The 575,295-nt window shown below is 36.0% G+C and overlaps 45 protein-coding genes, 1 long non-coding RNA gene and 1 other non-coding gene across 59 annotated transcripts; 21 read left to right on the top strand and 26 right to left on the bottom strand.

Annotated features, from left to right (window-relative positions):
• Positions 1-582: 582 nt before the first annotated feature.
• LOC106140866 (SWI/SNF-related matrix-associated actin-dependent regulator of chromatin subfamily A-like protein 1) lies at positions 583-11,339 on the bottom strand. The gene is made up of 14 exons (XM_060948877.1): positions 10,679-11,339; positions 10,388-10,503; positions 9,783-9,883; positions 9,144-9,278; positions 8,790-8,895; positions 8,408-8,491; positions 7,874-8,054; positions 7,299-7,449; positions 6,077-6,241; positions 5,273-5,426; positions 4,631-4,762; positions 3,177-3,302; positions 2,051-2,110; positions 583-1,687 (listed from the first exon to the last, which is right to left on the bottom strand). Exons 1-14 carry the CDS (start codon positions 11,028-11,030, stop codon positions 1,430-1,432), a joined length of 2,121 nt encoding a protein of 706 aa, XP_060804860.1. The 5' UTR covers positions 11,031-11,339; the 3' UTR covers positions 583-1,429.
• A 276-nt stretch (positions 11,340-11,615) lies between these two features.
• LOC106142066 (congested-like trachea protein) lies at positions 11,616-13,082 on the top strand. Its single transcript, XM_013343694.2, has one exon. The coding sequence runs from the start codon at positions 11,757-11,759 to the stop codon at positions 12,651-12,653; it is 897 nt and encodes a 298-aa protein (XP_013199148.2). The 5' UTR covers positions 11,616-11,756; the 3' UTR covers positions 12,654-13,082.
• A 208-nt stretch (positions 13,083-13,290) lies between these two features.
• On the bottom strand, positions 13,291-14,336 carry LOC106141939 (G patch domain and ankyrin repeat-containing protein 1 homolog). Its single transcript, XM_013343574.2, has one exon. It carries the CDS (start codon positions 14,220-14,222, stop codon positions 13,314-13,316), a length of 909 nt encoding a protein of 302 aa, XP_013199028.2. The 5' UTR covers positions 14,223-14,336; the 3' UTR covers positions 13,291-13,313.
• Positions 14,337-14,460: 124 nt separating this feature from the next.
• Positions 14,461-16,462, bottom strand: LOC106141941 (uncharacterized). Its single transcript, XM_060948833.1, has 2 exons — positions 16,046-16,462; positions 14,461-15,698 (listed from the first exon to the last, which is right to left on the bottom strand). Exons 1-2 carry the CDS (start codon positions 16,253-16,255, stop codon positions 15,153-15,155), a joined length of 756 nt encoding a protein of 251 aa, XP_060804816.1. The 5' UTR covers positions 16,256-16,462; the 3' UTR covers positions 14,461-15,152.
• A 493-nt stretch (positions 16,463-16,955) lies between these two features.
• On the top strand, positions 16,956-67,849 carry LOC106134215 (NPC intracellular cholesterol transporter 1). The gene is made up of 23 exons (XM_060948941.1): positions 16,956-17,251; positions 33,714-33,836; positions 44,074-44,293; positions 44,520-44,599; positions 45,244-45,456; positions 46,096-46,288; positions 48,429-48,500; positions 49,477-49,668; positions 50,124-50,402; positions 50,694-50,880; positions 51,533-51,698; positions 52,064-52,325; positions 53,023-53,224; positions 54,333-54,533; positions 56,405-56,576; positions 57,687-57,909; positions 58,442-58,573; positions 59,158-59,425; positions 60,205-60,421; positions 61,475-61,570; positions 62,129-62,323; positions 63,091-63,178; positions 64,630-67,849. The coding sequence occupies exons 1-23, from the start codon at positions 17,174-17,176 to the stop codon at positions 64,761-64,763; spliced, it is 3,993 nt and encodes a 1,330-aa protein (XP_060804924.1). The 5' UTR covers positions 16,956-17,173; the 3' UTR covers positions 64,764-67,849.
• LOC132902719 (uncharacterized protein K02A2.6-like) lies at positions 24,610-28,845 on the bottom strand. 2 transcript variants are annotated; one of them, XM_060948873.1, is made up of 2 exons: positions 27,833-28,832; positions 24,610-27,144 (listed from the first exon to the last, which is right to left on the bottom strand). In XM_060948873.1, exon 2 carries the CDS (start codon positions 27,026-27,028, stop codon positions 24,728-24,730), a length of 2,301 nt encoding a protein of 766 aa, XP_060804856.1. In that variant the 5' UTR covers positions 27,029-27,144; positions 27,833-28,832; the 3' UTR covers positions 24,610-24,727. The 2 variants fall into 2 exon arrangements, with proteins under 2 accessions (XP_060804856.1, XP_060804857.1); XM_060948874.1 differs by having other exon boundaries at positions 27,033-27,144; positions 27,833-28,845.
• Positions 67,850-74,685: 6,836 nt separating the features above from the next.
• Positions 74,686-82,274, bottom strand: LOC106138820 (sarcoplasmic calcium-binding protein, alpha chain). Its single transcript, XM_060948835.1, has 4 exons — positions 82,140-82,274; positions 78,950-79,128; positions 77,523-77,756; positions 74,686-75,723 (listed from the first exon to the last, which is right to left on the bottom strand). Exons 1-4 carry the CDS (start codon positions 82,189-82,191, stop codon positions 75,601-75,603), a joined length of 588 nt encoding a protein of 195 aa, XP_060804818.1. The 5' UTR covers positions 82,192-82,274; the 3' UTR covers positions 74,686-75,600.
• Positions 82,275-83,208: 934 nt separating this feature from the next.
• LOC106138819 (thioredoxin domain-containing protein 15) lies at positions 83,209-84,374 on the top strand. Its single transcript, XM_013340099.2, has 2 exons — positions 83,209-83,373; positions 83,489-84,374. The coding sequence occupies exons 1-2, from the start codon at positions 83,322-83,324 to the stop codon at positions 84,313-84,315; spliced, it is 879 nt and encodes a 292-aa protein (XP_013195553.2). The 5' UTR covers positions 83,209-83,321; the 3' UTR covers positions 84,316-84,374.
• A 43-nt stretch (positions 84,375-84,417) lies between these two features.
• LOC106138818 (glyoxylate reductase/hydroxypyruvate reductase) lies at positions 84,418-86,624 on the bottom strand. The gene is made up of 3 exons (XM_013340098.2): positions 86,133-86,624; positions 85,466-85,727; positions 84,418-85,204 (listed from the first exon to the last, which is right to left on the bottom strand). The coding sequence occupies exons 1-3, from the start codon at positions 86,267-86,269 to the stop codon at positions 84,569-84,571; spliced, it is 1,035 nt and encodes a 344-aa protein (XP_013195552.1). The 5' UTR covers positions 86,270-86,624; the 3' UTR covers positions 84,418-84,568.
• Positions 86,625-102,571: 15,947 nt separating this feature from the next.
• Positions 102,572-141,806, top strand: LOC106138847 (SH2 domain-containing protein 4A). 2 transcript variants are annotated; one of them, XM_060948918.1, is made up of 12 exons: positions 102,572-102,805; positions 111,217-111,263; positions 128,781-128,895; positions 130,840-130,956; positions 133,480-133,653; positions 134,259-134,480; positions 135,086-135,263; positions 136,535-136,648; positions 137,976-138,083; positions 138,512-138,562; positions 138,663-138,812; positions 140,057-141,806. In XM_060948918.1, the coding sequence occupies exons 3-12, from the start codon at positions 128,791-128,793 to the stop codon at positions 140,164-140,166; spliced, it is 1,329 nt and encodes a 442-aa protein (XP_060804901.1). In that variant the 5' UTR covers positions 102,572-102,805; positions 111,217-111,263; positions 128,781-128,790; the 3' UTR covers positions 140,167-141,806. The 2 variants fall into 2 exon arrangements, with proteins under 2 accessions (XP_060804901.1, XP_060804900.1); XM_060948917.1 differs by lacking the exon at positions 138,512-138,562 and having other exon boundaries at positions 102,573-102,805; positions 138,612-138,812.
• A 269-nt stretch (positions 141,807-142,075) lies between these two features.
• Positions 142,076-178,386, bottom strand: LOC106138840 (cyclin-dependent kinase-like 4). The gene is made up of 16 exons (XM_060948993.1): positions 178,238-178,386; positions 152,578-152,701; positions 151,623-151,763; positions 150,881-151,075; positions 150,320-150,489; positions 149,501-149,622; positions 148,611-148,800; positions 148,116-148,188; positions 147,740-147,814; positions 146,872-146,938; positions 145,686-145,774; positions 145,244-145,321; positions 145,079-145,128; positions 144,252-144,361; positions 143,475-143,557; positions 142,076-142,647 (listed from the first exon to the last, which is right to left on the bottom strand). Exons 2-16 carry the CDS (start codon positions 152,650-152,652, stop codon positions 142,588-142,590), a joined length of 1,578 nt encoding a protein of 525 aa, XP_060804976.1. The 5' UTR covers positions 152,653-152,701; positions 178,238-178,386; the 3' UTR covers positions 142,076-142,587.
• Positions 178,387-183,564: 5,178 nt separating this feature from the next.
• Positions 183,565-193,759, top strand: LOC106138841 (zinc finger CCHC domain-containing protein 24). Its single transcript, XM_013340127.2, has 4 exons — positions 183,565-183,870; positions 190,521-190,715; positions 192,566-192,730; positions 193,267-193,759. The coding sequence occupies exons 1-4, from the start codon at positions 183,760-183,762 to the stop codon at positions 193,378-193,380; spliced, it is 585 nt and encodes a 194-aa protein (XP_013195581.1). The 5' UTR covers positions 183,565-183,759; the 3' UTR covers positions 193,381-193,759.
• Positions 193,760-200,603: 6,844 nt separating this feature from the next.
• Positions 200,604-208,842, top strand: LOC106138833 (organic cation transporter protein). The gene is made up of 7 exons (XM_060948892.1): positions 200,604-201,075; positions 201,872-202,055; positions 202,999-203,099; positions 203,653-203,804; positions 204,237-204,857; positions 205,813-205,994; positions 208,147-208,842. Exons 1-7 carry the CDS (start codon positions 200,894-200,896, stop codon positions 208,345-208,347), a joined length of 1,623 nt encoding a protein of 540 aa, XP_060804875.1. The 5' UTR covers positions 200,604-200,893; the 3' UTR covers positions 208,348-208,842.
• Positions 208,843-209,602: 760 nt separating this feature from the next.
• On the bottom strand, positions 209,603-219,995 carry LOC106138834 (glutathione S-transferase 2). The gene is made up of 6 exons (XM_013340117.2): positions 219,836-219,995; positions 218,241-218,377; positions 214,758-214,830; positions 213,283-213,377; positions 211,547-211,689; positions 209,603-210,996 (listed from the first exon to the last, which is right to left on the bottom strand). Exons 2-6 carry the CDS (start codon positions 218,371-218,373, stop codon positions 210,826-210,828), a joined length of 615 nt encoding a protein of 204 aa, XP_013195571.2. The 5' UTR covers positions 218,374-218,377; positions 219,836-219,995; the 3' UTR covers positions 209,603-210,825.
• Positions 219,996-221,257: 1,262 nt separating this feature from the next.
• Positions 221,258-223,745, top strand: LOC106138837 (non-structural maintenance of chromosomes element 3 homolog). 2 transcript variants are annotated; one of them, XM_013340122.2, is made up of 5 exons: positions 221,259-221,635; positions 221,913-222,084; positions 222,330-222,442; positions 223,251-223,346; positions 223,595-223,745. In XM_013340122.2, the coding sequence occupies exons 1-5, from the start codon at positions 221,420-221,422 to the stop codon at positions 223,661-223,663; spliced, it is 666 nt and encodes a 221-aa protein (XP_013195576.1). In that variant the 5' UTR covers positions 221,259-221,419; the 3' UTR covers positions 223,664-223,745. The 2 variants fall into 2 exon arrangements, with proteins under 2 accessions (XP_060804903.1, XP_013195576.1); XM_060948920.1 differs by lacking the exon at positions 223,251-223,346 and having other exon boundaries at positions 221,258-221,635.
• A 197-nt stretch (positions 223,746-223,942) lies between these two features.
• Positions 223,943-226,916, bottom strand: LOC106138835 (SET and MYND domain-containing protein 4-like). Its single transcript, XM_013340119.2, has 4 exons — positions 226,634-226,916; positions 226,029-226,526; positions 224,975-225,865; positions 223,943-224,663 (listed from the first exon to the last, which is right to left on the bottom strand). Exons 2-4 carry the CDS (start codon positions 226,502-226,504, stop codon positions 224,297-224,299), a joined length of 1,734 nt encoding a protein of 577 aa, XP_013195573.1. The 5' UTR covers positions 226,505-226,526; positions 226,634-226,916; the 3' UTR covers positions 223,943-224,296.
• Positions 226,890-239,329, top strand: LOC106138836 (mitochondrial 2-oxoglutarate/malate carrier protein). The gene is made up of 6 exons (XM_013340121.2): positions 226,890-227,369; positions 228,823-229,041; positions 234,744-234,923; positions 235,901-236,003; positions 236,398-236,516; positions 237,408-239,329. Exons 1-6 carry the CDS (start codon positions 227,290-227,292, stop codon positions 237,586-237,588), a joined length of 882 nt encoding a protein of 293 aa, XP_013195575.1. The 5' UTR covers positions 226,890-227,289; the 3' UTR covers positions 237,589-239,329.
• Positions 239,330-241,399: 2,070 nt separating this feature from the next.
• On the top strand, positions 241,400-247,530 carry LOC132902754 (mitochondrial 2-oxoglutarate/malate carrier protein-like). Its single transcript, XM_060948994.1, has 6 exons — positions 241,400-241,450; positions 242,646-242,864; positions 244,657-244,854; positions 245,682-245,784; positions 246,695-246,819; positions 247,359-247,530. Exons 1-6 carry the CDS (start codon positions 241,410-241,412, stop codon positions 247,528-247,530), a joined length of 858 nt encoding a protein of 285 aa, XP_060804977.1. The 5' UTR covers positions 241,400-241,409.
• Positions 247,531-249,441: 1,911 nt separating this feature from the next.
• Positions 249,442-255,581, top strand: LOC106138822 (slowpoke-binding protein). The gene is made up of 11 exons (XM_060948923.1): positions 249,442-249,742; positions 250,232-250,282; positions 250,696-250,825; positions 251,133-251,201; positions 251,365-251,467; positions 251,551-251,736; positions 252,118-252,299; positions 252,566-252,740; positions 253,389-253,505; positions 254,707-254,843; positions 255,478-255,581. Exons 1-11 carry the CDS (start codon positions 249,442-249,444, stop codon positions 255,524-255,526), a joined length of 1,500 nt encoding a protein of 499 aa, XP_060804906.1. The 3' UTR covers positions 255,527-255,581.
• An 876-nt stretch (positions 255,582-256,457) lies between these two features.
• LOC106138807 (mitochondrial 2-oxoglutarate/malate carrier protein) lies at positions 256,458-261,651 on the top strand. The gene is made up of 6 exons (XM_013340087.1): positions 256,458-256,525; positions 257,192-257,410; positions 258,177-258,350; positions 259,818-259,920; positions 260,624-260,742; positions 261,456-261,651. The coding sequence occupies exons 1-6, from the start codon at positions 256,458-256,460 to the stop codon at positions 261,649-261,651; spliced, it is 879 nt and encodes a 292-aa protein (XP_013195541.1).
• Positions 261,652-264,357: 2,706 nt separating this feature from the next.
• On the bottom strand, positions 264,358-270,781 carry LOC106138808 (mitochondrial 2-oxoglutarate/malate carrier protein-like). Its single transcript, XM_060948995.1, has 9 exons — positions 270,698-270,781; positions 269,822-270,049; positions 269,311-269,484; positions 268,954-269,056; positions 268,220-268,338; positions 267,632-267,793; positions 265,825-266,004; positions 265,070-265,260; positions 264,358-264,389 (listed from the first exon to the last, which is right to left on the bottom strand). Exons 2-9 carry the CDS (start codon positions 270,046-270,048, stop codon positions 264,358-264,360), a joined length of 1,188 nt encoding a protein of 395 aa, XP_060804978.1. The 5' UTR covers position 270,049; positions 270,698-270,781.
• A 1,002-nt stretch (positions 270,782-271,783) lies between these two features.
• On the bottom strand, positions 271,784-278,006 carry LOC106138809 (mitochondrial 2-oxoglutarate/malate carrier protein-like). The gene is made up of 6 exons (XM_013340090.2): positions 277,892-278,006; positions 276,719-276,937; positions 275,888-276,064; positions 275,131-275,233; positions 273,604-273,722; positions 271,784-272,311 (listed from the first exon to the last, which is right to left on the bottom strand). Exons 1-6 carry the CDS (start codon positions 277,960-277,962, stop codon positions 272,125-272,127), a joined length of 876 nt encoding a protein of 291 aa, XP_013195544.1. The 5' UTR covers positions 277,963-278,006; the 3' UTR covers positions 271,784-272,124.
• Positions 278,007-278,783: 777 nt separating this feature from the next.
• LOC132902714 (uncharacterized) lies at positions 278,784-284,022 on the bottom strand. Its single transcript, XM_060948852.1, has 3 exons — positions 283,882-284,022; positions 280,797-280,968; positions 278,784-279,875 (listed from the first exon to the last, which is right to left on the bottom strand). Exons 2-3 carry the CDS (start codon positions 280,953-280,955, stop codon positions 279,768-279,770), a joined length of 267 nt encoding a protein of 88 aa, XP_060804835.1. The 5' UTR covers positions 280,956-280,968; positions 283,882-284,022; the 3' UTR covers positions 278,784-279,767.
• Positions 282,366-283,871, bottom strand: LOC132901741 (sepiapterin reductase). Its single transcript, XM_060948851.1, has one exon. It carries the CDS (start codon positions 283,869-283,871, stop codon positions 283,071-283,073), a length of 801 nt encoding a protein of 266 aa, XP_060804834.1. The 3' UTR covers positions 282,366-283,070.
• Positions 283,904-284,646, bottom strand: LOC106138848 (uncharacterized). Its single transcript, XM_013340136.2, has 3 exons — positions 284,520-284,646; positions 284,244-284,369; positions 283,904-284,055 (listed from the first exon to the last, which is right to left on the bottom strand). The coding sequence occupies exons 2-3, from the start codon at positions 284,362-284,364 to the stop codon at positions 283,904-283,906; spliced, it is 273 nt and encodes a 90-aa protein (XP_013195590.2). The 5' UTR covers positions 284,365-284,369; positions 284,520-284,646.
• Positions 284,647-286,753: 2,107 nt separating this feature from the next.
• Positions 286,754-337,194, top strand: LOC106138828 (ski oncogene). The gene is made up of 2 exons (XM_013340108.2): positions 286,754-287,975; positions 335,253-337,194. The coding sequence occupies exons 1-2, from the start codon at positions 287,169-287,171 to the stop codon at positions 335,751-335,753; spliced, it is 1,308 nt and encodes a 435-aa protein (XP_013195562.1). The 5' UTR covers positions 286,754-287,168; the 3' UTR covers positions 335,754-337,194.
• A 6,202-nt stretch (positions 337,195-343,396) lies between these two features.
• Positions 343,397-348,941, bottom strand: LOC106138826 (sterol carrier protein 2). The gene is made up of 2 exons (XM_013340107.2): positions 347,569-348,941; positions 343,397-344,185 (listed from the first exon to the last, which is right to left on the bottom strand). The coding sequence occupies exons 1-2, from the start codon at positions 348,673-348,675 to the stop codon at positions 343,685-343,687; spliced, it is 1,608 nt and encodes a 535-aa protein (XP_013195561.1). The 5' UTR covers positions 348,676-348,941; the 3' UTR covers positions 343,397-343,684.
• On the top strand, positions 346,910-353,293 carry LOC106138825 (uncharacterized). Of its 2 annotated transcripts, none has more exons than XM_013340106.2 (3): positions 346,910-346,995; positions 350,379-352,776; positions 352,998-353,293. In XM_013340106.2, the coding sequence occupies exons 2-3, from the start codon at positions 350,386-350,388 to the stop codon at positions 353,142-353,144; spliced, it is 2,538 nt and encodes an 845-aa protein (XP_013195560.1). In that variant the 5' UTR covers positions 346,910-346,995; positions 350,379-350,385; the 3' UTR covers positions 353,145-353,293. The 2 variants fall into 2 exon arrangements, with proteins under 2 accessions (XP_013195560.1, XP_013195559.1); XM_013340105.2 differs by lacking the exon at positions 346,910-346,995 and adding an exon at positions 349,887-350,015.
• Positions 353,294-353,719: 426 nt separating this feature from the next.
• Positions 353,720-354,450, top strand: LOC106138823 (uncharacterized). Its single transcript, XR_001228733.2, has 2 exons — positions 353,720-353,968; positions 354,155-354,450. It is a non-coding gene; the product is annotated as an uncharacterized LOC106138823 (long non-coding RNA).
• Positions 354,451-354,889: 439 nt separating this feature from the next.
• Positions 354,890-364,950, top strand: LOC106138838 (myeloid leukemia factor). 2 transcript variants are annotated; one of them, XM_013340123.2, is made up of 7 exons: positions 354,891-355,127; positions 355,319-355,488; positions 356,826-356,911; positions 357,176-357,278; positions 358,831-359,062; positions 360,196-360,288; positions 361,432-364,950. In XM_013340123.2, exons 1-7 carry the CDS (start codon positions 355,075-355,077, stop codon positions 361,517-361,519), a joined length of 825 nt encoding a protein of 274 aa, XP_013195577.1. In that variant the 5' UTR covers positions 354,891-355,074; the 3' UTR covers positions 361,520-364,950. The 2 variants fall into 2 exon arrangements, with proteins under 2 accessions (XP_060804902.1, XP_013195577.1); XM_060948919.1 differs by lacking the exon at positions 360,196-360,288 and having other exon boundaries at positions 354,890-355,127.
• A 254-nt stretch (positions 364,951-365,204) lies between these two features.
• On the bottom strand, positions 365,205-372,725 carry LOC106138810 (uncharacterized). Its single transcript, XM_060948996.1, has 6 exons — positions 372,710-372,725; positions 369,082-369,241; positions 368,364-368,854; positions 368,011-368,215; positions 367,281-367,440; positions 365,205-365,689 (listed from the first exon to the last, which is right to left on the bottom strand). Exons 1-6 carry the CDS (start codon positions 372,723-372,725, stop codon positions 365,522-365,524), a joined length of 1,200 nt encoding a protein of 399 aa, XP_060804979.1. The 3' UTR covers positions 365,205-365,521.
• An 8,853-nt stretch (positions 372,726-381,578) lies between these two features.
• Positions 381,579-387,221, bottom strand: LOC106138845 (uncharacterized). The gene is made up of 5 exons (XM_013340133.2): positions 387,067-387,221; positions 383,502-384,257; positions 383,033-383,237; positions 382,625-382,778; positions 381,579-382,425 (listed from the first exon to the last, which is right to left on the bottom strand). The coding sequence occupies exons 2-5, from the start codon at positions 383,869-383,871 to the stop codon at positions 382,252-382,254; spliced, it is 903 nt and encodes a 300-aa protein (XP_013195587.1). The 5' UTR covers positions 383,872-384,257; positions 387,067-387,221; the 3' UTR covers positions 381,579-382,251.
• A 6,562-nt stretch (positions 387,222-393,783) lies between these two features.
• Positions 393,784-393,867, bottom strand: Trnal-uaa (transfer RNA leucine (anticodon UAA)). Its single transcript has one exon. It is a non-coding gene; the product is annotated as a tRNA-Leu (tRNA).
• Positions 393,868-394,627: 760 nt separating this feature from the next.
• Positions 394,628-397,686, bottom strand: LOC106138811 (uncharacterized). The gene is made up of 3 exons (XM_013340092.2): positions 397,500-397,686; positions 395,215-395,385; positions 394,628-394,848 (listed from the first exon to the last, which is right to left on the bottom strand). Exons 1-3 carry the CDS (start codon positions 397,546-397,548, stop codon positions 394,646-394,648), a joined length of 423 nt encoding a protein of 140 aa, XP_013195546.1. The 5' UTR covers positions 397,549-397,686; the 3' UTR covers positions 394,628-394,645.
• Positions 397,687-403,747: 6,061 nt separating this feature from the next.
• On the bottom strand, positions 403,748-408,014 carry LOC106138821 (uncharacterized). Its single transcript, XM_013340102.2, has 3 exons — positions 407,906-408,014; positions 405,910-406,115; positions 403,748-404,928 (listed from the first exon to the last, which is right to left on the bottom strand). The coding sequence occupies exons 1-3, from the start codon at positions 407,958-407,960 to the stop codon at positions 404,791-404,793; spliced, it is 399 nt and encodes a 132-aa protein (XP_013195556.1). The 5' UTR covers positions 407,961-408,014; the 3' UTR covers positions 403,748-404,790.
• Positions 408,015-414,591: 6,577 nt separating this feature from the next.
• On the top strand, positions 414,592-418,988 carry LOC106138824 (uncharacterized). Its single transcript, XM_013340104.2, has 3 exons — positions 414,592-414,722; positions 416,828-417,033; positions 417,733-418,988. Exons 1-3 carry the CDS (start codon positions 414,668-414,670, stop codon positions 417,868-417,870), a joined length of 399 nt encoding a protein of 132 aa, XP_013195558.1. The 5' UTR covers positions 414,592-414,667; the 3' UTR covers positions 417,871-418,988.
• A 1,112-nt stretch (positions 418,989-420,100) lies between these two features.
• On the top strand, positions 420,101-423,141 carry LOC106138812 (uncharacterized). The gene is made up of 3 exons (XM_013340093.2): positions 420,101-420,186; positions 420,850-421,070; positions 422,995-423,141. The coding sequence occupies exons 1-3, from the start codon at positions 420,135-420,137 to the stop codon at positions 423,139-423,141; spliced, it is 420 nt and encodes a 139-aa protein (XP_013195547.1). The 5' UTR covers positions 420,101-420,134.
• Positions 423,142-425,346: 2,205 nt separating this feature from the next.
• Positions 425,347-429,372, top strand: LOC106138813 (uncharacterized). The gene is made up of 5 exons (XM_013340094.2): positions 425,347-425,491; positions 425,839-425,944; positions 426,015-428,679; positions 428,764-428,907; positions 429,130-429,372. Exons 1-5 carry the CDS (start codon positions 425,350-425,352, stop codon positions 429,370-429,372), a joined length of 3,300 nt encoding a protein of 1,099 aa, XP_013195548.2. The 5' UTR covers positions 425,347-425,349.
• Positions 429,373-433,517: 4,145 nt separating this feature from the next.
• On the top strand, positions 433,518-442,961 carry LOC106138839 (uncharacterized). 2 transcript variants are annotated; one of them, XM_013340124.2, is made up of 5 exons: positions 433,518-433,672; positions 438,435-438,616; positions 439,133-439,668; positions 441,573-441,703; positions 442,592-442,961. In XM_013340124.2, exons 1-5 carry the CDS (start codon positions 433,658-433,660, stop codon positions 442,610-442,612), a joined length of 885 nt encoding a protein of 294 aa, XP_013195578.1. In that variant the 5' UTR covers positions 433,518-433,657; the 3' UTR covers positions 442,613-442,961. The 2 variants fall into 2 exon arrangements, with proteins under 2 accessions (XP_013195578.1, XP_013195579.1); XM_013340125.2 differs by lacking the exon at positions 433,518-433,672 and adding an exon at positions 436,505-436,566.
• Positions 442,962-445,661: 2,700 nt separating this feature from the next.
• On the bottom strand, positions 445,662-457,833 carry LOC106138842 (outer mitochondrial transmembrane helix translocase). Of its 2 annotated transcripts, none has more exons than XM_013340130.2 (8): positions 457,491-457,833; positions 456,060-456,156; positions 454,971-455,115; positions 453,610-453,777; positions 452,330-452,458; positions 451,002-451,141; positions 448,389-448,520; positions 445,662-447,881 (listed from the first exon to the last, which is right to left on the bottom strand). In XM_013340130.2, exons 1-8 carry the CDS (start codon positions 457,661-457,663, stop codon positions 447,714-447,716), a joined length of 1,152 nt encoding a protein of 383 aa, XP_013195584.1. In that variant the 5' UTR covers positions 457,664-457,833; the 3' UTR covers positions 445,662-447,713. The 2 variants fall into 2 exon arrangements, with proteins under 2 accessions (XP_013195584.1, XP_013195583.1); XM_013340129.2 differs by having other exon boundaries at positions 456,060-456,168.
• On the bottom strand, positions 448,999-450,968 carry LOC132902731 (uncharacterized). The gene has a single exon (XM_060948916.1). It carries the CDS (start codon positions 450,598-450,600, stop codon positions 449,077-449,079), a length of 1,524 nt encoding a protein of 507 aa, XP_060804899.1. The 5' UTR covers positions 450,601-450,968; the 3' UTR covers positions 448,999-449,076.
• Positions 457,834-458,959: 1,126 nt separating the features above from the next.
• On the bottom strand, positions 458,960-472,124 carry LOC106138843 (major facilitator superfamily domain-containing protein 6). Of its 2 annotated transcripts, none has more exons than XM_013340131.2 (10): positions 471,869-472,124; positions 467,329-467,474; positions 466,409-467,051; positions 465,618-465,805; positions 464,564-464,700; positions 464,230-464,345; positions 463,816-463,934; positions 462,797-462,923; positions 461,556-461,711; positions 458,960-460,472 (listed from the first exon to the last, which is right to left on the bottom strand). In XM_013340131.2, the coding sequence occupies exons 1-10, from the start codon at positions 471,930-471,932 to the stop codon at positions 460,363-460,365; spliced, it is 1,806 nt and encodes a 601-aa protein (XP_013195585.1). In that variant the 5' UTR covers positions 471,933-472,124; the 3' UTR covers positions 458,960-460,362. The 2 variants fall into 2 exon arrangements, with proteins under 2 accessions (XP_013195585.1, XP_013195586.1); XM_013340132.2 differs by having other exon boundaries at positions 461,568-461,711; positions 471,869-472,123.
• Positions 472,125-472,301: 177 nt separating this feature from the next.
• On the top strand, positions 472,302-482,961 carry LOC106138814 (nucleolar MIF4G domain-containing protein 1). Its single transcript, XM_013340095.2, has 13 exons — positions 472,302-472,618; positions 472,880-473,108; positions 473,518-473,817; positions 474,197-474,519; positions 474,823-474,913; positions 475,723-475,935; positions 476,498-476,619; positions 477,261-477,457; positions 478,415-478,590; positions 479,251-479,432; positions 480,363-480,527; positions 481,131-481,262; positions 482,630-482,961. The coding sequence occupies exons 1-13, from the start codon at positions 472,421-472,423 to the stop codon at positions 482,924-482,926; spliced, it is 2,625 nt and encodes an 874-aa protein (XP_013195549.1). The 5' UTR covers positions 472,302-472,420; the 3' UTR covers positions 482,927-482,961.
• Positions 482,962-486,794: 3,833 nt separating this feature from the next.
• LOC132902713 (uncharacterized) lies at positions 486,795-491,171 on the bottom strand. Of its 2 annotated transcripts, none has more exons than XM_060948847.1 (2): positions 491,129-491,171; positions 486,795-490,199 (listed from the first exon to the last, which is right to left on the bottom strand). In XM_060948847.1, exons 1-2 carry the CDS (start codon positions 491,167-491,169, stop codon positions 487,577-487,579), a joined length of 2,664 nt encoding a protein of 887 aa, XP_060804830.1. In that variant the 5' UTR covers positions 491,170-491,171; the 3' UTR covers positions 486,795-487,576. The 2 variants fall into 2 exon arrangements, with proteins under 2 accessions (XP_060804830.1, XP_060804831.1); XM_060948848.1 differs by having other exon boundaries at positions 490,904-491,168.
• Positions 491,172-492,032: 861 nt separating this feature from the next.
• On the top strand, positions 492,033-547,943 carry LOC106138829 (uncharacterized). Of its 4 annotated transcripts, none has more exons than XM_060948945.1 (10): positions 492,033-492,804; positions 512,598-512,770; positions 527,607-527,748; positions 530,111-530,209; positions 531,278-531,459; positions 532,086-533,256; positions 535,330-535,427; positions 536,268-536,391; positions 537,320-537,374; positions 539,918-547,943. In XM_060948945.1, the coding sequence occupies exons 1-10, from the start codon at positions 492,564-492,566 to the stop codon at positions 539,919-539,921; spliced, it is 2,289 nt and encodes a 762-aa protein (XP_060804928.1). In that variant the 5' UTR covers positions 492,033-492,563; the 3' UTR covers positions 539,922-547,943. The 4 variants fall into 4 exon arrangements, with proteins under 4 accessions (XP_060804928.1, XP_060804929.1, XP_060804927.1 ...); XM_060948944.1 differs by having other exon boundaries at positions 492,035-492,804; positions 537,320-537,387; XM_060948946.1 differs by lacking the exon at positions 537,320-537,374 and having other exon boundaries at positions 492,034-492,804.
• A 196-nt stretch (positions 547,944-548,139) lies between these two features.
• On the bottom strand, positions 548,140-553,036 carry LOC106138815 (N6-adenosine-methyltransferase non-catalytic subunit). Its single transcript, XM_013340096.2, has 6 exons — positions 552,399-553,036; positions 552,156-552,323; positions 551,607-551,807; positions 550,267-550,423; positions 549,397-549,706; positions 548,140-549,015 (listed from the first exon to the last, which is right to left on the bottom strand). The coding sequence occupies exons 1-6, from the start codon at positions 552,462-552,464 to the stop codon at positions 548,772-548,774; spliced, it is 1,146 nt and encodes a 381-aa protein (XP_013195550.1). The 5' UTR covers positions 552,465-553,036; the 3' UTR covers positions 548,140-548,771.
• Positions 553,037-553,318: 282 nt separating this feature from the next.
• On the bottom strand, positions 553,319-564,710 carry LOC106138817 (zonadhesin). The gene is made up of 6 exons (XM_060948912.1): positions 564,622-564,710; positions 561,592-561,774; positions 560,260-560,481; positions 559,432-559,629; positions 555,756-555,962; positions 553,319-554,382 (listed from the first exon to the last, which is right to left on the bottom strand). The coding sequence occupies exons 1-6, from the start codon at positions 564,680-564,682 to the stop codon at positions 554,177-554,179; spliced, it is 1,077 nt and encodes a 358-aa protein (XP_060804895.1). The 5' UTR covers positions 564,683-564,710; the 3' UTR covers positions 553,319-554,176.
• Positions 564,711-575,295: the final 10,585 nt, after the last annotated feature.

Below are 575,295 nucleotides of genomic sequence, written 5' to 3' on the forward strand. Positions count from 1 at the left end.
CCATCTTTGATTGCTTATCGATGCTTCAGGCGAGGGAAAACATCGTGAGGAAACCTAGCTGGACATTAAGACAAGTGAATGTGAAACCATGGTCCAATATTGATCGTGTTTTCCTCATGGACCAACCACCTCATGGACTATTTTTGGCGTTATTCCTGGTAACACGAGGACACCACTATCCTGGGTTGGGTGAGTCAGTTTTTTGCACTTAGCGAATTCCATCTGATCTCCGCAACCTTTGCAGGAGAACCTAACCCATATTGGATCATAGTAAAAGAACTATTGAATGTGCCTATTCCCTTATGCGCCTTTAACAACATCCACGGAAAAGAAATAAAGTGGTTCGATTTTAAACGGCCAGGAACCACACGGCACAATAAGGTACTCTTACCTTGTGTTGTATGAAAACTTAAACATACCTACATAGTTATAAAATTTAAACGAAGAGATCCACTTGTGTACAATATTTACAGGTATTTGCTAACACATTTATTGAACCGTCGTCGTTTAAACAGCACTATAGTGAGAAAACAAACCTTGGGTTATTATTGAAATAAAATATTAACTTACAACAAACGATTTATTACAAATATCACAAGTTATAAGTATATATAATCTGGCACTTCATTTATGTATGAGATTTTTTTACTATGCTTCTTCTCGGTACTGCCGACGAATCTATTAAATTTATTAAAGTTATGTAGTATAGGGGGGATAATTTTGTTGTTTTTGGAAATGCTCACTTGCTATAATTAGGATTTCAAAAGATAAATTTTACTGAGGTAACGCAAAGAAATACTCGCTGACTAGGTGTTTTTATGTATGTGTGTATCAAAATTTCAAAGAAGTTCAATAAATAATTTTTATGCTATACAGAATTTCAGATAAATATTCAGTTTAAAGTGTATCCAAAAAATATATAAAGTTATTTAATAATTAAAATTTCTTAAAGTATTTTAAGTTATTGGAAAATGTAAACTTTTTAAATTTATCAGAAATTACTGGATTTTTAATGTAAGTACAAAAGCATCTACAAAAATCAAAAAAAAATCCAATGGTACAAAAAAGCTTGCTGAATAGGAATTTTACATCGCCTGTTTTTTTATCTTTATACTAGATTTACAGATGAGTGAAAAATCAAACAAAAAAAATTATACGTTCTACAGATGTCTACCATTCAAAAATGGATTCTAATGAATTGCAATAAAGCACACAATGAGCAGAGTTTTTTATTTGAGGATTGTGTGCTTTATTGTGATATATTTAAGATCCATTCTTAAATGGACGGACGAATTTGTTTGTTTTGGACATTGTTTTTGCGATATTATAGGTCTATAGATAGCAACATCGATGGGTTTGTAAGATTTAAATGTATTTTTTATTGAAAGTTATTATTATATAGCTGAAGCACTGTAAAATGATCTCGATATCATAAATCAATATTCGCTAACAACTCATCACCTTCTTCATCGAAAAACGACTCATCACCGTTCTCACAGAATTCTCCAATCAAATTTTCATCATTTAACAAACTTATTTCGTCATCAGTCTTATTACTATCACTTGTAGAGTTCGAATTGTCTTTGTTACTTTTTATCGAATCTTTCCGTATGTTTGTGCCTGGGATATAGTCGTTTTTATTCTTGAGCGTCGGGCTTAGGTATTGGGATATGTGGTTTTTGCTGTCCTGAAATGAAAAATATTGTATGTCAAGTTGCTAGAAGCGTTCAAATTGCAATGTACAACTACAGCCTATAATTTATGGTAAGCGTGTATGATAATGTGTGGAAATATTTTTTGCGCTGAGCTGAGAATCAATCATTATTCATTCATACCGATCAGAATTTTAATGTAAAATTTTCTTATGAATAATATAAGATTACTTTTGAGATTAGAAAGAGTTATTGATGTTTTTTCCAAGTTTCTCTGCAGGGAGCTCTATCACGCGGAAATAGAAGCTAACTTGCAATGTTTTTGGGTTTGTTATGCGGTTTTGATATGCAGTAGAGTGTATTACACAAAGGTTTACAAAAGTGTTGTAGTAATTTACCTGGTGGCTTGTCGAAGTATTTTCAAACGTGTCTCGACTGAGCCCCACGTCATTCAGCACCTGTATGCGTCAAAATACATAAAATCACATCTAGTTCTCAGAGGTGTATGTACAGTCCTAAGTAAGCAAAGATCATTAACAAAAATAAAAGGCAAGACGCACAACTTTAAATCTTATGACAGTTTTTCGAGTTATTTAGATAATATTTTCATCCATAAGATATGGATCGTAAAAGGCGACTAAAAGAAAGGCTTTTAAACTCGGGATTCTTCTTGTTGGCGATGGACTATCAACCTGTCACTATGGAGCCCTAAGAGTTAGAGTGGTTCTCTTTTCTTTTTATAGGTGCCGGGAACCACACATCGGTCATATATTCATTCAGGATAATATAAAAATATATTCGAGATATACTATAAAACAAACTCGCTTCCCGCGTCTTTAATCCACCTTTATAGCTGAACTTTGATTACCATATACGTCACATTCCTATGTTGGAGGGAGATTCTTTGATTTGTGCAATAGAGTATAGAGTGATAAGCTATTGCCGCGCATCGGAATTCGAATCGGTAAGGTGCCCGTTTAAAACGCGTGTTGCAGTCATCAAATTACAACGCGGCCATGAACCAATAACTATTTTTGAAGTTACGTACATTAGTTTTATTACCAACTGATGCTCTGACGGTGAGGAAAAACATCGTATAGAACCCTGCACATTTAGGCAACAGGAACCAGTAAATATATAATCCAAAACGGGCTAGGTTACCATGCAAAGTTTACAGAGGTCAGACGGTAGTCGCTTCGTGTAAAAACCTGACTCGCCCAATCCAGGATCCACAGTCGAGGGCACACCCCGGGCTCCTCTCCAGAGATGGTGGGGATGCAATCTGGACTACAGCTTAGAAGACGAGGGGTAAGCAGTGACAAGAGATAAGGTTGTATGGTAAGGGATAGGCTTACATACTTGGGATTCTTTTTTAGGCGATGGGCCAGCAACCTGTCACTATTTGAATCTCAATTTTATATTAAAGCCAAACAGCTGAACGTGGCTTATCAGTGTTTACAAGACTGTTGTCTCTGTCTACCCCGCAGGGGATATAGACGTGTGTGTATGTGTGTGTGCGGTGACCTGCAGCTTGTGCTGCAGCAGCGGCCACAGCAGGTCGTCGGCGGTGCGGCGCGCCAGCAGGTAGCGCGCGCGCACGCCGCCCGCGCGGCCCAGCCGGTGCGCGCGCGACTCCGCTTGTGACAGGATCTATCACACACAAAATATATATTTTTTCTTAGAAACCTTCGTAAGCACTCCTCCACGTTATTTTACATTACAACAAATCTAAGTTTTATCTAATATATTAGTACAAACATACATAAAATCAACCACCGGATCCCTCTCCAGAGGTGTGAAGATGCAACCGGGACTAAGACCAGGAAGAAGAAGACTCTTATACAGTTACTTTGAATCAATGAGCTATATAAAATCTCGGAATCAGTATCAATAATAGAATACAAAACCGCAATAAAATAAAAAAAATCTAATTTTTGTATGAAAAAATTCCCTAATTCGCAAAACAAATGGTTAGCAACGTATTCAATGACCTAGTTTTATCGCTAGGTACCTACGTACAAACCCCTCCGCCTCCGCCCCGCTTGCCAGACAATTAGTCGCCCACACGCATTCGTCACGGGACCATTGTGCGCAGGAGCAATTTTTCTGCCGCGAATCGGGAACGTACGCCATGTCGTACCTAAGTATTCTTCGCGAAAATATTATGAAATAGTTCGATTTAAAGAGTATGTTGTCACTGCGTGTTCGAATATACATTTTAAAATGGTCAAAATTTACACCACCTATTTAACCTCTCATCGCACCAATATAGGTATTTTAACGACTAAAACGCCTACAGGTTTAGTTATTCACGATAATAAATTCTGTGTTTTGACAGTCTTCAGCCCGAGAAGTATGAAGGAAAAAATTGCAACTTAAAGATCAGATTTTCGTAACTAGTTATGGTATGAGTGCAGCGGTCAACGAACTTCGCCGCCCGGCCGTAGTAAGTATATACCTACCTGTCTACTCTACGCGCAGCTGATTACGCGACGCTCGGTGTCTCTCCGATAGGGAATTTTCGAGGTATTTTAAAAATCAATTTTTTTTTTTGGTTTTGACTATTAAGCGAGATTATTATAAGAGAACATGTATTTTTTACATACATACATAAAATCACGCCTCTTTCCCGGTGGGGTAGGCAGAGACTACCTCTTTCCACTTGCCACGATCTCTGCATACTTCCTTCGCTTCATCCACATTCATAACTCTCTTCATGCAAGCTCGGCGGTTTCTGGTACTTTTGACCTGACCCTTTACCAGGACGTCCTTAATTTCATCAAGATACGTTCGTCTAGGTATTCCCACTCCGACCTTTCCCTCCACACTCTCTTTGTATATCTGCTTAGTCAACCTGCTTTCATTCATCCTCTCCACATGACCAAACCATTTTAACTTATTATTATTTTCTTTACCCTATACATACAATACTTTCCATGAATCAAGCTACTGTATTCAAAGTCTATCTGTATACATACCCCAGGGTTCCAATGCAGCTCAGCGAACAGCACCAGCCCCGCGGCGGTGAGCGTCAAGCCCGAGTTGGCCGCCGTGATGGATAACACGGCGCAACGGCAGGATGGTGTGTGTTGGAATTTGTCCACCAAATCCTTGGAAAAACAAGTCTTCCGTTGTTTGTGAATATTAACAATCAATCTAAAGAAAAGCTACCTACTCACTTAAAAAGGAGATCAGACGGGAAAAATTAGCTTGATATTTTTATTCAGAGTCGTATATAACTCCCACTGCATACATATAATCACGTCTATATCCCGTGCGGGGAAGACAGGGCCAATAGTCTTAAGTCTTAAGCCAAAAGGCTAATGGTCCACGTTCAGCTGTATGGTATAAAGATAGAATTGAGATTCAAATAGTGACAGGTTGCCAGCCCATCGCCTAAACGAATCCCAGTGCCTATCCCTTAATCGCCTTTTAAGACATCAATAGGATGGAGTGGTCCTATTCTTTTTTCTATTAGTGCCGGCAACCACACGGCGCTTCCACTCTCTTATAAACTTCATGTATTAGAACACACAATCGCAATCACATGGTTTCATCTATCAAAAACACGCGCAACTTTGAAATTATCGTCAATCAATTCGCTAATGCAAAAAACTCACCGCTCTAGTATTAGCAGGTGTGGATCCCACGATGCAAATATAATGCACTTGTTGTTCGTCGAGCGTCAAACTGATTGCGTTTATCACGTTGCGGTGGTGCGCGAAGATAAGGAACTTCTCTGACGTTTCGTCCAGTAGCTGCCTTACGTATTTACTGTAACAATGCATTTTTGATTAATGTGAATTGACGTCCGATGAAAATGCTGCAGTGCAGTTTGTTCCGCCGCTTCTTCTGCACGTGCGCTTTGGAAGCGGTAGTAGTTATGATTAGATTTAAGTGATGTGACCTCAATAAGTGATACCATGTGTCCAATTTTGAAAATAAACCTATTCTATTTTATTCTGATACCAACAAGCTGTCCCATTCGGTCGCTAAAGAACTGTAGTTATTAACGAGTTTAATCTATAAAATGTAATTTTTAATAAATAATACATACATATTTATTTATTGAAATTGATTATTCAACAAGTTATTATCTAGCTGAAGCACTGCAAATAATCTATACCTACTAATATTAGAAAGCTGAAGAGTCCGTTTCTTAGTTTGAACGCGCTAATATCAGGTACTACTGGTTCGAATTAAAATTATCTTTTTGTGTTGAATAGACCATTTATCGAGGAAGGTTTTAGGCTATATAACATCACGCTGCAACTATTAGGAGCGAAGAAATAATGGATAATGTGAAGAAAACGGGATATTCATCCTTGAGGGCTTCAATGATGCCCAAAATAACTATTCCACGCGGACGAAGTCGCGGGCCGCAGCTTGTAATATAATAAATAGATGAATGAAGCATTATTTACCATACGGCAGGTATCTTAACTCGTGCGGTCTCACTAAAGTAAGTGATGAGGGCGGCGTGGCGGTCTTTACTATTAGATTTCTGGTATTTAGTCGCCATTTGAGATAGCTCATCGCGTTCCTCTTTGGTGAAATCAAGAAGACTTTCGTCTAATTGTACTGCTTCGCTGTAACAAAGATATACAATTAAGAGATAATCTAATAATAATAATTATAATTCCCCTCCGGGAAAGAGGCGTGATTTTTATGTATGTATGTATGTATAAAATCTAAAATTAATACTATATTATAAATTATTAAGGACATCCTGGCAAAGGGTCAGGTTAAGAGTACCCGAAACCGCCGAGCTTGCATGAAGAGAGTTATGAATGTGGATGAGGCGAAGGAAGTATGCAGAGATCGTGGCAAGTGGAAAGATGTAGTCTCTGCCTAGAAGGCGTGATTTTATGTACGTTTGTATGTATGTATATAATCTTATTTTAATAATAAATGAAAAAAAAAATGCATTTTGTAACTTATAGTAATGGTAATCCTATCTATAATATTATAAATGTAAAATAAGTTTGTTGTTTATTTCTAATCGCTTCAAGCGTTACCTACTGAACCGATCTTCATAAAATTTAATGCTTTTATATAATTAAGAGTCCGGACAAGGACAAAGACACAAGGTACCTTTCATCCCGTTAAAAACTTCCTGTGGGATTTGCGAAAAACATGTATTCTTTTGTAGGTAGCGCTATTCGTCGTTTTTAGTAGATGGCGTTTAATTAACACAGGCGAAGATTCAGTAGGTAACTAATTTAGGCAAGTTAGTCAGTGTTGATGATGTTAATTCTATAGATTGTTCTATAGCACAATATGCCGCATATTGCGATATAGAACAACCTATAGAATAAATATATTTGCCAATAGAACAATCAAAGTTACTAACATTAATGGTGTTTTATGAGGTCTAGAGATACATACATACATACATATGATCACGTCTTTATCCATTACGGGGTAGACAGAGCCAACACTCTTGAAAAGACAGATAGGCCACGTTCAGCTGTTTGGCTTAATGATAGAATTGAGATTCTAGAGATAACTGTATTATTGGATTTAATATCGGAAGGTTCCACTGGCAGAGAATGCTTTATTGCATTAACTCCACCTGTTGTACAAAATAATATTATTATTTGGATACAAAATAAAGTTTAAATAAATAAATATTTGATATAATACCGTGTCTTTTGCTCCAAGTTGGTGAGGACCTGTTCCTTGGTTCTCCTGATGAGGAACCTCCTCTGCAGTATGATCTGCAGCTCGGGAAGGTGGGACTGCCCGCTCATGTCCCAGCCGAAGTTGGTCTGCTTGCCGTCGCAGTATCTTTTGCCTGCAAAATTATTATAAGGTAAAATATTACAAAGATCTCTGCGTCCTGGTAAAGGGTCAGGTCAAAAGTACCCGAAACCGCCGAGCTTGCATGAAGAGAGTTATGAATGTGGATGAAGCGAAGGAAGTATGCAGAGATTGTGGCAAGTGGAAAGAGGTAGTCTCTGCCTACCCCTCCGGGAAAGAGGCGTGATGTTATGTATGTATGTATCTCTGCATACTTCCTTTGCTTCATCCACATTCGTAACTCTCTTCATGCAAGCTCGGCAGTTTCGGGTACTCCTGACCTGACCCTTTACCAGGACGTCCTTAATTTGATCAAGATATGTTCGTCTAGGTCTTCCCACTCCGACCTTTCCCTCCACACTATCCTTGTGGAGAATGTGAACAAATTAGTATAAAATGTGGATATGCATAATACATACCATATTCAGTGTATGATCCGAACAATTTCGGCTCGATTAATGACAACTGCGTATACAATTCAGCGGGCCGACTGAGCGCGGGAGTTCCACTCAGCAATACAACTCTATGGCACTGTTTCGTGATACCGCTCAGGGCAAGTGTGCACTGGGCTTTGTGAGACTTCAGGTAGTGGGATTCATCCTGCAAAAAAAAATAACATAAAGTGATCTGCTCCAGTTGGGCTGACAGCACGTGTGGCGGCTCCCCGACGCCTGCGCTGCGGGCTGCGCCGGCACACGCTCCACGGCGACCACGAGGTGTCACGGCGGACTTCTACATCTATCTTTTGCATTACCGTGACACGTTTTTTATTCAGATAAAGGGAAACACTATAATTGCAGCCCTTTAAAGGGATATCTTCGCTGTCGTAAATTTTACTGTTATTAAAAAATAACCTACCCAATATGGGAGTATTCGTATATTGCCAACATTTTACTTATTTTTTTCACTCCCAGATAATCACTGATATAAATTTTACTGAAAAGTCAACTTACAATGACAACTACGCCGAATTTCTTGCTTTTCAAAAGATCTGTGTGCATGCTAGTGATTTTGTAGCTCACTATAACCACCTCTGTCTGAAACATATGTAAATAAAAAATTAATAAAAAGCAAATATCATTATTCTAAGAGAGTTATGTGAAAAAATATAATGCAATACTTTATGGCAGCCAATATTAACCCGTCTCAGCTTACTTACTTTGATGGAAAATTCAAAAAGACAGATAATGTATGGATTCCATTTAGAGCTACACTTGATGAGCCTACGACTTCGTCCGCGCGCACATAGTTATTTTGGGCATCATTAAAGCCCTCAAGGATGAATAATTTTCCTCGTAAATATATTTTGAACATTTATGGTAAGTATGTACATACATGTCTATCGGCGACCAGCTGAGCATCTTTCCCCGTGGTCAATGTGACGATATTCATCATTGGAACGGACGGGAGTAACTCGTGGATTTTGCTCTGCCACGTTTCTCTGAAACAATGAATTTACGAGAGAAGAATATATTTAAGACTAGAGGCCGCCCGCGACTTCGTCCGCATGGAAACCCTATCAATCCCGCGGGAACTCTGGGATAAAAAGTAGCCTATGTGTTATTCTGGGTCTTCAGCTACCTACATACCAAATTTCATGGTAATCGGTTCAGTAGTTTTTGCGTGAAAGAGTAACAAACATCCATACAAACTTTCGCCTTTATAATAGTAGTAGGATTTTAAAGTTACCTCATAGAAGATGTGGTGACAATAAGCAATGGCCAGTTGTGCCTGTAATAGCTGGCTATGGCGAGCGCCTGGAAAGTTTTACCGAGGCCCATGTCGTCTGCTATCATACACCTCCCACGGCGGGATATACCGAACCTGAAACACAAGTAATACCCCTCCAAGCAAAAAAGGCTGAGAAAGACGGTCTAATTAAGGACACCATGTAATTGCATCAAGTTAAAATACACAACAAAAGCAGCTAACAAGTAGTTTGTAAAAAGATCTTAATATTATAGATACAAGGACTTTGGCTAGCAATCTGGGAATCTTTGATAAACTGATACACCTAAACACCACTTTATTTAACATTAAATCTCAATTTGCCGTGTGGTTCCGGCACCAATACAAAAAAGAATAGGACCGTAAAAGGCGACTAAGGGATAGGCTTACAAACTTGGGATTCTTTTTTAGGCGATGGGCTAGCAACCTGTCACTATTTGAATCTCAATTCTATCATTAAGCCAAATAGCTAAACGTGGCCATTCAGTATTTTTAAAACTGTTGGCTCTGTCTACCCCGCAAGGGATATAGACGTGACCATATGTATGTATGTTAAATCTCAATAAAAATTCTTAGAAAAAAAAGAAAGACGAAAGATACCTGACACCTTCTTCTTGGAATGGCATTAGTTTGTGCCTTAGTGTCGCCTCTATAGGTGACAAGTCCACATTGTTAGGATCCATTGTTTGCTCCTTGAGAATCTGCAAGTGTGAAAAAGTCATAAGTAATACAGTTAATACAAGAGTAATAGATAGATAAATGTGTGTCATGATTCTCCAGGCCCAGACCCATTTGTTGTTGGATGTTTACCTTCATATTAATTAGAAAATATAGAAATTGTAAAATCATAACTATTCGAAGTTATGTACATTAGTTTGAATACTAACGAAACAGGTGAATATGGTGAATGAAGACATTCTGAGGAAACCTGCAAATTCAGTCAACTAGATGTGTAACCATAATCAATCCAATATGGATTAGGATCCTCTGTAAAAGTTGCGAAAGTCAGATGGGAGTTGCTTCGTGTAAAACCTGACTCACCCAATCCAGGATCCAGTCAAAAAGCAAGCCTGTGACTTTTCTCCAGAGTGGCAAGGATGCAACTGTGACTAAATCCAGGACGAGAAGACCATAGGAATTGTATAGTTGGTTTACTTTGGAGCTTACTTAATCTGTGTAATTTGTCAAAACAAAAATGTTGATACCTTCAAAACATATGGCGGAAGAGATCCAAGAACTATGTGTGGAGCCAGTGGTGCCACTTTACTCATCAGCACTTGGTAATCATTTATGGAGAAATTCCAAAGCTTTGAACTTGCATCTGAAATTTGTAACAGACAAATAAATATGTTTCAATTATAAATTAGAAAAAGTAAAAATGTGTTTTTTTAATAATGAAGATTTTACATTACTAGTACAAGTACAATGTACTGTTATATTTTATTTTTTGTTATGTTGTTATCAATAAAAAGTTTTTGAAATATGCTCTAACTCACCATAGCTTTTAGAAGAAATTGTCTTGAACACATTTATGAGGGGGGCACAGAACTCAGATGGCTTTACTTCAAACCTGTCTTCAGATATTAAGTATACCATACCAGTTATTACTTTACCTACAGGAATTTTAATTTCATTTTGATTGCTTGAATTCCCTGGTTTTGAATATGGATGAAAATTTCTAGTTTGACTCGGGAAATTCCTGACTGGACCACTAGACTGAAATGACGGACTACTGTGTGTTAGGACAGGCCTAGGAGAACTTCCTTGATTTGGTGTCAGAATTTTACTCTGCCTTTTTTGTAATGCAGCCAGACGTTTTCGCTCAATTTCTTCTTTTGTGCACGACATTGTGAAACAAATTTACATTAAATAGGTAACAAACAGAAATAAAATCGAGGAAAAAGAAACACCGTAACAGTGAAACTAATCATGAAAATATGATGAGAAATAGGTATTTTCTGAAATTTCACAAAAACAAAATTGTTTCATAGGAAGGAAAATTATTTAAATAGTTTTATGCACAGCACAGCTTAAAAAGATAAATAAATATTTGAGTTTTGTTTTGTTTGAAACGAATAAATTGATGATTTCTTTTATATTTTGACACTATCATGACATTGACACATTCAGCTTTTTTTGGTTTAGGTTCGTTCCATACGGAACAAGCTAAAAAGACCATACTGCTGACATATTCGTCGACGAATGTTTCGTCATACGTATACATTTTTTTATATGAATAATAACATAAATACGCAATTACTGATGTTCTGTTTCTTGCTTTAATGGATAAACTTATTAGATATATAAATTATCTACAATAACATCCCAGATAACTTATTTACTTTAAAATGAGCCGCATTAAAAAACGCGAAAAATTTTATATTCCCTCAGAACGAAGCGTACAAAATGGACATTGAACTTTGAATTTAATCAAATGTCAAACTTTAAATTTTTGTAGGTACTAGAAGGCAGCTGTGTAGTCTAAGCTGTTCGTATCTTATTAGGAAGTAGGAAATAAGTTCAGTTTTTATTATTAGTAATTAATCTCCTGTACGATATAACGACCGTGCTAAAATGTCTGAAAACAGCAGCCCTATTAAATATTTCTTCTGTGGTGGATTTGGTGGAGTGTGTACAGTCCTCGCAGGTCATCCAATGGACACAATTAAAGTAAGACTGCAGACTATGCCACTGCCCCAACCAGGGGAAGTAGCCTTGTACGCTGGCACTTGGGATTGTTTCAAGAAGACTATACAAAAGGAAGGTTTTCGTGGTCTGTACAAAGGTATGTCAGCACCACTGACTGGAGTCGCACCAATATTTGCTATAAGCTTCTTCGGTTTTGGTCTGGGCAAAACATTGATAAAAAGAGATGACAGCTCTCCACTGACGAAACCAGAACTATTTGCGGCTGGTGCATTTTCTGGGATCTTCACTACATCAATCATGGCTCCGGGCGAACGCATTAAATGTTTGCTTCAAATTCAGCAGGGTGGAAATGCGCCCCAGAAATACAATGGCATGGTTGACTGTGCCAGGCAGCTATATGCAGAGGGTGGAATGAGGAGTATATACAAAGGTAGTGTTGCTACCATTCTTAGAGATGTACCGGCCAGTGGAATGTACTTTATGACTTATGAATGGGTGAAAGAAGTACTTGTGCCAGAGGATGCTAGTAACAAGTTTAAATTGATGGCTACAATTGTGGCAGGAGGGTGTGCTGGTATAGCTAACTGGCTGGTGGGCATGCCGGCAGATGTCTTGAAAAGCAGATTGCAGACTGCACCTGAGGGAACATACCCCAATGGCATGAAAGATGTGTTCAAGCAACTGATGGAGAGAGAAGGCCCTACAGCACTTTACAAAGGAGTGGCACCAGTTATGATACGAGCGTTCCCTGCCAATGCTGCTTGTTTTGCGGGCTTTGAGCTTGCTGTGAGTTTCCTCAACTGGGTAGCACCAGGACTTTGATGTACTCAAACAAACCTTGTATAGAAATGTTCATATTATATGTAAGCGTTAATTTAGATAGTGAAGAATAAATCTGTTGATATTTATCAATTTTATCAACAAAGTTTTTAATATATTTTCCTTATACATGACAATTGTTTATGAAATATTAAACGAATCACAAAATGCACAAATCAAAGTACTTTGCCATGTACATAGATATACATTTAGTGTAAAATGACTCGACTTTTGGAGAGCATTAATTTTATTTTGTATAGATGGAATATCTTGAAGATGAAGAGGATGTGCGATGACTGAACAAGAACAATACTGCGTTACCATCCTGATTACTTATAGACAGTTATTTGTTACATAATTGTGATAATATTTAATACAGGCATGAAACAAAGTGTTGTTATAGCCAGAGAAGTAATAAATAATATATTTTTCCTTGTATATTTCTTTTAAACCTCTGTTTCAGATGAAACATACCTACATAAGTCATAAGGTTAAGTAAATTTTAATGGCATCAAAATAGTTCAGAAACACATTGAAGATGCACCAATGTTTTAGTTGGGCAAGGTGGACTAATTCCTAACAAAAACTTTTTGTGTTGAAAAGAAATGTGTGCTTGTATTGAAAGAGATTAAAAAAAATCTTAAATGATTAAAAGAAATTTATTCAGTAAAATTCTCGTCTAAAACGGATCTCCAAGTTTCTGTTCCTATGAAAGTCATTCGATTTATTTTGGCAACTTTGTTGAGGTATAGTAACTGATTGTTTACTTTTATGATTTCCCAATCCTTTTCTATCCTTCTTTTGTAGAGTTCGGATAGGATACTTTTTGCCAGAACCATCTGGTCCCAATCCAGAATCCTTATCCCACCCCACTCTGAGCATCATTTGATAACCTTTATTTGTTTGAGGAATGACATAGCTAGTTGGTATTTTTTTGCCTTTAGATGCATTAATATTATGTAATGTAGATGACAAATGTTCCACTTTATCTGCAAACTTTTTATTGCTACATATTTCACAAACATAGTCTTTTTTCAATTTAATTTCTTCATCTTTTATACTCAGAGTTTCAGTTCTTTTATTGCAGCTTAATAACAAATCAGCTAATATAATATTTTTATTCTTAATAACTAAACTATGTGCTGAATTTCCTGCTTTATCTCTGACTGATGTGTCAATATTTCGATTCAAGAGCTCTTTTACAGTTTCCACTGAATTAGCTTGGCATGCTATCATAAGTAAACTCCATCCGTATTCGTCTCGAACGTTTATCTTATCTGGACAGCTATCTAACATATCTATTAGTTTGTGAACATCATTACACTGCACTGTTATGAACAAATCTTTGTCAGTTATGTTCACTTGTTCTCCTTTACGTTTCCGACTTCTTGTTCGTGTGAACGGCAGTGATTGGTCATCAATATTGGCAGGCGCTGTAGGAACCTTGGCTTCTTGAACTTCCTCTAAGTAAATTCTCCTGACTTCTTCACCAGACAGATTTGGTTTCGGATAGATTTCTTTAACCTCATTTTGGGAAGACTTTACGAAGTTAGTGTATTTATTATTAAACATTATTTAAGAAATAATTATATGAAGCGAAATACTATAGACTTATTTTAGTGAGAATTATCGAAACATAGGTACACAATAAAAGAAAAAATAATGAATACCTATGTCGTCAACGTCAATTCGAATGTCAAAACTGACATTTATTTTTTAGGTTTGACATTTACATGTAATCGTTGTAAAAATCATAATGCTTACAAGTGGCCTACACACACAAATCTCAATAATCGCACTGATAGAATTATTAACACAAGTCTGTAAAAAAGTTACTACACGAATAGAAGTAACGTCCGATAGCTTTCACCAGGTCTGTTCAATAGATGTAGCAAAAGATTCGTTATTTAGCCATTAGCTTATACTCAAAGGATGTGCCTTTCGGAAAATAATTAAATTTGTTTCCAGCATAATTTACATTTATTGCTTTACATTATTATTATGACAATACAATATTTAAAAACAACTTTAAAATAATACAGGTTTTCTCAGTAGTTTTATTTTAGAGTTCCCATGTTAAAGTCCATTCAACAAATCTTCATCATTTTTATGCAACATAAATTTTACAAGAAAAACGGACATGAACTTTAGTAAAAAAAATTGTAGGGTACCAAAGTTCACTAGAGCTTTTTCATAAATTTACTTTCATTCAATATTCTTACACAAATAAATTATGAAACTTAATACACAGTAGGGCTGTCTCACAGACACAATTAATTAAACTTAGAATGACTTCTAATTCTGTTATATGCATTTAAAATGTCATGAACTTTCAATATTCACAGAATTAAAATCCAACAAACATATCATAAAGGAATCAATCTCTTCCGTCCTGAATTTGTGATTTGTTAGGTTTACCTGTATTCATCACTCACTCTTTCTCGTGCACTCTTTCACTATTCTGACAATTCTAGCAAAAATATATCTTTCAACGCCAATACATTATTTCGGTGATATCAAAGAATGATCCAATGCATCACCTCTGCTACTTGATGAAGCCCTGGACAACTCTTTAGCGATACTTTGCAAAGCATCAGCTTGTTCTTGCATAATTTTTAATTTCTGTTGCAAATAATCTTTTTTAAAATTCAAATAGTCCTGTTTCATTTGCAACTTCTTCTGCTCAGTGGCTACTAAACTATCACAGTTAAAATTACATCTGCTTGATTCCTCAGAACATCTATCTTTGGTAGCTATTTTGTTATGTGCCCTTGGTATATCAAATACTTTTGATTCAGGAGGTGACTCTGGTTCACTAAAAGATCCTACTGAATCCAAGTCATTATTTACATCATTATTTAGTTCTAATGAGTTATCCTGGCCCAATGTAACAAATTCTGTGGTCTCCTGATAATTGGTGGTAGATGAGACATTTTTTATCCCTAAGGCTTCTTGTTCAGCAGGAGTAAGGCTAAACACAGAGGTTGGTAGTTCACCATTGCCTTCAGATTGACGTTTTTTCATGTTGGCACGAAGATCATGCCAAGTCTGAAAAGTTGAAGAGGAATAATTTATTATGAACAATACTTGGATATTTTTACTATTGGTAAAATTTAAGTGCCATGTGGTTTCCTTCACCATTACAAAAAAGAATAGGACCACTCCATCTCTTTCCCATGGATGTCGTAAAAGGCGACTGAGGGATAGGCTTATAAACTTGGGATTCCTCTTTTAGGCGATGGGCTAGCAACCTGTCACTATTTGAATCTCAATTCTATCATTAAGCCAAATAGCTGAACGTGGCCATTCAGTCTTTTCAAGACTGTTGGCTCTGTCTACCCCGCAAGGGATATAGACGTGACCGAATGTATGTATGTTGAACATACAAATCTAACCTTCCTCCACTGTCTCCATGTTTTACGAGCTCCGTTTCCAGTTCCCCTAAAAGAGTTCAGCTCTTCGGCAATGCGTCTCCATAATACTTGCGAGTCTTTGTATTTAAAACCTTCAGAAACTTTACAACTTATTAATTTAGGGTGGCGTGTAACTAATTCGATTAATTTTTTCTTTTGTTGTGGAGTTACCCGTCGGCCAAAACCTTCCATTGTGCAATAATAATATTGAAGGATTAATAAACAAGGTACAATCTGTTAACTTTATGAAAAGGCAAAGTCCTTGTATGCTTGTTGCTTCAAATTTATAGTTTAACCACTTCCACATACATTCAACAATAAATAATATCAGAATAGTAGTAAAATCACAGATAAAATTGAAAATTTCAATCAATTCACAAACAAAACTAATTACGATTACGATTGCCAAAGTCAATGAAATGTAAGTAGAGCTGACAATGACATTGATTAACGTAATTTGATCATTCTATCCCACAAAATACAGAATGCTATGAATGGAACACAGGCAGATTTAAAAACGCTTTATATTTATGTCTGTGGAACATAAATCTTTTCACTAGAGCCTGTTATTGATGCTCTCAAATAGGAATATCTAAGATTATGGACGAAAAAATTATGACTATTGTAATGAAGTAAATAGCATTCAAAGAAAATATTTTGTAGTTTCATCACTATTTGCTTTTTTCAACAGTCATTTAAGCACTGAACTGAATAAAGCTATTAGGTTGGTGTGACTGACTGACTGAGACTGACTTGAAATTTAATTGAATTTACTAACTTAATTTTATTAAAAATTTCGCATAGTACGATTAAAAAAAAATCTTAAAATAATAATTTGCTAAACGCAGCCGAACCGAATGTATCTTCATTTCATCCATTTTGATTTGGCTTGGCTGTCAAAACAAAGCTGTCATTTACTTAGTTCCGTTGCGTTGCGCTGTGCATGGCCAGTGATCAGATCAATTTCCAATTCAACACTATTCGCAACGAATGGTGGACGGAACGCGTCGGAAACGTAATTAACAATAATAAGGATATTGTAGTGTGTAATTATGATATGACAACTATTTTCCAACATATAATTCTTTTGTGATATATTGTGAGCTAATAATGGCTGGTGTTTGTGCATATTTCTTACGATTTCTACCCGTCGTGGGGTGCCTTCTTCTGATTCATTTAGCAGAATATGTAAGTACCTACAAATATCTTTAATCTTTTGTTCTGCACTAACAAGTAGGTAACGCAAGCTATGGATAGGTTTAACGAACAGGTAAGCGATCAAGGTGTTTTTGTATGATGGGTGGAATTTTCTCAAGAAGTGGAAGGAGGGACCACTTTCGATCTGTCATTCTTTTTTTATGTACAGTCAACAACACTGTCAGACCTGAATAATATCGGGAATTAATAATAATGTAGCTCAATAAAAAATATTCTGAAATACGTTTCTGGCTAACAATGTAAATACTAACATTAACATTATTATTTGATTACACATTTGAATACAAATTAATATTTGATAAATTTAACATTTGATAAAAAAGTATAAAATAAAGTCATTAATACAAACATATATCATGCCTCTTCCCCAGAAGGGCAGGCAGAGAACACATCTTTGCACTAAATGAAAACTAATAATGATCATGAGACAGATAATATCTAGCTTCATATTATAAAGCTCTCATTGTTAATTATAAGTTGCTAAAGGAAAACAACTATTTTATTTTGTTAATTGTAGGTATATTCTTATCTAGGAATTTTAATACAATGTTATCATGGTTCTATAAAAACCTAGGTATGCATTCTAATTACATACATACATATGGTCACATCTATATCCCTTGCGGGGTAGATTCTAATTATGTTATTGGATTTATAAGAATTTTAATTTGTTCTTATAATATTTGTTTCAGTAGTCAGAAATGTCATTTAGGTACATACATATACATATGGTCACGTCTATAACCCTTGCGGGGTAGACAGAACCAATAGTCTTGACAGACTTATCAGTTGGCCTATCGGCCACATTCAGCTGCTCAGCTTAATGAGTTAATATTAGTACATACATATAATTATGTTTAATCCCTTGAAGGAAATTTAGATTGATTGTGCTGAGAACAGAAAATGTTTAATGATCTCTTAGTTGTTTTTTTATGGTGAACATGTTACCTTGCATGATTACTAGTGACTATATAAAAGCATGTTAAAATATGAATGATGGGAAGGTTGTTTCTTTTTCTTACTTCCCGAGGACTTGGTTTGCGCAATTGGTCCACTCTCTCGCCATCCTTCTTGCATTGAGGGGCTGGATTCTCTTCACTCAAACCATCCTAGCTTCCTCAGGAATCGAAACGCCACCAATGGTGAGGAGCAGGCTGCGCTTAATTTCCTTAGGTTTCCCTTGAACATCCTTCTCATGGATGCAATGCTTTTCCACTACACACAAGAGAGGTGGGGTTAATGTTGATTGTTGTTAGGCAGCTAGGTTAATTAGTGATTTATTACAACTTGCTCTGAAATCCATTTTATTTTAATTTACAAGGGTCATCAAATCTCTTGCACTTTTTGGTTTCATTTTTAATATTACCAAATTAAAAATGATACCAAAAATTTATACAATATTTTATCTATGTCTATTTATGATGAACAAAACATGTGGTGCGCTTTTTTTTTATGAAGTTTGTATTTAGAATTTCTATAGCTAACTGAAGCATGTTGCTTATAACTGGCTGTTTTTATATTATTTCTATTTCCATAACTATGTTATTGCCATAAGTAATTGAATATAGATATCCATACATGTTTAGTGTTTGTTTTTTTTTATATCTTTTATCCATTTTGTTGGTGAATCCAAGCTTGTAATATTTATATGTTTATGTTGAATGATAGATGTATATTGAATGTTATTTTGAGTCATCTTAGACAAAGTTTCAATAATAGCTATTCCAGATAAAGATTTACTTCCCATATTCATTATGGCTGACAGCACCCACTGTAAGATCAGAATGTGTCCTGTTCACTACCAAAACATAAATTGTAATGCATGTCAATCAATTTGAAACAGAATTGACCACTTAAGATTAATTTATACCAATAACAAGACATACACTTCTAATTGATTCAGAAATAATCTAGAATGGACCCACATTCTATGTTTATTGCCTTAATGGATCTCCCTTGGATGATTCTATTGTTGATAATTGTATGAATTACTTGTAATCAGTGACATCTATAGACTTTTGTTCATAGAAAATATATTTGCAATGAATTTATTTATCTCTTTGCAATTTTGGATAATTTAGGAAATTTAATCATATATGTATCATTAAGCCATACAGCTGAACATGGCCTTTCAGACTTTCGAGACTGCTGTCTCTGGCTACTTTATCCTGTACTTGGCTCTGTCTACCTGTGATCTTATTCCTGCAGGCCTCTCAATACCTATATAAAATTGTGGAAGTGAGCAGAACTACAGAAATTATATGATATTTTTATATATCATAGCTGAGCCTAATTTCTGTAGTGGCTTTTATCTGATTGTCCATAGTCCACTTCTACATGATTTGGAAAAAAATATGCTGGTAATTGTGTTGTGACTAATGTGTACTCTTTCCGGTAACAAACTTATCTGCAATTTTTAATCTTAATTGTATTATGATGCGGACTATTTCGTTTTATTATTATATGTCAATGCTTATCGTTTAGGATTTCCCTGTATTGACTTAGGACATTGTGTTCCTGTGTACATTTTATGTCTTTGTCTTTGGTAACTCCTTTGTGTCCTTATTCTATAATGTGGTATGGTATTAAGACCAGATAGAAAACAATACCACTTTCCAAAGTTGACCTTTTTATTCCGCCCACTGTACAAAGGGATGTGTTTGGTATTCTTTCAAAGATTATAATATACTTATAATATAGGAGAATCTTACCGAAATTACTCCGGTTTGAGACTTAGACTTGAAAAGATTTTTAACCTAATCTAGAACGAGACTAAACCTTATATTATTTGCGCCGTCATAAGATCTTGTAGGGCTTTAGCATTGTTGGTTGCCTCGTATTTCCAACTTTAATTAAAGTTCAACCATTAAGTGATTGAGTTACTAATTAAATTACTCTTTTCATTATATTTTAAGAGATTTATCTCACAACGCAAAGAATTTCTTCCCACTTTCTCGTATCGATATCTCACGCAACTATGACGTTCAATTTTTCTGTTCAATTGTTCCTACTTAACTCTAAATGTTCATATATAACTAAATCTAGTTATTTGTGCCAGCTCCAGCCGGGTGGTTCGCGGCACCAATACAAAAAAGAGTAGGACCACTCCATCTCTTTCCCATGGATGTCGTAAAAGGCGACTAAGGGATAGGCTTACAAACTTGGGATTCTTTTTTAGGCGATGGGCTAGCAACCTGTCACTATTTGAATCTCAATTCTATCATTAAGCCAAATAGCTGAACGTGGCCATTCAGTCTTTTCAAGACTGGTGGCTCTGTCTACCCCGCAAGGGATATAGACGTGACCATGTGTGTGTGTGTAGTTATTTGTTTACATATTACATAGTTGACTGAACACAAAACTTGATAGACGAAATATATATGTCTCGAGTTTCAGGGTTCCTTAAACTACAAGGAACGCTTTTTCTCGTCATCATTAGTCTTATAGTTGCTTAGAGTAGAATAGGATCATCTCGTCTTGTAGATATCGTAGATTAAGCCCACAGATTTAGGTAGGCACAGTGCATTAAAAATTGCCATGAAGGATTTGTACGAGTATAAGGTAGGTAGCTGATCGTAAAAACTTTGCCAATTCACAGAATGTAATGAACGCTGACTGTCTTCAGTAGACTTTGACGTTAACCCTTGACTTTTGAACTTTAAGACAATTTTTAAGTTTTAAATAAACATTGCTTACTTAAAAATTATTGTAAAACGTGCAGAATCAATCATACATCGTAACCCGACACGCACTTGGTTTAAAAACTCGAGTGGTCGTAATAAGCGGTTTTGTCCCCTCTAATTAACTATTTACGACTGTCAAGCCAAGGTCCACGATGAGTAGAGGAAAATTGATGTTTTAATTTTCTTTGGATACGGTACTTATTGTTTTTTTTTAGTATATGTATACTACATAGTACATACCACACCGTACAATAAAATAAACAATATAGTCAATAGAAATGTCAAATTGTACTTAAAGCTATAAGTAATGATGTGTCGTGGTCTACATAGATGCAATACATATGAAAACATTATGTAACAGTAAACTGTGACATTGGCAGAATCACCGAAAGTCCGGTGGAAGCCATAATATAGAAAAGAAAGAAACAGTAAACTCTCATTGGAGGTTTGATTTATTTTGCGGCATCCAAGGGCAGAATATAAATTGGTCCTGTTTTACGTACTTAGGTAACCTAAAAGCATAATACATAATTATACTTGTTTCTTGGTTAATTAATGGTTCAAGGTTCACGTATGTATTATTAATTTACTTAGTTTGTGTTCATGGTGCGCCCTTTATGTTAAAGAATTAATATACTATGTAAACAAGTATTTCTAAAAATAAGAAGTTGTCACAACACAAGGAAGGTCGCGCATCTGAATACCAAAATTACGTGACATAAAACCTTCTTCTTGTCAAACCTTTGTGGTTTAATTTGTATTGGAAATTATAAACTTTTTGAGCACATAATTATAAATAGTATTAATGTAAATATTATGTTTTAGCTGTTTAATCCAAGAAACCGATTCGTAATAATGATTAAATAATTAATTTACTTGCGCTAGACTGCATTTATTCATTATAAAAAGTTGCTCTGCTCAATACTGCATAAAGTTATTAAAAGATTGAAACAGTGTCTAAATTTTGCATTTTAAAATAATACGACTTCCATTGTTGGTTCGTAGCACGGATAAAAACAGAAATAGGTAAACAAGCAAAACTAATTCATCACGAATTGCGGAAAAGCGATTGGTATCACTTGTAATCTACGTTTAAAATGATATTGTGTTTTAAAATGCGGATGTGTATGACACAGATATTTAAAAAAAAATACGCTGTAATACTTTTTAACCATAATGTTTCAAAGCATAGTCTTAGAACGAAATAAATAGGGCGGAACCTCATGGTATGGTATACTGTGGCTTGGTAGGTACCTACATACAGACTAAAATCACGCCTCTACCCCGGAGGCGTAAGCTGAGACTTATATTTTTCCATTTGCCATGATCGCGTATATTATTTTCGCTTCATCCATATTAACTTAACTAATTTACATACATACATACATATTGTCACGTCTATATCCTTTGCGGGGAAGACAGAGCCAGCAGTCTTGAAAAGATTTAAAGGCCACGTTCAGCTGTATGTCTTTATGCATATAAAGCATAATTCCATAATTGAGATTCAAATAGTGGCAAGTTGCCGGTCCATCGCCTTCAAGAGGAATCCCAAGTTTATAAGCGTAATCACTAGTTTACATCGTTAAAAATGAAGAACTACTATTTTAATCTTCTCCCTCTAGGCTTTAACCCCGATTAAATTTCACTTTTCTAGAACCTAGAGCCTAAAACCCATTGTGCTTACAATAAGAAACAGTTCCCAAAACGTATACGTTTTGCACTTTTGTATTGTATTATTCCGTCTAAAACAAACAAGCAGTACCTATTCCAGAGGTTTTCATACAAGTTCCCCACTCTTTTAATTCAGTTGCCAAGAGCGTTCGTGCGTCAGGTGATTATAATTGCTAATTCCACGTCTCGAATCTCGAAGGTATCATTTCTCATTAAGTATGTATTGATTTTATAACAATAGCACCATTCTTATTTTAGCTATACGCTTTTAAAACTGAAGAGCGAAGTCAATATTCTTTTTCCCGTTTCCAATTTTCATCACTTTATCTAGTATTCAATTTGAGATGGATCGAGTTGATTTTTACAAATATGTACAGAGTATAATTGCGACTTTGGCTTACTTATATGTGTACCATACATATACAAGAATCACGTCTTTATCCCTTACAGGAAAGACAGAGCTATAATGGAAATAGTCTGGAGAACCCTAAAAGACCACTTTCATCTATTTGGCTTATTGATGCAATTGAAATTCAAATTGTGATATAATACTAGTCCTTGTCATGGTATGGGCTAGTATATATTTGTACAAAACATATTAAAAACGTACTTAATACTCGTGTTAAGTAAGTATAACAAACAAGGATTTGTGGTTCATTGTACAACCCATTACAAACAATTGTAGTGATTTTCCGTTTGACTGTTCTAATTAAACTGTGATTCAATTAGGATCATTTTCTTTCCATAAATAGCTCACCGTAATTATTCGTTCGCAATGGTTTCAATTGCAATATCACGAAACTATTTTTTTCAAAATAATTATAGCTTGCACCAAAATAAACCAATTGAAGTACGCAATATAGTTAACAATATATGCCTGGTGGAAAGATTGAATAAAGAGATCTTCCCTCCTAAATGTCATACGCATGAATTTGATCTAATAAATAACTGAAATACGAAATGTAATGTGCAATGTAAAAACAAACTTAAAGGTCAAGTTACGATGGAATTCCGTAGAACATTCATCAAAAGAAAATATGAAGCACAGAACTTAAAAGACCGAGCAGAGGAGACGGGGATACCTCTTTGAATTAATAACGAGCGCGGTCGGTGGTTATTCATTGCATTTTGTGGAACAGGGCTCAAAAAGGATAGACCTGAATTCTTAATCTTAATAATAAAAAGTTTTTGTGTGTTGTTATTTTTTTTATTTGATTTAAAAGATTTTAAAGCCGTACTGTGTTCATCTGTATGAACAGAAGTCCTTTCGAACATGACTATGATGCTATGCTGACGCAGCAGTAGTAAAGCAAGCCGAGACATAATTAAAGATCGAGACCAAGAGTTCTCTTCCAAATACTCCTTTATCATGATAAGTCATGCTATATACATAGTTACATCCTCAGCTATTAAAGCCGAGTTTAGATGCAATTCTCTGCCTTTCTGTATTCATACTGTAATCCTGCTTCACGTTATGATCGCGTCTGGACGTAAACAAGTCTATGGTTTCCAGTAGTTCCAGCTTTCCAAGCTCGTTCGTTTGCCCGTGACCGCGAGAGGAAACGTTCTAAAAATAAATCCGACACTGAGAGCGTATAAGCGAACCGTTGAATTTCACGGCTGAATATTTTCATGGCGAAATTCTTTTTTTGGTATTCATACAACGTTGTCTTTTTTGTGTTTTATTTCGTCTGTATCACAGCAGCTGTAACAAAGTTCTATAATGAGATGAGCTCATGATTTAGGCAGAACTTTGTAACCGATCAGTGCATGTACAATGAATGTCTGCCTCGTGAAATCGAATTTCGACGTGTCACGTCAGAGTATATTGTTTCGTTTGGATTAACCAATTGATTCATATAGGAATTTATGATTGTTTAGGATATTAATTATAAATAAAACACATTCTAGCTTCGCTTGCATGATGACGCAATGCCCAACTGATTTATTGTCTTTATGGCCGTTACAAACTGTTAGTCTATCTCTCTTGACAATGACATTGACACTAATATGACACATCCCCCCCTTATGTTATTTATTTTATTTATTTTTAAATTATTATATACTAATATTTATTATCTATTTTACTATATTATTTTAAATCAAAATCTTCCAAATAAACTGGTTTTCTAACAATTCTACCTGCCCTAGTGACTACATCATTACTGCCGGCTGTACCCAACTCTACACTTCTTTGAGATACCCCTGGTTCATCTACCACCACCGGAGTCTCCACCCTTGTAGCCTCACCTGGTATACTACCCCACAAACATTCCTCTTTTTTAATAAATTTGTTTTTACTTTTTCTTATGTGTTTCTCATTTCTCCTGACTAAATTTCCCTTATCATTCATAACTGTGAACGATCTAGGACCATTTCCTTCTTCCATCACTTTACCTGAAGACCAATACTTGTTATAAGGTACATTCTGTATAATCACATCTTCCCCTTTTTTAAAAGACCCTTTCAATTTAGAAGTTTTATTATAAATGGTCCTAGATTTTTCATTATTTTTTAACAATTTTTCTTTAACATCTACACACAACTTAGATTTCAAAAGTTCTTTTGAGCATGGTAAGTTTGTTCTTAACAACCTGTTCATTAACAACTCTGAAGGAGAATAATCTAAATTTGCCACTGGACTGGTTCTATAATGCAACATTGCCAGATCAAAACTGGTACCACTCTCTTCACATTTTTTTAACAAACTTTTTACAATTCCAACTGCTTTTTCTGATAAACCATTAGACTGAGGATAATGAGGACTAGACATAATTAACTCAATGTCATTTTTTAATGCAAATTGCTTAAACTCAAAACTACCAAATGGCATGTTGTCACTGACTATATATCTTGGAAATCCATGAGTACTGAAAATTTTCATTAACTTTTGTATTATAATTGAAGCTGTTTTGTTTTCTAACCATACCATTTCAATCCATTTGGAAAAATAGTCTACCACAACTAAGAAATCTTTACCTGCATAGTGACCTACATCCATACCTACTTTACTAAATGGCAAATCCGGAATCTCATGAGACATCAGAGGTTGTTTATAGTTAGATACTCTATATTTTTCACATGGTTTACATGATAATACATAATTCTCTATGTCTCTCGACATTCCTGGCCAAAATAAAACTTTCCTTGCCCTCTTTTTACATTTCACAACTCCTGCATGACCTGAGTGCACAATACTTAATAATTCCTTTCTTAATGATCTAGGCACTAACACTCTATTCTCAAAATATACAATATTATCTTTTACCATTAACTCATTTCTTAATTTAAACAACTTTTTTAATTCTGTACCATATATATTTTTAGCATTTTTGGGCCACTCTGTATTAAACCAAGTCATAATATGTTGCAAGTTACCATCCTTCATTGATTCTTGTTGTAATTCTATTAGTTTCCTTTTTGAAATTTGTAATTCACCCTCTAAACCGTATACAGTTTCTGAACTCACACAATGAACTAATTCTTTTAATGTATTTTCTATCTGCCCATTAGTGGTATTATAATGTCTAGATAGATAATCAGCTACAAACATTCTAGATCCCGGAATATACTTTATTTCAAAATCATATTTTAACAGTCTTAATACCATTCTTTGTAACCTAGCTGAGATTTGATTAATATCTTTATTCATTATGGCAACTAAAGGTTTGTGGTCTGTTTCTACAACTATTCTACGCCCATAAACAAATTGATGATATTTTTCCATAGCTAAACAAATTGCAAATAGCTCCTTTTCTATGGGTGCCCATCTTTGTTGACATTCTGTATAGCACCTAGAGTAAAAAGAAACAGGTTTACCCTTCTGTAACAAACAAGCACCCATACCACTTTTAGAACTATCACATTGCAATGTTAATGTACCATCTTTTTCTAATATTGCTAAAGTAGGTGCACTGGAAATTTTACATTTTACCTCTTGAAACGCTTTTTCTTGCAAACTACCCCAGTCCCACAACACATCTTTCTTTAACAAATCTCTAAGCGGCTCTGTTGTTTTTGAATAATTTGATATAAACTTACTTAAATAATTACACATTCCTAAGAACTTTTGTAATTCCTTAATATTTTTTGGTTTTTCTAAATCAACAATGGCCTTCACATGCTCAGGATCTGGTTTTATCCCTGATTTTGATAGCAATAACCCTACATACTTAACAAACTCCGCCCTATATTGAACTTTATTCTTATTAAACTTAACATTAAACTTTCTCGCTCTATCTATTACCTTACTTAAAATTTGATCATGTTCTGACAAACTATCTCCAGCTACGATTATGTCATCGTAGTACACATGTACTCCTTGTATATCACTAAAAATAACAGTATTTAACCTTTGCATTACCTCGGGAGCAGAGGATATGCCAAATGGCATTATTTTGAACCTGTATCTGCCAAAGGGTGTACCAAATGTACACAGCTTTTCCTCATCGTCCAAGGCTACTTGAAAAAATCCATCCTTGAGATCTAATACTGTGAAGACACCTTTTCCTGCAAGTGAGTTATAAATTTCTTCAGGCGAAGGGATTTGATAATTTTCTCTTAAAATAGCTTTATTTAATTCCTTTGGATCTAAACATAACCGAAGAGACTTATCTGGTTTCTCCACTATAACTAAATTATTACACCAAGTGGTAGGTCCCTCTACCTTTTCAATAATACCTCTACTTTCATAATTACATAAAGTTTCTTTCAACCTATCTTTTATCACCTGAGGTACCCTTCTAATTGGCTTAACTACTGGTTGAACATTTTCTCTCAACTTTATTGTATATGTTCCTATGTTGCCTAATCCTGAAAACACATCCTCATTAATTGCTAAAAATGTGCTTTTATCCTGTACAACTATATTGTCTACTTTATTAATTAAATTAAATTTTACACAATCTGGCAACCCTAACACTGGCTGAACCTGCATATCTACCAAACAAAACCGAATACAACCTTTTTGTCCTTTAACAATACAATTTAGTTCAACACTTCCTGATGTTTTTACCTCTTGACCATTATAAACTACCAGAACCGTTGGCTTTCCTAACATATATTTTCCCTTTGTAATTTTATTAAATAACCTAAGCGGCATAACATTACAATCTGCTCCAGAGTCCAACTTAAATTTTATATTATAGCCTTCTACACTTATAACCTCATGCCATTGTAACTTACTTAAACTACTTACTGAATATGGTCCGAATTCCTCACTACTACTGTCCTCACTATTATTTGACTCCTTCACTCCTTGTACTTTTTTATGTAACTGTTTTGTTGTGCCTGGTTTTTCTTCTTTTTTATTTTTGTATCGACACATTACCGCAAAATGATTGAATGTTGAACACAAAGCACACTTCTTTCCATACGCAGGACAATTTCTATATTCATGTTGTCTTCCACATCTATTACAATGAAACATCTTCTGCCGATCCTTTTTAGCTGAACTTTCCTTCATGAAACTTATTTCCTTCGCATTATTCTCCATCTCCTTTATTTGTTTTTTGCTATTTTCTGCTGCTTGACATAAATTTATCGCCTTTTCTAATGTTAAATCTGCTTCCCATAATAATCTTTCCTTGAGACTAACGTCTTTTACTCCTATTGTTAACATATCTCTTATCAATCTCTTTTCTTCTTTAAAATCACAGATCTTAGCTGCATTCCTAAGCCTTGTAACAAAACGATCTACTTTTTCCTCTTCCTCTTGCCTTAAATTGAAAAATTTGTAACTATTGGCCACTGTGTTATTTTTGGTACCAAAGTGATTGTCCAGATTTTCCTCTAATGCCTTCCAACTCTTTATCACTCCTAATCCATTGTATACATCCAGCATCTCGTCTCCCGCACATGATAGGAAAACTGCAATTTTCCTTTCATCCTCTTGTTTTTCCAAGCCTGTTGCTACTAAATATAGGTTGAATATCTGCTTATACTTTTTCCATGAGTCTCCATCAATTATTGAATATCCCACAGGCGGCTTTATGGATCCTACCATTATTTTTTCCATTTTGTTGTCTTCCACCATCTTTTATTTCTAAGCACCGCTTAGCAAACCTCAAACTGAAGTACATATAGATATTGTGTTACTAATCTTATTTTCTTTTTGTTTACAACACTAAGGATCTTTTTTAAATTGTTTTCACCTGACACCATGTTTCATATAGGAATTTATGATTGTTTAGGATATTAATTATAAATAAAACACATTCTAGCTTCGCTTGCATGATGACGCAATGCCCAACTGATTTATTGTCTTTATGGCCGTTACAAACTGTTAGTCTATCTCTCTTGACAATGACATTGACACTAATATGACACACCAATCACAATATACGATTTTGTTCTCATAACATTTCCAATCTGCAATGCGTAGTTTTCCCATGAGGCCGTGGCTATTTTGGGACGATAGTGCTAGTAAACATAAATATGTTTTGACAACTAAATAGTAGGCCACATTATGAATTTGATCCATGATAGGTACTGTCATAATAATCGCTGTGATATCACTACGAATTTGGTCGAGGAAGTCGCTTTGTCATTGAAACTTTTTCCTCAAAAGCAATGTCATTGATCGTTATCTATCTTTTTAACCTGTGTGTCAGTTTGTAATGTAAGTTCCAAGTCGTGTTCTCATCTCAGCTTTAAATATATTTTAGGAACTAATGTTACCTTTTTATCCAAAGAACCTCTAGCCTCGATTTGTCTTGTTTGTCGGTGAGAGTTCGTCTCGTATTAACTTTCACTAAGTTGTTTCATTACTTGCAAAATTGAAAGCTGTTGATGTTTTATTTTTGTTTGATTTTGAAGCCATTGAAGAATAATTTCTTCAAATAATTTGAGTTGGAAACAAATCTATTTAAGTCTGTGCTGGTAGCAACACCACCTTTGTATCTACCAAATTTCTCTCTGCGCATTAATATATTTTACCTAAAGTTAAAAAGTGTCCGTTATTTTTTTCTGGGCCATCCACAGCTAAGTGATAATAACTGCAAGGTCGACCTTGCACGTTCAATCCTTTGCACCCAATCTGCGAATTTACCCTTACGCTAATGAAAGGCGCTCTTTATATACACACACACACACCTTATTATCTAAAGATAGAAACTGGTGTGTGTAAAATTAAAATATGACCTTTGTTATATTCTTCTTTATAATTATAACCAGAAACTACATAGGAAAAGTCATTACAAAAAGGTACACGCAACTGTTTTCCTGTGCCGAGGTGAACTACGACCATACGTCCAGTTTTCAATTTAATTAATGATATAAATGTACATTATTTAGCTATTGTGGGTTTAATAAAACGTTTATAACCATCTTAGTATATATTGTTATGTTATTATTTTAAAAATTTGACGCGTAGATTAACTGTGTTGATAATAACTTACGTAGTTCGCTGCTTTAGTTTTTAAACCATACTTAATGAGCTTCATTTACATAGATGATTTCATCCTCGTACCCAGTCGTATGTAAAGAATTTTTGAAAAACATGTCGGCAAGAAATTCCTTAGCATTCAACACCTGTCTTATAGGAATTTAAACAGAATCAGATAATTTACATTGTGAAACGAGTATATATTTAACCAATTGACTAATTGAACCTTGTGTACCATAAGGATTAAGGACAGACGTGACGTGTCACAATAAGGTCGAATTCTGACTCCATGTTAGAAGTGAATTTAATTATATGATCCTTATACTTAGCGCCTAAGGTGCAAGTTTCAGTACTCTGTAAACAGGGTTTAGTTATTGATTTTCCCGTCGGTAAATTGAACTCTATGATAATGTGAGTAAAGTAAGGGCTTCAGACGGGAAATTAGTCCTTTAGATACATTAGCAAGAGAAATTGGTTTTTGATTTATATGTCTAGTCACGGGTTTAATTTTCTTCAAAGAAAAAAAGACTTCTTTTTTTACAAAGGTTTTATCGATTCCTTTACTCGCAGTTTTAACTGTCTTTCCTTAGTCGTAGATATTGGTTTTAAAACATTGGACCTTTAATGCGCCTAGCTTTCTTGCTATAAAATAATTAAACAAAGATTTTTACGCTCTTACCGACAACTCGATTCTTAACACATATTTTCTGAATTTCCTGAGGCCATGACGTTCAAATAAATAGATGGAGTGGTCCGTTTCTGCTCTTTTGTTTGACAACAAGGCAATTTGCCATTGTCAGCCTTGTTATGCGCCTGTTCCTATGATTTCCCTTATCAATGAAGTGACCAGCTGCAGGATGTGATCCATGCAACGATCCAGTGAGTCAGTTGATGTCGCATTCTTGTTTATTACGGAATTCACACATTCAGTGAGTGAGTCATCCACGGTTTATGTCAGTGCAACCATAAGTAGGCAAGTTAAAGTTGTTGCGTACAATATTGTAAGGTAGTTTGTTTCCAATGCGTCCAAATATTATGTTCAGTTCAATCTTAGTTTGATCCTATAAATGATTTTATAATTTAGTATGTTGATGAATGTTTCGACGTTGTTAATGTAAATATTATCGTTTTGTAGTATCTTCTATCTACTCTTATTGTGTCTTGAATTTTGGCACCTCATTTCCTTGCATTAGCGAAGGAAATCAGTGACAATGGAGAGAAATTCGCTAACAAAGAATTTTGTCGTATATTTTCAAAAATAAAGAGAGGTCGCTGAACTTTCTTATTTCAATACTGTATTAAAGCATTACCAGCTTTAATAGCTTCGTTCATTGATTTGTAATGACTAACAGCTTTTGGATTTCGCGTGGGACGTCTGATAGCAATGTCTAATGAAAGAAGCTCTTAAATTGTGTCGGTTACCCTGCAAAGTGAAATTTACTTTAAACGAGGTGATCAAACTGTATTCAGCCCAGAAGCATTCATTGGCCACTGAACCTTTCATATTTGGTTATTATAACCTTTAAATGGATTTTTTCTATTAAATGGACAACCGAATTTTATTTGTCTATCTTTTTTAACGTTTCCATGACTTAGCTAAATGCAATTTTGATGATACAATAATTTGTTATTATCAGCGCCACTTATCGTTCCTTATTTTTAACAATCGGGTATATGAACAATCGTTGATATTAGAAATATTGTACAAACGAAGAACGAATAACTTGAAAACATTTTTATAAAACGATACTGTTTGAATAATTAGTTTGTTGAAATTGACTAGCAATTCTTCAGTCGTTATAGGCGGTTTGTTTTGGGTTTCGACGTTTTATTATATTGTCATCTTCTACACATAAAATGCAAGTTTTGGTGTTTCTCTACTAATATTTAAAATTGATTAATAGGGTGCTAAAGCATTGGTAAATTGAATAAAACAAAATTAATTATAAATGGGTAGGTGGATGACAACTACGGGTAAGGAAGGAGGAGTTCTTAACAAAAATCCGAGCAAGTGGCAGAAAAACTCTTAAGTGAAAAACTCTCTATCATCCAGAAAATTTATAGATAATATACATAAACATACCCGATGGAGAAACTGTTGCGAATTGAGGTAAAAAAAGACTTACTGAGTACAGATAACTTGCCTCAATTATTTGTTGATTCATTGCCTCAGTTAACGAATCCTCGTTATAGTTTGAACCTAACGTAGATTATTTACAAATTTCTATTTGTTGAACTACGTGTTAGAATATTGTGATGGTATCAGACTTGATAATTCATCAATGTCACGCTAACCATTTGACATGTTCAAATATGTTTTACTCTATGAAATGGTTTGTTTCGATTTAAAACCCGTAAATATTTTATTGCTTCCGTGCACACATCATCGATCTGAAATTCTGAACTCTTCCATTTCAATATATCTATATAAATTTACTATGTCTATGTACCTGAACAGACATTCAGATTCATATATCGAGTAAAATGTAAATAGCTGGTTACAAACATCTTTACAGTTATTATTTATCTTTTTAGGTAAAGGCCAGGGTGTACTCTAACAATGATAAATATTAGGTAAAAAGTATTATGGCCATTGCTTTTACTGTAATTAAATAATGTTTTGTGAATAGACAAACCTCATTTCTATGTGACCTACATCATTGCTCCCGCAAGCCCGCATACATTTGATTCCCGTATAAGTCACCCTGGCTTAATTCACAAATCACCAATGAATTATTAAATTATTTAATTCAGCCCCCATTTGTGCCACAATTGATTTTCAACCGTAGCGCCGAGGATAAAGTCACGTTTTTCAAGAAATTTGAATTTTTTATAACTAGAACTGACGTATGAAGGAATACATTCGTCTCTCCATATGCGCATATTTGGCGATAAAGAGAGGATGTTAACGGAAAGTTGTTTCGTAAACTGGGTATTTGTAAATCTGTTACTTTAACATTTATGGACGCTAGAAGAATATATCAATAAATGGTTGAATCGAATGTATAATACATTTTGGTCGTATTATTGTCGACTTATACTTGTGGTCTTTCAAGTAATTCATAAAGACAAGTCTATGGTATAATATTCTGTATTTAGATTACCTACTAATGGTACAATATTACTTGCTTCCTTTTTAAGTAACGACCAACCCAACCAATATTTCCCGGATTGTACATACCACCTCACTCTACTAACTCACGAACCTATAATACTATTTTGAAAGCACCATCCATTAGCCCACATTTACGCAGTAAATCTTCGTGCATTTCAGTATCGGAGTAGTGTAGCCACTTACGGTATACTCGTTTCTGTGTCATATTATGATACGGTGTATGATATGCGAAAATCGTCGTCATCACTATCTACCTTCCTGTAGGCCTCATAATTTGTAACAACCTTAGTAGGACGTGCGTGATATGCTTCAACATGGTCTGTATGCTTTAATATAGTCTGATAATATTATTGTTAGATAAATTTGCAGTCTCTTGAACTACATGTAGCATGTGCATGTCAAGAAAAAATGCTATCGGTTTAAGTACGAGTTTTCAAAATTCTGTTCATATTATGTGATCGGGCCCCTCGCAAATAAATATTTTTTGTTAATGTATTTATTTGTGTGTTCTTATTTCCCATTCCATTCAATCTATTGTAAATATGAAGTTATTAATTCAATATATTGTTTTTACTTCAGGTGCCTACTGCATCAGCGGAAGGCCACTGCATATGGTATGGTGTGTGTACCAACGCGACCCAAACGAAGAAGGTTAACTGCTATTACGATGGACCGGCCAAGCCTATTGAAGAGTCAACTAGGGTAAGTTTAATTTGAGATTGAAACACATGAAGAAAATCTAAATGGAATTATTACGTCTTGGTAAAACAGCAAGGAGTTTAATTGGGGCCACTGGGTTTTGTGAGTTTGGGAATCTACATACATAGGTATATATGGCCACGTCTATATCCCTTGCGGGGTAGACAGAGCCAACAGTCTTGAAAAGACTGAATGGCCACGTTCAGCTATTTGGCTTAATGATAGAATTGAGATTCAAATAGTGACGGGTTGCTAACCCAACGCCTAAAAAAGAATCCCAAGTTTGTAAGTCTATCTCTTAGTCGCCTTTTACGACATCCATGGGAAAGAGATGGAGTGGTCCTATTCTTTTTTGTATTGGTATTTGGTGGTTGGGAACCACACGGCACGGTTTGGGAATCTGTAAGGATTAAATAAATATTATTAGAGATGTAAAGAAAAAAATTGGTCATTTAAATAAAATGTTATCTAGAGTGACTAGCATTTTTTAAGAAACTAGAATGCAACCTAACAGGTTTAACAAACGATGGAAGGCATTATACAACAAGTTATGCAACAGTTACTTTGTTGTTTAAAGAGTATTTACATGTTTTAAGATTAGGCGTTTTATGTTATTTAGCGCTATTTTTTTTAAATAAATAAATATAAGGATAAATTTACGTGTCCAGTTTTTATTCTCCAGTCAGTAGATCTTTGTATATGAAAAAAATATTACAAGTAGGTTTATTGACTTTCTACTAATTCGTATGTGCGTGCGTGTCAAAAATAACTGTACATTAATAGTTCTTTTGTCGTTTAGCCTTTATCTTCAATCCATAGGAGAGATGGCATGAAGTAATCATTCTTCTTTGCCAGAATCAATTCTCTTATAGTAATTGTTTCCTTTGGTTTTTGACTATCTGGTCTTATTATGATCCATCAGGATAAATAAGTGAAAAGTTTTCTAATATGGCGCCATTCTTGTTGTACTTTAACTATTTAGAACGTACATGAACATGACAGTTTAGTGTCCTGATCTTATCTTTTTTCAATCCGACATTAACAATTTTACTGTTATTCTATGAAATCCCGTTAAACTGTCGTTTTCACTTTCCATAGCTTCCATCCCTCAAGGGTACTGGTGGATCTGGGTCACCGGGCGAGGTGGTTGAACGGTGCTATTTTTAGCGGCTGCATGCCACTATGACGTCACAGAAGTCCTACTTTACAAACGAGAGCGCATAGAACTTGACCCGACATTTGAATGGCCATTTGACGCCGTTTACATACTCGTACATGCAGCGATTAAATATTTTCCTCCTGATTTAAGTAGGAATATTTACTGCTCATATTTTCAATTTTCAAGGCGAAATTATAATTAAAAATATTAACCTAAACATCTCTCCAAAATAACCTGCTTCTCTTAAATAGATTAAAATTCCGAGGTCGATTCTAACATTAAGCCATTCAGCTGAACGTGGCATTTCAATCTTTTCAAGTTTGTTTGCTCTATCTACCCCGCATGGGATATAGACGTGATAATATCTATGTATTTTAAATTTCAAGTGGTCATATAATAAGTTAATGGATTTACCAGGTGCGTTACTTTTCTTATCCAAATTAATACGTGATAGTGCATCAATGTTTTAAAAAATACCACTTGTCTGGTGCCTACTACTTTCGTACTTGCTACAGTTACTAACCTTATTTAGTATTCGTCCAATTTCCCAATCAATACTAAAGGTAGCCTTAGCATTGGTATTTCCACTAATTTCACACAAGCACGCCACCTTGTCTGTTTCATTATTATGCATTGTGTTAGATGTTTTGTCTATGTTTCAGCACTCTCCATGTGCGAAAACATTGCCTGCCTTTATTTTTAATTGTCACATGTCGTTCTGTATTGGAGACATAATATAATTATCTCTTGCTATCACGTGAATTGTTTTGTTGTTGGCCTATTCCTGTCTAATACAGATATTCGTAATTCGTAACACAAATTCAGAAAGGCAATCTTTCTTTGTTGGTTATTTATAATATCATATTTGTTATTTATATTATCAATATAATGTAGTCTCATTGTAGGTCGACGTAAAAAAAATCCTTCATTTTAACGGGTCTTATTTTTTCGATGTTTCTAAAATAGATAAAACAAAGTTTATCATTACATATTACATCATAGAAAATTCTCGTTGACGCAGTTTGTAGAGGATTTTGCAGGATTTAAAAGTCAAATATTTGAGGAGTCCAAAGGAACTTCGCGCCAGCGGACGTCGGGCTATGACGGCGCGGATTTACATAGGTACTTACTTATATAGGTATTTAACGCCACGTTGAATAGTTGTGCCAGTATTGATTGGCGCCCAAACTGTACAACCAAGAGCTAGATGAAAAGAAACGGGCATTCTAGAGTGTTCTCTCAGGCTTGTTATAGTGATTTGTTTGGCGTGAGAGGATATTTTTCCTTTACGTATATTTTTATGATTACCTTCTGGCAAAAAGTCAGGTTAAGAGTACCCGGAACCCACGAGCTTCCATAGGGTTTCCATTTCCAAGAGGGTTATGAATGTGGATGAAGCGAAAGAAGCACGGATCGTGGCCAGTGGAAAAATGTAGTCTCTGCCTAGCCTACCCCTCCGAGAAAGAGGCGTGATTTATGTAATGATTGCTTAAAGATATGAATGAAATATGTAAGTTGTTAATGGGTATGACGAATTTAACTTACTTAAGCTCGAATCAATTGTTGCTTGACTCGTTATGTTATAATCTTTTGAATGGTGTTGAGCTCAGAAAATTCTATAAAATGACGGCATCCTTCATATCATGAATGCTATCCGGCATTTAGATAATAAAATATGGTTGTGGTTGTTCATTTATGGATAAATGCATGACAATAGATAGGGAATTCTTTCCAATGAGTTTTTGTAACAAGCAAGATATAATTGTTTTGTAGTTTCTTCTATTAGTTTGTATAACGATTAGCTTATCGTGTTCAAACATTGCTCGGCGACTTGTCAGCAGACGTTGCCCTTTATCTAGGACAAACTTGACATTTCCAGAACAAAGAACCATAATCAGATCTGACCCTTGTCGATTCTGAATCTTTTAAAAAGGAAACATTTTTAAAGGCTTCTTATTCCCGGTTGAACATTCTTACGATCCTGTGATATAGGTTGAAAAATATTGTGGTATTATAAAACTTTAAAAATTTTGTAGTTACCTTATCTTTAAAGATAAATATTGACTCTTCACTAATTTTATGTAATAGCAACGGTCTCGTGCTACGATCAATGCCAATGATATAGGTACTTAATTTTAATAGAGTATCAAAATCAGTGATGATACTTCCTTATAAAAATGTTTTTTTATTCAATGCGATCTCTACTGCAATCAAGATGCAACGTTGTTTATTGTAAGTACATGTCAAAGGCAATCTGACTGACCCAGTCTGAGGATCCAGTAGACGGTAGATGATTAAATTATGTGATAGTTCCGCATCGAAAACTGGATAGTGACTGATGTTTCGTATGAATAATTAATTTAATTTTATAATGTTGTGCAAGTTTCGAGCCGTTAACTTAAACATCAACGTTTAATGACATCATTTTTTTTAGTTTCCATTGACTTCCGTAAAATATTATATTCCTCCTTCTTTGGAATTGATGATCGGTTGACTCTTTATTCAAATAACTTTCGTTTACGAGAAATTTACATTTCTAAATGTCGTTGCATGATTTAATGTTCTTGGATGTCGACTGCAGTCTGCATTGCGGTCAAGGCGATGAAGTTTTAAACTCACTGCTGGTCGTATTTCAATTTCCTCAGAGGTTTCTCTTGACTCCTTTATAACCATCAGGTTTATTTGCGTTATAAATGTTTTAAACGAATTAAGCTATTTTAACTAGAGCTGAAATTTAGCTGTAATTATCAATACAAAGTCCAATAATGTTTCATAATCTTCTTTTATTCTTTTCTTGTGAGGAAAGTCCGGTAGTGTATATATGTATTCGTACGATGCCGAATACGCAACGACCTTGTCGGTTGCGAACTGTGACGTAACATTTTGTAATACGTAAGGCTTTGTCTGATATGTTTATCAATATAATGTAAGTTGATAAAAATATTTAAATAGGTAAGTAGATTTTTTCCTGTATATTTTGTCAGTGGCTGTAGCATTTCTTAAGTCCGACGCTATGTCATTATCCTTGGAAGCATTTTCTTCGTATTTTATTCACTCGAAATTTTTAATTGTCGGATTGAAATTCCGTAAAATTTTTACTGTCTTTGTAAAAAGGTGTGAAACAATTATTTTAAAATTTAAGAGAATTTCCTGACTAAAGCCTCTAGTATAACAATGTAGATTTATTGCTAATTTTCTTGAAAACTATCCCTGCTTATAAGTTTTTATTTGATTAAATGAACTGGTTATAAAGTTCGCATTTACCAGTCTCCGTATGAAAATTTAATACATATTTCGTAAAAATGATAAGATAAAGAAACACTTGTGTTGTAAGTTGGTCTATGTTTGTCATCATTAATTCTGTGATTAGGGACTTTCTTTGAAAATGATTTCTCGGGAACTAGACTACCCATTTTTGTATAAACTGTCCCATTTTCTACTTGTTTATTTTTTTCATAACATAACATATAATCACGTCTATATCTCTCGCGGGGTAGACAGAGCCAATAGTCAGCAAAAGACTGAAAGGCCACGGTCAGCTGCACTGCTTAATGATACAATATTTTTTATTTTCTGTTATAACTAATCGTTAATAGTCATTGTAACGTGTTATACCGTACCTACCTAATTGTTTTTTCAGTAGCCCAATAGTTATGACAAGATTTAATTTTGAATGATTTTATGTAGGCTAATTTTCACACAATAGATGATAACGTATGGCATTGATGAGTTCTTCATATGAAGAAGGAAACATCAATCAAATACAAAGAGACACCACTTAAGTTATTATTATTGAATAATTAGACACGCATGAAGTTGAATAGTGTTTAACATAATGACGTTTTTTTTATCAACCTCTAATTGTCACAAATGATAGTAGAGTAAAATATAAGCTGAATGAGATTCTTTACATGAATGCATTCAATATTGTAAATATACTTAGAAACAGTTAGCTATTATATCGACACCTTGATTTTTTCATTTTGGCTGCATTCTTCATTGCTTATGGTTCTGTAAACCTTGGCGGAGGAGGCGATAACCTTTTTCCACGCTACCTTGTCTTCAGGGCCTTTACCTGTCTACTAAGCTCACTATTTTATTCTTAAGAGCTTAATCAGAATTAATCAAAAACTGGCGAATATAAAAAAATTAAAGAAGGTTTATTTCAGTACCTAGTCTTTCTATGCATCCAATCCATGACGCATATCATAATCATAGTCATGATGCGTTCTTACAATCAACAGCGTATCAAATTATCTCTCATGGACTCTCGGTCCTGGTAATAGTTGCTAATTTCCAATGTTCTGCAACGACTTAATGTTATTCTAGAAAGCCGGCAGCGGCTCGGCCGCTTGCCAACGTAACGTCATTCGACTATAACCACGTTGTTGTGTAAATAAATACCAGTAGTTCACCACCCATCTCTTGTTTACGTTAAGTCAGCGTCCAGTGTTGCTTGTTTATGGGCCTGTTTATAGCCATGATCGTGAACCTTTCTACAAAGAATATTAGGATGATGTTACCTATAAAATAAAGATGAAATAATCCGGCGCCTGCAATGATAGTACATCCAAGATATATCTACTGTAACCAGTTCTGTCTTCATATGGCTGATTCTTAATATCTAGTTTGCCAATAAGGGCATGCTCTTTCTGTACATTCATATCCTCACGCCTGTCGCACAGGGGTTTACAGAAACTATGGATTTCCACTTGCAACGATGCCTGCAACCCTCTCCTGCTTCACACTATTCATTACTCTTTTCATATACAAGATTAAATTTTACGTGTACTCCTGGTAATTAATTGCATAAATTTGCATGTAGCAAAAGAAGTATACAGGGATCGTGGCAAGTGTAAAGATGTAGTCCTTGCCTACCGGCCCACCCCGGAAAAGAGGCGTGATGTACTCCTAACATATCTCTGTCTGTAATTTTGGATAATCTTGTAGGAATCTCAAAAAATCATAACTATTGCTTTTCTGGAGAGCAATGTTCGTAATACGTATCGTCTTATCCGTTAATTTGAATTACGTGGTTAAAATGATGTATTACGATAAGCATCGTATTATTGCTGATTAACGCCAATCCATTTTGCAATATTTGATAATCGGATAAATACTGATATGAGATATCCTCATTCATGATAAATTCTATCATCCTTTCTCCAAGTGAATACTAAAAACTTTTGGATTGAAACTTATTACATTTTTCGATGAATAACTTATTAATATCTACAGAAATGTAGAACCGCTTAGAACTGTACACCATGCACATATTTGGATATTTGCACAAGTAAGTACCTACCTGTCTTATTGTATGCGAATGGAATATGTATGTAACATGAAAATAGTTCTAGAAATAATGTCTAAAAATATATGCCAAAGGTAGACAAAATGTGTATGTTTACCAGTTAAAATTGTCCTCATCAATATTATTAAAATTTCGAGACAAAGAATCCTCAGGACAAATGTACTATCTGTATTTAATAATGAACTAGCAAATATTATTTTGCATTCATTTATGTTCAGAAACTATAAATATGTTTTAATTTATGGAACCAACCTGTGTGACATTTTTATCTGTTTTTTTTAAGTAGGCTTTTTTCATTCAAAAATCTTATGGATCTTTTATTTCAATAAGGCCGTGCATACTTCCCCTCAACTAGAATGAATTAATTTTCATCAATCTGAGTACAGACAGTGTCTCCTTCATTCCTCTTTGTAACACGATCTGATAAAGCACGAATTGATGGTTAACGATCATTGAGTGGATTCCATTGAACTATATTACGTGCCAATTGTTTTAATGTTGCCATGTATTCTGTGGTCATAGCGTTTGAATTTTTTTTTATGATTTTATTGTCTTTGCATCAGTTTTACACTCGTGATAATTTCCTCCTAGTTAAAAACGGTGGAACTCGATGCTGAAATGATAGCCTTAATATTGTTTCACCTTCTATGACCAGAACAAAGAAATCTTGTGTATTGTTGTGTTGCTTATTGTTCTTAAGGTGCGTGTTAACACACCATCAATGTTTCGTGTTTAAAGGGAACAAATACATTCTATTAACAGTACACACATTTAATGTGTTCTGTGTTATTGTTTGTATCGGTTGAAATGCAATTAATGTCTTGTCTAGCGGTAAAACCCCTTACTTCAAGTTCCTAAGGTCGATATGCTCCTTTGGGAGTCATTCAATCGGCACTTAATATATGTTGCATATGACGTAAACGCAGTTTTATATTAAACTTTATCGCCAATATTATTCGATTTACATTGGATTTTGTTTGTAGATACGTAATCACAGTAGAAATTAAGAGAAGAGAGAATAGAATCCCGAAACCCATTAGATTTTTTTGTTAGAAATCTATATTATTTGTACCATGTAAATTCTAATTGATAGCTCTCTTAAGACAATAAACATTGGTATGTTATGACAAAGCAGTTTATCCAAGAACATTCTACATTTTAAAGTTAAAAAGACAGATACAGGTACTGTCTGTCTCTATAATACAACACAAAGGATGGAAAACATTAAAAATGTCATGTCTGGTGTTATATTAGTGATAAAACTCAAGAGTTTTCTTTAAATATGACCGTAGACAGTTGTTTATAATTACGATATGATGACTACTTTATATTTCCGTCACGCTTTTGCTCACGTGGCTCTGTAAGCCGAGATAAGTGATGCAGTTGTCGTAAAGGATTTTAATTACGATGATGTCATAATGTGCCTGTAACTAAAAGACAAAATTTAAGGATAGGACATAGAGTCATCAACAATTTACATATATTGCACGCACAATGCAAAGGCATTTTTATCTAAATACATTTTAGGGAAATGGGGTATCTTTACTCATTTGTACTGTAATTTTATTTAATGAGCTCTTGTGTATGTTAACTTTTTCATATTCCTGTTTTTTTTTAATCTCTGTTCATTTGATGTAATGTTGTGTAATACTTCTGCTAAACACCCAATCATCTTATGTCTTACAGTATAATTGCCGTAATATCACATTGTGTGAAGTTGTGACGTCTTTGTTGCCGAGGTGCGCAGATTCTTCTCTTAATTTTTATTATTTCGATGAACGTTGTAATTTGAATTGAAAGTACATGAATTGTATCTAATTAGGCTTTTTTGTGCATCCAAAGTGATTTAATTCCGTTAATGAAATGTATTCTTTCAATTGAGACGTTTTCAGTTTTTTGCCATGTCATAATTGTCTTATTTTTCTTGTTTTACGCAGAGACGTTTGATGATTATGTTATATCATTAAGCTTTTCGTTTATTTTATATGCTGTTCCTTGTATTCTTAAACACATTTACAATTATTCGTTTAAGTTTGGAAAAATAACTATAATGTTTCGTTCTAGTGATTCACTGATAAGTTTAATTGCTTTCGAAACTACGACACCTGTGTTTATGATAAGTTGATAAAGTTTTTACTACGATAGTTATCATAAAGTAATTTTTTTGTTTATTCATTGAATTGATCAGGATTCTTTCTAAAATTTTAAGATTGTGTAAATAAGTCATGGCAAATGTGTTTGTCAATTTTATTACTAAAGCAAAATAATAAAATTTTGATTTTTTTTTTGTTGTTTGTCAAGCCGTATAAGAAACGTCCATGATTTCATTGAATACTTCAAGTAACAATATGTTTGGCTTCTTGGTTCGTTCACGATATCGATGTGTCTGATTCGAATAGTGATGTGATTTTTGCCATTGTTTGACGCAATATCCATTGACGTACAAGTACGTACACCTTCAATCAATTGTAATGAATTGATATCTGAAGGCCTGGGACCGGAACACGCGTTGGAAATTTAACTATTTTAAAATTAGTTTCATGGAAACCAAACTATATGAATTCAATTCGTTAAAAGATTTCAATGAGGATATTTATGCAGTTCTTTATATTTCAATTAGAGACGATAAAATCTAGGGTACTTAAATGAAAGTACCAATCGTCAATTTCTTTACTTTTATCGCTCACAGTTCAATAAGTCGTAGCAAATGATTATAAAACCTACCAATAATATTGACAATACAGTTATCACGTCTGTGATATACTACTTTGTCATTATTCTCTTAGTAATTCACGTTCTGATTGTACATAAAATCCTTGTCTGCCACATCCTCTACCATATTCAATTCAATTTTTATATCCGTATCAAGATCAAATAAAAATAACACTTGTCACGATAGTGGTAAAGTTGATATTATTCGCGTGTTATAGTCCAGTGATTTTATTATATGAATCATCTCAAGACATCAGACATGATTGTAATCAAGGGTCAATGGAAACGATAACCTCGAAATTATAATCGACAATATTATAGGTGTTATATCTGTAGCACTAGAGTTCAAAATATTTTAAACAAGAAGTTGTGAAGATGTGAAAAATATCGTACAATGGCATGACTTTGATCAGTGAGCATTTGATAAGGCGAGAATAACCATAAACAAAGCCGTTTCTGTGCCGTAAACAAATGTTCATTCACGGTAAACTTGGTTTACGTTTTTTTTCTCGTAAATCTGTTTGGCAAATAAGGATTTACGAACGATAATTTTTGATTAGTTGCAGACTTAGGTATATATTGCCTTACTCAATTGCTTTGTATTGCGATGTTATAGTATAATTTAAATTGAAACTTATGTGCCGGGTGCTGATATAGTGAATGGCGATAAGCCAAATAGGTTTATTGAGCGAGCGTGAATTGTAGCTCAACACTACAATCAATATGTCTATTCATGTCGACAATGTTTTTTCGTTATTTCATAAATTTGTCATGACACGTTCAAAAACAAACATAAAAAGATTAAAAACATGAAACTGGCATATTTTCTAGATCTTTTTATATAAACAACGATTTCACGCCACCCTGTCTTCAGATTATTCTTAGGCAGGTAATTGGGAGACCATTTATCTCCTCACTGTGTCAGACCTTCAATTAGATCTAGATCTACCTTGCTCACCATCGATTTATCCACATTGGATTTCTCTGATTGGCTCCAAGAAGAGAGTTATAGTTAGAGTTGATGAAAGTGATAAAACAATTCTCTTATTTCCTTTCAGTCGATCATCCAAAAGTACTGCCCGGACATCGCTGCCGGCGGCCTCGCGTGCTGCAACAGCGACCAGCTCATCAACTTGAATAACAACATCGGCATGGCCGAGAACATTCTGGCAAGATGTCCGACCTGCATGGAGAACTTCATCAAACACATTTGCGGGTTGACCTGCGCCCCCAACCAGAGCGAGTTCATCAAGCCTGTCAAAATGGGACCTTACAATAGTGAGTATATATAGAATTACGTTTTGGTCTCTTACAATATGGAAAGTCCATATTGTAAAGAGCAACATCGTGGAGAAACATACACAACATTAAATGAGCCATGTTTATGATATTATATATATTTTAAAGTATTTTCATTTTTTTGTTAAACTTAGTATTAAACTAGCTAACTGTGTGTAATTTGTCTCCGATATATGAAATTCTTAAGAGTATTTTTGGTTTCCAGCAACTCACAAACAAATATTGGAGATCGACTACCATCTCAGTACGACCTACATGGAGTCGACATACAACTCATGCTCACAGGTAAATAAGAAAATTTACAACTATTTAAAAAAATCTAAATATGTGTTTGTCTTTTTTTACCTCTATAAGCACGTGAACATTCACGTGTTTATAAACATAAGGCAATAAAAGACTTAAGAAAGATTTTTATTAATTGCATAGATAACAAATATACACAGCAACACGTCAAGCTGAAATATCATCTAATGAATCATTTAACAGTATACAATTCAGCTTGATTATATGAAACGTTAATAAAGCACTAATTGCGTTCAAGCGTTGCGACGTAGTTATCTCTCCCATGCAAAAGATAGTGAATATAAATATGAAGCTGCCACAAAAGGAAATTAAAATGATACGGACTGTATGCCTTTGGTTCAGATCCTGGCCTTATTACACACGCTCGATCTAGGATCTATAAGTAAAATTTTGTATTTACTTTTGATTTGTAAGCCATAACACAGATATTGTTTATGAGGCTACATCTAAATGTCTTACATTGGATGCTACAGACATTAACAGCATTGCCAGTGGTAAAATACTTGAAACTTCTCATTCAGCAAATCAATATGACAATAATGTAAGGTTAGAGTAGGTTCGCACTTTTGAAGCACATTTATAGGCTCGTGCTCATCGTCATGATGATTCATATGTCGAACTTCCAGGTGCAAGTGCCAGCCAGTAATCAGCTCGCAATGGACTTCATGTGCGGCTCGTGGAGCGCCGCCTATTGCAGCCCCCAGCGCTGGTTCGATTCCATGGGAGACGCCAGCTCCGCCTTCGTTCCGTTCCAGATCAACTACATAAGTGGGAATGAACCAGTTGACGGAATGATACCAAATAACCCCCCGACTAGGCCCTGCAATGTTGGCAGTAATGTAAGTTTGTTGTTCTTGTTACCATTTACTGCGCCCTTTCAAACCTGTTTAGTTTCCATAGGAGACGCCAGCTCTGCCTTCGTGATGTTCTAGATCAACTAGATCAGTGTGGATGAACCAGTTGACGGAAAGAAACCCAAAAAAACTAGGCCCTGCATATGTTGACAGTGGCTTACGTTACTTATTGTACTGATTTGAAATACAGTGACTCGGTGCTGGTTTGAATCAATGGGAGACGCCGTTTAGTCTTCGTACCGCTCCAGATCTTTGTGATTCCAGAATGAGGATTGTGTGCTTTATTGTAAAATAATTAAGATACAATTTCGAACGGACGGACAAATTTTGTTTGTTTCGGAAACATTCAGCGTGATGGTGGATTGCATAGGTATATAGTAAGTGTCGTAAAAGGCGACTAAGGAGTAGGCTTATTAACTTGGGATTCTTTTTTTAGGCGATGAGCTGGCAACCTGTCACTATTTGGATCTCAATTCCATCTTGAAGCCAAACAGCTGAACGTGGCTTATTAGTCTTTACGAGACTGTTGGCTCTGTCTACCCCGCAAGGGATATAGACGTGATTATATGTATGTATGTATGTATAGTAAGTGTAATGGTTTAACCATGACATTCCACCGTCCAGGGCCAGCCCGGCTGCTCGTGCCTGGACTGCGCGGCGTCGTGCCCGGCGCCGCCGCCCCCGCGCCCCGCGCCGCGCCCCTTCAGCATCCACGGCGCGGACGGCTACGCGGTGGTGATGGCGATCGTGTTCGTCATCTTCACCACGCTGTTCCTAAGCGGCGTGTACTGCTGCAACCAGCAGGAGAATCCTGTCGGTGAGTGTCTTGTTGTTCGCTATACAGGGTGATCCACCTCTTCCCCCCCCTTTCGCATTCATACACACACACACATATACCAGAATGATGTCGGTGACTTTTGTTTATTTGGGATGCCCGTGTGAGAAATATAGAAACAGCCCGTCAAAGGACCTGTTTTGAGGGATCACTGGTGACCTGTTTCTATTTGGTTCTCAACTACGTCATTAAGCCACACAGCGGAGGTTTTCAGTCTTTGCGAGACTGTTGGCTCTGTCTACCCTGTTAATAGTAAAGACGTGAATATACATATGTATGTTATATGATTCTAAGTCAACCCCTCTTCATGAACGTCCTGAGGTGAAAAAATACCTGTTGTATTTTATTTTTACCTTACTTCGGTAAAGCAGAAAGCTCAGTTATAATTTTAACTTATATGTTTGTTTAAAGATGTATAAAATATGTAGGAACAATAATTAATAATTCGATTTTTTGTATGTATTATAAATTTAATAACAATATTATAAATAATATTAACAGCTATGGCAAACCACGCACAAAATTTGCTTAAATATATAGCGGTGGTGGAATTAATATTTTTTTAAAATAGGTTGAAGACAAATGTGTAAATCGTTACTAATACTTGGCGTATTTATGTGCTTATAAGAATTTTGAACAGTCTTCCAAACACTCTTATATGTTTTATTATAATACACAGATAACAATAAAAAATATATAACTGAGTGTGAAAGTATATATGTACGAGAGTAACTTTCTATAATATAATATTTATTAAAGTATCACATTTTATCTATTTCTTTTTTTGCACAAGACATTCATATTATCAAGAACTACTGACAAATACATAGAGTGCTTTAAAACCTGGCAACATTTTTATTCTCTTAGTATACTTAAACGGCATCGACCGCGTATGCCGTTTAAGTATACTAAGAGAATAAATTTAATAATATTAATTCGCAACCTTACATGTTAGTAGCGACTCGCCTTGAATCATTTTATCTATTAAAAAAACACTAACAGTCAGACAGTTGTGTATTTTAAAGATCCAAGCACACCTACATACAAACAGACATAATGTAGTGATATAGTTACTATGTATGTATCATATTCGCACATTTACGTACTGAAGTATTTTTTTACAATTTACAATTTCGTTGGGTTGGCAAATGGTTACTTTAAGGACTAAAGCCTAAGTACTATAAAACTGGATGAACAAAAGGCATGCACCGCTTGATGCGCGCGATCTTGTGCGTGGTTTCAAACTACAGTTCACTATCGCGTAAACGCAATGCAACGGTGATAACAATGGATTTCTAATACAAGTATGTATGTATTGATAAAGATTGAAAACTCACGCTGCTTCGCGTCAAATTGTTTTGCTTTAGCAATTTGAATGCGATTTTCACACACGTGTTGAGCTTGGTTCAACGGTACTAATATTTAAAACATTAATCTAACAATATTTTATACATACAAATTTAAAGCTACTATTGGAGGATGGCTCCAAGATTTGCGTATCATTCTTTCCTTGTCCTACATCCAGTTGCATTGCGTTTTATTTCTATTATTATCTTTTTACAGGCCTTAATATAAGGTCATAAGATAAGATTCAAAATAAAGTTGAATCTAGTGTGGATTTGGGATCGGTGTTGGCTTGTGGGTTTCCTTGTTGTAAATAAAACGCTTCACTAATTTGGAAGTTACAAAAGTCGACAATAATTTGTTATTTATTTAGTCTTTTTAGAACATTTGAGTACTGGATATTCTTGCCGGTTGTGAACACAGATGATGTGTTTTGAGAATGTGACATTGGAAACACACAATTTCAGATTATTATTTTATTGGTTAATTTACAATATACAGATTCTACTAGTTCATTTTTCTTGTTTTTTAAAGCACGTATTTTCGATTTCGTTTGAAGACACTGTCTTTCTCAATCCATCTTATGTACGAGAAATTGGTTAATTTAAATTAAAAAAAAAATGAAATGTTCGAAACCACAGACACTATAAAAAAAAAACAATTTAAAAAAATGCATTACCCAAAAACATGGGCCATAAAAAACTAAATCACATTCAAAAAAAGAACAGTAGAATCTGTAGCGGTCGGAATGCGTGCTAACTTTGGTGCTTGGGAACAGACGTGTGGGCGCGCGCCGCGGAGGCCAGGCGAGGGGGGCCCGAAACCAGCCCGCTACACAGCCATCGGTCCAGTACGTATAGGATGTTTATTTTTTTTTATTGTACTGCTGGTTTCATTGTTTACAAGTTGCCAGTGACATTTGCACTGTAACAGTTGTCAAGTGCACGACGGAGAGTTTTGGCTCTGGTCATATTTGTATTGAATGTGTAGAGCGAAATGCTGTCGTGAATGTCTTAAAATTATTAATTAGTTTTGCTGTTTAAATAAAATTAAAGCAAATTTGATTACGTAACAAATAAACTCGCAGCAATGAAATTAAAGAACTTTGAAACCAGCAGTTTTATGTCGCATGATTGGTGTACCCTATTATTGGTGTTCGTCTGCATTTACAAGTTTCAATATTGCTATTTCGCTGAAAGGATTATTATTCTTAACAAAGAATATTTCTTATGCGAATTTATGGTCATGCACTCTTTTTGGATATGATTTCATGGCTTATTGGTATGGTGTTTAAGAGTTGCACTGCATATTTTATTTGCACGAATAATAGTATCTGTATGATTTGGTATGGTTTTATATAATAAAATATTTTTTTTAATATTTATAAGTTATATATATGCGTAGTTTTAACTGAGTCAAGACTTAATTGATATTTTTATAATTATTGATTTTCAGCAGTAATGGGTAGGTCTTGAGCAATGTGTAATTATTTCTCTTGTTATTTAGGCTTATTGTGGAAGTTGCTTTTGTACATTTTTGTCTTGTCGAAATTTTTTGATACTAGTTTTAAGTGTCCATTCTACGGGGCTAATCACGAATGTTTTGACTATAACAAACCTGTCAGACCCAATAGTTGACTGCTTCTAGCATTAAGTTCGCCTATTGTCTTATACACATGCATTTTTTACAACAAATTTTAAACAAAAAAATAACTATCACAAAGCTAGAAAGAGAATCAAGATACCATATGCCCCATCAATGTTTGTGAACAGCCCCCGCATATGTTTTTGCTATTTTAATACATAACTATTAATATCGTCCACCAGGTGTCGCTTCGGACACCAATCAGGAAATGTCGGGGAACCCCCCCGCCGGCTGGAGCGGCGAGCAGGCGGACGAGCCCGTGGACGCGACCTTCTTCGAGAAGCTCGGCGCCAAGACTGAGAGCACGCTCGAGGACTTCTTCGAGTGGTGGGGGAACATCATGGCTACTAGACCGTGGGTGGTTCTGTTTTTGGGTAAGTGTATGGTTTGGGAAATGGGGATTGCCTTTGTGCCATTACAGGGTTCATGTCTGGACTAATGTACATATTACACCATATGCTCAAGATATGTAATAAATGATTGAGTATTGAGTAATAGTAACTATGTAATGTAGGTACCGTCTTTTTTTGTTCCTCTATAAGGGAAAAGAAGCTTAAGCAGTTTTAGCCAAAAAGCTTTGAAATGCATGATGGCATTTCTTGATGTAATGAATGTGAAAGAAAATGAAAGTTTTCTCCAAACATTGTCGACTCTTAATGTAGTTAAGGGCTAGCAACTTGTCACTACATATTTGAATCTCAAGTCCATCATTAAGCCTTCAGCTGATCGTAGCCTTTCTGTCTTTAAAGAGTATTAGCTCCGTATACCCCGCTTAGGATATAGGCGTGTAGAATAATCAAAGTGTATTTAAACCAACAAACATTTCCAGGTCTCGTGTTCATAGTCGCGCTCGGCTACGGCATGTCCTACACTCAACTGACCACCAACCCGGTGGAACTGTGGGCGTCCCCGTACTCCCGATCCCGTCAGGAGAGGGAGTACTTCGATTCCCACTTCGAGCCATTCTACCGCACTGAGATGGTCATCATCAGTTCTAAAGGCCTGCCGTATATAGAACATGAGACACCGTCTGGCAATTTGACGTTTGGACCAGTTTTCAACGCTACGTTCATGTTGGAGGTTCTCAATCTGCAGAATAAGATAATGGGTGAGTAGGCAAGAGAGAATTTAAATTTTCATTCAGTATCGCTTCTTTAGCTTTTGCTAATCGTTAAAAGAAAGTATTTTACCCAATTCAGCTGTGTTTAGTTCGAAACATTAACTAAACTCTGTAGTAAATACAAAAAACATTTTTTTTTTAAATTCCATTATTGTTTTTCTACCGTTAATATCCAGAATAGGTGTAAGGAATAAATATATATATAAATTATATACATAAACAAATGCTACTGGCATCATGTAATTAAATTCTAATTTTAAAACATTTTTTTTTCTCCAGCTCTGAACAACGGCGTGGGTATCGAGGAGATTTGCTTCGCTCCGCTATCGAGTGACTTCACCGGGCCCACCACTCCCGAGCAATGCGTGGTGCAGTCTGTGTGGGGATGGTGGGAGAACGACGCGGATGAGTTTGAAATGGACATAGAGGATAATCAATATTTGGACAAAATCGCCTCTTGCGCCAAGTGAGTCATTTTGAAGATTTTGTGTCATTATTTCTACTATTAGTTGTCTTACTTCTACCAACAAAGCCAGAACAATGTGTAGTAGATAATAAAAATTTGGACAATAATGGATAGCTTCTTGCGCCAAGTGAGTTTTACATGTTGGACTTTTCGATCGAAGATACCAATTAAATAAAATACTTAGTTATTATAAAACCGGTGGTGTCAATTTGTGCTTCAAAGTGGTTATAGGATTATAAGTAAACTTAAAAGTTTTATATTATTTTTCGATTTAAAGTTTTCTATTAATTATCTACATAAAGTGTACATATTATTATGAGTGTAGGTGTCTCGAAATGATAATGGAACTATAAAAAAAACCGGATCCAACATATCTAAGAAAAAAAAGCGTATAGAGAGACAGAGAAGGAAAGTCCGAGAGCGAGAGAAAACAACCAAGTTGAGTAGGTATACATACATACATAAAATCACGCCTCTTTCCCGGAGGGGTAGGCCGAAACTACCTCTTTCCACTTGCCACGATCTCTGCACACTTCCTTCGCTTCATCCACATTCATAACTCTATTCATGCAAGCTCGGCGGTTTCGGGTATATTTGACCTGACCCTTCACCAGGACGGTATTAGGTATATGGATGATATTTTGATTGGCAGTAACCCGTACTCGTGCCTGGCGCCGTACGGCGGGCCCGTGCTGCCGGCCGTGGCGCTGGGCGGCTTCCTGCGGCCCGGCCAGCAGCTCGCCAAGACCTCGCCCTTCCACGAGGCCACCTCGCTCATCATCACCATACTAGTCAACAATAAACACGACAAGGAGAAGGTGAGTTATGCTCGGTTAAAGACAATTTTTTTTTTGTTATATCGAAATGTTATATCGATAATCATATGAATCGCAATTCACTCTTGGTCAGTTGAAGTTAATGTTGTAAGTACCAGGTTTCGTTAAATTTGTGGCAAAATTATCTTGCGGAGTCTTAAATGTCCATGTTCAGCTTCACTTCAAATATATTTTTTTTAAAAAGAGATTTGAGAGAGTTAAGCAAGATGAGGCCTAAGGTGGTGTATGCTAGTTATAATGCCTAATCATTCTTTCCTTGTGTTTAACAGGGAAACTTCATGTTTCTCTGCAAACGACAAAACATTACACATAGTATACTAATTAGGTTATAAATATTTCATTCCCAGCTCAAGCCAGCGTTGCAATGGGAGAAGGAATTTATCAGTTTCATGAAGAATTACACTGAAACCTCCATGCCTTCTTACATGGACATAGCGTACACTTCAGAACGGTCCATAGAAGACGAACTGGACAGAGAATCACAATCAGATGTGTCGACTATATTAGTGTCATACTTTATTATGTTCGCGTATATATCTATATCGCTTGGGAGGTTTACGAGCTTCTCAAGACTGCTGATTGATAGCAAGGTTACGCTTGGACTTGGAGGTTAGTTATTTTTAAGTTTATAATATGTAAATGTAAAGGAACAAACTGCCCAGATTAAGCTAGCATCAAAGTACTTTATCCCTATGTTTTGGGACCTAAACTAAACCATAAAAACCTCAATAAACCTGTCCCAGGATACCCAGGTTTGGTTCTGGTCTAAGCTTTAGATTACGAATGTCAAATGCCAGTTGCTCTGGGTTAATCAGTAAAGTCTCGAAAAATCTAGCTTAGGAACTGGACTTTGACCAGGATCACACTCAAACAATCTGAGATTAACCTTAGGCTCTGATTTTACCAGAAAGTAAATCATACTTAACATTCTTATACTGTGCAATAATATGGGAAAGTAAATGTGGTGAGCTTTCTGTCTTACAAGGACTGTTTCACCCTCAGAATAGTTATCAAAATTTGGTTTATTTTTGACTAATAAATTGTAACATACATACATACATATGGTCACGTCTATATCCCTTGCGGGGTAGACAGAACCAACAGTCTTGAAAATACTGAATGGCCACGTTCAGCTATTTGGCTCAATGATAGAATTGAGATTCAAATAGTGACAGGTTGCTAGCCCATCGCCTAAAAAAGAATCCCAAGTGTGTAAGCCTATGCCTTAGTCGCCTTTTACGACATCCATGGGGGAAAAAAATCAAATCATTATAATTTAAATTGTAACCATTATATTTATTTCCAGGCGTCCTCATAGTTCTAGCTTCGGTAGTGTGCTCAGTGGGTATATTCGGCTACGCGGGCGTCCCGGCCACTATGATCATTGTTGAGGTCATACCGTTCTTGGTGCTGGCCGTGGGAGTGGACAATATCTTCATCCTGGTGCAAACCAACCAGAGGGAGGGCAGGAGGCCCAATGAAACTGTGGCGGAACATATCGGGAGGACGTAAGTGTCGTCATATTATTTTATTTTTATTACGATTTTTTAGCAGTTTCACAGAGTTGTTTTGTTTCTAGCTGCGTTAAAATAATTCGATTGGAAGGTCGGATTTAGTATGTTTATGTTAAATTTAATGTTAACTTTGTGAACTATGTCACCGTGTAGCGACCGTTCAGCCTCCATGGTCAGACAGACACTTTGACTTGATATGACCAAAACTGACTGACAGACTTATAAAAAAAGGACAATCAAAATTGAGACTAAGACGACGACGCCTTGAACATAACAGAACCAAAATTCTGTTTTATTCAGACACGACCTAAAAGATCCTCGGCCCGTTCACATTGCAAATTCCTAATGTTTCTCTTTATACATTTCAAGAAATTCTGACGTAGTATTTTGCTCGCTTGCGAGTATATCCACTATTAATGCCGCACATACATACAGAATCAGTAATCTTGAAAAGACTGAAAGGCTGTATTAATTTGTATGGCTTCATTACTTCGATTGCACTATTTATTAACTAATGTATTACATGTATACAGAAAACGTCGAGAATGATAAACTCACGAAACAAAATTACAAAGTGCATACTATATACAGGGTGACTTTTAATTCAACTGCATAAATTTAACTGTTAAGTGTATTCATTTAAAGGATTTTTAAAACGTTAAAAGAAAAATATCGGTTCGTATTTCAGAAAGTACGAAAAAAAATAAAAGTATCAAAATCCACGATCCTAAATACGTCATATCACCCCGGCCGGCGGAAAAGCGACGCGTAAGATTCAGAGGTCAACGACACAATTCATTCAGCTGAGCGATCTCGACAACTCTGTACTTTACTTGATCTTGATACTAGAAAAATATAAATATAAAATTTTCAGACATTTATTTACATAGTTTAGTTTTAATTTCTTTTTGTAGTTATTGGTCTTTAATATAGCGTGTGAAGTAGTTTTTGAGGGTTTTTTAAATGTGAAAATGATGACGTTTAATTTAAATAAAAATAGGCTCAAACGGCTCAGAAGCATGGGTATAGTCTATGTTTAAAAGGATGCAGTTGTTTTAAATGTCACCCTGTATATGTTTGATGTAAATCTTCCGCCCCCCAGACTGGGCCAGGTGGGCCCGTCCATGTTCCTGACGTCGGTGTCGGAGTCGGTGTGCTTCTTCCTGGGCGCGCTCAGCGACATGCCGGCCGTGCGCGCCTTCGCGCTGTACGCGGGCGCCGCGCTGCTGGTGGACTTCCTGCTGCAGGCCACCTGCTTCGTGGCGCTGCTGGCCATCGACACGCAGCGCCAGAACGGCAACAGGTCGGTGCTCTGGTGACGATGACGATCTGCTGTTACTGTTGGTTTGGGCGTTCGCGCTGTACGCGGGCGCCGCGCTGCTGGTGGACTTCCTGCTGCAGGCCACCTGCTTCGTGGCGCTGCTGGCCATCGACACGCAGCGCCAGAACGGCAACAGGTCGGTGCTCTGGTGACGATGACGATCTGCTGTTACTGTTGGTTTGGGCGTTCGCGCTGTACGCGGGCGCCGCGCTGCTGGTGGACTTCCTGCTGCAGGCCACCTGCTTCGTGGCGCTGCTGGCCATCGACACGCAGCGCCAGAACGGCAACAGGTCGGTGCTCTGGTGACGATGACGATCTGCTGTTACTGTTGGTTTGGGCGTTCGCGCTGTACGCGGGCGCCGCGCTGCTGGTGGATTTCCTGCTGCAGGCCACCTGCTTCGTGGCGCTGCTGGCCATCGACACGCAGCGCCAGAACGGCAACAGGTCGGTGCTCTGGTGACGATGACGATCTGCTGTTACTGTTGGTTTGGGCGTTCGCGCTGTACGCGGGCGCCGCGCTGCTGGTGGATTTCCTGCTGCAGGCCACCTGCTTCGTGGCGCTGCTGGCCATCGACACGCAGCGCCAGAACGGCAACAGGTCGGTGCTCTGGTGACGATGACGATCTGCTGTTACTGTTGGTTTGGGCGTTCGCGCTGTACGCGGGCGCCGCGCTGCTGGTGGACTTCCTGCTGCAGGCCACCTGCTTCGTGGCGCTGCTGGCCATCGACACGCAGCGCCAGAACGGCAACAGGTCGGTGCTCTGGTGACGATGACGATCTGCTGTTACTGTTGGTTTGGGCGTTCGCGCTGTACGCGGGCGCCGCGCTGCTGGTGGACTTCCTGCTGCAGGCCACCTGCTTCGTGGCGCTGCTGGCCATCGACACGCAGCGCCAGAACGGCAACAGGTCGGTGCTCTGGTGACGATGACGATCTGCTGTTACTGTTGGTTTGGGCGTTCGCGCTGTACGCGGGCGCCGCGCTGCTGGTGGATTTCCTGCTGCAGGCCACCTGCTTCGTGGCGCTGCTGGCCATCGACACGCAGCGCCAGAACGGCAACAGGTCGGTGCTCTGGTGACGATGACGATCTGCTGTTACTGTTGGTTTGGGCGTTCGCGCTGTACGCGGGCGCCGCGCTGCTGGTGGACTTCCTGCTGCAGGCCACCTGCTTCGTGGCGCTGCTGGCCATCGACACGCAGCGCCAGAACGGCAACAGGTCGGTGCTCTGGTGACGATGACGATCTGCTGTTACTGTTGGTTTGGGCGTGCCGTGTGATTTCCGACACCGTTAGAAAAGAAAGAATAGGACCACTCGCATCTCTTTCCCATGGATGTCGTGAAAGGCGACTAAGGGATAGGCTTATAAAGTTGGGGTTCTTCTTTTAGGCGACGGGCTAGCAACCTGTCACTATTTGAATCTCAATTCAATTTTTTCAAGACTGTTGGCTCTGTCTACCCCTTAAGAGATATGGACGTGATTATAATGTATGTATGTTAGTTTGGGCGCTAACCGAGGCTCTTACGGTGAGGGAAGGAAGAATGAGGAAATCTGCACATTCAGGCGACCGGATGCTCTTCCAGTTGCCTCATTCCTCTAAAGATACATGAACCAATGTGAATTAGTGTCGGGAACCACACTGCAAAGGAATCTCTTTGGTAAATATCTGATTTACTTACCTCAGTCAGAATCATGGGCAATGGTGCACTAGAGGGAAAGTTACCGGGGCTAATGCTAGGAGGATAATTTAAATTAATGAACAGTTATACCGACTTTGCCTTATTTTTTTTCAATATTAAAAACAAAACTAATGATTTCTTACTAAATATGTAATTACATTTTGCTTATTTGTAACAGATTCGACATAGTCTGCTGCGTGCAAGGCGCCAAAGCGACTGAAGGCAACGCTGCCGGCGAGGGCGCTTTATACAATCTGTTCAAGCAGATTTACGTGCCTTTCCTCATGAAGAGAGAAGTCAGGGCTTCAGTCATGATCATATTCTTCGCGTGGCTCTGTTCCTCTGTGGCTGTAAGTTTGGTTCACAATTTTTTTCTATTAATTTTAAGTGTGGAGGACGTCCTGGTAAAGGGTCAGGTCAAAAGTACCCGAAACCGCCGAGCTTGTATGAAGAGAGTTATGAATGTGGACGAAGCGAAAGAAGTATGCAGAGATCGTGGCAAGTGGAAAGAGGTAGTCTCTGCCTACCCCTCCGGGAAAGAGGCGTGATTTTATGTATCTATGTATGTATGTGGAGGGAAAGGTCGGAGTGGGAGGGCGTCCTGGTAAAGGTCAAGAGTAACCGCCGAGCTTGAATGAAGAGAGTTATGAATGTGGATGAAGCCGAAGGAAGTGTGCAGAGATCGTGGCAAGTGGAAAGAGGTAGTCTCTGCCTTCCCCTCCGGGAAAGAGGCGTGATTTTATGTATGTATGTATTTTTAGCCATCCTTCAGTCATGCGATCCCGTGATGTCCTCAAAATGGCGAAAAGGGCTCACCGGAGGGGTTTTAGTGGGTAGGCTGGCAAGTCAGATGCCAGGAGTACCACACTCCTCGCGGGTGAAGACCCGGGAGGCAGTCCGTAAAATGGATTCTTCTTCTTTCTGGAGGGGAACCCTTTCGGTCTTACATTATTTTCTCTAGTCTTTTCCATCTCTTTCGGTGTTGAGCAGTTTTCGTCCACTTCATGCCAGCTGTTTTGTTTGATATTATCATACCAACGCATCTTTGGTATTCCTTGTGGGCATTTCTCAATGCATGATCTCCGCTCTATCACGGGTTTGCACCACGATCTCTGTATCTGTGCGACGCCATTTTAGTTTCGCAATACGCTTGGTCTGTCTACCCGCCAAGGGATATAGACGTGAGTATGTATGTCTACGCTTTGTGGCGTCAGTGACTTTTACTACCCAAAAACACTACGTTTTATGACAAATATTAGATTAATTATAAGCGAATGCCCTCGTACAGTTGTTCTAGTTGATTCACTGAGGTGAACATGACTTATTTAGTCATAGTATTGGTATTTTGAGACTAGTGGTGTGTCAGGAATATATATGGAATAAATTATACCTATAAATAACTCAATACGGTAGATCTCGAGGTAGCAAACAGTTTGGATATAAGATTTTTTTTTCCACAGGTGGCGCCACATATAGAAATAGGTCTCGACCAAGAGCTATCAATGCCCCAAGACAGCTTCCAACTGAAATACTTCCAGCATTTGAACAAGTATCTGAACATCGGCCCGCCAGTGTACTTTGTTATAACAGAAGGTTTGGACTTCTCGGAGACCAAGACACAGAATATGGTCTGCGGAACAAGGTTCTGTAGGTCTGACAGTGTTGCCATGCAACTTTATTCCGGTGAGTATTTAATTTGCATTTGAAACATAAACAAAAGTACCCGAAACCGCCGAGCTTACATGAAGAGAGTTATGAATGTGGATGAAGCGAAGAAAGTATGCAGAGATCGTGGCAAGTGGAAAGAGGTAGTCTTTGCCTACCCCTCCGGAAAGGGGCGTGATTTTATGTATGTATGTATGTAAACGGTAATACAATGTGAATTTCAAGTGGATTAGTAGGTGGTTTAATTATTGCAATTTAATAGAATGTCTCACGGGGCCTCGCCATTTTTCGAATTTCCTGAAATAAAAGTAAAAATGTTACACTAATAATTGATATTTTCGTGTCATAGTTGCTGAGATTTTTCTAGACTTATAAAAGAAACATCAAGTCTATAGATTCCTTTATACTGCACTGTTTTGGAAAACACAGACAAACAATTAACTACATAAACTTTTAAAATTGATTTATCACGCGTCCATTTTGATTCCTTTTCACTGTTATTTGCAATGTTTTTATAGTTTTTACAAGTAAATTTCCTATTTGTGTACAGCATACCGCACACCAAACGAGACGTACATAGCCCAGCCTCCCAATTCGTGGCTGGATGACTTCTTCGACTGGGCCGCGCTCGCGTCCTGCTGCAAGTACTTCCCGGGGAACGGCACTTTCTGTCCTAATTCAGGTATTGTTAGATTAGATATATATAATTACGTCTTTATCCCTTACGAGGTAGACAGAGCCGACTGCAGCAGTCTCACGAAGGCCATGTCCAGCTGTGGGGCTTAAAGATGGAATCGAGGTTTAAATAGTGACAGGTTGCTAGCCCATCAGCTAAAAGAAGAATCCCAAGTTTATTAGCCTATCTGTGGGTTGCCTTTTACGACATCCGTTGGAAAGAGATGGAGTGGTCCTATTGTATAGTGCCGGGAACCATCGAAATAAGGAATATATTAAAGTCCATCTCAGCAAGGATGTTGATAAGCATTTGAACTATCAAATATTGTTATTGTACGTTTTACTATTTTTGTTTGTTACCGCTTCTTCTGCACTGACGCCTTGGAAGCGGCAGTAAACTTAGTTTTTAAGTAATTTATTTGACGTCAACCAATGTTGTTAAACCATACGTTTTGACAATTATTAAGCGATATATAGTATCCATAGTAATGATAAAAATTTTGAATTTTTGAATTTTTTTTTGAATTTTTTTATTATTATTCTACAAAGTATTTTATCTATACATTTATTAAACTATAATTCCACCCGCAGGCGTGCCAAGCTGCAAAAGCTGCAACATCCCGCTGGTGGGTCCAGAACAGCGCCCCGACTCCTCGGACTTCCAGCGCTACGTGCCGTTCTTCCTTCAGGACAACCCCAACACTGGATGCGCCAAAGGGGGGCACGCTGCCTACTCGCACGCGGTCAATTATAAACAGATCAATACGAACGCATCTAGAGTTGGAGCCACTTATTACCAGGGTTATCATACTGTCTTGAAGACCAGTTATGATTACTATTCGGCGCTGAAAGGGGCCAGGTAATTTATTTAATCATTGTTTTTGTTTTTCATTATCCGAATGGCTTTTGTCCTGGTTTTGCCCACGCTAAAGAAGATTCAGGATCCATCTATGGCTGTAATCTAAGAGTGGGAAGGTCATGTAAGAATTAATTAAAAATAAGAAATTCTAAGATTTCAAGAAATTGTTTATGTCCCATTATTTTTATAGGATACAAACCTATTACAAGATGTGCCAAAGGAGGTCACGCGTTCAATTGTAAACTGGTTTCAAGGGTATATAAATAGGGTATAGAAGCGTAGGGGATAGTAATACTGTGCGGAAGACTTAGTAATGATAACTATTAGGAGCTAGGAAATTCTACCTTCAATTTAGGGATTAAATCGTGGGAAAATAATGTAAGATGTAGACAAAAGTCCAGAGTACAAGTTCGATGATTTACTTTTTTCTATAGAATAACACCTACCTACAACATATAAGCCACGCAGAGTTTTCTCCCGCAGTCAAAGATTCGCGTCATCAGTCATTGCTTCTACAATATTTTATTTATTATCATTATGCCGTAGAACCACTCCATCTTTTTCTCATAGATGTCGTAAAAGGCGACTAAAAGGTAGGCTTATAAACATGAGATTCTTATTTCAGGCGATAGGCTAGCAACCTGTCCCTAATTGAATCTTAATTCTATCATTAAGCCTAACAGCTGAACGTGGCTTTCCAGTCTTTTAAGAGTCTGCTGACTCTGTCTACCCCACAAGGGATATAGCCGTGACTATAATGTATTATCATTATTTTCCAGGTCCGTCGCAGCGAATCTAACCGAAACGCTGAACCGTAATCTCAGAGAGGAGGGGAAGAACACAACAGTGAACGTGTTCCCTTACTCGGTGTTCTACGTCTTCTACGAGCAGTACCTCACCATGTGGCCTGACACATTGAAGTCTATGGGCATATCTGTACTGTCTATATTTATCGTGACTTTCTTACTGATGGGATTCGATCTGTTCTCAGCTTTGGTGAGTAACTCTAAGTGAATCCGTTTCTTTTTTTAATTATTTATTTATTACATAATATTCATAATGAACTTAAAACAATATTCTGCAAAACTGTTTCACATTTTGACTGCGGTCAGTCTCATTAAAGTTACTAATTTAACACAATGTAGTGTTGAATAGTTCTTGATCATGTGACTTGATATGTTGAAGGCTATGGGTATTTCTGTTCTGTCTATATTCATTGTGACTTTCTTACTAATGGGATTCGATCTGTTCTCAGCTTTGGTGAGTAATGCTTAGTGAATCCATTTCTTAACGTGGTGTTGAACAGTTCTTGATCATGTGACTTGATATGTTAAAGTCTATGAGCATTTCTGTTCTGTCTATATTCATCGTGACTTTTTTATTGATGGGATTCAATCTGTTCTCAGTGTTGTGTGAGAAACCTGACCCAATTCAGAATCAGGGTCAAATGCACTCTGTACTTCTTTCTAGAGAGATGATTGTAGGAAAAGAAAGAAGGAGAAAAGAGGAGAAAATAATCAGTTTAAAATAATTATATTATGAACGTAAAAATTGAGAAGCTTTTACAATAAAAATTATTTTTGACATAAATCAGTAACAAAACCATGGCAACCGTTGCTATGGTACCTACAATGGTTGCCTACAATGATGACCGGAATTAACCCTGATATGAAGAAGAATAAGAATGGATGTCCTTATAAAGAGGAATTTTGAAAAAATCTTTGTTAGTGCTCCCCTAAACTTCTCAAGTTGTCAGTTTCAGCTTTCTATACCCACAAGTTAAATTAATCATAATGTACAATTCCTCTAACGATGATAAAATTTTCCCACTTAGAGTATTATATTCTGCCATTTTAATAGCCTCATTGGTGATCTTCATCAGGTCATCTCAGGTGACGACGGTGTGCGGATTATATTATAAAGATTTTTTGATAAGATTATATAGATAGAACTGTAACTTTGTACCTATGTTTGACAAATAAATTGATTGATTGATTGATAAATGGAGGATATTCCAAAGTTAAATATATATTTTTTCTTACATTACAGGTGGTAGTGATAACGATCACCATGATCGTGGTGAACCTCGGCGGGCTGATGTATTGGTGGGGAGTCAGTTTGAATGCAGTATCTCTAGTCAATTTGGTAAGTTATACCTATTTGTTTCTCTAAAATTAAAATTAAAAATTTGTTTATTTTCTCTCCACATAGGTGAATATAGGTAAGTACCTACAGACTTCTGTTGTAAAACTAATAGTGGAGAGAACTGGTGCTTGAGCTAGGTAGGATTAAACCTCCTGTATTACAAGTCACCAGGCTCTAAAGATTGTATAAAGAAAAGACAAGCACTGTTTTAGGTAAAGTTATTTTTAAACTTTCAAGTAAGTATGTGATTGTTTAAACAATGCCACAGGAGAAGTTATACTTTTGAAAGAGTATATAAAAATCCTGTTCTAAAATTTCATAAAAACGATGCGTTAATTTCCAAATGATTAGTCTCGGTGATTGGTAACAATTTAATTAATTACTAGCTTTTGCACGCGGCTTCGCACCCGTGGGAAATTTCAGGATAAATATATCCTTTGCCACTCCCAAATTTCGTGAAAATCAGTCGGGTAGTTTTTGAGCTAATTCGTTACAAACATATAATAATACATATATTTTGACTTTATTATTAATGCGGAATTATTGTTTCGTTTCCAGGTGATGGCAGTAGGCATAGCGGTGGAGTTCTGTTCTCACTTGGTGCACAGTTTCTCAGCCTCTAGGGCTTCGGGTCGCATTGCTCGAGCGGCGGATTCCTTGGCCAAGATGGGCTCCTCGGTACTTAGCGGCATTACATTGACCAAGTTTGGTGGAATCATCGTGCTGGGCACGGCTAAGAGCCAGATCTTCCAGGTTTGTTTGTTTGTTTCTTAGTTTTTCAGCTATCTTAGCTATTAGTATTCAGTACTTAGCACCATTAAGATATTTAGATTTGAAGGAATGATCATGATGGGCACGGCTAAGTTCCAGATCTTTCAAGAGAAAAAACATCAGGAGAACATGCTTACATATATAAAATTACTGCAGACCTAGTAGCATACGAGTAGCACGCGGGACGCCGTTTTTAACGCGCGAAAATCTATCGCTGTTTACTATGATTTAAAACGAAAGCGATAGTTTTTGTTTTTGACACGGGACATCGCGCGTGCTATGCTGCAGGACAGGAAGAAAAAAAATATTTAATTAAATCAAAATAAAAATCAAACATTTATTTTACAATTGAGCATTATGAACAGAGATCGGAATAGGTAGATTGATTTTATGTACTTGCATCATGAATTACCATAGAAAGCATAATATGGATAAGCCTCTTTTCCGGGATTCCATTTCAGTGCTTACACTTACAGTAAACTACATTGTCCGCGGCTAACATAGGACTACAATTTACGTGAACGAAGTCGGGGAAAACAGCTACCACTAATATATTCTTCATCCCACTTGTAAAAATTCTGGAAAAAATCTTAATAATTTACAAATCCCGCAATCCCGAACGGAGGCATGTCCATATAAATATATACGTTTCAGTTCATTGACCCCAATTCAATCCACCTATTCCGATCTCTGATTATGAAACAAGAATTTTTCAGTGTTATTTATTGATAAATCGTGTGCGTGTCCAGGTGTTCTACTTCCGCATGTACCTGGGCATCGTGGTGGTGGGCGCGGCGCACGGGCTCGTGTTCCTGCCCGTCATGCTCAGCTATATCGGTGAGTGCACGTCTCAATGTGTGTGTGAACAGATTTCCACCAATCACGTGACGTCTGTGTGACCCTGAGGAGAAATCGACCAATCAGGTTGTGTCTATGTCTATTTTCGAATTTATGCACTTAAGTTTGAATACTAACCGATGCTGTTACGGTGAGGAAAATCATCTTGAGAAAAACTTGCAACCTGCAAACAGACTGTCTGTCTTGCGCATAGTTATAATAATAGGAACGTCTTCGTTCAATTCTTTATGGAAAATATAGCTATATTTACTTGTCTTTGTATATATCTCGTTTTATGCACATTGTGTCTTTGTATTTTATGGCGTTTGTTGGTGTAAAAAAAAATATTGTTAAGTTACAACAAAGTTAAACCATCGAAATAGGATATTTTGTGTCCCAATAAAATAACAAACGTCAAAAAATGCTTGTTCATGTGATTACAGCTCCATAACATCACATTGTCATAATATAATATAATTTCCACTAGCATAAAAGCGTTTTTATTTTATTTTAAGTTGTAAATGTTGGTCTTGCATGTCTCCTTATTTTGCATATCCGTTTATATTTATTTATTTATTTTTGCTTGTATATTGGACCTTTAAAGATGCGGTTACACGGTTTTATTTGGTTGTTTAATTTATAGCTGTATTACCATAACCAAGCACCAACAAATTATGTAAACGATTTGCGCACAAAATCTTCATGTATGTTGATTGTTAAAAATATGATTATTACATTTACTTCGACGAACGTTTAATTGTATCCAAGCTTCTACATTGAAATGATCACGCCACTTTCCCGGAGGGGCGGCAGAGAGAGACTCCCACCAAGATCCTCAAAATATTTAATTTTCATAAAAGTGACATTACAAAAAAGAGGTAATTAAGATTTTTGAGCCGTGGTTTATTTTTATCAATGAAATACTTCGTTGTAAATTTTAAAACAAGAACACTTTTTTTTATTACAAATGGTTTTGTTCTTTTATCTTCGTTTCCGCCACCACTAACCACTATGTTGTTTTGTGCCATATACTAACAGTTGGAGGTAAGATTTCAATAGAATAAATATAATTATGCAATAATATCTATCTCTTTCGAAAATACTTCTTATCTCAACAACTTGATTTGGACATAAATACTATTCATTATATTCATTATATTAAAATAAAGCTGTAAAATATTTTCACTATAGGGAACTATCATTAATTCAAACTTTAAGCTGCCAAGAATCGTTAGATTTGGTCACCATTTTTAAAAATAGGCGTTATATTTTTTAGTGTTGCTTATATTTACTGTATTATTTTTTGCTTTAAACATTTTGCACTTAGTCAACTAAACTATTTTTTGCTTATAACCATATATCACATTCGTGGTACCCAGATTTCGGTATTTTCAAATTAAAAAACTTAAATATAAGCAGTTGATCCGTCAGGCAGGCGTTTATAATTCCAGGTTCGCCGATGAACAAGCAAAAACTGGCCAATCAGATGCGGCGCGGGAAGGAGATGACCGTAGCGGAAACCTCGCTCACTCGAGTAAGAGACGCAAGTGGACACAGATATACTTATGTACAGAGTGTGGCGTAGGCGTTGTTTGGGCGATCCAATTTGTCAGTTCTATAATGTATTAACTCGGTGGTATCATAGAATTGTGAAGTTTATTTTTGTAATGCAAATGAAGTTTTGTTTATTTACATTTTATTATGAAGCAGAGTGAATCTCTTGCGAGATTGACAAAGTAACTATGTGTGCTCTGTTGTAAGTTTTATTTACTGTGACAATTATATTCATCTGGTAACACCAATTTAAACAATAAAGGTCTTTAACAGTAAAGATACGTTTGTATGTCTATGCCGATAATAATTCGGCATATCATATAAATTAAAAGAATAAAACAAATTGGATCCTCTGAATAAACCAATTGTGTGCGCACCCCGTACCGAAATAGAATGGGCATTAACAGTTTTTCATTCATCGAGTAAGAATTCGTTTCGTGTTTTAGTATCGGTATTTTTGATGTATCGTTCCGTCCGTTCTAGTTCGGTGGCACACTAGCGCCACACAATTAAAGTCTCACTCGAGAACCTGCAGCTCGATTTTATCGAATCGATTAAATCGAGTTCGATACGATCAGGTACAAAGCTTAGCATCACATTTGTAATATTTGATGGGTTGCTTTTTCAGCTATACGTAAGCAACATCTTCGTCTTAAAACTTACTAATCAATCTGTGCTAGAAACATTTGTGGGTAACAAGAATGAAAAGAAATACTAATGCTTCAGTTGCAAAGATTTTGCATAAAATAGGTTAGTCTAGAAAAATATAGTAAAATCTCTTTGGGAGCGACCAATATTAACGATTTATTTGATCGATCGGAATCGCTATCTGTGGTTTAAATACACTTGCACTTTGAAGTAGATTATGTGCTTATGTTTCTCACGCTTATTTTTTTATATAATATAATAAAGTTGATAATCTTTTAAAAATATATTAGATCACGGTGAAGAATTGTAGCTACTTTTTAGCAATAAAAAAGGGGTTTTTTTGAAGAAAATAGATAAAATACGTTAATTTTAATTGAAAATTTAATTTTGTGACATAATTCTGTTCTTGCTCACTGCATATTTTTCTACCACAGCTTTGATGGGACGTCAAGCTAAGATTTCGATGCGCGCCGGTACGAAGAATCGAAATGATTATATAAACATGTGATGCAGGCTTTGTAGAGGGAAACGCCATGGCTGTGCGGGGAACCGGTTCTCTTCCCATTAATATGAGGCATTTATTGTATAACAATTTACAATATGTGACAATTCTAAGGTAAAGGTTCCGTTTTGGAAGTGTTTCGTCAGAAATGGGAAGCATTTAAACCTTTTTGAGCCGAACATTTGGCTTCGTTGCTTAAAAATCCACTTCCACCTATGGCACCTAGCGAGCTAAAAGTTAGAAAAATAGTATATTGTCTAGTTTACTTTTACTAGGTATAAAATCCAGTGAGATATTTATAAATGCTTACTTAATCTTTATATTTAAATCTCGTCACATATTGTAGGTTTAAGGATAAGGTTCTAACCAAATATTGGTATATGGGACTCCCTTTTTCAAAGTACGTATCGGTTGATAAACTTTTTTTATTCGCCTCACACTAAAATTATATACACATTATTTTATTTGATGCCAATACGTGCTTGTTTTCTTCAAACACAAAATTATAATGTTATTCGCATGTATAATGGATGTTTAGATGTTTAATAACGATCATTCCTATTTCATTTCGAATTTAAATTTTATTTTTATTTATGTGTGATCGCAATGCGTGTAGTATGTAGTCACTGCCTTAGTTTTTTTTTTTTAGCGCACTTTTGTTTGTATTACTTTCAGTTACAAAGTACTTATATTACTCAACTGGTACTTAAACCCATCTCAAGATCGAATAGAAGGCGTGACATTTAATTGTAATTTTGATTTTATTTTTTCATATATAACGCTATTATATATAGCAGTATAGCATATTTTTCTATATTGATCAATGTAGTGGTTGCCACACCGCTGATTGTGAAGTTTTTTTTTATAAAAATATTAAAGGATAGTTATTTATTTTGTGCGAATGTTAGTTTAAGACTACATATTTTTTAAACTTTCTGTTGTTGTAAATGAAATGTCGCGACATCGACTTGTATACATTGTTTTTTTTTTGTGGGTAGTTGATCTTGTCAATTAACTTTATTCGCATCTGGCAATCCTAAGTGTCAATTAAAAAAATGTTGCCATACTCTATTTTCAAATGATCGATTTGTAAGTTACAGAATGAAAATCTCTATCTCATAGTGTGAAATCAGTATTTGAAACTTATTAAATTATTTTGGGTAGTAGTAAATTACTTTTATTTATTTCGGATAGTAAATCTATTTATGTTGTTGATAATAAAATTTATGGCCTTTGTAAGTGTCCCTTACTTTTTATCTCCGCTTATAAAATGATCACGCAATCGTTGGCATTATAAAATCACTAATTTATTATTTTTTTTATAAGAATAGTGCAATTTTTTTTGTGGTCACATAATTTTTATTTTTAAAACACTCCATTCGTTTTTGCTTTCAAATGAGAATTAAATGTATATAGTCGATATCATGACCCAGATGTACCGCCATGCACACTATTATAGTATACACTAGTATACCTGAGTATTGACTAACTGAATGGGTGATAGAGCCTAGGACTAACCGGTGTAAGTGGCAGTCGGTGAAGGTTTAGCTCAAACTAGCAAGGAATCCTAAATTCAAGCGGCCATCTGCTTTCAGGTACGTTAGCCACGCGGAAATTAAGAACAAATTAAATTAATTATTTTTTTCGAATAAACTTATTTTGTTTAATGTAATTTAATATCTAACTGTATTATTCGTTTGTGATTTCTCAAAGAGATTTTTTTTTATTTTATGTTAAAACGCCCTCTATGTTCCTATTAATGTTTTAATAGATTGCAATTGTACTGTACTTAGTTATTTTTCAGTTTCGCATGTAATACACAGTTTATAATTTGTATCACAAACTGGAATCTCTTACTTAAAGTTAGTACTTAATTTAGAGGGAAATAGATTTTCTACATCCAAAGGTAAAGGCTTAAGTGTGTCATAATGTAACACGATGCATTAGAAATAAATTATGTTTTTTTATTTAGTTGGTTTTATTTTTAGCTTAGTGCACCTTGCATGTCGAGACACCATTTTATTTGCCTTTTTAAGTTGGCATGAGTGAAATATAATCGTTTTTAATGTCGTTTTACGAAAAGCTTCGTAAGTTTTATCTCACTATGTGTCATGTATACATATGCAGTGTTGCTATACCCCGTCGAAAGTGTTATAGACGAGAATATTGCCGAATTATAAAAAAGAGAGCGCTCTGCAATTGTTTCTTTTTATAACGCACTCAAACACAGCATGTGTGATGATATAGAAAAGATATTTGCAAAATTTGCATAATTTTTGCATTCCTCTAAGACCATTACTGTTTGGGAATGAAAGAAATAAAACTTGGCTATATATGTGCAGATTATTTAACTAGGCTCTAGCTGAGTGCTTTGAAGGAAATAGAATTCATAGGAGCTGACTGACTAGAATTGAAATTAAATATTCATTAAATGCCTCTTCTCCAATATTAATCTAAGTAAAACTACCAGACTTGGTCCGACGTTCAAGCCGTGATAGTATGTTTTAAACAAATTATATTTCGATCTTGTCTTAAAGCAGAAAAAAACTATGGATTTGGTCAGGAAATTTCGTTTGTTTGCCAAAAATTAAGTACTATTATATAGCATTGCTGCTGTCATGTAGAATATTAGTATTATTATAAGAATTGTGACATTGGCAAAGTATGGCCAATTTATTCGTAGAAAAAGATTTGCTTGTTTGGCTATAATTTAAATGTCAAGGTTAAATAAAACTATTACAACATATAGTATTTATTATCAGTTAAATTAAGATTATAATTCCGCTAATAAAATGTTTGTATTTTATAATATTTTTTTTTATTATTATTATAAATTAATAATAATAAAAATAGTGATGCTTAGCTTAAAACAATAACGGAACGAGACACTTGTATAAAAATATGCTTGAATCGCACTAGTTGGCGAAATATCACTGGAATTGCATGCTTAGTTTGTGTTAATTATGTATTAAAAGAAGCAAAATAGAAAATTGCATTCTATCTAAATTAACTTAACAAACATTAGGTTAAATTAACACCTTATATGCCAATTTTCTATTTTGTAATAAAAAAATACCATGTCATCCATTATCATCAAAAAAAAGGTCCAATGTACAACTAGAGACATCCACCGAAATACTAATGTTTAAATTTTTTCCACTTGCAAATGAAAGGAGCTTCTGAGTCCAACCCAAGCGAACGTAAGGAAAATTTGTTTAATAGTAAAATCAAATCACAAATAGTTACAAAAATTGTGAAGTTTCCAACACGATATTTCACAAAAAAGTAGTGCACGAAAATTTATTGAATTTTGATATATTCCTGAAGGTTATACCAAAATTATGTCAAGTGCACTAGTAATTTTACATATTGAAAATAATTCACAGCCGTTGTTCACTTTCAGTATCTGTAGTTAATATGAGTACACTAGTATTTATAACTTTGTGTTATCTGTGATATCAATGGCACTTACTGGAATTTGTTAAGTACCTATTATTCTAGGGCTGTGTCATATGCATCTAAATTTGAATTGAAAATTGTTTACTTCATTAAATGATTAAAATTCCTTTTTTTTTTCTTAGGCCCCCTCTAAATCGGAGAGTCATTATAATTATAGTAACGATTATAGTATTTTAATCCAGTTAGGCAAATGCTTTTAAACGGTAAGAAATTGAGAAAAGCGTTGCATTTTGGAACGATATTTACAATTTGAATACTTTTCTCATTCGAAATCATAATAAAAATTATTATTAAATCATATAAGAATAGTTACACACCTTAAAAGTAATCTCATTATATCAAACTTATCAGATGCTTCACACCTCTATAATTTCCGTTTAATATCTAAAGTCTCATAATTATAATTGTAAATCCATAATATCAGATTCCAGAAACTATTCACGGAAACGAGAATCTATTTTAAATATTGATAAATAATTTTTATGTGAATTCATTCATAGTTTTTACATATATTATTTGTGAAAATGAAACATTTATAGCTTTTCATTGAATGCCATAATAAAATATTCACTTCACAGCTTAACTGTGGTAATCGTATGTAAAAAAAATACTTACCTATCTCAAATTATTGCATCTGTTATTATCGTAAATTTATTTGGATAGAAATCATTCATCATATTTATTAAACGTGCACTCTTGTAGTTTATAATATCACTACGCATGCCGATGTAAAAGCATTTTTTTACAATTATCGATGTTTATTAAATTATAATATATACAATTCCATAGTTGTAGCATACATTAACTAATTTTGATTTTCTACACAGGTATTCAATAAAGTACGTTAAAATTGCTAGAAACAAGCAAATTTCAACTGGATTAATAATGATTTGAATTTGTTGCTGAAATTATAATTCTTTTATTATACTAACTAAAAAATCAGTAGACAGCATTGTAAAATAACTGCAAAATAGGTCTTTCTATCATTATTATGTTTGCTTTGAGTGTTATTGGTCGTCCATCTTCCAAATTACATTTCTTTTCTCAAATGTTCTTATGAACATTTTATAAGCATCCTCTTTTATCTAGGCATAACCCGTCGTCGGGGACGTTGGCGAGTGCTCACGCGACGGGGTCCTACCTACGGCAGTCTAGACACGACTGAACCCAGGGCCTCAGGGAGCGGCACAGTCAACGGCCTCACCGATGAAATGTGAGAAGTGACGCGCAATTTTCAAATTAGGAATCCATTTTTTGATATTTTTTTTATAATTTTAACCGTTACCTAATCGCGCAGAAGCAGAATACGTTAACGCGCACAAATCAACCAATCAGATTGCGTTCGTAAGGAAAGGAGCTTTGTGAATGGTTGATTAAAAGCAACTCCGCTTGTGTGGGATTTCTTTCAGGTTTCAGTGCCATTGTTTGTAAGTTAGAATGCGAATGATAATTATGGGCCTTCTCTTCGAATTTCGCTCATACTGATACTAAAGTAACTAAGATGTAGCTCCACATTTTTATCCTCGTTTTAATTGGCGAAGTTATACATTTGATTGTAGAAAATATGTCAAAATGGTGTTCCTAGTTTGATGTTGGCAAAGAACTAAGATTTACAATTATGGACGCGTATTCAGTGCTTATAAAGGATATTATCGGTAAGTGTAACAAGTGTGGCTTATTGTAAATCTTAGATGTCTAGTGATGTTGGCGGCATTATCATAACCCCACGCGGGTGAGAGGGAGACAAGAGAGCTTTTATTATTAGGTAATTTTAAGTATCGGCGACTAAAGTCCTGATCTATCGATTAAATCTTATATTATAGTTGCAAATCGAAATTAATTCATAAGTAGTATTGATTTCAGCCTCGTTGTACGCATTGTTTATTGCTGGACAACCTATATTATTTTCTCGTAAAGGTGGCAGCACTTTTTTGGCCCTGAGTTCGGATTAAAAAAAATTATTCCACAAGAAATTTATATAACCTTAAATAATTATACATTTTTCTAGTTAATATAATTTTGTTATGTGTGTACTGTTCAAGATAAAAATACTCGAAATGAAATTGAACAGTTTGCACACGGATTATACTTAAATAAATATTTACCATTTTTATATTAAGAGTATCTATTGAAAGGAAAATAAGGTAACACATTCAATATAAAGCGTCCATGAACGAAACCTTGAGATGGGATCCAGGGACTATATTGTATACCTAAATAAATATAACAAAATATGATATACTATGTTAGAAGTGAAAGCCCCAAACGAAGAATTGTCAGTTTTATGGGAAATGATAAGGACAAGACTAATGATCAAGTCATATCAATTAGCTATAAATAACGGTGAGATCTCCTATTTATCGAAGTATTTTCACTCTTGCTTCTGAGGTTAAAATGAACGAAAACTTTTATAGAAAAATCTTAGTCATATTGATATTATGTGCAACAGTGTCTCCCTCTTTGAATGTATTTTGGATATGAATGTGGAAAAAAATTATTCTTCCGTTACCCGAATTTTTTTAATTTTGGTGATGACGATATGTCATGATCTCTTTGTACTTTAACTTTAAGATTAGAAATAGTAATGCAAACTAATAAATTTGTGCTATAAGTATGTATAATCGACTGATAAAAGAAACTATCCAGTTAAAACTGTGATTGGCACCTAATCTATTTTTTCAAAAAGAGATATTTGTCAGAATATTTCTATTAAAATTGACTCGTTTGGTTATATGTTTAAGAGATATCAGTTATATCACATTAAAAATGTTTATCTTACTAACTGTCTCTTACGCAGTGTTACAAAACGACTTCCGCAAATAATTACTATCGTTTAAGTAAAGCTTTTATTAAGCTATTAAAATACCAAAAAAATTATAACGGACCACGTGTGAATTATCAGTGAAGTACCTAGTTAATTATTCAACTTGTGAAAAAAAAATTCTGTTTAGCTTTAGTAGACCTAGAAAATGTCTTATTTTATCTTTGAATAATATTCTTAATACAAATTGTAAAATTAGCTTTGCAAATGAGTTTTTTGTGATTATCTTATGATTTGTCCATTATATTGATATTATTAGATTAGAAAAATCTTCAGTTGTGTTAATTTAAGTATTTTACGATAATTATAAACATTTTTGTGTAAATATTTACGTATAAAATGATGTTTTTTCAAATTTGTCAATGGCTTCAAATGAATTTTAACGTCACTAGAAACCTACTTCATAATTTAAAATAATCCAGTCAACTGTAGTCCTATAGGATTCTGGCTGCTGACCCTAAAAATTTATAAACTGTGTCATATTTTAAAAAATACCGCTTTATCCGTTAACGGTTCCTGATGAAAGTAGGCAAATAAAGTCTACCAATGTTACTGAATCTGAGAGACAAGTTCTGAGACAACATTTCAATTAGAACAAACTTCAAAAAAAACGACTGTACTAATTTAATTAACGATTGTGGAAAAAGATATGCGGCTTCAATTCTGAAGTTAGTATTTATTCAGTGCTGCCAGTAATACCGGAGATTAACTATTTAATTTAAATTTGTTATTATTCAGGTCAGAAACTTGTTTATTGGGAAATGATAAAATTTCAGTCTGTTGCTATTATATTCATTTAGTTTATTATAGTAAATATCGTTATTAAATTAAAATATTCTTCGTTCTTATTATTTTAAGGTTTACATATCTTTTATTATAAATTGGTAGCTTCGTTAAATATCTAATAGTATCGACACTATTCTCGTTTATTATGATTTGTTTGTAAAACTTAACGTTATAGTCCCATATTTATCGTTAGAATTATAGCATTTTTTTTTGCGTGTGCCTTCTAAAGTCAATTTGAAGATAATCTAGGTAATAATAGTTTTTCATTGGCCTCTGAAATTAGTGATAAATACAATAAAAATGCATTGCTCTAAAACACACATTGTGAGAGAAAACATAATAGAGGATTCAGGCAAAGAATATGTTAGCATGATCCAAGTTGGGTTTGGGTACTTCTATTAACATGGTCACGCAAGTCAGACGAGAGTCACTTCGTGTGTTTACCTGATTTGCCCAATCCCAGGTCGTGGTCATATCGGAACCCCGGGCTCCTTCCCAGGGCGTTTCAGTTAACACTTTTTGTAAAAATCTTAATGACATATATCATTTTAATTTCATTTTCTTCACTTTAACACCCATCATAGCATCGGACTTCGTGTGACTTATGGGAATCAAATAATATTTTCTTGCAAATTATTTATATGTATCACTATTGAAATTTCTGGATTGGAACTGTTAATCCTGAGGATAGTATGCAAGAAAATTTTGAGAGTCTTTTTATATAACCATTTATCAAACTTATCACTATAACGGATAAGTATTAGTTTTGGTAATTATATATAATTATATATAGTTAATATATCTATATAAATATGTATGTAGTTGATTTTGCTTATAGTATTAATAAAATGGCTGTGTTGATACACGTAGGTTTTCATCCTAGAGTAACTACATAAAAATCGCTGGAAAAGATCTCTTGTGGGAATAGAGTTTTTAAAGAGTTATTCTCGATCTTCGATAAGGCATGTCTCATCTTCCCTTTCGCTTTAACTCCGAGGTTGAACAAGAAGTTAGAAAAAGAGAGAAAATAGGACTTACGCCGTCGAACTCAACTGAAATGTTCTAAATTGATCCCGTGAATTTTTTGACTCTTGACAGTGTATATAACAAAATTTTATTTTATCATGGTAATCTTCTGAAAATTCCAGTTTTTTGATTGCTGCTTGTTTGTTATATGTATGTTATATTTACTATATAATAATTATTGCTCATATTCCATACTTACTTTTTATTTTCAATAATATACAGGCACTTTGACATTGAGGTTTTTTTTAGGAAAGTAGGCTTAGCTTCTTGGTTTCCGTAAATTTTATTCATTATGAAATTTTATTTATTCATTCAATTTTGTAATATTATTTAAAACAGGTGTTACAATTATACCTCCCCAAAGTTCTATTTTTCGACATGTTTTGTAAATTTTTACAATTGTACCAATGACAGCAAGTAAAATTTCGAAGGTAGGCTCGAGAAATAGTATTGAAATTTGCTTTGATTTGACATGTAAGTAGGTATAATTTATATATGTATCCGTTTATGTCAAAAATTGCTATTGTACATACCGTTTTCTTCAGATATATAATTGTATATGATATGATATCCAAATATTATATAATAAAAATATTGAGTGTTAATAAATTCTGTGTAATAGCGTTTATAATAAAGTAACAAAAAATATCGGAATTTATTATTCGCATATACCTATAAAATAAAACTCAAAGTAATTTGTTTATTCTTTTATTGTAATCGTAATAATTTTGATGTCTTCGTTAACAAGAATATTTACAAATAATAATATTTAAGCTTGACTAGATTCATTTTGTAATATTGAGCACAACAGACAACATTGCCCATACATTCCCCACAAAGTCTTCTAATAGTTACTGCCTTTGTACACAAATAGCATATCGTTAAACTTATCGGCTTGTTTCGTTCGTCTATGTCATAATTATAATGATACCATAATAATCATTAATCAAAACCATAAGTGGGAACTAACATTCCAAAAATCACACAACAGTTACAATTAAGTAAAAATAATCCGTCTTAACAATATCACGAATAAATATAACATGGGTAACAATAAAAAATTAAATGTTAGGAAAGAATAATGCCATGTAACAATATAACTAGCATCGTACTTAAGAATAAACTATTTTAAGTATTTTGTTATTTTTAAATAATTTACGTAATCGGGAACGCATCTTTCGCGCGCGATTGTTGTGTTGTTATTTTGGTGCGGTATCGATGCGGTGGTTCTATTTTTGGCGCGATATTTCGGGTCGTAAAGATAATATTGTAAATATAGAGAGTATAGCTTCCCGTGACGTAGGTAGTCGGTGTTATGTACACAGATATAGCAGATTTCCCGCGTTTTAACCTTCATTGCCTAACAATGTATTTTAAAAGAAATTTGCCTTGAAACTTGTAGCTGTTCTCATTTCAATTAGGGGATATAATTTCAATATTAGGCCTTTAAAGTATGTCTTTTAGAAAATAATAGTAGACACACTTTCTATAATAAAATTATGCCTCGTAAGGCTTTCTTTACACCATTAAAATGAAGGTTATCAAATCGCATTTACGAATATAAAGTTTCATTTTAGTAATGTAAAGTGGGTGTGTCATTCATGTGCTTAAGAAATAGAGGTTTTATTATATTTCTAAGGGCCCAAACAGGTGCTTAGCTTGGCAGTCGTCGTTGACGTCCCCCAGGAACTGAGCAAATAACTCCTGGTATCGCGATAGTGTGATGCCCCCTTTCCTCCTGTCGTCATCCTGGAAATAAAATGTAAATAAGTATGGTAAACAACAGGTAAGGTAATTAGTTAGATTAGTAACCAACGTCGATTATGTCGTTCATGAGTTTTCTTCGTTTGTTACAGTAGCGCCATCTCTAGAACTACCTGCACATAATATCGGGTTTATTATATTTAGACGTGAAGAAACGAACACATTTTTGTATTGTGAAGTTTTAATACGTACCTTCTTTTAAAATTGCTAACATATAAAGAAATTTAATAAAAGGATGACGAGTCAATTAAAGCGTTCATTTGGATGAATGCCAATGGCGAAAGCTCTTTATTAGTTTTATTGCATAACTTTTTCTTTAATGTTTCACGTAACACATAGTATAAAAACTCGTCCCGTGTGTTTATTATTGTCGTTATACTTAGTAAAGTTTCTTATACGGAAAAAAATAGTTTAGAAACGGAATTGCTAGTTGGATCAGTTACTCATCAAATAAAACAGATTAATAACCTAGTCTTTAGAAATATTGATGACAATAGGTTACAATTTTTGACAAGCAAAGACATTGAATAACTCTATAGTTAATTATTTATGTTTACGATGTAAAATTTAATAGTCAAAGCAAACAAATAAAAACGCTGTTGGCTTGTCAAAGCGTTTTTTTTTTCAGTATCTACCACGAAGCGAATAACAGAAAGTCGCGCTACATGACCGGCGTTCTATGCTCTGTATGCAAATATAGGTTTTCTTGTAATATACCTGTCAAGATTTATTTAATAACCGGAAAATAACGTTCTGTGGATTTCTCAAGCAGACATCAATTGGCGCCCAGTAATCGTTACGATGAGAGAAACATATATAATATTCCTTACTATCTACCAGAAACTGGGCTCGTTTTTCCATTACTACAGAATTATAAATAGGCCATCACCTCATAAATTTTCTAAGTAAAATTTGACTAATCGTCGGCTTTTCTACAAAAATTCTTCAATTCCAATATATCTATGGACGATGGCTAATCTAAATGCATAATAAAATCCTAAAATAAACCATATCTCTTCATAAGTAACATGACGTGTTTCATAAAGGCATGATGGAATAAATCCATGGAAATTATATGTTCTCGCCAAACTTTGCGGCAGTGCCTAAATTGAACCCTTTCACAGCTGTTTTCAGTCAGAAAATTAACTAATACAGGCTAATACAAATCGTCATTGACATCAATCTCTATCGAAGCTGTTGCCAACACGTCATTTCGTGGGCTAAGGCAAACACATTCATAGCTGTAGAAATAGCTGACTAGGTAGAGAGATCTACGAGTATTAAGATCTTTAATTTTAAACGTGTATAAAAGCGATATTGATGATTGTAGGTAGACAAATCATTAAGATTTAGCACAAGCTCAACGATGAGCGTACTAAAAAAATTATCGATAATTACAACTTTATTTTAGGATCCACTCAGGAGGACTCAAGTAAATGAGTTACATGACATTCATCTTTTAACCGGGGATTGTCTCCAAGACACTTTATAACCCAGAGGCAAGATAATGTTTAAGGGCAGCAGAAAAACCTTAGAACACTAAATTTACTATATAGTAATATACTATGCTAGAAAACTTATATAAAATAAGTAATTTTTGGGGAAAGTTATTTACGAAGTACATTCTTTATATGGATCAGTATATTTTGACATTCGGGTCTAACCACCCGAAACCTATTATAGGATCAACTTTGAAAATTAGACAAAGTAAACTGTAAACAATAATCTTGGATACACACGAATGATTGTTCGAATTCCTGATAGAAATTGCTGTAAATACTCACATTTAACAAAGTGTTAAAAGCGTCGTCGATGACCTTAATGTCTTCAAGCACCATCCTCTGCACACAGTCGTATCTGTACTCCTCTATGCCGATCACTCCATCAGCATTAATGTCAATCATTCTAAAGTTGGACTCGATGAACGCTTTCATAGCTTGTGGAAAATCATCGTACTTCTTCCCCACACAACTATTTTTAACAGCTTGTTTGAATTCCTCAACTGTTATCATCCCATCCTGAAATTTAACTAATTCTTGTTATAAGCAGTTAATTGTTTGATAATAAATTTAATAGCATCGCTTGGTTATAGCGTGTGTGCATAGCGCAGTGTAAATTGTACCTAAGTATTGGTGCTTCGTGCGGTGTTATGTGTTATCTGGAAAATAAGTAAACCAATTCAGTTTTTGAAGAAATTTTGTCTAAAACATCGATTACAACATCAACATGCTTAGAAAATATCGCGCCTATACGTAGACGTTTAGATTAAAGGGTCCACAGATAGCCACATCTTGTTGAGAAGTTGTTTTCGTTAAAAATTATAGAGTCTAAAGGAAAAAATGTCACTCACACACCCAGCTATAAAATAAAATACTTTAATCTATAAATGGGACATATTTTTATGTGAAAAAATATTGATATCCCGTAAGATTTAGAAATATCAAAAATATTTGGTTTCACACGTGTGATCTGCAGGAAATATTACTCGTACATAATTACATGAAAGTTATATATTAAAACGTCTGCTAGATAGTGTAGGACGATTTATAACTCGTTAGTAGACGGCTAAAATGATAAATGAACACCCCACTCTGATTAAGTGGCTATTTGCTGCCTAATAACTCCCCGTGGGTCTCGGTACTCTTCACAATATTAACAGTGTAGAATAAACTATAGGCATCTTACGAGTATAAGCATGTTCTACGGAAGAATAGAAAATTATCGTTTGAAAGGCCCCATGCTGTAACCTTAATGATACTGCAAAATTTTCCTAGGCGCATGCACTATGGAAAACCGCCGACCATTAACGCTTTTGTCCTAAAATCAAACATATTTGAAGCGTTATCTGTCTTGAGGAAACTGCTAATAATTTTGTTTTGCGCAACAAATACATATAATCACGTTTATATCCCTTGCGGGGTAGACAGAGCCGATAGCCTTGAAAAGACTGATAGCCCACGTTCAGCTGTAACATGTATTGTAAAATCATAACGTCACCATTTTAGTCTGTCAAGAAGATTTGTCTGATGAAATTGCGATAATACATTAAAAAGAAAAGCGAAAGAAGAAGTAGACTAGCTAATCGATCGTTCCAAATAAACCACCACAACCAAGTCCCTATTAGACAAATCCAATCAACGCGTTAATTCGCGACGTGCCTTGTGCCACCGAAAGCAGTGTAGCGTAGAGTAATTGGAGTGTGATAACCGACATAGTCTGGCACCTTGTCGAAGTCAGCCAGCTGGGTGATCTCCTCCCAGAGACTCAGCATGATGTGCTGGTACTTCTGCAGACGGGCGGCGCTGCAGTCACCTTTGCCTTCCAGCACGCAGGAGCGCAGTGCCAGGCATTGGAAGTCGTGAGAGTCTAAGTAGCCGTTGTTGTCAATATCTGGAAGAGTGGTTAACTGAATGAGAAGCTGACTTCAGGCTGTTTACCGTAGAAGAGACCTTCAGACGATGAATGTCTAACATTCAGGTTATCATCTGGTGTTTACTTTAGTCATTGGTTGTGTTGTTATCATTAAATTATTATGGTGTTTTGCAACCAAAGCTTTCTGCTCTCCTATATACGCCAATGTTTTGCTATAATCCTGGATACGTCCTATTATACTCCTAAATTCCTATTTCAAGTCAACGTGTTTAAGGATACAGAGAGAAGTGTTTAGTGTACATACTTTTAATTAAATGAAATTCTTATTTTTCAGGACCGAGTCCTATTTATCATTGATACATGATTACAGAGACAAATTATTGCACTTGAAAGTTGCTCGTTCAGTAACTTCTCAAACATTTGTTTCAATGGCACGGTCAATGAAAGGAAAAGCTATTTGGAGCTCTTCAGTCTCGACATAGGCATGTGAAGACCTGACTGAAGTATGTGCATCTCGCATTCCCGGGACGAACTCACTTCGTCGAGTCAGTTCAATTTCTGATCAATGTCGCAAGAGATCTCACACTCGTGCCCATTTGGCCCGCGTGGCTTGTAAACAATAGCATGTATTAAATTAATAGTACGTCGTATGCCAAGACCTGGGATACTATGTTTCGCAATGCCTGGGATAGTTCATGATTGACAGCGTATCGTTTTGCAAGATAGAATGGAATTCGATTGGATGATTGTATAGGTTAATAACATTTGCTGTAGAATTTTTTAAAGCAATAAACGTAAACAATAGTTAGATTATGTTTGATTTTAGTTTTTTCTAGGTTTGCCATTAGAAATACCAAGAGTTTCCTGAAAGTTGTCGATAGCAAATAGCTGGTATATTTTAACTGTTTTGATCAATCCTAGAGTTCATTGAAATATCACACATATTAGTTAGGAGAAAGAATACTTGAAGGCATCTATTTTAATATAAAATATATAGGGGTAAATTAAATTTAAGTAGGTACCTGATATTGAATGTCTTTACCCTAAAAACAATACTATAAAATTGTAAACATCTATCTAAATCTGTATATAAAACACGGTAAATTGTGATGTGGGTAATATCAGTACATAGTATAAAAGTCGCTATTTTAGTCTGTTTGTCTGTATGCTTAAATCTTTAAAATTACGCAACGGATTTTGATGCGGTTTTTTGTAACAGGTAGAGTGATTCAAGAGGAAGGTTTTTATGTATAATAACATTTATAATTTTGCACCCGTGCGAAGCCGGGGCGGGTCGCTAGTAATGTATAATTAAAAGCCCTTTCCATTGATTGACATTCACCGCATCAAGATTAACATTGATCTTAGCTGAAGAATCGGCTATTTTAAGATCGTAGTATTGTGACGTAGTCTATTGTCTAGTTAATTATAAGCTTTATATTGTTCCTGGCACAATCAATCCTAGGACGCAGCTGCACTAAATAATTATATATGTAGTCACTATCTTTAAATATCTCTAGATATATCTCGTATATCATCGTACAATTTCCCGGTTCCCTCCATGTTTTCCTCAGATTTCACTTCACAACACGCAGTTTGCTTTCTGATCCACTTGACGGTCTTTGCAAATTATCTTCTGTTTTTTTGCTCATTTAATAAATTTTTTTACGTTGGGTCTGTACTAGTTTTTCCAATTGATGCTGTTACTTGAATCTCACAAGATACATTATTCATATCCTACTCATGATTTTCTAAATGTTGTCCTTTTTGGAATTACTTTATTATTAATTAAAACCATTACTTTCATTATCATTATAAGCGAGCATTATAAGCTTGCTTAGGTATTATCTGTTGGAATATCCATGAAATCCCGGGCTACAGGATTTTTTGGCGTAATATTATGAAAAACATAAAACTAATTTTACTGAAATTAATGCATCTGATCAACATTAAGAAGAAATCTGTCAAGAAAATGTAACGACTATTTTGATAAACAAATTGCTTGGTCGCTCATGTGTCTTGTACGGAAAATCTCAATTTTTATTTCGACTATTAGGTATCTATCGGAAATTTTCGTGCCCGTGTATTGAAGGTATTTTTAAAACTCCTAGCTACCGTTTAAAAAGTTACACTGTTTATGTATTTATATTAATTTACCAGTCGTCGTAAATTTTATGATACCTACTTAGTAGTGGAAAGGTTAGTGGTAATAAAACAACTGAAGGAAATTTATTAGTAAAGCATAGTATTCTCGGGAATATTTCCAATTTACATTTGTTTCCTCAAATTCATGCTGATGGGAACGTGACGATTCAGATAATGCCTTATGATATTAGTGGTATCATACCCAAGAATACCTCATCCCTAGTTGGCTCGTTAAGAACACGATCTATCGATAATAATGATAAAACGTGTAATGCATTTAAAATTAAACTTAAGGCAAAATTTATTTGTCGTTAAGTGTTTGACAAAGAAGAACTGCGTTCATACTAAAAGTGATCCCCTTTCAAAATCTAAAAGCCAAGCAGACTGCATTGTTTATCAATGAACCTCCAGCCGGCTGCAAGAGATTCCGCGGAAAGCGACACACGCGCCGCGATTTATAGTTTCTAAATAAAAATATCCGAGCGGTCGTAAGCGACAATGCTCGATTAACTCCTCTGAAATACATCACGTAATTACAGAGATTTATATCGTCAGACACTGTTGTTCTGCCTGCTTAAACATACGATTAATTTGTTTGGTCAATTCTGATTCCTATCTGATATTTGGGATGCAAAAACACGCCGCTGTTATAATATAGAAAATAAAGAAAGTTATGGTTAACCAAATATGTATTGCACCGGTGCCTTATCAGCTAGGTAAGAAAGGTTACCAGTTATCAGAATGAAAGCATTCCAACTTCTCATAAAAGTCATGAATTCGCACTGCTGTTTTCTTCAGGGATAGTTTGCGAAAATGAGATAATACATCGGGATCAAAGGGCTAGATTTCCATGCTCCCAAGCGTTGAAACCACACAGCACTCACCATAAAGATACCGCACAACGAAGGCGACTCTGTTATCCCATGCGTAGGCCATTTTGACGGTGAATTATTATGTTTCGCGAGGCGAGGCGCGCGCGGCGGTCTATCGGCGACTGTTGCCCGCCGCGCACGCCACCCCACTCGGAATAACCAGCGGTAGTTAGTTCCTCTTCACGTTGGCCAATGTTTGTGCCAATAATTGCACCAGCCTGGCCTGTAAGGTAAGGCTTGGCTGTTCCCAAGTCTAAAACAAACAACATTGGCAGAAGCGCAACCAAACATTGGCTGTGTGTCGATTACAGTACCAGCCGAATCGTCATCGACACCCTAAATATCCCTACGACCGATCAGCTGGTCTCTGGGAAGACCACAAGGCCGCTGTTGCAATATTTGCGCCATACAGTTACTCATTGCTAGATAATGCTATTAAGAAATTCGTTTGAGTGATGACATGGCTAATTAGGTCTTCATGAGTCTTGTGTTGACTCCTGAATAAATTAATTGCAACAGTGTTTTATGATTTATGGTGTGAGTTGGGTCATGTTAAATGTGTCAAATTTTACCGTGCATAAGTTCTTCTTCCTTTAAGTTTAATACAGTTTACCTACTTAGTTACTTAAATCCCGTTACTCCCACTAGACCCTGATTAAACCTAAAATAGAGATAAAATCTTATTGTGTTGCACGTTCATTTTAAAAACCAAAATTAACTTAATTAATTCACTAACCTAAACGTGGCCTTTCAGTATTTTTAAAGACTGGCGGCTCTGTTTACCCCGCAAGGTTTAGACGTAAGTTAAATGTATGTATGTTAAATTAACTAAGTACTTAATACAGTGCATACAAGAGAAGATTTTAAACGATGAAAGCAATATTTAGAACTTTAAAAGTAATGCATTTACATAGGTTTAGGGTAGGTAGGTAGTGGTTTGTGAAGCACAAATCAATAATAAGGCCGTATATACTTAGTTTCTTTGCTTGTAGCAAACGGTAGAGTAATTTTGATGTCAGTGTCACAAACAGGAAAATCAATGTTGAAAAAAAGGTTTTTTTTTGTGAGTGTCAAAATCAAAACTGTCAAAAACGACGTAAACATTGAGAAAATAAATGTACCTATGCTATGTATGTTTCCTTCCAAAATTTCTAAATATTGTGGATTGAGGCTAAGTGTAAAAGTATTCTTATAATGTATTCTAGCGACGGTTTATTTATTTTATTTGTGGGGTTAATAGTTGCAGGTATGATGTAGTAACTTCATAAAAAACTATATTGAGAACTAAAAAAATATTACTCATCACTATTATAATATGTAGTTACACTCGACCCAATATATAACCAATATTTCTTTTATAGTATTCACAACGCCGACAATACAATTTGACATGGAAGATCCTATCGTGGGCATTCCAAGATTTGTGGAGAGTGATGAACCAAACGTAGACGAATCAGAATCGTTGCTGTCCAATGTGGTTTCCGACGTCAACAAGACCCTAACTAATCTCTACAACCATGTTACTTCAGCCAATGTTACTACAGATAACCAAACACAAGCCGCAAATGAAACAAAGAAACTAGTCAAATGTAAAGAAATTTTGTATGAAGCTGGACTTGAGCCGTCAGTAGAAATAATCAATGGCAGTCATCTAGCGAAACTGTTGCAAGTAAAACCTGATATAACTAGTAGAGATATGGAAGCAGATTGTGTTTTGGTATTATTCTATGCGCGAGCTTGTCCTTTCAGTGCACATGCTGCACCACACTTCAATGCATTAGCGCGATCATATCCTAATGTTAAAATGGTTGCCCTTGATGCTTTAAAATACCATGGTATTAATGCCCAATATGGCATAGTTGGTGTACCAACATTAAAAATGTTTCATAATGGTCGACCAGTTGGTAAATTTAATGGGACTGAATATAACATCCATTCTTTTAGTAAGTTTGTTCATACTATTACAGGGCAGTTCCCTCAAGCTCTTCTTGTAATGTCAAAGGATTTCCAAGGACCTGTTTCTAGTGTTGTTGAAAAAGACACTGATTATTTCTTAGTGCTGTCATGGCTGTTCATCATTGTTTGTTCAGTTTATTATTTCATGCAATCAAAATGGTGGCAGATGATCGTGGAGATGGTTCAGAACAACTGGCGGGAATCAGAGGCGCAACATGAACATAATGACTAGTCAACTTATTTTTAATTAGGTAGGAGTAACTTGTTTTTATTAAATATTTTTTTATGAGATGGTGTCTCTTTTTATTAGCTATGTATGTGTATGCTATATGAATGCTATGGCTTTGTTTGTATTTGCAAATCCATGTATTTTAAACAAATTTTCAATTTTGTATGTTAGATTTGCACACAATAAAATTTATTACCTACAAAATATACATATGTATAACAATAATTTCTCTTATATACATATAAAGTTGTTTAATTTACTTTAATTCTGCTGGCATTTCAGTGCCTTTCAGAGCAGCTAATATATTCCTTGCAGTCAGATCACTCATAGTATTCCTAGCTTCTATAGAAGCACTTCCAATATGAGGAAGTACTACGCAGTTCTTCAGTTTAAACAGTGGACTATCCAGAGGTAATGGCTCCGGAGTCGTCACATCCAACCCAGCAGCTCTTATTGTGTTACTTTTTAAAGCTTCGATAAGTGCATTTTGATCGACAGTGCCTCCACGGCTTGTGTTAATAAAGATAGCAGTTTTCTTCATCTTTTCAAAGGCGGATTTATTGAAAATTTCCTTAGTCTCTGGTACGAGAGCAGCACAGCATATAATGAAGTCGCTCTGTGCCAGGATTTCATCAAAGCTTACTTTGATAGCTCCTACTTCTTTGGCCTCTGGTCTTTCACTGCGGTTGAAGTATAAAATCCTGGCTGTGTTGAATGCTTTGACTCTTCGAGCGACAGCTTGTCCGATTCTGCCATAACCGACGATGCCGACAGTGGCATCGGCAAGGCCAGGTCCTGTCATCCAAGTGGGTGCCCAGGACACCCAACCGCCAGATTTTGCTTCATGGATAGCTTCGGGAAGACGCCGAGATGTTGATAGAAGAAGTGCCAACTGAAAATTATTTTTATAAGACTTGTTAATTTTTATACCTTATATATGTATAGGAAATATGAATTACAAATACATAGGTACCTAATTTTGTTAGGATTTTTCTGGGCTAATACGTTAAATGTTTCTACATAAGAAATGGTTTGATTCATATTTTTAAACTAGAGACTTTATAATATAATATTTTAAAATCATCAATACATTTTTAATTAGGAAGAACTCAGAACAGTAGTAGCTGATTAAACGTAAGACAAACCAACTCACTGTTAGTTCTGCAGTGGCATCCGTCAGCACATCAGGAGTGTAGCCAATCCTAATGCCTCTCTTCTTGCACTCCTGTACATCAATGTGATCATAGCCCACTGAGATTGTTGCCACTACCTTCAGACCAGGCCCAGCGGCATCCAACACCGCCTTGTCAATCTTGTCAGTCAGAGAACAATATATTCCATTGGAACCCACTACATTTTTTAAGAAGTCTTCCCTTGGTACAGGTGATGGCTTATTCCACATATTGACTATACATCTGAAAGTAAAATTGATAATTTGTAAAATTGGTAATTTTGGTTAGGTAGAAAACAGGTCTTCAAAATAACAATTGTTTGTTTTTTCCTTATAACCAGGGTCATGTAGTTTAGACAATAGTTACTTCATTGGAATTTTATGATTTTCCCACTTTTATATAATTAGTGGGGATAGATTTTAGATGTCAGTTGGAAGATACCTGGAAAGAACTTCCATCTTTACAGGTATCTTCCAACTGACACAAACACTTTATCTTTTTAAGAAACACAATTTGCTTGTGTGCCAAAACATAATCCTGACTATTTCAGAGTATTTTCTTAATAAGCAGTAAGAAAACAAATGGGAAAGTAGATGGTATATCGGAAAACAAGCGACTCGCAAGCGATCTTATCCAAAATAAACTTACTCTTTCTGTAGTAACTGCACTCCACACTCTGGCATGTCAGAGCGGGTCACATAAACTTTATGTTCGGAACTCATGTTTCTCAAGAATATACCGCGCGACAGTCTCGATGAAACAGTCACAATGCTTTTATAAAACATGAATCAATACAACCGGTACAAAACACTTTCCGGGTTTTGTTTCTTACTCGTCCACTCAAGGCCGATCAATTGTCTGGCAAGTATTTAGGAGCGATATTCTGTGGCTTTTCGCCTTCTTGGCCCTTAAAAAATGAAGGTTTTGCGAGATAAATCGTGATGTGAAGCGCAGCAACGGTGGCAAGAATAACCTTGCCTTTGGTGGATTTGATAAACGATGGTCCGCTCATACTATCACAATATTAAATGAGCGTTTAATAAAATTCGGATGATCACGATATTAATTGCTATTTCTAAGTTATTTATCATGTGATAGAAAAAATGATAACCTTTGTTGTTTTGTTATCGATAACCTTAAAATCTGACAATGACAGATTTAAGTATTCCATTTTACCAGTGACATTAATGTATAAAAAAAATATTCCTCTGATAGACTACGAGGGAAAATCAAATTTCTGCGGGTTTATTTGGGAGATCTATTTAATTTTTTTGAACACTGAAAATGTACAAAGTTTCTTCAAAAAACTAGGACGCCTCAGAGTTTTTGTTAGGTAAACAATGTTGAAGTAATGAAGATTATAGTAAGGTTTCACCTATTACTACTTATGTCGCCTTCTACATATCTAAGTAATCAAGGTTAGGTGATTGTGGTGAATATCATGTGGATTATTTACTCTGGTCATTTGGTTTATAAATAGGACGTCATGGTTGATTATTATCAAAAAGCCTTGGGATTAGAAGGCTAAATCTCTGAAGGTCAGGCCGGTAAAAACAAAATGATTTAATATTCTAAACATTGCTGTCCAGCTACACTGACCATAGTTTTGTTTCCATCTGCTCTATCTACTCCGGAAGGGATAAACACGTGTGTGTTGTATGATGAGGAGAACGTTTTTCGCATAAAGCTTAATTAGGTAATTAACGTAGGCATTACGTTTTGGGTAGGTTGGGAAAGTGTTCTTTACTTGCATAGTGAAGTAAAATCTAAAAATGCATGTAATTCAGTGCCTAATTAGCGGATTGTTACGAAACTATCGTTACAATCGTAAAGATAAGAATTAAATATGTGAAAATAAAGTAGGTTAGGCTCGAAATTATATTTTATATATTTTAACTTCTTACCAACAACTTATAACCTATATCGTCTTTCCCAACGTGATTGAAATCGTGTGTTACAGCTATAACTGATCAAAAGATAACAAAGTGAGAAATATATGATAATCCTGGCGTTAGTCCCGGTTCCTGTCGCGGCTTTTCTGAACCCGCGCGGCACGCGCTGATCACGAGCCTGATTGTGTAAGACAGGTTTTTACCTGAAGCGTCTCCCATCTGACCTTCGACACCTTTCAAAATGCTTACCCTTTGGATTATGGTTACCTACACATCCCGTTGTAAGTTTCCTCACAATTTTCTTCACCGTAAGAGCATCGATTAGTGCTCAAACTTATACGTAGTTATACGTGTATGTAAGATAAGTTATTGGTAAGTACATTGACATGATAGGATTAGACTTAATTCTAAAACGGGCACGCTCATACATACCTACTATCGTATATATACTTATCGTTTTTACATAAATACATACATAATATATAATCACGTCTATATCCCTCTCGGGGTAGACGGAGCCAACAGCCTTGAAAAGACTGATATGCCACGAATAGCAGTTTGGCTGAATGATAGAATTGATGTTGGTAGCGACAGGTTGGTAGTCCATCGCCTAATAAAAGAATCTAAGTTTATAAGCCTATCCCTTAGTCGCCTTTTATGACATTCATGGGAAAGAGATGGAGTGGTCCTATTTTTTTTTACTAGTGTACTTTTCTAATATTTTCAACAATTGAACATTCTCTGCCAGTCAACCATTTGAAAACTTTTTTTTGTGTACATATATATTTTTAAAAGTTTTACATTCATCAATGCTACTAATCTACTACTGATCTTTAGGCTTAGGTACTAATATTACAGTGAGTGAACATAACATACACAACTGCGACCTTTGCAGCTTAAGCCCTTAGCCCTCAATCGCGTGATAGAATCGCAGTTAAATGGATATTCTCTGGCGGATATCACGTCAAACAATGTTCACGTTAGCTTTCGAATATCCTATAAAGGAGATGTTATCTACTTACAGTAAAGCCACGTTTGATATTATATTCCCATGTGGGAAGAGAAAATTTTATGCCAATATTATTATGCATTGAATGCATATCCACACAATTAAAAAAGAGAAAGATTTGTATTTATGTATGTAAGTATGTTTGCAACGAATAAACTCAAAAATAACTGGATTGATTTTCACGAAATTTGGTACAGATAAAGAATATTTTTTTCTAGAAATACCCACCGAGCCAAGCCCCGCGCAAAAGTTAATTTATTATAAAATTACACTAATATCTTCAGTTACGCGATAATATATTTAACTAAACAGGTATCTTGTAACATATGCTTACGTAGGTACATAATTTATAAATTACTTTAGTAGGTGCCTTCCTATAGCTTAAAAGAAATCCTGCACAACTGCAATAGAAAATCTTAAAAATATTGACGTAGATTTATTTACCTATAGTAGGTATATTGATAATAGGATAACATATAGCGTGGTCTATTAATAAGAAATTTGAAGAAGACTGAAAATGAAAGAGTCAGGCATAAAAAATAAATCTATTGGCAAATTGATAACTAGTTATGGACATTACACAGTTTAAATGTTACGGTAGATAATTTAAACAATTTTTAATTGTTCTTTTTAATTTAATTAGATGTTAGAACGTGCCATTCCTCGTTCCTCATTATAGCTAGACAAGTCATCTTAATTAGTTACATAAATTGAGTCAATAAACTCGGTCGATCCCGCCTTCAGCGACAGGAATGTCGATGGAATTCATTAAAAGTGTGATCAAACTTTCATCTTGTTAGCGCGGAATCTAAACGTAATAATAATAAAGTAACGCACAAAAATCATTCCGCCGCCGCAAATCGTCTGATAAAAAACGCAACAGTGACTTTCTACCGAGTAATTAGAAGATTCATACACGAAAGTGCACCGAAGATATTTAGCAAAGCAAGTCGCGACAGTAGCTGGAAATGCACGATTAATGTCCGTACCGTATTAGCTGCAAGCCACTGCGCGCGAAACGATCTAACTTTTTAATTTTAACTTTTTTAGGCTCGTAATAGTGATAGCACAGACATCGTATGCAGCCACCTGAATGCAGCAGGTGAAATCGAATGTTATAACAATACTCGTATAACGTTGATAAGTCATAATATAAGATTGTCATCTGTATAATAATATGCAAATGAAGCAATTAAATTAAACATGACATGAAAATGAAAACTGATCTGAATCTGATATTACGTAAAAATATAACTACACTTTAACTTTTACATAGGTAGGTACAATTGTGTTTTACACGCTATTCCCTTGATTAAGGTGATTTTAAGGTAAATAAGTAACGGGATTAAACTAAAGCGGTAGGTAACACTAAATGGTGATGGATAATATTTTGTATTAAACCTTAAAAGATATACTATGTATGCTAGCATACATAGTATATCTTTTAAGGTTTGTTTTGAGTTATATCGTTTTGTACCTAGGTACAAAACGATCTAACTCAATGCGGCCAATATACAAAGGCATTCCACACATACCTGCCTTGCAAAAAGTAGGTGTGTGCAGACTTGCATAACTTGATTAATCGGTTAAAGCTAAGACCAGTTACTGTTTTTGCATGTCCTTTTATTTATGGTAATCACCCTGGTTTGTTCAGGTGGAAACTTCAAACAATATGATGAAATCTTGGGAGTTTCACATGATCAATTTTCTGATTAGGTATCGATCGATTGAAGTGAACACGCTCAAAGAAACATGAATCTACTAACCAAAACCATAGGGTTAAGTAAGTTTCTCTGCCGGTGACCTAAGTCATACTAGTCTCCACCTATATCCTACAATATTATAAATGCGAAAGCTTGTGAGTATGTCAGGATGTCAGTACGGATGTTTGTTACTCTTTCACGCAAAAACTACTTAACCGATTACGATGAAATTTGGTATGTAGGTAGCTGAAGACCCAGAATAATATATAGGCTACTTTTTATCCCGGAGTTTCCGCGGGATTGATTGTTAAGTCATGATAGGGTTTCCACGCAGATGAAGTCGCGGGCGGCCTCTAGTGTATATATATATATACATTCAGTCAGAAAAGTATCGGGAATGGATTATTTATTTATGGTTCCAAATTCAAATTTTTGTTTTTTTTTGTTGTTGTTAGATTGGCACAACTGTTTTCCATTTTGGCGCGGAGTTTGAGTTGCATCTGTTGTTTACATTAAATACAGTGCTATTTTTAGTTATATCATATCTAGTGTGTATTGCTAATTTCATAATGGATAAAAACATCGAACAAAGAGTTTGTCTTAAATTTTGCATTGCCAATGGAATATCGTGTTCGGAGTCACTGAAAATGTTACAGAAGGCTTACGGTGAATCGACTTTATCAAAAACTCGTGCTTATGAGTGGTACAAAGCGTTCAAAAGCGGTCGAGATGTGATGGAAGATTTGCCTCGCTCTGGTAGGCCATCAACGTCTGCAACTGAAGTTAACATCGCAAAAGTGAAGGAAATAGTGACTGAAAATCCTCATTCAACTTTGAGAGAGATAGCCACCGAACTTTCTGTATCTCACGAGTCGATCCGTACCATTTTAACTAATAATTTGGGTATGAAACATGTTGCCGCTCGGCTAGTCCCAAAAGACCTGAATTTTTTTCAAAAACTCAATCGCATGAGAGTCGCTGAGGACATGCTAGAACGAGTCAATTCCGACCCAACATTCATGAAACGCATTGTTACTGGTGACGAGACGTGGGTTTACGAGTTTGACATGCAAACTAGTCAACAAGCTCCGGAGTGGCGCCTTCCAACTGAACCGAAACCGAAAAAACCACGCCAAAGTCGTTCAAAAGTCAAAGTCATGTTGACTGTTTTCTTTGACTATCGCGGTGCTGTGCACTCGGAATTCTTGCCGGAAGGTCAAACGGTAAATAAGGAATATTATTTGAGTGTTATGCGGCGTTTAAGAGAGCAAATCCGACGAAAAAGGCCAGATTTGTGGAAAGAAAATTCTTGGATTTTGCACCATGATAATGCACCTTCGCACAAGGCCATCATTGTGAACGAATTTTTAACCAAACACTCAACAAATACCATCGAGCAACCACCATATTCACCAGATATGGCTCCAGCCGACTTTTTTCTTTTTCCTAAACTCAAATTACCACTTCGTGGCACCCGTTTTCAATCGGTAGAAGACATAAAAGAGAATTCGCGGCGAGAACTGACCTCAATTCCGGAAACAGCGTTTAAAAAATGTTTTGATGATTGGATTATTCGTTGGCGTAAGTGTATCGTTTCTAAAGGAGCATATTTTGAAGGTGATAAAATAAATTTGGATGAATAACAAACAGTTTGTGTATTATTGATCTTTTCCCGCTACTTTCTTGACAGAGTAGTATATCGCTGTTGACAAAAGTGCCATTGGATAGTTCCTTTCTTTCAATGGTAATATTTTAATTCGTAAAAGGTAACCAACTGAAAAATTTTGCCAAAATAATAAATACGAAGATATCAAACAGGATTCTTTGTGTGCCGTGTTTTGAAGCAAGCTAGCATATCTCCTGGTTTTATCGAAGGCACAAACGCACACGGGACACGTAATTTTATGTCCCACTCTCCCACACGACACTGCCCAGGAGTGGGTAAGTCAGGCAGGTGATTACCTGGATTGCTGTCTGACCTCACCTATCTTAGATCATGGTTACTCAGTCAGTTATTCTGCAATAGCACATCAAGGCCAAATTCTAGGGCAGTTGAGTTAAGATCCACGTGTTTATCAGCACTTTATCAAAACCGGTACACAAAACCCGCCAAAACCGGTCTTCAGAGGATGAACGAAAGTTGTTGAAATTCTTATGCAACCAATTTTTACATAATTTATTTGTAACTTAGTACCTTTATTGTGACCATCTGCTTTTGCACTTTTTGTGTGTCACAAGTATAATTCTATTGTGTACGTATCACAATTATTATTGTGTATATGTATATTCGTATCGTATTGCGTGTGTTTTGTTATGTCTACCTGTAGATTACGTTTTATGTATGAACCTTTTGCACAACACAAATACCAACTTAAAGAATGTGATTTCGAAGCTATATTTTTAGGTAAGTGATAATTATCTTTAAAGAACTTCATATTAATTTTACGTTTTTACTTAATTAATTTATATGTATAGTTATAATGATTTCACATAAGACTAAATAGTATGTAGGTACCTACCTAGGTAGTTTATGGCTGAAATAAATACCATTAGAAAAAAATTATCTACAATAATTAATTTGTCGAGCTTTCCTGGATTTATCCGGAGTTTCGATGGGCTAGCAATCGATTGGATATAAATACGCCATCTATCTAAATTAACACAGCCTTTGCATCTTATGACTCATGATCATCTCACCCTGTCTGGTCCGTTAGGAAAAAAAACGATATGTGAAAAAATGCCAAACAATGTCGATGACGATTTGATCACTTTCCAACATGGAGTTCCCACGTATCGATTAATCGCATGGATTCTCTTCGCGTGAATCGAGTAATAAGGTAACGGTGCTTACAACGGCCAATGGGCTAGATACTGGCCATTTTAGTGCTATTGGGTATATAACTAGTAGAGCGTATTAGTTCAGTGTGCCGTGTGGTTCCCGTCAGGAAGTTAGGAATAATAGAAATAATACCTTCATCTACTTCAAAATGTTATCTATGGATCTAAGTAACTAACCATACTTTTTATTGAATTCTACAAATCAACTCTCTCTCATCTTTGCTTGTTCCCGGTTGCACCCTCCACAGAAGTGTTTCGGGGCCCGAGTTGCGCCTGCTTCTACAAAGTTTCGAACTCTTGGTCGATTTAGATTAAAATGTCGTAGATACATAGGAAAGGTTATACATACATACATACATACATATAGGTAATCACGTCTATATCCCCTGCGGGGTAGACAGAGCCAACAGTCCTGAGCGGACCGATAGGCCACGTTCAGCTATTTGGCTTTAAGATAGAATCGAGATTTGAATAGTGACAAGTTGCTAGCCTATCGCCTAAAAAAAGAATCTCAAGTTTGTAAGCCTATCCCTTAGTCGCCTTTTACGACATCCATGGGAAAGAGATGGAGTGGTCCTATTCTTTTTTGTATTGGTGCCGCGAACCACACGGCAAAGGACACAAGGAAAGGTTATCTACTAAAATTTTCAAGTCAGACATTAAAATCGGTTAGATCATTTGCAAAATACTCGTAATATAAAAATACCATAACACTTATGTTAATTTTCAGTCTTTTCAAGATGTAGATGTAGACGTGTCATTATGTATGTAACTATATACATATAAAAATACCTTAATGACTGTAGTACATAAGCTATTCCTAAGAGTATAATTCCACGAGGATGATGAACGTAAACAGACATTTTTTAAATTCTGTTTCAAACAAAACTAGTCATAACAACTTTTTTTGTTGAACTGTTTTTTTGTGTACGTAATAAGGAATAGAAAGAGTTACTTATCTTTGCGAGGTCTTCAGTACCTACGCGGCGAAAGACTAATGTAAATAAAAACTAAGTTATTAAAGTTATATATATGTATAAGTAAACTCGTTATTTTCGTAAATCGCTGCCATTCAGGGTATTTGTTTCACAAATGTGTCCCATTTTTCACGAATGGCAAAGGCGAGCTCATCAAAAAGCCATAACGAGCTGACCCCGTTTATAATTGTCAACCATTTGCTGAAGACTTGCGATTTATTTTAGTCATAATTTATTTAAATTCTTTGTGGGGGGAGGGCAATGTAATACACTCGTACTTTGTCATTATTCGTAAAACAATATTACCTACTTAACCATTTTTAGACAATATACCTACTCCATACTATCAGTGGTTGCTAGCCCATCACCTAAAAGAAGAATCCCAAATATATAAGCCTACCCCTTAGTCGCCTTTTACGACATCCATGGGAGAGAGATGGAGTGGCCCTATTCTTTTTTCTATTGGTGCCGGGAACCACACGGCACCAATATTAGATTAAGTAACCAGATTAATGCCAGGAAGAAAATTCACGTTTGGTAGCGAAGAAGAAAACATAGTGTTTGCCACAAAGAAGCACACGTCACGTCACGGGATAGACAGATCCAACAGTCTCTAAAAGACTGAAAGGTCACGTTCAGCTCTATGGTTTCGTGATGGAATTGAGATTCAAATTGTGACAGGATGCTAGCCCTATAGTATACCTACCTAATAGTAGAAACCCAAGTTTATTATAGCCTTACCTCAGGTCTATTCCAAAGTGCTGGGAACCACACGGCAATAAACCTAACTAACACTAATTCAAGTTTTGTTATTCCTGTATTTTTCATATTGTAGAATGTAACATATAATTTTACTTGGACATCTAACATGTAAAAATGAACCTTAACGTCTGGTTTTAGAATTGCAAGTTTCTGTTGTCGGTGTAAACAATTGGCAACCCATCGACGTGTATCTCCAGCCTTCAGAAGGTCTGTTCCAAGGTTCCATAACGTGTGAAGTCTACATATGATCTCTTTCCTGGAGGGGTAGGCAGACTACATCTTTGCACTTGCCACGACCTTGCAAAGTTATGGCTTCATTTACATACATAACATACATACATAAAATCACGCCTCTTTCCCGGAGGGGTAGGCAGAGACTACATCTTTCCACTTGCCACGATCTCTGCATACTTCCTTCGCTTCATCAAGCTCAGCGGTTTCGGGTACTCTTGACCTGACCCTTTACCAGGACGTCCAACGTTCAGGCTTCATTTACATGCATCAATTTCATGAAAAATGAGGCTTGCTTCTTACCATCGGCGGCGCTTGGCTTCCTGAGGCAGCTGGGATGGTTCGAGTATAGAGAATCCAGCCCCTCCATGCAAAAAGGTAAGTAAGATAAGCCTCAACGCGAGAGAGCCTCCGTAATAAGGCACGCGCGACTTCGTTTTTATGGCGCGAAAAACTATCGCTGTCTCGCGTTTTATTATGACGTGAAACGTGACAACGACAGATGATCGAGCGATAAAAATGGCGCCGAGCGTACCATAGTACGGGGGCTGAAGAAGAATCTTATTTTGACCCCTCATCAGAAAATTCTCCATTTTATGTATTGACGTTCGTGGGTTATAATGCGGATCCCATGCCCCGAGGCACTATGGTAAAGGTCTGCAGGGCCTGGAGGGTGCAACTAGTAATGCGCAAAAATGAGAGAGACTTACGTTCGTGGGGAGAAAGCAAAATATTTTTAGTAATGTCATTGAACGACCTATACCCTCTTAGAGTATTATGATACCCTATCAATCAATGCCTGAGATATTTCTCAGGAATGCGTAGGATAACTATATATGAACTGATAGTAATTTAAACTCAATCATAACTCAGAAGTAACAGATGATACATTTGCATTGTAGTTATTGTTAGAACTTATGTATTTCTTTACCCGCGTAAAAAAGAAATATTTATCCCGTTTATTTCCCGCTGGATTTTCGGAAAATCCTCTTAAAGTGCTCGCCTAGACCACTTAGGATACCTACATGCCAAATTTCAAATCTCAAATCTCTAGACCCAGCCGTTCAATAAATAAACCCAGTGTCCAATGTTATGTATTAAATTGGTGTTAAAAATAATAATCACCTAAATAATTTATTTATTCACAATTTTGACAATATGCCTTTATTTTCTTTATTAGGTACAATACAGCAATAGCTACAAAACTAGTGCGATGCGCTAGCGCAATGATCCATCCAATTTAATTGCTACGGCCATAACGTTATAGAATTAGAATATCATATTGTTGTGGCTTCCGTCTGACCCGGATTTTGGCTAAAAGACTAGTATGGCGTGAGAGCCGGGAATCCATAGAGAATTATTATGTCAAATTCAACCATTATTCATGTTATGCCATTCAGAGTTTTAGATTCGCTCTAGTTTCATAATTTTTTGTGTTTGTTGTCTGGACTTTGATATTCGTTTATTGCAGGTTCAATAAAAATAATTTTACTATGTTTTTTCTATGAATCTTTTCCAAGAAAGGTAGGTCAGAGACTATATCCATTCAACGCTTCATCCCTTAAACGTACTATTACTACTTCATCCACATACGTCAAGCTTTTCGATAGACCTTTGTAAAATTGTAGTCCATATTTATCATGTCATACCTAAAGGTCAGACTTTATCTGTGCCAAATTTCATTAAATCGGTTCTAGAAGCAATTCACTCGTTGACAAGTCTTATCTATGGATTTCCCACTCTCTTCTCTCTTCTTTGTAATCAACCATAGCGATGGTGAGACATTACTGGACAATATTCATTTGCAGGGAGACTACTAAAAAGTACTACATATGTAATGGGGAGCAGTCTCGCTCACAATAAAATGATTGACGTCAACTTCCCATTTAGAGTCTGAACGGAATAGTTGCATGTTTATTATACCTCATCATACCATGTGTGACCAGAAACTAAATTGACGTATTTATAGTTTGGCAAAGCAATTTTTATATATCGCATATAATCTTGCCTCACAAGTCCTGCAAGATATTGCCTCTTTGATGCTGGAAGTTGCAAGAAGCGATTAAAAATTACGTTGTACACACATAAATGCATATAGCCACGTTTGAGTTATAGATCCCTTGTGGAGTAGACAGAGCCAACAGTCGCGGTTTTCATAACAAATGCATTAGAAAATGGGAACACTCAGACGTTGCATTAAATTTATTTTTATGGTAGGTATCTAATGAAACTCAGGAAATTATTAAAACTCATTGAAAGTTATGTTACTTACAAATCGTTCGAATTTATAGATGTTTTTTTACAAGTAGGTTATTGTTTATTTATAAAAGTTCCAAATATAATTTTAACTACAGGCCACCCAACACTGTGCACAAGTTGTCACAAGCCTATGTGTAATCAACACATACCCACTGTAATAAGTAAATTATAATTTCAAACTCCATTTGAATCTTATATCGCAGTCATTGGCTCCTCCACGTCCTATTAACTCTTTAATTTAGAACTTTAAGGCTTTTTCAGTAGAGATCTGTATCGTTTGATCCAAAATGGTGGTTTGTGACGTTTCAATTGAGTGTATTAGTATCTGCATACAATAAGGCCGGAAAGTAGCCTATCCTGTCGGTGAAGCCTACGAATTAACTGATTGAGATCAGAATGTAAATATTATGATAAAAGTTTTATACATCGTCCAGAAAATTTGGTTTCAGATCAAAGGTTTAAGGTTTAAGATCTTTATTCTCATTAAGAATTAAAAAATTCACTTCACATGAGAATAGCACTAAATTATATCTGAACATCAATATGCGCGTATAGATTTGCGTATCATATTCGGTGCGGTTACCCTCACTTAAAAATATAATTATTTGTCGAGCGGTCACTACTTCGAGCGTCATCATAAGAATAATTAAAAAAGTCAAAAATAATTTATTCATAAAACACCATAACAAAAAGACAAAAAAGGAAACAATAAAATGTACAAAAATAGACATGTAGTATGGTGCTCCCGAAAGGGTACCCCCTCAGCATAATGCTGGCTGTAAACAATATGCTACACAGCAACGCTGATCTTCCGGGGTGCCCGGGATAGGATTAAGGAATAACTAAGAAGAGGACTAAAGGATTTGTGTCTAAGAATGATATGGGAAGTTAAAGAAATTTCTGTCAACTAGAGTCGCCTTTATTACAATGCTGGCTTGTTAATTGGTATTATGATGTATGCCTTTAATATAATTTTTTAAATTCTTAAAATACTAGAAAAAATAAAATACACAGAAACATGTCGTAGCCGAAGAAAACCTGAGATGAATGCGCGCTGTCATGGGTGTCAGGAAGACTACTATATCATTACTTAATTGCATAAAACCATTTTATTATTTTTGTCCACTTTTTTTTGTACAATTATTCTATTACATTTTCATTTGAGGCGCGTGATTTTAATAACAGACGAGTCAAATTGTCGGGCATGCTATCTTATTGGTGGCCATAGAGGTAGTATTGTACCGAAGAGCGCACTCGCAAATCAAAATTAAGATCTGTTTAGTCCATTTCTTAAGGTAAAATGCATTTACCGCCTCACCTTCGACAAGCCACTCCCAATAATGCTTTACACTTTATCCATATTATTTAACCCCTAATCTGAAGGACAGTAGTGCATCTATACTAATATTATAAAGCTGAAGAGTTTGTTTGAACGCGCTAATCTCAGGGACTACTGGTTCGAATTGAAAAATTCTTTTTGTGTTGAATAGACCATTTCTCTAACAAGGCTTTAGGCTATATAACATCACGCTGCAACTTTTAGGAGCGAAGTAATAATGGAAAATGTAAAAAAAGGGGAAAATTATTCATCCTTGAGGGCTACAATGATGCCCAAAATAACTAAACCACGCGGACGAAGTCGCGGGTACAGCTAGTTTATCATAAACTGCTTCCTTATTGAGAATAGAAATACAAAGGTTTTCAAATCCAGTAAAAGGGTGTGTGTCCATTGTCATGTGTACGACAGATATCGTTCTTTCAGACAAAGTGTGCTCTACGAATGAATATAACTCTTTGCCTGATTTGCTTTGTAATAAAAACACATGAATAGCCCATCACATGTTGTCGTTCGTCATATGACTATATTGGGGGCACGGTCATCGGTGGGTCAATATGGTGATATTTTTTGTTTACAACGACGTATGTTATATGACCTATGAACTTTGAACAATGCGAATGTCTCAACCACTCGTTCACTGAATCCCTTACTTACTTACAATAAATAAAAAATAAATAGTTCAAGTTCTAGGCCAATCGGAGAGTCTTTTTTTATCATGACATGACTGAGGATCGAACTCTGGGACTCAGAGGTAAACGCACTCCCATTGCGGCGAACATATAGCAAAATTATTACCAGTTTTTTTTTGTTAAAGGTCTTTCTTCATGTGGTCATCCACATTTGGAGTCATGGCCAGCAAAGGTCATATTCGTGATGATGCGTTTTAGAAAAATTGCTATAATTAATTTTGTACTTAATTAATATGACATTGAGCAAGTTATTGAGTGTCAGAGTCACAGAAATAGGAATAACTAGTCCTTTGTTTTCTATGGTCAGACCCGACAAAGCACTGCCGAAACTAAGTGTAAAGCTTGTATCTATTTCTAACCCGTATGGGATAAAGACATGATATATGTAGATTATATATTTCTATCTTATGTCCCATAATCTAATGACCCAATATTATCAGCAGTCGGGGGAGCCTTTCTAATGGACCCCTATTCCCGTCATGCCCGCATTCATTCCTAACGTTTCTTTTGTTCCAATTCTCACACATAGACGTAATAGGTCTTCACCCTTTTTGGGGTAAACAGAGCCAACAGTCTCGATAAGATTATAAGTTCACATTCAGATATTCAGATAGTGTCATGTTTCTAATCCAATAATTAAAATACGGATCTTAAGTTGAGAGGCCTTTTCCATTGATTTACTTTTTTAATCTGCGGGAAAAGAAAAGTTCGTTGATGACACACAATTTGAAGTTAAGTTAGTCTATCGCTATAATGTGCTAATATATAGAAAGGAACTTATGTTTTACCGGGATGAAAGATGTAGGTATGTCCTTCTCCAGACTCTTAATTTTATATACGCGAAATTTTATGATGATTATTTCTGTAGAAAACGCAGAAGAGCTAACAAACAAACTACTTTCTCATTTATAAACTAGTTAGGATAGGCTTAATATTACCTAATTTTGAAGAAATGTCAATTAATCTTATTAATTTATGGCGTGTTATGTAACAAAGGACTGTTATTTTTCTTTGATGTTATCATTTAGGTGTTACCGCTCATATATTTGAATAATAAAGCGATATTTTTTTCTGATTTCTACGCCTTTTGGTAAAGATTAAGAAATTGGGTGAATCTTCTTCCTTATGATTTAAATTTTAGAGTTTTGGATAATGATGAAATATGGACAAATAATATCTACATGAATTTTGTCCACCCCATTTGGGATAAAGGTATGTGTTTGTGTATATTATGATTATGCAATCACTACGTAGTTAAATAATTATCAAACTATATATGTATATATGTTTTAATTTGAGTAGGTACTATTACAGAATTTTATGGTTATTGGACATGAACTCTGTGGCCTGTGAATCTTTAGGTTATATATTTCTGTTAAATGATGGGTTTGGTTGGTTCACGTAACAGTCGTGTAAGATTCACAATATTCGATTATAAAACCCTCGACGTGATTAAACTTAGCGTATAAACAAAAATGTCTAACAAGGAGGTAATTTTATCAAGCGTGGCAAAATGTGTATTATAATTTTTAGGATCTTATTTTTGGAATCATGTCACGATTGTGTTTAGTTTGTTTTAATCACTAACATTTATTGTTATTAAAATTATGTGCCTAAACAATATTTTAGTGCACAGAAAATTGTTGATCTTGTGAAGAGTCGTAAATAAACTTACTTAATCAGTGTCTGAAAAACGATTTGAGCGCCTGAAAACCAAATTAGATTTAATGTAGAAGATATATTCATTTCATTCAGATAAAAATTTAAAATTAAAATAGAGTAGGAGCTCCATTAAAAAAAACATTGCTCAGATCAAGCGACAGGACGAGCGAAGAGTTATTTTTAACAATTATTTAGATTGAGCCCGCTCCTTACCGATAAATTGCACATCAATTGTCCTCTTTTACATTTCTTATTGATTTTTTAGAATCGTCTTATGCTATTATCATCCCTCAAACATGTTTTAAGTATTTATTTTTATAATAATTATTTCACACTTAAATTTATTAATAATGTTGAAAAAAAAATTACTTTAAAATCATGTGCAGAGTAAAAAGAATGCTTTATGATAAAAAAAAATCATCTTTAACTTATCTATTCTATGTTTTAGTGGCAATACTAGAATCAGTGGCCCATTGACGTGCAAGCCTAATGATTTGTGGTTGCTATAAGTGAAAGTATTTGCCGAATATATTTGACGTACTCATGTTGTTAACTTTGTAATGGTTCATGATTGGTTTTACTTTTTGCATTTCCGCTGATCTGATGATGCAATAACATGATAAGTATTGATTAGAGTTTGACGGCTTTCACAACATGTTGTTTGATTCAAACCAACCTGTAAGTTGAGACAATGACTTGCTATATAAATAGTTTCTCTCTCTTAATAGTGGGCGTAGGTAATATTAAATGATTTTATTTTTAAGTTGCCTCTTACATCAATGATAGTATGTTCCGATGAGAGATGGAGTGGCTTAAGCGCCTTTTAAATCTACAACTTTTCAAAGAAGAATAATCCTGGATTTGTAAGTGAAGAAGGTAGACTACTAAATTTTAAGGTTGGTAATTTGTACTTATATTTTTGTCACTTGCTTCAAGGGCTTCACTGAAGAATGAAAATAGAAATGAAAATGAGAAATTTTTGAATCTTAAATCTCAGTTTAGTTTTATGTTTTATTTCCACGTGGGATAGGCACATATTCATTGGTAGATATGGCAGTAAAAGATGGGATCCTATTTATTACTATCCCGAAAAAAAAAATAAAAAAAACACTACACGCGGGTATGGTTATTTTATAATTGTCCACATGGCGTAGGTTTGAATTCATATAGCGATCGTGACACACGCATACAATCACAGGCACAAAACCACAACTAGTTTACAACACAATTCGTGATATGTCGTGGTATTTGTAACCGTCAAAGTGCTATTTTCAATAGACTTAGATTATTGAAGGTTTTTAGTCCTTTTCTTCGATCCTTTGACTTTCGAAAGTACCTACATAATAAAAATCGTCTTCAAGAAAAAAAGCAATTGTAGGTTTTAATTTGTTCAAAACAAATTTAATATGTCAATTGCTTTTTTCTGATAATTCTTCCTTTAAAACCTTCAAAGGGTTTCGTACAAAGTTGACATAACCCAATATTTAAAAGAAATCCATATATGAACACTGTCGGTCTCTCAGACACTTACATCAAACCTATTTGCTCAGCAGAATGTTTATAAAGGTTAACCCTTGGCGTTATATCCGACCCAAACCGCTGGAATGTAGGGCGTTGTATTGTAGCTTAAAAATTGAGTACACGTGCTTTATGAGTATTCATAGTGGCTTGTTGCTTTTAAAATCATTCCGTATACAGCAATGTTCGTCGGAGTATGAGGTTGGAGGAGGCAATCGCATTCTACTGCCGCCAGTCGAGAGCGCGCAGCTGCGGCGAGCGTACTGCGGCCATTCGCTTCCAAATTCAAATTGGAAAATCGGCGGACTTTTAAAAAAGTTTCCTTCTTTTTTATTTTCTCTTTAGACAGCTGTCAAATTTGTGGATTTCTTCTTGTGCAGTGGTTACACACGTGATACAAATATATTTTGTTGGAAAGGACGTGGTCTCTACATTTTCCTTTGTAAGTATTTTTTGATACAAAATATTTGTTATGTATGATTATTTTTTGTTGTTTAATTTTTTTCATACATACATACATATATCATTTAATTTTCAATAATGAGATTATAAGAATAATATTTCACATTATTTTTTCATGATTTGTCTTTTTTTCAATAGTTTTCCGGAAGTAAGTTTAGTCAAAACATTTGTTTGTTTTTATTATACATAATTTATATTGGTCTTATCATGTGTGCCTTTTTATTATAAATGTGTTACAATATTTTCTGTATCAATGCGTAATAAATTTCAAAATGGGTTAATAATGGAGTTATGTAAACTGAATAAATAAATATGTTAACCGCATTGATAGATAACGATAAAAATATAGGAAATGTTATTTTTTAGCGTAGGTAATATTTTAAAAACAAATAACACCGGAACATAATTCATGCTTCCTTTTTAAAATGTTTGAAAAAAAGAACAGAACAATAAATAATAGTGACTTTTAAAGTTTATTACTTTGTTAATTATTATGGTATATAAATTATTTGGTAATGGATACTAGTTTTTGCGGGCATACCTACCCTTGGTTTTTTCCACCCAGTAAGCCGCATAAAAATAAAACAGCTTTATATGTACCTATAGTAGATGTATCAAAGGTGATATACTTTTAATGTGGCCCACTGCACATATTATCAAAATAAAATAAATAAGACACACGATGGGGATACAAGAACTTCAACAAGTGAAAATTAACTTTGGTGATAAACAAAAAGCAATCAGTCTTAATTTTTTTTAGCGACAATGGAGTCTGAGCATGTGGTATGTCACACACATGAGTCACACACATACGAGTAACGGAATCAAGGTTTGTTTTGTGTGGGTCAGACAGAGTACCTAAAGTACCTACGTAGGACGAGTGGCGTCTGTAGTTTTTAATCGTATATTTTTTAAGTAGGTATGTTTATTGCGCATTTAATTAAGTATGTGGTTTCTTTCTTAACGTTTCGAGTTCATTTGCCTATTGGTGCCACCACATGATTTTTGCGTTGTTTTAATATAAACAAACATACATACTCTAAATACGGCTTTGGTCCTTCGCGGGGTAGACAGAGGTTTTGGAAAGACTCGAACGTTATATTCAGCTGTATAACTCAATGATGTACTTATTCTAGATCTATTCGTTTTGATAACAATGTTTCTTACTCTGGAAAAGCGGTTACAAGTAAATTTTTCAGCTGCATGGTCTTCAAAATGTTATATGAATTTGAGATTTTTTTATATCATCTAAACTTTCTACAACATCCTCAATGTGTTATATGTATGTATAACGTCAGTCCGATGGCTCTGTCTTGCCGGTAAGGGCCGAAAACGAAAAACCCGTTCATTTGTTTGCACAAGAATAACAACTCACTAACGCATTGTTTTACGGATATGTAAACTTGATATGACCCATATACCGCAGAAACCACATAGGTACTGAATAATTCTAACTAGTTTTGCTCGTGACTGCTCCCGCGCAACTTTTTATCTCAACACATTTTTGTCGAAAACAGTACTTTTTCCGGGATCATATTCAATGAATAAATGATTTATGATTATAATTATGGAAGGTACTCTTATGTTTGTCTTAGTACTAAGACCACGTGCGTGCAAATTTAATGAAATTTGGTTCAGTAGATGAAGCGTGACATACATATAGTCATGTCTATATCCTTACGGGGTAGACAAAGCCAACAGTCTTAAAAAGACTGATTGGCAATGTTCAACCGTTTGGCTTATTGATATAATTAAGATTCAAATTGTTGAATTAGGAGACAAAGACAGGTGATTGGTTCAAAGCGTGAAAAAGAGACAAACAAACACATTAATCATACTTACTAGTAGTATAAATTACATTATTATGAATGCATGTTTATGTACACGAAGACAACAAAGTGAGACAAATATATGTCACTCCATAACATACATAATTTATCTTTATGTCATATTTCCGCCTAATCCGTTTAGTGGTTTTGACTGCCTTGATAGATATACTTCCTATGTTAGTCATCTCTTTACTTTAGTAGAAATTAGATACAATTTTTCAATTCTGATTCTCTACATCACACTAACAAATTATTTTTTTTATGGATTGAATCATAAATAGTAATTTTAAAAAGAATAAAATTTAATCTTAATAATAAATCCAACAATATCGGAACTGCAGTTTTCCTGGTATAACATCCAGGCTGCCGCAAGATCATCACTTTGGTGGCGGACAAAAACATAACCTCTTTTCTGCTACAAGTACAACATACACATAAATAAAGGATTAAAAGGCTACGGGGTCCCAATTCATAATCAGATGACATGATGATGATCCTATATTGTTTGCAAAAAATATTCTTCTGTCTAAATTCGTATAAGGTATCTCGACCTTAGCTAAGATAAGATATCTATGTAAATGTCAGTCAAACGACATGACATTGCCCTTTGTTGACAGAAGATAACTGGATGATTGAAAGGGTATGGAATTCCAAGTGCAGATATATCAAGATTTATTTCGTTACAATAATAAAAATATCAATCACAAAGTTGTACTATCTATACTAATATTATAAAGCTGAAGAGTTTGTTTGTTTGTTTGAACGCGCTAATCTCAGGAATAACTGGTTCGAATTGAAAAATTATTTTTGTGTTAATTAGGTAATTTATCGAAGAAGGCTCTAGACTTTAAAACGTCACGCTGCCACTATAAGAAGCGAAGAAATAATAGAAAATGTGAAAAATAACGGGGAATATTATTCATCCTTGAGGGCTTCAATGATGCTAAAAACAACTATAAATACGCGGACAATAATAAATTGTGATTATACCAAAAAACTACTTACCAATTTTGTTATACTTACCATTTAAAGGTTCGAAAGTCATCGCGTTACAAACATACATACGAGTACTTATTATGTATTGTTGCCTCAAGTTGATTGGTAGACCTACATCGCTTCGCTCCCTCGGTCAATCAAATCTTTTTTTTTTTAAATTATTTTACTTACTTTTTTTTTTAATAATTGTTTTTTTTTCTATTTTTGATTACAGAAATATAAAAAAAAGATTGAACGATTGACCGATTAGCTAACGGAATACCAAATGGGGTCAATTGGACGTTTTACAGCGGTCGAAGTGAACCTCGAAGGTCAATCAACTTAGCTGTACTGTATTAGCAGAAATGGGATTTACAATAATTGCTAAAGCATCGATTTCGTTCAACTTTCATTTTCGTACAAACATTCCTTTGTTGTGGTTCAAGGTGAATTTTACAGCAGATGGAGGCTTCCAAATAAGTATAAATGTGGTTCCATTCTAAGCTCTATATTGTATTGATTAAGGTTGTTTGTATAATTTTGATGTAGGTATTTCATGTGTCGCAATGTGAGATTAAACTAGTTTCAGCAAATATTATTATCAAGGTGTAAATAGTAGCGTGGAAAAAAAATGTGATCGTGATGGTTTTAGGTAAATTTTCGGTAGGGGAATATTATACATACATATAATCACGTCTATATCCCTAGCGGGGTAAACAGAGCAAACAGTTTTGAGAAATCTGATAAGCCACGTTCTACCTTTTGCTTTTAATGATAGAATTGAAATTCAAGTAGTGACAGGTTGCTTGCCCATCGCCTAAAAGATGAATTTATAAGCCTATCCCCTAGTCGTCTTTTTCGATATCCATGGAAAAGAAATGGAGTGGTCCTATTCCTTTTTCTATTAGTGCCGGGAAACACACGGAAATATAATGATTGTGTTTTTATCTAAATACATAAGTACTTATACATTTATTATTATTATATTAAATATCTACATATTTAAGTGTACCTCAGTTCCGGATTATTCATATTTGGCAGCAGATTCGATCTCGCAATTATAAGAAACAGTTAAAATTTGCATGTTTAGCATTTAAAATAGTACATATTTTCTTTGTCCTGAAAATAACTGTTTTTTTTTTCAGTCTCTCATTGCAGCATATTCTCTTACATAGGAATTATCAAAACTTAATTATCATTTGTTGCAATTGAGTCTCGGTTTTCGCATCTGATCTCCAACATATAATAATATTGAAAATTTAAAAAGTGCCGTGTTTTTCCTGGCACCAATAGAAAAAAGAGTAGCACCACTCCATCTCTTTCCCATAGATGTCGTTAAAGGCGACTAAGGAATATGCTTATAAACTCGGGATTCTTCTTTTAGAACAATCGGCTAGTAATCTGTCCCTATTTGAATCTCAAGCCAAACTGCTCAACCTGGTCTATTGGCATTTTTGAGACTGCTGGCTCTGGCTACCCCGCAGGGGATAAAAACGTGGTAGTATGTATGTATAATGTTAAAATTTTTGTTTTTGACATAATAATAAACAATTTCTTAATGGCGAAATTTTTTAGAAGCAAGATTTTTTCGATTAAATCGAAAAAATCTTGCTAACTTGTTACTGTGGTTGTTTTTTGGTTTTCTAAAGGTACCTATAACTTGTTTTTTACTACATTACCTATACTAAATATACTCGTAACTCATTGTTATTACCAAATAAACAAATACTTAGAAAACATATACACAACTAAAATGCATAGAAACGCTTCTGCGTATATGAGTGCTATTGATTACGGTATACGAATGTGACCGATAACAGTAGGTCACAAAATAAAAACAGAACAGATATCATAATCACTTACAATATTACAACGATCAGTGTTATGTTAATTTTAGCACATTAAAAAAAGGAAATTCAAAATAAATAAATAATTAAAAATTCTCTATTGTCAATTACATTGTATAAATCTTATAAACTTCAAGTATTAATTTATGGTTAAGTACTGGCTATGAACTAAGCTTAGGCAATGAGCGGCTCCAATTCCAATCTAGGACCAAAAACAATATCATTTTTTATGAAATAATGTGCGAAGGCGGCCTTATCAAATTATGTAATCTATTCCAAAGTATTTATATGATAATTGGTAGCAAATAATATGGTTATAGATTTTGTAGGTATGCATTTCTGACCACATGTGCTAATGAGTTAATAGATTGATAATATTACTTTAAACGATATTTAATATTTGTGTTGGTTTGCAGGCGCCTATTATTAGAGAATGGATGTGTAAATTAGGTGTAACTCAAAAGCCCGTCAAAAAGAAATACATGTAATAATTTTTATGTGTTTGTTACCTTATATTAATCCTTATTTAATAACAATTTTTGAATGAAGCAAGCATAGTAATATTAATTACTAGTTTCTGCTCAAGACTTTGTTTTGGCTGCTTGTGATATTCTGATGAATAAGCTAAATAGCATTACGTTATATCCAAATCCATTTAGTTGCTTTTGTGTGAAAACACACAGTTTCAATCATAAACACACAGACATTAAAATCAAACATTTAGTAACAAACATACAATTTCACATTTACATTAGTAGCAGTGAAAGAGATCTGTAAATTCGTTATTTTGTTGAACTTGTACTTTCTTGAAACCAACGGAGCGGGAATCGGTGTCAAATTAGCATTTTAACGAAGAATACCCCGTATAAATGTACAGTATCTTTCACAGCAAATGATTTTACTGATCCTCTACAGATGTTGGGAGGTGTGACCATAATTCTGGATTGGGTATAACGCTCCAAAAAAATCGTGCCGTGTGGTTCCCGGCACCAATAAAAAAATAATAATAAGACCACAAGGGATATAGACGTGACCATGTGTATGTATGTATAAGACCACTTCATCTCTTACCCATGAATCTCGTAAAAGACGATTGAGGGGTTATGGTCTGCTATTAAACTTATGAGATTTTGAGAGATAGGCTAGCAACCTATAGTGACCCTATATGAATCACAATTAGCTATCATTAAGCTTAACAGCTTAACGAGGCCTACCAGTCCTTCCAAGACTGTTGGCTATGTCAACCCTGCAGGGGATATAGACGTGATTGCATTTGGTTTCGGTACCGTAAAATTAGATAATTTCTCCAGTTTTTGTACTAGATATTACGCAACATACGGCCTAGTGCACACTCGGGCAACCCGTTGGTCGCTTTCGACCGCTTACATAATACATTTTCAGCTAACGGGAAGTTCGGACGTTGAATACTAATTCAGATGATACGCCGTCTCTCCGTTATGTCATTGCTTTCTGATTCTGAATGATCATGTGTGACTGGGGCTTTAGGACGGAGTGGTATTTAAAAAAAAATTGGTTTCAAATATTTGAATGGTGGATAGTTATTCCAAAAAAAAAGGTTTACCTATAGTGGTTTTCACGTTCGCAAATTGAAGCATGTTATTGTAAAGTTTCAAGAAAAATTGACAATAATTGAGCCGTCTTTGATAAACGTGGCTTCTAGTATTTTCGGGTCTATTGGCCCTATCTTGCCGTGTGGTTCCAGGAACTAATATAAAAAAGGAATAGGTCCATTCCATCTCTTTTCTATTGAAGTCGTATTAGGCGACTAAAGGATAGGCTTCTAAACTTGAGATTCTTCTTTTAGGCGATGGACTTAACAACATGTGACTATTTGAATCTCAATTCTATCAATAAGCCTAAGAGCTGAACGTGGCCTGTCAGTCTTTCATAACTGTTGGTACTGTTTATCCCGCAGGGATAAAGACGTGATAATATGAATGAATAAATCGGCAAAATCTACCCGGTAAGAGATATAGACGTGATAAAAATATGTGTTTGAGTAAAATGCCTACTAACTACCTTATTTCTCTCATACACATAATTTTTCATGGAACGAGTGAGTTTCAGGTGACTTAGTAATAACCTAGGTTCATGTTATGCCCGTAGTAAAGTCAATGCAGTTTCGGAGTAGGGCCCCGGGCGTATGCGCATACGCAACAGAGTCATGTCGTGCGGCAGTGCCTTATCGCAAAATCAGTAATGCGTTTCAAATGTAACTAATGGTATGTAAGCGGTTTTACAGTATCGCCACAGATTATGTCGAATAACCGGTTACACGTTACTTACAATTCGGATCGAAGTGGATTGATGCAATTTATGATTACAATACTCACATTTATCACGTCTTTATCTCTTACGGGGTTGACTCTTAGAATTTGGTTGGGTCACGAAATTCAAACTTAACAATTAAGGTACTAAAATTTGAACACTCTTTAGGCTATGGGTCTGTCACTGTTTGAATCTCAATTCCATCAGCTATACAGCTGAACAGGGCTTTTCAGTCTTTTCGAGACTTTTGGCTCAATCATCAAAGACAAAGATGTGTTTATATGTACTTAACAAACCTAGTTTACATAATCAAAGCGAAATGCAGGCAATTTTCTCTACTTCGAAAATAAGGATTTGTCAGGATAATAAATTAGTAGAAAGATTTGCTAAAAAAAAATAAAAACACGCCTTTTCCGGGATTTGAACCCACAACCTTCCTAGACTACAACAGTCTAACGTTTCGCTACCAAAAGTGAAACCCTGTCCTTGCTTTGAAAACAATGGTTTCGACTAATTCCTTTTAAATTGTCGTATTTTGTTTGCCAAGGGCGTAACCGTTGTGTACAGAAAGTTATCTTTGCCAGTGATAACGATAGCCGACTCAGTTGAAATTGTGTTTGTTAAACTCATTGCGTATATAGCTAGTTTCAATATTATGAACTTAGAAGGGCAGATAAAATGAATGAGGATGAAGAATAAATAATAAGATAGTGAAGGAGGTATTTTCAATTCAATTCAATTCGAAATCTTTATCGCATATCATAAAGTTCGATGGCTTCTGTGGCGCCGCGGTAGTACGCTTTTCTGTCACACCGGAGGTCCCGGGCTCGAATCCCGGCCAGGGCATGCTGAGAAAAGGACTTTTTCTGATTGGCCTGGGTCTCGGATGTTTATCTATATAAGTATTTATTATAAAATATAGTGTCGTTGGGTTAGTATCTCGTAACACAAGTCTCGAACTTACTTCGAGGCTAACTCAATCTGTGTAATTTGTCCCGTATATATTTATATAAAGTACATCAGTTTAATTACAGTGACAGCTTTTAAATAGGTACAACGTGAACCCTGTTAGACATCGCAATTTTAAAATATTATGGAATGGCAGGCAGGTTTATATCGGATATTATGATGAATATAACAATAATAAAAAAATGTATTATACAATATATTATTATGCCGTGTGGTTCCCGGCACCAACATAAAAAAGAATAGGACCACTCCATCTCATTTCCCATGGATGTCGTACGAGGCGACTAAGGGGTGGGCTTATAAACTTGGGATTCTCGTTTTAGGCGTATAAGTCACTATTCCACACGGACGAAGTCGCGGGCACAGCTAGTAAAAAATAAAACAACATATTTTCTCTCGTTTTCATATTATTGTAGACCTTCACATGGCTTCTTCTTTGTTAATTGTTTGCTTAAATAATATATATCTTTAATTTGTTTCAGGTGTTGATGAGTTGCCACATTCATAGTTAGCCCTGTCGTTAAAAGAGGTATGTGTATTTATTAAGTCATTAAGGTGTAATTAGTAAGTTATTAAAGCGGTGCACATATTAAACTAATGTCGACTTTGTTCAAACTTTAATGATCAATTACTAATTGCATTGTATACCAACACTAACTTTCGCTAACGACTCCGCTCGCGTCTCCCCATGTCCTTTTTTCGTGCTCATATTGCGTTATATGACATTGTGGATTTTACATACATACATACATAGGGTCACGTCTATATCCCTTGCGGGGTAGACAGAGCCAACAGTCTTGATAAGACTGAATGGCCACGTTCAGCTATTTGGCTTAATGATAGAATTGAGATTGTGGATTTTAATGCGAAAATTCCTGAAAAATCTATTAAATAAATTTGTTATCATAAAGGTTTTGGTACCTTTTCGCATATGATTCATCTGGGTTCGTCATGATCATCCTGGCTTAAGTCCCGATTTGTCTTTTCTTGACAAATCCTTGGAGTCCACGTGAGGGCATAATACTGGAGTGGTAACAAATTTTTGCCGTGCCGTGTGGTTCCCGGCACCAATACAAAAAATAATAGGACCACTCCATCTCTTTCCCATGGATGTCGTTAAAGGTGACTAAGGGATAGGCTTACAAACTTGCGATTCTTTTCTAGGCGATGGGCTAGCAACCTGTCACTATTTGAATCTCAATTCTTTCATTAAGCCAAATAGCTGAACGGGGCCATTCAGTATTTTCAAGACTGTTGGCTCTGTCTACCCCGCAAGGGATATAGACGTGACCATATGTATGTATGTATGTAACTAATTTTTGACTCGAAGCACCTTGCATTGCAACCTTCATATTGGATCATTCTTACACATTTCATACATATGATTATCCAGCCATTTTGTTTCCATGTTAGTGGTGATGCATATTGTTCATTTCTGCTCCAGTTAGCCCACACAATACGGTGATATCGCATGCGGATGTCAATGCGCGTGCGCAGCTGATTATTCGCGTCGGCATTATTTGTTAGGTACATATGTATATATAAAATTGAATACCATTTACAAAATTATTTCTTGACAAATTATACATTGGTTGACAGGCCTTTATTAACTAATTATACATTATTTCGAGGCGTTTGTTCAAAACGTACATACATATAATAACGTCTATTTCCCTTGCGGGGTAGACAGAGCCAACGGTCTTGTAATAGATAGGCTATGTTCAGCTGTTTGGCTTAATGATAGAATTGAGATTGAAAAAGTGACAGGTTGCTAGCCCATCGCCTAAAAAGAAGAATCCGAAGTATATATCCCGTAGTCGCCTTTTACGACATCCATGGGAAAGATGTAGAATGGTCCTTTTATTTTTTCTATTGGTGCCGGGAACCACACGGTACTTTTTACCAGAATTGCAGTGGATAGATATTCCTGAAACTAACGAAAATTATGAAATTCATTTAGTTAATGTTTTTAAGGTACCTATCTTCTTTTTTACTATCATTAGTGGTTAAAATTTTAGGTAAATTTGTGACTCGCCCAAATGCAGAAAAAGAAAAATACCTAGTCCATACCGTTTAACAATCAAACTCTCCCCAATAATACTTTGACTACTATTACTACTAACTGAAGTATTTCTACTACAAGAAAATGTCATGGATCCAACCTCAAACCAGTCAAGTGCATATAATAGGATTAAATGCACTCCTTTTCTTCGCTTTGCTATAAAATATATATTTTTGTCATAATTTAATAAATTCTTCACCCTTTCAGATAGTTTTGTCCGTAAATAATATCCCCAACAGGTTCAAATTATCAGTTTGCAGATGGTTCAGGCTGTAATTGTATTAAAAATATGCGTATTTCGTTTCATCTTTGTTGAGTCTCGTAATTACAAGTCACGTCAAGTATATTAAGACTTTCTTATTAATAATCTCCTTTACTATTTTTTTGTGGCACTTACATGACATTACTATTATTGAGAGTTCCTCAGACTCAGAATGTTGGCTCTACCCCGTAAGGGATAAAAACGTGATTATATGTATGTATAAAATTTCCTCGTAAACGTTTTATACTGTTCAAAAATCTAACTTAGTCTCTAGACTATCCTGATCAAACTGGATTGAGCCGGTTTGAACTAGTTTTCGGTTTTCTTTACCAGTGAAAAGCATACCTACTTTCGCCTTTAGATCGGGGAATGGATTCGTGAAAATGGTTAGGCATAGTCACACGCATGTCCTCAATTTTACCACACGCCAATTTTTCGCTAATTTTTCACTTGTGTACACATTATTTATCAGTCAGTTAGTCAGTTGTTGTTATAGTAGATATATTGCATATAATCATTATTTGTTTATGATCGGCTCGTAAACTTTTGGTAATTTTATTATGAATTATAAAAACTTACCGTATTTATGATTATCCACGTAACAATGATAAGGGTATTTTAATGGAAATAATATTGAAGATTTATCAACGTAGCTAATTTCCATTTGAATAGCTATCAATACTATGTATATAGTGTCGCTATTCTCGATAGGTCAAAACTATCGATAGCATCTATCTTGTCGCTACTATCGACATGTCAACACTATCGATAGTATCGATCGAATTCAAATCAAATTTCTTTCTTTTTCTCAACACAAACTTAAGTCAAAATATTTACAGAAAGTTAACTATAACTATACATCATCATCGATAGCATGGTTGTCTAAGATACTGTTGTACCAAACTGAACTAGGCCTACCGAAAGTCAACTATCGATAATAAAATTATCGATAGTTTGGCAACGCTAAAGCATACCTATAAAAGCATTTTAACGATCACATCATCGTAGCAAGTGGAAAGCTATAGTCTCTACCTACCCTTCCGGGAAAAGGCATGTCATAAGTACCTATGTATATCGGTCATTTGAGGTTATATGCAAATTAACTGCACATTTACAGCCTAATACCAGCCATTACATTCATAGTGGCCTTTTCACATTGTATCGTTGGTCAGACTGTTATTTTCATACTTTCTATTTGATGGTCATACTAAGGCCATAAAATCGGGCCTTGACCGTGAAGAAACGACATTATCTCTATCAACGTAGCTAATTTCAATTTAAATACTGCTGTTGGCTGTTAGTTAAAAAAAAAGTTTAAAATAGTAACTGTTATTTGGGAAACTTGCGGTCAGTGGTCCATCAGTGGTCAAAACGTCACGCACAGGGTCAATTTCTACTGCGGCCGTAACTAAACATGATCTAATCATGATAAGATTAATGATTCATTCATACATACAATCATGTCTATATCCCTTGAGGGGTAGACAGAGCCTACAGTCTTAAAAGACTGATTGTTAGACTGAAGAAGAATTCCAAGTTTATAAGTATATCCCTTAGTCGCCTTTTACGACATCCATTGGAACGAGATGGAGTGGTCCTATTCTTTTTTTCTATAGAAGCCGGAAACCACACGGCGCCAATAGAGAAAAAAGAATAAATAACATGATTTCCAGGATCTTCGTCGTAATAGAAAGAACCCGAGCTACTCTCCAGAAAGGCGAGTACGCAAGGACTATATAAGTGGTTTTATTGAATTATCAGTATAATGGAAATATCTACTGGATGGATGTAGTAACACAAAATTGAAATTCATAGAAATTTACGACGTCGCGCTCGTGAAAGCGGCCATTACAATCTGAAATATATATTCGGCGCTCATTATAAATTGCATTAGATGCAGGTACCATGTAACACATCACATAATTAGCGATAAATTATAATTAGCGCATGCGCAGTACTGAAGGCGAATTTCTTAATGAGGAAAAGGAAAGTTCTTCGTATGTAATTTTATCGCATATTTTGTGTACATAGTTGTGTTTTGTTACGCAATCGTGTAGTTTACGCGGGTTTTAATTAGTAATTTTTTTTATTGTTAAATCATCGGGCTGCGAATTATGACATTCTATTTTTAAAGGTGCTGTTGCTAATTTTGTGTTACCAACTTAGAAATCTGAATAGTTTTGCTTTTTTAATTTTTGTTTTACTGTTTTAGGTAAGTACCTACCTACTGCTTTTTTTTTTAATTGTTGTTGTACTCGTATCGTATATAACTATTTCTCAGGGTAGTATGTTGTATTTATAAAGTCATTAAGTTTGTGTTATGTAAATAATAAGTATTTTGTAAAGTAATGTAAATGATTGGTCGACCATAAAGTTGACTTTATGGTTGTCTATTGTCTACCCAATTCGGATATTGCGAGAATTTGATCAAAGGGTTTTGCAAAAGTAAACAATTGAAATAAACTTCAGTAACAGTCTTCTATTAATTTATAACTAAATGTATTTTTTCAATAAAAAACCCTATTGTTTTTCTAAAAATTAATATAAACAATATTCTTAGCTCTAGTCTGGTACTGAAATTGTATCTAAAAAAATTGAATATATTAAAGTCGGTCACCGTATGGTGACCGACTTTAATTTGATTAATCGAGTGTGTCGTAGAATCGATCAATTATCATGTTTGATCAACTAGTTTACTGATAACAGAAGCGGGACAGTGGGATTACGATAACGTCGTGATTTTTATCATTCGTCTGCCTTGTAACATAAATATATATCATTTGATGTAGGGATGATTTTATGATGAATTAGGTCCTAGGCTGGATATATTTTTCCAGTTTAGGATTAGGATTTGAGTAACCTAACTTACAAGGTGAAAAGGTTACAAAAACTAAGCAAAAATAACATTAAAAAAACAAAACAATAAATGCTAGTAAAAAAAATAACGTTATCTATACTTACCTACTAATATAATTTCTTTTTAAGTAGCAAATAACGAAGCAGATTGCGTACGGTGCGGTGTTTCTTGCTTTTGTGATTAACAAAAGCAAATCTCGTAATATTTTCCAATTCTATAATAAACCACATGAGAGCGACCATTGATACGCTAATGTTTAACGCATTATGTCGGCCATAACGTAATGTTGTTGTTATAATGTGCGGGCCGCGGTGAAAGCATAATAATCGAATTAGTGTTTAAGGAGCGTTGACCTCCACTGTATGCACCTACTTGTGTGATCTCAGAAATGTCTATGTCAATGGCAAAATAATATTCATTATTATTTATTTATTAAAAAAATATATATATTTTCCTAAAATCTATATATTTTTTAAAAAGTATATAGATTTCCTAAAATCGATGAAATTGCAGTCTGTAGTACAGTATTACACCTAGTTAGTTAGTATTACACCTAAATCAATTGGTTTAATCACTACATAGTATAAAACAAAGTCGCTATTTTAGTCTGTTTGTCTGTATGCTTAAATCTTTAAAATTACGCAACGGATTTTGATGCGGTTTTTTGTAACAGGTAGAGTGATTCAAGAGGAAGGTTTTTATATGTAATTTTTTCCGAATTTTGCACCCGTGCGAAGCCGGGGCGGGTCGCTAGTCAATCATAAACCAAAGAACATATCTCTGTTGTAGTGATTTTGTGAAAAGGATGGAAGTGCGTAACAGGAAGCCGAAGAAGCGCATTAGTTCACATGTTTTTCTTGTCACATTGATATGACGTGTATAATCAGCTAAAAAATAAAACAATTGCGCAGGAGAGAAAGTAGAGATAAGATATGCAATAATCACTATTATTATGATTTAGGTTAGGTCATGCGAATTACAAATAAATGTAAATAATACGACATTTCTTATCATGGCAATCATTGTTTTCATTATTATCTGTCACCCAAACAAACTCATTTCACTTATTTATCGATATATCTTCAATGATTTATAGTTTTCCAAAATGTTATTTATAGATTTTAGATAATTTGGTGATTAAAATATGAAAACAGGAAAACTCTAGTCATTGGTATTACCATTTTTACACTATTTTGGTATTTTATTACACAATTTTTTTTTCTGTCATCTCTATTTTTCACCAATACTCAGTTAGGAAGTGTTAGATACATTTTGTTTTTAAACTGAAGTATACGAAGAATAATGTCTTTACACTATAGTGGTATATGTATGTCTAAATGATGGGATTGAAATTCCGAGATAGTGAATGGTCCATGGCTATCATCATCTAAAAGGATCTTTAGCGTATCCCTTGATTCACTTTTACATTCTGCATATTCTGCTGGAGACAGAAGCAGGAGGAACGCATCATGTTTTTACTTCGCTACTAGACTTGCATGGTGGTTTTAGTTTTTTTTTTAAATTAAGGTGTCTACCTGTGGCGGTTTTTGAGAAAATCTAATGTTATTTTAAAACAAATAATACCTACTTTACAAATACAAAAGCAGTGAAATTTGCAGGAGTGAAGTTTTCACCGGTGTCGAAAGCGAGAGTTTGCGAATATTGCCTGGTAATGCTGATAATTGTCACCTAACTTTCTGTTGGAGATGTTTTTAAGTGTAGTTTCATCAATGAGAAATCTTTTGAAAAATAATGTAACTACCAACCTAAAAATAATATTTAGATTGTCAAATGTTTTTGTTTATTTTTATTATGAGATATGTTTATCGTAAGTAATATGTTTAAAAAGGACATGGTGAGACATATACTACGGACGAAACTATAGAATTTATTTTTTATAATAACGTAGTAAATACATAAAATGTACTCATTAAATTACGTGATGCACTTACCTATGTCTCAAAATTAATTTTTTTGTATTTATTAAATCTTTGAATATTCAATGGTAACGTAGTCGAATAGGTAATGGAGAGTTACGATCGTTTTTAAGCAAGCTATTATTTCTAGCGAGTCGGTTATTGAAACAAAACAATATTTAGTACACACTCAAGGGCATTTTTGGGCAACAAAAAGTCAAATCGATTCGTTCCACTCACGGCCTCGACCAGCGGATCTCCCAATTTTCACAAACTGGTGTCCATTGTCTTAACTCCTAAACTCTCGACTCAATTCGTTGTTCTGAACGGTTAGTTGCAATTACATTGTATTGGTTTTGAGTCTCAAATCTGTTTGTGTTTTGTGGCGACATATTATACGCCATTGTAAATAAATTAAAGGTTTAAGAAAACCACTTGACAGAATTTCGTCATAGTGCATCGTATTCTTTTCCTAAAACCCTTTTTTATTGAGGGAGTCGTGATTTTTTTTAGTCGGGATTAAATGCTAAATCGCATCTATTAAGGATCTTGCGGATTTTAGTGTTATACAACCTTCGACACAACATCGTCGGCAGCGTGGTTCCCCAGGCATAATGCATAACATCTAGCCTGGTGAAAGATCTTCCCTTTGGTGGTGGTACAGCCCGTATTATCGATTCTGCTACTTCACTCTGGGTATTACCTGCTGCTTTGCTCTCGTCATTAGTATTCCAAAAATTAACGTTAGACGATCGTGTCAATTCCTGTCGTGATCATTTTCAGGAAACTCTAAAGAGGCATTCAAATTCAGTGTATGTGAGATCGTTTCAAACAACCATAAGGCAATAATGTGGGAGAGACAGAGACAAAATAAGTTGTCAATTCCGATATTTTTTACGTCAAACCCGTATTATCTCTATCATTGTTGCAATTTTTTTTGTTTTAAATTTAAAAAAAAATTTAGTTGTCAATCTCAAAAAATCGAAATTACTATAAATTTACGACGCCACATCACGGACTTCCGTAACACCACGATACAACGCCACACATAATGGAAACCTTGAGAGCTGACCGACATCTGGTCCGCGGGTTTAAAGCAGAACCAATCGTGCGTTGTACGCCCTTACATCACACCGTTTTTGTTTAAGTACTTCGCACAAAGATGAATATTGATCTGGATCATGGATACTGGTGATGCCGTGTGGTTCCCGGCAGCAATATAAAAAAGAATAGGAACACTCCATCTCATTTCCCGTGAATGTCGTAAGAGGCGACTAAGAGATAGGCTTTTAAACTTGGAATTCTTATTTTGGGCGATGGACTAGCAACCTGTCACTTTTTGAATCTCAATTCTATCATAAAGCCAAGCAGCTAAACGTGGCCTGTCAGTCTCTTCAGGACTGTTGGCCCTGTCTACCCCGCAAGGGATATAGACGTGATAATATGTATGTATCATGGATACTAACAAATAGTAGTAATTCACGTAAGGTACTATAAGTTTTGTTGGCTTTAGTTGCTACTCGTAATAACTGTAATGTTTATCGATACTTCCCTATGTATATATTTTTAAATTCAAAATTTTCGAATGCACTGTTTTTTTTTATACGTGACAAATTACACAGATTGAGTTAGCCTCGAAGTAAGTTCGAAACATGTGTTACGAGATACTAACTCAACGATAAAAAATTAAATAATTAATATTTAGATAGATAAAAATCCTAGACCCAGAGCAAGCAGAGAAAGTTCGTTTCTCATCATGCCCTGACCGGGATTCGAACCCGGGACCTCCGGTGTCACAGACAAGCATATTAACGCTGCGCCACAGAGGCTGTCAACGGATTATATGGATTTTGGAAAAATATTGCAGCTAATTTATGCTCAAACATAGGATTCTTTTTGGACACTTTGACACGGAAGCTTATGCCTTAGCAAAATATAAGTATTTCTTTCTAGTTTGTATAGACATGTTTTTGTTGAGAACTTTCGTCCAACTTTACGAAATTTTGGCTTAGGTACGATAACTTTTTTTAATTGAAATATCTCATATTTACGGACTACAGAGCAAACAGTTGCAAATTAATTAAAATCACATATAACATAGATATTACAAAAATACCGCATACCACATTGAAACGGCAATATTAGGCGGAAGGAAATAATATGACATGTGTCTTTGATAGGACATTGAGGTACGTAGCATAGTCGACACGCCTATTTATTTATGTGTATGGTGTCGACCTTTCATATCAAACACCAGCTTTTGCCTTATACATAACCAAAGATAATATAAGTACTTATACCAAATGTGACTTTTGGATGTTTGTTCGTTGTGATAAATTTCTAGGTATTCGAAATGTGATGATCAAACTGTTTATTGCTTTTTCCTTTCTTATTAGCGATGGGATGTTACTCGTACTATTTGAATTTAAATTCCATTACAAAGCCATACAGTTGAATGTGGCCTTTCAGTCTTTTGAAGACTGTTGGCTCTGTGTACCCCGCAAGGGATATAGACGTAACTATATGTATGTATCTAAAGCGTCATGTAACTTTTTCTCTTGACTGTACCTACATACATACATGTCGATTAGCGCATGTTTTTCATCTTTATTGTAACATAAAACTCTGTGTTGTGAATGCTTTCCTATGAGATAATGCATCGCAATCTAGAAGCTGAGAATGAATGGAGGTTGCACGTTAAAATTAATGAAATTAATAATAGAGCTCTTGGAAATTACGTACATATTATTATATTATCATAGCAAGACCATTAATCAAATCAATAAATCAAAATCCAATGCAATACAAAACAATCCGACGCGCCAAGAAAGAAAATAATGAAGTTATGGAATAAGATTATAATTCAAAGGACGCAAGGGATATAGACGTGATTATATGAAAATTAAATTTCTTTTTTTTGTTCTCCATTTTAGATAAAGCCTTAGTTTTACATATATACATAATTATTACGCTCCTTTCCCGAAGGCTTTTGCGTGCTACAATCCCTGTACGCTTCTTTCGATTATTTGTTTTTATTTTTTAATAATTTGATTGCGTTTGAATCCTCAATCTATTGGTAAGTGGTGGTGGTGGTAAGCAAGTTGAGGCCTGAGGTGGTGCATGTAAGCTCAAATAATGCCATTTTACTCTTACCTTTAAATTCCCAAGTTGTATGTATCCGGGAAAAGAAAGAAAGCAACTTAGGAACTCTTAAGATTTTAATTCTGTAATTCTCTTACATTATATTTTTATAGTGCCGTGTGATTCCCGGGACCTATAGAAAAAAGAATAGAACCATTCCATCTCTCTCCCATGAATGTCTACCCTACAAGGGGTATAGACGTGATTATATGTATGTATATATTTTTTCTAAAAAGCATATTAGAATACTAGAAAAACATCCGAGATTCCAACTCTCACGGCGGGTATGTCTACCTGTCGACACTTGCAATCTCCATTTACGATTCTCAGCTCATTTCTATTCATTAGGTTGGCGAAGAGCGTCAGTAAAAGTAATCAAATCATGTGGTACCATTGTTCGCGGGATCGCGATCTTTCGTTCACATTATGTAGCTGATGATCGTGCGATGAAATCATTTAACATTATTTAATGGGCAAGTCGCAGGCGCAGAATTTCAGTGCGGAAATTAACCTTCAGATTTTATAACATTTTGTTACATAAACCCCCTACCTTTTTTGCAATGGTTTTGAATTGTATTTGACATTGTTTTGGTTCCTTGGCGACTTTAAAGTGTAAACACTTATTTTCATTTTTTATTTTAAACTGGACTCTCTTAGTCCATTTGTCTCTACCTCTTTGGCTTCATCACAATCAACTTTAGATAATTAAGATATTAAATAAAAATATACAGAATGGTCTCTGCCGCCTCTTGAGTGAAACAGTTATAAGTATTGTAAGATAGTGGATGATATTCACTCCTGGATCATGGTAACAGGCAACCCAGGAAGAATTGCTGCTAAAGGAGGACAAACACCAGAAGGATAGTGGAAATTTTTGGATATATATTAGGTTAATTTTTTTGGATAATCAAAGATCCCGTAGAAGCCAAACCCAGTAAACAGCATCGTTCAAAACGTAAATATATTCTCTTAATTATCCATGTCAGGAAAAAATTCTAACAGCATTTTCTAAAGCGGGAAAGTAGTCCACAGTTCTCACTACTATATCAAACCGTCCAGTTCAGACTAATGGTGTAGAATAGAAACTAACTGTGTGCCTAAAGAGGAGAGAAGATTTCCCTCGTTGGCCGATATTCTGGCCTAGTTTTTTTTTCTTAGAAAACATATTGCAAGAGACGCGATAATGCGGTTCAATTAAAGTTCCATAGAGTCTCGGGTTTATTTATTTCAATCGTTAACTATCCCAGTATAGGCAAGACTATCATTCTAACGGATAAAAAAAAAAAAATTATAAAATAGAGTTCTAGTTGTCCTATATGCCAAGTGGCCAGAACTCAAAATGTGGTGTGTGATTCGTCATTAAAAAGTAGACTTCAATTTGACTTCCAAACTCAAAAATTTTGATCGGAAAGGAATTATACATTGATAATTCATTTTTAAATAGCGTTTATTCTTGCGGAAAAGCAAAGGAATCTTAGTTTAAAGCAGCTATCATCTATGGTATCAAAAAATTAGTTTCTAATATCATAGTGCTCTTTTATTATTTAAACTTGTTGTTTAACCCTATACAAGCTGGTTGTACAAAGTAATAAGTTAATTAATGGTTAGTAAAACTGTTATAATGTCGTTATTAGCACAGAACAGTAGTTAGTTTCATGATAGCGTTTATTAAGTATATTCTCTCTTAAATTATAAGCACTCTTCGTAACATTCTTACTCCATATATTGGTCAATTGCTTGCAATTTCGCTATGTTTTTGTGTAATGCACATTGAAGTAACTTGAAGGACTTTTTAATACTATTTCTAATTACGACCCTCCAATTTAATACTTTATCTTAGTTTCCACACCTTCATATTTAGCCTTTCGAGTTCTAGAGTGAATGAAGCCACTTCAAGAAGATATAAAAATACGTTCTTAACCGCTGAGTTATGATGATTTAATCATATTCTTTTGTTTCATAATAACTCAAATACCTTCTTAAGTTTCCAATAACAGTTCGGGTGGGTGGTAGTGGTATAAAACGTGATCCGAGTAATAATAATGTCAGTCTGTCTGTGAGAACATGCGCTGTTTACTGCTTCGGTTAGCAAGGGATAAATTCAAAGTTCATTGACAGGCAGTACTCGGCGTTAAACAAAAAACTGGCATGGCAAGCCTAACCCACTCATACATTATTAAATTACGAAGCGAACTTTTTAACACGTGGTCGGGTTAATATTGCCAGGATTAAAAAAATGACGAATTTAATTCTTTAGTTTTTTTTTATTGCAAACTTAAACATTTAATTATTGTTGTTAAATTATAATGATTTTCTTTATAATCTAGTTTCAAAATTACACTTCTATATTTCCCGCCAACTACTCTATAAAAAAACTGGAAATACTTACTTCAATATGATTAGAATTCAATCTTATCATGTTCTTAACATAATAAATTCCGCACACGTTGTGAATATAAAATACTTGAACGAACTTTTTGAAGACAGAAATTACGATTATTTTATGTACCGCAGGTATTATTTTATGTTAAAATGTAACTATTCCACAGAAGACTCAAACTGACTATTCTACAACAAAGCACCTAAACTTTTGTCACATCTTATGGACTAGCCTCACAAACAATGAACAATTTCACGCGGGACTTGAACCCGTGATCTCTGAGACATAAAGCCGACTCATTCACCACTGAACCAGAAGACTCCAGTCTTTGCAACTTTCATTGCTGACGGCACATAATGTATGTAACGAGCTTACCGTAATTTCCATCACTAGAACAACATAACGGATTCGGCACGCGTTTACAAATACAATGTATTACATTTACACAAAACATTCAATGGATTCTTCTTTTTGTACTGTTTCAATAAATAAATACCGCTCAATAGTTTTTTTTCCAAAACAGAAAGTTTTTGACAGATTTTGATAAAATTTACCACAGAGACTAGACCTTTAGGAGTGATGACGTAAAATGTTGTTTTATATAAAAACCAAGTCTCGAACTTTGTGGATAGGCCAACTGTGTCAAAGACAAGCATAAAAATCTAAATAATGTAAGAAAAGACAACAGGAATGATGATATGACACGTGGTCACATACAATTTTCTTCGCAGCAATTAAATTGTAAGAAATTCAGAATTCAGATGCAAAATGATAAGGTTAGGGTGTCACAACCATTAGTAATACGACGTCACATTCACCAGGTAATCACCACTTCCATAATATTATGATATTCTCAATTCTATGACTATGTCACAAATACAACTCAGACTTTATTGGACCTACAACAGGTGAACTACATTTGCAAGTGATCCGTTGAGCCAAAATTAAATCAAGACTTGTTAATTGACTGACACTGATTCAGTGTAATGTTGGTGGTGATTTGACTTGTACAGTAATTGTGTTAATAGGTGGTAATTATTCGGTGGAATGTTTTGACTATGCTTTTAATTAGATCGGTCTAAAAAGATTATGCTCTTAATGGAGTTAGATTCACACTCTTTTATGGTTTTTGTACCCCTTTTTTAGGTCAGGAGCATCGTTAACTTGCAAGGTTTGTGGAATAGTATCGGTTCCTGTGGGTGCTAGCCTTTAATTGTTGCCCAGAATATTTTTGCGCACGAAATAAAAGTTTACAGATCGAGAAATAGGCAGAAAGGTATTCTTGGAGAGAAAAATCATGTATTAGTACACTATAAATACACTACGGGAACTCTGGGATAATAAGTAGCCTATGTGTTATTCTACCCACATACCAAATATCGTAATCGGTTTAGCAGTTTTTTCGTGAAAGAGTAACAAACATCCATGCTGACATCCTGACATACAAACTGTCGCATTTATAATATTAGTAGGATAGGATCTTCGTATAAAATATTACTTGGAATTGGTGATTTTTTTTACAAAATCATTTGGAAATATGAATGATAATTTTGCTTATCAACAAAACACAAGATGATGATGGATGAACCCACCACGAGAGAGAATTTAATACGATCTTGATCAGAAACTGATGCTAGGATGTGCAATATCTAGTGATACATACGACCAATTAGACTTTTTGTATCCTCATAATATAAGTTAGTACTAGAAAGGATAAAAAGTGAGAGGAACATGCCCTTGACATTTTTTGCGTAGGCGTTTACACTGCGCGCTTTCTTTGAGCAATGAGTAACGTTTGTTATGAATTAGCGGAGGTGTATGATGACACAAATCCAAGCTATGAAGCTAAGTATATAGTTTATTAAGCTAAAGTTAAGAAAAACTTTAGCTTAGTTGCTGATGTTGGATCGCGACGAAAAGGTAGTATTTTGACGAGTTGCATGGCAAATCTTTAATTACCTAAAAATATTATTTGTTTTAAGTAATTTCAACATTATTTGAAGATGTAATAAGCCATTGGATCAATATTATTTTATTTTAGTACTATTAAGGTTCTCAGTTGACCCTGTAAGTAGGTATGAGAAGGTTGGAATATATAGTCGTCTTCACTTTGTTATCATCTTTAGCTTCGTTATCTTTTTGTACCAAACGCATAATTTTCCAAGTATTCATATCTGTGTAAATCTCGACAGTTTTACTTTCAAAATTATCTTATTTGCTTATATCATGAACGTACTTTAGAACTCTAAAAAGGATACAAATAGACTTAAATCTGTGGCATGCACTTCGCTTGGCACCGACAAAGCACAATCGTGACTCGACTCCATTGCAACATGCAGTACTTAGCCACGTTTAAAAGTGAAGGTGAACAAAATGTCGACCTGATTGAGACTTAAGGGGAGTGCAATATTAGAACAATATTTGTTTAATAAGTAGCAGTTTTATAGACTGTCGGTGGTCGAACGGTGTAAAAAAGCATGACGCTGAATGTGGCACAGGTTCAAATCCTATTCGACCTTTTTGATCAGTTTGATTGCTAGCCGATGCTTTTGTGATGAAGGAAAATATTCAAACCTAAGAGTGAGGGGTGAGGATGGACCGGGTCTATCGACTAAATGAGTGTAGTAGTTTTGACTGTCACAGATATAAGAATGGGTATAAAAAAGCCATAGGCCTGGTAAACCAGGGTCAAGAAGAAACTAGATAACGGTAAATCACCCATCAGATGGACCGAGCGAGTCAAGGTAATAGTGGTTGCACCTGTGCTCTTGTGTGCAAGGAAGACAGCTTTGAAGGAAGAATTGAACGACCACGACCAGTTTGCCAAGAATGTAGCGAGTTACAAGAAGTAGAAATCATTTAAGAACGTTCGCACCCACGTCCCCTGTTAAGAAAGTATTTTGCCTTCAAAAAGTACATCAACGTAGAAATCACTTAAAACGTTAAGAAAATATTTTGCCTTCAAAAAATACATCAATGTCATTTTCAGCAGGGCAGTGCAGACAGACATACAAGTGTGGAATGCAACGCAATGCAATTCAACGAATTCCCGGTACGTGACTCGTCGCGATGAACTTTGATAAAATTACTGCGCACTGACACTTAAACATTAAGTTTATGAAACATCAAAGAACGTTTGTACTATTTGTAACACTATTAATATTTGAGCCTTTGAGGGCCAATTGTAATGTGCTTACTTCCGTGTCATTTCATAAAGTAGAATGATTTTAAAACGTTCTACTCGTAATTGCTTAAAATACTACTAAGTACTTCGTATATACTAATATTTTATTTGTTTATTAGTTCACCTGCATTGATCTGTAATTACCGTGTTCCCTATTCCTGTAGGAACTGCCAAAGAATTGCTATGGTCTTTTTAATAGTCTAAAATATATTCAAATAAATTCAAAGCTACCCTGTATAAGTTCGTAACATTATACAACTATTAATAATAAGTCTATTTGCAGCAACATACATTTCAATTTTCGAACGTATATGCTGCCAGCATGAATGAATAACAAACCAGCCAGTCCTAACACAAAAAAGAGCACATTAAAAAAAAGTCTATATTGTATTCAGTACGCAGCTTAAGAGTGCATGTAGCATGAATAATGCATGATTATCTTTGTCGCCGGATTCAAAGCGCACGAGTGTTGGTTTCTCGGAATGCTGTCAAAATAGCAACGTCTAGACTTGGTTATTTTCAGGCTATTAGCTTTTAGTTATTTTGTTCCTTTAAATAAGTCGCTGCGTTTCTGGTATGGCTTCATCAAATACGGCGTATCAGGTTTTTGTAGAGCTCCTTTTTTCTCTAACATCATAGTCAACTTAGTTTTTACATTTGGTATCAATGCTCGTGGCCTGCTGAAGACAAATTGGAATCATGTTGCCAAAAAAATAATAGTTCACCGTATTACCTACTAGTTTTTACAGCTTTTTGTCTATTAGTTTTCTATTAGGCTATCCACGGTTTTGGATAATAGACTTGCTTATACATAGAATCTATATTCTAATAAAGTTAATTTACACTTCTAAACTGATACAAAAATCTACAGAAGTTACCTAACCTATAAAATCTAAGAATTACTTCATTAGCTTATAATCATTAGAAATACATACAAAGGTATTAGCAGACTATTAATTCAATGACATAAGGTCACCAGGTATCAACAATAATGCATACGGAAACAGTAATGGAATGCAATTTGCCAATTATGCCATCATGATGGCCAGTGGAGCAATGTATGCGGAACCAATAATTATGTTATTCCACGTTAGACGACTTTCGCCGTCAACACAATACTCCATTTCCTGTCGAGATCTTAGTTTTAGAATAGAATAGATTTATTTTCAAAATTGGATACAAGGTATCACTTATTGACGTCACATCACTTAAATCTAATAACTACTGCCGCTTCCAAAGTGCATGTGTAGAAGAAGCGGCGGAACAAAATTCATGTTCATATCCTTAGTATTAGTCCCGGTTGCGTCCTTCTTAGATAGGCTATCTATGACCATGATCCAGTAGTGCGTTGTAAAGTCAGGAACTTACTCGAAAGGACTAGGCTTTGGTGGCGTAACTAGATATCACTACATAATATAAAGCAAAGTCGCTTTCCTCATTTGTCCCTATGTCTGTATGTACTCGTATGTATGTATGCTTAGATAAAATTTTATAGTTGATAGAGTGAGTATAAATATAGTGCGAAGCCGGGGCCGGGTATATTCTAAATATACTATTATATTATTATATATATGACTAGCGACCCGCCCCGGCTTCGCACGGATGCACAGCCGATACTAAATATATCTCTAAGCGGCTAAGTCTTGCTCACTTCGCAACGGGCCGTGCAGCAGAAATCGTATTTTAATTTCACCACAACTTCAAAACCAAACGTCCAATTTTAATCATTCAAAGACCAAATATTATCTACATAAACTGTACTTATTGATGAAATTATTTATTTTGATAAGGATTAATAGCATGAGTAAAAAAAAACGCGTTTAAATGTAGACCAAAAAAAATTCAAGTTTTTTAAATAAATTAAAATGTGGTTGTTGTGCCTCACTCGACATAGATAGGTATAGTGTGTCGCGGATTTTTTTGTAGATATTTATAAGATCTACAATTAATTAGAACATTTTATGGTTCTATCTTTTGTAGTTTAGGCAGCGTACGCAAAATAAGTAACTATTTGGTTGATTTTTTTCAGTTTGTATCCGAAAAATCCAATTATATTACTATTTTTTTCCAAAATAAAATATAGTCTATGTTACTCGTGGATAATGTAGCTTTCGAATGGTGAAAGAATTTTTAAAATCGGTCCAGTAGTTTTTGAGCCTATTCATTACAACCAAACAAACAAACAAACAAAGTTTTCCTCTTAATAATATTAGTGTAGATAATAAAACTTTCTCATCTTTCCAGGGCCGTCACGATGTTGCAGCAGATCCTGCGGGACATGTGGGTGGACCCCGAGATCCTGGCTGAGCTGGACGAGACCCAGAAACAGACTCTATTCTGCAAGATGAGAGAGGAACAGGTGGGAATTTCTATCACTACATAGTATAAAACAAAGTCGCTATTTTAGTCTGTTTGTCTGTATGCTTAAATCTTTAAAATTACGCAACGGATTTTGATGCGGTTTTTTGTAACAGGTAGAGTGATTCAAGAGGAAGGTTTTTATGTATAATAACATTTATAATTTTGCACCCCCCCCCTAATTGAGTACCCCCCCCCCCCCCCCACTCATGTATCAAAGTCATAAGTAGATTTTCAAGTCTGATAATCAGTCAAAATGACTCGTATGTAATTCTTATCTTATTAGTGTAAGCAACCCATAAGTTATAAACCTCTATTTGCATATTTTAATTTTAACTCAGTAAGTCTTAATTTTTTCTCGATAAATTGATTCAGTATACTAAACGCGATCAAGATTTTCACAGTTTCGGTTCATTTCACAAATAATTAAGGACCATTACATTTATTTTGAGCTGAATAAATTAGGCGTGAATGAATTGGCAATTTTATTCAATGTTTCGGATGTAATTACTTCCTAAACATGGAAGCTTGATTGGTTTTATTTCCAAATATAGTGGTATTTTTGTCATCAGATTGCATTAGTTTCACATTGTTTTATAATTTTTCGGTTTTAATACAAGTCCTTCTAATTATTTATTATTTCCTCAATCGTTGTATCTCAGTTCTATCATTAAGCCTAACAGCTGAACGTGGCCTATCATTCTTTCAAGATTGCTGGCTCTGTCTACCCCGCAAGCGATATAGACGTTATTTTACGAATGAACGATTGAATTCACTAATCGCATTAAGCAGATTGTATTCCTGAGTCTTTTAAATTACTGTCATCTCGCGACTTTTATTTTTAAATTGTTAACATGAAAAATACCTATGACATTTTTCAATTCCTAATATTAAATTAATTTTTGTTGAATTTAAAATATTTATTAATTCACAATACTTACTACTTAGTCCTTGGTATAATGGCGTAATCTTCCTTTGCTAACTATATTTAAACACCATAAAAAAAGGTAGTTCTCAGTTCGACTTGCACGTATGTATGTTTGTCCGCGATTATCTCGCGTTTCGCTGAACCGAATTTGTAGCAATTTTCAGGAAAGTGTTTATTACACTTATGGCGTTTTAGAATTTTAACCGACTTCAAAAAAGGACGATGTCGTTTAGAGGCGGTTCTCTTTTAAATACGCTCATAAAAACTGCAGCGCGGTTCAATGCATCTAGTATTCATGTTTCCTCATAGCGTAACCTGCACTAGCGCGACTCGAATAAGGTATAATTGCATTCGTTCGTTTTTTTCCTTTCCTAGTAATGCATCGTAACAGTCTTTTGTTTTTTTTCTACTACTACATATTTATACTTCTATACAATATATCTATAGGTACAAACTTCCATATTAATGTTGCGAAGAGTAAAGATTTAGTATTTTTTTTATTGAATATATTCTAAATAATTCTATATGTCGTGTGGTTCCCGGCACCATTAGAAAAAAGAATAGGACCACTCCATCTCTTGCTCATGGATGTCGTAAAAGGCGACTAAAGGATAGGCTTTTAAACTTGGGATTCTTCTTTTAAGCGATGGGCTAGCAACCAAAGATAGAATCGAGATTCAAATAATGACAACTATTTGAATCTCAATTCTATCTTAAAGCCAAATAGCTGAACGTGGCCTATCAGTCTTTTCAAGACTGTTGGCTCTGTCTACCCCGCAAGAGATATAGACATGACATAGACATATGTATTTGTTGTTTTTTTTTTTTATTTTGTTTTACTTTAAATTTATTTTAACATGGTAGCAATCAAAACCAGAGATATTGATAGAATAATACATGACATAAACATATGTATGTTATTTTTTTATTTTGTTTTACTTTTTATTTTATTTTAACAACAGTAGCAATCAAAACCAGAGAGATTGATAGAATAATATTAAATTCGTCTGTTCTCAGGTCCGTCGATGGCAGGCCTGGGATCAGAAATTGAGCAAGGACGACGACAGGCCCAAACTCCAGAAAAATGGCAAGAAACAGGTGCAGTTCATGACGGGGGAGGACGGGGAGCCGTGGGTAAGTGTGGCCACTTACGTACATACATACATGTATGATATCACGTCTACATCCCCTGCGGGGTAGACAGAGCCAACAATTTTGATAGGACTGATTGGCCACGTTCAGCTGTTTTACATAATGATAGATAGAATTAAGATCCAAATAGTGACAGGTTGCCAGCCCTACGTTCCCGGCATCAATAAAATAAAGAATAGGACCACGCCATCTCTTTCCCATGGATATCGTAAAAGGCGACAAAGGGATAGGCTTATAAACTTGGGATTCTTCTTTTAGGCGATGGACTAGCATTTTGATAAGCCTATTTCTTATCTGTGGTTATTTAAAATTATTAAGTTAATTTGAAGCTAAACTTCCTACGCTCATTAGTTCTGACTATGCGTTAGTTACTTATTTACATACGTACATATATCGCGCCTCTCTCCGGGAGGGGTAGGCATAGACATCTTCTCACTTGCCATTATCACTACATACTTATTTCGCATCATCCATATCCAATGACATTAACTATAGAAATCTTATTTTTTTACTCCTCGAACTCGAACACATAACCTATGCATGTCAAAGAGTACTGCGTAACCATAATGCCATCGTCTGTTGATAATTACTGGCGAAAACTCTTAGAAATTGATCTCAACTCAGTGTTTTCCTGGATGTGATAATTATTTTACATGTCATGAATATATTTGGCAAAATTAAAGACCTTATCGGATGCCTGTTTGATATATAGCCTTTTGGAATGTATAATGCATAAGTTATTGTTAGCTCTTAAATATAAGAAGAAAAAGTTTTTAAGAAAATTTATTTAAGAATGTCTAAAGGCTAACACTTAAGGGCACTAAACCTGTATGGCGATTTCTGTCCGTTAAAAAATACTTTCATTAGATACATATCTATAATACTCTCTTGCTTATACATATATACACAACAATTTTCATCACCCAATGTTAACATTAAAGATGATTTAACAAATGAGTGTGACATTGAAAGCTTTTGTAAGTTGACGGCCGAAGTCGGGTCGTGATTCAAGTAGGTCAATCGTGTTTACTTTGTAGGCTCTTCTTATTGGTAGCTTCTGACTACTTTTGACTTCATGTAAATATTATTAATTTACACTAATTCTATTGTTAAAATCTTGTGTGATTTGTTTTTGATGTGTACAAAAATATGTAATGTATGTAACATTACGTCTTTATTCCTTACGAAGTGGACAGAGCCCACAATCTCGACAAGACTGGAAAGCCACGTACAACTGTATGTCTTAAGAATGGAATTGAGATTCAGATAGTGACAGGTTTCGCGCGGGAACGGGAATTGTGGTGATTTTTCGTTTTACGCGGACGGAGCTGCGGTCATCCACTAGTTTTAAATAAACCAAGTAACAAAAGAGCCTAACCATATGGATAAATAAATTAATAACCTTTTCATTTATAGAAATACCTATTAGTATCTATGAATTAGGTTCAATGTAGTTTTTCTTTGTAACTTTTTCATTAACCAACGTTAGTTTTATGTTTTAACGTAATTGCTTACCAGTAGCATTTTGGGTAGATAGGTATTATCAATTATCTTTCATTAAATCAACTTGTCTCAACGTGGCCTTTCAGTGTTTTCAAGACTGTTGGCTCTGTCTACCGCTCAAGGTATATAAACGCGTGACTGTAGATGTATGTAGTCAACTAATCCTTTGGCTAAAATTACTAAATACGGTCCAGCCTACCGGAAGCAATAGATTTTGCCTTTAGGAAATTGTTTATTGTGAATGACAGAGAAGTGAAGGTTATGTTTTCATTGTTCCACCTCAGTGACCTTGTGACCACTGGCTTTCTTGTTTTTGGCGGGTCATACGATCTTTGACATACATACCTTCGGTAGGTTGCTGTTTACCTCCATACACATTTATTACATCTCCTTTATTAAGTACTACCTGTCAGTACCTTGGTACCTGTCACTATTTGAATCTCAATTCTATCGTTAAGACAAACAGCTGTCTTTTTAAGATACATACATACATACATAAAATCACGCCTCTTTCCCGGAGGGGTAGGCAGATACTACCTCTTTCCACTTGCCACGATCTCTGCATATTTCCTTCGCTTCATCCACATTCATAACTCTCTTCATGCAAGCTCGGCGGTTTCGGGTACTTTTTACTTTTTAAGATTGTTGGCTCTATCTACCTCGCAAGGGATATAGACGTGATTATATGTATATACATATGTTATTAAGTTCTAGCTATTAAACTAGTATTGCCCGCGTTCGTTCGAAAATTTTGTAAAAAATTGATGAAGGGACTTCATTAATAACCCAATTGTTGTTTAGGCAGAAATTACTTACAACCAACAATACATTACGTGTTATTCCCTTACGGGGCAGACAAAGTCTTTAAGCTCAAAAAGAAATGACTATGACCGTCTTCAGCTTCAAGTCGTCCGCTTCACGAACGAAATTGACTTGAATGCAAAATGACTTGAACGAAATGAAATTGAATTGATGGACTGGACGGGAATGATTTAATTCCAGGTATGGGTAATGGGCGAGCACCCGGATGATAAATCTATAGAGACCATCCTAGCTGAGGAGGCGAGACAACGGGCGCTGGCGCAGGCGCGGGAAGAGGCGCACCAGCTCAGGAAATCTGTGGAGAAGGAGCTCACGCAACTCATAGACTACAAACCGTTGGATAGTTTGGAACAGGTAAGAGATACAATTAAGACTTTTAACATCTTTTTGCCACGACTTTGATTTGTCTATTGTTAGTTTTTTTTATCGGTGGACCGGACCATGGGAGATTAGAATTATTATTAGAGTTAGATATAGTATTTGTAGAGAGAAATAAAAGCTTATTTATTTATATGCTTATTTAGCCGGTGACTTTTAACCTAATGTCACGATTAGTCACGCGGATTAAGCGAAAAATATTTTTCATTGTACTTACGGTAATTACCTAAGTAACTTTTTCGAATTTTTTGGTAAAATATGTACCTACTAAAATACTTTATACGTCGTATATTAGCTGTCCCGGCAAACATTGTTTTACCATATAAATATATATTTATAATTTTTAAGAAATTTCTAGTTAAAAAAAAATGATAAGGGTGGACAACCCTTATCACTAAGGTATGAAAAATAGATGTTGGCCGATTCTCAGACCTACTTAATATGCTCACAAAATTGAATGAGAACCGGTCAAGCCGTTTCGGAGGAATACAGGAATGGACATGGTGTCACGAGAATTATATCTTATAAGCGATTCGATAATCGAAAGGAGTCTGTAAAAATTTACAATTCATCTGTTTCAGACGTTCGACATATCTCCGAAGACTATAGACCCATTAGAGGACACCCTGGAGATTTACTGCACAGTGGATGACCTGAGACAGAGGATCGAAGCCCTGGAGCCAGAAGTCAAGATCTCGGACAAGAAGGACAAAGAAGACTACTGCAATGACAATCTGAAACTGGACTTAAATAAGAACACTTTGCATTTCAACTTCATTGAAGGGAAGAGGGATGTTTTGCAGGTAATAGTTATTTGAAAAGTATCTATTACTTTGAAGTAAGAATTTATGGTAAAAGGAAAGATAAAGAATGTATGGCTGGCCGTGATTATGGCAACTGGATGTGCTACTATGACCAAATAAAAGTTAGGTTCATATATAATCACGTCTTTATCCCTTGCGGGGTAGACAAAGTCAGTAGTCTTGAAAAGATATTCCACGTTCAGGTGTTTGGCGTAGTGATAGAATTGGGATTAAAATAGTGACAAGTTGCTAGCTTCTCGTCTAAAAGAAGAACCTCAAGTTTATAAGCTTATATCTAAGTCATGTCAGTGTCTCAGTCAAGATATAGATTATACATCTTCATATTGAGTATAGGTACTTATATATGATTGAATGTCCAGTAGCTTGCATGAAGAGAGTTATTAATGTGGATGAAGCGAAGGAAGTATGCAAAGATCGTGGCAAGTGGAAAGAGGTAGTCACTGCCTACCCCTCCGGGAAAGAGGCGTGATTTTATGTATGTATGTATGTCCAGTAGATTTTATTTGAAACATACTGGTGTCTATTAACTTATACTTCAAACTTTTTTAACAACCGGCTTGTGTTCAACAACGTAATAATTGCAGGAGCTGGGCATTCCAAGCAGCGGCGACGGCGTGAGCAACCGCGTGGCGGCGTGGGAGCGGCGCGTGGCGGCGGCGCGCGCGGGCGACATCCTGCGCGGGCTGCGGGCGCGGCGCGCGCGCACGCTGCGGGACGCGCAGCTGCACGCGCAGCACGACGACCGCGCGTGGAGGGAACAAGGTGTCTGTTGCGTTTCTACCATCCATCCATACGTATTGTAGCGGGAGCAATGATTCGTTCGACCGCCACCAAAGGGAAGATCTTCCGCCAGGCTAGGTGTGACGCCTGGAGAACCGCGCGACAGACGATGTTGTGTCGGAGGTTGTATATATAGCTCCAATCCGTCAAATCTTTGTAATCGCGATTTAGATTCTTCGCTGCTATTCGTCGCGATGATTGACAGTAGTTGTTTGATTGGATGTTGTGACGAGTGGCGTAGAGATGTCGCCACATATATCATCACGTTCAAATTCAAATATTGACAGGTTGCTAGCCCATCACCTGAAAGAAGAATTCCAATTTAATAAGCCTTTTTTGGCTAGTAAATTGTATTTCTTATGTCGATCGTTCTGTGTGATATCTGTTCTTTGCGGGGTAGATGAAGAGAAAAGGCACAAGTCTCGAAGGCTATACGTTAGTATGCGCATGCGCCCTGACGGCGCGAGGTGGACATTATGCGCGGATTGTGGGCGCGCAGCTGTTAACATGTTTGGGTTTTCGTTTAGCAGGCTGTTTTTAAACAGCACACGTTAATTTTATAGATTCTAACTTATTATATTTATACATACATACATACATATGGTCACGTCTATATCCCTTGCGGGGTAGACAGAGCCAACAGTCTTGAAAAGACTGAATGGCCACGTTCAGCTATTTGGCTTAATGATAGAATTGAGATTCAAATAGTGACAGGTTGCTAGCCCATCGCCCAAAAAAGAATCCCAAGTTTGTAAGCCTATCCCATAGTCGCCTTTTACGACATCCATGGGAAAGAGATGGAGTGGTCCTATTCTTTTTTGTATTGGTGCCGGGAACCACACGGCTATGCCGGGAACCACACGGCTACTTATTATATTTCCCTACTAAAATTTACCTATTATGTGTACGACACATAATGTCGTGTGATTCCCGACATCAAGAAAAAAAAGAACACGACCACTTATGTGTGTCAGAATCACCTCTTTCGCATGGATGCCATTAAGAGGCGTCTAAGTGATAGACTTTTGATTTTTTTTAACTTGCTATTCTCATATTAAGCGATGTGCTAGCAACCTGACACTAATTGGATTTCAATCCTATCATTAAGCCAAGCCTGTCAGCTCTGTCTAGTCTTGTCAGCGGAAAGTGGTATTTAGTAAGCTCTGTCTTCCCTTCAATGAACATTGTCGTGATCATATGTATTTATTTACTTATTTCTATGATATTTATTCATTAATATGTTCTTGTTACAGAGCGGAAAGCCAAAGAGGCCGAGGCAGCGATGCGCGCGATCGCCCGCGAGGCGCGCGAGGCGCACCGCCGCAGCGCCGACCTCCGCGACTGCGCGCCGCCGGAGCAGCCGCAAGGTACGGCCGTATGATATATACATACATATATACTATATACATACGGTCACGTTTATATCCCTTGCGGGGTACCTAGACAGAGCCAATAGTCTTGAAAGGACTGAATGGCCACGTTCAGCTGTTTGGCTTAACGATAGAATTGAAATTCTAATAGTGACAGGTTGCTAGCCCATCGCCTATAAAAGATATCCCAAGTTTGTAAGCCTATCCCTTAGTCGCCTTTTACGACATTCATGGGAAAGAGATGGAGTGGTCCTATTCTTTTTTGTATTAGTGCCGTGAACCACACGGCACTGTATTGGTGTCGGGAACCACACGGCACAATATGATATATATGAGCAAATAATGGCCTCTGTGGCGTATCGGTTGTCTGTGACACCGGAGGTCCCGGGTTCGAATCCCGGCCAGGGCATGATGAGAAAAGAACTTTTTCTGATTGGCCTGGGTCTTGGATGTTTATCTGTATAAGTATTTATTATATAACATAGTATCGTTGAGTTAGTATCTCGGAACACAAGTCTCGAACTTACTTCGAGGCTAACTCAATATATTTAATTTGTCCTGTACATATTTATATTATATTTATATATCCAAAGAAACTCTCTTCGTACTTGGGTTATTGTCTTGAGAGAGCACTTAAATCAAAAACCGCAAATGTCCTATTTGATCTCAATGTTGACAGGCAAGGTCATTTACCTTTGTGAAATAGATCAAATTGGAGGAGGGTTATGTGGTACATAGTGGCACAAAAGATATAGAAGAATCATCAGTATCAGAGTCGCAAAATCTGAAAAGACAAAGACGGATAGGTAATCTAGAATAACATACGTCATTGGACAATATTCGAATCTCATTTCTATCATGAAGCCAAGCAGCGGACCGTGGCTATAAGTATTTTCAAGATTGTCAGCTCTGTATACCCCGCAAGGGATATAGACGTGTTTACATGAATGTATGTAAATAGATTTTGTTATAAAAAATATGACCAATATATCTAATTTAAGACTGATGATTTTTCCTATTGGTGCCGTGTGGTTCCCGGCACCAATACAAAAAAGAATAGGACCACTCCATCTCTTTCCCATGGATGTCTTCAAAGCCGACTAAGGGGTAGGCTTATAAACTTGGGATTCTTCTTTTAGGCGATGGGCTAGCAACCTGTCACTATTTGAATCTCAATCCTATCTTAAAGCCAAATAGCTGAACGTGGCCTCATCAGTCTTTGCAAGACTGTAGCCTCTGTCTACCCCGCAAGGGATATAGACGTGATTATATGTATGTATGTATGTTAAGACTGATTTTTAAGCTGGTTATTTTGGATTTCCAGCCGGTACACCACCAAGCCAGGAGGCGGTGCTGGAGTGGTTCCGCTCCCAGGAGCTGAAACGAGGAGTCGGAGTGGACGAGCACAACAAACCTGCGGAGTGGTTTCATGGTAACTTCGTTCATCTTTTTTACAGAAAATAAAAAAAAAGGCCTTTAAATAGATTATGCCGTGTGGTTTGAAAAACTGTGCCTTTTGCCGTGTGATTCCCGGCACCAATAGGAAAAAGAATAGGACCGCCCCATCTCTTTCCCATGGATGTCGTAAAAGGCGACTAAAGGATAGGCTTATAAACTTGGGATTCGTCTTTTAGCCGATGGGCTAGCAACCTGTCACTATTCGAATCTCATTTCTATCATTAAGCCAAGCAGCTGAACGTGGCCTATTAGAATAATATATTTCAGTATTTCCAAGATTGTCGGCCCTGTCTACCCCGCAAGGGATATAGACGTGATTATATGTATGTATGTAAATAGATTTTGTTATAAAAAATATGACCAATTTTCACTCTCTATTACTCAGGATCATTCTTGTTTAAGGTCTAATAACCCGTTCAGACGCTGAGAATCTTCTGTCTTCTCAACCAGAAGGCTATGACCAATCTTTACTCTCTATTACTCAGGATCATTCTTGTTTAAGGTCTAATAACCCGTTCAGACGCGGAGAATCTTCTGTCTTCTCAATCAGAAGGCAGCTTCCTAGTGCGTCTTTCTCAAAAAGTATGGGGGTACGCCATCTCCTATCGCGCGGCGACTCGCTGCAAACATTATCTGGTGGAAGCTTTACCTGAGCCAGGGTACCGGCTGCTGGGCGCCTTGCAGACCACTCATGATAGCTTGGGTGAGTTACATAGATATAACATTCATTTGATGCAACTGAAATATGATGATGTTACAAGTTTCCTAAGAAAATACTGTGATTTTGACAAAACGTCCTGGATTTAGGGGTTCGGTTACACGATTGTTCAGAGTAGCTTGAATGAGATGGAAAAACCATCTATTAGCCGATTCATTGGCGTCCTCCGCAATGAATCGGTTAGCATTTATTAGGTAAGGTAACTAGTACTATGAGACCTGAAACTAATAAGAAGACCTGAAGGTCTGAGATAAATAATGTAAGCTTTACCTGAGCCAGGGTACCGGCTGCAGACCACTCATGACAGCTTGGGTGAGTTACATAGATATAATATTCCTTTGAAGCAACCAAGTTTTCAAAGGTTTAGGTGAATTTTGAGAAAACGTCCTGGATTAAGGGCTTCGGTCTCAAGTTGGTTCAGGGTAGCTTGAATGAAATGGAAAAACCATCTATTAGCAGTTATTCGGTAAGGTAACTAGTACTATGAGAGCTGAAGGTGAGATAAATAGTGTAAGGTTTACCTGAGCCAGGGTACCGGCGCCTTGCTGACCATCCATGACAGCTTGACAACTCCAGTTTTACGGTAATAGGTGATGCTTGGGCTTCTACCTATGGTGAGGACGAAAATGGTTCCAATGACACCGATACCAATGATGAAGGAATACAGGGTGACATTTAAAACAACTGCATCCTTTTAAACATAGACTATACTCATGCTTCTGAGCCGTATGAGGCTATTTTTTATATTTAAATTAAACGTCATCATTTTCACATTTAAAAAACCCTCAAAAACTACTTCACGCGCTTTAATAAAGACCAATACTACATAAAGAAATTAAAACTTAACATGTAAATAAATGTCTGAAAAATAAATTATTTTTCTAGTATCGAGATCAAGTAAAGTACAGAGTTGTCGAGATCGCTCAAATGAATGAATTGTGGCGTTGACCTCTGAATCTTACGCGTCGCTTTTCCGCCAGCCGGGGTGATATGACGTGTTTAGGATCGTGGATTTTGATACTTTTATTTTTTTTCGTACTTTCTGAAATATGAACCGATATTTTTCTTTTAACGTTTTTAAATATCCTTTAGATGAGTACACTTAACAGTTAAATTTATGAAATTGAATTAAAAGTCACCCTGTAGTGAAAATTGTTTTGATGTGAAGTGGATCTTTCATCATCTCTGCAGCACTACAGTTGATTAAAATTTATGTTTATTTATTCCAGCTGATCTCATCAAACACCACAAATCTGTTGCTATCACCGAGGGCGGTGGCGAGATTCTGCGCACTCCCGTCCGCCCCGAACAACCCCCGCAAGAACTCGCTACAAAATAGATTCACCACAACATTATCAAATTACAATATATTCAGCTACTACATGTTTCAGAAGATTATCCTAATAGTTTTGCCAACTTTCTGAGTGACAAATGATGTAATTTTGATTTTTCTAAACATTCTATGAGTTTTAGATCACCTTCATTTCATGAGCAAAAGTTTTTGGATTTAAATACAACCGATGTTGTATCACTTCGTTCAGATCGTCTAGATAACCTTTTTTATCAGAGCAGTCATAGTTTATAAGATATATTCATTTTTATATTACTTTTCTGCCTTATGTTTGTACAAACAAAACAATATTTTTATGAATAGGCATGTCTTTCTATTCCGAAGTCCACCTAAAAAGTGCACCTAGTTGGACTACGGAAGTTTAAAAAAAGACAATAAGAAAAACGGTGCTTAGTAATTCGAATATTTAGGAGATGATCTCGATAACAGTTCGATTAAATTGTTCTTAAAAAGTAAAAGAGATTTATGTAGTGCACAGAGCAAGGTTGCCATGCCTTCGGCGGGCGTTTCTAACTCTGTGGTGAGGCTGCTTCATTTTTAAGAGTTGTATGCCAAAGTCCTTACAAATTGAGTGCAAATGTTTTGATAGACGTGTTTTGTAAAATATTGCGAATTATGAAAATATTTTTGATTTTTCCATAAAAAAATCGTAGAAGTCGAATCTTCCATTGAAATGTTTGTATCATCCTAAATTTTCAAGACAAAGACGGATTTTTTTAGAGCAGGTCAAATTATTTTACAATACGTTTATTTGGTGAAAAATTTTCATTATGCTTCTAAAAATATTTGTGCTCAATTTGTGTGGTCTCAGTATAGTCTGGTCGCTAATGTAATGTTTAATTATAATTATTTTGCATGCATTTTTAAGTTAATATGAATAAGAACAAATTCACTGGTAAGTAGTAACTATTTATTGTGATAATTTACCAATCTCTGTACACATCGCTGTATTTGTGTGCTTTTAAATAAAATTCCGATTATAAGCCAAAGTATTTGAAGGGTAACTCAGTTTTGATATATTTTGCTGGGAGGCTGATGCCGTAATCAACGCTGCTATGAAGCCATCTGGTGGCTGTAATCTTCCCCTATAATGTATTTTATAATACCTATACTTATACCTATAAATTTAGTCAGAACGATGTGACGTCCCACTGCCAAGTCGGGCATCGAACTATATCATAAACCCTTAAAAAAAGAGTAAGTGATCCATTGTCTGCACGCTACCACAGAAACAGCGGTCATTGCTAGAAAACAGTTTTTGTTCTTCAAACCTTGACAATGTTCTAGCATAAGCAATTAATCTCAGACGAATCTACCAGTTGTCTCCGAGAATTGTTTCTCCTGTGGACTGATGATCAACAGGACGATTCGCTTAATATCTCCTTATCAAAGAAGCCTCCTTGCGAACATTACCAAAAGTGCAGCTAGCTCTTACTCTAAAGTGCAATTGACAACGGAGTTCAAACCTTCTTTCGTTAAAGTTAAGTTCTGTTATTGCTTAAAACGATGTGTATGCCATTTGTCGTTCGTAGAACAAAATAAATCTATGTAGAATTAGTTTCAAGTCATCAGAATTTGTATAATACCTATATTTTAGTTTTAAACTGCCAATTAAAATGTATAGAATATCTTTTGTTTTATTTACACTTTATACTATTTTTTAAAAGACTATTTCGGATTTCAAAAATCAAATGCGTTGCTGTATATTTTATACTTGTATTAAAATTAACCACTTTACAAATTATTTACATAATTTAGAAAATTTTACAAAAAAGTTAAATCTTCGGACGATGGCAAATTCCATAATATTTATGAAAAAAAAACAAGTACTTACTAATCAACATGTTCATATTTTAATAAATAAATAAATAACATGTAATATTAACAAAACGTGACGTTCTAATATCTAAATTATTTAATAAATAGATACATATGCGTACAGGTACTTAAAATTTCATTACAAAAACTTTGGTAACTGATAAGGCTTACAACATCATATATAAAGATTCGTGAAATTCGCAAAACGGTTTGTATTCCAAGCCACGGACGTATAAAAAAAATTAAAATAAATTAGAAACAGGAGCACTAGATTGCTCCAACAATTCGACAAATTTTTCACACAGACTTCACTGGACTCAAAATTCAATTGTAAATTTGGTTACCCGGTAAAACATTTACAAGCACCCAAGATGGATGACGTACTTGTAGAAAAACTTCGTCAGTTTTATCAAAAAAGTTCATATATACGCTGATCCAAATATTATAGTCAAAATTCCGGCCCTTATATTACGTCCATGGCAATTGGCCACAATATAAATATTTACAATGACCAAACAATGTTCACATATAAAACAGATTCGAATGCAGTCTTCAGTAGTAGGCGGCTCTCCAGAAGCCGTGTCCGTACAGTCACATGTACGGCAGGTTAGTGGGGGTTTTCAGGTGAGCCGCCAAATCCGCTTGGTGGTTCTGTCAAAAGGTAAGTAAGTAAGGTAAGAAGGTAAACTTCCTTAATCCATCCTTGATACTACGTGAAGATGCCAAGTTTAGGTTTAAGACAAGAACGTGGGACTTTTCTCAAGGTTCGACTGGCAGAGAATGCCTTGTGGCATTAAGTCCACCTGTTGTACATTATACGTGCATAAAGTTTAAATAAATAAGATACATACATAAAATCACGCATTTCCGGAGGGATAGCCAATGACTCCGTCTTTCCACTTGCCACGATTTCTGCATATTTATGCATCATCGACATTCATAACTGTCTTCGTGTAGGTAAGCTTGGTGGATTAAGGTACACTTGAATTTGAATTTTTATGACGGTTGATGAATAAAAGTGAGTGGTCGTTCTGTCAAATGGGATTAAATTTCCGATCGAATCACGAACGTCCTGGTGAAAGATCGAGATGAAAAGCAGCCTAAACCTAAGAGCTTGTATGACGATTGGTGAATATATATGAATAGGGGCTCTGACAAATGTAAATCAAGTCAACATCATTACATTCTTGATCAAGTCGGGGACGCTGTGATAGTTTTCTGGGACGAATGATTAGGTAAGAGTTAGTTTTTTAAACCGATTGAGCTTGCATCAAAATATTGATGAACATGAAAGAAGCAAAAAAATTTTTTCGAGGAATCGTGGCAAGTGAATAGATTTAGAGGAGTTTCTGCCTACCGCTTCGAAAAAAAGGCATCATGTATGTATAAGTATATTGAAGAGGTCTGTGTACGGTCTATCCTTTCAGTAATACATTAAAGTAGCATAAAGAAGGTATCTAAGCCTACTAGGTACTTACTGTGGACTCCCAGTTATCATAAGACTTTGCGGTGGGATTATAAGGTGGTGGTTTCTTTGCCTTTTTCAGTGGACTGTTGCTGGCTGAAAATTGAATATTGTAAGTAATGCTAATGTCAATATCGAATGAGAAATCTTAACTTCTAATTGTAACTGTTGAGAGACGGACTTTTTTGTTATTAAGGACTTACATAACTGCCAAATTTCTGTTCATTCGATTTAACATTTATGTTATCTGTTAAAATTTGACTAGCAATATTTAAACTTCATTTAAAAAAAAAGAATAGAACCACTCCATCTCTTTCCCATGGATGTCGTAACAGGCAGCTTATAAACTCGGGATTCTTCTTTTAGGTGATGGGCTAGCAACCTGTCACCATTTAAATCTCAATTCGTGATTATTTGAATGATGAATGAATTAATGAAGATTCAAGCTAAGGCAACATAGTTTCATACACACATGCAGTCATAGATAAAGTTACATCCCATAAGTACTTCACGAGTCAAATCTTGCCGGGTAATCCTCTTTTTAAACTTAATGCATTCGCGATCTTTATTTAATGCAATTTTTATTCATTATTATAGATTATCGCTTAATAATTGTCAAAACGTTTGGTTACACAACATTGGTTGCCGTCAAATAAATTACTTAAAACTAAGTTTACCTACTGCCGCTTTCAAGGCGTCAGTGTAGAAGAACTGCAGTTGCAGCATTTTCTTCGACAGCGTCAACTTCACAATTATCCAAACTTAGAATAGAATGTAGTATTTTGCTCACCGCCAGGCACATAGGGCAGCGACAATTCTGGTGGCATCTTCTTGCCGTTCTTCTTTGGCACTGCTCGGCCCCGGACCAAGTCTTCATCCATCACCAGTTTATTGTTCACTCTGTACAATACAATGTATTTATTTAGCACTAGCGACCCGCCCCGGCTTCGCACGGGTGCAAAATTATACATAAAAACCTTCCTCTTGAATCACTCTACCTGTTACAAAAACACCGCATCAAAATCCGTTGCGTAATTTTAAAGATTTAAGCATACAGACAAACAGACTAAAATAGCGACTTTGTTTTATACTATGTAGTGATAGTGACTAGCTGCGCCCGCGACTTCGTCCATTATTTCTTTGCTCCTTGTAGTTGCAGCGTGATGTTATATAGCTTAGCTCGCCTAAGCCTTACTCGATAAATGGTTTACTTAATGCAAAAATAATTTTTAAATTAGAACCAATAGTTCCTGAGATTAGCGCGTTCAAACAAACAAACTCTGCAGCTTTATAATATTAGTAAGTATAGGTTTCATTATGAATATATAAATATTAACTCCAAATATAAGACGCCATTTTTTTTATTATCTTTACTGCCCGCGGTTTCATATTAGGTAAATTATAAAATTGCGATGCCCAACAGGGTTCATATTGTACCTACTACGTAAGCTATAACTGTAATTCAACTGATGTAAACTTGGATTCCTTCAATTAGGCTAGCAACCAGTCACTATCTAGTCATTTTCATGGTCAGAACATAGCATTTGGATATTTTATGGACTAAATTTAAAAAGTCAAGATCGGAACTCCGTTTTAACCGTATATTTTTTTACTTACTTTTTAATATACGGTGTCTTTGGGTATGTATTGACGGGTACGGGAAAAGTCTGTAATATAAAAAAAAAAATATTTTATTTACATACATATGCTTAACAATAATCAAATTTTAACCAGTAACAATTATAATTATATTACTAAAATTATGGGTATAATTATGATTACCTGAAATGTTTCATTGATAGCCCTCGCCAGTGATTTGGGGGGAGCTGGCTTAGCCGGCGGAGGCAGGGCTGCCACCACCTAGAAACAAAAAACAAAGGCAGTTATTTAATTATTCTGTTATATCCTTCCTCATTTTGGCGCCGTACAATGAACAGTTTTTGTCTACATTTTGTTTTGCCAAGTAGTATTTTTTATTAGTATTTGGAGTTCCCTCAAGCCTAAAACAGTTGTTCTGATTAAATAAGAAGCATTAAACTCATACACATACATACATACAATCACGTCTATATCCCTTGCAGGGTAGAAAGAGCCAGCAGTATTGAAAGACAGATGGGCCACGTTCAACTGATTAACTTATAGATAGATAGATAGATAAACTCTTTATTGCATTATAAGAAAAAGAAAAACAGAAAAAAAACACAGCTAGTCAATGAGGACTTACTTCGCTGTTCTCCCGAGTGGTGACAGCGGTGGGGCTCGGCTGTGGCGTTTTCTTCTCCGCGGGACTTGTCTCACCCTGTCCCTCTGAAACTGACAGATATAAACATTTTCTTTATAAAATCTTATAGAATTATCTTTCTTGTGGCCTCTTTGTAAAAATGGTTGAAGTACCGTCTTTCGTACAGGTTAGGATATATTATTATTCTCGTAATCTAAAACAGGCAACATTGGGGTTAATCGAGTTTAACTCGATAAAAAAAATCGGGCTCGTAAATTTATGCGAGTTTGTATGGAATTGGTGTGTTGGTACCGATAAATCTCATAGCAATTCGCATTAACGTGTTTGATCGAGTAAGACTCACTTTGCCTTTGAAATAAACTGCCTTTTCAAATAAAATTGTCCCCTTCTTCTAATTCCTTCAAAAATAAGCTTAATAAATTATTTTCTCGAGTCTTGAATTGGTCATGAATTTAATTTAGATATATACATACTTGTTTTTATATTTACTTTATTTATATATGTACGTATATAAATTGTTAAGTCTTAAGCATCATACTCGTAAATGAACTGTGTTGTTCACCCTTGCCTCAATTTTGTATGTGATCTTCATATTGTCAGGTTAGCTGGAAGAGATCCCACTTAGGGATAAGTCCGCCTTTGTACTGTACTGTTTTATATTTGTAATGTACTCCTTTAGTGAACAATAAAGCATTAACTTACTTACTAACTCTATGGGCATACTTACTGGCCCTCGATTCATTTTGGGGCATCTACGATTTCGTAGAGCGTCTTAGAACGTCGTAGACGTTGCTACATAAATAAATACTTTCTTATTGGTATTATTCGCGTGGTTCCCGGCACCAATACAAAAAAGAATAAGACTTCTCCATCTATTTCCCAGAGATGTCGTAAAAACCAACTAAGGGATAGGCTTACAAACTTAGGATTCTTTTTAAGGCGATGGGCTAGCAACCTGTCACTATTTGAATCTCAATTCTATCAAATCAAATAGCTGAACGTGGCCATTCAGTCTTTTCAAGACTGTTGGCTCTGTCTACCCCGCAAGGAATATAGACGTGACCATATGTATGTATGTATTGGTATTATTGACATTTTTTTGAGGATTTCTTCTTTCTAGGCCGGTGAGTTATATGCAAGTTTGGTAGTCTTAAAATATTATAATTACCTGGTGTATAATTATAATCTATGAGAGATTCTCCTGGTATGCTGTCTGTTCTTGATCTACTGTGGTCCTGTAATAAAAAAAAACTATCTAAGAAATAATTATAACAAAATTAAAAAAAAAATTGTAAAAAAAATATTAAAAAAAACATTATGTCACGATAAATTCACACTTGTTTTCTACAATAAGAAGCATTAATAAATATGCAATGGAATTATGTAGAACAAGACCGTCCTATATTATCGTAGAAACGTTAACTAATTAAAACACGTACCACTATTTATGAAGGATATTCCATGCGATATAATAGTATTAAATGTGAACCCTAAGTTTGTAAGCCTATCCCTTAGTCGCCTTTTACGACATCCATGGGAAAGAGACGGAGTGGTCCTATTCTTTTTGTTTTATTGGTGCCGGAAACCACACTGCATAAATAAAGCTTAAAAGAAACAAAAAGGCTACTTACAGCGGACGAACATGAACATAACAAATAATGACACGCATGTTTTACTTAAACACATATCTATTTCATCAAGTTACACACATGTATAGGCGATGTGCTAGCAACCTGTCACTATTGTTTTTTGTTTTTTGTCTATTATTGTCTTGCTGTAAATTGAATTTGAATAAATTATTACTATTTGGATCTCAATTTTATCCAAGCCAAGCAGCTGAATGTGGCCATTCAGTCTTTTCGGGACTTTTGGCTCTGTCTACCCCGTAAGGGAAATAGACGTGACTATATGTATGTATGTATGTATGTATTCTATCATTAAGCCAAATAGCTGCACGAGGCCGATCAGCCTTTTCAAGACTGTTGGCTCTGTCCACCCCACAAGGGATATAGACGTGACCATATGTATGTACGCACAGGTATAATGCTCAAAGTCCACTGCTGCCTGGGTTTCCCTGCAACCCGCGCTGTGCTCGGCTGCTGAGGCGGCGTCTGATAACAATATAACAATATTATTTTACACAATGGTAACAAGTTATAAGTAAGTACATAATTCTAATATGTATGTACGTAAGTACGTAATCTAATTCGATCATCAAGTCAATTTGCCGAACTTGGCCTAACAGTTTTTTAGATTGTCTGTTGGCTCTGTCTACCCCTCAATCCCGTAAACGAGTACAAAAAATAAGGCTAGGCCCCTGAAGCATTGTGGCAACTGGGTATACGCTAAGATAAGAGAGAAGTAATGAGTACAATTTTTATCAAACATTTGTATCAAACGGTAGGTACTTACTTCAATTTCTTTCCCCAATTTCTTCCTGAGCTCCGCGTTGAAATTTTCCACGAAACCATCGGCTATGAAATATCTGGAAAAAAAGAAGTGAATCATAAAAATAATAATCATCATTTCTTAAGGGATTAATCGCACACCTTAAAAAATAAATATATAGTCAGTCCTGCCCACGAGAAGTAAGGCGAATTTTACACTATCACCACTTCTAAATTTTATTAAAATTCTTGAAATGTTTCCTTTCAAGTAAAACATCAATAAGCATTGAATCTACATACATACATATGGTCACGTCTATATCACTTGCGGGGTAGACAGAGCCAACAGTCTTAAAAAGACAGAATGGCCACGTTCAGCTATTTGAATCTTAAGTAAGTAAATAAGACCAAAAAGTGTTATCCACACATAGTATTTGTTGTCTTCGAACCTAAGTAACATTCGTATAATGTAACATCTCGTCCGTCGACGCTCACAAATTCTAAATTCAAAAACACTCACTTATGCCTCAACAAGGCCGAAGCAGACGGGCGCGCCCTGGGCTCTGTTCTTAGGCAGGCGGCCAGCAGCTCCCGGCCCGCGCCGGCGCCGGGCAGGTTGTTGACCCGCGCCGGGGTGCCGCCCGCCGCGCCCAGGGCTGCGCCCCCCGACAGGCGAGACACCACTTGTTGGTGCCGAGGAGCCAACTTACCTAAACAAACATATGTACATTTCATTATTTTTCTCTAGAGATAGGAAGAAAAGATAAGAAGTGCCGTGTGGTTCCCGGCACCAATACAAAAAAGAATAGGACCACTCCATCTCTTTCTCATGGATGTCGTAAAAGGCGACTTAGGTATAGGCTTACAAACTTGGGATTCTTTTTTAGGCGATGGACTAGCAACCTGTCACTATTTGAATCTCAATTCTATCATTAAGCCAAATAGCTGAACGTGGCCATTCAGTCTTTTCAAGACTGTTGGCTCTGTCTACCCCGCAAGGGATAGGGCGTATGTAGATAGGAAGAAAGTTCATCTTTTCACTTGCCTCGCATCTGATCACTGCATACTTATTTTGCTTCATCCACTTTCATCAATCTTTAAGTAAAATGTCGTCTGTTTAGTGTAGTCTTGACCAAGACTTTCCCATAACGTTTAGGTTCGTCCAACCCGTCTAAGCATAAGTTTGTTTTACAATCAACTTTCCAGAAAGTTCAATTTTTCAATCAGAGCTGCTAATTATGTAAGGCCAGGCCACAAGAGTTGACATATTACTTAGAAGGTATATACATTTTCATATTAAAGTAGCGTATAGCATTGCTTAGCGATAAGTCCGCCTTTGCTCAACACATATGTATTTATTTACGGACAATAAACATAATTTGTATTGTATTGTATTCTTAATAGTCTCACCGACAGTCTTAATAATGAGTGCGAGCTGGTCTATGTCAGAGTCTCCGGGGAACAATGGGTCACCAGTCAGCATCTCTGAGAACAGACACCCAATGGCCCAGATGTCTACCTCCGGACCGTATCTGGAAAACAAAAATGACCAAAATCGGTAACTTTGATAGAAAGTATTTGATACGAACTGCTTATTAATCTTTCAAAACTTTTTAGTATGTAGGTACGTTTATTTATTTGTATTGCCTACTGTGAAATGCAGGTGATGGACATGATAGTCACATTCATCTAGTGCAGCTTTTTCAGACGGGAGTCAGTTCATGAAAAAACCTGACGGTAAGTTAGGTTTTTCCTCGATACAGGATGATGGTAAAAAGGTACACCCCGTTCCCTCTCAAAAGACCGGAGGTAAGGATGTAATTGGAACCATCCCCAGGGTGAAAAAGAGAAGAAAATGGCCATAGATATGAAGAATTACAAATTGGGTTACCTATTGACAAAGGTCACTGTATTATCACTGTATTTGACGGCCTCTGTGGCGCAGCGGTAGTACGCTTGTCTTTGACGCCCGAGGTCCCGGGTTCGAATCCCGGCCAGGGCAAGATGAGAGAAATGAATATTTTCTGATTGGCCTGGGTCTTGGATCTATATAAGTATTTATTATAAAATATAGTATCGTTGAGTTAGTATCTCGTAACACAAGTCTCGAATTTACTTCGAGACTAATTCAATCTGTGTAATTTGTCCGTATATATAATTATTTATTTATCTTATTTATTTATTATTTTTGATCAAATTCTTGGCAATATGCAGAAGCCGATATCGCACCTATGTTCTGCAACCAGTAACTCCGGAGCTCTGTACCATCTCGTCGCCACGTACTCCGTGTAGGGCTCCCCGGGGGCCGCCAGGGCTCTCGCAAACCCGAGGTCGCACAGTTTCACTATGCCAGTGTTTGATACCAACACGTTCTCCGGCTTCACATCCCGATGGATAATCTGAAAGAGTTCAGAATAGAGTTGTGTTTTATATGAAATATAGAAGAATATATAACTTTTTTAGAGTCAATTATCAAGTTCATATATTGTTTTTGTTGTAACATACAATACAAACATGCAAACATATAATCACGTCTATATCCCTTGGGGGGTAGACAGAGCCAACAGTCTTGAAAAGACTGATAGGCCACGTTCAGCTGATTGGCTTTATGATGGAATTGAGATTCAAATAGTGACAGGTTGCTAGCCCATCGCCTAAAAGAAGAATCCCAAGTCTATAAGCCTATTCCTTAGTCGCCTTTTACGACATCCATGGGACCGAGATGGAGTGGTCCTATTCTTTTTTTTTTATTGGTGCCGGTTTTTGTTGCAAACTGGTAAAAAATCTTACAGAATTCTGATGGCAATACTCAATGCCCTTCAACAGCTGGTACAGGTGTTTCTTCGCAGTATCTTCCCCCAGTCCCCCTGGTGTGGACTCCAGCTCGTCAAGAAGGGTGTGGTCCAGGTACTCGAACACCAGGTAGAAACGTCTCTTTCGACGGAACACGTCTATCATGTTCACCAAGTGGTCATGACGAAGTTTCTGCAAATATAAAAATGGAATTTATACTAATAGTTGATGATTATCATCAATCAACAGAAGAATGATTTCTTCTGTTGATTGTCGCATTTACATCTGCACGGAAGAGGAGTTCAGTCTGGTGATGATCTTGATCCAATAAGGGTTATGGGTAAGAGGGACCCAGTAAACAAGGTTCAAGTCATGATTTTTGCATTTGTCAAAAGTGTTTAATGAAATAAATATACTTCGGGCACAGACAATTAGACAGATGGAGCATGCCTCAAAAGTAAGTTTTGGGATTGTGTGGCGGGATACTAACTCAATGATATTATATTTTATATCTAATAATTTTTAAAATAGATAAACATCCAAGACCCAGGCAGATCAGAAAAATTTTATTTCCATCATGCCCTGGCCAGGGATCAAACTTGAGACCTGTGTTTAATAGTCAAAAAACCACTACGCCATTTATTCCATAGTTCGACTTTCATAGTAATGAAGTGGTTCCTTCCTAAAATTCTGGTATCACACACAGTCTATACTTAAGATTCAATTTTGCCAGGTTTACCTTCAACATTCGTATCTCTCTGAGCGCCATCTTCCTTACGGCGGCATCGTCTTCTGTCTCTAGAAACTTCTTGATCGCGACCAACTGCCCGTTGTCGCGACGACGGCATTTCAGCACCACTCCGTAGGAACCCTCGCCTACCTGTAAATCACATTTTCACGTCTTTATAACCAGTGGAATGAACAGTGCTTAAAGTTCTTAATATACTCGTAGAGACTGGTTATTAAGCGCATAGTCCAACACCCTCATCGAGACACGAGCGATGCAGTGTTTAAAAGCACAACAGCGATGGTTTTTCACACCATAAAAACGGCGTCACGCGTGCTATGCTACGAGGGCAGGTAAAGTTTTTAGTAGGAAGAATACAAATACTTTATTTGCTATAAATGCGGTACAATTATAGGTGTTACAAAGCATATACATTTCGCGCATTTAAGCATGGCATGCAAAAATACAGAAAATTTAAATTAAATTAAAATTTAAATGAAAATTAATATCATATTAAATGTTTAATTATGTTGAAGCGCATCATTCTTAAAAAAAGATAAAAGAAATGTATCAGACAAAGATTTGTGATTTCTGAAGGTGTGTTAAAGGCTGGGCACATTTCATTTAAAAAAATGTCAGAACAGACACATTTTATTTGCCTATGTGATTCGAGGTGATCATCTTCCCCCGAAAATTTCCAAGATTAATTGAACAAAATTGAATATAAAGAATAAAAACCCCATTAAGTTTGCTATCACAACAGCTATAGCCCTAAAAGTAATTTAGTGCAAAGTTAATTACTGTGTCGCTCGCAATTTTACATGATTCTAAGGTCGACTCCTAGGTAGCAAAAGGTCTTCCCAGGAGCCCAAAAGGTTATTTCGTGGCAATTCCTCGCCTAAAAATGTTACCATCTAAAAATAGGTAAAGTATGTTTTCATAGTTAAAAAAAAAACAGTTAACTCACAACTGATAACTGCTCGTATTTGTCCATTCCTCGGCTACTGGGCGTGGAGGGAGACAGGGTCGCTCGCTGCTCCATAGTTACACCAGGAACCAGCCGCCATCGCTAAACTTGGTAACGTGGATACCTGAAAAACATACATACATACATATTATCACCACAATCCCTTGGGGGAAGACAGAGCCAACAGTCTTGAAAAGAATGATAGGCCACGCACAGCTATTTGGCTTAATGATAGAATTGAGATTCAAATAGTGACAGGTTGCTAGCCCGTCGCCTAAAAGAAGAATCCCAAGTTTATAAGCCTATCCCTTAGTCGCCTTTTACGACATCCATGGGAACGAGATGGAGTGGTCCTATTCTTTTTTTGTTGGTGACGGAACCACTCGGCACTCGGCACCGAGAAATCCATACTAATATTGCAAATGTGAAGTTGTCCAAGTTGTTTGTCCATCTCTCGCGTCGAAACCCACTGAACCGACCTCCATGAAATTTTGCAGGAGTAAGACAGAGTTACTTTCATAGAGATCATGTCCAATGGACATGACCTCACTTCTCCTCTATCCGCCATCTACTAATACTATGGCCTAAGGTAGATAAGATTACCCTGTAGGATCCGGAGGTGATAGGGAAGGCGCTTCGTGTCTTACTGAATCCAGAATCGTGGTCACAGACCTTGGGCTTTTCTGCAGAGAGGTGAGTCCATAACCGGGCCTAACGCCAGGAGAATAAGATGAGAGAGGTTTTCTGAGCTCAAATTAATTCATGTAATAAACCGATGGAAACGGTGAATGAAAATTTTGTGAGGAAACTATTGACACAAAAAAATAACGAATAATGTTTTTTTTTGACGGTTTATTTTTTTTAATTTGAATTTCAATTCTATCATCAAGCCAAACGTGGCCTCTTATTCTTTTTTATACTGCTGACTCTGTCTATATTTAATTTCCTGAAGCATTTGTGTCATTTGTTTGTATTAGGTATGACGTCATAGAAATACTTAATTTCGTTCACCTCGTAACATTTTGTTCGATTGACATTTTTCAATCATCGGTGGCGTCAGACTACAAATACGACAGAATTACGATATCATAATGAAAGTGATGACGTCATGTTGATCTCTAATATAATAATAATAATAATAATATAGACTTTATTTCCACTTCACAAAAAAAAACAGATACAATTACAGTTTTACACAAGTAAAGAAGATTACAGCAATTTTGGCTTACAGATATTTAGGTACGGTCGCGTTCATAATTGCAGTCATAGTTCGCAAAACTTTATAGCTTGCACTCACCGCTGTCACTCACACATTCACACAAATAACACAATAAACAACAAGCGGTTAAGCGTTGGGTAACGCGCCATCAAGAAGAGGGTAGTGTAAAAAGTCGACCGCTCAGCGACCGTCGTCCGCTAATCAACACAGCGACACGCCACACAGCGGAGATCCATGGTGGAACAGTACGAAAATAATGGCTTCATACCGACCAGAACATTTGCGGAACAGTTCGACACATCAGTGGTTACTGTTCGTCGAGTTTGCACCGTGAGGGACTATTCCACAGACAGCCAGGAAGAAAGCCGTATTTATCCGAAATAAATAAGCAAAAACATTTAGAATTTGCTCGGCAGTATTTGGATTTTGACTGGAACACGGCGATATTTACGGACAAAAAGTTCGTTTACGTCATCGCAACACGGTAGGCTTCATTACTGGCGAAGAAATGCAACACGGTATGAAGAAAAAAATATTGTGCCAAATATGGAGTCTGGACGCATATCTGTAAATATGTGGGGCTGGATGAGGGCTGCTGGACCTGGAGAACAGATGTGGATAGCAGGATGCGCTACAGCTGCTCATTATGTGCAAGTGCTGGAAGAAACCATGTTACCAACTGTGCGGTGTATTTATCCGATTGATGAAATGCAATATCATTTGTGCAAGACAACTACCCTGTGTATCGAGTCCATATAGTGCGTGAAAGGTTCTGCCAGTTTATATTAAAACTACTACTTAGATAGTATTTTAAGGACAGCTTCAATATCTTTTCTTTATGAAAACGAATAATTAAGCTGTAACCTTAATAACAGGAGATAGGTAAATTAGTGTAATATGCTGTATGTATACCTTTATATAATCATCAATATGTAAACAAAACTATAGGTAAACTGTTTCAATAAAATTTACTAATTTTAATTATTGAATGTTTATTTTGCTCCCTCTTGTTTAATATTTCTTGCTGATTTCCGTGTTTGAAGACACGGGTATCGTAATTCTTAGATATCAGTTAGTTAGTTAGTCAGTCAGTTACAGTTAGTTCAAATGGCACCTTGAAACATTAAAAATTGTCAGTAACAATATATATTTTTTTTTAATAGACAGAAATTCCTTGAATAACTTCGGAATCCGCTAGTAACTAGAACAAGCGAGTGTGAGCAAGCGAGATTATCTAATATATCTTAGATCTCACTTGCACAAACGAAGTAATAAAATTGCTACCCAATAACTTTCAAAGGAACCACTACCTATGTTAGGGTCGTGTGCAGACAAACTTTCAACTTTATTGAAATGACATAAGTCTGGCAGTCGCAGGCTTCCCTCTATAGGCAAATCTTATGCAAATAATGAGAGACGACGATATCTCGATCGACAATTATCGGGCCCAGTTCGGACATCGTTGATTACCCTCTCTTTCTGTTTTGTTATGTTATATGTCATAGAATAATAAACTGTTTTACTTAGTAATCATTGGTATTAAAGACCGTATTCATTTGAAGGAATATTTATTCTTTTTAAATATGCATGTGTGTGTGTATCTAGTGGAACCACAGTGCACGCTATTTTAACCCGTAAGAATTTTAAAACTATGACTGCAGATATGAACGCGATCGTACATAAAGTTATATTTGTGAAGCGGCTAGTCCCTGAAATAGGTTCCTGTAGGAACCTGTACTACAGGTAACTAGGCCTTTTCCCTCCTATAACAATTCATTTATGACCATGAGATAATGTTACTCGTGAAAAGTGATTATTCTGTTTTATAAGCTATTTGAGCCAAACTAACAAAAAATTAGAAAAAAAAATAAAAAAAAAATATGAGTCAATTATTGTCTAAGAACTAGAAACTAATGATAAATTAGAGTTTGAGAGAGGGATGACGAGGACTCGTATTTTTGACGGCCTCCGTGGCGCAGCGGTCATCACGCTAGACTGCGGCGAGTGGCACGAAAGGTCCTGGGTTCGAATCCCGGTCAGGTCAAGATGGAAAAAGATCTCTTCAAATTGACCTGGGTCTTGGATGTTTATCTATACATGTACATGTTATAGAATATAGTATCGTTGAGTTAGTATCCCATAACACAAGTTTCGAACTTACTTTGGGGCTAACTCAATCTGTGTGATTTGTCCACATATATTTATTTATTTATTTATTTATTTATTTTGGTGAGTGTTGATGTAGAGTGTGTGGAGTGTGTATGTGTAATGTGTGTGTGTAAGTGAGTGGCGATGATGAATGAGTGCGGGTGAGGATGTGGTGGGTAGCGGTACTATAATTATACGATGGGTGTGAGTAGGTTTTCAGTGGACGCGTAGTCTAGTGTTTTTAAATACTGCGTCAGTAAGAGTTTGCATTTAAATTTATGGAGGGGATATATGGAGTGGGATTTATTAATTTTGTTATAGAGATATGGTCCTAGAAAGCAAAAGAAGTTTTTAGAGGTTTTGGTGTTTAGTTGGGTAGTGGGACAGGCCATTCCTCTACGGCGTGTTACTTTGGTAACGTTGGGATTATAAGGAAGGAGAGAGTGTTGTTTCAAGATGGTATACAGTACAAAAAGCTGCCGAACGGTGAGTACATCCCAGTATTTGTAGAGCTCTGTTGTCGGATGGCGGAAGTTAAAGCCTGCTGCAACCTTAAGAATAGCTCTTTGGGCTCTCTCCACTACTAAAACTTTGTTTTTGTGAGTTCCGCCCCAAGTTGTGATGCAGTACATTATGAGCGATTGGGCTAGGGCACTGTATACCATTTTGATGACATGACGATTTGCTACATGCCTAAGGTTTTTAAAAATATACATTAATTTACGTAGTCGAGAAGACAAAGCTTCAACGTGTTCGGAGAAAGATAGGGTCTGGTCAATTATGACGCCTAGATAATTTAAGCTTTCTGTTCTGGTTAGAGAGGGGCATGGGCAAGATTGGATGTTGGTGCATTCGTGTGCGGTGATGTGTAAGGAGTCTGGAGGTAGATGGTTTGTTTTAAGCGAAAAGGCTATATATTTGGTTTTGCTTATATTTAGGGTTAATAGGTTGGACGATAACCAGTTACTGACGATATTGAATCCATTTTGAGCGTTTTGGAAGGTCTCTTCCCATGTGTCTCCGCAGAAAAATAAGGCCGAGTCGTCGGCGAATGCTTGGACTTTTCCACCCGGGAGTCTTAGTCGACAAAGGCTATCTATGTAAACGAGAAATAGGGTGGGTGAGACTATGCTGCCCTGTGGCACCCCAAACGAGATGTAACTTTCGTCACTGGTCCAATCTCCTATTTTGGTACGTTGGGCCCTTTCGCTAAGGAAATCTTTAAAAAGTTTAAGGGGTAACCCTCTCACCCCTATTTTTTCAAGTTTGTCTAAAAGGTGTGGAATGGAGACAGTATCAAAAGCTTTGGAATTATCTAGAAAAATGGTCAAGCATTTCTGTTTACCATCTAGTGATGTGATGATAGAGTTTACCAAATCGAGGACCGCATCGCTAGTTGACTTACCTGCACGAAAGCCGTATTGCGATGGTGATAAGAGATTGTTTGATTCAAGAAATTTGATCAGCCTGGCATTCATAATGCGCTCTAATATTTTAGATAGGACCGGCAGGATGGAAATTGGTCTATAATTATCGACTTTGTCTTTGTCACCTTTTTTGTGAATCGGCTTGATTAAGGCTTTTTTGAAAGCGGAGGGAAAATTACCCTGTGAAATAGAGAGGTTGCAAACGTGAGTGATTGGCTTAACAAGTAATAGTGCGTATCTTTTGACAACTTTGGTAGATATATTATCTAAGCCAGCCGCACATCTATCTTTTAGACCCATAATTATCTGAAAGACATCTTCTTCCAGAACTTCAGCCATGAGCAGGCTTTGACTTGGGGAGGAAGTACTGAAGTTTTGGATGGTATTAGTAGTAGAGGTGTTTTGGGGTGGTATTTTACTAGCAAGGTTCTTTCCCACATTTGCAAAGCAATCATTTACTTTGTTGATACTGTCTTTTGGGTCCGTATCAAGGAGGGATAGGGAATGGTCATGTGAGCGATTTGTGCCACTTATGTTTTTTATAACTTCCCAAAGGTGTTTGTGACTGCCACGTGCATTTTCTATTTGTTGCCTGTCGTGGGACTTCTTAGCCTTTTTGAGGATTTGAGCACAAAAATTCCTGTAGCGTTTGTAAGTGGTACAAACAACTTCGTTTTCGGGATCTTTCTTCCATTTCTTGTGGAGGTTGTCTCTATTTTTAATACAGCGCAGTAGACCCTTCGTAATCCAGGGTTTATATATAATTTTCCGTTTCGGGGTTTTGGATGGTTTGGAGGATTTACTTATAGAGGAACAAAGAGATTCGGTTAAAAGGTTAGCAGCCGTATTAGCATCAGCACAGTTTAGGACGGGGCTAAAATCGAAATCTTGAATAGCTTGATCCAGCTGATCAAAGTCAATTTGGTTACCTCTTTTTTCCCTAAATTTAATCTTGTGCTTGAGGTCTAAAGATAGGGCCACCGTAAAGTGGTCTGTCAGAGTTGACTCCACTACAAGACATGTGGCCTCAAGTTTGGATTTAATAATCATGTGGTCATAGCATGTACGAACGTGGGTTGGGATGGTGTGCCCAGGAAGCATGCCATGGCCAGCTAGCATATTAAGATATTCATGATGGATTCTGCTCGTGTTTGTTGGGGTAATATCAATGTTAATATCGCCGCATATTATAATTATAAATATGCCTTTTTACTAAATTGAGAATCGTTAAAAACATAGTGCTTAGTCAAAATTTTCACAAATTGTATCAACGTTTTTATTTTTATAACATAAAAATCATTTGCACAACTTTTAATGGGTTTTAAAGAATTCTGGCAAATAACAGCGTAATAAATAAGCAATAGACAAAGTGTGTCTGTTCATTCTTCATTAAAAAAATTAAAAAATTAATATTAGTTACGCCTAAGCAAGTACCCGCTTATCTCTGGAACTGCTCGACAGATTAAGATGAAACTTTTTTTCTTGTTTACGTATTGAACGTGTGCGACATATAGAGAACGTCTTGAGAATTTTTCGTAACAAGTACACCCCATGTACCATGATAGACCCTTCCACGTGAACGAAGTCGCGGTCATAGTTCAGTACTAAACAAATTTAAAACTTTTCCATATACTCTTAAAAAATGAGCACTGAATAAAACAGTCACGAACGATCGAACCGTCTGAATTATTTGTCACTAGTGACTCGCCCCGGCTTCGCGCGGGTAGCATTGTTGATTTTCATACAAACTCTCACCCCCTATTATTTATATTTGGGGGTTGATTTTCGAAAAAAAAAGTATTCAATGTTGGAATGTGGATTTTTATAATATACATACCAAATTTCATTCGAATCGATTTACCGGTTTAGCTTGGAAAGCGAAACAAACAGACAGACTTTTGCATTTATAATATTAGTAAGGGATTTTCCATATTATCGTCCTGTAATTACCAACGTCGAAGTTGTATCTTTGTGTTTTGCAAATTGACGTCTGTCGTTGTGAAAAGTTAATGTTGTTTTGTGGTACAAAATTAAAGAAATTGTTCTGTTAAGTAATCAAGTTTGTATTCTTACTCGGGTAGATAGAGACACTTATTTCCCTTGATTGGCTTTTACAATAGATCATTTTGATATATTGAATCAATGATCGATTTAACCGTTTAGTGTAGTTTTCACATAACTAAGAGACCTCTAAGATACATACACATAGTCCCGTTTATATCCCTTGTTCAGCTATCTTGCTCAAATAGTGACGGGTTGCTAGCCCATCGCCTAAAAGACAAATTACAAGTGTATAAGCCTATCCTTAAGTCGCCTTTTGGGAAAGATATGGAGTGGTTCTATTCTTTTTTTTTTACGGGCCGGGAACTACACGGCACAAACAAATAGTACAAACTTAGAGACATCTAAATACTAACTACTCTTATGCTTATAATATAAAGTTTATTAAATTTTGTAAACTACTGAATGGATTGATCGATTGTAAATTCATATTTTTATGGTATTCGAATAAAAATAATAAAAAAATAACCTAATAAAACACATAGACCAAACCACAGACTTATTAAATAAATGATAGAAAATAGACGCCATTTCTGTCCGGACGTCGACGCCAGTGTGATTAATTCCATACTGATTCCTATAACAGAAACTAAGCACCTGCTGTTCCCACTGTGAATAATTGATTTAGAAAATGATCGCTTGGTACTGAGAAATACTAAAGTAATTAATAAGAGGCGATGCTCTAATTTCCCTGTATATTATAATGTGTAATTCTATTTTCGTGTGCCGTGTTTTTGTGCCGTGTGGTTCCCGGCACCAATACAAAAAAAATAGGACCACTCCATCCCTTTCCCATGGACGTCGTTAAAGGCGACTATATATATATATATATATATATATATATACGGGACAAATTACACAGATTGAGTTAGCCTCGATGTAAGTTCGAGACTAGTGTTACGAGATACTAACTCAACGATACTATAATATAATGAATACTTATATAGGTAAACATCCAAGACCCGGGACAATCAGAAAAAGTTCTTTTCTCATCATGCCCGGGATTCGAACCCGGGACCTCCGGTGTCACAGAAAAGCTTACTACCGCTGCGCCACAGAGGCCGTGAATAAATGTAAAGGTTGAAGAGGTCAGACGGGATCTGACCAGCGTAACCTTTGCTGGTGAATCTATATGGTTCCACATCCAGTTGCCCGACCATGCTGGTTACCTCGACTTTTTAGTAGGTATTTTTCTATTGCCGTGTGGTTACCGGCATCAATACAAAAAAGAATAAGACCACTCCATCTCTTTCCCATGGATGTCGTAAAAGGCGACTAAGGGATAGGCTTACAAACTTTGTATTCTTTTTTAGGCGATGGGTTAGCAACCTGTTACTTTTGAATCTCAATTGAATCATTAAGCGGAGCGTGGCCTATCAGTCTTTTCAAGACTGTTGGCTCTGTCTACCCCGCAAGGGATATAGACGTGACCATATGTATGTATGTATTTTTCTATTATCCCCTCAATATTTTTCTGTCATCCCGTACACCCGATTAACAACTGGCCTTCCGTCTACCTGACCCACACGCACCAGCCTTCGAAAAACGCTCCATTATTCTGTTTTCATTACCACGATTCTTCAATCCATCGAGTTTATTATCAAATTCAAAATTTTTATTCATTATTATAGGATACTTCATATCGCTTAATAATTCTTGGTTGACGTCATATAAATTACTTAAAACTAACTGCCGCTTCCAAGGCGTCAGTGCAGAAGAAGCGGTAACAAACTGCACTGCAGCATTTTCTTCAACAACGTCAACTTCACAATATCAATTAAACTTAGAATAGAATGTGGACGAGTGAATACATTATCAATCGTATCAATCCACGTATCGTTTACGTAAACGTTTGTCAATATAACCACACGGTGTTTGACATTGACCCGAGCTATTAGCTGCACGAAAATGGCCACATGTGTGACAGTACATTTTTTATTATTTGAACCGTTTGAACGAATGTCAACCGCGTGTTTGAAGGGTGGCAGGATCGATGATCGATGACGATTTTGCCCTTCATGTAATTTGATATCATGTCAGTCAAAAATTACTATTTTTAATACATACATACATACATATGGTCAGGTCTATATCCCTTATGGGTTAGACAGAGCCATAAGTCTTGAAAAGACTGATAGGCCACGCTCAGCTATTTGGCTTAATGATAGAACTGAGATTCAAATAGTGACAGGTTGTTAGCCCATCGACTAAAAAAAGAATCCCAAGTTTGTAAGCCTATCCCTTAGTCGCCTTTTACGACATCAATGGGAAAGAGATGGAGTGGTCCTATTCTTTTTTTTACTGGTGCCGGGAACCACACGGCACCAGTACTATACACTAGTACACGGCAGTATTTTTAATGAATGAATTTTTTTGACTGATGGTAAGGAAGATGGGGAGGTGAAAGGGTGGGAATTACATATTTTCTTAAAAGAGCAACAGCAGTCGAGTGGTGAAGGTATCAGACTTTGAAAAACGCCCCCGTTCCAATTTGCACCGGTTCAAATCCTACCGCGACCTTAGTCGGACCTTAGTTAAGATTAATAATTATTTTATGCCCTACGGAAGTACTTACATTAATTTGATTGTAAACCGATGTGTAGTAATAAATTCATGTACTTGCAAATATTATCTTATTACACAAATCATCAAAGACTCATCTATTGTAGATGCTTCTCATTGTCTATGAATGTAGAACCAAATAATAAAAAAACAATAGAACAAACTCACGTACAAAATACATAAGCATCCCACTTGTGAAGCATACGCAAAGTACTTACAAAATGGTTGCAACAATACAAAAAGCTCATAGTTCAGCGGTAACTCCGAAAGCAACACAATTTTTTATTTGCCAAGTACTGAATGCATTATATTTTTGTTTCAACTAGCCTGTCTGTATTGGCACGCATAGGCACCGATTTTTCCCCTTCTCATGCTGTTCCACGACAGAATAGCTTAATAAGCATTCTGTACTGTAATAACGAACAGGGAAGGAACGTTGTCGCGTGATTATAGATTTCTTTTTTTTATAATCTGCGGTTATTGGAGTCGGTCCAACTATTGTTTGAATTTGTAATGTATTCAGCCAGTTTCCTGACGTAGAACGAAAACCTTTTCCCTAGGTAGGTACCTGTATTCAATTTCGATTGATTCACTTAATCTTTTTTTCATAACGACGTTCTGATTTCAAACCTCTGCTACAAACAGACGGTACGTAAGTAAGTAAATACGCGGTACGTAAGTAAGTAAATACTTTATTGTTCACTAAAGGAGTATATTACAAATATAAAAAGTATGTTGTATTCTAAAAAAAATTGCGAAATTTGGTCAGCTGTCTATCTAGCGGACCGCCTTAAAATTTGATGGTACTAATTGTTTTAAATTTTGGTGGTAACGAAGAAAGATTTAAAGAAGAAGAGATAAAGCAATCAATTCTAGACCAATGGTTCTCAGTTAAAACTACTTTCTGTCATGAAAAAATTGTTTCTATATAAATAGGTTTGGTCATGACGTTATGAGTTAGATGTAGTTGAATCTCCATCTCCTTCATTAAACCATGCAGCTGAACGTGGCCTTTCAGTCTCTTCAAGACTGTTGGATCTGTCTACCCCGTAAGAGATTATATGTATGTATCTATGAGTTAGGATCCACGATTTAGATTTAAGTGATCTACATAAATATGTAAATCGACGTCCGGTGAGAATGCTGCAGTGTAGTCTGTTCCACCGCTTCTTTTACACATGCGCTTTGGAAGAACTAGTAGATATAATTGGATTCAAGTTATGTGACCTCAATAATTGATACCTTGTAACCAATTTTGAACTTAAAATTGTTCTATTCTATTATATTCTTCATCTTTAGACTTACATATACTTTGGTAATCTCACGTATTTTTTTTTTTTGCAGAACCGCTAATTGTACAAATCGATTACACAGTTTGCGACATAAAAGTTGCAAGCTCCGGGTTATTGATTAATCATTTGCGATCACGACTGCCGGCACGCGACCATCAATATTTATGTTGACATACAGACTTACAAACAAACCCGAGGGATACTGGGGATTTGTAAGCAAATTCGTTTTTGTTACTCGCCGGTTATAGTAAATGTTTTTTTTTATGCATCAATGCGTCGGTATTTAAGAATACCAATTTTGTTTTTTTTTTCAACGTGAATGAATCTTTGAATGAAATGAATCTTTACGTACATGAAAGAATAACATTTCTACTTATTGAAAAATAGGTGTTCTGTGGTTCCGCGTATATTATAACAGTCAATCGAGGAAAAAAAGAATAGGACCACTCCATCTCGCTCCCATGGATGTCGTAAAAGGCGACTACGGGATAGGCTTGTAAACTTGGTATTCTTCTTTTAGGCGATGGGCTAGCAACCTGTCACTATTTGAATCTCAGTTCTATCATAAGCCAAACAGATGGCGCCGCAAACCATAAGGCTATACTAATTCTAACTAATATTATAAATGCGAAAGTTAGTTTGTTTGTTAATTCTTCACGCGTTATCTATTGAACCGATCTTCTTGAAATTTCTTATAAATATAATTCACAGCTTGGACATACTTTCCATTCTGGTAAAAGCTACAGTTCCCGTAGGATTAGCGAAACACCAGTATTCTTTTATAGTCGGTGCTAATTTGACGAGGGCCAAGCTGCGTGTAAAAGCTACTATTATATATAAAAGAGGGTGACTTTGAATTCATTAGCACTTTTTTAATTTTAATTAACGTGATTCTGAGTTATTCAAGCCTGTCATTATGTTTATTTAATATCGTGATTTTCATGTATGACGGAAATCTACGTCACCCACTTTGATAAGAACATCTGTTCAGAGTTTATTTCCTACTTTATTTTATTAAAGATATTCTGTAACGTGGTTCTATTTATATAGATTCTGTAACGCAAAATTAAATAGAACCACTCCGTATCTTTCCCATGGATGTCGTTAAAGGCTACTAAGGAATAGGCTTATAAACATGGGATTCCTCTTGTAGGCGATGTGCTAGCAACCTGTCACTATTTGAATTTCAATACCACCATGAAGCCATACAGCTCATAGTGGCCTTCAAGTCTCTTTGTGACTGTTAGCTCTGTCTACCCCGTAAGGGATAAAGACTTTACTATATGTATGTAAGAATTTATAAAAAAAATATTAAAAAAGTATCGTAGTTATTTTTGTTCTTCTTTTTAGTAAATAAAATAATTATATAATATAAGTAAATAATAAGTATCAGGCCTCACAAGATTTGTAAAATAAATTAAATTCTCGTGAGGGATCGCATACGTGTGAACCGCTACGGCTCCGCTACAGTCAAATTTGTTATTCATATTCTTATCAGATAATTGTTCTTTTAATGGTCAAGCAGTAGTAAAGAATATATAAAAAATAACTAATTATACTTCGATAAAATATAACACTAGTTTGATACAAGTATGTCTGTTTGTCTGTTGCCCATGTGTGTTTCCTAAGATGCTCAGAACGTAATGAATGTTGCTATCAGACTAAAAATTGCGGTGAACTTTTTAAATTAATTTATATTCATTAATCTTGATATGATTAATGAATATAAATTAATTTAATCCCTCCCTTATCATAAAACTTATAGTTTAACATCAAAAACCATTTTGTGGAACTTACCACATTCCGTAAAAATATTGCACAATTAATCACCAAAATCTTTTATTTTCCCTGTTCAGTATTTTAATATTTTCTCTTTAACTTTTTGTTATGTTTAATATTATAATAAATAGTTAATCTTATTAAAAAAGTTCACATTCACAAATAAAATCTTTGTCAAATTAGGTATTTAAAAAAGTCACTATTTAAAGGTTTGTTGCAACCGTCGTAGCGGCCTCTACGGCGTAGCGGCGTAGACGCGCTGCTACGGAGCCGGTCAGATAGGCACTGGCTACGGAATTCGCAGATCGCTTTGTGTGCGTCAATGCGGTTTGATAATTTTCTTAGATATTCTGTAATATTTACGTACCTAAGGGATAGGCTTACAAAGTTGGGATTCCTTTTTAGGCGATGGGCTAGCAACCTGTCACTAGTTGAATCTCAATTCTATCATTAAGCCAAATAGCTGAACGTGACCATTCAGTCTTTTCAAGACTGTTGGTTCTGTCTACCCCGCAAGGGATATAGACGTGACCATATGTATGTATGTATGTATGTTTACGTACCTAATTATTTCATTGTGGAAATTTTTTGATTAGAGCTTCCCCTAGCCCACGTAAATCTGCACATGTTCTTTTTAATTTGTATTATTTTTCCTCAATATGTGTGAAAATAGCCGTCCTTGATCGACATAACAATGTTCTTTACAAGTCTAGGCATATAATCTGAAACCTATTTCAGTGAATAGTCATTAGACTGGCTATGATGACTAGCAGTATTTGTTATTTGGTTCAACGATAAAACTACCTTATAACGCGACTGTAATGGTAATGTTTATAATATTGTTACTTAGATATTAAAAAGGGTCAGATCAAGAGTACCCAAAACCGCCGAGCTCGCATGAAGAGAGTTATGGATGTGGATGAAGCGAAGGAAGTATGCAGAGATCGTGGCAAGTGGAGAGATGTAGTCTCTACCTACGCCTCCGAGAAAGAGGCGTGATTTTATGTATATATGTAGATATTAAAAATAGGTATCTCTAATTGTAATTTCATCAAAATTGATTTTCTAGCCCCTAAACATAACTTAATATATCAAAGGGTCAAAGAATATTAAACTAGAAAAACTGAAGTTGCTCTTGCTTAAGTAACATTTAATTATAAAACCTTACAAAGTTAAAAGTAACCACCTTAGCTTAGATGTTAAATAAATCGTGTAACACAGTTTCGATTGACCTTGCAATCTCGCTCCACCAAAGAGTTCAAAAGTTAGATAGACTTGGTTCAGTGTCCATCCTTGGAATTTATGTTTATAATATTTATAACATGTATAAGTATTGATAACTAGCTGTGCCCGCAACTTCGTCCGCGTGGAAAAGATATTTTGGGCATCGTTGACGCCCTCAAGGATAAATAATTTACCCCGTTTTTTTTCACATTTTCCATTATTTCTTCGCTTCTAATAGTTGCAGCGTGATATTATACATATAGCCTAAAGCCTTCCTCGATAAATGGTATTTTCAAACCAAAAATAATTTTTCTATTCGAATCAGTAGTTCCTGAGATTAGCGTGTTCAAACAAACAAACAAACTCTTCAGCTTTATAATATTAGTATAGATAGACTAGGCTTTAAGTTAACAACAGCGCTCTTATACACAATTTATAGGTAACATGGAGGAGATCACTTTTAGTGATAATGTCGCCTTTCGCTGCCATGTTTTTATTAATACATGTTAATTTGCTGTAATTTATTGTGGTGCAATAAAGATTTATTGCAATGCATTGTATAGCTACGAGATCTGCGCTATTAAGGTTTAGTGCGTAGATCTATTAAGGCAGTCAGCTAGCAAATATTCCCGCAGTGTAAACGCACATTCCCCAAGTTAAAAATGTATAAATACACAAACAAAACGTCGCGTTCCTATAAATCACATGCGCTGGCACGACAGAAGCTATGCCGGTCGCATCGTAAGCACGATTCACGATTTTTGAGCATTCAACTAACTAAATTAAATAACTCAATGCGGTATAGCGATTGCGATTGCTGAAGAATTTGTTTTTTTTTGTAATCCGTGTAATTTTGCAAATGGCGTCTATTTTCGAGGTAAATACATTTGATTGCGGGGTGATTGAACTTTTTTGCGACGCGACTTTGTAATGAAGGCAAAATAAAAGGCATAGACATAAACCTAATTCTTAACTTAAAAATATCCCAGAATATATCCGCGGTGCCGTGTGATTCCCAATACCAATACAAAAAAGAATAGGACCACTCCATCTCTTTCCCATGGATGTCGTAAAATGCGACTAAGGGATAGCTTTACAAACTTGGGATTCTCTTTCTAAGGCGATGGTCTAGCAACCTGTCACTATTTGAATCTCAACTCTATCATCAAGCAAAATAGCTGAACGTGACCTATCAGTCTTATCAAGACTGTTGGCTCTGTGTACTCCACAAGGGATACGGACCTGACCATACGTATGTATGTATATATATCCGCGGCTCCGCCCGAATAAAACGAAACATGCCGTTAATTTCCGTTCCCGTGGGACTTTCGGAAAACACTCTCTTAGTAGGTACACCCCCTTACTCCCTCCCTCCTGGCGTAAGTCCTGGTAACATCCTCACCTTTCTGGAGAGGTACCCAGGCTGTGTCTTTACGACCATGATTCGAGATTGGGTCATTCATTCATTCATGTTTTTTAATGTAGACAATGTGCATTCGTCCATGATTTAGATTTAAGAGATCTATATTTGTATATTGACGTCCGATGAATATTGCAGTGTAGTTTGTTCCGCCGCTTCTTCTACACATGCGCTTTGGAAGCGGTAGTAGTTATAATTAGATTTAAGTGATGTGACGTCAATAAGTGATACCTTGTATCCAATTTTGAAAATAAATCTATTCTATTCTATTCAGGTTTTTAAACGAAGCGACTCCCATCCAACCTCCGCAACCTTTGCAGGGGAACCAAAAACCCGTGTTGGATCATGGTTCATGGTTCCTCATGATTCCTCACGATGTTTTAACTGTGCTTTTAATAACCGGGCACCAGACGCTACAATGTAGGACTAACTACATCATATAATATTAATAAAGACGCCATGTTTTTGGACACCTGTTTGCGCGCCCTCGTTTCTAAGCCATTATTAATTACATACATACATAAATTCACGCCTCTTTCCCGGACGGGTAGGCAGAGACTACCTCTTTCCACTTGCTACGATCTCTGCATAATTCCTTCGCTTCAGCCACATTCATAACTCTCTTCATGCAAGGTCGGCGGTTTCGGGTACTTTTGACCTGACTCTTTACCAGGACGTCCTTAATTTGATCAAGATACGTTCGTCTAGGTCTTTCCACTCCGATTAATTATTCACTTCATTATTAATTAATCGTGGGAATCAGTTATTTGTTAATGTAAGCAAATAAAATGTATCTAAGGACACACAAGTAAGTGTTGAAAGAAATTAGTTCATTTGTAGCGTTTCAGAATAAAGAGCCGCGCCGTGTGGTTCCCGACACCAATAAAAAAAAAGAATAGTACCACTCCATCTCGTTACCATGGATGTCGTAATATGCGACTAAGGGATAGGCTTATAAACTCGGGATTCTTCTTTTATTCGATGGGCTAGCAACCTGTCACTATTGGAATCTCAATTCTAACATTGAACCAGGCATCTGAATGTGGCCTATCGGTCTTTTCAAGAATGTTGGCTCTGTCTACCCCGCGAGGGATATAGACGTGATTTTATGTATGTATGTATGCAGAATAAAGAGTAAAAAGAAATAAATGTAACGACCTTATGACAGTGCGTTATTCCATCATATATACGTCAGCACGTCCATATCCCTTGCGAGGCAGACAGAGCCAACAGTCTCGAAAAGACTGGAACACCTACTGATGGATGTAAGATACAAATAGAGACAGGTTGCTAGTCCATCGCCTACAATAATAGTCCCAAGCTTATTTAGTCATTCCCTTAGTTGCCTTTCATGACATCTAGGGAAGAGTCATGGCTTTATTCCATTACGTACATATACCTACATATGGTCACGTCTATATCCCTTGCAGGATGGACAGAGCCAACAGTCTTGAAAAGACTACATGGCCACGAACAGCAATTGGGCTTAACGATAGAATTGAGATTCAACTAGTGCCAGGTTGCTAGCCCATCGCCTAAAAAAGAATCCCAAGTTTGTAAGCCTATCCCTTATTACATTACGTTAGATGCAAAATTAAACAAAAGAAAAATTACCAAATGAAAATAAACCTTGCATAACAAAGATCAATAACGCATTTCAAAAGTTACGTTAAGCGGTTATGAGGAACCATAATTACCGGTACCGTGATACGTACGGTAACCGCCGAGACTGACCACGCGAGGTCAATGAACCCTCGCGTGACGTTCAAGGTTCGGTCAAGGGGTGACTGAAAGTACTGAGCGCCCTTCACTAAAGACGGGTGCGATATATGGACGATCTTAAATTGAAATCATTCAACCACACCAACAGCTGAACGTGGCCTTTCAGTCTTTGCGAGACTATTGACTCTGCGTACTCCGTAAAGGATAAAAACGTGATTGAATGTTTGTGCGCCGTGTGGTTCCCGACACTTTAGAATAGGACCACACCATATCTTTCCCATGGATGTCGTAAAACGCGACTAGGGGAAACGCTTCTAAACTTCGGATTCTTCATGTAGGCGATGGGCTAGAGACCTATCAATATGTTAATGTCAATTCTATCATAAAGCGAAAACAGCTGAACGTAGCCTATCAGTTTTTTCAAGACTTTTCGCTCTGTCTACCCCGCAAGAGATATAAACGTGTATTATATCTATATATATATCTATATAATAGAAAAACTTTAACACGATCTAACATTCGTTTCTCATGCTTCGACACGGTAATATGGCCGCGAGACTAAAATATTCGCAGAGTCTGCAAATATTTATCTTTATTTTCGGTGTCAGGTCACATGTCAACACGTCTATAATATCACCTTTATATACTGATACATATTATTACTATCTAGTTGTGAATAAGTAAGACTTTTGTTATAACCTAATTCTGTTTAATTTCACTTTGTTTTCATCTCTGGCTTATCAAGACAGAATTATAATACTATATAAAAAATAAAACTAAGAAATTATGAAGATTTCGAATATATTACCCGATAAAGTTATGTAAAATTAGGGCAAATTTCATCAAAATCGGTTTGGTCATTTGGTCAAGGCCGAGTTGAATTTGTTTCCAGGCTGGCAGCCGACCGAAAAAAGCTAGTCTATTTCATAAATCTCGCCTTTCAAGACATGTAAGATGTGCATGTAAGTTGTAAGAGCATGTAAGATGTGACTTACATGCCATTTTAGATGAACCTCGACATGAATGTTAGTACAATTGAGAGCGCTATATATGATGATAGAAAAAGCAAAAAAATGAACGATGCACGGTAATAGTATTTGATATTAAGGTTAAATACATACATATCTAGTGTTTGTCCCTTGCGGGTTAGACAGAGCCAACAGTTTAGAAAAGAAAGGCCACGTTCAGCTGTATGACCTTAATGATGGAATTGAGATTCAAAAAGTGTCAGGTTGCTAGCCTTAAAGAATCCCGAATTTATAATCCCCTTAGACGCCTTTTTTTGATAGAGAGATGTTAAGAGAGTAAATTCAATAAATGAGTAATTGAAAAAAATAATCACATCCTTCCAATTCGAACGGACTTTACCCAAATAGGTGCAATTGTTTAGTGGGACAGTTTCGGCGGTGCGGCGTACCACATAAACGGTCATTTGGATAAACAGTTAACGTTAATCCATCATTCCACTGGGATCTTAGGTAGTTCCAATATAAAGCCATTATTTTTTGTTATTTACTTTACACTACATACCTGACTAATGTAGTTCTTATGAACTAAGTATACTGTAACTGAAAAATGAAGGTCCTTAAAATAAACACGTATATTTTATAAGAAAATATGACCAAAGGACCACTCCACTCCACCTCTAACCCATGGATGTCGTAAAAGGCTTTAAGGAAATAGGAGCACCTAGTGCAAACATTTCATGCCGGTTTTAGTTCATGCGTAAAAAAACACGTATATTTTATAAGAAATTATGACCAAACAATGGATGTCGTAAAAGGCTATAAGGGAATCGGAGCACCTAGTGATAACTTTTCATGCCGGTATGTTAGCCAAGAAATCAAGTGTGTACCAGATGCCTCACATTCTGTGCAGTCAATAAACTAGGGATTTTTCTTTTTAAGCGATCACTATCACTTTTTGAATTTAAATTCTACATTATTAAGCCATAAATATAAACGTGGCCTTTCAGTATTTTCAAGGCTCTGTCTACCCTGTAAGAGATAAGGACGTGTTGCGAGTATGTTCACATTTTTTAATGTTCAAAGTAAACCCTCCCTAATTTCTCACCCTAAGATACTGTTATCGTTTCTATTTTCAATAAATCAATCTTCAGGCGGTTTGTTATAAATCTTACCCTTAGAGTTGCTTAAACAGGCCTAGAGTGGCCAATTATTGAGATGAAGTGTGGTGATAGCCTCATAATGCAAGTGCAACGACCTCAACTGTACCTTCCATAGTTGAAGAATGCTCAAGTAATAAGCTTACAGCGATTCACAGTCATTTTATTTACATTCACAAATTTTTCTACACAGTAATGCCGTGTGGTTGTCGGCACCAATACAAAAAACAATAGGACTACTCCATCTCTTTCCCATGGATGTCGTTAAAGGCGACTAAGGAATAGGCTTACAAACTTGGGATTCTTTTTTAGGCGATGGGCTAGCAACCTGTCACTATTTGAATCTCAATTCTATCATTAAGCCAAATAGCTGAACGTTGCCATTCAGTCTTTTCAACACTGTTGGCTCTGTCTACCCCGCAAGGGATATAGACGTGACCATTTGTATGTATGTATGTAATGTTAGTTAAATGGTAAGAACCATTCGCACACGGTGCTCGTTTAAAAAATGTGATGCACATTTTGAAATTCTACCGCTAAATATACGGTTATCCGATTTTGTATTCAAGAGTACCCAAAACCGCCGAGCTTGCATGAAGAGAGTTATGAATGTGGATGAAGCGATGGAAGAATGCAGAGATCGTGGCAAGTGGAAAGATGTAGTCTCTGCCTACCCCTCCGGGAAGAAGGCGTGATTTTATGTTATATACGGTTATCGATCCAACAAATGTTCTTATCGAATTATAGAAGAACCTTAGATTCCTGTTCATGAGATTTACGCATGAACACCTTTGAGGCATACTTATGTTTTATTCTCATTCTCTCCCTATGTCTGAAGTAAACCGGAGAGAAGATATGCCAAATAATTACTCGTGAATAATAAGAGAAATATCAATTTTCTGCTGATATATTTTGTTTCGATTGTGTTATAGGCTCATGAAAAGCCAATGCATTAGTATTTTCATCGCTTTCTATATTTCTGTTAACTTCCGAGTTAAAAACGGAGGAGAATATATATGCCTTGTCCACAATCTGTACTTATATTATAAAGCTGAAGAGTTTGTTTGTTTGAACGTGCTAATCTCAAGAACTACTGGTTCAAATTGTAAAATTCTTTATGCGTTGAATAGACCATTCTTTTTTTAATTACCGAGGAAGGCTTTAGGCTATATAACATCACATCACGCTGCAACTATAAGGAGCAAAAAAATAATGGAATATGTGAAAAAAAAATTATTCATCCTTGAGGCCTTCAATGATGCCCAAAATAACTATTCCACGCGGACGAACTCGCGGGCACAGCTAGTTGAAAATAAAATTCCGCCAATAGCTTATGACACGGCGCGGTGCAAGTCACGTAACCATAAAGAATAAATAGCGTTCAATGTCAGAACTTAGGCCGCTGAAAAACTGCAGTAAAACTCAAGGAAATGAAAAAGAAAATATTATCTTACTAGAGGCCGCCCGCGACTTCGTCCGCGTGGAATCAATCCCGCAGGAACTCCAGGATAAATTGTAGCCTATATGTTATTCTGGGTCTTCAGCTACCTACATACCAAATTTCATCGTAATCGGTTCAGTAGTTTTAGCGTGAAAGAGTAACAAACATCCATACTGACATACTCACAAACTTTCGCATTTATACATAACTAGAGGCCGCCCGCGACTTCGTCCGCATGGAAACCCTATCAATCCCGCGGGAACTCTGGGATAAAAAGTAGCCTATGTGTTATTCTGGGTCTTCAGCTACCTACATACCAAATTTCATGGTAATCGGTTCAGTAGTTTTTGCGTGAAAGAGTAAAAAACATCCATACATCCATACAAACTTTCGCCTTTATAATAGTAGTAGGATATAAGTAGGATGTATTCATCGAGACATTGCAGTCAACATGTTAGATATTTATTTTTATATATTAGGCGTGCTGGGATTAGTAATAAGAAAAAGTCGAACAGGCTGTTTATTGAAGTTTTTTTTAATTGTATAACAATCGGACACTTTCTGTATCACAATTGCAAACTAAATTAACTAAACGTGGCCTTCGAGTCTTTCCGTGACCGTTGGCTCTGTCTACCCGTGAGGGATAATGACGTTATATAGGAGGAGGAAAATAAATACGTGCAACCCAGGCTTCTCTCAAAAGATAAGGGTGCGACCGTAATTTACGTCGGGATGAAGCAGAAATGATTGATTGTGTTTTTCTTTGTTTTTAATGTTAATTTTAACATTGCTGACCGTTTCGATGATATTTGGCACAAGATACATATGTATAATCACGTCTATTTCCCTTGTAAGGTAGACAGAGCCAGCAGTCTTGACAGGTTGCTAGCCCATCGCCTAAAAGAAGAATCCCAAGGTTATAAGCCTTGTCCTTAGTTGCGTTTTCCGAAATCTTTTTTTTATTAGTGCCGGGAACCACACGACTTGATAACATTTGGCACAAGATAATATGTATCACATCTATATCCCTTGTAAGGTAGACAGAGCCAGCAGTCTTGACAGGTTGCTAGCCCATCGCCTAAAAAAGAATCCCAAGTTTATAAGCCTATCCCTTAGTCGCATTTTACGACATCCATGAGAATGAGATGGAGTGATCCTATTTTTTTTTAAATGGGGCCATGAACCACACGGCCCCCAGACACAAACACACACACATTTGACACAATAAAATACAAAGACAAGAAATATTTTCAGAACTTTTTCTGGCAATTCCCACGTAAGCGAAGCTCCTCGCTAAAGCTAGGTCAAAAAAAATAATCTCGACAAACTGCTGACTACAATTTAACGTATCATTCACATTGTTTGGTCTACATACATAGTTGCTGATTTTAAATAATGGCGCGGACGGTGCCTTATCAATTCCCAGTACCGTGCACAGCTCTCGTATGTGTCAAATACGCTGTGTGGCTTTCTTTGAATGCCGACTACTTATTAAGACCCTTATACATACGATGCCAAACTCGTCTCTGTATTATGCAATAAGTAATCCAAATACCATGCTCTTACATACATACATTTAATACATACATACATATGGTCACGTCTATATCCCTTGCGGGGTAGACAGAGCCAACAGTCTTGAAAAGACTGAATGGCCACGTTCAGCTATTTGGCTTAACGATAGAATTGAGATTCAACTAGTGACAGCTTGCTAGCCAATCGCCTAAAAAAGAATCCCAAGTTTGTAAGCCTATCCCTTAGTCGCCTTTTACGACATCCATGGGAAAGAGATGGAGTGGTCCTATTATTTTTTGTATTTGTGCCGGGAACCACACGGCACCCGGCACCAATACAAAAAAGAACCATACATACATTTAATCATGTCTTATACTTTAGAGCTAAAATTCTTGAAAAGACTGAACGGCCAAGTTCAGCTGTATGGCTAAATGATGGAATAGAGATTCAAATAGTGACACAGGCAGGTTGTTTAATAGAATCCCAATTTTACACTTTTACGATGTGGACATTGAGTTTTAATCAAAGTGAGAAACCTACAGTGTCGCATTGGTAAGACAGAAAATATTTTTACCTGTGTCTTAGTAATATATGTACATTTTTAATGGAATCATGCGCAGGCATGTGAGTAAACCAAAGATGCGAGTATTATGTTTAGGACGTGTGTGTAACGGCCTTTAATCAAAACTATCGCTACCAAGAAATCATTGTTGATTTAGTTCAATGACATAATGAAAACAAATGTGTTTAAATTAATAAGCTGTAGTGATTAAATAAATGCATCTTCCCCAATAAAGGGCTTAGAAATACTTTGTGAAGTTTAGTTTATAAAAGAGAGAGTATACAGTTTTTAAAAATAAATGAATAATTATTCACTTAGCTAACTTTTGCGACGATGGGTTCTGCCTACCCCGTGATGGATAAATACGTCATAAGTAAGTCATAAGTATTAATAATAAAGAAAGCTTTTTGTGCACACCAACATGTAAGATTTCATTGGCCATGACATTGTATTTTTTACACAGAAAAAAAATATCTTACGCCATATTGAAACAAATTACTTTGTAGTTGTGTGAATATAAGTAGAAAGAAATAAGAATCACTAACGCCTTAATATTATACATTGAAACAAATTGCAATGGCCATATCTCACAATTACTCTGATTTGGCGACGAATATGGTCACGCTACGGCACGATCTAGATCTTAGATTTTACAAACTTTTTATGTTAATTGCGCAGAGAAAATTCTAGGCATGAAACAAAGTCGTCCACTTGATTGACTATTACAATCTGCACGGAACCACACGACAGAATTTTTATGTAGTTAGTGCAACTTTTCAAGAAGAATCGTCAATTTGAAACGTGACTCTACAAACTTATTTCCTCATATTATATTAAACATTTACATACACACATACATATAATCACGTGTTACGAGTCATACAGAGCCAACATTCTTGAAAATATACGGCCTCTGTGGCTCAGCGGTAGTACGCTTGTCTGTGACACCGGAGGTCCCGGGTTCGAATCCCGGTCAAGGCATGATGAGAAAAGAACTTTTTCTGATTGTCCTGGGTCTTGGATGTTTATCTATATAAGTATTTATTATAAAATATAGTATCGTTGAGTTAGTATCTCGTAACACAAGTTTCGAACTTACTTCGAGGCTAACTCAATCAGTGTAATTTGTCCCGTATATATTTATATATTTATTTATATTAATACTATAAGGCCACGTTCAGCTACTCGGCGTAAGATGAAATTGAGGTACAATTAGTGAGGTGAGGCTAGCCCATCGCCTGCCAGAATAATTCCAAGTTTATTAACCATTCCTTCACACCTTTTACGACATACGTAAGTATATATTATGATTCGAATATACTTTTCTACGCATTGATGTTTTTATTTTTTCTATGTATAAAACAAATACATCGTATAAGCATTTGCATTTGAGTTTAAAAAATTACAAGACAAACTCGCCACATAGTGCAAATAATCCTTGTCATAAAAACATGGGAAACGTTCAGTCAGCTGGACAATGTATAGGGTTGCCAGACTTATTTTTCGAATGTGAATTTAAAATAGACAAATAAGATTTTTTGATAGATATTATTTTACCGCTGAAATGGAATGGTGAAGGTAATTTACAGGGGAAGGCGAACGTACTCGTAACTTGATTAAATTGGGCCGTTCTGATGTTTTAACTTAAGGTTCAAAACTGATAAGCTTATATGAAATGATTCCATTACATATTTGTGTAAATAAGTATATCTTTCTTTTTTGCCATTTTGAGACAACTGGGGCGCAACGGTAGTGCTCTATCTGTGACACCGGAGGTTTCAGGTTCGAATCCCGGTCAGGGCATGATGAGGTACGAACTTTCTCTGATTGGCCTGGGTTTTAGAAGGCTCGTTGAGTTAGTATCTCGTTACACAAGTCTCGAACTTACTTTGAGGAGAACGAACTTACTTTTACTTTCAAAGACTGAGATCTTTGAAATCTGTCCCGTATTTATTTATTCATAGTTTTTTTATATAACATCTTCAAACCTATATCCTACTACTATTATAAAGGCGAAAGTTTGTATGGATGTTTGTTACTCTTTCACGCAAAAACTACTGAACCGATTACCATGAAATTTGGTATGTAGGTAGCTGAAGACCCAGAATAACACATAGGCTACTTTTTATCCCAGAGTTCCCGCGGGATTGATAGGGTTTCCATGCGGACGAAGTTGCGGGCGGCCTCTAGTCATAAAATAAATGGATCTATCTCTGATAAGATAAACACGAATTTGTCGGTCTTGTGGTAACCCTAAGCACGACACAGTGACCCCGTCACACCGGACGTGTCGGCGGCAGGACAACACACGGCTTCCGCCATCTTGCTTCCGGTTCACCGGGACACGAGTAAATACTGTATACTAGTGTTTACAGGTGCGGCGTCGGTGGTCGAATAGAATAGAATAGAATAGATTTATTTTCAAAATTGGATACAAGGTATCACTTATTGACGTCACATCACTTAAATCTAATTATAACTACCACCGCTTCCAAAGCGCATGTGTAGAAGAAGCGGCGGAACAAACTACACTGCAGCATTTTCATCGGATGTTAATTAACAAATATAGATCTCTTAAATCTAAATCGTGGACGAATGCAAATTGTCTACATTAAAAAACATGGTATGGAATCGGTAAGGTGTGCGGTTAAAATGAGTGTGGCGCTAAAAGGCACAGGTTCGATTACCACCCCGGCCTTGTACTAATGACTATTCCCGAAGTGATGTATAACTTCAAAAATAAAGACTATTTTGATTATTTTGAAAATGACTAGGTCTAGTACAAGGCCGGGGTGGGATTCAAACTTGTGCGTTTTATGCGCATCACGCATTTTAACCGGGCACATTACCGATTCGACAGCCGACGCTCACTTATGATTCCTCTGCCTAACACCACTTTTTCACACTAGGTATAAGTATAAATACTTGTTTATTTATTTATTCTTTATTGTAGCAATAACAATTTATAAAGTACAATAGGCGGACTTAATGCATTTGCAATGCATTATCTAACAGTCTACCATTGGGTTAAGCAGAGAACCTTTTTTATTATGTTTATTCTAACCGTAAGTGTAGCGGTTCGGTTAGAAATCATTGTAAGTATATACTGAGAAGAGTCTTCGACTTACATGTCATTAGGTTAAAAAATAAAGTAAGTACTTACTCGAAAGCAAAAACGTGTCTCGAACTAAAAACGATACACAACAGCACTCTAGTCTAGAATAAAAACGAATAACACAGTAATAATTCACAAATAAAAATCAATAGCAAAGCGAAACTTGTAGTGACAAATTACAACTGACAATTTTGGACTTTTGGAACATCTGCTAAAGAGTCAAGTAATTAATTTTATTATTTTTGACGATTGTATGTTTGTGTTCTTAGCGGCCAGCATCATAACAGAGGGCAATATCTTACATACAATATACATATAATATCGCAGACAAATTAAATTTTTTAATCAGTCTGATATTTTGAAATACCCCCAGTAATGTTATACCAATTACTTTTAATATCAACATTTTCCTGGCGTTTGTCCTGGGTGCGTTCTCCATCATACCTTTGTTCGCCTCTTAATAATTCTGCAGAAACACAATAACAAAAATAAATTATATAATAAAAAATCTGACCTCATCTTTCGCTCTAATGGCACCAGTTAAAATCGCTGTCACAAAAAAAAAAGAACACGCCATTGAATTTGATTTTTTTTTAAATACCAGATGCTACAGTGCTATGCGTTGTACAACGAAAGGCCCATAAAAGGGCTTAAAAAATATCCGTTCAATGGGCAATTTCGGACGAATGTCCAACACATGTCTGAGGAAAGTAGCCATAGTGCATTGTTGTTTTTTTTTATTGCAACAGCCCACAATTAGATTTTTTTCCATATTGGATTAGGTACTATTTGTCTTCCACCTCATCTGTGGTGATCGATAAAGACGAAGACGTTACATGCCTATCTAGAGGATACCCATTTATTTTACTTTGAATGTTCGCTGACAGTACTTCGTCGGTGCGCTCGAAAACCTGACAAAAAAAAACAGTAAAAAGTCATCTACAACAATAAAAAGATAATTTATCAAAATATGGCAAAATATTCACATGACAGTCTTTGCAATCGATATGTCAGTGACAACCAATGCCATCTAGCGAAAAAATAAAAATCAATAAAAGCACACATACATTATTATGTATCAGGTTTGATAAGCGCACCAACGACTTAGGTACTTGTTTGGGAGTATGGACGTGTTGGACACATTTATAATTTACTTAGTATTTATTTTTGTAGTTCCGTGATATATTAATCTGTGATATGATAATTTTTCATATCTTGATTTAACTTGTGGTCTTGCTAACGTGGGATTTAAATAAATATGTAGGTTATAAAATAAATTATGTACCAATTTATTAAAACTTTTAATTTTCAAGACGACTACTTTAATACTTACTTACATAATTATACTTAATACTTTCTAACATATTACTTTGGGCCATTGATCCGAACTTGATAGACTGCGGTGTCTAATATGAACTATTAAAAACATAAACTAAACAGTTACATCACTAACCAACTCAATTGGTTCGCCTGCGCACTTTAATTGATGACAATAGAGTAGGTTCAATACTGACACTTGACTAAATAATGTTATAGCCTCTATAAAAACAATTGTAAGACAGTAGTATACTTCTTAAATAGTCCGGTTTATTCGTGATTTGCTATTCAGTCAATAGATTTTGATGGACCTAGAGGTGACCTGCTTGGGTTTATTTATCATAATCATTGTAGTTACAAGAATGATGCTTTGTTTTGAAAAGGTTGCCGTCTATTGCTATCTCTCTCTCTCGCATTACAACATATTTCCCATTTTCAGATAATAATTGAATGCTCCGTTATAATTTAAAACTTCGCTATTTCCACTATAAAAGTTATTTTGACCGTTTTTAGAAGTACATGTATCACTATTCACAGATTAATAAACATTCCTTCTATTTTTTGAAAAAAAAAATCTATTACTATTTCAGCTAGAGGTCCGATAAAGACAAACTATAAGACATAAGTGTTTAACTATAATAACATGGCAGTTTTTAATGGTCTTTGAAATTTATTGACGCTCTATTTGGTACAGCGTTTGTAGGTACTTACTTACTTTAGTTATACACAGGAAAAGATAGACGTGGTAACATTTATTGTTCAAATAACCGCGAAATTTTTTCTATTTCCTATCTTTTTTATACCTACGGACCCAATTTTACAAAGCTATATTTGTGTCAAAAGCAGTCACAGTGCCTGAAGTTAAGCGTAAAAATGCGTATGCAAACCCCTGTTTTAAAAAAAAGGTATTCAACGCTAACTGTTCACGTATTTGAATCAAAATATAGAAAGGTTAATGACCTTACTGTAACACTGTAAACAGTACTACTAACACGTAAAGATTTACGTGGAAATCTGTTTGTTTATGCTATCTTTAAAAAGGGTTAAAATCGCACTCATCTTACTACTAAATACTTTTTATAAATGCCGTGATAAAATAAAAGAAGGGTTCCATTATTTTAGGAATAAGGTAATGGATATTTTATACCGTCAATCAAAGCATTAAAGAAATTACTTTTTTACATTACAAAGCAATTATTACGCAATACTTCGTATACGAGAATTCAATATTATTTTATCATTGATTTTTTACAGTACATACAAAAAAAGTCTCCAATAGATTGACCTGCTACATTGCACTGTATAAACTATATTTAATAACCAAATTTTACATCAAAGAGTTGAGTTACTGTTTTCTTCCTCCTGGCTTTCGTGTAGCCCGGGGTAGGATACCTTTGACCATAGATCCTAGATTGGGTGAGCCAGGTTTTTACACGAACCGAATTCCATCTGACCTCCGCAACCTTTGCAGGTAAACCTAACCCGTTTTGGATCCACGATTCCAGTTGCCTGAATGTGCAGGTTTCCTTACGACGTTTTCCCTCACCAAAAGAGTTATGAGTTCCTGTGGTTTCCAAAAATCTCTCCACATGTTTATCATTTGTTATTTTAAATGCTCGTCTCTGTAGCGCGAAACCACTTGGCCGTTCAATAAAATATTTAATTTATTGACAGTTCATTAGACGCCTAAGCTTGGTCTACGACCCACTTCACATTGTCATCTTCACATACCAAATAAATTCTAAAACGAAGTGTCACATAATTTTCGTTTTCGTCTCAAGTATTCTGTCCTAAAATTAAATTAAGTGCGACGCCCTTCGGAGTAAAACAAAGAATTGGGTCTCTCAAAAAAATGATTCATTGGGCCCTTTCTCATTTTGTTTTTCATAGATTAAAAAATGTCTTGTGTTTTTGTTTAATGTCTTGTAGGGTTGTTGTAGAAATCATGTTGTGTTTTACGCAAACAATTGTAGCGGAAGAAAGGTTATGTTTTCGTATGTATCTATAAGTATTTCTTTGCCATGCGATGTCATAATCTAAACGAGATTTATATTTCAAAAACTAATTAGACTAAGAAATGCGAACGACAATTAACTTTGTTATTTTTTTTTCAGCGGACGACTTGATTGACTGATTACGATAACAGGTTAGGAGATCAAAAGAAATTTGACTAAATAAATTTTAAAAATGGCCTTTTTAAACGGGTTAAATCACGGAAACCCGACTACTACAATGCAGTTATAATTACATCTTAAGAATTGATGGATACCCGATTCTTTCATTACAAGTACTTAAATTAAATGTTACTTTAGGATTTCTATTAGAAATTGAGCATTTTTTATGTTATGTTTCAAAGCATACCGTCTTTGTTTTATCACTTAAAGCTCTATATACTTTACAAATACGTAGGTTTCTCCCAATTTCTCCCAACTCTCCCAAGTGATAACACTACGCTTAGTACTGATAATTCTTCGATTTCATGCGAACTAATTACAGACACATTCTTATTAAATTATGTTACTGTCACGCAACTCAAAAAATTCAAAATTCAAATTCAAAATTCAAAATTTTTATTCATTATTATAGGATATTATTATATCGCTTAATAATTGTCGTATGGTTTAACAACTTGGTTGACGTCAAATAAATTACTTAAAAACTAAGTTTACTGCCGCTTCCAAGGCGTCAGTGCAGAAGAAGCGGTAACAAACTGCACTGCAGCATTTTCATCAACAACGTCAACTTCACAATATTAAATTATACTTAGAATAGAATGTGGACGGGAGAATACATTGTTCACGGGAGATTTATATATTTATGAGATTTAATATTGAAAAAAGAAAAAAATATATATATATATTATGGATTGCCAATTTTAAAAAGATTTATGTACAGAGTGTACTGAAATTTTGATTTAAGTTCAAATTAAACTACAATTAATTACGAGGTTCCTGTGCCAAGCTCGAGCCAGATGTTTTTATCATTAAGGTAATCATCAGTCCTATAATAAGCCTTCCCACAAAGTACTTTCTTTACATACTCTTTGAATTTTCGGTTGGGCATATCAAGAACAGACTCCGGCAACCTATTATAAAATCGTATACAGTTCCCCATAAATGATTTACTGACTTTGCTAAGCCTATGAAACGGCATGACTAATTTATGTTTATTACGTAAATTTCTATCAGTTGTGGCACTAACTTTCTGAAAAAAAGAGGTATTTTTCCTAACATACATATACTATTTGACCAGTCAGTCAAATCTGGCCTGAATGCAACCTTCGTACCACGATATTTAGCGATGGGCTAGCAACCTGTCTTTATCTGAATCTCAACTCCATAATTAAATAAAGAACTTAAAACAATAGCAACCAGAGCATTATTTTAATATTGTCAATGTTAAGTCTGTGTACTCCGTAAGGCATAAAGACGTGATGTGTCTGTGTACCACGAGATTTTCTCCATCATTTCCGCATCGAAGTCTTATCGTGATTGTATGAAGGATTTTGTTTGATTCAAATTGCCAGTTTCGTGGTACAGGGGTCAAACGAAAATATTGCTCTCCTTGGAGTCCCGGCGGTTGGGTGCGCCCACATGTTCGACGCTAGTGATGTTAGATTAGTTGTCGATAAATTTATCGATAAATAAATTTATATGGCGCAGGTGTCAAGTCAAGTATGGAAACAATATCGTCTATGAATCTACAAGTTTAGGAGCTCTTATTTATAACTTTTAAATATGGAAAAAATATCATTTAAAAAAAATATTTGGTCACTATGATCGCGATCAGTAAACGAGAAATTTGTTGAACAGTGTATAAGTAAAAACAGTTTTTATTTTTTAAATGCTGTTCTTCGAACCTTTACTATCTATATACTGGGTTTTTTCTTCGTCATAATCTGTAATAATTAAATATTGCTAAAACTTTTTAAACATATTTTTTTACTTTAACAGAAATCACCTTATTAAACATACAAAAAATCTCGACTAAAACCCACACCTAGTCGATAAACCGAAATGGTCCAAATAAACTCCATCCTTATCCCTCCATGAGCCGTCTCAAGAAGCGGCCGCTAGTCGCACTGTAGCCGGCGCCCGCGCATCCAGAACACAGGCGCGATCCAAAAATACCAACAAGAGCCCGGCCGCATTCGTTGAAATGGGCTGATCGTGCGCGCTGTAAAATTCAAAATCCGAATCGAAACATTCCAAATTCGAGAATTTAAATATCGAAACTAGTGTTGTTCAGATGTGATGTCGCCGACTGCCCTAGGTGCTGATTTGCCGCAGTGGTGCGGTAAAACCGAAAGCTGCCCTCAAGCTTTATTGGGATGGCTGTACTTGACTCACGACCAAAATGACCAGGTAACTACGAATTCTTTCAATAAATCACGCGATCTTGAAATAACTTTCTTCGTTTTATTGGCCTAGGAATTTCATCTCTCCCAATAAAGTAGTATTCCATTTGCTTTTTATCTCAAGAAACTATATTTAAAAGAAAACCTTACAGTAAGTGCTGTAATTTGTCGATATTAATTAAAATTTACGATTATGAAATCCCTGAGAAAATGGGTTGAAACTTTCCAAATGCGGTATGTCGGATGCGCGCGTTTGCCAATTTAAACATCAACAACAGTGATTTGGGTATGTTCTCCATTCTAGTTGAAACTTGTTATTCTTGCTCCTCAATTTTACTAAATACATCATACATACATACATTTTATTGAAATCAAACAAAACAAAAAACAAACCTCCGGATTTTTATTCAAGCTTTAAAGCTTGAATAAAAATCCATCGCTTTATTTTTTTTTTTTTCAAATAATATTATTTCCATTATAAAAGTCATTTGCACAATACAAAAAGTATACTACTCTGTCAAGAAAGTAGCGGGAAAAGATCAATAATACACAAACTGTTTGTTATTCATCCAAATTTATTTTATCACCTTCAAAATATGCTCCTTTAGAAACGATACACTTACGCCAACGAATAATCCAATCATCAAAACATTTTTTAAACGCTGTTTCCGGAATTGAGGTCAGTTCTCGCCGCGAATTCTCTTTTATGTCTTCTACCGATTGAAAACGGGTGCCACGAAGTGGTAATTTGAGTTTAGGAAAAAGAAAAAAGTCGGCTGGAGCCATATCTGGTGAATATGGTGGTTACTCGATGGTATTTGTTGAGTGTTTGGTTTAAAATTCGTTCACAATGATGGCCTTGTGCCAAGGTGCATTATCATGGTGCAAAATCCAAGAATTTTCTTTCCACAAATCTGGCCTTTTTCGTCGGATTTGCTCTCTTAAACGCCGCATAACACTCAAATAATATTCCTTATTTACCGTTTGACCTTCCGGCAAGAATTCCGAGTGCACAACACCGCGATAGTCAAAGAAAACAGTCAACATGACTTTGACTTTTGAACGACTTTGGCGTGGTTTTTTCGGTTTCGGTTCAGTTGGAAGGCGCCACTCCGAAGCTTGTTGACTAGTTTGCATGTCAAACTCGTAAACCCACGTCTCGTCACCAGTAACAATGCGTTTCATGAATGTTGGGTCGGAATTGACTCGTTCTAGCATGTCCTCAGCGACTCTCATGCGATTGAGTTTTTGAAAAAAATTCAGGTCTTTTGGGACTAGCCGAGCGGCAACATGTTTCATACCCAAATTATTAGTTAAAATGGTACGGATCGACTCGTGAGATACAGAAAGTTCGGTGGCTATCTCTCTCAAAGTTGAATGAGGATTTTCAGTCACTATTTCCTTCACTTTTGCGATGTTAACTTCAGTTGCAGACGTTGATGGCCTACCAGAGCGAGGCAAATCTTCCATCACATCTCGACCGCTTTTGAACGCTTTGTACCACTCATAAGCACGAGTTTTTGATAAAGTCGATTCACCGTAAGCCTTCTGTAACATTTTCAGTGACTCCGAACACGATATTCCATTGGCAATGCAAAATTTAAGACAAACTCTTTGTTCGATGTTTTTATCCATTATGAAATTAGCAATACACACTAGATATGATATAACTAAAAATAGCACTGTATTTAATGTAAACAACAGATGCAACTCAAACTCCGCGCCAAAATGGAAAACAGTTGTGCCAATCTAACAACAACAAAAAAAACAAAAATTTGAATTTGGAACCATAAATAAATAATCCATTCCCGATACTTTTCTGACTGAATGTACATTATTATATTAATAAGGAAGTATAAACTAATATAATTTACGGGAAGATAAAATTTAGCCTTTGCTGGAATTAAATTTATCAAAACAATAATCGTTTATCTATACTTCCATAATAATCCATTTTTATATTATAAAGAGAAAATAACCTATTTGTTTTCTATTTTTTTGTAACGAAAAAAGTCAAAAAACACTAGATTTTTTTGAAAGTTATTATAACAATCTTTGTAAGTGTACAATAATATAGATACAATATGCATATTAACAAAGAGGCTAAAAGTTCTGCCTTTAAGATCTCTTACCCTCATCATAGCATATTCAAGTCTCCATTATCAGCTGTTGACTGTACACTACAGTCTCTTAGTCGACATCCTTATTTTTAAGAAGGTAAGAACGATGGCTTCTCAATCGGACTTTAAAATGTCAAGCTAGAATTTCTTCGGCCCGCCCCTTATTTCTTAGTTAGGATAAACAAGCCGGAGACAGTATTGATAGCCAAATATTTATTCCCAATAAATCTGCAGCACAGAAAGTAATAAAATAGTTCCGATTATACTTTAAGATGGTATTTTCAGTTATTCATCGGGGCCTTATGATGTAAATTCATACGTCTAGTCACGTTGCAAGCCTTTACGAGGTTGACAGAGCTAACATTCTCGCAAAGACTGAAATGCCACGTTCAGTTCAATAATGTAATTGAGATCCAAATAGTAACAGGTTGCTAGCCCATTGCAAAAAAAAGGGAATATCAAGATTCCCTTTTATTACATCCATGGGAAAGAGAGGGAGTGGTCCTATTCTAAAATGCCGGGAACCACACGGCACTAGAATAGGACCACTCCCTCTCTATGACGGGTAAGCCGGCTTTTTGAATATGTCACTTCATTCTCGTCTTCGGAATATTTTCTGCTATCTATATATCTATATATTGATATAAAACTCGGTCATCTAGCAGGCCAATTAGACAAATAAAATCGCGGTGGATGTCCGTATGAGCTTCTCCATTGGCGAGCGAGTAGCGCGCGCGCATCTGTTTAACGAATTACTGCTACAGGGCTGTCAACTTTGATTTATTGTTCTATGATATTTTTATGGTTTTTTTATTATCTCCTTTGTTTGTTTGTGCTTTCAACACAGTAAATATTATTGACTCATAAATGACAAAGGCAATAAAAGGAAAAAAAAAATAATTCGTTCCAAAATACAAGTCGGTCTGTACGAGTAGTTTGCAGATGTGTCATTTTAAATAGATTTAGAATCCTAATAGGCTTATATATTTTTTCAAATTTATTGGCTTGATAAATAATTGTATTAGTCAGATCGGAATCTAAAAATAAAAAAAAATATAATTAAAACTTAAAATGTAATTTAAAAATCTTAATCTCATTATCTCAATATAAATAAATCTGAATATAAATTTTTCCTCATAATTTCTTGTGAAACTTGTCAGTGTTTGTCGTTAGTCTAATTTATATTCTATGTATACATCTTTTATTTTTATCTACTTTTATATTCTTTATGTCAATCAAATTAAGTGTCGCAGCCCTAGCACGGTCCAATTCCGTGCGCGTGCGTTGACGTCGTGAATCATGCAAAGACGCATTCAAAATTAAACTTTAATGTTAATAACATAGAGTTCATTAGTGATCATTATGCGTTTAATTGAACAAATATTGTAAATTGGATATATTTTTATTATACGTGCGTGATGCTCCTGTAAACTAAAGGTTGTTTTCAGTACATTGATTAGTCTGTACCTGTCTCGTGCTATTTAATTCGACTACTATCGTTGAGTTAGTATCTCTTTACACAAGTCTCGAACTTATTTCTAAGCTAACTCAATCTCCCGTATAAATTTATTTATTATTATTTAGTGTCATGTTGACTAAAACTAAAGCCGCCAATCGTGTTCAGTTACATGCCACATCTCAGTTCGTTTGGTTATAACAATATATCTCGTGTTTCCATCTCAGTATACATACATCCGTGGCTTTGATCTTCCGACCTATTATAATCGCCGACACCTGAATTTTACTAATGAAGTTGTTTGTTAACCTTTGTTCTTTTTAATTCGTGGAGTTTGTTGTAGCCGTGTGGTTCCCGACATTTTAGGATAGGACCACTCCATCTCCATGTCCATGGATGTCGTAAAAATCGACTAAGCTTTAGGCTTATAAACTTGGGATTCTTCTTTGAGGTGATGGGCTATCTGTCATTATGTAAATCTAAATTTCATTATTGAAACATACAGCTGAACAAAGCCTTTCAGTTTTTGCGAGACTTTTGGGTCTGTCTACCCCGTAAGGGATAAAGTAAAATTCAAATAGTTAAAGGTTGTAGCCTATCACCTACAAAAGTAATCATAAATATACGAGTTTTACCTAAGTCTCCTTTAACGACTTCCATGGGAAGGATATGGAGTGGGTCAATTCTAGAAACACACGCACCTCAAATTTTAGAAGACTTTATTTCAATTTCTATGCTTCTTCATCCCATTCTTAAGTTAAAAGACAAACAGACACGCGGAAAGATTATTTTATCATGTAAAGTGGTGACCACCACATGCGTGCGCGCAGTTCAAATAAACACAGATTTACACGTGCTGAGTATTCTAAATAAGGTAGGTATGGCATTTAACGCCCAATGTGTAAAAACGCCCGAATGCTAAAAATCGGAGATAATGCCGCACGAGTTACGTTATACTTCATGCACACATAGAATAAACCAATAGGAACGCGCGGACGCGACGCGGCGCCGCTCAGGCCATCGGTCGCTCAGTTGTGAACCGAACTTGAAGGACGCCGGCAGTGCACGCTGTTCTTATAAAAAATACTCCGACAAATCCGTAAGTTTTAATTCATTTTCTGTAATTTACATGTCTAATTTTGTGATAAGCGTTCTATTTAGATATCTTTATTCATATTTCATTGACAATTTGATTGATTTGTTTGTAATTATGTGTGAAAATATGAGAACTAGGTACAAGGTGCTATTCGGGTAATAACGCCCCGTGACGTGAGGTTTGGGCGTCAATAGCCTGTATGGGCGCTATTATCCTAAGTGGGCGTATTTATACAAGGCGAAAATCGATGTGTTTTATTTCATAATGATTTGCTTTTAACAGATCCGGGACTGATTACTGATACTCTGAATAGTCCGTAGGATATATAAGTTGATTACTGATCTCATTTATGTTTAAGCTATAATATTAATTTACTTCATTTCAGGGCGTTAATTGACGTACTGTTTTGGGGCGTCATTAGCCACCTACGGTGAATAGCGCCCAATAGGCATTTTAATAATAATCTGATTTTTTATTAAAATCCTTTAAAAATTGATTTTCTATTGTTATAGAACATGTTAAAAGTGAAATATTTTTGTTATAGATGATTAAGTAGAAATTACGAGATGTTTGAAAGTGTTATAAAATTATAATATTTTAGTATTTGTAGTTCATATAATGATAATTATGATGCTATCTAAAAAAAGATAATATAATATACTTTTAAGTTTTGTACGGCTCTAAGTCGAAATATATGTGTTTATTAAGATATTACGTAAATAAATATATGGGCGTTACTAAAAACTGTATGTTCAGTAACGCCAATGACAGGCTATTCAGAAAGTCTTTGTTTTCATAATCTTATATGACTGATAACATATATGTGTTAGTTTTTTGTATTCTTTTTTTGACAATAAAACTATTTTTCTAAACAGTTTTTTAATCCAATCATTTTATTCAATAATATATTGAATTGAAATTAAGCGGGCGTTAAATGCCTATGATACCTTATATCTTACCTGGGCCATGAGCGAAGCGGTTTATGATTGTTATTATAATCGAAATGGTTATTTTTTTAATAGTAAAACCTACTTACTGCCTGGAGTTTCAATACCGTGGGAAATTGAAAAAAAGAGCTTTTAAAAACTCATGACTGTTTTGTCTATTCCAAAAACAAATCTTTTCTCTTTTTTTTCTATTAGAATAACAAATCGTCCCCTCCGGAAAAGTGGCGTGATTTTTGTACATACATATGTATTTTCAATAAAAATACATATGTATAAATACTAGCTTTTGAGCCTAAAAATTAGCTTTTATTACTCCTGACTGACTTTTGTCTATCTGTTTGCCTAATATCATCAAAATATGTCTAATAATTTTAAAGTTCATTTGTTGAACATAAATACAAATGTATCTTTATAATAGTAGAATGGAAGTCTTTATCATTGGATATAGTACACCGTACTATAGCCATCTAAAAATTTCCGCATTCAACTGTATGTAAAATTCTTTGACATTACTGAAAATCGTTTGATAGTACCATTACGGTTATTCCCAAGAGGTTAAAATTAGTGCAGAAGAAATGGTGGGAGGCCTAATTTTAGATTGAGTTACGTTGGTCCTACACATTGCGCAGACGACTATTAGGTACGGTCTTACACTGTATAGTTTACGGCTATTAATTAATTTTCTTAGTAAATTAAACGTAGACACGTATCGTATGCAAATTGAACCGCTTTCTGTCCTGTTAGGATATAAGATGTTTTTAAACCGTTAGTCTAATTAATTTATAAAATAAATATCAGTCGTGCAACAAAAATATTTAATGACAAAGAAATATATGGACTTCCATAGTAATCTGGTAGCTAAGATAATACTACATATACTTTACTTCATTCACAAGGTGAACCAAATTTAGAAAGAGAGAAGATGAGACATTTGTATATGTACCCGGGAAGTGAAGCACACACTATTACTTTTTCTTCTCTACCAAACAAACATGGAGGCTTGTTCATTGTCATAAATCTCTTTGTTTAAATCTTCAGTGGGTGCCAGGCTCCGTATGGGGACCTTTGCCGACAGCTGCACCGGGGTCTGCGCAGACGCAGGCTGATGACAACAACTCCCTGGCGGATCAGCTAGCAGCATTGTCCCTAAGAAGACCACCGAGGCCTCCTCCACCGGCCTATATGTGTCATCTGTGCTTCAAGAAGGGACATTATATTGGAGACTGTCCTCAGGTAAGATTTTCTTAGAAACCACCAGAATCTCTTGTTAGCTATTTCTAAGGGATAAACGATCTATCAAGCCAATCCATGGCTACGATATGTGCTTCATTCCCTGTAGCATGGCATGAGTGACGTCATTTTTATTGCGCAAAAATCTATCGCTGTTTCGCTTTTTATTATGACGTGAAGCGGGACAGCGATAGTTTTTCGCGCGATAGAACTGCATCGCGCGTGCCGCTACGGGGTTGGAAGGGACATTATTCTGGGGACTTTCCTCGGATCGGATAAGACTGATTTAACTAGAGGCAGGCAAGTAGCCGTTTCGCCAACAATAGTTCCTCCTTCGCCCTGTGAAAGAACTAAAGGTCCTGGTTTAACTATAGTACTGTCACTATCTGAAATCAATTGAAGCTATAAACGTGAACGGAGTCTTCAAGACTGTTGGCTCTTTAGTTGGGATAAGGACGTGATATAATGATTTTTGAATCATGTAAATAAGAAAATCCGATTCAATATACCTACTCACGAGTACAATGAGACAAATGAACTAACGACAAAACGTATCTTTGTTTCAATAGTAAGTTATTTGTGCTTATTTATCAGCCTACGAATATAGTCCATGCGACTGTTACCAAAACAAATGTCCTTTGTGTTGCATACTATGACCAGTTGTTGAAAATATACACAAAGCACTGATTTATAGTAACATGATTATGTTTACTTATAACTCTTATCAATGTCAGGGTACCGTACCCAAAAGGTGAAATTACGATGTAGCCAGTTCCAATAAATATTTTAAAATAAAAGAACGAAGCAGTCTTACATAACATGATTCTTTACTCGTCTTTGCTTGATATTAATGTTGAACTGAAAATGTTATACTTAAGTGGGAGCCTCTCATACAGACAAAAGGCGTAGAATCACCGACTTCTCTCCAGAGAGGTGACGATGGGACTGGACCTAACACCAGGAAGAATAAAACTTAGAATAACATAATACTCAAAGATAAAAATCCGTCAGTAAAGCAATTTGCAACAAAGATGTTAAATACAAAGAGAGTTTCTGTTGTCGAGTTCCTATTACAGGAACTGTTTTCATCAGAGTTCCTCAATTCATAGGAATATAGTTACTATCAAAATAAAAATAGAGATCATTTTTTTTTAATATGCTTATATCGCGCTACGAAGATTTCTCAGAACTCAATCTAAATCCTTTTCTTTGTTCCTGGTATTGTGTGTCAGCGTTTACTAACATAGCTGGTACGAATACAGTGTGCTACAAAGAAAAATATACCACCTACGATATGTCTACTATGAGAAGGTAGTGTTCTATTCTAGCTGGCCCTTTAAATTAGATAGGCTTAGATATTTTTAGAATAATCACAGGATTTAGAATTTATCTTCAATATCTGTATGCACAAGTCTACAACGAAGTGTTTCTGGTACTTCTCTCTTCTTGAAACCTAAAAACCTGGTAAATTCTGCTCATGGTCAGTTGCGTCCTCATTTCTAAAAGAGCTCGGGATTCGCCTGTGATCTTGATTGGTCAAGTTTAACACGAAGCGCCTCCCGTCTGACCTTCGCAAGCTTGTGGACGAACCCAACCCATATTGGATCACGGTTGCACATACTGGAAGAGATCCCTTCATGGGATAAGTCCGCCACTGCAAGTGATTTGTTTCTTTTATAACTATGTTCTATTTTCTTGTTACTATTGCGTAAATTTCTATGCAATAAAGATATTACAAACAAACAAAACAGTTGCCTGAATGTGGAAGTTTCATTGAGATATTTTCTATAACCCTAACACGTTTCTAGCACACATTATTAGTTCGTAATAAAAATGTATTTTTCTTATTCCAGGCGCGTCCTAAAGGTGAAGGGCTTACCCCTTACCAGGGCAAAAAGCGTTGTTTCGGAGAATACAAGTGCCCGAAATGCAAACGCAAGTGGATGAGCGGCAATTCCTGGGCAAACAATGGCCAGGAGTGCATCAAATGCAGGATCAACGTGTTTCCTCATAAACAGGTAATTGGTATTCTGTTCCGTCAGATAAAAATGGAGCAGGGGTTCGTCTGCCAAATTAAATGCATCAATAGGTGAAGAGTGGAGTAGGTCGGATCCACAGGGGCACATTAGGTACCAGGAGTCCCAATCTCTTCCAGATGACAACCTGGGAAGACTGTCCGTAAAAAGGATTTCTCTTTCGAGTGGAGATGTAACCGCGACAACTATACCTATGTTGACTGTAATATTTAAAATACTTTATTAAATATCTCTCTCTCTCTCACACACAAACATACACACTTTTATCTATCTGTGTTACCGGTTGCATCCCTCACTGCAATCTTTCGGGGCCCATTGCCCGACTTTCGATTCATTTTCCATTTTGTCAGGTCTAAAAAAAATTACAAAGGATTTCTTCGGCCTACCCCCCTCTAACTGGGCCCGGCGGAGGGACTTGGCCCAACACTTTTGCCCCAGATAGCCCACAGGCTTCCTAAAGACGGGACTATATCAATCTAACGTCAATGGCTCTCTTATATTTTGTCATATTATTTCAGCGCCCACTGGAGAAACCTGATGGGTTGGATGTGAGCGACCAGTCCAAGATTCATCCTCAGCATCTCTGCCAAAAATGCCGCTCCTTAGGTTACTACTGTCGAAGGGAATACTAAAGCTCTCAAGAGAAAGCTTCACACGTGTCGTGGCATGAAAATAAAACGTTTTAATGGTGTCAAACTCTTAAAATCAACACTTGGCATTAACAATTAAGTGGATACTCTAAGCATGCAGTTCCAAGCAGTAATGAAGTCACAAAAAGCCACAACACCGTACTATGTATTGGAATGTGTCGTCACACATTCGACACTTCTAGTCTTATTCCGAATTCTATGATGGTGACTGAAGGTGCCTGTTTGCTTTGAGGAAGAGGACTCACATCACTGATAGATTCCAAAGCCACTGATCACGAAATCATGCTCCTACCAGTAATCCCAAACGTCCAGATATCCCTCATTTAAGAACCAACTAAATCGTACCTTGCAAAAACTATAATCATATAATCCTGGGGATTCGGACTTTGGTATTAATTTCACGAGAGAGAGACAAGGACGGTACTTGTATAATCTCCTATCTCTCTTCAATTATGTTCCAGCCGTGGGTGTTTCAAAGGCAAATAAGCCGATAAATTTAATTTTCTTTTTATTTATAAAATCCATCGACATTTTCCCATTGATAAATTTTAGTTATTTCTTCAAAAAAGTTATTGTCTCTTACATATTAGTATTATTACTTAAATATTTTATGTTTAAATTAGCTCATTTATTAATTCAGTAACATGATTACAATGTGCTACAGGAAATTATTCTTATTTTCGTATTTTTTTATGTTATTTTGTTTTTCCTTTTTTGATTTAATTTCTTTGAGAAATATTGTAATAAAATGTGTAATTAGATAGGTATGTACACATTTTCTTTCTATTATCTTTATTTTTTACTTTCTTTCATAAAAAATGCTGATTTTTCGTTTTTGGACAATTTTAGACTTTTAACAGTTATTATGACTATTATATAAGTTAGAATTAATTGAGATATTCAAATGTATATTTCGGAGATTTTTCTATCAAAAGATTTATCGAGTGTTTTACAGTTATAACTATAAGTTTGAATTTTATAATCTAGATTTAAGCAATGTACTCCAAATGGCATTAAAGTTACTTATGAATTTTATATGTATATTTAGATAATTAAATACTCAAATGTTGGAAATTATAAATAACGTCTACTGATAACATATTAATATTATTCTTACTAACAATATGTAATTGAAATATTAATTTTGATATTATATATAAGCTTTCCTTTGACTATAAGTCCATCAGACATTTTTTTGACTTAAAATTGAAACATACGATATTTTTCTGTTACAAAAACAAATGAAGATATAAAATTTTCTATTTAAATAAAAATCACTAATATTTTCTATTATATTGATAAGTATTCTAACCAAAAATAAATCCCAAAGAACCAGTGAATTCTCATTGTGCCAATAGTTTTAAGGTTTTATAGTACTTAAGTAATGTATTATAGAAATTTAGATTATGACTAAGTATATACCTACTTTAAGAAATGTATGTGCCATTAAACAAAATTCTTACCAAATTTTATATTTGTCTTGACAAAATTTCCTGTAAATATTTAGTATATATTATCTATAATAAAATTGATAGAATTTATTACATACCTATCGGAATTATATAGGTACATCTATTAAAAAAATCATTAAAAATTAACAATAGCAACTATTCACCAGCATACAAAATACATACATACATACATATATATCACGTCTATATCCCTTGCGGGGTAGCTGTCTACCCCGCAAGGGATATAGACAACAGTCTTGAAGACTGAATGGCCACGTTCAGCATACAAAATATTTGGTAATAACCAAATTTGGAATTATTTCACACCTGAAAGTACCTCCAAATTACCTCTCTACTATTATAAATTTGTTATTAAAAGAAATATATTTACCAAATAAGGATATATCACAAAAAAAATTTAATCCTCAATAAATACCTCTTATAAAATATCACGAAAATTTTGTGGATTCATATTGCATCTCATAATCATACTTTCGAATTACTTTTGATTATGCAGAACCATATATCATATATGAATGTCAATAATGTTTATTTTTGCGATCTTTCAATTGTACTAATAAATTTTAAGGGATCCAAAATGGACTCACTTTTTTGGGATAGTTACATAACCTAAAACTGTTCCCAAATTCCTAAATCTAAATAAAAACGTAACTTTTCTCATTCAGATATTGTTGTTCCAGGATTACCATAAATTTATTTTTTACTAACAAAAATAACGTAAGAAATAAGAAATTGTCGCTGAATCGACGGTGCTCGTAGGGACGTGTGTTAGTCGAGATTTGAATCTAAGTTAATCTGTATTTACTGCGAATATTTTTTTTATAAATTGCATATTTTATAAAGTATATTTTTCAAGGAACAATAATATTGACCCAAATTTAGACATCTAAAATTATGAGTACCTATTAGAAGCTCCCTAAATATTTTATTACAAGCTATGCTAATTATTATTACTTATTTTACATAGCAAATGTACTCACCATGTCTAAAGTTTTATGGATAATAAGTAGATACTTATTCTTTTTTTTAATTTTTACTTATTAGTATTATTTGTTTCTTTTTTACTCGAATTCATATGAATTTCATGAACACTTGTTCTTGTGAATTCCTATTTTTAAATATTGCGTTTGATTTTTGAATTCGTAATTTGATTTTTATTCCTTTTTTATTTATATGATAAAATCTTATTCCTACTATGGTATACAAAGGTAGGTTACCTATGATAATAAATAAAAATGAATTAGCATAAAAAAAACATCAGATGATTTTTAAAATTTGAAGTAAGTATGGAAACATAATATTTGAATATTATGTTTCCATACTTACATTTTATTTTAATAAACCTAATTCATTTTGTTTGCTATTATGGTTCATAAACTTACCTTATTATTGATGAATATATTATTGAACTGTTCCTTACGTAGGTATATTGTATCTGAGATTTTTTTAATTTTAAATAAAATTATCTTTACATATGCGGTTTCATTTTTCAATATAACTCATTCACTCCCTTTTGCAAGTGCAAATCACAAAATGTTTTATTGAAAATATGCATTAATGATTTCTGTTACATTTTTTTTGTATGATTTTTTCTATAAGTGAACTTTAGTATGTGAGTGCGAGAGACTTGACTGAAATGAAATATTTCATGTAATCGTGATTTTTATTGTTTACTGAAACGATATATTTTTTACGTAAGTACCCACGTAATTTGCAGACATTGAAACAAATATTTTTTTCAAAGAATTGTTAAAAGGCTATTTGTTATTTTTGATGCAGACGATTTTATATTCAAGAACTTAGATACATACAATTATTCACAAATTATGACTTACACTGACTACCGACTATTTGACTATAAGACTACTTGACTACAGATTTCGGTACATACAGATATACCTATGGGAGACACACACTTGCCACGATCCCAGCATAGCAACTTCTTTCTTTAATAACTTAACTATACACAAAAAAAAACTTAAATGTTTTGTTTTACATTTAAGTATGAGGTACGTTTTAAATTTTCCATTACTTATTCCAAATAAAAATATTTACTCTTAAAATATTGAAGTACGCAAATATTGGAATAAATCGCAAAGAACTATTTGCTTATGAGATTATCATGTAGCTAAATGTTATTTTTAAAAGCTATCCATACATGACAATGGAACAAAGTCAAATGCTTTTTTTTATAGACCTATTACTGTACCGGTCATAAAAAAGAAAGGTCATCTCTGCGATCACCTGCGACGTTTTCTAAAATGCCACACAGTACACAAGAGATAAGTATGAAGACAGTTTTCCTTTATTTAAGAACCTAAAGAATCCGACTAAAGAATCAGTACATTGGAATTATTTCTATTCTAAATCTTGTATGTGGTTTAAGCACATGAATTATGAAATTATACCTAAGTACCTACTTGTATTCCACCATCTGGGAAAGAGGCATTATTTTATATATTAATTTATTTAAACTTTATTGTACAATGTATAGCACAATTTTCAGACTAAATACTAGAAGCATTATCTACTAGTCAGCCATTGGGTCTAACGGATAACTTTATATTTTATGTATGAATAAAAAAGGGAACCAAATGTAAATATTTAGTGAGATAGCAACGGACAGGAAGAATTATGTAACGACCTCATAAAAATAGGATAGGATACATACTTAGTAGAAGTTTATTTAATAGCATCAATAGATTCGTAACATTTTTTATCATGGTAATGAATTTGTAGACTCCAATCTGATTTGATTAAATTTTACTGCATAATATTATAGTATATACCTATCTGAATTCAATTTGTACGCGAGAAAACCGCGGACGGAAGGTAGTATTGGTTTATATACGTACTACTTAGCTAAACATAGTTTTGATTATTTTTGCATTTCAAGCCTAAATGCAAATGTTTTGTTTTCCTGTTGAACAGCAACGTATTCACGACTTCACAGAAATTATATTACAAATTCAAATATAACGGAGCAATATAAAAAGGCATCATGGCGAAGAACCCGTATATCAGTTTCAAACGTGGAAACGAAAACAGAAACACAGATACTACAATTTTAATTTGAATCGAGTACTTTTATAACAAAAAAATGGCCAGTATTTTAAGGTTATCTTTTTTATTTTTGGCAGTGTGTGTGATTGTTCTTTGCTCAGCTGAACGTTCGCATTCTTCGAACCCGCGAAACGGTCCGCCCGCTCATCCACCTGTGCAACACGAAGGCCGCCATATTGAAAAGAGATCACTCAACCATGAAGATGGCGATGGAAACGAATTTATACAGCCGGCGTATGAAAACTCATTCGAAAGACCTCATCGTATAAGAGTGATGCCAGGATTCCTTCACTGATCAATTAAATTCTGCTTATTACAAACACGGGTGCTACGGATATTGTTTTTTAGGTTTAAGTATAATTTACTTTAAATGTAATAGTGAATAAAGAGCTTATATCTAATCTGATGCTGACGTTCTACATTAAGTAATCTTTACACCTTTTCGAATATATAGGTAGATACTTTGAGGAAGATTGCGTGGTATTCCTTAGCGTTTTGTCTCGATTTCATTCTTTTTGGAGATAAGATTGGGATCCGCCTTCCAAAGGCTCTTCAAGATAGTGGATAATTGGCTAAAAGTGGTATTTCAGTTATTTCTTATCCGGTGGTATTGCCGCTTTGTACTTAATCAATAACTCTTTTCCAATACTTATAGGTAACTAACTAAATACTTATAGGGAACTAGGTTACCTATTGTCCGAAATGAAAAAGTTCATAAGAAAATTTGCTCTGAAAAGGTTTTTGCACATTTTTTGTGATTTATTATAACAAGTGTAAACTGATTTCTTATCCTTCCTTCTTAGATACGAAAAGGCAAACAAACGTGATCTCAAGCTGTTTACAGAAAATTTTACAACTATCTAGAGATAAGTATATACTACTATTGGAATAATTTATAAAGAGCAAATTTCCGGAGAGTTTGATCACGAGAATACATACATACATATAATCACATCCCTTGCGGGGTAGACAGAGCCAACAGTCCTGAAAAGACAAGACTGATGGGCCACGTTCAGCTATTTGTGTATGTAACAGGTTGCTAGCCCATCGCCTAAAAGAAGAATGCAAGTTATAAGAATATCCCTTAGTCGCCTTTTACGACATCTATGGGAACGAGATGGAGTGGCCCTATTCTTTTTTTATGGGTCCCGGAAACCACACGGCACCAATATTTTCGGTCTCGAGAATATTTTCTTTTAAAGTAGGAAGGAGCCTGCATCGTCAAATAGTCATGTCGAATTTCAACTCGAACCATGCAGTAGTTTTTGATCGTGGCTATATAGTCAATTCTATATCTGTGAAATCACCCAAGCATTTTATTAATCTTTTAATTTTGATATCTTTATAATGTCGTTTTATTTTTTTAATTTTAATTTTAAGAATGCAACTTGAAAGTCTAAAAGTTGATAAATGTATTTTGCAGTAGGTACACAAAAAAATTTTCAAATGACTTTTTTATCCAGAAATTTGAAAATGAAATCACGGATATCCCGTGTGAATTTCTCACACGTTTTCACATACACACTACATTTTCACGTACCATTCTTAAGGTAACTGAAATAATAGAACAAAAATGAAAGAAATGAATGGTTTTAGTACTCGACAGTATGAAATCGTGAACGCAATAATACATATAATATTTTATTGGATACCTACAAACGTAAATGTGATATGATTGACGCACGAATCTTTTACTTATAAACAACTAAACAATGACCAACAGCATATATAAATAAGTTAACAAAGCCTTTGATCACATGAACAGGTTTCTAGCCCATCGCCTGCCTGGGGAATCCCGAGTGTATAAGCTTATCCTATGGTCACTTTTACGACACCCATGGGAAAGATATGGAGTAGTTCTTGTCTAAAGTGGCGGCACACATTTAACATACAGATACGTATGGGTAGACGTTAAATACTAAGTTAAAATTATGCATACCTTCATAGCTTTCGTCCGCAGCCCTTTAGTCTTATCGAGACTGTCGGCTCTGTTGCCTCGTAAGGGAAGAAGACGTGATTATATGCTTGTATACATATTACATATACCCAATAACGGAACCCTAAAAACGCGTAACAATTTCATAATAATTATGACGTCAATGGGGTTAATGACAACCGATTTACATTAAATCAAAATGACTAAATTAATATATTTGAAACTAGCTTCCGCCCGCGACTCCGTCCACGCGGATGTCGGTCTTCGCGTGGATGGTTTATTTCTCCATTTTGAGTAAATCTGACAATGACATCTTATTACGGCACTGAATCCACCGCGGGTAACGCAACGTGTGCTCGCGGTTCTACAGAACAACGTCTATGGATAAAACTGAAAAATTAAGATTTATTTTTTTCTACGTATTTTTTCAGGATAAAAAGTATCCCATTTTATACCCAGGATAATAAGGTATAATTATACCAAGTTTCATCGAAATCGAACCGTTAGTTTTCACGTGATGCCTGAACATACGGACAGACAGACAGACAAAAAAATTTTATCACATATTTTTGTTTGGTATCGATCCAGTAACAACCTCTGCTATTTATTTTTTCAATATTTTCAATGTACAGAATTGACCCCTCTACAGATTTATTATAAGTATGTATAGATAACAGTGTGCAAACTCAATACAGTAATACAGAGACTGCGTTGTTTACAGACAGATTCCACTTGTCATAAACATATATACAATCTGTTTGCTGAGTATAATTTCTGTATCATTTTACTAACTACATAATTATTTCATAGCTTTCTTACTGATATCTTGATAGGCGATACAAGACGTGACTTTGTGGTGCTAATTAAATACAACCATAATAAAGTAAAATAATAAATTAATACCTGTAAATATAAAGTTACCCATATTTTAAAGATATATTTTATTCATAATTAAGGTGACAATATTAAAATTAAATTAAAAAAAAAATTAGTCGAAAGGTCCGCCTAAAACAATTTTATCAAAATGAAAGTGACGTCATATAAGCATAAAGAAACGAAGATTGAAAAAGTCTATGAAATATGGGAAGCCATGGAGTATTTCGGGAGTTATCAAAAAATACAGTATTTATATGTGTGCATTGCCACTGCGTTTGTGTCTATGTATAATATAAACTATATTTTCGTGGCGGGTGATATAAATTATAGGTGAGTTTGTCTGTTTCAATTCTAAAATGTCATTTTCTAAATTTATATTCAAGAGATCTTTATAAGTAGTGGTCCTATGTTTCAACCATAAAGTGTGTAACTTACATACACACATACATATAGTCACGTCGATATCCCTTGCGGGGTAGACTGAGCCAAATGTCTTAAAAAGACTGATAGGCCACAATCAGTTTTATGGCTTAATTTATAAGTGAGATCCAAATAGAGACAGGTTGCTAGCCCATCGCCTAAAAGAAGAATCTCAAATTTATTAGCCTATTAATTGTGCCGTGTGGTTCCCGGCACCAATAAAAAAATAATAAGTCGTCTTTTACGACATCCATGGAAAAGAGATGGAGTGGTCCTATTCTTTCTCTATTGGTACCAGTAACCACACGGTGCATTTTCAATAAAGTTTTACGAAATTTATCTACTTTTTTTATTGTTTAAATGCTAACCGATGCTTTTACAGGCGAGGCTTGAAAAGGCGACTAAGGGATAGGCTCACAAACTTGGAATACTTTTTTAGGCGATAGGCTAGCAACCTGTCACTATTCGAATCTCAATTCTATCATAAAGCCTAATAGCTGAACGTGGCCATTCAGTCTTTTCAAGTCTGTTGGCTCTGTCTACTCCGCAAGGGATATAGACGTGACCATGTGTATGTGTACTAAATTTCATAAAAGTTCCAGTTTCTATAGTTAGCGCGTGAAAGAGTAACAAACACACACACATCGATACAAACGTTAAATATTACTAGGATACATAATACTAAGTTACTTGTACGTATCTTCAGGTGCCACGTACCCCATTGTGAGAATACTCCAGCCCAATACCAAGTCGACTGGTGGCCCAATTCTACCATAGACCGCTGTTCTAGGCCAATCTACAACAGCTCAGATACTTGCGGTACTTTCAAAGGATTAGTCGAAGAATGCAATCGATGGGTTTACGAGAGCAACGAAACTATTATAGGGGAGGTATTAACTTTTATCTTTTATACTATATACTAGTCTTAAACACGCATACATATAATCACGTCTTTATACCATGCGGGGAAGACAGAGCCAACAGTCTTGAAAAGACTGAAATGGCCATTCAGTCTTTGGCTTGTTCAGCTATTTGGCTTAATGATAGAATTGAGATTCAAATAGTGACAGGTTGTTAGCCCATCGCCCAGAAAAGAATCCCAAGTTTATAAGCCTATCACTTAGTCGCCTAGGAAAGAGATGGAGTGGTCCTATTCTTTTTTTTTTAATGGTACTGGAAACCACACGGCACTAGTTTTAGATCTTGATAGAAAGACCATTGATTGAGCCTGAAAGAGATAACATTGCGTTAAAGCCGCATTTTGTATTGTTTATAGTCTTCTGTTTCATTTAATTCATTTTTCTACTTTTTATATTTGTTCCAATAAAGTGTTTTTACTTACTTAGGTAATTATAAAAAATAATAATAAGACAACTTAAACTTTTTCAATGTCGTAAAAGACGACTAAGGAAGTAGGCGCAGTATTAAACTAATGCAAGCTTTCATAATGCTCTGGGTGGTGAAGAGAAAACAATGTCACCAATTGACATTCACACACATTCCATTATTAAACCGTCCAGCTGATCGTAACCTTCGAGTCTTTTCGAGACTAAGATAAATAGATAGATAGGTAAAACTATTTATTGCACCATAAGAGTAAAACATACAAAGCAATACAAAGCAGATAGAGATGGTACAAAGGCGGACTTATCGCTAATGCAATCTCTTCCAGTCAACCTTTGGGTGGAAGGAAACCAAACAGAAGATTGGCGTGGCCCAGAGCAAGACAAATAAATAATAAAATGCACACAGAAATATAAAGCTTAGCTCTGTCTACCTGGCTGAAGTGAGGATTAAAGACATATACTACCTCTATTTATCATTATTTTTCAGTTAGATCTGGCATGCCAACCTCTGAAAATAAGCATGATTGGTACCATTCACAATGTTGGGATGTTAATTTCTATGGTCATCTCTGGTTGGGTCTCTGACAGGTAACTTGTTAATTATATATTATCATAAGTTATAATATTTATAAATAATACAGGTATTAAATGCACACGTTATATATAACGTGTGCATTTAATACCTTTATTTTTCTTGACCATTGTAACATGATTCGAAACATCTGAGATAATATAAAGGTCTTTACGTGCGCGTTTAATATCCGATTTTTTTTTTGTCTTACTTCGTACTAGCTACACACAGACTTACATACAGATAGAATATCTAAAAATCACATTTCTTAATGGATTTTTCATACCGAGTAGATGCCAAGACTAGAGATAGAAGAGCTGCCTTTGTTTTATAAACAGCTGTGCCCGCGACTTCGTCCGCGTGGAATAGTTATTTTGGGCATCATTGAAGCCGTAAAGTTAAAGCATTATGTTATATAGCCTCAAGCCTTCCTCGATAAATGGTCTATTTGACGCAAATAGAATTTTTCAATTCGAACCAGTAGTTCCTGAGATTAGCGCGTTCAAACAAACAAGCTCTTCAGCTTTATAATATTACTATGGATTATTTACCAGTTCTGATTAATTTTAGGTTCGGCCGCAAACCTGCACTTATATTTTTCGCGGTGGCCAGTTGCGTGGGAATTGTCAAAAGTTTCGCCAATTCATACTACATGTTCCTGGTCATAGAGTGCCTGGAGGCGGCCCTGTCAGGAGGCACTTACCCTGCTGGGATGGTGATCAGTAAGTATGGAATGAAGTTCTTGATAGCACGCACAGAATAAATGGGTACATTTCTCTGACTTTCAATTTTAACGTGCGAGTTCCTTTACTAAGCTCTGAGACTGCTTTTAAACAATTTAGGTACTCTACACTTCGGACCTTCTGGTTTTAAAACCATTTTGCTCTAATATTATCAATAGCTTTAAAAGTTCTGTCCTTCTATCAGGGCCCAAATGCAAAGGCAAACTTTATCGCTTTTTCATGGCATGCTTATGTGGTAAAATATTTTCCTTCTCTCCTACTACTCCCATTCAGTTTTTTGTAAATTAAAGACAAAAATTAAAAGACCTGAGATACTTAGGTACCCTTCTTTTATTTAATTAATTATGACGTACCCAAAGCTTTTCGTATAAGGTTTTAATGTCGCTTTAATCTCTAATGCTTCCTTTTCAGTGATTGAAGCAGGTGGCAAAAAGAATCGTGTTCTTGCCGGAGTACTATTCGCGTACGCCATTTATGTAGGAGAATCAACATTTGCGATAGCAGCAATGTTTCTGCCGTACTGGAAATCCCTTATAAGACTGATTTACACTCCCATAATTCTCTGCCTCTCCTTCATATATCTTATGAGCGAGAGTCCTCGATGGCAGTTCTTAAATGGCAAAACTGAAGAAGCTATAGCAAACATAGAAAGATCAGCCAAATTTAATAAGATACAAATAAATAAACAGCATGCAGGTGACATTGAAATACTGAAAGAGAAACTGTGTATCAGAGAGGTTGAAGACAGGGAAAGTTACATGAAGATATTCACATCTAAAGAGATATTGATAAGAGTTTTGGTGGCGTGTGTAACCCGATTTACAGCCTCTTTTGTGTACTATGGTATGATGATACATTCGGTTTGGCTGCCAGGGAACAAGTACACTAACTTTCTGCTGTCAACTGTCATGTCCTTCCCAGGGGAATTGGCGTCCTTGTACCTGATGAACAAGATAGGGAGGAAGCTACCGCTAATAGGGGGATTTATTGTATGTGGCACGCTGTGTTTGGCGTCTGCATTTATTCCAAAAGGTATGTATGATAATTATCCTTATTATTATAAATGAAAATTCTAAACAATTCGATTTGAGTTTGCCAATTGATAATAGTACGTACTTAAACACAATCTAAAGAATGCACATTTGAAAAATTATTAGGCAGAATATAATAAATCCTTTCTATCTGACTCGTCCCATTGAGTTGTCCCGTGGTGTGACAAATAAGACAATTTTGTAACAGCAGATATAGGACTAGTGACGCTAACGAAATCTTCTCAGTATTAGCTCTATAGGACTCATGAATGCACGGAATAGTTTATTTCATAGTTTTAACGTGTGCATTAATTTTAATCTTTACCAATTTCGCAAACCAACAAACGCCACCTTCAAACAATATTGCTTTACAAATATTTACGGATCATGATTATGTAGATCAACTACAATAAAATTATTTACAGGCTTTTAACCTGAATTATATTGCGTGGTTCTTCAAACAATCTGTGCTCTAATCTTAAATTCTTTCGTTAGAATTAGGTATCTTAAAAAAAAGGTTCGCACAACTTATTTAATTTTCGGTAGCCTACACCTAAAAGCTCTTTAAAAGTTTAAAGTTATTACACCTAACATTAATTTTTAACTGAATAATATTACCTTGTCGTATAACTATTTTCTAATCAGACTTAACCATCCAAATAAAAAGGCTTTACACCTCATCCAGGCACTGGAAGGTAGCTGGCACTTAGGTTTAGGTGCGACAATTTTTAGTCTAAAACTCTCTCTCTCTCATCCTTGTGTGTTCCCCTACGCCACAATGTTTCGATGCCTGGGGTCCGTTTCCCGACATTTTTCCTTCCACTTTGTTCCATTTGCAGCGTCATCAGCTTAAAGACCACGTTCAGTTTAGAGCTTCTTAAGTCATAAACTATAACATCTAAATATTTCACCTAGATCAAATCAATCAGAGATATATAATGACACTTTTATTGCAGCATACACATGGGCAGTCATATCCCTCTTCCTGCTAGCCAAGATGGTCATGTCGGCTAGTTTCACCGGAGCTGTGACGTATGCTATGGAGTTGTTCCCTACCAATGCCAGGGGAACTCTTCTTGGAGTTTGTGCTTTTGCGTCCAGAGCGGGGGGCATGTTAGCTCCGTTGACACCTATGTTGGTAAGAATTGCTATTGTATTTTATTGTCTATTGTTTTGTAATACATGCTGTCTACTGTTCAAACATATTGCAATAGAAGCTGGACAACATTTTGGGAATTTTGATCAACCAAGCCAAGAAGAATTGGCATACCCATAAAAATCTGATAAACTGAACCCTATAGGGATTCAGAATTTCCCCCAATTTCATCACAATACGTGGATACACACATCACTTTAGTTCCTTCATCTCTAGTTTAGATATCGTAGCGTGATTTTGTTCCAGTGGCTCGGCCAATCTTTTAATCTTGTCGTATTACCCGGCTTATCTTTTAAATCTTGTATTTAAAAATAAGTTTATGATTATCAAATAAATTTTACTATAATACAAAGAGATACTAAAGTAAAAATAAATTTTATCTCACACACCGAATTGTAATTGTGGAATCTTTGCACGTTTTTCCCCATCTTAACAAATATGATGCCAGTAATTTTCCCCTAAGCAAATAGTTTTAATTAGGTAGGTACATTCAATGTATCTACCTGTTATCTAATCTATCAAAATAAATAACAATGTAGGGATTTGGTAACATTTGAAGACATTTTATGTATTAAATACGTAATTAAAGTAAGTAAATTAAATACATGTTAAATACTTACATTTCATAATGTGGCGGGATGAGATTTGAAAAGGTAAACATTTTTTGTTCAGATAATCGGATTATCACAAAAAAATTTTAAAAGATTATCACAATAACAATAAAGTATAGAAACTTAAATTTTTAAAACTACTTGGACGAAGCAGTTCCACCAGTACTGGCTTAACCCAAAAATGTATGAATTACGGGCACTTTATCTTGCCGTAGGTCCACCATTACAAATATGAAATTGTACTGAATGAATGAATGAATGATTGAATGATTTGAATGAATGAAACTGAATGAATGAATGATTTGAATGATTTGAATGATTTATTGGGCAAACAACTCTTTACATTATGTTGAAACATAAGGCTCCACACTAGGCTACAAGCCTGTCCTGTGGTAGCCAATTTAAGTAAATACATATGAAAAGAAAAACAAAATAACAGGCCGACAAAATTCTGCTTACAAATTACATGCATAACAAGAGAAAATAAATTTTGATTTGTTAATTACAAAAATTTTACATTTCATCGCTCAAAAGTAAATACAATTTCAGTAAAAAAATATATAACTAACTAAATTCATGCAAAAATTTAACGTTGAAAAAAGAAAGTGGTTAAATTTAAGATACAGTTTGTAAGAAATTCTCTGTTTCGATGTAACTCCAATCCATTAAAAGTGTTTTTATAGTGGATTTAGCTTTATTAGGACTTTCCCTTTTGAAATTCGAGATACGGGAAAGTTTATTATATATGAGGCAAGAGACAAAAGGGTCAAATTTTTGAGCAAAACGAGTGTTCATCAGTGGAAGATCTACTTTGAAAATACGCCTTCTTAACAGATCATTGTACATGTCAGATTTTACTACTTGTTTGTGCTTTAGAAAGAATTTTTTCAATATAAACAGTTGACGCACACTAAGAACCTGTGCTTCTTCATACAAAGTAATTGTGGAATAACGAAATGGCTTTCTCAGCATAACCTTCAAAACTGCCCGTTGAGCACGCTCTAGCTTTATTAAATAACTGGAGGCTGAACTTCCCCATACTAGTATACAATAGGTTATGATTGATTGGCAAAGGGCAAAATAAATATTTTTCAATAAAACACGTCCCGCAACATCTCTTAAAATTCTCATGACATAGATGAGTTTGCGCACTCTTGCACACGTGACGTCGATGTGTTCAGAAAAGGTTAATTTTTCATCCAAAATAACTCCGAGGTACCTGATTGACTTTGACCTCTGGATAGTTGCACAGTCACAAGAGAATGTCCTGCAGGAATCCATGTTACCGCGTCTATGCAGTCTGATCTCTGGAGTATGTTTTGGAGCAGAGGCCGCAGTTTTGTAAAAACAAAGGAGTTTCGTTTTACTAACTAATAGTACAAAAGAAAAACATGTACTTTTATTTGTAACGAGTTAATTCAAAAACTACTGGACTGACAACATTCGGCACAGTCCAACAGATCTTCAGGTGTTACATATTATCTTTCATCTTTCCCTTGATCTCATTCCAAATTTTATTTCAGACCGATATATACCCACCACTTCCGTACATATTCTTCGGATGTACATCCATCATGTCGGGACTCCTCACAACCCTGACTCCGGAGACCAAGGACCTTCCTCTCATGGACACAGTAGAACAGGTCGAAGCCAGCGTGTCAAAGAGAAAGACTGTTGCTGAAAATTTGGAGCAGTCGAGAAGGCCTTCTATAGTACCAGCTTGATACATACATACATACATACCATCACGCCCGTTTCTCATTGGGGTAGGCAGACTATGGATTTCCACTTGCAACAATCTTTACAGACCTCTCCCGCTTCCTCTACACTCATTACTCTTTTCATGCATATTCGACGATTACGAGTAATTACCAGCTTGATGATCATGATATTATAAGAGAAAATTATGATCATATCTATTAGCCGGTTATATACTTCTGTAACTTTCTGTTCTTCAAAATTTACCAATACTTTTTAGAGAACTTACACCGATAAAGCGCTTGTCGTGCATTTTGTTTTCAACTTCAGTTTAATCCTTTAAAATTAAGCTTGAACATCTTTTATAATACAGATTACAAAAGATGATGTAGATACATATGAATGGACTCGCTTGAGGTTATCAGAATGCAAATTATGTGCTACTGAAATTAAAATTTTGATTTGCTGATATCGTTTACTTGACATCAAACAAAGTCCTGTGTGATATTTGATTAAATATTGTTATTTTAGTAAATGACTATAAATAATAACCATTTATACCTATCAATTTCATTTACAATTAATATATAAGTACTACAAAGAGGAAAGACTTCTTATTTTTGTGAATAAGTTCTATCTCCATAAAGTTCCGTGCAGAGTAACTTGATATACGGTTGCAAGATGATGAAGATACAAGATGTCACTTTGTTGCGTAGGTACCTACTTACAAGATATAAAATGTCTGAGCATGTCACCTTCGCGGCCAGGATAGAAAGGGCAGACCTAAAATATCGGGCTTGACGTCGTTAAAGATGATATGCGAGCCAATAGCCTGAAAACTGAAGACGCCGAAAACCGGACAAAGTGGAGAGATAAATGTAGAAAAGCGGACCCCAGGCTCCGAAACACTATGGCGGCGGGTGCAACTGGGAATGCGCAAACAGAGTTGGAAAAAGGGGTTTTCTAGGAAGGTTTATAAATAAATAATTAAATATATACGGGACAAATTACACTGATTGAGTTCGCCTCGAAGTAAGTTCGAGACTTGTATTACGAGATACTAACTCAACGATACTATATTTTATAATAAATACTTATAAGATAAACATCCAAGACCCAAGCCAATCAGAAAAGTTCTTTTCTCATCATGCCCTGGCCGGGATTCGAACCCGGGACCTCCGATGTCACAAACAAGCGCACTACCGCTGCGCCACAGAGGTTTATATCTATAAAATCTACCGTGCAAAGCCAGGCGTCTCGCTAATTTGAAATAAAATAAACTTTTATTACACAAATACATTTTATTTGAAACACTCAACATATCGTGTAGTTTGCGTGTAATATCATACACAAATGTGATATAAAGCTTATTTCTCATAGAGTAACAAATATTTCTAACACAAAATAAAGATATCACGAATAAAATTAATATCCATTTTTGTTTGTATTTTTAAACTTCGTTGTTAGGAAAATATGTACTTATGTTTAAATAGTTGTAATTTATTTGACAATAAATATAAAAATAGACCTTTTAAGGCTGTTACATTTCTAACAATAATTACTATGTTTCATGAAAACATGTGCACCAAATATTTCTTGCGTAAAAACAGTGAATTGTGAATATCATTTCAAAGCCTTTTTAAACAAAACATTAGCAAATACTTAGTAAAGCGAAAAATAATTTTCTTACAACTAGCATTAATTAACTACTAATAAATGTGTATCTGTAATGTAACACAAAGTAAAAAGCCCACGGCACACGACGAAAATTACGTTTGAGGCACTAAAAACACATTTTTCCACAATAAAGAAGAAAAAGGCTAAGATAATATGGCAACACAAGCATCAATGTTGCCAAACTTTCAACTATTTTCAAACATTTCCCATTTCGTTTCTTGTTTATCTTAAGTATAAGCAAATAAAACTAACTTTTCTCATTATAAACTATTTTTGTGCAAAAGAAACTAGTACTTAATAAGCCAAAAGTCTGTAATAAACTGAAGATCATTACTTGACTGAGGATGAACTCTTTAGCCTCTTATTTTTGACTTAGTGAAAGTCAAGTTCTTGTTACAAGTCACAAAAAATGTTATAAAAACATTCATTAGATCGAAATCCCTCCTCATTGAAATTATTAGTTATTCCATAAAATCCTTTTCAATCATGCCAAAAGTCATGGAATTCGAGATAATTCAGTCCACCTAAAGTAAATGGGGTTGAAACAAGAATTGGATGATAAACATCCGTGTAAGCGTTCAGCAAAGCTATACGTACCCATAGTGATATTACTAAGTAACTTTTTCAAAATAATACGTTAATTACAATCACTGGACTGGATCTATAAGTTAAAACCCCATTTCTACCTACATCCTCACTCATCGAGCAAATCAAAAGGCCTGTGTGACATGAGCCTAATAAAAAAAAAAAAAGACTGTTTGACATGAGCCTAATTAAAAAAAAGAGACTGTGTGACATGAGCCTAATTAAAAAAAAAGGGTTTAACCTTAAAATTCACATTTAGGCGCTTTAGCCACATACTCCTTAACCTTGGGCAGGTTCAGCACAGTCTGCTCCAGTTTCTTGAAGCTGGGGAACTTCTCGTCCAGGTCAGGTGCCTGCATCATTGTCTTGACGTAATCGTACATGCCGGCGAACATAAAGTCAGCCCATGTGAGCTGGAAATGAATAAAAAATAAAATGAGAATTAAGGCGATTGAGGGATAGGCTTACAAACTTGGGATTCTTTTTTAGGCGATGGGCTTGCAACTTGACACTATTTGAATCTCAATTCTATCATTAAGCCAAATAGCTGAATGTGGCCATTCAGTCTTTTCAAGACTGTTGGCTCTGTCTACCCCGCAAGGGATATAGACGTGACCATATGTATGGAACCACACGGCAGTATGCGATACCAAAATTCAAATTCAAAATTTTTATTCATGATTGTAGGATACTTCGTATCGCTTAATAATTGTCAAAACGTATGGTTTAACAACATTGGTTGACGTCAAATAAATTACTTAAAACTAAGTTTACTGCCGCTTCCAAGGCGTCAGTGCAGAAGAAGCGGTAACAACCTGCACTGCAGCATTTTCTACAACAACGTCAACTTCACAATATCAATTAAACTTAGAATAGAATGTGGACGAGAGAACCTTTGAATGATATATTGAATATAAATTTATTACTATATCTGAAGACGCTAAAAAGATGTGTGTTAATTACCTTGCCAGCGGCGAGGTGGCCGTTATTTTTCCTGATGATCTCATCCAGTTTCTTGAGAAGGTTCGGATACACCTCCCGCGTGTATTTCTCGTGTTTTTTGGCCTTAATGGCTGCGTCGTCTTCGTATTGCACTTGTGCTGCCTCTGCAAATGAGAAGTGTCGGTGAAAATACTAAATAAAATAAATAAATACAGGGTGACTTTTAATTCAACTGCATAAACTTAACTGTTAAGTGTACTCATCTCAAGGATATTTAAATACGTTAAAAGAAAAAAATTGGTTCATATTTATGAATACGAAAAAAAATAAAAGTATCAAAATCCACGAACCTAAATACGTAATATCACCCCGGCCGGCGGAAAAGCGACGCGCGATCTCGACAACTCTGTACATTACTTGATCTTGATACTAGAAAAATAATTTAATTTTCAGACATTTATTTACATTTTTAGTTTTAATTTCTTTTTGTAGTATTGGTCTTTAATCAAGCGTATGACGTAGTTTTTGAGGGATTTTTATGTGAAAATGATGACGTTTAATTTAAATAAAAATAGGCTCAAACCGTTCAGAAGCATGGGTATAGTCTATGTTTAAAAGGATGCAGTTGTTTTAAATGTCACCCTGTATATATACGGGACAAATTATACAGATTGAGTTAGCCTCGAAGTAAGTTCGAAACTCTTCAGCTTTATAATATTAGTATAGATATTCACAAAGATAAAGCAACAATTTGTGTAGCAACAATTTCTATTTTTATTTCGCGTTATCATACCACCAGCGAAATGTTATCACGACATATTCATACTGTGTGATAAATTTTGCGATAAGAAATTTCAATAAATATACCTACTTGCAAAAAATATATCTCAATTTTATAGTTAACTAAACTTTTTATTGATTCGGTTGGCATCGTGTTGACATCACGTCTATATCTCTTGCGGTAGACAGAGCCAGCAGTCTTGAAAAGACTGAGAGGTCACGTTCAGCTGTATGGCTTTGCGAAGATTCAAATAGTGACAGGTTGCTAGCCCATCGCCTATAACAGGAATCCCAAGTTTATAAGTGTATCCCTTAATCACCTTTTACGACATCCATGGAAGAGATATTGAGTGTTTCTATTCTATAGTCCCGGAACCCACACGGCATAAATAATTTAAATAAAATGTTAAATTTTAAAATTATCTTTAGACCTTTATACCAAGATCTCTCGTAATAAAAATTTCCTACATAACAAAACAATCATGTTGCCTATAAAATCAATAAAGCTGATTACATTTTTCATTGCTAAGCAACTAAGTAGATTCTATAATTAGATAGGGGGTGAGACATTCTGTTGATTTATTTCAATGATGACTGATTGAACAAATGACCTTTACAGGTCAGTTGGAAGTCATTATTACCGTCTAAAACCTTTATTTATATATGTAAGTACAACACGATATAAAAATGAATTAAGGTCAAAGAAAAACTAAGTAGTCACAAGTACATACGTACATATCAGTCACGTCAACATCCCTTGCGGGGTAGACAGAGTCTACAGTTACAAATACTGAAAGGCCACGTTCAGCTGAATTGAGATTCAAATAGTGACAGGTTGCTAGCCCATCGCCTAAAAAAGAATCCCAAGTTTGTAAGCCTATCTCCTCGCCTTTTACAACATCGAAATGGGAATGAGATGGAGTGGTCCTATTCTTTTTTTGTATTGGTGCCGGGAACCACACGGCACGTAGACTCACTTGCACGCAGATCATGGAGCAGTTCCACGTTCTGGTCGATCTCAAAATCCTCTTCGACATCAGCTCCGGCAATGCCGTACTTGCGTCCAAGGTATCTGAAAATCGTGAAAATCAATCACACACATGTATCTTGTGCCGTGTGGTTACCGGCACTTTAAAACAGTACCATCCCATCCATATTTGACGGCATCTGTGGCGCAGCGGTAGTACCTACGCTTGTCATCGGAGGTCCCGGGTTCGAAGTCCGTGATGAGAAAATAACTTTTTCTGATTGGCCTGGTGATGTTTATCTAATATAAGTATTTATTTTATTTTATATAAGTATTTATTTTATCAATATAGTATCGTTGAGTTGGTATCTCGTAACACAAGTCTCGAACTTACTTCGAGGCTAACTTAATCAGTGTAATTTGTCCCGTATATATTTATTTATTTATTTATATTCCATAGATTAAGGCTTAGGTTCTTTTGCAATGGTTGCCGAGGTTAGATGGAAGACGATTAGTGTAAAAACCTGACTTAGGATTCAATATCATGGTCAAAGACACTCCGGGCACCTCTTCAGGTAGGTGAGTTTGTAACTGGGATGTAACCAGGAGAAAGATGACAAATAAATAAATAAATATAAATATATTTACGGAACAAATATATACACAGATTGAGTTAGCCTCGAAGTAAGTTCGAGACTTGTATTAATAGATACTAACTCAACGATACTATATTTTATAATAAATACAATATAATATAGATATACATCCAAGACCTAGAACAATCAGATAATGTTTGTTTATCATTATGCCCTGACCGGGATTCGAACCCGGGACCTCCGGTGTCACAGACAAGCGTATCACCGCTGCGCCACAAAGGCCAAATCGGTTTTATTACGGCCATCCCATACGGGGTAGACAGGGCCAATACTCAAAAAACCGAAAACCAATGGTAATTGGAACACGAAACTTATAAGATGATAACGATATTTGATAAGAAACGGCGTGGAAATTTTCATCGATTACCTTGATACCTACTCGCTTATCCATACATATAAAAAAATTGTAACAATGTCTGTACTTGAAAGATATTGAAATCGAATATCGATATCCTCGGGATCGATATGTTGTTCAATGACTAGCAGAAGTCAAAAATGTATATACATAGTCGTGTACATATGTATGTATAGTCACGTCTATAGTTCAGATGTATGACAAAATGATCGTATTGACTGATTCAAATGGCGACAGATTGAAAGCCCATTGCCTGAAAGATGAATCCAGAGTTTGAAAGCCTATCCCTTAGTCGCCTTTTACGACATCCACGGGATAAGTGATAAGAGATGGAGTGGTCCTATTATTTGGTCTATTAGTGCCGGGAACCACACGGCACTGTTATAATATAACATAACTATATTATTACAATTCCTATGGCTGTCTGTTACCAATGCTAGTTGACTAAGTATTTTATATATGCTAGAATATTACCTGCTGATAGCTGTGCTCTGTGCATACTGTTTACCATTAATGACCAACAATGGCATTTGACCAAATGGGGTCTCTGAAATAAAAAAAAAAGATAAATAATTAATACTCAGACATTAAAAAAAAAACAACTTTAATAGACAATGGTGTTGTAATATAAGAGTTGTATAATTCTTGACGTGACCAGATATAAATTTTATGCTATTGAACTTAAAAGAGAGAATGCCAAAAATTCGACAAAGTGGAGGGAGATCAATAAAATAATATTATACATACTATAATATAAAAAAAAAACATACAAACATTTCTTTTTTTGTTCCTATTATTTTACAACTTTAGTACTTCCACACATTCATAAGTCTCTTCATGCAATCTGACCTGCTTTCGCAAGAACCCAGATAATGTGATCAACGTACGTTCGTGTGCCGTGTGGTTCCCGGCACCAATACAAAAAAGACTAGGACCACTCCATCTCTTTCCCATGGATGTCGTAAAAGGCGACTAAGGGATAGGCTTATGAAATTGCGATCTTTTTTTAGGCGATGGGCTAGCAACCTGTCACTATTTGGATCTCAATTCTGAAAGCTGAACGTGGCCATTCAGTCTTTTCGGGACTATTGGCTCTGTCTACCCCGTAAGGGATATAGACGTGACTATATACATATATGTATGTACGTTCAAGAACCTCTCTCATGGGAATCCATGGGAATGTTTCTTATTCCTTGGTCTTTTACAATTTTGCGGAACAAAAATCAATAAAGGATACATACATATAGTCACGTCTATATCATTTGCGGGGTAGACAGAGCAAACAGTCTTTACAGGACTGAATGGCCACGCTTAGCTGTAGGGTTAATGATGGAATTGAGATTCAAATAGTGACAGGTTGCTTTGCCTATCGCCTAAAAGAAGAATACAAAATTCATTTCAACTTGAACGACATTCATAAGAAAGATATGCAGTGGTTCTATTCAAAAGTGGCGGTAACCACACGACATCCAATAAAGGATACAAGCACTAATCTATTGTGAAGTGGTCCCCACGGTTTGAACCCCAACCCAACAGCTGAGAGCGCGAGAGTAACGAACCAAAATTACATAATCCAAGGTTATCAAGTACTTATCGTTTATTGTAACAATTGATTCCCAAAGCCGTTTTGAATTGTGGAGTAACGAGTTGTTAAGCGGCGTAAAAATAAGGTTGACAATGCAATAACAGACCAACAGTCATACCTACTGCCTCCAAATAGAAGGCCTTGGGCATTATTACTTTAGTACACACAGCAGTGACCAAACTAATTTAATCTTTATGGTATAGTACTCAAAACACAACATTGATAAATCCCAGATGACTGATGATAGGAAAAACACAAATTTGCAAGCGGCACGGAAGAAAAATTGCAAGTTCAAGTCGATTTGATGCAATTATAGCTAGGTAGGTTCCTATTTACCGCCATATGTACATCCTACTAATAATATAAATGTTTGTGAGTATGTCAGGATGTCAGTATGGATGTTACTCTTTCACGCAAAAACTACTCGACCGATTACGATGAAATTAAGTATGTAGGTAGCTGAAGACCCAGAAAAACACATAAGCTTTTTATCCCGGAGCTCCCGCGGGATTGATAGGGTTTCCATGCGGACGAAGTCGCGGGCAGTAGTAGTAGTAGTATAAAGGTAGGAAGAGACAACAGTCATCAAAAGACTGAAAGGCTCAGCTGTTTGCCTAAATGATAGAACTGAGATTCAAATAGTGACAGGTTGCTAGCCCATCGCCTAAAAGAGGAATCCCAAGTATATAAGCCTAACCCTTAGTCGCATTTTATGACATATTATAAATCAAACCTAAGACCTCGGAAATGACCGTCGCATTAGCTTACTACATATACCACAGGATGCATCAGAAGGGCATTGATAAAAGATCATACAAATGAATAGGTACAGTTGTTCACAACTAAATGTTATCACAAGTGCCTTCCATAGATACCATTCGTTATTGTTATAATCAACAACTTGTTTTTAAAGATGAGCGATAAAATTGTTATTGTTTTTCATTGTACTAATCCTTATAAGTTTATAAGATAACGGAAAATTGTAATTACTAAGATAAAGTATCTCACATGTCATACGTGAATACCCAAATGTGTATTTTCCCTAGTAACAATGAATCTATACTAATATTATCAAGCTGAAGAGTTCGTTTGTTTGAACGCGCTAATCTCAGGAACTACTGGTTCAAATTGAAAATTTATTTTTGCGTTGAATACGAGACCATTTATCGAGGAAGGCTTTAGGCTATAGGTATTACATCACGCTGCAACTATTAGGAGCGAAGAAATAATGGAAAATGTGAAAAACACGGGGGAAATTTCTCCTAAGGTCTTCAAATTATGGCCTTATTAAGGAGAAATTTCCTCATAGGTCATACACAAACATATATAATAATATAGTCACGTCAAGGTATATCCTTTGCGGGAAAGACAGAGCCAACAGTCTCGAAAATAAAAGACCTCGTTCAGCTGTATGGCTTAATGATGAGAGATTTAAATAGTGACAAGTTGCTAGCCCATAGTCTACAAGAAGAATCCCAAGTTTATCAGCCTTTCCCTTGGTCGCCTTTAACGGCATTCATGGAAACGATATGGAGTGGTCCAATTCTAAAATGCCTGGACCCACACGGATAGTTATATTAACAATATTTTTATGGTTCTTCTCTTCAGTTGTCGAGTTTAATTGGTTTTGGTCATGGAACATCTGGGTTATTCGTGTTGCGAGGAGAATTATGGTCAACAGACCTTTTAAATTCCTCTAAAACAGGTGCAAAGGCAAAAGGCATCTTCAATGACAAGGAAACAAACCATACATACATACATAAAATCACGCCTCTTTCCCGGAGGGGTAGACAGAGACTACCTCTTTCCACTTGCCACGATCTCTGCATATTTCCTTCGCTTCATCCACATTCATAACTCTCTTCATGCATGCTCGGCGGTTTCGGGGTAGGCAGAGACTACCTCTTTCCACTTGCCACGAAACGAACCAATAATGAACAATTCCTCGTAGCCACAATATTAGAATGTATTGTCCAAAGTTTGTTTGGCAATAATTTCCGGCCTTTTCGTAATATCAACTGGGGTTCATTCGCGAACGAACAAAGCATATATGTATATGTTCACATGTCGCATTGTTTATTTTCTTTGGACATATTACACAGATTGATTTAGTTTCGACATTAAGTTCAAGACTTATGTTACGAGATACTAGAATGTACTGTTAACGATCTGACCGGGAATCGAAATTGGGAACTTTCGGTTCAGGAGCGAGAGAATCCTACAACTGCGCTAAAAGGCTTTATCTTCCATCTCTCTCTATCATTGAATCGAAGATTAAGCGAGTGAAAAAGGAAGACTTGGCCTTGTCAATGTTTGTTAAAAAAAAACTGCTGGTTTCAAGAATTTCATTAAAAATAAAAAAAAAGGCTCACTAGGTTTGAACTCTGGCCATTTGTCTGCTGGGATCCTGTTGTCTTCGAACTCTTGACCGCCATACGCCAGCAGCAGCCTGACGCTCTCACCGAGAGCCTTCACTGGGAAGTAGTAGAACTCCACTTTGGACATGGTTCTGACGGAGAATATACAATATTTTTTTAACAAATTACTGACGTATTACTAGGGTTCGATGCGTGGCAAAGATCTCACACTTGTGAAAAAGAGAAAGGAGTAAGTAGGTACTCGTTAGTTACAATTTTACTTATAAGACTCTGTAATAACTTAAAATGTTAATGCAATTTTACAGTAAAATTAATGTCATTCAAAAAAGAAAATTTAAAAAGGTTGGTTTGATGAAGTTGACATAGAAATCGGTTCAATATAATTTTACTTTAGTTTTGAATACCTACCTAAGGAAGGATCTAGAAAATTGTAACTAGGTACATACCTACTTAGAAACTGAATATTTAGAAGAAAATATATCATTTTTTTTAAAGAATGATTTTGGTTTTTAAAAAAGTAGGTACCGTACCTAAGTACCTTTTTTATAAACTTTAAGGAGGCATCAATCTTGAATATACAATGACCAGTCATTAAATATTTAATTTTTTTTAAAATAACGATTTTTGATTTCGTGCTTGTGATAAGCAGAATCATAAAAATTTATGCAGGTAGAAATAAAAATTACTAACAACTTAATTAGGTTATAATGAAGGACGCAGGAAAGTACCTACCTAATGAATAAAATATAAACAAACATTACTTTAATAAAATAGTTACAATTGTAGTAGGATTATAATATTTTTACATTGTAAACTTGAAAACATTAGAACATTATAAATATTTACAATAATAATAAATAAGCACCTATTAACAGATAAATATAAATTGTGCAATACTAGGTTTAAACAATTCTAATTAGATTTAAAATTATAATGTGATACTAAGTAGGTACCTCTATGTGTAAGTTTGTATGTCTACTAATACATAAAAATGTTTGCAACACCCGAAAGGGTAAATATGAAGATCTGTTATACATAATATTTAAGATAAGACCTTGTTGTACTCATATTATGCAAATAAAAGTTTGAATTTGAATTTATACAAATCAAAAACATTAGGTATTTTAACCAATCATCGTAAGTAGGTATGATAACTTAGTTCCTTTACTTTAGGTATACATATAAAATTAATACAAATCTCTTTGTTTATCAAAACAGTAGTTATAAAAAATTGTTTCTGGAAGTCATAACGTCAAAACTTGCAATAGTTTCACTTGTAGGTACTAAGTTGTACTTTCAAAACAACTTACTCTCAAAAGACCCCACGGACTAAACCGGAACCATATGTCAGAAACTAGATAAAACAACTGTAGGTACAATTTTTGTCATACAAACACAATGATAATTTTTATCCGTAATATTAACTGGCCCTTTATTTAGGTAATTTAGTTTACCAAAGCCAATTCAGCCTCATACCTAACATAACCTCTTACTGTTAGTTAAACACCTAAAAGGATTCTAAAAAGAGGATACCTAATTCGAATTCTACGGTTCAAAATATTTATAAAAACTTTTAGCCGAATACTTACATGTGTTTATTATCTGTTATTTTTTGAGCGAGAAACAACGTCTAACACTGACGCGAGGTAGATATGCTTCTGACGAATCTAGAAAACCGGTCTCGCGCCACACCATTAGTGAGGGCTTGTTTATAGCAAGCCGGCCGGTGTATACGTCATCAATGTGTACAGTCGACAGCAAATTTACAAGAAAATATAAGACGTTTTAGAACAGAGTGTTTGGAAAATGGGGGAAAATGTTGTTTGTAAGAAGGTTATATACTTATACTTGGGTAACATAACGCAATATGTAGGTAAGTACAGGCGCCAGTCTTAGATATGTATGAACAGGCGATTTAAAGGCGACTGTACGTTGGATATCAAACAGTTATCTCGAAATAAGTATGTAGCTATCAATATACTAGCTGCACCTAGTTTTTGGGATAAAAATGAAGATTTCAGAATAAAAAAATTACATATTAAGTAGGTACTATTTATATTACAGGATATTTCTACCCGTGTAAGTACCTACCAAATTCTCATCAACAACAAACAAACCAATAGGTAATAATTATTGGTTTTTTTGTAGTTGATGAGAATTTGGTAGGATATGACAACAAACAGACCTCCTGGATGTTCCTGACAATTTTAATAACATGTAGGTATTAGGATTAATTTATTTGAAGAATGGGAAAAGCAAACCCGTGAAACAAAAATCTGATGTGAGAAAGTTAATAATACTTTTCCCGTGGCTTTGTACCTACTTGTATAATTTTCGGAATTACTACGTGACGAGCGAATAACTACGTCATTGTAATGCGTTATGCAAAAAAAAAACATACAGACAGAATTTCTAAAATCACATTTATGGCTTCGGTTGGTCTTATAAAGATTTTAATATTTTTTTTTATATCTTTCAAGTATGGAACAATTCTTTTTTTTTATCAGCACTTACAAATAATGACGAAATGGGTGGGCAGGTCACTATGACTCTTCATCATTACTTATCTAAACTTTATTACGTAGAACAAGACATAACGTTTTTGTGTGAACGAATACGGACACGTCGTCGATTGCGCAATATTTTGAAATAGGTAGATAGATTAACGATTATTTCATAATGTTTTCTTTTCAGTTAGCAACAAATCATCTGGAAATAACAGAGCTATAACTTACTTGAGTAAAAATCATCACTCTATTTCGATAAAGCATTTATAACCATTTAACCCCTCCAATATATTTATTTGATTGCACCACAGATTTAAAACATTGCCTGATTGCCCCGAGTTATCTTACAGCGACGACAGGTTATTTAATCATAAAATGGTCACGCACAAAGGAGCCCAAACCTGATTTTATAACATTTAGTTTGAAAACAAATGTCCAATGAAGTCCAAATATGTACGCTTTCGTCTTCATATTAAAAAAAAAAACAAAAATAGTCAGCTGTCAAGAGTTACGTCAGACGTCTTTTGTCATGTTTACTGTTTAGAACATAATCTCTTTTTGGTTTAAAATTGTTTTATTTAAATGTTGATTTAATTTCCGTTTTTGATAAAACTCTCTAGTTTTATATAATTACAGTATTAATTATTTTGAATTCCTTCTTCAAGAATGAGCCAACGAAGAACAAATAGATCGACCGCAGATGCCGAAGAATCTGTGGACGAAGAAGCAGTAACTGAATGCGTTCGATATATTATTTGCCGGGAAAGCAGCAAGTTTCCAATAAAACGAGCAGAAATCTTAAAACATTTGACCACCACTACTCAGACACCTGCAAATCAAGTTAAAAGTGTTCTTGTTGAAGCTAACAAGATATTGAAACAGGTGATTTTTTTTTCTACGCACTATAAAACCCACGGGTTTATCTGGCCAACACTATTCCTGAGGAGAATAACACTATGTCCACAGATTTATTAGTAGTGGAACAAGGACTCTTATGTTGATAATTACAGCTCATTGTAACAAAACCCTGCATACACCAAAGAATGAATCCACCACAATACCACTTAATAGTCTGTGTGTCTTCACTATAAATTTGTTTTTATAAAGAAATCTATGCCTATAATTTCTTAAAAATTTCATCATTTGTCTTTTCCCTTAGGTTTATGGCTACAAATTAGTTCAAGTTGAAGCTAAAAGTGGTATACAGTATATTGTAGTTCTAAATGAAGAATGTGAATCTCTGACTCCAACCTGTATAGATCCTTTACATAGGAGGTTGCTAATTGCAGCCCTCATGCACATTTTCATGACTGGAGGTCCTGTAAAGGAAGGTAACAATTCCTATTTTGTATTATTTAGATTTCTAAAGTTGCTCCAATGCTCTTAGGGTGAGGGAAAACATCATGATGAAACCTGTGCACATGTCCTCAATAATAATAGTAGTTTACCAGCCCATCGCCTAAAAGCATCTCAAGTAAGCAAATAAGTCTCATCCATGGAAAACAGATGGAGTGGTTCTATTCTAATGTGCTGAGAACCACAATTGTGGATTTTATAAATGACATTTTTTTTTCAGATGACATGTGGAAATTCCTGTCGGAAGCTGGATTGATGGAAGAAAATGACCATGGAGTCAGAAAGATTTTAACAAGCACCTTCACAAGGCAAATGTATCTTCAATATTCAAAGGTAAGAAATAACATGTTCTTGTTTTTTTTTATTTAGTAAATTGTCTTGTCTGGAGTATTGAGTGGATAAGATACATGTCTAACTTGCAAGGGTAAAGTACCCAGGTTCAATTTTACTGTGATGCACTTGTGTTCACAATACTCTAGTATATTCCTAGGCCACATAAGAAAATCATAGCTAGACCTAGCAGTTTGGGCTGTACGTTGATGTCAGCAGTATTCTGAAATACTGACCTGATCTTGATAATTCTATTACTGATTTAAAGGTGCATTAACTGCTGGTGGTAAAGGCTATAGCTAGCTCGTAGGCGATGGGCTTGCAACCTGTCACTATTTGAATCTCAATTCCATCATAAAGCCAAACATCTGAACATGGCCTATCAGTCTTATCAAGACTGTTGGTTCTGTCTACCTCGCAAGGGATATAGACGTGATTATATGTATGTATGTATGTAGTAGTTATAATTAGCTTAAAGTAATGTGACGTCAATAAGTGATAACTTGTATCTAATACGGCTTCTGTGGCGCAGCGGTAGTACGCTTGTCTGTGGCATCAGAGGTCCCGGGTTCGAATCCCGGCCAGGGCATGATGAGAAAAGAACATTTTCTGATTGGCCTGGGTCTTGGATGTTTATCTATATAAGTATTTATTATAAAATATAGTATCGTTCAGTTAGTATCTCGTAACACAAGTCTAGAACTTACTTCGAGGCTAACTCAATCAGTGTAATTTGTCCCGTATATATTTATTTATTTATTTATTAATTTTGAAAATAAATCTATTCTCTTCTATATTTGTACATTTTCAGGTTGGTGATGGTGAACTTACAAGGCATGTATTTGAGTGGGGACAGAGAGCGGTAGAAGAAGTACCCAAGCTATTCCTTCTTAATAAAATGGCACAGGTACGTAAATGATCTCAGGATTATTAGGTAAATAAATAAATGAATATATACGTGACAAATTACACAGATTAAATTAGCCTTGAAGTAAGTTCGAAACTTGTGTTACAAGAAACAACTCATATTTTATAATAAATGCTTATATAAACATCCAAGACAGGCCAAATAAAAGTATGCAGGGAAGTGGAAAGATGTAGCCTGCATTGCATACCTAGTATCTCATTAATTAATGTTAAATTAATTATTTTCAGGCATTTGATAAAACACCTGAGCATTGGTGCGAACAATATAAGGAGGCTATAGAAGAATCTACCTCTTAATTAAGTCTGGATATGTCAAAAAAGTTCGGAAGTGGTCAATTATAATGTATTAATATGTAAGTAAATAAAAAATACCTAAACACATCAGACTTTATATAAATAACTATTCATAGGTAGCATATTACAATATTTAGGTACTTTATTTAAAAAATATGATTCTGTATTTTAACTTCCTCAAAAAAATTTATGGCTGAACCCTTAGGAACTGGGTATGTTAATACTACTTTGCAGCTTACTAGTGATTAATATGAAGTTTCGCTTTGTAAATGTTTGTTATACATTTACAAAATTATTTATAAATTTTACTACCTATGAATCACTCACTCTGGGCGGGAAGGCAGCGTCGCGTCGCATCACATTGCAACCCGCTAGAGTGGCAGTTCATTTAAGAGTACCTTACTAGTTTCTTAGTTTCTTCTATCAAGGAATCAAATCTGCAGGCAACAGCTAGTTGTAGTAGCTCAAACAGTTTAAAAAGGAAATTTTGCCATTGGCGTTCGGAGAACCGTTCAGAGACTAATGAAGGCAAAAACAGTAATGACGATAAAATAATTTTATTCATGACACACAAATATTTTGAGAACATACACACACATACAATTAAAATAGTAGAAAAATAAAACCAAAAGAACATCACATATCCAGACCCAAAACCATATTGTTCAACTTTTTATTCAGCATATAAGCATGAAGGCTCCCAAGCCTTTGGTAAGCAATTTCATACTCATTTGAAAATAGTTCATAGCGTAAATCAGACACCAGTTGGTACATTTCTTGAAACAATGTTTTTACAGGTTTGCCAAAGATTATGTTTAGTTCGCAATTAAAACTGTCAACTACACGTTTCTTCAAACATTCAGATATCTGTGCCTCTCTGTATTTTTTGTCCCAATCGTCTTGGCTGGCAGTGCACACAAAGCAGGAGCATACTGTATGACATTCCATAAAAATGCTTCTTTTCCTCTCAATTCTGCTCACCGTATTTTCCAACCAATGACATCTGAAAACAAAAAATAATCATGAACCTTTTTCCATATTTCCCGACGCTTCGGAAAATCTTACTCTTTGTGTAAGTATTGTACATGCAGAATTAGTTAAGCTTTCAAATTCTTATAAAAGATTTGACATTTTTTTTTTACATAGCATGTTAGTCAAAAACCATTTACTAACTAATGTAAAGTTTATTTTTATTAGTATTATTTTTTTAAAGGATAATAAGTACTGTTTCATCACTTATGTATATGTGTACATATTGCAATGACTGAGAGCATGTACTTGTGTGAAAAGTGGGAACCTTAAAAGTCTACTCACACATGTGTCACTGTTAGTTCAGTACCAGCCTGAATAGTTTCTGTCGCCACCAGAGCAATTGAATCGTTTATGCAAACCTTCTGAACATTTGGCACGCAGCTATGTTTCATCTTTCCTATAAATGGAAACAGTCCTCTATGTCCATTTGTGTGTACACCAACTCCAACTGAATCACTAACATCAGTGATAAGATTCAGTGTTGTTGTATGGCTATACAAAGAAAGACTCATCAGAATCCTGGCAGTGGCCATCATAGAGTCTAGTTTGCTTCTCACATTCTTAGGGCAAAATGTTTGCAAATTCAGTAGTTCTTTCAAAATCATAGCACATGGAAAGCTATTTTGAAAAACAGCACCATCAACAAAATGGCGGCTGTTATCAAAACTAAAAACAGATTTGGGGTTTGTGCCATCAAATATGTCTTTTATTGTATCTTGTGTCATTCTGTTCATTCCAAAGTCTCGAGATAAATCTACGAACTCTTCCCAAGAAGAACACATATTTCTAAGTTTTATGATTACTCGGGTCAACCATATTTCATCATTTTTAATATTCTGGAGCTTCCCAATAATTTTGCATTCAACAGAATGATACTCTTTTAAGCAAGATTCCTCACATTCCTTGCTGCAAAACAGGGCAGCCACACATCCTTTGCATGGAAACAAGTTAAGATCGAGTTTGCGACAATAATAGCAGCTGAAGTATTGGTCTGGATTCTTGGGAGCCCAACTTACAAATGCCTTCTCAAGTACCACTAATGTACTGGGAGCAATATCCCTTTTTGCAATCACTTTGGGGACCCCAGACTCTATGACTACATCTATGTCGGCACTGGCGCAGGGTATACTACCATGATGACTTTTCAATCGGTAAAACTCATCTGCACTTCTCCTGAAATCACAAAAAGAATTAGAATACATATTGATGTCCTCATCTTGCTCACCATCAGGCAGATTGACACAGGCAGATTATACATAAAAATAAAACTCATGTTTCAATAAAACAAAACTCCACAAGTTGTCAATGTCAATTTAAAAGAGTTATACAAGCTTACCTCAACTCCTGATTATGTTCAGCACGGATGTCATCTGTCCTCATCTGACTAAGAGCTTTGAATTTCAATTGTCTTATATCTTCAAAAACATCTTTGGGTGTTTCACAATCTACACCCAATGCCGTGGTACAATCCTTTTCACTAGCCTTATACAATTTAGCCGAGAGAAGAACAGCAGATCTGCCTCTATATGCTAATTTCTGTGCCAATGAATCATTAGGTGCATATGCTAAGGCTCTATTGTAGTATATTAGAGCTCGCTGCAAATAGCAATTACTGTAATCTCTCTCCCCTTGTTTACGGTAATGATCAGATTCAGTTTTATTTTTCTTTGCCTCAATCTGGTCTGCATAAGTGATCACTTTAAGTGCAGATAGAGCTACACTGGCGAGGTAATCTGCATCATCTTTATTTACTTCCATAGCATCTAGAACACCTTTAGATAATAATTCAATGTTTTTGAAATACTTACTCATTTTGTCAACCAAGAAGAATAATCTGTAAATGGATAATTTTTTAGTCGATAGGAGATGATTATACATTGTGAGAAAGTTGGTACTTTAACAATCGTTGACCATGCCTGCAATGATGCAAACATTACTTACCTTCAAAAAAGAAACAAAGTGGGTAGCTTGTAAACTTTCAAACAAAAAATTCTTTCAATTCCTAATCTTTATCAAATAACAGTTTGTTTAAGTATTAAGTAGTAAAAGACTAACAACAATTTTCAATTTACTATGTGCCGGTATATTTTACAAAATCACAGTTCAAATTAATGCTGTAGCCAACCATATGTATTCCTAGGGATAATCGATATTACTAGTATTTACGGCTTTGGATACAAGTTCTTCATGACATGGAAGTAGTAAAAAAGTGCATCACCGCATTTTTTAGTTGATCACAAACTGGCAAGACTATTTTATACCAAAGTGTCGTCATGTCATGTCTTTTTCTGTCAGCAGAGTTGTCAATGTCAGATCAGCATAGCAACAATACATCACATTAGTGACTGACATACAGCCAGCTACTAACTGAGCCAGCAGTCTGACCGTGGACGGATGTTTTGGTCTTACAGATTGTGGAATTAATTTTCTGTGATTGTGATCTTTACTTTTAGTTTTGAATTAAATTCCATGCTAATTCAGACTTCTTAGACTATATTTATGCCTGAACCGTTGAGGCTTATTAAATTAGTGGCTCACCAAAATTTGTGACAACCGCAGGCGCTACTTAGGAGCTACATATAAATTTAAAACTCATAATGGCTCAAAATTCTGCAATAGCACCGAAGGAACGATATATTCCAAATGGTCTGAAATTCGCTTTTGGTGGGCTTGCTGGGTAAGTGAATCTTGTCTTTATTTTATATTGGTACCAAAATCTTAAATTATAAATTTTATATGCACATTATTTAATTAGAAAATCGCGACGACATTTATTATCAATGGGATCAAAGGCTTAGAACCTTCCTTTCACTAAAGACTCAATAGTTATAGGATAAAACAACCTTGATGACCTTGATAAGCATGTGGAGTTATTTGATAAAAATTCAGGTTATGTAATAACTACTCGAGGCTTTACTGTCATGGGAATGCCCAGGAGTCCTTGTTCACCTGAACCTGTGTCATCAGAACTTCTTCAATCACTCTACCAATATGACCTTTAACTGTTTCCAATTATCATTTTTTGAGCAGTTAAGATCCTGTTTCTGCCTGGTATCTCTCAGGTTGATCTTTAACCTCATTTGTGATCTTCCTCTTGGTCTTGTAACCTTGAGACTTCTTATATGATTCTTTTCTATTCAATTGATCATCCCACTCTCTCTTTAGAACTAGCTGTGTAGTAGTAATTTTATATTTTTATCTTTACTGACTGACAATCAAAATCAATACCTCCAAACAGCACAATATTCAGATCAATGGGCCGCAAAGGTCATGAAGTGATTGTTGCTATTTTTAACCAGTACAAGTTTTAGGCATTTTTTCAGTATTGACCTTAACAACATGAGTGAATTTTTTGAATGAAGGCAAATAAATTTAATTGCAACAGGCAAATAAATTTATTTGCAAAAAAAAACCAAACAAACCAAACAGCTCAACGTGGCCTATCAGTGTCTACCCCGCAAGGGATATAGACATGATGATATGTATGTATGCAACAGGAAGAGTTTCCGTGAGATCTTGTAGGTATATCTTTCACCACCTCCACATTGTGCCTAAGCATAATGTTATTCAGCCATTCAAGTATATTCTGTTAATCAATAGAAATCCAAGATAACAATCCACAAATACAAAGTTTACCAAGTTGTCCGTATAACAGCTAGTAAATAAATATATATATTATTACGTCTTTAAGTGAGAGATTTCCTGTAAGGGGACTTACAGGAAATCTTGAATAGACTGAAAGGGTCAGGTTTTAGCTGTAAAGCAAAATTTTTATTCATTATTATAGGATACTTCATATTGCTTAATAATTGTCATATATTTGGTTTCACAACATTGGTTGACATCAAATAAATTACTTACCACTAAGTCTACTACCGCTTCCAAGGCGTCAGTGCAGAAGAAGGAGTAACAAACTGTACTGCAGCATTTCTCAACAACTTCACAAATATCCAAACTTGGAATAGAATGTGGACTAGAGAATACATTGTTCAGATTTATTTATATGAAATTTTAAAAATAAATACAATTTTGATTTAGGTTCAAATCAAACTACAATTCGTAACATGGTTCTAGTGCCAAGCTCATAAAGAAATTGAATAAATAAACAGGTACACATTTTTCAATTCCAGCATGGCAGCAACTTGCGTAGTACAACCGTTGGATCTGATAAAAACCCGAATGCAGTTGAGCGGCGGTGGGAGAACATCGTTTGCTGTGGCCGGGGAGATCGTGGCAAGAGAGGGCTTCTTTTCATTGTACGCAGGGCTCTCGGCAGGCCTGCTGAGACAAGCTACGTACACGACCACTAGACTTGGAGTTTACAACATTCTCTTCGACTCATATAAGGAGTGAGTATTATTTTGTTTATTCATGGTTAAAATGTCATTGGTATATGTCAGTGCGATAGAAAGGCAATATAATTTTTTTGTTTTAATAAATATATACGGGACAAATTACACAGATTGAGTTAGCCTCGAAGTAAGTTACTAAGTACTACTACTACTAGATATTTACTCAACAATACTATATTTTATACTAAATACTTATAGATAAACATCCAAGACCCAGGCCAATCAGAAAAAAATCTTTTCTCATCATGCCCTGACCGGGATTCGAACCCAGGACCTCCGGTGTCACAGACAAGCGTACTACCGCTGCGCCACAGAGGCAGTCTTCAAACTCAATATAAAGTAGTCAGCCTGTTTAGCGGCAGCGTTTGTGTTCTTATTCCTACCTCTGATCTACAGGTCCTGGGTTTGGTACCCGGTCAGATCATGATAAAAATTAATGATTTTGGATTTAATTGATCTATCTTCCGAGATAGATCAATTAAATCCAAAAGATGGGATGGGTATGGGTGGAGATGGGTATTTTTTTTGTACTCGACATCCGTGTCGAGTACAAAAAAAATACCCATATTAATTTTAGATAATTTTCAAAGCCGCTCTCAAACACACAGGTATTGGCGAAATTACCACTTTCATTGAATTGGGGAATTTTTTGCTAAATTTAAAAAAAAAACTTGTCACACTCAGGCTCACGACCTTTTCGGATCGAATAGAGATTAAGTGTATTAATTTTTTTTTAAAGTCAAACTCTACCAGAAACCTCTTTCGTTAAAATAGAACAGAATCTGTTCGCCCATTATTTCTTCATTTGCCTTCGAAAATGCATCTAATGCCTACGCATAAATATCACTACGGCAGTGCAATGGTCGACCTCGGCATTATAAATAGGTCGATAAACAAACAATCGCTTCCCTTGTTTACAGCCAAAGTTATTGGAATGCCTAATACATACATAAGAAATTCAGAATTTTAGGTACCGATCGGAATTTTGGGGGGAAAAAAGTCCTGCTGACGTAATGTTGCCAAATGATCTGGTTCTGAATACTGGGCAAAAAACATAATTAGTGAGGAAAAATAGAACAAAAAACTTTCTTATTAATCCTACTAATATTATAAATGCGAAAGTTCGTGAGTATGTCAGTATGGATGTTTGTTACTATTTCACGCAAAAACTAACTTGGCTTAATGATAGAATTGACATTCAAATGGTGGCAGGTTGCTAGCCCATCGCCTAAAAGAAGAATCCCAAGCTTCCTATTTATTTTTTTATTGGTGCTGGGCACGGCACTATACTACACATTTAAAATACAAATATCTATATATATAAAACTCTTCCGTTACTGAGTGACTGACTGACAGACAACGCACAGTCGAAACTACTGGTCGTAGACAGCTGAAATTTGGAATGTAGGTTCCTTGGGATATGTAAGGGAGCACTAAGAAAGGATTTTTGGAAATTCAACCCCCAAGGGGGGGAAAAGGGGTAAAAACGTTTCTATGAAAAATCTTATTCCTTGGGTTTATAAACTTGAAACTTGGCATGAACACGTACATAGGCAAGAAAATATGTTTGACATTATAAGTTTTTTCAAACTAACCTCCAATCGTGATTTAGGGGGTGCGATTGGGTGACTGATTTATTAACGCACAGCCGAAACCGCTCGGTATAGGAGTCTGAGATTTTGAACAGAGGTTCCTTTAGTAACATAAGTGAGCACTAAGAAGGGATTTTTGAAATGTCAACCCCCAAGGGGGGGAAACGGGATAAACTGAGCCGGGGCTGCGGGAAAGTTCTAACGAGATACCGTGGCCCCGGAACGCAAAGGGCAACTGAAGGAACGAGGTGGGTTTTAGTCAGTAAAAGTCTGACACTCCCTTCCGTTCCACCCAGAGCGGGAGAGGTCATTTGATGATTTCCCATCCTTAAAAAAAAAGACTTTGTATGACAACTTTCAGTCGTCTCTTTAACATACATAATAACATACATAATTATGTACATACATGCATAACATTAATAACATCACGCCTTTAAATCCCTATTTTGTGTTAACACTACCCATACAAACACTAAAAGGAAACAAGTGAAGAGACGAAATTTGTCCGCATCCATTTTCACCTAAATTCTTAACGTTAATGAGATTTACTTTTTATTATCAGGTCAACCTAATAGCCTCACATGTACGTATAACTTCGTAAGAATTTTCTTTCAACTCCTAACCGTTGAGGAGTTGTACCTTCCATCATCAGCTCATTCACATGGGATGATGACTATCAGACGCAAATACTTAAACAGATCTATGAAATTGTCAAAAACGTAAATGCCTGTAAATTTGAGGTTTGCCCTTGATTTCCCTGGAATACCATCATCAGATCCTGACTAGGTAACAACGGGACCAACTTGAAAGTATACTCTACCGAACAAAAAAAGAATCACGTAAATCGGTCCATAAATCTCGGCGTTATCGGTATGCATAAATAAAACACCCGAATTTTATTTTCTATTAACTATCACGAGGCTACATCATCCCTGAGTAACACAGGCTATATTTAATTCCAGTTGTAACAAGATTTCAGCCTGTGGAAGAAAAAGCCCTGTCGAGATCATTAAAAAACGCTATATATATAACCGAATTACACGTGGGCGAAGCCGCGGGCGGAAAGCTAGTCACTTTATAAAATCAATATCTATTTAAAGACACGCTGGTCTTTGCCCCTGAGAGACTTTAGCATTCACGTCATCGCTTACCTACATTGAGAAAGATTATCTGCTACTAGAGAGCGCCCGCGGCTCCGCCTACGTAAAACGAAAAATCCCGTTAACTTCCATTCCCGCGGGAATTTCGGGAAATCCTCTCTTAGTGCTCCGCTACATGCTCAAAGGAATTTTCACAGCAAATTTCAACTTTTTACGCTCAGTAGTTTCGACTGTGCGTTGTCCGTCAGTCATTGAGTAACGGAATAATTTACGGAAATGTTGACGTACTCGTAAAATAATACAATTCATCAGTCGTTCAGTCAGAATCCTACGAAATTAAAACTTCCTGGGAAATTTATGAACTTGCGGTTTTTGTTAATTTTCGGTGACATAGGTGTACATTGATGGACTAATTATCCAAAAGCTGATGTCAGCGACCTCATTCGCCCGCTTTGTTAAAATCAGGTGTTGCCATTGTCAACGGCAGCTAGTATACAAAAAAAAGGGTTCAGATACCTAACGCATGCGTTCCAGTTCTCCCGTGGACCATTTGCAACTTAACAAAATAATTTTGTGGCACCAGATCATTTTCACAATTTCATTCAAATCTATCTTGTAATCAATTGTGATACAAAAAGAATTTTTTTTTCTAATTCTTGTATTTCCAACTGCAATGTTTTCGGTGTTCTACATTAATTTTTTGCAAATAAAATATTCTAATCGTATGAAAACTTTTCTATACTCAGAAAATGTATGTTTTGTATGTTTGTCCGCGATTATCTCGCATTTCGCTGAACTGATTTTGATGCGGTTTTAAGGAAAGTGTTTGATACACAGAAGAGAAAGAGAAGGTTTTAGAAGTTTAACCGTCTTCAAAAAAGTAGGATATCAATTGGAGGCGGTTCTCTTTTTATTTTACTAAAGTTATTGCTGGATTATAATAGATAGTGTGATACCTAAGTGTAAATAGTACAGATAACACATGCTAACTTTATTTTTGGGCACGATCATACTAAAACAAAAGTGGCCAGTTATCAGTAACCGACGATGTTATATGTTGATGATAACATGTATATTACAGTATGATAAAAATAGTTTAGTTTCTCATTGCGCAAGATTTGACCTGACGGGTAATATCTGGCGATCTTTTAGACAATAATAAGTATATTATTATCACAACAACCGCTGGTTTTTTTGTTAATTTACAAAATAATAACATAATACTTTTGCTTTTATTTCAAAAAGATATTCAATCATTGAAATTACTCGAAACAATTTGAAAGAAAATCATATTTACGTTTTATTAAAAAAAATTAACGTACAAGAGTTTCTGGCTATGCGATTTTCGGCATAAATAATGTTATTATATATACAAATGTTAATTACTAGCTTGCACCCGAGTGAAAAGTACCCTATGTTTAATTCTCCGTTCTATTTACTATATCTACGCAAAATTTCATAGAGATCGGTTCAGTATTTTTTGACATGTAAGACGAAAAAAACAGAGTTTCACCATAATATTAGTTTGGATTTTTTGATTTTAAGAGAAAAAAATTATTAATTAATTAGTCCATTCGTTCTTAAATTATGTTTAAAACTAGTATCTAACAATTATGTTTATGTTAAAAAGCAGAAGGTTCGTTTATGTTTCATATTACAGACTGTCTACAACAATAAGACATTGGTTTAAATTATTATACTAGTTAGTACTTGGTAAGTACAGTCAGCGCAAGAATAGCAATTTCAATTGTATTTTGAAAAAGATCTAAATAGGTTAATTACGTGGCTAGTCAGGTCCGAAGTAGACTTTACTTTCACAATATTTCTATTTAAACAAGAGATGACATTTTGAAGCCAATTTTCGCCTTTTTCAATTATGTGGTCTCGTCTAAAATACAAAAAGAAACAACGGCCAGTAAATAAAGGAACTATTTCAAACAAGCTCAAATTAACTACATAATCGAATCAAACATTCAAAATGACGTCAGCGTTAATTTCTCACAACTCCCCCTGTTTCATATAGGAATTTATGAAATAAAACACATTCGAGATTCAGTTGCATGATGACGCCATCACAAACTGTTTTATTGTATCTCCGTTACAAACTGTTTTATTCTCTTGACAATGACATTGACACTCATAGATAATTAATCATATGACACACCCCCTTCCAATCCATTGGTATTTTAGGGATAAACACATGAAAAAAAACTATATTTTGTTTTGCCGACTGTAGTAACTGACGCACTATCATTTACAGCCAATTAGAGCTCATAGCGAAGCTAAACTATGTTAGCATGATATTTTGCATTCTGTAAAGCATATAAACTACTGCATATATCTATGAGTAGACTAGCGTCTGGGCTAACACTGTGACATTTGCGGAGAAGAAGAGTACTTTTTGGTACATTTTTGGATGTAAATTGTCATATTTTTATTTGTATTTTGTACCAAATAAACATTTTTTTAATTTTTATTTCTTTCTTTGCTGCATATAAAATTCGAATTTTGGATTACTAATAACCATCTTTTGAATAGTTCTCGTCTATAGAGGCCTTTATAAAATAGAATATACATATGTTTAAAAAAATCTATTATACATGTAGAAAAGTCAAGGACAATCCTTAATTTCAGCTTCTACAACTACCAGTTTTTTTATTGCCTTTAAATAGGTACGTAGTGTAGATTGTGGTGGAAAATGAATAAATGCATACATATGCATATGGTCACGACTATGGTCCGTGCGGGGTAGACAGAGCCAACAGTCTTGAAAAGACTGAATGGCCACATTCATTTATTTGGCTATATTTCTATCATTAATAGAATTGAGATTCAAATAGTGACAGGTTGCTAGCCCATCGCCTAAAAAAGAATCCCAAGTTTGTAAGACTATCCTTAGTCGCCTTTTACGACATCCATGGGAAAGAGATGGAGTGGTACTATTCTTTTTTGCATTGGTGCCGGGAACCACACGGCACGAAAATGAATAAATTTTGGACGTTTTCAGACGAAATGCTGGCGCCGCCCCCGGATTCGGCATTAAAACCTTATTGGGTGTGGCCGCGGGTTCTATAGGCGCGTTCGTGGGCACCCCGGCGGAGGTGGCCCTCATCCGCATGACGGCTGACGGGAGACTGCCCAAGGAACAGAGGAGGAACTACAAGAACGTTGGAGACGCCTTGATAAGGTTAGTCAGTGTTGCGCGACATGAAGATTGTACTGAACTAGTTGTAGTAAATACTTGTTTTTGTTTGTTTATACTATTGGTAATTTCTACCAATTACCTATTTTAAAAATATTTTACAGAGACTATCGCCATCTAAGCTATCGAAAGAATCATTAGTCATTTTTACGAACCCAATGTTAGGCCGCTTGACAAATTGTCAGAATATATGCCTACATATATAATGTCATTATCCCTTACGGAGTAGAGAGAGTCATGTGTGTCGAAATCTGAAAATCCACAGGTACCATTTCAATGATGGATTTGAAGTTCAGATTCAGAAAATTTGTCTCAAACAACTAGTGCTGAGTCTTCAAAAATAGTCATTAGTACAGTCGCCTGCAGATAAACTTACATATCTGAATGTAGACAGGATAATCCGGATTGGGATTCAATAGTCGTCGTCTCTAGTCTCTGCCTACCCCTCCGGGAAAGAGGCGTGATTTTATGTATGTATGTTCAGCAGAATGTGGTCTTTCAGTCTTGGCGAGATATTTTAGAAAACTGTTTCAAAACATCTACAGGTACATATATGTATGGTTGGCGCGTAACTTATTAATACAATGTTAAATGTTTGTCATTCGGCGCCATCTTGTTACAAATGTGATTGACACTTACAAACTAATTGTTTTGGCTATTTTTAAGCGTCCACTCGCCACTGACTCGAACTCTACTGGTTTTAATGGCTTGATACAAAGAAAAATTTTTTTTTTTTATTATTATTTTTTTATTTCAAAATTGATAATTACAGTTGCCAATACTTTTGACTATACGATGTAGCAAATTCGATTTCTCATTGTCCCTTTTCTAGCTTGAAAATATTTATAGAAGAATTTTTCAATTTTATTGTTAACACTTCGTTTTTTTTTCTGATCTTATGTTCACGTTGTCTTGCTTGAGAGCCAATTGAAATTAAAAAAAATAAAAATATTTATTTATAGGATTGTGAAAGAAGAAGGTGTATTGAAGTTATGGCGGGGCGCGACCCCCACAGTGGGGCGGGCCATGGTCGTGAATGCGGCTCAGCTGAGTACATATTCACAGGTCAGTAAGTTAGTTATATACATCACATATAATCACGTCTATATCCCTTGCGGGGTAGACAAACCTAAAAAGAATCCAAGTTTGTAAGCCTATCCCTTAGTCGCCTTTTACGACATCGATGGGAAAGAGATGGAGTGGATGTAGCTGTATGTTTGTTAAAGTTTAAACGTACATTCATACATAAAATTACGCCTCTTACCCGGAGGGATAGGCAGAGACTACATCTTTCCACTTGCCACGATCTCTGCATACTTCCTTCGCCTCATCCGCATTCATAACTCTCTTCATGCAAGCTCGGCGGTTTTGGGTACTCTTTACCTGACCCTTTGCCAGGATGTCCTTAATTTTGTATATATATACATACATATATAAACGCAATGTTGTATATTTACAGGCTCGCGAAATTTTCATCGCGTACGTACCGGACGGCATTGGACTCCATTTCTGTGCGTCCATGGTCTCAGGTCTCATCACCACGATCGCGTCTATGCCTGTGGACATCATCAAGACCAGGTGATTATATTTTTCTATATATATACACATTAATTTTTTTTTATATAAAATTCTATTCAACATATTAATATTAATATTAAATAAATATTATTCGGGACAAATTACACTGATTGAGTTAGCCTCGAAGTAAGTTCGAAACTTGGGTTACCAGATACTAACTCAACGATACTATATTTTATAACAAATACTTATATAGATAAAACGTCTAAGACCCAGGCCAATCAGAAAAAGTTCTTTTCTCATCATGCCCTGACCGGGATTCGAACCCGGGACCTCCGGTGTCACAGACAAGCGTACTACCGCTGCGCCACAGAGGGCGTCACACATACGTGCATACATACATAATTCACGCCTCTTTCCTGGAGGGGTAGACGGAGACCCGCATCTTTCCACTTGCCACGATCCCTGCACACTTCTTTCGCTTCATCCACATTCATAAAACACGTCATGCAAGCTCGTCGGTTTTGGGTACTCTTGATCCGACCTTTGATTTCTCAACATACATATGGTCACGTCTATATCACACGTTTGCTCTCTAACAGCGCACCCTTTCTTGACCCCCTAAAAGTATCATTTATTCGTTCATTCATATAGTCACGTCTATATCCCTTGCGGGGTAGACAGAGCCAACAGTCTTGAAAAGACTGAATGGCCACGTTCAGCTATTTGGCTTAATGATAGAATTGAGATTCAAATAGTGACAGGTTGCTAGCTTATCGCCTTAAGAAGAATCCCAAGTTTGTAAGCCTATCCTATCTTAGTCGCCTTTTACGACATCTATTGGAAAGAGATGGAGTGGTCCTATTCTTTTTTTCAATGGCGCCGGGAACCACACGGCACTCAATTAGATTTCTCAAATATGTGATTTCTATTTACTCAATAAACTTTCAGAATACAAAACGCCGCGAAAGGCGAAGGTCAAGTGGCCGTGGTCACGAACCTACTGCGCAACGAGGGGGTATTCTCTCTATGGAAAGGCTTCCTCCCGTACTACGCTCGTCTGGGACCACACACAGTTCTAACGTTCATTTTCCTGGAACAAATGAACGCCGCATACTTCAAGTTCACGTAATGAGGGTAGTTTGAAAACTGTCAAAAGGTCAGATCATAGTTTTTTTTTTATATGAATAGGTGACAACAAATAGCTTCATTGATTAACCCTTTCCATGCCACGGTTTTTTAAACGCTGGCCAAACGCCTCAAAAAAAAATCAGTTTTACAAAAAGGTGTATTCTTATAGAGGTCAGTGTACATGTCTGTATGTAAAACTTGTTATACGAAATGTTTTGTTCAGCTGTTTATGACATAAAGGGAGTGAATTTTTTTGAAGTGAGTATACTCTTTTCGTGACTGTCACTGTCTATTTGTTTCGCCATAAATATGAGACTGGTGTTGAAAGGGTTATAAAAACTACCTATCCCATAATGGGTAAAGCAGTGACAATATTGTGCGTATAAGAAATAAATGTGATGCCAATTCAGTAAGTAAATACGAGTTAATAATTCGATACATTTGTAAGGTCCGCAAAAATAAGTTACAAATATTTCTTATGAAATTATTACCTTGGACGCTTAAAGCTGTTGTCATTAGGTTGAGGTAATTTCACACTCTTTTGAATAAATAAAAATATTTGCCTTTTTGAAATTCGTACGCGTACACTTAAAATGTCGAAATTCGTCTCTCAAATATTTTATTTTGCAATTGAATTGTCTCTTTAAAGTATGGTCACAATAATTATTTTACAGCTGCGCAAATTTATAGTTATGAATTATTTTATATGATAAGTGTAATAATAATAGGTTGTTTATTATTTATTTACAAACAGCTTTAAAAGCTGATGGGTTGGTTGATACTTATTGAATGACAGTAATTTTTTTTTTCTCAAAATTAAAGAATTTATTAGGAAATTAAATAAAATATATCTTTTTTGGAACAAGTATGTATAAAAAAAATACATAAAATTTTGATAAAAAAATTGTTATTTGTCTTTTTGTTCTAAAAACTTTCTGATGTTTTTGTATTCTCATTGACAAATAAATATATGAGAAATAAAAATGAGGCACATTTTTGTAAATGGTATTTTAACATAATTATGGATTATTGTCCGTGCCAAAAAATCGAATTTGGATTGTTCGTTACGAAATCTCAATGAATTTCCTTTGATATATCTTGTTGATGATTTAAGTTTTAAATATAAATCTGCTTACAATGATTCCGATGTACGCTTAACAAATGTTATTTTTTGATGGTTTTTTTATCTTCATTTTCATTCGTTCCTAGTTCATAGACAATTTTGATTTTATGTTTAAGCGCGAATAATAAATAATTTATAATATTTATATTCTTTGCGCTTTATATAGATCGATGTGTGGGAGGAATTACTTTATCCATTTTGTAAACTTTATATTAACAAATAAGTTTCGTTTATTAATCAATTCTTACTATATGACATATCTTTTTTGAAATATTTACACTTTTACACATACATTTTGTTTTCGTCGACTATATAAGACAATACTTTTGAAGATGTTGTTAGTCGTTTTTATTTTTTATTACTTTATAGATTCACTTATTTTCAATAACACTTTTCTTCAAATAATATGTGCTTAAAATATACGTGCAAAATGCAAGGAAATGTATTATTTGGTATTTATATGTTTTAATTTTTTGAAGTCAACTTTTATTTACATATTATATTTTTCTTCTACCGTTATTAAGTGGTATGACATGTGATAAGCGATAGGAAATATATTTTAGGAGCAATTTGTGACTAACTGCTAGTTGTAACACTGTTATAAGTTATTAAAAATGTTGAAAAAAAAAACTTTTGTCTTTTATTCGAAAATTTTTACCTAGGTGGCGTGTCTGAATGAAGTTATTGTGAGGTGAAAGACTGTTAGCTCTGTTTAACCCGTAAGCGAAAAAGACGTGAGTTTTTGTATGTATCTATGAAACGAGGAAAACGAACCAGCGTTACCGATCTGGAGTTTAAAAAAAAAATTTTTGGTAACATACATTCTAATAAAGAAAGAAAGATTTTAAAGAAGAAAAGAAAGAAAGTGGCGTGATTTTATGTATGTATGTACATTCTAATTTTTGCGAAAATGTTATGAATTAGAATGCTTGTATTAACTGTTTGTCTGTCACGTTTTCACTAAACCGCTAATTTGAATTTTATGAAACTTGGAATAAATATGGTTAAAGTTCGAGGCAAACACAGGCTACTTTATCAGAATTTTCTCCACTGGAACGGGAATAACGAGAATTTTATTTTACCGCGAGTGAAACTGCGACCTAAAAGTAAAGTTACAAACAATTAATTCGCAATGGAGTTTATCAAATTCATATATACATACATACATAAAATCACGCCTCTTTCCTTTTTCTTATAATATCACTATATTAGATCAAGTAGGTTATTTTAATCTTTGTATTAGATAAACTCCATTGCTAATTTAAAGTTATTTAACCTTTTAGCCGCCATGATGCACGGCAATAAAATGTGCCCCTAGCGCCAACACTATTATTTATGCCAAAACTTTAGAGTTGTGAAACATCATTTCGATAAAACAATATGAGAATAAATAATTATATAGATTAAATATGAAATAAAACATTTTAAAGACTGAATTATAAGATTTTAAAGGCATTATAATGATTTGAATGCTAAATTAATCACCTGTGAAAAATACTTCGATACAAAATAATACATAAACAATACTATACCATAGACTAAAAATAATATAAAAATCTATTAAATATCGATTTACCCCATCCCTATGGTTGTATATATTCAACTGCGGCGCTTAATTAATGGAGAAACGGTGAAGTTGCTAGTGATTAACAGTACCAGCTTTTCGATAAGTAATCTTATTGGAAGTTAAAATTATAGCTGTCTTTAAGTATATCTACGACTCTACGTGTATTGTAACGATTAGTTAATACTAAATTGTTTTTTTATATAAAAGTCAATAATTATTTAATTTACTTAGGTAACATTGGTAAAAAGTTTTAGTTTTATTTATACTGACAATGATTGATTTCATTAGTGAAACAGCTCTAATTTTATACAAATTGATTTGTGGCAAAATGGAAAAACCTACTATTATTACTTATCGTACAATTACCCTCACTATCATCACAGATTGCTCGTTTGTGACGTCACTGGCGGTTGAATATATGCAACTACGGCGTTGGTCGGTTAAGATAATATGAGATGGGCTAGTGTTGTACACTTAGCTTGTTTTAGTAATAACCGAAAATGAACGATTTGTAAATTTACTTTGTTTTTCTTTAAAGCGCAGTTTGTAGACATACATTTTTCGGTTTTAAGTAAACAAAATATTATTTTTTTATTGATATTTCATTAATTTACAATATATCTTGCGTTAAGTATGGGAGGTATAGAAATATGGATAATCGATTGGGTACATCACTGCTGTTGGATTTATGCAACTGTGGCTGTGCATTCATACAAAATTTTTTGATGATGCGGATTGCTTTCACATGTTTCTTTATTTGAAATTTTACTCATACCTAAAGTGATAAAAGGAAGTAGTAAGGAATAAGACAGTCTTATTTTGAACTTAACCTTAATACCATAATTTATTATTTATAATTTACTTTCTGGATGCGTTACAACTAACAACAGAAATTTTGTTGTATATATACAACTGTGGCGCTAAGGACACAAACTGAATTTGTTGAATATATACAACTGCGGCGGTTAATGGGTTAAAGAGTTTTCTGATCGCTCTTTAATTTTCATTCAATTTAGACTCTTCAGACAATCCATTGACAAATTGCTATAACCTAAAAAACATTGACAAATGTAAGGAGAAGAAAAATCCACAAACGAATCCCGGTTCTCAATCATTATTTCAATCCATCAAAATGTCACAACATGTTTACAACACTTACAACCTAATAAAGATGTAATAAACATTATAATATCTACAAAAAAACAAACCCCATCCCACAGCTAAATCGAAAACATGCACTAAACGACAAAATTACTTAAAACCAATTGAAAATGGCGCCAAAAGAAAAAACAGATCCAGCGCTCATTAAGACTGGGAAAGGAGTTATATCTGGGTGAACTTATTTTATTTTCCATACATACTTATAATCACGTCTTTATCCCTTACAAGGTAGACAGAGCCAGTCGTGCAAAGTATGAAAGGCCGCATTGAGCAGTTGAGCTGTATGGCTTATTTTCCATTTTAATTCATTTGTCTTAAGTGCCGTGTGGTTCCCAACACCAATAGGAAAAGAATAGGACCACCCATCTCTTTCCCATGGATATCGTAAAAGGCGACTAAATGATAGGCTGATTGGGAGTCTTGTAGGCGATGGGCTGTCAGTATTTGAATCTCAATTCTATCATTAAGGCAAACAGCTGAACATAGCCTATATCAGTCATTTCGAGACTATTGGCTTTGTCTATCCCGCAAGGGATGTAGACGTGATTATATGTATGTATGTTTAATTGTTTTTCCAACTTTGCGTATTCCTAGTTGCAAAAACTTGCAGAAGGCAAGTTAAGGATCCGCCTTTTGACATTTCTTTCTCCATAATGACCGATTTTCATCATGTAGGTACAGTTGGGATCAAAAAAACGTGACTTTTATGGTGTTAGTGTAAAAGGGGATAAGTTTTAGCAGGCCTAGCTGTACCTAGCAGTCGAACCTTAGACATTTATGATCTAGGTACAAGAAACGCCATAAGCGTAGGAAGGATAGGGCGGTGTCCATCACAAAAAAAAACTTAGCTGCGGCATAACATAACATATAATCACGTCTATATCCTTAGCGGTATAGAGCCAACAGACATCATAAAACTGAAAGGCCTCGTTCAGCTGTTTGGTTTAATGAAAGAATTGAGCTTCAAATTGTGTCAGGTTGCTACCCCAACGCCTAAAAGAGGAATCCCAATTATATAATTCTTAGACATTTATGATCCAGGTACAAGAAACACACAAAAAAACTTAGCTTATCTTAAAATTTTGACTTTTACTAACAGAAACGGATCAGTATACATCTGAGTTTACAAATAAATGTATTTTTATAAATTTAATACTGATGTTGCCGTATTTTATTCAAATCTAACACCGAATTATGCGTATTCCAGAATGGCAGCAACTTTGTTTGTTCATCCGCTGGACGTACTCAAAATCCGTCTCCAGATCTCGCCAGAACGAGTGACTTCGGTCGGAATGGCTCATCAGATGCTCAAGTATGAAGGTTGGCCGGCTCTGTACTGTGGTCTGACGGCTGGACTGCTTCGTCAGGCCACGTATACGGCGGCTAGGTTGGCTACTTATGAGGCGCTCACTAAAAGATATATTAGGTAAGACTTGACAGTTGAACAGCTAGAATAACCTTCAAGACTGTTGGCTCTGTCTACCCCGCAAGGGATATAGACGTGACTATATGTATGTATGTATAACCGCAGTACTGCTACGGTATAATAATCACCCCTTATTCTCAGGGGGGCAGACACTGATAAGATTGGTGCCGTGTGGTTCCCGGCACCGATATAAAAAAGAATAGGACCACTCCATCTCATTTCCCATGGAAGTCGTAAGAGGTGACTGAGGAATGGGCTTATAATCTTGGGATTCTTATTTTAGGCGATGGGTTAGCAACCTGTCTCTATTTGAATCTCAATTCTATCATAAAGCCAAACAGCTGAACGTTGCCTTTCAGTCTCTTCAAGGCTGTTGGCTCTGTCTACCCCGCAAGGGATATAGACGTGACTATATGAATGAACGAATAAATTATACTTTTAGGGGGTCAAGAAAGGGTGCGCTGTTAGAGAGCAAACGTGTGAGCAGCGCACTCCTTCCATCATTCGGCTCTTTTCACCGGAAGGTTGGTGGAACCATCGGTGCTGGTAGGATGGTGTGCTACATACATACATACATATGGTCACGTCTATATGCCATGCGGGGTAGACAGAGCCAACAGTCTTGAAGAATAAATGGCCACGTTCAACTATTTGGCTTAATGATAGAATTGAGATTCAAATAGTGACTGGTTGCTAGCCCATCGCCTAAAAGAAGAATCCCAAGTTTATAAGCCTATCCCTGGTGTACTCTAAAATAAAGGCTCGAGTATATTAAAGTTTGAAGTTTGGTAGTCACAAAGATATATATCTAAGCAAGGGTTAGATGAACACTGCCAATTTGTTACAAGTTTGGTATGTTAAGTCTGTCTTTAAGAAAAAAGGAGGGCAAGCATCAATAGAGTAGGTTATCTGATGCATTCGTTCAGATGCTAGTTGAAATAGTGGTTGAATCGCGAAGGCAGTTATACCTCGCTTGTAGATATACTTATTAGTCTAGATAAGACTCGATCACTTAATATTGAAGTGCACTCGACCACTTAAGCTAACTGCTTGTGTTATTTCTTTAGTACTAATCAATATATAGATATAAATATCATGTTAGACTGGTACCTCAAAAAGAGAAAAAATCTATTATAATTAATAGGTATGACATATTTTAGGTTTTTATTATTTACCTGTTTTAATATGTATCTATACTGATTTTATAAAGCTGAAAAGTTTGTTTGTTTGTTTGAATGCGCTTATCTCAGGAACTACTAATTCGCGTTAATTTTTTTGCGTTGAAAAGCCTAAAGCCTTCCTTGATAAATAGTCTACATTTATTGAGGAAGGCTTAAGGCTATATAACACCACGCTGCAACTATAAGGAGCAAAGAAATAATGGAAAATTTGAAAAAAAACCGAGGAAAATTATTCATCCTTGAGGGCTTCAATGATGCCCAAAATAACTATTCCACGCGTACGAAGTTGCGGGCACAGCTAGTATTTATAGATTTATAGAAAATATTATCATGTTTAAAAGGATAATAGGTGCCGTGTGGTTCCTGGCACCAATACAAAAAAGAATAGGACCACTCCATCTCTTTCCCATGGATGTCGTTAAAGGCGACTAAGGGATAGGCTTACCAACTTGGGATTCTTTTTTAGGCGATGGGCTAGCACTGTCCTGTCACTATTTGAATCTCAATTTTATCATTTAGCCAAATAGCTGAACGTGGCCATTCAGTCTTTGCAAGACTGTTGGCTCTGACTGTTGGATATAGACGTGACCATATGTATGTACGTTTAATAGGAATAACAAGAAACCTCCGGAAGGCAATGACAAAATCTTGGTGGGTGTCTGCGCGGGCTTGGTCGGTGGTCTAGTGGGGAACCCCTCCGAAGTGGTGCTCGTCCGGAGAATGGCTGAGGGTTGCCTCCCCTGCCCAGCAAAATGTGGACGTGGATGTTGCCCGAGTGGATATTTAGGAACCGTTGACGGTTTTAGGAAGTAAGCATTTTATTTACTTACTAGCGACCCGCCCCGGCTTCGCACGGGTGCAAAATTCGAAAAAAATTATACATAAAAACCTTCCTCTTGAATCACTCTACCTGTTACAAAAAACCGCATCAAAATCCGTTGCGTAATTTTAAAGATTTAAGCATACAGACAAACAGACTAAAATAGCGACTTTGTTTTATACTATGTAGTGACTTCGCCCCTGTTAAACGGATAATCCAGATAATTTTAACTCACGCTTGAATTTCAATAAAATCTTCTCTTAGTGCACTGTGTCAAATTTCAGATATAACCCAGCAGTTTTGCTTTTGCGTTGATACATATAAACATACATACATATAGTTCGTCTTGAAAGGCCACGTTTAGCTGTATGGTTTAATGATAGAATTGAGATTCTAAATAGTGACAGGTTGCTAGTCCATCGCTTATAAGAAGAATCCTAAGTTTATAAGCCTTTCCCTCAGTCGCTTTTAACTACATCCATCGAAATGATATGAAGTTGTCCAATTCAATAGTGCCGGGAACCACATGGCAGTTGTGTTATATGTCAGTCAATCACTCAGTTAAAAAGTTAGAAGTAGTACAAGTAGGTAGGTTTATTAAGACCAGTTATCGCCACCACAAAAAATACCATTATGTCCTTCTTAGTACTCCACACAATATGTTCGTGAAATTACATCTAAATCGTTCCAGAGTTTTTGGCGTGAATGATGGAGAAACAAACACACTTTCACATTTATAATATTAGTATATTATGGGTTGTGGCCACGATTCTGAGTTATTTAAGCCTACAATTAACTGATATGTATTTTTTTTAGAATTATTTGTTCCGAAGGCTTCATGGGCCTTTTTCGTGGGACCACTCTAACGCTTCTCAGATCTGTGGGGGTCAGTATCGTGCATATTGGATGCTATAATGAGGTAAGTGTTGTGAAAACAACATAGTTTTTCATGTGACTTTATTTCTATTGGAAATTTAAAAACAACGTCCTCTGTGGCGCAGCGGTAATAAGCTTGTCTGCGACACCGGAGGTCCCGAGTTGGAATCCCGGTCAGGGCATGATGCGAAACGAACTTTCTCTGATTGGTCTGGGTCTTGGATGTTTATCTATAAAAGTAGATATTTATTATAAAATATAGTGTCGTTGAGTTAGTATCTCGTAACACAAGTTTCAAACTTACTTCGTTCGAGGCTAACTCAATCTATGTAATTTGTCCTGTATATATTTATTTTTATGATCATGACCAATACAAAAAAGAATAGGATCACTCCATGTCTTGTCATGGATCTCGTAAAAGGGGACTAAGGGATAGGCTTATAAACTTGGGATTCTTGTTTTAGACGATGGGCTAGCGACCTGTCACTATTTGAATCTCAATTCTATCATGAAGCCAAACAGCTGAAGGTGGCCTATCAGTCTTTTCAAGACTGTTGGCTCTGTCTAGCCCGCAAGGGATATCGACGTTATAATATGTATATACATACGTGATATGATTATGATGAGATGAGACAAAAGAGTTTTATATAATATATTTTAGGCGTGATTTTTATGTATGTATGTATCACTACATAGTATAAAACAAAGTCGCTATTTTAGTCTGTTTGTTTGTATGCTTAAATCTTTAAAATTACGCAACGGATTTTGATGCGGTTTTTTGTAACAGGTAGAGTGATTCAAAAGGAACGTTTCTATGTAGATATAATAACATTTATAATTTTGCACCCGTGCGAAGCCGGGGCGGGTCGCTAGTGTATGTATGTATAAAGAACTTGAAATATTTTTTTAATTAACCGCAAAGGAAACGCATTGCTTATTGATTTTTCCTCTAGATTCGTGAATACGTCAAGGAGAGAACTGGCGAGAAAGACCCCGACACACTGACGATGTACACCGCAGTCGCGCTCAGCTTCGTCACGGCACTTCTGACCCATCCTATTGATGTCGTCAAAACATTGTGAGACATCAGTTTAACATATATACATACATAAAATCACGCCTCTTTCCCGGAGGTGTAAGCAGAGACTACCTCTTTCCAATTGCCACGATCTCTGCATACTTTCTTCGCTTCATCCACATTCATAATCATAATCATATCAGTATATCATATTATCATATTTATTTATTCTTTTCAAAGCTGTCATGTCGTTCACGTCACCAATAGGAAAAAGAATAAGACCACTCCATCTCGTTCCCATGGATGTCGTAAAAGGCGACTAAGGGGTAGTAAACTTGGACTTGTAAACTTGGGATTCTTCTTTTAGGCGACAGGCTACAGTCAACCTGTCACTATGTGAATCTCGTTTCTATCACTAAGCCAAGCAGCTAAAGGTGTCCTATCAGTCTTTTGATTTTTTTTTTCTTTAATCACGTCTGTATCCCTTGCGGGGTAGACAGAGCCAACAGTCTCGAAATCACCAATAGGCCACGTTCAGCTGTTAGCCCGTCGCCTAAAAGAAGAATCATTCCATGAGGTTAAGTTAATCTTTTTTTCAGTTTTCAAATATCAAGATCGGATTGCATTACTCAAAGGGCGGTGTTCAATCGCGTGATTCGTACCAAAGGAGTGTTTGGTCTATGGAAAGGATTCACTCCTTATTTTATAAGAATGGCTATTCATACAATGATAGCATTATTGGTAATGGAACATCTGAAAGATTACAAATGAATTTTGCAAGAATGATGTCGAAACAATGAATAATAATTCTGAGTTAATAAGGTTTGAAATACCAGGTTATTTAAATCATTTGATTAATACCTACTTAAGTCACGAAATGTAAATATATTTATTTATAACCGATAACCGGCTCTTATTACATACATTCATATAGTTACGTCTATATCCCTTACGGGGTAGACAGAGCCAATAGCCCCGGAAAGACTGAATCGCCACGTTCAGCTGCTCGGCTGAGATCCAAATAGTGACAGGTTGCTAGTCCATCGCCCAAAAAAGGATCGCAATTTTATAAGCTTATCCCTTAGTCGCCTTTTACGATCAATTATGGGAAAGAGATGGAGTGGTCCTATTCTTTTTTGTATTGGTGCCGGGAACCACACGGCACACCGTCTCTTATTTAAACGAAACGAAACGAAAAATACTGATCCATTATGATAATAGGCTATTTGACTGTATTAAAAATATACATTTCTTTTATGTCATCAGTCTTAATATAATTTTTTTGGAGCGATTTGTAATAACGCGAGATAAAAATATTGCATTATTTAAACAAAATCCGTCTAAGAAAATTAGGTTTTTATATGCAGCTGTCACGTGACTAAAAACGAACGTGATTGGCTATTTCTATTATGACGTCAATTATCCATAAACAGACTGTGGATCGTACCGTTCCTTAGTGTTCGCTATTATTTTTCAAGATTTTATAAGTGTTTGATCGCTCAGGATAAGTCAGATAACATAGGTATTTAATAATGGAAACCAATTCCGCGAAAGCTGACAGTCGAAACCTACCAAAAGTGGACGCAATAATGGTTGGAAGAAGAAATCTGGATTGTCTTCTTCAAAGACAATCCAGGTTTCTATGCTGCCGAACTGAGGAATGTGAAAACATCAATGTAAGTATATCTTGGTAACCACTGATCTTAGATCATGATCTGAAACCACTTCTTGCGAATATTCAAATCCATCGGCATAGAAAAAAACAGTTTCGTAGGAGATTTTATTGTTGTATTAGTGCATTGGCACTGCACAACATTTATAGGAACTCATTTTAATAATTTTCACACATATGACGTGGCACAAGTTAAATAAAACAAGAGAAAAGCAAAACTTTTCGAAACACCAACAAGCTTTGTATGATATTTACACGAAATTTACGTCACTGCATGCCATGGCCGCCATATTGCTAAAAGTCGCGTTTTGGCGGCATATTTGAATATTTCATTTTCTTTTTCGATTTTTTAATAAAATAACTGTAATAAAGGCAGAAAAGTATTTTTGTAGGGCTCCTTATAAACAAATAAATACCCTTAGATAGTTTTTAAAACTTTGTCAAATAGCCTATTGTGAATAAAATTAAAGTAGCCTTCTTCGGTACCAAATGTCTTTATCGGTACAGTATTTTTTAACCTTTTCAAAACAAATTTTTTTTTAGTATTTATAAAGAATTTCCAATACAATTTAGGTATATGGGAAGACACCTACTATAAGTCCATTATTGTTCTTTAGTTAATTATCTAGTAGGTAAGTTTGTATTGGATTAAATACATAAAGTCATAGTTGAACTCAGACTAACAGCGGAAAACGCTGGACATCTACCTAGGTAGGTGCGGCTCGGCTAATACCGCACTTGAGGGGCTTCAATTAGTCCATATTGACATAGTTTACGAAGAGTCGCGGAGATATTGCAACGTTTCAACGTATTATCAAAGTGTTAATGTAGTTAATTCTATCAAACTAGTATTGCGGTGTTTGATGATGACACGCCACATTATTATAATATCGTCTATATAAGTTAAACGATGATATTCGTAAATATCGAGAACTTTAAGTGGTTGTTTCGTTATTATGAATCTTTTTTAATGCACCTATGTTAAGTGACGATTTTCAAAAATCAAATTAATGAAATACACCTTCAAGAAATTGAAATTGGGTTTTCTACGGAGATCTGCCAATATGTTCAACCTGTATCAACATATGAAAGCAAATAATGAGGGGAAAGAACCTAAAGAGCCGGAGACAACTGGCCATGATAGATTTTATCAGGAACGACCAAGGTCGACTTATAGAAAGAAAAAACGTCGTGGTGCCTGCAGAAGGGCTCAGTCCGCAGCTGAGCTGAATCCAGAATCAATAGCTGCAGCCAATAGGAGGAATGCTTTTAAAATTCGATCCGTTTCCACGGACAGAGAGGAAAGTGAAGGTAGAGATTATGATTCTGTACATATGCTTGGTTTCCAATTAGTGCTCATCATATATCTTTTACATAATCAGAAGTTAGATTTAGTTTGCTTAACTGCAATAACCTGATTACAGTAAATAAAATAAAATCAAACTTCTGGCGACCCTATTAACAATTGAACGAGACCAAACAGGCCAAAATAACTAAAACATTCAGACAACTGAACGATCTGATCTCATGAGGTTCTTTTTATCATCATCAAAACTATGTATCAATAGTTAAAAAAACAATAAACTTACGTGAAATACTATATTTATTTATCCTCAAAGTTGAAACTGCTTAAACAATCATATAAAACACCATGAGTGATTTTGTGTTTTTCTGTTTTCAAACTTCTGCTAACATTTGCTTCAATTCTTCTTTCTTGTTTGGCGTACGATGGTCTAACAGTTTAATGTTATCAATTTGTTTGTATAAAATGTATGATCCTTCTGTTCTTGCCTTCTGAAGAAGCTGGGAAACAAGAAGAAGCGGACGGATCATCGTGCGCTTGTAGCTCAAGTAACTTATTCATTTCTTTTTCTTCTTTTCTATCCATTTCTTTAGAATGAATATTTTTTTGTAGTTTTTTTTCATTTCATTTCTCTCAACATAGTGTTCATAGCTTTTGTTTTTGAACTTAAGTCCAGTAAAGACAGTTAATAAACGTGATGAAAGTAGGTACTTATTAAAAGTAAGGTTGACAATTTTTACCATCAGCTCCAAATACAGCGGATTTTTTTTTTTTTTTCATTAAGGGGAAAGCTTAAAATTGTCTCAATTATACGCAACTGAAAATAACACGATCAATTTTCATCTTATAGATTTTTCTATTCATAATTCCTTTTCTTTAGCATGTAACACTCTTTCGAATAATAATAATTGCGAGGACTACGTACGCGGGATATGACTAATCTTAAAGATTATGTTTTTAGAAGAAAACTCCGAACGCGCCCCGCTGGTGGCACAGAAGATAGACTCCCTAGCAAAGTTGTTGTTCAACAAATCAATCATAGGAGGCGGGTCTGGAAAGTCATCACCATCAGAACCACCAGCTTCACCACGGTGAGTTATTTATCACCAGCTGTTCGCAACTTCGTACGCGCGCTTTACGTCGCTTACCGCTATGAGGCTTAATAGCTTATTCTTTGTTTAATTCATTGTCGGTGGAACGTCTTCTATTTTTTTTTATTGATAGGATGCTTAAAAGTTCAACCTGTTTGTTTTTTTTTCAAATCTCTTACTATTTCACTCCCAATTTTGGTTCTAAATATGTAGTTACTTTACAAACTGTTTTATAATATGTCTCATGTATATACATATACATATAAAATAATGATATTGACGATAATTGATATTTATGATTTCACAGGGTGGAACGTTCGATGGAAAGTTCTGCGGCTTTAGCAATCTGTACGGAATATTTAACGCAGTCATCACGGTAAATTTCTCATGGTCGATTGATTATGTTTTTGACTATTGCACACGTAGTTTTGCCGTATGTTCAAATATCCTATTCCAATATCAATATTTTTTAAAGTAGATAGATATTAATACTTTCAGGCGAATTATATAAACGTATTAAGGAAAATAAATTATTTCAGGTACGACCTGATATCTCAACTGGGAGCCATTGGGGCACGAGCTAACAAGCATTGGTTCGCCATTCACGACAACTCAATTAAAACTGATAGACTGCTGACTTTGGTAAGTGCCTATTCATAAAATTATATTATTACGATATTATTAGAGAATTTTATCAAAAGCTTAAATCTTTGATCCTATTTCAGATGCCATTAACTAACAAATGTCCTATAGACCCAAGCGAAAGGTCCCGAGGGCTTATAATGGAGTTGTTTCGGGCATTACACCATCCCTACATATGTCCGGTGTTAGATCTCGAATTATGTAGTGGGCATGCCTTGGCTGTACTACCATTTAATGCCAGAGGAAGTCTGAAAGATCTCATTTATAAGGTACAAATTTTATAACATTCCGTGTTGTTGAAAAACGCAACAATCTTTTGAACAGTCTTTGTCTTTTGTATCATACAATACCTGTATTCTTTTTATCTAAAACATAACATTTTATTGTTATCTAGGAACATAATGAAGAAATTGGTTAACAATAAATCGTTGAATATTAAAAAAAAACCTTTCATAAATGTAATACTCATAATTTTAGTCCAGTCAATTGACACATTCATCCTTGCATCCAAAAATTTGTTTAAAAGTTAAGGACACCTTTGTAATGAGACTGTAAAAGTCCGTATTGATCCTATATCTGTAATTTTTTTCAATATTATAATATGTACTTTTATAAATTAGGTATACCAACTCAATTTTTCTCTCTCACAGTGCAATTGGAACGAGGAATATTCTCGAAAGTACGGTTCAGTCGGGACGGGTCTCCCGGCTCAGCAAGTTGCCAGATTCGGCCGCCAGATGCTAGAGGGCCTCATGTTCCTAAAGGAGAAGGGATTTCCGCCTTTCCGCCATTTGCACTCGGGCAATGTTGTTGTACAAAATGGCGTCGCGCGGTAAGTGATTTTGGCGCCCAACATGTAGCTGAGGTTAAAATTTATTGAATAAATCCGATATTCTTTTGGTGCTCAACCTGGTTTTTGTATAAACCCATGGCTCTACAAACCTTCCAGTTATACCAGCCGAATCCTGTTCAGAGTGCGCTTCTCTCACGTTTGCTCTTTAGCGCATGCGTTCTTGACTTCCCACAAAATCTCTGTATGGTTGAATTACGCGCATGCCTCTTATGCTATATTTTTAACCAAGGTTTTGTTTAACCCAGGATCTGCGGTTTAGAAAACACCCTGATAGGAGCCCTGCCGCGGTGTCCCATAGCCCTGGCGGCGCCACTCGAACATGTGGAAACACTATCTTTGGGTCACGTGCTGTATGAAATGTGCGCAGGCGCAGAATTGGACCTTACGCTATTAGAGGATTTGGTTCCGAATTATCCACATGTAAGTATTAAATAGAAGAGTTTTAAAGCTGGGCATATTTTTTTAAGCATTGGGCTTGCAACCAGACACTATGTTTGAACGTTATTACTTACTGTTATGTGAAATTTATCAGGTAAGTTATGATATGAGGGGAAGATAATAGCTAAATTCTTTGGCCAAACTAAAAAAAATCAATATCTTAAATCAACTAGCTTGCATGAAAAGATCGATTAATATATGTAGATGATGTAAATTTGCATGACCTAAGCATTAACATGACATAAATACACGCTTTTTTCCCGGAGGGGTAGGCATTACGGCATTACTACCTCTTTCCATTAATCGTAACAGTAGTAAATATTAACTTTCTCACTACCCCACCAGCGAAAAAGCGTGATTAAATGTATGTATTAAAAATTATGTATACAAAAAGTCGTATGTATTTAAAAAAATTAATAAACTGTTTATTAATTAATCTTTTAAGATAATCACGAAGTCAAACATAGTCGAAGTATATTGCAAGTATTAAATGAATAAAAGCTCTCAGGTCACATTTGAATCTCATACACATATTACGTCACCGCGGTTTAGACAGAACGTGGCCTTTCAGTCTTTGCAATACTGTTGGCTATGTCTTCTCTTCAAGTATATATATGTAAATGTTCACAGGTAGCGGAGATAATCGAGCAGATCTTTGGCCACCGCACGCCGAGCCTTCACGAGCTGCTGTTATGTGAGCTGTTCAGGAAGATTGACCTTAGGGAGATGAAGGGCCCATGCTTACCGGTAATTTTTTACTATGTACAATTTAGGTCTTACTTAATTGATTCTGTAGGACTTTGGTTTTAAGAGTCGTGAATTTTCCTGGTTAAATTATCACATCGGAAACGATGGTATACCATTAATAGATAGATATATAGAATCATCATGATATATTGATGCCAGGAACCACACGGCCATCGTAAAAGGCGATTAAGGATAGGCTTATAAACTTGGGATTCTTCTTTTAGGCGATGGGCTAGCAACCTGTCACTATTTATATCTCACTTCTATTATTTAGACGTGATTATATTTATAAATGTATGTACAATCATAAATTCTATAATGAAACAGCAGAATAGTTGGCATAGTCTAAAAATATTTATTTGTCTTTTAAAGAACAGTACATGAAACGTCAGCAGATAGCGTTACGTATTTATAACATTCTGTTATATCCACACGCGTTTTAATGAAATAAGAAATATTATGGTTACTACGTGCTACGAACTAGAAGCTACGAGATAGCTACGAAGTTGAAGCTACGATAGAAGTTACGAACGCGGATCATCTACGAAGCTTTAGCTACGACGCCTACGACCAATAAGCTACGCAAAGAATATATTAATTTTCTTGTGCACTTTAAATTTTGGTTATGTTTTAAATAAAAAGAACTAAAGTGAAAAGTTAGGTTACACATAATATCGAGATACTACGATTATATTATATTTGAGGCGTAAAACTTACTACAAATTTTGTTTTTAATTGATTTTCCATAACTAGTACGCCCGCGTGGGTCCAATCGCGTTGTTCTAAAATTCTGTTAGTGACATTTGTCATACATTTTGGGAGCGTATGTCCCAAAGTGGATATCTTTTTAAATTATACAGACTACTACTAGGTGATATGAATTTCTTAAAGAAAAATTATCATTATGAAGATAAAGATAATTTATTTGCCATAACACGTCATTATTCAATTACATTGGTTGTTAAAATAATGTATAGTTAAAATACGAGTAAGAACATTTTGGGAGCGTACGTCCCAAAGTGGATATCTTTTTTAATTATACAGACTACTATACCAGGTGATATGAATTTCTTAAAGAAAAATTATCATTATGAAGATAAAGATAATGTATTTTCCAAAACACGTCATCATTCAATTGCATCGGTTGTTAAAATAATGCATAGTTAAAATAAATTATATGTATCTCTTTTTTTGTTGTTAGAACTTCAGCCAGAGACTATCCCGGTCTTGTTTGTCGCTACTGGGGGAGGTTTCCCGTCGTCAGCCCGGCTCCCCCCGCACCCGCACTCCCCCGCGCCGGTCAGGTCCTGTCTCCCCCGCCACACCGCCCGCCAGGAGGTAAAACTGTGAAGTGTAATAAATCAGAAATGATGATGTTTCTCATAGCTGCAGAAATTGGCAGTCCACCTCTTACCTCTTTAAGCTACGATGGACCAATATGTTCTTAAAGAAGGTAAAACACTATACGCTCATTTATTCATAAGTGATTTGGCCAGACTATCTTTGTTCGTTGTTGATTGGGGGAGGGGTCCCGTCGTCAACCCGGCTTAACCCGCACTCCCACGCCCCGGTCTGGACCAGGTTACCAGGAGTGTGTTTTACCACCCCCGCCAGGAGGTAAAGCACTTCTCATAGCCTTTTTATTCGTCAGAACTTATATATTTGCCATTGCTGAATAAGTGTTCAAAACATTCAAAAGTAGAATTAATGGGTATCTCTTGCATACGCATGCAACATCTTCGTCACTTACCATCAGGTGAGATGGAAGACAAGTCCCTAATCCTGTGTATATTGAATTAAAAAAATTACAGTTAGACAAGACCAAGGGGACTAATGCCAGAAGCCTTTTTGTATTTTTAAGGCTGTTGGCTCTGTCTACCCCGCAAAGGATATATATGTATTCTCACAGCGTTTTACATTTTAGTGCCTTTCGATAGAAAGTAGTCTTTTATTGTCTATATATTGTTTTCAGGAGGCATTTCCCCGTAGACCAGGACTACACCGAGGAGTGGCAGTGGTGATAATAATATTATGCAAATTATTATATGTGATTTTAATAAATATGCTGGTATTTGCTATTTGACTTTCATTTTTGTTATAATGTGTAAAAAGCATATGCAATAAATCCATTCTAGTCCGTCATTCTATGCTAACATACAGTCTTATTGATTCTAGTATATAGGAATTATTAGATAAGAAAGCCTCATAAAATGTTATTTGTGCTATGTACCTAACGGTCGTCATATGTGTTAGAGGGTTTTGCTTTGCAAAAAGTTGCAACTACAATATCAAATGTCTGAATTAAAGATGCTATGGATATCCTCCAGGGGATTCGAATTGAAAGTTAGTAGGGCGTTTTATCACTGACTCATAATACAATAAACTGTACAAAATGGCCGCTCCTTCTTTTTTAGACTCACATTACGTGAAACCAAACGTCAAACTCAAACTCAAAACTTCGTGATGTCTCAAAAACTTCAAAGAATTCAATTGCGTAAATAATAGACTATTGGTTTTTTTGATTAAATATATTTACAATTAGGTTTAGGTTACTTTAATTTATTTAGAATGTAAGATTCGACATTATTGCATCCATAGAATCCATACGTGGCCTGTCAGTCTTTTCAAGACTGATGGCTCTGTCTGCCCCGCAGGGGATATAGACGTGACAATATGTATGTATGTATAGAATTCATCTCGGACACAGCATTTAAAACCATTACTTCTCATACCAGTCCTCCTATCTATGGTCTTTTTCATCTATGATTACTTCTCGGAGTTTCTTCTTGTAGCTCTATGATGTAGACTTTAAAAGATCTCTCGAATCTTTGGCTTTGGATCACATAAATAACGATGACAGCATCAAACCATAAAAACACATCAACACAATGTATTTATCAAATTTTTCAACTGTTAAAATGAAGGCGTGTTGCTTCGATTGTTAAGAATATAATGAGCTCAGAAAACAAACCAAAGAACATTCCAGCATACGCGAACTTCTTGATAGGTGGAGGAGCAGGGTAATCTTCTTTATATGTTCTTCATTTAGGTACAACAAAAAACAATATTAAAGAGAGAAACGAAGACGAAGGAGCTTAGCTGACAAGAGCCAACTCCACCATCGCGCTTTTACCAAATAATATGTTTCATACATACATACAAATAATCACGTATATATCCATTGCGGGGTAGACAGAGCCAGCAGTCTTTTAAAGACTGCAAGGCCTCTCACCCAGGTGATAAAACCTGGGTGATCAAAGTGGAATAAACCGTCCAATGATGGAATCGAAATCGTGACAGGTTGCTTACCCATCGTCTAAGAGATAATTCCCATGTTTATAAGCCTATCCTTTTTACGACGAGAAAGGTATGGAATGGTTCTATTCTAAAATACCGGAAACCACACGGCACCAAAACCATTGTAATTAATATGTTTATAAAATGTTTTAAACTGAAAGGCCACGTTCAGCTGTGTGTTTTAGTGATATAACTTAGATTAAAATAGTGACAGGTTGCTAATCCATCGTTTAAAAGATGAATCCCAAGTTTATAAGCCAATTTTACAATCTACAGGAAGAGATAAGCAGCTGGTACACACTATGTTTTTTCTTCGATACCACACTGAATATTCCTTTAGTCGCTTGTGCTTTTTTACTTCACTCTATAATGTTCACTATATTATCTAGAGTATTAGCAAGATGCGTGGTCCATCCAGCGGATTTAATCAAGACTCGAATGCAATTGGGCCCAAAAAATCAGTCGTTTACGAACACGGTCAGACAAATCGTGGCAAGAGATGGCGTTGTGGGACTCTATGCAGGAATCTCGGCAGCACTGTTCCGTCAGGGGACTTATACCACTGCAAGATTCGGTTTCTTCAATATTATGTTTGATTATTATAAGGGGTGAGTGGCTTTTTAAAATAGTATCCTTTTCACAATACGTGCATGTAGTACTTGAAAAATGAAAATGAAAAATATTTTATTTGGAAACAAAAACAAGTACAATTTAAGTAACATAGGATAACGATGACATTTTGACATTGACACTTCCTTACATAAATACATACATATAATCACGTCTTTATCCCGTGCGGGGTAGACAGAGCTAACAGTCTTGAAAAGCCTGATAGGCCACGGTCAGCTATTTAGCTTTTATTGAGATTCAAATAGTGACAGGTTGTTAGCCCATGGCCTGAAAGAACAATCCCAGGTTTATAAGCCTATACTAAGCTAAGCCATACTATATGTACTATACTATATACGTATATATACTATACTATAGGTACTTCCATTTTGAATTTATAGCCAAACTAGCTTATGTTCGGGACTTCGTATGCGCCAATTGGAACGGAAAAGTTGAACTTTCAATAAATAATCCCTTAGTGTCATTTTGCTTCTTAGAGCATGAGCATGGAATTGCCAATTTTAAACCTTACTGTATGCAGTATAAGGTGTCTTTTAGTCAGACCTGCAATTTTTTATCCACCGCGTTCCACTTTACAACGCAAAGTGGGTACCAACGTAGGGTTCATTATATATTTTTATTTAATTTCTCCACCTAAAGACACAGATTATCACGTAATCCTAATTAACATATTTCTAATGAATCTTAATTCAATGTGTGTTTGTATTCTATAGGATTTACAAGAAACATGTATTTTTAACGCAGTGCTTATGGCATGCCAGGGTTTGGGGCGAAGCTGGTGCTGGGTCTGATTTCTGGCGGTCTCAGCGCGATTATCGGCAACCCTGGGGAGGTGGTGCTGGTCAGGATGACCGCGGACGGCCATCTACCTCCGGGGAAGAGGAGGGATTATAAGAATGTCTTCAACGCTCTGAGCAGGTATTTCATGGAGCCTTTTAACATCATCATCTGTGCCTAATTGGATTTGAAGAAAAAATTGTTTATTGGCTCGGGTTTTTACTTTAGTTACCTGTATCTACTATACATACAAACACATACATTTGGTCACGTCTATATCTCTTGCGGAGTAGGCAGAGCCAACAGTCAATTCAGCTGAAGGCCTTATGAATTAAGATTCAAATTATGACAGGTTGCTTGCCCATCGCCTACAAGAGTCTACCTATACCTATACGAGTATATTTGTATATATCTAATATGTATCTTATAGTAATGCAACGTCAATTTGTAGCCCGTGCCTCTACCCACAGACCTGACTTAATCAATATATTAACACTATATTGCCCTATTAAGATTCTGTTGGTAATAGACGAAAAGATCGCATCAAATGCACTTCTACTTCTTCAATGCAACTAGTAAGTTTCTCGGAAGACAAATGAGTGTCTGACGAGTGTTCGACTGAATTGTGGTCTAAGGCGGACACGACATTGATTGTATACCTCTCGCAATGGATTACCTGAATCGAATCAGCTCAGATTATCGAGAATCTATATCAAGGGAATCTCATTACATAATTCAGTTAGAACAGGTTTAATGGGCTTCAATCAATCGTATTAGCAAGATTTGTCGTTAGGTACAACTCTTGCGCACAGCCTTGCTCGCATGGGAAGTTAAATCGTAAGCTGTCATCCATAAATCGTGAGGAAACCTTGCACATTAAGGCAACTGAATGTGCATCTGTGATCCATTTTTTTTTTTTTTTATTCATTATTATAGGATACTATTATATTATATCGCTTAATAATTGTCGTATGGTTTAACAACTTGGTTGACGTCAAATAAATTACTTAAAAACTAAGTTTACTGCCGCTTCCAAGGCGTCAGTGCAGAAGAAGCGGTAACAAACTGCACTGCAGCATTTTCTTCAACAACGTCAACTTCACAATATTAAATTATACTTAGAATAGAATGTGGACGGGAGAATACATTGTTCACGGGAGATTTATATATTTATGACATTTAATATTGAAAAAAGAAAAATATATATATGTATATATATTATATATTTTATGGATGGATATATGGAAAAATATATATATATATATATTTTATGGATTGCCAATTTTAAAAAGATTTATGTACAGAGTGTACTGAAATTTTGATTTAAGTTCAAATTAAACTACATTATGCATTATGCTTAATACATTATGCATTATGCTTAATACATTATGCATTAAGTTCCACTGCGGAGGTCAGACGGGAGTAACTTAATGTAAAAACCTGCTTACCCAATCCAGGATCACGTCACAGGAGAACCCCGAGGTCCTCTCCAGAAAGGTGAGAAATCTGAATATGAAATTTGTTCTGTGGAACTGTCCGTTGAATCATGCTGACTCAATCTGAACAATTTCTATGAAAATAAAGCGATTTCTGATTGATTTATCACAGAATGATAAAAGAGGAGGGGCTGGCGACGCTATGGCGAGGAACGTCGTCCACTGTGGTCAGAGCTATGATCGTGAATGCTGCACAACTTGGGACTTACGCGCAGGTCAGATAGGGTCTTTCCCATCATATGTTTTTATTATATTTTGCCGCCGTGTGGTTCTCGGCACATTCAACTAGTGCAGCTTCTACATGATCCAATATGGTTCAGGGTTCTTTGCAGAGGTTGCCGAATACTGATGGGTGTCGTTTCGTGTAAAACCCTGACTGATTCAATCCTGGATACAACCATACATAAAATCTCTTTCAGGAAGGGGTAGGCAGAGACTACCTCTTTCCACTTGCCACGATCTCTGCACACTTCCTTCGCTTCATCCGCATTCATAACTCTCTTCATACAAGCTCGGCGGTTTCGGGTACTCTTGACCTGACCCTTTACCAGGACGTCCTTAATTTAATCAAGATACGTTCGTCTAGGCCTTCCCACTCCTGGATCAAGATTAAAGTCCTCACCACAAGCTCTCCAGAGAGGTGAGGGTATAACCGTAATGCCAGGGGGAAGAATATTCGTGAATTATATACTTTTGCAACTCACGATCACTAAGTATAGTCGTTTGGGATAAAGTAGGTCTGTGTTTAATCCCTAAATTTCGTTTGGGATGTATTGTATCATAGATGCTTATAACTTCATTTGATTTGCTATTTCCTCTTGAATGCACTAAACTGTCTTACCAGTTGACTAACTGTGACTTAGATATTGATGCAATTAACTATAAAGTTTTTTGTTTCGAACTAATTCTCTTCACCAGGCTAGGGAGATGCTCCTGCCAACTCTGGGTGAAGGTCTGCTGCTCCAGTTCTGTGCGTCCATGATATCAGGTGTCGTGACCAGCGTCGCTTCGTTACCCATTGATATCGTCAAGACAAGGTAAACTAATTAAGGGTCCTTACCTTACTTTAACTTATTCCCAATAGACCCTTTCTCAACAGAATTTAAAAGACGGGTGACAAGTCAAACAGCTTTGAAAATCTGCACATACTGTTAATAAATATATGTGCCGTGTGGTTCCCGGCACCAATAGAAAAAATAATAGGACCACTCCATTTCTTTCCCATGGGTGTCGTAAAAGGCGACTAAGGGATAGGCTTATAAACTTGGGATTCTTCTTTTAGGCGATGGGCTAGCAACCTGTCACTATTTGAATCTCAATTCTATCATTAAGCCTTACAGCTGAACGTAGCCTCTCTGTCTTTCAAGACAGCTAGCTCTATCTACCCTGCAAGGGCTATAGACGTGATTACATGTATGTATGTAAATACACGTCAGATTCGATAATTATTAAATATCAGAAAACCGGTCAAGGTGAAGAAAAATGTCAGAAATTCGCATATTCAAGAAACTGAACCAATTTACAAAATACCTAAGCTAAATCAGGTCAAGGCGGTCAGGTGGCAGTCTTTCCGTGTAAATTACCTATTTTCACACTCCTGGATCGTAATAATAGACCCTGTTATCCTTCCAAGGGATACTGCAACCGGTACAAAACGTCAGGAGATGACTGTTAACTAAACTAACATTTAAAAAAAAAACATCTACCTACTCCATAAGCAATTTCCATAACCCAGTTAAATTTCCCACAGAGTGCAGAATGCGACAGAAGGGGCGAGTCAGTTTAAAGTTTTCTTCGACATCATCAAATACGAGGGGCCACTGGCTCTGTGGAACGGATTTCTGCCGTGCCTTATCAAGGTCGCCCCCCACACTATACTCACATTCATGTTCTTTGAACAGCTGGTCGTGCTGTATCGTATGATAGAAGGAGGGCCCATAAAATGATGCTGATGAAAAGGTGTAATTGTAACGCTGTAATGTTCCAAATAGATTATACGAGCTATGCGTATCTTCTTTTTTTTGGGTTTGTTCCCATTCAGTCACACCCCGATCTGTAACACTGTAACTCAAGGGGAAAAAAATTCCCGTTGTGTAGCAGTGGTACACATTGCAACTATCGTTTTTCCAATGAGTAACACTGTTACACAGTGGCACTTTGTATTACCGATCAGTAACACTTGCGAAGGTTAAATAAAACAAGCGGAAGGATTCAAAATTTATTTATAATATATATGTGTAACAGAATAAGAGTGTAATATAATAGGAAAAAATATGTGAACAAACCTTTTTTTGTACACCCAGACCTTTCGTTCAAAGTTGATTTTTGTCTTGCCGTCTAGATCCCGGCATTTTAGAATAGGACCACATATTTCCCATGGGTGTCGTAAAAGGCGACTGAGGGTAAAGTTGCTAGAAGACGATGGGCTAGCAAGTTGTCACTATTTGAATCTCAATTCCATCATTGAGCCGTACAGCTGAATGTGAACTTTCGTTCAGTATTTTCAAGACTGTTGATACAACCATTTGAGTGGTAATGTATTAAAATAAAACACAATGGCATTTTATTATAAAATATTTAATAAACAGATGTTTCACGAAGCTAAATTAATAAAATACTTAAAGCTTAGTTTGTTTTCCAACAGAACAGAATAAAACCACTGCAATACGTTAAAAATCAAAAAATATCTACATATGTGTATCATGCATGCATTTGTGGCATCCGACTCATTTGAAGTCAAATTCTTTCCAAAACCAAAAACTTAACTAGCGCATGTGACGTCATTCTGATAAAATATGGAGGAAAACCTCTCAATAGGCCAAAGAAGCCTCTTGTTCGCAATAAATGCTTCATTATAGATATTTGAGTGTCGTTTTTGTTCTTCGATAACTGATAACTGAAAATGAAAAGGTACTAAAGAATACCAACTACTAAAGTTCTAATTAATAACTAGTGAACCGCTCCGGCTTCGCACGGGTAGAGACCTGTTCCAGAAAACCCTCTTTCCGATATTTCAAACAGGAAAAAACCATCCAAAACTTTCCGAGATTAGTGCATACATACAGACACAGAAAATAGGGGACTTAATGATATGTAGCAATAGAGAAATTATTTGTACCTTCTTTTGATTGCAACGTAATATGATAGACTGGTAAATTCTTATAGCATTAAGTCTGCCTATATTTCTACACACTTGTATCTTATACTATAAAAATAAGTTGACTAAATAATTGCGAACTGATGAAATTAGTCACAGAAATAGAATAGACTTATGAGTAACATATAGGCTACTTTTTATCTGAAAATTTCCCTCAGAAGTGCCCCTGACAAAAGTCTAGCAAACAATTAAAAACAGGCAGAAAATATATCTCACAAGGATTTCAAAAGGTCCACAGGATGTGTCAGGAGTGCACTAATTAAATGCGTCAGAACCAAAGAACATATCGCCAAAGTATGCTCATTATTTGTCACTTGGTACTGTTTTAGGCGCGCCGGTATCTATAAGGAAATTGAATGAAAAGAAAGTTAAGGTCAATAGTACCATTCCTAAAAAAGGAAAATAAGCCGTCTAACCTACTAGTCTCATTGAATTGTCCCATGGGACAAGTGACAATAACGAAACCTTCTCAGTGGTCCCACCATGGGACGGATTAGTGGGATAGATGGGATAATAGGTAAAGAACTGTTAGTTGCTAGCTGCTAGAAAGGTCAGCTCAAAAGTACTCAAAAGCAACAAACTGGTATGAAAATATTAATTAATGTTAAGGAATCAAAAGATTCAAGGATCATGCCAAGGAAGATGTAACTTCTATCTAACCGTAATCCCTCTGGGAACTTAGTCCTAAGTCGCCTTTTACGACATCCATGGAAACGAGATGGAGTAGAATAGAATAGATTTATTTTCAAAATTGGATACAAGGTATCACTTATTGACGTCACATCACATCTTAAATCTAATTATAACTACCACCGCTTCCAAAGCGCATGTGTAGAAGAAGCGGCGGAACAAACTACACTGCAGCATTTTCATCGGACGTCAATGTACAAATATAGATCTCTTAAATCTAAATCATGGACGAATACAGATTGTCTACATTAAAAAACATGAATGAATGTAGAACTAGTTATTTCAATACGAATTCGATATTTCGTCAAATAAATAAAGATAAAATAAAATATGTACACACTGTACAAATTATGTCAACTCCATGTCAAAAATGCACAAGCATTTAAGAGGCCATTATGTCAAGCTCGGGCCACACATGTTTATCATTAATATAATCCTCCGTGGTGTAATAGGCTTTCCTACAAAGCTCATCTTTAATGTACTTTTTGAATTTTCTATCATTCATTTCAAGAACACTTTTTGGTAATTTATTATGAGTGGTCCTATTGTTTTTTTATTGGTGCCGGGAACCACACGGCACTGTGTTCTTACCTACACCAAAAACGGTGTTACTTCAGAGCTGATCACGTATACCTACTCTTAACCTAAGTTATTTGAAGAGATCACAGCTTTAATTTAAGAACGACTGCCAAAATATTTGGAATACTAATACTTCGAGTATTACGTACCATCAAATACTCTTCGCATCCAATGTGAATGGTACTAACCATCACAGTTCTAAGTAGGGTCAGGTTCCACCCACGCATCAACCCGACAAACCCTTCTTCCCGAATGATTCTGTAAAATTATTATACATTGACTATATTTCCACTTCTATTGGTGCCGTGTGGTTCCTGGCACCAATAGAAAAAAGAATAGGACCACTCCATCTCTCTCCCATGGATGTCGTAAAAGGCGACTAAGGGGTAGGCTTATAAACTTGGGATTCTTCTTTCAGGCGATGGGCTAGCGACCTGTCACTATTTGAATCTTAATTCTATTTTAAAGCCAAATAGCTGAACGTGGCCTATCAGTCTTTTTTAAAACTGTTGGCTCTGTCTAAAACGCAAGGGATATAGACGTGATTATATGTATTGATGTCCAGTTCTACTATAATATAGGTGATATACTGACCGGTTGGTTGAATGGCATACCAACACACAACTCAATCGGCTGAGGCTAGAGATTTGAAATTTAGCATGCGTAGGTTACAAATCTACATGGTGTTGAAGTGCACCTACCTACCTATGTAAATAAATTTAATCAACCTACCTTTAATTCCCGACAATTTTATGTGTTCAAAATCCACTTGACTCTTTCAAATATTGTAGGAGAATCTAGGTATGTGAAATCTGAACAAAATTATAATGATATCCCTGTAATGAGTTCTTTTTTCCTGCCATGTTCCACTGGGGAACACGGTTTTGGACTTTATGGTCATGTTTCGCTGACGCTGACTATAATATATACTTACTTACGAAGAGAATCAAGCGTTCCTTTAGCCACACCATCGCATTTACAACGGCCACTGGGAGTTGAGAAGTGACAGCCCTCCGCCATGCGCCTGACCAGTACCATTTCACTAGGACATCCCACCAGCCCCCCAGCCATACTTGAAATAATTCCGATCAACATTTTTGTGTGACTAGACGGAACCTCGTTGTAAGTTCTAAAAGAAATTATTAAATTAACATATTGAGAAAGGAAACTATTGTAAGGGAAAGTGTAACATAATTCTTATCTTCAGCATTTTTCTTAAGAGCTCCATGCTGTACTTGTCTTATTCAAACTGTATTATCTTTTATGTACTCCTTATCCTCCTAGCGTTGGTCCCGATTGGATCCCGTTTGGATTCGGATCGAGAATTACTTTCTTAATATCCCACGTGAGTTGTCAATTGCCAACAAATCCTTTACATCCCATATGAAGTGCCATTTGCACGATGGTTATATTTGGAGACTTCAGGAATACCATAAAATAAAAGGGAAAAAATTGGGCCACATAAATTTAGGATTTAGCCAAAAACACTCCTCGCAGAGATGTCTATTTGACACTTTATAATATAACAATAATAAATAAATTGACAATTTAGAATAATAAGTATCCTTTCTTAACGCAGAAGGATTAAATGCTTTTGGTAATTCTTTATCAACCGCCAGAATTTTTAAGAAAGAAAAACAATAGGTTTCCTCACCCAGTATACCTATCGCAGAGGATTTCATACACTGCCAACCTGGTCGCAATATTGGTCGCTTGCCTCATCAGACCAGCCGTCAGACCGCAATAAAACGTCTTCAGACCCTCACTCTTGTAGATCTGCCTCGCTATCTTGAACGTACCGCATCGTCTCGACGATATTTGACGACGAATCTTGAGCAAATCGAGTGGATGAGTTACAAGCGTCGCCACCATTCTGAAATCCACAAGGCGAATAACGGAAAATACATTTTACGTAGGCGAAACTGCGCACATAATCTACTAATAGTAATTTTTTTTTGCAAATCATTTGTAAATTGACGTCCGGTGATGATGCTGCAGTGTACTTTTTCTACCCCTGTCTGCACTTCGGAAGCGGTAGTAGATATACTTAAGTTGACGTCAATAAGCAATACCTTGTATCCCATTTTAAAAATAAATCTATTTCCTGTTGCACCCTCTGCTTCTGGACCCTGGATATCATACTCATGATCTGAATTCTGAGATCGAGCTCTTCCCTAGGGATGTATGTAGTTAATTGAGACATTATTACAACTTCCAAACCGAGGCTTCTGCAGTCTGAACCCTATTAAAAAATTCACAGCATGTTTTACCCAGCAGTTACTCCTTCGGTAATGTAAACAATCTTTTTTGAATCCAGTGGCATTATCCGATCCTATTGATCTGATGCCTTAGACTCGGACAATCACGAAACATATCCTGATCAGCATATGATACTGTTTTATGAGATATTATTTCAATTTGGTCCATGATTCATAATATTTGCCAAAAAATCGAGATGATGCCTTGTATTGACACTTACTCGTGACATTTTTTTGAAAGCAGATGATGAAAGAAGTAGACCAAGAAACTAAAGGAACCTTAGACTTAGAAGTAAGACGTTTCTGATCGAAAATCGTCACTTAAAGTTAGTTCGTCGTTTGAGTAGTTGGTAAGAATATTTTTTGCCAAATTTTTTGCATGTAATAATTATGTGGATACTCTAAGGTTTTTTAGGATCAGGTTCCTAAATATTTTCTAAAGTAACTGCCAGTACCACAATTATTATATTTGTTATGTTGCACATAAATATTAAAAATCGTACACTACCAAAATACTTTTGGAGTTTTGCCTTCTTGGTAGTGAAATTACAGTCACAATAAACATAAAGGCCACATTCAGCTGGATGTCTTAAGTAATTAAGATTCAGACGTGACATGTTGGTAGCCCATCACCTAAAAGAAGAATCCCAAAGTTAACGTTCTTTTCTGCAAGCAAAATCACACCACTGTATTCCAATTGATTACTTCCAGTAACAACATTCGGAACAAGCGGTCGGTCTAACAAGGCATAAAAAATACAAGATGGTCATTTTTATTAATTTATTTTAGCGGACTTAAAATAGGTAGCCAAGAGTTAAAACCACATTATCAAAATACAAAGTCACTAAGAAATACTTATCATAAAAAACATATCAAATCAATAGTTAATCATAATTCCGAATGCACTATAGTAGTTACAAAATATAAAAACATGATAAATAACCATAATGTTCTAGCACTAAGCACGCCTTTTGTTTCGTAAAGGATCATTTAAAAATTGTTTGAAATAATCAGGTCATATATTCATTTTTCTATTTTACAATATAGTTAATTTCCCCTTTTATTTGCTTTTTTATTTTTCAGTTAAAGCATCTTTTAGAACAAAAGGAGTACTAGGCAGATTAATTGCTAACGTAAGAAATAATTCATTGTCATTTCATCAACCTTATTGCAGTTCCAAAGATAAATTCCCTTCAGTCTATTTATTTTTTCGGTGGCGGCTCAGGATTTAAATGACGATACAGGGCAATCAGTTGCTCCATAAATATGAAGGTGAAGACTGTGTGAGGGCCCAACTTCCCGAAGGTCGGCAGGAATCCGCTCCACAACGCCAGGGGACCCTCGTTTCTGATGATGCTCAAGAATACTTGAATTTGACTCACCCCGTGCGTTGAGTTTTGAACTCTAGTGGAAGAAAAATAAGAGAGATATAACATACATACTATTTATTATGGTTCTTCCCTGCATAACTGCTCAAAAACAAAGAGCGTGTACTAGAAGTGTAAAGAATAGAATATATTTATTTTCAAAATTGGACACAAGGTATCACTTATTACCGTCACATCACTTAAATCTAATTATAACTACAACCGCTTCCAAAGCGCATGTGTAGAAGAAGCGGCGGAACAAATTACACTGCAGCATTTTCACCGGACGTGTGACCAGAGTGTGTATAGTGTAGTGCGTGTAGTATATAAGGTGTGTTTGGTGTGTAGTGTGTAAAGTCCTCTTAAAAGAAATGGAGGATCAAGTGGAGCCTCCATATATGCCTCAGGGCTCCAAGTCCTCTTTTAATAAGATCAAAGTAGCCGTTTATAGCAGTTTTCTCACCTGGTTTTGACGATGTCCACGGGCAGCGAAGCCCAGGTGGTGACGGCGCCCGAGATCATGGACGAGCAGAAGTGGAGGAACATCCCGTCGCCCAGGGAAGGCAGTAGCATCTCTCTAGCCTGCCATCAATAAACTGTTAAGCTGAACTAGAATTAGCTCCGAAGCGAAAACCCCGAGTAGACTAGTATCTGCTCCAAATACTCATTCAATTAGCTGTTAAAAATTCATGATTCTTGGTAAACGAGAATGATATCTAACCTTTATGATATTCATTCATTCATTCATACAATCACATCCATAGCCCTTGCGGGGTAGACAAAGCCAGTAGCCTTGAAAGACTGGCAGGCCACGTTTAGCTTTATGGCTTAGTAATGGAATTAAAATTTAAATAGTGACAGGTTGCTAGCCCACCGCTTACATAAAAAACCACACAGCACACGGCACTTTATGATATCGGGATGAGATTAAACCAAAAATAAGAAATAATCGGTAGTTGGACCCTAAAACTTAATTGGGAATTATAGGTACAATTAGTGAACTTTATGTTAAAAGCATTCTCCACCTTTAGAAAATAGTAAACATAAAAATTCATTAGGTGTCAATTCGGAAGAAATTCAATAAAATGTTACATTTATAGATAAAAATGAATAAGAATATAGATAAACTTACATAAATGTTGTTCATATAAAGTAGGAAATGTTGAATAATTCCTCACTTTCAATTATATTTTATACCTGAGTGTAGGTGCCAAGCTGTGCTGCATTCACCACCATGGCCCTGGTGACAGTCGCAGCCACTCCTCGCCATAAAGTGAGCACACCTTCCTCCCTCGTTATCCTGCAATAAAAAAAATATATTTTTTTTTACCTCATGGCATTTTTTTGTCAGAACACAAGTTTCGAACTTACTTCGAGGTTAACTCAATCAGTGTTATTTGTCCTGTATTAGATTTTTATTTATTTATTATATCCCGCTAGTGCGACGCCTGTAGTCGGCGTTCTGCTATATTTCCATCAACAGCTCCTATACCGACCATCATGCCTTAAGTCAACATACCCACAAATCAAATTTCATACTCCTCCTGCAAGTACCTGCCAAGTGCATTGAAGATGTGCTTGTAGTTTCGTCTCTGAGACGCCGGCAGTCGACCGTCTGCCGTCATTCTGATCAGGGCGACCTCTGCTGGGTTTCCCACCACAGCGCCAATAGCCCCGGCAGTCATGCCCAGGGTCAGCTTGCCACCGAAGCTAGGTGTGCCAAATGATCTGCACAAATTTGATGTCAATTATATATGTAGTACCTTTCTATCAAGATTATAGTCTATTGAACTTAAATCGGATTTATAATGGTCGTGTAGTTCCCAGCACATCAGAATTGGACCACTCAATCTCTTTCCCTAGGATGTCGTAAAAGGTGGAAAAGGTGACAAGTAATTTTTAATTGTTTACTATGATCTAAACTGGACTTTTGGAAATCTTTACGTGTTAATTTGATTTACCCATTCGTGGTTAAAAGTCGCAGGTGGAACCCGGATTCAGAAGAATAAATGAATCAGAATGCAATGAGTCAGAAGAAGAAGAAGAACCAGAGAACTTATCTCACCCGGTATAATAATCTGTCAACACGTTGAAACTACCAATTCTAGCAGTAGTATACGTGGCTTGGCGAAACAGAGCTGCCGACAGACCCGTGTAGAACCCTCTCATACCCTCGCATCTGATGATTTCCTTGGCTACGGTATAAAGAGTCTCCTCCTTCGCCTTTGGACCTAGCAGCTGCATTCTGGTTTTAACTAAGTCTGCAGGTTGAACCACACATATCGCCAACATTCTAAAATTTAAAAGAGCATAAGATTGCTTTATTGACGATGAGCTTTTGCGCGAGACTTCGCTCCGGTGGGAAATTGCAGAAAAAATCATATGTTAGTCTCGAAGGTTTATACTATCTGTGCAAAATTTGGTGTAAATCAGTCCAGTAGTTTTTGAGTTTTTTCGTTGCAAACATACAAAAATACAAATCTTTTCTCTTCTTTTCTCCTTTTGAGCTTAGAGAGTTGAAAGTCTCTTTCCAAAAATAAACACACAAGGTAAACTAAACTGCCTTAGCTATGCTTTGTTTAATAGATGCTTGTAGCGGGTAACGATGTGTTGAGCGATAAGATCAAGCCTGATAATATTTAAATTTTAGATCTGCCTCTGGATTAAATGTAATTCCTAAGGGAACATGTATTCACTATAATAGTCAACTCGACTCTCGACTCGGCACCACGCCCTACACTGGGATATTCAATCGTATAAGTATAAGCCGTATATCTTCACATCTTTCCCATTGATGTCGTAAAAAGCAACTAAGGAATAGGCTTGTAGCGGGAGGCAGGCGTAACCTGGCGGAAGATCTTCCCTTTGGTGGCGATCGAGATCGAATCGGGATTGTTTTTCTATCATAGTAAGTAACTACAAAATGGGATATGAACCTTACCCGCTAGTTCCGCCTATCAGAAAATTGATAAGAGGTGGAAGGGGCTTTGGTTTTGGTGCTCCATCCTTAGACTTCTGAGGCTGTTTTCCTTCCTTACTCATTCTACCACTGGTATTATTATGCCTTACAAAACGATATTAATGTTTTGAACCATATTATCGTTTTTTTTTTGTTTTTCGCTTTTATTGGATGGCCATGATTTTGAGCCAACTATTGCATGATTTTGTTTGTATGATTGAGTTTATTATGTACGTTTTTGACATACATTGACTTTTGAAGACGTCTCTCATGCCAGTAGACATTAACATTTTTTGGGATACGGTAGACCGGACAATGGCAAAACGCGAAGAAGACCATAGAAATGGAATCCTAATATTTTGAATGGGAAAATAATTTTGTTTGTTTGTTTGTTATATTATTCGAGCATCCTTAACTTAAAATAATTAAGGATATAATGTAGCAAACTGTCACTTTGAAGCCGTCCAGCTTAACGTGGCCTTTGTGGGTAATAAACATTGGTTTTGTATGTAGGAGATACAGACGCGATTAAAGTCATACACGCCTTGGCTTTGTGGAGCGGGTTCCTGCCCATTTACGCTATGATTGAGCCCCACGCTGAAGTCACCATAGAAATGGAAATAATAGTATATAATTTCCCAACCAGGTTCCAATCCCGGCCAGGGCAAGAGAGAAACGAAGTTCTTCTGATTAACCTGGGTCTTTTTCAAAATTGTCTTGTAGATAAAATTAAAAAAAAAATTAAAAAAAAAAACTTTATATAATCTTGTCATTTGATTGACTTTTACAAACACTACAGTTAGATAACACAATGTGTCTTCGCTTCCAATCCAGCTCTAAATTACCGAAAATGGACATTTATAAAGAAAACAACAGTTTTAAACATAATTTTAATTAGATACAATTAAATCATTACAATTTCACCAAAATAAAATTACAATACAAAACTAACGACACTAGAGTAAACCTTACAAAACTTATAAAATAAAAACATCGAAAAATAAATTAAATCTGATGAAATGAAGGAATAGCGTCAAAAACGCCTCTCAAATTAGATACCTTCATTAATCCTTACAATAAATCAATAAACACAGAAACAAAAAGACGATTCAAAAATGCATATTCTTGAAAAGTGAAATAAGTAGTAATAGCAAAAGAACCGATTTACTGTAGAATGTCGGTTAACATCTACCAGAATAAGGATGCGAAGACGTAACAGAATACTGCTATCAATACAGAATACTACATACATAAAATCACGCCTTCTTCCCGGCGGGGTAGGCAGAGAATACTAGTAGTTGATAAAAATACAAAACTTTACAAAAACTTTGGCAATTTAAAAAAGGAACTCCACGTATTCTCTGCGCGCGCAGCTACAAAACATCTTACACAAACTACCCGCATTTGAATCATTGCGCTGTATACTTGAAGTAGGCAGCGTTCATTTGCTCCAAAAAGATGAATGTCAACACGGTGTGTGGTCCCAGACGGGCGTAGTACGGCAGGAAGCCCTTCCAGAGAGATAGCACGCCCTCTTTGCGAAGCAGGTCTGTAACCACGGTCACCTGACTCTGGCCTTTGGCAGCATTTTGAATTCTATAATTGCGAATTATAATTTACTGGTTCATTTTGTCATATGTTTACTGATACTTAGTTTCACATATATCCTACTACTATTATAAAGGCGAAAGTTTGTATGGATGTATGGATGTTTGTTACTCTTTCACGCAAAAACTACTGAACCGATTACCATGATATTTGGTATGTAGGTAGCTGAAGACCCAGAATAACACATAGGCTACTTTTTATCCCAGAGTTCCCGCGGGATTGATAGGGTTTCCATGCGGACGAAGTCGCGGGCGACCTCTAGTGTTTATATGTATTTTGCTCACGTTTGGGAATTGTGTTGATATGCCACATCCAATTTAGCTCTAAATTTTTTTAGCTCTTACTTCGAGTAAAACTTTGGATATATGTAATCCCTTACTAATTTATAAATGCGAAAGTCTATCTCTCTGTGCATATAGTTAAAACCGGCGTTCTAAAATAGAATACTTTTTTCAAAAATCAACCCCTTATAATAAAATGGGGGGTGAAAGTTATGTGTGTATGAAAATCAAAATGCTATCTGTACTAAGCAGGGGCAGGTTGCTAGTAAACTATATTGCGATAAATACCATTAAAATCATTAATTAAAATATTATATTTTTGAAAACAAAAAGCGATGAACTGCTTTACTCCATACGAATACCAGAGGACAATATACAAACCTACTGATTACGCAGTCAGCCTCCTAGCTGTTAGCATATCAATAGTCACAAAGATTCTAAGGTCTCTAAGCAGACGGCATGTGATGAAATTGAGACTCAGCTAGCCCATAGACTAGAAAAAGAATCCCAAGTTTGTAAGATACATACATAAAATCACGCCTCTTTCCCGGAGGGGTAGGCAGAGACTACCTCTTTCCACTTGCCACGATCTCTGCATACTTCCTTATCCGGTCACTCAATTTCACACCCATCATACTACTTAACGCTCTCATTTCCACTGCATTTATTCTGCTTTCGTGCTTCTTTTGCCATACCCAACTTTCACTCCCATACATTAAGTTTGTAAAAATTTCCTCGTTTTGGACCAAATAGTATGTAGCAGTATGGTAGACCAGCATGGAACGGCATATCACTACATAGTATAAAACAAAGTCGCTATTTTAGTCTGTTTGTCTGTATGCTTAAATCTTTAAAATTACGCAACGGATTTTGATGCGGTTTTTTGTAACAGGTAGAGTGATTCAAGAGGAAGGTTTTTATGTATACTTAATACCATTTATAATTTTGCACCCGTGCGAAGCCGGGGCGGGTCGCTAGTCTATAATAATCCACCTTTACCTGGTCTTGATGATGTCCACAGGCATAGACGCGATCGTGGTGATGAGACCTGACACCATAGACGCACAGAAATGGAGTCCAATGCCGTCTGGTACTAACGCCAGGAACATCTCACGAGCCTGCAGTATAATTTATTGCGCGTGACACGACGAAGTTTATTAATAAGAATGATGCAACATATTCAAAAAATTCAATTCAAAATTCAAAATTTTTATTCATTACTATAGGATACTATATATCGCTTAATAATTGCCAAAACGTATGGTTTAACAACATTGGTTAACGTCAAATAAATTACTTAAAAACTAAGTTTACTGCCGCTTCCAAGGCGTCAGTGCAGAAGAAGCGGTAACAAACTGCACCGCAGCATTTTCTTCTTCTTCTTCTTCTTGAATAAAACATACGTTACAGCACAAAAAGAGGCAGTACAAAGCTATATTTACAGACGGCCTCTGTGGCGCAGCGGTAGTACGCTTGTCTGTGACACCGGAGGTCCCGGGTTCGAATCCCGGCCAGGTCATGATGGGAAAAGAACTTTTTCTGATTGGCCTGGGTCTTGGATGTTTATCTATATAAGTACCACTACATAGTATAAAACAAAGTCGCTATTTTAGTCTGTTTGTCTGTATGCTTAAATCTTTAAAATTACGCAACGGATTTTGATGCGGTTTTTTGTAAAAGGTAGAGTGATTCAAGGGGAAGGTTTTTATGTATAATTTTTTCCGAGTTTTGCACCCGTGCGAAGCCGGGGCGGGTCGCTAGTTTATTATAAAATATAGTATCGTTGAGCTAGTATCTCGTAACACAAGTCTCGAACTTACTTCGAGGCTAACTCAAGCTGTGTAATTTTTGTCCAAAAAAAAACTTATCAGGTTGAGATGGCAGTCCCTTCGTGTAGAAACCTAACTCACTCAATTTAGGATCCATGGTCAAAAGCATACCCCAGGCTCTTCTCCAGAATGGTGAGGATGCAACTGGGACTAAAGCCGACTAACGAGTGGACTGGTTGACTTATCGCTAAAGCAATCTCTTCCAGTTAACCTTTTCGATTTCGGGTTAAAATTTGGTATGTAGGTAGCTGAAGACACAAAATAACATATGGGCTACTTTTTCACCCGGAGTACCCGCGGGATTGATAGGGTTACCATGCGGACGAAGTCGCGGGCAGCCTCTAGTTTCTTAATAATTTCTTAATAATATATTTATAGTTATATTATAGTGCCGTGTATACTTAATGGTATATTATAGTGCCGTGTGGTTCCCGGGTGCCGTGTGGTTCCCGGCATTAATACAAAAAAGAATAGGACCACTCCATCTCTTTCCCATGGATGTCGTAAAAGGCGACTAAGGGATAGGCTTAAAAACTTGGGTTTCTTTTAGGCGATGGGCAAGCAACCTGTCACTATTTGAATCTCAATTCTATCATTAAGCCAAATAGCTTAACGTGGCCATTCAGTCTTTTCAAAACTGTTGGCTCTGTCTACCATGCAAGGGATATAGACGTGACCATATGTATATATTTATAACCTGTGAATATGTGCCAAGTTGCGCCGCGTTGACCACCATGGCGCGGGCGACGGTGGGCGTGGCGCCCCGCCATAGTTTAAGTACACCCTCTTCTCTTATTATTCTGAAGAAAAAAAAGCAATATAGCAACAAGCCACTTTATATACGTTAACAACCCTGTAAGTAACCTGAATGTATATGATTCCTCATGATGTGTTCGCTTGACTAGATTAGTAAATAACTATTGTTTTAGGCTCATTATAAAAAAGAACATACTTACATACATACATATGATCACGTCTTTATCCCTTGCGGGGTAGACAGAGCCAACTGTCTTGAAAAGACTGATAGGCCACGTTCAGCTGTTTGGCTTAATGATAGAATTGTGATTCAAGTAGTGACAGGTTGCTAGCCCTATGATGTTTTCACTTGAATTTAGTTATTTGAAATTAGTAGGTAAATTTAAACTATTGTTTTAGGCTCATTATAAAAAAGAAGAAGTTATTAATTCTACTTTTACAACGGTTCAAAGAAAGAACTAAGGTGATTGTTGGTGTAAATCAATCCTTCTAGATCTAAATCCTCTAAAAGAAGCACGTATAGATAGACAGATAGAATAGAATACCGTTTATTGTACATACAATTATAACAACAATTTTATCCTAAACTTATGTTTAGCTAATGTACCTACAAAAGTTACTTTAATATACTGTTGTCGCGACTGAACTCTCGACAGTTGACATACTTTCCTTCCATACGGGCACCATATTTTACAAACCTCAACAAAGCATCGGCCACGTTCTTGTAGTTCCTCCTCTGTTCCTTGGGCAGTCTCCCGTCAGCCGTCATGCGGATGAGGGCCACCTCCGCCGGGGTGCCCACGAACGCGCCTATAGAACCCGCGGCCACACCCATCAGAGTTTTTATACCAAAACCGGGCGCTGTCTTGTTTGTTCTGGAATATTCGACAAGCGGTCAAACAGCGGTCATACGAACAGAGGGGTTAGTGCGAGTATTACTCGCTACACGTGAATTTGTATGTGATTCAATCGCCGCCATCTAGTGCCGTGTGGTTCCCGGCATCAATACAAAAAAGAATGGGACCACTCCATCTCTTTTCCGTGGATGTCGTAAAAGGCGACTAAGGGATAGGTTTATAAACTTGGGATTCCTCTTTTAGGCGATGGGCTAGCAACCTGTCACTATTTGAATCTCAATTCTCGCTCTTCACAATTCAAATAGTGACAGGTTGCGAGCCCATCGCCTTAAAAAGAATCCCAAGTTTGTCAGCCCATCCCTTAGTCTCCTTTTACGATATCCATGGGAAAGAGATGAAGTGGTCCTATTAAAAAGAGATTTTAGAACTTATCCGACTGCGGCAACATCTCTACGCCACAAGTCACAACAGTCAATCACGTGACGCTATCAGCCAATAACAGCGAAGAGTCTAAATCGCGCAAGCAAAGATTTCAAGGGTTGGAGCATATATACCTACAACCTCCGACACAACATCGTCGGAGCCGCGATTCCCCAGGCATAACACCTAGCTCTTCAAAGCAACATAAATAATTTATCAAAGTGCTTGATGTAATATTAAATCCATACTCACTCCTTATACGTGTCAAAGAGATAGTTAAAAACTCCTAATCGGGTAGTTGTGTAGGTAGCTTGTCTTAGTAGACCGGCAGAGAGACCAGAGTATATTGCGAGGAGTCCCTCCTTAGCTATGATCTCCTTCCCGACCGTGAAAGAAGACTTGTTACCACCGCCTAGTTGCATTCTTGTTTTTATCAAGTCCAGTGGCTGCACCACACAAGTTGCTGCCATGCTAGGAACAAAATAATCGAAAATCGCAAATTGGGAACCTCCTCTTTTTCTCCTCCAGTTTTGATGGAGTGCCGGCGAGTCACAAGTGGATAATACCAACATACATACATACATATGGTCACGTCCATATCCCATGCGGGGTAGACTGAGCCTAAAAAGAATAGGACTACTACATCTCATCGATGGGCTAGCAACCTGTCACTATTTGAATCTCAATTCTACCATTAAGCCAAATAGCTGAACGTGGCCATTCAGGCTCTGTCTACCCCGCAAGGGCCATATGTATGTTTGTATGTAATATTTATACTAAACCTGTCTCGGTGTAAGGGGGCCTTTTCCTTTCGCAAGGCCCTCTGAAGTGAAAACTAAGCTAGCCTAGTCCAAATGTAGTTTAGGCCTTGCGTAACCACTGAGCATTGGAACCTAATACATATTCGATCCTAGTTGTTTTATTAAAGATGCTTTCGCCTGGACATCATTTTAATTTGATTCTCGATAGCAGTCTTTCCCAAAGTGGGCGATAACGCCCCCTTGTGGGCGCTGCAGGTCTCAAGGGGGGCGGTAAGAGACCCGGAAAGAAAATGAGGGCGTTGTGTAGAGCATTATATACATATATAGGTCACAATAATTAATTAAACTAATTTGAAGTTATTGTGGTTTTTAAATAGGTAAAAAAATGGGGGCGCTAAAAAAATATTTATTCTCAAAGTGGGCAGTAGACAAAATAAGTTTGGGACTCTCTGCTCTATAGCAAAAGCTTTTGTGGCCGGGCCAGGATGGAACATCTGACTTTCTCACGATGTTTTCCCTCACCGTACTTAAATCAATTAGCAATCATTGGTAAAAGTTCGCTAGGATCCTCAGGTTTAAACTTGTGCTATTTTAGGGCGAGAATGTACCTTAGAAATTTAAACTGCCGACGCTCTATTTTATATAATAAAAACCGAAAACTTACCCAGAAAGTCCTCCAAATGCGAATTTCAGTGCATTTGGAATATATCTCTCCGCTGGCGGTTGTTTGGCCATAACTGTATATTCTCAAAACAATGGATAATTAAAAACATAAAATTATTATCACACACTTCAGGAGACCAAACAAAATCACCTTATGAAATATAATTCATCGTGACAATAATTCAACAATATTGTGTGTACATTTTTCAATTAATTCTATTTTATTTATTATTGTGGTCAAGGACTTTGTAAATAATTTTATTTCGCTGTCGTTTTTTCTGATTGACATAATTTTTTTTAACAATCGGGCGGGGCGGGGTCGCCATTTTTTTTTTTTTAATTTTATAATCTAAGCCCTTTGATGAGGGAAATTTAGGCAAGTCATACATGCATACATACATGTAATCACGTCTATATACCTTGCGGGGTAGACAGAGGCAACAGTCTTGAAAAGACTGATAGGCCACGTTCAGCTGTTTGGCTTTAAGATAGAATTGAGATTCAAATAGTGACAAGTTGCAAGCCCATCGCCTACAAGAAAAATCCCAACTTTATAAGCCTATACCTTAGTCGCCTTTTACGACATCCATGGAAACGAGATGGGGTAGTCCTGTTATTTATTAATTGGTGCCGCAAACCTCACGGCAAGGTAAATCCTAAGCATCAGCAACTCTTTATGACTTAAGTGATAAATTTGATAAATTAAAACCTTTTTAACGAAGCGACAGCAAATTATTCATTCACCTTTTTTAAACGTTGATGGAAATGCGCCCTAAATGCGACTTAAGTATTGCGTAGATACGCATAGATACATATGTATATATAGATACCTTTGTTTTTAAAACAAATTCGTACTTACATAGAATGTATATGGAAAAATAAATAAAAAAAAGTGCTCAAAACATATGAGGCGTCATTTTATTTCAACTTAAACATTCTAACACACAGCCCGTAAATTAATTACTTAAGCAATTTACTTTAAAAAATAACTGGGTAATTAAACCACAAACCTAATATACCTTTACCAATGTAGAGTGCGAACAAAACGCAACTAAGTAATTATTTATTATTTACACTACTATTATTGATATTTCAAATTAATTAAAAATGCAAAAAAAAAATCGAATATTACTTTCACTATATTTTTTATTCTGCTGTTAAATCCCTTCGTATCTAATAAAATATTTAAATATATTAAGATCGTAAATGACCGGTGTCTGTACTTAAAAAGCGGACGAAGTCGCAGGCAACAGCTGGTCAATAGTTAGTATTCCCTATACCTGCTAATAATAAAAATGTGAAAGTAACACTGTCTGTTTGTTACACTTTTACGCATAAACCACTGAATCGATTTTGATGAAATTTGACTATTAGAGTTGACTATTACGAAGAACGTAGATGAAGTCGCGAGCAAAAGCTAGTCTTTTATAATTCTGTGATAATAGTAAATCTACTTACAATGACTAATTAATGACATATTAATTATTACAACTTAAAATCAAAAATAATATTTAGTTTAAAAACACAATACTTACTTCAAAATTGGAATTTAATATGGATAACAATTACAATAAATTTAGGTACCTACTCGATATTAAACAATTTCATAAACATATTGGTTTTGGCAAGTTATTTTTCCGACCTAGAACTTAGTTTACAAGAAAAAAACGTTTTTGTATCTTTCCTTTCTGCAACAAAATTTTATTTTTAAGAATTTTTTTTTCGTATAACTTGTTTAGGACGATACGGTAGACACAATTAATTTTTCATGAGAAAACTGTTTTCACATTTTTTCCTTCTTTTACAGAATTATATTTGAGGTTATGTTTCTAAATTTAGCTTAGAAAATACTATATAATTTTCGATAAAATGTATGTTCATCCATAGGCTACTTCCTCCACGATGGTCTCCCAAGAATCCGTGGACTCAGTCTCCCAGGAGCCGTCATCATCTTCTTGTTCCTCTTCTTCATCGTAATATGCCAGCTGTAGGAAGAATATGGAACAATTATTATGTAGATACGTCGATACGACGTGACTATTATGTAGGTATATACATACATACATATAGTCACGTCTATATCATTTGCGGGGAAGACAGAGCCAACAGTCCTGAAAAGACCGACAGGCCACGCTCAACTGGCTTGGCTTAATGATAGAATTGAGACTCAGACAGTGACAGGTTGCTAGCCCCATCGCCTAAAAGAAGAAACCCAAGTATATATGTAAGTCTATCCCTTAGTCGCCTTTTAAGACGTTTATTTGTTTAAAACTTTATTGCACAAAACAAAAATGTACAAAAGGCGGACTTAATGCCGTTTGGCATTCTCTACCAGTCAAGCAGCTGACCAAACAGAAAAACTGAAAAATACATAAATTACGAAAAAAAAATGCATAAATACAATAAAAGATTTTAAAATAATTCATTACAAACAAAAATACAACACACAATTTTTTTCTCGTTATATTAACATAATACTAGCTCTTGCCCACGGCTCCGCCAGCGTGAACACAACCCATTTCCTTCCTAGTACTTCCACACTGTATGTATGCAAAATTTTACAGAAATCGGTTCAGTGATATTGACAGGAAAAACAGACTCACTTTTAAATCTATACTAATATTATTAAGCTGAAGAGTTTGTTTGTTTGAACGCGCTAATCACAGGAAGTACTGGTTCGAATTGAAATTTTTTTTTTTGCGTTGAACAGACCATTTATCGAGGAAGGCTTTAGGCTATACAAACATAACATCACACTGCAACCAAGAGGAGCAAAGAAATAATGGAATATGTGAAAAAATAACGTGGAAAAATATTCATCCTTAAGAGCTTTAATGATGTCCAAAATAACTATTCCACGCGGACAAAGCCGGTTCACAATAATAATATAGATTGTACCAACTTGCCTCATTCTCGTGTAATCTCCGGACCGTGTGCACTCTAATTTGGAACATCCATGCCCTGCCCAAGATGGCGACCGTACCGCTGAGCAGCAACGGCATGCTGAACCGGCATTTCCATGCCAACCCCATCAGGAATATGAAGAGACTCTTGCGGCCCGTCATGTTCGCGTCATATCTGAAAGAGATGCGTCAGTTTTTAAAAGAATTTAATGTATTCTGTTGCGCAGCGGTAGGGGCATGATGAGAAACGAACTTTTTCCCAATGGCTTAGATGTACATACATACATACATATAATCACGTCTATGTCCCTTGCGGGGTAGACAAAGCCAACAGTTCTGAGCGCACTGATAGGCCACGTTCAGCTTTAAGATAAAATTGAGATTCGAATAGTGACAGGTTGCTAGCCCATCGCCTAAAAAAAGAATCTCAAGTTTGTAAGCCTATCCCTTAGTCGCCTTTTACGACATCCACGGGAAAGAGATGGAGTGGTCCTATTATTTTTTGTATTGGTGCCGGGAACCACACGGCTTAGATGTTTATCTATATAAGTACATACATACATACCATCACGCCTTTTTCCCATTGGAGTAGGCAGAGATTATGCATTTCCACTTGCTACGATTCTTACCTCTCCCGCTTCCTCCACACTCATTACCCTTTGAGTGGTAACACAAATGCTATACATATAAGTATTTATTATTATTATAAAATATATATGTGTTGTGTGGTTCCCGGCACAGATGAAAAAAAGAATAGGACCACTCCATCTCTTTCCCATGGATGTCGTAAAAGGCGACTAAGGGATAGGCTTCCAAACTTGGGATTATTCTTTAGGCGATGGGCTAGCAACCTGTCACTATTTGAATCTCAATTCTATCATTAAGCCAAATAGCTGAACGTGGCCATTCAGTCTTTTCAAGACTGCTACCCCTACAGGCTCCGTATACCCCGCAAGGGATATAGACGTGACCATATGTATGTACATAACATACATAAATTATAATTACGTCTGTATCCTTTGCGGGGTAGACAGAACCAACAATCTTGAATAGATTGGTGCCGGGAACCACACGTCACATGTTATGTTGACGTCATTAATACCTTGTATCCTATTCACTTCAAGGGATTCTGCTACCAGTATCATGAAAATTAGATGAGTCTCTTTTATTATCAGACTTACCTTCTCCAGGATGCGCGGTCACAATAGGACCTTGGGTCCTTTTTGCATTACTTTCAGTGTCTTAAAGACTATTGGCTCTGATTACCCCGCAAAGGATATAGACGTGATAATATATGTATGTATGTCTTAGAATCTGCACTGGAATAGAAGCTACTACACACACACTATGTTTTACTTCCTTGCCAGAACAACATGGAAGCTTGCTATTCCCTTAGTCTCCTTTTACCGACATCTATGAAACTTTAAACTTCAGAGATAGAGGGAGAAGGAAGGCCATTGTAAATAACCCCTCAGGTCAAGTCCAGTTCAAAACAAAACAAGATAAATATGAATGTAACTCATATATTCACAAACTAATGATAAGGAACAGGGCAAAACAGTGAAAATACAGTTTAATTCAAGCATTTATTGTTTAATATGAATTGCATTCATAGATATGTTAGAAGTATACATAGTAAAGGATGTTGTGATCAACACAAAATAACAGCAAAAAATAGAAAAAAAAATTTTTTTATATATTTTAGTCAATAAAGATAACAAAAGTATATGACGTGGGTTTCAACATATTATTTGAATTTAAAAACCCGTTAGCTATTGAGATCCAAAGTTAATATATTTAACACATAACATTTGATCAGATCACCCTTTTTTGGAATGTTAAGTTACACTTTATCAAATTTCTTATCGTAAAAATAAGCATTCAGTAATAAGTAGTATAAGTAAAGGTTTCACTATGTAATATTATAACAAAAAATATTTTCTTAACACCTTCAGTCGCCTTCTAACAAAACCAGAGAGAAAACTAAAAAGTAAAAATAGAGAGCATAGACACATTATTAAATAGGTATATACCAACTTGACAAATCTTTATATATAAATTTACTATTACTATTCTACTAGGCCCTTTAATTTAATACTTTCAATTATTGACATCTCAAATGTTTTAATTTTTTTTTTCTCTAAACCTATTAAGTATCCTGAGTACATAATGTCATTAAATCACAATACATATAGTTATCCCAAATTCACATTTGGCAATGAGAAACGTTGAGTAAGAAAGCTACAAATTTATAGAAAGGATATTTTAAGTTAATATTTATTCATCATCAAAGTAATCAACATGTTCCCCAGGGGTGAACAGGCCTGCCTGCAGAACTTTCACACACTTCTGAGCTGTCATTTCAGGCTTCAGCAGAGTACCTTGCCTTTTGAAAGAAGTGAATACATCTTTCAAGTTGTCATTCACCGCTTCGGTGAGGACAAAATCAATCATGGCCGTCTCCACGGGCCCCGGGGAATAGTTAAGTACTTTGATGTGAGCCTTCTCAGCTGCCAACACTTTGAAATACATCTCCCTAGCTGCTTTACCACTGCAATAGTAAGCCATACCCCCCATTGGCTTGATAGCGCAGAGAGATGTTATGTTCACAATCACAACTCTATCATCTATCTCCTCAAAGATCTTGAGAAACTGAGTATTCAGGGAAATAACTTTAAACACATTGAGATCATAGTAATCCCTCAATTCATCCACATCGTCCATCTTCCATGTCTCCACAGCCAGGTTACCAAGAGAACCGACATTGTGAAAAATTAAAGATGTAACAAATCCCTTCACATCCCGCCCTTCTAGGGACTTGCGTAAGAGACCATACATCTCAGAATTAGAAGACTTTGACAAATCAACCGACTCATAACGAACCTCCACATTAGGTGATGCGCATAGTTCTGCAGTTTTTGCCAACTCAATCTTGTTTCGTGCTAAAAGTAGCATCAGAGATTTAGGGCCGAGAAGTTTTGCAACTTCAACTGCGATAGCCCTGCCGATGCCTTGTGAGGCTCCTGAGACTACACAGTAAGTTGTTCCAGTCAAGTCGACTTGGGATGATGTAGCCATGATTACTTACAGTAGTTCTTGTGGATTGATAGTTATTCTTGCAGCAGCTTCTCAGATTCAGTATCACCGATGACAGGGTCCAAATCACAGCCTTCTCTCATCAAACGATCAATGCAGTCGGCGCGGTATGCGGACAAGTTTTCGACAACTTTGTTCTTGTTTCTAATCTGCTTGAGTTTTCGCTCTGAAATGTAGATAGTGTTCAATTAGAATGGCGATAGAAGCGGTGTGCTGTGCGAAATGTGAATGCAATCGGGGCGGTGTCGAATAACGAAATGTAACGCGAACCTTCGCTGCGGTCACATTTCGTTGTGCAATATTGACAATTATCACTCCTTAATAGCCGACAAAATGAAAAACACATTAACTTACCCAATATAGCGAGATACTCGGCGGAGTCAGATAGCTTTTCAACCTGTGGCTCCGGTTTGAAATTGTCTTCAAATTCCGATACAACCGCAGTAGTCTGTACTTTGTCACCCCAAGGATCCATCAAATCTGTAAAATAAGCAACAGCCAAGGCAAGATTAGATTAAAGTCTGTACCTACTTATCTATGTATTTAGTTCACGGATAAATCAATTAATAATCATTTTAAAATATGTTTTCGAAATTCTAAATACATTGTGACGTATAGTTTTACACTTACGAGCAGGCTGAAAGCCGAAACACTTTATTTCGTCGTAATTTTGTAAATTGAGAATATTAGCTGAAGTCAAAACACGAAGGAAAAAGGAAATTTATTCTGACATTGACATCTGATCTGACAACTGTCAACAGACAACAGACGAGGTCTTTATATGACAGTTCTTTTTCTGACAGTTGATAGTTCTAAACGGACAAGGATCATAATGATTTACGTAGATTAATTTCTGCTTTCGTCTTTATGCTTGACAATCTTTAGCTTAGCTTTACTGGCAGAACGACTACTCAGCAATTGTCCTCTTTGGTGATAATTACGGTGTGGTGTATCCTCTTTGAGGTGACCAAGGAGATTGTACGTAAAAAATTTCCTTGGATGTGTTCACAGATTAGAAAACATGGTGGGACTTACGTTCATCTTTAGATCAAGAGAAAGGGTCATTTGACCAGCAATTAACTAGAGTGGCGATGGGCTAGCAACTTGCTACTATCTTAATCAATAATAAGAGTATTTTTTGAGATTATTGGCACTGTTTTCCCTGTCAAGATTAAAAGAAGTAAATTAAATGTTAATAAGCGCTTAAAAATATGTTGAACTTGAACCTTGAACCGTGCGTTCATCAATGCAGTTGCAAAGAGTACCGGAATCTACGTAGGTATTCCTAGGTATTTTAATTTATTTATGTTGTTGTTGTCTAAAACTAATCTTATCACCATGGTACATAAAGAAAGAATACAAGATACAAGAAAACATTACCGATAAGATACATATTACCTATCCAATGACTAAAAAGGTGGTGCCTTTTTAAACCACCTTCAAAATAAGGTGGTTCTTAGTTTGACCTGTATGTATGTTTGTCCGCGATTATCTCGCGTTTCCGAAACGATTTTGATGCGGTTTTCAGAAAACTGTTAAATTTAGGAGAAGGGTTTAGAAAAACGACTTCAAAAAAGGAGAATATCGATTGGTAGTTCTCTCTTTACCAAATTTATGTCTTAGGAATTTTATATTATATATTTAAAAGTTAAAAATTCTAACTAGAATCTAACTCAAAACCACGGGCGATGCGAAAGCAAGTCTTGTTTTGCACACCATACACGTATTTACTTACACTCTATGAGTACTCGCAAAGAACATATACGCAGATACATTTAAAATCCATCTTAGTGCTTATGAAATAGCGTTCAAAATGTAACTACTCATATTTTGCTAACAGCAGAACTAGTATTACTATCGTATTCAAACGACGTTATCGCAGCAACTATAAAGTTGAATTTCGAATGCAATATTTCTGATAAAAAGCAGTTTTCACGGAGTTTCGAACGGCGGCCGCAGTAGACGCAGCTGCCCCTTCCCGCGTCTCTGGCACCTTCCCCCCGCCTCATACCCGCCCCGCGCGTGTCGCACTGTCATAGAGTAAATAAATAACAAAATGATGCATTCATTACCAAGTTCCATTTTTCCTCTAAGATGACTGTGCTTTAAATATAGCTTAATGTTTATATTCTTTAGTTTTTGATAACAATCGCTATCGCTTTGGTAGCTTTCGGTAGACGTCGCTTTGGTAGCTATGCCTTGATAAAAAAACGTACTTGCGAAAGTTTAGGTAAAGAATACCTACCATAAAAAAATCACAAAATTTACCTATACTTACTGAAATATTTTTTTTATTATACCGCGATGATGGAAACATGCCATTAAACATTTTTTAATAAGTAATTTGAATTTCAAGGCAAGTAAAACCCTAACATTTTAGTAAAAACTGAGCGATTCAGTAAAAAAAATGATAGAGGCAAGTTATGTTTTCATATTAATATCAAGAATCTTAATAATATACCATACTGACCTGTTTTCTTTTTTCATCATAAGTAGGTATATCACTCTTATATTGCTTGACTAAGTTATTAGCTTTACTGCTAAGTGTCGTATAATCTATCTTAATTGCGAATTGGATACTGGGCATGGATAATGGTATAATAAAGACTACTGACGGTTCGTATCTCGTCTTTCTTTCTTTTCTATGTGTGTTACCGATTGCACCCTCCACTGTAGCTGTAACGCTTCGGGTCCTGAGGTCCGGTTAAATTTTCTACTCGTCTTTCTATACCTACCAATTTTGTCTTTGATACGGGCGGGCCGCGGCTTGCGCCGCCATTCTGGATATTTTGACGGGAAGGTCGGTCACGTGACACGGCGACGGGCGAGGGGCGCGGGGCGCCGGCTAGACTCTCCAGTAGCCGAGCCATCCGTCTGCTGCTTTGACTGCGGCCAGTCGCCGGAATCTACGCCCCAGTCTCAGGCGCTCGCCTTTATTACGTCCTATTTCTTTCTCATGTTGCGATCGATTTGTAATCGAAATATTACTTCACTGAATGGAATGTGTCTCTATAGTGCGTGTTATATTTATATCTTGCAAAAAACACTTTCAAAACTGTGATAAACCGACATAAATTTTCATATTTTTGCACGGGTGTGCGAGTGGCGACGGGGCGGAGACGCCGCAAACGGGCGGCATTCGCTCGGCCCGGCCGTCGCGACGGCTCAGCGCTAGTCAGACATGTTTCGATCGCGGCCGCAGAGCGTCGCGCTTGCCGGCGCGTAGGTCGCTCGTGACATGCGCCTCTCGAGGTCCAGCGACGGTGGGGGTGACCGAATATGGATGTAGTGACGCCTCATATAACCTCCGTGCTGAAAACATACCAGGCCAGCGCGCCGCGCAGCCTGCAAGGACCTGGCTGCGGGCGCGCGGAGCGGGAATGTAACGACGCGCCGCCGCCGCCGCCGCCGCGCGCGCCGCCGCCCATCCTGCTGGCCGCCGACCCCGTGCTCGGCGAGCGCGGCGAGACCGTGCTCGAGGGCGAGCCCATCTCGTGCTTCAGCGTGGGCGGCGAGAGGCGGCTGTGCCTGCCCCAGATCCTGACCTCGGTGTTGACCAACTTTACCTTGGAGCAGATCAACCGCGTGTGTGATGAACTACAGATATACTGTTCGCGGTGCACGCCCGAGCAGCTGCACGAGTTGAAGTCGACGGGCGTGTTGCCGCGCTCGGCGCCGTCGTGCGGGCTGATCACGCAGACGGACGCGGAGCGGCTGTGCGCGGCGCTGCTGCACGCGCCCGCGGCCTCGAGCCCGCACAAGCTGCCGGGGTTCCGGGTGTACCACGAGTGCTTCGGCGGCGGACGAGGGGTGTGCGCGCCCGACCTGAACCTAGTGCAGTGTTTAGAATGCCGGTCTTTGTACACGCCGCGGCGGTTCGTGTGCCACTCGCACGAGGCGGAGCACCGGACCTGCCACTGGGGGTTCGACTCGTCGCGCTGGCGGCGGTTCCTGCTGGTGGCCGACGAGGAGCAGGAGAAGGAGAAATGCGTGGCGCTGTTGGACGACTTGGCGGCGAAGGAGGCGGCTGCGCCCGCCCACGCGCCGCCTGTCGTCAAACATCAGCTGCCCTTGAAGAGAAAACAGGTAGGAGTCCAATTAGTAAATATTTGGTAAAAATCGTAGGGGATTCCTAGCTGAATCTGATTGGAATTCTTCCAACGATTGCCATGATCGTTTTTCATGTTACCTCACTCACCTAATTATATTATGTATTTTGCAATTTACGATCAATGACATTTTTAGGTACCTACTTGATCCTCACAAAGGAATGTAAAGAGATGAGAACTAAAAGGTAAAAGCGATATCTGTTGTGCGTTACTATATCTACTACCTACACGAATGATCTTACGAGAATCTTATTGGATGACACGACTCATAGTAGGTGAATATGAGACCCTTTCGTTTGTAAACAAGTCGTTTGTTATTCAAGGAGAGCTGTTAGAATTAAAATAACAATAATCAGGGCCGCATTGAGAGAACTGGGAGCCTTAGGGCAACAAGCGGCGAACGAACCCATTATTATTATTTTCCGAGTAAAAGTAATATTTATTATTTCTGCCCTTGTATTTAAAAAAAATATTTTATAACAAGTGAAAATAATTTAAAAAATCTAATACACCTGTATTGGATTCTTTATTTTTTAATTACTATCACTACATAGTATAAAACGAAGTCGCTATTTTAGTCTGTTTGTCTGTATGCTTAAATCTTTAAAATTACGCAACGGATTTTGATGCGGTTTTTTGTAACAGGTAGAGTGATTCAAGAGGAAGGTTTTTATGTATAATTTTTTCCGAATTTTGCACCCGTGCGAAGCCGAGGCGGGTCGCTAGTATTCTACAAATGGAACTATTTAGACTTTTCTTCTGTGTCTCCTGAGCGAGCTGAGATAGCAGCCCCGCTAGGTGTACCCTAAATCCGGCCCTGTCTATATATAATAATACGACACAGCTACGTTATCAAGCCGGTAGTCCGCTAAATTATACAGGTAGTATTACAATACACACAGTATACGTATACATATATTCCTGCAAAACAAATTGTACGTAATATAAGAGTCAGAAACAGCTTTTATCTAACATTTTTATCGTGTAAACTCTCAAATGGAAAGTATGGCCCTGAAATATTTTTTATTCCGCTTAATGATAATAACCTCTGAGGACCTATGGTAGAAGCGAGGATGATGATCTCAAGGATATATTTGGAGAAACAGTGATCGTCAAGAATATTTGAAGAGAAATATAATTTGTAACGTAAAGGTAGAGCTGTAATCTCTGCGTACCCCCGTGGGAAAAAGCAGTGTTATATGAGTGTTATCTGTAAAACACTAATTGTTCTGATATTTGCTTAAAATATTTGTCGCTGCGGGTGTGTTGTTACCAACCAAACAAATCAGTCTGATAAAGAAAACCCTACTAATATAAAAAATGCGAAAGTTTTTGAGTATGTCAGTATGGATGTTTGTTACTCTTTCACGTAAAAACAACTGAACCGATTACGATTAAATTTGGTATGTCGGTAGCTGAATACCCAGAATAACATGTAGGCTACTTTTTATCCCCGGAGTTCCCGCGGGATTGATAGAGTTTCCATGCGGACGAAGTCGCGGGCGGCCTCTAGCAAAATTATAAAACTTTGCAGAACCTTTTGGGAACCTAACCCATATTGGATCATGGCTGATGCCTGAATGTGCAGGTTTCCTTCCGATTGTTTCTAGCCGTTTAGTAAATTGTTATCTTTGGTTATGTATAATTTATAACAGCGAACAGTCTCTAATAAGACTGAAAGGCCAAATTTAGCTGAATAGTTTAACCCATTAGAGGCCAAATAAAAACGCACATGTTAATTTTTAATTTTTCTTTATTTATTCATGAAAGAGGAGTACAAAAACAAATAAATCTGCTCGAAAATGAAAAAAAAACATTTTTTCAGGAAATTACAGGGGTGTACCCAAATTGGCACAGTGGCCACCTAAGAGTGAAAATCAGCGAAACACGATTTTTCTATACAGAGTGTTTTCTTGCATTTTTTGCACCCCCAACGGCTTCTATTATGACAAACAACACACCGTACACGTTTCACAAGTTTTTCAGGGACGTGGTTCTTACCATCTAATTGTAACCCATCAATATTTGATGACGAAGGACGAGTGTTTTGTTTCTGAATTGAATGCCTGAGGTAGTATCTGGCTATGTTTCGCCTAAACAACAATTGGTCCATGGGATCTTCTTTAGCAAGGACATGTAGACGCCATGCGTTTGCTATGGTCATGTCAATCATGTAGGTAAATAGAACCCACCACCATTTCTTGCCATGAATCCCAATCCTATAGAGTGATATCGACTGGTCTAATTCATCCACTCCACCCATGCCTTTATTGTAATTTTGAAAGAGATGTGGAATCGTCACCTCAGCCTTCTCCTTTTTTTCTGGACACCATCTCTTTACAAGTCCTAAAGGCTCATATGAGTCGTAATTGGTAGCCATTGTGCAAATACTGTTATCTTTCCAGCGGACCAAAAGAATTTCATTATTTTTATCAAACCTGTAGTCATATACTGCTCGTGATTTTTTCATCATTTCCTTTACAGACGATAATGGGCATTTTTTGGTACGATTTTCTCTCACAGTTCCAGTGGCCCGAAATCCTGACTGACGTAAGTCATAGAGTAGATCACAGCTGGTAAAAAAATTATCAAAAAATACTTTATGATTTGCAGCATTCGTCGTCAATTTATTGAGTAGCAATTTTACTACTCTTGTACCAAGTGGCTCAGTGGTCGGCGTGGTAGACTTTCCACAGTAAATATCAAAGCTATAACAATATCCTGAAGAACTTGCAGCAACCCAATTCTTGTAACCAAACCGAACAGGTTTGCCTCGAATAAATTGCTTGGCTGGATGATGGCCATAGTACCGAATCATTGATTCGTCGATTGAAATAAACTCGTGAAAAATACCCCACTGGTTATATTTTTTCATGAGTACTTCGGACAATTTTCGGACCTTGAACATTTTATCAGAAGTAGTCGAAGCATCATTATTGTCTACCAAATGCAAGTTTCGTTTGATTTCTCTAAATCTATTTCTTGACATCGCTTTTGACACGACTTCTACGCCAACATCTTCATCCAAAGACCAATACATGTGTTCTCGAGGTAACTTATGGTAACCTGAAAGAATGAGTATTCCAAAAAATATCCTTAGCTCTTCAGTTGTGACACAAAAGTTGTGTCTATTATTTTGGCTCGCATAAAGATTGCTAAAGTGTACAATCATCTCAAATACTTCATCATCAAAAAGCTTTTCAAAAATTTGAACAGGAGTCAAATCTTTTAGTTGCTCTTTCACATGGTTCTCACAGAGTAACCGTTCCTCAGTTTCTTCGTATTGAGTAGAATAGTTAGGAGCACACTTTCGCCAAATTGGAATATTCAAGGCTTGACGACGAGATGGTACAGTGTTTCTGGATTGCTCTGCATGTGATGTACTACCTGTGTCTTTACGTGCTTTTTTTGCAGCCAAAGGCTCATCATCACTACTGTCACCAGAGTCTGAAAGACTACCAATATTGTGAACAAATACTTCAATGTTACCAGGAACGTCATTTGGTAAGCTCGACGGCATCAAATCTTCGTCGAAACCCTCTTCTTCATCAGTAACAATACTTGGATCTGGAGGAATAATGGCTAGGTCATACTCCAAACCGTCATCACTATCCTCTATTATGTCATGAATGGCATCCTCAAGTCCTCTGTAGTTATTACTGGCGCTAAAAGTCTGTTTTCGACTCATCTTGAAGTCCTGAAATGAATATTCAATTATTGCACACTTGTAGCCACTGTACCAAAATTGGCACACCAATATTTACTTGACCGTATAATTGCATACATAAGATAAAAGTTACTAAATTTACATATAAACGTTTGTCCAATATCTTATTTTATAATAACTAAAACCACTATCACGATATCGTACATCGACCTGTCGTATAAGTAAATAATATGCACTTACCTCGATGCTTCTATAAATAGATATTTTTAATTTATGAAAACAATATCACTTTTGATGTTTTATGCTTTTATTTAATTTTTTACCATAAGCGCACTCTTTTGCCTTCACAACTACGCAACAGAACATACACTGGTGTCAACACTTTTTTTATCTACCCTCAAAAAATAAGTGTTCCCAAATTGGCACGGTGGTCAAGAATGGGTTAATGGATTTGAGATTCACATAGTGTCTGTGCTAGCCCATAAAAGATAATAAATGTATATATATTTGTCATGGCTGCCAGTTTGTTTTTTTAAGATAACGTATTGTATAGTTATGTAAGAAGACGAATGTGATTGTGCATGATAGATATCACATAATGTTATTACTTGTTGAAGATATGTAAATAATGAAAAGAAAACGTGACTTGAATGATCTTTGAACGCACAGCTATAACTATTAATCTAAGCTAAATATAGCAGGAAGGTGGTTTTGTGGTATTCAATAAGAAATAATTTTGCTAAATTTATTATTAATTGTTTTTTTATTACTATGAGATTGATTTAAAAGGTAGACCTCTATGATAATATGACCTGTTGGTTGTTCAAAGAATTAAGCTTACAAAGTTCCACGAAGGCCTATGTTTGTCGAAACTTGTGACATTCTTTTGTAAATCTAGTTTTACAAAATAGTCAAAAAGGTATCCGATTAGAATTAACGCACAAATCACATATAGTAATAAAATAAGTAACAAACAAACAGGTACTAGGTCAACATACAATTTAGTTGATAAAATTGGCAAAAACAAGGCTTTATCAGTCTTGTACAGCATATAGATATGATGTTTTTGTTTTGCGTCGATAGCAGAAAAGATAAACTGAAGAGCCTCTTTTGCATAGCCATAACAATAAAGTTGTTATTTTCATGATTTTCCTATACTTGTATGCCACTTTAAAAACTAATTAAGATTGTGAAATTCAAGAAAGGAAAACAAGAAAATGCTTGTTAACTCTAAGGATTGGGATCTCCTTTAAACGGATTAGCAATCTGTCATTATTAATGAAACTCATTTTAATGATAAAGCCATTTACGACTATTGACTATGCCTACCTCATAAACGAGAGCTAAACGTTAATAGTCACAGCAAAAATCTTATCTTTATTTATTTTAAAACAAGTACCTATTTTACTACAAGTAAAACTGACTATTTTCGTCGAATGTCAGACCGTTATCAGCGGGATCAGTCCGCGAAATGTCATACTTTGGCATTAAGTTGATAAAGGCGTTATCATCAAGAATGATTTCTGTATTATATAAAAACGTGTTTGCTTGACTGAAGGTCATTAAGACCCCAGTCACATGGTAGAGATAATCCTACCGTACCTAGAATTCCTATACTCGTACACGGTTACATTCAACACAAACCTATGGTTCTACCCAGGACCTTTTTTAAGTAAGCTCCTGAGGACACAAAAATGTGGGGCTTTAAAAGACAAGGAGCTGCTTTTTGTTTCTTTTTTTTGCAGGGTGCGCGATTGCGAGTGTTTATCAAGTAACATATTTGGTTAAAAAACACGTGTTTCATATTTTTTTCTTTTAATAAGTATAACTTTTTGGAATAATCAAAATTAAAACTAAAACTACTTATAAAAAAAATGATTACGGACTAAACATTTTAATCAACGATTGTAGACAATTGACGTGCCCCACGGTTTTATTTTAGTCTAGTCTATGCATATGTTTATAATTCCCACGACTGTATCTATTTTATTATTTTTTGGTTTTTAGTACATTTATATTAAACATTGCAATGTATGTTTAACATAAAACCGTTTAACTTAAAAAGTTTTTTTACCTATTTTTATAATTTCAGAATTGAATGTCGTTCTTTTGCAATTGTGGTTGTGAGCGACATTTTAGACCCAGATCCAAATCTGAATATCTACAAAAATTTATCGAAATTTTCCGCCCTTAATTCAGCCCTGTGTGTCTGTGTTCAATTCCAAATAAAAGTTCTCTATCATTTTTCATCTAATCTAAATATCTTTTCAATCAATACACGATATTTATAGTTACAGAACCCCAAAGAGTTCCATAGTTTGGCTAAGCAACATCAAAATTACCTATTATCTAGCCACGGGTATGTTAGACTTGCAAATTTTCTGCTATCGCTGGGGCACGAGCGACACAAGAACAAGTGAAGGTTAACTAGATATTAAGCATTGTCTTATTTCTAAAACTTGTTAATTGCGCATTTAGTTTTAAATAGAAATTCGCTTAAGTTTTCAGTTAAATTGTGATACGAAATCCATCTCAAAATTTCAATTCGCCAACACTCGGATGTAGAGTTTGTTTCGAGACTGTAGACTTTGTCTATCCCGTAAGGGATAAAGACGTGATTGTATGTATGTATTAGTACCTACACGTCAAATTCCCTGATAACATATCAGCTATAGCGATATATGTATTACCGAAAGTGTAGCTCTCTCTTTTTCTATTCCCAGAAGAATATAAATTAAAGACGAAGACAATAAATTCTTTTCAGCCTTGCTGAACCAAATATAGTCTTCTTCAGTTCCTGACAATTTCCATATATTATTGGGAAGTTAAAACATCCTATGACAGTTTCAAACGAAACTTATAAATACAGGTAGAATTTTCTTCGTTAGTAGTTGTGCCGTGTGGTTCCCAGCACTAATAGAAAAAAAATAGGACCACTCTATCTTTTTTCCATGGATGTCGTAAAAGGTGACTAAGGAATATATGTATAAACTTGGAAATCTTTTAGGCAACGGCTATCAACCTGTGAATCTCAAATCTTTTCAAGGCTGTTGGCTATGTCTATCCCGCAAGGGATATAGTCGTGATTATATGTATGTACGTAGGATTTTCTCACTTAACTACAACGAAATAAGACATTATGTCGGCGTATGAATAATTCACTCTAACTAGTTAGAAGAAAATATACCCTAGAAGGCATACGAAGTGTAGCCAACTACAAATCATTATTAACCCAAAGGCCTGCATAGGGTTGATACCTCTTTATCTTTCTTTCTAAGAATGGTACAAGACAAGAAACATACTATAAGAAACGGATTATTATAGTTAACAGTCGGAGAATGGACCCCAGGCCTCGAAGCATAGTGACAGAGGGTGCAACTGGGAACATACAAAAATGACAGAGTTAGAACTAGGAACTACTAGCATTATAACTATCATTACATAGTACATTTATATTAAAGTCGTTTCCCATATATAAATATATATATATAGTTTAGATCTTTAAAAATCTCTTTAGGTAGTCTACCTACCCCCCTCCGGGAAAGAGGCGTGATTTTATGTATGTGTGTATGTATCTATAAATCTTTCAGTTGGTTCAGTTACTCCACAGGGAATACAGGCGTGACTACAACATCACGTCTTTATCTCTTACCGGATAGATAGAGCCTACAGTCTCGAAATAACTGAAATACCACGTTTAGCTACAGTATGACTATACTGTGGCGTGTGGAATATATTTATTTTATTAATATTAACAGCCCTATATCTGCCAAGGGGCTCTGTTCCAGCAAGCTGGGTGATTCTCGGAAAACTAAATTGACACCGGAATAGTGGATGAACAGACAGACATAATAACTAGCCGGCCTCGAACATAGAACTTGCGATAATGTTCCATATTTTATTCTTATTATAACTTATCTAAGTAATAAGTGGGACTGTTGGAGTGGGAAGGCCTAGACGAATGTACCTTGATCAAATCGGAAACATTATTTGCTCGGTTAAAAAAATATAGTCACACTATGTGTATTTACTTACTTATTATCTTATTTTTTAAAATAATATTTGACGTAGACTATTTATGGTAATTAAGATATGATAAATCATAATCACGTATTAATAAGATTAAAATGTCTAGAAGGTGTTGATATAACTTATTTTTTTGATGATAAAAAATTTTGTTTATCACGTGATACGAGGTTTTGTACAATTACCAACATGTAGTCATTAGAAACGCATATTTACTACTAGCGACCTGCCCCGGTGTTGAACCTTTCTCAGAAAGTTCCGTGTGGTTCCCGGCACCAATACAAAAAAGAATAGGACCACTCCATCTCTTTCCCATGGATGTCGTAAAAGGCGACTAAGGGATAGGCTTATAAACTTTGTATTCTTCTTTTAGGCGATGGGCTAGCAACCTGTCACTATTTGAATCTCAATTCTATCATTAAGCCAAATAGCTGAACGTGGCCATTTAGTCTTCAAGACTGTTGGCTCTGTCTACCCCGCATGGGATATGGACGTGACCATATGTATGTATGTATTCTCAGAAACCCCTCTTACAAACATTGAAACAAAATCCGTTCACAACTTTCCGAGCTTAGCGTACACATGCAAACAGAAATAGAGGGACTTTACAATATGTCGTGATTTAAGTGCTTATGAATTACAACTGCATGGATTCACTCACGTATCCTGCAGACAGTACAAAATATACGTTTCGAAGTCTTCATTTCATTTTTAAATAATATCATCTCGTTGATGTCCCCATGTGAAATAATTCGACATATTCACCTTGGAATTAGTTACCGTGTGGTTCCCGGCACCAATACAAAAAATAATAGGACCACTCTATCTCTTTCCCATGGATGGCGTAAAAGGCGACTAAGGGACAGGCTTACAAACTTGGGATTGTTTTTAAGCGATGTGCTAGCAACCTGTCACTATTTGAATCTCAATTCTATCATTAAGCCAAATAACTGAACGTGGCCATTTAGTCTTCAAGACTGTTGGCTCTGTCCACCCCGCATGGGATATGGACGTGACCATATGTATGTATGTATGTATGTTTCTCAGAAACCCCTCTTACTAACATTGAAACAAAATCCGTCCACAACTTTCCGAGTTTAGCGTACACATACAGACAGAAATAGAGGGACTTTACAATATGTCGTGATTTAAGTGCTTGTAAATTACAATTTCATGGATTAACTCAGTATCCTGCAGACAGTACAAAATATACGTTTCGAAGTCTTCATTTCATTTTTAAATAATATTATCTTATTGATGTGAAATAATTCGACATATTCACCTTGGAATTTGTTACCGTGTGGTTGCGGCACCAATACAAAAAATAATAGGACCACTCCATCTCTTTCCCATAGATGGCGTAAAAGGCGACTAAGGGACAGGCTTACAAACTTGGGATTCTTTTTTAAGCGATGGGCTAGCAACCTGTCACTATTTGAATCTCAATTCTATCATTAAGCCAAATAGCTGATCGTGGCCATTCAGTCTTTTCAAGACTGTTGGCTCTGTCTACCCCGCAAGGGATATAGACGTGACCATATGTATGTATGTATGTACGTAATTAGTTCCCAAAGGTGTGAACAAATTTGAATGAAAAGATTGATGAATGTAGAGCAAAAGAAGAATGTGCAAAAATGTGGAAGGATCTAGTGTCTACTTACAGTCGTAAGAGAGTTATCTACGTCATCATATTGTTATTGAAACCTAAAGGAAATTATGTGTCGTCGTCATGCAACGCGCTCAGTTCTTTGTGCAGTTGTAAAACTGCCAAATAGAAGTCTGAATTGAGATGCAGTATGAAAACGTTATAGTGACCCGATAGTGGTGATAACCAAAGTTGCGAAGACACATTCACCAATACCAAACACTTCTATAGTCTAATATTGTTCCGAACTCTATGTTAATGGTATAACTGTATACCTCGCAAGGTATGCGAATGTGTACGAAAGGATTTGTTTACAAAATTAGTGCCAAAAACGTGTCAGCTTTGCTTTGTTTTGTGATCTGATACCATTTGTTAATTGACTTGTTATGAACGGTAGCAGATATAGTTCATTATAACTGGTACTCGTACATGCACAGAATAGCGAAGGTATAGAAATGACGCTCTATGCAAAAATGCAAATCCAATCGATCTGTTAATTGTGTTTCCTTGGCTAAGAAAAATTGGCTCAACGTTTCGAAATTTTGTACACAAGTAGTACAAAATTTCCAAACGTTGAGCCAATTTTTCTACTCTATTTTACAACTCTACCCAGCTCGCCTCAATTCGGAATTATGTTTCGGATACTAGTTTCAACATCAAATTTAACAAAAATGCCTATGTTTTAACGCACGGATCCTAGTTGTTTTCACGTCTATATCCCTTGCGGGGTAGACAGAGCCAACAGTCTTGAAAAGACTGACAGGCCACGTTCAGCTATTTGGCTTCAAGATAGAATTGACATTCAAATAGTGTCCCTATTTGAATTGCTAGTTGCTAGCCCATCGCCTAAAAGAAGAATCCCAAGTTTATAAGCCTATTCCTTAGTCGCCTTTTACGACATCCATGGGGAAGGGATGGAGTGGTCCTATTCTTTTTCTATTGGTGCCGGGAACCACAAAACACGGCGCGGCGAAAATAAATACATTTTATTATTATATTATGGTCATTGGCAAATCCTGGACACCTCTACGTGGATCCGTTCTTTCCTTATTTTATGCCACGGACGTGGGTGGCCGACCAATCGGAAGTCGGATATCAAATAAAATTATGCTATTGTTCTGGTACATGGACTAATTAGCTTTTGCGCGAGAGTACAAAATTTTACCTAGAAAATTGTATATAATATTTACCACTGCTAAGTGCTAAGTGGGTCGAAATTGTTTTTTAATATTTGGGAGCATACGGACTTCGGGTCCACTTCACGAATAGATTCACCCAGTGTTGAAACGAATATTTTCAAGGTATGAATTCCTTTAATTTTCTTCTACGAACAGTTTTTCCCTTGAGATTCTTTCGGGATTACGTACAAACACCGTTTCCTGTCCGACTGTCGCCAATCATCGGCGTAACGTCAAAGAATCCCATATTTTATCGTGGCCATTGAAAAATATTTTGCTTTCCATCTCCGGTCGTCATGGGCCATAAATCAGAAGTTGTCCGGACCATTGGCTATATGCCCATTGAGGGATCAGGTATGACACTATGATGAATCGTGATGTTTGTGGTTGAAACTACTAAAGGAAGTGGAGAAAGTATTGATTTTGATAATGCAATAGAGTATACGAGAAGCTGCCCAAATAACATCCTGAGTGTATATAGCTGAACGTAGCCATTCAGTCTTTTTAAGACTGTTGGCTCTGTCTACCCCGCAAGGGATATAGACGTGATCATATGCATAACATCCTGAGATGTGGTTAACGAGTTTGTAGTTGTGGAAGTTCCGTTGAAGTTATTAGCATTTACTTAGATTGCATTGGGTTAAAGGAGTGATGCTTTACAAACAAAAGTAATAAAACGCAAAATAGACCTGACATAGTGTAATGGGAGAAAAATCAGGTGCTTTAGTTTGCATCGGGTTATCGTTTAAATTCTTAGAACTGGGAATGGAACAATTTGTGAGACACATAAAACATAGATCAAACAAGAATTTTTAAGATCTCAGGAATGACCACCTTAAGGATTTACAATGCTTTCATATTAACAAGTTATTTATGTGAAGTATGAACCATAAAAAATAAATAACGTGCCAAAATAAATTTCACTGAAGTAACATACATGATGAAACAATTTTATGCCGTTGCCTCAAGAATGCATAAGTCGTGTAAATTTTTGATATACCTAAATTTATTAGTGAAATTAAAATTGTTGGGTGGTTTTTTTTAATGACGATGACTAAAGCGGTTTGTTTAGAAATAGCTGTGATGCTCATCACCTAGGAATTACCCTGGCATGCTGAAGATTTGGCTCTCAAATGGAAACACGAGTGGACAGTTCGTTAGCTGCGTGCCGCGAATTTTTCGGTCGTGATTTGCACTTCTGGGAAAACGGAATAACTGGGAAATTTAAAATATTTCAAGAGAACAACATGACAGTAAAGCTAGGAAATACCATGTCAAATTTTGAAGAAGATATTTCAGTGGGTAGAAATCCCAAGGGAACAGAACTCGAGGAATTTCAAATCCACCTATTATGATATACGTAAAAGTGACGAATAAATGAATTACTTCAAGCATTAAGAAATCAGAGAGTTAGGTAGGAACGATCACTGTGAACTTGTAGGACCAGATCCAACAAACAAATTAATTCTAATGCCACTTGAAAACTACAAAGTAATTAAAGCATAAGAAATCAAAACAAAACTAACTCATGATCTCGGTTGTTACAAATCAAACTGCAATGCTGACCTTCATACTCACATTTATGCCTAAATATTTGGCATGGTGAAAGGTTCGTTTTGGCAATGAATCAGCTTCAAAGAGATAGCCCCTAAAAGTCACGCCTGGAATCTTAGCCATCGTGACGGAATCTGTGAATGTTGGGACTATTGCCAGCGTGACAATGAAACCCTGTGGGCATTGAAAAAGTTTTGACCCGTGAGGAGGTTATGACTATGAATTTTTGAAAACTCTTACTAAATTATACGAGTACCTATATTACTGACAAATGACACATATTGAGATAGCCATAAAGTAAGATAAAAAGCTTTGGTCGACACTGTCTCTGATTGTTGTACCTATGAAATCCATTGACGCCTCTAATTTTTTTACTAAGCAATTTGATTTTTCATTTAAAATTTTTTCGTGACTGAAACCGTTTTAATTCCTTTATGATAAACGGACATAAATTTTTAACCCATTAAAGGTCAAATCAAAACTACAAATATTTTTATAAAATTTTGTTTATTTTCATATTAAAGTAAGTACAATGAAAAACATAAATGAAAAAAAATATGGAAAAATTAGATTTTCACGAAAATATAGGGGTGTACTTAATTGAGTACACTGACTGCTTAAGTATAAAAATTTTCAAAACACGCTTTTTCAACACAAAGTGTTTTCAGGCACTTCTTACATTGCCAACGCACTCTTGACCTGCAAACTACATACCGCAGCTGTTTATCGTTTGATAGTACCGAGAGGTTCAATTGTATCGTAGTTAGTTGCCATGGCACACACACTATTATCTTTCCATCTAACTAGTAATATTTCACCTTTCTTGTCAAATCTGTAGTCATAAGTGGCACAATCCTTTGTGCTTTTCAAGGGGCATCTTTCGTCCTATTTTCTCGTACAGAACCCGTAGCACGGTAAACGGCCTTAACTTATCAGTTCTAGTAGTAAGTCGTAGCTCGTTAAAAAGTTATCAAAGGAAACTTCATGATTAGCTGCGGTATAGTTCAGTTTTTCTAACAGAGTTTTGACTACGCGGGTACCCAAAGGATCAGAAGTTGGTGATTGTGATTTTCCACAGTAAAAATCAAACGAATAACAATATCCGGTCGAACTAGCTGCCGCCCAATTTATGTATCTAAAACGAACTGGTTTCCCGCGTATAAATTGTTTATGGATATGATCATATCCATAATATCACTATCCATTATCTTTTCAAATAGTTGTACAGGATTGAGGCCCTTTAGTTCTTCACCAATAAAACTTTTCTTATCAGATACTTCTGTTGAACTGTGAAAAGTCAAAGAGTATTCAGGAGTTCATTTGCGCCAGATTGGGCTTGGATTCGAAGAAGATTGGCGGGTTGCATCAAGTCGTTTTTTTTTTTGACGCAAGTGGTTCATCATCACTGTCACTGTGCGTAGAATTATCGCTACTATTATTCTCTCGATTTCTAAATACCTCAATAGTACCAGGTACGTCACGCGGTATGGGACAAGCCGCCATAGCCTCGTCGGCACCCTCCTTTTCATCAGTCAATGCACTTGGATTAGGTGGTATAATAGCCAAGTCATATTCATCATGTTCGCTATCCTGTAACACAGCTTCAATAGCTTCCTGAAGCCCAAGGTAACTAGTTTGAGCTGTAAATCGCTGTTTCTTCATTGTAAAGTATCTGTAAAAAAACAATTTTTTTAGTTATGTATGTTGTCAGTGTACTCAACTGAGTACAGTTACATTTACAAGATTCTAGTTTTGTTTTAGTTATATGAAATATATTTAGCAGTTGTGAATATCTTTAATTGACATCTTATGCATCGAAATAAATCAAAACAAAATACTTAAAACCCCTATTTACTTGAAGAAATCTAAAATAATTTACTTACCTCGATGACGTTTTCGTAACACAACTTCAATTGGCACTTTTTAATAAAAAATGTCGCTCTACCCACTTGTTATTTACGAATTTACTTAAAGGGTCTTACAATGAAGTAAAAAAATAAAGAACCCCACGCACATTTTACGATTTCTGAAATTTATGCCAAGAATTATAGCTGTACTCAAACGAGTACAGTGACTTCTAATGGGTTAAACTAATAAATTTAAACAGCCAGATCTACCTCAAAATAAGACGATTCTTACAAAATTGCTACTTATAAATGAATACTGTTATTTCTATAGAAATGGGATTATTCCGACTACTAAGGTTACTTCCTTTATTTTTGTTGAGTCCACATGATATATATAGACAATTTACTGAGAAATTTACCCGGTAGCGATTGGTGACTGGTCATTTCTCCAGATAACTACAACACGACACTTGTATTCTATCTTAGATCTTATTAATAACAAAGCTAGAGGTATGGTGATCAATCATTGGCATCCAGGCAGGCAACAGGTCGGTAGACTTTCTGGCAATGGTCCAGGGAAATCTAACTGTTATTCTTGTCACACAAGCCTTTCTTAGCGTTATAACCCTGAGTTAAGGTACCATTTTGAATGACTTCTCTCAAGAGCTTTGTCCGAGCTCATTTCATGTTTATTGTCATTGCGTTTTTATTGATAATTGCCGATTGCATGAAACTTGCCACGATTTAGTTTATTACTTACACGTACGTTTTGTGGACCGATAAAAGTATTTATAGATTTTGCATTGTGTAATTTTATCAGTCCATTAATATAACTTTGGTACATTAAAGAAGAATCTAATTAACTAACTATTCAGATTTCTGTTGTGTTAGTTTTGTTTTGTCGTAAAATTTTTAATTATTTTTATGGACCAAAACAAGCCTTTAAAGAGTGCAAAAGTAGTTTTTGTTTTTACTCGTTTTTATACCGATTAACATTATTTATGTAATACAGTATACTTTTGACGAAAGAGAATAAATTTTTACGTGTGATGCTACTGTTGAAAGAAGTATTAATTTCTAATGAAATCAAGAACATTTTAATACAACATGTCAAAAACTTCTGAAACCTTCAGGGAAATACCTAATTAGCCCGTAGTTTAAAGCTGTATTTTTTTTTTCATGTTATTTGTCTTGGCACGAGGGAATCGTGAGTCATTCAGCCACCTGAATTATCCTCAGTTTTAATGGGAGCATTCCTATTTTACGATCGTGTTGATGGCCCATGACTAATTATTTAGTGATGGACGCTTCCACAAAGTTGGATTATGTATTTTACCCGTGACTTTTACTGTCGAGTCTGTGTTTGCTGCACAAAATTAAAGTAGATGTTAATAAGCTACAAAATTTTAAGGATCATACATGCTGTTTCCTGTAGGGCAGGGCAGAGACTGTACCTGTCTACGTGCTATGCTCGTTTATATATCCTTACATTAGCTAACAGAATTACCTTGGTTTCTTTTCACTCGTATCACTTTTTGTAATATACATACGTAAGTATCCTTTATACCTGGTCCTTTTTCTTATTTTTCAATACCAAAATGAAACACACCTTTAGATCATTCTGAAGTGTTTAAATGTACATTTTAGAATATAATGGAATCGTACATAAATACTAAATTTCAGATTTTAAATTTAAAATCGTAAACGCGCCATGCAAATGTTCAGGTCTTTGACTGGAAACTACACTATTATTCAAGACAATCTTTTCTTATTTAGAAGTCTAGTAGAAATCGTAGGGGCTCACTATTATATGTGAGAATATATTGATGCAACCGAAAATTGGAATAAAATGTAGAGCCTCGAATAAAATAGCCTCCTTAAATTATAAATGTGAATGTTTTTTGTAAGGATCTGTGGGTGTGTGTTTTTGTAACTCTTTCATGAACTACTTAACGGATTTAAATAAAATTTAGTATAAATGTAGGATATAACCTGTACTAACACATAGGATAATCCCGAAAGTCACAGGAAGCAGCTAGTATTTTTAATGCGACACGCTTTAAAATAAAGAAAATCAAATGACGTCAATGTAATTTAAAATAATGTTACTTGCAAATCGCATTGTTCACGTAGGCGATACATTCAAAAATAATAAATATTATACTAAATACAACGTGTTAAGGTTGCTTATTTGGTTTTCAAAGTAAATGCAACGCAGTCAAGATAAATATTCACTTGTATTATGCGAACAAGAAGGTAGATTTTTGGTTTTTTACATAAATATCTAATTTTCAATGGATGCGCATGTGTGCTGGGCTGTGACGTCAAATCGTGCACATCATTAACATAAGTTATGTGATTAGCGGTTGAATATACTTTATTTTATGTAGTTCTATCTAGAATTTGTGAATCAGATAACAATATATCGTCATAAATTTTGTAGTAGCGGTCTTGACCACAAGAAAAAAAGGATTTAAATTTCTGAATAATATACAACTAACCGAGACTTGTTTAGTGTGTAATTAGGTTTTCTTTTTATAATAAATACGCTAAATCTTGCGTTGATGCGAATCTGCGCTCTCCAGTTTGTTATTATCTGTGCTTTCAACCAAGCGCACAAAACATCTATTTAAATGCATATTTATGTTAAAATCCTATTTGTATGTCTGAACTCTTTGAAGGTACATGAGCATTTGACGTGAGTAGCAACAAGTGTCAAGAATAGACTTTATTTCCTAGCCATTGTGCTTAGACAATGGCCGGCCTTGCCGTCTAGTCTATACCTAGACGACTTCGCGTTACGTGGTTACGTGCGAGTTAAAGTTTTTACTAGCCAATACCCGTGACTTCGTCCGCCATGACTACGATTCAGGATTGAAGAAGTGAGATCAAAACACGGAGCCACTCCATTTTGACGTCCAAGACCATATGTTTTCTTACTAGCGTCCTGATTACTTTCTCGCCTTTCTGGGATGGAGTCAGGGATGCGCCTTTACGATCAGGATCCTGGATTGGGTGAGTCAGGTTTTCACACGAAGCGAGGTCTGACCTCCGCAAGTTTGCAACCTTTTGCAGGGTAACCAGGGTAACAGGTGAAGTTTTTTTTATATAATTAAGAATATACTTAATTATAAGCATTCTATGGAGAACCCTTATGACACATTAATTATTTACTTTTGTTTAAAACCAAGCAATCGACAGATACCATTGACTTTATTGTAGTAACATTCCTAGATTGGACCTTCACAAAAGCCACATCTGTCGCAGTGAATCATTGGATGTCATAATGTTTTGATAGGCGTCCGTTTCATCACTCTAGGTACGCTAGGCACACCTAGGTTTTGTAATCGCACGTGTCGATATAAGGTGCACGTGCGAATCTAGACGGAATATCGAGTTATATGGTATTTTTTCAAATTGTACATGATTTTGTGCCGTGTGGTTCCCGGCACCATTATAAAAAAGAATAGGACCACGCCATCTCTTTTCCACGTATGTATTTCCCGAATCCGTGGTAATTTCAGGATAAACTTAGTATCGTTAGTTTTAATGATGCATTGATCATTTAACGAAAAACTTCTCAATCATCATCAATCAAGTGATTTATCAAGTGCATAACTACAATCTTGTTTACTTCTCAAACGTAATTCTTAATAAGAATGACTTATGAGAATTATTCAGTAAATGTTCCAATTAAAACATGCAAGCAAGGCTGACACTATTATGAGTAACAAACAAAGCCGCCTTGTCGGCATTATTTAATTTATAATTACTTCTTTTGCATAACATCATCCCACATCAATACGAACGTCATTCGCCGCCTCCGAGATTTCCCAGTAATGGCAGAAAAACAGGATAAAACAACCTGTCACCCTGTAGGCTTTTCGTGTGATGTCTATTTTCAGATATTATTAATTACACTCAATAAAATTCTTCCGTTATTCAGGGACTGATAGACAACGTAAGTTCAAAACTACACGTTATTTATCGGTGATGACTGAACTCACTCTGTTTTTATTTAGCTTTTAACTATTAGTATCGATATGCATGTTTAACTGAAATTCTCGTTATTTCTATTTCTATGAGAATTTCGGGAATCGTTCTTAGTGCTATTTTAAACTTAGCAAGGAAAATATTAGGTACCTAATCACATGCCAATTTTAGCTTCCTACGCTCAGAATTTTCAGATTAACGTTGTCTGTCACTCAATAACGGTGAGTTTCAATAACTATAATGATTGACATTATAGAGCTTTTTAGTCCTGATTACAACCTAATAATGTTTAGGGATATTAGTTATCAAGAAGGTTACATATCGTAATTCCTACCGATTCGTAACACCAGCTAAATTTTAGTCAAAAAATAAATTCCGCGGGTAGTTTTAAATTTAGTCCACATTACCTACCCTTTAGAGGGTCGCTGTAACTTGTCAATTAATCCGCCATTCTATATTCAAACGCCTAGGAACCAACACAAAATAAACAAGGCAATGAAAGCAGCGACGCGGGAAATCAGAAATAACCTGTACCGATGTCCTAATGGTTGTGTTCGGGTTGCAAATGTCAAACCGGGTACAGTCAAGAATAGATCGCAATAAGAGAACATGGGGTAATGCCCTCGGGTTATTATAATAAATACAACACAATATCTATGTATATTATAAGGAAAAAGGCAAATTCTACTAGTGGATTCTTTTAGGCGATGGGCTAGCTACCTGTCACTATTTGAATCTCAATTCTATCATTCAGCTCGACCGTAGCTTTGTTGGATTTGTTTACTGCGTATGGGAAAAAGTCGTGGTTGTATGAATGTATCTAGTGCATCTTTTTATTATGATCCAATGTGGGTTAAGGTCCCATGCAAAGAATTGCGGAGAACAGACGGGAATCGCTTCGTGTAAACCTGACGTTCTCAATCCAAAATAATGGTCAAAAGACGTACCCGAAATTCCTCTCCAAAGAGGTGAGGATGTAATCGAAATTAACGTCGGCCCCCGCGGCATAGCACGCGCGACGCCGTTTTTATCGCGCAAAAGCTATTGTTGTTTCGCTTTTTATTATGACTTGAAACGGGACAGCAATAGTTTTCCGCGCGATAGCAACGCCAATACGAAAAATACTTCAATATGTTTAATATTCCTTGCCACATTTGGCTTATAAATATTTGAGGCCGTCTTTGATCTTTCGTCATATGACATAGTGAGAAGTTGTAATTTAGATTTTATGATAACTGCATTTTAAATAATTTAAATTGTGGAGTGTGCGGCGAGGCATTGTATCCATTTGCTATAAAAAAAAACACGGTCCAGGTGATAAGTACCTGAATCACCTTCCATACACCAATCGAGGCGTAATCTCACTGTTATCTCCCAAGCCTACCTCCCCCTGAACCTACTGAGCCTAGTAAAATTGTCTGAAACATGGCGAACTCTTAAACATTCGCAACCTATTGCACTATATAGTTTCCCATCGCTAATATAATTCCTTATACCCTGTTTTTCTTTTTCTTTTGGTGCAAAAAAGAGTTTATCTATCTATCTATGAATCGATTCTTCGCCTGTGCCGTTTCTACAATAATGATTAATGATTCGGCGACCATATCCAATATTCTATTACCTCTTTCTGTGATTTTGCGTCTAAAACGGTCCTTCTACAGTTTTAATTCCAAGCCCGTATTATTCCAGCCTCCTTAATGCATGTCATGCCGAAACAGTATTTTTGTAAGGTTTTGAATACTTTATATAGGAGAACCTTTGGTGCTAATAATACTTACAAGAGTGGCAGGGCTTAAAATATTCATTGTTGTTCAATGTGTGGGCTTTCGGTGATTAACTGATGTCAGTTTTTTGGAGTTTTATAATGTAGAGGTACTACTTACACATTGTCAAAGTTGAATTCTCAGTTTTTTAGCATATTATTAGGATAGAAGCATCCATTATTAGGCATTTTTAGCTCTGATTAGGAATGTGGATGAAGCGAAAGAAGTATGCAAGAATCGTGGCAAGTAGAAAGATATAGTTTCTGCCTACCTTCGGGAAGAAGTCGTGATTTTATGTATGTAAGTTAAGTACATTTGGCAACCATATACAAACATACCAAGTCATATACTTTGCAGTAAACTTTATTTTTAACCAACTTCTAAAACAGAGGAGGTTCTCAATTCGACCTTATTTGTACTACTTCCTGTTGCTATGTAACAAGTTGCCTAAATATTTATTATTGGAAAATAAAATACATGTATTTACATATATATTAATTTTTTGTTTCAAGAAATCGGTCATTTATATACCGGAAATACCGGAATTAATCATTGAAAATGATAGCTTTCGCGAATATAAACTTTATTTTATACGTGCTAAGTGTGCTGTTCTATTCTATTGTATTTTTTTTTTTCTATGTTTGTCATATATATGATAATCGACCACATTTGCATTTAAATGGTAGAAATTAAACTTTATTAAATAGTTTATTTTACGATCCGGCGCCGCAGGTAACTATCAGATTTAATTTTTTGAACGTTATTTAGTATTTCGAACTTTTAACTGTCACATTTTACTGTTAATTTATTAAACAAGGTCTGACCATATCACCTCAGTCGTGCAGAAGAAGACTCAAATTTTATTTGTTTTTTACGTAAATGTGGCAGACACAGGACTTTATGCGTCGGTGGTCGAATAGGTAAGGTGCCGGCTAAAAGGCACAGGTTCGAATCCCACCTCGGTCATGCTTACAAATGAACAATTTCCGAAGTTATGTACATTAGTTTGAATACTAACTGACGCTCTTACGGTGAGGGAAAACATCGTGAGTAAACCTGCACATTCGGGCACCTAGATGTGTAACCATGAACGATCCAATACGGATTAGGTTTACCTGCGAAGGTTGCGGGGGTCAGGTGGTAGTCGCTTCGTGTGAAAACCTGACTCACCCAATCCAGGATCCATGGTCAAAGGCACACCCCCGTCTCCTCACCAGAGTGGTGAGGATGCAACCGGGACTAAAGCAAGAAGGAAGGAGAGGCAGACAGAGGAAGTCCAGACTTGCAACTAGACAAACAAATATACAAGACGAATGTAAATAGAAATAGGAAAGACCATGACCTACTTTGACCAAATCGGGGACATTCTCAAGAAAGATTAAAAGTACCAAAAATCGGCGAGCTCGCATGCATATATTGATGAATGTCGGTGCAGCACGGGTCGTGGCAAGTGTGGAGAAGAATCTCTGCCTACCCCTCCGAGAAAGAGACTTTATAAATATACCTATACCTTAGATCATTCCCAATATTTGTATGAAGTCGATGTGGCTTATTAAATTCCATTCACGTTATTAAAGATACGAGTTCTAGATGTTTTTATTGATAAAGTTTTACAACTTAACGCTATAAGGACCACACAACAGAATGGAGTAAGGTGTATCTTTCGATCAAATTCCTGTTAATTCCGTTCACTTTTACAAAATCACTCTTCTCTCTAATGTTAATCGCATAAATTTTATTCATCAATTAATCTTGGCAATAGATCAGGTCACGAGCCGAAACCGCCGAGCTTGCATGAGAGATATGAATGTGGTTGAAGCGAAAAATGCTGGGACCTTGGCAAGTGGAAAGATAAAGTCTCTGGGAAGGGCGTGATTTTATGATAGGTATAGTATTTATATTTAATATGTATATAGTATTTAATAATATTTTACGTTAATATTGTATCAACATAGACGATCGGATTGAATTTAGGACATGATAATAAATGGATGGAGAACGCAATGGTCACAGATGTGGAAAATATCATAAGTTATTCCACGTCTGAGCAAAGACTTACGTTATGCTCAGAAGTGGGATGTTACCTATAAAAGTTATTAAAACAGACAGTTATCGTTGAAATCGGAATAATTATTGAGATTCGTTCGATTGTGACTATGTTAACAAAGAGTAGTTCTCATTGTCTTCTTATCGGGTGTTATTGGGGTGATACGGCGGTCAAAGGCCGGGAGCAGCGCGCGCAAAGGGTCAACGAACCCATCCGACTGTCACACTTAGCAAATGTTTGCAATCTTAGAGTTATAATTCCGAGAAATAGTGTTCCATACACGTTCCGTGTAATATACTAGACATTTACTCTGGGATTTCCAGAAATACACGGTCGCTCCTGAACTTCACAGTATCGTCTATCTGTGTTAAATATCGTTAAAAGCGATTTAAAAATGATTTCATTATAATCATACTTAAAATCACGCCTCTTTCGCTTCACGGTCTTTCATTTCATTAAATCAGAAATACATAAATCACGCCTCTTTCCCGGAGGAGTAGGCAGAGACTACATCTTTCCACTTGCCACGATCCCTTCATATTTCATCGACATTCATAAATCTTCACGCAAGCTCATCGATTTCAGGTACTCTAGACCTGACCTTTGTTTAGAACGTATCCGATTTGATCAAGGTACGCTCGTCTAGGCCTTCCCACTCCAACAGTCCCATTCACACTCCCTGCTTTCCTTCATCCTCTGGACATTATCAAACCATCTAAGCATTCAGGAATTAAGTATTTTGGATGTGACAAAAACAGGAACTGTTAAGTAGTTTGTAACTTACAAAAAACTTAACAGTTCCTGTTTTTATTTCTTTTTTATAACTTAGACTTAAAAATATTTGTGCTAACATAGTTTTTGCTTAACCTATGCCGCAAACAAAAATAATTATGTAAAGAATACAACTGAAAATGATGAAAAGATTAAGATGTAGAATTGTAGAGCCGATTCCAGATAACAGACGGGTGAGAAAAGAGAAATATAATGCAGATTAAGTTCGGTGTAAATTATAATGACGTTAATAACAATTATGTTATATAGCGGAATGGAAAATAGGTCGCCCTTATCTAGTTTGTGATAAATATTTACACAGTCGGCAGTTTTCTAGATGCGCTTCGTATCAAAACAACAGAAATAATGAGAAAATGTTACTATTGCTCCGGCGCAGCGATCCGAAGGCGAATTTGGCCTTTGACCAAAGTTGACGTTTTGTTTTGCGGGTTTTTTACTAGCACTTGCCAGGTTTGGGACTCATCGCTCCAACGGCGTTCAGCACCAAGTTTGTTTCCTACTAACTGTGTTTCGTTCCTACCCCAAGAATATGAAGTAAGTAATGCAAAACTGAAGAGACAAATAGTGCTTTTGTGGGATGTTAAGAAACGGTGCGCTGCTAGAGAGATCTTGAGAAACGCGAGAGGAGTGTACTTCTCATGATTCGGCGACGATAACTAGAGGGTTGGTAGAGCCAGGGATAGTGGTGGGATATGGGCTCTGAGGCTTCAAAAAGCTTTCAGAAGCACATACCTTTAGCAGTATCTAGAACGACGAACTACTCGTGGGCACTCGGCCGGTTATTGGATTCCATTCCCTTGGCTTATTTACTAGTTGAACAAAATGTTTAAATGATATGAAATATTGCATAACTTAGAAGATACCAATAAAAAAAATAATCTAGTGTTTGTCTTGAATGTTACTAGAATTGTGTTGTTAAGAGAGCATTTGCGGCTTAGAGAGTCTGTTGACAGAAAGATCCTCTAAAATGATCTCCAATTTTTCATTGATTTACAAGATTTCTTCTGTCTGGTTAGTTTTTTTTTAGACGCAAAAACTTGCCAGGAAATTTCGCTCTGTCATAAGGTAAATTTCTTATCTGGTGAATATAGTAAAGACGCAATGACAATAATGTAAATACGCAAAACAAGTACATAGGAAATGGATTTTAATCTACAATCAAATTAGGCCAGGTACTTTAAAGAGATATCTGATAGACACCGAAAAACATCTTTGAAGATGATAATACTGTACGGCCAATTTCTGTTGATTCTGATAATTTTGACGCAGTGAAGAAAAATTATCGTGGTTAGTAAAACATTGGTCTAAATATACTTCATCACTCGCTGACTCTGTGATAAGCTGACACCATTTTGCATTCGTTCGTATTATGATTGACTAATAAATGTTATGTTGTTTGTTTCTTATCGACTATCTCAGGGGTCAGGAGTTAATTTTTATTACTTTCTGCGAAGCGCCGGACCTCACAGATGGCTGTAAAGAATTTACATATCAGAACTCGTATCTTTGTTTGAGGGACGTGACGTCATTATAATAATCGGCGCTTATAAAGGCAGTTATGGAACAATAGGAGGATATACGCCGGTGGTTCATCTAGTAAGGCTATTATAATATTGAAAAGATAAGATTTGTTTGTAACTATGCGTTAGTTGTAAGTATCTGTACCTAATATGCAACCGTAATACCTTTATATTAACGATTCACTAGTGAGAGTCGGTATTACAATGATTAGGTACGTATTCTTAACTCTTAATTCAAATCGAGCATGCGACCAACACGGCCCTTTGATGTTGAATACAATTATGAAACAGAGTTAATAAGTGATGCATGTATGCAGCATTGGAACGCATCCTGCCTCGACACCGATCAATATTCTTGATGAGCACCCGGCCATGGTGCGATCGCGTCTACACTTCAATAGAAACGCTATCTAGCAACCGCCGGCGTATCGAATATAAATTACACAAAATTATAGCAGACGCATAAAATCCGCGCTACGTGCCGCCATAGAGCGTCGCCATTTTGAAATTCGAACGCTCAGGCGTGCGTTCTGAAACCCGCGAGTCGGCGACCCCGTGACCGAACGCACATATTAATGCGTTGACCGCCCACGGTCATGCGTTACCCGACCAAGTTTATTTACAACTCAATATCATAAATGGAGTAGCCATAAAAGAGCTTCGCGACGTGGTGGCGTTGTTATTATGATGTAGTCAGACTCGCCGCGGGACGGGTCCCGCCGTCACAGACGCGTTTATTGCTTTCGATTTACACTTTTTCGGGTGTTTACGATCGGACGCGAGGTCGCATCGCGTCCGTTTTGGATTTGGTTTCTTTTTATTGCTTCGTACGAGTGTTATCTGAGAGATCAAACTGATAGAAATTATAATTTCGAAAGCTAGAATGTTGGTTGACTAGTCACCGCCTACGAACACCTACAAATCGTAGACGTAAGAATATGCAAATTATGCAAAATGGCTATCTTGATCTTTTTGATATGGTTGTACGATACTTGAACCTAGAACCAGATATATAATATAATTTTATTATACTAGGCAACGCTCTACCTTTCCTGAATTCGAAACTTTCTTTTTTATGAATATGACTGGCTCCTGAGGGCTTTCTGGTGTTTGTGGCCAGTTGTGGGACGGCATTCGACAAGAGCGGACCGAGCAAGGTCAACTTTACAACTGGGGCGGCTGTGGCGCGGCGGCCGCTTGCCATCATTGATTTCACTATGACGCAACCGGCGACGCGGCGCCGGTTCCACTGTTCTCCAATACTAGTCCAGAATAACATGATCTGAGAGCAAGATTTTTTAATTCAATTCACATTTATTGTATACAAGATAGTTAACAAAAAGAATATTAAAAATTACAGTAAGTACACATGAAATAGAAAACTGTAAAAAAATTGTTTGTCAATCCACAGGAAAAAAAAGGATCTTTGTATTTCGAGAACCTGAAACGAAAACAATAAAAATATGTATAGAGACTATAGACGGATATCTGACAACCACTTCCAATTTCAACCAGTAAAATTTTGCCACTCACTTCAACTCAAAATTTAAGAAAATAAAAATGTTACATCTCTTCTCAGCTTTGGGGTGATTTGTAGATCAATTCGTAAACATATCCGACGAAAAGTTATCGAAAATATCAAAATATTTGGGACGTAAGCAAAGGCATTCTGGGGCGTACTGCCAAAATTCGCGCGCTCCACATCTGTCAAACGCAGCTCGAAAATAATGGCCACTTATTTTTGGCGGCAACGTGCTAATATGTTTTCTTCATTTAGCAAGAAAATTTATTGTTTGGGATTTGCAACTTTTTCATCAATTTGCGAAACAAGACAGAGACATTTCTCAAATCGTATATATATGTATATACAATTATATGCCCTATTATCTAGGGAACAAATGGTAGTTCTTAATTGTATGATCCATAAATGCAAATAATAAAAAGATTTGAATTTTAATGCAATTTTTAAAACATTATTAACGATATACATAAACAGGCTTTTAAAAATCGTGCTAACGACCACACTTGTTCTTATGTTTTTGCGGTATAGCAGCCTGACGCGCCTCCATCCATAAACTACAGACTTGTTAAAAGGGGTGTATGAAAGTACTTTAAACCCCTGTGCCACGTGCAGATGCATGTATACGACATTCGTACCTAAGTACTCACCTCCCTAGCACATAAAACATTGATGTGCAATCATGCAAAGATTTTTTTCTCGGCAATTAGTAACGCGAGAATTTCTCTCTCTTCTAATGATGCCCTTTTCGCTTAGAGCATACGTTTCAATATCTACGATTTTTTTTTAATTTTAATTTCCATGAAGAAATACTTGACACGGTGGCCACTAATGAAACCTGATTTTGCTATTTAATCTAGATTTTTATGGTATTGACCATAAGTATATTTAAGTGCATGTTATGGCTTCAGATCAAACGCTTCACTTTAAAGAAGTTTTGACTATTTTCCTAAAGTTGGACTTGTACTTTACACAAGAAATAGACAATGTTAAAAAGTATTTCAATCTTCGTACTAAGTAGTAGTTCAACAAACTAAAGTTACAAAATGAACAGGAAAATTGCAGACCAAAAACAATAAAAAAAGTTAGGCACAGCACTAACGCAGCATGGAGCCTTCGCAGCGAGCCACTTTGCCGGTTTTCTAATCATTTATTTTGCTTTTAAAAGTTGTTTACAATGTTTCTGTGCTATGAAATTCTTTGCAATGGCTATAACTGTGTGCGGTTTGTACGAAATTTAATCATTATATCGTGCCATTTGGTTCCCGGGTCGATAGTAGGTAAAAGTTTACATTTATTTGCCGTGGATGTTGAAAAAAGGCCACTTACTACTTAAAAAAAAATCAAGATCCCTATTGGGTGAGGTTCATTTGGTGAAAGGATTATGGAGTGACTTTCTGTAATTAGTACTTGCCCATTTCCAGTCCCAGGATGGTGATTCAAGACGCAACCAGAACAAATGATTTATTTTGATGATATTTTTATTCCTATCACAATAATCCTATTATTATCATTGACGGTGCACATGACGTGCATTGAACTTGTAGATGGAATTTTTTACGTCTGAATTGGAACTGTACTAGAATTAAAATGGTTCCGGTCACGGTGCTCTATTGATGAGCTAATTATTTTGTTTACTTCCTCACTGTGTGCTGTGAATAGATTCTGGTTGTACTGTGATTGCTATTTTTGTACTTTTAGTTTAGTCTGCAATGTATTCGTCGTGTCTTTTTTTTTTGTTCTTACGCAAATTAAAAATGTAATAGATAAATATAGAGAAAATTTAAGTATAATGCTTGCAAAATATAACATTTCGAACATATTTCGAGCGCATTTGTTAGTTTTTGAGATTTAACTGTGATTTTATGGTCTGGTATTAACTTTATTGGTCGTCTTTCAGCTTTTTGCCTTACATGGGTGAATACGAAATTATCCATTAAAAAGTGAAAGTTGCAACACATAAAAGCTTAATTTTTAAAACAAAAAAATATCATTTACCAAGCCACTATTAATTAATAAACAAATAATGCTAACAACAGTCTTAATTTATTTGACACCGTCAATTTAAACTGTAATCAACAAAGTGCATTGGACGTACGGACAAACTGCAAGTACAACAATGCAAGTTCGTTGCGCTTGCGCTGTCCACTGACTTCGGGTAACACGTTTTGTGATAATAATTTTAAAATGACTTCTTATTATAACTTAAATTATCTCTTTCAGATTATCCACTCATAATTTGTAACTTCAGTATGAGCAATCTCATAATCCCAAGCAGTGCCCCTGCTTTAAAAAGTTTTAGTTATGTTTTTACATTGTAGACTTGTGCTATACGAAATGTTTGTTCTGGTTGATGACATAGGCGTTCTTCATTAATTATGGCTTGGTCTTCATCTTTCTCATATTTTTGGATCATTCTGTTATCTCTCTAATATAACGATCACAGTATTCCATAATGTCCCGCTTCAAAAATCATCTTCCGCTTCGACTCTTGTATTCACTTTTGATAAGCCCTGCCTAGACGTTATTTCATTAAACTTAATTATTTAATTTATTAGCCAAATTGATGCCAACGACCTTTTACCAACTGAAAGGTTCCCAAAGTTCATGAAATTGAGCCGTAAAGTCGTTCTCAATTTGCGCAAAGTTAACACAATCATAAAATACGAGGCTCTGAGGGTCCCGTGCAGGGTCGACGTCCTGTGAACAGCTGACAGGAGGCGAGATACGCCCCCGACGGTCGTTGAACCTAAACCTTATTTTATACTTTATGCTCACTAAACAGGTGTAGAAGTAAAGTTGGTGGTATCTTCACGTATGTAAGAACCTTCAGTGTGAGACAGGCAAATCAGTAATTTGTAGGACAAAAGAAAAAATTGTTCTGATCAATAATTTTTTTGGGAATTATTAAGCCATTTGTAATTAAAGTATGTAGTATTGTTAGTTTTAAGATACTCATTATACTGTTCCTTAGAAACAAACAAAAGCGTGCTAACAAATTCAAAGCACTTGGCAATGTGCATGCAATCCATGTAGCAACTTCACGCACAAAATAATGAAAATAAATGTACTTATTAATAGGTCCGGTTTAATTAATCAGAAAGTTTATTTTAGCCTTGTTTCCCAAAATATTTTTAACAGGGAAACAGCGAACTCGCACATTTTTCTATAACAGGTAACAACTAAATGCCAAAAATATCTTCGTTTTGGCTTGGTTTGGCCATATCTATTATTTTTGTTCGTCCTTGGCAAGTACATTATGATGATTGAATTGAATGGTAATTTATCAACAATTTCCATTTTAAAAACATATGAAAGAATAATATTATACTGTTTGAATAATCACTGATAATTTCAGCTAATTCATTGAATTTTAGACTCTACCGAGTTGTTGCTATGCTGAGTGATTACGATCAATGTTTAGATTGGTACTTTTAATATGAGCTCTAGAATATTTTCCTGTAGGTTGGTACTCATATGGTAACGACCCAGTTTTGCCTGTTGCTAAACGATCATCAAGGTCATTACCCCTGGCCACAACAAATCTTTCAACCTCATTATTCGATTACAAATTTACAACGCGAATTTAAAAACATTTAAATAAGAGACGAGCGTTTCTTGCACAAACAACTCGTTCCAATACCGGTTAGCGTGCGTCTCGCTCGCACGCTTTATGAGTAATTAGAGCGAGAGGGACGGCTAGACAAGGTCACTGGTCAGCCGTTCGCCGTCAGACAGTGAGGCGCGCGGGGAGGGGGGAGTGCGCGGGCGCAGACGAGCGGCGCGGTTCGGTTGGCAGCAGACATGACGTCAAATCACGAACTTGCACGGACACGGAACTTCTCATGCGTAGGAAAACTGGATGCGTGCACGACACTAAAAATGTAATGTACCTGTGTCTATAGTAGTTCTAGTGCATTAATTTAACGTCGCTCGTTTGTTAGCGCTGAAGGATGAGTCATGTCAGATAGCTCTTGTTAGTATTGATAACGTCTGCCTATGCGTCTGCGATAGCGTCGTGAAAAAGTCATTCATGAACAGACGTGTAAACCATACATCGACCTGCAGAAAATACAACCGAAACATGCCTTCTTGTTTAGTTTCAATACAATTGCAAAATTTCACGCTTTCCACAGGTTTCTTACCTTTTTTCATGTAAATTATACAAACAGTGAGTTGTGAAAAGATTTGGCAATGTTATTATAGTCGGACACCTGCTGGATACAACTTTTGGAAGTATTCGCTTTATGCCTTTAATCGCCCACCACTGGCTATAGACAGAGATGAAGTACTATTCTACTCTAGTAGTACGAGTAAGATAATTGATGAAATTTTCAAAGGGTATGCAATGCTCTTGATTTATTGCAACAGAGCACTGGCTCTGGCCAGTTTCTATTCTATTATTCGGACGCAAATGATTTCATCCACCCACGTTTTCAAGAAAAAGCAAAGAGTCATTGTGGTCATTACCACGGAATTCATCAAATATCCACGAAACATCTATCTCGTTGGCTAGAACACAATTTGCAAGCTGTATTTCACGCTGCCCACTGTTTTCTTGCTATATTGGCGTGTTGAGTGGGGAGCCGCTTGTCACGCGGCCAATTTTAAAAATAAACAGTTGTCAAACACATGCACTTGTTGCGCAATGATCGGTTTTTCATATTCCACGTAGGTTTTCGTAAATAGCTGTGGAGAGTTTATGCTTCACAACGCTAGCAAATCGTCTAAGTATTATAAAAATTTTGTTGAATTTGCTGCTGCCTGTGGTATGATATTCATATATGGAGTAGATACATTTGATGGTATGTGACGGTGGAAACCGGAAATATTAGGGATTATCAATTATGTGTTCCTTGATTTAAACAATCCTTTAAACCCTACTTGAAGATACGCGTAAAGTAGACATTGATTTTATAATAGTATTATTTCTATCATAGAGTTTTCTCTGTGGTTTGTTTTTATACCTTGAGACCGCTTAAAGTCAAATGTAAGTGATACTTTACGTGATTTAAATTTGGCATAGTTTTTATTAATGGTCAAGTCTCAAGCCCGTCTTCATGACAGTTAAAACACTTTTTCCTTTGTCATCTACGTCATGAACAAGATCTAATGCATCAATCCTACACTATGCAAATACTCAAATGGTCTGTCTTTAAAGTGATGTTTCCATCATTTGATACGTAAGATTGGCTTCAAAGAACTCTAGTAATTAACAATTTCTCTCATCTACGGCGCGCCCAGCGACATACGTGAAAAACAGCGCACCAGTTGACCCAAATACGGCGATCCAGCGGGAGACTGACACGACTCGAGCCCAAGCGAAAAGAGGAAGTTTGTAGTCATTGTTACTGAAGTTTCATCGCCCATTCTTTCAACCACAGATTTCATCCAAATATCTTGGTAAATAAAACGCAGCTCACGTGAAAAGTCCACCTTTTTAGACGCGTCTGACAACAACGTATTCTAAGCACGAGAACTAGGCTTCATAGTTCGTTCCTTGTGAAGGTAGAGCGAATCTACGGTCGCAAGCTAGTGAACTATAAAGGTTACAGCGCTCATATATCAAATGGAATCGCTTGCTCGCCTAGCTTTCACCGCCACGCCCTTCCCCCCACAGTCCTCTGGGGGGTGGCCCGGGAATAATAATTTTAGCTCCAGTGGCACGGAAATGAAAAATGCCAGCATATACCATATACCTGATACGTATTGTCAGGTACGTACGTATTTAATATTCAGTCAGATAATAATAATGAAGCACATTACACATTCCGATTAAAGTCTACAGCAGTCGACTAACTAATTAACTAGCAAGTTACCATAGTAACCAATTTTGAGATGGATTCGTATTTGATACAAACTTGATTCTATGGTAAGGGGTTAAAAATTAATTTGGGAAAGTTGTATAATATCCTAACTAATGATATTAAAATAGAAGATGTTGACTGTTCAAGTAAGTACAGAAGAAAATGTCGTAAAGTCAGATTCTGAGTTGGAATAAATAGGAAAGAGAACGAAATATATGATCTGCGAAAAACGCTATAATGAGAGATAACTATGTAGATTAAATACATACTTATGAAGATGGCAATCTATTCAAGATTTCCGCGCTTTAAAAGTCTTACAAAGCCTCTATCCAGGAGGGGAGAAGTATATAAAACTAGGGTATTGTACATAAGGGATCTAAGTACTAGAGCTTTAGAAACGCGATACCAAAAGGACGAGAAAACAAAAGTACTAAAGGAAAAAATAAAAGTGTGTCAAGTTGTTCCATTCTTTTGTTCCGCTTCGGGCGCTTTTTGAACACGGATTTTTCGTCAATAGCCCTGAAAGTACGGAGGGCGTGCTTAATCTTACTTACATTTTAAGGCTCAGAATGTCAGAATGAAGGGCGGAGGCTTGTTTCTGTCCTTATCTGTTCGAATGATGCTTCGAGGCATGAAGAGTGTTTATTACCTTTCTTGTTATTTTAAAACATTGAAAGGACCCACCGGAAAGCAATATTTCAAACAAAATTTAATGACTACATTGAATATTCTTTCTTCAATAAGTACGTACCTACGTAGTAAAATTAAATCACGCCTTTTTCCCGGAGAGGTAGGCAGAGACTACACCTTTTCGTTTGCCACGATCTCTGCATACCTCTTTCGTTTCGGGTACTCTTGACCGGAACTTTTGCCAGGATGTCGTTAATTTGATCAAGGTACGTCTCGGCCTTCCCACTCTTACATTTCTATCCACACTCTTCTTGTATTTACATATGCTTCATTGATGAAAAATTTAATAACATCACTAAAATATTGAAAGAGAAAATCCTGGTCTAAAAGGTTTCTTTACACAATAGGATAATATGAAGCATAGTCAATGTTAAGTACGTTTCATTTCGTGATTTTCCAAGTTATTAAACTTATAATTATCTTTATTGGTATTTAAATTTTTAATAAACATTTGCTATATTATGCTTCGGTTGATGGCATCGCGTGCGTGCCTGAATCTTGACGAGAGGGAGTGGTGGTTCATTGAGATAGGGTTGGATCAATGAACTTGACCACGCACATGGTATAACTATTGCTCAAATCAATAATGTTTTTAATATTACTGATCTAGATGCTGAAAACAATCAAAAAAAGAGTGTCGATGAATTGATATGGAAAAATAACATCCAAGACGTATTCTCAAACGAAAAAACGTAATTCTGTAATCTATTGAACCGACATTTAAAAGCCTCTTAATGGTGTTCGTCTGTCTCCCGTATCTACAAAAAATTGCAAATTGATACTCTCTTTATGCAGTTCATGTAACGTAACTCTTTATACGCCGTTGTCTATTGAAGCTAACAATGTTAATTACAATACACACATCAGCCATTTTCTTCCCTAATGATGACAAAAGTATACCCGCTTTTCTGAAACATGGAAATTCCATTACAGTGAGGGCAGAAAATATGTTACGCGTCATGTCATTCGTACTTAGCATTGGACAGACGTATTTTTGGGATGAATACTTATAACTCTGAATTAAACAAAATTTTGTGACCTTTTGACTGATCAAAGTAAGAATAAGTTTCATTCTTCTAGTTTTCTGTTTTACGATACTAATGGTTATTAACAGGACCTTTATTATCATCATTATTAGCGATGTCTTCAGAAGTCAAAGTTAATTATTAGCTTCCTATATCTTTATTTTATATTTATGATCTATGTATTGCGATTTATTGAACACGCCTTATCCTTATGGGTAAATATTATTTGTCGAGGAGTCGATACCAAGTTCTATTATCTGTAGATTTTATACATTAATTTAGTTTGATCTACATTAATCAATCTTTACATTGATTATTATTTATTTATCTTTCTCTGCACCAACGCCAGTCTCCTGTTTGGTTTCCTTCCACCCAAAGGTTGACTGGAAGAGATTGCATTAGCGATAAGTCCGCCTTTGTACCATCTCTGTCTGTTTTGTGCTGTTTTGTATGTTTTACTCTCATGGTGCAATAAATAGATTAATCTGTCTATCTATGTATCTATCTTCATTTTCCCTTTTTTATTAGCCCGTAGCTTTATAATTCTACACAAGATTTACGACCGAGCTTAGATATTTGGCATTTTTACAAATATCAAATTCATGAGAAAATCTCAAATATGTTTATTGCCGTGAGTTTGTTCACAAATATGCAATTAGTTGGTTTCTGTGGTACAAAACTGTAATACAAGAAGCGAGGAATATCTTTATTTACTAATTAGTGGGTAATTAAATTTTATTGCAAGACAACCTGCGGTTGAAACCGTGTGTGAGAGAGAGATAGAGATAAGTGATATTCGATTTATGTTTTAAAATTTTGTCAATGTCTATTACAATTTTGGGAGCGTTTACATTGATGATTTACTAATCTTTTGCTCGAACTTTCGCAACTAATGGCATAGAATCAGAAAGTCTGCGATCGTCATTTAACTTACTTTATTTGTCAGTGGTCAGTGTTCGTTCAGCCCCATCTGGTCATGGGCACGGACCCCTGCCAGGCCGTTGCACGCTTCCAATCAATGATCGCTATATAATTGTCATCAACTCGTCAACAGCCGCGGTAGTTTTTAACACTTTCCATCGAACAGCACGGGAGTTGTAATTGGCCCCACGCTGGGTTGTTATGTACCTTTTTATAAAAAGTTCCAGATCATTAACAACTTGTTTTTCATTACCGCCATTTTTGTTTTTATAGGCTTGGGTTTTTAGGTTTGCGTTGAAGGTTTGAACAAGTTTGAGTGATAATTAACAATTTGTCAACTTTTTTGAATTGTTTAATTTTGGTTGTTGGTCATTGGTTGATTTATATTTCTTGTGTAGCTGTTATTCTTGCGTTACTGTTAAAATTTGTTAAAAAGCATCTCTTCCGGCTTTACGCCTGAAAGCAATATCTGAAAGCACACAGCACCAACACTCGAAAGATTCCAAATCAAAGCCAACGCTCTCCACGCGGTGCCGCCCTCTCGTCTCACGCGGCTATAAACATCTAGGCATACGTTCCACTGTTACTAAGCGGGTAACACTGCCAACTTAAAAATTCCAAAGTCATTCGCTAACACCACGCAACATTGACCGTTCCAAGTTCCGCGGATTATACGCACTGTTACCTATTACTATCCGACTAAATGAATAGTACAAAATGCGTCTCAGTATACTCACAACAACTTTGTTCTTTTAATCTAGCTCGGTTATCAGCTACTAGTCCGTAGCTAGCATACGTTTCGCACAATTTGCATTTTCACGCGTACCGTCAGCATACTAAATACGGTTTATTTTTAATTTTGGCCATATTTATGCAGAGCTGGCCTCGCGCCGCGCCGTGGGAATTGTGAAAGACATTACATGCAAACAACAGATGAATAGTAGACACAGTTTGTAGTTTACTACGACGAATCTTCTCGGTTTTGTTGTCCACTTTCCTAGAACATTTGTAATAAGGTATGGTGTCCTAGACATAAAAGAACTAGACTCTGTAGTATGGATTGACATTTTGTGTTTGACAATTGTGTTTTTAAATTTCATGATTAGAAATAGAGAATATATCATTACAATATAAATATAATCATGATTCTAAATCCTGAAAAACATATGATGCAGAGATACAATTTCCAAAAAATAATATTATACTTCATCGCTTCGTTACAGGTATCAAGTCTTTATAGATTACCAATCGATTTTGCGATATCATTTTATTGATTTTAATAAGACCCAGCTAATTAAACTTAAAACTAGTTGAAAGGCGATACTGAAGTTAGCATCCGCGTTTCAAATCGCCAGGAATTCCTTTCGCAGCAAGTGACTTACTCAAACCAGTTACTGTGCGGCGGCAACGCCTCTGATTGGCGGATGCAGCAGGCGCGGCCGAGCACCACTCACTTTGTAGCCATGGTAATGAGCCACTTGGTATATCAAGGAGGATTTATAGTTGATACGAATACTAACTAGCGAACGTGAAACACAACACGTCATTTTACAATATAAGTACTGATGGTAGACCCTTGAAATGGTTATTACTTACTAGCCGTCCCCGCGAATTCGTCCGCGTGGAATACTTATTTTGGGCATCATTGAAGCTGAGGGCTTCAATGATGCCCAGAAGGAATAATTTTCCCCGTTTTTTTTTTTCATATTTTCCATTATTTCTTCGCTCCTAATAGTTGCAGCGTTATGTGGAAATTCTCACAAAGTTGTACAGTTTTCTTCTTGACCTAGGTGTGCTTTCGTTAAATGAAAAGAATACATTTAAAACAACAAACAATTGACAAGAAACAATTTTAAAAACTGAAACAGATTAATGTTATTAAATGAATCCTACATATTATGACCGGGTTCTGTTGCAAAAAAGACAATTGCGGAGCGTGTAGGCGTGTCGCGCAATGTGCACTATGTGGCAAACACTGACGAACCAATGACATGTTTCCAGGTAACACATCTGCAATTCCATCTTCTGTTCCACCTATTACCGCCACAGATATTATATTCAGCTTTCTAGATGGAACAAAGCATTGAGATAGGGAAATATTTAGAAAATTAGGTTATGTTCATTGTAGAGTTTATTCCTTTTCTTTAAATTTTGCTTAAATCAAAAGAACACTTCCCGGAATATGTTTGGACATAGGCAAATAGCTACGGATTCTGGGAACCTGCTTGGAGAAAAGATGGAATAAGTCCAATATCTTCTCATCATCAGATAGCGTCCAGAATTCAGATAGTTTACAACATAAAGCAAGTAAGCTTACTAATGTTCTAGAAGGCACAGGTTGCTCTATAATTATGAAACTAGTAATCTTCGACCGTAGCGAGGAATTGGCAATTGGTAGCAAAAACAGTTTACGCCCACCATATTGCATCATGTGAAATACTAAGGACTTGCATTATCCTTATGACATAGCAAAATGTAACTTTTAAATTTAATTTCTTATTTAGACATCGACAAGACCATATTTACAACAACAACAAAGAAAACAGAAAATAGTTACGAGTATTTTGGACAAAAATAAGAATTTTAAAAACATTGAGCGTGATATACCTAAACACAACACTCGCCTCTTTTCTCACTCAATCAATAATCCGACCTTCAACGCAGACATATTTAACTAGATCATTTCAATTTTGCTAGGGGAATGAATCAGACGATCATTTTGGGAATCCTCTCAACGAAAAGACATATTTAACCGCGTTCAAAATAAAAAATGGTTTAGTTTGACATGTATGTATGTATGTTTGTCCGCATTGTTTTGAACAGATTTTGTTGCGGTTTTCAGGAAAGTGTTTATTACATTTATGAGAAGGTTTTAGGAATTTAACCTTTAATTGAAAAAAGGATGATATCAATTGGAGGCGATTATCTTTTAACAAAAGTAACTAACGAAATTTTTTTCAATTTTGCTTCGAAAATAAAAAGACAATCGTTTCGGAAATCGAAGTATAAAGATCCTTAATATATTATTTCTTGGTATACTTCTGATGTAAGTACGTGGGTCACGTATAATGTGTGACTTCAATGCCTGTGCCTTGTTGTTAAGCTAGAATAATAGTTATCTTAACAAAACATAGAAAGCGGTCGGTGACCCAAGTCAATCTGTCCTGACATTACGCCGACATGGCTCAGATAGCATCATCACAAGTACTGCAGGTTAACAAGACAATAAGGCCATGTATGGTGGAGATAATAATCTGAATGTATCAAGTCCTCCAGTCAGGCTAGGCCTACTGTCTCAGTTTTCTAATGGCTTAATTTGAGCATGTAACTGTGTGACTAAATCACGTCACACAGCTCAAAGTAAGCCATTAGGAAACTGAAACGGTACGTTGTTTTTGCAATAAGTTTATACGGTACGGGTATATTTTGTTTTGAACTGTTGTGGATGTCGCAAAACCTCATTCCTCCATCAAAATATCCTTACTTTTGTGTGTTTGTGATTTGACCGGACTTCCAAGGAAGCATATGCTAAAATTTGATTGGTATGTACCTCCCTTTAAGCTATTGAGCTATTGTTATATTTTAATAAATAAGTTTGTGATGATTTCATGAAAATAACATCTTACTGAAATGAAATGAAATTCCCGCTACATTAATGAAGATAACCATGAATATTATTATGTTTCTAACCCGCCAGCACTACCATATTTTCTAGTAAATGATATAGAATCTGTGATATTACCAGCAGCTATAATTCATAACACGCTAAAACGTGAAGTTTCTCAAAACAATTTCAGTGAAACTAGCGCATACGCAGTAAGTAATATAGGCGAATGATACAGCTAGGAATATACAATTTCAAGATACGACGCACTGATACGCTCAAATTACTCATAAATTACCTGCTCCCTTGTCCACTTTGACTGTTGCTAATCTGGCTTTTACTCAGCTACTGGTTTGAAAGGAGATACATTGATTTACTGATCACGCGGATAAATTACCGCTGTGAATGTTTCTGCTTATTCATTAAATGTTTTGTTTGAATCTTAAATCTTTTAATAACTCCGCTATTGATAGAGCGCATGAAGAGATTATGTAATATCGGAGTTGATACCATAAATAGCACAGATGTTGGATATCAAGCCGAGTTGACGTTTATAAATAACGTCTTTCCCATAATAAACTTTAACGTTGACATGATTAAAACTGGAATCTCAATATCAGAGTAATTTACAAAGACGTTGACAGGTACAAGCAAAAATTAACGATTGATAATATGCTATTAAATAAAAGTGCTCCAACTACCTATAGAGATAAAATCTACATGTTAATGCTATATTTTCCATTCCAATAAGACGCTAATAAATTTTGTATCGAAGGAGATTAAAATCATAATGATAGGCTAGCAAAATGACACTGAACCCATGTGAAAGATGTGGCATTTAAAAAACCGTAATGTTGCGTTCTTTCTCGTGGCTATAAATCGTATTATCTGTTAATATTAAGTTCGCAAAAGCAATTGTTTGTCGTTTAGCACTGAGTTCATCAACAGCGGGGTTTTCAAGAAAACCTATTTCATCACGATATTTATTTCATTCCAGTCCAGTATGAAATACAACTACACCTTCTACATGCATACATACAGTCACGTCCATATCCCTTGCGGGATAGACAGAGTCTTAAAAAGACGGATAGGCCACGTTTAGCTGTTTGGCTTAATGATACATTTAAGATCGAAATAGTGACAGGTTGCTAACCCACCCATCGCCTAAAAGAAGAATCTCAAGTCTATAAGCCTATCCCTTAGTCGCCTTTTACGACATCCATGGGATAGAGATGGAGTGATCGTATTCTTCTTTTTATGGTGCCGGGAACCACACGGCACACCTTCTACATTTGTCATAATTCCGGGGCTCCGCTCTTGTAGTTTTCTCGTCAAATTAACAACGAAACTAAGTTAGAAGTGGCTTATGTTATTGACGGTGCAGTTCGGACAAATTAGAAAGAGTAAGTAAAAACTACAAATTAGTAGTAGGTATGTTTAAATTGGAACACGTAAATATGAGAAAGTTTTGGTACAATATTTCGCAAAATGTAACTGTAACTTAATAGATTTGATTCAGAAGTTTTGGGACATTTTTGTAGGTAAAATAGTAGATAATTTCTCTACTATAACGCAATTACTCTCTGATTTTATTGCTTTATCCAATAAATGAGCCGTGTTTGTTCATAGCATTGCTATTACATGATGTAGGAATTTGCACCTAACTATAGCAAAAACTGTGTAGTAGTTAGTTAGTTGTCTGCTCTATATGGCGGTACGGCGTCGCCTTGTGAAACACTGACACTGTTTTTGTCAAACCCTTTATAAGGTTCTCAAAGGTATTCTATTAGCAGCTAGTTTTCATTTTATCATGTACATGCATATATATTTATAATAATACAGTTGGTTATGTTGAATTTATAATTTTGAGATTGCTGCACTCCTCGGTTGTCGCTTTTCAGTAAAACAGCGTAATTTAAAAGAGTTGTATTATACGTATTTAATGGTGTCAAGCTTGTTTGTTCCAAAAATCAGTTTGTGTCATTTTCTTAAAAAAAACTCATAGACAAGATTCAGATTAGATTTACAACAGGTTTAAAATACTTTTTTGTTACTTTTTCCCCGCTCATTCTTTTTTTTTTCGCGAACGCTACATAAATCCCGAATTTCAAGGAAATCCTCTATTACGTGAATACGCAAGATTGGATCAAACTATGTATGTTAAATTTCTATTATATATTTTTGCATTACACTATTTATTATGTATATTGATTTAAAAAAAAAAAAAAACTACTTTAAATTTTTTTTACTAACTTTCCTATCTTATATAAATGAAATAAGACTCACTATCTCCTTATCGGCGATGGTTAAGACACAGATTTAGATTAGATGAATAAGATGCTATTGTTCTTTCATACTTTGCTGAAAACCGTGGCAAAAACCGCATCGGGCACCGTTCCAACACTAGCTAAACGTAAATTCCATACGTAATTCATACAAGGTTGAAACTCATTGATTACCCCGGACCCATACTAGTCGTCTCCACTAAAACACCCTGTATATCAACAACCCACTTTCAACCTTATGCCTTGATAATAAGCTCTTAAGTTTCAAAGCAGGTTTGTATGCTTTAGATGCATTGAAAATTAGCATTCTTGGCATGCGTTGTAGGGCTGACTTTTCCTTAACGTAGTACTGCCTGACCTTGGTCTGGGGGGTGATCCGGGGTGCGTCTGGTCTTCCCCCCACGGGCGATGCGTCGTCTGCTTGCGTAATAGATATTTTTACTTGTAGCCAAGCTGTTTTGCCGCGTCGGCATGACGGCCGAGAAAATGCGATGAAAATTGTGAAAAATTACTGTATTTTTGTCAAAATGTCGACGCGGTGTTAGCAGAGTATGTTTGCTTCGTCAACTTTTGAAGTGAATTCAGAACATTATTTTTAATTAAGTGGATTCTCTTAGATTCAAAAGGAAAGTGCCGTTTGTTGTTTAAAGTAGTATCACGTCTTTATCCCTTCCCTTATTTCCTGGTAGACAGAGCCAAGCCACAAGTCTCGAATCGAAAGCCAAATTAAGCTTGATGCCTTAATGATGGAATTAAGCTTCAGAAACATTGCCATATTATAAAGACCATCTCATTCATTGCCTAAAAGAATCTCAAGTTTATTAGCTTTTCTCTCGATTGACTTAAATACAAACAGAAAAGGCTGGTAGAAGCAGCGACAAGCCCTCGCCTAAATACTTCCTGCTGTAGTAGTTAATACCCTTCAAGCAATGTTTTCATAGACTAATTAGACTTGCACTAGGTATGTTCTTGATTTTAAGCTTACACTAAACTCTAAATGAATGTGCTGAGTGTGATTGCTGTGAAATCAATTGCACTTTGGAGAGCCAATAATAGGGTTAGGAATTGGTATATGGATGAGAAAACAGTCAGAACACAAAAACAATAGAATTGTAACGAATAACATATAATAATTCCGATTTCTATATAGACATAACACCCTGTGCCTAGACGCCTTGCAACCCTTATCCCCTTATCATGTTTTGTGACGTCATACAATGATAAACAGAGGACACTGGATTTCGCCATAGATAAGCTATTTGATAAGGTGCCTGTGACTTCGCACGCATTATACATATATATGTATAGACATCGGTCAGTTACTATTTTATAATATAAATAATATAATATAATTCATAACACCGATGTCTGTACTTGAAATATATTAGCGAATAATCGATATGGTGGATTTATCTAAGACGAACAGAAGCCAAAAAAGTAATATTTGTCTGTATGTTCACGCGAAAACCATGGCTCCCATTTCAATGAGGTTTTCTCAGATATATTTGGCTTGGTCTACAAAAAGTTCTTCCCCCCACCTGTCTAAATGATCAATACAGGAGGTTGAGATTTTAATATATAGATATCAGTGAACGAACTCGTGGGCAACAGCTTGTTTTGAATAATAAAACGAGGAAACAAACAAATTACGATAATAAAGATCAAAGTCCGTTGGGTAGTTTAATTAGAATGGAATAAACAGACATGACAAAATCATTTTAATTTAGTGACCCAAATAGTTTCAAGAGAAAAAAAAAAGATATACATAAATGATGATTACATAATATCTTGGTATCTTAACAAATAAAATTATAAGTAAGTAGTTATTTAATCATTTTATGGACTGTTATATTTTTTGTGTAATCTTACTTTAGATAAATGTTTTTACCTCAGAATAACAATATTGCGTTTACAAGCTTTTGCAAAAATCTTTGTAATATCTAGGTGAGTTTCCATATAGAGTTCTCTCATATTACGCCGTCTAATTAGTATTTTTATATATTATGTGATTAATTATGTAGTAAGTAAGTAAATGCTTTATTGTTCATTAGAGGAGTACATTACAAATATACAACAGTAGTACAAGTACAAAGGCGGGCTTATTCCTAAGTGCATTTTAGATTTATATGGAACAAGTTCAGTCAGTTTTCCAACTAATTCCTACAAATCTTACTCATATTAAAAATTCAGCAAATTCCGGTATTTATAGTCGTACTTATTATGTTTTTTATACGTTATATTCTAACCCTATACTAAATTTCATCAAAATCCATCGAGTAGATTTTACGTTGATTTAGATTTTACGGCGATGGGCTAGCAACCTGTCACTATTTAAATATCAATTCTATCTTAAAGCTAAATAGCTGAACGTGGCCTATAAGTCTTTTCAAGATTGTTGGTTCTGTCTACGCCGCAAGGGATATAGACGTGATTAAATTTATGTATGTATGTTGTAGATTTTACGTATAATAGTTGCACACACAGGCACACATACTTACAAATTGTCGTATTTGTAGGATTTTAAACCAAACATCATGAACATTCATAGCGATGCGATACTTAGCATATTTTCAATTTTAATGTTATTAATATTCTGTTTTAAACTGTCATTTTTCAAATTGACAATGCACGACTCGGAGCGAGTGACGCGAATAGAGAATCGGTAAGCGTCGTCATTTTAGAATTATTTGTATTCAAACAAACGCACCCGGTCGTGAATTACAATAACTAATGCATCTTTTCATTTATTCATTATTGACGTTACCTTATAAATTTATATAGGTACTTAGATAGGTTGAATTTATGAATATTTGACCAAGAACGAGCCATTTCATGGTAAAAATAAACCGCTTTTTTTATTTTAACCTTTTTTCTCTCACCTTTGCGTGTTTTTATAGTAAAGGTCATACATATACATATTTATTGTTATATCCCTTGCGGGGTAAACAGAGCCAACAGCTTCGAAAAGACTGGGCCACGTTCTGTTTTCTGGCTTTATGATAAAATTGAAATTCAAATAGTGACAGGTTGCTAGCCCATCGCCTAAAAGAAGAATCCCAAGTTTGTAAGCCTATCCCTTAGTCGCGATAGATAGCGCGCGTTTTGCGACATCCATGGGAAAGAGATGGAGAGGTCCTATTCCTTTTCTTATTGGTGCTGGGAAGCACACGGCTCATTATTATTTCATAAATAATAAATATAAATATATACGGGACAAATTACACAGATTGAGATAGCCTCGAAGTAAGTTCGAAACTTGTGTTACGAGATACTAACTCAACGATACTATATTTTATAATAAATACGTATATAGATAAACATCCAAGACCCAGGCCAATCAGAGAAAGTTCGTTTCTCATCATGCCCTGGCCGGGATTCGAACCCGGGACCTCCGGTGACACAGACAAGCGCACTTCCGTTGCGCAACAGAGGCCGTCAAATTTAATAATTAGAATACTACGGTTAAAAATGTAACAATTATAATACTAATTAAAGCGTTCTCAAAATGACGCAGTGGAATTCCCGCCAAAACTCTAGAATTTCTTTCATGCTGTCAAAATAAATAAACATACATTGACGACTGACAGGCGGGGCTGTCGAATGCGTGTGTAACACCCACGCGGGTTTTCTTCGAGATAACAAGATTATCAATCCCCATTACAATGTTTGTATGTCGAGTGGAATCGGCTATATATAGTTGAGACTTTATAAGAAAGCACATCGAATATATTCCTTAGGTATACAGGAATAATAAGATTGTAGCATTGGTATTTGTCTTTTGGTTCATTCTCTATAATTTTAAACCATTTTGTGTACTCCGCCATTTCAAGTACAAGTCAACAAATATTGTGGAGAAATTATGTGATGCGCAAAAAGCAAAAATACTTGTTACTTTATCTGTACTTAAATAAGAAGCACAAGTTGTCTAGCAATTATAATAACCTAGTTAGTTTCAAATGAAAAATGACTTATTCAATTCAATTCATTTATTGTATATCATTTTGTACGTTTCAGTTCTAATAATGGGTACAACATGAACCCCGTAGGGTAAAGCAACATTAATATTGGAAAGGCAAGCTGTTTTGTCTGACTAAGTTTTGACTGCCGACCAACTTACAGATGCAGGAGATCTACGCTACCGATTGTACTTACATTCAACATACAATTACCATGTTCTCCAAAAAATTTGCATGTTTTGAATCAAAACTTGCGCACGCACCGTGCGAGGCGAGAATCGGCGCGTGCCGCAGAAAAACAGTTGGTAAATTACGGGCAAGTAGGCCGAGACATCGCGCCCACGCGGCCAGCCGCCGTGACCCCCGGCAGCCCATTGACCCGCCTTCACCAAGCCCTACACTTTGGCGTTTTAGGGCTTGGCCACACGCGATTGTTCTAAAAGTCTTTTCGAAGAGCAAAGTATTCTATGATATCGTTGAAGAGTGGGATGCAAAAACAGCGAGAATACTATTATTGCTTATTTCTTGCTCTGACATATGAGAGAGCAGAGACAGCATATTATTGTTTGTTTTTTGATATTGCTTCACTTGAGGCAAGAAGACCTTATAAGTAATGTCTTTTTTCAGGTCTTCTGGCTAGAAAATGACTACTTTTTCTGCTTAGAGATAATCAAAATGTCGCATTACAAATACCGTAAATCAAATCTAGTCGATCCCGGTTTTGGCACCATCCAAATAAATAAAGGTACGTTACGAACTCGTTTCATACCTGTAATTTTTTTAAATAGTATTTATTGCAACGGGACAGTTTAAAATCAGTGGTATCTGAATAATTATTTAAAGACATAAGGTACCTATAAAGAAGAAAACACCTTCTCAAACTCTACTACTATTAATAATTCAGTGCCTCCATGTGTTCTGGCACTATCCCCTACCAGGGGACCAAGGGAGCTCTCGCTAAACTGGTCGGCAGTCGACAACACACGTTCAGATGAGTATCGTCGGGACCCCCGCCGCTCTCATTACCAACATTGTTTGGAGGCAGTGTTTTTGATCACGGTGGCGCCATTTTCGCAGACGACAGCAACTCTCTCCATAGACGCCGAGATAGTTAGAGTTTTGTTTGTTTGTGGTAGAGCGCGCTACTATGTGAAACGTAACGTGTGTTGCAATGCCTTTTTCTAGACATAAACAGAGCAGTCTTTGCTCACTTTTTTTTTTTTACTTTGGCATGATTATGATTATTTTGTCTTAATATAAATAAATATACATAAATATAAATATTATCTTACCGTTTGATATAGGTAAACAAATTCGTATGAACATTTTAACGTTAAGCCATACAGCTGTATGTGCCCTTCCAATCTTTGCAAAACGCTTTGTCTACTCCACAAGGGATATTGACGTGTGTAAATTGTATTCTACGAATATTCGCACTCTCATTCAATTTCTTATCATGTTATGCTCTCAACCGGAATAAACACTTTAATTATAAATATTCCATCCACCCACTGACTACAAATATAAGACTACGCGTTCTACGAATAATCGTCACTCTACACCCAAACAAGTAATAGAAACAGTTGATTAGGTACGCGATAGGTGGATTTGTCGAAGTTGGTTTTGTTATACAAAATCGGTAGGAAAGTGGTGATAGAACTGAGTAAAATTGGCAGCATGTAATTTCCATACCCACAGGCTAGTGGGCGGTATTTGCCTTAGTTACTTTTGTTTGATGTTATTTCTTAGTGAGTGGGAATAGGCGAGTGGTTGCTTTGTTTAGGTTTATGGTAGATAGCGCCTGGGACTCTTCATTTAATTATAAATAATCTAATTTATAAACTTTCGGAGCCATGTATGCAGGCTCTGAGATGTCTACATCGGCCATTAGATAACGCATTGTACGCTGTAAAATTCTATGTTCTCTAATAAGAACGCTTAACATGCTGAGATGAGGCTGTTTGCCGTGTGGTTCCCGGCACCAATACATGAGAGGCGACAAAGGGATTGGCTCATAAACTTGGGATTATTTTAGGCGATGGGCTAGCAAATAGCAAAAGCAAAATATTTGAATCTCAATTCTATCATTAAGCCGAACAGCTGACCGTGGCCTTTCAGTCCTTTTAATACTGTTGGCTCTGTCTACCCCGCAAGGGGCATAGATGTGATGATATGTATGTATGTATGAGGCTGCTTTAGCAGCGCCAGTAAGATATTTTCCTAAATTTCGTTGCACTAATACATCTTGAATTCATTATGAAGCAACTGTTGTCTTCCTTCGTCCAGGGTTTCATACAAACGGGTCAAACGCCAAAAAGATGTTATGAATTGGGTGAAGTCGTGAATTTCACATAACACGTCTCTTTCCTTACCACTGTAGGCCCACGGGAATACACCATAGCCAGTAATAAGTTACAAGGATAATGTTAGACGCACGTACCTAGCGGGTGGCGGGCGTCGTCTAAGGGTCGTCTGCGGGCCGCGACCTACATCCCCCACATTGGCACCCCCCACCCCCGGTCAGGCCACGATGACGTGAGAGTCTACCCCCCACCCCTCGCACCTGGGTTACGTAAGAGATTTTCGCGTTTAGCCTTAATGAGAGATGGAAGTCTTTGTTTATAAAAGACTAGTTACTACTGATTACTTTAAGAAGATATTTTTGGACATCGTCGTATATAGTCGGTCAGCGCCAACCATCTTCTGCAAATAATCTCTCGATAAACCAGGCATTCTCAAACTATTTTAGTCCAGAGCATTACCAAATTCAGTAATAACATTTTCCTAAATAACGCAAGGTTCTTCAGAAAACTCTTTTTAGAATCCTTCCTATAGAAAATGCCAGGGGAACGAGCGAAATTCATTTTATATTCCTCTTCTCCGTACGGAATACATCTTTTCATTTGTGACGATCTCTCATACTTATTTCCCTTCATCCACATACATATGTTCGTCCGCTTTGCGTGCTCTTTATATGATCTTTTGTTTATATATGTATGTAAGTGCGCAGATTGCATTTAATATACAGCGCTCCAAGTTTCCGCATTCATCCACACCAATCCGATTGATAAGCCGAGATATTTTGACGACAGAGGTCGGATGGGTCACAACTGATTATCAGCCGACGCTAATTGTGCAAAAACAAGGCTTATATTGACCAGGGGAAGATTCCCCAGTAATCAACGTGCTGATCAAAATAACAAATAGAAAGCTTCATATTAATACCTATTTGAAATGCTAAAGAAACTTATATTTACTTTTGGTTGGCTAAAGTCTAAGCGCAGACAAATGTTCCTTTCTAACAAATACCCTGTGAGATAGACGTGGGTTCAATCTAATTTTAGAGCTTTCAATAACAAAATAAAATGAACTGATTTGTTAACGTTACTAAGCAAACCTTGTTTCTCAATTCCAGGTGGTAGAAACAGTGGTCTGCAAGCCGGAGCCAGCGGAATCTCCGCCGAAGAAGGCGCGCGGAGAGGATTTCAGCTACGCGCTCTACCTAGACCCTTACGCACAGCTCCAGTACCAGGCCCTATCAGCCTTCCGACCCTGGGGAAAAAGAGAACCGGTCCTGCAAAACCCTGAAAGGGTGGTCCGTGTGGCGCACTGCGCTAGGTTCCAACGGGACTTCCAGCCAAACGTAGCTCTCAAACCCTTAACACCGCCCGTAGATGATGTGACATCGTCTACATCCCCTCCACCCATAGAACCCGAGTTAACCGCAAGGTTGCTGGACGCAGAAGCAAGGTTAGCGGAACGGGCGCGAAGGCTGGACGAAAGGGAAGCAGAGTTAGCTCGCCGAGAAGCCATACTCAACGAGAGAGAAGCAGCTATAGCGAGGAGGGAGAGAGAAGAAAAGGGCCCCGAACCCAGCGCGTCACCGCCGAAACAGAAGGCTGAACCGCCGTGTTGACCGACGACAGTTATAAAGAGGGTGTTCAAGTGATTTGCGAACGCTCAGTGACTTTGCGTCTCACAGTACAAAACATTCGGTCCCGTTCAGAAACGCGGCTAATCACAGAGCACTCAAGTCGCGGCGACGTGAGCGACTTCGCTGCTCTGTGCCTGTAAATATATTCCCAATTTAATTTCCTCTCCATTTTGGAAACCACTGATGTATATGAAAAACGTGCTCTTACAATGAGAGTGGAGGGCATCACAAGTTTATTAATATCAGTTTTACAAACGGACCGTGGCTTGACGTTTAACGAGTGTACATAATCATATCAAGTACAGTTTTACGATATTGTTACATTATATACAGTTTTCTTGTAATATCTTCAACGTGTGCCATGCTGTAGGTATCTGTTACCTTTCATCAAACCTCAGTCTGCTCTTTCAATAATTAACGAAATACTCACATTATTATAGTGAAATAGTAATAAATAAACCATAAGCATAATTTATACAGGGTTATTTTTAAGGTATTTTGTTTTTCAGTACGTACATTAGTTTTCATTTAAGTTCTTCCATATTATGTTGAAATAGTATATTTTAACCCAGAAGTACACAGTAACAGTCTTGTAATAATAGTATATTTTTTAAAATAAATAACTCTGTATAAACCTCAGCAATACCAAATAATGCAGTATATACTTAGTTTTGCATCGTCATACCTCCATTTTATTTCAAATGTTTAGAAAACTGATTCTTGGTAATTTTCCTTACGGAGGCACGTGTATTGATCCATTTTAATTTAGTTCTCCCTGATCGGGCTGTGGGATTAATCATAAAATTAATTAATTAATACATTATCTAAATTAACATCTTTTTATTATTAAACCGACTTTAAAAGGGTTTTCAATTCGTCGGAATTTTTGTTTTCTTTTTAAGACCGTGGTCAATACCATATTTTTTTACATTTTTGTGGTCAGCGCAAAATGAAAACGCGCGAAGTTTAAATGTTTTCTTTTCAGGTATTGTCTATACTTTAAGAACAGTACCACAGATATTATTTAGATACTTGTGGCTTATTATGTTTACTTCTAGTCTACAGCTCGATTAGTGCCAATACTTTTATATTTAACGGTGATAAATTACATAAGTTAGTCCAGAAGGTCAAATTAAAAAAAAAATAAGGGGAACATCCCGCATTCTACCTCATTGTAATTATATTAAAAAAGAAATATTTGGCTAAATAAGTGTTTTAAACTTAAGCTGATTATAATTTGAGACTTTGATTTCGAGTCTGAACTTTGGAGCAATAATAATGGAAAGTGAATATTATCACTGCCAGAACGTTGTTATCAATTTATTATTTAAATAAATACATACCGGTAGCTATAATTGATAACAGTAATGAAAAAAAAAAAAAACAAACAGTTAAACATAGATCGCATTTCTGTGTTGCAACATTGTGAATAAATGGCAACAATAAGTAAAATTAATCAGTCTGTAATATGCTAATATTCTGCTGCCAAATTAACATAGATACTTACATATTTAATTTGCATTTCATCATTTAAATTACGTATAAAAAAAATTCTAACAGCACATGCGACGAAATTCTGTAGTCGCGATTTTCTTAAAGTTTCTTAAACAATTAGCTAAGTTAACTCTATTCCTTCCGTTTATTAATGAAACGTATGATGTTGTATTTTTTATTATGTCTTTAATTCTTTAAAAAAAACATCTTTGGAATTAAACTGCAGTTATGTCTTTTTTATTTTGTATACTGATCTTATGTTCATCAATAAAATACCTTGATTAGAAAAAGTTTACTTAGCCAATTGTTTATTGAAATTACGGTTTCAACGTTGAATTACAGCTTTGAACCGAGTTAGACTTTAAAATTTTTGACGTGTGAGCCCACAATAGTAAAATGAATATTTCTAAAAATCATCTTAGCTCCAATAGTTGTAATAAGAGAATAACATACAGTTCAGGGCCAATTTTTGTTAATTACGTTATATATTTTGTACCCTATTTAATGGATTGTAGACATGAAAATGCTTTTGATAATCAAGTATAAGAGACAGCTGTAATTTTGGTAACTTTTGCCAAGAAGGCTGATTCAGCATTCAGCGGCTACTGAGTATCTTTTTTTTTCTCTTTTTATAGCTGAGGTTTATCAAAGAGATAGAAAGAGTGGGCAGATATGCATTATCAACGCAACTCTCTTTTTCTTGATTGGTGTTGATATGTCGTCATAGTGAATGTTGAATCGGCCTTCTTATGAATAGTAACGAAATGTAAGGCAATCGTTTCTTATATTCTGCCAGTAGTGTGCATTTTCTTTAGTGCATTAATCTATGACTGAAGTTTGTGTCTATGTAAAGTAAAAAATGCGTTGTGTAATTAAATATCGTGATAAATGTTTGACGATCAAGGGGAACTCTTCATAGTGTAAATAACGTCTTACATAGTTCGACGTAAATGTATTAAAAAAATCCTTTTCACAAAAAAGGAGCACTTCATGATCACTATGTCGTCCGCGTCTGTAAAAAAAAATCACTTTATTTGTTTTCTAGGATCGAAATTTGATCGAAAAAGAATAATTGGTTTTTAGAAAAAAATGATAAAGAACATCACAAAGCTTGCGGATACTGCAATGCTATTTTTCACGAATTCTAAGCTCTCAAACGAGCTATTGTTTAGCGCAATAAAATTGTGAATTTCAAGTGGAATTAAATTTCACTGTACGACTGTTTTAAACTTTGGCAAAGCTCAAAATGTAGAATAAAAACTCTCAATCATGCTTTGTTTTTTTTTTTCGAGAGACTTCTAAGTACGTAGTTGTTATAAAATAAGATTTCGGACTTAGGTTAGATATCTCTAGTCAGAGACTTTTTGGGAAGTAAATTACCATTTACTTTAATATATATTATATGAATAGGTACATACTATAAGCGAGTGTAATAAAGATAACTTATTGTTTAAATATTGAAAAAGTAGTGTAGGTTTATTAGAATTGAATGTAATGTGTCTTTATATATTTGTGTTTTATGTTAAGTACATATATATATATTATAATTCTGAAACTTTTCTGTCCGTACGCCGTTGTTGAATACGTATTTTGGTGCTATGATGTTTTGGCTTGGCTAACTTAACGTTTAATTTTATTATGTAATATATTATTGTCATTTAGTAAGTATTTTTGGCGATGTTTCGGTTTTCTGTTTTATTGGTTATAAGAAAACTTTTCAAAGTTTTTGTACATCTATTATTTTAAGATACAGCTGTGCATTTGGTTACAAACCCTCTAGCGTTATTCATTATTGTGGACCAGACATAAGTTATCTTCCCTCTCTCATTTAATTTAAGGTTAACCAAAAAGTTAGAGAGAGAGAGAGAGGAAATATTTCTTGTCAAGGTTTTTGAATAGCAACCAAAAGTGCAATTGCCTCTTATTTTATATGATTTGCAAAGTGCAATGGCTTAGCCGTTAGTAAAAATAACGCTTTCGAATAGGTTAATTTTTATATTTGTATCGATAGAAAAGTTTCAATGATACATCACTTCTCACTGTCTTGGTAAAAAAATAAATGGTGCTAAATAAAAATCTATTTAATTAAAATTGCGTTTCTTTTCCATTTAACACACACATTTTGACAACATCTTGGAAAGTTTTGCGTGTGGAAAGACAGTGAGCGGGTGATATTGTTTACGGTGCGAATTAGTCAGGCTGTAAAATTTTATAGATACCTTCTTGTAAAACACGCAATGGAACTTGGTCTCTTGTTAAATTATTGCCATAAATTGATTAAATATCATTAATACGCATCACAACTTTGACATAACTGGGACAGTTTTACAATCTCATCTAATTGTGTTAACATAAAAATTACAAATGCAATAGTTTTACAATATTAACATACAATTAATAGGTAATGCATTTAGGCGTGTCCTTATTATGGCAAAGTTATGATGGACAGAAAAAAATAACAGATCTTCAAACTTTTGCGTTGCATTATATTGTAAGCATAGGTTTTAACGCGTAAATACCTTTTTTTTTTGTCGACATTTCGGCGCCTTGGTCACGTTCAGTCTTTTAATTTGGATAAATTTTCTAAAACGTAGTTTCGCTTTTATTTTCGAAATATAACTAAGTACGGATGCAGTAGATTTTTTCCAAAGTAGAGACAACACAATCTAGTGTTATACTTAATCATAATCTAGTCTTATAATTGGTATTTTTGCTGTAAAATTTTAAAAAAGAATACTGTTATTTATGCAGAAAATTATTATGACTAGATAAGTAGGTATACATAATATCTCTAATTTGGCAAATTACATTTATAAGTTCATCGAAGGCCGATGCATTAGTAAAGTTCTTCATAAAAGCGATACTACAATGCGCAAAGTATTATTTTCTAACCGTTTGCTAGACATTCTTTTTCGCGCGTTAAAACCTTTGCTGCCTATTAACAATATTGATAGTTTTTAATGGAGACAGGTTTGCAGTAAGCGTGGTCAGTGATTCGCCAGGGTGTAGCATACTCCTGTGATCTCAATGTATGATTGTTAAATAAACAAATCCGTTTCTAAAATGGTGTTGTGATGGTCGCAAATCATAGTTGTTATTTCTTGTAAATGGCTCCTGCCATAACAAGATTTCCCTTTGGCGCCGTTTTCTATGACGTCACAATCGCTGAGAAAAAAGGACATTTGATAAATAAAAAATATTTAAGAAGCACTGGTATTTTCAACGCCTGTAAATAAAAATATAAAGGAAAAATATATATATACAAATTAAGCACAAATAATAATGTAGGGTTGATTTAGTTAAAAACAATATTTCTTAATAAACATGATCGCAAAATTTTACATTCGATTTGAAAGTCAAAAACAATCTGAAGTGTTTTCATCGTTTAACTTTAATCGTTATATAAATAAAACAATTAGGTACATTATATTTAAAAATTATTATTTTATTATGAAATACTTATTTGAGCTTAACTGCATCAACCCTTAAATGTTTGTGCTGTGTTAGTAATGAAATTTGAATCGGGCTATTCGTGAAATTTGATTCATAAATTTTGACAAATTGAAAATCTTCCTTGTAATATAAAATTTATATTACTTATAAAACAGTGCCAATTCGTATATGGTGTTGCGTTAAACAGTGCGTTTCTTACTTCAAATTACTAATGCCTACTGCCTGGTCAATGAAGGGAAAATTCAGAGGGTGAAATATTTATTTTAATGTTTTTTTTTTTTCAACTGTATTTAGAACCGACTTGAAAAAGAATGAGATTATCATTACATTGTGTCTTCAATATACTTACTGTTATGTACACAAAATATATTCTTATTCATTTATGTACGTAAGTCTGAGTGCTCCCGCATCGATGTTCTGATGTTTAGGGAAAACATCTGAAGGAATCTGTGTACACAAGATCCAAAATTGGTTAGGGCAGGGAAGTGAGAATAGTTTCCGCAGTACTAGTGACTTTCTCAATGGAACATACCATTTTAAAAGGTAACTGCATTTTTTAAAGATTCGTTAATGAAATGGACTTATCTCTTTGTCTATTCATTATCATGCAAAATTTTGGTAGAAAGGTAATGCTTTGTGCCAACAATAACTTTGAAAGCGAGGGATAAGGCAGTGGGTATTAGAAATTGAATGAAAAAATACTTATAATTAAACTGTAAAAGCTACTGGACTAGGCAGACAGATTTATGATTGTTTTGTTAATCGGATTTTGGGCTAATTTCCGGTCAGGTTATTATTATATACTTATTATTTACCAATATTATATCCGGCCTTTTGAAAGGACCATATTAAGGGTTCTCAGCTTAAGCCAATTGTAGATTGTAAAATATTGCTATTAGCATGAAGTCCGCCTATTGTACTTTACAAATTGTAGATAAATGTTGCAATAAAGAATAAATAAATAAAAGGGAATGGATAAAAAAAAACTTTTAAAATTACCACCATGTAACTGATTAATATGTTCCTTGCAATTTATTGTTTAAAATTTGGTAAAAACATTGTCAACTTTCAATACGTAGGTATATAATTTTTTAAATGTGATCCTTTCAAAAGCACCGGTTTACTGTCAAGCACTTGAAGTGTTTGATTTAAATAATTACTTATTCCTTAATACATTTGGTTGTTTTTTTTTAAATTGCTCTGCATAGCTTTTTACTTTGACCCAAAAAAATAAATAAAAAATGTAATGTTACCAACATTTTAATAGGTATAAAGAAAAAATACAACTTTTAAATTTGCATCATCGAATTGGCCAGATTAAAAAGCAAAATCGTTGTGACGTATTTATGTTTATTTCTCGATAATTTATATAGAATTTTTATCTATAAAATATTGTGTAGAAAAAGCGAAAAATTTAGGACTGTGTTAAATAAAACAGAGACAAATCGCTTGTTTCCAATATCTTGCCCGAAATTAGTTCCCGTCCGCTAGACGGCGGCGTACCTAATAAATGAGAATGTAATTTATACATTATCATATTTTGTAATCATAATTATTTTTGTTTCCTTTGCGACTACATACGAGCTTGATTATGAATTGTGTGTTTATATCAGAATTTTGTTTTGCTAAATAATTTTTGTACCCAAAATAAAAGTACGGCTAAATGCCATAAATTTTAGATAGTTGGGTGACTGTAGATTCAAAAGTTCCTCAACTTTGCGCTAGAGGGCGCGCTAAAGGATTCCATTCTGAGACTCCATTACTAAAAAACAACCCTATTTCTAAAAATACAATATAGAAAAATTTTATGGCAGGTAGCCGACTAATTCCTCTCAAACAATAAACAAAAGCGCCAGACAGTGAAAACATGATTGTATAAAATTGTACCTGATACAAATAAATTAGAGTTTTAAGATTATAAAGTTTATGAGATAAATACTTAAAATGTTCTGTTATGCACACACATGTTCGTAACGTGTGGTTTCGAAGTGTGTTTTTACTTGAAAATAAAAAGCTTATAAGTACCTTGTGGAGCAATAAAGTGAATGATTTCCATAGAGGACTTTTATTTTGTTTCCTTATTCCCTTTGAGAACACTTAATATAATGTTATAATGTTGTCTATATCATTAGGGGGCAACAGAGACAATAGTCACTGGAAGGCGTTTAAATTTATGGCTTGGAGATTAAATCATAGTTAAACAGGTTGCTTCCCTATCGCTTAAAAGGACGGGGGTTAGTGACAAGACTTAACATAAATACCTATATAAAAAAATATTCGAAAAAGAAAAAGTCAACATCACGTGGTGTTCCCAGGCGGTCACCCATCCAAGTACTGACCACGCCCGACGTTGCTTAACTTCGGTGATCGGACGAGATGACAAATAAAGTTTTGAATATTTTGAACAGTATTTGAAGATAAGACGTCAATTTGAAGATTTATAACATTGTAAAAATAATATAATTATTTTGTGATAGGTATATGAGTAGGTCCTTGCGTCAATAATATAAAAGGAAAAGATTTAATTACTAAGAAATACCAAAAGAAACATTAAAAACCTCTGACTGCGAATATTCGTCTGTGACCCGCAATAAAGATTACTTTTTCTTTACTACCTATTTTTTTTTAAATAATCGTTGCATTTTGTAACGGCAACAAGGAAAAAAAACGCTTACACATATTTTGTACAAATCTTTTATATTATAATTACAAATATTATTAACAAAAATATTGATATAATATGCCATTTGGAATGATAACATAATTAAAAAGTAATAATAAATTTCTCAACAGTAAACTTTTCTATTGCACCTAGGGTGATCATGTGAACTATAAGTAACAATTTGCTTATAAAAATCCTCTACCTACGATAAATTCATAGAATAAGATAGACAGAGAGAAAGCTTACAAATGCCCCGAACCTCGTATCCATAACCGAAAAATAAATCTAGATTTGGCCATAAAATTTACAGTTTCGACCGAATCTGTTCGATCCTCCCAGACGCTTGGCGCTGTAAGTCCGTCAGTTTCATCGCTAATCCCATGTTCCCTTGGATCTTGATCTTCCCCTGGAAGAATGCCTTCTGCGGGTTCAGTTTCCCCGAAATAAGATCGGCCACATCCTCGTCATTGATGGTGAAGGTCACGTCTGGCTTCTCTTTGCCGTTATACGTAATCTTTCCTTTTCCCTCCTTAGCATTAATGACCCAGTATCCTTCTAAACCATTGGGACCGTTCCTAACTTTGAATCCGTAGATACCTCTGACTTTTTCGATTAAATTGTCTTTATCATCTTTCATCGCTTCTTCAAGAATCTTCATGTATTTGAAGACTTTGAAGTCGTCTGGGCTATCAGCCACAGCGACATTTTTGGGGGTGGCGTCGGAGAAACCTTTGCGGTACATTGCAATGACGACTGCGCCTCCGAGACCCAAGTTGTGTTGAAGAGCTAGTCTCGCGCGTGGCACCTGAAATTAACGTTTGAATTTCCATTAAAAACTTATCGTTATAGGTTAATACAAAGTTTTGGTAAGTGTACCTACAATTAAAAACGAAAAAGAAAAAACATATATTGTGTAGGTAATGCAGGCTTTTTACAATTTAAGATAGGTGTGTTTATATCGTTTTTAATATATCTAGGTGGGAAAAGATAAAAAGTACAAAGATTGTTTTGTACATACGAAGAATTTTTGATATGAAAAACACACCTTCCTCATACATACGTTCAAATTGTTACAATTTTACGAGGAGTTTTGGTGACAATATTACACACTTCGAACCAGTAAAAAAAAATCACCTAAATTAAAAGACCATCACACGATATTAAACAAAAGAAAGAATCATTAAAAGCTACCTATTTTTTACGCGAATAATATAAACCAAACATCACACAACAATAAACGATAGGACCATTTTACGACTGAACATATCACCGAGCCCTACTGACACGGGGGCGAAGACCTATGAGGTCGCCAAAGTTCGCGACGAACACGATTATCTTGTTTATACCTCATTTTGTATGCACAATATGCACATTACTTATTTTGCCTAGCCTTTAGAAGTGGCCATGAACCTACAGTATTTTAAAAGTATAATATACAAGGTGTTAAGCAACTGTTAAGTACCTCGATGAATTTTATAAAGAGAACCTTTAATTAGTAATATTCTTTGAAAATGACTGATCTTCCTTGCTCTCGACTTGGCGTGTTTCCAATAGTATTCTCCGCCATCAAACTTCGGGATTCGAGGCCTGTTGTCCTCTTCAAATTTAGGGTCAAGATCAAAAGTAAAGGGGAAATAAGGCATGTGTACAGACAGAAAGAAAAAAACATCGTTTATTTGACATTCAGAAAAGAATATAAAGCCCTTTTGGAGAATAGGCGACCAATATCGGAAGAGTTGCTTCAGCTGGTGCACCTTTTTGACCAGTGGTCGATTTGTTTGGGCGAAGGACCAGCACCCTTTTGGGGAGGGTGTTCGTTTCGAGGAACGTTCCGTTCTGGTCTTTGAAGGGGACGCTAGACTCAAGGGGGTTAAGTGTTTAGGTAGTTTGTAGCTTTTTGACAAATAAATAAACAACAAATACATATATATTAGACTAGCTGTCCCGGCAAACGTTGTTTTGCCATATAAATAATTTTTAAGCAATTTCTAGTTAACAAAAATGTTAATGGTGGACTACCCTTATCACTAAGAAGTATGAAAAATAGATGTTGATCAAATGTCAGACCTACTCAATATGCTCACATAATTTCATGAGAATCGGTCAAGTCATTTCGGAGGAGTACGGGAACGAACATTGTGACATGAGAACTTTATATATATAAGATATAGCTTTAATAAAATTTATTGAAATGTAAAATGACGTGAAAAAAAAGCCTGCAAATGCCTATTTTCTGAATAATAAGTAGGTATCGTATAGAAGGCCACATAAAAAGGTGCATCACATCCTCGGTGTAGACGTATCGTAGGTGGTATACTTTTCTTTGTGGCCCACTGTAAGTACATGACAAAGCCGTCAACATCAAGGGGCGAAGTCCAACAAGTCAACAAAGGGTCGCGGTTGTCATTGTTCAAAGCAAAAATAATTTTGTACGTTGATGAGACTGTTAATTAGAATGCACATTGATTTAGTTTTGCCATAACCTTGAAAATTTTTCAGTTATACTGTTTCTACATATCTTATTTACTACAAAAGGAGTGCAATACATATTACGTCTATTTCGCGGAGGGGTAGGCAGAGACTACATCTTTCCATTTGCCACGATCCCTGCATATTCTATCGCTTCATCCTCATACATAAGTAGTGAAAAAGTATAGAAATCGGAATAATGAGACAATAGAAATGACATATTGTACTCTATAGGAAATATGTGTCGCTATCTGGCATCCCACGCAATAGTTGAGATGCAAGATAAAAATGATGGCGTGACAAGGACAACACAACCAACGGTACAACACCACATCCACCAGTATTTACCATACCACTTCTTAATATGTATTATTAAAAAAATTCTGAATTACTACTTATAGTTAAAAATATTTTTTTAATATTACATGATTATAGTGTACCATATGTGAATCATAGAGTTTTGACGATTAAACTTTTTATGATCATCAAAATGGAAAGTGCAGTGAGTTGTGAAGTGAAAGTATGCTTTTTTTTCACTTACTGAGCCGTAATTTTTATACCTAAAAATAGATTTGTATATACAAGCGTGGTTAAGAATAGAACTGTAAATTCTATGACAACTAATATGTTAATACATTGAAATAAGTACATAGTTAGATTGTAAAGATTTTTTTTCTTACTGATTACAATTGATAAATTTAAATAATGATATTCAAATGTATTTAAAATTAAGTAAGGTGGTTATGTAGCTGTTATATCACGAAAATGTTTGGCTTGATTTTCAACCAGATTCAAAAAGAAGGGTGTTCCCAACTTTTCGTAAATTTTTCGTTTTATTTTCTTTTTATTAATATTTTTAACAAATATACTCAGAAAAAGTAATAAGACATTAAATATTATTTCTAGGTTTAAGGGATTTTTACAAATGTGATAATACGCATATGCAACAGTGTATAAACTTTAATAAATATATTCTTTTTACATGCACCCATTATCAGTGGCATGCATAGATAGAATTATCAGTGCAGGGCAGGCAAATTTAATTTAATTTAGATTGTGTCTGTAATAAAGGGAGATATAATTTGACTTATATCTATCAGGGCATTGGGTTAGCTCTGACTTTAGGCTCATATTGGACTATGAAATGTAAGTCACCGACAATGTGCTTTTGTTTAAACGAAAATTTTTCTTTTGCCGTAACATTTGCTTTCTCACATCTAATTTCTTGTCTATTACCTATTTCTACAGGTTGTACAGCTCAATAAATTGTAAATTAAATAAATTTTAGACTGGACTAAAGCAATAACAATGTTTTCTTTAATTATTTAGTTGCTATTTATCCAAATATATGTTTTGAATAAATTAGATTTGTAATATTTCTATCATAAGCTGATTGATTTGTTATTACATAGGTATTAGATTAAAAGATATTTTGCATAGCTGTTTTGATTGTTATTCCTTTATCAATATTATATCACTGTAATAAGCCCCTTATGAACTTTAGACACACATTGTGATAATGTTTGTACCATAAGTATTGATAAGACATACACTGTGGCAAATAGTGCACCCTTGGCTTCAAACATAACATATGTGGCTCATACAAAATGAGAGATAGAGACAGCCCAATGTGACAAATACAAAGGCAGTCCCATAGAGTACTGAACACCTCCAATAATAGCACAATCCCCATTTTTGTGTTGAAGCATGCTAACCAACCTGTCTCGGGCCAGCTTCTCCCCGGAGCTGCCACACTAACTCCGCACACTGTGCTAGGCCGGTCGCTCCCAATGGATGGCCCTTGGCTATCAATCCACCACTCGGATTCACAACCACTCTCCCTCCGTATGTGTTGTCCCCAGCATCGATAAACTTCCCCGCTTCCCCCTCCCCGCACAACTGTAACCCTTCATACGTAATCAGTTCATTGGCAGAGAAACAATCGTGGAGCTCCACAACATCTATCTGTTTCGGTGAGATACCAGTCTTCTGATACAACCTTTTCGCAGCTAGAGCCGTCATATCAGTACCAGCGACTTTCATCAAACTGTTTTCAGTAAAAACTTCATGCGTATCAGTTGCCATCTCCATACCAATAATCTCAACAGCTTTACTCTGCAGCCCGTAGCGAATTACTGCCTCCTCGGACATGAGTACAGCCGCACCAGCCCCGTCACTAGTTGGACAACATTGCAACTTAGTCAAAGGACCGTAGATCTTCCTAGAATTCAATACTTCCTCAACTGTATACTCCCTCGTGCCTTGGGCTCGCGGATTCTTTGCACCGTGGCGGTGATTTTTGGCTGCAATCTTGGCAAAGTGAACCTCAGTTGTGCCATATTTCTTCATATGCTCAATGCCTGCATTGCCAAAGAACTGAGGAGTCATTGGTGCTGCTGCGATGTCGGCCATTTCTGCCATTTTCAAAGTGTGCCTGTCCATAGGATTGGTTCTGTCGGTGAAGGCGCCGCCGCCTAGGGGCCCAGAAGCCATTTTTTCAAACCCTACTACAAGAATGACGTCAGCATTTCCGCCTTCAATAAGTTGCTTTGCAAGGAATAAAGCATTGGAGCCTGTAGAACAGTTGTTATTTACATTGTATATGGGGATACCCGTCATGCCAACTTGATACAAAACTCTCTGGCCGCATGTGGAATCTCCGAAAACATATCCACATACCGCTTGCTGTATATCATCATATTTAATGCCAGCGTCAGCTAAGGCATCCAACACGGCCTCTTTACCTAACTCCGGGTAATCATTTCCAGAGTTGGGTTTGACGAACTTCGTCATTCCGACGCCAACCACGTACACTTTTCTACCCATTTTGTAAATGTTATAATTACCTCCTGACGGCGACGATCACGAACACGGCACAGCTTTACTTTTCCTCTAAATTGAAGAATTCAAAATCAAGTAGTGAAATTAATTATGATTTATCTATTAGACAATTAAAACATACAAAACACAACAAAACAACTCCAACAATCAAAATCAAATGAATCCAAATGGAAATGGGTCCAAACTCCAAACAAAATTCCTCTCTCTTTGTGACACTCGCTCGCTCGTAGTCGCACAGCGCCTCGCACTGTCAATGTCAGTCAAGTGACTGGTCATCAATCAACCTGACAATATACGTCAACAACTTTTTCATTGGTACTGCCACTGTTTCTGACGGCATCGCGCTAAACAAAGAATTTAGAGTACATACATACATATCATCACGTCTATCTCTCTTGCGGGATAGACAGAGCCTGAAAAGTCTTGAAAAGACTGAAAGGTATTATTATATTTGTATTTAGAGTTTAGCGAATTTAGCTCGCGTAAGCATGGATGGATTGGAGTATAAATAAAACCCTGTTCTACTCGTTCGAGAAGTGTTTCCCACCCAGGTATAACACTTAGCCTGGCGAAAGATCTTCCCTTTGTGAGTGTCGAGGTTCGAGCCCGATGCTACTCTCCTAGCAGACCTTTTTTAAGAGGCACATGTCTGTTTTATCTGCCCTCTCACTCTATCTCTGAGGTTTACCCTGACCCCTGACTCCAAAAAAGAACTTATTGGTTCGATTCTCTATTTCAAACTACTAGCTTTGGCCCGTGGTCTTGTCAGCGTGAAAAATACCTTCCACACTTTACGTATGCAAAATTGCATGGAGATGTAAAAAGCGGACAAACTATATTGTTCTTTAATCCATAATATAAGAACGCTATAAAAAACTTGGGAAAATTTAAATTTAATAAATAGAATGTTAAAGTTCGGGTTCAAATCCTAGTGACGTCGTGATGAAAAGGTTTCTATAGTCTAAGTAATCTTTTTTTATATAAAATTAAGTATGTAACTAAGAACATTATCTGTGGTTTTTTTTTACAAATTATAAATAATATATTTGTAAACTTCATAGTGGAATTCCCCAAATATTTCTTATTGGCCTAAAACAGTGTTCGAAATTGGACGTTGTTTAAGTTATTAAAAATAAAATAAATTCTGACTATTCAGTACCTATACTCTCGTTATAGTTTTTGTAAAACGTCAGCGTTCAAAATTTAAGTAAATTTAAAATATTTTGGGCAGGATAAATTCTATAAGTCGTTATAATGGCTTTGAACAAACAAAGAATTTTGAGTGAATTAGGAAGTGTTGTGAACCAGCTGCAAAGCGCAGAATGGTATGTAAAAATATTATATTAAGTCTTGCCCAAGAATTCGCTCCTGAAATGAATTTCGGAAATAGAAGTATACTCATAATTCGTATATAGAAAGTACTTATATGGAAAATTTTTGGTACACTTGATTTAATTTAACGACGTTCTGACTGAAGGTTAGACCTTTAGTCGCCTTTTGCGACATCATAGAAAAGAGATGGAATCAAAGTCCACCATTTTAATAATTATAAATTATTATACGGCATCGAGGAAAAAGAGATAAGTGGTCCTATTCTAACGTATCGGGATGCCGTAACCGACACGGTAATTAAAAGCCGATTAGAGGTTTGTTTATTTTGTTGTAATTTTCTCATTTTTTTTTTTCAGTGGCTGTATGGGCAAATTGTTTTCTGACCCTGGCCAGGGATCATCAATGACACCATGCGGAGGAGGTGGATGTCGAATGGGAGGTTGCTGTCATGGACATGGTTCACCTTGCGCCGGTGAAGGATATTCCTCGATGAACAATCATAATCAATGCATGAATAAACCCTGTATGGGAATAGGTAAATGTAATCCACCAAAGCTCTATGCAGATACCTACAATTATTTAAACAAAAACTTAATGCAACCAATCGTAAACGAAGTATATAATGACTTGAAATCAATTTCCCCAGCGAACACAGTCATGAATAATCCTATGGCAGCTCAAATGGGACTTTCTCCAATGAACCAAGCAATGACAGGACAGGGAAATGTGCCTGGTATGACTCCTGGCAATCTGAATGAGGCCGGGGGGACGAGTGGAATGCCTCCTGTTCATAACATGGCTATGAGTAACTCAAACGCATCGCAACCAGGCCAGCAGAATCAATATATGGGCCAGATGGGACAATCAATGGGACAAATGAATCAGATGAATCAACCATCAAATCAAATGGGTGGAATGGGATCTCAAATCATGAAAATGATGATGGGCGACAAACCATCAACGCCCGATAGTGTGCCTCCAACGCAAAATGGTCAGCTAAATGATTCCATGTTGATTAATGCTCCACAGTCACCGCATGGTCAAGTAGGGGTTGTACCCTTAGAACCTGTTACTTATGGTACTAGCGGAAGAATGCCAAGCACCAATTACGGACAAGATAATGTCGGTTATTATTCTCAAAATCCTACGACACAGTACATGTCTAATGGATATTCAGGAAATGCAATGAATACTATGCCACAAAATAATGTCCCACAATATAACATGACTTCTAACACTAGTGGTATGGGCCAGAATGTACAGGCAAATACACAACCAATGGCAACTAATAGATCATACGGTCATCATGCTCAGGGTATAAAGAAATTCAACGAAATGTTTCCCGGAGTCATGCAAGGTGACTTAGGATTTGACCCCATGGCAATAGCAATACAAATGAATCCTGCCAATCAACAAAAAGCAGCAATGACGGCAATGGAACAATTGATGCATGGAAAGAAAGTTATCGATCCCAATAGTAGTGTTATGCAACCCGCAATCAATGCGGCTAATTTAGTGAACACAGGTTTTACTCAATCTGGTAACGCACCATCTCAAGGAGCTCCAATGGTTCAAACCAATCAGCAACTGCCTTATCAGAACCAATTGCAGCCTGTCCAGTATCAACAACCAATGCAACAGCAACAACTTATGCCACAGCAACAATCTATGCAACAACATCAGCCTGTGCCACAGCAACAATCTATGCAACAACAACAGCCTGTGCCACAGCAACAATCTTTGCAACAACAACAGCCTGTGCCTCAGCAACAATCTATGCAACAACAACAACTTGTGCCGCAGCAACAATTTGCGTCACAGCAGCAAGTCGTGCCGCAGCAACAACCTGGGCTAAATCAAACGCCAGGACAATATCAAATACCTATTCAACCACAATCTCCCTTACAACAACAAGTTGATAATACAAATACTTATCAAGTACCGCCACAGCAGGTGTATACTGCTGCAACTGGTTCCGCAATGCATTACCAACCAGATCTTAGTAGAACAACATACCAGTACCAACAGCAGCCACAACAACAAATGCCGCAGCAGCTTATCGACCCTAATACGGGAGCTATTACAAACACTCCTAATCTTCCTGGTGGCTATGAACAAATGGCAAACCCTAATGCTGAAATGCAGAATGCAACACCTAAAGCTGATCCCAATCAAATGATTATGGAGCCCATATTTCCAGCTGACACTGCAAAAAATAATGCAATCACTTATTCTCATCACATTAAGAATCCAAAAAATTACTATTACAACACTCTAGGTCAGCCTGTACAAATGCTCGATGCCAAAATGTACCACGCTCCTCCGCCGTCCGGACCGCAAACACTATCTCCACAACCAATACCTGCAAAACAAGCGACAAGAAACCAACCTCAGACATTCAGCAACGTTAAAAATACTGTTAGTAAGACATCGATAATGGGCAATGATAAATTGGGCCGAACGCCAAGCCGTAATCAATTACAACACCTGTACAATCAATATAAAGGGTCCCAGTCGTTTACTCAACAGAATATCAACGCTCCTTTACATCATCACACTCATTCTGAGGGAAAATTGAATGAAACTTTGAATACATCGGCGCCGCGTCATGTGCCCGTTGAGAGAGTTGGAGGAGATACTATAGCAAATAATGTTGTTAATAATCAAATGGTTAACAAATTAGAACCATCTTCAGCTCCCATGGGAGATGTTGGGGATGTTAATAAACCGCAAGGTGATGGTGCCGCCGCAAAGGTAATATCAGTTTCTGATCTCTATTTTAATTTGAGGTTGCTTCTTAGTTCTTTGTAACGTATTGTAGCTTGAGCAAGAATTTAAACAGATCATATTTAATTTACCCAAGTTACATTTTAATTACATACTGCGAGATTACGACTTCAAGCACTTACTGCAAACGTAGGCATAGATATTATAGATGTATTTGGCTTAGCTAAACCCGTAATATTCTTTCACAGGATATTCCACTTAAAACTACGAAGGGTAGGAATGGTTTACAAGACATGGTGTTTACTTCTGGTCCCATGTCAGCTGCCTGGACCTTCCATGGCAATAACCACATGCCATACTCAGCCGGGTATAAATTTAGATCAAAAGTCCGTTGATTGCATGTACGAACTTTTACCTGCCTATATGTTTAAAGTGGTGTCAATGTTCAATGTTTTGTGGTTTATAATTTGAAATCGTGGTGTTTGAGTGGTTTGTGTATTTTAATACTAAAAATATTAATAAAGCGTATTATTGGTAACGAATACACACTGTTTTTTTTTGGTTGATGATTTTACCAGCTTTGATTTTGAATACTGACTCAGAGCGATAACTGGATATTGACTGAAAAATTCGCTTTGATACATAGGCACGCTCCACACTTACGCGAGAGAGAACCTCGCGTGGAGGCGAGAAAACCACGGGAAGCGTGAATGTGGATGAAGAAGATAGGTACCTACTATAAACGTGTTAATTTTTCATATTTTTGGACCATAATAACGGTAACAGGTGGTAACCTTATCTAGCATAGCTTCCTCCTGGCTTCAGACCCGTTCTTAGTCAAGTAATGTTTTTAAATCGGTGTCTAATTCGCAAGTTTGATAATAAGACAAATACGACCATAATGCGAACTCATGGACGTAACTAGGTATTAGAGCGCATTTCATTCGAAGCAGTTGGCAACATTTTATTTTTCATTCTTTTTGTTTTTTGTCTATGGTTTTCCTTGTTGTGAAATTGGCGTTTTGTGACTGGCTGACTTACTAGAGATTTCCATTTTCTTGAGATAATCATCGGATTCAACGGAAAATACCCTGTGAATCCTTGCTGCAAAACATAATTGAATTGTGATATATTCTTGGATTTCCTTGCAGATTAATTTTTAATCAACATGTCTTTATTCGGATCTTTGATGGGCGACGTGGAGGATGATGAATTTGAGGTTGCTTCTTAGTTCTTTGTAACGTATTGTAGCTTGAGCAAGAATTTAAACAGATCATATTTAATTTACCCAAGTTACATTTTAATTACATACTGCGAGATTACGACTTCAAGCACTTACTGCAAACGTAGGCATAGATATTATAGATGTATTTGGCTTAGCTAAACCCGTAATATTCTTTCACAGGATATTCCACTTAAAACTACGAAGGGTAGGAATGGTTTACAAGACATGGTGTTTACTTCTGGTCCCATGTCAGCTGCCTGGACCTTCCATGGCAATAACCACATGCCATACTCAGCCGGGTATAAATTTAGATCAAAAGTCCGTTGATTGCATGTACGAACTTTTACCTGCCTATATGTTTAAAGTGGTGTCAATGTTCAATGTTTTGTGGTTTATAATTTGAAATCGTGGTGTTTGAGTGGTTTGTGTATTTTAATACTAAAAATATTAATAAAGCGTATTATTGGTAACGAATACACACTGTTTTTTTTTGGTTGATGATTTTACCAGCTTTGATTTTGAATACTGACTCAGAGCGATAACTGGATATTGACTGAAAAATTCGCTTTGATACATAGGCACGCTCCACACTTACGCGAGAGAGAACCTCGCGTGGAGGCGAGAAAACCACGGGAAGCGTGAATGTGGATGAAGAAGATAGGTACCTACTATAAACGTGTTAATTTTTCATATTTTTGGACCATAATAACGGTAACAGGTGGTAACCTTATCTAGCATAGCTTCCTCCTGGCTTCAGACCCGTTCTTAGTCAAGTAATGTTTTTAAATCGGTGTCTAATTCGCAAGTTTGATAATAAGACAAATACGACCATAATGCGAACTCATGGACGTAACTAGGTATTAGAGCGCATTTCATTCGAAGCAGTTGGCAACATTTTATTTTTCATTCTTTTTGTTTTTTGTCTATGGTTTTCCTTGTTGTGAAATTGGCGTTTTGTGACTGGCTGACTTACTAGAGATTTCCATTTTCTTGAGATAATCATCGGATTCAACGGAAAATACCCTGTGAATCCTTGCTGCAAAACATAATTGAATTGTGATATATTCTTGGATTTCCTTGCAGATTAATTTTTAATCAACATGTCTTTATTCGGATCTTTGATGGGCGACGTGGAGGATGATCCTTTTTTCGGGTAAAATTATTAATTGCAATACATAACGTGTTTTAAATTTTAACATTCAAAAACATTCGCCTACAAAACTATCACCTCAGCCAATGTATGTGGTTATTAAACTGTTACCTATTTATTGCTCATGGTGAATGTCATTTCAAATGAAAGATTGTGTTGTGGTTTAAAGAAATAAAATTATCTTATATTTCCAGATCTCACATGAGGCATATGCGTCAAATGAACAACATGATGAATTCGTTGTTTTCGGACCCGTTCGGCATGCTCGGAGGCGGAGGCCCGCTGGCTCTGACCGGGCCTCGCCATGGCAGTGCTTTGATGCCTTTCATGCCCCAAATGCCTTCACTGAACAGACTTTTTTCAGGTTAGTTTGTTGTTCAAAAAATAAATATTTAACCTTTTAAGCGCTTGGCTAAATATCAATTGTCGTGCCCCTAGCGCGCCGCTACAAATCGATAAAATAATACCTACAATAAATAAGGAGGAGTAATCGTTGTATCGATAAAAAAAAGTCAAAAAGTTTTTTATGTTTTTATTTAAAATCAGCCTTCTTGTATCACAATCATTCATCTTTAAGGTGAAAGCTTATCTCTAAGTGAAAATTAGTAAAATTTCCGAAATCTAACTTATTTTGACTAATTCTTTGTGAGAGTGAATGGAGCGACCGTTTTAATAATTCTTATGTTTAAAGTTATACTTGTTAATTTAACTTTATTTCGTATGACACTGTTTATTTCATGCTGAATGATGCATTATACCTGATTATTTAACTGTTTGTTATTCTGTTTTTAAAATGCGCATTGCATTGTATCCCATCCCTATGGTCATATTTATGCGACACGCGCGATAGACACCGAAGAAAAGTCCGAGCTGCCAATTACTTATTTTTGTTTAAGTTTTTTCAATGCTTAGAGCTATGAAACATAATTTTAAGTAATTGTTGTAATAAATAGCTCTATTCAATAATAGTTTTAGTTATACCACGAAGTTAATAGGACGATAATAGAACGAAAAAATCATGGATATTCTCTGTCGCAGAAATACGACACGGGCGGTAGGGGCACGGCAATATTTGTCGCATATATGCGACTCGCGCGGTTAAAAGGTTAAGGACATTTCACATAAAGAGCTAAACCTAAAGAAAATTTGATTTTTCTAGGAACATATTAAAGTCAGTAATGTTATATTGATTCCATCAATATACCATACGGCTAATCATGGCCTTCCAATATTTTCGGAACTGCTTACCCCGTAAAAGAATAAGTGATTAAATGTATGTATTTAATATCCTAACAAATTTTATAAATGTGAAAGCAAATTCAATTTTGTCTCTTCACACATTATCAACTGATCCTGAAATTATGAAAAATCATGAAATTAAAGGGACAAAGGGAACATAATTCTGGTAAATAGTTCCTATGAGATTTGTGGCAAACCTGTAGTCTTTTGTAAGCGGGGCTTAATACATGCGAGTAGATTTTCACTCGGGCGAAGCTGTGGGTTAAAGCTAGTTAAACTATACATGAGGCTACTTCCAGCTGACTTTCATAACCTTTGCAGTGGAACCTAAATCTGTATTCAATGATGGTTACACATCCAATTGAATGTGCAGGTTTGTTCACAATGTTTTCCCTCAACTGTGACAAAACATGTGTTGATGAAAATTCTTAGAGAAGAAGCAAACTAAATTTATTGTTTTAGGAGACATGGAGGGCCATATGGGTATGGGCAGTTCCTTTAGCAGCAGCACTGTGATAATGTCCAGCGGACCTAATGGAAAGCCACAGGTAATGCTGAATTCATGTCATCCATTCATACAGGGAACGTGTTTTTATGATTAAGATTGGGGGGATTACTTTTTTGGTCGTAAGGATACTGGCACTTTAGAATAGAACAGTTAATCTGTGTCAATACTCTGCTTTTGTGGTATACTGTAGTGTAGGACATTATGATACAATGGACCGTATGCAGCGATACTATGGACCGTATGCAACGGAGGGTTGCATAGATACTTTTAATAGTTTTTAAAGTTATTGTTATTTTCTTCTCAGGTTTACAGCTCAACTAGCAGCACCAAAATAGGACCAAATGGTGTGAAAGAGACAAAAAAGACTTTGCAAGATTCCAGGACTGGTACAAAGAAGATGTCAATTGGTAAGTTTTCTAGTTACACTATAAGGGAAGTTACTAGTATTAACAAAATATATACCTTAATATTATTAAGATTATAAATAAGAGTGCCGTGTGGTTTTCGGCACTTTAGAATAGAACCATTGTCACCTTTTATGACATCCATAGGAAGAAGAGGAATCCTATTATTAAAGGGAACCACATGGCAAATGTGTCTTTTAATATATTTTTTTATAATCAATTTGAGTATGTTTGACCTTGCTTTGCTTGCTTGCCTTAAAAACCCCAAGTTGTCTGTATCCGGGGAGAGAGATTTTATATAATTGATATTATTTATTCTAGCGACACACATTTGACATAACTAAGTGGTCACCATGTATTTGTAAAACTGACTAGACATGTATTTTGAGAGCCTATTTATTATGAAGCACATGTGAACTCATATGTTATGTAAATAAGGTAATGCCTGGCTGTTTTTTTGTCTTTCATATGATGTCATATCTTTAATATTAGACACTTTGCTGCCTACGCGTGTGATATAATTAACAATTGTTGCCTAGGCCTCGAAAATTATAAAAAAAAGTGGTCATTGACACTCACACATTAATGCATAAGTGAAATTTAGTATATTTTGCATTACAAATACACTAGCGACACGCCCGGGCTTTGCACGAGTATCACATACATACATATGGTCACGTCTATATCCCTTGCGGGGTAGACAGAGCCGACAGTCTTGAAAAGACTAAATGGCTATGTTCAGCTATTTTGCTTAATGATAGAATTGAGATTCAAATTGCGACAGGTTGCTAGCCCATCGCCAAAAAAAGAATCCCAAGTTTGAATCACGAGTATCACATATAAACCTTTCTCTTGAATCGCTCTATCTATTCAAAAACCACCGTCAAATTCCGTTGTGTAGTTTTAAAGATCTAAGCATATACATACATACAGATGGACAGATTCGGAAAGCGACTTAGCTTCATACTATGTAGTGATTTGAACACCCGCCCGCTCTAAATGTCATTGCGCAAACTACGACAAATCTTCCGCGAACTCTTGAATTTCGAACGTCTGAATTATAAAGGCACAGGGTCGTACTCGTACCATCTTCTTGGTCTTCAACCTAGGGTTATTTTGGGTAATATCCTCACTTCTCTGGAAACTGGCGAGGAGTCCGGAGTGCGCTTGTTGACCATGATCCTAGGCAGGTGTTTTACACGAGGCGACTCCCATCTGAACTCCGCAACATTTGCAGGGGAACTTTACTCATATTTGATCATGGTAACACACTTTTATTTGCGTGAATGTTCAGGTTTTCATACAGTGTTTTTTCCCTCACCGTAAGAGCATCGGTTAGTACTTTAACTAATGTGCATGTATGTACTAAAGAACCGTTGCTGTATTAAAATTATCCGATGAAAATGCTGCAGTGTAGTTTGTTCCGTTGCTTTTTCTACACATGCGCTTTGGAAGCGGTAGTGGTTAGATTTAAGTGATGTGACGTCAATAAGTGATACCTTGTATCCAATTTTGAAAATAAATCTATTCTATTCTATCTTTATCTCGTTACAAGGTCATCACATCGGCGAGCGCGCACACGTGATCGAACGCGAACAAAACGTATACTCAGGCGACGCTGAAGAAAGACAAGAGTTCATTAACCTCGACGAGGAGGAAGCTGAGGAATTCGACCGGGAGTTCCAGGCCAAGGCCGGGATGGCTCGGCCTTCCAGGCTGGCCATAGCGGCTCCCCCGGCTGGAAGGGCCGAAGCTAGATTGGCTTTGCCTGCACCGCCCGCTACCAAGTGAGTAGAAATAGATTTGTCTGATTAGTTCACCCTTTTTACGCTAGATGGCGCTCATACGTAGCTATGGTTGCGTTTATTATTTTTATATAGTGTTTGCCAATTTTCGTAACTATACGGTCTTAAATACAAATTGAAAGGCTATGTGTATTGCCAGTGTCATGCTACGTCGGCTGGTAACTTTTTAAACACAAGCTAAATATAATGTATGAATCTGAACTATTCAGAATTCTTCTTTGAATAATTCAGAAAATGAAGAAGAAATGTGAACCATATTGGCTTAATTTTTTTTTCGAATAATTTATTTATTAAAAATATTAAAATGTCTTGCCACACAAATTGAGCTGAGTTGATGCAGAATTTCATTATGTTTTAAAACAACTATACCCTATCGAAAGTTTTCTCATACATACAGGACATCTAAACATGTATGAACGAGGAATGGTTTATGACTTCTTAAAATGTTTTCGTGTAATATTATTTGCTATTATAGGGCTAGTAGTTGGTTGTAGCATGTTTGTTAGCACTTAGCAAATAGTACTGTGCACTCTTTTTAATTATGTATTCTTTTTTTTCTTATTTATACATATTTCTTTTATCATATTTTATGTTGGATCGGTCTGATGGATTCGGTTTGTAATTATTAAATATACAATTTATGATATACACTACACATACATGACATGACATACATACGTGTCAAAGATTAGTTTCTATTTTTTTTTACAGATCTTGCGTTTTCTTAATTCACTTTTTACATGTAATTTGAACTACAACTTTTGATTGTGAAACTATAACTTGTTGTTAAATGATATCATTAAAACATAATTATGTAACTACTGTAACGATTTATGAATATTCTTGTTTGGACTCTGCTTTTAACGTGAGTTCTACAAATGCATAAAAATAAAATAGATTAAAAAAATTTGTAATTAAAACTACTGCACCATTTGAATTTTTCACTAATACATATTACATAATATCATGTTTTATCCCTATCCGGGGTAGACAAAGTCAGACAGCCTCGAACAGGCAATGTTAAGCTATCATCACCGCATTAAATTCAAACCCCTAATAAAAATGGAATCCATCAGTCCGAGCCCAGTAGTTAGCCAGCATGGTATATATTGCAGTCGTAGCGAGGAGAGCCCCAGGCGCTCGAACCCGAGGCCCTCGGCGCGGCGTCCGCTCCGCACCAGCGCCAGTCCGCTCACGGTGCCACCCAGGTACTTGAATTATTATTATTAACTAGCTTTTATTCGCAGCTTTGTCCGTGCGAATTTAGATGATAAATTAGCGCCACCTACGTAATTTACCTATTTAAAATTAAGTAGATACTCTAATGGCGCTTAATTCAAAAGAATCATTAGCGCCGCAAACGCGCGAATTTAGATGATTAATTAGCGCCACCTACATTATTTATTTTAAATTAATTAGATACTCCAATTTTTAATAATTTAAAAGAATCAGTAGCGCCACCTACACGCGCTTATTTAGATAATTCATTAGCGCCAACTACATCATTTATTTAAAATTGAGAAGATAATCCAACAGAATACAAACCATCTACAAAAGAATACAGGTTTTTCTCAAATCTCACGGGAACTTTACCGTTTACCGGGTTTTTAAAGTATCCCATGTCCTTCATCAGACTTGATATTATATATACGCAAAATGTCAAGAAGGTTCTGTAGATAACGCGTGAAGAGGTAACAAACAAACAAAAAACCTTACTTCCGTTTATTATGAATGTGGATGAAGCGAAAGAAGTGTGCAAGGTCGTGGGAAGTGAAAAGAGGGTACCGCTTACTCAGGGAGGAGATTCTATACATAAGATTCTATAAAAAAGGAAAGTTACTTTTTTCGTTAAATTTTTATTTACTCTCTCAAATTGACGAGTTTCGAAAATAGTTCCAGATACTGGCGGCGGCGATACTACTATTGAAATATCAGTAACTTATTTTAATATTAAAGGTTTCTCGCTGTATATACGTTTGCTATGTTTTTGTATACATATATATTTATTCGTTGTACGATTTCGCTAGTAGTTTGCTTGCATGATAAATATATATAAAATAGAGTTAAAGTTTTTCTTTGGAATTAAAAAAAGCATTGCAATTTCTCTTGTGATTTTTCCCTTGTTTGTAATGTGTTTTAATTTGTTGGCTACAAACATCTTAGGTTAGGTAAGCTTATTTTTTCCAGATACATATACACATACATATAGTCTTTGAAAATATTGTAATAATATAAAATTCCCTTAATCGCCTTTTACGACATCCATGGGAAAGAGATGGAGTGGTCCTATTCTTTTTTGTATCGGTGCCGGGAACCACACGGCAATATTAACGGTTATATATGTTTTTCAGCGTCAGCGTCCGCGAGGTGTACGGCGGTTCTCACCCGCAGCGCCACCGACACAAACACCACAAGTCGCACAGGCACAACGCCGAATAGAGCCGCTAGTGTGACCCGACCCTATGATGACTGTCGCCGAGCTGGGAATATTGTGGAGGTTGCACTTTAAAAGTAAAAAAATAATATCTATATTATTGTCGAATTGATATATTGATTGCGAAAAATGCTGTTTTTACATTGTATCTCTTTGTAAAAAGCAATAAAAGTCCAGCTTTGTAGTTTTTGTTTCGTTAAATATTGTTTCGGGTTATAACATTTTTACATAGTTTTGAAGTGACAGATTTTTTTGTTCCGTAACGGATAAATTGTGTGTGCAACGTCTATGAAATTTTTAGCTCCTTCAGATAACAAAACGCAGATGACTGATGGTTTTAAATTTGGAATTGTATTTTCTATGTGTGAGTAAAGACATTGTAGCTAATGTTCTGAAAGAATTGAATGCTGCGTTTTGTTATAAGTCTTAGGTAATTATTAAGGGTCTTGGGTTTGATACGGGTTCTGCATCACCGACTACGGGCGATACCGACTTTTTAACCCACCATTTATAACCACTGGTATTATGTGTCGATTACAAATAGAATTCGAGATATCTGCATCTTTAGTAACTATCTATAAAATAAAGTTGATCTCTGTGACAGATGTCAAACACATACAACATTTTGTAGTCTTATCTTTTTCGCACCTTCGTCAAAGTTAGCTTTCCATCCTGCTGTCATAGAGATAGCTATATTTTACAGACTAGAAGGATGATATTATCTAAATGTAAAAGTGGACAGGTAGTTAATTTCCTAAAGCTATATCTGGTATTGCAACAAGTTCTTTGGCATCGTACGAATAAATCTTCCCATGTAACTGTTATATGTTAAAATTAAAAAGATGAAAAGACAGTTCAGTCATTCTCAAGAACGCGACAGGCAAACAGACGGTTCACAGTTTTGGTTTAATTGATACCAATTATTCCTCTATGTCTGTCTGCATGTCATAATTTGTAGGAGAAATTTTGAGAAAGGCCCGTTTTCCAGAGAGAAGATGTGGAAATAACGAAATTTGATTGGTTATTCCACATCGTCTCTTCTCCACTTTGATGGAAACTCAGAGAAGAAGCTAAAAGACGGAAGTGGTTAACAAAATGCGCGAATATTCTATTTGACCAATGAGCGGTAGTTGACATATTTTTTAGTGAGATTATGTATGCAATTATTGTAAGGCTCGATTGTTTGTTTGTAAATTAGAATTTACAAAGAGAGCTGTGTATTTGTAAGAACGGCCGCTATAGAACAGTTAAGATTAAAAAAAAACACTATATTCTGTATTGTGGTCTTACTCTTGGATCTATGGTCGATTGTATTTTTTGAAGTTAACATATTATGTTAGAAAGGATGATTTAATTATTATCCAAAATTGGTTTTTCATTATCACTTGTAATTAACTTCTCATTTTGTATGATTAAGTTAATTTTAATTAAATATACCTACTTAAGCTAAAATTTTCGGTTATTTATTTTATCCGTCCACAATTTATCAGTATGTTTATTTGGAGTATTTCTTTTTTTTATTCCCTATAATTCACTAAGGTCAACTTTACATTCAGTTTGCTATCTTCAAAAATGCAGTGAAAATTTCAAAATTATTATTTAAACCTAAATTGAAGTAATTGGTTTATTACAATTTAGAACCTGATGCATACTTTAAAATAGGTTAACCAGTAAAATTAAAAAGTTAAATGTTAAGTATAATGCTACCAAGTTACAATTAAGTCTTCTATCGGACATAGGCCTTGAAAGTAAATTGAATAGTTATAAACAGAAGTATATTTATTTAACCCCTTCAATAAATTACTGATTGAAGGTTTAGATATATGTGCTTATTGCTCACAGTTTGCTGCATTGAAAAGTAAAAATCTTATCGTAACGGCGTATGCTGTACTGTAAATTATAATCATAAAGCCAAGTTTTAAAAATATGTACCTACCCCATACGGTGAAGGGATTTGATTGTATGTATGTATTTCACAATGTCATTTTGTAAATGTTGACTAGTAGAGAAATGTGCAGTTCAATGAAATTAATTCTTAATTTGAATGCAACAAATTTTTTACACCACTTCTCGGTATACTTTTCTATGTAGCCCACTGTACGTTATTAATTCAATGTATCATAGATTCATGTAATGTATAGAGGCGTAATATAAATAGTAATAGTGTGTAGAGTTATTAAAGCGGACCCAGGTAATGTTAACTTTAAACAATCTTTGTATTTTGTCGCTATCGCTCTACTGTATTAAATGAAGTAACCAGAATAGGTACGTGATAAGAATGCCTTTGTATGCAGAAATAGTGTAGTATATAGCTTTCTGTATGATTCTATCGGTGTATTGTGGAAATAAGTAGGAAATTCACACATTGTTCTATTGTCTAAAATATTAAACAATATGTATGTACGATTGTATAAGGGTTGCTATGGTTTGTACCTACTACTCATTAAAGGAAAACCAACGTGTAGACGGGATGATTGTTTATTTGCAACTGATTCACATAATGACAACTCCTATCAATTGGACAATGCAGTTGAACATCGAACACAATATGTCGATAGAATCTCCAGTGTAAAAGTGTTTGGGAATTTGGTAGTCTATACCAAATAATCTTTTGCAAAGACAATTCAGTATAAAATAAGTAAATGGTTTTAAGAATTATTTGTATTGTACCTATCTGAGTAGTATATATCTTTATAGATTAAAATTATATATAAATAACTAGTTTTAAATTACTGTAAGTTAAAAGTACTGTTGAGAAGTCCATTTTTATTCGTTCAATCTCTATGTTTTTTTTTCAATAAATGTTTAAATTCGTGGCAGAAATATTCAAACCAAAAACGGAGGAAGCGAAAGAAGTTTCTCACTCATTTGATCCGTTTATATTTATTTTATTAATTTTTTTGAAGAACACCCGCTAGATGGCGTTCCATAAAGAAATAAGTGTCATTCTTATGGGCATGGTTTTCGATGATTAGTTGTAAAATATATAATTGAGTTAGTCCATAGAAATACTATTATATCAGGCTAGTTTTATCTTTTTATTTGTCTTATATTTTAGTAAATCATGAAGTTTCCTTCTCTAGAATGTCTATGTACGTCCCTGTACATAATAAAAGATGGAATGGGATAATGTAATCATTATTGACGATGTGTCTCATGTCTCATCATCACAGCAAGGAAGTCCGCGCTGACGTCGGCGTTGTTTTCTGCGGTCTCGTTTAAATGATGGAGCATTAGGCATGAATTACATGATTAGTAGAAAAAGAAAATTCTATTTCTATAACTGGTTAGATGCACAAAATTTGTAAGGTGCTGGACTCTTTTTTTTTTCATATTTCTGTTTCATATAGTTAAAATTACTAGTAATTGGTGTTAGAAGTTAAAGAACCAATTCTTATTATCTGTGTGATCGTATAAATAAAGTAGTTAATTGTAACTCATGGACTTTTCATTTATTATGTATGTATCTGTTCAGTAATATAGGTACCTCGTAATCATAATAACTTATTTTGAGTTGTCAAGTACAAGATAAAGATTTCATGAGATCTCGTTGATAAACCCTTAATTGTATGGATGTTTTTTCACATTTTTGCAGGTCAATTTGTTTAGTTTAATGGTATACTAACAAACATTCTCTACACGGGCGAAGCCCCGAGTTAGAGGCCAATAAATTAATGAAACAACTTGTTTTGATGATAGTTTTATATTGATTAAATAAAATTCAGTCACTAAATTAGGCATCCCAAAATCCATATAAGTAGGTAAATTTATAATGATTCACAATTAGAATACATAGTCAAATAATGTAAAATAACCTTATCACTACATAAGATTTATACGAATGTAAAATAATTACCCACACCCAAAATTAAATACTGAATTAAAATGATAAATAGCAGTAATATTAAACTAGATTAAATGGGAAGAATATTTGAGGTGTCGCTTGGTAAGCTAATGGCGTCCGATTTTTCGGCCATTTTGTTTTGGACGCCATTTTGCGGCCACTGTCAGAGGCTGAGGCGGCAGATGTCGTCGTTGATTTCGAGCATCTGGTCTATGAATTCTTGGTTGGAAAGCACTTTCGCTAACTGGCAAATGATGGTCCGTAGTTCACCCTCTTTGTAGTTCATTTGGGCGTTGCAAAGTTCAATTTCTTCTTTTATTGGGTCTGGTATCTGGAAAGAAAGAAAAAATAAATCATTAGATGCATTATCTTGCAAAACCTTTGTCATCATTTCTGGTTTAACCGGGAGAACCCTGAGATGTGTTGATAACATGTTGATTCAGACTCTTGGGTCCACTAGGTACCATACCTAAGTAACGTGAGACGGAGATAAGATCTCTGTAACCTAAAGCATTCACCAAAACTAAGCCAAGGATATTCTTGCTTTTGTTTATTTAGCTTTGTTGAGCTTATATTTTTCCTTGCAAAATCTTTACAGAGCGTCCGGTTTTGCGAGAGAAAATCTTATCGGGTTAGTTCCAAGGTCTATCGTGATATGAAGACTAGGTCATCTCCTACATGGCCTTTTAAGCCTTATCTTTCTACTACGTCAAAGTTAATTATTTTCTAAAGGTAGAAAATGCGTGATTGTATTCATTTTTACTATCTACCACACGATGACTCCGGAAGTTTGCCAAAACATATCGTTATATTACATGCAGAAACATGACATTGTGTGGCGTAACAGAATTCCCAGTATGGTGAAACCCGGTGTAAGCTGTCATATGAGGCCATTACGGAATGATCTAATTGAAGCCAATGTGTCACTGGTAGGCATTTGTTATCGCTTGCTTGCACAAGTTTGAGCAGTAACTGTGCGCAGACGCAATAGTCGACGATGTACTACTAGGACAATACAATTAATTCTCTTAGTAACGAAATAAAACTCGGTGACCACCAGTTTAGGTGAAAATTAATTTTAACACTGCTCGTTGTGACGTCACTTATCACTTAGAATATATACCAAATCTCTATAACAGCAATTAAGCAATATTTTAATATATAATCGGCGTTTCCCCGTGGTCTTTTTGTTGAGACTAGACTGCAAACCTATCACAAAAGCTAAATTTTAATCTCAAAAACTATTAAACAGGCAAAGTCCGTCTATTTTACGTTTTCAGTTTCGTCTGATTATCTTTATATGGAAGGTCACATAGGTACATAACTCAAATTACATAGCGTGACAGGACTAGCCTGAATATTACATGAATACAATAGCGTTAGTAACATCAATTCTGTGATAACACTGTCATGTCATGATTACAGGGCTGAAGATTAATAGAAATAGGTACACCTACTCATCAATTTTGTGACTGTTATTAAATATTGAGGCCGTAACAGGCTATTGTGTTGAAACATAATATTAAGTAGGTAGTATGTTTAGTAAAAAAATGTGCTTTGACTGGCCTATTTACTGAATACTTTATAGTTTTCAATCAGGTCAGCAGTAGTAATGAATATTTTATGCTGTCCATTGTGCCTTACCAAAGGTCTGAAATGGATATGAATGCTGTTTTGCCAGATTTTTTTTTATAGTCCCAGATAGTGGATAGGTCGAAAAAGTACAAGATTTTGGTGAAATAAATCTTCCACAAATATGTTGGGAATTACCTATAATTATATATAAAATATTATGTTCGACTTAGGAAGTGTAACATTACCCTGATATAACAGCGAGTAAATTTTTCGTTTTATCTCATAGGAACAGAGGAAGACTTAAATCATAGGATATTAGGTGTATATTTTTTGTATTAGATACCTACATTATCTGGATCCAGGAAGAGGCTGAATTTGTACTTAGTCTTCCGTTTCTCCGTTCCATTGTCAAAGAACAGCGTGAACTGCGCGTCCTTACCGCGCCCTCCCACGGGAAAGTACAAGCCAGCTATGAGGTGGCCTTTTTGGTCGCGGGAAAGAAGACTCCTGTTGAAAATTATAAATTTTGAGGAAGCATTCTTGTACCTTCTTCTGTACCGACACTTTCGCAGCGGCAGTGAACTTAGTTTTAAGTAATTTGTTTGTGGTCAACTAATGTTATGAAACCAAAAGATGATGTTTATAATGTCCCATAAAAAAAATTGAATTTGACAGAAACATAGGGGAAAATGGAAGAGGATACTCCATTGAACTCTATCACCAAGAGCTGCAACTCCTAAATGGATTTTCTATGCGCTATCAATCATGATGACTTACGACTGCCGAGTTTAAATTTAAAAAATTAGCTATGTTGGTTACTAGAGGCCGCTCGCGACTTCGTCCGTACGGATACCCTATCAATCACGCGGGAACTCTGGGATAAAAATCGTATGTGTTATTCTTGGTCTTCAGCTACCCACATACCAAATTTCATCGTCATCGGTTCAGTAGCGTGAAAAAGTAACAAACATCCATACTGACAAACTCACAAACACACAAACTTTCGCATTTATAATATTAGTAGGAAGTAGGATGTAAAAATAGGAGATAGCTGAGGAAGAATGCGCTAACTCTTACCTGAAGTTGTAGACCAGGTTTCTTCGCTCCGTGACATTGACTCCGTCCAAATACGGCCGGGCGGCGTAGACGAGAGAAGTCTGGCATTTGACTTCTGTTCCGCGGGTTTCTCTTTCTTGCCATTCTACGTAGCTGGTGTTTTGGGGGTTTAGCATGTAGTTGTACTCTTTGCGGCAATGTGGCTCGTCTGACTGGGTGAACCAACCTAGGAGAAGCTTATGGTTAATATATGAGAGATTGAAACAAGACGAAAAATATGCTCAGTTGCATCCAGAATTCAAAATCGGCCGCTCAGTATTCTTTGTGTTCTTGTATTTTGATAAATAAAGTAGGCAATTCCTACAATAACTCACCAGTATGTGGATACGCTCGATCAGCCATGACAGTGACGATCCTCGGCACGTGGTATCCCGGATCCGCGAGCATCAGTCCCGGACGGCCATCGATCTTGATCTGAACTCCGACCATCACATGCTCTTTCTCCGCCTCGAGCACCGCCGAGGGACTCTCGCCACACGTGACGTATTCCCTCACATCCACCACAGCCTCCTCGCAAGATATCAGGGCCGTCGCAGCAGCGAAGCCGGGAAACTCCTTGTTCAACCCTCGCCAACGCTTGATCAACTCGAATCCTAACCCTACACATGTGTGCTTTTTAGGTCTGATTGGTGGAGAGTACTGTTCGTAAACGTCGTACAGTTTGTCTGTGGATTTTTCGAATGCTTCAAAGAGGGAGACGAAGTTGCTGACGGAGTCATAGTTGTCGGTTACGAGGAGCCGGCGCAGCGCCGCTTCGGCTTTCGTCGCGAGCTCCTCGTGCTTCGCCGGGGTCAGGTCCAACGGCCTGTGGACAGTCAAACGTTGAACTTGTCGTTTTTTAATCCAATTCCATCATTATGCCAGCTGAAAGTGGCTTTATTTTTTGAGACTGTTGGTCTTGCTACCCGAGAAGACGTGAATATGTACCTGCGAGGCGTGCCCCACCGCGCGGGCGGCAGGGGTAGTCTGGTCACGTCGCGGGCCGCGGGAGAGTCCCCAGCTCGCGCAACCGAAGCGAGTCAACTCGGCCACTCGGCGCCCCAGCGGCCGACCGCAGGCGAGGCGGGCTCGGCCTCCGCCCCCGTCGTCTGAAGCGATGCATCGTCGCGGCGACGCTCGCTCGCAACCTCGACGCCCTTTACGAGCGCCTCACGTTGCCTCTCTAACACCAATGATGACGGTTTTTCACGCTCTGGAAGAATTTTCTTAAATTAGCTTCTGAAGACTTTGAACGTCTATGGTTTCAGGGAATTTCTTAGTGGCGTATGATCGTTCTATATCTCGCTATAATCTGTATGTCTAAAGTACACAAAAAATAATAAAATCACGCCTCTTGCCCGGAGGGGTAGGCAGAGGCTGCATCGACTTCTTTCGTTTATCCGCATTCATTTCCCTCTTTATGGTAAGCTGCGTCTCTGTCGTAGTCAACATTTAGACTAAAGCCATCACCTGAAGAGTGTTCATGGATAGTTGAAGAGTTACTTGACGTTCCTACCTGTTCCTACCTATTTAAAGCAGTTTAATGAAATACATAAGAATATCATTTATTTGTAAGTATTATCGTGTGGATGCATAGCACAAAGGGAAAGTACCTATGAGTAATGATGGTAAAGAGTGAGTTGTTTCCTGTTGTGTACGGTTAGGTGAATCATCCTGTATGTATGTTATGTATGTACCACAGAATACAGGTATTACATGTATCTGAGTACTATCCTCAATCTATACTAATGTTATAAAGCTGAAGAGTTTGTTTATTTGTTTGCGCTAATCTCAGGAACTACGGCCTCGAATTGAAAAATTATTTTTGTGTTGAATAGACCATTTATCGAGGAAGGCTTTAGGCTATAAGTATAACATCCCGCTGCAACAATTAGGAGCGAAGAAATAATGAAAAATGTGAAAAAACACGGGATAAATTATTCATGCTTGTTGGTTTCAATGATACCCAAAATAACTACTCCACGCGGACGAAGTCGCGGGCACAGCTAGTTAGTCACAAAAGCATCGTCTTGCATTATTACTGTCTTTACTACCTCAAATTCCAACAATGCGCCAAGTCTTAACCACGCTTAAACAAAGGAGGAATAAACAAAGTGAACGAACATTTTTTCTTGCTACGTCATCGGTTTGAACCTTGAGATTCTCATTGTAGCCTAGCAACCTGTCACTATCTGAATCTCAATTCTATCATTATGACTCTTTTCTAGACAATTGGCTTTGTCTATAACTAAGAGATAAAGACTTCTTATATATTTTAGTATCTCGATACTTACCTCGGTAAGTGATATCTTTCTCAAACCAGCTTATGATGTAATGAGCTTAGCTTACTAAATTACAGAGTACTTTATTAGATATGGTACCTAATACTACTAAGATATATAGATATTAAATCCTGATTATAAAGGATGGGAATAAATAGAGAAGTAGTGAGGTTACTAATGCAAAACTCTGATACTAATATAAAACATTCCGCTTCGTCGAAAGAAATGAATTGGGATCAGCAAATATACCTACTTAGTAAAGCGAATGTTATGAAGACTTACGGAACCACGCAAATTATGTGCGGTTCTATTTGTTGTTGCCACGGAGGTGTTGCGGAAGGAGTTTCTTTTTGGGCATAATTATTGCTTTGTATTTTGATCGTCCCCTTTGCTATGAAAAGAAAATCCTGATATAAAACCTAAATACAACCAAAAATTCGTAGCTGAACGCCATTATTAAGCCATACCTATAGCTGAATGAGACCTTTAATTTTTTTTTAACTGTAGGCTCTGTCTACCCCGTAAGGGATAAAGACGTCTTTGTATATATGTATGTATCCGTAGCTACGAAAATGTCAAACGTTTAGTTGGTAACTACGCATTTATGATCACGAAATCGATATTATTTGCAGACAAGGAAGTAATGAAAGCCTTTGGAAAGGAAATTGATTTCTTATCAGACATTATCAGTGCTACGTATTAAATTTACTAGCGCAAACAAGCCTGCCTACACAGATAAGAGCAACTTATTGTTGAAATCTCAGATAACAGGCGTTTGATCTTGAGTTTTTGATCGGCTATTTATAAAGATGATCTAAACTTGTAAGATGGTTCAAATATTTCAGTAGCTCTGTTACTTATCTATCTATTTTTATATTAACTACGTTTCCCAATTATATACATAACTATTTTAAGCGGATAACTTATTAAAAAATAGAAAAATAATATAATAAAATATACTTATTAGCAAATAAACATACTTCCATTCCCATTATTTCTTTCTGTAGTAGTAGTAAAATTATTTTTTTTAAGTGGTTTTTACTAAGGACATAGTACCTAAATAAAGTTTCTATCTTAATAGACAAGCCAGAAACTTTATTTTTTAAACAGAAAGAAATAATAAAACATAGACATAGGATGCATTATTTCACAGACATTAGATATCCAAGGCAAGTAGGTTTGGGAAGTCATAATCCTTTCCGCTGAAGGAAAACCTTTGAATTTTTTTTTTATACTTTTTTTATGAATAGATCATTGAACTTAGATGGGATTTAATTGGTTTATTGGTAGATACTGATTGTAATCAGACATGACTACATACATATATTACGATCGAAATATTCCAAGCGATAAACTGAATGATACCGGTTGGGTTAGCACAAAGTTAGTTCTTATTCTGAGTACTAACCAGAGTCTTACCTTTTGTGCCTTTGTTAATTCACGTCACGTGATTCTGATAAAGCATCAAAAAGTTTTCTCGAAATAAATGAATTGGAATCAGCAAATAAAGTAAGTAAAAGGAATGTTGTAAAGAGTTACGGAGCCGCGCAAATTTTGTGGGGTTCTTTTTGTTGTTGCCATGGAGATGAGATTGCGGAAAGATTCTTTTCGGGCATAATTATTGTGTGTATTGATAGATAAAGTAATCTATACTTATATTATAGCTGAAGCTGAAGATTTTTTTGAACGCGCTAATCTCAGGAACTACTGGTTCAAATTAAAAAAAATATTTTTGTATTGAATAGAGCATTTATCGAGGAAGGCTTTAGGCTATTTAATATCACGCTGCAAGGATAAGAAGCAAAGAAATAATGGAAAATGTGAAAAAAAATGGGATAATTATTCATCCTTGAGGGCTTCCAATGATGCCCAAAATAACTATTCCACCCGGACGAAGTCGCGGGCACAACTAGTAAGACATATACCGATCGAAATATTCCACGCGCCAAACTGAACGACACTGGTTGGGTAGCACAAAGTTCGTTCTTATTCTGGGTACCAGAGCATGTAATGCAACCAGCCAATGGTAGCTATTATAGAAAGTTTTATCATAATGACTGAGAAGTTCTAAAAGGACTATAGTATTTCAATAGGACCGCCCAACTTTTTTGTTCCTAGACTTAAAAATTTAATTTATTTCTCTATTATATAAGGCAGGTATACAATTGTACATTATTTTCTGTAATATATCTATAATATTACAGAATACAGGTATTTTTTATACTTTATCAGAATCACACGACTTGATTCAACAAAGACACAAAAAGCAAGTCTAGTCTAGAACACCAGTCTCTCACAATCTTACTTATTTATCTTATGGTATCTAAGGTAATCTTCAGATTGTGGAGATCAATAAAAATATTGATTTTGATTTGATTTTAATATTTGTCTTCACTCACCTTTTCTCTCCCTCATTTCACCATTATTTTGACAAATCTTCTGTAGTAACAGACTTTTTTTCAAAACTCAAACTCGCTTTGATTTTTGCGAAAGAAATGTTTGCCAATTATATGTAGGTAAAATGCATTGTGCAACTCTGAGACGAGCGAATCTGTTACACTTTGTGATAATAATTGCAGAAACTAACAGCAGACAAGGTTAACACCTCACCTACATGTTTAGCACAAATACATATAGTTCTCAGAATTAATTAATGCGTGCATCACGCATATTTCAACAGTCCCTTCTTGGAAATTAGGCGTCGGAATTACCAAGAATTTTTATTAGAAACTGTTGTTAACTTGATGTTAATGAACTTAATGACATTATGTACTATACAATAACACTATTGAATTGGCACTACCAATTGTCAAATATCATGTCTTTGGTGAAGCGAAAATAATTTCGTGTTCTGATCACTCACACGTGTGCCGTGTAGTTCCCGGCACTTTAAATAGTATCATTTCACATCTTACTCATGGATTTCGTAAAAGACGAGTAAGGGAAAGGCTAAAATTGAGATTCTTCTTGTAGGCGATGGGCTGGCAACCTGTCACTATTTGAATTCCACCATCAAGCCATACAGTGTCAGTGGTCTTTCAGTCTTTCAAGAATATTGGCTTTGTCTACCCCGCAAGGTATATAGACGTGACCGTATTTATGTATGATCAATACTGTCAAAACGAGTATAGATTTCGCAGCCAACTGGTTAACTCAAACAGACATTGTGACGTTTTATTTGGAGATAATAAAGAACTTAATTTGGATCAAAGTAATCCTGGATGTCATTTCAAAAGGGAACCGATTCTCTCTTTAAGACAATACATACCTACCTAACCTAACAAAACAATAGCGACTTTACAACTCACGAAATAGGCCTGCTAGCTGCTAGGTTAAAAAGCTTAAGTTAAAAAATCAAGATAGTCTAAGAAGGATCGGTTCCTTTTTACCCTCCGCCTCTGTCATTACCTGTTGTGTAAATTATTACCTAGAAGACCGAGATTCAGATCTATAGATACACGTGCTCGCTATTCTCGTCTGTACTGTCGTTTGGCAACGAGGTGTATTTATAGAAAAAGAGAAATTCCTGACGTACACCACTAGCATTGAAACGTGACATGACATTTAAAGAAGGGAGGGAAAGCAGTTAACATTGTATTATAGACAGGTACCCTGAATCGATTTCATTACGGATCTATAATCTATACTAATATTATAAAGCTGAATGGGCCATTGAGGTCATTATTTTATGTCGGCTACGGCAGATGAATTTCATTCATGCAAGACATTAATAAAATGGCAAACAGCTAAGAAATGATTCCACAAATACACTTTCGTGCCGAATGACTTGACACATCCTGTTAGAGCTGAACTTAACCCAGTTTCCAAACTGTGGTCCACCACTGCTTACCAGTCCAAATATTTAAGTACTTATTCCCATGGTTGTTCCTTACGAAACTTTCCTTTCAGAAATGGTAACCACACACAAAAACTGTGTGTTACACTACTTCTATGACGTTTGGATTAATGGAAAAGCCGATTATCGAGGTCGAAAACGTGAATGCGGAATTGAACAAGCTGTTTTATCAGTTAGCGAATGGTGGGCCTTACATTCACGTGTATTTGGGAGGTCAGACACTAGTTTGGTAGCACGTGTGTCACGTGACCACGGCAATCTGGGTCAGTGCTGCGACGACTTGGCCGCGGCCAGTCGTTATAGACACCTATACGTTGTGTATTATTAAACAACCATTATGGTTAATGATTTGAGTTGCAAACGGCATCAAAGTCGATGTTGTTTTTTGTCGAGTGCTGAGAATCTTGCACCTTCATATTGGTTCCTTGTCATGAAATGAAATAGCCGTAAAACGATTGGAAATTATATTTATTTTATGTATGTTTTTCTGCTAATATAGAAAATTAACACTTTAATCTCAAACTATGTATGAAGAAGTCTTAAAAATGGGTACAACGTAAGGTTGTTAGAGTGTAAAAAAAAAACGCTGAATCGAAAACGAGGTGACTAGTAATATGGCAAATGAAAGAAACATACCGTGCCACCGTGACACAACATTAAAAAAAAAGAAGTGTCAATAATAAAAAAAATATATACCTATAAATTAACTATATCAATAAACCATTCAACCGGAGATGATTAAACAAGGAAAATAATCAACATTATCTTGCCAGTTCGTGTTTGGAAAAACACCGTCAAAAGATAGTATTTAATGATAATTGACGTGCTTTCCTATTAGTTCGTAAATGCAAATACCTTCAGACAACAGTGACCTTTACACCCTTAGGACTACCCACGCTGTTGATTCCATCAATATATATGGCTCGCCCACTATTGAACATGATGTCATTAAGGAGAAAAGGGCTCGTCGCTTAAAAAGTATTACAAAAATGAGAAAGATGCACTTTTAGAAATTAACCCGTTATCAAAATACGTGGCTCTGCTTATTTTTCAGTTATACGACCCGAATCAACGAAAGGATACACTGCTTTTTCGTTTTTAATAACGTAACGTAACGTCATTTTTTCTAGTGATTTTTTTTTATTTTTGGATTGTGTTACCACTTCTCCACTCACCCCTATTCCAGTGACATATTACCTGACAGCACCATTCGGTCACGCTTCAGGATCATGCACATGACTTGGGGGTTCTAAATGAGGACAGCACAACTGATTTAAATCATCAGTATCTATCAACTATGGTTTCCAATAATGCTGTTCGTATTCTTTGCGACGATGTCTCGACGACCACAATGGGCCGTCATATAATATTATATTTAAATAGTTAGGAAAATCAATAAACATGTTGCATAACTTATGTAAATATTTTAATCTTTTTTTGTTACACTTTGTTTACAAAATTAAATTGGGTCTCGTGAGGAGTCACCGAAATAACAAAAATTATATGCAAAAAATTATATAACCGATGTAAAATTTTATAAAATTATATTACCGATGATCCGAACATACCTACCTATGTTACTAGGCAAAAAAGCGAAGGGATTATTTTGCCTTGAGGTGCCTGAAGTTAGTGTAACCTTAATTACTCAAAACAGATACCTAGAATATAAAACTTAACCCTAACGATGACGCAGTTAGTTCTATAACGAAACGATAATGTTATTATAAATATTTAACGTGTTATTTCCGGAAGAGGGAACTAAGACCACATCATCTTTTCTTGTATTATGTCTTAAAGTGAGGTAAGGTATAGGTAAAATAAAAACACGAACAATTTGGCATCAAACATTTGCAATGAAATATATAAAAACGATCACGTGTCTAGGTTTATTATCAAAATGCAAAATGTTTAAAATTGTTACGTTGCTAATTAAGTTCCGATATTTTACTAAGTAAATTAAAGCCGTTATAATTCCACACAATTTCTTAAGAAAATTGTAGTTCACGAACAGTGAAAGTTGTTTTCTGCATTGCGTTACTTAGTATAGGTATGCCATTAGACAGACGTATACTAAAATAAAAATACCTATGCCCTTTCTGATCAATTGAAATGATAAAATTAAACATTCATTTATTTTCAAATCGCGTGAGAGACATTTCGTACATCGTTTTAGTCATAAACCGACCCTCAATTTATTTTATTTAATTATCTGCCATAATTATTTATAATCTCAACAATAGTTATTGCGTTTAGCGCTTAAAACTGTAACACTTAGCACATTAAACTGTGCAATTAGAGAAAAAACATAACGATCGCGCCTTTGTTTATGTTTGAAACAATACAACGGCTAGCTACCTATATCGCGCACGAAACTCATTCACTATGCATGAACATTCGTCTAGGATATCTTTAAGGATTATTATTATCAAGATAGAAATATGAGACGATTGTTTTCAATATTAATGAAAAAAAAAACTTACCCATACAACGGCTAGAAGCCAAATAAAAAAAGAAAAGCACGTTGCTCGCGGGCGCGCCCTATGCAAGCGGGTCCTGCCACGACAACAGACAAACTGATCGTTGTGCGGTGCGGTGTGCTCGTTAATATATTTACATTCAAGTAGTGATGGGCGGTTACGATGAAATAACGCTAACCGTTATTATAGCGACGCGGAACAACACTAGTTATTTCGTTAAATTAGTGAAATTAAACGCACATTAATTTATTTTTAAGTTTGTTATTGCAAATATATCAATACCGTATAAAACAAGGACAATATAAAATATAATAGCGAGACTTATCGCAGGAAACCTTGTTTATATTAGACTATGTTTCTTTCTCATAGTTGGATTTTCAATAATAGCAGCCTTATCATTTTTTAAAAACATACATATTGTAAGTAAGTACTTATTTTAATACATACATATTTAAAGAAGAAATAGACTGAATGGTCATCTTTAGCTGTATTGACACTTTTTTGGCATCGCAAAAAATTATTTGTTTAGGTGACATAATAATTATGTCCCTGACATTACCGCTGACAAAAGCAAATTCGATCATACACTTTGGTGTAAACTTAAATTGCGGCTATATATATTTTTTGTGCAATAACTAGTTATAACTTATATCCGTTATTTACAACCAGTTACCGCGCATGTCTATAGCGCAACGCAGCACGTGTTAAAACGTGGCGTCATGACGACTGCGCATGACAAAGGCGGGACCACGCTGTTCCACCACCACTCTAATTAGACTTGTAAATTATATTCTGGCTCATTCAGATCGTCATCCTAATTGCTATGGTTGTGTACAACAGTAAAATACATCACTAGATCATTTACATCTCGTACGACATAATCAGCTGTGTCAATGTCCACAACTTTGTCTCGAGCGAGTTGACACGTCACTAGTTTTATCTGTTGCCGTTCTCAGAATACAGGTTCAAATTGGGAGTATTTATTCGGAATTTATTTCAAAAGCAAAATAGGTAAGTAAGATGAGGTTTTGGCAAAAAGGGACTACCTATATTTATAGTATCCTTGTTTTGTACTTGTTTTTACAAGGATACAGGTTCGACGAGTTTGTGGATTCTTACTTTATATTTAAATAAGGATTTGAAATGGGAACAAAGTATATAATGTATGCAAACTGCTTCTATTTTCGCGCAGAATATAAAAGTCAATTGCGATGTGAGACGGGTGTAGCTTCGTGTAAAAACCTGATTTATCCGGATAATATATTTACTTATTCATCCATATTTACTTCCCATGGGGGATCACCAGGAGCTAGGAGGATGTTTAATATGAGTTTAATACGGAGCTCCTCGAAGCCCATAATGCATTTAAAAATACGCTGTTATAAGAAAATGATCCGGCTCGAAGGACCATATCCATATCCTTAGGACCAAGGACCAAAAATCCGAAAAGTTCACAGATAAAACAAAATTTACATACATACATACATATAGTCACGTCTATATCCCTTGCGGGGTAGACAGAACCAACAGTCTTGAAAAGACTGAATGGCCGCTGAACGTGGCTTATTTGGCTTAATAATAGAATTGACATTCAAATAGTGACAGTTTGCTAGCCCATCGCCTAGAAAAGAATCCCAAATTTGTAAGCCTATCTCTTAGTCGCCTTTTACGACATCCATGGGAAAGAGATTGAGTGGTACTTTTCTTTCTTGTATTGGTGCCGGGAACCACACGGCACTAAAACAAAATTTGGTGAGTGTTACCAATAGTTTGTACTGTGATAGTGTTACCAATGCAAAGGAAATGCACTATTTTCAGATTTTTACTTCAAATTCAGCTCTACCAGTCTGAAGTTACTTGTGAAGTATAGTTTATCGATAAACTATATCGCATTAGTTTCACGTTTTCGGCCAACGTGACTTTTAGGACGTAAATTCGAATGTAACACAGAGCAAGTTACACGTATCAGTATTTTGCTTTAAAACAAATGTTTAGTCATTAGTTAGGTAATAATATACCTAAATTAGAATAGTTAATGTACATTAGAAGTTTAAATATAATTAGTAAATTTTAATATAGTATATACTAGAGGCCGCCCGCGACTTCGTCCGCATGGAAACCCTATCAATCCCGCGGGAACTCTGGGATAAAAAGTAGCCTGTGTGTTATTCTGGGTCTTCAGCTACCTACATACCAAATTTCATGGTAATCGGTTCAGTAGTTTTTGCGTGAAAGAGTAACAAACATCCATACAAACTTTCGCCTTTATAATAGTAGTAGGATTAAGATATGTAAATTTTTTGATAAAGAATATTTAAGTAACTATTGCGCTCCAAAGAACTTTTCCTACGAATAAACTATTAATAAAACTTCTAATAGAATAATAATTGACCATATGTATATATGTATGTATGTAACATAACCTATATTCCCCCTTAGTCGTCTGATGAAGGTTGATGATAATTATTATTATTGTGATTTTACTAAACCGTGATTTCAACAAACATTAAAAAGGAAGAGGTTCTTAATTAGTCGCGTTATTTTATGACTTTCTTATCATGGCACGTGCTAAAGAGATATGAACCGTAGTCATTGCAAGCCACACAAAGGGTAACGCAAGCCACATAAGTATGATTCATTTGATCTATTACTTTGTATTATTTCCTAGTCTTTATATAATGAGAAAATAAAACATTAACTTTTTCAAAGACACGTTTTAAACCCTCTCGTCTCTGAGTAGCTCACCTGGAAGAGATCGCATAAGGTCGCCTATTTCTGCAATGTTTTTTTTTTACATAGATGTAAATTTGCTGTAATCTTATGTGGTACAATAAAGAGTTATGTATTCTATAATCAGTTAGGTACCTACCTATTGATACCACAATCTAAGGATTAAATGTCTATGCAGCTATCTCCTTGACCAGGTAAAAGAGGCAGGCGGAAGAAAACCTGACGGGCAGAGAATCCCTTGTGGCATTTAGTCCACCTGTTGTACGTTTTACGTGCATAAAGTTTTGTTAAACATACATACATACATACATATGATCACGTCTTTATCCCCAGCGGGGTAGACAGAGCCACCAGTCTTGAAAAGACTCATAGGCCAAGCTCAGCTGTTTAGTTAGTGATAGAATTGAGATTCAAATACTGACAGGTTGCTAGCCCATCGCCTAAAAGAGGAATCCCAAGTTTATAAGCCTATCCCTTAGTCGCCTTTACGACATCCGTGGGAAAGAGATGGAGTGGTCCTATTCTGTTTTGTAATGGTGCCGGGAACCACACGGCGGCTTGTTAAAGAAATAAATAAAAACTGGTGTAAATGATATGCGGGTAGGTGGTCTTATAACTGAAGATGATACAGACCAGAATAAGTGGAAGGAGTAATGTCTAATAGCGGACCCCAAGGTAGCTTAGACTCACTATAGGCTCCTAAATATATAAAATTAAATGTGCTGGTTCAATTTAAAATATTATTGAGTGCCTATTTTGTTATAGTGTGAGGTTCCTCATCTACTGGGAGCACCGCCACTGATCTTTAATAATAAATTGTTTTACATAATTAAATTTTACTTTTATTAAATGAATTAATTTTCCAATAACTAAACTACGTGAGGACGAGTGCGCAGTAACTGACCACACGTCATTCATTCGCCGCTCTCACACAAAATCACTGGCACATAACATTCACACTTAAGTACATTGTGTCCCTACACACTGATAAAAAAAATTCACAATCACGAAAGTAAAAATGTTGCGAAATTCGTTTTAAGGTTTATACGAGTAGGTACTATATACTAACCACAGTTATAATTTGAAAAACAAACACATATGGCGAACGCGTCATGCTCGGCCATTGTTTTGTTGTGATAACAAGTGATAATGACGGTCTAGTTTAGCAGAGATGAAAAACAAAAGAACATAAGATTTTAGTACATACATAGGTACATATAGACGTGAGTCTATATCTCTTGCGGGGTAGACGGAGCCAACAGTCTTGAAGAGACTGAAGGGCCACGTTCAGCTCCAAATTGAGATTCAAATAGTGACAGGTTGCTTGCCCATCGCCTAAACTTTTAAGACATTCATGGGAAAGAGATGAAGTGGACCTGTATTTTTTCTATTGGTGCCGGGAACCACACGGCACCCATAGAATACCAATAAATGAATTAATGCCCAAGTTTAATTATTAAAAAAGTTAATAAACCAAGTAACGCGTTTGTAGATCTGATAAATGTTACTCCTAAATTCCTCTACCATACAAGTTGTTCGTATACATACGATCACTCCTTTTTCCTGAAGGGGAAAGCAGAGACTACATCTTGAATCGTGAAAATTTATCAAGTACAAACTTTCACCAATTAAATTATGAAACACTAGCGGCCCGCTACGGCTACGCCTGTAGTACTTATAACACAACACCCGCAGATGTACCTTTTGAATGGTGACATAATTTTCATGATCCACAATATATTCGGAGATTAGCCCTAACAAAAAGATTAGCCCTAACAAAATAATCAATGTTAAAAACTTTACATAAAAGAAAAAAAAACGCTACTGCCATCTATCGCCACGTCCAACTACTAATTAGAACGTACGCTTCATTGCGTTCTTTACAACCGCTGGATCATACGCTAGATCGTTTGACGATCATCGAATTTCAAATGAAAAACATAGATGGCGCTACATTGCTTCTGCTTGTTTGTGCGAAGAGTTTGTAAGGCACGGATTCTGATAAACTTCTTGAAATTTCCCATACACAATCAGGAGTACAGCTGCCAAGTACTGCAGCCTGTAACTTCTGCAAAGGTTGCGCGGTTCTGACAAGAATCGGTTCATGTAAAACCTAACTTCAGTATCCGGAATAATGCCAGGAAGAAGAAGGTAACAGGTTTGCAGTTAAATAATATTTTAAGGTCATGTAAATAAAACAACGAATACATATATTTTTATGTTTATTTACCCGCTGAGCCGATACCTCGTTTCAGTTTCATTATGACTACAAACGACTACTCTACATAAAAAATGATAGAATTAAAACCCATGTAAGATACAATAATAAACATGCATGAGAAAGTAACGATAATGAAATACTGAGTAAAGATGACAATCAAAATAATTGAGAATTTAATGAGAATGGAATACTGTTGACATACGTTATGATAATAAATCCCCAAGAAATAATCAAATTGACTAATGATCTATAAAATAAGTTAAAAATATTAATCTTCCTGACTTCATTCATAGTATTGTTGATGGCGCTTCTACAAGTACTGTCTTCAAAAATGTGGATAAAGTCTTCCTCTTTAATTTCCGATAGGTTCACAATTGTTGGTTTATGCATCAACTACAGTAGCAAGTTACTAACGTGCTTTAAAAATCCATAGTTGTTGTTCGGCTGCCAGTCTGACATAAAACAAGTTGTTGGTCTTCTATTTTGATTTGACAACTTTGGCAGGAGTATCCATTTCAATTCTGTGTACTTGTTTCTGTGTAATTGTGTCTAAAATACCAAATCTGATTCTTAAAAATCGCACAATTACTTCAAAAAATTTACAACCAACTAATATTCTACCGCCAGGAACATCATTTAATACTGGAATCAGGTGATCTAGTTTCCAGCAGAAAGCTGCACAATTTTTGCATTGACGTCAAGGAGTTCAGCCATGTACTCTTCGTCGGCCATGATGTGGGCTAGTCTCTTGAGGATGGACAGCAGTTCGCCATCCTTGAGATGTAACTGGTCATTGCACTGTTCCACTTCATCCACTACTGCATCAGGAATCTGTAATAAAAGGCCAAAATGTTAAAACCAAGTAACATAAAGAGGTTTTGGGTTTTGTAATAGAAAATTTTCTAAGTAAATGTAATTTTCGCTGAAGTACAAGCGAACAATTCTTCTGACAAATCCAACATGTTCTAATAATTGAGGAGAGGCTTAGGTAACTCGAGAGTTTGTATTCCTAGTTTTTAAAATCATTTACCTTTTGAAGAACTAAGAAAGTTTCAAACTTGAGTTTCTTCCTCTGTTTGCCGGAATTGCTGTCGAAGAAGATGGTGAACTCCTGAGTCTTAGGTTTAAGAGGGAAGTAGATTCCTGCAGTCAAGTTGCCCTTGGGATCTCTCGCAAGTAAACTCCTGGAATAGATAAAATACATTTTGTTAACCATAAACATTAACGTGCTCTCCATGTTTTACAATTTGACATTAATTCTAACTTAACTATAATTTGAACTTGGCTCCTTTTTTTGTGTTGCATTTCAAACACCTAGATTTAATCTAAGGTTTAACAGTTATTACACACCTATTTCTGTGTATTTGATAATAATCAATAATTCTGTGGCAATACCAAGTATTTTGCCACTAGGAACAAGAAAACTATTGATACGTACCTCAAATCCCACACAAGATTCCTCTTCTCCGTTACGCTGACAGCTGACAGATAAGCTTTGGCCACGTACACCAGAGATAGGCGCTCCTTCACCACTTTCCCCCTGGTCTCCCTCTCATGCCACTCCACGTAATTACTGTTGTGAAGGTTGAACTGATAGTTGTACTCTTTTCGGCAATGGGGCTGATCGGACTGGGTAAACCAACCTGGAAAAAGAGATTGGAATAAGATACTAGCCAAGGAAAGTCATTCAACTACATATCACGAGGCAACAATTATCTTTGATTTATCAGTCGCTAATACTATAATCAGGCACTAGATAATAGCTTGCATGACTGAGATACATTAAGCATATAAGTACTAAATCATGTAAACAAAGACTTAAATGATAAGGCATTGTTAAGAATTACAATGGGAAACATGAGAGTTTTATTATGATCTCTTAAGTACTAACCATAAAGATAACTTACCAGTATGTGGGTAGCAGCGATCCGCCATCACGGTGACAACGCGGGCGATGTGGTACCCCAAGTCCGACAGGAACACGCCAGGTCTGTCCCCAATCTTCACGTGGATCGCGACCATAACATGGTCCTTCTCTGTCTCAATTAAAAACCCTTGAGGCCCAGGACAGGACGTAGCGTAGTCGTTCAGATCTTGTATATTCTCATCGCAAGATACGAGCATCATCGATTTAGTTATACCCGGGAAATCGTTCTCCAACACTTTGAGCTTCTTCATGACTTCCATACCCAAGCCCACGCAGGTGTTCTTGTGCGGGCGTATTGGCGGGTTGTATTTCTGGTAAAACTCAAGTAGATTATCATCAGGCGCAGCCATGTACGTATCGAAGAGTGTCAGGAAGTTGTTGACAGAGTCGTAGTTTTCATTAACAACGAGTCGGCTCAACAGCGCCTCGGCTTTAGCGACCAAGTCCTCGTACTGCTGCAGGGAGAGGTGCAGAGCCGGGCGAGGGGCCCCCCACCGCGGGGGCGGCAGGGGGTGGTCGGCCGGCCATTGTAGGCCGGGGGGTTTCTGTACCGAGCCGAGTCAGCTCAACCACTCGGCTCCCCAGCGGCCAACGACGCGGCGCATGGCCCGCTCTTCGCTCGAAGTAGATGCCATGTCGGCCGGCGCGGGCGGCCCTTCGAGCTCAGTGGCCTCCAAGCCGTTCGGCGTCTCTGGAGACCACTGTTCCTTACTTAACGGTTTTATATTTAACGTTTCTGGAACAATAATATAAAATTATTAGTTTCCGGCGTGTTAACGGCTTTTGAAATTGAGGTATATTGGTTGAGATACCTAGATGACGTTAACAGTGAAGGGTGCAACCGGGTATACGTAAATATGAGGCAGAAACAATGTTCCCAGGGACTGTTGAATGTTTCTATTTATGGAAGTGTCAAGAATCAAGACCAACCAGGTAATCCTGGCAGATGTCCAAATATTAAAAGCAAGTGCGTCAATAACATATCCAGCAAATATATTTTTAGCACATTTTGGAAATGGGAATGACGTCTGGATAACTTTGGCAGTAATTCAAATATGTATTTGAATGTTTTATAAAGTAATTCGACAGTTTCTATATTCCTTTCTCCATAGCTACATTGATATGAATAGCGGCAAGAAATACAAACAAGGTTCTCTGCTTAACCCAATGGAAGACAGGTAGATAATGCTATTAGTATTAATCAGCTTATTGTACTTTACAAATTGTAAATGTTACCTAAACAGAATAAACAATTATATAAATAACATATTTTGTAGGAAGTCGAGCAAGGGTACGCTGAGAGAGCAAAGGCGAGAGCAACCCACTCCGAATATGATTCGGCACGTATACATGGAAGATTGGTAGAGCCATTAGTGCTGGTAGGATTGTTATATTGAAACGCAAACCAAGCACACCTTATCAAACTAATCCACAGTAATAGGATCGTGAAAAGTTACCTAATGATAATAACTGTAGTCTTCATAAGACAAATTTGTAAGATCAATTAAAAGGGAACATATCTTCTACAGTTAAATGTTCTTTTTAGACAAACGAAAGAGATATACGGACGATCGAATTAATGACACAATTTAGACCATTCATAGTTAACTAATTTGCTAAAGTGTGTCACGCGATGTTCGTGATGACGCATACATTGCGGCCCTGACTCTTGCAATCTAGAAATGCCTTTGAGTTTAAACCAATAAATGGGTTAAGAAAAGATACCCTAGCATTACATGGGTTTACTTAGTTCGTTGTACACAAGTTCGGAGTGGGAAGACCTAGATGAACGTATCTTGATCAAATTAAGGACCTCCTGGTAAAGGGTCAGGTCAAAAGTACCCGAAACCGCCGAGCTTGCATGAAGAGCATGAGATGAAGCGAAGGAAATATCCAGAGATCGTGGCAAGTGGAAAGAGGTAGTCTCTGCCTACCCCTCCGGGAAAGAGGCGTGATTTTATGTATGTATGTTGTACACAAACATATTATCAGGTCTATATCCCTTGCGAGGTATACAGAGCCAACAGTGTTGAAAAGACCGAAAGGCCACGTTCAGCTGTATGCCCTTATAATGGAATTGACATTCAAATAGTGACAGATTGCTAGGAAATCGCCTACAAGAAGAAGTTTATAACTTCGTTATACAGGAGGAAATATATTTATGAAGCATGATTACATTTATAATAGTTAACCGACATATTGTTCTAAGGGAAGTATTTGTGCAGTGTGGTTCCCGGCACCAATAGAAAAAAGAATAGGACCACTCCATTTCTCTCCCATGGATGTCGTTAAAGGCGACTAAGGGGTAGGCTTATAAAATTGCGATCCTTTTTTTTAGGCGATGGGCTAGCAACCTGTCACCTTTTGAAGCTCTGATGGATGATCAATTGAAAAAAGTTCGCAAAGAATGTTTGAAAACATGAATGTGCCATGATTCATCCTCTTGCGAATAAACGAGACTACCTTAATGGGAACTTTAGGAAAAAGCTATCCGACATACACATAACCACGTCTTTATCCCTTACGGGATTGACAGAGCCAACAGTCTCTTAAAGACTTGAATGCCATGTTTAGCGGTGTGGCATATTGATGGAATTGAGAGTCCAATTTGATAGTGACAGGTTGCTACCCTATAGTCAATCGTTTAGATGAAAAATATTATAATTTAAGATTTAACGATGGGATCTCAGGACAGGAAGAGAAGCTATCAGACATTAGGGATTCATGTCATATAATGGAAAAGGGACTATGTCCGGTAGAAATCCAGGAACGAACTCCGGGAAGAGCCAGGTATAGTTTGCAAAATGTAGGTATATAGAGATGGCATTTTTTTTTAAGCAGCGTATATTGTCTTTGTTAAATTACAGTTATAAAAGTATCTTGGTAATCTTGGGAGGTTAAGATTGCGGAGGTCAGATGGGAGTAAAACCTGACTCATCCAATCTAAGATCCATTGTCATAGACAAACTGCTCTTCTGCAGTGTGATGAGATTGCGATCGGGACTAAAGCCAGGATGAAGAAGGGCCATAAGGTGAGAAGTAAAATTGCATGACCCAGAAGTTGAAGAATTCAAAGTTCATGGTCACATAATGTGACCGAGGTAAATCTTATAGATCGGCCTGTACTTATCATTTCCGCTTAACAATGATACTCATAAAAATTGACCGCAAAGATAGTTTTCGACTGCAAAAGAAATTATAAAAATATTTGGGCAATGATAAAAGAACTTTGGCAATAAATTGTCACTTTTTGTTCAGATAACTGACCAATGTTGATAACAGATAACAGTAACCTAAAATTAAAAGATGATTAATGGTTACATGATGATGATTAAACATGCAAATATTGAGGTGAACAATTGACCGCGAAGATAGTTTTCGACTGCAAAAGAAATTATAAGAATATTTGGCCAATGATAAAAGAACTTTGGCAATAAATTGTCACTTTTCGTTCAGATAACTGACCAATGTTGATAACAGATAACAGTAACCTAAAATGAGAAGATGACTGATGATTAAACATGCAAATATTGAGGTGAACGTACCCATTTCTTGGCTTGAAGCCGGGGGTCTAACTAGGATGTCCTCTGGGAAGGTGTGTATTTGTTTACTTCTAGAAACAAACTGGCTTCCCTTGCGTCCGCGCGCCGTAATATAGACCATTCATTACGGCGCCCTCCCCCCTCGCTGGCGCGGCTTCCTCCCCCCTCCGCCGTCATATCGGGTAAAACTGAAATGTTCGTGTAGTGAACTGTTTACATCGCCCTGTATTCGTATATTTGTCTATGTGTGCGCAATGCGTCAAAACAAAACGCACACAAGTACATTTCTCGTGTTTTAATACTCTTATCTTTGTATATGTGTGTATATGTATAGCATGCGGGTCGTCATAGGGTAGAATGTGGATAGAAACGTGAGCTATATGCCACGTGCTAGAAGTGTGAAGGTCAAGTGTGATCGATAACATATTGACAGCTGATGGTGGTACCATTGGTATCGGACTGTTGTTATGTTCTAAAATTTCAGAATAAGGGACTTTGTTAGGCACAATTCGAACGAAATACATTCTTTACATAAATATAATCACGTCCTTACGCGATAGACAGAGCCAATATTCTCGCAAAGACTGAGAGCCCAGGATGTAGTCACGTCTATATCCATTGACGTGACTACATCCTGGGCTCTCCTGTCCATCCATATATGATTAGACAGATTGTTTTGAAAAGACTAAAAGGCCACGTTCGATTATATGGCTTTATGATGGAATTGAGATTCAAATAGTACATAACAGGTACCTAGCCCAACGCCTACAAGAGGAATCCCAAGCCTATCTCTTAGTCAGCTCTTACGACGTCCATGAGAGAGTTCTATTCTAAAGTGTCGGAAACCAAACGGCACCAATAGTTAAGTTAATTTTGAAAATTCACATCAAGTAAGTATAATTCGATGAAATTTTGTCATTATTTAATTATCTTTCTGTTTTTGCAAATTATTATTGCCGGCTTTCTGCATAGCACCTAATATGGATGATTACATAATTACCTCATCAGTAGGTAGGTACTTACAAATTAGTTACTCATTAAGTATGAGTAAGAACTTCTCATTTTCTCAAAAAAACGATGTTTTTGTAATGGGCAGGGTAATAATTAAAGTATTGTAATTAGTAATGACAAACATAATTTTTTTATGAAATAACTTACATATTACCGCGTCTATATCCCTTGCAGGGTAGACAGAGCCAACGGTTGTGACGGCCACGTTCATCTGTGAGCTTAATGTAAGAATTGAAACCCAACGAGGAATTGAGAGAAAGAGGAGAAATTGAGGAATTGCTAGCCCAACGCCTAAAAGAAGAAACCCAAGTTTATGACATAAATATTCATTTCACACACTTTAAGACATATTATGTATCTTTCGTACACTCAGCGACAAGAATTGCATAATATAGTGCTGTTTCTAAGAATTTCTGAGTCACCTTTCAAGGTAAAAATAAAATGTTTGGCTTGTGACGTCATCGGAACTCCTCAGAGCAAAAAGTTAATGCTTAGTACCTATGAGTGCATCATGAATGCGTCATTTAGTTACAGTTAATATCAGAGATGTTTGATTAATATACCGCTCTCGCGCATCCTGGTTTCAGAGTGTAAATTATCGAAGTCACGAATTTAATAATGTGTAACTAGTTTGTTAGAAAAAAAAGTAGTTAGGTATTTTGAGAAATTGAAAAAGTAATTAAAGAAAAGACATCAACGAGTCAATAACAATTTGAAAATTAAAGAATTAAAATAAAATTTAACAAAGTCCTTAAACTCGAATCTTTGATGGTTATTCATTAACGCTGGTAGGTATAACTTAATTCTTAGTGTAATCTCAAACCTTAGTGGTTTCGCTATACTAAGTTAATACCTACTCAATGTTTTGTAAGATCTTTCATACAATAATAAAAAAAAAAAAAAAAAAAACTATTTATTTTTCCCATCTTAAAATTATCTTTCATCAGCAAACCCAGACTGTTATTACATAAAGGTAAGACTTTGACTTTTCAAAGGTTTGTCCAATCAGAACCTTTAAAATTTTTAAACATTCTTAAGTAGGTACCTACGTATATCATCACGCCTTTTCCCGGAGAAATAGGCAGAGATTACATCTTTTCATCATTCATAGGACTTCGTCCGCATGGAAACCCTATCAATCCCGCGGAAACTCTGGGATAAAAGTAGCCTATGTGTTATTCTTGGTCTTCAGCTACCCACACCAAATTTCATTGTAATCGGTGTAGTTTTTGCGTAAAAGAGTAACAAACATACATACTGACATCCTGACATACTCACAAACTTTCGCATTTATAATATTAGTAGGATATATAGCACTCGTATAATACAACGCGAAAGTTTAAAATCAGTTGAACACAAGAAGTCGTTTAGTATAAAAAATAAGGTGTCACTTCTTTTATTCTTTCAACTTAAGGGTCAGGTCAAAAGTACCCGAAACCGCCGAGCTTGCATGAAGAGAGTTATGAATGTGGATGAAGCGAAGGAAGTATGCAGAGATCGTGGCAAGTGGAAAGAGGTAGTCTCTGCCTACCCCTCCGGGAAAGAGGCGTGATTTTATGTATGTATGTGCCGTGTGGTTCCCGGCACCAGTTCCTAAAAAAAAGAATAGGTCCACTCCATTTCTTTCCCATGGATGTCGTAAAAGGCGACTAAGGGATAGACTTACAAACTTGGGATTATTTTTTTAGGCGATGGGCTAGCAACCTGTCGCTATTTGAATCTCAATTCTATCATTAAGCCAAATAGCTGAGCGTGGCCCCTATCAGTCTTTTCAAGACTGTTGGCTCTGTCTACTCCACAAGGGATATTAGACGTGACCATATGTAATGTATGTATGTCACTTCATTATACTATTAATTGTGGTAAGGTTCATTCTGGGGTTCAATTCTGCCGCAGCCTATGTATCGATCGCCGTATTTTTAGGTGTGACTCGTCTAGGAGGGTCAGAGGTTGACCTGGATCGATTAAGGCTGGTTTGATATTTGGTAGTTTTCAATCCGAGGCTTATAACCTTAAGTTCATTGCGAGGTCAAATCTTCAAAGAAATCGCGACGCATTTTCGTTATATCATATTATATCCCATCTTCCCTCTATCATTAATCGCGTATACATCGTCACCTCTCTAGACAAGAATCCAGAATTCGTCTTTTAACCATGATCCCGGAAGTCAGGTTTTTACACGATGCGACTCCCGCCTTTTCAAGGGATTATTTTCCCCATAAATTCTTCTTGCAGGCGATGAGCTAGCAACCTGTCGCTATTTGAATTTAAATTCCATAATTAAGCCTATGCAGCAGAACGCGGCCTTTTAGTCTACCATAGAGTATACCATGAACCGACGAACTTGTAAGACAAGAGAATGGTGAAACGAATAACTTTTGTATAAAGAGAAACGCTAATCGATATTCACCTTTTTTGAAATTCTAACGCCCGAATACTGAAACGTTACTCAAATATTTAACGGCTAATTAAATGTTTGAGTAGCTCTTAAACACAAAATTCGTATTCTCAAACGTAAATTATAAGCATGTGTTAAATTTAAATGACCCCATAATTAAGTTGCGATCAAACGCCACTCAGTGTAAAATTGGTATACTGAACCTTCTCCTATTAAGTGTAACAAGAACTTTCTTGAAAACCGCATCAAAATTGGTTTAGCGAAACGCGAGATAATCACGAATAAACGTACATACACTTTAAAAACGAACGCGGCTAGTTAAAATATATACTCTCTGCCAGGAATGAGGCGTGATTTAATATCATAATCTATTACCTACAGAGATATAAATACTTATTAAGATTATGGAAGAATTGAAGCAATTTTTTAAATTGGTTTAATGTTATTCAATATGTAACAGTGACCGCGCGCTAGAAATATGTGGATTTCTCGAGATATTTCTAACGCCGTGGGTACTATTATCGTACTAAGTGACTAGATAGGTCAGTGATTATTTATCGAATCGAATGAAAACATTCAACGTTTGAATCTTATTTCAATATTGATTAATAATATTTTTTCTTCTTTTGTAAGGTAGGTATATACAATTTTAACATATTTTACATACATACCTACATGAAACTACGTTTTTGTTCTTTGCGGGTTGACAGAGCCAACAGTCTTGAAAAGACTGATAGGCCACATTCAACTGTTTGACTCAATGAAAGAATTCATATTCAAATAGAGTCAGGTTGCTAGCCTATCGCAAAAAAGAAGATTCCCTAGTTGATAACCCCATCCCTTAGTCGCCTTTTACGACATCTATGGGTAAGAGATGGAGTGGTCCTATTTTTTTCTATTGGCGCCTGGTACCACACGGTACGTACTTCAAATTGAATACCATTTGAAGTACGTACCGTGTGGTACCCGCATAGGATATAATTTTTCATTAGATTGGATTAAGAATGTTACTCGTATTGTACATGGGTAGATGATATGCAAAGCCAATATATTTTCGAAAGAAATCATTTTTCCAGGTTATGTTCATTCGAAATCGATTATGTTCACTTATTACGATACTGTTCATTCGCCATATTCAAAAATAGAACTCCTAATCTGACACGTGACGCCATTCAATATTTTCATTCATACACATGTCTGTGTGAGTTTTATTTTTATATATAAACGTCCTTTACTCTTTGTAAGTGTGCGTAAACGTGATTGTAAACAAACAATGCAATTTCAGCCTTACTCAGTTAAAATAAAGCTGATTTAGTGACATTGCACAGTGGTATTGATAACGCAGCCTAGATAAAACAGCGTTTGGTAATTTTCCGGCAGATGTTATGTTTGTTTATTTGTCTGTCTGAATTGCGCAGTAAGCATTTATATGTCCAAAATAATAAATAAAAATTAATGGATGATTTACTAAATTTTCGAATTAAAATAAGATAAAATGCCATCAAAATCACATTTTTTAAAATTTTTACAAGAAACTTTTTTACTATTAAACTGAAAATCGTTCAAACTTAATAAAAAAAAATATAATATAATACCCTATGCGAAAATAAAACAATAGACGCAGACAAAAATATCTAATCGTTTTATAAGACTCAGACTCTTTACTCTTTCTTAGCTGGGAGAAAAGTAACTTTAAGTAAAAGGCATTACCTACCAAGTTTTTTTGAGTAAATTCAAATTAAAAGATTAATTATTTTGTTACGACATCGTTAGAGGCTGATACAGGGATAGGTGAAGCTAAGCACAAAAGCTTAGTTAATAATAACCTAATATAGAATTTTTCCTTAGTCTAAGTTCTAGGTGTATTTTTTCCTTGATATACATATCGTAAATATATAAACTAATTAATAAAATAGGAAGGTATTCACACCCCATATCTCCATGACCCATACTTGTTAAGCATCATCGAAATTTATTTATTACCAATTCATGTAAGTATACATAAATCGTGTAGGAATTATAAACACAAGTTACAATAGTACAGAGGTTCGGTATGTCTTCTAGCAGACCCGAGACATGGTTCAAACCACATTCTATAATATTTTTGCCTTTACAATGTCTAAGCTACATTTCTGTAAAGTTTTATGAAAAATGGTCTAGTAGATTTTTCGTGATTGAGTAAAAAATATACATCCACATATCTCTACGAACTGGCGTAGATATAATATATAAATAGTTTTTTTTTATTTATTTCACAATATATATAAAAATTAAATATATCTAGTACATATAATAAGAACACTGATAAAAACCACAAAGCTTTGTCTTTTATTTTTTTTGTTTGTTTGTTTTAGTTGTAGGAAGTAGGAAAATGATTTCAAGTTTATATAGTATGCATTATATATTATAGATAGTCAAGTAAGTGCACAGAGCGCTGAAGTCCACTGCACTAAGTCTGCAGGTGTGACGTTCTGTGCACTGTGCTCCAGACCAGACCTTGTCTAGACTTGGCTCCTCCCCTCTTTATACACAACATTGGGGGCTATTACATTGGGGGAGCTTAATTGTATTGTATTGTATCTTTTGGAGAAGTCAGTCGTATGAAGAGTCGCGGTTTTTAATTTTGTTTCATTTAATACTAGAGGCCGCCCGCGACTTCGTCCGCATGGAAACCCTATCAATCCCGCGGGAACTCTGGGATAAAAAGTAGCCTATGTGTTATTCTGGGTCTTCAGCTACCTACATACCAAATTTCATGGTAATCGGTTCAGTAGTTTTTGCGTGAAAGAGTAACAAACATCCATACATCCATACAAACTTTCGCCTTTATAATAGTAGTAGGATAGGTGTAAAAATAATCAATTTAAAACCCTTTAGTTACTGATGATTGACTGACAGACAAGACAATGCACTCGCTAATTTTAGACTTTGAATTTGGAATATAGTAGAATTGTAAAATCCGTTAGTACGTACCTAGAATAAGTATAAAAATAATAACTATGAATGTAGGTATGTACCTATGTTGCTTAAGTAAGTACATACCTCAATATAGAATACACATATTGGGACGCACTTAGAGAGGATTTTCAGAAATTCCAACGGAATGTTATACTTGATCGTGAAAGAAAAATGAGACATTTTTACAAAGAAGTCGAAGTTGAGAGTAAATATGCAGCCAAAAATAAATTATTATTCATACAATAATATAAAATTACAACAATATTTATTTTATCATAACTTTAATCAAAAAGTATTTCATAATATAACTTTTATTAAAATTCTAAATAAAAAAAATACAAAAAGATCACTTTTGTCAGGTGTGGGGTTCGAACCCACGCTCCCTCTCGGGAACCAGAGCTTAAATCTGGCGCCTTAGACCACTCGGCCAACCTGACATGTCAGAAAGTGACGAAATAGTGATCATATGCTAAGTACGCCCATTTAATGTGACCATAATTTGCAATTATACAGAAACTATACAGTTTCTCATATTTCTCAAAAATTTTTCGGATCATTAATAGCTAATATTAAAATTTACTTGTAAAAGCATGTTGTTTGAGTCTTTATAAAAATAGTTAGGTAAAGTAACTATTTTTATCTTTTTACATTATTCTTGAAAATATATGATTTGTTTTTTTGAGCCGTACACAAATTAAATAATCATGATTGTTAACATATTTATCTCGTAATTTTTTCGTTATTATATTTAACTAAGAGGATTTTACAGCCCCCTACCGACTATGTCTGAAACAATAAACGCGCACGTATGCGTATGACAAGTTGTTTGTTAGTTTTGAAACATTGCAATAGATGGCGCTGTAAAGAATTTGGTGGTAACATTTTTATTGTGTTGATTGTATTAAAGAAGTGATTTTAATGTTGCTTTTTCACGAAAATAAAGAAATGGATTATGTTCGGTACCTTAGCTTCTCTGATAAAAAAGTAAAAAAAATTCTAACCTCAATCTGTATTCAAAATCTTGAAATTAGAGATCTATAAAGAAAATAGAGAAAATCCAGAGCAGTCGCGCCATTGCATTCGTTTTTAAAGCACTGACAGGACAGACGGTCTTGAAGTAGACGTCTGCCTATCACAGTCTAATCTAAATTGCATGCTTTGTCCTACGCTGTCTAATAAAAAAATAAAAGAGACAAATCAAAACACGTTCTTTATTCAAAATCTTAAAATTAGAACGCTCAGCGCCATCACGGCCGCGCTGAATGCCAGCGCACTCGCGCCATTGCATTCGTCGTTGAAGCACTGACAGACGGTCTCGAGGTGGTCTTCCGTGTCTGCCTTGTAGCAGTCCTTGTGATGCCGCACCCAGCCGCAGCCGCGTGTCACGCGCACTTCCGAGTCGTGGTTTTTGTGGAGGACTGTGACAAATGAGAATTCATTGAGTACTTATTTGGGTAAATGATATAAGATGCGTGCTGATGTTATGATCCTAACTGAATGGAGAGTAGGAATGATAACAGTTAAGGTGGCCTTTTCAGTACTTTAAATTTTAAGTCAACAAAATTTCATGTGAAGAGGTAACAAACAAACAAAGTAACTTTACATTCGCATTCATAAGTTGGTATTAGGGTTGAGGTCGCCATTTGTAATGTCCGGACAGGCCTGTGAGTTTGTTTGGAAGAAGAAGTTATAACCCTATCACTTAGTCGCCTTTTACGACGTCCATAGGAAAGATATGGGAGTGCTAAGAACCACACGGCAGATAATACAATCGTCAAACTTACTAGTCTGTATAATCTTCCTACAGAAGAAATCTTTCTGGTGCGGACTGAACACTCCCTTCTGGCAGTCTGTGGAGATGAGGAACTTGTTCACCGTCTCCTTGTCGTACAGGGAGGGGTCCAGGCACATGGTGTTGTTCTTGCTGTTACATTCGTAACAGCGGATTGAGGTACCTGGAACAAAATTCGTCAGGGTATGAGTAAAGAACATTCTCTGCTTGTCCTGGGTACATACATCTTATATATAAAATTCTCGTGTCACAATATTTGTCTCCGTACTCCTACGAAACGGCTTTACCGATTTTAACCAAATTTTGCATGCATATTCAGTAGGTCTGAGAATCGGCTAACATCTATTTTTCATACCCCTAAGTGTTAAGGGTTGTCCACACTTAATTTTTTTTTTTTTAATTAGAGATTTTTAAAAATTATTTATATGGCAAAACAACGTTTGCCGGGACAGCTAGTACATACATAAAATCACGCCTCTCTCCCGGAGGGGTAGGCAGAGACTACCTCTTTCCACTTGCCACGATCTCTGCATATTTCCTTCGCTTCACCCATATTCATGCAAGCTCGGCAGTTTCGGGTACTTTGTTCTGGGCATTGGATATTTATCTATATAGGTACGTAAGTGTTTTTTGTAAAATTTAGTATCGCTGAGTTAGTACCTCGCAACATAAGTCTCGAACTTACTTCAAGGCTCACTCAATCTGTGTTATTCGTCCCATATAAATAAAAAAAAATGTTTTTGTTATAAGTATCGTCTTTGCATATAGAAAATACAGGAATAGTACAGACTCGTGCAGAAAAATAAGACAGTTGGTTTCTTCTTTTATATATTTTGCTTGCGTAGTTTTTGAGATTTTTGAATTACATAAGGTTGTATTTCATTTTAATTTTTTTTTTTTAGAAAACACAAATAGCTAAGACGTATATGTAAATTAAATTAATAATGCGTCGTCGTCGTCGAATTTGGTGCCGTCGGTTAAAACAATAATTTTTTACGTCATTTATCTTAAGACAGTATTGATTAATTAGGAATCATGGGCTCAGTCTAAAATAACAAGGACTGAATACTTAAACTAAGATAGATTTCTTGATGTTCGGATTACTCTGAGGGTAAACTCATTCACTCAATCGTTGCAAGTATTAAAACTGATCGAGTGTAAGTCTTACTCGCGTAGCCTTTCATTATTTCTGTTAAGAGACAAAGACTCCATTGTGTGTAATGTATGTATGTACATACTAATAGAATTAATTAAAAAGTATTCCAACATTTAATAGTTGCGGATACTGATAACGATAGATATTGTAAGTACCTACTTGTTGTCGATAAATAAAATCAATTTGTAAATACGTTGTCAATATTTTTTTTCAAATGATTCATTCGCTTACAGTTTTACCTAATATCACAGTATGAACACTCCATTTGTTAAATCATTAAGTATCTTTATTTTTTAGAAATATTTTATTTTACATCCAGGAATGATTTGAATAGTAATGCAAATACAAAGCAGATTATTATTTTAATCGCACACGTTTGTGGAGGATGTAGGATTTCCTTATATACCTAGCCTGTATTGTGATACTAAATTTCGTCAATAAAAAACAAAATTCGCTATACTTCGCATTATTTGCAAAAAATATAATAATCTACTACATAACTTTAAAATCTAAATCATATTTGTTCTTCGTCGTATACATAATTTATTTTATAACTAGCTAAACCTTAATCCATTGATGAATTGCGACCATGCAACGTAAAATCTCGCTGAAGAGAATGAGTTTCCCGCGCTAAAATTATTAATGAATAAAATTTTATGGTATAAGTTATCTACTTATTCACATAAGTCGCGTGAAAGTGTCTGAACTATTCATATAAATTTTAATGCAGTTTTAACGCGGGAACTACATACAAAAACATAAATAATTTTTGTAAAAAGTGCACCGCTTTCAATCGATATCCTCCTTTTTGAAATCGGTCTAAAACCTTCTCCCAAATATAACAAACACTTTCCTGAAAACCGCATCAAAATCGGTACAGCGAAAGGCTAGATAATCGCGTACAAACATACATACAGGTCAAATTGAGAACCAACTTTTTTTCCAAGGCTGTTATAATTTGCATTTATCAGCAAATTTTGCATCTGTCCGCACTATTTCGTAAATAGAAATTACATAAAAATTACATATTAATACGAAATTTTACAACCTAATTTCCCAGTAGAGTGAAACGCCCCCGTTAATCTAACCTTAAAAGTATTTTTACAGATAACGAAACTTACCGCTCTGAAAACAGACAAACAGACAGGCCAACAAGGCCAAATTCTTCATGATTTCCAGATTTATTTATTAATTTATTGGCAAATGATAACACGTCGTGTGCCAGGCGATACCCTGGTCACTACTGTTTACATTAACAATGTGTGTTTGATTTGATTGTACAATATGTGCCGACAGGATACCGCCATATTCCGAATAAATCATTTGAATAAAGCTATAACTCGGCCGACGATTTGCAGTTAGTTATGTTGATTATATATTTTTGGGCATATAACTGATATTAAATAATTTATGTGTTTTGTTGTGAATAAAACTAACAAAAAAATTAATAAAGAAATACTTACCCTTAACTATTCCTAATCTAAAAATTATTATGTTACTGCTCACACCAACAAATGTACATATTTTTTTTAAATGTTTTCTCTGTAAGTGAAATGTAATATTTTTGAGAAATAAAGTTCTTTAACCACGATTATATATTTTATTAAAATAATAGCTCATACCCACGTAGGAACTTTTGGCGCGTAGGTACATGACGCGAGTTAAATTTTTTGCCCATCACAAAAAGTGTACAAATCCGCTGAAGAAGTTTTAACTTCAAAAATACAATTCTTTATTTCGCTTCTTTCACATTCATGACCCTCTTCATGGAAGCTCGGCGGTTTAATATTTTTTATTTTATTTACTTATTATCATTCTAACATGTAATCACGTTGTAGAATTTATTTATTTATTTAAATTTAATAAATATCAAATTGACATTGCCTTGAAATTGTAGATACCAACTATCTTTGTTCACAATGCAGAAAGTCAAAGTTTATCTCATCTGTGGCCCACATTCGGTACCTAGTAAAATCAATAATCGTGACTTTTTTTTTAATTACACTTTTGTTCTTCGCTTCGATCGCGTGGAAAAAAGATAGCTTATAATCGTCAAAATCGGTGTACTGACAAGTATTGATATTTTTTGTTAATAACGAATGAAAACGTAATCTATTGTCTTTATTGTTTTTATATTATATTTATTTATGCTGGGGTTTCGGGTACTCTTGACCTGACCCTTTACCAGGACGTCGAATATTAAGGCATTTCTGCGTTCTCTCGTTTCGCGTTTGCACATCAAGTTTTCATACATTAATATGTATGCAAGGATCATGGCAAGTAGACAGATGTAGTCTCTGCCTATTAACAGGGAAAAAGGCATGATTTTATGTATGTATAAATGTAAACGATATTAACGAATTATACTAATTTGCATATACATAATTACGAATTATAATAATTTGCATGCTATAATTAATGGCTGACCGGGAGGAAATATGTTTTGTTTTACACCTTTTGTAAACACTAGTCATAAGAAAATAAATATTCTATTCTATACTTAAAAAAAACCAGAATCAGCATGCGCACGCACTGGTGAGTTCGGCGTGAGCGCTTTATTCTATGAATGCGGCAAATGTGAGCAAATCTCATCTCCATTGTGCTTTGTGCGACCCTTCCTGTGCGTCACACACAGATAAATGTGTGTCTGAATCATACTGAATGTGACACTAAACGAGATACTGTTTTTTGTACTCCAGTAGTACATTAATGTGCCGTGTGGTTCCGAGCACCAATAAAAAAAGGATAGGACCAGTCCATCTCGTTCCCATGAATGGCTATGTCAATGGAGGCGACAGGTTGCTGGCCTATCGCCTAAAAGATAAATTCCAAGTTTACAAGCCTCATAAATTTCACTTTTATTTTTGGGTGACTAAGAATCATTATCATCATAAAGATATGTATCTTTAGTTAAATATGTTAAACGATATTTATGCACACGCCATACCGCTTCAAAATTCATTTCTCCTCTCATGGGTCTACTGGAAGAGATTTCTTTTGAAATAAGTAGCACCTTTGTTCTAGAATTACTGTATTTAATGCTCCTGTATATAATTTTGTGTATATAAATAAATAAATAAATAATCATTCTAACCTGCTACCTAATTAAATAAAAATAATAATATTTGTATTATTATACTATTAGTATAGAGAAAAGATTTGTATGTTTGTAACGAATAAACTCACAAACTACTGGACTGATTTTCACAAAATGTAGTATAGATATAGTATTTTGGATTTGCAAGAGTGACATAGGCTACTTTTTTCTAGAATTTCCCACGGAAGCGTAGCTCCGCGCAAAAACTAGTAACTTATATAACAGCAGTAGTTATGGTAGGTACCTGTTGAAGACCATTATTTTGGGTCGCGCCATGACATTATTGAGCGGAGGCCCAATTGGTACTTAGCATAATGATATTCTGATGATCATTGTTAAAATCACTACATAGTATAAAACAAAGTCGCTATTTTAGTCTGTTTGTCTGTATGCTTAAATCTTTAAAATTACGCAACGGATTTTGATGCGGTTTTTGTAACAGGTAGAGTGATTCAAGAGGAAGGTTTTTATGTATAATAACATTTATAATTTTGCACCCGTATGAAGCCGGGGCGGGTCGCTAGTAATTTTATAAATATCATTCCTTATTGTAAACACGTTAATTATAAAATGTCACAAACCAGCGAGTAATTCTACGTTCCACAAAATTTGTAGGTTAGTCCTTAAAGTTAGTACAATAAGTAGGTACTTACATAACGTAAACAATGACGGCAACAATACACACAAGACGACTTGATGTTTGCAGTCCACCATTTTTAAATTAAATCCTGTTCACTTTGTGCTGCAATATGTCGCTTAAGTAAATTTGCTATTTAATTATCACAGGAGTTCTTAAGAATCTTTTATAAATACATTCAAAGCGTTGAATTTGTACTATCGCATTTAATTAAGTAATATTTCGTATATAATAACACTTTTTTCGATCTTTTTTGTTAACCTCGTGTAGTGAAGACGGTAAGAAACTGTCGTGCAAACAGAATAACTGGAATTTATAACGCAGTCCTCCTTTTGTGTGTTAGTTGAGACGCAAACAAAGTGAACAGGATTTATTCGGATCTAATATACAGGAACGTTTATGGGAATTAGAAAGGAAATACTATCTGCAATTATGGGGATCACGCTAGACATTTCCTCATTCTGGAAGTACCTACGAAGTACCGGGTTCAATTATTGACAGAGCTTCTCAAGTTGTAATTTTGTTTCTTGTAAAGGTTGTTTGCCACAAATTAATCTAGTTTAGCTATATGAAAAATTTATTTATACACACTCTCGAAATTCAATTTTGTAGTTCTTAATATAATTTAGCGATACATTGTATCTTATTTTGAAAAATAAAGCTAATTCTATCTTACACTTTTGAGTTCTTTTTTTATTAGCTTCATTCCTAAACTGAGAAGTTGGTAAATTAGCTAAATTACCTAATTAAATTAACATCCACTTCAAAAGCGCAAGCGGCGATCTGAACAAAAAGTAACATTATTACATTACTATGTAATTCCAATTTTTCAAACCGTAATCTTGCCGTAATATAAATGCTTTTAAATGCTACGAGCCTACGCCGTATATAAGAGCTCTACGATCATATTCCTTCGTAGCATGTAGCCGTAGAAGTTGCTACGAAGATGTAGTCTTTGTAGCAACTCTTTTATAGGCAACGTATTATTTTATAGTTTTTACATACCTACATATAATCACGTTTATATCCCTTGCGGGGTAGACAGAACAAACATTCTTGAGAAGACTTATAGCCCACGTTGAAAAAAATATTTACCTTCACTACTCAAAGTTGGTTCGTTGTGATAATAAATTATTGCTATATTTTCTTTTGTGATCAAGTGTTGATTGTGTGACTGGCGTTCTTCCTCAGAAGTTTAATTTTTTGAGCTATATTTTTACAAGAACCACATGTTCCCGCAGAATTACATATTTAGTCTTCCAAATGTACAGTCGCCTACAAGGCAACTATGGTTTTGTGGTAAGTATGGACAGAGAGTCAACGTTTCTTTGCACTTTGGCTGTACATGGCAACTAATCGTACCCAAACAAACTATATAAAACATCAATAAGGTCTTATTGGCTACCTTTATCTTGGAGTAGCTGGGTTCGATTCGCTTGTAATTACTACATACTAAGGTACTGTACTATTGGTAAGGATGCAACCGGGACTAAAAGCCAAGAGAAAGAAGATGGAACTATACTACAAATGTGCAATAAAGATACATATTATTAACAAAAAACAATAATTTATGAAAAGACATTATGCCATTTAACTTTTGTAAACAAGGAGACAACCCCCTTATTTCAAAAGTTTTTTTTTTTTTTAAAAGACGTATCAAGATTGATTTCAGCAATATTGCCTTCTTATGTGCCGTGTAGTTTCCGGCACTATAGAATTGGACCGCTTCATATATTTCCTACGATTATTGACTAATGGTAACAATTATAAAACTTGGTATTCCGCTTTTAGGCGATGGGCTAGCAGCTTGTCACTATTTGAATCTTATTCCATCATTAAGCCATGCAGCTGAACGTGGCCTTTCATTTTTGCGAGACTGTTGGCTCTGTCTACCCCGCAAGGGATATATACGGGATAATATGTAAGTATGTAATTAATTTCAGATTTCTTTGTTATACATATAATCACGTCTATATCCCTTGCGGGGTAGACAGAGCCAACAGTCTTGTGAAGACTAATAGGCCACGTTCAGCTGTTTGGCTTTAAGATGGAATTGAGATTCAAATATTAGTGACAGGTTGCTAGCCCATCGCCTAAAAGAAGAATCCCAAGTTTATAAGCCTTTTACGACATCCATAGGAAAGAGATGGAGTGGTCCTATTCTTTTTTCTATTCGTGCCGGGAATCACACGGCAAAATTAAAAATTCTTTGTTATTATAATAATATTAAGTAAGTATAGTTACGTTACGATAATGAGGATGCCTACTATCCAGGTCACCTGTCCACATTGTCCTGAGGCTGGTGCGATACCACAATTGGTCTCTTCCCGACCTCGTCCAACAAATGACATCCGCGCTTTTATTGGTCACAATGACACATACACTATGACCCACACCCACGCTAAATACGTGATTAGATGTATGTAAGTATTTTTTTTTACATAGGTACATACATACATATAATCACGTCTTTATCCCTTGCGGGGTAGACAGAGCCTGCAGCCTTGTAAAGACTGATAGGCCACGTTCAGCTATTTGGCTTTAAGATAGGATTGAGATTCAAATAGTGACAGGTTGCTAGCCCATCGCCTAAAAGAAGAATCCCAAGTTTATAAGCCGTGTGGTTCTCGGCACCAATACAAAAAAGAATAGGACCACTCCATCTCTTTCCCATGGATGTCGTAAAAGCCGACTAAGCGGTAGACTTATTTTTTTTTTATTATAATTTGATTTCGTTTTGACCTTAATCTGCCTGGTGCTAAGCAATATGGGGCCTAAGGTGGTGGACGCAGCTTAAATAATACCTATTCACTCTTGCCTTAAAAAAATCTCCAAGTTATATGTCTCAATTCTATCTTAAAGCCAAATAGCTGAACGTGGCCATTCAGTCTTTTCAAGACTGTTGGCTCTGTCTACCCCGCAAGGGATATAGACGTGATTATGTGTATGTATGTAATTCAAAACGTACACTTAAATCTTTCTCCTGCTGTTAAACCCGGTTACCTCCTCACTTTTCTGGAGAGAACCTATTGTACGCTTTTTGATAAGTATTCAGAATTGGGTAAATCAGGTTTTTACACAAAGCGATTCCCGTCTGACCTCCGTAACCTATTTTTCCCATACATATGAAGCTCACATTCTTATAACTGTTATGTTTTTTTTTTCATTCAGGTTAGAAGCAATAGTGACAGGTTGCTAACCCATCGTGGAATATGAACACGGGAATTTGTTTGCATTTACTTGGATTTTCTTTATTCTACGTAGATTACCCTTTGTATAGGTGTCCTAGGTACCACTTTTAGACCAATAAAAAAATGATTATTTTAGAAATTGGTTTCCCAAATCTTTGAAGTAGTGTAGTAGTAGTATTTCTCAGTCATAACCTGTATGCATCTGAGCCCGCTGTTCGTTTTAGTCTCTTTGGGTAAAATTTATTTGTTATATTATATATATATATTTTTATGTGAAAGGTACTCAAGAGTGTAATACCTACACAGATTATCGTTATAGTCAATATTTTTGGGATAAAGTCAATAAAATTAGTTAATATCAAGGTGTCGAATAAAAATCGATATGTTGAAAAACTTTTAATAAATACATTTGCTACAAACACAACAAAAGCATTAAGGCAGTCTAAGTTGACAATTAAGATAACTAATTTTACAACGGTTAATTGGTAACTATCGTTTCTTTGGTTAACTCTGCTGGTAACTTAATATAACATTATACCTATCATAATTCTTAAAATTCTAAATATCTTTTTTGTATTCAAATTTTGTCTTTGTTGAAAAGTTGATTCTAAAATCTAATAAAGAGCTTTGTTGAATTTACAATTCAGTTTGGATAACCTTTCGGCTTACAATTTTTTTAAGGTTATATTTTAGAAATAAACAAGATATTTGCTCCCTTTATCATCTGGTTTTTACACAATAGAAACTATAGTCTTAATTTAAAAGTTACATCCATTTGTTTCTACGAACAACACTAACAGACTAACAGACACATGCGAGCATTCTAAACAGTTTCTAGTCTATTTACAAATGAAACTAACTAGTACCTAATTAACATGGCGGCACTAAACTGCACTTCTCACTAGAATTATAGAAATCACAGAGCACAGGACATTCCGCTCTGTCGAACACATTGTAAACAAACATTTCCTTTTTTAAATTTAAAGTTTTTTTTTCATAAATATTTATGAAAAAAAGGCAGGCATGGTGCCAGGATTACAAGCCTTGTTCCAGTCGTCTTACCTAACTCGCTTAAATATCAGTAAAAATATCAGTTCGGTGCCTGAATATTTTGTAAACAGTTTTGTAAATATTAATTTTTAATGTTTAAATTTAGATTTTTTTACTTTTTGGCAGCAGCACTTGATTCTTTATCTATAATTCGTGAATATTTTTTATTCCTAACCCTTAATTATTTGTACTATGATTGGTATAAAAGTGAGTTGATCTAAGTCATAAACAAAGAAGAAAAACAATTTTTTTCAAAAATTATTTTACTCTAAAATGGGCTTAAAGAGGTTTCGTGCGTATGCCATTTTTACTTCATGTTTGGATTTAGAACAGTATCATCCATAAAACCTGGAATATCCTAACGGAATAACTCTCAAATTAGTTTTATCTAGCCATACATCGGACATTGGTACCTAGTTACTACTAGGCAATAGGTTTTAGAACCTCAAGAGGGCTACGGTGAGCAGCATCAGAGCAGTGGCAGCCACCGGCATTGATGAGGAGTTGCAGCCGTCTTCTGTACACGAGCACACTTCTTGTCTCCCGCCGAAGCCTGATCTTTGGTAGCAACGGCCCTGTGATTAAAAAAAAATTATCTACATATATACTTATTACTTTACATTCAGATAACAAGAGAACCGCCTTCTATAGATATTATTATTTTTTAAATCGGTCTTTCTAAAACCATCTTCTAAGTGTAAGAAACACTTTCCTGAAAACCGCATCAAAATCGGTTCTGCGAAATGCGAGATATTCGCGGACTGACATACGTCAGGTCAAACTGAGAGCAACCTTTTTTAAAGGCTAACCGCCTTGCCCACTTAAAAAAAAATCACTTAAATAAAGCGTGTCGGTCGCGCTACGCAAAGCCAAAACTACTGCGCGTGAGGTAAAAATTTGACATGCCTTAATAATTTGTAAAGTAGCCATACATAGGACATAGGATATGTAAAGATGTCATATATCCACGTTTTGTCTATGTCAACGTTTCGCCTTTGTCTACAAGGAAATTGCGAAATGTCTCCATGAACGTATAAACCAGAGAACTTAATCCAAAAGGTTCATGGTAGTTGTATTACGTGAAAATAGCATGTATGGTGATGTGACAGATTGATCAATTTCAGTGCTGAAAACCACATGGTAAACAATAAATAATATGTACAATACAATACAATTTATTGCCCATAAAAAAAACATATGTTTTAGAAATGTTTTAGAAACATACATTATGAATATGTTGAGCAAAGGCGGACTTATCGCTAAGTAATCTCTTCCAGCCAACCTTTGGGTAGTGAAAGGTATAATCCTGGAACCGGGTGGGCAGCATACTTAACAGATGTTAGTGTATAATAAATAAACTACATACATACATAAACGATAAATATAAACTTGCACAGACTGCATACATAATAATATAGTTTCTTCTTCTAAAGGTTGACTGGAAGAGATTGCATTAGCGATAAGTACGCCTTTGTACCATCTCTATCTGCTTTGTGCTGTGTTGTATGCTTTACTCTTATGGTGCAATAAAGAGTTTTATCTATCTATCATCTTACTTTATAACTGCTTTCATCCCAACCGCAGCCTCTGATGACTCGGCTGTCCGGCGGCATGCCATTCATTTCAAACTCCACTATCTGAGAGATCTTCCTGCACATTGTGTCCTTGGAACTGCACGGCTGTCTTAGGGAATCTGGCAATTTGTCCAGCAGACATCGGGAGTCGTTGTGACTGTTACATTGGTAGCACGTGATGGCTAGCCCTGGAACCAAAGATTTTATTGTTACATACATAATCACGTCTATATCCCTTGCGGGGTAGACAGAGCCAACAGTCTTGAAAAGACCGATAGGCCACATTCAGCTGTCTGGTTCAATAATTGAATTTAGATTCAAATAATAACAGGTTGCTAGCCCATCGCCTGAAAGAAGAAACCCACGTCAATTAGCCTATCCCTTAGTCACCTTTTGCGACATCCATGGGAACGAGATGGAGTGGTCCCATTCTTTTTTTTTTATTGGTGCCGGGAAACACGGCATATTCTATTGTTTGTTCCAGTTATCTCCTTTTGGAGTACTCAGAGTCACCTTACTGACATACTCACAAACTTTCGCATTTATAATATTAGTAGGATTAGCTTTCGACCGCAGGCAGTTCCGCTCTCGTGAAAATTAATCTGACTCCACACTATACATACTCGTATGTATGTATGATCCAAAAATATCCAATCCAATGGACTAACTGTAAAGAGTTAACGAACGAACCATCTTACTTTCTAATCTATACTAATATTATAAAGCTGAAAAGTTTGTTTGTTTGAACGCGCTTATATCAGGAAATACAGAAAAAATCTTTTTATGTCGAATAAACCATTTATCGAGGAAAGCTATTGGCTATATAACATCACGCTGCAACTATAAGGAGCAAAGAAATAATAGAAAATGTGAAAAAAACGGGGAAAATTATTCATCCTTGAGGGCATCAATGATGTCCAAAATAACTATTCCCCGCGACGAAGTCGCGGGCATTTATAATATTTGTTGAGATAATTAGGATAACAATTTCCAATATTATCATCATACTGGTGTTATTCTCATAACAAGAACAAAACTTTTGGTAAAAGTAACCGTATTCCAAAAATTTTGGTTTTGGAGTCAAGTCAGCATGGAATTTGGAACCTTAAATATCGATAAATGATTCGACTTAGTTTTAATGACGGTTTAGGATATTTTTATGATTCAATATCTTACTGCTACTAATATACATACATAGACGTGATTATCGTCTATGTCCCTTGCGGGGTAAACAGAGCGAACGGTCTTCAAAAGACTGATAGGCCACTTTCAGCTATTTGGCTTAATGAAAGAATTGCTGTTACCAACTTAAATAAAATTTATAAATGCCGTGAGGTTCCCGGAACCAAAAGAAAAAAGAATAAGACCACTCCATCTCTTTCCCATGGATGTCGTAAAAGGCGACTAAGGCATGAGCTTATAAACTTGGGATTCTTCTTTTAGGCGATGGGCTAGCAACCTGTCAACCTATTTGAATCTCAATTCTATTTTTAAGCCAAATAGCTGAAAGTGACCTATCAGTCTTTTCAAGACTGTTGGCTCTGTCTACCCCGCAAGGGATATAGACAGGGATTATATGTATGTATAAAAAAGCTAGCCCCAAAGGAATTACGGGACTGGTATTTTGAGATACTAATCGACCTCACTGGGGATGTATCTTGAGGCCTGTAACTCATAGTCAACACAACCACGAAACAGGCCTTCTAATCTGATTAGTAGGCACTTTAGTCCTTTCTATAGTCAGCTAACCGTACGGTTACATCTTCAACAATGCTATGAAATAAACCACTAAAAGTAAACAAACAACATACATAAAATCACGCCTCTTTCCCGGAGGAAAATCACATCCACATTCATAACTCTCTTCATGCAAGCTCGGCGGTTTCGGGTACTACATTACATAATTATATACATACATTAATTATTACTTCTCATTATTTCGGGTAACAAACAGCAACAAGTAAAAAATCCAACAAACCTTGATGGAGTAAACTGCATATAACTGCTAAAAAGCAAAGATGAGCGACGGCCATTTTGTCAAGTTCTCACCGGTTCAAACCGACAGCCACCGCGCACCAGGACCACTGCCACACTGAGCTGAATGGGCATAGAGGTTCCCCAGCATCATATAGTAACCCATAGATTATTCAATTGCCCTGTAGGTAGGTAAATAGGAAGTACCACGTGAGCCAATTGGTATTTCAGTGTCATAAAGCCGTTGCGAATCCGGATGCAGTACGTTGTGGGGTTTACTAAACAATTTGGTATTTTTCTTTGTGGATGTAGGATTTGAGGGTTTGAGTAGGTGGTTACATTATTTATCAGTTGTGTTGACAACAATAAAGAAAAGAAATTGGTAATAATAATGCCGATGTAATTACATACATATAATCACGTCTATATCCCCTGCGGAGCAGACAGAGTCGACAGTTGTGAAAAGACCGAAAGGCCACGTTCAGCTGTATCTGTATAGGTATGGCTTTATAACGGAATTGAAAATTGAAATAGTGACGTGTTGCAATCCCATCGCACAAGAAGGATCCCAAGTTTATAAGCCTACCCTTTAGTCGCATTTTTCGACTTCCATGGAAAAGTGATCAAGTGAAAGTATCTATGTATAAAGCCTCCGAAAAGCTGTGCGTAATTCATAAAGCGCATATTGCTCTATGATTTACACATTTGCTTGCATGAAGAGAGTTATGAATGTGGATGAAGCGAAGGAAGTATGCAGAGATCAAGGCAAGTGGAAAGAGGTAGTCTCTGCCTACCCCTCCGGGAAAGAGGCGTGATTTTATGTATGTATGTATGTATTTACATGTGCCATCCCATTTAGAAATGGCTACTTAGGTATGTACCTAAGTAGCCATTTCTAAATGGGAAAAAAGATTCTCTGACCCATTTCCTTTTACTAATTTTTATTTATTTAAGTACTCCTACTTATCTGAAATTTACAGAGAAATATATGATATTTATATATATATATCTTTACTTTAGCTCTGTATGTATGTACCTCTATGTATTTATTTCAGTGAGGCAATGCAGGCAGTGGTTTCTTAAGTAATAAATTACATGAGGGCTGGCTGACCGAAAATAGAATTTGATTGTTTGTTCTACTATACCTCTTGTTGGTGTAGCATTAGGGTACGTACCTGGTATGTGAGGGGGCTATTTCTGTTAAAAAGTAAGGGCATTTCCATACTGGGAGTACGTTCTAAACTTTCAACGTTGCTTCTCCTCCTTCTCAGATTGTAAAAGTCCATTAAGAGAAGAGCTTATACTTGTTAATATAGTGCCGTATGTTTTCCGGCACCATAAGAAAAGAAAGAATAGGACCACTTCATCTCTTTCCCATGGATGTCGTAAAAGGCGACTAAGGGATAGGCGTATAAACTTGGGACTCTATTTTTAGGCGACAGACTAGTAACCTTAAGTAAGCCAAACGGCTAAACGTGGCCTATCAGTCGTTTTAAGACTGTTGGCTCTGTCTACCCCGCAAGGGGTATGGACGTGATTATATGTATGTATGTACTTATACTTGTTTTAGGCGATGGATTAGCAACATATTCTCATTTCATTATCTTATTGGCATGAGATTAAGTTTTTACATATTCTATTGTTATCTTTCAATTGTTGTTGATTCATTAACAAATAAATTTAAAAAAAACTTTGGAATGTGATTTTTTGAATATCCGGATGTCTGTCTATCAGTATGTTTGTATTCGCATCACGTAAAAGTTATTAAACCGATTTGAATGCAGTTTCTGCGCAGAAGTGTTAGGCTTGGTCTGAATTAAAAACCTATCCCAAATAGTAGTATTATAAACGAGAAAGTAAGTTTGTTTGTTGCCTCTTCACTCATTTACTAAACGACTCTTCTTGAAATTTCGCACATAACGTATATATGTATAATCAAGAGTCTTTAGATGGGCATAGGGTGTTTTTAATGCCGGAAAAAAATAAAAGCTTTCGTGGGATTTGCGAAAATCCCTTAAAAACTAGTTATTTAGTGTTAGTTTGTTTGTTTAATTAATAACGTGCATGTCTAGATGTGCCCTTAGGTATTGAATCTAGGTATTGAATAACGTCAGCCAGGAATCTTTTAGTTGCTACGTTGCGAGACCGTTCCATATCATTATCTCGGATACCCTGAGTTCTAGGTACACATGCAAGATGTTTTGGTATGTATACAGAAATATTGTTTTTATTTCGTTATCTATACTAATATTATAAAGCTGAAGAGTTTGTTCGTTCGAACGCGCTAACCTCAGGAACTACTGGTTCAAATTGAAAAATTATTTTTGTGTTGAAAAGACCATTTATCGAGGAAGGCTTTATAATATCACGCTGCAACTTTTAGGAGTGAAGAAGTAATGGAAAATGTGAAAAAAAAAAACGGGGAAAATTATTCATCCTTGAGGGCTTCAATGATGCCCAATATAACTATTCCACGCGTATGAAGTCGCGGGCACAGCTAGTAATTAGATATCAATCAAGCTCTTACTTGTCCAAAGGCAAGGTTTTTATAAGCAAAACCAAAAAGAATTTATTTTTCTTATCAATCACGTCTTTTTGCCTTACGGGACAGACAGAGCCAACAATCCCCAAAAAGAAACTGAAAGCTTATTTCCAATAAAATTTAGGATACAGACGAGATTATATATATCTACATACATATGGATGCAATACTCAATACTCAATCATTTATTGCATACCATAAAGTTGACATGATGTTATGAATTATATAAAAAGAACATATTTATGGACCCTGGCGGGCACAGCAATATGGATAGATAAGAGGAGGTCGCACTAAATTTTTTTAAATATTCAACTTAATTTAATTACATTTATAAATAATTTAACAATAGTAATTGGATTTTAATAATGTCATTTTAATTGCGTTGTAGTTACAATCTGTCATCGAGGTAGTCTTCTATACTATAATAAGTTTTGTCTATTAACATTTTTTTCAATTTCTTATAGAACATTTTATCGTTAGCCTAATCTTGTAATGGATGTAATAAGCTTTGATGGAAAAAAATAAGACATTATGTATATAATACAAACATACAATGAAAAATCTCACTTATCTAAATAACCTACACAGAAATAATAACATAATGGGTATGCTAGGGTTTAGAAAACTATACCTTGTCATTTCAACAAAAAGTAGTATTAGGTATATAACTGAAAAGAAAGGAAAATAAAAAAAAGGTTAAATTAACATTAAAAAAATAAGATTATTGATCTTTAACATACAACATTTCATTCATATATAATTTTAAGGTTTTCCCTAAACCAAACAGATACCTACCTAAGGAAATAACCCAAAACGCCCTGTTGGTGTACACGATTACCGTAGCAATTGGTAACCGAGGTCTTCCTGTCAATCTGGTGGGAGCAGACAGGATGCGACATGTACCTGCCGATTGCTGATCTAACACCGGGTCAAGTTGTCTCCGAGTCATTATACTTCTGGCGGTAAAAATAATTCATTCATTCATTCATGCCGTGTGGTTCCCGGCACCAATACAAAAAAGAATAGGACCACTCCATCTCTTTCCCATGGATGTCGTAAAAGGCGACTAAGGGATAGGCTTACAAACTTGGGATTCTTTTTTTTAGGCGACAGGCTATCATTAAGCCAAATAGCTGAACGTGGCCTTTCAGTCTTTTCAAGACTGTTGGCTCTGTCTACCCCGTAAGGGATATAGACGTGATGATATGTATGTGTATGTATGTATGTCATTCATTCATATAGTCACGTCTATATCTCTTGCGGGGTAGACAGAGCCAAAATGTCTTGAAGAGACTGGTAGGCCACGGTTAGCTGTTTGGCTTTATGATAGAATTGAGATTCAAATAGTGACAGGTTGCTAGCTCATCGCCCAAAACGAGAATCCCAAGTTCATGAGTCCATCCCAAGGTAAAAATAACTTGTTGAAAATGATTCTTTTAATGCTTTTAAGTTTGTATGTAAGGAGCGTCGGAGGTAGAATCAGTGAGGTGTTGACACAGGTTCGAATCCCATCTCGGCCATGTACCGATGACTGTTTTCGAAGTTGCGTACATTAGTTTGAATACTAACCGATGCGGTTACGGTGAGGGAAAACATCGTGAGGAAACCTATATATTAAGATAACTGGATGTGTTACCATGATCCAATACTGGTTAGATTCCCCTCCACAGTGCGCGAAGGTAAGAAAGGGAGTCGCTTAGTGTAGCAAGCTGACTCACCCAATCCAGGATCCATGGTCAAAGGCATACCCCGGGCTTCTCTCCAGAGTGGTGAGGATGCAACCGGGATCGAAGCCAGGAGGAAGAGAAATGAGTAAAATGAATATTTAACGTTCAAAATACCTCAAAAAAAAATATTTCTTTAATTCTTTTGAACGAGTTTAATGAAAACATAATTATGATATACTGTTTGAACTGACATTGCCGTGTAGTTCATGGCAGCTAAGAATAGACGCCATCTTATTCCCATAGATGTCTTAAAATATATAGGGAATATTATTCAGATTGTACTGGAGAAATATCATAGTATCTTCTTAGACACACATCTAAGAACTATGATATTTTAGCCCATATCTACATAGGTATGGGCTAAAAACTTGAGATTTTTCTTTAAGGCGATGGGCTAGCAACCTATCGCTGTCCGAATCTCAAATTCATAATTCAACCATCAAGCTGAACGAACTGTCGTGCCGTGTGGTTTTCGGCACTTTAAACTATAACCACTCCGTATTTTCACATGGATATCGTAAAAGGCGACTAAGGGACTCTTATAAGCGATGGGCTAGCAAGTTGTCACTTACTGAACCTCAATTCCATCACTATACCATCCAGCCTAACTTGACCTCCATAACAGTACCGCCATCTGTTTTCAAACAAACGAACTATCTACTTACAGGATATAAATTAGAAATAGAAGCGAGTTATTTGGGAGAACGTTGCTATGAAGTAACTAGTTATTCAATCCTGTGGATCCACAGAAAATATTTGCAGAACCTACAGCGAATTGAATAGTTTTATATAGATCAGTTAGATGGCGTTTAAATCGTTGTCCGCAACTTCGTTCGAGAGAAAGAAAGGAAGAAAAAATGTTTATTTGGTACATAATAATATATCAACAACAGAAACCTTAATATATAACAAGTTTTGTATCAAAACCCCTCAGCATTTGTCGTGGTATATACCACAACGCTGGTCTTCCGTGGGCACCTACGTGGACAATAAATAATCTCTCGTTCTCCTAAACCCTCTGTTTCCGTGGGAATTCACCACAATCCCATGGAAAGATGTGTTTTTCAGTCATAGGAATAAATGATTATGATTATCAGTCAGTGACTATATGGAATGAATAATAAGGAAAAAAATAAACCATGATGTTAAACAATATTACTTATGTAGGTAATGCAATGAAAGGTTGATGATTGATAACATAACGGATGACGATGACTGATGCAAAGATCTAAGATTTTGCGAAATTTCGTTAGGAACGAAAACTATCATCTATACCTATATTATAAAGCTGAAGAGTTTGATTGTTTGTTTAAACGCGCTAATTTCAGGAACTACTGGTTCAAATTGAAAAATTATTTTTGTGTTGAACAGACCATTTACCGAGGAAGGCTTTAGGCTATTTAAGATCTCGCTGCAATTATTAGGAAAAATAATGGAAAATGTGAAAAAAAAACTGGGGAAAATGATTAATCTTTGAGGGCTTCAATGATGCCCAAAATAACTATTCCACGCGGACGAAGTTGCGAGCACAGCTAGTATCATAATATATAGCTTACGATGTAGACAGAGCCAATAGTCTAGAAAAATTCGTATCTTGGGTAAAGGTTCCAAATTTGAAATTATGTAAACTGTAGCATAGGTATAAGTATTCCTAGAATTGGCCAAACTTCGTATTTTTATTGCCTCTCAATAGGTCTGTAGCACTTTAGCTCTTAAGCTATTTCCAGTGGTACGATTTGGATCAAGGGCACACATGATTTGCCAGCGGATAAAGGCATCACTCATAGAGATTTACATTTTTAGAAAAACCATGAACTTGTATTGAACTCTCACGCAGAGCAAGGAAGACCGAACCGGCCAAAGATTTTGCGAATCTGTGCAATTAACTAAATTTTTACCCGGTGCTTCAATGCATTGGAACATACATCCATATATATATATATTCACTTCTTTACGGGGTAGACAGAGTCAAAAGTCTCGCAATGACAGAAAGGCCACGTTAAGATAGCTATAATTGAGATCTAAATACATACATAAAATCACGCCTCTTTCCCGGAGGGGTAGGCAGAGACTACATCTTTCCACTTGCCACGATCTCTGCATACTTCCTTCGCTTCATCCACATTCATAACTCTCTTCATGCAAGCTTGGAGGTTTCGGGTACTCTCGACCTGACCCTTTGCCAGGACGTCCTTAATTTGATCAAGATACGTTCATCTAGGCCAGATCCAAATAGTGACAAGAAAATACGTAAGTAGGAACTTACCAAAAATAGACTATTAGCTATTCCTTAATCAAATAGATTAAGTCTTCTTCACCTTACTGTCTCTGTTACACTTGTAACACATAACCCGAGTATAAGTTAAGAATTTAACACAGCATTACGGCAATTGAATAAGCGATCCATGGCTATATACGACAGCGGCGTACATTCAGTGCGGCTTCGAACGCGGCTCGACGCGGTACGCGGTAGACTGAACCAGTGCGAACCGACGCTATGGAACTAGCTGTACTCGGCTTCTTAGCGGTGATAAGCAGTATTCTTCACCAAGGTTTGTTAAGCTTTTGTACTATGACTAACTCTAGATCATTGGCTTTGTGGTTTATTTCGCAAATCCCACGATAATTGTACTTTTATGATATTTAAACAACATTCTTCAGTAAGGTTTGTTGGGATTTTATGTCATTGCTAGTCACGCTTTTATGGTGAGGGAAACATACATACATATGGTCACGTCTATATCCCTTGCGGGGTAGACAGAGCCAACAGTCTTGAAAAGACTGTTGGCTCTGTCTACTCTGTCTGTTGGTTGTTGAAAAGTGAGGGAAACATCGTGAAGAATCCTGCACATTCAGGCATAAGTCCTCCATTGTACAATATATGTTCATATTATTCTAATACCAATAACCGCTCTATAATTTGTTATATTAATTTTTATGTGCAATGAAGAGTTTACAAACAAACAAACGTTATAAAAGTGCCGTGTGGTACCCGGCACCAATACAAAAAAGAATGGGACCACTCTATCTCTTTCCCATGGATGTCGTAAAAGGCGAATAAGGGATAGGCTTACATACTTGGGATTCTTTTTTAGGCGACGGGCTAGCAACCTGTCACTATTTGAATCTCAATTCTATCTTAAAGCCAAATAGCTGAAGGTGGCTTATCAGTCTTTACAAGACTGTTGGCTCTATCTACCCCGCAAGGGATAAAGACGTGATTATATGTATGTTTCTATGTATGTAAACGTTATAATTTATGGAATTGTAAGGCAAACGAAGTCGCGGGTTACAATTAGCAGTTTTATATAAACTATAGATATGTACTAAGATGCCCGCCCGCCCACGTCAAATTAGCTTAATAGCTTCATTCCACTTTCCCCGCTTTTAGCATAATTCGTGTCAATACATTTAAATTGTAGTAGGTACTTATTAAATCTAACACCAGGCTGTGCATTATCGATTGATCTAATATAAATTTTAGCTGTTGTATTTTTTGAACGTTGGTAAAATAATAATAACCCATCACTTTTTTTATTAACAGTTATGAAATACCTACAAAAATACGTTGGTTGGGCGGAGGTTAGTAAATATTAAGAGTGGACAACCCTTATCACTAAGGGGTATGAAAAATAGATGTTGGCCGATTCTCCGACCTACTCAATATGTCATTTCATGAGAGTCGGTCAAGCCTACGATACGAAGATAGTACTGTTTTCTATTTGGTCCACTGTACATGCCTTCTAACATTGTTTCCCTGTAAATGATATGCAAATAAAATATTAGTCCACGAATTTACTCTATATTTTCGTATGCCCAAAATAATCGATGTATTTACGTAAGTATAAACCCATACGGTCATACGTGTTACTATTACTATACTTAAGAGATTTGAGATATCTAAATTTGTAAATTGACGTCCGGTGAAAATGCTACAGTGTAATTTGTTCCGCCGCTTCTTCTACACATGCGCTTTGGAAGCGGTAGTAGTTATAATTAGATTTAAGTGATGTGACGTCACTAAGTGATACCTTGTATCCAATTTTGAAAATCTATCCTATTCTATTTGCTGACATTAAGGATTATATACATCGTTTGAAAAAAATTGAGCACTGTTTTTTCATTATAACTATATTTATAAAACGCAAAGGTGATTGACTAATAGTCGTCTTTGCGTAATGTATGTTATCCCTCAAAAAAAACCTTAATCTGAGTGACTGACTGACTGCTAGACACCGCTCAGCCCAAAATGGTGGAGTAGAACTTAAAATTTAACAAATAGGTTCCTTTATATGGTCTATGGGTACACTAAGATAGAATTTCCCGAAATTCCCGCGGGAACAGATATTACAAAGATTTTCGTTATATTATATGCAGGCAGTGTGATAAAACTAAAAATACGATCGAATTGAGAACCTTCTCCATTGTTGAAGTCGGTTAAATTACGCCTTTATTTTTTTCATACATACATACATGCATATAATCACGCCTATATCCCTTGCGGGGTAGCCAGAGCCAACAGTCTTAAAAAGACTGATAGGCCACGTTCAGCTGTTTGGCTTAATGAAAGAATTGAGATTCAAATAGTGACAGGTTGCTAACCTGTCGCCTAATAGAAGAATCACAAGTTTATAAGCCTATCCCTTATTTTTTTCAGGTATTACATTATCTTGTTACGAATGCAACAGTCACCACAACGAGTCATGTCGAGAGAATCCTCCACATTCAACAAGAACGGTGTGTAAATACGACAGGCCGATATGCAGGACACTGTACATGGAAGTGAAGAAGGAGATCGAGGGCATGACCCCGCACACCAGGGTGGTCAGGACCTGCGGGGAGATGGACGAGAGAGACGTGACGGTAAGACTGACAAAAATGTCATTTTTATTTATGTATGAGAGATCCTGAAAGGTGCGTAGTCTTTGGCAACCACTTAGGTAAAGAAGCGTGATATAATATATCTAATGTTATGTTAGATTTGCCGTGTGGTTCCCGGCACCAGTACAAAAAAGTATAGGACCACTCCATCTCTTTCCCATGGATGTCGTAAAAGGCGACTGACTTACAAACTTGGGGTTCTTTTTTTAGGCGATGATGGGCTAGCAACCTGTCACTATTTGAATCTCAATTCTATCTTAAAGCCAAATAGCTGAACGTGGCCTATATGTCTGTACAAGACTGTTGGCTCTGTCTAGCCCACAAGGGATATAGACGTGACCATATGTATGTATGTATGAGAGATCCTGAAAGGTGCGTAGTCTCTGCAAACCCCTTAGGTAAAGAAGCGTGATTTAATATAATGTATGTTAGATTTGTATACAAAGATAAAATACATACATACACACACATTATCATGACAATACCCCTTGCGGCAGAGCCGACAGTGTTGAAAAGTCTGAAAGGCCACGAACACCTGTATGTGTACTTTATAATGGTACCTATTGAGATTCAAATAGTGACAGGTTGCTAGCCCATCGCCTAAAGCATTCCAAGTTTATTAGCCTATCCCTTAGTCTGCTACAAAGATAAAACTAACTAAAAATAAACAATTCCTTCCAGAGACCATGTTACCGTATCTCCGAGTACGGCGTCAATCAGCTGGTGTGTTCGTGTACAGAAGATAACTGCAATTCTTCTTCCATAACTGCGGTTACCAGAGCTCTGTTGGTGTTAGTGGTGTTCGTCATAGTGTTCTAGAAGTTGCCCGATGACCTTAGTTTATTTTTTACATACATACATACATAAAATCACGCCTCTTTCCCGGAGGGGTAAGCAGAGACTACCTCTTTCCACTTGCCACGATCTCTGCATACTTCCTTCGCTTCATCCACATTCATAACTGTCTTCATGCAAGCTCGGCGGTTTCGGGTAGTTTATTTTTATATAGGTATAATTAACAGAACCTTTGTTGACCGTTGACAGAAATTTGTTTTAGAAGTTGTCTTGTTAACCATTAATTTACATTGATTTTAATATCAGTTAAAATAATTGTTTATAGCAAACAATAGGTCAACTTACTTACTTAATAGTTACTTATTCGAAAAATATCTTCTCTCGACAGTGCTAAACAAGTCTGTTTAATGGTCAGGTTTTTAAAAAGAAATAGCATTGGTAACGTTTATTAACAGCATACCTACCATCACTAAATAAATATATATATTCTCTTAACATTTTATTATCCACAATCTTATTGCACATTCATAAAAACACTACTTTAGTTATTATACCAATAACTAAAGTAGTGTTAGGTTCATATCACGTAGATCAGGCTAAGGCTAGGCTAGGATATACTAGTTTCGTACACATGATATCAGTGATATTATTTCTTTTGTATAGAAATCAAGATAATCTCGTTAGAATCAGTAAGTCGCTCAATTGCGGAGCTGATTCAACCGGTCGGCACATCCTCGTAATTATTGCTTACAATCGGATTACCGCCATTTATACTACTGTCCAACCCAGACTTTCAGCCATATTTTTAATTTTTAAAATTATTAGACGTTAATGAATTTAGATTCTTTGAATTTTATATTTTGGAAATGATATTGAAATTCTTTAATATTTCATGCGTCGTATTAATAAAATAAAATATTTAAGAAATTAAATACTTTTGGTATATCTTGACGTTCTTTGTTTATTTTTTCTATTTAAATAATTTTATATTTAGAAAAATTATACACGTCTAGCATTTCTAGGAAAATGTAGAGAACAAAATAAACCCAAATTAAGGTGAAAAAAATATTCAGACATACTTTGTACCATACCTACTATAATTTTTTAATTGTTATTTTTGTTTTTATTTGCATCTTTGTATAGGAATCTGTATCTATATTTATGTAAGTAATTTTGGTATTTTAAAATTGTACTTACTTAATTACTTCTAAGTACTTAAAAGTGTTCTAAGTCGACAAATGTGAAATTACCAAAAGAAATAATTAAAACCCTTTTTACTATTGTTGTTTTATTATTGCACTTTATAAGGCATGTACTTGTACGTGAAATATTATTACCATTATCATAAAATAAAAAGGGGTTAGATTGTTGGAACTTACGCAAAAAGGCTTCGAAATAGTAAACGGTTGCTTTTAATGATAGACAGAGCATAGTTAAAAATACTTACTAGGCATCGTTTAAAATTTGAAACGCCTTTCTTCTAAATAATTTTAGAAATTCCTGAAATTCCTAGGAAAATCGTAGTGGCTAATAAAAGTCTTATTAGGTTAAACAAAAAAGTATGAAACTGGACCATAAAGTTGCCTGCCCGAATGCAAATTTCGAATCCCATTTACATCTCCAGATTACGTAGGCTTAGTTAGTTTAACTATATGTTAGTATGAAATACATACATAATTAAAGTCACGTCTATATTACTTGTGGGTTTGAAGATCCATCAGCCTCTATGGCTTTGTGATGGAATTAAGTTTGTTTGTTTGTAATATATTTATTGCACAGAAATTTACACAGTCACAAGAAAAAGTATATAGTTTTAAAAGAAATAAATCACTTGCAATGAGTATGATATAGATTAATAAAAAATAAAAAATGATTCAGTGCCTGAAAGTATAACGCAAAAATTTAAGTTTATGCAAAAGCTACACCACATCAAGGTATCGATATAACTGCTACATGTGTAGTCTCTAGTACAATAAATTGACATAGATTGAATTAATTTAAATTGACTATAACAAGAGGGGACCACGACTTAGCACAATGTAACACCAGTCTTTCTGCCAGCAAAAATGGTGAAGATTTTTATTTTTATATTTCTTACATATTATCATGTAATGAAGTGACCACTATTTGAAATAGTGTGTTACAAACGGACAAAACATCAGATTACATCACGTTGTGCTGTAAAGTACTTACGTTGTTATAACTATGCGTTGGAGTCTGAGGTTATTATACTAAAGACTTCATCGTGAGCAGATGCTGGTCTCTCGTGGAGTTCATAAGTTTTAATAATGGAAACGTTGGCCATTGTACTTGTGATTTTGTGTGGATTACTTCAATTTGGTAAGTAATATTTTATATATTTTTTTTCTCTCTCTCTTTTAAGAAAAAGTCATCTTTTGTTTATATTTTAGAAACAGAACATTATTTGTTTTTCTGTTCTTTTTTTCATTTATTTCGTACAATAAATCGTACGCACAGGAATGTAATTAATACGTATTAATAGGCAATTTTTATTTGTGTAGTGTTGTTTTATTTATAAATAATATTTGACGAAGGTGGATATTTATTATCACAGAGCCGAAACTAAACCAGTTTCACTTAAATTTTACAACCTACCTTGTAAATTTTGGAAATTTTCCGCGGGTTTAAGCAAGAATTTTGGCAAAATAATGTTCCCAGTTGCACTTTGAGGTCTGGAATCCTTTTTTCCGAATCTGAATATGAATGAACTAAAATATAGGTACATACATAAAATCACGCCTCTTTCCCGGAGGGGTAGGCAGAGACTACCTCATTCCATTTGCCACGATCTCTGAATACTTCCTTCGCTTCATCCACATTCATAACTCTATTCATGCAAGCTCAGCGGTTTCGGGTACTTTTGACCTGATCCTTTACCAGGACGTCCTTCATTTGATCAAGATACGTTCGTCTAGGTCTTCCCACTCCGACCTAACTAACATATACCTTACAAAATTTATCAATTTACCTACATATTTACAGGATTCGCGATCACATGTTACGAATGTAACAGTGCAACGAACCATCTTTGCGGGGAGAACATTCTCCCGGACAGTCTGAAGAGGAACTGTTCGGACCTGGACCGAGGTGTTACCCATACTTTGTGCAGGAAGATCATTCAGCATGTGGACTACGGTATCAATGGGCAGCTGCCGACCAGCAGGGTGGTGAGAGCTTGTGGCTGGGATGAGACCAAATATAAGGTAGGACTTACATATAGTCTTAGACTTACTACTCTGTCAAGAAAGTAGCGGGAAAAGATCAATAATACACAAACTGTTTGTTATTCATCCAAATTTATTTTATCACCTTCAAAATATGCTCCTTTAGAAACGATACACTTACGCCAACGAATAATCCAATCATCAAAACATTTTTTAAACGCTGTTTCCGGAATTGAGGTCAGTTCTCGCCGCGAATTCTCTTTTATGTCTTCTACCGATTGAAAACGGGTGCCACGAAGTGGTAATTTGAGTTTAGGAAAAAGAAAAATGTCGGCTGGAGCCATATCTGGTGAATATGGTGGTTGCTCGATGGTATTTGTTGAGTGTTTGGTTAAAAATTCGTTCACAATGATGGCCTTGTGCGAAGGTGCATTATCATGGTGCAAAATCCAAGAATTTTCTTTCTACAAATCTGGCCTTTTTCGTCGGATTTGCTCTCTTAAACGCCGCATAACACTCAAATAATATTCCTTATTTACCGTTTGACCTTCCGGCAAGAATTCCAAGTGCACAACACCGCGATAGTCAAAGAAAACAGTCAACATGACTTTGACTTTTGAACGACTTTGGCGTGGTTTTTTCGGTTTCGGTTCAGTTGGAAGGCGCCACTCCGAAGCTTGTTGACTAGTTTGCATGCCAAACTCGTAAACCCACGTCTCGTCACCAGTAACAATGCGTTTCATGAATGTTGGGTCGGAATTGACTCGTTCTAGCATGTCCTCAGCGACTCTCATGCGATTGAGTTTTTGAAAAAAAATCAGGTCTTTTGGGACTAGCCGAGCGGCAACATGTTTCATACCCAAATTATTAGTTAAAATGGTACGGATCGACTCGTGAGATACAGAAAGTTCGGTGGCTATCTCTCTCAAAGTTGAATGAGGATTTTCAGTCACTATTTCCTTCACTTTTGCGATGTTAACTTCAGTTGCAGACGTTGATGGCCTACCAGAGCGAGGCAAATCTTCCATCACATCTCGACCGCTTTTGAACGCTTTGTACCACTCATAAGCACGAGTTTTTGATAAAGTCGATTCACCGTAAGCCTTCTGTAACATTTTCAGTGACTCCGAACACGATATTCCATTGGCAATGCAAAATTTAAGACAAACTCTTTGTTCGATGTTTTTATCCATTATGAAATTAGCAATACACACTAGATATGATATAACTAAAAATAGCACTGTATTTAATGTAAACAACAGATGCAACTCAAACTCCGCGCCAAAATGGAAAACAGTTGTGCCAATCTAACAACAACAAAAAAAACAAAAATTTGAATTTGGAACCATAAATAAATAATCCATTCCCGATACTTTTCTGACTGAATGTATATAAATATTTAGTCACGTCTATATCCCTTGCGGGGTAGACAGAGCCAACAGCCAACAGTCTTTAGAAGAATGAAGGGCCGTGTGGTTTCCGGCACCAATAAAAAAAAGAATAGGACCACTCCATCTCGTTCCAATGGATACTTAGGTGGCGACTAAGGGTAAGGCTTATAAACTCGGGATTCGTCTTTTAGACGATAGGCTAGCAACTATTTGAATCTCAATTCTATCATTGAACCAGGCAGCTGAATGTGGCCTAGCGGTCTTATTAAGACTGTTGGCTCTGTCTACCCGGCAAGGGAATATATGATTGTTGTGATTATATGTATGTATGTACATATGTTTCGATTTTTTATGAGTTTAATTTATATACTTAATTTGGTTACTAAAAAACTGGCAGAAGTAGCGAGAATTAGCTAGTTTTAAATAATCAAATATAGATACTATTTTAGCTTTTTGGTAAAAATATATATTTTAATAGTGCTACTGTTACTCTGACAACAACAAAAAACAATAAAGCCATAGCGAATGGCCTCGGGATTTAATTTATTTATTATAACCTCTCTTTTCCCCAGGGCTCCTGCTACCACCGGTCAGGGTATGGAGGCCGCCAGGAGGTCTGCTCCTGCACCAAAGATTTATGTAACAACGCTCATGCGTCATCTACGTCCATCACAGTTCTTCTGACAACTTTTGTTATATTCTCTTTGAAATTGAAATAACATCAGTGTAACTTTGAAATTGAAATCACTTGAATGTAACTTTGAAATAGAAATAACATCAGTGTAACTTTGAAATTGAAATCACTTGAATGTAACTTTGAAATTGAAATAACGTAAATATAACTTTGATTCGATATTAGGTTAATGCAACTTTGAAATTAAAGTTACAAGAATGTTACTTTGAAATTGAAGTATGTTCAATGTAAATTTGGAATTTAAATAATTTTTACTTTGAAATAGAAATACTTTGATAAAATAAGTACACAAGCCTGAAGTACGCTAATAAATACATTCATGCTATTACTTATACTGTAAAAAAACATTTGCATACACGTCCATATCTATAGATTTTAGAGTATATACTAAGTTTAAACATCTAGTTGTCTCAAAGAGGACAAGCGATTCAATTGCCTAAATATGCAGGTTTCCGCACGCTTGTTTTTTAGCAAAGTTGTAGTTATTATTAACCTTATATTGTAATTATTCTAAATCTGGTGAGCGTCTGAAAGTGTTAGTAAGTGAAAATGTTAGATGTAGTTGATTTAGAAGTGTATATGTAATTTTAGTTCGATGAAACAACAGTTCTCAGTAATAGACCTGAATGTGAAGCGAAATAAAAGCCTGCAATGTTTTAAATTTTATTTTTTGTCTATTCTTTACTATAGGTACTTCTATGAGGTTAAGAAGGTAATTTTTTTTCATCATTTTAATAAATCATATATACGTAAGTTTAATTTCTTAGGATCCAGAAAAAAATTGTTTACATTATCCTTAAAACTGATCTGTACAATAATTTTAAATCAGACATACCTAAATTTAATATCTTAGAAAGTAGATAAGTAAGTATATTTTTTACATCGATGTTTATTACGATACAAATATTTTTTTTTAACATTTTCTTAAAAACTGATTTGTAAGTACTATTAATTTATTTTATAAACGGTCCTAACAGAACCTGCATGGTAAATACTGTCGGCACGGAAAAGTAAAACTGTGTGACACGAACAAACAATTGAACCGGATCATATGGTAAATTTCATTTATTGGCAAGTCGTTGCACTGCACATCGAGGGTAGCGAAATGAACATGAGAATAATTTTCTGTAGAAAAAAAACACATTTAAAATAAGGAAAAATCGCAGTGCCCCATCAACAAAGGAAATCATAGCGGTTATTTCGTAAGAATTAAATATTTATACGGCTTGAAGTTCTTGACAAGTAATTTTAGTTTTTTTAATATGTTCTGAGAGGCAAAGGATCGTCTGTAGAAGGACAAGCATTAAACTGACGGTAAGTTTTAACTTTATTTAGATTATTTTTCCGTTTTTCTTGTAAAATTGTAGCGATTGATAAAAAAGGGGAGAAGATTCCTTTTTGCAGTAGTAAATACAGTTTTCCGATGTAATGTGAAAGTTTTACGCTTATATTTTATAGTGTTATAATATTTATTGTATTTAGACGATATTTAAATGATTTGGGATGATAAAAATCATCGTCAGCCGATCATTCCACGGGCACCATCTAGATCACTTTTACTGTTATGTCACAGTTGAATAAATTTTTCCTCCTCTCAATCACAAACTTAATTTACGTTCGGCCTACACCGCAGATTTTCCGTTTTCTTTCAAAGAATAGTTTTATTTAACTAAGTGGTTAATGCTATCAAATCCATAACATCTAATCTCTCTGTGAAAACGTTGATTTTAAAGTCTTATAAAATGCATAATTTTCCCGAAATTATCCTGGCCAAAAATCGAATTCAGTCGCCATCTTATTTCTGGATAGCAATTTAATCACCTAAGTACTTACAGTTACTTTCAAGATAATTAAAAAAAAATTCAATCAATGAAAAATATATGAAGCATTATCAGATTCTTGATATAGTTGAGTTATTTTACTGATGATTCTGGTTTGATTCATGAAATTTTTTTAACGTTTTTATTTTATTATTTCTTAGACAGAACTGACTGTTTCATTTTCATGGACTCCCAATTATATTTGCATAAATAATACAATTGCCTAATAAGCAAGTTAAATAGAATAATTTTAATTATTCTAAAAATTTTCATTTAACATTCTTTGAAGTCGGATTTAAAGGTTGGGCAGTTTCTACTAGTGAACCGTTTGTGTAATGAAATAAACGATGCAAACGTGAGATACGACGAAAAGATTCTAATCATCTTAAAATATGTGTAGATTATCGAGCCAAATGCAAGAATATGGTGGCACTTCGTCTAACAAGGAGTTCCGTGAAGGAGTCGAGGGGGCCAGGGACAGGACCACAGCCCACCAACCAGAGGGGTTCCAACCCTCGCAGCACCAGTACACCATGATCCAGCAGAAGGGATATGGTAACCACCCAAAATACTGAAGTTATTATTTTAGTCTTCTTTCTTTTAGACTGCAAAGTTAGGTGAATTGATCCTATAAATCTTTAAACCTGTACAAGTAACCCAACATCTCCAAGATGGCATTGTAACGATCATTAAGAAGGAAATTGACAACAATGAACTGGTCAGTTTGTTCAAAAAAATGGCATAAACTTTTTAAATGCTAATTATATTCTCATTATCATCTTTAAGTCTATATGGACAAAGGTTCATTCAAATGTTAATTGTAATAGAAATATTAAAAGATTGTAAAGATGGTGATGATGGTATACAAATTTCAGTAGCTTTTATATTATTCTGTGTTTCAGGATGTGCTACCAAGGACCTTTCTGACCCAAATATGGCAACGTATTGCCGAGTAGCAACGGGTATATACGAAGCTACCGCCTCTAATCAGCAGTATCAGAATCCAAGGTAATAAGTATAAATTAATAACAAAGTTATGTTCTCAAATTTATTTGTAAATTTTCATATTGACTTTCAGATACAACAACCCGTCAGCTCCTACCTTTAGTTCACCTCCAAATTCACCTCTAGTTGGGCTAATTTTTGACCCGTCCTCTCCTAACTACAGTGGGCCAGGTGTATCGGGAGAAAGAGGACTTAACTCAAATAGACGATCACAAAGTTCTTGGTCAATTTCCAGTCAAGAACCAATTGGCACTGGAGCAAAGAAAAAAATTGTCAGAAGTCAGGACAAACGAAACGCATACAACTCTGATCCTCGTTTCCACGAGAGATATAAAGATAATACAGATACAGAACGTCAAAGGAAACAAGATAAGAACTTGAGTTCAGAATCCACTTCGAGCCTTAATTTTTTTGTTGAGGGAGAAAGAATGGTTTCTGAACTTTGTAATATACCTGATTCTGGGTCGAGGCCCGAATCTAATGGACACAAGCAGAAGAACAATTCAGAAGTCGACAAAAATAAAGCACCTGATTCCTCTGATACTATGCAGACTGTTTTGGATAAAATTATTATTCACGATCAAATACCTAACCAAATTGTTCAGTTAGCAATAGAAGCCTGTACTGATGCCGAGAACATAGCAATCACACATCACAACAGACCATGTTTCAAAAATATACATTCAATTTGCGCCAAAACTAGATCTAACGTACAAAAGCCAGACAGTGCTGTCCCAAATTTACACTCTCAAGGAATTCCATGGGTAATCAAAAATTTCATTTTTTCTTTTGTGCGCATTTTAGACGGTTGGAAGGGAGCCAAAGAACTTTTAAGTGAAAAACATGAGACATTTTCTAGAATTGAAAATAAGTATTACAGCCCAAATATTAGAGAATGTTTTGTGCAATGGCAAGCTGTGACAAAAGAAATGTTGACGCATATGTATAAAACATTTAAGTGTCTTGATCATGGATTTACCATGGAACAAAAGAGTTTTACACACAATTATTATGCCACTAATTCAGCAGCTCCGAGACACCAAAATCAGAGCAAGTTTCAGCAGACAAAGCCTCACGTAAGCACTCCGAGACCTGTGAATGCGTCGCCTCAACCATTTAATGCAGTGCAGCCTCCGTGGGCTCAGAACCAAGGTCAAACTTCTACTCAAAGTTTCAGCGACAATCAATGGCAATCTCGTTCGGCTGTCACATACAAAAAGTTTCCTGTGATTCCTCCACCAAATTCTCACAATTTTTATCCACTTAATGATCAAGCTGAAATTGATAATTACCAGAAAGCTCATTATAAGTGTGATCCTTGCAGTGTACGTGAAGCAAAACCTAGGCAGTCATGGACGATTACGAATGTCCCAGATTTCAGAGCATTAGAAAACATGTGCCATGCAGATCAAAGAGAACTTTATAATCAACTCAAACATAAGATGGATGCAGAACTTGGAAAAGCGCCAGGTCAGCCACTGATAGGAAATATTCCATGTGATCTCCTGCAAAGAAGAGAAATGGAACTAAAGGCTAAAATGATTCCTTTGAGTCATGTTGAAAAAACATTAATACCAAGCATGGCAGCGGCTGCAGATATGAGAGGCTGTTTTGTACAGAAAAATAATAGCGGTGGAGATACAAAAGAAGAAACTGATTTTTTTGCGGCGTGGGGTCAGATGGTCCAAAAAGAACCTAATGATTATATAACTCATCACTCTCACAACATTCCAATCCCAACAAATGTTGTGACGATTTCAAGTAATATTTCTGGCCCCGTGCAATTTATTGATCCCGAAAATGATGAGTTTCATGAGATGTCTAAAGTTTATATGAAGCCTGGAAGTTACAAAGTGCCTATTAAGTCTACAGATCCTTTTATGCAAGGAAATTCTGAAATAGTATTTGACAACCCGGTGATGGACGAGGTGTCATCTTTAAAAATAAAACCAGCTTTTCCACCCATCACCCTGGCACCTCAACCAAAATATAATCTCGAGTCATGGCCTTGTATGATGCCAAGACGTGCTGATGACATGTGCACCGACGAGCAGAAGGTTATATGTCGACCGGGAATTCCAAACATTGATATGAGAGATCCATTTGATATTCTTTCTTGCGTGACATCCGATCGTGCTTGGGAAGCTGCCAAGGAGGCCGCACCAAGGTTGATGGATTTCATCCATGAAGGATCTAAATCTGATACAGCTCGTTTGTATGATGCCTTAGGATTGGGTTCTACGGGAGAATACATTGTAAACATCAAGCAACCGAAACTGGGAATGGATCAGACAGATGTGTGGGCATCAGGTGTGACCTCTAATAATTTTGTTTCTAAAGAAATATCCACTAACTGGAGTCAAGATACAAATCAAGAGAACTATTTGCTGCCCAAAGATCAAGAGCAATCAATATTCACTGAAGATATTTCCAAATTACTTGATTGTGACCCTAAACCTATAGAGGTCGACGATCAAATAGAAGTGCTTGAATCTGTCAAAGATTTAAAAGAAAATGCTCGATGTCCCAACTTTGATCAAACAGGAAATTACGTAAGAGATGAAAATCAAAAGAAAAATAGTGGAAAAGCTAAAGTTACCGCTTCAGGTATGTGGTACCATCCTAAAAAGAAGAAGCCATTACCATCAGCTACTACAAAAAAATTTGAGTCCATATTGTCAACTCTGTCTCAAATTAACGAAGCTAATTTTATTCAACATGATATGGACATTAAAGTGGTGAGTAAAGTTTTGCAGCTTCAACATGAAGTTTTAAGTTAAATGAAGAACCATCATCCTAGTTAACGTTTATTTCACTTCTAGGCTCCAAGATTTTACGAAGTAGTGAAGTATCCAATGTGTCTTCATGATATCGCTACAAAGTTGAAAAATTCTTCTTATACTGAATATGATCAAGTGGTTCAAGACTTCAGACGCATTTTTAATAATGTTCGTCTATACTTAAAGGTAATCCAATTAAGTCTATAATAATGTATAATAATTTCAACCTGTTCAGACAAGCGCAACCCTTTCGTATTAACACAAATTTCGGGTTTTTTTTGGGTAATTTTCCTCTCCGTTTATATTGTAAAAGTCAATATAAAAGTAAGTTTAATGTGATACTTCTTTTAGACCTTAGCTACAGTAGCAACCTGTCACTATCCTTAGTCCCACGTTTTGTGTTCGTAGAGCTTTCCGGATGCGAATATGAAAAAAAATGTGAACAAAGTCTCTGCCGACTTTGAGAAAATGTTAAACGACGAGTTTGTAAAATCCGAAGTCAAGATGAAGGCCCACGAAAATATGGAATCTAATTCTGCTTCGAGCAAGAAAGAGGGAAAGGATACTGATGCCAACAAAGCAGATATTAAAAACGATGAGGGTAATAAGAAAACAGCCCCAAATGCAGCTACCAGCGATGAAAACAATTAAAATTAATGTTTCGATTTATTAAACGAATTAATTTCTAAATTACATAAAGACAAACATTTATATATACATTTCATCTTTTCAGTCAACAGTCAATGTGTAGGCATTGATGTTTTTGGAATTTGATTTTATATTTTATTTCTTTTTTATTTGTTTCATTTAGGAGCATCCATTAATTGGCTGCTTGAAATTTACAATTTATTATCTACTTATTGACATTCATCATTATCGATAAATTAGTTAAGAAACCTCTAGTCAACAGCGAGATGATTTTTTAAACAAATGTCAGTGAAGTTATCAGAACTATTACTTCTTAAGGTTATCAATTTAATGTGTAAGTGCTGCCAATTTTTCGAAAGGACATTTTTCGCTTCCAGAGTGGGGCTGAACTAGATTTATTCTCTATTATTTCTTGTCTTCTTCCTTGCATATTTAATTATAGTTTTTAATTTGTCTTTCTTCTTTTACTTACTTACTAGTGATCCGTGTTGATTTTTGTGCAGAAAAACAAATTTATGTTTTGATGCGATACCAGATGAGTTACTTTTTCTTTAATAATATCAATTTCATTGCTACTGACAAGGTTCCCACTGTTTCTCAATAAATATTGTTATACTTACTTCAAACACTCTAATAGAATTTCATGTTCTTTTTTATACTGCTATCTGTGATGTATATTTAGGTAAAAGTTAATAAATGGAATCTTATATCACGCTTAATTAACTTTACGATTTACTTGAAACATGTAAATAGTTAAAAATAGAAGCTGTACAAAAATGAATCCTTAAAAGTTTAAGTTTCCTGGGATCGCGAATACAAGCTGTACTTGTTAATATATATCTAGGTGGTTCAAAGCTTCTTGGAAATTCGGTTCATTTCATGGGAGGTTTAATTAATTACACATTGTTAGTGTGCCTATTCTATGGTATTTGTTGTAACACTATTATGTTCAGGATTTGATGTCTTTTACAGGCAAAGCATAAGTTCGACGAAGATAGATATGTACATTAATAAAGTCAAGCAGAGCTAGGTGTGTTAGCTAGCTACACTATCAAAATTGCATTTCTTTCTGATCTATTTGGAACTTCTCATGACACCTTACTTTATACAAAGCTCCATTTTAATTTTGACCTTTGTTCATTTGCTGTTTCAACATTGATTGTTTAATATTTTTAATTGATTTTTGAGTCCATTTTACCTGCCATAGAGAAATAAGTGAATTACTTACGACGTCCGCATTTGATTTTAATTTGGCAAAGTATTTGAATATAAGTTGTGCAAATTTGAAATTTAATCTTGACGACGTTCGGGTTAATTTTAAGTATTCATTAAGTTGTGATGTTATTATTTAACTTATTTACCTAAAATTATGGCAAGGAACTCCTATGATAATAAAAGAGTTGTTTCTTATTCGTTTTCTCATTTCATAGTTAGTCAAATATTTGGTTCTAAGGTACTGATAATTTCTCTTCAAACATTATTATGATCGACAAAGGGATAAACTTCACTTTCACTCGCAGGTTACAAAGAATCGCGGCGTGGAATCTAATATTTCACACTTTGGTCACACTGCACGCTCTCCCTCCATTAGTTTTGTGGATAACGCCCATCTGGTTAAACTGGGTTAATCAATCAATCGTATTGGCTGGAATACAACATATTACAGGCTAAAAAAAACAAACTCTTCAACACCGAATAACCAATTAACTGCACGTTTAGAACTCCGGTGAAAATTTTTAACTGAATTACCTTGTGATTCAGTAGTAGTAGTGTGATTCAGTGAGTAAAAGATGAACTGTTCAGTGGATTTGCTAAGACAAGAGAAATACTAATGCCTTGTCAACGTTGTCGATTCTCAGTTCGATCATCATAATATTGATTGCGATGATCATAATGAGATGTGCGATTTAATTATTTTTTTCGCTCAACCGTCGAACAACTGAGATTTTTTTAAGTATAGACCCGTAAAGGAGTAGAGTATTTAGGAAATACTCGTCAATGAACATTTAGATTCCAATACTCACAAGAAAGAAACCCTCAGTCACTTACCAAAATAAGACGGTGAAAATTCTATTCTTATACTACCCATTACTCGGATTTAGAAATGATGCAAAGTTTACTCTTTATTATGATGTATAACGTAAACTATCGTCGATACTAATTACGTAACGATTTTTATGGGTTACCCATCTGGAATGCGGAGATCAGGCGGAAATCTCTTTGGGTAAGACTTATCCACTCCAGGATCATAGATAAACATTAGACATATGCAAGGTCGTCCAGGTGAGGTCCATAAAACTCCAATCGTGACTTAGTCCAGGGTGATGATAAGTGATTTTCCGTCTATCCCACTACTCCAATAGTATTGTCTTCATGTTGGGGCAACTAGGACAATTTCGTTAGTATCACTTGTCCCACGACACTACTTGGACAATCTCACTTGTCCCATAATGGGACAATGGGACAATGAGACAATGGGACAATAGGACTAGTGGGAAAGATCTTTTAGTTTTTACTTTCTTTTATTTCTATTATTACGCTTCTTTTCTGGAAAAGTGGGCAGAGACTATATCTTTCCACCTGTCACGATCCTGCATACCTCTTTTGCATCATCCATATTCATCACTCTTGTTGGTTTAGTTTAGGGTAACACACAGCACATAGCAATATAATACTTACTAGCTGTGCCCACGACTTCGTCCGCGTGGAATAGTTATTTTGGGCATCATTGAAGCTCTCAAGGATGAATAATTTTCTCCGTTTATTTCACATTTTACATTATTTCTTCGCTCCTTATAGTTGCAGCGTGATGTTATACAGCCTAAAGCCTTCATCAATAAATGGTCTATTCAACACAAAAATAATTTTTCAATTCGAACCTGAATAGATCCTGAGATTAGCGCGTTCAAACAAACAAACTCTTCAGTTTTATAATATTAGTATATATTTAGAACTCGCATACTTAATGATAATACGTGAAAGTAAGTCCATTTGTACAAGGATCTTTGCACTGTCACCACAGAAATATAAATAATGTAGTGCTTCTAAACCTAGTGCAAACATTCTTGACATCTAAAACCTAGATAATGGATGTCAAACAATGCTTTGCTTTCCATTTTAAAGGTGTATTAGCGTTTATTTACCTTCTGTACATACATACACATACAGGTTCCCGGCACCAATAGAAAAAAGAATAGGACCACTCCAACCCCTTTCCATGGATGTCTATGATAGGCTTATAAACTTGGGATTCTTCTTTTAGGCGATGAGCTAGCAACCTGTCATTATTTGAATCTCAATTCTATCTTAAAGCCAAATAGTTGAAGGTGGGCTATCAGTCTTTTCAAGACTGTTGACTCTGTCTACTCCGCAATGGATAAATGGAGAAAGAGTACCGGGAACCCTAAGCCTGAACCACTGCTGGGAACCACACGGCACTTCCCAACAGTTTATGTTCTTAATACAATGAATCCCACGTAACCCACATAACAAAGTATCAGGTGTTACATAAATACAATCACAAAAGGTCTTATAACCTCCATAATTCGTTAGATTTGTCTGGTTGAGAAAAAAAGAGATTGATGTCTTAGAGTAACTTTTTATTCCAATAGAGCGCGCAAATAGCAACAGCAGACTCTTTTCTTTTAGACTTTATTAAAAAATAATTTGACTATTAAAAGAGATTCACATATTCAAATCAATTAACTAAGACTAGGATTCATTCCTTTCATGCCTTTAAACACTAACATTATGCAGTACATGTCATACATATTAATAATTATAAATGCTTAATTTATTAAGTATGGACGTGCGTATATTTATTTGTCTTTGAATTTCGAGACTATTGGCTCTGTGTACCCTGTAAGGAATAAATTTCATGTATATATGTATGGTCATAGGATATATTGCTGGTGCTCTTAATATTGTTATCTTGCGCGCACTCTACCATAAACAAACTTTTTAATTTTTTAACTCAAGACGCAAGAGCAGATATAAATGTTTGTTGATCGGCAGAAGCATGACAAAAGTCAATAATATAGGGTCACGTCACGGCTGGCGATTTCCTAGAAAGCATGGAGAAATTGATGAGGAATGGCCGGTCAAAGTGGAAACATCTTTCAGTCTCGGGAGAATGAGGCGCCGCGCGCGTCGCTTTTTTCGTTATTTTTAACATTTCAAATATTATATAGAATGTGATTGGTTAATTGTGTTGTGTTAGTTTAGTGTATGTTGATGTGAAATGTAGATTTTATTGTTAGTTGTGTAAAGTACCTATTTAGTGTAAATTATGCTTAAATCTAGGGTAAGTTAAATATTTCTTCTTTTTAAAACTAAATTATTCGGGATTTTTGATTCAGGTAGTGACAGGTTGCTAACCCATCGCGTAATAAAAGAATAATCCGAAGCTGAGGCTTAATAAAGTTATTCTCACATAAAAAGTTTTGTAACCGAAATAGGTAACTGAGTAGGTTCAAATAAATCGGGGGAATCCCGGATAAAGGACAGATAAGGAGTAGGTACCCGAAACCGAGGAGCTTGCATGAAGAATTATAAAGGTAAACGAAGCGAAAGAAGCGTAAGTACTTCTTGTGTGTGTAGTGCAAGTGAAAAAGTGACCTTTGAGTGTCCATTGTTGTTATTTTTATTTTAAAACGTAATTTAACCGTAATAGGTACCTATCACAGATTAAAAAACTCAATAATAGATAAGATTATCTAGACTGTTAGAATTTCCTGAAATTAGCTAATTTTACAACTATTAGATTAAAAATTCGTGTCAGATCAGATATCGTTCACTTATCGTATCACTGTATTTGTTTACAATTTATTCTATTTTTTTTATGGCCATTATAATCTATAATACCGTTTGAAGTAGGTATCTAAGTCAACTAATCTAAATTAATTAATTTAACTTTTTGTTCCGGCTATTGTAACATATCTTTTAATCATAGATTTAATTCAATGAAAATAATAAGGTTATTGCCTGCCTATTTCATTCCTTAATCCAATTCATAGAGGTACCAGTCCCCAGGAAATATCTACTCAACTAGCTTTTCTGAGATTCCTATCTTTTTATCACTTATCCCTTTCTGGGTAGACATTCTGGAAGAGCAAACAGTTTTGAAAAGGCCTTGTTCACATTAAGTTCGAATGTACTTAAATATGTATAAGGACTGACACACTCAATCCAGGATCCATGGTCATCCCGGGCTCCTCTCCGGAGTGGTGTGGATGCAACCGGGACTAATGCCATGAGGAAGAAGTACAACACATGGATAAAGTCTAGCCCGCAATTATACCCTTTAGATATTTTTTTATTTTTTGAAAACATTAGTCAAGATCAGTAAAAAAAAGTCAATCCATATCTCAATTGACTGAATGGAAGATGATGTCATTAGAAATCGGTATTTTATAAATACATAAAGACTGAAAGGCCACCTTCAGCTATATACTCGTCTTTTTCTTCTTCTTCTTGCGTCGTGTTCCTCATTACTGAGGGTCGTGAACTCCCCAGAGACAAGTCAGTTTGAGCGCACTACGTCTCTCCGCCTTGCCCGGTCCTTAGCGGTGTGGAGCGCCTCATGTAGGTCCTTATCCAGCGTCGAACGTATCTGGTCAGTCCATCTAAGTGGGCTACGTCCCCTTGATCATTTCCCCTCTACCTTGCCGGTGATCATCAGCTGTTCCAAATTGTCGCCATCTTTGCGTGCTATGTGGCCAAAAAATTCCAGAATTCTTCGTAAACAGGTGGTGGAAAGCCTAGTTTGGATGTTGAGTTCACGAAGAATGGACTTGTTTGTGCGAAATGCAGTCCATGGAATCTGGAGCATCTTTCTCCAGCACCACTACCTTATACTCGTACATACGTACAAACCATCACGCCTGTTTCTTCCCATTGGGGTAGGCAGAGATGGATTTTCACTTGCTACGATCCCTACAGACTTCTACCGCTTTTTCCGCACTCATTACTACTTTCATGCATATTCTACGATTACGGGTACTCCTAACATCTACCTTTTTCAAAACATTATTAGAGGTATTTTTAAAAGTATCAATTGTTGAATTTTACGGCCTCTGTGGCGCACCGTTAGTACCTACGCTTGTCTGTGGCACCGGAGGTCCCGGGTTCGAATCCCGGTCAGGGCATGATGAGAAAAGAACTTGTCCTGATTGGCCTGGGTCTTGGATGTTTATCTATATAAGTATTTATTATAAAATATAGTATCGTTGAGTTATTATCTCGTAACACAAGTCTCGAAATTACTTCGAGGCTAACTCAATCTGTGTAATTACACAAATTTGTCCCGTATATATTTATTTATTTTTAATTTAATTTTTCCTTGATTATTAGATAAACAACTCACTCTGCTTGAGAAATGATAAGCATTTATAGGCAAATTCCTGCCAACTAATCTATGAATCAGTGGTGGTGCTTCAAATATATTTGTTTTGATTGGATAGGATTATTTGTTATTGATTACTTAAAGTAGTGAATACACTATAATTTTGTAGTGTAGTTTTTAGCACTTTAAATCAAATCAATTTATGATTATCATGGCAAGTGGAAAGATAAAGTAGTCTCTGCCCGAAAAAGCCTCCCGAAAAAGATGTGATTCTATGTATAGTCACCCTCATATTTTTTTTTCAAATAAAAAAGAAAATTAAGGCAAAGTTTGGCCTATCAGTCTTTATGCAACTGTTAGTACTGTCTACCCCGTAAGGGATAAAGACTAATGTATGTATGTATTTAGAATCAATACGAGCGCTGCAATAGTAGAAGCTACGACAGAGTAAAGAAATTATAATTTAAAACTGAAACACCCCATCTCTTTCCCATGGCGATATCCATTTTTCAAAAGGCGACTAAAGGATAGGCGTATTCGTCTAGTGCAGCTTTTACTATGATTTTGCACTTTTCAAAGGCGACTAAAGGATTCATCTAGTTAATCTGTTTACTACCTATTCTTGGTTTTAATTGTACCTAATCTGTCTCCTCCGCAAGGAATTAAGACGTGAGTGACGCGTAGGCCCCTGTAGTGTCGGCTTTGTCTGAAAGCGATAATCTGTACCACTTTCTTATCTGATGGTCACTGATAATGCGGTGACGAAGCGTTGCGTTTAAAAAAGGAAAGCATGACAGAATTCTGTTAGTACAGAGAGGGCTATTAAACTTAATTATACTGCGAATTAATAAACAGTAAGTTTTTTTTTAATATTCCGATATAACTACACTAGTTAGTACCTACGGACAATGTATTTAATAATTCATGGGATAAGTCCGCCATTGCAAGTGATTTGTTTCTTTTATAACTATGTATTTCTATGTAATTGTACAAACGTGTATTTTTGTGGGCAAAATATTTAGTAAGGATTCCCGAAAGTCCTATAGGAAGGTAAAAGAATAGAATTTTAAGTAGGTAAAGTTACACATACATACATATATGGTCACGTCTATATCCCTTGTGGGGTAGACAGAGCCAACTGTCTTGAAAATACTGATAGGCCACGCTCAGCTATTTGGCTTAATGATAGAATTGAGATTCAAATAGTGACAGGTACAGCCCATCGCCTAAATAAAGAATTCCAAGTTTGTAAGCCTATCCCGTAGTCGCCTTTTACGACATCTATGGGAAATAGATGGAGTGGTTCTATTCTTTTTTGTACTGGTGCCGGGAACCACACGGCAAAGTTATAAATGAAACCTATCAATAATAGCCAGCCAAAAAGTTATCTAAGGCCACAACCAATAAGTATGTTGAATTGTTTTGTAGTTTCTATCTGAAACTGCAGATTTAGATTAGGAAGTTCGATTTTTTACTGTTTTATCCCTGATGTATTTTAGTTTAAACCTATTTTTGGAGTGACAACTGGTTCCCATAAAGACAATGATATAAAAAAGTAACTGCTCTGAGTTCCCGAAATGATAATCACGTTTACTTGAAATAAAAGTGTGACAAAGGTGTATGACAAAAAAAAATTAAATCTGCGAAAAATATAATGATAGTAATCATAAAATCAGGAATATAAGATTTCTATTTCTATATAGAGTGAAAATATTCTCGTACCAATCCTTTTGGAAAAGATGTTTTTAATATTTATATCCTTTCAGGCTGTCCGTTTTTCTCTGTGTCACTAGGTATTTGAATGAACGCGACTTTTTAGTCTTCTCAAGACTTTTGGCGTTTGGTTTGCGCCAATTAGTTACCTGTGCGCAATTTCCATAGTGAAAGAAAAAAAAATCTTCCCGCTTTTTTCCAACGCTGATCGAATACACATCTTCTTATCGTGTCCAGAGTTTTATTTAGATAAAAATAAAGGACTAGTTGACCTCATCGGTTGGCGGCAGGGCCAATATATCATGCAATGGAGACGTATGTGGATTTATGATTTTTATTAAAATTTATTAAAAAAAAAAGTACCTAACATGACTATGTTAATCAGAAAGGACAATGTTATTGTTTCGCAGAAATTCCCTATGTTTATGGAATGATAAATTCTGGCAGTTGTGCAAACATTCTTTGTCCATGCAACGCAGGGTCACTAAACATGTAGCGTGCGTTAGGACTCAGTATGCTTTCGTCATGATATTGTTACGTTACTGAAAAAAAAGTTAACTAGTGGACATTTTGTAGATATTTATTCCTAGTAAATTAATTAGAGATTTATTTTTGTGATTCATTTACGCATTTACCCAAAATAAGTGTACCTACCTATTTAAATTACCTATTTAATTTAAAAAAAACGCAAAATCATTTTTGTGATTAATTTATTACAGCGACGGGACTGTAAAATTTGTCAGAGTTATACTAATAACAAGTAAACTCTTGCTGTGAATGTAGTAAAAAAAGCCTTTAGGACAAAAGCAGTGACTGCTCTAGGTTTGATGTTAGCTGTACTCATAAACTTTTAAAAATAACAATGTAAACAGACAGCATTTATTTGCGATCTATGAAAATTAAAAAAAAATACAAAAATAATAATAAAAACAAACTAGAAACATAATGTTTTTAGCTAAACCAAGATGTGTCCATAAATCCATTGATCCGAAATAATCGATCTTCCCAGATGAGTCAAATCCTGGTGCTGATGTCCTGCCTAGTGGCGTGTGTGCTGGGCCACGGCCGAGTTCTCCAGCCCCCCTCCAGGGCTTCGGCCTGGAGGTTTGGCTTCCCCACCGCCCCCAACTATGACGACGACGGCTTAAACTGCGGAGGGTTCGCAAATCAGTGGTCCGGGAACGGGGGCAGGTATGGCTTAATTGTTTTTTATCGTAAACCGAGTATCGAAGAAACATAATGTATTGGAAGAGGCATCTCTCTTCCCCGATACAATTAACTTGGGGATTTTTAAGGCAAGAGTGAATAGGCACTATTTGAGCCTGGGTGCACCACCTTATGCCTCATCTTGCTTACCACCAGGCAGATTGAGGTCAAAATCACTCAAATCAATTATAAAAAGGGTATCCCCTAGTAGAAGGGGTAGGCGGAACCCTTCAGTGGAGGATGCAACCGCGAATACGCAGGGATGAGAGAGAGAATTGGAGGAAGCTGTCTGAATTTAATGAAATAGAAAGATTTTCCTCTTTCTGATATCATTTCGTTTTCCCAGATCTAATAGTAGATTCCTTCAGCCGCTAAACCATTCTTATAATATACTTATCATTTACACGAATATTCATAATCATTCATAACGCATAACAGAACCCGCTAAAGATAACATGTACCTTAGTTAAACCGATATAATAATAGCTATGTTTTTTCCAGATGCGGTATCTGTGGTGATCCTTACGAAGCGCCAATCCCCCGTCCCCACGAACTTGGCGGGAAGTATGGAGACGGCGTGATCGTCGCTAGTTACCTGCCCGGGTCCCTGTTCACCGCCACCGTGGAGCTCACAGCCTACCACAGGGGCTTCTGGGAATTCAAACTCTGCCCCGACCCTGGCATTGACGACCAAGAATGCTTTGACAGTTTCGTATTAGAATTAGAAGACGGGGGCACCAAATTTTATCCAAATCGAGGAAGCTCAAAATATAGCGTCAATTACAGATTACCCCCCGGATTGAGCTGTGATCATTGCGTCTTACAATGGAGGTATACAGCTGGGAATAATTGGGGAATATGCGCGAATGGAACTCAGGGTTTGGGGTGCGGAAACCAAGAGCAATTCGGCGCGTGTTCAGATATTTCCATCGTCAGTTCTAGAAGCTTCGAAGACAATGTGCTGAGAGAGGATTATCAGGATGTCCCGTATCCGTTGATGAGTTTCTTGAAAAATGGGTACTTTGATGCTAAGCAAGGTGAGGAAGATTTGGAAAGAGACTGAGCTGTAAATAATTGCTTCATTAGGGTTATTTTACCATAGGGACTTGTCTGACGCCTCGACTTACTTCAACATTTTATCAGGGGCGTTGTTCAGGTCCTCATTCTAACAAATTTGATCCGCAGATATGTACAGATATTTTCACAGGGTAGAAAAATTCACATAGGGAGTACTAGAAAGACCGCAACTTTATATCAGGAAAACTAAATCGTTTTATGCTCTAACAATTAGTACCCTGTAACCTATGAAATGCACGACACATCGATAATTCTTACTTCTTACAGTAAAAATTGCTTACAAGAGAAGATAAGGAAAGTAGAGGTAATTGTAAATCTGGTATAGGTATAATCCATACCGAAGTAAAAATACTTATAAATATGTATAAGTATTTTTTTATAAATAAAAGGCCTTATTATATTTACCAAGTTAGTAGGAATACTTATATTATAAATAAGTTTCGCCAGTAGTCACGTCCTAGTCTAAAAATAAATATTTTTATATATTAACATTTGGGTTTTATTAATTAAGTACAATGCTGACTATCACACAGGGATTGGCGACGCTCCTGAGTTAGCTAAATTAGTGCTCACATAGTCGTTAAATAGCTAAATCCGTAATCAGGGAGAATTTTGAGTGATATGAAATGTAAGCCCTAATTTTCAAAGCCACTTCACATGATGAGTCCTTAGTTCCTCATCCCTGACAAGCACTTGCTTCCTTACCCCTGACCAGCCTTCTAACGATACCATCAAATATACCTTTCGGTTGTGAAAAAGGAATAGCTCTTTCTTATCGTTATAATAGATATACCTTTTTTACGGGAGGTTAAAGATGCAACAAGGTTCTTTGACATTGTATGCAGATCTGTTTTACGGCTGTGGTTAACCGCAAATTTACTATAAAATAAAAATCATTTCACTTTGTTCGCCAATAATATATTCATTTTGGAACCTCGCCAACGATTGGTATAGGATTTTGATGGATTGACTCATCATACATTACATACATCGAAGGAGTCATACACGTGTAAGCTATTCTTGATTTGAGTGACTCACAAAAATTATAAAGGTCCTACTACCATTCTATAGGCATGATGCAGGACCAACCATATGAATAATTTACGTTAAAAAGATGGTGCGTGACGACCATGTGCCGTGTGGTTCCCGGCACCATTACAAAAAAGAATAGAAACACTCCATCTCTTTCCCACGGATGTCGTAAAAGGCGAGTAAGGGATAGGCTTATAAACTTGGGATTCCTCTTTTAGGAGATGAGATAGCAACCTGTCACTATTTGAATCTCAATTATATCACTAAGCCAAACAGCTGAGCATGGCCTATCAGTCTTTTCAAGACTGGTGGCTCTGGTTATCCCGCTAGGGATATAGACGTGATCACATGTATGTATGTATGTAAACGACGGTGTAGCGGGAGCGATGTTTTGAGCTCGACCGCCAAAATATTTTTTTTCCGCTAGGCGTGTCTAATCTGACGCTGAGTTTAATATTCTTTATTTATATGTTTTATCTATCTATATAGATTTTATGAACATTAAAAAATATGTTTTACATAGATATATTTTTTATTCTATTCCTTGTTAGCACCTTACCTCAATCGCGATAAACCTTTAAAAATAATACCATTAGGTGGCTTAAAAGAGACTAACACAAAATTCAATAAGGATTTTAAGTTAAGCACTTATTAGCAACAATTATTCATTGTTTTACTCTACAACATTCGCAGTAGATATTATTTTTTATATTTTTTAACGTGGGATATACATAGATACTTACCTATCACCATAACTAACAGCATAACTCTAAAAATAGACACTAACAATTATGAATGCTTTAAAATCTGTTACAAAATTTTTACCTAACAGGCGTCCTGCAACTTCTGAGAGGACTGTACGAGTATCCGCGGCAAAAGTCAGAGGCGAAAACTAGACATGTCAAAGCTAAGCGAAGGAAAAAGAAGAATAAGAAGAAAACCAAGCCACATAAATGGAAAAAGGTTACAAATAAAAAAATTGTTGTAAGGTAGTAATTTAGGTATCGATAAGATTTATATCACTGCCCAAGGTAGAATAGGCAGTAGTCCTATAAGGCTCGACTGGCTGGCTGGCGCGTTGGTCCCAACACTAAAGTATGGGAGTGAAATTTGGGCCTGCACGATAGTGATCTTCGACATAGGACTGCTAAGGGATGGCCGACGTAGGAGGGCGACTAAAGGACGAACAAACTATGACATCCTCTTGGTGTTAGATTCTGTCCTCACCTCCTGGAGAAAAAAACTGGAGGTCCGCTAGTGACTACAATCTCGGGAGTCAGTACGACAGGTTTTTAACTAGCTTTAACTTTTTGGCTAATTTATTACTATGCTTGACAGTGATAGTAATATTTTTTTTTATTTCTATATATACATACATATAATCACGTCTATATCACTTGCGGGGCAGACAGAGCCAACAGTCTTGTACAGACTGATAGGCCACGCTCAGCTATTTGGCTTTAAGAAGAAACCTGTCACGATTTGAATTGAGATTCAAATAGTGACAGGTTGCTAGCCCATCGCCTAAAAGAAGAATCCCAAGTTTATAAGCCTACCCCTTAGTCGCCTTTTACGACATCCATGGGAGAGAGATGGAGTGGTCCTATTCTTTTTTCTATTGGTGCCGGGAACCACACGGCATACTTTACATACTATTGGGCTTCAAACGTTTCAAAGCTCTGCAGCAGACTACCTTATTTTTGACCTGGTATTTACACAACTACATGATCACTTTATTGCTGCCTGATCAACTCTATCAGGAATTCTATATCATACAAAAGTGTGGTGTTATTTTGTTCTGCGGTAAACCGCATATTTCTTTTAATTCTCTAGATATTTTTTCATTCGCAGATGCTGTATTCAAAGTTCTGATCAGACGAAGTTCAAAATACCAAAGAAGAGAAAGCGTGTTTCCGATAGATGACAGTCTTCGTACATTAAGACTTCAGAGATCTGATTAGATAACTTATTATTCAGACGTTCATGAAATTCAGTAAGAACATTTGACGAGTGGCAACACTCAAGAAAACGCTTCATAGCATAAAACTCTTTACACGACTGCGCATGAAAGGTGTACAATTTATAGGGTGCAGTGTTGTTTGCATGTGTAAGTTTATTTACTACGACATACAATCAAAACCTTGGACAAAATAACCTAAAACAGCAACCTTATTTTAAAAATAATGGAAAACAAATCACAAAATAAAACAATTATTTCTAATTCACTGTTTTTATTTACACAATAAATATAACCAGGTGAGGTTGAACAACGATTCTATACAACTGGTAAAATGTCGTAGCTAACTTCATTAAATTCAACGCCTTGGCCCGGGTTTCGAAATTTGACTTCTATTTTGTTCGAGTTAAGGTCGAATCTCGAAAAATAGGGACTATCAAAAGTGAACTCTTACTGATACTAAGTCTTAGTTCAATCCAAGTTTGCAAAATTCATTTATATGGCCCTATCATTCAAATTTCAATGCATTATCACGTTCCGTGCCTTAATTGTTGTAACAATAATTTACTTATCATTTTTTAACCATAATGAGGGGTTAAGTTAAGAATATAATGCGTTTCGTCATGTGGAGAAAAAGTCAGCCACGACACCAAAACCTTAGTCTCTTGACAAAAATCTAGTTTCTAACAAGCGTAACAAAAAACAGCCAATCAACCAATAGTTACCCATTAAAGAACAGATTACGCAACGTATATAAACTTTTTATTTTGTCATTGAAATAATTATGACACTATGAAAGTATTGTCATCGGCAGAAGTTCAATATCAGAAAGAAATGTTTTACACAAAGATTATTTGTAAAACGTACCTTAACGATATGTTTTAATACACGTTGCTAGAACCTGCGGTCAACACGAAATATTATTTTAAAGTAATAGTAAGACTTAAAGAAGTAAGATTTAAACCAAAAGGCAGGAATTGCAATAGACTTGAACGAAACTAATTAGAAAGTGAAGGCTATGAACTTGGCGATTCTTCGAGCTAAGCTTTCGCGTTACATTATTACGTGGATAAGTAGGAAATGTGTCTATGTATGTATATATTAAATATACAGGTCACTTTATGTTAACATGAACGAAGCCACACACGTTAGTAAAGTAAATATTTAATTAAAGAGAAGAGACATTAAAAATTAGTTCTTTATAAATACTTTTACTTCTATGTTTCTTGCTCAAATATTTTTATTAGGTGCAGTTAAATTTCTATTGAATCCGTTCCAATCCTGCCTTTTCGTATAAAATCCCACTTCTGAAGAAATTCCTCTAAATCATACAGAAATTAACCAGTAAACAGGTCATCCATCTCACTCTAAGTGAACCACTTAAAAAGAGACGGGAACTAATCTAACAGCTATATACAAAACAGTTACAAAATTATAGTAAAAAAGCAAAATGCTTTTACAAAACTCTTAAATTATTCACACCCATGTTTTTACATTAAATATTGCCTTTTTATAATTACTCCTTGTAACACACAAAAGATTTTGCAAAGTATATTGTCTATAGATTTTGTTGAGATATTCCTACAACTGTAAACTAATATTTTATTGTTTATTAACTGTTAATTTTATTTAATAATAATTTGGATTAAAGCCATAACAAGCACTTTACTGCTACTAACAAATTAAATATCAAACGTAATATTTGTGCAAACAGAGTGACAACAAATAAGAAAGTTAAGTGAACCCGCAATAAGGTAACAAAACAAATGTTTATGCAAAAAAAAGTAGTAATTAATTGTCTTCGCAAAAAAGTTTCACTTTTTAATAAAAATTATTGGATTGACTTCATTTTGACTCTTTCATGAAATTGAAAAGAAATCACACGTTGAAAAAAAAAGGCAAAACATCATATGACTTTAATTATGACTACTAATTATTGCTTTAAACTATGAAATTTCAGTCTATTGTTAATACTAGTTAAACCGGTAATTTTGAACTGCAATTTTATTTAGTATATAGCACACACATATATATGTATATGTAATATATAACTTAACAATTTAAAACACAGCCCCATCTAACCATCTAATTTAGCGAACTAAAGTATAAAAATCTGAGCTTAGAATTTGTAGGATATTAACATATGTATTTATTTAGTCACATATATGTCCCTTGCGGGGTAGACAAAGCCAACAGCCTTGAAAAGACAGGCCACATTCAGCTGTTTGGCTTAATGCGTATTAGAGTCGGAGAACGCGTTTCAGAGTCTTACAACAGTCACAGCGAAGGAGTAAGAGAAAAAGCTAGCACGATGAAGAGCAGTAGTTAAGAGTTATTAGAAGAACGCAAGACTCGTCATTATTTTGTTACCGGCACCAATAAAAAAAAACGGACCACTCCTTAACTTTTCCATAGATATCGTAAAAGGCGACTAAGGGAAGGCTTATAAACTTAATATACTTCTTTTAGCCGATGGGTTAGCAACTTGTCACTATTTGAATCTCAATTCAATCATCAAGCCGAAAAGCTGAACGTGGCCTATCAGTCCTTTCAAGACAGTTGGCTCTGTCTTCCCCGTATGGGATATAGACGTGACTATATGTATGTACGCACGTATTCGGTGTGGGATTAAGACGTGATTGTTAGCAACTAACATGGTAACACTTACACGTGCAGATTAGCTTTGTCACCCGACCGCCGGTATTATTCACCGCTTAGACAGTATTGTCCTTTTCTATGATATTAAAGTATAATTTAGTTCATAATTATACTAATATCCCACAAATCCATCAAAAAATGCAAACAACAGCGTGTTACCACTCTATATTAATTTAATTTCAATTAATTTTATTAATTTATTTTCTCACTGGTCACTACTACATTTTCCAAAAACGTTATGACTTAATCAGTAAATGCTTTATTAGTTATTAAGAAAAAAAAAACAGCTCTTATTTTAAATTCTACTTCAAATTTGTGTAGTTCACTATGTTTTTAATAGATTTAAAATTATTCATTATAGCTCCGGTATTAACATTCTTTTTTTTTTTCGAAATTACAGAATTATCGTATAAACGTGATTTTTAATCAATACGTTCCAAGATTTATCCCTATCTATGAATTTTATCATTATGCCATCTCATTCTAACTTATGGAAGAACCCTCCGGACAGAACGAGACAGATGCAAGGTACGAGTATACGCGAATTACTAAATCATTTGAAAATTTCATCAAACTATCTACACACTAATTTCTAGGTAGTATGAATATTTTCATTTAATGATATTTAAAATCTGGAACAAATATTTTCAATTTATATAACCGATCAAATAGTACCCATCAAAAATATACAAACATTTAGAACGTTTTAAAATATTATATATACCGTTAATATGAATAGAAGGTCGGCACAAATTACAGACATAATATTTTAAGGGTAACAGAATAGGCATAGAACAGATTTTCTTCAACAATTTATTACATAAAATTTGTAAGTATATTAGTTACTTCATCTTCTTGACAGGTTAATCATATTATTAATTAACAATTACAATTTTAAGACGAGCAAAGCGACAGGCGGAATCTAGTATATACACACAGTTATTCATTATAAACCTTAAAATATTCGTGTATAATTCGTGCGGCCCTTATTTGAATAGACGAATTATGGTAACAATATTTTTCATTGCGCTTTGAAAGCGGAATATAACTAAATGGTGAAGCCAATTAAGCTTCGATCAACTATAAACTAGATTCACACAGAGTAAAATAAAACAAAACACGTCTACACTTTTATACGTCATTTCACTGATATGTGCCATTCAAACATGGATCTAAATGTATTGCAATAAAGCACACAGTACTTAAATATAAATTTCTAATTTATAAGAGTATAAAAATTTAAGAATTGTGTGCTTCATTGTTATATAATTTTAAGATCCATTTTCAAATGGACGGCGAATTTTTTGTTCGAGACAGTCTATAGATACAACATTGATGCAATAAAGTTTATAACATTGATATATTGAACAGGTAGGTAGATAATGAGAAGTTCTCTAGTGACAATTTAAAAACAAAGTAGTAACCATTTTTCTCGCTAGATGGCGTTGAGTTTAGGCAAGCAATAATATAATTTTACAGTTATTCAGTACTAAGTCCGACCAACGTCATGTTTTTGAAGAATATGTTTAAATTAATGTATCTTTATAGATTTTGATGACGAAAGAGAAACAATTTACAAAAAAATATATATATTTTGACAGTTCAATACAATATGACATGTCACATTGAAATCATAGACATTTTAGCTGTGACCAAAATAAAGGGCTTTTATAAAAAAAAACATAAACAAAAAGACAATTTCATCTGGCGATAACCAGTTATATCTAGTTCTATCCGCACACCAGGCTAGCTTTAGTTAAATGAAATTGCAGACACACATCTAGAACGTTCTATTCATATATGTTGAAATTTAAGGGCGCCGCATTTACCTTAGGTTCACAATTAAGCGAAACAAAAGACATTGTGAACCTAGTCTAGAAATAACCGGATCAAACCAGTCCTATCTACATCCTGGGAAGTTTTGAATTTGACTTGCAGAAATAAGAATTGGAAACACATATGTATGTATATAACTTTAACCATAACCAAACCAGTTTGATCCAGTTATAACTGCATACTGAAAGACTCGTCAGAGCTGCTGAAATTTGGCCATATTAATTCGACCTCAGCTTCAATGCGAAATTGGAGACATTTTAAAACCATAATCATATTCAAACCAGTTTAATCCAGTTATATCCGCATAATGAGAAAGTAGGGTGCTGTTCTATGGGGTATAGGGTATGTTCTCAATTTCGCTCAAATAATTCATCTTCAGATAACAGAAATCACCTCGCTGAATCTCTACACTCTTTAAATTGCTACAATTTGGTTTAACTATCAGGCCTCACCTTGTAAGTTGTGTGGAATCGCGGTAACATTGAAAACCTAAAATCTAGAAACAACCGGATCCGAACCAGTTTAATCCAGTTCTATCCGCATGCTGGAAGGGAGCGCGCCGCACTGTATCTTGGACTCCTTGAGTTTGCTGAGCGACAGGCGAAGGTCGTCCATAGTGATAGGCCGGACGGCGTCCACGAATTCATCGTCAGATTCAGATTCGTTAGATTTCGATGTGGGTTTTGAGGCCTGGAAATAAATGCGGAAATTATTGTATTATTCGAATCACCACACCAATCAGCCGTGTGGCTCCCGGCACCAATAGAAAAAAGTATAGGACCTCTCCATCTCTTTCCCATGGATGTCGTAAAAGGCGTCTAAGGAATAGGCTTATAAACTTGAGATTCTTCTTTTACTCCATCATTAAACCAAACAGCTGAACGTGGTTTATCAGTCTATTCAAGACTGTTAGCTCTGTTATTATACATATGTATGTTTATATAAATACACATGTATACACGTACCTGTGGTTCCTGGCACCAGTACAAAAAAGAATAGGGCCTCTCCATCTCTTTCCCGTGAACGTCGTAAAAGGCGACTAAGGGATAGGCTTACAAACTTGGTGATTCTTTTTTCAGGCGATGAGCTAGACAACCTGTCACTATTTGAATCTCAATTCTATCATTAAGCCAAATAAATAGCTGGCTGGCTCTGTCTACCCCCACAAGACGTGACCATATGTATGTACAGACGCACCTTCTCGTGGTCCCTGGCCAGCTCGTCCCTGGCGAGGTCGCGCACGCGGTACACGGCGGCCTGCCGGCACAGCTCGTGCAGGTCGGAGCCCGAGAAGCCTTCCGTGGCCGCCGCCAGGCGCTTGTAGTCGATCTGGCAATTAAATACATACATACATACATACAAACAAACAAACAAACAAACATACAAACATACATACATACATACAAACATACAAACATACATACACGTTCGTTATTATGTTCGTTAATAATCATACCCCACTCTATAGAAGGATACATGACACGGTATATTAAAAGCACATGCTTAATCAATTCAAACATATATTTGTCTGAAAATGTACATACATACATAAAATCACGCCTCTTTCCCGGAGGTGTAGGCAGAGACTACCTCTTCCTACTTCCTTCTCTTCATCCACATTCATAATTCTCTTCGTGCAAGCTCGGCGGATTCAGGTACATTTGACCTGACCCTTTACCAGGACGTCCTTAATTGATAATTTACTGTTATTTTTTTTTTTTTTTTTTTTTTTTTTTTTTTTTTTTTTTTTTTTTTTTTTTTTTTTTTTTTTGTTTTATACATTTGTCCTGCAAAACTGCTTACGCGGTTTGACTGCAGGTAATAGTCTCATTTATACTTATATGTAGGTACTTAAATCATAAACTATCTTATAAGATCAAAAGAATTACAGTAATTCGAGTAAATATTTTTTTAACATATTCTTGAATCGGCATAAGCGTGGTTCCAGTCTGATATTTTCAGGTAAACTATTAAGAAGATACGGTAAACGTTTTTTTAAAGTTCTATCTCCAAAGTAATTGTTTACTCTGGGGACCTTATATTTGCCTGTGGTTACTGACCTAGTGCCACGCCCATGTCTAATCAACGCTAAGCTGAGATCCCGTTTGCCATGGTTATTAACTGCCAAAAGGTATTTATGTTTTAAGCTTACTGGTAAGATTTTGCATATTTTAAATAATTTAGTATAATCTCCTTTACAATGATTTTTTGTTTTTCTGTTGACTAATAGTTTTAAGAATCTGATTTGTAGTGCTTCTAATCTATCGATGTAAGTTTTGAAAGTTAGTCCATAGCAATCAAGAGCGTATCCCAATATAGAATCGACTAAGGCGAAGTATAAACATTTCAATACTGATGTAGGTACTTTAAAACATAGGTGATAAAATTTTCCTAGTAGTATTCTTAATTTATTACATATATAATCTATATGGGATTCCCAGGAAAATTTAGTGTCTATTTTGACACCCAGGTAAGTTACAGAACTGACATTTTCAATAGGTGTACATTTGCAATCTAAATTATTATCATGGAAGCATTCGAAACTATGAGCAAATAACGGAGGCGGAGATTCCACGGGGCGGAGATGAGGTGAGTGAATTATAAGCAATTTCGTTTTTTCTGTATTTAAAATGATGCCATTATCATGTGACCATTTCACCACCGCGTCTACGTCCCGCTGGACTAAACGGCACGTCTCGGCAAGGTCTGTTCCTGCGCTCAGCGTGCACAGGTCGTCGGCGAACATGTACGCGGAGCAGTGCTGCAGCGCTCCGCAGAGGCCGTTAACGTGCATCAGGTAACAGACAGGACCACACCCCGACCCCTGCGGGACGCCGCAATCGACTAATTTTTCGTCACTTAGCGTGTCTCCGACCTTCACTCTATAAGAGCGTCCAGTAAGGTAGTCGCTGAACCATTGGTTCAGCGGCTGTCCCAATCCGCATTCCTCCATGCCCTTCAAGAGGGTATCCATATCGAGGGTTTCAAATGCCTTCTTAAAGTCATAAAAAACAGCTACAACAATTTTTTTGTTTTCTAAATGTGTATTAATATCGTCCGTAAATTTAGATAATAGCGTATTTGTACTTTTCTGTTTCTGAAAACCGTGTTGACATTCATTAAGAATATTGTTTTTTTGTAAATAGGTACCAATTTGATTAACTATACTTTTTTCTATTATTTTGTCTATAGCTGATAATATTGCTATTGGTCTGAAATTGGAATATACCTTTTTATTCCCTCTTTTATGGATTGGACGTATTATGGCTTCTTTTAATTTAGTAGGAAATTTTTTATTTTTCACAGACAAGTTTATTAATTTTGCTAAAACAGGGCTAATCTTATCAACAATTAGTTTCAAATCGGACATGCGTACAAGGTCGCTTCCTGGCGATTTATTTTTATCCATTTTATCTATAATTTTTTTTTAAATAATCCATTTAAATTGTACACTTCTTCTTCATGGCTATAGTTCCGGTTGCATCCTCACCACTCTGGAGATGGGGCCGGGGTATGCCTTTGATAATGGATCCTGGATTGGGTGAATCAGGTTTTTACCGAAACGACTGCCGTTTGAGTTCCGCAACCATCGCAGGGGAACCTAACCCGTATATGATCATTTACTATATGTGAAGGTTTCCTCACGACGTTTTCCCTCACAGTAAGTACATCGGTTAGTTATCAAATCAATGTACATAACTTCAAATACTAATAAATAAAAAAAAAAGAAATTCGAATTTGAATTGTAACACTCTTAAAATTCGAATTCAAATTTCTTTTTTTTTTAATTCCGTGTTGCGAGGCACTGACGTCGGGCGCGAGCGGCTCGGCGCGCAGGATGAGCTGCAGGATGCGCTCGCGCTGCGCGTCGCTGGGCATGGGCACGTGGAACGTGGCCGGCATGCGCCGCTGGATGGCCTTGTCCAGGTCTTGCGGCCGGTTCGTTGCTCCTGGGGGGATATACAGTGCAATCCATTACCTTTATTGCCCGTTAAAAAAAACCTATAGGGTAGAAACACATTATAAACATAGATAGATAGATATATAGATAAAACTCTTTATTGCACCATAAGAGTTAAACATACAAAACAGCACAAAGCAGATATAGATGGTCCAAAGACTTATCGCTAAAGCAATCTCTTCCAGTCAACCTTATAGGGAGATATACAATACAAATTATCTTTATTGCCCATAAAAAATTATACATATGTAGTAGAAACATACATTATGAATATATTGAGCAAAGGCGGACTTATAGCTAAGCAATCTCTTCCAGCCAACCTTAATAACCAAATAACAGAGAAGACCCATTGAAAATCCTATAAATAATAAAGCAATAAATAAATATATGTCCGCCTTTTTTTTCTACGTCTAAGAGTACATAATGAAAAAATGTCGATTTTCTAAAGAGGCAATATATAGATAGTTAGACGTTTTGCTACATGGGCGATTAGCTAGATAGGCAGATTACTCATTTGACGTTCTGCTTTGTTTGACATTTTGCAAATTAGACTTTCTGATCAGGAGGGGGTCGAACAACTCCATTAAATTTCTTTCCTATGGATGACATATTGTATGTATATACATATGTATGTTTTAACTAGATTTCACCCGCGGCATCACGCAATTATCTCAAATCCCACCAGTAATTCCTTCTGAGATGCAAGATACTCTCTCTAACTCCCTCCAAATAGTAAGTAATAGTAATAGTACAAATAATAATAAGTCTTTAACTGTGGTCCTTTTAAAAAGGCTCAGGGTCACTCAGCGAGCTAATGAGAGAGAGCCATGCTCGATGTTACTCTGCCAGATCGAATCAGAAATGAGGAGATCCGTAAACGAACGAAATTAACCGACATAGCAGCTCGAGCCAGCAAGCTGAAGTGGCAATGTGGCAGGGCACATTTCTCGAGGGCCTGATGGCAGATGGCTCCAAAAAGTCTTCGAGTGAATACCACGTAGTCAAAGGCCGGCCCCCCGCGAGCTGAACCGATGATAAGGTTAAGTCCGCAGGTAAATGTTGGATGCAGGTCGACAACAGAGCAAACTGAAGGTCATAATCTTCAGCCTTGGATGTCCTAAGGCTGAAATGATGATGCAGGATACACTAATGTATGAAGACATATGATAGTAATCACCCATGATGATGACAGTGCAGCCGGGGTCGGTGATCAGTCCGTCCCACAGAGACATGAACTGCGTTTTCATCATCGCTGTAGCTTCGTGGTCGTGTTGAGTGCGCGTGCGCAGGAATGACTCGATTTCATCTGAAAATAAGAAAAAAAATTGATTATCACACCATACACATTAAGCAATTGCAGTAGCAATTCACATAATCACTTCTTTAGCCCTTGGGAGGTAGACAGGACCAACTGCCTTGAAAGATTTTGAAGACCAGGGTCAGCTGTTGGCCTTCAATTGAAATTGAGATTTATCAATTGAATTGAAATTGAGATTCAAATGTAAAACATTTGAAAATCAAAGTAAAGAACTTCAGTGAACTTTTCAATTACTATAACTACATAATATAAAACGAAGTCGCTTCCCGCTGTCTGTCCGTATGTATGCTCAAATGTTTAAATCTACGCAACGGAATTCTCTTATAGATAGGACAATTCATGAAAAATGTTTTGTTGCATAACTTATGTTAATACTAGTAGCTGGTTGAACGAGCTTTGCTCGGTTTTTTGTTTTAGTAGAACATGTTTTTTGAAAATTAAATTTAGTATGAATTGCATACTAATAAAGTATAAATAATGTTCTTCGATCTTTCCGACATAATAATAAAAGAACTATAAACTGTGTCATATTCATTTTATGATATACTTGTCCGCAAACGATAAAACTATAAATTACATGGCTATTTATTGTTTTGTCATTTTCTACATTGAAGGATGCTAAAGCAAAAGATGCATTTATGTTTCTTATTTTTTTATGAAATTCCTCCGAATATGGGTGACGGTTTAAAAAGAGACGTACTAATTCATAAATTTGAGGGCGGGTCTATAGTTACCTATGAAGACGATGCAAGGCTGCAGTTTGACGGCGAGACTGAACACCGCCGCCGCCAACTTCTGCGTCTCGCCGTACCACTTGTCGGTCAACAACGACACGTCGAGGTTGATGAAGCGAAAGTTCACTGAACTTAACCGGTACTATAACTACATAATATAAAACGAAGTCGCTTCCCGCTGTCTGTCCGTATGTATGCTCAAATCTTTAAATCTACGCAACGAAATTCATTAATAGATAGGACGATTCATAGAGAATATTTTGTTACATAACTTATGTTAATACTAGTACCTGGTTGACCGGTGCTCGGTTTTTTGTGTTTGGTAGAACGTGTTTTTTGAAAATTATATTTAGTATGAATTGCATACTGATAAAATATAAATAATGTTCTTCGATCTATAGTTACCAATGAAGACGATGCAAGGCTGCAGTTTGACGGCGAGACTGAACACCGCCGCCGCCAACTTCTGCGTCTCGCCGTACCACTTGTCGGTCAACAACGACACGTCGAGGTTGATGAAGCTCATATTGGCCTCCTTGGCAGTCGCCTTCGCTATCAGGGTTTTGCCGCAACCTGTAATGAAAATGTGCTGTTGAAAATATGCTTCACATTTTCAAATGTGTGGTTCCCGGCACCAGTACAAAAAAGAATAGGACCACTTCATCTCTTTCCCATGGATGTCGTAAAAGGCGACTAAGGGATAGGATTACAAACTTGGAATTCTTTTTTAGGCGATGGGTTAGCAACCTGTCACTATTTGAATCTCAATTCTATCATTAAGCCAAATAGCTGAATGTGGCCATTCAGTATTTTCAAGACTGTTGGCTCTGTCTACCCCGCAAGGGATATAGCCATATGTATGTATGTACATTTTCAAACATCAGAACAAAACACGATTCTGTCTGAATTTTATGGTGAATTAGGCACAATTGTATTCCGACATCGAGTATTGAATTAGTTGTGTCGTACCTACTATATGTATATGTAAAGAACCTCTCCTTGGCACTTGTATCACCGAAGTAACAAAATTTTAAAAAATCTTGGTCGGAAATCAATTTTTGATATATTTTCGACATAATTTGTATTTGTATGGACTCAATTGTCTGAAATAAATAATTTTTATTTTTATCATGGAGATTTTACAAACATTACAAACCTAGCTCTCTCTCTCTCAATATAGATACTCGCCCGCGCGAAACCTAACCATACTTCTCCCATGAGGATTCTTGACTGACTGACAGGAGCATTAAGGGGAATCCTCTTAATGCTCCTGTCAGTCAGTCACATACACACATATCACTTTAAAAAAATTTTTTAGGTACAACGGATACATAAGGTTTTAATTCACGCTTTGTTTGCAAAGAATTCATTACATACACACACTTACACATTATGATCACATCTTTATCCCTTACGGGGTAGACAGAGCCAACAGTCTCGCAAAGACTGACCACGTTCAGCTCACGTTCAGTCAATCATTCTGTGACGATTTTTGATCTCAGTTATTCGATCATTGATGTTTTAAATAATCTGTTTTACGTATCTTGATCAAATTAAGGACGTCCTGGTAAAGGGTCAGGTCAAAAGTACCCGAAACCGCCGAGCTTGCATGAAGAGAGTTATGAATGTGGATGAAGCGAAGGAAGTATGCAGAGATCGTGGCAAGTGGAAAGAGGTAGTCTCTGCCTAACCTTCCGGGAAAGAGGCGTGATTTTATGTATGCATGTATGTTTTAAATTGGTAAAGGCTACTCAGCGAGTCCGTACCTGGTGGTCCATGCAGCAGCACTCCTTTGGGAGGCTGCGTGAGCCTGCTGTCCGCGAACAATTCCCGTTTCTGGATCGGCAGAATCACGGTCTCCCTCAACTCCTGAATGAGATTATCCAAGCCGGCAATGTCCTTCCAGTTCACCTAGATAATAACTAGCTGTTACATGCGATTATGTCTGTGAAAATTGTGGCCCATCCACCGCAGCATGGCAAGCGCGAAGCCGTTTTTATAACCTTGCGGGTTATACAGAGCCAACAGTCTTGAAGACAGATAGGACATTCAGCTGTTTGGCATAAAGATAGAATTGAAATTCAAATATTGACAGATTGCTAAGCCTATCAGATTTCATTTTATATTTTCTGAAATAGCAACAGCCATTTATTCTATTATCCAGTCTACGTGCCCAAGAAAACAAGCGTTTAACCTTGAAATTAGCATTTGTAAAACAACTCTTGTCAACTGAATAACATTCTGTAGATAATCTTACAATGTCTACTTTGTAAATTGCTGTACGAGTAATAAGTGTTCTTTACCTGTTGTTCTATAATATAAATCACGATTTATACATTTATATAAGACGGAAAGGGCTCATTTACATAAGCAGAATAAACCGCTAAATCTGCCCCGTGGAAAGCCACGTGGCACGCGCGAGGCTGTTTTTATCGCGCGGAAAATCTTCTGCCGTTTCACTTTATTAAGACGCGAAATGGGGACAATAACGGCGTCGCGCGTGTGATGATACGCAGCCCTTTTCCATGCCTAAAACTATGAAATATTCAAGACAAGGCATTATTGGAGTTTGCGTGCACCATCTTAGACCAAATCTTGCTTACCTTCAGGCACATCAAGGGCAAATACAGTCAGATAATGACTACATAGTATAAAACAAAGTCGCTATTTTAGTCTGTTCGTCTGTATGCTTAAATCTTTAAAATTACGCAACGGATTTTGATGCGGTTTTTTGTAACAGGTAGAGTGATTCAAGGGGAAGGTTTTTATGTATAATTTTTTCCGAATTTTGCACCCGTTCAAAGCCGGGACGGGTTATCAATAAAAAAAAATTATTGAATCAAATGTAAACTTACATTAATCTCATCGGGCACAACTAGTTGCGATGCGATGATCATCTCGTGGTCAGTCAGCTTGTCCAAGGCCAGGGTGTGCTTCGAGCCGAGCCCCGCTCTGCAAGACACCCTTAACACATGCAACTCCATGTAGTGGCTGTTTTGTTATCATCAATTTGGAAAATATGGCCAATTGAGATTTTTTTTTTATTAATATTTTTTTTTTCCTTTATTATTTTACGGGCTTTTGTCTATAAGTTACCTATGTCAGTCTGATCAAAGCACATCATAAACCAATTATGCGTTAAGTTTTAAGCTATTTATTAAGCTATTTAACGTGTATACATGGAAGGGTTTAAGTTTTATTCAACAGCAACCAATGTTGTGAAACCAAAAGATATGACATTATTAAGTGATGTTGAAATGTCCCATAGTAATGAATAAAAATGTTGAATTTGAATTTTGTTTTATCCATCTTTCACATTAAAACCGCACCAAATAAAATAGTCTTTTTCACAACTAATTGTGAAAGTGAGTTTCCATTTTCAATTACAATATATGTACATATAATATAAACAGGGTAGGACTTTGATAACTAATAAAAACATAAGTTTCAAAAAAATTCAAAGAAAAATTCAACTTTACGTAGAATGAATACAAGTAGGTAAGTACATCTTAGTCATTTAGCAAATAGAAAGATTCAAGAACTAGTTAGTTTGCAAGCTATTTTTAAAAGAACTATTATGATTGTTGTTTGAATTAAAATTAAATATATAATTTTGTGACAATGAAGTTAAATAAATGTTATGTATTTACATAAAAACATGATTTCATGCATGGTAATCAAACAAAACAGCCACAAAAAGAGTAGGTTATGAAAACAACAATAAAAAAGACAATTTGATATTTTCAGTGAACTTATATTGTTGAGTTAGTATCTTGTAATACAAGTTGTGAATACACTTGAGGCTAACTCAATCCGTGTAAATTGTCCCATATATTTAGTAATTTATATATTTTGTCATGGTTTGCATAAATAAGCTATTTCCATAATAAGTTTGAAAAATTGATTCCAAAATTATTTTGTGGTTAAATAGTACTAATTTAGACATATTGTGGTGACACATAGGCGTATTAATATATTGCCATAGCTTCTCTGTTCCTTATATTATGTAGATTGAGGATATGAAATTATTAATATGCTTTTGACAATAGACACATTAATTTTAGGATATTACTTATATGCTGAAAACTAAGAAGTAATTTTTGAAATTATTGATTTGATACTGAATATGATGACACATTGCATCAAAACAAAATAATTGAATTTTCCTTAAGTAAATGAATGACAAGGAACTAGCAGGCACAAAATTTACTACAGAATAGCAGGTTATCAGAATAATTCATATGATGAATTAATTATCCAGGCAAGGTGCACAGATCGATACTCACTTGCGTAACTGTTCGCGTGCTCTTTCTTCTGCCTTCTTCCGGCTTTTTGATGTCGGATCTATTTGGTTTACGAGCCATTTTATCGAAAAATATGTAACTGCAGACACAAATGCAACACGTATTGCCATTTGGAACACATCGTTCCGTGTAAATGCTGAGCCCTCGATCACCATGTCGAATAACCAGCAGTTAGATTATTGCAACAGAATTACGGAGCTCTTAATTTTTCACCAATACTATTCGATTTTTACTACTTTTCAATATCTATATGAATCTAAAAAAATTCTTCATCTCATCACTATTTTTTTCTTCTGCACTGTCTGTTGCCAACTGTCTCCAAGAAAAAGGCGCTACATCGATACTTAAAAAGCGCCAGATATAACACCGGTATTAAAAAAAATCCCGAAAAGTAGTACTAAATCTAAAGGTAAATTCTGAAGAGCAAATAAACCTCTTTTTGTAAGGGCTAAGTTTTTTTCTAATTACCCTTAAATTTGGCAGATATACTGAAAATTGACGCAATGATAATAGACTGTGCGGGTCAGCATGGCACGGAAATAGTATTAAAACCGCTGCACTATAATGGCACGTGCTACGCCGTTTTATGGCGCCATCCACGGAGCTACTGAGCAAGCGAACGTTCAACATCGTCAAAAAGTCCCAGATTAAGCACCAAAAGCGCTAAGATATCATTTTTTAAATAGACAAAATGATGGGGTGAAAAGGCATATATCAAAAGTTTGAATTTTCCTTTTCACCCTATATTTTTGCGTTTAAAATTCAGACTAAGTTTTTAATTAGATTATAGCAATGGATATGAGTTAAATGGATCTATATCAATCCCAGATAGAAATGGATGGCATTTAATGTTTTGTGCCATATTTTGCCACAAATGAAAGTATGCTTGGATTGGATTTATTTAATTTTATAGCTACGAAGTCTCATCGTCTGATCAGACATAAATGTATTACATTAATAATGACTGGTTGTCGGTATGTGATCTACCTACTTTTAGAAGTTGACGAGAAGAAAATGGTGCAGTACAGTTTGTTACCGCTTCTTCTGTACTGACGCTTTGGACGCGACAGTGCATTTATTTTGAAGAAATTTATTTGACGGCAACCAATGTTGCGAAACCAAAAGATGACAATTATTAAGTGATGTTTAAATAACACAAAATAATGAAAATAAAATTGAATTTTAATTTACTATTGTTTATTAATTTCATACTCAAAGGCCTAACTAATGCTTTGAGCCTCTTTAACGATGATCCAGTTATAATAACAATTCATAGGCGTTTATAAAGAGATGAACTTTGAATTTTTTTTATTAAACGATGGACTTGAGTCAAATAATATTTACATTATTGGCTTACAACTCATACGTGACCTTGAAATTCTATGCTTTTTTCTCTGTCTAATCCGTAAGGGGTAAATACGTGACATATGCGTGTTTATTAAAAGAATATGTAGTTGAAAATATTTTTATTTAAATTATAAAATATTACAATAATATATGTGTCTCAGTTACAAATTACTGACAACCAATCCAATTAATGATGAAATAGCAGCAATGATTATTTTTTTATATCTTTTCAGACTTTTCGTCAAACAAAAGAGATAACAAATATTCATTTTAAATAAACTGATCTGAGGTACCTATTTTACAAATACCTGAATTAATACATTTCGTTAACTAATTACAATCGCTAATAATTAGATATACGATTTTATTTACAATTATTTTTAAAGTCTTTCTATATTACACATACATCGTAAGTGATCTCTCATAACACTTAAAAATATTAAAATCTAAATATAAAATCAACTAAAAGTTTAGTACAATATTGAAATTCAATTAACATAGCGAAAAATTCAACAAATTATGTTTAAACATACGACACTTACAGAACTCTGCATTTGGAAAAAAAAGTTAAATATATTTTTTTATTGCCACTTAAACTTTATACTGTTGCAATAAAGATTATTTTACATCATCAAGCTGATAAAAACATACGTCTATTAAAAGTTAAGAATCATGTGCATAAAATAAAGGCAGAGAATAAATTCAACATAATCAATAGATTTTTTTGTTGATTCACTCGTTTTAATCAGAAGGCAAAGGGTACAAGCCCATGCAACCAAGTAATTAGTAAACAATCTCTCTACCAATACATTTGCCATAGACAAATTATGCTAAAGGTTTTATTTTGATTTTTCCCTCGTCAAAGTGTGGTAAAGCCATACCTACGGCATAGATTTTTCGGTAACTTTTTTTTAAATCCTCTATCTCCTACTACTTAGCAAAAACCTCTTTACTCCCCTCTTTTCTTTCAGTCATTTATGTATAAAATTCCCTGTAATTATTTAACGCATTGACAAGACTCAAATGGCACATAAAAATCTACAACATTTAAATATAAACTCAATACAAAATTACGTCATTAATAAAGAATACAAAAATCAATAACATCAAAAATCTTTGTAAAACAGTCTTATATTTGTTTTTTTTTACACAGACGAAGAGCCACGCCTTCGTTCTATGCTCTGTGGTCGTATATTAATACAATGGCAAATTATTCATAAATCTGACCATGAATTCAAAAAATTGTAGATTTTACTATATTTTACTGAAGTCTATAGATTACTCATAAATTTGTGTCTCAGATACAGACCATCCGTCAATCCACCCACATAATTATTTTATATCGCTCGAGAATACTATGTTTTCTTTTCATTAACAATATAGCTATACTTCCTAAAGATATGTTCGTATGAATTTGTAAACTAAAAAACTTACGTCATCGACGTAAACCATACATGACAAAGTGGACATGAGAACTCTCTTTTCCACAGTCGGGTAAATTTGTGTGTTATCTGCTTTCCGTTTTCAGTGGTACCACAGTGTCATTATAGATGGCGTTAGGGCTCTCTTGGAGCATTTTCTCGCCTTCCTCTGGCGTTGGCGGTAGTTGTTTTGATTCTGTAGGGAAAAGGGGATATTGAGATGTAATAAATGGAGATTTCCTGTCACGTAGCATGGATAAGCTCCCAGACCTCAAAAAACACCAATAATGTAAGTTACTTATTTTGGTAAACTGTGTTCCATTGGCAAATAAAGATATTTTATTATTTTATTTATTTAATACAACCCGGAAAATTGACAGTAGATTGATGATATCCATTACGTTCTCATTGCTAACTATGATTTTGTTTGATTTTAGTCCCTTTTTTTTGGCAAATAATGTGTCACTTTTTTTTTCAGCATCTTAAGTTTAAAGACATTCAAACTATCGTCACATACCTACGCATAACCGGCGCATGGCCGCCCAGGTTTATGGTATACATAGATACATAAAATCACGCCTTTCCCGGAGGGATAGGCAGAGACTACCTTTCCACTTGCCACGATCTCTGCATACTTCCTTCGCTTCATCTACATTCATAACTCTCTTCATGCAAGCTCGGCGGTTTCGGGTACTTTTGACCTGACCCTATACCAGGACGATGATGTGATAATGATAATACGATCTTTTTAACCATGATCACGTTTGTAACCAATATCAACTTATCTACTTTGTGTTTTTTTGTATGTTTTACTCTTATGGTGCAATAAAGAGTTTATCTATCTATTTATCTATCTTTCTATTTATCTATCTATATATCTATCTATTTATCTATCTATCTATCTATTTATCTTTCTATTTAGCTATCTATCTATCTATTTATCTATCTATCTATCTATCTATTTATCCATCTTTCTATCTATCTATTTATCCATCTTTCTATCTATCTAGCTATCTATTTTATCTATTTATCTATCTATCTATTTATCCATCTATCTATCTATTTATCTATCTATCTATTTATCCATCTATCTATCTATCTATTTATCTATCTATCTATTTATCTATCTATCTATTTATCCATCTATCTATCTATCTATCTATCTACCTATCTATTTATCTATCTATCTATTTATCCATCTATCTATCTATCTATTTATCTATCTATCTATCTATCTATTTATCCATCTATCTATCTATCTATTTATCTATCTATCTACCTATCAACTGACCGCGTTCCCGCCCGTCCAGCCACGCGAACAGCCCGGCGTGCAGCAGCGCGCCGGCCGCCGCCGCGCCCGCCAGCGCGCGGAACGAGCCGCGGCCCCCTGCGCGCGAGTACAGCTGACCGCCCACCAGGGATCCTAGGGCGAATCCTGCAGTAGCATATTATCATGTTGAACTTTTTCACATTGAAATGTGGCTTAAGTGGTTTGGTTCTGTAATGTGCTTATATTTAAAGATTATTTTTTTTTAGAAAAATATATAGGACTTGACGTCCTATATATTTTCTTAATAATTGAAAAAAGCTACTATCTAATCTAACTATCATGCCATCCTTGGCGACGGCCAGGGATGGTATAATAATTAACTGAGGATACTGAAAACATTTAGGCAACTGGATATGCAACCGTGATCCAATACGAATAAGGTTCCTTTGCAAAAGAAAGAAGTCGTTTCGTGTAAGAACCTGACTTATCCAATCCAGGACCATGGCTTAAGGTGCAGTGAATACCTCCAGACACAGGCGGCAATAAGCTTTTGTTGAGAAGCGCCTGGGGGGATAAGCATCTGAGGGGATAAGCGCCCGGGGGGGACAAGCAACTGAGGGGGGACAAGCGTTTGGGGGAGGTATAAGCGTCTGGGGGAGGGATAAGCGTATGGGGGAGGGATAAGCTTCTGGGGGAGGAATTAGCGTCTGGGGGAGGGATAAGCGTCTGGAAGAAGGATAAGCGTCTGTGGGAAGCGTAAGCGTTTGAGGGAGGAATAAGCGTCTGGGGGAGGAATAAGCGTCTGGGGGAGGAATAAGCGTCTGGGGGAGGAAAAAGCGTCTGGGGGAGGGATAAGCGTCTACGGGAGGGATAAGGGTCTGGGAGAGGGATAAGCGTCTGTGGGAGGGTAAGCGTCAGTGGGAGGGAAAAGCGTCTGGGGGAGGGATAAGCGTCTGGGGGAGGGATAAGCGTCTGGGGGAGGCACAGCGTGTGGGGGAGGAATAAGCGTCTAGGGGAGGGATAAGCCTCCGTGGGAGGGTAAGCGTTTGAGGGAGGGATGAGAGTCTGGGAGAGGGAAAAGCGTCTGGGGGAGGGATAAGCATCTGAGGGAGGAACAAGCGTCTGGGTGAGGGATAAGCGTCTGGGGGGAAAACGTGTTTGGAGCGGAAATAGGATAGAGTTGCCACTGTATTATCTGTAACCTATTCCCTCCAAATACGGTATAAAACGCGATATAACTGCAGACAGACCGACGCCGTCGTCCATGCCGGCGACGATGCCCTGCACGGTGGCGGAGTACCCGTCGGGCGCCACGTGCGCCGCGTACCCCACTATCGTGGAGTAGCACAGCGCGTACGTCGGCCCTTGCATTATTGACTGTAAACATACATACATATATATATATATATATATACATACATACATAAAATCACGCCTCTTTCCCGGAGGGGTAGGCAGAGACTACCTCTTTCCACTTGCCACGATCTCTGCATACTTCCTTCGCTTCATCCACATTCATAACTCTCTTCATACAAGCTCGGCGGTTTCGGGTACATTTGACCTGACCCTTTACCAGGACGTCCTTAATTTGATCAAGATACGTTCGTCTTCCCACTCCGACCTTTTCCTCCACACTCTCCTTGTATATCTGCTTAGTCAACCATGTCATGTTATATATATATATAATCATGGCTATATACCTTGGGGGGTACACAGAGCCAACAGTCTTGAAAAGACTGATAGGCCACGTTTAGCTGTTTGGCTTAATGATAGAATTGAGGTTTAAATAGTGACAGGTTGCTAGCCCATCGCCTAAAACAATCCCAAGTTTATAAGCCTATCCCTTAGTCGCCTTTGACGACATCCATAGGAACGAGATGTAGTGGTCCTATTCTTTTTTTTTATTGGTGCCGGGAACCACACGGCACATATATATATATATATATATATATATAGTAAAATAATAATATAAAAAATTACTTGCACTATACATACTACACATTAACAGCACTACCATTTCTTTAAGTCACGTCTGAGATAGACTTAGGCGCAGAAAAGCGCAATCTACCGTCGTAAAAAAACTCAATTACGACCTTATTACAAGAATATTAAACTCAAAATCCGAAAATGACTCCTACCCTCTCGCTCATAATAACGTTTAATTCAGATCACAAGTTTAAATGACGCACTCTCATCTTGATAATAATGTACCAAGTTTTTATTGACTTAATTATTTCTGAACTCTTTTTTTAATATAATAATAACTTACCTCGATGAACACCAAATGCCAAGGGTTCTGTATGATCGATATAAGTGCCATGCGGACTCCGTAACAGAACAGTGAAAACGTTAGCGTGGTTCCGTACCCCCATCGTTTGATAATTTTACCTGAAATCATATTATTAATACATACAAACACAAGAATTAGATTTTGGTATCCCACCGCTGCCCCCAATTTGAAAACAAAATTATATATTTTTTGAAAAACTAAAACCTGCATGAAATTTCATTATATCGTCTTAAACTAGCTACTTAAAAAATTGTGGGAATTGTTTTATAGTTCATTTATACCTATTTACAAAAAAAAAAGGTGTTAAAAGAAATAAGGAAATATCAATATATAATTAGTATTTACAAACAATATCTTTTGCGTTTTGCACTAGGATATAAGCTAGATTTTTACCCGAGTAATAGAAAAACAGCAGTTCCCCGATGAAACTCTGGCCAGCGACCACAACGCCCTCTATAAGCTTGATTTTAGCCGTGTGGCCTGTTTCATCTGCTAGATCTTCTAGAAACCTGCGAACAAAACAAAATCCCAGAGTAAGAGAAGGAAGGTCAGATTACTATTAACGAGATAAAGGAGACCAAAACCTATTAACAGGGTCAGGGAGATCAGATGACGCTTTTCTCCATTAACCTCTAGATCGTGGTCACAAACAGATCCAGAATCCAGAGTCTTCATAGAAAGCCACAACCCACACAAATATTAAGAACAAGCCAGTTTTCAAACTCACCAAAACATATAATAAATGATGAAACTGTCGAAGGTTCCAGCGACCACAGCGAATGTTATAAACAATAGTACCCTCGGTATCTTGAGGACGTCCAATAGAGCCTTGCCAGAATCTTCTGGACTTGTTAGCGATGGTAACTGAAAATAAAAACTCGTATTTATAGACTACAATAATAATAGGTATTATTACGGTGTAAGCTTATATTAGGAACCCTTTAAAAGGAAATGACAAGGAAAGAAATATTATGTGATTATGTGAGAGCTTGCAAATGAAAATAAAAATAAGTGAACGCCATCCATAGACTTGCTAGTATTCCCGCGCAGTTTGAAAAACGAACGCAGAAAGCAAGATTTAGTGAGCGCTCGACACTTAAACGTCAGTGGCCGCTTAGCCACCATGAAGGCCGGTGTGAAATCCTACATCTGACCAAGTGTCAACAAGCCAGCAATAATGCAGTCAATATCCTGTTAAGTATCGTGACCTTATAAGAAAATTGAAATAAAAAAAATCCCTGTGGCGACATCTCTACGCCACAAGTTGCAAAAATAAAATCACGCGACGCTATCAGTCAAAAACAGCGAAAAACCTAAATCGTGCAAGCAAAGATTTCACGATTGAAGCAATATATACAACCTCCGACACAACATCGTTGGAGCCGCGGTTCCCCAGGCATTACACCTAGCCTGGCGGAAGATCTTCCCTTTGGTGGAGGTTGAGCCGAATCATCGCTCTCGCTACACCCCTACTATACAGACTGATATTTCCTGCCGCTATTTAAATAACGAACACAGAACGCAATATTTAGGTACCTATAGATAGTGAGAGCTCGACACAGGCCATATTCGCGATACCTAGTTGCCACTATAAAGACACGATTAAGTTTCAACCGGCCAGTATTATCGCGGTTAATACGCAGGGTTTTGAACATCGGACATTTGCAAATCGAAATTAAAAAAAAAACTGGTCGCGTCCTACACAGTCTTAGTAATCCCGCGCAAATTTAAAAAACGAAAACAAATAAAGCATGGTAGATTGTAGTTGAGTGATTACTTACAGTAAGTGCTCGACAGCTGAACAAATCTACGATTGTAGCCACTATAGCCACGATGAATGCCGGTGTGAAATCCTTCACATCTCCACGTGACCAAGCGTCGACCAACCAGCCTCCTAGTAATGCAGTAACCCCGTATCCCGCGGTGCCCCAAGCCCTTTGAGCCCCGTATTTTGAACCGCGTTCTGGGCCTGTAAGTAAATGAACATGTTGGAAGTATTTAAAAAAAGTTTTTTTTTTACTTAGTGTCATCTCTCCTAGTGTGCCTTCTACATATATTGTGATCTTGCTCTCAAGACCTGAACAGGCGGTAACCACTTACAATGTATTCTTTCATCTACATTTCCATTCTAAGCTTGGATTGTGACGTTGACGTTTTTTAAGAAAATGCTGCAGTGCAGTTTGTTACCGCTACTTCTGCACGGACGCTTTGGAAGCGGCAGTAAACCTAAGTTTAAAGTAATTTATTTGACGTCAACCAATGTTGTGAAACTAAAAGATATGACAAATATTAAGTGATGTTCGAAATGTCCCATTTGATCAACAAAAAAAAAATAATTTGATTTTTTTTTAATTTTGATTAAAGCTTTTATATTTTGACATGAAAAATTTTGCATCTACAACTGCGTTCATAACCTCCCTGGTGACAATGACAACACCGCAGTTGTATATACATATTCTGTTAACAGTCCACTCGAGTTCAACTATATTTTTTATATAAACGAGGCAAACAACCGACATTATACATACAGGCGTTTTTCAAAGACAAAGACTTAGTTGAATGCTTAACTCACCCAAAACATCAAAGCAGACCGCATCTCCAATGCAGTTGGCAACATTGAACGCGACGGTACCCACACACATAAGTACGACAAACGCCCAGAAAGTTGCAGTCATATAGAAATTGCTACTTTCTACCGTCTCAACCTCACTCACACTTGATAAACTATCGATCATTGAAACATTCTGTTTCCAATACGTCGAATTCTTCAGATCATCTTTCAAAACGTTATTCGAACTACTCTTAACTTCTCTCTTATGCCTAATCTCAGTCGATTCATCGAAACATAACAAATTGCAGTCTTTTATCGGAACACACGTTATCTGTCCCTCTCTTACGTCATCGAAATTCATGTGTAGGAGGGAGCACGAGTTATTGCTCACAGCCTCGCCAATATAAACTGTGTTGACGAATGTGGTATTCGAAAGATAAAATTCGAATTTTTCATCGTCATCTTTGGAGCAATTCCATTGGCAGGAATATTTTTCTAAAAGAGTATTGTTGTCGTATTTCTTTACGTATATGGTGTCATTGAGGTTGTATATGTATTGCAATAGGGGTTGTTCTGGTGGCTCGGAGCTCGGCAGGAACCAGAGGCAGCAATAGGATCCAGTCATGATCGTGATCAGTAGCATGAATACTAGTTTTCTGTGGGTCTGGAAAAGGATATGAAGGATTTTTATAAGTAAAAATTACATACATACACATAGTCACGTATATATCCCTTGCGGGGTAGACAGAGCCAACAGTCTAGAAAAAGTGAAAGGCCACGGAACCACACGGCATATGTTTGAATGTGTATATTTGTATGTATTGCATACATATTAGACAAGCAGAGCGGATTCTCCAACCACAAGTATTAATACTTAAATGGAGATCCCATTCAAAAATGGGATACTGTAAAGGAGTTAAACATATAAACTTTCTTCTCACCGGCCAGAAGTCCACAACGTATCCGAAGAGGGGCTTCGCCGCCGCCCACAGCAGGGGCAGCACCGCTGTCACCAGCCCCATGACGGCTGGAGAAATGCCCAATTGTTTGCCGAACACGTTCATTTGAGGCAGAAGGGGGCCGAGCGCTGGAGCCAATGGAAACAAGGAAGATGTTAGGTACATACATACATACATATAGTCACGTCTATATCCCTTACGGGGCAGACAGAGCCAACAGTCCCGAAAAGACTGAATGGCCACGTTCAGCTGCTCGGCTTAATGATGGTATTGATATCCAAATAGTGACAGGTTGCTAGCCCATCGCCTAAAAAAGGATCGCAATTTTATAAGCCTATTCCTTAGTCTTAGTAGTGTCGCCTTTTACGACATCCATGGGAAAGACATGGAGTGGTCCTATTCTCTTTTGTATTGGTGCCGGGAACCACACGGCACTAGGTGTTAGGTAGAACAAAATACGAGTTCGTGCTTTTACAGCCATGGATTCAAGGCTCTTCGAAATTAAGTTACATGTTAGTATTTTTGTCCATACGCTTCCTACGGACAATAGGTAATTGTTTCTGAAGCGATAAGGGTAAATTTTTATAAAAGGTAATTACTCTATACTCGTAGAAGGTGCAGCACGGTCGATAGAAGGAGTACATACATACAGACATATGTTCACGTCTATATCCCTTGCGGGGTAGACAGAGCCAACAGTCTTGAAAAGACTGATAGGCCACGTTCAGCTGTTTGGCTTCATGATAGAATTGAGATTCAAATAGTGACAACCTGTCGCCTAAAAGAAGAATCCCAAGTTCATAAGCCTATTCCTTAGTCGCCTTTTACAACATTAATGGGAAAGTAATGGAGTGGTACTATTCTATGGGGTCCGGTAACCATACATCATAATTCCTAATAATGTATTGCTCGTAGGTTATCAGTTACCATCACGTACACATCCTAATCACTGTCCCGAGGTACATAAAAACTCTTTAGTAGATACATAAAAACTCCTTAGTACATAAATACTCCTTAGTACATAAATAGGCATCATAAGAACATAATACTCCTTAAATAAAATGAGATTTGAATCTGAAAGCCCATTTATACTTTACGCACTCAACTTCGAATCCACTATTCACCAACATACCATTAAGAAGATTAAAGGCCATTTGATAACATAAAATTGCAGGTGTTAGTTTGTTAATTGCTTTATATATCGTGTAGGTATGATATCGCCATAGCAAATGTTTTTAACGGTTTTCATAAAACGCGTGTTTAATGTAAATGTTTCAAAAAAGGCTAATAAACTTGGGATTCTTCTTTTAGCCGATGGGCTAGCAACCTGTCACTATTTGAATCTCAATCTATACTAATATTATAAAGCTGAAGAATTTGTTTGTTTAAACGCGCTTATCTCAGGAACTACTGGTTCGAATTGAAAAATTCTTTTTGTGTTGAATATACCATTTATAGAGGCAGGCTTTAGGCTATATAACATCACGCTGCAACTATTGGAAGCGAAGAAATATTGAAGAATGTGAAAAAAACGAGGAAAAATATTCATCCTTAAGGGCTTCAATGACGCCTATAATAACTATTCCACGCGGACGAAATCGCGGGCACAGCTAGTTCTATTATTAAGCTATACAGTTGAACGTAACGTGGTTTTAAAGTCTTCAAGACTGTTGGCTCTGTCTATCCTACAAGGGATATAGAAGTGACTATATGCATGTATGTGGGTTTTTTTTGGACTATGTGAACATAGTTTGCCTGAGGAGTGCGCGTGCTTATAAAGGGTCTCCGGGTGGTGAAGAGGGCGCCACAGGGGATGACCCTGTCCTGAGTAAACTCAGGAACTACTGGTTCTACTAACTACTGGATTCTACGCGCTAAAGCGCGTTCAAACAAACTTCAGCTTTATAATATTAGTTTAGATGAGCCAATCGGAGGGCAAAAACTGATGTATCAAATATTTTGACCGTGGCAATAATAACGACGTGTGCGAGGAAGTTCAGATCATTGCCAAGGCCCCCAATTTGGAGCCGACTACACCGACTTCCGACCATTTATGTGGTGAATTGACGACCATTAAAACATATAGGTACATATATCGTGATGCCCGATTCTGTTTTGGCACATTGCATCTAGCAACACAAAATGTATTTCAAGATTCAGTTTGGTTATTGGTAAAATTATTTTATAGCGCCGTGTGGTTCCCGGCACTAATAGAAAAATAATAGGACCACTCCATCTCTCTCTCATGGATGTCGTAAAAGACGACTAAGGGGTAGGCTTATAAACTTGGGATTATTCTTTTAGGCAATGGGCTAGCAACCTGTCACTATTTGAATCTCAATTTTATCTTAAAGCCAAATAGCTGAACGTGGCCTATGTCTTTACAAGACTGTTGGCTCTGTCTACCCCGCAAGGGATATAGACGTGATTATATGTATGTATGTATGCCAAATTATTTTCACTCCATCTTTTGGTCATAACACAACTATTGAAGAACAACATACATACATTATAACCTCTCATTATCCCTTGTGGGGTAGACTGAGCTGACTGAATTGAAAAGACTAAAAGGCCACATTCATGCCTTTATGATGGCATTAATATTCAAAGTGCTATATTGAGTGCATTTACAGATAATAAAGTCATAAAAAAAAACTGAGAAACGCCAATTAATTTACACGAAGCAATCGAGTGACAACAGCCATTATCTCAGTCAGATACAGACAGATAAAATATAATCTTAGTATGGTTATAACTGTCGTAGACAAAGCAAATTGTGTTCATTATGTTCCTTACAGTCTGTTCATAAAATATAAATAGATGTATTGTGGCTCAATTAAAATTATCTTATCTTTTCATCTGTTGGGAAACATTATGTATACTTGGCACTAATTGTAATTATAATCCTAATAATGATAAATGGAAAAGTTTTCGAAAACAAATTGTTTTGAGTAACTTGCTGAAGTAACATACATACACTACATCTTTATCCCTTACGGGGTAGACAGGGGTAACAGCCTAGGAAAGACTGAAATGCCACATTTAGCTTTAGGAATGCGCATACCACACACATGTTCTTACACTTATCATTAAGAGATTATTTACCCATCAACTAGATAAATAAACAATAATAACATAATAATAAATAAATATTTTTTTCTTAACAAATAAGGTGACAAAAACAGGGTAAAAAAGGTTGCAGGTTCTATTATTAAGATAACTGCTATAAAAAGTAGTTCAATAGTTTTATCAACTTATATCTATAAAATCGCTATATATAAGACTGCCCTTTACAGGGATAGGACATTATGCAATTTAATATGTAATATATTTGTTTGATTTTATAAATCACTCTTTTGTTCCTTGTTATCTTATACTAGCAATACCCTTTTTTTTAATTAGCGAATAAGTTGGTAAAATATCAATCCTGTTGAGCTATGCAATTTAAAAAAAATAATATGGACTTACTTGACTAACGTGAGGGAAAATATTGTGATGAAACCTGCATATTGAAGCAACTGGATGTGTTACCATGAGCTATTCAAAACAGGTAAGGTAGCCCTGCAATGTTGAGTCGCTTCGTGTAAGAACCAGACTCACCCAATCCAGGGTTCATGGTCAATATTTAAACCCCGGATTTCTCTCCAGAGTGGTGACAATGCAACCAGGACTTAAACCAAGAAAAAGAAGACTGTGAGCTAGTGTTCAACTTCTTAAAATTCCTCACCCTAAAATAGATAAACAAGAAAACTATATTTTTAAGATGAATTTCAAGTCTGTAAAGAACATTTTTTAGCAACTCATAGAAGTACCTATTAGTTACATCAATTTCTATTTTAATCTCAATTCTATCATAAGTGCATACAGCTCAATGTGGCATTCCAGTGTTTTCAAGACAGTTGGCACTGTCTACCCCGCAAGGGTGTACTATATGTATATGTTACAGTTAAAACTAGTTCTAACTAGGGAAAACGCGTTCTATCTAAAAACTAATTTTAACTGTAACATATATATGTATTCATAGAAATACATATTTTAATTAATTACAAAAATTTATTCTACTCTGGGCCCTTGTTAACTGTACTAGTGAAAGTGCAAGTAGTTATTCTAGTCTTTTATTTCTATTTTATTCTGCTTTACACATTGTTTTATTTCCTCGTTGGAATTAATTACTAATTTCTTTTTTTTTATTAGCATGGAGATTTTGTCCTGGTTGCACCCTAGCAAGGGAGAGTATTGCCACAATCTAATAGATATTTGAAGTTGGAACCAAGACAGAAATAGCATTTCTAGTAAGATTTTTTATATTTAATTTTAGCCTTGATTGAAACAGTAAAAAAATAATACTTAGGAGAGCAAATGTCCAAAGTTTCAAAAAATGCTTTTAAAGTGTTTGTTTTGGTAAAACATGATAAGTATTTATTGAATAATTAACCTTAGTGGAAAATTTAAAATTAGGTTAAAGAAATATATGAGATGGTATTTAAACCTTATACCCCACTATCAAACAAAGAAAACTTACCAGCGAAGAAGAAAAAGAAGTGGACCTTAATGGGTATTAAACCTCTGTTTATTTTGAACTTCATTTTGCTGCAATATTAAATTTATAGGTACCTAAAAACAATTATTACAGACTACTATCACGGACTCGAAGTTCATTGACCGACAGCACACATATTCGCAAATCACAATCACAACTGCTTCGGCCTGAATAAAATTAAATAATCGAGGCTACATGTTTAGTAGCGTAAGCTCATAAAACTGCTATTTTTATTTACATTACAACAGTCAATATTGTCAAACAAGTGTCAAACTTAACCTGAACAGTCAGCTTCACCTTAGTCATATTGATTTGACTTTGACTGACGTTTTTGAATCCATTGGTCCCCACAATTTTTCCTTTTTTACCCCAATTTTTTGAAATTACTCCACGCTTGATATTCTATTAATCAATGTCATTGTAACTTGTCACGTGGGGAAAACATTGTAAACACTTGTAAATACTACGGAAATAACCTCAAAATATTTATAATCATTATTAATATTATAATATATATAAAACAGTGTTATTATAATGAAGAATAAAAAAAGATCACCGCCAGTTTCCCTTGTTAGCTCAAGGAAAGTCTTGCGTAAACAAAAACGGCAGGAGAAGAAGATACACAGAAAGGAGCACTACTTAAAGAAATCTTTGCCTGAGACGACTAAATATGAACCAGGAAAGTTCGTCAAAAGGCCGATAGATGCCATTGATATTGAAACTGAAGTAAAGGTAATCCTTCTCGAAATAATTTAAAAGTTCTTCCTTGATTCTTCCTCTTTGTTTTCTAACCAAAAACTGTTTCAAGAATGTACATGTATAGGTGATAATCATCACATCACAACCTTCTTTTGTCCTCCGCACCTTCTGCAACACTCTTACGCATCTATTGTAAATTGTTTAATTCAAATTAACCTATTTTACAATGGGACCAATACAATCATGTTGTGTATTTAGAAAATAAAACTTACATATGAAAGTTACCCTTTTCAGAAGAAGAAGCCAAAGCTGCAACCATCAGTCCAAGATGTTCTTACCAGACAGATACAGAAGGAAAAGAGTGAGACGGAGAAATTGAAATCACAAATGGAGAAACAGAGAAAGAAGATGCTAATACAAGCCAACGAGGATGAAGACAAAGTCATAAAGAAACTGGAAAAACAGCTGGGCCTCAATAAAACTAAGAATAAGAACAATTTCTTTTCTGATGATGGACTGGACTGTATCCTTTTTAAATACTCAAACATCACATCTCTAGTATTCTTCCAAGAGACAGAGCTTACAGTCATAAGGCTAGCAACCTGTCACTATTTGAATCTTAATTCTATAATTAAATGCTGCAGCTGAATGTGGCCTATCAGTATTTTTAAGACTGTTGGGACATGTCTACTACACTATATTTATAAACGTGATTATATGTATGTAAATTAACTTTATGGATATTGCCACTTATTTGTTGTCTCTTGTGAAACATGACTCACCCAAGCCACCAAGCCAGGATCTATGGTCAAGTCAAGGGGGTACCCGGGACTATAGCCAGATGGAAAAAGACCATAAACTGTCAACGGGGAAATCTTTTCATGCCTAATATTAATTATAAATTACATTTCAAACTTAACTCTTATTATCAGACGTCTTAGAAATCTGTGACAGAGCTACGTCTGAGCAGATAGTAGCTGCTGAGAAGCACCTCGCCAGCGTCCAAAACGAATCAGACTTTGAGGAAGATCTGGCCGTGGTCACTGGAAAGAAACCTAAGGAAACTAAAGATGATGAAGAAAATGATGAAAGTGATGTTAATGAAGAGAAAAGTGATGATGAACAAGACAGTGATGACTTATCAGGTAGCGATGATGAAGATGATAATTCTGAAATGTCAGAAGATGGTGAACAGTCAGATGAAGAAGAAATTTCCGAGGATGAACCGGAAGGTAAATTTTGTAATGTCTTTTATATTCTTAAGAGATATTTTAAGAAGTTGTGTTGGATCACCACATATATTCTAAAAGTGACCAAAAGGTTACAAATATTTTACAATGCTTTGTGTAAAAATAGTCTTTCAAAAGATTTCAAATTTAAATATTTCTGATTGTATGTAAAAGATTGCTCTTGTAAGTAAAATTAAGTCCTCATTTACCGTGTGTACAAGTGATCGTGTATGTATGAATAACTAGGTGTTAAGAGTCTGCTTTATCACCAATTAATAAAGTACTTACTGTAAAAAGATGTGAGCTTTTTACAGTAAATACGTTTTTTTATAAGATCTTTATTTTGTTAAAGTAATTAAAACTATTCTTTTTTTGTTTACAGAAGTGCCTACTAAATCACAGAAATCACAAAACCCAAAATTAAAAAAAGAGGGTAAAGAAGTAGAAAACAAATTAAATGGTAAATCAACAAAAACAGAAAAACCTAGCAAGAAGGAAAGAGTTATTTCTGAAAATGATTTACACAATGTATTTAGTGAAGATGAAGTGTCACATTTGTCTGGTGACGATGATTTGGACGGATTCTCGGGTGATGAATATGATGATGATGAAACAAAACAGGAATCAGAGGAGAGTAAAGAAAAACCTGATGTTTGGGAGGATATTTACGGACGGAAGAGGGACAAAGAGGGCAATATTATAAAGGTAAAAGAAATTCAATCAGTTTCTCTTAGATACTTCATACAGCGGTCTTGACAAACATACCTTGGTCAATGAGGCGCGATTTTTTGTATGTTCGTATGTGTATTGCATCATACCCTGCCCGCGCAAAAAACTAACGCTGTTTCGCTTTTTATTATGACGTAAAACGGGACAGCGACAGTTTTTTCGCACGGTAAAAACAGTTTTTTTTTATTGTAATATAGGCAAACTCACACTTAGTAAGTGTGTTATTGAAGATTACGTATTTTTTTGTACTAATTCATATTTATTTGTTTTTAATTGCAGGAAGAGAAAGGCATTTACATACCACCACATTTGAGGAACAAAGACACGACATCAGATAAGGATATGGTGCAACTTAAGAGACAGGTCAAAAGTGAGTACCTATATTTTTTATATTTATAAAATCGTCGCGACTCCCGTCTGACCACCGGGTTTTTCACAGATACTAAAAAGCGAGAGGAGCATTTTATTCTGTCGAGTTACTAACTCGACTATTAATTTATTACTATAACTACACTCGATAATTTTATTTTTCTTTCCTTAACACAATTCCTGAACTATACTTTGGGTGTAGTTAAGTCTGTGTGATCATGTAACGGAAGCAGGTAGCTACTCGTATAGTCAATGGCGCAACTCAGTGCACGTGGCGCTCACTCAGTTGTTGATAGAGACGACTGTGTGTCTGTATGTAACTCTGGACCGACTGAACATCTATACTAATATTATAAAGCTGAAGAGTTTGTTTGTTTGTTTGAACGTGCTAATCTCAGGAACTACTGGTTCGAATTGAAAAATTATTTTTGTCTTGAATAGAACATTTTTCGAGGAAGGCTTTAGGCTATCTACGTCTGGCTAGGCTATAACATCACGCTGCAACTATTAGGAGCTAAGAGATAATGGAAAATGTGAAAAAACGGGGAAAATTATTCATCCTTGAGGGCTTCAATGATGCCCAAAATCACTATTCCACGCGGACGAAGTAGCGGGCACAGCTAGTTATCCATATATAAATTCCAGGCGTGCTGAACAAGCTGACAGGCAAAAACTTGCACTGGGCTTGCTTATATTCGGAGAACAGCCGTCACTCAGTGAACACGGCGCTCACTCAGTTGTGGGTAGAGGCGACTGTGTGTCTGTCTGTAACTCTGGACCGGCTGAACATTATCCATATATAAATTCCAGGCGTGCTGAACAAGCTGACAGGCACAAACCTGCACTGGGCCTGCACCACAATAGAGAGGCTATATTCGGAGAACAGCCGTCACTCAGTGAACACGGCGCTCACTCAGTTGTGGGTGGAGGCGACTGTGTGTCTGTCTGTAACTCCGGACCGGTTGGTGGCCGAACATGCCGCGTTGGTTGAGGTCTTACATGCCAACGTTGGGAATGAAATAGGTGAGTGGAATAAAAGTTTGATATAATCGTAATTTTTTTTGCACCATTTTTTTTTTATTGCAAAGCAAATTCACGTTTATGTTTTTACTGATATTTTAAATGTCAAAGTTTGTCTATTAAGATTTGTCGGCTTAAGTTCTGAACCGATTTTTATGAAATTTTAAATGTGGGTAGTTCAATACACAAGGTTTGTTTTTCTTATCTAAGGATTTTAGTGAAATATTCAAATAGACTTTGTTTTTTTTTAACATACATACATATGATTAAGTCTATATCCCTTGCGGGGTAGACAGAGCCTACAGTCTAGGACAGATTGATAGGCAACATTCAGCTGTTTGGCTTAATGATAGAATTGATCAATGGAGATACAAATAGTGACAGTTGCTAGCCCATCCCCCTAAAAGAAGAATCTCAAGTTTATAAACCTATACCTAAGTCGTATTTTACGATATCCATGGGAACGAGATGGAGTGGTCCTATTATTTTTTTATTGGAACCAAATACATATATGTATGCTTTTTTATAATTTATAAATATATATATGTATTATTTTTATTTACAGGGGCTCATTTTCTCCAAGAACTGTCAAAGAAATTCGATGTAATGATGCTTCATCCACAACCCCAAGAAGACAAGAGACTGGACAATCTAGTGTCCTGTTTAGCTCACCTTTATTGTTTCAAGGTAATTTTACATTATATATTAAGTTATTGAGTTGTTTACGTCCGAGATTTAGGTATAGGATTATCTCTGTCGCATGTATGCCGTGTCGTAAGAGATGATTGAAGAAAAAAGCACTTTCAACTAATGCAACAACTATAATCCAAGGTTTTTGAAAATATCTTCCTATTGCTATTGGAATCTCATGTCTATCATTAAGTCAATCAGCTGAACATGGCTTTTCAGTTTTTTGATGACTGTTTTCTCTGTCTACCCCGCAAGGGATATAGACGTGATATAATAAGTATGTATGTATATTTTTAAGGTGTGGGTAGAGTCATCATCCAAATTATTAAGTTTGTTTCGGTTTGACGTTACCTTTAGAAAGGAGCCTGGGGTGTACGGGGACTGATATGCCTATCAGTCTTGTAAAGACTGATAGACCACATTCAGCTTAAAAGAAAAATCCCAAGTTTATAAGCCTATCCTTTAGTTGCTTTTTACATCATCCATGGGAAAGAGATGGAGCGGTCCTATTTTTTTTTTGGTGGCGGGAACCACACGGCACCTCAAGCATCACACCTAGCCTATCGGAAGATCATCCCTTTGTTCCGTTCGAGTCCGAACCATCGCCACCGCTACAAAAATTGCCCCTTCAATTTCAGATATACCACGCGTCTCTTCTGTACGACATTCTCGACAGACTGCTAGAAGAACTGACGGAGAAGAATATAGAGTGTGTTGTGGTAGCGCTGAGAGTGGTGGGCGGGGTGCTGCGGAGGGAGGAGCCCCTCGCGCTGAAGGGCTTCATACAGCGCACTCAGACCCGGGTGACGAAACTGAGCGAGGAAGCTGTTGCTGGGTAAGTAACTATCGTATTATAAATATAATAAATAAATATATACGGGACAAATTACACTGATTGAGTTAGCCTCGAAGTAAGTTCGAGACTTGTGTTACGAGATACTAACTCAACGATACTATATTTTATAATAAATACTTAGGTATATAGATAAACATCCAAGACCCAGGCCAATCAGAGAAAGTTCTTTTCTCATCATGCCATGGCCGGGATTCGAACCCGGGACCTCCGGTGTCACAGACAAGCGTTCTACCGCTGCGCCACAGAGGCCGTCAAATCAATTATGACGAGTGACAGTACTAAAAAAAATACATTTTGCAACAATTATAAAGGAAGAAAACAAGGATAGTATCATGCGTCTCTCTCGAAGAGATTCTTAACTGCTTATTTGTGATGAGGAAGCAGAAAGGAAGCCGTTTGAAAATTAATCTTAATATTAATTACAATATAGCACACAATATGACGGCCTCTGTGACGCAGCGGTAGTACACTTGTCTGTGTCACCGGAGGTCCCGGGTTCGAATCCCGGTCAGGGCGTGATGAGAAAAGAACTTTCTCTGATTGGCCTGGGTCTTGGATGTTTATCTATATAAGTATTTATTATAAAATATAGTATCGTTGAGTTAGTATCTCGTAACACAAGTCTCGAACTTACTTCGAGACTAACTCAATCTGTGTAATTTGTCCTGTTTATATTTGTTTATTTAAAAAAAAAGAAAAAAAAAATAGTTATTTTTTCTCATTCACAATTATATTTAAGAATTGTATGCTTTATTGCAAAACGTTAAGATCCATTTTTGATAGGTTATATATATATATAAGGTATATGTAAAATGACGTATAAAAGTGTCTCAATAATCCGAGTTGTTTTGTAAAAACCATAAATGGAGATTTTTCCTAAAACCTCAAGAAAATTTATGATTCATTAATTTTTTAAACAAACTCTTTGATTCACAGATCTCGAATAAAGTTCCTTCTTGAAGTTCTGATGGCCGTTAAGAACAACAACTTGACCAAAATACCCAACTACGACCCGTCATACGTGGAACATTTGCGAAAACTCTCCCGCGGTATCGTACGCCGGGGTAATTACGTCACGCCCTTGAATATTAGATTGGAAGACTTGTTGAAAGGTAAGATTTGTCTTCCTCCTATTTTGGGTCATATGTTCTCTGGAGTTCTCCGAGTTGCGACTCCCCTCTGACCTCCGCAGCTTTGCAGGAGAACCTGTATTGGATCATACATAAAATCACGCCTCTTTTCCGGAGGGGTAGGCAGAGTCTACCTCTTGCCACTTGCCACGATCTCGGCATACTTCCTTCGCTTCATCCACATTCATAACTCTCTTCATGCAGGCTCGGCGGTTTCGCGTACTTTTGACCTGACCCTTTACCAGGACGTCCTTAATTGGATCATGGTTAAATACAACTATTAATTAGTTGTCCTACCATACAGAAATGGACATCCTAGGATTAAAGAGAGTGGCATTAGAAAAAAAAATTTTTTTAACTATGTTTTGGTTGGTTGGTGATAAAAGCAACATAGTAACTATCACTGTCAACATCGACCAATCAGAAGGCCGTGTGCCGTTTTAAAATTAACAGCTCGTCTGTAATTGGTCGAACCGTTTAGAACCTTACAAATGGACATGATGAAAGGCAGGGGATATAGATGTGATTAAAGGTTATGTTATATTATGTTACAATATATACGTGTACAAATCGATTTTCAAATGAAATGATGAAAATGATTATACATACGTGAAATCTATATTATTATCCATATATTTTCAGCGGACGAACGCGGAAAATGGTGGGTAGTCGGTTCAGCGTGGGAGGGCAATCAAGTGAGGCAGGAAGAGAAGAATGTGAAGTTGCCGCCCACCACGGACCAGAAGTTGTTGGAATTGGCGCGAAAACAAAGAATGAATACGGACGTCAGGAGGAGCATATTCTGTGTTATTATGGGTGCTGAGGTGAGTAATATATCTCGATTAATAAGAATTAAATACAGTAAAATTAAATTTAAAGCTTAATAAAAAGAATGTGGAGCTACCGCCCACCAAGGACCAGAAGTTGTAAAAATTGGCGCGAAAACAGGGAATGAATACGGACGTCAGGAGAAGCATATGTTTGTGTGTGTGTGTGTTTTATTTTTTTTTATAATATAAAACGTTTTAACACGTCAAGTTCTTATGAAAAGCCATTCACTGTCATCTGAATTATACAAAATGTATTATTTCTCAGTCACACACAGTCTGTGAAAGTTTTATATGTGGTCTTATCGACGTAGTATCCTAAATACAATCTTGAAAAATGAAATAATTAATAAATATATACGGGACAAATTACACAGATTGAGTTAGCCTCGAAGTAAGTTGGAGACTTGTGTTACGAGATACTAACTCAACGATACTATATTTTATAATAAATACTATACATATATTAACATCCCAGACCCAGGCCAATCAGAAAAAGTTATTTTCTCATCATGCCCTGGCCGGGATTCGAACCCAGGACCTCCGGTGTCACAGACAAGCGTACTACGAGTACCGCTGCGCCACAGAGGGCGTTAAAATAAACAAATTATTCCAAAACATTAACAGCCATTTTTTATATATCTTCATAATGACGTTTAAAAGTGAGGACGATTTTTATAAAATCTTACTCTCATCTGTATCATTGTATTACATTGTATACATATACATACATTCATACATAAAATCACGCCTCTTTCCCGGAGGGGTAGGCAGAGACTACCTCCTTCCACTTGCCACTCTTCCACTTAAATATATATATATACACCTATATATATATATATTACAGACACTTTGACTCAAACTATATAATTATATAGTTTTAATCGAAGTGTGATCGTAGTTTTTATCTGTTAATTTTTTTGCCAGGATTACATGGACGCGTTCGAGAAACTTCAGCATTTGGGCCTGAGAGGTCAGCAGGAGAGGGAAATCATTCACGTTTTATTAGCGTGCTGTCTTCAAGAGAAATCATACAATCCGTATTACGCTGTGCTTGCGCAGAAACTGTGCGACACCGATAGAAAATACCAGGTATGTTATATATCTTATTTTCAACCTATTTACACATATATACTTCATGCATATAATCTCGTCTTTATCCATTACGGGGTGGTCAGAGCTGACAGTCAGACAGCTGTATGGCCTAATGATGGAATTGAGATTCAAATAGTGACAAATTTTAGCTAGCTCGTCGCCTAAAAGATGAAAGATTGAGTTAGTTTATTTAGAAATTGAGTTACAAAAAAATTCCATGGTTGACTACCTACAATTTGCACAGGAAGAATAGCAGCTGACACACACTATATTTTTTACTTCGCTACAAGACCTTGCATTAATGAATGTATTTATTTATTTCTGGAGGCAACTATTTTTATTATAATTTAAATATTTATTTATTTAACAGGCAAAGCCAGCTGGCATATATATGCATATGTATGCTATAATTTGTTTGGTTAGCAAAAATCAGCAGATTTTTATTGTGAAATATTTTTATTTTATTTTCCTAAAATATAGTGCCTTTCATTTTATTATTTCTCTCCTCTTCTGTCTTATTTAGTGTATACAGTATATTCCTGAACGTCTTCGTCTATACTTCATACAATTTGTCTTAAAATAAACTGATTTTGTTCACAGCTATCGCTACAGTTCTCTGTATGGGACAAGATCAAAGAGCTGGAGAATCTGGACAAGCAGAACGCCACAAACCTGGCTATGTTGCTCGTTCACCTCATCATGGGGAAAGGGTTACCTCTCTCTGTCCTGAAGGTAATGATCATCATTCTTCTTACTCCTGCCGATGATCTCGGTTACATCATCACCTCTCTGGTGAACCCGAGGCGCGACATTAGATCATGACCTTGGATAAGTTCAGGTCTTCACACGAAGCGACTCCCGTCTGACTTCCTTAACCTTTGCAGGGGAACCTAATACATGTTGGATCATGTTATATCACTACATAGTATAAAACAAAGTCGCCCATTTTGTCTGTAGTCCCTTCGTATGCATAAAACTTTAAAACTACGCAACGGATTTTGATGCGGTTTTCACTAATAGAAAGAGTATTTTCTCCGACAGGTTTTTATATATAATTGAAATACATTGAAACTATATTAGCTGAGTTATAGCGATTTATGTCCAAGAAGTCAGAAAAAAAATCTAATTGAAGATTGCATTTGTGCGTGCGCCGCTTATACCGTTGGATACAAGTAAGAACAATGTATAGCAAAAACATTGGTCTTTATTACTTCTACAAAAAAGTCCGCGATGACATATATCCAGCTTTTTTATTTAAGTCACAAAAACTACTTTTCTGTATTAAAAAAACATTTACTTCGTTGGGTGATGTTTAACTGGTGATATAACCAATAATACATATATCCTTATCAAAAAAAGTAAGTTCATCATCACGAGCATTTAATTTAGATTATTTTTGCAGTTTACAGTGTGTTATTTAGACATATAGTTTAAGAGATATCACGATATTAGTATTGCGGCACGGTACGGGCCGGCCGCGGCGGCGGGGGCAGCGTCCCTATAAAAACGGTACATAAAAAATAAATAATATTAAAAAGTAGGTACTACGACTTTGATCTATACATATAAGACAAAAAAAATCTGTACATTACTTAAATATTTTTTCCAAAAACTGATAGGGGGGGCGATCAAAGAAGAGTCACAGAAACCAAAAAACATTTTAATATTTTAAACGCGGTTAAGGGAAAGAGAAGTTATTGTGAATTGAAAATTAGTATCCAATATGTGTTGGTGCGTTGACTGTATTTGTCGAAGTAGCGGGATACACGCAAACGAAGTTGCGCGGGTCAGCTAGTTCATGATAAATTTGAGTGCGTTTGACCTCAATCTCCCTTATGGTAAGTAAGATGAGGCCTAAGGTGTACACGCAAGCTAAATTAGTGCCTATTCACTCTTGCCTTGAAAATCATCTCTAAAGACGCTGTCTTACTCGATCGTAATTATCTTATGAATGGTTTAATTTGAACCATGTACAAAATTTGTTACCTTTTCAAAGCAGATTAGGGGTCGTGGTGATTAAATGGTCTCCCCGTAACGATTTTAATAATAATAAAATATTATATACAATGTTTAATTTGATTATTTCTTTTTCGTTGCAGGTAGTTCAGTTCTCAGACTTGAATAAAACTATTGTAAAGTTCATGAGGCAGATCCTTTTAGCTATTATAATGAACGAGAATCTAGAATCTTCCTTAGAAGTCTTCTACAGGATATCCAAACCGCCGAAACTCCACATGTTCAGAGAAAGCCTCAAATTGTTCATTCAACATTTCTTGTTGAGAAACACTGGTAAAAAAACGGAAGTTTTAAGCGAAGAAGAAATGGCAACACTGAAGGAAAGAGCCCTGGAGGTCGATAAAATATTGACGATGCACGAATCTAAATTAAGATTTTAGTGTTTTTGTGTATAGTTATTATAAATATATTTTTATAAGAGTTTTAATGTGTTTTTTATACCTTTTTTATTATTAGCTAGACTTTTACTTGGGACTTCTTTGTTTGGTCCAAAAAAAAAGAAGTCTATGTTGCGCGAAGATTCAGTATATTTTGAGATTTTCAGCCCAGTAGTTCTGGGTTTATTCGTGACAAACACATTATCTTTCCTCTTTATAATTTAAAAATACGGATGGAGTATTTATATCCGTGTGTACCCCCTTCCTTTATAATATAATTGTCATTATATTATATGAAAATTTGTTATAGTTTTCGTTGAGTTTCGTTAAAAAAACAAAAGACATTTTGCTGCTGGTTTTATGAACTCCTATTTGTAGAGAAATAATATTCATACACCCAATTTTACTAATTTTAATTTAATGTCTTCCTCATAAAACCAGGAGAAAGACACAAATAAATAATAATAGCAAACTATACTGCTTCACTTTTAAAATTATGTTTTAAATACTTGCCTCTAGTAATAATATGATAATTAAGATCACATCGTAAAATTGGAAATGCGTCACATTGTAACCGGTGCATTTGTCGATAACTCAAGTGTAATCTTATCTTTATCGTCGAACTAATTATATGGGGTCGCGAGCCATTAAATGTTCAAACCTTAGATACGGAGTGAATTTATGTAAATAGTTTTTTTTTTTTAATTACTTTCTATGCTTCCTTTGCTAGGGGGTCTGTTCACGAACATTGATAATGCTTATGGCATCTCTTTTCTCCCTTTCTTCTAATCAGTGGTTAATCCAAAAGATAGAGAGAGAGGTAAGATAAAATATTAAGCCCTGGCAATGATCATGAAACTATGCGGGTGGTTGAAGAGAATTAAGAGGTGTATTTCTTCCCGCGTAAATTGTAAAAGTTAATCAAGGAAAATGACGGGAAAATGTTATTGGTGATAGGTTAGCAATCTGCTACAACTCTGAATTTTCAGCCATCATTTTTGTGCCATTTGACTCTGTCGACCGCGTTAGGGATAAAGACAAAAAAGGAAAGAAACATAGTTTGTAAATAAAGTGGCATGTTGTCCACGAAGTAAGTAGTTGCCATCGCCACATATTTTTAAGACTAGAATCTACAAAGCAGTGTGTCACTACGGCTTCATGGCGCTGTATACATATAATGCAGGTATTTTATAAAGAATATATGGAAAAACTATAAATAATATACAACACATTCCTAGACCATCAATAAAAAAAAACAAGACGCCCCTATACCGCTCCAGTATAACAATCTGTCAAATCTTTTTTTTTTTCTAAACCTGTTCTTTCTATGAATTATAACAAAAAGCGTCAAAGAGCGAGGTGGAAATCATTGAAGGAAGCCTATGTTCAACAGTGGACGTCCTACGGCTGATATGATTATGACTATAGAGAAATAGAGAACCAAAAAGAATCTCGTTAATTTTCTTCCCTGCGAAATCTTCTATAAAAAAATTTCAAACCTTAACTGAGCGATTTGGACTGTGCATTGTTATTTCTGTCAGTCAATGTATGCTTAAATACGTAAATAAAACATAACATGCTAAAAACTATTCAGCAATCGCTTAGACGATTATGATAACTAAACCCCGAAAATAAAAGTTAAATATAGCATTTACCCCTCGGTTTATAATATCAGACATAATTCACAAACAACGGGTCCCTAAAATTAGGGGTACAATTATGTGAAACAATTAATTTATGTGAACTTGGCTATTTATAATAACGAGCTTGTTAATTTGACAACGCTTTCGTATCTGTAAGTAGGTTTAGGGCGATAAGGAATAAGAGGCAAGCGGTATATTACGTAAGTAAAATTTTAAGCATAGCAAATCAGCAAATTGTTTGCATAACCCTGCTTGTTGCTTAGCCGTAAAAATCAGGAATGCGAAAAAATGTCTCATGCTTTCTTAGCTACACCCAAGGAGATTGAACCTATTGATTTTGTTAAATTGTACGGTACTTTTTCTTCTACTTACTATGTAGGTTTATCTTTTCAAAATGTTCCGAGACAGCGAAGAATACGACAAAATATATTCTTAAAAGTTATCATCCTGTAATAGGAGCGATGATTCGGCTCGACCGCCACTAAAGGGAAGATCTTCCGCCAGGCTAGGTGTTAATCCTGGGGAACCGCGGCTCGGATAGCATACCTACCTATATCCGTGAAAACTTTGCTTCCGCGATTTAGACTTTTCGCTGTTTTTTAACTGAAAGCGTCGCGTGATTGGTGTCCGCTACGCTTATGCCTTGCGCCACGATATTCAGTCCGAATGCAATCTACTCCTAAGCAGGAATTAATTAAAAAAGCTGTATTATCACGATGTTTATGTTTCCTATAATTTCCACTAAATGCGGTTGTTCATTTGGAACACAGCGTGGGGTGCACAGTTTTAGAATAGTGATCAAATATAATACGTAACTGTAAGAATATGAAACCGTAAATAAGTACTTTCACCAATCTATTTAGTTACTTCCTTGTTTAGATTACGTTAAGACTTATATAAATTCTCAAAGAAAGGCATAAAGCTCGCAATCTGTCACCATTTGAAATAAATATCAATTTCATCATTAAGCCGTAAACGTGGCCTTTCACTTTTCACAACAGTTGAGCTCTGTCCACCCCGTATAGGATAAAGATGTACACATACATATGGTCACGTCTATATCCCTTGCAGGGTAGACAGAGCCAACAGTCTTGAAAAGACTGAATGGCCACGTTCAGCTATTTGATAAAGATGTGATTATATGTAAGCATGTTAGAAAGACCTACCTACTTTTTTGATAACACTTCAAATTATATTTGGATACTAGGTTTGGTAACGAAGAAAAACATGCCGTGCCAGCTAAATCTCTTCCCGTTCAGATTCAGAGAAAGTTGATCAAGGACTTTGGATAGGTTGACTGGAAGAGATCTCTTTATGGGAGAAGTCCGCCATCGCTAATGATTTGTTTAATTTTAACACTTTGTACTATTTTCTTGTTACTGTGTAAATTTCTATGCAATAAAGATATTACAAACTTTTTATTAAAAAAAAATACAACTAAAACGTAGACTAAGGAGAAATTTAGAACAGGGGCACTACTTTACGATTATATTACCTCTTCTTTACACGATGGCCTGTCACAATCCGTATCTCAATTCCACCATGAGGCCAACCAGTTAAACGAGACCTTGTGGTCTTGTGTCTAATGACTATTGGCTCTGTCTACCCTAAATCCCTTAAAGGTATAACGTCGTGATATGAATTAAAAATTTGTTGTAAAATGTAATAAGAGCTATGAATAAAAAGAAGAAAAAATGTTTTCCTGGCTTTTAGTGCAATCGCCAGAGAAGAACGAAGATTCATTCATTCGTTCAAATCACGTCTATATCCCTTGTTGGGCAGATAGAGCCAGCAGCCTTGAAAGACTGGTAGGCCACGTTCAGATGTTAGGCTTCACGATAGAATTGAGATTCAAAATCCTGACAGGTTGCTAGCCCATTGTCTAAAAGAAGAATCCCAAGTTTAACCTGTGTCTTAGTCGACTTTTACGACATCCATGGGAAGTGGTCCTCTTCTTTTTCTATTGGTGCCGGGAACCACGCCGCTTATTCTTAAATAAGCGGCGTGGTTCCCGAACACATTTTCATTTTATTTCTCTTAAGAAATAAAATGAAAATGTTTTCCGTTGACGTAAGAGAGGACAAAAGAGGGAAACGAGATGGAGGCTCCGCTTTCTATAGCTCGAGAAAAAAAATCCGATTAATGAAGTGGTAGGTACCTAATATATTAAGTAGGTTACGTACAATACTGCATCGATCATTCTACACGCCACTTATGTAAATAAAACAATGTACCGTAAAATGTGGCAACATTACCATATTTTTAGAAAGAAATCTATGTACTTTTTTGTCTATTAGACGCAAAGATATGAAACTTTTTCTAAACACTTATTATGCCTTTGTCTGACGTTTTTTGCTGTTTATATTACACAAAACTAACTAATTTAAGCTGTAGCCGTAAATTAAGAACGTGGGTAAAATTGACACATTTTTGGTAACTTTACCTATGCATTGTATTCCGTTATTATTGCGTACAAAATAATTCCCTAGGCAAAGATGACAATAAATTCGGCCGAGTTATTTAAACTAAACCAGAAAAGAAGAAAAATATGTTAAAAAGTGGTAACACTATCAACAGGTAAAGTTGCCAAAGGATTCATTGCAGTTTACATACAAATATGATTTGACTCATAGGGCTGTCAAAAAACGGGAACAAGTAAACATTTTTTTCTGCAATATAATTAGATATATTAGATACATAAGATTATTATTTTGAAAAAGGGGAAAGCAATACGTATGTAAATGAAAAACAACAAAAATACTTTTGTTTCTTTATTGTTAAATTAAAAGTGAATATAAAAATTGCACATTTTTGTACTTCTTAAGTACAAAAATTAATAGTAAAACAGTCTTAATCTCTTTTACTTATAAATTAATAAAGACTTTCTGAAAAATTAACTTCAACATAAAATTCAAAATTGTGACAAATGGCCTTAAAAAAATTAATCTTAAAAACTATAGGGTTCGAAGATTAAATGGCACGACTTACAGAGGACAAAACCAATTAAAATTTAATCAAAATAAATATTATCTTCCTCGTTCATAAGAACATATTTTTCAGGATATTCTGATATTTGTAATAATTGAACAGATTTTACTATAGAATCTTCTGGCAGATAATTATCTTCATCCGCTTTTTTAGGCATAACAAACAGAATACCATCCTTCATGCGTGTTATTTTATAGTACGAAACTGAATATTTTTTTTCATGTCTATTAACATGCTTGATTATGCCGACGAAATACTTCCATTTTCGTGAATAATATCTTGCTAAGATTGTGTCTCCTTCAGCCCAGCTAACTCCATCATTCTCGATCTTTTTCTGTACTTTTATCTTTTTCTCTTCTGATTCACCCACTTTTGTCTTTAAAAATTCATTTTTATTTATATAATTCTTAGTCTCAGTATCATTTTGTGTGATTTTCTTTTTTGTATATTTCTGTTGTCCTGTCTCAAAGCCATTTTCTATTTCTTTCTGTTTCTCTGTGGGATCATTAAAATTTTTTGCATTCTTCTCTTTTTCTTTCTTAGTTTCACTCTCTGTTTCTTTCTCTGTGTAATCATTGCCTGTCATTTCTTTTTTCTTTTTTGTGTCTTTTTGTTCTTCTTCCGCAGTTTCATTTTCTGTGTTATCTTGTTTCTCTTGTTTATCCTCTAAGTTTGCTGTCTCTTTTTCTGTGTTTATTTGATCTTCTTCATCATTATTTTGTTTTTCTAGATCTGTCTCAATTTTATTCTGCTTTATTTGATATTTATCTGTGTCATTATTGTTTTCCATGTATTCTATTTTTGCAATTTCATCAAATATTCTGCATTCAATTATGTCTATTCTTTTTTTTACATCATAATCAGTCTCATCATCTAAATCTTCTAAGTCATATATTTCTATTTCACTGTGAACACTATATTCTGAATCTTCTGTGGTGGTCGACCCAATGTGCTTGCATTTTTTTGCCGGTTTTGTATTTTGTAAGTTTTTTTCTTTTAAAGAGCGCTTTCGTCGCTTAATTTGGTCTATAGTTGCTTCGTCTAATTCAATTGAATGTTCATCATGTGAAATATCATCTCCGCTTAAATTTCCACAAATTTTTACTTGGATAGCCGATAGTTTCCCACTGAACTCATCAATTTTTGTATCAAGTGTTTTTTCTTTGGATTTTATCTGGGTTTTACGTGTCATTCTAGCATCAGGTATATATCCTTCTTCAGATACTATTAGGTCTAAGTCTTCTTTAGTTTTTGCTTCTTTTTCTAATCTATTTTTCTTTTGTTTTTTGTTGTCCGTTTCAACTTGATTAAGCTCTGATGTAGTGATTGATTTTCCTGGCTGGACATTTAACTTTTTGTTTCTCCCTCTTTTTATTTCATTTGGTTTTCTGTTTTCTTTCAAATAATCAAGTAATGTTTGATCCACAGAAAAAATGGTCTCATCTGGAAGACATTCGGGAATTTTCTTATACACTTGTTGAGGATTGAATGGAACAATACCTGTCGCTCTAAATCCACTCACAACATTTTCTTTCTTTGTCATGTTAACTTCATCCATCACCTTTGCAAGTAGAGGTGGAAAATGAGACTTATTAAGCCCTGCTTGCTTCGGATTTTCTATCTTGTAAGTAGTTAAAATTTTTCGCCAAACCTTTTTCAAGGGGCCAAAGAACGCTACATCCAGCGGTTGAGTCAGATGAGTCGAATTTGGTGGCAGAAGGACAAATCGAATATTATATTTTTCACACAATTCTATGACTTCCGAATTGATGTGGCTGGAAAGGTTATCGCCAATCACGACCTTTGGACCTTCTAGTTTTCGTGCCCAAGGCACAATTATGGTGTTAAACCAGTCAAGAAACGTTGTTGAATCGAACCAACCACTTTTGGTTCGATTAAACCGCGCATTTTCAGGTCCTCCTTCGACCCATTGACACCACAAGCTCTCCGCTTTATATACAACGTATGGAGGCATCACTGATCCGTTGGCTGTACCTGCAAACATGACTGATATACAGCCCTTAGAACTGTTCATTACGCGTTCCGGATATTTAGTACCACGACGAAAAATACATTTAGCAGAGCCGGGGTCGTCGGAGAAATTTGTCTCATCATAATTCACAATGTGCGTCGGAGGCACGTTTTCCAATACAGACTTTATATTATTGAAAAACTGCTGAAATTCTGACAGAGTTTTTTCTGCTCTGGCCCTTTTGATGTTCTGCACTGCTCTCAGACTTAGTTTGTCGCGGTAGCGCTCAATAAAATTTTTTACCCACCATTCACCGGGCATTTTATCATGAAAAATATCGCTCCTATTATTTTTCTTTAAGTATTCATGGACCAGAATTCGGAGATCAAGTTGCGTCAGCGGAGCTCCGTAATCTGAGGCCACAATAAGAACTTTCACAAAGTTCAGTTCTTCTTCTGGCGATAACTTGAAGGGTGGCCCTGGTTTGTCGGAATGTTTCTTTTTTACTTTTTTTTCAATAGTTCTTCTTGGTATGCTAAAGGTTTTTTCGGCTTCGTAAGAAGTCATTCTTTTTGTTTCTACCATCTCAATAGCCAAGGCCATCATCTCATCGGTGTAATTTTTATAGGGCCTAGCCCCAAGCTTTTTTCTGTCTCTTTTTTTGGGGGGCATTCTGAAACAAAAAGATACTTACCAGATAAGCACACATAAGCATAAAGCATTCACAAAATCCCCGAAAAGCCTGAGGTCAAGAAACAAAAAATAAATAAAAATACACATAATAAGAGCATTTTTTCATTTAAAATTACTTTGTACTAATAGTTTTCCATCATTGTTTTGTTTTGTTTTTTGGGTGTGTTAGTGGCCAACACTGGTATCAGATTTTTTAGGCTGCCTAATACAATAATGACAGCCGGGACCAATGGCTTATACGAGCCTTCCGAAGCTCGGAGGAACTCAAGAAATTTGTATGCCACTTGTGGGCACCCACCCATGTGCAGACCACGCCCGGTGTCGCTTAATTTGCGAATGCGCACTCCCGTCGGGCCACCGAGCTCCTCATGAAAATAATCGAAGTTATTCAAGCACTTTTATGCGTTAGTAGCGCAGGATATTCATGTTATACACATACCTATATAAAAACAAAACATTCACACGTATCAAACAAAGCACGCATACATAGGTACATGAAATACCTAATTTATGCCAACCCTAGCTGTAGGTAAAGTTACCACAAAGCAGTCGGTGTCAACTTTACCTAACCTCAAACAACATTACCTCTACCGATATTTCAATGAAAAAGAAAAGTAGCGATTAAACAATTAATCAGATGCAATCCCGACCATTTCCTACATGCAATATCAAAATAATACTCACCTCTTACAATTATTCTACGTTCTGAAGACACAATTTGACAAAAATTGTTGGACGACGCTTTCCCACGCCTTGACAATGAACAGCCATATTGAAATAATCGTCAGTGTTGCCAGTAAGAAAATTATAAAAAATGTTTCCCTACGCTATTGAAAAAATACTACTATTTAAACTCCGTTTATTTAATTGCAATTTTTTAAGATAGGCAACTATAAGTAAAATACCTACAATATGGAAATCTTGCCACGGGTTTGGTAATGTTGCCACATTTTACGGTAAATCATACAAGCCTGTAAGAAATAATACGGATAACACAAAACAAGCAAACCTATCTGTTGCTAAGTTGTCTTATCAGTCCATATGTCTGCACTACATATTTATCAATGGCGGACTACACCTTTTGATAAGTGATAAGAATGGTGTGCATTATGATTATTGGGTTTCAGAAGACTCGCTGTCTTGCCAGCCGGCAATCTTTGCATTTCTCATACACTTATCTTGCCCCGTTAATATTTTAGTTTTTCACACTGCTAAGGAATGTTTAAAGTTCATTGTAGATATGATTTTTGTAGTTCTATAGCTCAATAAATTGTACATACATGTAATTTAGATATAATTAAATGCAAAAGATCGTAAGTTTATTTGTTACAACTTAATCAAGCCAAAACTAAAGACTGAATTTTTATGAAACTAATGTAGAACATGTTGGCTACATAGTTAGTCATAAAATGCATTTCTGTCTATAAATTTAGGTAGTAACTAAGTCAATATACTTATCTGAGAGATTATCATATATCATACACAATGAACAATGATGATAAGTAATAAGGTACAACCTACAAATTGTTTGTACCTCGCAGAGAAATCAAATTTTACCGCGCTGTCATAACGTGTGTACACAACGCCTCCATGCGGTATTAAAATGAATTTGTCAGAAACGCACTTCCGCTACATTTTTTTAAAAGTAAGCCCGTTTTGAATTTTTTTTCTTTTACTATTTTATGATAAATGTAATTCATGAAATAAACAAATGATTTTTTAATATTTTCTTTGATTGAATAGGTAAATATTCGTTGTCACATAATTTTTTTTCGACTATATTCAAAATTCGCGCTTTGTAACTTTGACAAGTGGATCCGACTGCGCCACCTAGTGACGAAAATTAGTAACGTCAATGAACAAAGAGAGCTAGCTAGCCACTGTAGAAATTAAGGTTGTGTTTTATCTCTGTCAGTTGTTGAAGGATAGCGTAAGAGTGAATGAGATGCAAGAATTATACTTTCGGCCATCATAACCATTTTTCTTTTCTTGTGCAACTGTTTCTCTTCGCTTCGGTTTCGGTCGTGTTCTAGTCTAGTGCAAACGCAAGGATGGGCGCCATTCGTGCGATATAATTTTCCTTTTCTCGTGAAGCGAAACTGTGCGCGTCCACTGCCGGGTGTGTAGCTATGCTATAGTGAATCTGGTGTTCGGTGCTTTCGGTCTGGCTGTGCGGTGCCGACGTGCTAGGAGCTGAGCTCGGAAGCCTGGGCTTGGCGTGCGGTGGTGCAGGCTCGGTATGGGTACAAGCTGAAGGGACGGCCGCGGCCTCCGGTGTTAGGCCGCTCGCGCTTCGCCACCGGCCCGATGAGCGGGGCACGTTCTGCGCGGCGGAGGTTATTTTATGGGTATTTGCGTGAGTTGTCGGCGCCGCGAGCGGAAGGCACCCGAGAAAAGGTCGGTGCCGAGCGCGGGCAGGCCCGCTAAGGGCACTGCGGCGGCTGAATTGCTGCCGCGGCACATTGATCATCTGCCAGCCATGGCCAACTCCATATCCAACATCAAGATGACCAACCCAATCAAGAATATGGTCAGCCGGCAACGGATACGATATATCAAGGACGGATTTAACCTGGACTTAGCCTGTATCCTTTTCGTGTTTCTGTGTTGTTTCTGTGGGTGTTTAGTGATACGGTTCGAAATCGATGTCGATGGGTGAGTTTTTCCTTCATAAAACCTGATAAAGAAGTCCTTGAAGCATCATTATGTCCTTTGGCCACTAGGTACCTCTCCATCACATCCAAGTTACCTTGGAATGAGTGTGACAACCTGCTTTGACCATCCTTTTAGTTTGTCAAGGGCATTCAATTTATAACCTAAAAATTACAAAACTGAAATTTATAGAAATAGGAATAGTTTTCTGTTATAAATCTTCAAATACATAATTTTGAAAAGTTGATAGTAGATATCAATGGCTTTAACATTCAGTGCAATTAGACTATCTGACAACTCTTACTAGGTGTACAAGGTCTTAAGAAAGAAGTGTTAATTATGAGTTAATTGATTAACTACAACTTGATTAATGTTACGTTTTCACATATAATCAATCATAATATGTGAAACTAACACAATATTGGTGTTACAATTGTTCAGTGTTTTAGAAATCTTGCATAGCAACAGCACATAACCTATAACTACACATACTCTGCTTACAAGTGTTAGCTCACACAACTAACTGATATCAAAGTACCTATATGGTTGCATACACTTAATAAATTCTATTATCTATCAATTTTTCAATGATATTTAGATTCCAATATTGAATCAAGCTTCAAACTTGCATTCTACTGAAAAATTGCATTCAGTATTTCCTTACCATTCGTTGGTAACATTTGGCTTTTGTTTGTCATGTGCGGAGAAACAATGAATGTTTGGTGCTAAACAAGCAGATTTATCAAGGTTATTGTTACTTTGACAATATGTAGGTGAAATAATCAATGGATTTATTTTTAATAAAAATAAGGTACACATTACATAAAATTGTAGTCCAAGTTTATTTCAATAAATAAATATACTTACATGGAAAATATATTACATAGTGTGTGACTGTAAAATCTTGACTATGTTATTTCACAACACAGGATGTAAAGTAAATTAATTGAATGCATGTCTATAGCGAATCCTGAAGTTTTAAATCTCAGAGCTGACAGTTGGGAATATGTTTTGTTGAAAATTGTGATATGGTGGGAAGTATTTGGAAGCTAGGTAGCATTTTTATGAGATTTATCTGAATAATTATACATTTTTAAACTGTTTTAAAAATGTCACCATCAACTAGCTACAACTGAGTAGCTTTTTCTTTTTTTCAAAGTACTGAGTTCTTATTAATATCATCATACGCTATTTAAATTTCAAAGATTTGTATCATAATTGCTTTATATTCCGTATCTTTTACACTCCTGGTGGTTACATCTTCCCTTCTCTGGAGATGTGCACAGGATACACCCTTTGCCATGACTCCGGATTGGGTCCATCCATGTCTATTAGACAGCGATAAATATATGTCAACCACATTTAATTTTTATCAATAAAAATTTGCTTTATAATGTTGCAAATTGTTCATAAAAAACATATACGCGCAGAGATGTTTGATCTTTTTATCTTTTGTATATATTTTAATTATATTTGCCAACAATCCTAATACTAATTCTTACAGTCTTGTATCTCCCTATATATGAATATGCTATACTTTGAACTATTGTATTAGCAAATGGACCTGTAAGTTAAAATTCTTTATATTAAAAAATGATTGACAGTGTCACTAGATCAATACCAAACCCATAAAATGATAATTAGAGAATGATTGGCTGCTTATAAGCATCATGAGAAAAAAAAATTCAGTTCAATGATACTAGGTATAATTATACAGTAACATCCTTGGCACAGGCACATTCTCAAGGACTTGCCTCTGTCTACCCTGTAATGGCTACAGACATGATTATATGTATGACTAGAAGCCGCCCGCGACTTCGTCCGCATGGAATCCCTATCAATCCCGCGGGAACTCTGGGATAAAAAGTAGCCTATGTGTTATTCTGGGTCTTCAGCTACCTACATACCAAATTTCATGGTAATCGGTTCAGTAGTTTTTGCGTGAAAGAGTAACAAACATCCATACATCCATACAAACTTTCGCCTTTATAATAGTAGTAGGATTTTATGAATAGTACCAAGTTAAAGCAAAGATAATTCAGATTAAGATAACCAATATAAGATGAACTTAAAACAGTATGGCAAAGTGCTTCAATAAGGTTCAGGGTAGAATGGATGTTTGTTAGATGCTCATATTAAACTTTAAATAGCTTATGTTTACAAGTGACAGATCTCATTGATTCTTTGAACTGTGGTCACAGGTAAACCATGTCCTTTTTTAGACACAGATAAAATTAGGATAAACAGCAGATAACCAGAATATAATCTTATACATCTGAATCATATGTAATTGTTATACAAGATGAAAGTACTTCCCTTAGTCACCTTATAAAATTCCAATATTAAAGAGATCAGCTTCTATTCTCATGTGCCTAAACAACATTTTGACACTAAACTTTCTGTTTCAATCAAGAAATACTCAAATATGTTCATAAACAATTACTTTGTGCTGTATTAATTTCTGGGGATAACAAATTTGGCAGTCTTATAAGGTCATTCACCCAACTAAGTACATAAGTAAAATAGGAATAACATATGTATAATGTCCTATCAGCTTGATAGCATTTTTATGTATTGTCACAATTTATTGTTATGTGAATTGTCTGAGGAATCTCAAGATAATTTATGCTAGCTGTGCCCTGGGTCTTTATTTCTTTAATGAGTTAGATAAGATAAGTAAATATCATTATTTTAGGCCATTTCTTTTTTGTTTTCATTGTGACACAATTAGTCAAATACCAAAAATAGTTACAATAGTTCTAATAATAATAAGTTATAGCCGTGTATAATCCAGCAGGATAAACAAACTTTTATATAAAATTCTCTTTTTTTTTTGCCTGCAAAAGTTTTTCACTTGGGCATTAGTAGTGTGGAAAGATTAAAAAAGTGACATTTTACATACTTGCTTGCAAAACAACACTCTTTGCGCATTAGGGTAAAATATATTGCAAAAAAAAAGATTTATTAAAAATCATGTCCTGTTAAGTACTTGCGAAACGGTCTTGTAAGGGCCCATGCACACTACGCAATCTGTTGCTGTTTAGATTGAATCAAATCTTTATCCCAATATGTAACAATGCAAAGTAATGTTTATTAGGTGTTTGTGTGTATTACATTTTGAGCCAGCAAAATTTACCGTTTGTGGGGTTTTCAGTTTAAATTGATATACTTTAAGCGCAACATTTTGCAAATAAAGAACTAGATATGTAATTCAGTTCAGTAAGTGCAGTAGCATAAAGTCAATTCGATTATTAATCCATCCAGCTAAACATGGGCTTTGAGTTGTTTAAGACAGTTTTCTCTGACCACCTCTGTCATATAGCCCCAATAAGCCATTTCTTTTAAGCTATTACACTTGTCTGGTGTAGACGATACGCTGACAAACATCAAATATTTTCGTCGATTTCTACAATGCCAGTGACAGATTAGGCCAAGTCGGCCTTCTTACGCTGAGGTTGTGTGACCTCGAAATCTGTGCATCTTGCTGACTGCATCTAGTCGCCGCAAAAAAACCTAGTGTGCACTAGCCTTTAAGCTGAAACTAATTTTGTGGTCACTCATCTAATGATGAGATTGCTGCATTCATTAAATGAAATGCAAATAGCATTTCATTTAATGAATGCAGCAATCTCATAATCACTACATATAATAATAATTTGCAGTTTTTTTTTTTTAATTACCAAACAGTTTATTTCAAAATTGTAAATAATGCTTTTTTATTTTAATATGAAAAAGAAAGGCTATTTCTGTATGTAGTGTTCAGTGGCAATTATTAGAACTATTGTAACAATTGTTTGTATTTGACTGTTTGTGCCAAAACAAAAAAAAGGAATTCTAACCTAACCTATGTATAGCTGCTATATTTTAAAATTGGTTCAGTAAACGTAACAAAAATATATATCTCACTTTATATATCTAATTTTGGCTTTCACATTGTTTTCACAAATTCTACACAGAAATAGAATCCCTAGTCTTTAAAGTTAAAAAAAGAATAAGCTATATGAGTTCTTTACTGTTTTTGGAAAGTTAAGGACAATACATATATCTACTATTTTTTTAATGTTCTTTTATATTTCGCCTGCATGCATTGTTGTAAAAATCATTTATCACTGCCAGAAACGAGGTGAATGTCTGGTTAAAAATAACAAAGGAAATTATTCTAAAACATATTTTTTTACATAAATAAAAATTTCTAAGGGTCATTGAACTGCAATTGTACAAAAAGTTTTTATTCACACAGCGGGCGTTGCAGTACAATAAAAAATCTGCATTATTAACAATGCCATAAACTGGCAAGTTAAATAAAAAAAAAGTTTTCAACGTCAATTGTTTCGAATGCAGACAAGGTGATGATCAAACCTGATTTTATTCAAATGCAGTACGGTTCAAAATTAAATGTAGTTGTACAAAGACTTTTACCGTCGGCTGTACTTGTCACGCGTATTGTACAAATAGCGGTGTTGCCGTGTAGTCATGCTATGATGGATACTTTTTGTTGCTAAGGGGGTTTTATTCGTAAGTTTCGACGAATGATTGCGAGGAACGGGTTACGTATGAAAATTGGAAAGTTCACAATATCTGAAATTAAAAAATAATCTTGAAGTACTAAACTAAAAAAACAGCATCGCTTTTTAAAATTTTATTTCATTTGAAAAGATCTTGTCATATATTGGTTTAGTCCAACCTTACTATATGCACGTGCGAAGTTATCTTGATTTTTTTAAAGATCCATCCAGTAGAAACAGAAGTGTATAGCACCACTTTCTCATCATCCAGACGTGGGTAAGTCAGGTTATTACGCGGAACGAAGTGACTAGTCTGACCTCTGTGACTCAGTTAGGGGCAAACTGATCCTCGTTCAATCATGCATTATGGTTGCACTAGGATATTAGGATTGCAAGCTAGTTTAGAAATTCGTACGTTTTCAAGCGACTCATAAGACATCCGGTGGCTGGGCAGGTCAAGAGTGGTTCTATTCTATAGTTGTGGGAGCAATCTCTGCAACTTCAAGCAAACGCAGGTGCAATATTTTAGTTAATTCCAAATTCGGGGTTCTAATTTCAAATATGAGCGTAATATTTTCGCCCGAGAGCGGCGCGCCCGCGCCAAGGTCGCTGAGATGTAGTGAAATTAACTTACGACTCTACCGCGCATAGCAACAATGCCTGATTTACATAACTGAGCCTCTCAGCGACTCTCTTAATTAACTTTTAGCAAGCGCATGGGCCTAGGAGGAGTATCTTTGTTGACTGCGGAAATTTTGCGAAATTTGAGGTATGCGTGAATAAACTAAAATTTATTCACGCATACCTACTACCTAAAATTTTCAAAAGACCAAAAGCACAAAAGAACTTAGAATTAGTGCATGAACATTGCACATGCAATGTATGAATGCCATAAAAAATGATATAAAGTATCCACAAAAAAACTGTTTTCTCTCAAACATTTTTCTATAACTAATGTGTAGGGAGAGTTATACCATACGCGAACACATATTTCATCAAATAAAAAAAAGACAAAAGCACTATGGCAAATAATTGACAGACTGAACGCAGTTAAATCAAAGAGCACCGTTAGTTCGCGTGCATTTTTATTTCATTAGTTTTTGCATTAAAATGCTTATATTGTTATTAAAAGAAGGGAAATGTGCAATGAATTTATTGTTTTATAATTTTTTTCATTTTCATCTTAGCTTTATCTATTAGGACAACTAAGTACAAACTTAATAATTACTTACCTCTTACTTGCCTAAAACTAATTTCTAATAGGTACTCCTCTTTTTGCGTTAAAGAGAAATAAATTCCCCAAAGAAATTGTCTATCGGAGATAGAATTGGTGGATTCTAATTACGGCAATGAATGGTTGAAATTAAGTTAATATTATTCGTCAGCACACGAAATGGCACAGATTAATAATCCACATCCCACAGGAGCGAAATATTATGATTTTGTAACTTAATTAAAATCTAATCTCGACTTTGGGCCCTTTGCGTTCGTGTTTACTCATTCCACTGTAAATTTTATTTACCTTCAGTAATTTTATTCATTGTATTATTATATCGAGGAGTATTCCTACTCATGTTTTTCTGATTTTGAGTATCTCGTTTTATTTTGAGTTGATCGTAAAAAGAAAATGATATTACCTATTTGTTTCAGAAAAAATGTTTCGGTACCTACCTACATAGATGCAATCACCTCTTTATCATATTAAAAAGTAACAAAGGCATTACTTCTGAATGTCTATTCAATATCTGCCAATAGTTTTGAGTTTTTTCGTTACAGACATACAAATCTTTTATCTTTATTATAAGTGAGGATTTACAGAATAATAAAAGGAAGTTTTCATTTCGTACATGCACCATCGTTAAAGTATTGATTTTATCCACACAAAGGTTCATTCATAATGGGTATTTCTTAAATCAGTCCCAGAAAACTAAAAAAAGTTTTCATTTTTATGTGGTCTTGCGATGTAGACGTATATTATAGTATACCAAATGTGTATTTTTGGCTAACACCCACGTCCCTTCTTTGAAATTATGTTTATTATCCTCAGCAGAATTATTACCAAGTTCAGGTTGAATTGGATCAGCATTATTTGTGCTGTGAGCCTGTCACGTGCAGATGTTAACCGTACAATCGGACGCCTTGAACGAGGATAGTGAGGACATGTATCCTTTATTTCACAGTCTGCACAAGAAAGCTCCCTAATATTGAGTATAGTAGGTTCTTCAGTGCTCCATATTTACTGATGCATATTATTAGTGCCTGGAATACTTAAAATCTTAACAGAGTTACTAAGCAGATATTCAACCTTAATATCTTGCTCACTGACTTCATATACCAAAAATTTGCAATTCGTTTTGATAACTGAACAAAAGTTTGAAAGTCTGGTATATCATTACCTTTGAGGACATAGTTATTAGCTACTCTTTTCACACCCGCACCAATAGCGACTGCAGGGCCTTTTCCGTGTGTTGTTTCAGTAAAATTCCACGTTGCTGCAGAAATATTTAATAAACGGACAAGGTGTTGTGTGAAAAGATAGATATTGTTCTTGTTTTTGTACTGACTGCTAGGGCCGTCGCTAACGATGTGAAGAACCTTAATATTTTGGTTTGCAATCAAACGAGTTAACGCTTTCTTCAAATGAGCGTAAGGTACTGCGGTTGTGACACAAAAACTACTCACAATGTTAATGATGTTAAAAATCGAAATTATACGCAATTTCTTTTTATATATTTTTATAGAAGCTTGAAGAATGTAAGTTTATCATCAATTACTTTAGTACAATTTTATTTAGTACTATTTGCAATCTGACATGACATTAATTCTAAAAACAATATTTTCGATTTCGGCAATATCACACTACAAGGTTTGTGACATTTTTGACTAAAGATTTTTTTATTATTATTTTGTAATAATTATATATAGCAAAACATTTATTTTAATTTGTTAGTAGAAGTAATTTGCTAAGCAAATCAATATAGAGCCAATTGATTTTCGTTAAAAATAAATGCAATTCTGTAAGAATTCACACAAAAAAAATGTAAGAATAAGAAATACCCTATGTCGTATACAATTACTCATTAGGATAAATCGAGTTTTCGTTTGTTTTCCCCATAACATATATATATATATATATATATATATATATATACACATATATATATATATATATTCAAATTATATATATATATATAATTTGAATTGATACGTATTGCTACTGATTCAGTGAAAAATATCTAAATATATGTAGTACCGTGTAAAACATTTCTCATGTTTCTCATTTCCTCCTATTCTTTCTTGTAATTGTGTACTCCTAATGTTTTGAGGAAATTATATCGATTTATAAAGCCTATAAGTCAAGCATAGAGGAACCATGCCATCTCTAGACCCAACAATTTGGGTTCAGACAGTCAGTTTTATGGTTAAAGAAATTTTATTCTCATGAAAGAATCTACAAATTCACTTATAATGAGAACTTACAAATTAAGGACGGACGCGTACATAAGATTTGGAAATTATAAGTAAACAGTTTTCTTGTAATTATTAACATTGGCCCGACATACCCTTGGCCAGTTTTTTGACGTGTCATCGTCAAAGCGCTCCTTTGTAATTGGATTTCGATGGGTTCTTGCACTGCAGCCGGTTAGCAACAGTTAAGTAATGCGTTGCTTAGGTAATTGTTTCTTTTTATCGCTTGCTTTGCATCATAAAATATATAAAATGCAGAAGTGAAATGTTTAATTTTTAAAACATCGTATAATATATATTTATTAAAAACAATTTGTATTTTTTTGGAATAGCCTTCCCACCTCACCGGGAGGTTTGCGTAATTTTATGTCAATACCTATAATTTATTTTCTGAAAATGATTCAGCTTCGATATAATCCCTTTACACCTGTCTGAATGCCACTTTACCTTTTCCACCAGCCCCCGTAGGATAGCACGCGCGAAGTTGATTTTATCGCGCGAAAAACCATCGCTATCTCATTTCACGCCTTAATAAAAAGCAGCACCAGGCAGATTCCCTTCGTGGATAAAAAAATACATTTGATTCCGCCAAGGACACTTTTATATTCTTAACAATATAAATATAGGTACATTAGGTGCCTTATGTGGAAAATAGGCAAGGTGTCATAACTGAGCCGCTAGCGTTAAAACGAAGTTTGATAGGGTGACCTAGAGGAGTTCGATAGCCTAGCAGTGCATGAGAGTTTGTTGCACTTACACATCATTAACCTTGCGGGTAAAGCGATCAAATATGGTGGAAATTTATCTCTTAGAAATTTTACAGGAAAGGCGAAAAGTGTGACATAGAAATTAATTGTTGATGATAAGAAATGGAACAACTTTATACCTAACTAGATTTTCACTTACTGAAATAGTACTAAATATGTGTATTTAATTTATATAGACACACCTACAAAGTTCAGTAAATGTTCCGTTAACACTTCCACAGCGTATATGAAAAGTAATATACATCTGTATAATTTTTATTTTGTGCGTTTCTTTTCGACCTACGGCAATGTTCTGTAGAGTATGTAATGCGAAATAGCAAGTCTCATATTTTCAATGCATTAATAGAGTGTTAGGATTATTTTCTTTTGCTTCGCTTGCATTTAAATTTGTTCACCTGTTACACTTTATTGCGATCAAGTTTGAATCGCATGATTACCATCAATGTGAGCATACAGCGTGATTATAAAAGAAAACTAAATAAATTTTGAATCTTCAATCTTTTTTGAGTAACTTTATTTAATGTTTCTATTTCAAAAAGTTACTTCAAAAATTGTTTCCTTTATAAAAACACGACCTTTAATTAAAACGGTTAATTTGTTAGACTTAACATGACGTCACTGATTCTCTTGTGCCTACAGAAAGTCAGGGCTTTTGAATAATTGATATATTCAATTCATTTGTGTGTTGCCACGGAACCTTTGTGTCGTAAAGGTGACTTTGAGAAATTCAACACTTTTGACAGCTGATATAAACTTATTTTGTCAATGTCACCCCAGAAAATTCACGTGAGTTTCAGAAAAGATTTCGTGCAACCTTTGTTTTTTTTTGGGCCAAGTATACATTTTCATTCAGACCCTACATTTTGCTAGTCTAGTAAAATATCACAGTTGAGTCAAAATAGATGTAGTTTTTGTATTGATTAAAATGGTGATTCATTTATTCTGTTTTCATGAAGACATGTTAGTCTTCCTCGGTTTAACGTGTACGTATTTATGACATTAAACATTTTTTTTTCTATGCATGGCATATATATATTATATATATACATATATATAATCTTTTATTCAGAAAAATGGTGTGTCTAATCGGTCGGTGGCACAGGTAGGTATACGGTCACGCCTGCCATAGTGAAAAATTGCTAACTAATTTAATATGTTGCCCGCGTGTAACTGGCTGTGCGATGTAGCAAAAGACAGTATAAAAAACAGTAAGGGCAGGAAAAGTTGAGGCTCAACAGAATAAAAAAAAATGATAAACGATTTTTCTGTGAAATGTCCCTTTTCGGAGTTACATTAATTTAATTGATAATAATGTAAACAGCTTAAGAGCTGTGAGCTTATGGCGTGGAAAAATATTGTGGGTAAATCTGCACATACGGGTTACTGGCTGGATGTGAATATGCGTTAGGTTCCCTTTCACATGTTGCGCAGGGCAGACGGTCCGGTAGTCGCTTCGTGTAAATACCCGATTAACCCAATGCAAGATCGTGGTGACGGTGTCCTATCTCCAGAGATTTTAGAACGCAACCGGGAATAACAACAGTATGATATAATTTTTAAAGTTTTCAACACGATATATTTACATGAAATTCACCAACTTATTGTCTTCACTGAAAAATATCGCCATGGCGTCAAAATCTAGGTACAAGCTGAAAAACTGCAACGCAAAAAAACTGTAGACTGAGCACTCATTTGGCTCACTTTTTATGTTACACCATTGTTCCTGTTCCGCTTTACAACTCCGCTCTTTGTATAATACAATGTGAAAAGTCATCTTTTCTGTCTTGCATCGCAATTATATGTCTCAAGACTTCTTTTTTTATGTTTGTAGGTGCGGTAAAAAATGGCTCGATGATTTCACTGAATTGTGTGTTAGAGTTGATAGTACTGTCTTTACTTTTCTCTTTGTTGTCATAGTGCATGTAATGGTAATGGTAAATTTATGGTTTGTTGGTCTCACGCAAAAGAATGTCATTAATTTGATTTTTATAAGGATTGTCTGAATGATGCAAGTTGTTAAGTTCTGTATCTGTGCTAATTTTTTTGACTTCGAGCATTCCTATGTAATAATCTCATACATATATATATCATCACGTCTTTATCGCTTACGGGGTAGAAACAGCCCACTGTCTCGCAAAGACTGAGAGACCACGTTCAGCTAATAAAACAATTACAAAAAAAACCTATCTTTTATAGTTTCATATTAAACCAAAAGCATAATTTAAAGTTGTTGCACTAGGTGGAAGTATTTTTCTTTTCGCGCTTAGTCGCTTCTTACGGCAATAAGATGATGAGTATGGTCCTATTCTACAATATTGAGAACTTTAATGTGATTTATTTCCAATTAATATTATAAATCAATGCACGGTCTTAAAAATTGGGTTATGTAATAACTTAATTTCCTCTTTAGATGATAGAAAGTAATAGACAGTTCCGGCAAATTTCCGACCTTGTTGAAGCAAGCTCTCCTGTTTTTTATTGAATTTTCCCAATAACTTTTACCTCGCAAAAGGGCCATGTAACAAACATTGATTTTCCGCCAATGTCTAGAAGTTTTTACCGAGGCAGAACCTAAAAATTGACATTATAAGAAAGAAAAATTCTCTTGCCCAACTCTAATAAACTTGGCATACTTATTTAAGGCGATGGTCTAGCAACCTGTCACTATTTGAATCTAAACGCCATCATTGCACCTTACAGCTGAACGTAACCTTACTTTTTTTTTCGACCGTTGGCTCTGTTTAGCCCGTAATAGACAAAGACGTTATTATATGTTTGTATGCATGTATTATTGGGCCCGTAGATTTAAAGTAGGTTACCACTTACAAATAACGCTTTATTCCTGACGGTAAGTATAAGATAATAATATAAAGTTTATAATCAAAATTTTCGAGGCCATTCAAGGGGTAAGCACATACTACATATTTCCACTTGATACCTACTACTTTAGCATCATCCATATTCGTAACTCTCTTCAAGCAAGCTCGTCGGTTTCGGATACTCTATACAATTGTCGCTTTCAGCATTTTTTCCTCCAACAGCTTAAGCTTATTAAGCATACCCAAAGAGGGTTGACGTCAAGCAGGCGGCTGGTCGTAAAACTGAAGCTAATACAGTATGATTAGTGATAAAAAACTAACATACTGTGCCGCCCCCACGTAAATAATGGGGATAGGTAACAACAAAGAAAAGAAGCTGTTTATCTGGATTGAGATTTAGAAAAAGTGGCACATTGATATTCCAACCATCCAAGTTTATCACCCTTTTAACTTGATTAACTCGAAACAACTGCTTGCTTTTCTAAAGATCTATTATTTTAAAGTAAAATGAACAGTGCAGTCCCACGATAAGACTTGTAAAGTTATGGTTTTTCTTTAAGGCCCAAGGTTACAGACGGGTGGCAACCGGCTGTTCGCAGCCAGGTTTCGGCACAGCGTGGTACCATCCGGTCTTAGAATTAGTTTCACGAATCATTGAGACAGCAATGACTTTAGTCTGTGACTAGGTAGTTTTTTTTTTAACTAACGGTCTTAGGATTAGACCTTATAGATTGCTACCCTAGTAAACCGTCACGTCAATTCTTCCATCCTTCATCTTGAAGAAGACGCTCAAATCGACATACTCAGTGGAAATACTTTATTGGGTTAGACCAATACGACCTTTTTTTATTTCATATTTCATGTTTAAGTATCAGCCAGTTACTATTTAATTATATGTATGGATATAAGAAAAAAGAACCATTTCTAAAGTTTCCTTTCATCTCTGCGTGTTCCTGGTTGTATAAACCACCACAAGTCCCCAAAAGAGAATACTAATACCATGCAGTTTAGACCTTATACATGCATATATGTAGTCACGTCTATATCTCTGGCCGAGTAGGCAGAGCCAACACACTCGAAAAGACTGAAAGGTGACGTTCAGCTGAATGGCCTCATGATGGAATTGAGATTCAAATAGTGACAGTTTGCAAGATCATTATAACCACTTAAAAAGTTATTTGGGCTTTTAATTTGGCAAATAAAATTATCACAGTAAACATTTGAATCATTAAATTTAAATGTACGAATTGAAGACGCAAATCAAGTGATTTTGTATAGAAATTGCGAGGTCGCCTTCGTCTCCGACGTTTCAATTGAATTGATGTTTAAATCACGACGTTTCCTATGATTTGTGGGGCAATAAATGTAAAATAAAGTTATTCACAAAAATCGCACTTCATAATATAAACCAGCTTCACTCCTGCGGGAATTTCCAAAAATGGTAACTCCTGAAAGATATGTCTGTCTCTGTGTCAATTGTCATCAAATCGGTCAGTCTTGAGTTTATTCGTTACAAACAAAATACAAATCTTCAACTTATTAGCAGACTACGCGACTTATTTTGCGTATCGATTATCACAATTCTACGGAAACAGCAAATATTTATTTATTAAAAAAAAAGAAAATTGACCTTTGCCCAGGTTTCACTCTTATTTGGAGTAATAAAACTATATGCGACTTTTATTTAAAGGATGTAATAGCTAGATACCTGTGTAAATTGAGACAGATAATTTTTATCTACACTCATTATACTCGTGATCTCTTTCTGTGTTTGGGTTTTTTGTGGTGGGGGGAAGCACTAGAAGACTTGCTGGGCATGGCAACCGCCACGTAGCAACAGGGAGCAGGGTGGTCCTCCGGAATGGAACCGGCGAAATTTTGCGGCTTCGACCACCGCGCCACCTCCTTTCAGCTTGGATGTTATTTCAAACTTTGCGGCTGTTTGAATCTGTTTCCTGCGCTTTTTTTTTGTAGCATTTGAATTTGTATTTTGTGAAGTATGAAAAATTAGAAAAAAAAATTACAATATGAAGCTTGGTTAGAGTGATACCGACAGAAAAGCTGGGATAAAGTTATATTTAGTTATATCTATTGATTAGGCTTTCGTTTCGCGGTTTTTATATCATATTAAAAAAAACCTCTGATATTATACATTGAGTTACCATCTTGGATCATTTAGTACCACGCTTGAAAATAACGTCATTATAAATGTTGTTTTACCACGAGTTTGCAGACAGTCTTATTTCGATTTATTATTAAAAAAAACACTAGGTTACGTGCCCGGTTTTCATTAGGTTTTCACAATAGGCTACAATGAGCTAGTGCCTACACGTCTAAGTTATCTAGACGCAGTTGCGCATACAAATGGCTGTCTCCACGTGAGTCTAATACCGACGGAACCATGTTTATTTATCAAAATGGCATAAAGTTCCGTTAATGTATGTTATGAGTTTTGGTGCTATGCCAGTCGATAAATTCTAACACACAATGTGGCGTTGGCTGGAACGTGATTCTAATTTTATTCTATTTAAGGAATTCTAGACCTTTCTTGGTTGAAATCGGATAAACCTTTAACCCTTAGTCATAGGGCTATTTTAGTTTAGGCTGTCTACTTTATGGAACTCGTAGAATTTCGCCTAAACCGTGTTGGTCAATAGTGTGTTAAACCTTATCTTATATTTTTATACAGACAAGCTTTTGCCCTAGGCTTTGCTCACGCGAGAATTTTAAGTAGTGTGATCGAGTTAGTATTGCATAAATAATTTTATCGTCAACAATAAATTAATGAAACGTTCTAATGAACACGTGCCTATGAAACATTTTACAAAAGGAACTGAAATGAATTCTTAGAAAACTTGCGATACGAGTCGGATGTTTCGTCAGTAATTTTAATGTAATATTGTATCATTAAAATTCCATGAAAACTGAATATAATTTTGACGTAATTAACACTGTTGCTAAGATAGATTTTTAAAACAATTTTGCACTCGAAAACCTATTTCCATTTAGCGCAAAATAGCGAGAGTATAGAAGAAAAGTAAAATCAGGCATTTATTTAAAAAAAATAAGATTATTGCTTTTGTACAGGTCTACATTTTTACACCTTAAACTATTTTTTCAACAGAAAGAGTACCTACAAATTTAGGTACCTTGTTTATTTTCATGCCCATTTTAGTGGATTCTATTTCTGCGTTGTCTATCATACCATTTCCTCATACGATTGTCTCGTACGTAATTCGGGGGTAATATTAGCGATAGCGAAACTAAATTAGGTGAAATACGTCTAGAATTCTGACGCGCGACATTGGTTTTATGAAGTATTATGTCTGTATTTGCAGTCGCATAGTTCACGGCTCCCGACCCGATATATCTAGTATCCACGTGGTGGCTGACGCTTTTGTCAGACCGCTAGGGTTGCCAGCCGGGATAATTATTTTTGTAAAAGTGTATTTTTATTTTAGGCCTAGACGGACGTGCGTTGATCATGTCAAGGGCGATCTGGAAAGGTCAGCATGACAGTAACCAAAACTGATCATTAGTAGATGAAGCAAAAGAAGTATGCCGGGATCGTGGCACTTGCTAAGATGTAGTCTCTGCCTACCAGTCCGGGAAAGAGGCGTATATATATGCAATTGTCACACGCCAGCTGCAAAATTGCGATCGAATAGGTATATCTACTAAACTTGTTCAGATGACGTTCCGTGAAATATGTCGTTGCATCCTGCATTCCATCTATAAAAACGTGGTTCTACCCCGTAGTGGAAGTCAGTCTATATCTTTTTACTTGCCTCGATGCGATGAGTGTGGCGCGGAAAAATCTGCGGTCACACCTTTGATGTGCGTCAATGTTTAATTTCATATCGCTAATCTAGACCATTATTTTTATGAAAATCGTTATCTCCCAGTTCACCGCACCCGATTTGACTTTAGTAGGCTATGATTATTGACGCTTGCTAAACTAAATAGGGTTGCTAAATGGCCACAATTATACGACAAATATACATACGTACAATTATACATAGTTATGACCATTTTATATACTTATATGTATGTTTTTGTTTTTTATTTTTATTTTTTGTGACCTGTGAACAGTTTGTATACACTGGAATGTAAAATGTGGTATTTTGATTTCCTGGCAACCCTCTTGATTCGACTGCATTAGGTAAAAATAAATAATTATTCATGATATGTAGACTTTGATGACGCACTGTCCAATGCTGTTTTAGTGAAGAAAAATGATTGACGTAGACAAATAACATTCGCTGCCCTTCAAAGGTTAAAGGTTGATACAAAAATGTGTTCTAATGCCATGTACGTATAGAATCAAAATGAACATCTAAATATACAAAAGAGGACACTGACTGATTGATTGATTGACGTATCAACGCACCTCCGAAACCTCTAGAGATATTTGGCATATAGGTCTCTTGGCGCGTGGATTTTCCGGAAATTACCTCAGAATTTAGCCGGATTTTTCTAACTATGCGAGCGGACTCGCGGGCTTATTCTACCACACTATAATAAGGCCCATTGTTCCTTTGTTACCCGACGACACAAGTTGCGTTATGTTTTCGCGCGTATCTAAAGGAAGCGTACTCTGTTTCTTTGCTGTCGAATGCTCATTTAAAAACTTGTATCATTGGCATTTGTTCTACTTTCTAATAAAAATTCTAAGAATAATCTTTTATTCAGAATCAAACATTTTATGTGGCACAGTGACTGTAGGCTATTCTTCTTTTGAAGTTAATTATCATTATACCGGTTTGTTAACTATTATGTGTAAAATATTTAAAATGAATGGGTTTTTCTGAAAATCTTATTCTTATAATCTACATCTTATATATTTAAATGAGCAATTCTTGAATGTATTACTATTTTTTTTTCAGAATCACAAAATGTTGTTACCAATTTCAATTGCGTTTTCAAATACCTTACTTTTAATGTTGTATGTATAATGTTTGCGAATTAACTGTAACCTTATTGCAAATTATGTATAAAATTAATTATTATATTAATCTTTTTCATAGTTATGTGAATTTTACATCTTTGTATTTCATCTTCGTTATTTCTAATATTCGCGTTTTATTGATAAAAATAACCGCGATTCTCATATTGTTTAAATATATATAACAGAGTAATAAAACTAGAAAACTACTATTGGTGCGCTACCAAATTTAGACTTACACAGTTGCAGAGGTACATACCAATGAAACATTTTTCAATAAGAATTATTAACGATACAATTCTATACGTACATCATGTAAATACGTAACAGACTTGGCTCAATTCCACTGATTAATTAGTGGCATGATGTTTCCAGGGTGCAAGGGTATTGTGTATAGGTATAATGTTCCAATCATGTAAATCACGTAGCATTTATCTAAAGAATTTTATATAAACGAATATCTTGGTCTTTATCTCATTTAGACCGGTATATGGAGTGACAATTTTAAACCTTAGCTGTTAGATTAGTTAAGAATGATAATAGATGATGCATACAATGATGGACAACATCGTGAAACATTACATTTAATCAATTAACGACTTAAGCATTCATCCATTGTTGATTCTTAGGAGTCTGTTCATCAATAGAGGTGAGCATGTTACATAGACTAGTAGGAGGATGGTGCATCCATAGCCGTCACACTTCGAAAGATCCATGTAACCGTGCATTAATAAGACGATTTTAATAATATATTCATATAAAATAATATAAATTAATTAAGTATATTTTTAAAAAGTCGTCAGAATTTTGGTGATTCAGGATCATAATGTTTAAACGTCTACAGCCTGCTTATATCGTTATATGATTGCAACTTTCGCATGATAGATCTTTAATCATATTCGGTACTAATCTTCTAATTCAGCGTAATTTTCCGCCCCCATTATCCTCGTGTCGACGTGAGCTGGTGTTCTGAATAACATACAACAGCGATGGTACACAAAAAAAATCTCAATAATCCTACTAATATAATGTATTATAAAAGCGAAAGTTTGTGAGTATGTCATGATGTCAGTATGGATGTTTGATATTCTTTCACACAAAAACTACTGAACCGATTACGATGTAATTTGGTATGTAGGTAACTGAAGACGAATAACATATAGGCATATTCCTCTTATCCCGAAGTTCCCGCGATATTGATTCCATGCGGACGAAGTCACGGGCGGCCTCTAGTATATAGATACATAGGAAGCGTTTAAACCATATAAACCTTCAACAAATCATTAGGTTTTTACTTACAAAAAGGAAATGGCCAAGGCCCTCCGAGTATACATTTGCAGATTGTAATATACTCCAAGTCCTATTATAAGTGAAAATAACATTTTGACTATTATATTTTTATTAATTTGACAATTTTTCTAATAAATTTAATATTCTTGAATAAAAGGAGTCAACTACTAGAAATAAACAAAATTCGTCAAAGTTACAATGAAGAGATTTAAGTACCAATAGAGAATTCAATAAAAAAAAATAACATTGAAGTTAACGAAATTTATTTTGTACCTATACAAAATTCGTGTGTACGCAATCAATTTTTTTTTTATACCGTTGTCATTTATTATGAAAACCATGGCTATGCAGCGTCATATTATATTAATAAACAGCACCCATATTTACCGAGCGTTATCTCCGCACCGTCGTTGTTTTGCGTTCGGATAATCTCAAGATGGGTTCAAGCAACATGCACCAGTCACCATAAACACGCCCAGTTGGGCGCATAACGATGTTCTCAGTGGGCGTGTCAACCTTGTTCTGTCACAGTTAAATTTAACATTCTAATTCCCCCAAGCGAACCGCTATTTAGAAGCAAGTATTGTAAGGTGGCGTACTGATTTGCATATAAGGTCATCTTGCTTGAGACGCGCATGGAATAGTGTGATCCATGTTATTTACGAACATAGGGTCATACATATAATCACGTGTTTATACCTTACAGGGGAGATAGAGTCAAGTCTCAAAGGCACTGAAAAACCAAAGGCTGTAAATAAATGAAATTCCAAACAACAAAATAATTTGTCGGTCGTGGTTTCTAATTATACGTCCGAAAAATGGTTACAATGGGAATGAGGCGTGATTTTATGATGTATGTAAAATGGTTACAAAGAAATAAACACTCGCCTTCACTTTAACTAAAGGTGGGGTTAGGTTTTGTAAGTGAATTAACATTATTATTGATATTCATTATATTTTGTTCTAACTGAGCATCTGATTGCGGATTCCACAAACTATATATAAAAACTTCTACTATTCTTCCTGGTACTGAGTGAATAACTGACTGACTGACAACGCACAAGCCAAACTTGAAATTTGGCATGTAGGCTCTTTATGTGGTAGGTATAGGGGTGCGCTTAGAGGGGATTTCCCATTTCCCGAAATTCCCGCGGGAATGGCAATTTACTCGTTGGTTCGTTCGTTAAACGCAAGCGGATCCGCGGGCTTTCTTTAGTTTTCTCTAAAATTTGGCAAGCCTTCTAGTTGTTGGAAAGGATTTTGACACGACTGCTTGGCTTCATGAATATAGGTTTTTAAGTTCCCAACTAAGCTTGGATTAGACGTTGTCACTTTGCCAAGATGCATCCGGAGCAGAGTGTCAACGGTCATACTATCAGTGATTACTGTCTGCCTTTTTAAAGTCATAGAATTAATAATTGTACAGAATGGACATTTAATCGACGTTAGCTGAGATTATTTTACATACAGCATTTTAAGTTTAAAAAATGCTTAATGATGCAAGCAACACTTGACGTGAACCTTTGGTCTTAGGACATTTTGAAATATAAAATTTATGACCTAATTTTTGTGGTTATGTCATACTCACTCATCGATCGATCGATTATATTGGGGGTAACTCATACATATTTCCACACACATCCTAATATAATATAAAATACATTTTCCTGTCAATATTTTATAAATGGATTTTTTAATATTAATGACTTTTGTGAAAGTCCTACATATATTAATGATTGAAACCAATTTTTTATAATGTTTTGCAGTTATAATTCACATATAAAACTCTTTGTCTTTCTAAAGGGACTTTTAAGATAACCTTTGTTAAAGTCTATGTATCATATGAACAAGCTTAATAATTCCAAATTAATTTTACAGTTAGAATATTGTTCCCTTATACGTTAACCTAATTTTCCTGAACGTAAAATCCAGACATCACTGATAGGCTGATAGCGATGGGATTCCCCGCCGAGAAGCTGGAGGCAGTTTACAGGAACCACATAGACGAGGTGTACAGGTTCCTGGAGCAGATGCACAAGGACCACTACAAGATTTACAACCTCTGCGCCGAGAGGTCCTACGATGAGAGCAAGTTCCATTATAGGGTAAGTTCTTTTCATACATATATATTTTTTTTATTTATTTAAACATTATTGTACAAAATACAAATAGCACAATTGGCGGACTTAATGCTAGAAGCATTATTTACTAGTCAACCATTGGGTCTGACAGTATAATTACGTCTATATCACTTGAGGAGAAGACACAGCCAACAGCTTTAAAACACAAATTTAGATCCTCTGCACATCGCCCCCATGAGTCGTACTCGGTATTTCTTTTTGATAAAGTTTGGGTTTGTTGGTGTCAATTACAAATCTTGGATCATTGTCCAAATTGCTGAAACTGATATATTTTCTTGTTGTCAGCAACGTGCTTCGTCAAGTTGTTACACAAAGTTCTAAACGTAATTCGATGACTATCAAATTTTATAGTAACAATTTTATAATTCTAATCTAGAGAAGTGCAACTTGTCCCTTTTTTGCATCTTCTGCAACAACCTTGATACTGTAAAGGTGATGTCATCGGACATCAATGGGATTTAAGCCCCCCTTAAAAAAATTACGTAATATCTTGCAAGCTGTGACAACAAGTGTATTAAATATAGCACTTGGTGTGAGTCACACACACACACACACATTAGCTTTCCCTGTACGTGAGTTTCCGCACGCGCCGTTTTCAGCCGTCGCGAATCTGCACAGTATGTGACCTTATTGCTATTGACAGCGATATTGTAGTATTCCTCAGTCGTAATCTCTGTTATCTTAGGTCAAAATGGCACTCCTCTCACCTTTTTTATATCAGTCTTGGTATCTACACTTCCCTTGTTACATACATACATACGGTCACGTCTATATCCCCTGTGGGGTAGACAGAGCCTACAGTCTTGAAAAGACTGAATGGCCACGTTCAGCTATTTGAATTAATGATAGGATTGAGATTCAAATAGTGACAGGTTGCTAGCCCATCGCCTAAAAATGAATCCCAAGTTTGTAAGACTATCCCTTAGTCGCCTTTTACGACATCCATGGGAAAGAGATGGAGTGGTCCTATTCTTTTTTGTATTGGTGCCGGGAACCACACGGCACTTCCCTTGTTATCATTTGTATATCCATCTCTTTTAATTGTATTGTGTCTTTGTATTCACAATCTTTAGCTGACACTCTGTACGCTCATCAATATCTCAAATTAACTATGTATTAAATTCAATGCGAATCGTAAAATCTGCTTTCGTACAAGTAGTACGTGAGTTGGCGCACGCGTCGTTTTTTAGCCATAGTTTGCACATATCCATTGTTATATTGCTATCACATTGATAAATTAATGAAGACTTTAATGAACACATCTGATTGTAATCTCATTATCTATGCCCCCACCTGGGTAATATAGACTGGTATTGCTCTCACTCACTTTAACGTCTATACTTTCTACATTAGCATTTTCACATGACGCAATATCTGCATTTCTTGCTCATTTCTCACAACCGTCACCATCTATTGCTCTGTTCTTTTCCAGATCTCCTAAATATCATCTTCGGTTTCGTTTGTGACTCATACTACATTTGTTTTACCTGTACGTGATTTCAAACACGCGCCATTTTCAGCAACTGTTTTGAAATCGGTTCACCAAATGTGACGTTTTGCTCGGGCAACGATAATTAACGCAATATTCCTTAGCTTAGTGCCGTGTGGTTCCCGGTACCAATAAAAAAAAGAATAGGACCACTCCATCTCTTTCCCGTAGATGTCGTAAAAGGCGACGAAGGGATAGGCTTACAAACTTGGGATTCTTCTTTTAGGCGATGGGTTAGCAACCTGTCACTATTTGAATCTCAATTATATCATTAAGCCAAATAGCTGAACGTGGCCATTCAGTCTTTTCAAAACTGTTGGCTCTGTCTACCCCGCAAGGGATATAGACGTGACCATATGTATGTATGTATATAATGTTCCTTAGCTTCGGTCTCTAATCTCTGTTATTTGTTATCTGAGGTCGGAGCGGTGTTGCCATCACCTTAACCTTTCTATTAACCAGTCTGATATGTTTCTTACTTCCCACATTCGCATTTTCATCCAATGCAATATCTGTAGACATGTGTTCTGTGTCACATGCTCACGACCGTCATTAGCTGTCGCCCTTTGCTTCTCTTACATTATCAGTCATGATTTTATTTTATTAACATGCCACTTCCTCATCGGTTGGGTTCATTTCCTGGTACTTTATTGTAGAACTTAACACATGCATATATTTATTTATTTATGCATTTATTTTATCTTTTATTGACATTTTGTTTTAGCAAATATTCTAATGTCTTTATTTTTTTTATTTTTTTGTGGTTTGATTTCTGCTGTGGGTTGTTTATTAGATGTGACAGTCAATCAGTTAATCACTATTATCTCTTTTTTGATAATACGAAAAATAAAACATGATTAACCATGATGACATTTTCACAAAGCTATATTATATATGAGTTATATTTTTTAGTTAATTAAGGTAACTTGTACACGACCGTTTGTTGCCTCAATAAAGAAATAAATAAAGCTCATTGGGTCACGTCATTTTGAACTATCAACTTCTTTGTCCTAAGGTCACGCATACATTGGCACACATTTCTTGTTCTATAACACCTACTTTCGGCAGTTATGAATAATCCTAAAGCTGCGTACACACCGGTTCAACAAAGTTTTGTTGACAAATAGTAGGCTACCGCACGCTCATTGACTTGCACATACTTTTTTATTCGTTATCGATGGTAGATCACAATTTTTAAGGGGAATTTCCCTATAAAAAATGCTTGAAATCACGTGAAACTTATGAGAACGAATAAAAAGACCCTTGTGTTTTTGATTGTATCTTGCCCGGATCCTGCAAATAATGTAAGGGTTTGGTTTGAGATATAATGCTAAAACATGGCTGAAGCCGATCAGCTGACCGTGGTAAATGCTTTGCCAAAAAAACATTTATAGTTACGACCGTTAACGCTTTAAGAAAGGTCCTTGTCTACCCCTGCTCTTAGAATATAAGCAAAGAAGGCTACTAGCGAAACCCAACCTTTAACATTCGTTGGTCCGGTGTAACCACTGCCTTAAACGAATTTGCACATTTATCAGTGGAAGATTATGAAATTCTGTGGTGAATTTTTATAGTCGCATTAAAATAATAATTTGGTTTATACAAATTGAGTCGAGAGGTTATTTAAATATTCGTATTTCATTAAGACATATTGTGATATTAAATTATTATTATTAGGAACTGAAATGTATGAGGTCCAGAAGTAGGTACTACGTATTAGAACGTCCCATATTTTATTTTCTATCGCTTTGTGGTAGATATTAATTTTAATAACGGAATGAACACGAGTCTTGAAAAACGTAATGATTTGTAATGGCTTCTGATTTTTTTTTTGGGCATTTATATAGGGAAATTGATCAATTATAGACCATCATCATTAGATCAAAGATTGAGGACGTCTTGTCTTCTACCTCCTGGCGTTAATACCGGTTATATCCTCACCTCCTTGGAGAGGAGCCTGGGGTATGCCTTTTGACCATGAACCGAAGTCAGGTTTGCACAAGAAGCGACTCTCGTCTTCCTATTAAAATGTCTAAGTAGCAAAATAAATGTTCACGTTTTCAGTTATCGTGCTCTTTAAATTAAGGTATGTATAGCCAATCCGGTATGCAAGGATTCTATATTCATTGCCATGACAAATTTTATAAACATACATTCATACATATAATCACGTTTATATCCCTTGCGGGGAAGAGAGAGCCAACAGTATTGAAAAGACCTAAAGGCCACGTTCAGCTGCATGGTTTTATAATGGGATTGAAATTCAAATGATGACAGGTTGCTAGCCCATCGCCTTAAAGAATCCCAAGTTTATAAATAAATTTAATGCAACGCGAATTTTACGGACATTTGGAAATATGAATACCCCGTAAGCTGAGACTGAAAATTGTATGAGTTTTACATGGTACCATAGAAATCAAAATTATATCAGTCCAAAGAAATGCCATATTGTATTAACAGTTAAAGTTTAAAAAAACAAGAACATAAAGAAGTAACATCGGAACGAACTCATTAAAACATTATCTGGAACGAAATAGAGTGTTTTGTCATCAAAATGGCAAAACAATATATTTATACGTGGTTCAAAAGGTTATGTTAACATGGATAAACTGGGTCGCAGGCTTCAAAGGGCACCATTATTCAGGCGATTTAAATCGTGCTCCTTAGTTTGGAAACATTCATAATAGTTACCTATACGAATTGCCAAAGAAGGTGCCTATTGCGAATATTGACCTAAATGCTTTAGTCCTAAAATATAAAATTCATCTTCGCCCCAAAGGAACAAGGAGCTAGTAGGCGAAAATAGAGTACCCTTTTACAATTTCTATTCCTAAAGATAAAATCAAATTTATCATTTTCATTTTATATTCAAAAAAATATGGTTTAGAAACGTTTTTGCAGATGCGCAGGAACTCGCTTATTTGATAGTCAAAACAGATCCAAAATGTCTGATATCTGCATATTACTACTGCCACATTTCTAATTGGTTTGACTATTAGACTTTCACAAAAGCTTTATAAAGCTTATGTTCTCTTATGTGGAAAAATCTAAGGAAGTATGCATAGATCGAGGCAAGTGGAAAGATGTGGTCTCTGCCTATCCCTCTGGGAATAAGGCGTGATTTTATGTATGTTATGTATATTAACTGAAGAGATACAGGGTGTAGATAAGACATTTGACTTATCAACGCTCGTGAATAACCCCCAGAAGTACCTACCCCAAATTGGATCTTGACAGTCCCAATTTTGGACTGTTTCGATTATATATTTTTCTTTATTTTTATACACCACATGATTGAATACGGACAATGTGAGGTCGCCTTCTAATACGGTGAACAATGTAACACAGTTTTAGGCAACGATTCTAAACCTCCATATCCTACTACTATTATAAAGGCGAAAGTTTGTATGGATGTATGGATGTTTGTTACTCTTTCACGCAAAAACTACTGAACCGATTACCATGAAATTTGGTATGTAGGTAGCTGAAGACCCAGAATAACACATAGGCTACTTTTTATCCCAGAGTTCCCGCGGGATTGATAGGGTTTCCATGCGGACGAAGTCGCGGGCGGCCTCTAGTTGGTTATATAGCGACGGGTGTTACTGCATACATCAATTGGTTTGGCCTGTCCTTGTTATATTGTGGTGATGTAAATCAAGTTTAGTCTCATAAGTGAAATTATTAATATGCTAAATTTATGATCGCTTAAAATGTTTCCTATAGTCGTAATCCTACTAATATTACAAATGCGAAAGTTTGTGTGTATGTCACCATGTCAGTGTGGATGTTTGTTACTCTTTCACGCAAAAACTACTTTACCGATTACGATGATATTTGGTATGTAGCTGAAGACCCAGAATAACATATAGGCTACTTTTTATCCCGGAGTTCCCGCGGGATTGATTCCAAGCGGCCCAAGTCGCGGGCGGCCTCTAGTTTATAATATTGTGTGAGTTCACTTTTGCATGATGAGCAAAGCAAATGCAAATTTTCACAATGTATAAACATTAAAAAAAAATTGTTTGCTCAGCCTTACTTTTAGTGTAAATTATTATAATTATAGTCACAGAGTATTAAGTTATTACAATTATTTCATCTCATGAAGGATGATTTATAAAAATTATGTGGCTCCTGTGATGTCAAATAAGAGTCCTTTCCGGGATGCGGCCGATCCCGCTTGACCGCTTTGGTGAATTCCTATCAAATTCGATTTAACTCTAAAAAAGGGATTAAATTCGATCTTATTTATCAGATCAAAGGAAGATAGTAGCAACTGAATAAACGTTTTTATCTATCTATCTATCTATCATAAGATACAAGTACGTTACATACATATAATCACGTCATTATCCCTTGCGGGGTAGACAAAGCCAATACCTGAGAACCTGTCTCACCCAATCCAGGATCCAATGGCTATAAAGGTTCACCCCCGGCTCCTCTCCAGAGAGGTGAAGATATAACCGGGACTAAAGCCTTTTTAATTGTTATGTTAATTACGAGTATCATTATAGTGAAACAGGTGCAATATCAAGCCCATTCGGCCATTTAAACTTTACGGAAAATTGTATGCATTTTCGCATATTTTTTCTTCCAATTAAAAACCGCTTACGGAGATGCATGCACGCAATCCCTTTAATTTGCATACATGATATTGTTTTTCATTTCGAACTGAACCGATTACATAATTAAAAGGAATTATTAATATAATGCTTTGCATTTGTTCAAGGCTTTCAAGTTAAAGCTAGTTTTATAGGTACCTACAATTCTTATTTATAGAATTTAAGTTTAAACTAATATGTTAACACCTACTTCTGTTGTGGCTTCAGCCGCGTTAATTTTGTTTATATGTTATTAATTTTATAGAATAGTCTGTAGACAATTAAAATAACTTCAGTTAGCCTCTGCGATTTCATTTAAGTACTTCAGCAGGATACTTACCTACTATTCAGGCACTTTGTTGTATGTTATATGTGTAGAGTAAGTACATGTTATAAAAGTCAATCAAGAAAGACAAATTTAGTATCTTCTCTTAGGCAATGAGCTGGCGATATGTCAATATCTGAATCTCAATTCCATCACTAAGCTACCTAGCTGAACGTGGCCTTCCAGTCTTTTTGAGATTGTTGTATTGGGCCAAGTCTACCCCGTAGAATCTGGTCTAACCCTGTAAGGTTTTATATGGGCAGTATAAGTATATATCATCTGAATGTGAAATGAAAGGTTGGCAGTGGGAAGGCCTAGACGAATGTACGTTAATCAAATTAAAAAGACGTCTTGGCAAAAGACTAGGTCAAAAGTACCCGAAACCCCCTACTGTGTATGATGAGAATTGTGAATGGTTTGTGGCAAATGGAAAAGACGTCAGTCTCTGCCTTTCCCTCTGGGAAAGAGGGTACGACTTTATCGTTTGTATCATCTGAATCAAGGTGTACCAAATTATACACAATCTTAGAGGCTGCAAACAATTTTTACGTCATGTCAGTGTCATTACCCACCCCGTTTCTCCTATGAAGGAATAACAAACGTCTGACATCTATCTCCATAATCATCAACTTTGCAATGATTCGCAAATGACAAGCAATAAGTAGAGACACGCCCCTGTTTCCTATACAAATAAAATAATCATTTAGATAATAATCTATTATAATCTTTGTATAAGTATTTAGATAATCAGTCATTATCATTGCAGCCTTTTGAACAACGTGGCGTAGCAATAGCAACGGTTTGGTTCATAAAGATTTTTGATTTTTTTGCCGTCTTGTAGAAGACCGTGCTTTGCGTTTTTGACCATGATCTAGAATTGGGTGACTCAGGTTTTTACACAAAACGACTCCCTTCTAACCTTCGCAACCTTTGTAGATCCTCACCCATATTGGATCGTATTAAAAGCTGCATTAGATGAATGTGCCTGTATAAAACCGCTATCAGGTATTCACCGATAACGTTATCATTCGCATTGCATGTACCTACTGTCGACCGCATGTCAGGTTCAGTACAAAACTCTTATGACGTGGTTGTTAAAGCGAGTTAATTTGGATAGGATAATTATGTGCTTTTGGTACAGTCAACAGGACACCGATCTACTCAAATTAACAACAGACAGAAACAAATTAACAATTTCTATGAAATTCGGAAAAGTAAAACTTACATCATACCAATAAATAAATAAATAGCAAAGAAAAGAGATGAATGAAAGACGCTCCATTTAACTCCACCGACAAGAGTTAGGTCTTAAATTTAATGTTAGAAGAAGATGAAATTTGGAAAATATAAGACTATAGAATTACTGATAAATTGAAACTGATGGCCCTGACGCGACGTCATAACAACTGTAACGTGTTTATAATATGTTTTGACAGATTTACAGACTAGAGGACGTTGCGTGTTTAGGGTCGATAAATTGAACCCTTTTTAATGGAAACGGCGAATTTTCTGGTGATAGGTCAGGTCAAGAGTACCTTAAACCGATGAGCTTGCACGAAAAGGTTGTTGAATGTGGATGGAGACTATTCGACTATTTGTTTGCAAGAATCATTGCAAGTGGAAAGATGTTGTATTTTGTCCAGGAAAAATCGTAATGTTTGTATGCAGTATGGGTAGTAGAATAGGTTTGACAGGTAATTTATTATAATTATTTGGGCAAAAAAATGAAACCACGTATTCAACTCTGAACGGAAGAAGAAAGTTTTATTCAGTGTTGCAAACACAGAATCCTTCTATGAACGAATTATAGTTACGGTCATATAAATTCACATACATTTAAATACGAAAGGAATATGTTCGCACGTTGAATATGTGAAACACATGTATGTAACATAACCATTATATCGAATGCATTATTTTAATCGATTCTCACACATGCGATGTTGTCATCATTTACTCGTAGTTATTTTATGATTCAAGGACTATGATTTTGTCAAGTTTGCAGCCAAAATAATTAATAAATATTATATATATATATATAACAACAATAATACCTTCATTATCTCATGGATGTCGTAAAAGGCGACTAAGGTATACGCTTATAAACTTTGAATTCTTGTTTTAGGCGGTGGTCTAGCAACCTGTCACTATATAAATCTCAATTCTATCATCAAGCCAAAAATCTGAACGTGACCTATCAGTTTTTCAATATTGCTGGCTCTGTACCTACTAATAAATGAATTAAACCTACTTATTAGCTAACTATACACTCATCTTTACATCGTGTTTTAAGACAAATTGATTGATTTATTGTTATTTCATCGATTGTGAGTTATGTACCACGAAAATTAATCATGCAATCACGCACATTACGGACGGCCACTGCCACGCCCCTAGCCTAATTGACTCATTTCCTTTACGCCAGATGCAATGCATACATTATTACCAATTATATGTAGTTATCTACCTGAATTCACCACTCTGTCTACCCCAGAAAGGGATAAAGAGGTGATTATAGGTATGGCAAAGGTCGTAGTGGGAAGACCTAGACAGCGTATCTTGATCAAATTAAGGACCTCCTGGTAAAGGGTCAGGTCAAGAGTACCGAAAACCGAAACCGAAGCGAAGGAAGTATGCAGAGATCGTGGCAAGTGGAAAGAGGTTGTCTCTGCCTACCCCTCCGGGAAAGAGGCGTGATTTTATGTATGTATGTATGTATAGTATGTTCATTTAGAGATGTGTCGTGCCATAGATGCCCGTACGCTCTGGTGCTTTCATACATACATATAATCACGTATATATCTCTTGCGGGGTAGACAGGGCCAACAGTCTTGAAAAGACTGACGGGCCACGTTCAGCTGTTTGGCTTAATGATAGAATTGACTCTGCCACCATCAGCTTTTCTCTGTATGGAGTCATTATGGCATTTCTTTACGTCTGCAAATCAATAATTCTGTGGTTTTATGTAAAACTAATTAGGTACCTACATATCAACGTCATGTTTTAGCGATTGCCTACGGTTATCCTACGGTCGACCGCAACTTGTATGTACGTATGTAATGTACGTATAGTATGTCGTAATGTGTATGGCGTTAGTAGACACATTAATGATATAAATCAATTAATAGGCGTGCCCGGCGGTTCACTGGTTTGCGTAAACCCAACGTAATTTGATAGTATGTGTTATGATTTATAGATCTTATTATATCTGAATGCGAGCTATTACAGGATAGGTGTGGTTGAAATTATTGTATTTGGACGTAGTATGCCTTTTTTCAAAACTGTATTTAATCTTCAATAGTCAGCAGTTTTTTTTTTAAGGGAAGCTCGTTCTTAATAATGTTCCCTTTCAGTCGTATCTACATGTCCTATTAAAGTTTCAATCATGAAGTCAGATCTCATTGTCTTCGTGTCATGACATCTGTCACATTTCATAATCTTCACTACTGAAAAGTAGATTAAGACTTAATTTACATAGATGTACTACAGTCAAGTAGTTGTATAATTAAATACATACATATTATCACGTCTTTATCTCTTGCGGGGTAGACAGAGCCAACAGTCTAGAAAAGACAGAAAGGCCACGTTAAGCTGTAGGGCTTTATTATGGAATTGAGATTCAATCGTGACAGGTTGCTAGCCCATCGCCTACAAGAAGAATCACAAGTTTATCAACCTATTCCTTACTCGCCTTTTACGACATCCATGGGAAAGAGATGGACTGGTCCTATTTCTTTAGTGCCTGAATTTGTAAATTTAACCGTGTTACAATCAAGTAAAGTTTGTCTTCTTTTTTATTTATTGGACTATGAGGACATAGTTTGCCTGAAGGGCATTCACTATAACAGCGGGACAGTTTAAGGCGAGGGTTTGACGCTCCTCCAACAGCCTTTTCGACAAAAGCGCGCAAGGGGCTCCCAGGTGGGACGAATCTCAGCCTTGGACTTATGTTCAGAACACTTATAATGATTATACCACGCGTATCTGTTACAGTTAATTTTCTTTCAAAAATGTACCCTCAGAGAAATATTTTCCTGTGTCATTTTCGATAAGAACTTTAAATATTGACCGTGTCACCTCAAGTGGAGGACCAAAGCCGTGCCAGTTTAAATAAAGTTATTTGCCTTCGCCTTCAGACCACGCCCAAGCGTTGCCTGTAAAAAGTGCGCTTATGTCTATCTTTACTAATATTATAAAGCTGAAGAGTTTGTTTGTTTGAACGCGCTAATCTCAGGAACTATTGGTTCGAAAAAGAAAATTATTTTTGTATTGAACAGACCATTTATCGAGGAAGGCTTTAGGCTATATAACATCATGCTGCAACTATAAGGAGCGAAGAAATAATGAAGAATGTGAAAAAAAAAAACGGGGAAAATTATTCATCCTTGAGGGCTTCAATAGTGCCCAAAATAACTTTTCCACGCGGACGAAGTCGGGGGCAGAGCTAGTCTATCTATACAAGGAAATGCTATGGATTTATCGCGTTTGCAAATCGCCATTTTCAAGTGATACCGTGCAAATAATGATAATGTACAAAGACTGGATTCAGCTTAAGATGGGCACGTTGCAAATATCGGATTATTTATTGACTTCAATCCTAATAATATTATAGGTAAAAAACGGATTTGTAGATATGTGTGTGTGTTTGTTACTTTTTCACGCAAAATCTGCTTTTTAAGACGGATTTTGATGGTTCATATGTAGAATATAACCTGGAGTGACAAATTAAGTACTTTTAATAACGATATTCCCGCGGGAGCGGCGCAGCTAGGGTTTCTTATAAATCAGGCGAGACAGATGAACTTTTTTGGGGCCTTTAATACTGACTAGACAAAACACGAACTGATACGATGCGGGTTCATTGCTCCGATCAGAAATTTGGAATAATATACTCTCATATTATTCGAAATTAAATGGATCCAATTCTTCATTAATTTTAACCATTATAATAATTGACGACGCTCTATATGTATATGGCGAGTAAACTGAATTTAAAACCATACGGGTAAGGTTCTCGTGCAAAGGTTGTAGAGGTCAAATTGGAGTGGCTTCGTGTAAAACCTAACTTACCTAATAATGGGTCAATCGCACCCCGATCTCCTTTCCAGAGAGTCGAGGCTGTAACCGGGACTAACGCGAGAAGGAAGAAGAGTAATTGACAAGTTATAAGTACACGTGACATCTTCCCTCTCTTTCTATCTTCCGCTTACACATAAAACCCCGTTATAGTAGCCATGACATCCAAAATTCGCCTTACAACAAACCGAGCTTACATAAGTATCATTTAACACAAGTTATATAATCCGAGTGATAACGGCCGCGTTGATAACGACTTGCATTTGATAAGCTATCAGATTTTAAATACGCGATGGTTATCACCGGCGGGTGCGGTAGACGATTCACCGTTTCGAGTTTTATGTTTGACTAGCTGTAGTCTGGAGGTACGCTTGTGTGATAATTTTTTGATGTGCATTATATAGTCGGGAAATTAAAACTTAGCTTCGATATCTCGTATAAACTAGCGCGTAGTAGGGTCTGACTTATATGTCTCAGACTGTATTAAAGTTAATCTCCTGGTGAACAAAATATTGATAGCATAGATTTTCTAAGGTGCTTTAAGTGACTCAATTTTTTTTTGTGATTTTTTTATTTTCACTGTTTTGGATTCACTCTTGATCGGCCACTTAATTTCTAAGGTAAATTGAACAGGTTTTCTGAATCGCGATTTCCACCTATTCGATTTGCCAAAGCAATCATCAGACGAAGCGTAGTCTCCGTTGGTGTCATAATGGTATATCATGCAATTCTTAAATAGGTACCTTAATTATAAACATTACAGATACCAATAACACGTCGAGTAATACCGTTTATTTCGGTCGGTTAAAATTACATAAGGCTTAACAGAAGTGCCTCTCAAAGTCTTCACTTCATTAGGTGCGTACATTTCAATACTTCAATTAAAAGCCACCTGTAGTTAACGGTCGGTTCACACCTGGCATCACAGGCAAGGAAGGAAGTACTTTATTGCCTTTAGACATGTGCATTTATGACGCTGGTCGAATGGGTAAGGTTTAAAAACGCTTGTTACGCGTGTGGAGGTATAGGTTCAAATCTCACCTCTGCAATGTACCAATGAATCTTTTTCTGAGTTATGCACATTAGTTTGAGTGTTAACCGATGCTCTTACGGCGAGGGAAAATATCGTGAAACCTGTACTGTCAAGCAACTGAATGTGAAACCATAATCCAGTAAGGGTTAAGGTTCCCCTGCAAAGGTTGCGGAGGACAGATGGGAGACGTGTAAAAACCTGACTTACCCAATCCAGGATACATGGTCAAAGGCGTACCCCGGGCTCCTTTCCAGAGTGATGAGGATGTAATAGGTACTGAGACCTGCCTCCGTAGTAAGGCACGCGCGACGTCGTTTTTACCGCGCGATAAACTATTGCTGTTTCGCTTTTTATTATGACGTGAAACGAGAAAGCTATAGTTTTTAGGTACCATGCGGTACCTGTACGGGGTACAGAAGTGCTGGAAGTGGCTCTATCTAAATCTGCCTTGATCAGGAAGTTTCGTATGTTAGTATGTAACTACATACTATGTTTTATTATTCTGTTTTAAAACGCCGTCTCGTTGACCTTATATGGCTTCCTGTCAATTTGCCAGCAAATATGGTGACAATTGAGCCGAATTGATTAGATTTCGTTTTTTGAGTCTTCATCAAAAAGTACCTAATCCCTATATTTCACACTAAAAGATAGCTAGATTTATTAATAGCAGTCAGACTAATATTTGGATTAATTGGACTATTGCTGGTTGAACAGCGGGTCCGTTCTTAGTTATTCCAATGTTAGTTTTCATGAAAATCGGTTCACTAGTTTTTGCGTTAAAGAGTAACACACGTCCTTACATACTTTCACATATTTATAATATTTGTTGGATCTATAGAAACTGCATGCGCGATTTACTTTTGTTTTCAGTGGTTGAGAAAAGAGATCACATCACGTCATAGTTCTGACGAATATCTTAACTATATAAAACGTCACTACTTATATAAGAAACTGTATGCCAAACTTCAGCAAAAACCGTTCAGTTATTTTGGCTGTGCGTTGGTAGTCATCTTTTTTTATAATAAAAGATGTCAAAAATAAAATGGGTGTAAGACATAGGCGTAAACATAACGGATTTCCCTATGTGCACATAGACATTACTTTTTTTTGGATTCCGTACCTAATACTTAAAATAAAAAAAATAAAATTATAATATTTAGGAGAATATTTAGTAAGAGACAATAATGTTTTTTTTCCCTCTATTTGATAACGGAAACAGGTAGATGCTTTAAATATTCACATGATAATTGTAATTATTAAAGGCACCCAAACAATAAACGTAATTTTGAAGCAATTTTTTTGGTCGATTTTAATAAACAGAGATAGTAACGTGATGATGGTACGGAAATCATTCGTGCGGGAGTCCGATTCACACTTGGCCGGTTTTTTTTCTTAATTTAAACCCACAATTTCCCAATATTAATTCGTGTCACGGGTCACTCATACAACAACGACATTATGTGTTACTTTTCATGTAAATAAATTGACATGTCTTAAAAGGTAGTGTTAAAATGAATCAGATAGATAAATTTGAATAACCAAACATTTCTAAACTGTAACTAACAAGCGATTGTTATGCGATGTAAGATAGTTTCATGACACGTGTATGTAGTATTGAAAAAAAAAAAAAGATTTTCTCACTCCGTTACGTCAGGGTTCAAATTTCGAAATCTATTTAGTTTGAATTTTTTTCTATGCGGATTTTTCGATTTGAGCAGAAAATATATTAATTTTTTTTTTCAATCCTCATTGAGTCAAAAATTCAAATTTCGATATTCTTAATTTGAAGTTTGATTTTTGCAAAATAGTTGTGTTGCTTCACACTACATGCCCACGAAGCGACTTCCATCTGACAACCTATGCAGGGGAACCTAACTCACATTGGATCATGGTTACACATTCAGTCGCCCGAATGTGCACGTTTCCTCACCGTGAGAGCATCGGTTAGCGCTCAACTTTATTAAGTATGTAATTTATCTATATTGGTGCCGTGTGGTTCACGGCACTAATAAAAAAAAGAATAGGACCACTCCATCTTTTTCCCATGGATGTCGTAAAAGGCGACTAAGGGATAGGCTTATAAACTTGGGATTCTTCTTTTAGGCGATGGGCTAGCAACCCGTCACTATTTGAATCTCAATTCTATCATTAAGGCAAACAGCTGAACGTGGCCTATCAGTCTTTTCAAGACTGTTGGCTCTGTCTACCCCGTAAGGGATAAAGACGTGATCATATGTATGTATGTTTATCCAACAATACTCTCAACCTGATTGCAGGTGGGTCGATACGCGTTCGAAGACCACATGCCGCCGAACATCGAACTGATCCAACCGTTCTGCGAGGACGTCCACAAGTGGCTGAGTGAAGACCCGCGGAACGTCGCCGCCGTACACTGCAAGGCAGGGAAAGGACGCACAGGTAACATATTTTTTTTTCTTTTACATATTTATATAGTGCCGTGTGGTTCCCGGCACCATTACAAAAAAGAATAGGACCACTCCATCTCTTTCCCACGGATGTCGTAAAAGGCGACTAAGGGATAGGCTTATAAACTTGGGTTTCCTCTTTTAGGCGATCGGCTAGCAACCTGTCACTATTTGAATCTCAATTCTATATCACTAAGCCAAACAGCTGAGCGTGGCCTATCAGTCTTTTCAAGACTGGTGGCTCTGTCTACCCCGCCAGGGATATAGACGTGATCATATGTATGTATGTATGTTTATTTACATACCATCTGAGAAATAGCGAGTCTGAATTACAAACGCATATGTCACGGATTTATCCCTTACTGGATAGACAGAGCCAACAGTCTCGAGAAGAATCGATCTACAAGTCAACAGGCTCTAATCATACATACATATGTATAATAACGTCTCTTTACGTTACGGGGTATACAGATCGTACTATATCAAAAAGATTGAAAGGCGACGTTAAGTTGTATGGCTTAATGATGGAAATTCAAAATCAAACTTTATCAAGAAATGGGGAATATATAAGTATCTTGCCTTTTATTTTTCCTTGTAGGTACTACCTACTTAATTGGAATCCATATTTAGGATGGACGTTGGTGGGTTGAGTACTCAATTTTCACAACCAAATGTAACCTACGCATCCAGTATCTTCTTCGTAAAATGCATTTTAGTAGTAATGTTAAAACTATTATCCTGTTTAGGATAATAGTTTTAGTAATCGTACTTTAATAAAACTCGCTGTTAATGTTCCTTGACTTCCTTCTATACAACCAATGGCACATGAAGCCCTAAAAAGATGCCTTCAGATAACGGCTGTGTTTCCAACAAACACAAGATTCTGCCATAGATTCTTACTCGGACGAGGCTAACTCTGAATTGTTACATGCAAGTTAAAAGGAAATTTACATAGGTATTTAATACTACTAAAGCACCTTCCGAGAACGTATTGCAAACACAACACCTTAATATATTCAATATCGATATAGTTTGAGACACACAATAAAGTGAGTGTCGTTAGCATAATCGCGGAACAGGCAGAGACTGGCGACAAAGGTTAAGGTTGGAGATGACACGTGGAACGTTATTGCCTATTGAAACCGTTCGTCTTTTTTCACGGCGAACAAACAACCACCATAAACCCGGAGTTGTAATTGCGAAATTTCTTTACAGCGCATAATTGAGGCATTACCATCGCCCCGCTTTCACGCAAAAGTCGTAAATTCAAAAAAGGGAGCCCATTCAAACGGCCGCTTTTTGTGTCGAGAACCCATAGGGGTAAAATGTTGGACTGTAAATAAGTATTCAGCATTGGCGATCGCCGGTCCGCACGTTTATAATGGTGCTACAATTTTTATAATTAAAGCTTTCTTTCAATGGGAATACTGAATGCCGTTTCCAGTGTTCATATTTTTTTTTTGTACGTCCGCCATTGTACTCTCGATCGTGACTCGTAATGTTTAACAATTTGGTGCTGAAAAGAGTTGGAACGTCGACGTCGACTTTTCATTCGGCGAACTCGTTCGTTGTAATAAGAGTGTGGGGTGAAGCATTTACATATTTTTTAATTACACTTAAATATAATAGGTACGTGTGGGAACACGCGGTTAAGTGGCGTGCGTCCGTGGGGCGATCGATGCGTGAATATTTTAAATTACCGAACGCATTATTTTCACTGAATATATATTAATGTTGCACATAGAAGTGTCTCATTATGAGCCGTCTGCTGTAACGCTGATTCTATTGTCAATCAGTCAAACAGTCAATCAAGGGAAAGTATTATAAAATTGAGATTATTTTTTGATAAAGCACACTTATCTCATAAGCTAGCTAAACATAGCTTTCAATTGTTGTGATTATAGGCTCTACCTAAATCGTAGGGAACAGAGACGTAAAATGTGTGCTTTAACGCTAAAGTTCCGTTGAAATGCGCAAGTAAGTTCGTTTTTCTGTTACTACTTCACCTTTGTCAACCGAACCAATCTTCTTGATTTTGTGTTTATATAATTAAAAGTCTGGAGAAAGACATAGGGTAGACCTAACATCGCGGTAAAGCTATATATATAGTTCCCGTGGGATTTTCGATTTTTATTCTTTTGTAGGTGGCGCTAAATTCGTCGCGTTTTGATGACGCCGTTTAATTCGTTGCTTTTTAATTAGGTGCTGTTAATATCGTAGTTTGGTTTTTTTAATATACGCGAGAGAATCTGCGGGTAAAAGCCAGTTCTTTTTTTATTGTAAATAGCAAAAGTCTGCACGGTCTGCCTGTTACAAAATTTGAGTAAACTAACCTGAAACTGTTCACATTCCAGGTACAATGGTCTGTTGCTACCTGCTGTACAGTGGGCAGAAAGCGACGGCGGACGAGGCGCTGCAGTTCTACGGAACGAAACGTACACATGACGAAAAGGGTGAGTAAAGTTGCAAGCTTGACTTCTCTGGCCACTGTACTAACTACATTACATCTTACGACGCTTACGATTTTCATTTTAAATTACTTAAAACCAAGTTTACCGCCGCTTCCAAAGCGTCAGTGCAGAAGCGGTAACAAAATGCATTGCAGCATTTGCAAAGAAATATGGAATTTGATAAAATAATGAAACACATTGACACGGCGCGGATGTTTGAACCTAGTACCTAGGTAATAGATTAGAGATAAGTTCAGGCCAAGTAGTGGCGCATCGCTGGTCACAGGATCAAGATAAAAATCATTGTATCTTATTGCGGCGTATCGAGTCACCTAGGAAATATATCAGGTTACTAACACGGTATCCTATCTTAGTACTTAGTTGTTGTCATGATAAAACATATTGTGATCTGAATAATCGATTGTGTGGATTTGCATATTCACCGAAGATATATGCTGGTGGATATCAATAAGACATAAAGTTTAGTGTTAATCGATGCACCAATACAAAAAAGAAAAGGCCCTCACCATCTCTTGGATTCCCATGGATGTCGTAACAGGCGACTAAGGGAGAGGCTTACAAACTTGGGATTCTTTTTTAGGCGATGGGCGAGCAACCTATCACTATTTGAATCTCAATTCTATCATTAAGCCAAATAGCTGAACGTGGCCATTCAGTCTTTTCAAGCCTGTTGGCTCCGCAAGGGATATAGACGTGACCATTTGTATGTAAATTAAAGTAGACTACATAAGTCTACTTTAATTTCGACACCACTACAACGGCCTCGATGGTCCAGAGTTGGCGCGTGAAACTGTGAAGTTGGCGGTCTAAGTGCGAGCCCCAACAAAACAAGATATATTTTTAATCAAAAATATTTTTTTTTGTGTTGTTTGAGTATTTAAAAAAACTGAAATTCAAAATACTACATGTAATAAAACGGTAAAAATATTTTGTCTGTACATTTAATATTTTGACTGAACGGATATCTGACTGTATGATCAAGATTCAACTCGAAATTTACGCGGACGAAATCGCTAGTTATGAAATAATCTTTACATTTTTTTTCAACAGGTGTAACGATACCGTCTCAGCGTCGGTACGTGGAATACTACGCGGCGCTTCTTAGTTCCGGATTGCAATACACGGCGACCGCGGTGTACATCAGGGAGTTGGTGATGTCGCCGTGGCCCGTGCTGAGTGGGGGGCCGTGTTCGCTAGAGCTCAGCGTTTCACAGGCTCAGCCGCCAGTTAAGGTAGTAATTATCTTATGTAAATTTAAGTATGAAGCTTATGTGGAAATGAGAGCGCTTAGAAGGTATGATAGGTGTAAAATTGAGTGACAGGATTAGGAACAGCGTGATACATTCCCTATGTTGTCATGTGAAAGAAGATAGAATGTTGTCATGTGGCAGGAATATAAAAGGGAATGCTTAGATGGTTTGGTCATTTCGAGAGGATGAATAAAAGCAGATTGATAAAGCAAATAAATAAGGCAAGAGTGAATGGTGCTCTTGGAGTGGGAAGGCCTATACGAACATATCTTGATGAAATCAGAGACGTTATAGTCAGGTCTAGAGTACCCGAAACCGACGAACTTGCATGAAGAGAGTTATGAATTTGGTATGCAGGGATAGTGGCAAGTGGCCCTTCAGTCTTTTGATGACTGTTGGCTCTGTCTGCAAGGGATAAAGATGTGATTAGGTATATGTTATGTGGCAAGTGGAAAGATGTGGTCTCTGCCTACCCCTCCGGGAAAGGGCAGTGATTTATTTACGCATGTAAGTATTTGTCACATTCACCTTATCAAATACGTATTTTGATCAAATTGCGCCGCGTGTGCCTCACGCCCTGTATGTATGTGTGTCCCGTGACGTTGCAGGCGCCGCAGGGCTGCCACGAGGTGGTGGGGCAGGGCTCCCGCGTGTGCCTCACGCCCTGTATGTATGTGTGTCCCGTGACGTTGCAGGCGCCGCAGGGCTGCCACGAGGTGGTGGGGCAGGGCTCCCGCGTGTGCCTCACGCCCTGTATGTATGTGTGTCCCGTGACGTTGCAGGCGCCGCAGGGCTGCCACGAGGTGGTGGGGCAGGGCTCCCGCGTGTGCCTCACGCCCTGTATGTATGTGTGTCCCGTGACGTTGCAGGCGCCGCAGGGCTGCCACGAGGTGGTGGGGCAGGGCTCCCGCGTGTGCCTCACGCCCTGTATGTATGTGTGTCCCGTGACGTTGCAGGCGCCGCAGGGCTGCCACGAGGTGGTGGGGCAGGGCTCCCGCGTGTGCCTCACGCCCTGTATGTATGTGTGTCCCGTGACGTTGCAGGCGCCGCAGGGCTGCCACGAGGTGGTGGGGCAGGGCTCCCGCGTGTGCCTCACGCCCTGTATGTATGTGTGTCCCGTGACGTTGCAGGCGCCGCAGGGCTGCCACGAGGTGGTGGGGCAGGGCTCCCGCGTGTGCCTCACGCCCTGTATGTATGTGTGTCCCGTGACGTTGCAGGCGCCGCAGGGCTGCCACGAGGTGGTGGGGCAGGGCTCCCGCGTGTGCCTCACGCCCTGTATGTATGTGTGTCCCGTGACGTTGCAGGCGCCGCAGGGCTGCCACGAGGTGGTGGGGCAGGGCTCCCGCGTGTGCCTCACGCCCTGTATGTATGTGTGTCCCGTGACGTTGCAGGCGCCGCAGGGCTGCCACGAGGTGGTGGGGCAGGGCTCCCGCGTGTGCCTCACGCCCTGTATGTATGTGTGTCCCGTGACGTTGCAGGCGCCGCAGGGCTGCCACGAGGTGGTGGGGCAGGGCTCCCGCGTGTGCCTCACGCCCTGTATGTATGTGTGTCCCGTGACGTTGCAGGCGCCGCAGGGCTGCCACGAGGTGGTGGGGCAGGGCTCCCGCGTGCGCGTGTGCCTCACGCACTGCACGCCGCTGCGCGGGGACGTGCGCGTGGACGTGTACAACAAGAACAAGATCCGCATGAAGGGCAAGGAGAAGCTGTTCCACTTCTGGTTCAACACGTTCTTCGTGGCGGCGCAGGTGGGCGCCGAGAGGGTACAGCCGCCGCCCGATAGTGAGTACAGCTTTTGTGTCTATTTTCCGTTTCCGTTTCCCCTTTTTTTGTGTCATCTTGGTTGCCAGTAGAAGTTGTAGAAGGTAGCCGCAATTAATTTGTACTGCAGCCTAATAAATGCTCGGTTACAACACAACTATTATTTAACAAGTACCACGAATCGATTCACTTTAGTCGTCCTCAATCGTGCAGATAAAACTTGCAATCATTAACGTAGAAAAAAAGGCGGACTGACTTTTATCGTGGCAAAATGAAGCACCAGTAGTAAGCCGACCGACTGTATGTATATATATACGCATCACGCACACACTCACCATTATTGTGACAGTCGCCCGCCATTACGTCTTTGATGCGTCATAGTTTATCGCACGAAATGGCAAGCTCCTATACTCTATTCGTCGAAACAAGTTAGTAGAGCACCGTCTCTCTCCCACAATTCCTCGTCAGTAATTGGTCAGTGATAAGCGCTAAGGCAGTGTACACAATACGAGTACTTTTTAGTCTGCTTGTGCAAACGTAGAAATTATGGTAGAACAATTAGTAATAAATGTAGGAAATAGTAGTAGCAGTGATACGGCGGATAGTGAGTAAGTTTAAATGTATACATATATATAATAATGTTGAATAAATTCTTGTGATATTAAAGACTAGTTTGAATAACAATTGTTTATTTTTTATAAGACATGAACAACCTGTACAATTACGTAAATTCAATGTATTAATAATGTATATAGCGTGTCACACGCATATCATCATTCGGTAACAATATTTAATTTATCAGTAATAATATGACAGACATAACCGCGGACAAAAGCTAAGCGAGCTCGAAGAAGCGCAATGTGCCCGCGCGCTTACTTTTCTGAGATTTCGTTTCGGCCCACTGACCTTGAACATGATGTTTTGTCTTTGTCGTTTGTATGGTGTTGAGTGATAGAGAAAGCGCGCTACTAACTTGTTTCGGCGAATAAAGTATAGTCACTCACACTTGAGTACCACGTTATTATGACGATGCTTCACTTTCTTTTTCAAGCCACACTCCGTCCGCCTTTTTTGCTACGCCTACAAACTCAACATTTCTATTATAAGTTTGGATAATTGTGAAGTTGATGTTATTAAAGAAAACGCTGCAGTGCGTTTGTTACCGCTTCCGCACTGACGCTTTGAACCGGTATTGAACTTAGTTTTAAGTTATTTATTTGACGTCAACCAATGTTGTGAATTCAAAAGATATGACATTAACAAGTGATGTTTAAACCTCCCATAATAATGAATAAAAATTATGAATTAGAATATTTTCACTCACCGCATGAGCACGGAACAATTGAACTAATATCTTGGATTCGTACCGCTGCGGGTACCTATCGTAAAACATACATACATGCATACATTTTAATAGAAATTAAAACTGCACTTTCTGAATTAACTCGCTGAACTTATATTTTTAATATTTGGTTTTTACATTAGGTAGGTATCCGTAACATTATAAAAAGTGAACTAAATTATATATATACATTTAACATTGTAACATACGCGCTTCTCCTTTTTTATAATTTTGTGCAATATTCTATTTTTGTTCTTTTTTTTTTCTTAGTGGCCAGCAGTGCCACTTTCAAATTACTGTACACAGAGCCAACAGTCTTATCAAGATTGAAAGATCACGTTAAGCTGTTTGGCTTAGTGATGAGACTTAAGATCCAAATATTGACAGGTTGCTAGCAATCGGATGTCGTAAAAGGCGACTAAGGGATAGGCTTAAAAACTTGGTTTTCTTCTTTTAGGGCTAGCAACCTTTCACTATTTAAATCTCAATTCTCTCATTAAGCCGCTGAACGTGGCCATTCAGTCTTTTCAAGACTGTTGGCTCTGTCTACCCCGCAAGGGATATAGACGTGACCATATGTATGTATGTATGCTACCAATCTCAAGTTAACAAGCCTATGGCGATGATAATTTGACCAAAGCCCGACGTACCAGTAAATAATATTGTTGCACGTAGGAATTCCTGCTACCGCAATAAGCCTATCCTTTGGTCGCCTTTTAGGACATCCATAAATATATATGTTGGTGTTTCAGGTTCCAACGAGGAGACATTCAAGCTTACACTGAACAAATGGCAGTTGGACGACGCACACAAAGACAAACAGCACAGTAAATATGCGCCTGATTTCAAGGTAATATTCTGATAAATAGTAAGTTACTTATTTAGAGGCTAACTCAATCTGTGTAATTTTATATTTGCGAGTCATTACCCTAGTAACCATTGACTTGATATATTTTGTGTGTAGAATGGAGTTTAAAACTGTTATAATTATTTATTTATGTGCCGTGTGGTTCCCGGCACTAATACAAAAAGAATAGGACCACTCCATCTCTTTCCCATGGATGTCGTAAAAGGCGACTAAAGCATAGGCTTACAAACTTGGGATTCTTTTTTTAGGCGATGGGCTAGCAACCTGTCACTATTTGGATCTCAATTCTATCATTGAGCCAAGTAGCTGAATGTGGCCGATCAGTCTTTTCAAGACTGTTGGCTCTGTCTACCCCGCAAGGGATATAGACGTGACCATATGTATGTATTTATTTATTAACTAGTAGTACGCTACGGTAGTACGCTTATCTGTGACACCAGAGGTCCCGGGTTCGAATCCCGGCCAGGGCATGATGAGAAAAGAACTTTTTCTGATTGGCCTGGGCCTTGGATGTTTATCTATATAAGTATTTATTATACAATATAGTATCGTTGAGTTAGCATCTCGTAACACAAGTCTCGAACTTACTTCGAGGCTAACTCAATCCGTGTGATTTGTCCTGTATATATATATATATATATACATACATACATACATAAAATCACGGCTCTTTTCCGGAGGGGTAGGCAGAGACTACCTCTTTCCACTTGCCACGATCTCTGCATATTTCCTTCGCTTCATCCACATTCATAATTCTCTTCATGCAAGCTTCTTCATATATATATATATATATATATACATATATGTATTAACTGTGTGCAGGTGGAGCTGATAGTTCAGAAGCAGCCGGAGTGCTCCCGGTTCGCGGGCGGCGGGCGCGCCTCGCCCCCTTCCTCCTCCGCCTCGGACTACTCCGACCACGAGCCTGACGCCGTCTGGGACTCTGGTAACTACATATACATATATATATATAAACATGGATATATATAAGGTCTGTTGCCATTTAGAAATACGCAGATGCGTGTACGGCCTTGGAATTCTTATTATTAGCAGCGGTAAATGCCGACTTCAGATTTGCCGATACCGTCGTCTGGGACTGTAGACATTCTAAAAGAAACAAGTTCTTTTTTTATAAAAATTAGGAGCGTGTTCGTTTTTTTTTAATTTAACTGTTTTTGCGTACAGTAACTGGCAGTGTGCTCTATTGTAAAATTAAACTTGGGAATATACCATACTCTAAATAAAGATACCTACTGAATACTGGCAGCGTGTTCTAAATTCAATTTCTATTTAATTTGAACTTAACACCAACGCTTACACATTGTTTCGTGGAAATCCCGCCTTTATTCCTATTTGACAAAGAGATGACAATGGTGTGTGGGATAGGGAAGTGTCATGCTAACTTGTCATGAGTATAGAGATTCACTGTTAGTTTTTATAGACTTTAACTTATAGACTTTAGGTGTAATTTATGTTGTTCGAGTATAAGGATGACAATTTTGTGTGTACGCACAGGTACGCACGCCCTATCGAAATGTATACAGCGTGTCGCGGAAATCTCGCCTTTATTCCTAATAAACATAGAGATGACAATGGTGTGTGTGTTAAAAGTGTGCCATACCGAAATTTACACAGCGTGTCGCGGAAATTTCGCCTTTATTCCTAATCTACATAGAGATGACAATAGTGTGTCGCAAGTGTGCCATACTAAAATTTATACAGCGTGTCGCGGAAATTTCGCCTTTATTTTTAATCAACATAAAGATGACAATAGTGTGTCGCAAGTGTGCCATACCAAAATTTATACAGCGTGTCGCGGAAATTTCGCCTTTATTCCTAACCGACATAGAGATGACAATGGTGTGTGTACACAGGGCGGTGCGAGCACGTGGGCCGCTACCGGCAGCTGTCGCCGGACGCGGCGCTCACGTAACTACAACACGTTCGTAATGCACTGCATGCGTTTGTGTTCGCTTCACATCACCAAATATGTTATATTACTATATATATAAAGGGGCTGAATTGTCGTGTTTGCAATCTAAATTGTGTGTTGAATAGATATAAATACGGGACAAATTACACTGATTGTGTGTGTTAGCCTCGAAGTAAGTTTGAAACGTGTAATTACGATATTTGCACGTAATTTAAGGTAGGAACCATTGACTTGATTTAATGTTTGTTATATGTACGGAGTAGCTTTTTGTATATCAACAATTTTAAAATAACTTTAGTAAGTAAAATGGACACAAATATTTATGGAACTAAATTTTTTTCTTCAGTTTTAGTATAAGTACTTGAAATTTTGCCTTCCAATCGAAAGTGCCGTCAGATGATCACTATTTTTTTATTTGTTGAAATTTTTTTTTCTGTCCCTTGATTACGATAAATTATATCAAAATGATCATCGTAAAAGTCAAACAGTAATTTCTGTCAAATATTTTTTTTTTCGTGTTATATAATACCTATATGTCAAAAGCTAGTTAAATCTTAAGGTTTATGATAGGACAGATTATTATAAAAATTAAAGTTAATCCGAAGCTAATATAATAAATAAATATATCTGATTGCAAACACGGCGATGCCCCGCCACTCGTAAATGCAATGTCCCATGTACAGTCCTTGTGTCGTGTAAAATTACTAAAACCACACCATAGACCATCGCGCGAGGAGGTGAGAGTGCTAGCATGGACGTATAGGCCTTATAAATGAAGTTCATATTACGAAAAAGAAAAGTTTTTAGGGAATACTTAATTAATGTTTTAAAAACAAGCAAAAAATATTAAAAAAAAAGAAACTTTGATAAAGAAGACGTTTTTTGAGAACGATAAAATCTGCGGAAGCTACTTTTATAATGTAACCGATTCGATCAGAACATAAACAATAATTGGTGGGTCTCATAGAATTAAAAAAAAGACTCGATTTTTTTCTAACTTTATTATGTATAATAATTTAAATTTTCTATAAATTGAATGTGGTATTCTCATTGCCCTTAATTTTTAAGTTTTCCGAGGAAGGTTTATATCTTTAAATGCTACCCGTGCGAAGCCGGGGCAGGTCGCTAGTATAGGATAAAAGACTATCCCGCTTAAAGGATTCAAAACTATATCATATATTTGTCTCAACTCTTATTGATAACTTTTTTTTTTAGGAAAACGTCCCATGCTAGCACTCAGCACACCTCACTTGCATCGCTTACCACAAACGTCATTCATTGCTTGTCCATTATTAATTCAATCTAACGAAAGATATTCCGTATTGTACTACATACAAGCATACTTTAAAACTTTTCCCAAAAATGTAAGAAAAATTTTGGTCGCGTTATTGAAACTGTACATTAACTTGTAAATGTGAAGCATAAGAAAAATCTAGAACTATGAAGGAGCACCTAGCAAGTAATTTTCGGTCGTGGCTTCAGTGTTGTATTATACTTGTTTGTCTGTCTGTTTTTATGTGCTTGATTCGTGTGCATGCCTTTTTTTTTGTAGGGCCACACTGGTGTAAGCGTTTATAGATTAAGCTAAACCATGCGCCTACGCCAGTGTGAAAAGATCCTAACTGTATGTTTTGTCTAGAAACAAAGCAAAAAAAATGACCAACCAGGTTAGCTGTGTAATCTACCAATCAGGTTTGTTTTTTCAGAAATGAGCGCTTTGATTAGTCGGTAAGGTTCTTATGGAAATGCGTCCAAAGTTCTGTTGTAAATTTTGATATAAAATTTTTAATTTAACTATCAGTTATTTTTGCAGATTATTTAGTTATTATAAATAGTTATAACTTGATCAAACATATTGAGGAAAAGACAATGAATTAATCTGTTTTAAATTACACATGTACATAAATGTAAATACCTATTTGATATTTGTACAACATTTGAATACCCGCAAAATTTAGGTCATAAAGAATCTTGTTCATCAAAAATTAAAGATACTTTAAGCGAAGAAAAAGATATAAACTGACTTTTTACTCTTTAAATCTTTGTTATAATATAAGTTATGAGAAAATTACTATAAAGTTTTGTGTTTATTCAAAGTGTACGTTGAAATTCAAAGGCAGCGAAGGGCCTTTAAGTGTGTTGTGTATATTTGTACTAAAAATCACCAGTATAATCGACATTGTTCTACATACTATAACAAAAAATAAAGTATAGAATAAAACGAAAAGTTCCTATACTTAATTCTTAAAGATATTTTTTCTGTTGCAGAACATTGTCGATTCCGTTTTCATTTGCTAAACATTGCTTGATTAATTTATTCACATTATATTTGCCACACACAGATGTATAACATGTAGTTTGATATTATTTGATGATATGAGTGTACTTTCGGAACGATTTTTATTTTATACACGCAATTATTACGAACTTGAGGTTATTTTTCAAATTATTATTTCTACAGCATCATCAAATATATCAACTATCTGTGTGTGGGTATACAAGTGACAATTATTATTCACCATTTCTCTACTCCTTCCAGGTGAATCCACATACTTGTGAGGGCGACAACGACTCTCGCCGACTCTCCACTTTCTATAAAACCCTCGCTTTCCCCACACGGCAAAGGCTTGAACTCTAAGGTGCCGTGCAGACTATCCCCCGAAGCCAATGCCCTAGTGATGTTAAACAGAACAGATAGTGTTCTATGTGTGTTACAATGTGTAGATATTTTAATGTAAAGGGTAGTGTGCCATGCTGAAAGACGTGTAAGGTACGGACCATGTGATAAGTGTGCGATACGGAGTGGTACTAACGTCGCTACCTCGATGTGAAATACAATATTTTTTCTTCGGCGACCCCCCAACGCCGGGAATGCATGTCACAAGCTAAGTTCTTGTCTTAATTACGTAAATTTAATGACTGATAGTACATCGGATTATATTTTATTGCGTGAATCGGCGCGTGCTGATTCCACGGGGACAATGCAGGTCATATTTTTCACTCGCGAGGTGAATGAACTTTTTGTTTACATTAGCGTTTATGTAATGATAACCATGATTGATGTTGAAATAGCCAATATTGCCACATGGAGAAATAGCTGTTCGCTTTTTAAATGTAGTTAATATAACCGGCCAGTGTTGTAAATCCTCTAAGCCCTAAGGTTTGATTATCTGTGGCCGGACGACGCCGGTGTGGCGGGAAATTGGAATATTCCACTTTTAATTTTTTGGCTTTTTACAAGTTGGTTTTTGTTTTGAAAATAGTGAACTTATTTATTTTTATTGTCCACTGTCACTAAAGACATTGAATACAATGTTTTCTGATTTTATTTTATTTTTATTAATCTACAAATTGAAAGTGGGAACAATGTTCCGCCACGAGCGGCGCGTCCGTCTTGAAACGTTGTATGATTTCAAAATGTTTTTTTGAAATATTGTGTTCATTTCGTGTACCTATATGTTTGTAAGTTTTTATCGATGAATTTTGGTTCTAAGTCTGCGTCTGAAGGTATAAGAATATAAAGCACGGTGCTTACGATCGTCAATATGTGAAAGAAATTGTTGATTTCACAACAAAAAAAAATTGTTTTACAATCGAATCATATGAATTTGGTTGCACAAATCGATATTCACTCCTAAATGGATGCCGCGTTTGTGATTTGTCATTAAAACTGTTGATTGTGTGTGAATATTAAACAAAAGTATTCAATTAAGTATACCTGAAAGCTAACGATTTATTAGTTAATTTAATTGGTCAGATGTGATTAGAATGATTGGGTATTTGACGTTAAACAAAAACTTGTGCAATTTAAAATATTTTGTCTTAAAAAGATTTTGTTTAGTTTAGCGAGTATAAGAAATTACATAAATACAAATTTATTGTAAATATACAATAACTGTTTAAAAATTTAAAATTTTCTCACAGCATCCTCCTGGCGGATAATTTATCCTTTGGTTATGATACAATAACGAGTTTAACTTATTGCTCCTGTTGTGAAAAATTAAATATTTTTTTTTATGTGGCAGTAAAGCAACAATAAAAAAATCCTTTTTTGAAGTCTATTGACAAAAGTTCTCTTTTCTGCACATGTCTTGTGGTAGATTTTCTTTGGAAGACAAAATATATATAATATTTACATTGTAATACACACATTATTGCTGAGTTTGTTGTGTCAATACGATTTGCAGCAATTTTGTTGCGCTTTACACAGTACTAGAAATTTCACTGGTGTCTTTTTAACCGCAGTTTTGCCGATGCTCACGGCGGTGTTAAAAAATAATAATTTGCAAATGAAACGGTAATAACTCGGCCTTATTTCGTATACAGATAACGGTCAAAACAGATACATGCGCCCCTGTGTCAAGTACCCAATCGTATTAGTTTATAATAAATGTACAGTGAGTAGAAACTTGACTTTAACAGTTTCTGTTGCCAACCAATAGTCAGGTTTCTATATACCTCACTGTACTTCGGTAATTTAAAGAAATATTTGCCGTGCGGCGAGGCAGTTGTTCCCACCAGCTATCGACTAAGTCCCAGACGGACAGTTTATATTTTTTTTTCTTTTTTTTTTTTTGTTTTTTTTTTTTGTATAGTTTAAAAAGATCTCAGCGGCTGTCTTCATTAGGTTTATTTGTGCGATGCGTGTTCTGTGAAATTTGCGTTTTAAAATTTTGTTCTATTTTTAAATTTAAAAAAAAATATTTTTCTGCGTGTAAAGTAAACTACCTTAAAACTTTAATATATCTATAACTATAGTTACTTATGTTCAGAATTGGACGTCCTATGGCTAAAATAATGATTATGATGACTACCTTTAAAAAGATGCATGTATCAAATTAAATTGTAATTAGCTATTTGGCTGTACTGGCGTACGTAGTTTTGCGTATTAAAATTTGATAATACGTACGCACCCTGACCTGATTCGTGCGGGACTGAAACTCAGTGACAATGGGGTGTTATTTAATAACTTATTTATTTAATGATATAGATCACAGTTCCAACTCTTAGTGTCGATGGGTTTATTTGAATGCCCTAGTGTTTCTTTAACCGGAGACATGAGATTCTTCTTGTAGACGATGCGCTAGCAACCTGTCACTATTTAAATTTAAATTCTATCTTAAAGCCATACAGATGAACGTGGCCTTTCAGTCGAGACTATTGCCTCTGTCAACCCCGCAATGGATATAAATGTGATTATATGTATGTAAAACTTCAGAGAGAAAATTTAAGGTGCGACCGCTATAACATGATAGCATATAAAATGGTAGGAATTTTCTACCTACGTTTGTAACGTAACTCTATTTAAACTACCAAGTGTGTTATATTGTGATACCTATTCTTGTTTTAAAGTTGTCCATAATGGAATTAAATATAATAACACGATAACAAAAAGGGACAGTTAAATTTTTGGTAATTTTTGTAGTTTACTATTTTTGTATATTGATAGTTTCGGGAATTAGGTATTAATTTTTTTTTTAAGTTATATTGGTACAACAATTATGCATAAGTACTTTAATTACGTCTTTATTCATTACCGGGAAGACAGAGCCAATAGTCTCGAAAAGACTGAATGTTCACCCTAGCTGGATACTAGTGATAAAATAGATATGGTTACAAGATAAATAATTATATGGTATTTGGGAAACAAATAATATCTGTTCGGGCAACATGTACAATTCGGCTTTAACATACAGTTTTTTTCTTACTCACTTCTTAGGGACCACAAAAACCATTCACGTCACGCTTATTTTGCAACGAATTCATTTAATTTTGTAAACGAAAGTAACCGCCAATTTCACAGGAAACGCAGCGCTACTGAAATAACTTCAAAAACTAAGATACAATATGTTTAAAAATGTGCGTTCAAACAGAACATATGTTCATCTTGGAATGATTTTTGACAGAATGCAAAGTAAAATGGTTTTTATGTCAATAAGAAAAAGGAAACAGTAAATCTTTAGCTATGCCAATAAAATAATTCTATAAATACGCAAATATTGAAGTTGCATTCGCTTTGTAGAGCGTTGTCTCTTGCTCACACACATTTATAAATTTAATTTTAAATTTTAAACTAAAGCAATAAAGAACATTTTCGGTAGCTTCAAGTGTCAAAAATCATCCTAAGATGGGCCTGATACAATTTCTGTCCCGCCCTTACTAACGAACTTGATAAGGCATATGTTTTATCTTTTCTTTCTCTCTCTCTATTTATGAAGTTAGTTGAAGTGTAAGAGAGACGGAAGGTAAAACAAATGTTTTATTAACTCTCTTAAAAATTCCCATATTTATGTGAATGATATGACACCGACTTGCGGCCGCTTCAATATATTCTGATTTGATCAAATCACATAAATGTTTAAATTCGTAATTTTTTAATATATCAATTCTAAAATAATAAGTAAATAAAGTTCCTTTTTATTTATTTTATTTAATAATTTTTCATAAATCAACATAAGTTGTAACAACAACATAAATTTCAAATAAAAATTGATAATTTTGTTTTTAAAAAAAGTTGGAATAGTGATATGATCGAAAATTAAGAGTTATTGAAGTGTCGCTCATTTCCTGCCGTATAATGCTGTCAACTGTTATTTGAAATGCTAGGAACCAAAAAAAAAAAAAACAATTCATGTTGTCTCCGTTCATAGGAGGTTCGGGTTCATAGACAAAAATAAAATTATTATATCAATGACTAAATTTTGCACGATTTCACAACGTGCGTTGGAGAATTTTAAGTGAATGGCCTATTTTGAATGAGAACAATTTGTCATAGGAACTCGTCGCTCAAATTTTGAAGTAATTAACTTGCTAAATAGAGTATTGTATAAAAGCAACCGTTCCTAGCCTTTCTCAGTATAACGCTACACACTCGTCACAGCTACACTTAATTTTTTAATTGTAAATAAAATGATTACATTAGATATAATCCAGATCTGTCTTAAAGTTAAGTAGGTGATGTTCTGAGCAGATTTTTAAAGCTTTGACATTATATTTCGAGAGATAGATGCACTTTTGGTAACTATAGTTTCAAGGTTTTTCCTCAAAAATCAGGGTTATGGAGTCCTCCGAAGATATATATATATATATATATATATATATATATATATCGCTATATGGCTCGGTGTTATTATACCAGGGGAATCGCGGCTCAAATTGTTTTTGTCGTTCAATCGGCGGCACATACCGCTGGTAAAACGATGTTGCCATTTTTTTAGGGGAATTTATTTTGAATTTAAAAAAATACTTTATGAGTACTGAGTTTCTGGTACATATTATGGAAGAGGAAAGCTCACCATACCACTAGGTGGCTCCAAACTCCCTGATATCAGAATCAGCCTCCTAACGGTAGTTATCTGAAGTACAGCTAACTTGAATACCAGTAGGACGATGGCAGGTCCACTCGACAATTATATTCAACGATACTGTGGCGGTTTGTTTCTATGACGTTCAGGTGCGATGTTGCGACGTAGATAACTTGCCTCTTTTATTTAATATTGTAGAGAATAATTGGACCAGGCATGGTCTTCCATCTTTGAGTAAACAGATTCATACATTAAACTTCTAAATATCCAAGCCAATTGTAGTTTCAAGAAATTCCTAATGTATGCTCATGACAAATGTTTCTGATTATACCGCCATCTGTGGTCCAATCTTCTATATTTATATATTTTTTTTAATTCACTTTTTTTTTCTTTCACACGCAATGGCCTGACAGTATTTTGAAACGGGCGCGATTAAATTATGTTCTAATTCGATGCGATAAGTTTTTGTTGTTCTTGTTAAATTTTTGTTCTCGTATATTCGGGATGTGAAATTTTTCAGTTATCTATGTCTTAGGTACGCGGTGGATATGGTTATAAAATTGCCAATATGATGTGTAAGGTTACTACCTAAAGTATTAAAGAAAGCAATGCCTGTGGTATTCTATAAGTTGGTTAATTTAGTGTGACCTAAATGGGTATAGTTAAAAGGGCGGGTATGAGGAAATTCGATATTGTGAAAATGAACGGTAAACTTACATTTTAATGATTTAGTTCGCGAACATGCATTACGTTTTTGGATCGCAATTATCACAAGGTCAAATTCGCAGTGAGTTAAGAACAACATGAGTTAAGAATAACAACATCATAGAGTTTTTACTTCACCCGATCCGACGAAACGTGTGATCGTTCAATATTGATTAATTCGTCTCGTCTGTTTTAGGTGACACGTCATTCTTAAACATATGCGATGTGTCCACTCTAATCCCTCCCTTCGCCCCGTTTCTATACCCAAAAGGTACCGCGCAAGTTGCCTTCTTATAGGTTTTGGCCTGTTTGTCCTTACGGCGATAGATTGAGGATGCTTCAACGGCTTCCGAGAGTTCTGGCTTTTGGACAAACGCGATAAGGTTTAAGATAAGGAATGGTTAATGTAGGATAGATTAGTTCGGTACTATAAGGTAGGATAGCAACGTCATAGAAATCATCGGAACGTGAACTCGGTATAAGCTGCATTCAACGTTAGTTATAAAAATTACAAAAAAAAAATTGGCTTAGTTTCGGTTCGTTTAGGCTTTATGTTAGTTTATTTCTTTCTAAAGTGAGTCACACGAATGCTTCCAATAAAAAAAAACATGTTTTTAAGTGTCATTCGCAACATTTTTCCTTCGCATTAGTTTGTAATTTAATTTTTTAATGTGTCCCCTTAGATTTGAAGTATAGTGGTTAACTAATAAGTATTTGACTCAGACTTGTTTCTGACAATGTTTTTTTTTTTAATTTCCAGTTGTAAATAAGCACGTTAAATTCCATACCCGAGCTAATAACGCTCTTGAGTTCGCTCGATGAAAATGTTGAGAATTTTTTATAATTGTAAGCTGCAAATACAATCTATTTGGCGTCCGCAACTTTATACGCAGAGATATATCATCAAGTACAAATTTAGGCGTGGTTAGTTCCATCCGCCGTCGGCAGGCGGAGATGACTAAGTCATAACTTATGTTTCTTGTAATGTTTATTTTAGAATTCTCGCAGTCATAGTTGTTAAAGCTCCCTTCCAATCGTGCGCTTATTAGTGACGGTTTTGCAATGTTTTCTTTTCATGATAATGTCTTTCAATTTTTTTTATAACATCAACATTATTCAACGAAATAAGTTTGTGTCTGTATTGTCGAAATTTGAAAGGCATTTTGAGTTAAAAATATTGCAATTAAATCGTCCGCACGCCCATTCTTTTGGTTTCTCCTTCCCCCTGTCCTATCGTTCATCAAAGGTTTAGCTTTAAAGATTGTTGTTTGCCTTATAAAAAAATGTGATCTTATGACGAATATACTTAAAGGGTGTCACTGAATACCGCGTTCGCAGGCATCTTGTTGTGACAGTAATTTTGTTTGCTTGTCTGTACTTCAACCATGAGATTTTACTGCAAGCGTTAGCAAATGTTTTACATTATTTGTTGGTTTCTTAAATATACGTCAGAGGCGCTTCATAAGATTCCAAACACATGATAGGCATGTTGTTGACCTCTGGTAAAGAACGTGATCTGCTAATGAATTAGTATCTAATAATACTTATATAGAAATATCATTTGATTTCATTCAAAAGTTTCTTACAACAACTGATACCGCGCCGTGTTTATTTTTAATTTTTTCATTGTCTTAAGTAAGTTTCAAAGTGGTAATTTCGTTGATTTAGTAGATCACTGCCGTACACGATTAATTAAAGTTATAGTCTAAAATAAATTCGCAAAAAAACCTAATTGTGCCAAGATACTCTCACCAGTTTATACCGCTTCTAAACAGTTCAAACCGGTTAAAACTGGACAATGGACGCCTGCGAACGCGGCTCGTATGAGAGAATATGCCTTGTATAATGATAACAAAATGAATTAAGTAATATAAGACTTGACGATGTGCGATGTATTGATACGCTCAGTAGAGGACTGTCAATTGGATACAGTGTAGTGTGGCGTAAAGGGCTTTATTGGTGTGAGTTGGTCGTGCTGCGATGTCATTGGTCGGAGTACACGCTTAGAAACAGAAATCCCTAGGCTTAAAACTGCGACATATATTGAAATATGAATGCCTGATACACATACCAGAGATTAAGACTTGCGCGTGAGTTTTCGACATTCACATTCCAATTTTGAATGTTAGCTAGTTTTAAGCTTAGACCCACAACTGAACGTGTACATATATCCAGTTTAGATAATATTGGATATTTTGAACTGTTTTGAAACTAATCAACACTTTCGAAGAATGACCACCCAGTACGACCAATCGTATAGAAGTTAAGGCTATGAATGGTGCGACGTTATCTTTTCCGTCTCTTTTTTCCAACGCCACAGATACTAGTAAAGCCCTCTCCGCATTAAAGAAAATAAACTTTTTTATGAATCGTAAGTTCTTAGTACGCAATAATTAATACAAAAAAAAAAAATATGTAAATTTTTTCTTATAGTAAGTAAAAGATCTCATATTACGTCTTATTTTTGTTTTGTCTTTTTTATATTTTGAGGATCTATGGCATAGTCGAGTTGATTTAAAGACAACCTCTGTAAATTAAAATATATTGATGTATATATTTTTTGTGTTTCATTTCCATACTTTCCCAATACTCCATTAGTCTAGATAAGAAGATTTGCTTAGTAGATTTAACTGTTTCAGCAAATCTTCACTCAGCCAGGTTTGATCAACCCCGTCAGGGATAAAGACGTGAATTGTCTAAACCTGAATTAGATAGTAGTAAAACCAAGAAATATATAAAATTCAAAGTGCTATATTGAATAAAAACATGTTTCCATTATAAGTAATATAGTTGTCAGAAAATAAACGAACACATTTTCAATTCTTACATCTACTAATACAATAAGTCAAGATATTTTATGAGGATTCGTCAATTCGCCAATGTTTTTCGGCAAAAAATTTGTTCTCTCGCCTTCCCAATTTACTTTTAATACATTTTTTCGTGGAACAAAAGGGAGTTGAATAAATGATAACATTTAAATATTTTTGTTTAAACCTTGCAACAACAATGACAAGTCAATTCACAGAACCCCATCTTAATTGTTGGCTTCAATACTCAGGGCCTGCTGTAGACAGAATATACGTGATATTTTTTACTTTGCTCAAATATAACCTTTGCCAATTAAATGTATGGGACTCCGTTAGAACCGGGCACGGCTCGTTAAATCTTTTTAATTTTTCCTTCATTATCTTCCCTTTTTTTCAAATTAAAAGTTTCGATTTAATTGATGTAGTGTTTTCCAATAAGAATTGTACGGTTATCTACTTTGCCCCTTTAGAAGCCGGCTGGTGGGGTAGAGTAAATAAATGACATGAAGCGCTTGCAAATTTCGGTAGCGCATCCTCTGTCTATTCCATATATAACCTCTTCACCTAAAACACGCCTCTAAATGGCGCCTCTGCCTCTGCCTCTTCCTCTGAACCCGCCTCGGCCTCTCGGCCTGGCTTTGCTTGTGTTTGGCGGACTTTTCGGCCGTAACGCCTCAATTCGTTCCGTACAACCGGTACTTTCCCTCCCGTCCGTGAAATACGAAGCGTATAGTTCAGCGTTGAAGTTGGAGTTGGTTAACTCGTGACCTATGGTCACCCAGCCCGGTCTGATAGTCGAGTCACGACCGAACAGGTGGATTCTGGAAGGGATAGTATAGATAAGAAATATTTACTATTTTTGAAAATTTGATTTGGCTACTGAAAAACAAAATTGGATGCCCTAACCATCATTCAAGATATCATTTTTAGGAAATGGCAGTAAAACTGGTCGGTTTTGTCCGTTTTTTAAAAAATATGTATGTTAAGTTGGTATTACCTAGTAGGGTGCTAGTGTCTGCGTGGGTGCGGCTACCTGTATGATGCACATATTGCTACGTCGACGCTGCGTAGGCGCTAACCAAAACACAGTTTTAGTCGTCTAGCAGTACATCTTCAAAAAAGATGAACAGGTTCTATTCTGACAGAAATAACAAGGCTAAATCTCCTTTAAAAAAGAAAATTAATAAAAATAACATCTTCACCTTCTTCGTCCCAAACAGAAATGCTCCATGATATGAAATATTTCAATCGGCTTCTCAGTGCTTCCGAATTCGGGATCCTCTGATATGATTAGATCTATATCCACATTTGCATGTATGAAATCCCCATCCACCGATCTCCTCACAGTGCCTTTTATTCCCATGAGACAATGTTCCTTTGTTCGCTGGAATACAGCATTGTGTTCCAAGTTCTTCGAGTGTCCAGGGTTTTTTATATTGGTCTTTATCCAACAAATGTCTTCGCATCGGCGGAATCCCCACTTTTTGAGGCATTCTCGGCCCATGTCTAAACCTGTGGAGTGAAAGTCATTTTTATTATTCTGAAATGGAGAAAGTTTGTGCATTATGTTTTCTTTCCCCGTAAACTCTTTGGTTAGAACTGAAACTCTTTAAGGCGCAACCTGGGTTCCTCTCCATTGAAACTAAAATCAGAAGGATGATGAAAATAAGATGTACATAATACTGGTAAAATCAATATCTTTACTGGCCAGAATTGATACATTAACTGTGCCCATCAGGGGTTCTACTAGTAAATAAGACAAGAGTCATTAAAACATTTCTCTGTGAGAATATCTTTTGACCTATGGCATAAATTTATTTATATATGCAATCTGACACAGAGTGCCGTGTCTTGTGCCGTGTGGTTCCCGGCACCAATAAAGAAAAGAATAGGACCACTCCATCTCATTCCCATTAATGTTGTAAAAAGCCGCTAAGGGATAGGCTTAGAAAATTGGGATTCTTCTTTTAGGCGATATGCTAGCAACCTGTCACCATTTGAATCTGAATTCTAGTGTTAGTGGCAATTTCACTGGAAAAGGAGGTACCAGTGAAGGTTACAAGTCACAATACCTTCGGAGCTGCCGCACCACAGGAAGATGAAGGACCTGGCTTGCGCGATGTGCTGCAGGTCCAGCGCCTGCACGTCGGGCCAGCGCCAGCCCGCGCCCAGCGGCGGCTCCACCAGTATCACGTCGAACTTGTTGCCCATTTGTTTCAGGTCAAATGTCTGAAAGAAATGCAAATAAAACTATAAACTACTATCTAATCTAATATATTTAAACAAGCAATTCTTGTATATATATAATCAGGATCTCGGAAACGACTCCAACGATTTTCATGAAAGTTACAGATTAGGGGCTTTTCGGCTCAAGGAATCGATTTATCAAGGTCCTAGGTTCGAGAAAAGCTCGGTTCCCAATATATATATTAATTTTAAAAACCGCGTTTTAAGAAACTATATCAGCGCCATCTCTGGTAGACCGAGCAAAGCTCGGCCAACCGGGTACTTATCATTATGCCAAACAGCTGAATGTGACTTATCAGTCTTTTCACGACTGTTGGTGCTGTTTACCCTGCAGGGGATATAGACATTACTATATATTATGTAAGTGCTACTATTGTTGTAGTTAATTCAAAATCTTGCATGATAAGGCAATAGACATGATGACAATTTGTTTTTTGTTTTAGTGTTAATTTAGTTTCACAACAACTAAAACATTGGTCAAATAATGGCATCAAAAAAAATAAACTACCCAAGATATACAAGGTAAGATAACACATTATTTGGATGAGTCCAAAACATATAAAACGCTACTCAAGTGTGACGTCACAACTGAGTTTCTTGTTCGCATCATGAACTTTATTTGTATGGCAGCTACCTTAATTATTGCGTTTATGGATATGATGTCTTAATGAAAGTTATTCCATATTTTTGTTTATTCACTCCTGGCATAGTTATTTTAAATTTCTTGGACTTGGTTCCTCTCAAGAAAGGTACACAACTGGGCTCACACCAGGATGATTTATTTTTTGATGGACTAAAAACTTTATGAGTTCTAAGTTTCCTAAGGCAATTAGGTTGAATCATATCAATTGACAGACAGTATGTAGATTTTTCCATACCCATGTTTACACATCAGTTTGTCCGGGCTATTTCCAAAATTCTTATCTTTTGAAAATAACTTGAAATGTTGATGATACGTTACTATCACAAATAGTGTCAATTTTTTAAAAATATCGTGCAATATGTTTATAACACTTAAGTTCATCTACCCCTTGATGGGATAAGTTCACAAGTTATCAGCAACATTTATGTATTTCTTTTATAACTATGTACTGTATTTCTTTTATAACTATTTCTTGTGTCCATGTAAATTTCTATTCAATAAAGATATTACAAACAAACAAACCTTCAAATCACACTTTAGATACATGGGTGGCGTAGCAGTCTGTGCGATCAGATCATCCTTCAACTTGATCAGCTCCCGTAGTTTGGGGTACTCCTCGAAGCGATCCGCGAGACCCACATCACGGATGAAGTTTTGCGGCCGCTGACCCGTGTCCACGAAGTGCTGACAGTAGTCATTATGTGGGTTTGATGATTGGGTGCCCTGTAATATGACAACATATAATCACAATGAGCAAGAAGAATGAAATTTTTTTAATTTTTTTGCATCATACCTTATGAGTAATGTTATTATAATGTTGTTTGTAAATGTATAAATGCTATTATTATTAAGCCTTATTATAAATTTTACATTTTAATAAATTCATTTAGATGATTATACAACTAAACGTATCTCGTTCGTGTGTTAAAAAAATATAAATTGAATGAAGATTGAATGAAAAGGTAGATGAATCTTGATGAAGTAGATTGTTTTATGGCAAGGAGAAAGATGTAGCCCTCTCTGCCTATCCTCGAAAATGATTTATAATGTTTTAATATAGATAGTAGGTACCTTCAAAAATGTAGAAGAATCCGTATAGACAAGCTCATCAGGCTGTTCTTTAGGAGCTAATTTATCGCTTCCCTCTCCACCGGTTTCAGCCGTAGCAGCCTTCTTTGGAGGCACATCCAATGTAGCACCTAATGCATGTCTTAATTCACTCACACTAGAAACACCAAGCTGTAAAATAAATAATTTAAAATAATAACACAGCAATGTTCGCAACTCAATCAACAAGTGAGGTTAGAATCTTACCGTTTGCGCTAACAACTTTTTTCGCTTTTGTGATCGCTCTCGTAGTTCTTTTAATTTTTCACTCATTTTGCGGACGCTTGTTGGTCAATGGTCGAAGTCTTTTTATTACACAGAAAGTCCTAAACAATAAAACTAACTTGGCCTTGGCTTGACTGGCGTCTAGTTTTTTTTTATTTATCAAACATACAGTTAGCTTGACATTGACAGTTTAGTTTAGAAATCAAATCATCAAGAATGATTAAGCCGCGTACACACATTGGGCCAACCTGGGAAATATAAACACCAAACCAACCTGGAAAAATCATAAATGACCTCTTGACGATCTTTGACGAGGAAAAATTAAGTGAAATGCCTGTAATTATATATACATTGTTCTTTTTTTAAACCAGACTAAATAATATACATTTTTTCTTTTCATTTTTCACGTCTGAAGCTTGCATTTTGTATTATTTCCAGGTAAGAATGGGCCAACGAGGCCTTTTGAGGTTATATCTCATACTCCGTATTCAACGGCATACTTCCTCAAATTGATCTGCGGTCTACTCCTCCTCTCAATGGCAGTCTATTCTTGAGTACAATTAAACATGTGGCTGTGTTCGAGTATCCAATTAGATTCTTATGACACCCAGCAAATAAGTATTACCTACTTACTACGGATAGAACAGTCGCCCTTTATCAGATTGTTTTGTATTTTAATTAATAGATATGTTTTATTGTTATCGCTATAAGAGATAACGATAAAATTTTATTTTTAATGAAGATTTAATCTCTTCAGTTCGACTTATACCTACATATATTGCAGCTCGCTGGTAGATACTATTTCTATAACAGTACAGTATTTCGTGTCAATAAAAGAAGTAGATAATAATTATTTACTAAAATTTATTTCAGAACACTTAATAATAAGACTAATACTGCTACCAGGATCCTGGTCTCCTCCATCAAGCAAACCATTCATGCCACCACTCCCTGATTAATCGACATCCTAATATTTGATAGGTACTAAAAGTGGAGCTATCTTTCAAAATACAAATTTGTGTTTATATCTTATTAAGAAAAGCGCCGTCGGCTCTTTCCGTTAAGTAGGTATGCATGCATTAGAAGGCATTTAAAACAAGTTTATAGGTTTGAACACAAAAAAATATACGGTCGATTTGAGAAACCACCTCCTTTTTTTGAAGTGTTTACAAAAATACGTTATTTGTAACTAATACTGCCATTTCTACGAGCGTGAAATTGTTCTCCTGTTGGCCTATGAACGGCTTTCCATTCATAATATTCAGCCAATCCAAACAATTGCACAACAGAATATTTATCATTGAACAATTCATCGACAGAAAAATATAAAACCACTCGATTTTCGATTGGTTCAAAGAATAAAAATTATATCGTTAACATTTTGAAGGCAAGAACATCAGAGAACTGTTTCAGACTCCACTTCTACAAATTGGAATAATCAAATAGGTATTAATAAAATACAGGAAACCTGCACATTCAGGAAACTGGATGTGTTAACATGATCGATCCAATACGGGTTAGGACGGTTTACCTACTTGTAAAGGTTGCGGAGGTCAGACGGGAGTCGCTTCGTGTAAAAACTCACCCATTCCAGGGTTCATAGTCAAAGGCATACCTCAAGCTCCTCTGCTGAGTGGTAAGGATGCAACCGGGACTAAAAGCCAGGAGGAAGAAGAATTAATAAAATACACATTGCAATATTTCCTCATTTCTTAACCCTTTCCATTCTATGGATCCATCATCAATACTACTCCCACTAACTAACGATAATTAACGACTCCCGCCGTATTATTGCTGGCGCATTTCTCCGGGGCCACGCACTGTCCTCGGGCGTCCCGGAGAAGCCCGAGTTTGCAGTGGCACCCCAGGGAACACCTCCTAGGCCTTCCCAGGCACAGGTTAGCGTTACATCGTGCTTCACAGCCGTATCGGCAGACGTATTCTTCGTTAGGGTTCGAACATTTCTCTGGAAAAAGGTTTTATGTTATGTTAACATTGTATATCATTATGGAATGCCGTGAAGAATAAAGTTTATTTTGGTGACTCTCTACGAGTAGGGCTTACATATCATATGTACTTTTTGGTCTTTGGTGTCTAATCATAGATGGTATATAATTTCCATTCCATCTGATGGAATGGAAATTATATACCATATTCAGTAGAATATTCATCTCTTCTCTCACAGGTCTACTGGAAGAGATTTGTATTGAAATAAGTACCACCTTTGTGCTGCAATTTCTGTGTTAAATGCTGCTGTATATAATCTTCACCTTTTGTAGGTACTAAATTGACAGAGAATTGACCCAAAGCATACTATGGGGGCTTACATAAATAAGCACAGCTGGAGTAGGTACAATAATAAATACATGGACCATGGTCTGTCAGACTTCACAGTCATAGATACCCTTGTTCTTGTCCAGAAGAGTCAAGGTCTCAAATATGAAATAATGATGATATCATTCAACAATAACTCTATCATCCGTCACCAAGATGTGGGTGAACACTTATCTCATTAACCTTATATGACAATACATAAACCATAAACGTGTTCCACAATATCATCCATTAATCAAGCCCTTATGTTCAATCGTAAATATTGAAATAAAAATTTACAATAAAACTTTACGACATAATTTATTTCGGAGCCGATCGTTAAAGTATTACATATCGATTTTTTTACAAGCTCGATGAGGTTATTGAACCATTATGGCCTAATTTATTAGGAGAAATCCATCAGAAATCAGAGTACTTACTTCTGATAAAGAGCACATGGAAAAAAGAGAGAAAAAATATCTAGGTTGGGATGGGACGTCTGTTCTGTGGCTAAAAGCAGCATCATGTAGGCAGGCAGTTAAGAAAAGAAATTAATCAATTTTGAAATTATTTTCCGTGCAACGCCTGTAACATACATGAACATAGTCACGTCTATATCCTTTGCTAGGGAGACATAGCCAACAATCTTTAAAAAGCCACGCTGAGGTGCATGGCTTTATGATGGAATTTAAATCCAAATAGTAACAGGTTGCTAGCCCATTGCCTCTAAGAGGAATCCTAAGTTAATAAGCCTATCCCTTAGTCGCCTTTTACGATATCCATGGCAACGATATGGAGTATTCTATTTTGAGTGCTGGAAACCACACGGCAGCCTATAACATACGAACACATACCACGCCTTTAGCATTTCCGCTATCCCGAAAGGTTGTTTGCACATCGCCTACAAAACATAATAAGTCTACCTTAATATTCATAATGCGCGTACAAAGAAGCGAATGGTGCTAGTACACATATACCCATTTTTTTCTTAACTAACAGAGAGTATGTTGTCTCAAAACATCTTACGTGGTATACAATCCTTGGCATTGACGCAATGTCCACTCCTATGCCTGAGGAGAGGCGGTTTGCACAGGCACCCGCTGGTGCAGATCCTCAGAGGACAGTCGGGGTTCGGGTCCGAACAACTTGGCTCGCACCAGCCGCAGGAGAAGTATTCCTCATCAGGAGCACAGTCGTCTATGGTGGTGTCACCGCCGCCTATGGTTTCTTCGGCTGTGCAATATTATTTATATATTTATGTAGATACATCAAGGAAAATAAGAATAAAACTTAGAATAAAGAGAAATTCAGTACTACTTATATATGTATATATATATACATATGTATGTATGTATGTATCATATAATAATGCCGTGTGGTTCCCGGCATCAATACAAAAAAGAATAGGACCACTCCATCTCTTTCCCATGGATGTCGTAAAAGGCGGCTGAGGGATAGGCTTACAAAATTGGGATTCTTAGGTATTAGGCGCTGGGCTAGCAACCTATTTGAAGCTCAATTCTATCATTAAGCCAAATAGCTGAACGTGGCCATTTAATCTTTTCAAGACTGTTGGCTCTGTCTACCCCGCAAGGGATATAGACGTGACCATATGTATATATGTATGTCAAATCTCCTTCTATGCCACCTCCGCCTGGCCCAAGCAGAAGAGACAGGCCGAGGTTCTTGCTATAAAACATTGCAAGAAGCAACATCCTTGCTTGCTATAAAACATTCCTAAGGTGGTTAGAATAGGACCACTCCATCTCTTTCCCATAGATGTCGTAAAAGGCGACTAAGGGATAGGCTTACAAACTTGGGATTCTTTTTTATGTATGTACCTATGTATGTATTATAATCTAGATACAATTAATGGGTAAAGTTCCTCTGAAATGCGGAAGTCACATGGGTATCCCTTCGTATAAAATTGACTACTCAATTATGGATCGTAGTAATTTGTGAACTCCTTTCTAGAGAGATAAAAACGCAAACATACAAACATACATATAATCACGTCTACATCCCTGGCGGGGTAGATAGAGCGAACGTGAAAACGCAACCGGGTCTAAAGAAAGCAACAGCGGACTAAAGAGTTCACATAAAAAGTTCAAATAACTAGAACTTTCCTGTTGCAAAGTAGATTCAAGAAGAGGTACCTATTAGAGAGAAATACCTAGTGAAAATGTATTATTGTACTATTTAACCTAAATAGTACAATAATACATTTTCATCATGATTCAACTAATTACTGAGATGTAAGAAAAGATCAGAAAGAAGAACACAACGTATAAGAAACAGCATACTTTATTTTCAATAAGTAATAACATAAAAACTGTATTAAAATACACAAAATAAATAACTTAATTTTACAATAAATATAGTTAATCTATAACAAACACCTTATTCTAAGTTTATCACAATCAAAAACGTGGCACGTATATGTAGATATTAATATCTAAAAATAATATAAGTGTTGTTAATTGACACATAACACACAGTGCATTTTATAATAAGAGTTAAAATGTAAGGAAAGTACATACATACATACTTATATAATCACATCTATATACCTTGCGGGGTAGATAGAGCCAACAGTCTTGATAAGACTGTCAGGCCTTGTTCAACTGTTTGGCTTAAAAATAGAATTACGATGCAAATAGTGACAGGTTGCTAGACCATCGTCTAAAAGAAGAATCCTAAGTTTATTAGCCTATCCCTCAGTCGCCTTTAACGACATCCATAGAGACGCGATGGAGTGGTCCTATTCTTTTTTTATTGGTATCGAGAACCATACGGCACCAAGGAAAGTAGGACATAAAAAAATCACTTCATATCCTAATCTTGAGGTGGAATACTGATAGCCTAAACTGTTTTAACAAAAAAAAAATACTGATCATAATAGGTACATACCTAAATATCTTAGCGATTATAACTCGAATAACGCTCAAATAATAATTTTCAAAATTTACGACGGTTATTAAGGTCGAGTTACATTTTCTTGAAGTATTTATTTACGATAAGTTAAAAATAGACAAAGTTTATTATGCAATTATTTTAGCAAAGGAAACCTCATTTTATTGTAGTCATAAACCTAACCTTAGTTGAAGCAATCAAAGTTATACCACAACTAGCTGTGCCCGCGAATTCATCAGTTTCCCCGTTTTTCACATTTTCCATTATTTCATCGCTCCTAATAGTTGCAGCGTGATCTTATATAGCCTTCCTCGATAAATGGTCTATTCAACATAAAAAGGATTTTTCCTGAGATTAGCGCGTTCAAACAAACAAACAAACTCTTCAGCATTATATATTAGTATAGATAAAATATATATAGTAAATAAATAAAATTAAAAGTGGCTATGTTAAAATTAGTTTCTAACATTCCGTGCGTGCTAATCTACACTAATTTCCCAAGTAACAATTAGGCGCTAAAGTAAGATTTATAATAAGTCTATAAAAGCGCTAACTAGATTCTAAAGTGGTTTATGGGTGTAACAAATTAGTGTTAGAGCGCGCTCTAACCCTACTTTACCCCCGAATTGGGCACAATTTTTATATTACTTAAGGTTGTATAATGACGGTATACAAGAGTTATGGTAATTGGCTAAGAGGTACAATTAGTGCTATAAGAAAGTTATTATAGCGGTAACAGGATCTCTTAGCGATACAAGAGGGGTAAATAAGCGTCAACTGACTCCTTAAGCGGTACAGTAGAGATACAAAGGCGTTAATTATATTTTCAAGCGCTAAAAGGGAGGTAAATAGGTGTTTTGTAACGGTCTGAACGCTATTCAAGATAATTAAACTAATTTTGTGATCTAATAATAAATAATTTTATTTTCAATGGCTATAAGTTTACGACTAATGATTTTTATATTAAACAAAAAAAAGTGATATTGTATGGTGAGAAAGGAAGCATATTTTTGCTGCGAAGGGAAGTACACTGTGAATATGTTACATATTTATTGGCAAATAATTCGAGCGCCCGATGTATGTTGTCTATTTACTGAAAACTTTTCCACGTATTTACAACAATTTTTGTTTATTTTGGTTGCGACGCCATTGTCAAAAACAAGTAGTCAATATAAGAAATACAGTAGTGACCTTAAGCGCTATTACTTTACCTTTAGTCACAAAAAAGTAACAATAGACGCTATAGGATCTGTTATAGCGAAAAATTATACTCCTATTTGACTTAAGGTAATGCAAGAGATTTTTGTATAACTTCAAGCATTTGGTTCTATATAAGATTAAATAAACACTATTGTAAGGCTGGTAGCGCTTATTAACGCTATTGTGCAACTTTAGGTTCTTGTAAAGAGTTTATTATCACCTGCATAGCACTTTTGGAGGTAGTAGCTAATTCTTATTCTTATTTAGATCTTAGAGTTCTAAGATTCACTTAAAGCTATAACACAAAATGCTGTGCATGTACAACAGTGTTAAGATTTGCCATAATACATCCATAACCTTTAAGCTCGCCTAATTGTCGCGCTTGTAACTCTGTATTATAAGTAGAAGTGATATACGTTACTTGGTACGCCACTTTATCGCCAATAGTCATAAGTGTTGCTACTGTAATGCCTTTGTAGCCCACTAAGTAACAAAATAAGCTCTAATCGTCGCCTAAATGTTTGTTGGGTTTACATCATTGCGAAAAAATGTAAATCCCATTCTATCTACTGATTTATCTACTACAGACCTTCGGGACAATCCTCCAACTTGACGCACGCGCCACTTGGAGCCTTGTAGTAGCCGTCCTGACAGAAACACCCTCTCATGCACTCGCTGGGGCAGTTTGGCTTGGGGTTGCTACAAGTCTTCTCGCAGACTTCGCACAGTTTGAATACCTGGCGAGGACCGCATGATAACATAGGAATTGGAGGTAGGAAAGCCGCTTCTGTAATTATAAAGGAAACAATGATGATACATACATACATACATACATATGATCACGTCTATATCCCTAGCGGGGTAGACAGAGCCACCAGTCATGAAAAGACCGATAGGCCACGCTCAGCTGTTTGGCTTAGTGATAGAATTGAGATTCAAATAGTGACAGGCTGCTAGCCCATCTCCTAAAAAAGAATCCCAATTTTGTAAGCCTATCCCTTAGTCGCCTTTTACGACATCCGTGGGAAAGAGATGGAGTGGTCCTATTCTTTTTTGTAATGGTTCCGGGAACCACACGGCAATAATGATGATGATACGTTGAACACGTAGCATTTGTTATATCATCTTTAACCAAGTTATCGTTTCTATTAGAATTTACAAAAAACCCTTCCGTGTCGGATGCATAAGTGCCAATTAATATTATGCCAGGATAATTGTTTCGATCGAAATAAGAGCTAATTTGAAGAGAAAAATAATCTCGACGTATCCAGTGAAATGCAAAGAAATCAATTATTGATAATTATTCAGCGCATCCAATCCTAAATGAGTTTAGGCAGAAAGAAAGAAGATCATCCACAAACATCAACCACTAAATATCCCTATCAGAATATTACAAATGTTACAAGAATACACTCACTTTTGATCAAATTCCTGCTCGAACACTTCTCATAATTAACGCATCTTCCGTCCTTGTCCCTCACGAGGTCTCCCTTACAGAAGCAGCCCCGGGCACACTGTGCCGGGCAGACCGGGTTCGGGTTGTCACAGGTCCTGTTGCAGGGCTCGCAAAACCTGTACTCCTCGTTTTCTGGACAGTTGTCTTCCCGAGGCTCAGACGTCTCCTGTTTTAGACCAGCAGCTGAAATGAAAAAAACATTTATTGAGATTTGGATTTTGATCAAGAGAAAGACTAATAAACTACGAATTCTTCTTAGCGATAGGCTAGCAACCTATCACTATTTGAATCTCAGTTTCATCATAAAACCATATAGCTGAACGCGGCCTTTCATTCTTTTGCCGTAGGCTCTTCCTACCGCTGAGGTCTACCCCGTAAGGGACAAAGACGTGATTATATGTATGTATGAAGAATAAAATGGTGAGCATAACCCATAATACAACATGTTTAAGATGAATGGCTGCTCTTGTTGGAACCAATTAATTACGAAGATGAGAGACTGATTTTTGATAGCTCTTTTATAATGATACATCATATTTACAATCGTTGCTGAGCGATATTTCCGGAAATACAAAAAAATTGGTTACTATTTTCATTTACTCGAATTTTAAATATATACCCTGTTCTAAATCTAAAAAAAAAAACAACATAAATCTACATTTGCACGAACGATATCTTCTAATCGAGGTCCTTTCGCCCCTTATGTTCACCCTTTTACTGTGAGTGGACCCTTTTCTTTCGTATCGTGTGGATTCAAAACTACCCACATGTTATAGCTTATCGTAGATGAGATTTGTTTTCTAAACTCCATCTGTTATGCACGTATTTACGCGGTTAACTTCAGTTGTTCTATTCGATTCGATTCTATTAAGTTTTGTGAAACTTAAGTACACAAGGTGACCTTAAAAGCCCATAAAATTCCATTGCTGCACTAAGGCTTCCTAAGAAATGGGGGGATTCTACCCATAGTTACAAGAGAACCAGTGTCTTAGTGTTAGCGTTCTACGTCTTAACTTAGCCTTAAATCGGACGAATTTTTAGCACCAATTGGTCCTTTTTTAACAACAATTTTAGTTGCTGCAATTTCAAAGGTTTGTTTGTTAACTTTTTATTGTCCTAATAAAGAAATATAACAAATTATAAAACAGTCATTGGATTAGAAGAATATGTACAATGGCGGATTTCTTCAAGTCAACCAAAATTACAAGGAAAGTCCATAATCAAAGCGGCAGCACATAAAAAGCATTGAGCATGCGTTATAATAGTTTCAGATTAGACCAATGGGACACTCACGCGTCGGCGGGCACTCCGCCAGCTGTACACAATGGCCAGTGGAGTTCCGGACCTGGCCCTCCTGGCAGTAGCAGCCCTCCCGGCAGATGCCCTTGCAATCAGGTACCGGGTCCAGGCAAGTCGCCTGACATCCTCCACAGGATAACAGGCGCTCGTTCGCCCGGCACAAGCTGCCCACTTGACCTGGAACAATGTACATATAGTCACGTCTATATCCCTTGCGGGGTAGGCAGAGCCAACAGTCTGAAAAAACTGATAGCTGAACGTGTTCAGCTATTTGGCTTGATGATAGAGTTGAGGTTGAAATAGCGACAGGTTGCTAGCCCAGCGCCTAAAAGAAGAATACCAAGTTTGTAAGTCTATCCCTTAGTCGACTTTTACGACATCCATGGGAAAGAGATGGAGTGGTCCTGTTCCTTTTTATTGGTGCCGGGAACCACACGGCACGGCATGGGACAAGTTTTTTTGAATATCGCTGAACCGAAAGTTTCGATTGACGCAAGAATTTCGTGTCATTATTATATTTCTGCGAACTTCTAGTTTTGGAATTAACTTTGACTCATTTCCTTAATGGTTTTATCCAAGGTTTGCTTACAATATTCTCTTACAATGTGTTCTGTAAAACACGCATTTAACGGATGCATTCATTGCAATCTGACACATGTCGAGTGACATTTGACGAATTTACTAACAAAACCAAATATTATGAATTTTCAGTGTCACACGGTGAATTAATTAACTTTACTCAATGTTAAGGCAGTATTCGATTCATCAGATATAAACAAATAACTTATACGATATAAAAAAAAAACAAATTTATAAATTTCTAGATCCGTTTTATTTTTATTTTTTCTTTTCTCTTTTTATTATAATTATTAGTTTGAATACTGGTCTAACAAAAAAATATGATCGTTTTATATAAATATAAGATTTAATTATTTTTAGTAAAGGGTGATATTAAATTAATATCATGTCATCAAATCAATAAATCGTATCATAACAATACATTAAAATTACGACTCCATCTTTTTTTTCATGGATGCCGTTTAAGGCCAGAAGCAGTCAATCGGTAGCGAATAAAAAATAAGTTGTGCGAGACACTTCTGTACCGACGTACATTGTAAAAGTCTATTAAGGGAAAGGCTCTTGATGCTAGCAACTTTAAGTCCTTTTGAGACTATTGGCTATAAGTGCCGTGTGGTTCCCGGCACCAATACAAAAAAGAATAGGGCCACTCCATCTCTTTCCCATGGATGTCGTAAAAGGCGACTTAGGGATAGGCTTACAAACTTGGGATTCTTTTTTAGGTAATGGGCTAGCAACCTGTCGCTATTTGAATCTCAATTCTATCATCAAGCCAAATAGCTGCACGTGGCGTATCAGTCATTTCAAGACTGTTGGATCTGTCTACCCCACAAGGGATATAGACGTGACCATATTTATGAGAATATTGGCCCTGTTGACCGCGTGAGGGATGAAGACGTAATATGTACGCATGTAGGTATATATCAGACCCAATAGGCTCTGTCAGACCCAATGTTTGACTGGTAGTTAATGCTTCTAGCATTAATTCCGCCAATTGTGCTGTACAATTTTATTAATTATAAATAAATATGTAACTATACTCGTTACACGCCCAACTGTAACAAGAGTTAAGGATACAACAAAACTCCATGCAAGTTTAACTGGTTCTCTGATCAGACAATAGATTACGTAAATGTTAACATAACATCCTGCTACACCAGTAGGTACAGACAGACGGTCAGATCAATCGCTTGTTAATAATTACAATTGACAAAACACAGGAGAAAGCGAACGAATAAACAAACATTGAGTGTGATTTATTATCTAATGAGATAGGATATAATAATAATTTAATCTTACAAGTTAGAAGCGGCTGAAAGATAAATTTTTGCGCGTGCCGTGTGGTTCCCGACACCAATACAAAAAAGAATAGGACCACTCCATCTCTTTCCCATGGATGTCGTAAAAGGTGACTAAGGAATAGGCTTACAAACATGGGATTCTTTTTTAGGCGATGGGCTAGCAACGTATCACTATTTGAATCTCAATTCTATCATCAAAGGAATACATTTTTATTATAATTGCAATTTTAAAATTTAAAACGTAAACACAACTTACTTTAAAATGTTTTAAAAGCGTCGTAGGCTGAGTGGTTAAAGTATCCGTCACAAAATAAGAAGGGTCAGTCTCTCTCCTTGTAAGTATGTTTGTACGCGACGGAAAATATGATGCGGTTTTGTTAGTTGTATTGATACCTATCGGTCTATGGTTAATTAAATGACGTATTATCTATGGATCTTAGATGAATATAGTCATGCATTAATATAGTGATATAGTCAAATAATTACTCAGAATTCTTTAGATAGGTTCCATCTTGCGATACCTAATGCTGTGAATTTTCACGCGTGTAAAAAATAATCACAGGAATATTTCGAGTTTGTGAAGAAAATGCTGCAGCGCAGTTTGTCACCGCTTCTTCTGCACTGACGCTTTGGAAGCGGCTGTAAACTTAGTTTTAAATAATTTATCTGACGACAACCAATATTGTGAAACCTAAAGATATGACAATTATTGTGTAAAGTGATATTGAAATGTCCAAAAATAATGAATTAAAGTTATTGAATTTAAATTTTTGCATTAGGTGTATAACATGGTTGGTTAAGGTTGCGATCTAAGAGTGAATTCTCTTAAAATATTTAAAGTTAAACATACATACATACATATGATCATGTCTTTATCCCTTACGGGGTAAACAGAGCGAACAGTCTTGAAAAGACTGATAGGCCACGTTCATCTGTTTGGCTTAATGATAGAATTGAGATTCAAATAGTGACAGGTTGCTAGCCCATCGTCTAAAAAAGGATCGCAATTTTATAAGCCTATCCCTTAGTCGCCTTTTACGACATCCATGGGAACGAGATGGAGTGGTCCTATTCTTTTTTTTATTGGTGCCGGGAACCACACGGCACAAAAAAGTTAAAAATGTTATTATAAGTAAGTACATACCGAAAATTCCTTCGGCGCACACAAAAACAAACAGACACACAAACAAAGCTCGACACTCCATGCTTATCTCACTAACACTATATCACCACTGACACAAAGGCTCACGACCATCACCTTATATCCATATGAGCTGTTACGTTGTTCTACAGAATATATACAGAACAGAAATTAACTCTTGAAATAACATTTCAAGATGGCCTCGCTTGATGGTAATAATTGATTTGTTAGTACATTCATACACATAATCACGTCTTTATCCTTCACGGGGTAGACAGAGGCAAAAATCCTATTTTTACTTAGATACACATATTTATTAAGATACATATGCATTTAGTCACGTCTATATCCCTTGCGGGATAGACAGAGCCAAAAGTCAAGTCTCGAAAACACTCAAAGGCCACGTTCAGCTGTAGGTATGGCCTTTATGATGGAATTGAGATTCAAATAGTGACAGGTTGCTAGCCCATCGCTTACAAGAGAAATCATGGGAAACATTTGAAGTGTAGTAAGAAGCGATTACTCTTCGTCTCCGTCTTCTTGTTTCCTCCTGACTGAAGTCCAGTTCGTAGCATGACACCCACGACGCCGTTTTTATACGGCGGCTGATTGCGATTTCTCTCTTGGGCAAGTTAGGTTATGTTTCAAATTCAGTTTAGTTCTTAAACGCGAAACAGTTTCCGTCTAACCTCTGTGACCTTGCAGGGAACTTAATCAAGCTTGGATTATTGATAATAAGTAATCATGGCATGACCATTGAGCAGACACTCTTTTTGGCTTCATACATGAAATGGATCTCAATTCCTATAACTATATAATTACTAGCTGCGCCCGCGACTTCATCCGCGTGGAATAGTTATTTTGGGCATCATTGAAGCCTTCAAGGAAGAACAAATTATTCATCCTATCCTCTCTATTATTCATCCTATCCTAATGAAAAACGGGGTACCCCGTTTTTCATTATTTCTTCGCTCCTTATAGTTGCAGCGTGATATTATATAGCCCGAAAGCCTTGCTCGATAACTGGTCTATTTAACACAAAAATAATTTTTCAATTCGAACCAGTAGTTCCTGAGATAAGCGCGTTCTAACAAATAAACAAACAAAGTCTTCAATTTTATAATATTAGTATAGATTTAATATGCTGATAAAGTTCGAGTTAACCGTGGAGATGTGAACAAGCTATCCTTCTGTACCCTAACTATTTTGTGGTTATAGTCACCAAGCGAAATGACTAGTTCGTTCGTAATTATAATTTTAATCCGACGTTAATTTTAAACGAGGTTTGCAGGCAGTATATTTTTAATTTTAGCATACATACGTATTGCACTTTTGCAACGAGGAAAAGAATGCATTTTAAAATATTTGTAAAATAAAAAAAAAAATTACGTGTGCATGACTTGTATTTTTATTTTGGTTTTACTGTCGATGGTATTCCACCAAATTTTAGTACATATTATGATTTTTCCGATTAATATTTAGAAATAATGTCTAATAAGCCAATAATTTATTGCAACTATGACATAGTTCATCGTTGTTCCTTTTTGAGAATATTATTTATTTTTCTGAGATATTTTCAGTGGTTTCGCCCATAATATGACAGGTAAAGCAGTTCTTTCTTTCTCAATTTAAATGTTTTAGATAATTTGATGAATAAAGAGAAAAAAATACTCTACATATTTACCTGCCGAAATAACAGATTTATTAAAAATAATACCGATTAAACCTAGTTTTTTTAAATTAACAATCTTGTAAATGAAATCGCAATCTTGTTACGATGTTTATAGCAAGTAACATCGGTTAATACGACCGTCATAAAAGATTGAGAAATGAATCTACTTATATAAAGTGGTATAAAAACCAACATGATTGCTCCACTGACCCGCTGGATATCACAACCACTCAACAAGTTTATATGAAGGATGTTCTCAACTTATTTTCCTTGACTTTGCCTCCATTTCGGATAAAAAAACGTGAAATTTAAAAGAAATCTTTATTGCAGATATTAAACATACATACATGCATATGATCACGTCTATATCCCTTGCGGGGTAGACAGAGCCAACAGTCTTGAAAAGACTGAATGGCCACGTTCAGCTATTTAGCTTAATGATAGTATTGAGATTCAAATAGTGACAGGTTGCTAGCCCATCGTCTAAAAAAGAATCCCAAGTTTGTAAGCCTATCCCTTATTCGACTTTTACGACATCCACGGGAAAGAGATGAAGTGGTCCTATTCTTTTTTGTATTGGTGCCGGGAGCCACACGGCTTAAAGAAAACTAATACTAAATAGCATAATAATATCTGATAGATAAGGTCTCGGCCGTGATGTCATTAGTCTCGGTGTGACGTCACATAGGGGTCTGACTCAAATATCGTAAGAGATTACCTTGGATAGCGGGATTTTGACGTCAGCTGTCATATGAAATGCATCGGTTATGCAACTGCACATACATACGTAAAATTTTATGTATATGTTAACGGAAACGTATGTAATCCGTCATTGTATACAATTCCTAGGAAATTTATGTAATTCCTAAAATAGCCCGGAAATGTGTGAAACAAATTATATTAGACACATTTCCTAGGAAATCTATACATTTACTAAATAGCAGTCGGAAATGTAAAACCCGTGGTGGTACGTGGGGATAGCGGGGCGAGGGGCATCATTTAGAATGTTAACAAACGCTAAGAACAACGCTTATATCGAAGATGAACGTTACAAAGAGTTAAAAGAAGTTTCCACGGCAAAAACAACAGCTAGAAATAGGGCAGCATAAAAAAGGGCATCGTTGTTAAGCCTATTATATCGTCAGAGTTTAACTCTAAGCAATTATTAGTTCTTAAAAAAAAAACTAACCTAACCTAACCTAAAAATATTATTCTCATTTTAACAAGATGTTTTATTACAGAAAGCCTTCTTTTTATACATTTCCTAATACGATATAGGAATTATATACAATTCCTAGGAAATGTACCTATACATCTCCCAGGATATGTATGTATTAAATAATTTTTTAAACAATATTTTATACATTTCCTAAATAGCTTCGGAATTGTTTACATTTCCTAGGAGTTGTATGCATTTTCTAGATTTTATACATTTCCGTTAACATATATAAAATCACGCCTCTTTCCCGGAGAGGTAGGCAGAGAGTCTACCACTTTCCACTTGCCACGATCTCTGCTTACTTCCTTCGCTTCATCCACATTCATAACTCTCTTCATGCAACTGCACATTTTATTATAATATCGGGTGTTTTTCAATGTTAAATTGATTTTTTTTAATCCTGTTATAATCTTAATATGTAAAAGACGACGCTGCCTGACAGCCTAAACTGCTTAGTCTAGAAATTTCAAAATTTACTTGCAGGTTACTTACATGATATAAAAAGTAGGGTTGCTTAAAAGAGGATTTCTCGAAATTAACAGGATCATTCACATATATATACATACTTATAGACACGTCTAAATCCCTTGCGGGGTAGGTAGAGCAGTCTTGAAATACTGACAGGCCATGTTCAGCTGTTAGGCTTAATGATAGAATTGAGATGTGAAGTGCAGAAGAATAAGACTGCAGCAAGTTCATAATCCTATACCATAGTCGCCTTTTACGACATCCATGGGAAAGAGGTAGAATGATCCATCTCTTTTTTACATTGGTGCCGGGAACCACACGGCATTAGTAGGACGGCACAAAGTTTTAATAACCACTTTTTATTACTCCATTATGGGTATTTATTTTAACTTGGGTTAACAGTGTCATTGTAATGTGTGTCATTTATCTTGGCAATTCAAAATGATAATAAAATTGTGTTAGTCAATAAAAACAGCCATTTCTAAAGCAATAAGCCGAATGACATCCGTTTACTCTAAGTACTTACCTTGTTCTGTTTGAACAAAAACCAGATGTTATCAACTTTTGTTTTAAATTAGTTGATTAAAAACGATGGTGTATTTTTTTAAAGTCGTACTTTATGTACTTTATGTTGATAAGATAGTTGTTGTTTTACCGAAATTCTACATACATACATACATATCATCACGTTATATCCCTTGCGGGGTAGACAGAGCCAACAGTCTTGTTAGGACTGAAAAGCAATGTTCAGCTGTTTGGCTTAATGATAGAATTGGGATTCAAATAGTGACAGGTTCTATCAACCTGTCACTGTGTCCTTAACTAAACTAAAAGAAGAATCCCAAGTTTATAAGCCAATCCCTTACCAAAATTCTTACTGGTTTAAATATCTTCTAAGATAGATTGAAGGTACATTTAAAATAATATAACCATAATGGAACCCAAACATTTTAAATACGCAACTATCGATAGTTTTTTAATAAATCAGGTATCGATAGTTTTAGGAAGAACCCAACCCAATCTAGGATTACGGTCAAAGGCGCACCCCAGGGTCCACTTCAGAGAAGTGAGGATTTAACCGGGATTAACGATCGGTATTTATCCCAATAGGAAAAAGAAGAATAATTTGAACAAAAACATTTGTATGAATACTATCTAAAAGCATTGATAGTTGAATAGTCATCACGGTAGGCCTAACGATAGGCCTGATGAAATTATAGATAATAATTTTCCGAGGTTGACTTTCGATAATCAAACTGTCGATAGTTCGACAACACTATGCGGCTTCTGCGAGAGTAAGCAGTAAGCCACTAAGTTAACTTAAAAACACGGTTGAAAAAAATCATTAAATAAATGCGAAAGTTGCGAAAATAAATGAGTATGTCAGGATGTCATTATGGATGTTTGTTACTCTTTCACGCAAAAACTATTGAACCGACTATAATGAAATTTGGTATGTAGGTAGGTAGCTGAAGACCAAGAATAATATATAGTCTACTTTTATCCCAGAGTCCCCGCGGGAATGATTCTACGCGGACGAAGTCGCGCGCGGCCGCTAATTATTTTACTCTCGATCTTCACAATTTCAGTTATAATCGGTTTAGGCAAATGTCAGTATTATATTTTTTACCAGTGAATATCTACACCGAACACAACATTTAATTAAAATACAATCAACAACTGCTATTTAAGCCACTAGTCCATTACGACGCTCAAAAGTCCATATAAGTATGTATGTGTAGGCAACTTTCTTGTACGCCATAGCAACGGTTGTCATGACTTTGTTTAGTTAGGAAAAAAATCTCCGATATAATTTTTATTGTCAAATATTTGCCGTGTGGTTCCCGGCATCAGTACAAAAAAGAATAGGACCACTCCATCACTTTCCTATGGATGTCGTAAAGGCGAAAGGATAGGCTTACAAACTCGGGATTCTTTTTTTTAGGCGATGGGCTAGCAACCTGTCACTATTTGAAACTCAATTCTATCATTAAGCCAAATAGCTAAGCGTGGCCTATCAGTCTTTTCAAGACTGTTGGCTCTGTCTACCCCACAAGGGATATAGACGTGACCATATGTATGTATGTCAAATATTTTTCATTTTATGTCCAACAATATTAAACTGATTGTTTCTCTCCTCTTTTCTCCTTCTATCTTCTGTTAGAATAATTAACTTTGCAACTATACTTCCTACATATGTATGGTGCAAAAAAAGAATAAGTAGCCGCTGATTAGCTGAAAAATTTAAATTTGGCGTACCAAAGAAAGTTGCCTAAAAGTTATTCAAAATGCAACTTTGTATAATTTTGTTTGCGAATTCGGAATAACTGCTAATACGGCGCGTGATCCAACTGTAGGTACTCGTTTTCTTTATATGTATTTCTTGGTTTTCATATAGGTTCCTCATTGTGAATATTAACGTGGTAAAAATACAAAATTACTTTAAATATTATGCAAAATCATACCTACATAGTACATATAATCACGTCTATATTTTTATACTATGTTCTATCCTAAAGTGCCGTGTGGTTTCCGTCACTTTAGAATAGAATCACTTCATATCTTTCCCATGGATGTCTTAATAGGCGACTAAGGGATAGGCTTATAAACTTGGGATTCCTCTTGTAGGTGATGGGCTAACAACCTGTCACTATTTGAATCTCGATTCCATCTTATAGACATACAGCTGAACCATTTAGTCTTTTCAAGATTGTTGGCTCAGTCAACGCCGCAAGGGATATAGACATACATACATATAGTCACGTCTATTTTCCTTGCGGGAAAGACAGAGCCAACAGTCTTGAAAAAACTTAGGCAACTTCTTTCCTAACCTAACAAACATGTGAATCTCATAACATAATATCATTCTGTTTTTGGTACATACCTTGTCTTACTTTTCTATGGAATGGTACCTTAAGGACATGTCAAAACAACTGGATTTAAATAAATGAACGAGTCGGGATATAATTTTTGGAAAGTGATTAATGAAAGTGCAACATAAGCTAATTATGATGGACACGAGATAGTTTTGAAAGTTGACAAATTAATGGTGTGATTTAATTTGTATTATTTAGTATGATTTATAGTGCTATGTGGTTTCTTGTCTTACGTGATACAACTCATCGATACTATTAATTCACTCACATAATCACGTTTATATCCCTTGCGGCGTAGACAGAGCCAGCAGTCTTGAAAGACCGACAGTCCACGTTCAGCTGTTAGGCTTTATGATAGAAATGAGATTAAAATAGTGACAGGTTTATAAGCCTATCCCTTAGCCGCCTTTTACGGCATCCGTGGGAAAGAGATGTAGTGGTCCTATTCTTTTTTATATTAGTGCCGTGAACCACACAGCACTATATTTATGATAAATACTTATATAAACAAACAAACAAGACCCAGGCCAATCAGATAAAGTTCGTTTCACGTCATGCCCTGGCCGGGATTACCCGGGATCCCGGGACCTACTGTGTCACAGATAAGCGCACCGCCACTGCGCCACAGAGGCCTTCAACATTTGCCTACCTATATCTTCTATAGCTCATTCCCCCTTACATACATATGGTCACGTCTATATCCCTTGCGGGGTAGACGGAGCCAACAGTCTTGAAAAGACTGAATGGCCACGTTCAGCTGTTTGGCTTAATGATAGAATTGAGATTCAAATAGTGACAGGTTGCTAGCCTATCCCCTAAAAAAGAATCCCAAGTTTGTAAGCATATCCCTAAGTCGCCTTTTACGACATCCATGGGAAAGAGATGGAGTGGATGGAGGAGATGGACAGAGATGGCCCCACGGCACCAATACAAAAAAGAATAGTACTGTGGCGACATCTCTACGCCACTCGCCACAACATCTAATCTCACAACTACTGTCAATCATCTCGAAGAAATTGACGCGCTCAACCAATAGCAGCGAAGAATCTAAGACGCGATTTCAAAGATTTCACGGATTGGAGCTATATATACAACCTCCGACACAACATCGTCGGAGCCGCGGTTCCCCAGGCATAACACCTAGCCTGGCGGAAGATCTTCCCTTTGGTGGCGGTCGAGCCGAATCATCGCTTCCGCTACATTGGTGACCCCGACGTGATTGGAAGCAACCTTCTCCATCATCATCAACTCCAATCCTCAGCATCACTCCTCACTCTGCAAGCAGTCTCACAGCAAGCCAGCAACTGGGTATCGCAGCAGGTCCATCGCAGCCAACGCAACGAGCTTCCTGGTCCTGTCTCCACCCGCACTCACTCTCTTCGACTTCAGCGACCGACGCATCTATCGCAGCCCACGCCTGGATCTCTTGACGCTCGCTCTTCTCTCCAGCGAGGCAGCTCTGCACGATTTCTCCCGGCGCCAACAAGTCGACTTCGCTCTCTACTGTCTCGACTCACCGCAGACTACGAGCAACGCAACGGCTCACTCCTGACTCACTAGGACTTCGAGCAACTTCCGACTCACTGGAAGACAACTGGCACTTGCAAGCTACTGAAGCACAGATTGCACAGCAAGATCAAGACTTCAGACCTCCGGTCTTGGGGGGGAGTACTGTGGCGACATCTCTACGCCACTCGCCACAACATCTAATCTCACAACTACTGTCAATCATCTCGAAGAAATTGACGCGCTCAACCAATAGCAGCGAAGAATCTAAGACGCGATTTCAAAGATTTCACGGATTGGAGCTATATATACAACCTCCGACACAACATCGTCGGAGCCGCGGTTCCCCAGGCATAACACCTAGCCTGGCGGAAGATCTTCCCTTTGGTGGCGGTCGAGCCGAATCATCGCTCCCGCTACAGTACCAAATAATTCCCCCTTCATAACATTATTTATTAAAACATCATTTACAAACCAAAGCCTCCATTAAATTATACTTAGAATCGAACAGCTTCTAATTGAGTGCACGGAATATACAGAAATATACTACCAAACCATTACGACTATTGGTTTATAGGGGATGAGGGTGAAAGACGATAAAATCTCCCTGACCTTAGCAGATAAGACTTGCATTAAGGAAATTGTCTTTGCGAAAGTGTTCTTAGGAATAGAGGTTGTACGGTCTTTTGTAGTCATGAGAGTGCGCATTGTCACCTTAGAATTTATACACTAGCGACCCGCCTCGGCTACGCACGAGTAGCGTTAAACTAAAACTCTTGAATCATCTATAAAAAAAAACTGCTTTAAAATAAGATGTGTAGTTTTTAAGGTCTAAGCATACAGACATTGGGACTTACGCGGGGACGGACTTTGTAGTGATACATATAATCACATCTAAATCCCTTGCGGGGTAGTCAGAGCCAACGGTCTTTTGATAAGGCTATGACCACGTGTGTTTTTTTTTATTGATTTTTAGTATTTAGGTACTTAATAAACTATGATTATTACAGAAAAGAAAACAAATGAATGAAATATAAGTAAGACAGGAATAAGCTTATGTTAAAAAAATAATCCATAATATGTACCTATATCAAAAATTTCAGTGACAAGTTCAAAAAACAATGCGCGTTCTAATAGTTGAATGGGAACTCTAAGGTTCTGAAGCCTATGATGCAAGGATAAAATGTAATTGTAAAAACTTATAAGATAAAAAAGCTCTAAGAAAAGGAACGGGTAAGATAATATGGAAAGCCTTCTCAAGAATGGTCGGCAAAAACACTGAAAGGATTTTACTTAACTTTGCTCTAAATATAATCATAGTGACGCAGTCAGTCGCTCTGGTAAATTCGGTGGATTCGGTTAATTCACGGAAATTTCCAAGGGAACCACTCAGCACAAAGGGAAAGATGCCATGGGTGGGTTGTAAGAACGAGGGCTTCTTTTTATTAATCATATTGCAATGTATGAGGTTAGAAAGAGAACATTGAAATTTAGTTATAAAGAATAGAAAGATTTGTCATAGGTACTTACATACATAAATCACGCCTCCATCTCGCAGCGGTAAGCAGAGACCACTTCAGAAAGGTGTGTATATGTCAAAAGCTCATTATTTACATTAATTAAGCCACTAACTGGCAGGTCAATGTGTTACGGGTGTATTTCTTATTGGTTTTTCTAGAGACAAAGAAATTATTGCAACGCGAAATCTCGAAAAATGTGAAGATTTTTTTATTTACATTTATTTTGAAAATTCTTAACCTAATTAAGTAAGTTCGTTGAAGACTTTTTTTGGTCACCAATTTCTTTTATAACCTCAAAACTGTTTCAAATTAAAATACAATTCAATTTTATTTAGCGCCATATTTGTCACACACGATAGAATGCCCAAAGCGCTAAGTTGGCAACACTGATGTAATTGAAAATTGATTTTAGTCATTTTGGACTAGATTCAGGTGCAGTCAAGCCTCTTTCGGTCATAAATTTCCACGTAGGTCGGTGATTAGCGAGTCCTCGTTACCCGGCTGTCCCTTGGGAATGCTCGGTAGGGATATAATCCGGCTGCGGAGGCCTGCTCTGCGGCAGGGGATTTATGTGAACAGGCGGACACACTGGCAGTTTCGATTTATAAAAACTATTTTATTTAATAGGCTTTTAAAAAAGAAAATGTAAATGGGACCTTGAGAGGTCAATAATTTCCGTCAATAATTTAAAAAAATCTCTCTACCTACATACATACATAAAATCACGCCTTTTTCCCGGAGGGGTAGGCAGAGACTACATAATAAACTAACTTCATTTGATTAACTTTCTGCTAACAAGTATTGATTTTGCTTGCACGTTTAATTTTCGTACATTGAGATATATATATATATATATATATACACATATATATATAGAATATATAGAACGTATATTGAGTAACATAATATAGATTAATTAGTTCTACATTCATTCATGTTTTTTAATGTAGACAATGTGCATTCGTCCACAAATTAGATTTAAGAGATCTATATTTGTAAATTGACGTTAGATGGAAATGCTGCAGTGTAGTTTGCTCCGCCGCTTCTTCTAGACATGCGTTTTGGAAACGGTAGTAGTTATAATTAGATTTAAGTGATGTGACGTCAATAAGTTAATTGTATCAAATTTTGAAAATAAATCTTTTCTATTAGCAACCATTTAAGGTGTTATATGACACGAAGTTTTTCTTAGTGTCCGTATGTATTACAAACACACACGACTTAACATGCTTCAAATACATTACGGCAAGGACTGAACTGGCCCTTTTTATTTCGAACAAAGTACGTCTATGAGTCATCCTATTCACAGGATGTTTTTCCTAAGGTACTGATTGTAATCGAGACAGAATTCTCACTTTGGTAGCCGAGTTACTCAATCAGATAGTATAGGGCGTCGAAAACATGCGGTCATTGTTG

Source organism: Amyelois transitella, chromosome 17 (genome assembly GCF_032362555.1).
Source record: "Amyelois transitella isolate CPQ chromosome 17, ilAmyTran1.1, whole genome shotgun sequence".
In the NCBI taxonomy this organism is placed as follows: domain Eukaryota; kingdom Metazoa; phylum Arthropoda; class Insecta; order Lepidoptera; family Pyralidae; genus Amyelois; species Amyelois transitella.

Excerpts from the sequence above, each read along its gene's own strand:
- LOC132902731 (XM_060948916.1), bottom strand. The coding sequence starts at position 450,600 with ATGGATAAAAATAAATCGCCAGGAAGCGACCTTGTACGCATGTCCGAT.
- LOC106138843 (XM_013340131.2), bottom strand. The coding sequence starts at position 471,932 with ATGAAGTTCAAAATAAACAGAGGTTTAATACCCATTAAGGTCCACTTC. Across the intron at positions 467,052-467,328 it reads ACGTTGTGGACTTCTGGCCG|ACCCACAGAAAACTAGTATT; the intron begins GTGAGAAGAAAG and ends ATCCTTTTCCAG. Across the intron at positions 460,473-461,555 it reads GGAACGCGGTCAGTTGATAG|AATCAAAACAACTACCGCCA; the intron begins GTAGATAGATAG and ends TTTTCCCTACAG.
- LOC106138812 (XM_013340093.2), top strand. The coding sequence starts at position 420,135 with ATGGAAACGTTGGCCATTGTACTTGTGATTTTGTGTGGATTACTTCAA. Across the intron at positions 420,187-420,849 it reads GTGTGGATTACTTCAATTTG|GATTCGCGATCACATGTTAC; the intron begins GTAAGTAATATT and ends ACATATTTACAG. Across the intron at positions 421,071-422,994 it reads GGGATGAGACCAAATATAAG|GGCTCCTGCTACCACCGGTC; the intron begins GTAGGACTTACA and ends TCTTTTCCCCAG.
- LOC132902754 (XM_060948994.1), top strand. The coding sequence starts at position 241,410 with ATGTCACAACATGTTTACAACACTTACAACCTAATAAAGAT. Across the intron at positions 244,855-245,681 it reads ACCGTTGACGGTTTTAGGAA|AATTATTTGTTCCGAAGGCT; the intron begins GTAAGCATTTTA and ends TATTTTTTTTAG. Across the intron at positions 245,785-246,694 it reads ATATTGGATGCTATAATGAG|ATTCGTGAATACGTCAAGGA; the intron begins GTAAGTGTTGTG and ends TTTTTCCTCTAG.
- LOC106138838 (XM_013340123.2), top strand. The coding sequence starts at position 355,075 with ATGTCTTTATTCGGATCTTTGATGGGCGACGTGGAGGATGATCCTTTT. Across the intron at positions 355,489-356,825 it reads ACTGAACAGACTTTTTTCAG|GAGACATGGAGGGCCATATG; the intron begins GTTAGTTTGTTG and ends TTATTGTTTTAG. Across the intron at positions 360,289-361,431 it reads CCGCTCACGGTGCCACCCAG|CGTCAGCGTCCGCGAGGTGT; the intron begins GTACTTGAATTA and ends TATGTTTTTCAG.
- LOC132902714 (XM_060948852.1), bottom strand. The coding sequence starts at position 280,955 with ATGACGGGCCGCAAGAGTCTCTTCATATTCCTGATGGGGTTGGCATGG. Across the intron at positions 279,876-280,796 it reads GGAGATTACACGAGAATGAG|CTGGCATATTACGATGAAGA; the intron begins GCAAGTTGGTAC and ends TTCTTCCTACAG.
- LOC106138818 (XM_013340098.2), bottom strand. The coding sequence starts at position 86,269 with ATGTTTTATAAAAGCATTGTGACTGTTTCATCGAGACTGTCGCGCGGT. Across the intron at positions 85,728-86,132 it reads GTGCAGTTACTACAGAAAGA|ATGTATAGTCAATATGTGGA; the intron begins GTAAGTTTATTT and ends TTTTACTTTCAG. Across the intron at positions 85,205-85,465 it reads ATGCCACTGCAGAACTAACA|TTGGCACTTCTTCTATCAAC; the intron begins GTGAGTTGGTTT and ends AATAATTTTCAG.
- LOC106138829 (XM_060948945.1), top strand. The coding sequence starts at position 492,564 with ATGGGTATTTGCGTGAGTTGTCGGCGCCGCGAGCGGAAGGCACCCGAG. Across the intron at positions 492,805-512,597 it reads ATTTAACCTGGACTTAGCCT|ACATCACTGATAGGCTGATA; the intron begins GTATCCTTTTCG and ends CGTAAAATCCAG. Across the intron at positions 533,257-535,329 it reads GGTACAGCCGCCGCCCGATA|GTTCCAACGAGGAGACATTC; the intron begins GTGAGTACAGCT and ends TTGGTGTTTCAG.
- LOC106138828 (XM_013340108.2), top strand. The coding sequence starts at position 287,169 with ATGGATGTAGTGACGCCTCATATAACCTCCGTGCTGAAAACATACCAG. Across the intron at positions 287,976-335,252 it reads TGCCCTTGAAGAGAAAACAG|GTGGTAGAAACAGTGGTCTG; the intron begins GTAGGAGTCCAA and ends TCTCAATTCCAG.
- LOC106138841 (XM_013340127.2), top strand. The coding sequence starts at position 183,760 with ATGTCGCCGACTGCCCTAGGTGCTGATTTGCCGCAGTGGTGCGGTAAA. Across the intron at positions 183,871-190,520 it reads CTCACGACCAAAATGACCAG|TGGGTGCCAGGCTCCGTATG; the intron begins GTAACTACGAAT and ends TTAAATCTTCAG. Across the intron at positions 192,731-193,266 it reads ACGTGTTTCCTCATAAACAG|CGCCCACTGGAGAAACCTGA; the intron begins GTAATTGGTATT and ends ATATTATTTCAG.
- LOC106138847 (XM_060948918.1), top strand. The coding sequence starts at position 128,791 with ATGTTGCAGCAGATCCTGCGGGACATGTGGGTGGACCCCGAGATCCTG. Across the intron at positions 130,957-133,479 it reads GGGAGGACGGGGAGCCGTGG|GTATGGGTAATGGGCGAGCA; the intron begins GTAAGTGTGGCC and ends ATTTAATTCCAG. Across the intron at positions 135,264-136,534 it reads CCGCGCGTGGAGGGAACAAG|AGCGGAAAGCCAAAGAGGCC; the intron begins GTGTCTGTTGCG and ends TTCTTGTTACAG.
- LOC106138807 (XM_013340087.1), top strand. The coding sequence starts at position 256,458 with ATGAGCTCAGAAAACAAACCAAAGAACATTCCAGCATACGCGAACTTC. Across the intron at positions 256,526-257,191 it reads TTGATAGGTGGAGGAGCAGG|AGTATTAGCAAGATGCGTGG; the intron begins GTAATCTTCTTT and ends TATATTATCTAG. Across the intron at positions 258,351-259,817 it reads GTCTTCAACGCTCTGAGCAG|AATGATAAAAGAGGAGGGGC; the intron begins GTATTTCATGGA and ends GATTTATCACAG.
- LOC106138809 (XM_013340090.2), bottom strand. The coding sequence starts at position 277,962 with ATGGCCAAACAACCGCCAGCGGAGAGATATATTCCAAATGCACTGAAA. Across the intron at positions 273,723-275,130 it reads AACTTGGCACATATTCACAG|GCTCGTGAGATGTTCCTGGC; the intron begins GTTATAAATATA and ends ATTATACTGCAG. Across the intron at positions 272,312-273,603 it reads GTGGACATCATCAAGACCAG|AATTCAAAATGCTGCCAAAG; the intron begins GTAAAGGTGGAT and ends TCGCAATTATAG.
- LOC106138833 (XM_060948892.1), top strand. The coding sequence starts at position 200,894 with ATGAAAGTGACGTCATATAAGCATAAAGAAACGAAGATTGAAAAAGTC. Across the intron at positions 202,056-202,998 it reads ACGAAACTATTATAGGGGAG|TTAGATCTGGCATGCCAACC; the intron begins GTATTAACTTTT and ends ATTATTTTTCAG. Across the intron at positions 203,805-204,236 it reads CCCTGCTGGGATGGTGATCA|TGATTGAAGCAGGTGGCAAA; the intron begins GTAAGTATGGAA and ends CTTCCTTTTCAG.
- LOC106138811 (XM_013340092.2), bottom strand. The coding sequence starts at position 397,548 with ATGAAGAATTTGGCCTTGTTGGCCTGTCTGTTTGTCTGTTTTCAGAGC. Across the intron at positions 395,386-397,499 it reads GTTTGTCTGTTTTCAGAGCG|GTACCTCAATCCGCTGTTAC; the intron begins GTAAGTTTCGTT and ends ATTTTGTTCCAG. Across the intron at positions 394,849-395,214 it reads TAGGAAGATTATACAGACTA|TCCTCCACAAAAACCACGAC; the intron begins GTAAGTTTGACG and ends CATTTGTCACAG.
- LOC106138808 (XM_060948995.1), bottom strand. The coding sequence starts at position 270,048 with ATGTTGGCGATATGTGTGGTTCAACCTGCAGACTTAGTTAAAACCAGA. Across the intron at positions 269,485-269,821 it reads TTGACAGATTATTATACCGG|ATCATTTGGCACACCTAGCT; the intron begins GTGAGATAAGTT and ends AAATTTGTGCAG. Across the intron at positions 268,339-268,953 it reads AGCTTGGCACCTACACTCAG|GCTAGAGAGATGCTACTGCC; the intron begins GTATAAAATATA and ends TATTGATGGCAG.
- LOC132902713 (XM_060948847.1), bottom strand. The coding sequence starts at position 491,169 with ATGTGGCAACATTACCAAACCCGTGGCAAGATTTCCATATT. Across the intron at positions 490,200-491,128 it reads CGTGGCAAGATTTCCATATT|AATGCCCCCCAAAAAAAGAG; the intron begins GTAGGTATTTTA and ends TTTTTGTTTCAG.
- LOC106140866 (XM_060948877.1), bottom strand. The coding sequence starts at position 11,030 with ATGTCGTGCACAAAAGAAGAAATTGAGCGAAAACGTCTGGCTGCATTA. Across the intron at positions 5,427-6,076 it reads GTTAAGATACCTGCCGTATG|TAAATACGTAAGGCAGCTAC; the intron begins GTAAATAATGCT and ends GCATTGTTACAG. Across the intron at positions 2,111-3,176 it reads TGCTGCAGCACAAGCTGCAG|GTGCTGAATGACGTGGGGCT; the intron begins GTCACCGCACAC and ends TGACGCATACAG.
- LOC106138836 (XM_013340121.2), top strand. The coding sequence starts at position 227,290 with ATGGCTCAAAATTCTGCAATAGCACCGAAGGAACGATATATTCCAAAT. Across the intron at positions 229,042-234,743 it reads CTCTTCGACTCATATAAGGA|ACGAAATGCTGGCGCCGCCC; the intron begins GTGAGTATTATT and ends GGACGTTTTCAG. Across the intron at positions 236,517-237,407 it reads GTGGACATCATCAAGACCAG|AATACAAAACGCCGCGAAAG; the intron begins GTGATTATATTT and ends ATAAACTTTCAG.
- LOC132901741 (XM_060948851.1), bottom strand. The coding sequence starts at position 283,871 with ATGGCTACATCATCCCAAGTCGACTTGACTGGAACAACTTACTGTGTA.
- LOC106138839 (XM_013340124.2), top strand. Across the intron at positions 438,617-439,132 it reads TGGTCCGGGAACGGGGGCAG|ATGCGGTATCTGTGGTGATC; the intron begins GTATGGCTTAAT and ends TGTTTTTTCCAG. Across the intron at positions 439,669-441,572 it reads GTACTTTGATGCTAAGCAAG|GCGTCCTGCAACTTCTGAGA; the intron begins GTGAGGAAGATT and ends TTTACCTAACAG.
- LOC106138819 (XM_013340099.2), top strand. The coding sequence starts at position 83,322 with ATGTATTCTAGCGACGGTTTATTTATTTTATTTGTGGGGTTAATAGTT. Across the intron at positions 83,374-83,488 it reads TGTGGGGTTAATAGTTGCAG|TATTCACAACGCCGACAATA; the intron begins GTATGATGTAGT and ends TTTCTTTTATAG.
- LOC106138837 (XM_013340122.2), top strand. The coding sequence starts at position 221,420 with ATGAGCCAACGAAGAACAAATAGATCGACCGCAGATGCCGAAGAATCT. Across the intron at positions 222,443-223,250 it reads TGTATCTTCAATATTCAAAG|GTTGGTGATGGTGAACTTAC; the intron begins GTAAGAAATAAC and ends GTACATTTTCAG. Across the intron at positions 223,347-223,594 it reads TTCTTAATAAAATGGCACAG|GCATTTGATAAAACACCTGA; the intron begins GTACGTAAATGA and ends AATTATTTTCAG.
- LOC106138810 (XM_060948996.1), bottom strand. Across the intron at positions 368,855-369,081 it reads GTCGGCCGCTGGGGCGCCGA|GCCGTTGGACCTGACCCCGG; the intron begins GTGGCCGAGTTG and ends GACTGTCCACAG. Across the intron at positions 365,690-367,280 it reads TCTTCCTGGATCCAGATAAT|ATACCAGACCCAATAAAAGA; the intron begins GTAGGTATCTAA and ends CTTTCTTTCCAG.
- LOC106138835 (XM_013340119.2), bottom strand. The coding sequence starts at position 226,504 with ATGAGTAAGTATTTCAAAAACATTGAATTATTATCTAAAGGTGTTCTA. Across the intron at positions 225,866-226,028 it reads GAACATAATCAGGAGTTGAG|GAGAAGTGCAGATGAGTTTT; the intron begins GTAAGCTTGTAT and ends TTGTGATTTCAG. Across the intron at positions 224,664-224,974 it reads GAACTAACAGTGACACATGT|ATGTCATTGGTTGGAAAATA; the intron begins GTGAGTAGACTT and ends TTTTGTTTTCAG.
- LOC106138848 (XM_013340136.2), bottom strand. The coding sequence starts at position 284,364 with ATGGATCCTTGGGGTGACAAAGTACAGACTACTGCGGTTGTATCGGAA. Across the intron at positions 284,056-284,243 it reads CGAGTATCTCGCTATATTGG|AGCGAAAACTCAAGCAGATT; the intron begins GTAAGTTAATGT and ends TCTACATTTCAG.
- LOC106138834 (XM_013340117.2), bottom strand. The coding sequence starts at position 218,373 with ATGTCCAAAGTGGAGTTCTACTACTTCCCAGTGAAGGCTCTCGGTGAG. Across the intron at positions 214,831-218,240 it reads ATGGCCAGAGTTCAAACCTA|AGACCCCATTTGGTCAAATG; the intron begins GTGAGCCTTTTT and ends TTTTTATTTCAG. Across the intron at positions 210,997-211,546 it reads GCCACCTCGCCGCTGGCAAG|CTCACATGGGCTGACTTTAT; the intron begins GTAATTAACACA and ends ATTCATTTCCAG.
- LOC106138826 (XM_013340107.2), bottom strand. The coding sequence starts at position 348,675 with ATGGGTAGAAAAGTGTACGTGGTTGGCGTCGGAATGACGAAGTTCGTC. Across the intron at positions 344,186-347,568 it reads GAGAAGCTGGCCCGAGACAG|GTGCCACGCGCGAGACTAGC; the intron begins GTTGGTTAGCAT and ends CGTTAATTTCAG.
- LOC106141941 (XM_060948833.1), bottom strand. The coding sequence starts at position 16,255 with ATGGAAGGTTTTGGCCGACGGGTAACTCCACAACAAAAGAAAAAATTA. Across the intron at positions 15,699-16,045 it reads CATGGAGACAGTGGAGGAAG|ACTTGGCATGATCTTCGTGC; the intron begins GTTAGATTTGTA and ends TCAACTTTTCAG.
- LOC106138822 (XM_060948923.1), top strand. The coding sequence starts at position 249,442 with ATGAAATACACCTTCAAGAAATTGAAATTGGGTTTTCTACGGAGATCT. Across the intron at positions 250,283-250,695 it reads ATCGTGCGCTTGTAGCTCAA|AAGAAAACTCCGAACGCGCC; the intron begins GTAACTTATTCA and ends TTATGTTTTTAG. Across the intron at positions 254,844-255,477 it reads GCCACACCGCCCGCCAGGAG|GAGGCATTTCCCCGTAGACC; the intron begins GTAAAACTGTGA and ends TATTGTTTTCAG.
- LOC106138845 (XM_013340133.2), bottom strand. The coding sequence starts at position 383,871 with ATGGCTGCGCCTGATGATAATCTACTTGAGTTTTACCAGAAATACAAC. Across the intron at positions 383,238-383,501 it reads TCGCTGCTACCCACATACTG|GTTGGTTTACCCAGTCCGAT; the intron begins GTAAGTTATCTT and ends CTCTTTTTCCAG. Across the intron at positions 382,779-383,032 it reads AATCTTGTGTGGGATTTGAG|GAGTTTACTTGCGAGAGATC; the intron begins GTACGTATCAAT and ends TATCTATTCCAG.
- LOC106138820 (XM_060948835.1), bottom strand. The coding sequence starts at position 82,191 with ATGGCCTACGCATGGGATAACAGAGTCGCCTTCGTTGTGCGGTATCTT. Across the intron at positions 77,757-78,949 it reads TCGACAAGGTGCCAGACTAT|GATGGGATGATAACAGTTGA; the intron begins GTCGGTTATCAC and ends GTTAAATTTCAG. Across the intron at positions 75,724-77,522 it reads CTTTTAACACTTTGTTAAAT|GATGACGACAGGAGGAAAGG; the intron begins GTGAGTATTTAC and ends TTTTATTTCCAG.
- LOC106138813 (XM_013340094.2), top strand. The coding sequence starts at position 425,350 with ATGCAAGAATATGGTGGCACTTCGTCTAACAAGGAGTTCCGTGAAGGA. Across the intron at positions 425,945-426,014 it reads CAGCAGTATCAGAATCCAAG|ATACAACAACCCGTCAGCTC; the intron begins GTAATAAGTATA and ends ATTGACTTTCAG. Across the intron at positions 428,908-429,129 it reads ATGTTCGTCTATACTTAAAG|AGCTTTCCGGATGCGAATAT; the intron begins GTAATCCAATTA and ends TTGTGTTCGTAG.
- LOC132902719 (XM_060948873.1), bottom strand. The coding sequence starts at position 27,028 with ATGCCATTTGGCATATCCTCTGCTCCCGAGGTAATGCAAAGGTTAAAT.
- LOC106134215 (XM_060948941.1), top strand. The coding sequence starts at position 17,174 with ATGGCTGGTGTTTGTGCATATTTCTTACGATTTCTACCCGTCGTGGGG. Across the intron at positions 46,289-48,428 it reads CCAGCAGGAGAATCCTGTCG|ACGTGTGGGCGCGCGCCGCG; the intron begins GTGAGTGTCTTG and ends GCTTGGGAACAG. Across the intron at positions 59,426-60,204 it reads TCGGCGCTGAAAGGGGCCAG|GTCCGTCGCAGCGAATCTAA; the intron begins GTAATTTATTTA and ends ATTATTTTCCAG.
- LOC106138815 (XM_013340096.2), bottom strand. The coding sequence starts at position 552,464 with ATGAGTGAAAAATTAAAAGAACTACGAGAGCGATCACAAAAGCGAAAA. Across the intron at positions 550,424-551,606 it reads ATCTAAAGTGTGATTTGAAG|ACATTTGACCTGAAACAAAT; the intron begins GTTTGTTTGTTT and ends CATTTCTTTCAG. Across the intron at positions 549,707-550,266 it reads GTGGTGCGGCAGCTCCGAAG|GTTTAGACATGGGCCGAGAA; the intron begins GTATTGTGACTT and ends TTCACTCCACAG.
- LOC106138840 (XM_060948993.1), bottom strand. The coding sequence starts at position 152,652 with ATGGAGCAGCGAGCGACCCTGTCTCCCTCCACGCCCAGTAGCCGAGGA. Across the intron at positions 147,815-148,115 it reads AATTGGGGAAAGAAATTGAA|ACGCCGCCTCAGCAGCCGAG; the intron begins GTAAGTACCTAC and ends TATTGTTATCAG. Across the intron at positions 142,648-143,474 it reads ATGATAACTGGGAGTCCACA|AACCACCAAGCGGATTTGGC; the intron begins GTAAGTACCTAG and ends ACCTTTTGACAG.
- LOC106141939 (XM_013343574.2), bottom strand. The coding sequence starts at position 14,222 with ATGTTTAATAATAAATACACTAACTTCGTAAAGTCTTCCCAAAATGAG.
- LOC106138814 (XM_013340095.2), top strand. The coding sequence starts at position 472,421 with ATGAAGAATAAAAAAAGATCACCGCCAGTTTCCCTTGTTAGCTCAAGG. Across the intron at positions 473,109-473,517 it reads TTCTGATGATGGACTGGACT|ACGTCTTAGAAATCTGTGAC; the intron begins GTATCCTTTTTA and ends TCTTATTATCAG. Across the intron at positions 480,528-481,130 it reads ACACCGATAGAAAATACCAG|CTATCGCTACAGTTCTCTGT; the intron begins GTATGTTATATA and ends TTTTGTTCACAG.
- LOC106138824 (XM_013340104.2), top strand. The coding sequence starts at position 414,668 with ATGGAACTAGCTGTACTCGGCTTCTTAGCGGTGATAAGCAGTATTCTT. Across the intron at positions 414,723-416,827 it reads AAGCAGTATTCTTCACCAAG|GTATTACATTATCTTGTTAC; the intron begins GTTTGTTAAGCT and ends TATTTTTTTCAG. Across the intron at positions 417,034-417,732 it reads TGGACGAGAGAGACGTGACG|AGACCATGTTACCGTATCTC; the intron begins GTAAGACTGACA and ends AATTCCTTCCAG.
- LOC106142066 (XM_013343694.2), top strand. The coding sequence starts at position 11,757 with ATGTCTGAAAACAGCAGCCCTATTAAATATTTCTTCTGTGGTGGATTT.
- LOC106138842 (XM_013340129.2), bottom strand. The coding sequence starts at position 457,663 with ATGGTGATCGAGGGCTCAGCATTTACACGGAACGATGTGTTCCAAATG. Across the intron at positions 452,459-453,609 it reads GCCTTGCATCGTCTTCATTG|ATGAAATCGAGTCATTCCTG; the intron begins GTAACTATAGAT and ends TCTTATTTTCAG. Across the intron at positions 447,882-448,388 it reads TGGCCAGGGACCACGAGAAG|GCCTCAAAACCCACATCGAA; the intron begins GTGCGTCTGTAC and ends ATTTATTTCCAG.
- LOC106138821 (XM_013340102.2), bottom strand. The coding sequence starts at position 407,960 with ATGGCCGTCGCTCATCTTTGCTTTTTAGCAGTTATATGCAGTTTACTC. Across the intron at positions 406,116-407,905 it reads ATGCAGTTTACTCCATCAAG|GGCTAGCCATCACGTGCTAC; the intron begins GTTTGTTGGATT and ends CTTTGGTTCCAG. Across the intron at positions 404,929-405,909 it reads GGGATGAAAGCAGTTATAAA|GGCCGTTGCTACCAAAGATC; the intron begins GTAAGATGATAG and ends TTTTAATCACAG.
- LOC106138817 (XM_060948912.1), bottom strand. The coding sequence starts at position 564,682 with ATGGAGTGTCGAGCTTTGTTTGTGTGTCTGTTTGTTTTTGTGTGCGCC. Across the intron at positions 560,482-561,591 it reads GGCGGAGTGCCCGCCGACGC|CTGCTGGTCTAAAACAGGAG; the intron begins GTGAGTGTCCCA and ends TTTTCATTTCAG. Across the intron at positions 554,383-555,755 it reads TGCCAAGGATTGTATACCAC|AGAAATGTTCGAACCCTAAC; the intron begins GTAAGATGTTTT and ends ACCTTTTTCCAG.
- LOC106138825 (XM_013340105.2), top strand. The coding sequence starts at position 349,945 with ATGGCTTTGAACAAACAAAGAATTTTGAGTGAATTAGGAAGTGTTGTG. Across the intron at positions 350,016-350,378 it reads CAGCTGCAAAGCGCAGAATG|TGGCTGTATGGGCAAATTGT; the intron begins GTATGTAAAAAT and ends TTTTTTTTTCAG. Across the intron at positions 352,777-352,997 it reads GTGATGGTGCCGCCGCAAAG|GATATTCCACTTAAAACTAC; the intron begins GTAATATCAGTT and ends ATTCTTTCACAG.